The sequence below is a fragment of the Podarcis vaucheri genome (genome assembly GCF_965113315.1).
Source record: "Podarcis vaucheri genome assembly, chromosome: 9".
Taxonomy (NCBI): domain Eukaryota; kingdom Metazoa; phylum Chordata; class Lepidosauria; order Squamata; family Lacertidae; genus Podarcis; species Podarcis vaucheri.
The window spans coordinates 43,892,657-44,469,372 of NC_138767.1; the positions used below are offsets into that span (position 1 = coordinate 43,892,657).

At 41.1% G+C, this 576,716-nt stretch overlaps 1 protein-coding gene across 4 annotated transcripts; it reads right to left on the reverse strand.

Annotated features, from left to right (window-relative positions):
• Positions 1 to 11,212: 11,212 nt before the first annotated feature.
• Positions 11,213 to 352,028, reverse strand: FSTL5 (follistatin like 5). 4 transcript variants are annotated; one of them, XM_082237215.1, is made up of 17 exons: positions 351,543 to 352,028; positions 310,730 to 310,870; positions 274,203 to 274,236; positions 218,372 to 218,620; positions 153,760 to 153,956; positions 152,952 to 152,972; positions 146,070 to 146,190; positions 109,416 to 109,582; positions 81,425 to 81,545; positions 71,167 to 71,328; positions 70,314 to 70,448; positions 57,713 to 57,739; positions 53,227 to 53,345; positions 43,572 to 43,721; positions 36,971 to 37,078; positions 33,621 to 33,745; positions 11,213 to 13,847 (listed from the first exon to the last, which is right to left on the reverse strand). In XM_082237215.1, the coding sequence occupies exons 2-17, from the start codon at positions 310,850 to 310,852 to the stop codon at positions 13,145 to 13,147; spliced, it is 2,562 nt and encodes an 853-aa protein (XP_082093341.1). In that variant the 5' UTR covers positions 310,853 to 310,870; positions 351,543 to 352,028; the 3' UTR covers positions 11,213 to 13,144. The 4 variants fall into 4 exon arrangements, with proteins under 4 accessions (XP_082093341.1, XP_082093342.1, XP_082093343.1 ...); XM_082237216.1 differs by lacking the exon at positions 152,952 to 152,972; XM_082237217.1 differs by lacking the exon at positions 57,713 to 57,739.
• Positions 352,029 to 576,716: the final 224,688 nt, after the last annotated feature.

A 576,716-nucleotide genomic window follows, 5' to 3' on the forward strand; every position in this document is an offset into this window, starting at 1 on the left:
GCTCTGCTTCCCTGCACAATGGAATTTAATGATTCTCAGAGTATTAATGATAATTTGCATGAAAAGCTGGATGGGGATGGGGGAGGCCTGCACAGACTTCTCATTCCTGCATGAGTACATCCTCCTCCTGCACAAACAATGAAGGAAACACACCAGAAGTGAGTCCTGCAGTAATATTTCTGCATGCAGGCATTGCACCTGAGGTAGAACTGTCATCATATCCTGTTTATTAAATAGTTATTCATGAATTAAATAAAAAGCTTAAATTAATTAAGTAAAAAAGAGGTGAAGTCTGAAGCTTTTCCACCTGCTGTGCCCTCCCTAGAGCTACATTTCCCTTGCCTGATCATTTCCCATCTGCTCGCATTTCACTTGGATTATATATGGCATTTGTGTCTAGCCTGCTTCTTTCTAACATGCTGGCTTTACAAGCTGGCTTCCTACAAACTCGCCAGTTTTACAGGCACCGTTGTGGACTGTATCTCTTTTGCTCCTGATTTTGGTTTGCGGCAGACTGTGGCCAGGGTTAAGTGTGTTAAGCTGAGGAGAGTTGATGTGTGTGGCGGAGATCCTGCCCTGAAGCTAAATATTCTGTCTTTTTTTGTGTAGGAGTTCCTTGGGTGGGAGAGAGCAAATTTAGGCATGCCCAAGGGCTTTTGCGTAGCTAGTAGGCTCTCGCTTCCTTCCCCTTTGGCCAGTATCGCATCACATGCTGTATCATAAATAGTTCCCAAACCTCCTGCTTTTCAGAAGCACCTTACAATTTGGCTGCTGCTTGAGAAACGCACAGCATCAAAGCCTGCTGGGTTTGGCGAGCTTGTAATATGTTTGATGTGAAGAGTCTGAGAATACGGTGAGCCAGATCAAAGCTGTGTTCAGCCAGCTTGACAGTGGCAGAAAGCTTCAGAATGGCCAGTAAGATAATGGATCACACTGAATATTTCCAGCAGTTCAGGGGTCAAGTGAAAGAAAGCATCAGGAAAAAGTGTGTGTGTGTTTGTCTGTTGCTAGTATTTCCCTTCTTGCAAACTATACTACTATTCCCCATTAAAGCAGGAATACGGCATTGACTGTAAGTATTCAGTTCTAATGAAAGAAACCAGTGAATTTTTATTTTTTATTTTTTATAATATTCGTTGTCAAAATGTAGCTATTGTACAACAGAAAAGCCTACTAAGAGTTGGAGGGGGGGATTTGCACTGCCTGCAGTCAAAGCCAAGGATATTTAGTTCCTGCATTGTTTCAAAATGAAACTTTGTGATGTTAGGCTGTCTACTGCGACAGGTGTTAACATGTCAAACAGAAAATTGCCATCTATATAGAAGCCAAAATTATTTATTGCTACTCTTCCCTTACACCACTTCTCTGCAAGGTTTTAAAATCCATATGGAAAATCCATATGGCTGTTTCATAGCTTTTTTGTTGTTGATCCTCCCCCTTCTTCAATAGTTATTCCTCTTGCTAGTTATGCGTTTCTCTTTTGATTGATGTCAGTTATGCTTGGGAGTTAAAAGAGCCCAAACCAAAGGATCCTTCATTCTACCCTTTTAAAATATAAGCTTATTTCATTTGTCCTCATCACCTGCCAAAAATATTCCATTTCATCCCCTCCTCCATCCTTCCTGACCACTGAGCTTGCTCAATACTCAATGGGCTGATCTTGTAAAGTGGGTTTTTCCCCATGAGGCTTTCGTTGTACTTCAAAAAACCTTGACATTTCCCTGAGTCTGGTGATACCTCTCTTGTGCATAAGTGATGCTGTCTTGGCTACATAATCAACACATTTCTCCCCTGAAGATTGCAATTCATATATAAAATGAACAAAAAACTCAGTCGCAAAATAACTACCGGTAAATACTGTGGTGATGCTTTATATTGGTCTTACTGTCTCCTAATTGCATGCCTAGGAAATGGTGCAGGGTAGGGCAAGGAATAGTTATTACCTGCTAGGACAGCAGGAGATAAAGTTCTCCAATTATTTTATGTTCTCGCTTTGCCTGTACAGACACTTGTATTATGAAGTAAGAGGCTAGCCAGGAATGTAGAATAATCACATCTTACATTCCTCCTATATGAAAGATGATACAGAAAGAGAGAGAGAGATGAAATTTATTGGTTTGTTAGTGCCACACACACTGATATGATTTCTGATGGCTTCCTAATGTCATATATCTGCAGATAAGCTATCAGTCTTTCATTGAGATTGCTGTACAGTTAGCAGGGAATCATTAGGAAACTTCAAAATTTATGACAGAAATTATCCTGTTAGAATGATCAGCAATGGAAAAACAAACCAACTCCTTGCCTCTTAATTCTGTTTTACATGCAAGTGTCAGGGGGTGGAATATATGAATGTATAGGGGAAAGATCTTGTTAAAATAAATATATGTTCCCGTAGTTATTTGGAATCAACCTAATATTGAATGAAACAAGAATGGATGTTAGGTTGAACATGCATGGAACTGAGTTGAAAGCAGATAAATGATCACTAGTGAAATGGACATGAAAACACAAACAACAGATTGAAGGTAATCCTTGGAAAACAAAGTATAATTTCCATCTGTTCATGAAAACCAGTAATCATGAAATGAATCACTGACCCAAAAATGTTAGGTCTCTGGCTTAAAGGAGAAGTTTAATTGAAATGAGAATAGAGCTAACTTAAAAACTCAAATTTGGAGATTAGAAAATTAACAGGGGTTTAAAGCTGTTAAAATTATTTTTGGAAAGTTTTCACATTTACTGGAATGAAGACTTAAAGCAATGGAAATATAGAAAGCTGGAGAAATGTGGCAGGACAAATGTTCCAGAAAATTATGCAACCCACATGAATACTCATCATTTGAAGCTGACGCTAATAATGTGCTGCTATCAGTATCATGTTAATTTTCAAAATGGTCCTGTGAGCCAGCCAGGTCAAGGCTATCGTTACTCATATAAACAGATGTGGAAAAGGGGCCAGTGTTGTTTTCTAAACCATGCAGTGAAGATAAGTGCCAAATCCTGATCTCTGAGTACTATCAAACTCTAATGTCAGTAAATCAAACTGGTAAAGGTAAAGGTAAAGGTACCCCTGCCCGTACGGGCCAGTCTTGCCAGACTCTGGGGTTGTGCGCCCATCTCACTCAAGAGGCCGGGGGCCAGCACTGTCCGGAGACACTTCCGGGTCACGTGGCCAGCGTGATATCGCTGCTCTGGCGAGCCAGAGCCGCACACGGAAACGCCGTTTACCTTCCCGCTAGAAAGCGGTCCCTATTTATCTACTTACACCCAGGGGTGCTTTCGAACTGCTAGGTTGGCAGGCGCTGGGACCAAACAACGGGAGCGCACCCCGCTGCGGGGATTCGAACCGCCAACCTTTCGATCGGCAAGCCCTAGGTGCTGAGGCTTTTACCCACAGCGCCACCCGTGTCCCATCAAAATCAAACTGAGTAAGAACCAATTCACACAATTCCTGAATAAATCACTGGGTTTTGTTTTGTTTTGTTTTTTAAAAAAACTTCATTGCCACCCACCCACCATCATGATGATTGCATAGAATGCCATCCCATTTAGATTCTGAATGAATTTGTCTCTCATGGGCAGGAATGAGGAACCTACATATGGCTCTCCAAATCATAGAAATATAGAATTGTACAGTTGGAAGGGACTCGGAGGGCCATCTAGTCCAACCCCCTGCGATGCAGGAATCTCAGCTAAAGCATCCATGACAGATGGCTTGAAGTTTTACTACGTTTTTATATATGCTTAAGTCGCCCAGAGTGGCTGGAGAAAAGCAGTCAAATGGGAGGGAAACAATACTACTAATACTACTAATACTACTACTAATAAATACTACTAATACTACTAATACTACTAATAATAAACCTCCAAGGAAGGAGAGCTCACAACCTCCGGAGGGAGACTGTTACACTGTTGAACAGCTCTTACTGACAGAAAGTTCTTTTTGATGTTTAATTGGAATCTCCTTTCTGGTAACTTAAAGCCATTGGTTCAAGTTCTCCCCTCTTGGGCAGAAAAAACCAAGCTTGTTCCCTCTTCCATGTAACAGCCCTTGAGATATTTGAAGATGGCTATCATATCTCCTCTCAGTCTAAACACACCCAGTTCATTCAACTGTTCCTCATAAGGCTCGGTTTACAGATCCTTGGTTATCTTGGTTGTCCTCTTTGTACATGTTGCAGCTTGTCAACATTCTTCTTAAATAGTGGCACCCAGAACTGGACACAGTATTCCAGGTGTGGTCTGACCAAGGCAGAATAGAGTGGTACTATTACTTCCCTTGATCTGGATACTATACTTCTGTTGATACAGCCTTTTCTTCTGCTGCATCACACTGGTGACTCGTGTTAAGCTTATGGTCCACCAAGACCACTGGATTCTTTTAACATGTACAGCTAGTAAGCTAGGTGTTCCCCGTTTTATATTTGTGCATCTGGTTCTTTCTGTCTAAGTGTAGAACCTTTAATTTGTCCCTATTCAAATTCATTTTGTTAGTTTGGACCCCGTTCTCCAACCTGTTAAGGTCATCTTGAATCCCGATTCTATCTTCTCATTCCATGTTGACTGACTTTCATGCTTCTGATATTTGCTATCACTGCTTAAAGGAGAAAAGCAATTCCACTAGGAATTTGGGTTGGCCGCATTTGACTTACATCTCTGGTAAGTGAGGACATAGGCTTGGTTGGTTCCGCTTTGAGGCTGTAGGCCCTGGCCCTACTCTTCCCTGTTGCTCCTCCAGTCTGAGAAGATTAATTTCTGCCCCGTCTGACTACCCCTCTCTTCCCTCACCGTGAAGATGAATAAGAAATCACCCAATGTTCTACCCCAAAATGAACTTAGCTCCTGGAAAATATAGTATTGACTTTCAGGCTTAGTTCAGAGATTTTTGAACTAGCTCAAATGAACTAGTTCATTCCAAGCACGACATATTCCAGATTGTAGACCTACATGGCATGCCTACAGTTGTGTAGTAAAAAAGGTAAAGGTAAAGGACCCTTGTATGGTTAAGTCCAGTCAAAGCCAACTATGGGGTTGAGGCGCTCATCTTGCTTTCAGGCCAAGAGAGCCGGTGTTTGTCCACAGACAGCTTTCCGAGTCATGTGGCCAGCATGACTAAACCACTTCTGGCACAATGGAACATTGTGACGGAAACCAGAGTGCACGGAAATGCTGTTTACCTTCCCACCACAGCAGTACCTATTTATCTACTTGCACTGGCATGATTTTGAACCGCTAGGCTGGCAGGAGCTGGGACTGAGCAATGGGAGCTCACCCCATCACGGGGATTCGAACTGCCGACATTCTGATCAGCAAGCCCAAGAGGCTCAGGGGTTTTGTAGTATTTAACAGATCTCAGTTACAACTTCTGAGTGAATTGCTGATCATGAGCTTTCCTTTAGAACGTGTTAACTACTGATGAATTTTTGACTAACGCTAATGAACCTGGAAATAAATCTTTACCTAATTTCATAGTGTCATAAATTCATCACACTTATTTCTGAATAAATTTGCTGCACTATTGTCAATAATAGTTTCTGAAGTCCTCTGGTGCCTCACTTCTTCTCTGAGCACTACATGCCTGCTGCCTTTTGCCTGGAAAGGAAGCCTATATTTTTCAGTGGTAGGTTTTTTGGGGTTTTTTTTGCCATACTTACTCCAAAGTTTCTATCAGTCCTGATTCATCTTTGTCCCTAGGCATGACTATTTTTCACTTCACTGCACTGCTGTTTATTGTTCCCAAGTCATTGCACTTATTGCTCAAGATTACAGTTAATTTTCCTTTGGTGCAGCAATTGGATTTTCATTTTGTAAAAAAAAAAGGGGGAAAGAAATCCCTCTGAAGAACCTTCAACAGAGAAATACATTGCTTTTCATTACACATTCAGTGCGCATTTAATTAAAAGGGGGAGAAATTACCTGAAATTTAATTATGAAGGAAGAATTTAGAAGGGAGCTGAGCCAACAATGCCTTTCAGTAGCACCAAGATATGCATCAGATATGGCCATCAGGAAGATTTTTAAAAGGGAAAGAATATTAACAACCTAATAGCAAAAGGTTTCCCCCTCTCCATCAAGAAGATTAAAATAAGAATAAATTTAATATTCATGAGCAAGACATGATTTTTCACATACTCGTTTTAAATATACTAAGGCAATTTCAGTTTGCTTCAGACTTCTGTTAAGAACCAAATTTTCCTTTTTAAAAATAATAATAATATTTATTACTTTTAAACCTTACAAAAAGAAAAAAAGCAAAAAAAAGAATAAAAAAGAAGAAAAAACACAGTACAATATATAAACAATACACAACACAACATTAACACATTAAACAAAACAAAAGCAAAAACAATTCAAAAAACACACATTATACCATCTCAATATCCTCAATATCCAAAATTTTCCAGGTACTGTCAAGTGCTGCTTAGTGGGAGGTGTTTGTGTGGGAATCATCCTTCCCTGTTTTTAAAAGCACTGATGCAGTTGACAGTACAGGGGGTGCAATTTTACTAGTAAAATAGGCATCTTAAACATGATAGATATATAGAAAGAAATCTTAACGTACTGGCTGTGAGCTTTATAAGTGTGATGTATTTGGTAAGAATAATGAAATGTGTGATAATCTTCAGTCCTGCTTTTCACTCGGGAGCTGGAGGTTTCATGTATTTACTTGTCCTTCATCAAATATGATCCCAGGAAGGTTTATAGATATCAGCACCTGCATATTAGAACTATAGAATGCAATTTAAACCCATTTTAAAATTGAATCCTATTATACTGCCCCCTCAAAAGCATCTATTAACTACAGCTGGCCTAAACAGATCTGGCCTAAACAGACCTCTCCCAAAGACTAAAGTGAAGAGGGACATCTCCAATCATCTCTGAAATTCACATGTCTTCCATTTGGAGCCAACTGTTAATTAATCCCATGGGTTAAGAGTTGGGGTGCAATTGCCAACCCAGAAATAATAGTGGAGGCACTCATGACTTGACAGTGGAATTTGCAGGCTGCAGAGGTTCTTACCTGATTTTTTTCCGCAGGGACTATAAGACAGAGTTGTTCCACCTGGCCTTTGGCTTAGAATCAGTTTGATTGTCTCTCCCTCTTTCTTTTTCCTTTTTCCTCCTATGAAGAGAATGTTTTAATGTTGTACCTTAATCTTTTAAATTGTATTTTAATCAACTTGTTTTTATTATTGGTTGTTAGCTGCCCTGAGCCCGGTCTTGGCTGGGGAGGGCGGGGTATAAATAATTTTATTATTATTATTATTGTTATTGTTATTATTATTATTATTACTACTACTACTACTACTACCCACCATTTCCATTCTTCTTCAAAGTGGCCTGCATCAAAAACAAGGGCAGGACTTGTTACTTCTTACACTTACCACAGTATTAAAATGATGTTTATATAATAATATGCCACACTCAATTGTCCCATGAACCTTAAGCTCCTGAACGGTTTCCCCTAAAAGCTCTTTTGCATCTTTAAAAGCTGTCCAACAGAAATCTAGCCCCCCATTTCTCTCAAATTATTTGTACTCATCTCCTCTGATTTCTTCTCCCTATGACCTTTTATACCTAACTTCTAACCTCTTGGCCCACCTAAACCATAAACTCTACATAGCTCAGGCCTGGTCTATCAGAATCTTGCCTAGAAATAGCAAGGTTCTATACCTCCAGAGGCTAATATTGGCCAGAAATGGTTGACCATTGACAATAGCATAAGCAACTTGGTTGACTAACAGTGGCCACAAACAGGCACTTTTAATTAAACTACAGATGTGCATTGCCAAATTTAGGGCAGATTTAGAGTGCCATGCCAAAGGGGGTATAACGATGATGATGATGATGATGATAACCCTTTTTATATGGGTACCTACTGAGAAGATCCATTAAAAAACAACAACTGTACCAAAATGAATTATTGTGAAAATAAGAAATATGTATGGCACCAAATTTTGTTTTCATTCAGGGCACCATATTACCAAACTCTGCCCCTACAAAATGTCTTATAGGTAAAAGTACATACCAAATTTTCCATGGATCTAAAACAACAAATGTTTCCTCAAAGTCAGAATATGAATTGATAAATATTTCTGAAAAAAACACCCAAAAAAATCTATGGAAGAAAAACACACACCAAGCTGTCAACATGCCAGAGTATCTCATAAATTTAATTTCATCACATTTTAATGTGTTTAACATAAGTATTTTCAAAAATATTCTTTCTATGCCAGTGTTGGCATGGAGCATCCTCAAACATTCCTCTCTTACACAGCCAAGTTTTGAATCAGTCCACCAAACCATTTTCTAGCCATAAATCAGAAAACATACTCCCACAAATTTCCCATTATTTATGGCATGATTCAACTGATGCACCTTCAGCATAGGGTCATGATTGTGGCCCCATATGAAGGAACCCATATTTATGGTAAATTTGTTGGAATGTGGTGTGCATGCATGTGTGTTTTTCTCAGTATTTTCATACTGAAGGATCATTGTGTGTTGAGAAACAATGGTGAATGTTCAGAGTTAAAAGTATCATATGATGGTTCCACCACTTGCCAAGCCTACCCCTCATTTATGGCTGAAGTTTCCCAGTGCTTTGGCAAATGTGAGCTGATCTGCTGATTGGATGGAAATGCAGCCAGATGACTGCCTTATGCAAAAATCCACACAGAACACCTCAACCCACACTTTTGATATGCCAATATTTTTGTGCAAAATGGTTTCTTGGTTGCTGCAATGCCACATGTCCTTTTTTCCTTCTACTTTATTTGACTCTCATAAGCTGCTTTGTGTTTACAGACCAGCCCTGCAGAATCCGATAATGATATCCCTTTGTGTGGATATTTATTACTAATCACCAGCCAGAAATGAGTGAAGCAGCACTTGCTACCAACCTGCTTAAAATGAAAATCAATAAGCAGAATGAAAAGAGAAAGGGAGGATCAATAATGCCTGAGAGATTTTCCTGGGAAGCTAAGGCAATTTTCTTCACGTGAGAAGAGTTGTCTATAAAGATAGTGTACTGGTGATCATGGTCCAGTGTGCTCTGTCCTCATTACCCTGGTGTTGCTGGTTCTGGTTGTAGGCCATGGTGGAAACAATATCCACAGAAGCACCCAATGTCTATAGGTGAACCTGGAAGAGATGGGGTCCAATAATCAGCATCCAGTAATCTGAAAAAGAATGTTGTGGAGTTGTCCCTTAAGTTGTAAATTTGAACTAACAGTAACATTGGTGCTTTAAGGGCAACGTATTTGTTATATATTGAAGATATAGCTGGATGGTTGTGCTGAGATTCCTTTGACATTTTTGCTCCTTTTTTTAGGAAGTGGGAGAAATAAATTATTCACAGATTTACAGAGTTCACCATAGGGTATCGATTCACTGCTTGAAATCTTGAACTGGCATAAGTAACAGATGATGCCCATCTTCTGCTTGTTGACCTCCTGTAAGGGAAAGTTCCCCTTATGACTGGTCCCTTTGGCAAACTGCTCTCATCATCAAGGTATGCTTCTTAATTTTAATTGAAATCTATTCTAAAATTTGAACTGACTACATCTAGTCTTGTCCTCTTCAGTGGGTCTCTTCTGAGTAAAATCTTGCTGAAACCACCCTAAATATACCTTTTTTTGTAGAATGTTTCTCACATAGTTTCCTTTTCCAACTAATGCAAAAAGACTAGTACAAACTATTACTTCTTGTAACATGGAACGCAGCCTAAAATCGAATGAGGTTTTTTTTTCTATAGCCACATCAAGTTGCTAACTCATATTCAGCTTATGATTGACTACAGTCCTGAAGATCCTTTTCCTGTGCTTTAAAAAAATCTAAATGTGGAACTATCCATTTATCATCGCTGGATTTCATTTTGTTAGTTTCAGCCTCATTTCCCATTCTATTGAGGGTATTCTGAATTTTATTCTGGACTTCTGAGGTGTTAGCTATGATATCCCTCTCAAGTTTGTGTTAACCACAAATCTGATTAGGATTCCCTCCACCCCACCACCAATATCACTCATAAAAATTCATGCAAAGCACTAGGCCCTGCAGTATTTCACTCCAAACTTCCATCAAGCTTGATCATAGAATCATAGAATTGTAGAGTTAGAAGGGACTCCAAGGATCCAGTCAACCTCTCTGCAATGCAGGAATCTCAACTAAAGCATACATGACAGATGACCATCCAGCCTCTGCTTAAAAACCTCCTAGGAAGGAGAGTCCGCCACCTTCCAAAGGAGTTCGTTCCACTGTCAAACAGCTCTTACTGTCCGAAAGTTTTCCTGATGCTTTGTTGGAATTACTGTATTGCCCCAAATATAAGCCGCACTCCCCCCGCCCGAAATTCCAACCGTGAAAAGTTAAAGTGTGGCATAAATTCGTGACCTTACGAAAATTGGCTTACCCCCCCCTCCCCGGATGGTTTGCCTGGAGGCTGTTGACCGGCATTGGTGGGGCATTGGTGGTATGCTGATGGGATCCCCGTTCATTGTGGTAGCTTCAGGGAGGCTGGTGCGCGGCACATTTGGGGGTCCAGCACCAGTGCTTGCTTGGGAAGAGGGGTGCCAAGCGCTGGTGCCGGCTACTCCCTGCCCCCCATTCAGGGTGGTAGGGCTGGGAGGTGGGTGTGCAGTGTGCTTGGAACCGAGTGCTGGTATCGGTTGGGGAGTGGGGCATCATGCACCAGTGCCACCCCCCAACCCACTGGTTGGTTTGAGCGTCAGAGTGATTAAGATGCCAAAAAAGCATCAGCACTGGCTAATCACCGTGACTTTTTCTCTCTCTCCAATTTTAAGGGAGTAGCTTGTATTCGGGTATTGTCTTTTTTTCTTTTGTCCCCTTGAATTTTAAAGGTGCGGCTTATTTGCGGGTGTGGCTTATATTTGAGCCAATATGGTACAGATGAACACTCTTTGAGTACACATTTCCAACCATCTGCAAATCCATCTGACAGTAGCACACATCAAACCCATTCGGTAACAAAAATATTGTAGGAAATTTTGTCGATTGTTTAGCTGAAATCAAGATAAACAAAAGTAGGCCAATCAAAAAGAGAGAGATTAAGATTGACAGTGTCATCTGCTGTAAAGGAGGTGGATCTCCCCACTCTATCCCTGCGTCACAGAATTTCATTACAATCTCCTGTGGATCTTATAAGAAAAGAGAAATATATTTGTTGGCATATCAACTGAAGGCGAGAACATTTAAAATGTAAGGGGTTTATTCTCCGTTATCAAGCATTTTCTACATACAGAACATCCACATGGTGTAAGATAGAGAAGAAAAGAATGTAGAAGAAACGGATGACTGTAAATCATTGAATAACAAACAGTTTACATGGCAGTGGTGGGGATTTTTTTTTTCTCACAATGGGAAAAAATTGTTAAAAGGGTTCAGTAGGTATAAATGTAAGTCAATTCTTTTATTCAATTAAATCTGCCAGTTTTCTTAAACTAAAGAGAATTCTACTGTATCACAGCGCAGAATGCTAATTACACACAAGAAAATACAATGCTAGAAAATTTCAAATTTTTAAGCAGCTTTACACATTAGGGTAGAATTAGAATAAAACTTCTGACTGCATTGAATAAACAGAGGTCAGTTGAAAAGCCTGCTTTATTTAAAGAAACACATTCTTTAAAAAAAATCAAAACCACCTATATTGTTACTGAAAATCTGAAGAATTTTTTTACTGCTAACTTTGAGTGCAGATCTCATTTTTTCCTCATTCTAGTGGCTACAATGATTCTAAATTTTAGAACCTTTATTATCCTTATATAGATGTAGAAGCAATGTTCAAAACTAGAGCAGTAATTCGTTAAACAAAAAGAAATAATAAAGACAACACCTTGCAATTGTGATCTAATGGGAGGCGCAGGATAGAAAATTTACTGAGCTTTATTAAAAGTGTCGAGGAAAATCAGGTATTTGACAAACAATGTACATGTAGAGGCTCTAGCATCTAGCAAAGTGATCTTAAACATATTTACTTAGAGGTTTGTCCCATTGATTTCAATAGACCTTTTACTTCCATTAAGAAGCTTAGAAACATTGACGCTGCAACCCTACACACATCTGGGAGTATGGACCACTGAACTCAATAGGGCTTAGACATGTACAGGATTGTGCTGTTAATCTCCATCTTTTTTGTTCCACTGATAAACAATTTCCTTAAAAATGCACCTCTAGTAACAAATTGGTTTTTTAAAAAATAACAGTTTTTTTGCCAGTGTAAGTGAATCTTCTTGGTATTGGTAGTTAGACAAAACATGTCTTCCTAAGAAGATACGCATGACATTTTTTCTTTCATAGAACCAAAACTCTCTGTTGATGCAAGTCTTTTAGAGGTGAGGAGATAATTGCCTAACTCTGCTACAAAAAAAGAGGGGTCAAAGTTCTATGAGCAGTTAACAGAATTTCAACTGAAACTTGAAATAAAAATCATATCCTCAAACTGCAGTAATAAAAAAATGACAACACAAGAGATGTTGCAAATATACTTTTCCTTTGTCTTAAAAAACCATGCTTTACAACCTGATGGAGATGAAAAACTTGAGATATCAAAAGCTTCTTTTCAGGGAAAAAGGAAGCCTGCAGCCACAATGGGAATACAATTACATGTTTCCTAGACTTCTCTTTCCTTGTGAGACATTTCCCTTCAAGGCACAAAAAGATTAAATAGTGGACAGGGCAGGACAAAATGCTTCAGTTAAAAAAAAATAAATCTAAAGTTGTACGTAGAGTGTACCCTAACATTTCAATGAATAGAATTAAGTCAACATGACCCCCCCCCCTTTAAAAAAAGAAAAGCCTTCATTTTAAAATGTGGCATCATTTTGTCAACACATGGCTCATGTGTAGAGGGTCCCTTAAACATTTGATATTTTCACCAATTGGCCAAATCACCCTAAGGAGGTCATCAATAGTACACAAAATGTTTGCTCACAATTCCAGCATTTTTTATATCACCAAAATTGCATTTTAGTCAGCCACACAACATGTACAGAAGGGTCTAACTTTTTTTTAAAAAAAAGAAAAAAAACACAATCAAAACGAAACAGTGACAATTTAGAGGATGAAGTTAAGTGCAATGTACTGTAAAACTATTCACTCGGCTGTTATCTAACATGGTTCCTTATGCTTCTCCAACCCAAATCACTGTGTTTCCTCTCTCAACTTCAGTGATTTCGCAATTCAGCTTGTTCAGCCGTCCATCCAGAATAAACAAGGATTCCTTAGAAGGCGTCATCAGGTACTGACCAAAGAGCCCGCTGCCTTCAATTAAGCGGTTCTTCCTGTTCCACGGCCATTCGTCCGGCTTAAGAGGCTCCTTAAGACTCTTCACCATCTTCACCTTGCCAGAGGACAATTCTACAAAAAGCACATCAGTTTGTGTGCTGGAGCTACCAAATACATTATATTGATGGGCTTCGGTAAACGATGCTTGAAAAGCTACATCGGATATGTGCAAGTTGGTGTGGATGTCAAAGGCATCCTGTATCTCTCCTCTAACTGTGATGGTCTGGACCCTCATGAGACCTTTCACATCATCAATGCTGACTAGATAGTGACCATCTGGAGAGATATATGGAGTTCCTGTTACATCACCATTGTATCCAATGACAGAGTCAGTAACACCGTCCACTATAAGCTGCGGTGGGACAGCTCCTGTGGTGTCAGGCTTACAGCTGATAAAATAATATCCTCCAAGGTGTGTGTAAGCCAGAGACTTTGGAACACAATTGTAATCCTTTAAACTAATTGTCTTGATGTACGACATAGTTTCAAGATCTATTTTCTGGAGCACAGGCTCATCTTTGTGAAGAATAAATCCAAACCTAAAAGAAATGAGACAAAAAACAAATTCAAAGGGAAGAAATCCATAGTATAGTATATACAATCAAATGCAAGCAGTGCTTAAAGATCTCCACAAAGAGTTACATGTAAACCTTGCTTATATCTGAGATCTGGTTATCATATGCCTCTTTAAAAATACAGTGGAACCTCAGCTGTCAAATGTAATCCATTCTGGAAGACTCTTCAACTTCTGAAATGTTCAACAACCGAGGTGCAATTGCCGGTCAGCAAATTCCATTGAAAAAATGGAGAAACGCGCCTCGGAAGCCATTCAACTTTCGAAGTGTGTTCGAAAATGGAAGCATTCCATTCCAGGTTGTCGGCGTTCAAAAGCCTAAATGTTCGACAACTGAGGTTCCACTGTACTTGTTTTTTAAATAATTTTTATTGAATTGTATGTTTTTATCATATTAATATCGTATCAAATAACAAAAATAAATACAATTCCCATATTTTCCCCTCCCCCCTATGACTTCCCTCAACTTCGTCTTCTGGTTTTTAAACATATTAACGTCTGCTTGCTTTATTGTATCTTAATTTTAAATTCCTTTAATTAAATGTTATTATCTTTTATCATTTTTACATCATCTTTGTAATTTCTATATTTAATTTTGTTAATTGTAAGTGTTTACTCAAATCCTGCTAGTGATACTGTACTTGTTAGTCACCTCATATGTAGGTTTCTCATACAACTTAGCTTAAAAACATAACAACAGTACATTTAAAAGTCCACAATGAATCTTAAAAAACCAACCAAATTATTTATTTTATGTACTTATATGACATCCCCACAAAGTTTTCTCAACAGCTTACAATAAAAAAGTAAATAGAAAATAAAATATGAAATATGAAATAAAACTAAATGAATACAACACAAACAGAGCACACAACACTTCTATATATTAAAAAGGAGAAAGATTTAAAACTTGAGAGGCCCTGACTATACAAACTGCTTACCTGGGTATGTCTTCACCTGGTGCCACAAAGAATCATAAAGATGGCACCCTGTGAGCCTTCCTAGGAGTCTGTTCCATAATTGGATGCCACTACTGAAAAACTTTCTTTCCCTGGTAGCTACCTGCAGCAGGGCCTCTGAAGAGAGTCTTAAGGTCCAAAGAGGTAAAGGAGAAGCTGGCCTTTTAGATAACCTTGTCTCAATCAGTTTAGGGTTTAAAATGGTAAAATCAACACTTGAAAGTAGAACTGGACACACTGGCGGAGGAACAGGAGTGCGGAGGGAGCAAACTGCCCTCGGCACCACTATTCCGGTAGAGTGCCATTGCGGCACACACACCCCCCCCGGACATGCGCAGCATCACACACCCCAGGGGGCAGCAGCCATGTCCCCACCTGCTCTCCGCCCTGGTAGCGGAGCATGCAGCTTCGCCACTGACTGGACATTGATAAATTACAAAGAAAACGCCTACAACAAATTACAATACGGATCTCACAGTAGTTTAAAACACAAGCAGCAAAAATGGGAGCTTAGAACAATCAACTTTGCCAAAGGGATTAAATTAACACGATCTTAAAAAGCCAGGAAGGACAACGCAATGGCTTAGTCTAAAGCCAAAAACGCAACAATGTGGGGCCTGTCAAGCTCCCTTGGGGACAACATACCATAGCTGAGTGAATTGAATTGAATTGAATTTTATTATTTTGGTCACAGACCAGTTCCAGCCCACATACAATATCTAGGAAGTCATAAAACACGATAGGGATACATTTGAAATAGCTGAGTGTGGTACTACCCAAAAGTTCCACCTGGATTGAGAGGGTGCTCAGGGAAGTGTATAACTTATATCAGATTAATGTATAGTTATATTTGATGAAGCTGAGCAGCTTAAAGTGTGAACCAATTCCATCAAAAAGCAATTTGTTTGAGGAGATGGAAGAGAAAATGTTGGTAGTGTTAACCAAGATAACCTATTTACGGATGCAAGTTACCACTGTGTACTGCAGTCATCAAGTGATGAAACAGTCCCAAGTCACAAATTCTTCTTATCAAGTTGCTGGTGAAGGCTATAGCTTCTCTGCAATTATAATTCAGTTCCCAAGTAGAACAACATACATCAAAGCCACCTATGAAGTTTAATTGGAATATATTTTTTGCCATGTGATTAAGAGGAAATGGTACACTATTCTGGATGTGCATAACTCCAGCGAGATATTGTATATGCAGTTTTAAAATCAATTAACTGATGCTTAAACCAGAATAGATACACAGCTTCAATGGGAGCATGCAGTACATCCCAGATATCTTAGTTCATTTCATTCTCATTTCTCTCCCATGAACATGAATTCAATGCTCATTGCTATTATTCCAATCCTTCTCATCATAAAGATTTAGGATTACACCTGCCAACTATTAAGGCCTAAATTGTTTCATTTTCAAAGTACCTTTAGGCATAAGAACCAAGGAAATTGACTATGCGGAGGTTTTCAGAAAATATGAGACAAGCATGATAAAGCTGAGCAGAAATGGAGCAGGACTACTGGATATTACTACACAGGCTTCCACCCCAGCTGCCGGTCAGACACACTGCAAAGTATTCAGCTCTGCGAGTGTGCAGTCACAGGCTATTTGATGGCTGTTAAAGGACTACCTGAGACGTGGATGACACTGTGGGTTAAACCACAGAGCCTAGGACTTGCCGATCAGAAGGTCGACGGTTCGAATCCCCGCAAGAGGGCGAGCTCCCGTTGCTCGGTCCCTGCTCCTGCCAACCTAGCAGTTCGAAAGCACGTCAAAGTGCAAGTAGATAAATAAGTACTGCTCTGGTGGGAAGGTAAACGGCGTTTTTGTGCGCTGCTCTGGTTCGCCAAAAGCGGCTTAGTCATGCTGGCCACATGACCCGGAAGCTGTACGCCGGCTCCCTCGGCCAATAAAGCGAGATGAGCGCTGCAACCCCAGAGTTGGCCACAACTGGACCTCATGGTCAGGGGTCCCTTTACCTTTAAAGGACTACCTTGGCTCTCATAAGGAACTGTTCTAGTGTACAGCTGGAGAGACTGTGCTCCGAGATTTTAAATGATATAACTTGTTTACTAATTTTAACTCAACAGTATTCAAATTCTTAAACACACACTCACACAATAGCTCTGGTTATCATTAAATACTGTATTGTACACACGACACCGTCAATATTTTATAGCCTTGCAGAAAAACAATATAACAGTATTCTTAACTACAACACAAGTGGAGCTTTCAGGCTTTTTCTTAGCAGCATGCTTTGGCACTCCTCTAAATGTCACCCCCCTCTCCAACCCTTTGATCCTCAATGCCAAGTTTTCTTGATGTAACTTGCTAATATATCTGGAAAGCCTGACAAATAGCACCAGCAGGTTAATAGGATTAACAACAAATAAGGCTGATAGTGAGGCAGGGATGAGAAGGTGGAATAGACTGACTGAGTACATACTGATTTTTAATATCTGCTTATGATTCCGACTGAAGGAACTCTTCTTTGCTCCATCTCAAAAAGAATGTGATTTGCTGCAATGCAGAAAAATTAAAGCATGCTAGAAATGTGAAGGGTGATTTAACAAATAAAGGAAAGGATGGCTAATGAAACATACATCATGGTGCTATGCCTTATATAATGGCGTCCTATCTAATTTCACTTTCTCCAGATAAAGAATGTATAGTTGCTGCATAACCTAAGAACGTTTGACAGTGCTAGCACAATGAGGAAGAAAATGGGTGACCTTTTCCTGAATGATTTATTACAAGATTGTGTATGGCCAAACACCAAAGAAATTCAAACTAATGGATCATCAGAGCTCATTATCTCTTCTGAGTAAGGACTACCAGATCCAAATGTCTTCTTTATGCCATATAAATGTTTTAAAATATTGCCACGGGGCCAAAGTTCGATGGAAGAGGAGAATTTATCCTGCATCTGTTATGATTTTGCAGAAAGTTTATTCAATTGATCAAACTGAACATAAAATGTTGAACTTCCAGGTTTTTTTACATGTATGTAACTGTGAGTATCATCACCCACTTCCCTTAAAATTAAGCCTTTCTTTAATATAAGGTAAGGCTATCTCTTCTTAGATAGCCTGTGTTCATGTATGTTAAGGGTTTATTTTTATAGTGAACTCTTTCCAACTAAACATCAAGAAAAACTTTCTGACAGTAAGAGCTGTTCGACAGTACAGTGGTACCTCGGATGCAAACAGGATCCGTTCCAGAGCCCCATTCACATCCTGAATGGAACGTAAGATGCGACGGCGCGTCTGTGCATGCGCGGGTCACATCTTGCCACTTCCGCGCATGCGCATGACATCATTTTGAGCATCTGTGCATGTGCGAGCGGTGAAACCCGGAAGTAACATGCTCTGTTACTTCCTGGTTGCCGCGGAGCGCAACCCGAAAGCGCTCAACCTGAAGCACATTCAACCCAAAGTATGACTGTAGAACAGTTTCCCTTGGGAGGTTGTGGACTCTACTTCCTTGGAGGTTTTTAAGCAGAGGCTGGATGGCCATCTGTCATGGATGCTTTAGCTGAGTTTTCTGCATTGCAGGCGGTTGGACTAGATGACCCTTGGAACGCTACAATTCTATAATTCCACACAAACGGCAAATGAGGTATCAGCAAAGTGTCAGTAAAAAGCCCTGCCAGCCACTCACACTCACATTTTAGTCCAGCAATTAAACAGGGAGATGCCTGCACTTTGTTGATAGATCAGAAGCTGGCAACAAGTCCTATAATTTCCCTCAGAAAAGTGGCCTTTAGCATTTGCGCTAGGTCATTAGTGAGCAAACATTCTTGCCAAGGGCTGACATCTGAGCAACCTGTAAGATATGTATTTATTCTTATTTCCTCAGAGAAAAATACCCCCTGCACAAAGGTGAATCTAAATTGTCCCCTTCATGGACACAATCTTAAAACACAACAGTCAGTGATTAAAGCGGCAGAGACCTATCGCAGTCAAAGGAAGTTAAGCCAGATTCTTTAGGAAAGTATCTCCAAGGTTGTCTAATCTTCAGGCTGTAGTTTGAATAGAAGGCTTCAGGTTTTTAGAGCCATTAATCTGGTACCTTTCATAAGCATTTCATTTTTAAAGATTAGGGGCAAAAACCTGCAGTCACTCATAATTGTGCCATAAAATTATGCTTGCGGCTTATGTACTATAAACCTGTTTTATGAGTTGGTCTCTAGTAGAACAACAAGTGATACATCAGAGTGCCTTTAGTTTCCCCCAGTGATTTAAATGTAAAAAGTGCCATGTTTAATGCAAACTTCCCTTTCATGCAGATTGATATACGGAGGCCTCCCACTGTTCATTAATCCCTGATTAATATTTATGAGACATCTAACCCTCATGTCTCCCCTGTGAAATAATATAACGCACAGTGCCTGGCTTAGAATCACCAACACGATTTTGTCCAAGTGCATACGGATCCTTCTTTCATCCGTCCAAAACAGTGAAAAGTGGGAATTAGTTGTTCTACAGAACAACAGTAATAATATTTTTCTTAAAAAAAAAAAAAAAAGATAGAGCGGGTGAAACATGACAGGCTGTGGGGAGTTTCTTGGTCCAGTCTCCATTTGGCCTGCTAAATGTCTTAACTAAATTCTTATCAAAATGCTAATCAGTGCAGAGCCTGAGTAAAGGACAATCAAATGAGGCTCCAAATTGAATGATATATAAAAGTTGTAAGTCTCAGATCCAGAAGCCAAACATGGCCCTAAAAGCCCCTCTAACTGGCTCTTGGGATATATCCGTGGTCACACCTCTCGAGTCCTGTTCTGCACCCTTCTTGAGAGCTTTTGACTGGCTGAAAAGTATCCTTGAATTATGATAATGCCTGCTTCCTGCATGGATGCAGGACAGAGATGTGAGTGAGTGTGCAGAAAAAAAATCACACCCATTGCTATTCCATGTCCCTAGAAAGTTGCTCATTGAAGAATGTGGCTCTAGGGCTGAAAACATTCATCAGCCCTCATAAAAAGCACGGGGCGTATAATAGCCACCTGATGTTGGCCAGTGAGGCTGCCAGAACTTGAGCACAGCATTGCTTTCAAATCTGTAAACAGGGAATAGATAATTTGGTGCCAGCAATTCAAATGGAAGTCTAATGGTGACTCAGGAATGCAACAGAACTGCTAGGCTAAGATGAAAGGCAAATCTAGAACTGATTTTGTGAGTATATTAGCGACAAGCTAGATGGAGAACCAAGTAATATCTCTTAAAGCCTTTTCATTTTTGTTTACTGAAATGTATCTGGGGTGGGGATGGGGTACCTGTTTGGGAAGAGAAAGTGCTTTCAGATATTTGTTTTACTCAAAATTGCCCCACAAGCTATTTCCCCACCTGTATGGGGTAAATGGTAGTATCTTTGCACCTGTGAATGTGAAAGCAGGGGGGGAGAGAGAGGCATTTTGTCAGAATGACTGCTCCCCGCTTAAAACGGGGGGGGGGGGCTTTGCACGGACGCGCGCAGCCCCTGGATCTGGAGCGGCTCCATCAGCATTGGCTTGGCTTTGCCTTCCCTCAGGTGGGATACCTGGAGGTCTCCGCCTACCCCAGTCAGTTGTCCAATCCCACCTGGGGGAAGCGTTGCCAAGGAGATCAGGCCAGGTAGGGGAGGGATTACCTGCCCACACAATATCCTCACTTGGCTCCAGAGCTTCTCCCACCCTACCCACCCTCAGTTAATGCCTTATTTTGCAGGTTAACTTTTCTTCACAGGTTTTGCAGGTTAACTTTTCTTCACAGGTATGTGGGTGCTGCTACGTTAAGGTCGCTGTCAAAGGCTGGAAAGGAATTTCCCTGCATTGGCAGGTTTCGCCTTTCCCGTAGCAAAATGTCACAACTTTGGCGGTATCAGGCCTTGAGCGGAATCCTTTTGTCCATCTTCCTCTTTGCAGTGGCGATACCAGGGTTCCCTGTTAAAGGGATTTCTGAAGGGAGGCTTTGACCGTACGCCTAAAAGTCGTCATTGCTCTCCCCTGTGGTGGCAGCGTAACGGGGGCGGCTATCTCTGCTTGAACATATGTTCTCCAGAGCCGGCCCATCCCCCACACAAACACTGGATAACCCTGATGCTCCCTAGGTCCCTGGCTGGGGACTGGGGAGGGAGAACGCCCAGTGCCTGAGCCAAGGTCTACCTACATTTGAAATTTAATGAAGTTGTGGCCAATTTAATCCCATAGCACGTTGTCTTGAGTCGTTATTCCACATGACGGGGGGGCACTCGGGATTTGGGGACTCCGCCTGTCCACGCAAAAAGCTGCCTGATTGGAAAGGGTTAAGCATCCCATTTCCAATATCCTACAATTGCTAACAGATTTTCAATTTCCGATGTCTGCATTTCAGTCAAGCTGTCATAGGAACAACATCTCCTAGTGCCTCATCTAGTTTGTCTCTTAGTCTGCTGGGCAAAGATTCAAATGAATAGCAGTAATGTAGTTTTGATTTTGATTTCTAAAATGACTAATATACTGAAAGAAATCTAGAATTGGTTTCATTTGGACCAAATTGCTAAATATGTGCCCTTTATTGCAAGGGTGCGCTCTCTCTCTCTCTCTCTCTCTCTCTCTCTCACACACACACACACACACACACTTCATCATTTGGTGTATCTTCAAAACACTGTTTTGGTACATTGTGTATCCAAGCTTGACTTTCTCTAGGTAATTTTGTTGAAATGTTACTTTCAGGAATAGTAATCAAAGTTACTTATGGAATATTCATGAATAAAGCTTTGGAATGTCATGGTGAAATATTTGTATTTCTTATTGATATAGTGCTATAAATGTGCATGGTGCTTTGGCACAGTATGATAATGTCTACCAAAGACAGTTTATCAAAGAAGGCAGTCTATGATCATCACAGCCTATTAATAAGTTAACTGGCAGTGGAGATTAAGGTGCATATTTATCTAATTAAGTTTAGATCTCTACAAATATGACCTCTACACAGACAAAGACAATCACATGCAGAATTTGCATTTCTAACTTCAAGTAACTACTTATAATTACATATTAAATATGAAATCCACATTTTGCTCATGCCACATCTTAGACTGCTCTTCTTTTCTCAAGACTCGACCATGTTGATATCTGGCTAGTAATTCTACAGCTTCCCTACTGAGGTGTATCTGTTGTGAAAGCTTTTCAACATTTCACTGGCTTTATTGTGATGACTTTCCACTTCCTTGGTGGAATGTTATGAGTTTTGCCATCCCCTATCAGTTACTGCTGTCAACATGGGTCAGGGATGGGTAAATTCAAGCATCACGGAAACAAGTTGTGTCACATACTTTGTATACAATAATGGCTGGGCGATGGAAAAGGTAATGTGCCAGGTTCTGTACATGAAGTTCTAACAAACTTGGATATTTAGTTGTAGCACAACTCTCGGGGGGGGGGGGGAATGACTATTACTTGTTTAGTTTTACAATGCCAGTAGTCTAGCAGCTTAACACTATGAAGCAAATTGTGGGTCATGCGTCTATGTCTAAACTATTTATCCATGCTTAGCCAAATATGTTGCAGAGCCATCCAGTAAACATTCCCCTAAAATGCAGAAGTTCTGGAATTATATTGCTCTGGGACCAATGTCCCACAGAGTGATGGACCAGACAAACAATGCTCTGTGTAGTAGACTTCAAACACTTGTTTTTTTAATAGACTGCTTTCCAATAAAACTGTCCTTCAAAAGAAAGCAAACCTGGTATAACTGTGTCCTATCCACCCAATGTGACAAAAGCATTTTTCTCTTCATCAAGCTCAATGTTTCTGAATACTTAAGCTGTGCTTCACTTATTGCTAGTTGCCTCCCATGAAGAATAATAATAATAATAATAATAAATTTTATTTATATCCCGCCCTCCCCAGCCGAAGCCGGGCTCAGGGCGGCTAACAACACTAAAATAGTGCAACATTATAAAAACATCATAAGAATTAATTAAAATCAGAATTGATGGCAACCATAAACTAAAGTATTGTAAGGATTGCCAAAGGAGGGAGTCAGGCTGTGCCCCAACCAAAGGCCTGGTGGAACAGCTCTGTCTTGCAGGCCCTGCGGAAAGATGTCAAGTCCTGCAAGGCCCTTGTCTCTTGTGACAGAGCGTTCCACCAGGTTGGAGCCGCAGCCGAAAAAGCCCTGGCTCTAGTTGAGGCCAGCCTAACCTCTCTGAAGCCTGGGACCTTCAAGATGTTTTTATTTGAGGACCGTAAGTTCCTCTGTGGGGCATACCAGGAGAGGCGGTCCCGTAGATACGAGGGTCCTAGGCCGTATAGGGCTTTGAAGGTTAAAACCAGCACCTTAAACCTGATCCTGTACTCCACCGGGAGCCAGTGCAGCTGGTATAGCACCGGATGAATGTGATCTCGCAGCGAGGACCCCGTAAGGAGTCTCGCTGCGGCATTCTGCACCCGCTGGAGTTTCTGGGTCAGTCTCAAGGGCAGCCCCACGTAGAGCGAGTTACAATAATCCAGTCTGGAGGTGACCGTCGCATGGATCACAGTGGCTAGGTCAGGGCGAGAGAGGTAAGGGGCCAACTGCTTAGCTTGGCGGAGATGAAAAAATGCCGCCTTTGTTATAGCTGTAATCTGCGCCTCCATAGAGAGGGAGGTATCGAAGATTACACCCAAACTCTTGACGGACGGTGCTGGCACTAATTGCACCCCCGCAAGAGATGGGAGTTGCCCCCTCAATCCCATATCGTCCCGTCCCAGCCAGAGGACCTCTGTCTTCGAAGGATTTAACTTCAACCGGCTCCCACGTAACCATCCAGCCACAGCTTCCAAGCATCTGATCAGTGTGTCTGGGGCCGAGTCAGGATGGCCATCCATCAACAGATAGAGTTGGGTGTCATCAGCATACTGATGGCAGCCCAGCCCAAAACTCCGGACAAGCTGGGCGAGGGGGCGCATAAAGATGTTAAAAAGCATCGGGGAGAGAATCGCACCCTGAGGCACTCCACACACCAAGGAGTGGCGGGATGACAGTTCCCCCCCAAGCGCCACCCTCTGTCCCCGACCAGAGAGAAACGAGCGCAGCCATTGAAGGACTGTGCCCTGGATCCCCACGTCGGCGAGGCGGTGGTCCAGAAGTTCATGATCGACCATGTCGAAAGCTGCTGACAGATCTAGAAGAATCAGCAGCCCCGACCCGCCTCGATCCAGCTGTCTACGAAGATCATCTGTTAGGGCGACCAGAGCCGTCTCGGTCCCATGACCAGCGCGGAAGCCGGACTGGAATGGATCCAGAGCCGATGTTTCATCCAGAAACCTACCAAGCTGTTCAGCAACCGCTCTCTCAATCACCTTACCCAGGAATGGAAGATTCGAACCTGGGCGGTAATTGGATAGATCTAAGGGATCTAATGATGTTTTCTTTAAGAGCGGACGCACCACTGCCTCCTTCAGTTCCCCTGGGAATGTCCCGGTGCCAAGGGACAAATTGATGATATCCCCCAGGGGGGCCCGCACCTCGTCTGGACATGCTCTAATCAGCCAAGACGGGCACGGGTCGAGAGGACAAGTGGTGGGCTTTCCAGCTCGGAGGAGTCTGTCCACATCGGCTGGGGATATCCGGTCAAAGTGGTCCAGTACTGGACCCGAGGACAGTCGAGGGGCCTCCAGTTCCTTTATTGTATCCAAATTGGCAGGGAGGTCATGGCGGAGCGACAGGACCTTCTCCGCAAAAAAGCTCGCAAATGCCTCACAGCTGTGTGTCGAATTGTTATTTAAATTTGGCTGTCCTTCGAGGGACGTTGAGTGAAAAGAGTGAGTGATATTTACACATAATGTACTAAAGAAATAGTTTTCAATCTGAATGTAATGCGGAAGCAGAAGTGAAATACATGTGTGTTTAAACAGAAGTCACATTCAGTGTTAGAAGAAAGAATGTAGGTAAAGGTAGAGGGAAGCTCAAATGGGGATGTTGATCATAGCACTATAGATTAAACTAGAGTAGATTCAGAGCAGGTGAAATTATTGGACTCCTCTTGAAAAACTGATGGACCCTTTTGGACAACAAATTGCAGTGGACTAGACTGGGGTAGCTAACTCCAGTCAAGCTTAGTCAGCAAGGGCAATGGCCAAGGATGATGAGAGCTGTAGTCCAACAACATCTGAATAGCACTGTATTGACTTCTCCTGGACTACACTGTGTCAAACATGAAAACCAGTAGTAGAATATACTGTGCTGAAGATTAGAAAGGGTTCGGGATGTCTAGCTGCTGTGGGTGAGCTAGAACTGGGAATTTTGGTCAGACACATGCAAAAGATAACTGGATATTTCTTTTAGTTGAGAGAACTAATTTAAAACGACATAAAGTTTTGCTTTTGACAATTTGTTGAAGACACAGAGAGATGAGACACTGTGAAAACTAAGAAATCAAGGGAGACAATTCATATCTCTCTTCTCAGTGTGAATTCAGCAAGACAGCAGATATCTGCTCAAAACTCAAAGAGCTGAGAAATTTCTCATCATTTCTTATATATATATATAAAAGAAAAGATCTCCAGGAACTGAATATGCAGTCATCGGTCTACACATCCTATCCCATGTTTTCCTTGCAGCAGCAGGGAACTGCTTGCGCAGGTGGGGTTAAAGTAACATCTTCCACTGAGCACAAAGGACAGGAATATGCAAAAGCTGGAAGTTTCTAGCTTCCTGGCATACACTTTCCCTACCCCAATCACATTCTGAAAAAGCTAAATTGGTTGCAAGTGCAGCCTGTCGGTGACTTCAAATAAATTCATAAAACCTTCCGCACTTAATAAAAAATTGTTCTGTTAGTGTGGAAGCACATATGCTTCGGAGCTCCCTGTCTATTGACATCAGGCAGAAATCTTCACTGTATTCTTTGACACCTGCTCTCTTTTTAGTTTACTGCTGATTTTAATTGATTTAAAAATGTTTTTAATTACTTGTTTTTATGGGTATTTCTAATATTTATGGCAAACTGCTTGGAGGTTTTGTTACAATCAAGTGATTTCTAAATTTTGTCAAATAAATAAAATCAATTTTAATAAAACTTCTTAAAGCTGTAATTATTGGTTTTCAGAAAGGCAAACAACAACCTTCTGAGCTTTAATTGTCTATGCTTTCTTTTTATCCCACCACATTCAGACTCTCTTCAGTTTACCCAATGTTAACTCTGCATTGGCTCATACTTCCATTTAACATTTTTTAATGCCCCAGGGAAGTTGGTGTAAAGCCATTTCCTATTTCTCTGGGTTGATTCCTTTTTGATATCAGTCTTGACCCACTAATTATAACCTTCTCTTAGCAACTCTTACAAACTAGTGTTTCTTCAATGTCTAGCCTAGCCTACCGGAGCCATTTACACGAGTGAGTAACAACAATGGCATTTGGTTTTAAGAACAACTGTGGTCATTACTGCAGAGGTATCAGGAACACAATGATGTCTATAAAGTTATCGGTATGAACATACTTCAAGGAGAGTACAAATACTGGTAATTCCATTTCTGTCACAGACATACAGACAACCATATGGGAGGGTTTTATATCAGACACAAGGCTGAACAGAGTATAAAATGAAAGTTATGGGAGGCTTTCCCAACCTACAACAGCAGGTGACCAAGGCTTTTTCACAAACTACAAATGACCATCTAGTGAAGCTGTGACAGGAGACCATCAATAACTTGTGGTTTTACAAAAAATCAATTGTCAGAACCTGGTACGGGGATTATATTGACATTTTAAAGGCATGTGCTTGGCACTAAGCATTCAGTTTAAAAAATAGATAAGACCTCTCTTGTTCACATTTCTAGTGCTCATGATAAAAGAAGGCCCATGGCCATAGTATCAAGGCTCGCTAGCATCTTTCTCTTTCCAAGCATAGAAGTAAGTCTCACATGATCACATACATGAGTAGATCCTAACCTGTGCTTCCAATGATGTGGATGAAACCAATCAAACTAAGTCAAGTTAAATTTTGCACAGCAGTTTTAGCTTAAAATGGTTTTAAGATTAAGAAGATTAAAATTCCCATTTGGTCACATGCATTTTTTTCCCCTTGTTTGATAAAGATTATGAACAGCTTTGGGTCTGATTACTTTTCAGCTAATGTATATGCAAATGAGCGGTGGTTCTATCATTTAAAACCAAAATGTGGAGAGAGCATGTTTCTTGTAGAAGCTGAAAATAGATTTGCTTAATAAAAATCCTACAAATAATACGAGTATTGTATTGTTCTTGGTTTTTAAGGAAATAATTTTGTTATGGATTGCACTATGATTATTATAAATCTTGTTTAAAATCCATGTTAAGTAATATAATTGTAACTAGGGCTTCAAGCAGCATATATATTGATGGTATGATTATGAACTATATTAAATTTCAGCATCGCTACTGGAGTTTCATTTTGTGATGTATCTGACATATCTATGATTAATTAGAAGAGTTTTAAATGCAAGATGCCTGCTGATTTCTGGATGGCATGGGTAATGTGTTGCCTGGTGGGTATTACCGGTATATGCCATAGTTGAATGCATTTTGAATCTTAGCATGCTGTATGGTTATTCAGACATAAAGCTGCATGCAACTTTCTCAGACACAGAGAACAGAGTCAGGTGATGAATTCATTGATTTGGAATAATGGGATATAGTTCACTGGTAGTGCATAAAAATTCCCATTACAGTATAAGCTAATTGCTTCACTGAGATATTTTCAGAGAGAAGGAGGATAGCATCTCAGCTAAGTTACTGCTATCATGGAGACTCAGCCACCACTTGTACTCACAACTTTGGGAATTACCAGTATGTTCTGTTTCTGCTTGACCAAAGAATGATCAATGAACCTTTTAAGGCACAAGTAATGACACCAACCGTGAATTAGACTGGCCATGTTCTGGACATATCGAAGAACAGGCTTGGCCTAAATCTCCAAAGCCTTACCCCATCAATTAAGATTAGAACTGGGACTTTGAAGGACATAGCTAAGGTATTATAAGACGGTGATTATCACTAGTTGAAAAGCAAACCTTTCTACCAAATGCTGGAGACCCTTCCCTGGTTTGCCTCCCTTGCCATTGAGAGGATGTTGTAAGAGATGCAGGACTGCTACTGTTCTGTGTAGCTTTGTTTCCTCTACCTCTCGACATTGACTGCAATGTAACACATGAGGCGATGTTCTTTTGTCATGCATTTGTCTGCATTTGTCTGCCCTCACCAGTCAATGAGGCAAAGCAAGAGTGGTAGACACACAGTATTATTATTTGATACATATGTTGCATTGCCATAAATGTCACAAGGAAGGAATAACAAAGAAAAGTGGGACAGTGGCAATTTTGTGTTTCTTTTTAGTTTTAAAGTGAACTACTGCAGCTGTCCCTTAAATGTTTTTGCAGTCTAACCCATGGGAAGAAGTATCCCCTGAGAGTAGTAGGCTGTCTCTCTGCATCAGCAAATACCCCACCAGCTTCCGGAGTGTGATAAATATAGAAGATAGTGTAAAATTTAAAGTATGGCTTCTGATTTGCTTTTGCATGCTGAGAAAATTGTTTGCCTGATGTTACCGTATATACTCAAGTATAAGCCAACCCGAATATAAGCCGAGGCACCTAATTTTAGCACAAAAAACTAGGAAAACTTATTGATTTGAGTATAAGCCAGTTCACCACACCACAAACCTGGTGGCGGCGGCAGCAGTGGAGGAAGAGGAAGGAGCAGCCTGAAAGGGCTCCTTTTGGGCTGCTCGTCCCTCTGCCACCTGCCTCACTCGAGTATAAGCCATGGGGGGCTTTTTCAGCATAAAAAAATGTGCTGAAAAAGTCAGCTTATACTCGAGTATATACGGTATTTCTTGTACTTCATTGCTCAAGGGAGCACCACAAATGCCATGAGGCTTAACCGAATTGTGGCATATTTGCAGCTGCATTTTTGAAAACCATTTTCTGTGAATACATTGATTTGCATATAAAAACCGGGTTGAGACCAAACCAAGCTACCTAGTCTAGCATTCTCTTTCCTACAGCAGCCAGCCAGAGGACATGGGAAGGGTACAGAGACAATGCTATTGTCAACTACCCAGCTTCTGAAATAATAATAAAATGTGGAAAACACAGCTTTCCTGATATAAGCAATCTTAGTCATCCAAAGTATGACTCACTTGTGTCTGACATACAAGGATTTGGAATACGTATTGTGGCAACAGACTGCTGTCTAAGAAAACCATCTGCAGAAAATATTGTAATCTGACAGCGATTGGGTAGCTGCAAGAAAAACTATGGAGGAGGCAGCATATAATAGAGTTAGCAGCATCCTAAGCATTCCATCTAACCTCATTAACTTACATCTCCAGTATAAGAGCCACAAAAGGAGAAGTGTAGGAATACTGAATGAGAACCAGAAACAACAAAAGAGCCCAACCATTAATTTGTGTTTCTTGGTCATAGCTTCCAAGACTCTGGGTTACAGGAAAAAGGGTGCGCTATACCATCCCAAGAAGTCCATCCTGTTTCTTCTGGGCCTTTCTGTTCATCCCCTGAAGTCTAGCACTTAGGAACAAAATAAAAAAAATTCCTTCCAGTAGCACCTTAAAGACCAACTAAGTTAGTTCTTGGTATGAGCTTTCGTGTGCATGCACACGAAAGCTCATACCAAGAACTAACTTAGTTGGTCTTTAAGGTGCTACTGGAAGGAATTTTTTTTATTTTGACTATGGCAGACCAACACGGCTACCTATCTACTTAGGAACAAAGAAAGTCGAGTGGTGCAGGAACACAAAGGCCTACCCTGTATCAGTGGGAGCATTATTTGGTCCATAGGTAGAAAGCCGCTGGCTCAATCTCCAGCATTTCTGTGCAGGGCTGGGAAGGCCCCCTTGTCTGGAACCCTGAAGAAGCACTTCCCATCAGTGAGGAACATACTGAGGCAGATGGACCAATGGTCCAATTCAATATACTGCACCTGTCTATATTTTCCAACGCTCCTTTATTTGTCACATTTAAAGACTTCAAAAATGTTTGAAGGAATTAAAATCAGAATAGCTTCTGATTGAATATTGCTCCTATGTCTATTAGCACTTCAGACAAAGAGAGCTATTTCAAAGACAGAATAATTAATTCTATTTAAATTTCGGGCTAACACACCAGTAGGTTGATTGTTCATTCTTGCACATGTGAAGGCAGGTACCGTGTGATGTTCATAACACCTGCTAGAAAGATTAAAGCAGCCAAAGACTGGGAATGAATATTTTACAATTATTTCATTTAACATTGCTTTGAAACATTGTATAATATTATAATTAGAGCCTTTAATTTATTCCAATTATCTTACTTTTCTTAATTTTATGAACTGTGGAGCTAAAATAATCAGCCCTTCTGCTCCACAGACTTCTAAATATCTCTCTTTTGATATTCTCTCTCTCATTCCTCACAGAAATTTAATGCCTGTCTAGAGACACCTGTGGGGACAATTAAGGGCCCCATTGTTGCTACTTTTGACAAAGCTTTGCCGAATTAAATGTATTATTGCCACCAAGATAAAATGCAGGTTGAAGTTAAGCAATGCTTCAATATTGAGAGAAAGTTTGAGAAACTCTATGCCAATTTTTCATTTTATTTGTTGTCTTTAATTTCATCTACTACCTCACTCACTAGTGTTGGATTTAAAAGGAGTGTACACCAGCAGAAGACTGATAGCTGTATCTGTCACTTCAGGGAGCAGCCCAATCTGTCCGGAGTCACTCTGTGGCCTGGTCAACTCAATACAGTGGTACCTCGGGTTACATACGCTTCAGGTTACATACGCTTCAGGTTACAGACTCCGCTAACCCAGAAATAGTGCTTCAGGTTAAGAACTTTGCTTCAGGATGAGAACAGAAATCGTGCTCTGGCGGCGGCGCGGCAGCAGCAGGAGGCCCCATTAGCTAAAGTGGTGCTTCAGGTTAAGAACAGTTTCAGGTTAAGAACGGACCTCCGGAACGAATTAAGTACTTAACCCGAGGTACCACTGTATGTATTTGCATGAGTGGCTTGGATGGAAGCAAGTACTCAATTCAAGAGGCAGTCTGATATGGGGAAAACTCGACCAGGTCACAAACTCTAAATTCCATTACTACTACTACTACTACTACTCAGACTTCACCAATGCATCTCAGGGCAGGCTATAATAATTCAAAATTCAAAATAATTAGAAATGGTTAAAATAGATTACCACCATCACAGAAGTAAGATGGGCCCTGAAAACACATGTCTGAGTTGTCAAGGCCAGGCTAAGGAGCATAAAGGTAAAGGTAAAGGTACCCCTGCCCGAACGGGCCAGTCTTGACAGACTCTGGGGTTTGTGCGCCCATCTCACTCAAGAGGCCGGGGGCCAGCGCTGTCCGGAGACACTTCTGGGTCACGTGGCCAGCGTGACAACGCTGCATCTGGCGAGCCAGCGCAGCACACAGAACGCCGTTTACCTTCCCGCTGGTAAGCGGTACCTATTTATCTACTTGCACCCGGAGGTGCTTTCGAACTGCTAGGTTGGCAGGCGCTGGGACCGAGCAGCAGGAGCGCACCCCGCCGCGGGGATTTGAACCGCCGACCTTTCGATCGGCAAGCCCTAGGCGCTGAGGCTTTTACCCACAGCGCCACCCGCATAAATCCTGTTATAAAAGATTCCTTTTCTATCCCTAGGTTGCAATCTCATGTTTGCTTCCTAATGTCCCTTCTGTGCTGGCACTGCTGTTGAGCATTTTCACCAAAGACAGCTACCTTTAAATTCTATGTGTCTACTCAGAAGTAGGTCCCATCAAGTTCAATGAGATTACAGCTTTTAAACCCTTTTCTGACACAATACTTAGATTTTTTTCATTTTTTTTTATTTAAACCAGCCCTCCAGGTTTTTAAACCAAGGCACAACTAATTAGTGAACGTTGAACTCCTTAGTGGACAAATTAAAATATCTTTCTCTAGAGGTGGAGGGGGAAGGGAGAAACAGGTCCGTACAGGCTTATAATTTAATTTCTGGTTTATTTTAATATGCTGTCAAAGGCTAGTTAAAAAATTGCTCTAAAACCAAAATTCTTTATAATGTTCAAATAAGTTCATTGTGAGTGAACATTTTTGTGTAAAGCTGATGTTGAGGTCAAAAGCTGACATGCCTGACAGGAATGAAAATTGAGCTCATGTATTTGAACTAACTTTCAGAAGAATCATTGGAAGGAATAAACGCAAGGACTAAAACTCTCTAGGTGAGGCAAAGAAGGAGGTATGATCATTGAGGTCTTTTCAGTTGGATTGCATAGCCCAAGAGTGAGGGACTGAAGTACTTCCACACTGCTGTGTGTTCTTACATGAGTAACACCAGAGTACATAGAAGTATCCTTTAGGGCTGGGGTTCAACTAGGTCTGCAGAGAACTAGGGACTTGATGGCAAGTCCTATATTGCTAATCAGGGCAGATTTGAGGGTAAACCATACACAGCACGGGTCTGCCCTTGTGGCTCGTTGGAAGTTGAAACTGCTTCACATGTACTACTACGTTGTCGTCTTTATGAGGATATACGTTTGACTTTTATTACACCTGTTTTGCAAAAGTCCAGGAAAGAATCGGAACACCATAGTTTAAAACTACTGCTAGAGGACAAGAATCCCAAGACTACATTAAATGTAGCCAAATTCTGTGCGTCTGCAATTAATCACAGGAAGCAAGTGGTATCCCATAATGACCAAACCCCTAAATGTTAATTACAGGGGGGCACGCTAATAATTAATTTTAATTTTTTAATATTTAAATCCTTGTTATATTCAAATTGTCCTCTGTATTTCTGATTTTTTAAAAAAATTTTATGATCTGTGATATTGTGTGTGTTGATGCTGGTCTGTGACCGTATTAATAAATTCATTCATTCATTCATTCATTCCTATATTGCTAACTGTCTGCCATGCTCTGTTTTCTTTGGAACTAGGGATTCCTAGTTTGGAGAGAGGGTGCTTACTGCTTTTTCTGGCTAACCCTGTTTCTGACTTTAAGAAAAGTTTTGTTTTCTAAGAAGACCTGTGTTTGGAAGCCTGTCCCTTTTTGTTTTTCAAGGTTAATGTTCCCTTTGATCATTCCCTGTTCCTTCTGCTGTCGACTAGTGCAACATAAATGTATTTGGCATATGTTTATTATATATATATAGTTGTAAGTTGTATTGATTCCCATCAAACTCCCCCCCCATGTTGCATTTTTTCATTGTCACTATGCTCCTTATTTTTAGCTGAACCAAAAAAAAAAATGCTTTCAAGTTACACTGCAGCACCCCAAGTAAAAAATTGCTTAGGAAGACAATTCTGCCATGGACCACAAGATCTAAGGATAGGATGGGAGTGGGCTGTGGCAGAAAGGTGGAGCTCTTAAGATCAGAGGACTGAGAGGGCAGAGTATTTTAATATAGGACTACAGTCGCACCTTGGTTTTCAAACAGCTTAGTTTTCAAACGTTTTGGCTCCCAAATGCCGCAAACCTGTTTTGGTGAGTGTTCCAGTATGCGAACTATTTTTGGAAGCCAACCGTCTGACGGGGCAACTGTGGCTTCTGATTGGCTGCAGGAGCTTCCTGTAGCCAATCAGAAGCTGACCTTTGGTTTCCGAACATTTTGGAAGTTGAATCGACTTCCGGAACTGATTCTGTTCGACTTCCAAGGTACGACTCTACAGGAAAACCTATCCTAAAACCTAGGGAAAGAATGAATGTGATATTGGGGAACAACAACAACAACATTAAAAAATATCCAATAGATAAGTAAGTACAAACCCTTGGCTCCAGAACTCTTTGTGTGTCACTTACCTTATGTGAGTGATGAGGAGGGTTGTAGATGGAATGAAAAAGTCATCCACTCTGTCAAACTGCTTCCCCACTGGCTGAGTGTGAATAGTATGATGAGAAATACTCCCACTGGCCTGGGTTATCACCTGGAGGATGTATTATTGTGGAGGACAATTACTCACATTTTCTTTAAAATCTAATTTGAATCAATCATGTTTGATTAAATTATGTTAAGGGTAAGGCTACCAACAACTTATTCCAACACTTGGCTCAAACAAAGTTACTGTAATGGGTGCAGTCATTGTCATTGTTTTGAAAGTAGATGTTTCTAAATAGCTGCCTTATTTGTTCTTTGGCATGTGGTTCATACCCCCAATTAGAAATAAGAATATAGTGGCTTGTATAGCAAGAAACTCTAGGAGTTCAACATATATTCAGCTTTTTAGCTTTAGTACAAAGGGTATATGAACTTCCTGTGAGAAATCCTAACTCTTCCACTGTTTCTTTCTTCCTTCAGAATTATTCAGATGGTTCTTTCAGGTACCATAGGTACATTCAAATTTGCACTGAAATTTCACTTTCAGTGATAGTGTAAACTCTGCTCAAAATTTGTATTGTAATGTTTTTGGCAGAACAAAAACATGTATACCCTGATAACATGAGAGACATTCAGCAACAATATTATTACCAGGGTTTTTTAATACATTAAAGAAAGCTGCAAAGCAAGGTGAATGTGGATCTATCCCTGTGCACAAATGAACAGTATACATTTCTGAAACTGTAATAGCATGTTTCCTGGCTCCTGTGACCATGAAAATAAGGTGCTGACATTTTATGTTTGCCCAAGTGAATGTGTGCCTGGAGACAGCTTGGACTAGTGGTGTATGTACAGAGAAATATTATATGAGTAAGCCCTACATTTTGATGCAAACAATAAAAATTTAAATACCAGTGCTTAAAAGTAAATCCAATAGTTTCTACTGAAGTAAGCAAATAACACATTACAGTCTTATAAATCTGTATAGAAACAATGATACGCAGAATGGTTGCACATATTTAGCTGAAGTCGGGAATATTGGTCCTGATATAATGCTAATGCCAATCCTATTATAACAGTTTACTGCGGCATACAAAATACAACAAATACACATTTTGTTGGACTGTACCACAATACCCAATTCCTTTTTAACCCAAAGAGTTGAAGAGGACAAACAGTCATCTGCTGCCCCCCATTCCCCACTTCTCTACCTATTCCTTTGCCACTAACAATTTTGTATAGCACTTTTACCTCAGTCAGAGATGGTGGCTGATATAATTGCAAAGGTGCTGGGCCAGTTCCTCAACTTCAGTGGTTATGGCATTACACAGACCTAGCAATCCCTGCACAGCAACCCAAGGTTTGGGCTGCCAGGTTATAAATTAATAGAGTTGTATCCAAATTAAAACATGTATTTGACATAAGGAAATCAGTCTTCTTGTCCATTTTGCCTTAAAGTTCATATAAATATTTTGAAGTAATTTTCAATAATAGTGCATCTAGCGGAATGCTTAAAGCTCCCTGGAGACTGCGATCAGCTCCCGAGTCATAATCAATAGCAATATATATCAGCCTGCATTTGAAAGTATGTCTCCCTGCAAAAACAAGCTGTTTCTTTCAATGCAATCCCATTATCAGTTTGATAGTTCTGATCCCTTTTTTAACAAATGATTCAAAAATAATCAACTTCAGCAACTAACATTCACAGGCAATCCAAATTATGCTCAGGCTCTAATAAAGAAGGGATGTGAAGCATTGCACAGCTCCTGCATTCAGGGGAATACACATTTGTCTGTATTTGCTACATCTTAATGATTCCTGGAGATTTACTGGTTTCATGCAGTCAGGAATCATTATAAACAAAGCAGCTCTGATGAAAAATTACTGTGCATTCTATATATTGTAAAATTTGCAACTATTGGTGCTTATAGTGAGCCATTTTTCCTTGAGCAGTGGCTAGACAGACTTCTGTAGGGGATGCTCCAACTATAGGTTTCCTGCATCAAACAGTGGTAGACAGGAGAGCCTACAAGGCTCCCTTCAATTCAAATTCTACAGTTCTGTGTACACATGTGGTCATCTCTTTAAAATTCTCCTGCTGGTAAGGTACCTTCAGGCATCACAATAATAGCTTAATGTCACTTGTCCAGAGGTACATTCCACAGCACCAGGGGCGGAGGAAGGGGTGCGTGGTGGGTGCGTTCTGCCCTGGGTGTCACCACTGAGGGGGTGACAAAATGCTGGATGGCACTCACTGCGGGGCCTGCAGCATGCCTGAGCCATGCGTCTCTCCTGGGAGAGAAGCAGTGGCTTGGGTGCACACAGGCTCCGCACTGCCCAAATGGTCTGCCTGCTGCCTCCCCCGCCCCCAGCTGTAGGGCAGCTGAGTGGAAGGAGGTAGGCAGACTCCAGAGGCCCCACGGTGTGCCCCTCACCCCGTCCCTATGGGTGGCTTGCCCAGCCCCTGGGCGCGCTGCCCTAGACCCCCGAACGGCTTCCTCCACAGCTGCACAGCACCACTTAAGGATTAAAAGTCTGCCACCCTGTGAGTGGAGGTGATTTCACTGGATCTTTCCCCCTGATCATCAACTATGAACCTCATGTGTTAGGACCTATCAATACAGAATCCTTAAATATTATAGATCTGCCAGACGAACCCATACAAAATGCTATTTCTATTAATTTCATTTTGTTTTCACGCCTTCCCCTTCCACTGAAGGGAGCCTGGGATGGTGCACAACAATAAAAATGCACCTGTTCCAGGTTTGAAATAAGGAGGGTTGGATTCTGTTCATGTAAGAAGGGTTGGATTCTGTTCATGTAAGAAGGGTTGGATTCTGTTCCCCATCCCCAACCTGTTACACATGGCTCCTGTTACACAACTAGAAGGCACAAATCTTTGTTGTGATTTATCTGTAGATACTTTAAAGCCATTTTGATGTGCTTATGTGTGAAACATCACCAGAAATAGTACTGAGGGCTCCCTCTTCTGCACGTAACTGCCAAAGTAAGAGAAATGCTTTCTGAACAGAAGTTTAAAAAACAAAATAAAATCTGTGTTTGTTTAGATTTAATTCAAAATGTTGACATTATTCACCGTGGGGCAGTGCCAACTGGGGACATAGTTTATAAGTATTCCACTGCAGGTTTTCTACATTTTGAGCACGTACAAATGAAGGAAATTTCTTAGTAAGTCTTATTGCTGACAAGATAGCTTTAAAAATTCATTGATAGCTGCTGTTGAGCAGCTTCCAAGGAATTACTTTTATCTGTGTATCATAGGATTCTACAGCGAGTTTGGCTATAACTAAAACAATGAAATAAAAACACTCACCTGTAGTGTAGGAGAATTCTTATCAAAACTTCCCCAGCTGAGCACCCATACCTGATCATGCGATTTGTCGTAGTGAAGTTTGACTGGAATGGGATCTGTACTTACTGCCTAAAGAATATGAAGAAACAAGGAAAGAACCAGCTTTTCTTTAATGTTATAGTAACGTAAATAGTGCACAAGTTTGGAGTGAAAATTAGACCCCAGTGAAGCCTTCAATTGTTTATGTCATTCTAATTAATCTGAAGCTAGAGCACTCCTGCTTAAACAGTGATCTTTGCTCATTATTTGAACAACATGACATGGATATATGTTCCGTCTCCACCTAATTAAGTTGTATGCCGCAACAAAGCTATTAAAATGCTTGAGACAAAAGTGGCAAGGCAGCAAACTATTTATTTACCCTTCTTCCTAGATTGTATGCTTCTTGGTTTATCTGTGAACATCTTTTTGCTTTTGTTAAAAGTTGCAAATGAAGAGAAAAATGTGGAATATACTGACCATGGATTCATCAAAGTGATACATTTCGTTTTTTAATAGCAAATTGAAGAATTTCAACTAGCAAAAAGAATTCTGTGTATATTATTTGATCATAGCTTTCACGTAATTTTTAACTTGGTAAAACGAGACAAAACTTCTATATTTCCCTCAAATAATTTTGTGTGTGTGCTTTGAAAAGTAGAAGAAGCACACAGAGAGAGGTAGGACAAGAAAGAAATCTTCACTGGGTGCTTACAATTACAGAAACAAACACAGCAGCAGCTTGATATAAATGGACTAAGTGTGTTTTAAAGGTAAAGGGACCCCTCACAGTTAAGTCCAGTCGCGGATGACCCTGGGGTTGTGGCGCTCATCTCACTTTACTGGCTGAGGTAGCCAGTGTTTGTCCGCAGACAGCTTCCGGGTCATGTGGCCAGCATGACTAAGCCGCTTCTGGCGAACCAGAGCAGTGCACGGAAATGCCGTTTACCTTCCTGCTAGTTCAGAAAACTGGGCTCAGGGCAGTTAACAACAAATTTAAAACTTAATTGTGATACACCAAAAAAAGCATAAAAAACAGTATAAAAGTGTGAATAACAATAAATTCAAAAATCAAAAATCAATTTAGGAGAAATCCATCCAATAAACATTAGATGATCACCAGGGCTAGCTGGCTAAATTAGTCCTATTTGGGCCAGGGGAGAATTAGCTGTGGGATCCCAGAGTGGGTAATCTTCATAAAAATTTCTCTGTTGCTGTCAATGAACTAACTCCACTATTAGAGCTGCATTTGTATTTTTGGTTCTGTTTTGTTTTAAAAGGAGCCCCTCTATCTCTTTGTTCTGTTCTGTTTGTTGGTCTTTCTATCACGAAACTGTGAAGCACAGCTTGTTTATCAGTTTGACAAGAAGAGTACCAGCTGGCTAATTAAGTGGATCTAATTTAAAGTAATGATGTAGATCCTCAAGATAATGTGCTAATGGCTGGCTGAGACCACTGGTGATGCTTAACTATACACCTGAGGTGTTGCGAAAACTCCAGCTTCCTGTAAAGCCAAAGCTGTTTTTCTTCTTGAGAAGACAAACTCCAGGACAATTGTTTACTACTCGGTTGCCTTTCTTTTTTTTAATGCTGCTAGATAACACCTGCAATAGTCTTTCACGCCTGAATCAACTGTTGTGATACTGCAAATTGTGCATGTTTGAAACAACGTCTTATTGTTGGCTCAACCACTGCAAAGAAATCGAAGGGAATCAAACTATGTGACTTGGGTCAAACCCATTGAAACTGAAAATGCAGTTCTAAATAGTTCCACTTAGAGCACAATTCTTCTATTAATCTGTGTGCTTCTCACTTTATTTCTGAAATGTCACTTGTATCTGAGATGTTATATTACATGGGATATTAGATGTGGGTGCCATGGTTGTAGAAATGCTTCTATGTAACATGAGAAATCACTGAAGCTGGTCTTGTTAATTGTACTGGCATGCTTAAAATTGCCTCTACCCAATCTGTTAAGTAACTTCACACCAAACTACCTCACCCAGCAGGTGTAATGTGAGATCAGGATGTTGAAAAGGTGATGTAGAAATCTGGCAAACTGGACTTATGATTGGAAAGAAGGAGAAACTGAGAGAAGCAGAAATTTAACAGTTTCACTCATCCCTAGTGAAACACTCTGAAATCACAATTTTCTTGGCATGATCACCCAGCACATTTCATGTGTTTCTGCTGGTCCCTTCCCTTAGTTCATGTGGGAGAGGCTGGATATCATTCAGGTACAGGATTGCATTGCAACAACATGTTTTTCCATGCATGCAATTATAGCTTGACAAGATCACCTCTTGTGGCACCATCTAGAGTTGTTTTCCAAGAAAGGTATGCAATTTTTCTCGAGTAAATAGAGAGCAAAAGATATCCACCTTCTGAATAATGTGCATATTTGACTTCTTGTACCTTCCTATGCTAAGACATCTTAGTGATGTGGAAAGAAAAAATAAATAGTTCCCTCAAAGTGGACTGGCTAAGAATCTAAATGCCTCACATATCGGTTATACATATTTAAAGATTTATGTCTAAATGCAAGAGAAAAATAACTCCTGGGGCTGGCAAAAAAATAATAATACAGTAGCATATCATTATGGGATAAGAGAGCAGGATTGTTTCTATGATATTACAAGCAGTGCTGAGCCAACTCTTTCCCTAAAAACTGCCAAAGTACTTCATATTAGTTATACTTCAGTGCTGAAATCTCTACTGTAAAATGACAGAGATAAATTGATATTTCCTTCATGGCTGGCAAGTTTTTGTGGGAACTTTAGACATTATATTTTGTCACCCTGGCTAAAAATCTTACAAGCCTCTTTCCATTTTCTCACAGGATTTTTATCAAGGGTAAAAAACCTGTAATGTAGTTTAATATTTCAGTTTATTAATGGGATTTCCTTCTTGCAGAAATGTGTGAGAATCAGTGTAACAGAAATAGTGCCGGGGTCCTCTTTAAATGAGAATAAACTTTGTTATAATGTTAATATTAGAAGGGTTGTGTCTTGGACTTGATGGGCAATATTTCTGGACTCACAACAGGGCACACCAGCCTGCCGATTACAGTCCTCTGCACAAGACTCCATTCTGTAGCAGAGAGACTCCCCCAGGAGCAGCTTTTGGGAGGGGGTTGGCAAGAGGCCTAAATATGTAGTGGGAATTGACTTGCACAACTAGAAACACTTTCCACTAAGGCTGCATGCATTTCCTGTCTCAAAGAGTTATGGGCACTGCAGTTTGTTGTTCTTGTTAATTTAATTTATATACCACCCTTTATCAAAAGTTCCCAGGGTGGTATTTAACATTAAAACACATTTTACGGAACATAATAATAATAAAAATAATACAAAGCATAATGACAGATAACATAATAATAAAATAATGAGAGCCCCTCTACACACACCTTTAACAGGCCATAGATTATTTCATCGCCAAAGGCCTGCGTAAAGAGGAATGTTTTTGCCTGGTGCCTAAAGACAGGCAATGATGGCAACAGACGAGGCTTTCTGGGGAGAGCATTCCACAGATGGGGAGCCACCACAAAAAGGCCTATTCTCTTGTTGCCAATCTCTGAACGTCTCAGGTAGGGAGGACATAGAGAAGGGCCTTAGATGACAAATGCAGGGTCTGGGTCGGTTTGTATGCGGAGAGGCAGTCCTTAAGGTATGAAGGCCCTAAGCCATGTAAGGCTTTATAGATCAATACCAGCTCTTTGAATTGGGCCTGGAAACTAATTGGTGTTGCTGGGAATTGTAACTGTGAGGAGTACACTACAGCGCCCATCATTCTTTGGCGGAAAGAATATGCTTCAAATGTCTTTTGAAAGCACAGTGTGTATGCAGTCTAAGGCAAAGCATATACTGGATATAACACATTATAACGGCCATCCAAAGTAGTTGTGGACTGCATATGGGAAATCCAGGTTCTAGCAAGCATGAACATGATGTTTCATTCAGATACGCCAGGTGTGGAGAACATCAGGCCCAGGGCTGAATGCAGCTGTCTAGGCCTACGTGGCCATGGGACTCCTCCTCAAGCCACACTCCACAACTTCCTCTAGTACTTTTACATGGCTATATTGTGTCAATGATTAGTGAAAATGGCTCTTGCCAGCCTGGTTGACGACTCTGGAGGGGATGTGTATGAGGAGGTGTAAAAGCTTGTAGTGGTGTTAAAACTTTGGTATTTTGTATGTCTGAAATTGTGCCTCTGGTTCATAGGTGAAGAGTTGCATCCCTTCTTCCAACCACTTTTTTTCTGTCTCTCTCAGGCTCCATGGCATGTAGCCCTTGGAAGCTTGCCCTCTAAGCAATGTGGCCCTCAGGCTGAAAAAGGAGAAGTCCTGTGAGCCCTCTTGTTGTGAACTCCCTGTGCTTTAGAAATGTCCCTGAAACTAATAAACTGGACCCACCTTGAATACTAGGTGAGCATGGCAACCCACAAATTCTTCTCTTGCTTGGATTTGACAAGACAGAAATGTGACAAACAAAATAATGCCTATTTTTGATTAGCTGGATTACATTCTAAGAAATGCAGGTGAACTATGCAGTCTTCCAACTACTTCCCTAACTATAATTCTGTGCTTAAAAATGAACAGAACCTTTCTTTTGTATTTTATTGAATGCTATGATGATGGCATTCTAGAGCTGCTCTAAAATAAATTATAGTTATCTTTATTTTAACCTGTCATATTGATACATGATAAAAAAAGAAATTATGAGCACTGGTGTACAAGCATTAGCTGTATATTAGTGTCTGTTATATTATAAAGAAGTCTAGGGTACTGGGAATATTGGCAAGGATTAAAATTTTAATAGCAGCCGTGCCTGACACTTTCAATCACTTTCAAATTTCATTTCTTCTTATGAAGATGACAGCAGATTTTTTAGCAACTGTATAATGCCTATTCATGAAGTGAAGCACAGCTGCTTGCAGGAAAGTCACATTTATATTTTAGAAAGTGCAAATTTTATGATCTTGAAATGAATTTTAAGACACTTCTTTGTGTTCTGAAACATAGTGCTGACATGATTTTGCTCTCAAGAGTAAGGTGAAAATTATTGTCTGAATGTTTTTGGCTAACCCTTTTCACAGATGAGAAGTATCTAAAACTTAAACTGTACATCATAGCCAATGGTTGAACAGGCAATTATATTTGCTATGATATATAAAACATGCCAACTACTTATCTATGTATGTGTATCAATCACATGTACACATACACATCCATATAGACATAAAGACACAGGTAAATGTACACCTCATTCATAGTTAAAGTAATGATAAACTCAGGGACCCAGAGAAAAACTTTGCGGGTTTATAAACTTGCCAATTTTTAAAATACAAATCTTTATAGGGTTAAAAAAAAATCCATCCCTTCCACCGAAATATATTTGCACTTTGTTTACATTTTTTTTAGTGTAATACTCTGAAAACTTCTAACAATAAGCACTGAATGGGCAACATGCATTCATATATCTAAGTCTGAAACATCCAGACTTCAAAATATAAGCTGCTGCTATGAGCAATTTCAAGGATGCCAAGATATTTGTTAAATAAACAGCACAGTCCTCAACATTCTACACAGAAGTAAGTTTCATTCTGTCCAAAGGAATGTATTCCCAGGTAAACTGGGTATAAGGGTGAAGCCAGGCAGAGCAATATGAAGCCCTCACTGGGACCAGCATAGTGGAGCGGAGCAGAGTGGAATGATTGATTGGATGTCTCATCTGCCATGTCTAGCTAACAAGAGTAGAAAGTGTGTGTGTGTGTGTATGTATGTTTATATTTTTTTGCTGTTTGGGGCCCATTTCAAGGGGATGGATCTACCTAGGATCCAGAAGATCCACAGCCAGCCATGCTCCACCTCTGCAACATCAGTTTTAGAGTTGTAAGCTTCTTCCTGCAGGTAGGAGCATTGCTGGCAATAGCATTGAATCCATCTTGCTTTCCATGGCTGCAGCAAAGCCCCCTCCCAACAGAGAACAGCACTTTCGTAAGCCTGTTAACACACATTGCAGAATGGGATATGATCACACTCCTTTGGGTGGACTTACCACCGAAAGGTAGGAGTCACAGTGCACATCCCAAGCCACATATAAGCTTCTTGCAAGGACATGGCCCTAGCCCTGTGGGTGTAAAAGGTCCTAAGCTGAACTCTGGGAATCTCTATTTAAAGCTGGGAAATTTTCCTCTGAAACCCAGAAGAGGTGCTCCCAGTCAGAAAAGGCAATACTGAACTAGACAGAACAATGGTCTGACTTGGTATAAGGCAACTTCTTCCCAACACTACACTGATAGGAATCAGGTTGCAGTTTCTTTTTGTCTTTGCTAATAGCCACAAAGGGAACTGTTCCCTTTGAAAAACTCCAGATATCCATGGCTGATAGGATATTCTATAGAAACTACTATCACACAGTTGTAGTAGTTTGTGAGATTTGTAGTAGTTTGTGAGATTACATACTTCCTGAATCATGGCCTGATGAGAGAAAGAATAAGCAACAGGCCTCAATCCAATATTTTGTTCTACCTTATACAGCAAATGAAAGAAAAGAGTATCTTACCTAGGAAGAACACTTACCTGAACAACTTTTTGTGACTGCACATCAACAATCAGCACTCTGTCTAAGGTGGGTTGGGTTACATATATAAACTTGTCTTTTACATTAACAGCAGATGCCCAGACGCACTGCTGGACTTCTTCCCCCTCAGCTTTAGGGCAAACTTCATCCTAGAATTAAGAAGAAAGGAAGATGACAAATCACTCTAAGACCACAATAATTCTAAAGGGTGCTCATAACAACTCTGCCACATTTCTGCATGACTCAAATGCAAGCTCAAAATATGCCAGAAGAACAGGCAAAGCCTGAACTATTTCAGGAACTAACTGTACTAGCTTCAAATCGTGAATTCAGTTTCATCCAAGAACATTCAGCCACCTCCCCCCCCCCGCATCCCAGTTTAGCTTGTCTCTTGAAGTTATTTCTTTAATGTTGGTTAAATTATATGCCTGTCTAGCATAATGGACGATGTGCTAGCTGTAAAACCTCTAAAGTCTTCTATGATGCCATTTATGCACAGAGGTGCCTTAGCTACAGGATCTAGTCCCCACCAGATCCACTTTTGTGTTCTGTTTTAAAGTAATCAGATGATGTGAAAGATCATCTGATCATCTGAGACTTCAGAGAGCTGCTCTGAGTCACAATAGACATCATTGAGTTAAACAGAAAAAGAGCCTGACTTTATATAATTCAGTTTCCTGTGTCCCAGGAATAAACAGAATATTGTACATGGCATGAAATGCACTTTCTAGAATCCTGTCCCTTTAGAATCTGTGACAGAAAATATCATATACCTGTAATGTTCAGGAGCAGCTAATATAATAATAATAATAATAATAATAATAATAATAATAATAATAATAATATTATACCCTGCCCATCTGGCTGGGTTTCCCCAGCCATTCTGGGCGGCTCCCAACAAAATACTACTACTACTAGTAATAAAGCGATAAAAGGACTCACAAAAGCTCACAGTACAGTGGTACCTCTGGTTATGAACTTAATTCGTTCCGGAGGTCTGTTCTTAACGTGAAACCGTTCTTACCCTGAGGTATCACTTTAGCTAATGGGGCCTCCTGCTGCCGCCACGCCGCGGGTGTGCAATTTCTGTTCTCATCCTGAGGTAGAGTTCTTAACCCGAGGTACTGTAACCCAAAGTGTTTGTAACCTGAGGTGTTTGTAACCCGAGGTACCACTGTACTAGTATCCCAGTAGGAGCATTGCTGCTGCTTACCAGGAGGGGGAGCCAGTGGTGAGGCTGGGCCTATGCACAAGCACCACTGGGACTTCTGGAATGGCTTGGCTGGAATGGCTTGTCAGCAGCAACAATGCTGCTTCTGATTGTTATGACTCTGGCCCACTGTGTGAGCCAGTCTTTTGATGCAGTGTAAAACAGTGCCCTTAATTCCCATTCCCGGATACCTGGGCCCTGTCACTGCAGATTTACAGTTGCTATACAGAGAAGGGAAATGACCAAAACCCATTATCACTTGTGAAAGTGCTTCTGGTCTATCCCGGATGCTCTAGAGGATTCATATGAACACAGGGTTATTAATCTGGCAGCTGATGTGTGGACTGTAATGTCTTCTGAAAATCCACAAGTGTTATGTAGCCGTAACAACACAAAAGGCAAATGGCCAGCGACTATGTGTGAATAGAAGGCATGTAGATCTTCCAGAGTGCTATTTATCAGTGGATATGAAGTAAATCCACCAGTGCTACAAAATTAACTGTGTGCCAAACAGTTCAAAGAACGCTTCAAAGAATGCTTGAAGAATATTCATACTCCAGTTCTGAAAATTGCTTGGGCCAGAAATGTGTCACATATGCCAAGATTTCTCTTCATCTTTTCTTCATCTTATTACTCAGGACAGCTCATCAAAACAAGATTTTAGCATATATCTGATGCTTATTCCTGACCTAATATCTTCTATTTGACACATCATAGCAGGCTGCTGTAGCAATACTTATGGTGTGTCAGAGGATGATGACTTCAAGCGAGGAATAAACAGCAGGCACTGATGAGCTGCTAAGCAAATATCTTGTTTCCTTGTGCAGGGGTTTCTTTGAAATGAAAAATAGAGGGGGAAACAGCACCTGTGACATGCAGAGGGATTGAATACTAGAAAGCACATTTTTAAAAGGCACATGATATAATTTATCTGAGCATTCTGTGGCATCTCTGTTTGATGGTTTTTCTTTGGTACACAGTATAGGCACTGTCTGAATCTTCGCATGTCAGAGTGAAACAGAAATCAATTTCTGAGTCCTGCTTAGAATGTATCCACTTACAAGGAAGGTTAGCAGTCATTATTTGTTGCTCAGAATTTATTAAATCTTGCAGGGAAATGTGTCTGTTTGAAACCACTCTATAATACTTTAGAACATTAAAAAAGGGTTCCTTTGAATTGACCAACATCGGGCAAAAGAGTACTTGCTGATACTAAAATTAAGGTTCGATTTCCTATTAATGCTTAATATAATTCTGTTAATGCTGTGCCGAATCTTGCCATTCAAATTCTCAAAAGTTATGTTCCCCTATGGAGGGGGTTTTCCTTTTCCTGTCTCTTATTCACTGAGGGGTATATGGGGTATTAGGGGTAGTACCACTGGTGTGCGACATGTTGTGCTCCTTCTGAGGTAGTTTGTCCATCTTTGGTCTCCACTCTTCACTCAGCTCTCAGGAACTGTCTCTCCTAGGAGCTGTCAGCATGTGACAGTGGACACACCCTGAGAAACAATTTCAAAAGGCTGGCTAAACCAGCTGAAGTTAGCTGATGGGTCTCAAACCCTCCATGAGTTAGGGACTTCCCCTGCATGCAAAGACAGGCTCTGCCAGATTGAGTGGACATGACCAATAGTGGGCCCAACGATCAAGAAGATGGTTTCTGCATGTACTGTAAAGGGAAGAGGGGTAGATGGGGCTCATCAACCTTGAAAGGTAGCCTATCTAGGAGAAGGAAATCTCTGTTCCTAAGTCTCTGCCACCTTGCAGAAAAATCCATACCCTCTGCTTTGTGGAACATATTTGGGAGAGAAAAAGGCTAAGCAGTAAAGCCTGTACAAATCTGGAGCAGAGTCCCTATGACAGTTAGATGGCATCTTGTATGCCTCCTTCCAGCAATTCCTGTAGCCAAGTTGGTGCTAAACATATTGCTTTCCTTTCCTTTGGACTATATCAGAGAGGCCAAGAGTGGGGTCCTGTCATCTAGGCAGCCCAGGACCTCCAGACACACTGTCCAGGCTAGCACCCTGAAGAGGTCACAGCAAAAACAAGGCAGGAGGCAGCAGTTATGAGTTACTGGTCTCTTCAGCCACAGTAGGTGCTGTGATTCTCCAGCGTGGCCAGAGGCACACACCATTGTCTCTTGAGAATGATGGATGCCAACGTCAAAGTAGAGTGATTTGCCTCCCTAGAGAGAGAATTCTACACCATTTCTTGATCCTGCCAATCTGACAGATTTTGAGTGTAAGCCTACACAAGCAGGGACTCTGACGTCCGATGCTAAGGACTGGGCAAGTACGTATGGCTACAGGTGGTCCTTTAATGTGATCCTAAACTATTTAAGGTTACCAATTGGGCCTAGAAACAAACAGGTAGCCATATTGAAGGTATTACATGCTCAAATCACCTGACCGCACAAGCAACCAGCTAGCTGAATTCAACTTTCTTGACCTCATCCTGCCAAAGCTACAGGGTTGTTTTTGTAACATTCCCTTGAAAAGCTTAAACAAATGAAAAATGAAGGCATTCTATGGATAAATTGGGTAAATCAAACATCAGAGATCACTACACTCAAACATAAAGCTATTGAAGACGCCTCACTTAATGTGGCCTCAGCTGTGCAAATACCGTATTATGTATATTCAGTTATTTGTACAGCATGCTGAAATATGTACATATATGCTTTTGCATATCACAATTTTTAGCTAGTATATCTGCTGTTAAATATTAACTTAGTCAAATGAGACCTTCAGTCCTAAGCAAATTTTTTCTCCTTACTTATTTTTTATCTATGAGACCCATTAATCTGACTATAGCTGATGCCAGAAATAGTTTGATAGATGGGAACAGAATGCAGAATGAAGTATTTTCTGTTTTAGAAATGATTTTTAAATTTTTTTTATAAGGTTAAGCTTAGCATTCTCCTCTTTACCTTCAAATGCAAAGCTCCATTAAAAATTTCCCCAGTGGTCAGATAATGGGATGAAATAATTTTCTCTTAAATATAGGAACAAATTCTCTTTTTAATTAAAAAGTGATTGATGCACCTTTTTTCCAATTTAAGTTCCTTATAAGAGGAACATCTGATAATATCCAATAAAAATGTTAATTTATTTCACTGCTTTTTGACACTTTCCTAAGCAGAAAGTGATTCAGTCTAATTCAAACCAGCAGATGGAATAAAGCAAAATATTTGGTGATTTTGGAGAGTTGTTTCTGAGATAGACTGAGATCTACAAAGAAAATTGATTTGCAAAGTTGTATAGGATGCCTTATTCAAGCTATCTAGTCAGTAAAAACATGGCCTCTTATTTCAGTAGATCCTGAGTCAATCCAAATATTATTAATTAGCTCAGATACATGTAAATAATTTGTTACATGACTGATCTGCAAGAAACTTTGAAAGTTTTGTTTCTAAATAATATAAATTAGGTTAGGAGGAGGGAAAACAGAATTGGCCAAGGATATCTAGTAAGCTCTGAAGATGAGAAAGGACTGTTACTTAATTTTCTGAGCTAACATTTTAACAACTGACCAAATGCAAGTTTGCTTATATACTGTATTTTTTTCTTTTAAAAGTTCATGTTTCTATCTCAGTTCAGCAGAGCATCTCTGTGCAAATGAACAGCTATGCTTAATTTCAAATATGCTTAAGTCCAATGTATAGTGTTTGATTCCGATATCAGACAATCAATGAACCTTTGTAATGTTCACAAGTAAAGCTAAACCATGATTTAGTGCTAAGGAAGAAGCCTTAGCCAGCCTTGGTCTTGCATGCTGTCTCCTCCACTATATATAGCGGTGATGATATTGGAAGCTTAATTTCTGCTTTCAAACAACTTTGTTCTTTGTTACTCTTGAACTTGGTTTATTTTTTTCCCCAATTAAATTGTTATTGTTTCCCTTACATATTCTTTTCCAACAAACAATATTAATGCCATACATTCCTTTTGACTCTGCTGAGTCACTACTCCCCTCCCTCCCTGCAATTGGTATATTTAACCACTTTCTATCGCGCACCTCATTCTCACAATAGTACTATTATACAATGAAAGTATTATGTCAATCCTGCTAGTGTCTTGACCTCTTTACAATTCTCCTTTAAATATTCACTAAATTTAATCCAGTTATTTTGGTATCTTTGATCTTCCTGGTCCCGGATCCTCCCTGGCAATTTGGCAAGTTCTGCATATTCTGTCAACTTCACCTGCCATTCCTGGATGGTTGGTATGTCTTGTGTTTTCCATCTTTGCGGCAGGAGGGTTCTTGCAGCGGCCGTAGCATACATGAACAGATTTTGGTCTCCCATTTTAATTTCCATTCCTATTAACCCTAATAGACACACTTCTGGTCTTTTGGGGAAAGTATACCTAAATATTTTTTTGAGTTCATTATAAATTGATTCCCAAAATTTTTTAACCTTGTCACAGGTCCACCACATATGAAAATAATCCCCATCTACTTTTTTACATTTCCAACATTTTCTTTCTCTTTTTCTATACATTTTAGCTTACTTTACTGGCGTCAAGTGCCATCTATACATCATTTTCCTTTAGAGCCATACATCCTGTAACTCTTGAACTTGGTTTAGGATCATGGCAAGTGAGCAAACGGTTGTTGAAATAACCAAAGTTTGGAAGCAATGGGGAATTATAATTAGTTTAAAAATGGAAGCTGCTAGATCTAAAGGTGAACTTCTGCAAGTGAAAGATACCTTCAACTCATAAGAAGGCTGCTTTACACATCTTGCTACAGCGTTGCATGAAAAATAATAAGGAAACAAATGCTAAATATGTTGTTCTCCTTGTGCAAGAGATTCCATGAAAGCTTGTGGAAATTCTAGCTGATCAAGATTTATGAGAACTTTTGTAGAACCTGCCCATTGGAGCACTTTATCTTGCACCAACGCTTGGGCAAGCATTTGTGAAGTACGGCTAGGCTAACAGTTCCTTTACTTGTGCTCACTTGTTTCTTTGGATCTAGCCTGAAGGTCTTAATAGACAAGACACTACAGAGCAGGGGTTCCCCAAGTGGGCAGTTTTGCTCCCTAGGGGGGCATTAAGATTACCTATGGGGTGCTAAGAGGAGCTGCAGGGGGGCAAGGGAGCTGTAAATGACTATCAGACTTTTAAAAATGGTGTCACTGGATCAAGTTCATCAGAGTTTTTTAATTCATTAAATTAAATGGTATTAATTGGATTTTGAATAAATATGCAATTAATTGCCACTGTTTTGAATTTTGCTGTGGTATTATCTTCCTTATAGGGACACAGGTGGCGCTGTGGTCTAAACCACTGAGCCTCTTGGACTTGCCAATCAGAAGGTTGGTGATTCGAATCCCCGTGACGGGGTGAGCTCCTGTTGCTCAGTCCCAGCTCCTGCCAACCAAGCAGTTCGAAAGAACGCCAAAAAGTGCAAGTAGATAAATTGGTACCGCTCCAGCGGGAAGGTAAACGGAATTTCTGTGCGCTGCTCTGGTTTCGGTGTTCCGTTGTGCCAGAAGCAGCTTAGTCATGCTGGCCACATGACCCGGAAAAACTGCGGACAAACGCTGGCTCCCTCGGCCTGTAAAGCGAGATGAGGACTGCAACCCCAGAGTCATCCGCAACTGAATTTAACTGTCAGGGGTCCTTTACCTTTACCTTATTATCTTCCTTAGTGGGCCATTCAAATCACTATTCTGAATAATGGTTTTTTACAGGTTAGGGCAGAAAACCCTGGGGATGAGTTTATGGAACCAAGGGGGGGGGGGTGGCTCCAAAAAAATTGGAAACCGCTGCTTTGGGGCAACCAATGCCATAAACATATTGACAGATTAAATTTGTAAGAATGAGGACTCTAAAAAGCCTAAAAGCCCCTCAGTACTTGCATCTGAGGAAACTGTCATGTCAAAACGCTATGCATTTAATGTGGTATGTAGTAATAGATACTTAGCTCAAAAGCAGCTTGAAATCCACACTCAGGAGCCAGTCTATGCAGCAGAAATATATGTATTAAAATAATGCATAATTCAATGAGCTGGAAACATACTGTCCTCCTCCATGGAGGGAATTCTATTGAGGATTTTTTTTAACAACATAGCATAGTTGCCTGAAGGTATGTTGTATTCAAAGCAATGAGTAGAAAAATATTTTCCCCTTGCTATGTAATTCAAGTTATGGAGCAGCAGCAGATTTATAGGCACTATGCAGGAAGGCGTAAAAATAATAATAAAATCCTAACCAGTAAAGTTGCATGACAAAAAAAGGGGGGGCACAGAAAATAAATTTGCATGGCTGTTTTCCAACTGCAAGGGAAGAGTAGTTTAAACTTACTACTTGTGGTGTTTGTCTGTTCAAATTTTGCCCTATTCAACTGTTCAGTCTAAATGTGCAAAGGGGCAAACAGGAATACATCGTATGAGTTGGAAAGACACTGTATTAAACTTGAGGCATGAATTGGATATAAGTACCTTTGAAATGTATATCAACTACTGTGAATTTTACAATAAATTTATTGAGGGCTATCCCAAAATCTGCTCTGATCTCAAAACAAACAAACTGCTTAAAATTCACTCAGTGTTACTTGATCAAGCATTAGATGTTCTTCTGATAGAGGATTTTTAAAACTTTGTTGTGATGAGTTGTTCATCCTCACAGATGAAAGCAACATGTGCAAAAGACTACAGAGTTCATGACACAATATGACTATGGTGAAAATACCAAGGTCCTTTCACTGAAGTGAGAGTCTGATGATACTGAAGGATAGCACAGATACTTATGATAGCACAGATCAAGCTGGCTAAAACTCAGACATAGGATTATCTAAAGGAAAATGGAATAACAACACAATTCTGCCTATGTAATTTGCACACACCTACACACTCTGGTGGGAAGGTAAACGGTGTTTCCGTACACTGCTCTGGTTCGCCAGAAGTGGCTTAGTCATGCTGGCCACATGACCTGGAAGCTGTACGCTGGCTCCCTCGGCCAATAAAGCGAGATGAGCGCCACAACCCCAGAGCCATCCACGACTGGGCCTAACGGTCAGGGGTCCCTTTACCTTTAACACACTTGCTTGCTCCATGAACTGAATCTTTCCTTCTCCTAAATTTTATTTCTGGTATTGGGGAGAGGGTTTACAGATGGAGAAGAAAAAATAAACCTAATATATTTTACATTATAATTACTTCGCTTCACTGTTCATCACTCAACTTATCATTAATTCTGAAATGCTACACAGAATACTTTTACGTTTCACTGTTCTCATTTTAAGTTTCCTTGGGTAAAATTTTCAGATACTTCCTAAATTATCAGCTTTTAAATTACCCATCCACACGAGAGAGAAAAAAGGTCTTTGACTTATTTTTAGTGATGTTGAACTAATTTTAGTTAAGCAGCACAAATCAAAGCTTGATTAGCTACTGAAAGTATAATTACATGCAGTAAAAATTTATCTTGTTGTTGAGCACTGCATATATCTGTATATATTTTTTAACTTTGGCAGTAATCATTACAGAAGCAAATCTAGCCCAAGGGTTTTGTTTTGCATAGGTTTTGGAAGAGTAGAAACATAGGAATATGTGAGTAGGGATGTAGGTAACCCACAGTTATATTTGCATGAATGCCAGAGGGATAGCAAAAACTACAAGGAATCCAATGTTACCTTAAAGACTAACCAAGTTATTGTGACATGAAGTTTAATGGAGTAAGGTCCACTTACTTGACTTACTTCTGTCTTTATCTACACCCTTATCTGTCTGTCTTTGTGTTCGTCTATCTAATCTTCATACACAGAAACACATAAATGGGTACATAGAAGTAAAGTTTATACAAAGTAGGGTCACGTGGCAATGAAGCAACCTGTGGCTTTCTTACTCAGAATTCAAAGTAAGGTCAGATTGACCTATTCGTCACTGCTTGACCCATTTTCAAAGTGTGGCAACAATTTGCGATAGTAAGCCTTTGCATGAGTTCTTTCTAGAGCAGGCTTCCTCAACTTTGGCCCTCCAGATGTTTCAAGACTACAATTCCCATCATCCCTGACCACTGGTCCTGCTAACTAGGGATCATGGGAGTTGTATGTCAAAAACATCTGGAGGGCCGAGGCTGAAGAAGCCTGTTCTAGAGTTTGGTTGCTACAGCCTGCATCTTCCATATTTGCCATGGCATTCATACTACTGCACAGCTAATGTAACACTGTGGCACCATACTGAGACAAGACTTCCACAAACGCTTGAGCAAGAGTCCATGGCACAGCATGGACACATTTCTCCTTCTGCCCATAGTTCTTTGGAGGCAATCAAGTCAGGGTCTTCTATTGTTGTGGCGGCCCAGTGACAGAAAGGAACAGGAAACATTTGTCAGCCGTTGCTTCATTAGCAGATAGAACATTTCAAAGAGCATATTCAGCTTTTTGAAATATCAAGCATGGTGGAAGGAAAGGGTAATTAGATGTTTCAGAATACTTGCCTGGAAACCAAGGAGCTTTTCACTAGGCTTAATATGTCTCTGGAATTCACACTCCACTGGCTGTATCACTTTGATTCCATCTTCATAAAATACATAGAACATATTCCCAATTCCCAGACCTTAGGAACAAAAACATGTTTAAAAGTACAAAATTAAACCACTCAGGGGGGAAAAAGTTCATGCACCAAAGCTTTGTTTAATTTTTTTGGCCAGATAATATTTTGTTAATGTGTGTAAAATTAATTAAACTAATCCTGTGGGATTATTAAGAAAAAAAAACACTGTAGACCTAAAATGAAACTTTAATGTGATACAAGATTTCACATTATAACCCCCCTGAGAAACAAAATGGCTTCATGAATATTAGTCTGGAAATATATGGCATACTTTGAAAATACCTGCAACAAAAGAGAATGTAAGGAATTTATTATTCATTTAGGATCAACGAGAAATAATAAATTGTTTACATTTTCTCATTGTGCCATTTATGAGGGCTGGGAGAGGTAAAATATAGGTTCATGGCAACACAGAAATTATGGAGGGTTTGGGTTTCTAAGTGATTTTTTTTAAAAAAGTGATAATATATTTTATGGTTTGTACCCCATCCAGCTTTGCTGTAACAAAGAGTACTTTTGTCCCTACAATTTGGGGCACCAGAGCTGGACCAACCTATGAACCTTAAAAAGTCGAGGTGTTAAGGAATCTGCTGGAGCAGACTGGGATATGGTGCAGGTGGCCAGGTGCTCAATGAAAAGTGAGCATCCTGGCTTGTGTCAGTGGAAGTGTTTCCATACAACCCTATACTTTGAAGCACTGTAAAAGGATTGTTCTATTTCACAAATATTCATGGAACCCTCCATTATATCTGGTATTGCGTTACAGAATAAACAGCATTATTCTCACAAATTGGCTACAGAACTGGAAGCCAAGAAATTAGTTCCTGCATGGTCAGCCTCCTCTTTGCACACACTACTACTTCATTAGCACTACTACTACTACTAATAATAATAATAATAATAATAATTTATTATTTATGCCCTATCCATCTGGCTGGGTTTCTCCAGCCACTATTGGTGGCTTCCAATGGAATATTAAAATACAATAACCTATTAAACATTAAAAGCTTCCCTAAGCAGGGCTGCCTTCAGATATCTTCTAAAAGTCTGGTAGTTGTTTTTCTCTTTGACATCTGGGAGGGCGTTCCACAAGGTGGGTGCCACTATCGAGAAGGCCCTCTGCCTGGTTCCCTGTAACTTGGCTTCTCGCAGCAAGGGAACCACCAGAAGGCCCTCGGTGCTGGACCTCAGTGTCCAGGCAGAACAATGGGGGTGGAGACGCTCCTTCAGGTATACTGGACCGAGGCCATTTAGGGCTTTAAAGGTCAGCACCAACACTTTGAATTGTGCTTGGAAACATACTGTCTTGGTGCTTCAGTTTTTCATATTTCTTACACATTACTAGGGATGGAATCTCCTTTGACATGGTGTCAGAATTACTAGTAGTGCTTCTGTGGGGCTATGTGGTATCAAAATGGTGACAGGGAGAAGTGGTGGGCTGGGTTGTAAACTTCCTAAGGTCTTGGTCGGGAACGACTCCTTGTTTCATACAGATAAGTGCTCAATTTCTCACAGTGACCTGAATACAGAATCTTTTCATTGACCTGGCAGACTACAAAACCCAAATCTAAAGGAAATTTAGCAGGATGCAACTATCTCAGTGCATTTATAGGGCCCTTCAGAAATTCAATTGAATTTTTTTTATACAGATGAAGATGTAATGAAGGGTGGCAAGGGCAGTCGGCAGAACCTGACCCTTTTCAATTCTCCTGCATGCCCATTCAGAAACTCAACTGACAGCTACATCTTTTTGGAGGAACAAAGCAATACATAGCTGTGGTCACCTGTAATAGCTAGAATTCTCTCTGAGCATTTAGAATCTTTCTAGTTCAAAACCCAAACCATTCAAGGTTGCCTACAAAGGCAAATGTAAAGCCAACTATCAATAACAAACATGGCAGATAAAGCAAAGCAAGTTATAAAAGAAAAGAAGAAAAACCAGCAAGGGGTGTGTGAGAAATAAATTAAAAGGCCAGCCTAAAAACAAAAATGTATCCAACAAGTGACAAGTCTTTTCAGGGTGCCCACCTTGACACATTCCAATGGCTTCTCTAAAATTCAGCGTGTTATTATGGCCATTCAAAGGAACCACTGCATTTCAAGGGTCATTCTATGTCATTGGTTTTGATATACCCCAATATTGCACTAAAAGTAGACATTTACTTTTGACAAGAGTGTATCTATAGTTGTGAGACAACTCCAAAACAAGTAGTTCCTGTGTCTTTAATAGCAGCTCGATTGTAGAAATCAGCAAGTGAATTTTTTCTCAGCTTGGAGCACTGTCACCTAATGTCTGTTCAAGGCATAGGAACAGGTGCCAGTATACAGTTGGCAGCCCCATATGTATGTGTGCTTTGCTAGCAAAGACAGTGAATAAAACATGACATTTGGAAATTTCAAATCTCTCTGAAGAACAGTAAAGAGCATGCAGACATTGCCTAATATAAACCATTCTATTTCTGTTACACAGGTTCCAGCTAGCATATGCATTCTAACTGCTGGCTTTCTTACTCTAATTCTGATTATTGACATGTTTTCCAAAAACCTACCATTTTTGCTATACACTCATACCTCCGCTTATGTATCCCTCCGGTTATGTAAACTTCGGGATATGTAAGTGGCAAACCCAAAAGTATATTTCTGGGGTTTTGCCACGCATGCATGTGCAAACGCGCTCTACCATTGCGTGTGCGTGTACAGAAGCGGTCTCTCCGGTTGTGAAAACCCTGGGATCCAGCCGGACCTCCGGAACAGATCCCATCCACAACCAGAGGTACCACTGTACTCATTTACACGTAACTGTGTCTGCTGATTCTGAAAATCACATAGGTTGCATACAATATTAGTAATATTTGGAATAGACCTATCAAAATTAATGGACATAAGTTATGTTCATTAATTTCAATGGGCCTACTCCAAGATTTTTCCATGATACGTTTTGAACCCCTATAGAAAACAGTATGCCAATAACCAACTCAGTTTCAGATGTGAGCAATGTAAATATTTCTTTTTAAAAGCTAGATAATTAAAATGTAAACAGTTATTTTTGTTGGAGGTAATAACTGAGGAATTCGAATATTTGTACATTGTACGTTCAAGATTTACATGATTGGAAATTTAAATTATAATTCAGGATCGACTTTTGCTTTCCTCTTTAATATATTGACTATTTCACCCATTGTTTTCTCTTATATTTTGAATGTGCCCTGTGTGGTGAGACCTGAGGACTAAACTAGACGTATGGAATTAGTTATTATACTTAAAAACACACACAACCACCCACCCCAAGCAGGGGAGTGAGCATGTTCAGCACCATGGCTAGAGATATGGATAGGAAAATTTGTCAGTTTTGCTTTCTCTGATACCCTTATTTTTAAATTCAGTTTTCCACATTTCCACATCAGTTTGCATGTTTGTCAACATTTTAATTTTACTGTGAAAATTTCCTAATACACACATTTGTGTATACAATTTTGCCTAACATACACACCGTAGCAAGAAAACTTCTCCTAAACTAAAAAATATGGGCCAAGATTCCAAATTTTAAGGACGAACTCTCTGAAACTCAACTAGTAAATAAATGTTATGTTGCTTCTGAACTGAGCTAAAGGACATTTGCTTATCACCAAAAAGAAAGAAAGAAATGAAAAGCAAAAAGAAAAGAAAAGAAAAGAACAGCTAAAGGATATTTGCCTATCACTTGAGTCATAGTGTCTTTTGAGCTCCTTTGGGAGGAAGGGCAGGGTAAAAAAATAATAAATACAATTAAAACTTCTGGCTGTGATCTTATATTCTATATCACAAGCAGTAGGTTTTGGTAAACTCCAACCTTCACTCTCCCACCCCACACAAACTTCCCAAGTTTTAAGCTTTTTAGTTTTGTCTCACCAAGTAATCAGATAACAGCACTTCTCTGTTACTCTGGGAGCTTCACTAGATAGCACTCTTGGCAAAATAAGAATGATTCACATTCCTGGGTCAACATTCTGACTGAAGATAAGCTGATTGGCCAAATGATTTATGACAGCAACAGGACAAGTTAAGGGCACAGTCCCCACAGGGAGTTTTAACTGTAACTCAGATATGCCCGTAAGCCTTTTAGAAACATGGGTTATTGTTAGGTACAAATAGAGAAGGAAAAGATAAACATTTACAGATACTGCAACCATCCCCACCCCAAATAATAATTAGGGGTTTTTTCTATCCTTGACAATGACACACCGTATAACAGAATTAGAAACAAAGATCTATTTGTGAAGAATGAATGCATAATTAAAACATAATTGCTATAGCTATTGTCTAACTATAAATTTAATATGTACATCAGACAAGAAAATTACTACAGGATGGGGAGAAAATTATATTAGTACCTTCCTCTCTCCACAGTATGTTTGCAACTGCAGCATGTAAGAGGAAAAGAACAGAAGACACAGATGAGTATGAAAATATCACCCAATGGCACATCAGTTTCTAAAATTAGGAACGTGATACAAGATTGATTTGCACACATCAACTATCTAAAACAAATTCCGATTGTTTGACTCCTAGATATATACTTACTGTACTTGATATTTATGACCAGAATTTAGCACGTTTCAATGAAAATGAATAAGCTAATGTGAACCACAAAGCTTTTATTATTATTATTATTTAAGATTTTAAAGTGGAAATATAGACAATGGGGATACTTCAGCTAGTCTTATTGTGCTATTGTGTTTAGAATGAATAATTCTAAAGGGAAACACTTCACTGCATCTCAAAGAGGTGAAACATTTAAAAATATTCTATGAGTGGTGCATTCGAATGACACTTTAGAACTGCTCTGCATGATCTTGACTCCTTTGAAGCTTATGGGATGCTTCTTAGTGCCTTCAAAATGCAAAACTGAAGGCAATAATTTTCTGTAGCAAAGAGAGAGAGAGACTTTCTAGTATATTTAAAAGAGATTATTATTATTGAGATTTGAGCTCCACTTCATGGAGTTTGGGTTTAAACATTTACAACTGAAAAACAAAACAGAACCCCAAATGCTTATTATCCAACCTATGACCATTTTTTTCTGTTTTAGAAGCATAACTAGGCAGAGTCATACACCATCGTAAAATAAATTGACAAATTCAGACACAACCCAATCAAAGTAGAAGTTAAACGTTCCTAAGACATTTCAGAAACAGATCACTCACAGGAAACTGATACATCAGAGAATTCAATAGTATACAACAACCTTTGAACACCAATTTTTTTTCTTAGAATTTTAAGAAAAAGGCAGAAAGTTAATTAGTTTTCTTCCTTCAGTTATTTTTTTCTCTGCTATGCAGGAATCTTATTTGCTCTACTGAAAATCCAAACATTTCCCTAAGCTAATCCTGTAATATTGGGCTGGTAGGCTTAAGGCAAAACCCTTATATTATGTATCAGTAATAGCATGACCAAACTAATAGCCACTCATTCATGTTTAGTATTAAAGAAAATCATGGAAGGCAATTCTTGACATTAAGAAGTTATATTTGTATTTGTGCTCTGGGTCTCTCCATCATAGTTCCCCTCACCACCACACATTTGGTCCTGGGAAAGGTAGATCTTGTATTAGTCAGTGTATAAAAAATATGGACTTTAAACATTTGCTGTCAGTAGCCAACAAGACCTGCCCCTATTTGGCATTTTCCCTACCTCTGTTAACTTTCAGGCCAAATATTTGCAGAACTTAAGGACATTTTCTCTTGCATGTTTCAAGGGATACCTTTAGTTCTTTTGGATGGAGCTTCAGTGGGGTAACACTACTCTGATGAGTTCTATCTGTGAGGAAATTTCTTCCAATTCAACTGAACTCTTTATTGTGGCCCAGAGACCCACCAATAGATTCCAATACGATAAAAATGCATTAAAAGCAAACATACTAGTTGGGCAGCAAATAAAACTATGCTCACTTCATATGTTTATCTAATACAAAGTGCCCTCTCATCCTGACCACCTCAGAAACAAAAATGTGAATAAATTGAAACAGCAAGCCATATATTACTAGTTTGTAACTTCCATTGAGATTGCTGGAAAGAGTTGATTAATCCAATAAATACTTTGTATTCTGGAAGATTAACTGAATATTTCACTTTTATCATTGGAAACAAGTAAGTTCATTACCAAAACTGTAGCTAAATTACTTTGAGAGCAATGAACCAATGAATATACAAGTAAAAAGTCTCATCTAAAGAAATGTAATACTACTTTCCTACCTATCAACAGACATATTTGATAATTTTGCAACATTTTTGTGCATTAACTGCCAGGTTTTATTGACTGACTGAATCAATATTTGGTTGAGTATATTTGCAGTTCAAGGACACTTATGCAGAAAATGTATCACAGTTTTTAATACAACAAAATTTTACTACATAAGAACCAATAGGCTATTTTCCCTGGCTTTGGGGGAAAAGAGGGGAAATCTGCACTTGGATTTTGGTATAACATGCTACGTTAAAAGCACACGGGCTACAATATAAACAACAACAACTGTGGCACTTTTGTTCCGAATCTCTTTTTATCTCTGCTATCATTAAGATTCATGGTTGAGAAGACACAGATTTAATTAGGATTGGGTCCTCTGAGCCTTGGTTCAGGGCCTCAATCATTGGTAAAGTCGTACTTGTAAGGTAATGGCATTGAGTGATTTGGTTCACAGTATAAGATTGAGAAAGAAAGGAGAGATAACAGGCAGAAAATTCAAATCCCATGTGGGAGAGGTGAGGAAAAAAATCGGAGGGCAGCCTAGATACACAGTATGACTGCTGAGGTATCAAGGAAATTGCTGTGAAGAGTTCTGCAACCGAAATCCCCATGACAGGTTATTGGAGATTGGGTAGGGGGTGGAATCCCATTTAAGCTTGTAGGTCTCCTGACAAAACAGATCCATTTCCGTTTCCCCCCAGAAGTAGTCCCTGGATATACTGAAGTTTCAAATTCTTTAGGGGCTGCCCTACAGAAAACATATTATGCAATCAGTAAATGTGACTGATCCTGTCTAAGGTCCCAGTCAGGTATAAATGAATCCAGGACCAATATTAGATCAGCCAGAGTTAATGATTGCATTTTCTGTTTCCTAAATACCATCTTGATGGAGTTATAAGAAAGTGGTAAAATTGTATTTATTATTTAGTAAGGGTTGTGTTCAACTAATGTTTACTCAGAGGAGACCTATCACAATTAATGGACAGGATTAACTTAAGTTCATTCATTTTAATGGGTTTATTCTGACTAAACATTAGTTGAATACAACCTTATATTCAACCTTAAATTCCAGAAAAACGAGGGCATGGTTAGGATCCAGAATTGTGCAGTGTGGAACTCCACATTCGTCTTTTTTTGTAGCATCTCACATCCATATTCGGGATACACATCTTCAAGTTCTCTCCATTGCTTTCTGTTGTTTGCTTCCTGAATCCACAGAAGCCCTGCTGCTAATTCTAGATTGTCCACCCATTGCTTAGGTGCCATACCCTGTCTTTAAAGATTGTAGGGTCTCCACACTAACATTGGCTTATTTCGTTGGCCTGAAGAGTCTCTTGCCACAGGTCCTGAGGATGTCCATTTTAACTTGGTGTCCCTTTCCATGACTCCATAACTGTCAATCTTTGTCATCTTAAATCATTAATTCTTTATATCTTTTATTGATAAGTTCCATGGAGAGCCTAAAGCCTTCAAAAATCTGGTCTGGGTGCTTGGAGGACCAGCATGGGAAGTGCCAATGGGGGGCTACAAAGGGAAAGGGGAATCGGCAAAACTAACTTCTCTTCTTTCACCTGCAGGAGTGTCCATTTTGGGCACCTCTGCTTGATGCAGCTCACTGTTCAGAATGGAAGTAGCCCTTCCATTCAGAGAGCAGCAGGTCTGACTCCAACCACAACATAATTAAAACAATGTGTTTTATCTATAGAAACCACAGAGTTCTACAGACTGCATAAATTCCCCACATATAGGCAAGCTAGTTATGTGCAGTTGAAATTTCCTTTCTCGGAAAATTCTGTAGACAGGGTTTTTATCTGAAGACAATAACCTTAGAATAATAACCCCAGAGATAACTGCTGAATCTTGTTTTATAAATAAACCCTTGGTAATCTACAGATGCTTTATGGGCTTTGGAAACAAAGATGACCCCAACAGTTGCTGGTTTGTTGTTTTTTTAAAAAATCTGTTTGAGACTGAGTCCCTGGAAAGCCTTTGTTCAGCTCTGCATACCTAGGCATATCATAAAATGCCAGCACAACTTATTCCCAGAGAAATGAGGTAAAGAGGCATTGCTGTGTATGAGATGCAAGAGAGACCTGTGAAAGACCCTGTGGAAGAAATTTAGACAATAAATCAGAGTCAAAAAAGCTTTTAGCCTTATGCTGTTCTATAGGCCCGGCAGGAGAAGATGGCCATGAACCTTGGAAGTCAGTAGTATTCAGAGCACATAACCTCTTCTTAGGTGATAAGACTTTGACATGCAAAAAAGGCCCTGGTGTTAGAAATTGATCTATTTAATGGTAGCGAAAAGGCATATTATTTTTTAAACATAGCCTCTAGACACAAAATGCAGGAAGCAGATAATTTTCAGCTTGCTGTGGGTGAACAGATGAAAGGATTTATAGAAGTTGCTTCATAGAATGTGACAGAGTCACAGCTGCTTAACCGGGTAACATGGGGAACTGTAATGGATGTTAAAGAATAAAAAATGCAGGATGAAATATTAATTGGGCATCAAATATTCAACTCATCTGTGAATTACTGCAAAATATTTGGGTGGCAAACTTTCCTCTCACTTCATTAACAGGTAAACAACATGAAATCCAGATCGCCTGAAACGGAACAGCATTATTTAAAAAATATTCAAATCTAACCTTTATTGTTAAAAGTAAGCTTTTGAAAATTATCATAATAATAAAAATATCAATAGTGGTTTTTTTAAAGAAATATCTGTTTGAAAAATATTCTAGCTGAAAACCTAAGATGCTATTCCACTAAATCTTACACACAGCTGCTCCACTGAAATTAAAGAACATGACTAAGTTAAGTCCGTTAATTTCAATAGGTGTACTTCGAGTTGAATACCATCTTATATTACATCTGTGACCTGGGAAATGGTGCAACAGAAGTTCAAGCAGTTTATTATGCTGTTACAGTGTAATGGCAATGATAATGTTCGATATATATGATATCCCATTCCCACAGTTCTATCACGAGCAAGTGTCACACAAATAAAGGGACCTCAAGGTTAGGATATGCTTGCGATTCCTCTGTTTCAAACATGAATAAAGACACTTTTTAAAATGTCATCCTGGGGCCTTCAAGGAACAGGGATCCAAGTTTGAAATATATTCATAGGGTATCCTTGAGAGTTCATCGATCAAAGCGTTAATGGTGACCTCAGATGTTGACATGACTTAAGATGGGTCACCATGGCTACTTTTGAGGAATCTAACACGTTCTGGGGAAACAAAGAACCCCTTTGGAAGATGTGTGAGAGCATGAGGATTTAAAATGTCTTCTCAACAGACCTAGAGGGGATGGGAGACCTTACAGTGATGGAAGAATAGTGAGTCACACATGATACCCCTATGGTTGTTATGTCTTAAGTCAGTCTTATTTTAAACATCATCATCACCATCTCTATAGTACACCCTGGGAGTGAGTGAGTTATTTACTTACTTACTTACTTACTTACTTACTTATTTAGCATGCTGCCCTTCATCTGTAGATATCTGGGCAGTTCACAACATAGAAATATAAGATTGTGTTGCCACCCTTTGGACCTCTTGTGGAAGAGGTGCATGAAGAAGGGCTTCAGATGATGGTCGCAGGGTCTGAGTCTACAACACCACCACAGTATATGCTCAGTAATCATTGTGAATGTTGTGAAAGAAAGAATAATAACAGACAGGGAACACTAAATAGTAGTTGCTCAATTTAGTCACAGGTACATTGCCCATTCACAGAGAAATCTTTTCTAGGACATAACAGAGCTGTCTTTAGCTAGTCAGGTAGCAATCCTTGGAAGTAAATCCTACTGAATTCCACAGGGTTTACTCCCAGGGTTAGGGTTGCAGCCCCAGACTTTGAGAAGAGCTGGATAGGTTTATGGAAGGGGGCACACAAGTCTCTTATTCCCTATAAGATGTGGCAATCTGAGTGCCTGTGTATGCCACTGAAGGAACAGGGTTCTATTATGAGCTATAGGATCCCCACCAACTGAGTCTAAGGAGCAATCCTAGCTTGGGCTGGATTTTCCAGCCACATCTGCAGTTCTGCCAGCTCCTGCTGGTCAATGCAGAAGGTGGAGTGGGTTGTTTTGCACTTGTTTCACTATGCAAACTGGCACAGCCTGAGGACACAGTTCAGGGACCTCCTCAGAATTGGAAGGGCTTTGGTTCCAGTTGATCCATTGCAATGTGTCCAGCAGATGGATACCTTCACGAAACTCCTAAACCCTAGCAGCAGCATGGATCAGGGGTTTAGGATTGCTCTGCTTGTCCTTTAGGAACATAATAGAAATACTTGTCCTATTGTTGTTTAACTGACCCTAGGAATGTTAAGGCCTCCCAATCACAGGTATGAAGCTAATGTACCAATGAACATTATCTCACAAGATGTAGTGATGGCTGCCATAGAGGGTGGCTTTAAAAGAGGAACAGACAAATCCATGGAGGTTAAGGCTATGAATGGCTACTAGCCATGATGGCTCTGCCTCTACTCTCAGAGGCACTATGGCTGTGAATGCCGGTTGCTCTGAATCCCCAGTGGGGAGAACATTGCTGCACTCTTGCCCGGTCTGTGGGTTTTTCATAGGCCACTGTCTGAACAGGATGCTGAACAAGATAGGCCTTTGGTCTGATTGAACAGGCCTTGCTATCTTTCAGTTTATGGGCTCACAAGGACACGACATGGTTTTGTGGACTGAGATGTAACTTTATTTCGAAATCACATTTCAACTCTAAGTTTATGACTCCTGAATTTTGGAGTTTGCATGAAGTCTCTTGTGGAGTTAATTATTATACTTCTGTGATTATGCTAGAACACAATGCATAGAAAATAAGTGTTGACAACGTGCAAACGGGCATGTTACGTATATACAAAGGACTGAAAAATCTCTTAGTACTGAGATATATATTAAGTTGTTCCAATACTAATAGGAGTGTCAAAAGGGTTTACCAGATTACCATCTTTTGTTAAAATTGCGCCAAGCTGTCAAAGAAGCTTAACTCATTGCTTCTTGAAGACAAAAATGTAACAACTGCAGGATAAAATGCTTTCACAGTGTTTTTCATTGACTTTAATCTTGAATTTCCATTTTGATGATGAATTGTTATCATCTTAGTAGTACTGGCTTCTCTCGGGAGCAGAAATGTGACAAGAGTGTGTTATCTGCAGGAAACTTTAAAATAAAATTATATCCTCCAACTGCAACCAAAGCCAAAGCTCAGACTATTTATTTCCTTTTATTCTTGCTAACAGCAACAGGCATCACATAGTCCACTGAAGGTCTTATCCATCACTCCATTTTCCTGCCTGCTATAAAAGCCGGCATATTAATCTCCTAACAAACCACACTGTAGGTTATTACATCTTTTAAATCTAATCTCAAATTCTAAGTGTAAGTATAATGTAAATGCTTTGAAGGTTTGCTTCATATTAACCACTTCTCACCAGTAAATTCGAGTTTCTGATTTTGTTGTTGCTGTCAAAGAAATCCAGCGGAAGAGAAATGGATGTTTCATATCTTTTACTTCTGTACAGCCCAGTGAGATATAAGAACCTTTATCACACTCAACAAAATCCAGCCCTCCCAAGCTCCTCTTTAGAGGCAAGCAGATGATGCATGAGGTCCAAAAAGCTATCTCCAGGGCTGTGGTGAGAAGGTATGTCAAGAATGAACTTTATATTGTGAAACTTTTTTTTCTTTTTTCTTTAATGTGCATTACTGCACATTCCTTTAGACGAAGAAGAAAGCTGCCGAGGCCTATGACCAAAACCTTTCATCTGTATTAATTCATAAAACTTGTATAACTCTACAACACAGAGCAGGCTTTGCGGCAGGTTTGATGTCTGGCCCACATGGAACTTTCTCTCGATAGCAGGTTGGAAGACATATAACTAAATTAGGGCACTTTCTTTTTTACCCATCAAAGCCAGAAAAGCAGGTGTTCAAGTGTTCTGTGATGGATTTACGCAACGGAGGGCTACTTTGCCAAAAGTAGAACCTAAGAATAATGGAGCCGGTATATATATTGTGCTAATGGAGAACAATGGAAAAAGAACTGTATGGTGGCAGCGCAGGTTAATCTTGACACTGACACATCTGGTGTTGCAGCCGTTGAAGCAAAGAACATGCAGAGAGTGACTATAGGCGAGAGCCAGGGCTCCTCATTATTTCTCTTCTAATACCACTATACTAGTTTCCTGGTAGGTGGGTCATTGTTGCTTACTGGGAGGGGAGGGGTAAGACAGCAGGAATGTCAGCAAGGCACTTCTGTATAATACACTACTCTCCTGCCTAAAACTTTTGGACTTTCATTTTTTCATCCTTTGTTGCTATCATCATTCTATTTTCAACAACATATTTGCATGTGAGTATTAAATTATTCCCGCATTGCAGGGGATTGGACAAGATGACTCTTGGGGTCCCTTATGAAACGAGATATACTCAGGACTTCTTTTCAGGTGGAACTCACCAGAAATCAGTTCCAGCACCTCTCAGGTGGGAGCCAATTCCATTGTAAGAGAAGAAGGGAGGTGTTCATGGTGAGTTCTGGCGACTCCTTTTCTAGAAAAACAGCACTGGGTATACTCATTGTGCAAGAGCAACTGACAGATTAGGTTGCAAATAGCACAATATAGGTCATTAAAAAATTCAAATATGGGCACTGACGGACAACTCTGGCATGAGGGTGCCATGGTGGAAATTGTTCGATGGGACTGAGGGAACCAGATTTCTTATCTTAAAAATGATAGTAATATATTTACTCACCATAAAGATTATTTTAAAAGTTAAACACCTTGAGGTTCCATTGATTTCACTGGGAGAGAACAAAACAAGTACTTCAGTTTTCTCATTGAAATCAATAGGAATAAGTTCAAAGTGCTTAACTTAGGCATGATTGTGTCTCCTATTTACAATAAAATCAGAATGTCTGCTACCTGGTTCCGAGAGAACCAAGTAAATACGCAGCTAAGAGGCTTGGCACAATTATTGGGCATGCTGTACTAAATTATTGCTGAAATCAATATTACTTTTCAGATTTACAATTCTTGGTTTAATCCTTTTGCCACAGCAATCACTTCAGCTCTGAGTTCTACAAGGCAAACCCCCCAAAATCAATCAAATCTGCAGTTCACAGCAAATGTCTGTTCTGTTCACTTGCAAACTAAAGCACAGTGACAAGGAAAATGCTAGAATTATCAGGATTGAGCTTTCTACTAAAAGAGACCTACTATAGGGAGGTCCTTACAGGTGATTTATGTTCTCATGCGCTGGCTGGTGATGTTCCAAATTAGCTTGATAGATGGGAAGGAAGGGACTGAGCGACGGAAGTAAAAAACATGCTTGGTGTTTTGTGCTGTGTTTGCTCAGCTTTGGCAAAAAACATTTCACCTGCCTCACTTTTTATGGTTTGTAGTACTTCTTGAATGTCTTATAAATTCAGATTTAAAGTTTATTTTATAAAAAGAAAATAAGAAGTAAATCATCTCCTTACCTATCGTATTATTAACTTTTACTAGTCAGGTTCATGGGTTTAATTCCAGAAAGAATAATATTTTTCATGCTTTGCAACCATAGCATTCGTTATTTCCCTTTTATATGGTGCTTTTAGGAAAACAAACTGTTCCAGTATCTTTGTTTCTTTCAACCAAAACAACCTTGTGAGGTAGATCAGGATTATCATCCACTAAATAGCTCACAATGAATGAGCTCCTTGGGGAACATATTATGAGAAGTTTGAAGCAAAGGGACATGCGTTCTGTCACTTGCTCCCATTCCTTCAACACTGTGACCACTGATAATATTAAAAAGGTGAAAGGCAGGGACTGCTGCCCTAGAAGGTATGGAAGGGACAGGACCACAGGTTTCTGTCTAGCTTCCCAAAGACAACTGGCAGCTGAAACACGAAGAATGGTGATAGGCTTTTGTTTTTGTTTTTAATGCACACAGAGTAGGGAGCAGGGGAGGTAATGATAATGCATACTGAGATTGGGGAATAGCATACAAAGAAGAAAGGAACTGTGATTTGAGGGCAGGGGCTAGGATGAAGCTATTGGTGGAATAGTTGGAAGGAACCACTGAGATTACCACTGAGAAGGAACCAAAGATAATGTGAGGAGACCAAAGCTTAGTGGTAGAGAACATGCTTTGCATGCAGAATGATCCAGGTTCAATCTCTGGCACCCCCTCCCCCTCTTAAATAGAACAGACTGCAGCTGAAGGAGAACATCCTGCCTGGACAGCTTCTGCCAGTCAAAGCAGACAATATTGGGTTAGGGGTCAGCAAACCTTTTCAGCAGGGGGCCACGGTCCTTCAGACCTTGTGGGGGGCCAGCCAAATTTTTTTGGGGGGGTGAACCTATGCCCCACATATAACCTAGAGATGCATTTTAAATAAAAGGCGAATGGGCCAGATCCGGCCCCCGGGCCTTAGTCTGCCTACCCACGGGTTAGACAGACAAACTGCCTGACTTTCTATAAGCAGCTTCCTTTGTTGCTAACATCCTGCCTTAGAATGCAGGTGGCACAGTGTAAATGTGAATTGGTTGTGGCACGAGTGATTTTAAGCAGATGATTCATAAGCAGGAGAAGGGCACTGAACTCTTCTTTCTGTGCACCAATCCTCTCCATTCAGGCAGCACCACCAGTTGCTTTATGGAGGTTTAGCACATAACATTTAGTATAGGGATATGAAGTGGGGAGGGGAGGGTTGGCTTCCCACACCTGCCCAACAGTAACTTCATTTGCCATATGGGGCTGCTGATAGGTAAAAGCAAAATAAACATACAAATAAAAAACAGCCAGAGATTCTGAACACAATTTGCCCGTGGCAGGACTGGCTTTGAAATATGTGGTTTGCTTTTATTAACAGTCAGTTAGGTTACCGGCAAAGTTCACATTGTGATAAATCAACTACTGTTTTCTTTAAAACAGTAGTCGTACTGAGGAGTATTGCATCTACCCTAGCATATGTAACTCTAGTGATTTCAGTGGGACTGAGCACAAGATTGTGTGGCACAAGCCTGTTGGAGAGCTTCTAGGAATATTATTATGTGCGGATGAGAGTCAAGATATATCCGTTTTGTAATGACAAGTTTTTATTAGGCACTGTGATGGTCTATTTTGACTGTGTGAGAATTACTGCTACCAGGTGGTAAACAGCCTCACTAGCGACTATTAATTTCATTCAATTTCACTTCATCACCTAGACAACATAGCAGAGAAGCTGCCATTTGAAGACAGATGGCACTTGTGACATTTACTTGTAAGAGGCCACCAAATATATCAAGTAGTGTTTTATTCTTCAGCCAGATAATCAAATTATTGAATAGTATCCAATGCTATGAAATATTCTTAGAAGTGATGTACTGACATAGATGACTACTGTAACTATAATTGGGCTTCCTTCTATATATTTATGACAATGTCAGTGTCAGCCTAGCTAGGAAGAGGAGAAGCAGCAGAAGGCTGGAAAAACATTTGAATTATGTGGTAATTTTCTCAGCAACTAAGTTCACATTTGGAAATACCATTTCCATCTCCAGTCATTAGAATTAGAAAGGCAATCTCAAGGATCTACAAAAACCAGCAGTCAAAAATTAATTGCAATGGGAAGCCAATCTACATCTTAGTGCTACCTGGCAATAAGCCCCATTGAACACAGTGGGACTTTGTGTTGTGCAAATGTGTATACTATTGCTCTATGTCAATAAGCCAGGCACAGAAAGCATTGGGAAATGGAATTTTGCTTGGTCAACACTTAAAGTTGATGTCTAGTACATCAACTTCTTCCATAAACCACACATCATAAGCAAATACAGCACAAATCAAGGAAATGATTGTTGTTGATATTTTATGCTGACTCCATGAAGCCACACATTTCCCCTCCATAAGATTTCCAATGCATTCCCAGATAATAAAGTCAAAAATATGACTGAACAGACCTCAGACCTTAGATGTTAATGGTTGAGACCCAATGGTGCCCTAACAAGCACACCTATTTGTACAAAGGTGGTCCCTGATTTCTTATTGTTCCACCCATGTCACACCAAATACCATTCTGGAAAGCAGCTTTTCTGAGGGTTCTGGATATTGCAGCAGGAAGGAGGCACTAAAGCCTTAAATTAATAATATCACCTTCTCTCTCTCTCTCTCTCTCTCTCTCTCTCTCTCTCTCTCTCTCTCTCACACACACACACACACACACACACACTATTGTAACCAAACCAAAGACAAGGTATTTATTGCAGGTTCAGTCAGGCTGTTTGGCCAGTTACTTACACCCTTAATTCCTGGAAGAGCTATTTAGAATTATATCTGAAAACTCATAGATTTCATAAACAAATCAGTTCCTCTGAGGAATGAGAGGCAAGACTAAGTGAAAATAAAGATATAATCTCTGTTACCTCTTAAATAGGGATCTGTTGTTACTTTTTGTCAGTATTGCTTTTGAGGGACTGTTATTTCTGTGGCAATTACATGGATGCCAAGGCAATCCTTGCACAGGATGTTCTGGGAAAACTAGCAGGCTACAGTGATTTGACCTCTTTCCAGTTATATGAACCTGCCACATTTGATGATCTAGCCTCAATCAGAACATTCCAAGGGATGTCTCAAAACATATTATGAGACAGTAAAACTTTTTTCTTATGTGTGTGTCTCCTATGGCTTCTAAGTACTTCCTATCAGTTACTGATAGCTTTTCTTCTCTAGGTATGAGGAAAAAAATAAAAAGTACACACGTGTCTTTCGAGCAGAATCCTCCACAAAAAGCGAAGAGATGTCTTCATCCACTCCTGCTTCATTCTTTGCAATACAGGTGTATGCTCCTGTGTCTTCATAGCGTACATTGCTAATGTGGACCTCGCTGCCATTTGCTGGGTGCAGAAGAAACAAAGGAGTACGTGAGTTATGGTTTTTGTTGTGTCACTTTGCTCACAAGATGAAACAGGTAGCATTTGTTTTAGCCTAGCCCATTTAAAGCTTTTGTCCCTCCTCCTTGAACTCTCCTAACTTGGGGGATATAAAATCTGGCCACAGATATGCAGTTGGTCAATGATGCACATTCTCCAGCTTGCTATCAGAGAGGAGCAATGCCTTTTTCTATTTCAGTGCCAATGTGTGCACATTTCATCATAGCCCAATCAATGCACATGTGAACTCTCAGGTAGAGAGAGAAATTGGATTTGGTCTATAAAAATGCTAATTCAGAAACTGATATTCACAGATTAAAGGAGAAGAAATGTTAGTTGGTTAAACAGCGTGTGCTTGGGTTTTTATAATCTTACCACTTCAAATTGGAAAATACTTCACTGTGGTAACATTTCCTAAAAATATTACTTGATACACTCGCACAAAATACTAAGGTGAATTGAAACTAGCTATAGACAGAGAAGTAAAGGAAAACATATATAGAACAGGTTACTTGTAGACTTCAGAACTGTCAGCTTCACTTCTGAGGTGGAGTTAACACATCATACCTGTTGCTCAAGGCTCTGCCTGAAGGCATGATAAATAAATTACACCAGTTTAAAAGTTCACGTTGCTCTCCGAAGTCTTTGTAGTGCAGATAAAAAGACATGCCTATGCTTTTACCTTGAAGAGTTAACTGTTTAGATAACTTTGGAGTTATATCAATCCCGTTCTTCAACCAGCCAAGCACTGGATTGGGGATACCCTCTGCATGGCACCGAAGGCTGGCTGTAACACCAGGCTCCCTTGCTTGGCTTTCGGGAAACACTCTTATGACAGGCGGAACTGAAATAGACAAAAAAGCACGATGAATCAGATGGAATGCAAATGATCAAAAACAGAAACACATTTTAAAAAGTAATCAGTGATAACAACTGCTTAGCTGTGTATCATTGGCAAAGCAGAATGAAATTGTGACATTGACCATCTTGGCTACGAATTCTGGAAGACCTGCTCCCTGCCTTGTAGGCCTTTTCCACCTGGGCCCTGACTGATTCCAGCTATAAAAAGCTATGGCTGCTGAACAGACTCTGGGCTGCTGTTTTGTTCCGGGGGTTTTGCTGAGGAGGAGGGGTTGTTGCTGTTGGTTTTTTTGTATATTTATTTTAGATCTTGTGATTTATGTGGAAATTGTTCAGTTTGGTTGTGTATTTTAATGCTTTGCTTATTGTTTATTACTGCTTTTGTTGTGTTGTAGTTATGCCTTTCTTCATGTTGTAAGCCACATTGAACATGGTTTGAATTGTGGAAAGGCGGCACACCTATAAAATTATGAATGTGTGCATGTAAATGTTTCCTAGCAGATATTGACCTCTGTCATACAATTTGGGAAGGGCCATAGCTCAGTGGTAAAACAGCTACTTTGCATGCAGGTTCGATCCCCAGCATCTTGAGGTAGGGCTGGGATAAAGATTTCTTGTCTGAAATCCTAGAGAGCCCCTATCCATCAGTGTACACAATACTAAGCTAGATGGAAGAAATGTCTCACTCTGTACAAGGCAGTTTCCTCCTTTCCTGTGTTGTGGAAGGGTGAACATGCAGGGCCATTTGCTACTTGCCTACATACCCATGGTAAGTAGATAAATATTTCTGCGTTGAAAATATATTTAATCTTCCTTTCCAAGTTGCATGAGAAAATTAAACTCGTAGAGTCGGAATCAATACATAATTAGTGAGGGAAAAACCACATTTCATGGCTGAGTGGCAATCAGAGGATTACATCTAGTCATTTATGACTATACTGTTACCTCACCTGGGATTTACAGTGTAAGACAAAACTACTGTGTGATGTAATTGTAAAATAAGAGTTGTCATATACAAATGTAGCTCTGCATTAACAATAAAGCTCTCTAATTAAAATGGATTGCTTACACCCATCTCTTCAGGTTATTTACTTTCACTGTGATTGCAGTAGATCCCTACTAATTAAATTTTAATGCTTACATCGTATGATTTTGTGCCAACTCCTTTCAAACAGAAAAAAGAAAAGTGATAATCTAGAGGTAACTGCAGGTATCAAAAGCCCACATAGCGACCTATTTCATAGGAAAACTTCCAGCAATATTGTTCACAATCTAAGGAGCTCCAAATGCACATATACAGCTCTAGCATACATGCACCATGTAGGGCTAAATGTGTGGATGGAAGAACTCAGAGACAGAAAAAACAGTTGAGGACGTCTATTTTTTTCATATATTTTGTAAGAAAAACACAAGTTCACAGAAAACCACACGTGGAAGATAATACCTTACAAAAGAGTCTTAAATCATTCTGAATGCCAAATGGCTCTGAGGTCGTGCACCTTCAACTTCCGGTATGATGAAAATGTACCATTTTCCAATAAATTTAATATTATATTGCTTACCTTCCCCATCTCAAATAAAATGTGCTAACTTTATTATAAACATGGTGTGCCAAATTCATAATAGCCATACTAATGTCGCTAGAATCTCTCTCTACCCCATTAAACTAGTATACCTCCTAGCTGCTGTAAGAAGATGGATTATCATTTCCTGATCCTCCAGTGGAACCAAGTACAAATAAAGGATTCAAGGGAAGATTACATAATGCTGTGCTAATAATCTCAGCTGAAGGTTTGTTTGCTTGTCTGGCCATTCTTGGGGGGGGAGGGCAGTACAAAAGATTCCTTTAAAAATGTGGGAAGGGGAGAATTTCAGTGAAGACAGACAAGGCCTGGGTGCATGTGCTCTTTCCTTTTCATAATTCTAGCATGCTCCCAGTGCCAACAACCCAGCTTTATGTGCTGTGGGAAAGGCCCTCCCTCATGGGCTTTTCACAAATGCTTTTCACAAACACCTGACAGAGGTGCAAGAAAGGATTTTACTTTAAAAAACAAATGAATGTGCTGCTCTCAGGCACTCCACATGCAGCCTCTGTGGCTTCGTCCTCTCTCTGGAAAGTTCAGGTGAGAATGTTGTACAGTGGTACCTCAGGTTAAGTACTTAATTCGTTCCGGAGATCCATACTTAACCTGAAACTGTTCTTTACCTGAAGCACCACTTTAGCTAATGGGGCCTCCTGCTGCTACTGCGCTGCCGGAACACGATTTTTGTTCTCATCCTGAAGCAAAGTTCTTAACCTGAAGCACTATTGCTGGGTTAGCACAGTCTGTAACCTGAAGCGTATGTAACCTGAAGTACTACTGTAATGCAATGTCTTCCCAGGGCTGTTCCAGGAACCACAGGAATCTAGGGAGGCTGTGGAATGCCATGCTAGAACTATGAAAAGGAAAGAATCACATACCACATGCTGTAATTTTATTAAGGAGTTGCCAAACACTCTCCCTTGAAAATTTCACAGAAATGCTAATGTCTTCACAAAAGAGGCACCTCATTCTGGGGGCTGCACAGAAATCGTTTCCCAAAGTTAGTATGTAGAGTTTAACACAGTGTTAAATAAAGTTGAGATGAAAATCATGTAGGTGGAGACATTTCCTAAGAAAGCAGCAGGAAATGGTCCCCATTTTTACAGGGATTTTTTTTTGGGGGGGGGGAGACTGGGAAAATAGTGATCTTATTACCGCATTTTTCGCTCTATAACACGCACCTGACCATAACACGCACGTAGTTTTTAGAGGAGGAAAATCCGTAGGCATGCCCAGTGGCGTAGCGTGGGGGGTGCAGGGGGGGCCGGCCGCACCGGGCGCAACATCTGGGGGTTAGGGTTAGAGGGCGCAAATCCATGGGTTAGGGGGCGCAAATTACTTGCCTTGCCCCGGGTGCTGACAACCCACGCTACACCACTGGGCATGCCACCCGTAGGCATTCCCTCCATAACACGCACAGACATTTCCCCTTACTTTCTAGCAGGAAAAAAGTGAGTGTCATGGTGCAAAAAATACAGTATATAATACTGTTGTTGATAGTTTTCATCTTCCTCCAAAAATCTGGGGAGAGTTACTTTTGCAAAAAGGTGAGTGAGTAGCTGATCATTAATTACTTATGGACATAACTGATATTACCTGAGAAAGAAAAATCAGTCATACGAAGAATGCACTTTCCAACACTTTTAGATTTGTTTTTTTAAACAACAACACCCTAACATTCCAGTACCATCTTGAAGCCCAGTTATTGACACGGGAGAAAATTTGAATGACAAAACATAAATTATTAATTTTGACTATTATGAAATGGGATTATCTGTTTTCCGATGCAACCCAACTGTTTAAAGGAAATGGCTCAGCGTGACACCCTCATTATAATTATGCTGGCAAGAAAGAAATGACTTTGACGCATTTTGCACCTCAGTAATAATCATACACAAAATGAAAAGCATTGAATAGTTTTTGAAGGAGGAAATTAGAAATAACAAACTTTAATCTTGATTCTTATCATACGCTCCAGCTGTTCCTATTTATCAGACACAATTTCTGTTTTCTGGTAGTTGGAAGTTAAATCTCAGAGTGGGATGTACCTCGTATCTGCTTCTCGCGCTTGTAGATGCAAGATGCATATAATGGGAGTGCAAAGGCACCATGCAGTGCCTGCTCTACATTTCCACATAATGCAGCTGCTGACGTGCATACTGAACTGTTGACAACCTAGCTTAGGACAATTATGCTTTTTCTAGTGCAGCCGGAAAAGCAACTTACAAATAATGAGTAAAGCCTTTAGAATGTGAAGTAGAACCTTGATTCTCAGTGTGAGAATTGAGTGCTTTAGTATGCCCTCATTTCCATTTCTGAAGTGATAGATGACAGGTTTTTATCCTTATCCTGGTAACCAATTTATTTCATGGTCGTAGGCTTCCTACAGGGATTTTATTGTTGTACCTAGGTGAAAAGCTGCCAGCTTATTTGGCCTTTGTCCCTTCTATTCCACCAGTCCTAAAAGAACCATAGAATTGTAGAATTGGAAGGCACCCCGAAGATCATCTAGTCCAGGCATGGCCAAACTTGGCCCTCCAGCTGTTTTGGGACTACAATTCCCATCATCCCTGACCACTGGTCCTGTTAGCTAGGGATGATGGGAGTTGTAGTCCCAAGATAGCTGGAGGGCCAAGTTTGGCTGTGCCTGATCTAGTCCAACTACCTGAAATGCAGGAATCTCAACTAGATCATACATGACAGATCCACTACAATAAAGCCCTGCAGTCACACTTCATGCTGCTATCCCACCCTTTCTCGATGAAGGATATTAAGCCTCAGACTCAGTTCTGGACACTGCTGAACATACGTGGGGGTACCTTTGAAGGTGACTCGGAAACTACAACTAATCCAGAATGCGGCAGCTAGACTGGTGACTGGGAGCGGCTGCCGAGACCATATAACACCGGTCTTGAAAGACCTGCATTGGCTCCAAGTACGTTTCCGAGCACAATTCAAAGTGTTGGTGCTGACCTTTAAAGCCCTAAACGGCCTCGGTCCAGTATTCCTGAAGGAGCGTCTCCACCCCCATCATTCTGCCCGGACGCTGAGGTCCAGCGCCGAGGGCCTTCTGGCTGTTCCCTCATTGCGAGAAGCAAAGCTACAGGGAACCAGGCAGAGGGCCTTCTCGGTAGTGGCGCCCGCCCTGTGGAACGCCCTTCCAGCAGATGTCAAAGCGCTAAACAACTACCTGACATTCAGGAGACATCTTAAGGCAGCCCTGTTCAGGGAAGTTTTTAACGTGTGATATTTTATTGTATTTTTTGTTTTTATGGAAGCCGCCCAGAGTGGCTGGGGAGGCCCAGCCAGATGGGCGGGGTATAAATAAATAAATAATAATAATAATAATAATAATAATAATAATTATTATTATTATTATTATTATTCAAAGTATATAACCCACTTTATCTGAAGATCCCAGGGTGGTGTATAACATTAGAAAATCATTTACATAATATAATAAAAATAGACAGGAAAATAATCACAGGAACAATCATAATAACTGTCCCTCCCTACATTAAAAAGGCCACAGATTGTTTAGAGGCTGAAGGCCTTGGGTAAAGAGGAATGTTTTCGCCTGGCACCTAAAGACATGTACGGTAATGATGGCACCAGGTGAGCCTCTTTGGGTTGAAATTTCTTGGTAGGGTGCCAAGGACTGATTTCTACTGCTTAGAGTTCCAGATTGTGTGGAAGCCTGTGTACATGATAGTCTAATCTCATTCTTCAGACATTTGCACTGAATGTGTGGATTACAGGGGGAAAGCCCATTTGATGTGGTCCTACTTCCCACTCACATCTTCTCCCACTCAAATGTTCTTCCTAACCATTCATCTGAATAGTGCTCATGAATTTACTTAAAATGAAATCTTGTAGGTATTGCTCTTTTTTCAATATACAGTGGTACCTCGGGTTACATACGCTTCAGGTTACATACGCTTCAGGTTACAGACTCCGCTAACCCAGAAATAGTGCTTCAGGTTAAGAACTTTGCTTCAGGATGAGAACAGAAATCGTGCTCCGGTGGCGTGGCAGCAGGAAGAGGCCCCATTAGCTAAAGTGGTGCTTCAGGTTAAGAACAGGTTCAGGTTCAGAATGGACCTCCGGAACGAATTAAGTACTTAACCCGAGGTACCACTGTATATATATCCATATAAATATTATTTTCTCTGCTTCTAAATTTTGTCGCTATTCTATTCAGGTAGCCACTATTCATCAAATTGCCATATCACTAAGATAATATAACAACAACAACTTATTTATGTTGTATGAAAAGTTGCTATTGGACTTGTGTTGTTTTATTTGCACATTGTACTTCTTTGAAAATGAAGCAAAGTTTGAATGAAAAATTATAGACTGAATTCTATAAATTATGTATAAGTCAGTAAAAGAGCAAATGCCTCTTGTCTATGACATTATTAAAAACATCAATTGCTCCCTGTCACTGTCCTACCTCATTCATTCTGTTTCCACGCTCAGATCAACTCAAAAGTTAACATGGTGAATATTCATAAATAAAATAAAATTGTGCTCTCTTTCTCTCTCTCTTTTAGTAGCACTTACCAACATCAGAAGGGGGGAGCGGGGGGGGGGTTTGAGAACAATAGATCTGGATCAAAATGGTGATCTATAAACCAGTTTTGTTTAAATGTTTTATTTGATTTACACACTAATTAATCACATATGCTCACAAGTATGTCTCACTGAACTGAAAGTATCATGCTTGCAGGAAAATGTACTAAGGATTTCTATCCTATCACAAAAAAGAAGTGTTATGCAGGTTCGTTAGCTGCATTACCATATGTTCATAAGGGATTTAGATGAAAATGGGCTCCTGAAATCAGGTAGCACAGTCATCAGAAACACTAGATCTGGACCCTGGCACCACAGAGACCAAGTCCAACCATCAGGGTCCTGCCTAACCTGAGATCCTTCAACCAGGAACCCCAGTGACTGCAGCAGCTGAGGAGCCAGAGTCTTTGCTTCCACTGGCTTCACAAGCCACTGAATCTGTGCATGACTGCACTGTACAGCCCAGCAACAGAGAAAACAGGCTGCCAGGTTACGGGTCAGGAAGTTGTCACTTTGATGGAGTGGAGCAGAGAGGGACTACAGAAGAGCTCAACCAACCTTTGTCAGAACAAGTCATATCTTTTCCTAGGACCTGTTCTGAAGGACCTGATTTGACTCCAGTTCTTGACCTGTTAAGTGCTTCCACAGTCTCTGTGTTTCAGTTCTTTTTTCTTGCTGCATCTGCTGAGCCACTATCCAACTGCCTTCCTCCAGATTCCATTGTGGGTTCATCTTTGCCAGGACAGGGCATTAATTAGAAGTTCCATTCCATCACTATGCAACAGAGCTGGTGTTGTGTCATAGCTAGAGTCTTTGACTAGAAACGGGGAGACCAAAACTTAAACTTGTGCTCAGACGCAAGGTCATAAAGGTTGACCTTGGTCAGCACACCCTTTCATCCTGATGTACAGTCACAGGTTTGTTGTGACATGTGTGTGTGTGTGTGTGTGTGTGTGTGTGTGACTATGTACACTACCCTGAGTAGCTTGGAGAAGAATAATAAATAATATGCTTCACTTTGTTCTCTCTGGAAATAGATGCTCTTTCCTCCAGTAGAGAATGGAAACATTTAAACTAAACAAAATCAAGTCAATAGGCTTAACAGGCTTATTATTCTGAAGGTATGGAAATTGTTTTCACTGCTGGCTAGCCAAGGCTCTGTCCATCATTCAGTACAAAGAGTTATGCCTATTTTTAGAGTCAGGCAGTATGTAAGGTAAGGTGAGAAGGTTGGGGAGATATGGTTCTCTAGAGATACTATGACATACATATTGACTCCCTCCTTGAAGTAGTGGTGGACCTTGGGGTCTCCGATTTCAGCAGTGTCCTATGAATCACCAAAATTCCCCCCGGCCTCTTTGCTTCCATTTTACACCATAGTGGTGGTGTCCCCAAGGCCCCATGCCCAGTGTGACCCAAGCGGTCATGCTTCCTTAAATCCACCTCTGCTTGGAATCAGATAATCTGGGAGTTTATCAAAAATCAATAGTGGCCAAGTTGTGGTTGATGTGCCATATTGCTTGGTAACTATTAGTCTGACAGGTCTGCTGGCTAATTCACTTCATTTTTGTCTCAATGGGACAGTTCCAGGTTATACAAACACATATCCATCAGTGTTCTCAACCAGCCACTTTCCATCCTGCTCCCTCCCTCTTTCATTGTGAAGGGTTGCCAGGAACCGCTCCACCACTTCCTGTGCTTTCTGTGCAGCAGGAAGCTAAGCCTGTAGTCAGACAAGACATGCCATTTCTTCTCCCTGCAGTGGTGTCTGATAAGAGTGAAAAGAAACAGCTGTTGACATGGAGTTCTTTATAACTGAAGAGGAAAGGAAGGGACATGACCCGAGTAGAGGGAAGGTGCTAGGAAGAAACTTGAGTGGCCTGCAGTCTACAGTGCAAGGTGTAAGGCCTCAGATACTACCCAACAAGAAACTACTCACTGGGGAACATCATGTGATATAACACCCTGTTCATAATAAACCAGAGTAAACTGAACAATCCAGTGGTTGTGGCTATTTGTGTACCGGAAAAGAGGGACCAAAGGCATGGACGTTGGGTCTTTTGATGTACCCCTGCCCATGGAAGATCAACAATGATTAAGACACACCAAGTGGCTGTAGCAATGAAAAATCAAGCTGAAGATGCTCTCCCACATTACGTTGCATTACCTCTCTCATGCATTATTACTACCTTTGCAAATACATTGCAGTATATGCAGGACTAGGGATGGATGTGATTATTGGAATGCCTTTCCACAGAGTTAATGTCAATATATAATTGCATTAAGCCTGTGCTTGTTTCTCTCTCTCTCTCTCTCTCTCTCTCTCTCTCTCTGCTATGCATTTAATATTGCTCAAATCCCTACATGGTTAGAAAGTGACATATTTACTGTATATGCTGATTTATCCTCAGAACAACACAGGATATAAATCTGAACAAATGAGTAAAAATAAAATGGAACAGAAACAAAAATGGAATTTAATTCTGGGATAAAAGAAAGGAAAAACAAAGCAAATTTTAACTGAGATAAAATGACAGAACATTAGTGATAACAATTACTACTGATTCATATGAATGAAAATAGACATGTTGCAAAAGTGGTTAAAGTCCAATTAAACATATTTCAAAGCATTCTCACATTAGATCTTAAAGATCAACTAAGCTTCATTATCTTGTTAACCTTATTTTGACTCTTCTGTTATACGAGTGCCATTGCATTAATTAATCTTTTTCTTGGACTACAAGTACTGGTTTCTTTGCCAATATTTAGGAAAACAGTGGTTAGAGCTACAAACAGAATCCATAAAATTGCTGCTTCATCTGACCAATGCATTAAGCTTCACATTTTGACCCAGTTTAGCTCCAATGTGCAAATCCTAATATATTCATCTGTTCACAATCTGATTTGACAAAGGTGCAAATACAAAAATATAACTACAGGAGTACTGTCAAATCATGGTCACAGTGATTGCATTAATTGTAGAGAGATGTATCCTTAATGTAAGAAACTATGTGGCACATTATAGCCCTGTAAAAATCTGTATCTTTTTCAATGCCCTTCTTCTTCCCCAACAATCCCACCTCCTTTAAGTTGACAGAGAAAAAAGGTAGGTGATTGGTTTGATCCTTTGGCCTAAAGAGATAAAATGCCTCCTTTTATTTGGATTTTTATGGAGTTTGATGAAATAGCACCCTTCTAATAAGTCTTAACTCCTTCCTAGATATCAAGAAGTCATAGTGATTGACACGTACAGAGCTAATAAATATTAATAGAGACCTCTGACCATTCTATTCAATAAAGCAAAATACATATTAGATAATCTGATCGCTTGGGAAGGAGCTTCAAAATACTAGTCAAAAGACATGCATTACAAGCCACTAAGCAGAGACAATGGTGTCCATTGTTATTCAGTTCCAGTAGGTCTATGAATACTTACTGGAAGCATTAGGTTGCTCTGCATTTTAAATCCTATTTTTCTTTAATACGAGGACAGCTTTTTTTCTGGAAAGCATGCCACATTATTGAAAACAGACAGACTACAAATGGATTATTGCACTATGCAATAACATGATTAATCTGTTATTCAAAGCCATGTTTTCCCTAAATATCTATTATTTTACAAACAGAATACTAAGAAGGCACATTGTTTAACACAATTAAGAGCTCAAAGTACAGAGTAAATAAACTGTGTGGTCTTCCTTATTATTTTCAATAAGAATTAATTATTTAGAATTGCTACATGCTGTGATTAAATCTCATTTTCCTGTAGCTTTGTTTATAGAAGAGAAAATATTAATGAAAACTGATCATCCATGTCTGTTTTTGCTTTTTGGTTTTCATATAGCAATTAAGAAACCAAAACAGTCTACTGAATTAAATCTAGAGACGGCACCACAACTTGGCAAATCAAACATTTCCCCTTACCATTTACTTGAAGAATATGAGTCTGATAAAGTTTATCATAGCCATCTGCATAGCAGCTGTAATTTCCCATGTGAGTTGTAGTGATCTTAGTAATGTACAGGGACCCATCGTCGCCAAAATCCTAAAGGGAAAGAAGAATCAGAAGGTGATCACAAGTACCTGGACAGAAGTACAACAGCTGCTCAATTCACTTTAGAGGTACGATACAAATACCAATGAATTTAAAGAGTTTCTAATCTCTTCAGTATAAATATTAAAATATTACTGTGTCAACAACCTACATAATATCAAAGTCACACTGGAAATGTGTCAAACCACAAAGACAGCAGCTAATTTGAAGATCAACTGACGGGTGATTAAAATGATGTGGATCAACATAGGGGATGCTGGGAGCAAATTCTGGTTCTGCAAATGGGTCCGTGGACCTGCTGAAGTGACAGGCAGATCAGTGTTAATGAGGGGTCAGTGAAGCACATGTGTTGTAATGATGATTAATAATAATAATAATAATAATAATAATAATAATAATAATTTATTTATAACCCGCCCATCTGGCTGGGTTTCCCCAGCCACTCTGGGCAGCTCCCAACAGAACACTAAAAGCAGAATAGAACTTCAAACATTAAAAACTTCCCTAAACAGGGCTGCCTTCAAATGTCTTCTAAAAGTCAGATAGTTGTTTATTTCCTTGACATCTGATGGGAGGGTGTTCCATAGGGCAGGCGCCACTACTGAGAAGGCCCTCTGCCAGGTTCCCTGTAACCTCACTTCTTTCAGTGAGGGAACCGCCAGAAGGCCCTTGGAGCTGGATCTCAGTGTCCGGGTTGAACGATGGGGGTTGAGATGCTCCTTCAAGAAGATCCAGCACTGCAGCCACTGGATTCAGTGGATCCATAGCTGCCAAATCCCCCATTTTTGAGTGTGTCACACCTTACCACCACTGGTAGCTTAACACTCACTGACCATAGCTCATGCCTTCTGTTGTGGTGATGCTGCCCATAGCAGTATACCTATCTGTAGGTGTAGACCAGAGGAGACAAATTTATATACCACTTTACTCACCCAGCAATTAGTGTAAATGAGGACAGGATTATGTTCTATGGGTCCTGCCATTCCAACACCTTGAATGCATATTTAGATCAGACCTGCACAACTTGTGACCTACCAAGCCGAGCAAAGCTCGGCCCATCAACCATTTACACTACATGAAACTTTCTTGTCCCATTCAATCCAAGTTGGGCCAGCAAAACCAGCAAAAACATTCATTTACTGAGCTTCTGGTAGAGCATCATAAATGACTGACAGATCTTTGTTCAACTTGGTGGGTCACAAGTTATTTGGGCCTGCTGTGAATCATCTTTCAGCTATAAAGTCTTTATCTGTTAGACAGTTTTCTGCTACAACAAGGTCCAGAGAACGCATTAAGCATGAAAAATATATAATCAGCACAATAAACAGAAACAGAATATATAATAGGACATGGAAGCTACCCAGTTCTTTTGTTTTTAAGAAGTAACTGATATCGCTTCTCCTTTTTTATATATATTTTTTCATTTCCCAGGACCCTGCATTCTTATAAAACATGAATGAATCTTTCCTCAGACTTGGATAGGATTTAAACAAGGTACTGAATTGCATACTTCCTCTTCAACACTTGAAACGTTGCAATAAGAAAAAAAAGAAAACAAGCTGAGCCCAGTTGTATGTGAAGTACTCTCCTGTGTCTACACAGTCTCAAATCCAGAAAGTCTTCAATAGTACTGTATGGTTATCAACTATGATTTAATTAGGCCATTACACTTGCTGTTAGTAATTTCTTCTTAATTCTTATTTTGGCTTTTATGTTTCCACACCATTAATGTTATTAGATACCAAGTGGGTGTTTCTTTTATATAGATGTGTGGTATATTTTCATAAAACTACAGTAAGTTAATTGGAACAACCTGTTAGCTAGGAGCATATGGAGTCCCATTGAAAGTATATTACGATGAGAGATAACTTCTGTTGTACAATATTTAATGCAACACTAAAAATACAACACATAACAGGAAATTAAAGGATACAGCAACATAGCAAAGCACTTTTTTCTGATCTGTTTAAAAGCCTTCAGATGATAAAGAGCTCAAACTGGGAAACTAAAAAAGATGAGATGACATAATGCTCGAAGCAGTGGCATATTGGCCTGGTTCAGACAAGCTTCTGGGTGCAAAAAGCCTATGCAGTGGTGTCCACCAGACTTTTTTCAAAGAGGGCTGGATTTGATGAAGTGAAGGGCCGTGAGGGATGACCAAAGTTGTTAACCTTTTTTAGGATTGAAGTTGTTGAGCTTTTTTTAGGGTTGAAGTTTCTGCCACAGGGGCTGGATTAGGTCCCCGAAACGGACTTTGGACATGCCTGGCCTATTGAGAGGGAATTGGCTTGTTACTTGCCACAAGGCACACTTGCCTTGCCATATATTGACGAATTGGATGAAGCATTCAACTGTAAAACTATGCATGTAACTCTCAACCTCACAGTAATTTCCTAGATTCTATGTACTTAACAACAAAAGTAATGCAGTAGACTTGTACGCACATTGGCCTCTATGCAGAAGTTTGGCCATAAATGAACAGTCAACAGCATGAAGGTGACAAGCAGAATGGTGTTTGTTATAGGATGGAGGGAGATTAAGGGCTCAATTCAACTAACTGGCCCTGGAAGCAAATATGTCCACTAGTGTAATGGGGCTTTCCCCCTTCTCCCGTCCCAGCTGGCTTGCGCGGGGTCAGGACATCTCCCAGAACAGTATGTGGGAGGAGGAGAGAGATCATTTCATCAGACAAGCAGAAATGAATTTCAACACTGAATTCTTTCCTAGGATGTGTTGTACCTAATACAGCACACATGGATTTGAATGTTTTGGGCTTTATTTGTATTTTAAAATCTGCCACACAATTGAACAATATTGAGAATGTGCAGATATCCATCTCTATCATTTCATCCTTTGCTGTTTCTTATGTGGTGGCTTTGTTTGGTGGGTTTGTCTTTTCATGAAATCCTAAACAAAGGACGCTGGCACCGATTTCAGACATGATCTCAGTGATTTTGGGTAAGATCTCACCCCAAGTGGATGTGATCTCGCCTGAAGTCAGCACCGATGGCAGAGCCACTTCTCTGCTGTTGGTGGAGATGGCAGGGAAGGCATAGGGGTGGCATCTTGGCGGCTTTTGCCACCTGAGGCAGCAGCCTCACCCTGCCCAATCTCCAGCTCTGTATGCCCTTGTCAGTTTCACACAATTCATTCACTACAGATGGGCACGGATAAGAAAGTGATTTGGCCTCGGCTCCACACTAGCAATTTCTTGGCAAAGACTGAAATTGCCTGTAATATGATTTGGTGACAGCTCAGTTTCAGAACTAGCCACATTAACATTATATATATAAAAAAGCAAGCAACTCACCCTAGAGGCTTTTCTATTTAAGCTATGAAAAGCCTTGGCAATTATACACACAAGAAAAGACCGATCTCATGATTATTCTCTGAGGACTACACTGGAGAGTGGCACTAACAGTACACTTAAAATACAAGGAAGTTATATACAACCCCACAGAGAAATCAAAAAGAGACAATAAAACAAAAGCAAGTCCCGAGACAACAAATCAAAGACAAATGTTGCTTTGCACGTGTAACAGACCTTGGTACTGTTACTACTGTTACTGTTACTGTTGCTACTTTTATTAACTGTTACTACTTTTATTAACTATTAGTGCTTTACAAAGTTTGCTTGGCAGAGAAGGATCAAGCGATCCTTGGGATATGAGCAAGCAAATGAGTGGTGAGTTGCTCTCTCCCTACTTTCTTTCATCTCCCCAAATTCCTTAGGTGTCAACATGCATAGAGAGATGTAGCACAGAGAATTCAGAGACATATCAAAATGCAAACTTTTTTTTATTTGTGCCGTATCAAAATCTGTTGTCCAATTTTTTTTAAAAAAGAGTTCTTCCTCTACAAAAGAAACTCCAGTTTTTTGGCATCACTCTTTGGCTACTTGAGAATTTCAATGTGTGGAAGGTTTTTGAGTTTACCTTGTTATTCTAAAGTGGCCAGGGATGGTGCCTTCCCCGTCCCTATGGGTAAACATTTATCCAACACTCAGAAGTTTTCCTGGCTGCCCATGATCGGAAAAATCCCCATGTTTCTTAGCATGGAATTTAATTAAAGTATGGGCACCCAGGAAGGCTGCAGAAAGCAGATCAACAGAGAAATTACTGGTAGAATAAAAAAAGGATACGCACAAACACCATGCCAACACCCAATAAGTAAGGTAAGTATGACACAAATCCACCACCCATGAGAATTTCACTGAATATTCTCTCATCTTTTATGACTTTCAAATGCAATTTCTTTTGTGCAACATGTGTATATTATGGTAGGACTGGGGCCCAGTTACTTCTCGTAACACAGTGCAGTGACATCAAAAGAAGCAACCGCGTATACCTTTGTACAAAAGGCAAAACAGTAGGCATGAGGAGCTTTATTCCTCCCTATCCTAGAGAACCCCCTCCAAACCCTGCTCTTCATGCCAAGTGTGTCTAGTGTGCCTGTACCCTGTGCACATGCTTTAGTAATAGAGACAGTAAAGTTGATAAAATAGGAGAGGACTAGATGAAAGAGATTGTTCTCCTACACCCTTTATAATCTTCCATGCAAGCTAGGCCTGCTATTGTCCCTTGATAATAGTAATTTGTTACCATAGCCTCTTGTTGCGTGTCGAGGTCCCCAAGCCACCCCTCAAATAACTCACAACTCACACATAATTTTTGTTTAAGGTTTTTGGCATAATTTTGGCCACAACTTTATTAAAATACATATCTGTGAGTGGTTGCTTAGGCATTGGTTAAGACTATCTGTCCCCCCGCCTGGGACAGAACTGACTTCTGAACTCCCTCGGAAGCCAGTGAAGGGAAAACAATATTGGGGAGCAATGGAGCTGAGTCACAGGCCCTCACCACTCACCCACATGCTCCCCAGGGCTTGCCGGCCCTAGCCCTATTTCAGGGATTAGACGAAATCGTGGCAAGCCCCTGGATTCCTTTAACGGAATTCCCTTCCGCACCACCATTGGAGGGGCAGGCCCAGCCTATCCTTACCCCTCCTCCAACCAATTTTTATAACCAATGCCTAACTGCAACCTTACAAGTTGTGACGAATTGCTATGCAGTAGGCAAAAACCAAATGGCTCAGCCAATCAGCCATATGGACAAAATTCCTACCAGGCCCCTGCCTCAACAGCAGACGACCCCATGACAGTCATAGCAAGGTCAACCAGAACTCAGGGCAGGCGGGCGGGTGATCCGATGCACTCAGCGAAAGAGAAAACAATAAACTGAGTGTCCCAATATTTAAAGCCTTCGGTCCCACCCACCACATTGCAACATGCAATTTGCCCCAGCAACCTGGCCATCCAGTCATTGCCCGAGGTCAACCTTTTAATGCTGCCTGGCAACAGAGGGATGGTTCGGCAGACCCGACTGCAACACGTGCTCTCATTTCAGGGAGAACATGCTTTCTCACAGAAGTGGTAAACCTGTGTCTTAGCGCTTTAGATGGAGGCTGAGGCCTCACACATTCTCTTTAAAAAGGAAAAGAAAAACCCTGCCCAGAAAACTAGAAGTCAGAAAGAAATACGGGCTAAAACCAGTGGCAGGCAGTCATTGGATGAGGGTGATTAGACTAGTTCCCTCCTTCCCAAAGCTCACCTTAGGAAGAGAGGTGCGATGCTCTGTTGGGTCCAAAAGCCTTCCCCCCACCATCCCAAAGCCCGCCTAGCTTTAGGAAGGAGGCAGCAGGACTCCAGCATCCTGTCAGAGGCCTGGTGTCTCCTTCCCAAAACCTAGGATACTTCTGCCTGTCTTAGAGAAAGAGACACAATGCTCACCAACGTGACATCGGCCCTCCCCCCCATCGCCTTGCAAGCTGGTGTCTCCAGCCCTAACTGTTCCCCTATGAAAAATTTCACTGCACCCCACTGCACCCCATTTTCCTTTGTGCAGGGGATGGAGGCACGCTAACTGCCACCTGCAATCTGAGGTGGTATATCCCAGAGAGGTATTATTAGCCCCCCCCTTTCCTCCCTGCTCCAACTTTCAAACTCATTTACTGGCTTCTGCAAAGAGCAAAGCTTGGACAATAAATGGAAGCCAGAAACATTTGTTGCACATCAAGACTACATGCAGAAAAGATGATGATAACCTAAAATTGTGCAATTTGTCCATTTCCAGGGGCCCGGATGATTGTAATTATGAGGCATGTAGAGTTCACAGTGTGGGCTTCTAACAAAGATTGGAAGTACTGAGTTAGAGCAAAGCTGGAAGCCAATTTGTGACATGCGCTACTTCAGATATTCCATGTATACGCACCCACCCTAGATGATGAACCTCATTCCTGTCATGGGTATATTATCACTTATGTGCTGTGGACTTGCATCCTGGCTTTTAAAGCATCCTGTGCAGATAGCTGCATCTCATATGGCAGGTGGTATATAATGCAACTGGGAATAGAGGGTGGTAAACCCTGCTGAGTTATGCGAGCACACATCCCTGACTGTGTTTAAGAGACAACGTAGGACTTGCCTGTTCTAGAGAGTGATTCAGGTTTGCTTGTTTTTCTTAGTGTGCGGTTGAAAAGTGTTCTTGTATGTGATGTTTATCACCGCTGCTGTTTTATGCTGCTTTTAGGCATGTTTACAGTCACTATATTTATTGTTTTTATTAAATACTTTGAGCTTCATTGGATAAAAGTCACGTAAGAGATAAGCAGAGACAGATGGATTTCGATGAATAAACATGCTAAATTGATATCATTGTTCTATGGGCTGGCTAATTTCCTTCCCTGGGAGTACAAAAATAGATAAAATGGACCACAAGTGAACTGGCCTCTCTCTTTTCCATTTCTAGCATTATCTGTGAAGACGGAACCAACCGGAACACATGTATGCTCCCAATTTGGGCATTTCTCTACGACTGAAGTGCACATTGTTCTGCTGCTTGTTACCCCAGATCTAGACACACAAAAGGGTCTAACTCAATAATGCTTCCTTTTACAGCATTCCTGGAAATGTGCAATATCACCCTGTATTGGCTGTGTTGCATTTACGTTCTCTAGCGAATCATGAGATATACACACGCATACTGAGCAGTCTGGAATCTGCCAGTTCACTATCAGGAAAAGGTAAAAGGTAAAGGTAAAGGACCCATGGACAGTGAAGTCCAGTCAAAGGTGACTATGGGGCTGTGGCGTTCATCTCACTTTCAAGCAGACAGTTTTCCGGGTCATGTGACCAGCATGACTAAACTGCTTCTGGCGCAATGGAACACCATGACTGAAACGCATGGAAATGCCATTTACCTTCCCACCGCAGCAGTATCTATTTATCCACTTGCACTGGCGTGCTTTTGAACTGCTAGGTTGGCAGGAACTGGGACAGAGCAACGGGAGCTCACCCCGTCGTGGGGATTCAAACCACCAACCTCCTGATCAGCAAGCCCAATAGGCTCAGGAAAAGACTCAAGGCACAGGCCCATAATGCAAGTCTGCAGAATATGTACATAGTCATACCTCTGGTTGCAAACATGATCCACGCAGGAGGCATGTTTGCAACCCGCAGCATTCATAGCCTGAAGCGCTGTGTCTGCGCATGTGTGTGACGTGATTTGGCGCTTCTGTGCATGCGTGTGACGTCATTTTGTGCTTCTGCGCATGCAAGAGTGCCAAAACCCAGAAGTAACCCGTTCTGGTACTTCTGGGTTTGGCGTGGTCTGCAACCTGAAAACGAGCAACCCGCAGTGTTCATAACCCGAGGTATGACTGTATAATTTATATTCATAGTTGCAAATAAAGGTCTCTGGGACAATTAAGATGTTGGGTGGTTCTCATTGTCACTTTGCAGAATGCCCAATGAAGTATACAAGCATAGTGAAGAGTTCTGGGGAACAGAATGCAAGACTAGGGGCTCAGTCCTCTAGGCAACCCTCTAACTGCACTGCTAATACAAACTTCATCTACTGAGGTATCAGAAAAGAAGCTACTGGTAGGGCATTTGCTATGATTCATCTAATTTTGGAACAATATGTAATTCAGACACTTACCTTGTTGATCTTTACTGATCTTACTGTCTGTTCTCACTTCCAGTCTAACTCACAAAGTAGACTCATATGCACACTAGCACTTTAATATCCACATTGTGTACTATGGCAGGAAGCAGTTCAATTCCATGTACCTCTATAACGTAATTTCAAGTTAAATGACACCAGTTTCCTTAACTGGTCACATCAATACCTTTTCAGCAATTACTGTTGCATGTGCCATATAATCTATTACAATCTACACCACCAATCCACTAACTTGACCACCTTTTGCACTCCCGCTGAACCAATCCTAACACATCCCAATGCAATCATTACTCACTAATCTGAGAAATGCCATCTTATCCCAATAACAAAGTGAGGGCTTTCCTTTTAAACCTCTTTCACCAATAATAACTGTGCATTCCTTTCCTACCCACATTTCATGTAGTCTTGAAATCCCTACTTGCATGATTGGTCCTGTTCCAACACTAAAATGGTCAAGTGAATTATCCATAAACGGAAGCTCACAGAGATAAATTCCCAGATTAATATGCATATATATCAAGGTTATAAAATTATTACAAGAAATGGAAAATCTCATGCTTCAGATTGCATTGATTTGGCCTTTCCCCCACTTCGTTCTTCTCTCATGATGCAAAATTTCTTATTTTCTGTTTGCAAGTTATATTTATTCCTCATCGCAATGTCTGCAGAGTGCAAGCTATTTAGCAATTTGACTGTAGCGTGCTAGTACATCCCACCCCCATCCAACATACATTACATGGTTTTATGCTTAGCCATGCACTGTTTTGACATTCCTCAGTAATAATTGTACAATCTTCATAAAGTTTAGGAGAAGAAACAGCTTGAAATGTAAAGACATCTTCAATATGAGTTCTGAAAATTATAAACAGGGCGGGAGAGGGGGAAATGTAAAGTTGGATACCACCCAGACTGTTAACAGCATGCTACTTGTCAAAGCATTTCAAGAGTCTGCCCCCCTCTTTTCTCTCTCTCAAGCAACTAACTCAAGTCATCATTGTTTCATAATGATTTCCTCAACTTTGATCCATATTAAATGTACATTGTTGTTGTTTAGTCGTTTAGTCGTGCCCGACTCTTTGTGACCCCATGGACCAGAGCACGCCAGGCACTCCTGTCTTCCACTGCCTCCCGCAGCTTGGTCAAACTTATGCTGGTAGCTTCGAGAACACTGTCCAACCATCTCATCCTCTGTCAAAGTATTGGAGCCTCAGCTTCAGGATCTGTCCTTCCAGTGAGAACTCAGGGCTGATTTCCGTCAGAATGGAGAGGTTTGATCTTCTTGCAGTCCACGGGAGATAGCGGGATCTGTATGTACTGAGTCAAGCAGATAGCGGGATCTGTATGTACTGAGTCGGAACCACTGTTAGCATCTTTCCAGGGTTCCATACAATAAGTCTCTCCTAGTACTCCCTGGAGATCCTGGGAACTGAACCCGGAATCCCCTGCAGGCAAGGCAGAGCTAGTAAACTACTAGTAGCTACTGAGCTAGAAAGGAACAACACACCCCAACTGTTCCTAAATATTTCCTGTTCTGAAGGGCCAGTAGAGCATTTCAGTGCCACATATAAACTGATCACGCCATGACAAATAGGTTAACCGCACTATATCAGTAAGCAAAATATAGGATCCCTAAGGTTTGAATTATCATTCTCTAGTATTTTTGAACCTTTAAGCAGATTACTTCACTGCTTGTTCCAAAGGTACCCCCAATCAGTTTCACTGAGTGACCTCAAGTTTTATTATTATAAAGAGAGGGAGAAAAACACCTCTCTACCCACTTTCTCCATACCATGCAGAATTTCTTTTTGAACAAAAAGTGGCTTCACATGCAGAACCCATGCAGAAAATCTATCCCACCATGCTGCCATTTGCAATCCAATTTAAATGGCCATTTGATTTACAATGTCTGTGGTTCCTGAAATTCCTTTCCAAAGCCACATACTTGTCTGTCTCCACCAAATTCTGTACTTTTCCCTTTATTTTAAATTCAGTACATTACCCTGAGAGTCTGCTTGGAAAAATCAATGGAACTAGTTAACACACTGAGCTCTAAAACCTATGTCTCATGGTAAACGTTACCCAAGAGTGTTTCAATAATTGTGCAAATCCCTGCAAACATTATGTTACTGTATATGCTTTATAGAAGCAGAAAAGCTCTCAACTAAATATGCTTTTTATTACCAGGAACAATATTGCCTTCCATGGGAATGATAAAACAGCCCAAAAGGCGTAACATTTTTCTTAAGGCATTATGTCGAATACAAAATGCATCAAAATGTCATTTTCAAAGTTAGCTTCTTAGCTAAAATGTGTTTAGATATTGGTGCAGTTTAGGGTGCTTTTATGCATTCTAGAGGAAACTCGGAAGCTACCCCAACAACAAATGTTTGGCTGTGCTGCTCTATGTTAACAATGGGTTCTTATACTAATGCATAGTTAGCTCAGTTAGTTAGAGTGTGGTGCTTATAATGCCAATGTTGCAGGTTCGATCCCCATATGGGACAGCTGCATATTCCTTCATTGCAGGAGGTTGGACTAGATGATCCCCAGGGTCCCTTCCAACTCTACAATTCTCTCATTCCATGAAAGGACAAATGGAGGATACTAGTAGTACTGTGAAATATGAGACTACACTTAGTTATTAAACTTTTGCATTGAATTCAATAGGACTCAAGTACAACTAGCTTACTCTGGATCTACCTAATCATTACTGACATGGCCATTTGTGTTAATAGATGTTTGACATTCCACATTATTTACCTGAAGAGCATACATAAACATCACTGCAGTGCTTTCCCTGGGCTATGGATGGAGTTAGAAGGATTTCCTTCCAGACCTCACATTAAATTTCTCCTGGAAACCTTATTAGGTGCAATAGTTTGCATTTTCAACTTGAGATAAGTCGGCACATCATTAACATATCCTTCATGAGGAACGAAGACATTGCTGAATTTCACTTTGATTAAAAAAAAAAGGAAACTCCAATTTTGAAACTGCTAAAGTAGTCTTCATAAAAGCTCAGTCCTAAGATTATGGTTCTTAAAAACTGGACTATTTCAAAAATTACCTCTCTGAAGCTTCTACTTGCATTATGAGGGAAGACTGCACTGGTACTAATGGGAGCTTTTCTTGAAATGAAAATAGCATCCTTGAAGAGGATATTTTTGTTGAGACCCTGGCAGGATTAGAAAGATATCCCTCCACCTCACTCACATAGGTCCAATATCACTCAAGCACCAACCCAATTTTATGTAGTTCTCTAACTAACCATTATGTTGAAAATGCATACCTTAGGGGAAATTGTGCATAAAAATGAATTTATTAGTGAAGATAACATAAAATACATTATATTAAGAGAAGTAGCTTAAAAAATGTGTCCATTAGTCAAAACTGTTCCTTAGGAGAAATTCACACTAAAATAATGAAAAGAAAATTCATGAGAATTTTTTATATATATTCATAAATTGCTGCAGAAATGTGGAAAAATGAGAAATGAACAGATCCTTCCATCCCTAGCACCAAATCCACAATTAAGTGCCATGATGGAAGCCATAGCTGTCAACGTTTTCCCTTTTTTAAGGGAAATTCCCTTATTCCGAATAGGATTCCTCGCAAGAAAAGGGAAAAGTTGACAGCTACGATGGAAGCAACCATTATTAATCTGCACTGATCATAAATTGCATTTTTTTGCAGTTCACTAAGCTTTATGCAACAAAAGCCCCCAGAAAATAGGACAATATGTATATACAATATCATAGACATGTTAGGTTAAAATTCTACTAAACATTAACAACATATATTAACAACACACACACTCAAATGAAAAACATTGCTTCCACTATCCTTAGCTTCTTGCTTAGGGGGAAGAACAAAAACCTGTAAAAATGGTACAGTTGCCTAAGCTACTTAATTACAGTCAAGGCTTATCAAAACCTGACACTCATTTTAACTTCCTTGTTAGCAAAGGCCTTAACGCTATTCAATGCGAATTAAGTAACTGACATTAGCAGAGCACTCTAGTTGTAATATAAAATGCAAAATGCAATGCAAATCATTGTACCAGTTAAATGTTGGGGTGCTGAATGTATATGTTTAACACTGATCTTCAGATTGGGACAACACAAATGTTGTCACCACTAATTTACTGCACAATACAGCATCTTATTGCCCAACATCAATGGTTTACTACGCTACAGCAACTATTCTCTCAGGTCTTGTGTAGCAGCTGCTACTGTATTCAGTTATAATGGAGGAAAACTTCCAACTATATATGACTGGAAGAAAACTAGTTTATTTGTTTGACTATGAAATCAAATCACTCTACGTTAATATAATAAATGTGCACGTGTTCTAATTATGTACATGGAATGCGAGTAAAAAGATAGGTAGATTTTCTGCACCTGCCCACTCTCTATATGTGCTCATGATTTCTGAAAGAGCATACATGAGTCCTGTATGTGCATAGGTTCTGCATGCATGATCAAGGAAGCCCAGATTCGACAGAGCTCATACACAATATGGTTAGTATGCATGTAGGCTTTTCCAGAAGTTGTTCTGTATGCACATACTGAGGAGGACAGGTTCAGCAGGCATGAGTGGATGCTTTCCTGCTTCCTATTAGGCACGGAATTCTTGAAATTGACATTCCAAATGAAATCAGCAACAAAATGTGCAGCACAAGCCAGAAGTGAGGACAAAAAAAGGTGAGTGGGTGGGGTTGAACCAGGCGGCTAGATTCAGGAGCATGTCCGAAATCAGGACCAAAGAACAACCAAGGATGCAAGAACTCACCACAGTTTAGGAAGATATTGTAGACCAAGAAAGGTTCAGCAGGAATAGAAAGTCCTATTTATTCCTTCCTGTTCTTTGCTTGCCATAGAGTGGAGCAGAAATCTAAGATTAGCTAGGCATTCGATGTAGGCATAATGACAGACCGCCAGTGGAGGTACCTAACTTAGGGGAATTGGGGCACTACCTGGCCTAAACCCCAGCACACAGAGACAGTTATAGCCCAGTCCTTCCATTTCTTGAATTCATTTCTTGCATTCTGATCGGCAAGTCCTAGGCTCTGTGGTTTAACCCACAGTACCACCCGCGTGCCTTTCTGTCATTTAGATATGACAATTAAATACTTTCAACACCATATCACTCCCTTCACAGCTTAATACTTTGGTTCATGAGCAAGGGGCACTTCTCAGTTACCCACAACAGACCCACCTCTTCTTACTGGTTTGGGGGTCTTCAGTACCTAGAAGAACTCCCCTGTCCTGGCTATACTGAGATGCAGGTAGCCTGAATTCCCACACGATCTACCTCTCGCGGTTCAGTCACAGCCCTCCCAGAACACTCCTGTCTGTCTACCTTCCCCAGACCCTCAACCCTGTCTTCCTATCCAAGCTGCTAGGCTCTGTCTTCTCGCTATGGATAGTCTCCTCAGTGTGTATGTTTAACTTCTCAGAACCAGTTCTCCCTATCTCACTCCCCATCTCCCAACCTGAAACCTGTCTAACATCTCAAATTGAATCCTATCCCTCTTCTCAAATCTAGCTCGATCTCTCAAAACCAAACCCCATCTAACTCCCTATCTCTGAAACTGCTCCTTTTATTCTTTCCTCCCAAAGTGCTGCTCCTCCCCACTCTGTGGCTGGCTGACTCTTTAGCCAATCAGCGAGAGGCTCCAGCACTGGGCCTTTTTTATTGTCAAGGTGGTGGGAGAGGAGCTTCTTGCTGACAAATCGTGCTTATTGAAATGGATACAGATGCTAAGTATTTGTAAAACTAAAGTGCTTAAGTGTTTACAGGTGCTTTCCAAGGGAGAAGGATAGGGAGAGAATCAGAACAGGTGAAGGCCACACAAATCTCTCCCATCAGAAAAGGAACTGTCACAGAAGAGACTGCTTTCTGAACCAAAGATACTTTTCAGTTTAATTAGGTGCAATTTGTAATGAGCACTCACACTTCATAATGTGGGTACACTTTGCGTGATCGCACACAGGACTATAGTTCCCAGGGAACTTACTAGTAAAATGGGGCTGGCTTGCTTCTCAGGTTATTATTCAGAGGCTCACGCCCAGCCTCAGTAATTAATTCTTGCTGAGAGGTGGGGCCAGCCCCATTTATAATTGGGAGGCGGAGCCAACAACAGCAAGGCAGTCGGCTCTGGAGAGTCACCCACCCTACCCTCCCTGTATTTAATGTTTTCTTGTTTGCAGGTTAACTTTTCCTTCCTGTTAGCGGGCGCTGCTGCAGTATTTGACTGGTTGCTGTTGAAGGACCAGGAAGAAATTTTCCTGCATTGGCAGGTTTTGTCTTCCCCATAGCAATTTGTCACAACTTTGGCGGTTATGGCCTTGGGTGGAATCCTTTAGTCTTTTCTTCTCTATAATGAAGTGGTGATTCACCCCCCTACGGCGGTGATTCCAGGGTCCCCTCTTAAAGGGGTTATATAATGGGTGTCACTGGCGATACACTGAAAGGTTGTCAGTGAACTACCCTGCGTGCGGGGGATATGGGCTTGGCTGCCTGCTATACTTATGTCTCACAGAGCACCCCCATATCCCATTTTCCCTGATGTGACCCAGTTCCCCCGGCTGGGGGGTTGGGAGGGATACACACCCAAGGTCTAAGCCAAGGTCTTCCTACATTCGGTAGTTTAATAAAGTTTAATAAAGTTGTGGCCTAATTTTAAGTCCATAACGTTGTCTGAGTCCTTAATCCTTTTCTTCTGATCCCTGGGGACTGGGGCTGTCGTGCCTGGTCATGCAAAATACAGTGCTTAAGTGGTCACAGTACCTTTGAAAGGGATGATGATGGGGAGAGTGTGGCAACTTCTCCTGGACCTCACTGACCATGCCCCTTAACTTCAGTGAATATGTCCCTTTGACATCCTAGCTATCAGCCTCACCAAGTCCAGTAGGCACAAATTCCCACTGCAAGCCACTGTTTAATGTAAGTTCTGATCCCCCCCAAACAATAATAGTAAGCGAGCATGGTCAATTTCAGATGTACAAACAAATCAGAGTTAAACAACATCTGAACACAATCTATCAATAGAAACTCAGCATTCTCTCCCCCCCCCCTTAGCTGTCTCTCCAACTTCCCCACTGTGAAATTCAGATTACTGAAAAACAGGGAAAGCAGCATTTTAGGCACAAGTTCAGCCTGATCTTCACTTATGAGGCAATATGCAGACATTTCATTTTTATTCCAGATGCCACTTGCTAACCTCTCGTTTCAATTACATCTAACTCTAATTATACTCATATCATCAACACTTTCTGACAGGTCATATAACTCATTACAGTAACAAGACCTTTAGTAAAGTGAAATCATATAGTAGGAAAATTGGTTTCAAGAGCCTACTTTTTAATCCCACAGATTTTAAAACATTGATACTTAAATGCTAACAGCGTTTGGCTTTCGGCCTCGACGGACTAGCAAAATGCATACACCTCTGATGCGCATGTTAATCGCTTTAGGAATGGAAACTTGTAAGTTATTCAGTGATGTGAAAATTACAGTCTTGCAAAAAGCAAGTGAAGAAAAAAAGGAGGTCAGGAGGCAAGGTGGGAAGGGGTTAATAGGAAAAAATGGAGGGTTAGAGGAGCATGTGAGAAAGATGATGGCTTTAGGACTAGGAAGGGGAATGAAAAAAGGGAGAAAGAATTGTTGAGGAAAGCATTCAGCATAGTTAACATCTTGCTATTGAGAGCATGGTTGCAATGGATGAGGGCTGACTATTTAAGATGCTATACCAAAGAAAGGAACAGAATTAAAAACTACCTAGAATCTTGTAGCACCTTAAAGCTGGAAGAAAATATAATGGCAAAAGCTTTCAGGTATTAGAATCCACTTCTCATCAGAAGTTAATAAAGTGAACTTTAGTTAATAAAAGGTGGATTCAATATAAAGCTATCTCATCCACCACCCTGCTTTCCACAATGACCAATGTATACTAAATATAGCTCATGCATAGGACTTGAGGCCAATAGTGTTCATTTTTGATGTAATGAACATTAGTTGATGAAAGCTTACGGCATAACAAATGTGCTAGTCTTTGAGGTGCTACAAAATTCATGCTTGTTTTTGCTGTCACAAGACTAAGAAGGGTACTCATCCGGAAGAAATGGACAAGGGAGATGCTGAATCTCTGAATAAACATGCTTCATGACTGTGGGATTTCCTACAGGTTTGCAGCTTGGGAAGGCATGGAGAAACCTGATGCCAGAAAGAAGCACAGGTCGCAATGAAACGTCTTAAATTTTCTGAGAAGGGAAAAGGGATGTCCCAGGAGACTCATTACAGGCACATATTTAGAGATATGATGGGACATGCAACTTTAAAGAACATGCATTATTAACAAGGCAGTACAGTCGTAAGGATAAATAAGCAGCAGGGTAACGTTGCCCATGGGCACACCAAAAAGCAAGAGAATGAAGATGAGAAACGCCACTAGAATTCCTGACAGCTCCTCCGTATCACTCAAGAGGTAAAAATGAAAATGACAGGAACAAGGCAGTTTTAAGAGGCAACTTATGCATATGGGATGCCGAGTTAAGCTCCAAAATGGAAGGAAAGCACATTCAGAAGAGAATCTCAGTGAACCATGTGAACAGGCAAAGACCAAAGAAACAAAGCATGCTTTAATATAAGGTCCTTGAAGAGGCATGTTTGCTGTAAAATACTGTCACTGTCTCAAAAAGCTTCACAAAGGCTTACAAAAAATTATCCCTGGGATCCATAAGAAACACAAAGTGAGCAAAGAAACCAATTAATTAATGAATTTTAAAGGAAAAAACCAACTTATGAAAAGTACTGCATCTACTTCAGTGGCCGTCTAGTAAAGATTATCCTCTTACTGCAGGGCATGGGAAGAAGGCCCACAGAAAGATGGAGAAATATTTCTACTGTGTGTCATTGCCACATGCTATTGCCATTCTGTTCTGTTCCCAAATTATTCTGTGGTGGGTTTTTTAAACTTCTCATCTTATTTTAGTATGTGTATTTTTATGCAAACTATTATTTGAATGTGAATGTGAATCTTCTGTCAAAAATACACACTGAAATTTATATTTTGATGCGTCTACACTGTTGGAAACTGCTTTGAGGGAAGTGTGAAATCTGGTGGACAGCTAACTGCATACATACTGTTACAAAAGTTGGATTCCACACCCATTCTCTGCCAGGTGGTAGCAAGATTTCAGGGAGTTCTAGGTGCTCACCCAGGGTTTGTGCTTCTTTGGAGAACTGAGACACTGCAGAGACTGTCGTGGCTTTAAGAAATATGATTTATTCTCATATTTACACCTTCAGTCTGCATGGAGGGAGTCCAGATATTACAGCATGGTCATCTCATGAGGGGCTTGTTCCTCACAGCAGTGCAGCACTCAGTCCAAGGCATCTCTCCTAATTCTGCTGTTCCTAAAAGCTAAGCCTCCTTTACTCAATTGCATTCTAATGGTCAGTTATTTTGATGCTTATAAGTACTAATGGTTAATTCCCCCAGATGTTAGGTGCCACCTAACTAAGAAGTTCTCCTGACAACATCAATACTTGTTGATTGACTAGGATTGTTGTTGTTGTTGTTTAGTCATGTCCAACTCTTCGTGACCCCATGGACCAGAGCACGCCAGGCACTCCTGTCTTCCACTGCCTTCCACAGTTTGGTCAAACTCATGTTAGTAGCTTCGAGAACACCGTCCAACCATCTCGTCCTCTGTCGTCCCCTTCTCCTTGTGCCCTCCATCTTTCCCAACATCAGGGTCTTTTCCAGGGAGTCTTCTCTTCTCATGAGATGGCCAAAGTATTGGAGCCTCAGCTTCAGGATCTGTCCTTCTAGTGAGCACTCAGGGCTGATTTCCTTGAGAATGGACAGGTTTGATCTTCTTGCAGTCCATTGGACTCTCAGGAGTCTCCTCCAGCACCATAATTCAAAAGCATCAATTCTTTGGCTATCAGCCTTCTTTATGGTCCAGCTCTCACTTCCATACATCACTACTGGGACTAGGATTACAGTCTGGTAAACACTTAGGGCTTACCTAGTTTAATTAACTATCCACATGTTAATTGTTGATGCCCACACTTTCCAATACACATGGATCTTGATAACAATGTCAAGGTCTGACACACTAACTGAACATCTCAAACCTTTTCCAGAACCCTCTTTCTAATACACATTGTGACTGTTTTATAACATATCCCAGTCATAACATGCAAGTTCTAATTAAATTCTAATATTTACTAAACCTAAGCACTTAGCACCATTATATTTTGATGTGTTTAAACTGTTGGAAACTGCCTTGAGGGAAGTGTTAAATATTGTGGTTAGCTAAATTCATACATAGGTGGGTGGGTGTAGCCGTCTTTATTGAACGTTTTTTAGCCTTGCAAATGAGGGAAATACACACAACAGTATAAAGGGGAAAGTCCTTAGCTACAAATATCACTGCACAATGGCTATACCTTTACAGCTTTACAGTTTATCCAAACATGTCCATAGTGTTCCATGGACAGTTGTCAGTTTTATGCCATTAATGATATCCTACATTTGCCACATCTATATCTCTAGCTTTGTATATAATGTGTAATTGTACATATTTCTATGGACTGTTGTTCATCAGCACAAGTGTTCCATTTTTTAAAACCTCTTATTTGCTAGATGGTCCCAAATCTATTTTATAGCCTCGGAAAGGATTGTGAGTATTGTGCAGCAAATACAATTCTTCTGGTTTCAGAGTTATCACTGAAAATAAAGAAATATTTTATTCTAATCTTGCCCCACCCTCCCCAGTTTTGCAATTACGTGCTGAACAGTACAGTGGTACCTCAGGTTAACTACTTAATTCGTTCCAGAGGTCTGCTCTTAACCTGAAACTGTTCTTAACCTGAAGCACCACTTTAGCTAATGGGGCCTCCTGCTGCTGCCACGCTGCCAGAGCACGATTTCTGTTCTCATCCTAAAGCAAAGTTCTTAACCCGAGGTACTATTTCTGGGTTAGCGGCGTATGTAACCTGAAGTGTATGTAACCCGAGGTACCACTGTAGCACAAATTCATTTTACTATATGAATTGGGGGGGGCGGGGGGAGCAGCCTCACAGCAATCCTTTCACTTCAAACATAGTTGAGTGAATCAGCACTAGCACACAAATCTAGCTGGAATAGGGACTAGGTACCTATCAGTGGTTATTGGCATGGATTTTGGCAGTGAACTAGAAACATGCATGCATGTACAGCACTATCAGTTCCAATATCAATGTATATTTAGTGGGGAAGGGGAAGATAGTGACTGAATTTTGCTTCCTTCATCCCTATCCTCCCACAGGCAAGAGATTAATGGTGTCAAAACTTACACTGTTGGTCATTGTTTTGATAGATGCACATAATGGAGGCTATAGCAATATATAAAGCATATCACTGCACCTTTGAATTCGTGTATTTTTTTAGACTGGAACCTGAGCCATTACAAGGAAATATGCTCCATGGAAATTACTAGGCTTGCTTCCGAAATTTCTAATTTCATATCTCTGTGCAAATGTGGATTCACAAAGAGCAAGCTATAAATTAAAATTGCAATGCACAGAAATCAGAAGTCAAAAATGCACAATAAACTTCGGATTCTCCCAAAGTTGCTGCTCTGAGTATAGTACATTATATGAGAGCATGAAAATATGAAGTTGGTGAACAGGAAGTTATTTGAATATATATAGGATGATATGATTCTGAAATCAAGTTCTTCTTATGAATAGAAACCATTCTGAATGCAGAGATGAAAAATGAGAGCTATGGTATTTAGATAGATGTTAACTCAGCATAAAAATGACAACTAAGAAGGAATGCACAGGATGTTGATAAAATTTACATATGCTGTGGAACTTGGAATGAAGGAAGAGAAATCAGCTAGGCTAAAGAACGCCATCAATAAAGGTTAGAGTAGCTGCAATATATGGTATTAGCAGCCTGGGTAGATAGATCAGTGAGCAGTTTAATTTAGAAAAATATCAAGAGCCATTTCCTAAAAAGTGTGGCAGATATGCCATCTTGAGCTGTAATCCTGTCATAGTGCACAAGTTAAGCATGGGTTGATCTACGTAAGTAATTTGTCACATGTCAGTCCTGCAGTAACTGGTGCTGGTGATTTTATGTGTGGCAATATTCTTTCTGGCTCAGTGCTGAATTAATGATGGAATGAGCCATTGCATGATTGACCTTTCACTGCAGCTAGAGTGGGTTTGCGTAATTTCAAAGGTCCTGCATAGGTTCTAAGCAGTGGGGAACATGTCACCTGAAATCTGCTCCTGGGAGCTGTCCAGTCACTGCATTCTGCACTAGTTGAAGCTTCCAGACCAGCTACCAGGTCAGATACATACAAAACATGCCACAAGTAATCAAGACTTGAGGTTACTAATGCATGAGCTAGTGTACTAACTGGAGCTGGTAAAAAAAAACAACCCACACCTGCCACAGAGATCACTTGGGCCTCTAGTGCAGGCATGGGCAAACTCGGCCCTCCAGATGTTTTGGGACTACAACTCCCATCATCCCTAACCACTGGTCCTGTTAGTTGGGGATGATGGGAGTTATAGTCCCAAAACATCTGGAGGGCCGAGTTTGCCTATGCCTGCTCTAGTGGTTCAAGGAGTACTCTCAGACTGAGTACCTGCTCCCTTAGAGAAAGTACAACCCCATCCAGAACAGGCTGTTCACCTATCTCCTAGACAAGGGAACCACCACCGACAAGTTTTTCATGCTTCCATATTTCAAGCTTAGTTTATTGATTCACAACCAATCCATTACTCTATCCAGGCACCAGACCAGGACTTTCACACCCTCTTCTGACTCAAATGTAATGGAGAAATAGAGTTGAGTGTACTAATGACACCTTGCTCCAAAACTCCTAATGTCTACTTCCCATGGCTTCATATACTTGTTGAATAGCATTGGGAGAAATAATGAAGAATCAAGTAATGTGGATGCATGTGTGAACCAATCCTTGTGTGGTACATGCTATTTACCTTAAGTAAGGTGAAAGAAGGTATGGGGGAGGAGCCCCTTTTTAAAGGAAATTTCAGGTCTTTTTAAAAAGCTGGCCTTTTTGTGGAACTAAAGCCTTGTGTAAGAATTATGGTCATGTACCCAGAGCAAGCTGGCTTGCACAAATGAAAGAAGTGTTGTAGAATCTCTGGGGAAAGCTACAAGAAAAAGCTACAGTGGTAATAGAAATAAATAATGAACAGTTTTTCCAAAGAATAATTTGGGGAAAGTGTAGCTCTGGGAATACAAACTGTCTCCTAAAAAGAAGAAACAATCCTTGATGGGTTCTCTAGCTTCCTTTTTCTTGAAATGCCACACATTTCTACAGAAGCAAGAACAGTCAATCGCTATTGACTTTACAGGGCTTAAAAATAGAACAAAGGGAACAGGCATCAAAGTAAGGCATAATTGTGTAGAGGACTATCAACAACAAATGTGCAGAATCAGGAGGCAGCTTCTGCTTTGTTTAAGAAAAGGACAAAATTAGCTTTATAATTGCCTACAGTATCAGAAACTATTTTTAAACAAAACAGAGTTGGGGGGAGGCGACATAAGAAAGATAAAAGAAAGGTTGGCATTTCAGAAGAATAAATCACTGGCTTAGAAATAGATTCAGAAACTTCCGTGTTAGCTAGGGAAAGTCTTGCTAGTCCAGATGAATCATATTAGTTCAAATATTGGTATGAGATAGGATGTTGTTGATCTCCAGGATCTTCCTTCTGGCTTCAGATAAAAAATGTTAGTGAGAGCCAAAAGGTTCAAGGAATGAATGGAAAAGGTGATCTCTCACTGTCACTCTCTGTCCGTCCAACCCTCCCCCCAAACTCTTAGGCTACAATTCTATGAAGACTTCTTTGGTGGCAAACCACACAACATTTAGTGAAGTTTTCTTCTAATTAAGCATGCATTGGATTCCACTGTACAATTGCAAGCCTTTCTACGTTTTTACTGGGAGTAAGTTCCACTGAGGGACTTGTTGTATATGCAAGCAGACATGCACAGGACTGGGCTGCAAATCACATTATAGAATCACTAAAAACAGGAATCCCGGCTGTGATATGATTCAGTAAACAAGGAGTGATTGAGAAAACAAAAGGATCATGCAGAAAGTTGTGAGCAAAATTGCCATCAGCCCCATTCAGTTCTATGGAATACTGCAAACAGACTGGAATAAAATAGGACTTTACCTAGCCCCAAGTTTTAAGACTCTAAACAACCATACAGAAACAACACCAGTATGAAACAATTTCGAATGATATTATGAACAATATGCACATTGTATAAACATGTGATAAACTAACTCACACTTATTACCTGGTTGTTTGCCCAAGCAGAAAAGTTATTAAATTGCCTTTGGAAGTACACAGGATTTGGGAAAATAAAGAGGGTTCACATGCACAGCTAGGCTGCAACCACAGGAAACTCTGATTCCATGGCTAGTACAAGTTAGATTAGGGATGAGAAAATCGTGGCCCTTCAGATGTGGCTGGATTACAGTTTTTATCGATCCCAGTCGCCATAGACAGTGGTCAGGGATTCTGGAAGTTGGAGTCTGACAACATCTGGAGGGCCACAGGCCCTCTATCTATGTGTCAGAAGGCTCCCTTGACAGATCTTCAAGATCATGACAGCACGCAGAATATTAAGTAATTTTTAGTATATATAGTCCAAAACTACAGAAGAATTTTGACAAGTGAATATGACACTTCTTCACCTCCTACCTCACTTCTGAACTGGCAAAACCCATAATCTATTTAAGCAAATGACAACACTTCATTTACTTCTAACAAGGTCATTGATGCTCCTCACTAGTCCTATTGCTACATGTTAAAACATTAAAAATGAAACCAGCCTGCTCTAATGTGTTGCACTCTTGCAGCTGATGCAATCACATGCATTTAAGTCCATTGTATCCAATAGCCAGTCATTTTCATCTATTTCCCCCTATGTTGGCTGGCATGATTACTGAAAGTATTCTACCTGACTTTCTATACTTGAAAATACAGACAAATACTTCCCCCCACTTTCTGTATACTGTGATTTAAAATCAGCTCTCACTGCTAAACAAATACACCATAGCTCATAATATAGCTAGAGGTGAGAACAAAGAACACCACCTCTGGAGACAGAAGAAATTGTACCAGTGCTGAGGCTTTTTGAGTGCTGAAATTGCCTTAGTAAGTGCAACAAATGAATTGGTATTTAAAGTGCTGCATAAACCACAGTGCACCACATTCTCTCTGAATGCATTTATTTGAAGTTCCGTATCTTTAAGTGCTACATTCATGTTCCACAGTGCAATTTAGAAGCACAATTCTCCTCAGTGGACCTATCCAATTACTCGGCTGCTCTCTCGGGCCTTAATTTCTATTTAGGGAGAAAAAAATAAAGTAATGACTTCATCACAGCTATGAGTGCAAGATTCTGAAGCTGGAAGTTTTAATAGGTGTCAAAAATTTAGCAGAGTATTTAATTTACTACAGATCAGCAGTAAAGGCTATAACCACATGTAAAAGAGGCAGCTCAGCTGCACACCTTGACAGTGTCACACCTATATTGTACATACAACATCACTGAAGTTCGCTTCAATTCATCCTGATTAACTAACACCCCTTTGTCATCTGTTCACAAACACTAAATCAGATTAAAATACTCTCAGCTCATAAGAATGCATTGAAATCCACCTTTCTAGTCTGTAATTATTGCACCTGTGCCTAGACAATTATATGCATGTTTACTCAGAAGTAAATCCCAGTGCGTTCAATTAGTGTGTTTCAGATTGCAACCTGAACTATATTAAAATCTACCTGGCCAACATCAAGGCTGCAATCCTATGCATATTTACCAGGGAGTAAGGGAGTTATGCTAACTCTCAGCTAGGAGCCAGCACGGCATTCACTGCTACTAGTACCAGCCATGGTTAAAGGTGAACAGGATGGTTTTGTCATTTCTTTTGCTGCACCAGCTCCAGGATTGCACAGCAAAGACTAGGATGTAGCCCATCACCACCCTTTACTAGCTGAAGATCCATTAGGCCCTTGGTCACCCCAACTTCACACCCTTCCCAACCCGGAATGCCCTGTGGCGGGGATGTCACCAGCATTAGCTTCTAACCATCTATGATTTTGGTGGGCACAGCTGGGACCTCTGGTGGCAGCAAGGCATCCACCAACGGAGTCTGGTGGAGGGACAGCTCTTTCACAGCAAAACCCATTCCACACGGCAGATCAGGGTTTGGATTGCTTTCTAAGTCACTTTTAAATCACTGGGATTTACTCATGAGTAAACACGCACAGGGTTTGACTTGAAGCATGAATCTCTATACTGAAATTTCTGCCTATGTGTAACTGGTAAAATCCAGATCTATTAAAGTCAGTGAAGGCTTTGCCATTCAGTAGAGTAGGAAATGGATGGTGAATACATGAGAAGGTAGGGATGGATGAACATCTTGATTTTGGTATCTCATATTCTATTGTTAAATTTAGTTTGCCACATTTCCACTTCAGTTTGTATTACTTTGTTTTTTTAAAAAAATGAAAATCCTCATGAAAATTCACCAACATTTTAGAATGAATTTATCCTAATGTACACATGAAGGACAGAATGAGAAGCCCCCCCTCTTACTCCCCAAGAAGCAGAATCAGCTTAGAGCAGGGGTCTGCAACCTTTAAGACAAAAAGAGCCACTTGGACCCATTTCCGAAGGAAAAAAAAACTGGGAGCCGCAAAACCCATCAATAAAAAATAACTTTTTTGTCACTTTTTTATTATTTCTTTGTTTGACCTCTCAGAATTACTCCTCCTCATAGAAATAAATGTTAAATTAACAAGTTACCTTTTTTTGTGTGTGTTCTTCACTCCCCTTCAAAACAGTGACCAGCGTACATGCCCCCTTTCAATGCAGTGACCAGCGTACATGCCCCTTACAATGTAGCGGGCGGGTGGGAAGGTGACGTCGGGACGGTGCGTGACTAACGCATGCACTGCCCCCATGCGACATCACAGCCAGAACAGCGCCCGCCACAGTGGGGAGTGTCGGGGCGCACAATGCGCCTCCTCCCCTTGCTAGTATCCACCCTGGAGCCACGGCAAAGGTGTAAAAGAGCCACATGCGGCTCCAGAGCCGCGGGTTGCTGACCCCTGGCTTAGAGGGTGTGAGGTGAGAGGTATGGATGCACAAGATGGGATTTTCCAACATCCATACCAGCCTACTCTTCAAATCTTGCTGCTCTGTGATTTTACCACCTGGCGTCATCTACATAATGCCACTGAATTATGTTCAAAAATAAAGCCACAGGGAGGTAGGTAAACCCCCTCTCCAAAACAAAACTTTAAACATGCCCAGAACAAACACAGCTGGGCCTATCACTGTGAAATTTGGCAAGCTTCCTACTTAGGGACACCACTATCACTTCTCTATTTTCAAACCAAACGCCCACAAAACACATGGGGAAATTAAATTATTTTGTTTTTTTAACTCACCTCAACAGTATAAAGGCTGTATTTGTGGGAAAGCTACCATAGCTAATCCTTCTGAAATTTGGTAGGATTCAGATAGATACTGTATCCTACTTTATGGGGCAGCTGGGTGCAAAAACCCCATGCAAGTGCCAACTCACCATAAAGAAAATATATATTCAATATGGGAAGAATATGTTGCAAGGGGAAAAAATCAGTGCACTATAATTTTAAGGCAAACAAAAGTAAATGTATCATTTTGTCTTTTTTAATGGTCTCTTTATGCCTTGCCACAAACTTTTGAGTTGTTCAGTGCATGTGCTATTAAAAGCAGAAATTATTTTTCTCCTTTATGGCCAAAGATCAGTTAAGCAGCTTCTTCCTTGACAAGACTGAACTATGCAGTTAAGGCTGGCCATCAAGACAGAACAAGAATGATGCTAATGAACAAATGTAATAAACAGTCTGCTGAATGGGAGGTTATGAAAGCTACACACATACTTAAAGACCCTGGTATTATATGAACAAATAACGAAAATACAGCCAAATTCCCCAGTGTATTTTCATCAACCTAGAAATTACATATTCAGCCAAGATTTTTTTTTTTTTGGCTTTTTGAGCTGGGGGTAGGTGGGGTGAAAATTGCTGGGATCCTGGAGGATCTGTAAAATTTCTCATATATTTCATGAGGGTTTTTCATGATAGTTGTGACACAGCAGACTCCCTTGCAAAAGAGAGACTGGCCACAACTCTGGCACTTTATTGTAACACACACACACACACACACACACACACACACTTTTTTTCCAGCCCACACCCTCAAAATGTTTCTAAATTCCCCCCCTTTCACATGAGACAATAGGCCTCATGAAGGCATGGGAGCATTTTCAGCCTTGCCTAAAAAGGCTGTAACACATTTGCAGCCTAACTTCCATGGTGTGTATACAACCAGAGTCTATTTCTAATCTCTCTCCAAGCTCTCATAACAATTCATGAGACCCCATGGAGTGAAGTTTAGGCAGGCCAAACAGACTGCAGTATGAGATCTGAATCTCACATTGTTTACTTCAGCTCCTTTGATGTCTCAGCTCCATGACTAAAATGCAGCCGATAGGGAAAGGTTTTGTGCATCCCTTGGGATCCTGCTATGTTTCCATAAAAAATAAGATTGTTGTTGCTATTACTATTACATAGATAAGCTTGCAAATGTAAGAATAGCTGGTGGTACTACAAAAAAGTTTAGAAAGTTAATAATGTGGCAGCTACTATTCAGTCTTCCTGGAAGAAAATATTTTATGAAATATGCCGGATTAAGCACCAACCTTTTAAACTATGGATCCAATGAGGACCCTTTTATCAACAGGTTTTTAACAAAGAGCTCCAATTCTTGTTCCCAGCAGCCCAAGTGGTCAAACTTGCAAGTCTATTGGTTCCTCCAAATCTGGACCATTGCGTTAATTGACAAGTTACCACACTTGGAGATGGAAGGTGAAAACAGGCAGTGACAGGAAAGTATGAGGAGCAGGAGTCTCCAGCAAATGGTAGCGAGCCCGCTACTGATCAGGCACCTTGATCACAATTAACAAGGTGTTCTTTATTACAGTAGTACCTTGGTTTTCAATTGTATCGGAAGTTGAACGTTTAGACTTTTGGACGCCAAAAACCCAGAAGGAACTACTTCGGTTTTCAGAAGCCGAACGTAAATGCTTCCGGAAGTGCATGCTTCGGTTTTCGAACGTTTCGGAAGTCAAATGGTCTTCCAGAACGGATTACATTCAAAACCAAGGTAACACTGTATATTGTCAGATTTTGTTATTTTTTTGACCATTTCACCTTCTTGCCTAGTTGAGTCATGATTTAGTGTTAGCAACACTCAGGATAATAAAGGTATGCCCTTTTCACCTGACAGAAATTACACGCAAACAATGGAACCTCATACAAAGTCAAAGTACCAGCAAGAATACAACCAAGCCAGTTCTTGAATTACATAAGGTGTTGTTGGATTCTATGGGGTGAATCCATTTGTTTCTTTAGCCTCGATCCTTTACCTCATTCCTTCCTCTCTCTTTTTTTTAAAAAAAAAATATAGGAGAATTGCATCATCTCTATTGCCAATGGGCGAGAATTTATATTTTGCATTTTTGTTCAGCATCTGAAAACGGAAGCCGTCATTTAATTTCAAGAGACATTTCCAGCATGACCCTTTGACCTGAACAGGAGGTCACTCATGTGTCAGAAGAGGAACAACACTGAGGAGCGGTTGTCAGTTTGACAAATGCTACTGCTCTAGTTTGTATGGCAAAAGGTTTTATAATGACTCTATTAAGTAGCTCGAGAGTCCTTTATCACTCACATTGATGTCTTCCAAATCTAAGTTGTTCAGAGCGACATTGTTCCGCTTCCAGATGATAGGAGGTCTCAAGGTCCCCTGAATGGCGCAACTTAGAACTGCACTTTGTCCTACTGTTGCTGCAGTGATGCTTATTTTCTGATCTTCTGGCAGACTCAGTTGAATTACTTCTGTAAAAGATACGTTGCATTTAAAGTTAATTAGCATACAGGGTTTCTGCACCCTGGTAGCTTTAAGATTTTAATTTGAATTAAAGGCAAAATAATTTCCAAATGAAGTCAGGAAATAGAAGTGTTTCAAATAAAAGGTCAGCATGACATTTCAATTAGATTGACTGACAAGCATTGCTTGGTAAGAAGAGAGCCTTCTAACATGAAATAATTTCAAAAGCAAAGAACATGGCACACCGGCTCCAAAAGTAGATTAAATATATTGTCAAATATTTGAGCACCTTGACAATATTTTTGTAGTGCCCTTCTGGATAAACATACTCATGGCATGTGTGTGCACCTACACACACACTTTAGGGGAGCTGTTTTTTAAATAACCCTTTATAGTTAAATTAGACATAATGATGGCAACCATGTAGGTTTGCTCCAAGAATCTGCCCCATTCACAACAAATAAAGCAGGGCCAGGAAGTCAATTATTAAATCAAAAGAAGTATATCATTGGGGATGATACACCACCTTACTTCCTGGTGGTCCATCACTTTAGGCACATTTCTTCTGAGCTGGATTACAGTTTTTAATTATTGTTGAATTTATATACTGCCCTATACCCGGAGGAATGCAAGGAAGTAAGATGCCAGAGGGCTTAGCGCCACTGACCTGCATACATCTTTTGATATTAATAGTAGACTCGACCCGTTCATTGCTTTATATGCAATAGGCCAGGCTGATGAACAATAATCATTGGTGCCATCATCGTACCCCTAAATAATACTAACAAATAAAATTAAAATCTGGTTTGCAAAGATGGGGCATCTTCATTAGAAAGTGAGCACACTTAACTAAAATAAGCCTTACACATAACCAACATGACCCTACCATATGTTTTTCTGTTTCAGTCTCTAGACATTAAAATATGAGTCTAGTGTTCAGTGGGACATGCTGTACAATCTTCTGACGGAACACTCCTATCTGGGATGAACCTGGGACAGCTCAGTCAGTAGAACATGAGACTCTTAATCTCAGGGTCATGGGTTTGAGCCCCATGCTGGGGAAAAGATTCCTGCATTGTAGGGGGTTGAAATAGATGAGCCTCATAGTCCCTTCAACTCTACAAGTCTATATTTCTATGATTCTGTCTCAAAATCCATGTCTGGCATGGCACTGTGGAATGTTTGACTGTACAACGTGTTCCTGCAAACATATGAAGTGGCTCAAAGTTTGGCCATCATTCATGGACTAATCTACTGCCAATGACTTTTCATCTCACCGTGAAAACCAGAAACTGATGACAAGCTCATGCTACAACTGATATGTCTAAGCTATGTGGCAATATGTAAAGGGTTTGTAAACTGGAACCAAATACAATGATAGATGATGGACTATTCACAATAAAAATGGCAAACATTGTCAAGAAGAGTTATTGATGGTTTTTGCTTATTGGCTTTACTGCCTTTTTTTTTGGAGAAATTTATTTTACACTGAAAAATAACCCAGAGTAACAACTAGCAACGAAGTATTGCCATACCCTCATCACACCCCTGTAACTCCTCAGTTAAGCATCTTTCTGGGGATGAGCCATGGGGGTTGTTTAGACATGGGCTGCCTACCAGCCAACAATGGAAAGAGCTCTTCATGGTTGGCTGTATCAGCTGCACTGTGCAAGCAAGGAAGAGGACAAATGGGAAGCTGGCACAACTCATGATGTTACATACGTATAGAATTCCTATTGATTTTAATAGGTGATGTAACTATATGCTCAACACTTTGGCTCCATTCAAGCGTAACAGCTGCAGACCCATGCTTCCTCCCCTTCCATTTTCCTTCCACAATAATTTCTCCCGTTTTCCATTGTGTGCTTTAACCATGTTTCAGCATTACTTTGACATTATTGCCAATATGGTTAAAGCTAACCAAGAGCCCTTCATCATTCTTGTTTGGTAACCCACTTCAAGCCATGGTTACAAAGGAATCTTAGCTGGCTTTAACCATATTCATGCCCGTGCCACTATAACACTAAACTATGGTTTCCGAAAAGCATGGAAAGAAAGGGGGATTCATGCATGAGAAGGGCAAGAGAAGATGTGTGAGAGTGTACAACTTTGCAAAGCATGGTTTCTAAATTGGCCCAACATAGAATCACAGAATCACATGGTCTCTATCTCCACTAACATCAATGGGACTGAAATTAAAAGTGCTTAACATTGGGTAGACTGAGCAAATAATGAAGATAGTGATCCATGTTAGAGTAGCCCTAGTAGGCTTAAGAGGAATGTTCTGCAATAAATGTTTTGTGACAAGTGGCCTAAAGGAGCCACAAAGAGCTTTGAGTTACTTCATTATTGTTAAACAACAAATTAGTCTCAAGTAAGGCAAGCATTAATCTTTCAATTGGGGGTAGAACATCCATCTAGGAACATGGAAAGATCCTTAACTGGTTCCTTTTAGCCAAATTAAGAGAGCACTTTGTAATTAGCACAATTAAAGAGATAGCACATTTGTCTAATGTGTTTCCAAAAGGAAGCATCAAACAAACAGTCCACTAGTTCTGGGTTGGGAAAAAGCCTTGTTACATCATTAAAGTCATCTTTTTTTGGCAAGAAAAAATGGCAAGATTTTAGTTTCATACCAGCATGAAATTCACAGATATTCTGCTTGTTCTGTAGCCTTAAAAAACGAAAAAGTGGTTCAAAATCTTTAATTACATACCACAAAAAGTAAATGATGTGTATCCCACATCAGCAACCAACTCCAGTGCTGAATCTATGGAGGGTAAGACGCACATTCATCTCTGTATCTTTAGATGTATCATAACCAACAAAAAATAGTTACTAAGACGGTGTCCTTTGGCAATCCTGCACATTTAGCGCTGACTAATTCTCTTGTCAGGAGCAGGGAATAACAAATGATTATGGTGGCTCTGAGTGGAACTATTTCAAATTACTGTAGACTAGATCTGTATTTGACAAGGACATTGAGCCAGACATCAGAATGGAACCATTGTTCATGTGAGCTCAAGATGCAGCAGCAACAAGTATGCAATGTACAAGGCTGGCTTATGACAAGTCTGAGGGCACAATCCATCAGACAGTTGTGTGGCTGGGATTTCAATGAGATTCAAATTTCAATGAGATATAGATTTGGAACCTATGTTACATTTGCCAAAAACTTTCCGAAGCTGAACAGACCAGTTTTTATATGGTGAATTAAGAAGCCATAAACCATTGCACTGGAAAAAAGGTGGAAGAAAGATACATGGCTCAACTATTCCAATTACTTTCTGAAATATTGCCATCAGTTCCATATCTGCTTGCCATGCCACCCATTGGCAGTTTTTCCTAAGCAGAAATTTAGTTAAGTCATGAGTGGCTGTGATCTAAAAAATGAATCAGACTATTGTCCACAGTTTCAACTGCACAACACTGATAGTGAATGGAAAAGTAGCATTGGTACCATTCCAGTTCTTAAATACCTTATCACTCAACCACAAGTAGCTAAGAGAAAAAGCAGAATAAACTTTTTTCTTTTGGTAGTAGCAGGGGAGGAGACAAGGCAAAGAAAAAGTGAATATATGAACATCTGTATATATTACATTTCAATTGATAAAATATTAAAACGGGAACATATTCTACAGGATGTATAATGGCAAATATGCTTTTTAATTAACAACTATACATTTTGAGTCTTCCCATTCAGTTACTTATTTATTCACTTGCAGCCACAAAACACCCCTTTGAGCCTGAGCTAACGAACATTATCCAGACTGGAGCTTGCTAGATAGAATTAAGACCACATTAAACCTGTATTCATTTTGTTTGCCTATTTAGAATGTAATTTAAAAGCAATAACCTCCTCAAACGACATAGAACCATCCTTTGTATATAATCTACAGCAAGTTTCAAACTCTTAATGAGAAAACCATAAAACTCTGAAATAAAACAACAACAACAAAGTGCTGTGATGGGATAATTTTTACCTTTTGCTCCTTTGTAGTTTTAGTGTAATTTTATATATTTGTGATAAAGGTACAGTGTTATTGCATATGATCTTTATTTCCTTTTATTGCTCCTTCAGTAGTGTATAATGTCAGTTTCACTTTCAGCTCATTTTGTTCAGATTCACATAATAAGAAACATAACACATTTTTTTAATGTATGTAGAAGAGAACAGATGAAACTTAATATTCTCCAATCAGTTGAATCAAAATATAAATCAAAGTATTTAGGGAATAAAGCTTTAATAAACATGTTTTGGGCAGCAATCATATATCCACTTACCTGGGAGTAAGCCCCATTGAACACAATGGACTGAGCAGTAGGGCGAGTAGACAAGCACAGAATTGCATTGTTAAAAATGCATTTTATATATAATGCTATAGAGTTAAGTTTCTTTTAAAAAATACAACAACCACATGTCACAATATGGAATGAGGCCTAAAGAACATAAATAGGCAGGGAAATGTTGCCTGTCTGCATGATGAAACTTTATCTTGTTTGTTTTTCAAGATGCAAGCCACATCCAGGCGAAATACAGGGGAACCAACCTTGATTTACACCTCTATGTTCTAAGCAGGGGTTGGGAACACGTGACTCTCTAGATGTTGTTGGACTCGAACTGCCATCAGTCATAGTCAGCATAGGGATGATGGGAGATGTAGTTCAGCAACACGTGGAGGACCACAGTTTCCCCAACCATCACATATTCTAGATGAAGAGGTTTTATTTGTATTTATTACACAATATTTTTTGTTCAATAGTGGATCCAATGGTCAAGAAGCACCTGCTGTAGTGGGAAGTGAGGGGCAGGTGGGGTTTGTCAACCGAGCCCATCTAGGAGAAGAAAAACTCTGATCCTAAACTGCTGCCTTGAGAGATATTTTCAGGAGAAGAAAAGGCTAAGGAGTAAACCCTACCCAAATCTGGAGTGGAGTCCCTAAGATGGCTGGATGGTGCTTTGTATGTCCCCTTCTGGCAACTCCTGCAGCCAAGCTGGTGCCAAAGGTATTGCTCTGCTTTCCTTTGGACCACATCAGTCAAGCCAAGGTGGGGGGGGGTCTTTTCATCTGGGCAGCCCAGGACACACTGTCCAGGCTTGAGCCCCAGGGAGGTTATTTCAGTGCTGCTGAATCACACTGATTTGACTTCACGCCTGGATGTGAACTCCATTGTCTGTCGAGACAGAAGGATGCCAACAAGTGCCCTTTTGTTTTCAATGCTCATTCCAATTATGCTGGGGTGACCCTCTGTATAGAAAGGTACCACTTGCAGTGGAAAATAACCACCCAGCAGCACACATTGACCACATAGCTAGCTCTGCAATGACCAGAAAACTTCAAGATGGCACAAGATGATCCTACTCTGTTGTAACCTTCTACCTCATTCTTGTGCTATGTCATAGCGTTACACTGGTACTGTATTTTAGCTGGCAAGTGGCTTTTGCAGACACAGTTGCATATATGCTTTACGAATATATACCTGTGCAGGGTGTTAAATTATGCTGACATGATACCCTAACAGGGGCAGCAAAGGTTGTTCCATGGTTCCTGTGTTCAGACTACACATCCTACCTGCTATACATCCCAGCACCATCTGAATGACAACCATGTACCATGGAATTGTTGTACTACATACATGTTAATTCCAGCATTTCAGACAGATATTCCAACACAAATATTTAGGACTGGTACACATCCAGAATACATTCCTTGAAATACTATGATCTCTCCGATCCTTACTAATGTTTTTCTTGCGATTAAATTTAAAAGACGGTTCATAAATAAATGAGAATATTTTTTTTATTTTCAGACATGAGCGCAAATTATGCAGCCTAAGTATTCAAAGTTGCAACAAAAAGTTTTCCTCCATAATTATTTTGTTTAAAAATATTCCATGCTTGGATTGTGAAAGGAGATTTAAAATAGTATAGATATTATAATTTGAAATGATTGCTTTCTCAACTGCTTCATTGTAAAAAGAAAAAACCCACTGCGGAGAAAGAGTTTGTGTTGTTGTTGAGTGTTTGTACAAGTGAGTCTTTTAGGGCAAAGCAGAGATGCAGGCTAAGGTGTAAGAGTTCTATGAGTTATTTATATCAAGTGGTCTGTGTGCGCGTAACTCCAGCTTCTCATTTTCAGTGCTTCAAGGAAGGAACAGCAGCTATAATCCACTGGAGATTCAAACATCTTTCTGATGGCAAAAAATATAGTTGCTGTTGGATTCTCTTTGCTTTTGTGGGGAGCCCTTAACCTATTTACCCTTACCATTGTATAATATGCGTGAATCTCAAAAGCAAGACAACACCCCCACCCCCATAGTTTTAACTACTAAAAAAGTCATGTGCAATGAAAAGCTAATGCCCTGTAGAACCATTATTTTGTCCAGATATAACAAAGATGGCTTATTGAGAGCAAGAAAATACCGGTAGGCCTGAATCACCCCTCAAAAGCAACCTTTTCTTCCTTACAAAAATATTAAGCCACAGGCTCAGCTCTGAATTGTCCCTTATCTGTATACATTTAATTTACAGTCTTTATCTTTCCTTACAGTCCCACAAGCTTGCACTGATGAGTTATCCTTGGGTAAACTGACTGACAACCTCAGGCATTGTTCTTAAAGTCTATATCCTCCTTTTTCTAATCCCAATCCACTCCCACATATCCTTTATCTGGTTTTCTCTAAATATGGTGTTGGTCCCATACATACTTAATTTGGTCCCATACATACTACTTTTGGTTCTCCTTTCTCTTCCTTCCTTCCTTTAGGGGTTTTCATTTCAAACTCTGCAGTCTCCATCCACTCCCCTCTTCCCCATGCTTAAAATCCTCTTTCTGTAGTTTGCACCCTCTCATTATTTTTCTTTTAAAACTATGTTTCAGTCTTGTCTTACTGTTGGTCCTGGAAGATACCCAGAGTAGTTTCACAAGATGGACATGTAAGAGTAATATGCTGGCAAAGCAGGATGCCATGAGTTTAGTTTCATTCATTTTTTAAAAAGTCTTCATTGACAGAGGGAATGATCTGGTATTTATTCATTATTCAAATCAATCCATAAATTCATCATGAGGAATATACCCTGTTTCCTTTTCCCATTCTACCTTGTAGCAACTACCAAAACCTAAAGTAATAATGGACATATTCACATAACATATTAAGGCTGCAGTCCTCTGATTGCTTACATGGAATAATGTCTGATTGCACTCTTGAAGTAAGCATCTATAGGATCAGGATTTATATGGTATTTAGTAGTGTGTATTTTCAATTATTTAGTGGCACAAAGACAAATCACTAACCATTTATATACAAAGCTTCTGTATATTTTAGGTATATTTTAAAATATATTAATGGTGTGTACACAAGATAAAAATCCCATTAAATTCAGTAAGCTTTACTCACAGGTAAGTGAGGTCTGCTCCCAGCAGTTCCAGATAAATGTGTATAGGGTTCATCCTAACAATTTTGTGAAGTAAGAACCACAATATTTATTAAAGGTGCAAAGATACTTGCACAAGCAGTTTAATAGGCATTACACTTGAATTTAATTCCCTCATGGTTGTTCTGTGGTGTTTCTGATCAACCTATTGCTGGAATGAGCAGAATGGAGGTGGAATGGAGAATTTTAGGGAAGTTTTTAATGTTTAATGTTACAGTGGTACCTCGGGTTACATACGTTTCAAGTTACATACGCTTCAGGTTACAGACTCCACTAACCCAGAAATAGTACCTCGGGTTAAGAACTTTGCTTCAGGATGAGAACAGAAATTGTGCTGCGGCGGCACCAGGAGGCCCCATTAGCTAAAGTGGTGCTTCAGGTTAAGAACAGTTTCAGGTTAAGAACGGACCTCTGGAGTGAATTAAGTACTTAACCCGAGGTACCACTGTATTCTGTTTTTAATCTGTTGGGAGCCACCCAGAGTGGCTGGGGAAACCCAGCCAGATGGGCGGGGTATAAATAAAAGAAGAAGAAGAAGGGGAAGAAGAAGAAGGAGAAGATGCAACTGAAGTGGGAAAAATGATTCATAAGGATGTACAGGTTTGCTTCACACATTATTTTCACTGCAAAGGCGTACACTGATACAGAGTGAAAAAGCACACCAGGATATACTGTCATGTGTGAAAATCATGCAAGTGCTTCTTTTGTCAGTTGTTTACAGGGAGCTTTCTACATATGGACAAATATCTGAGTTTATTTACAAACCATAAAGTGTATTTTTGTTGTTTGTAAATTCCCTTCATGCAAAATAGCCAACTTGACTTTGAGAGGTTTTGTTGTTTTCTAGGCATCACGCCAAAACAGGTACTTTTTTTATATAAGTTAAACTCTGTTTTAGTCAGAAAGGTAGACACCTCTGGGCCAGCCATCTGGAGGAAAGAAACAGCGACACTGATTGCAGTTAGATACTGTAGCTCCTCTTTCCAGTGGGAGTGATAAAAAAGGGCTAATACAGAAAGGGAAACCATGATAACGTAATGTAACACATTTCCAGTTTCAACCTACAGTGAAGTGATTTCTCACCCCTTTCCCCAACTCTCATGTGACAGAGATAGGCATTTTTATCAGTGTTATTTAGCAGACAAGAAATAAGCAAGCTGCCTGCAGCAACACAGAGTGTCAGAAATAGTACTGAAAGTCAAAAGTTGGGAAGTCCTTCCCGGAATAAATAGAAATCAAGCTCTGGAAGGCATCCTTCAAAGCTCACCTGTTCTAACCCCCTCACCTTACAGTACGACACTTTGTACATCCCTGCCAGACACTCGACTCATTTTCCCAACTGAAAACTCCTATGAAGTTGTTCAAACATTATTTTCTCAACCCAATAAAAGTGGAGAGTGATTCTCAGAGTGCCACTGCTCTGTCACCTTGCTGAGCTTAGAAATATTTTTTTCTAACCACTAGATAATAACAAAAATAATTTATTATTTATACCCTGCCCCTCTGGCTCGGTTTCCCCAGCCACTCTGGGCAGTTTCCAACAAAATATTAAAATACAATAGTGTGTCTAACATTAAAGGCTTCCCTAAACAGGGCTGCCTTCAGATGTCTTCTAAAAGTCTGGTAGTTGTTTTGCTCTTTGACATCTGGTGGGAGGGCATTCCACAGGGCGGGTGCCACTACCGAGAAGGCCCTCTGCCTGGTTCCCTGTAACTTGGCTTCTCACAGCGAGGGAACTCCCAGAAGGCCCTCAGCGCTGGACCTCAGTGTCTCAGTGGAGACGCTCCTTCGGGTGTACAAGACTGAGGCCATTTAGGGCTTTAAAGGAATTGTGCCTGGAAACATGTTGTTGTTGTTGTTTAGTCGTTTAGTCGTGTCCGACTCTTCGTGACCCCATGGACCAGAGCACGCCAGGCACTTCTGTCCTCCACTGCCTCCCGCAGTTTGATCAAACTCATGCTAGTAGCTTCAAGAACACCATCCAACCATCTCATTCTCTGTCGTCCCCTTCTCCTTGTGCCCTCCATCTTTCCCAACATCAGGGTCTTTTCCAGGGAGTCTTCTCTTCTCATGAGGTGGCCAAAGTATTGGAGCCTCAGCTTCACAATCTGTCCTTCCAGTGAGCACTCAGGGCTGATTTCCTTCAGAATGGAGAGGTTTGATCTTCTTGCAGTCCATGGGACTCTCAAGAGTCTCCTCCAGCACCATAATTCAAAAGCATCAATTCTTCGGCGATCAGCCATCTTTATGGTCCAGCTCTCACTTCCATACATCACTACTGGGAAAACCATGGCTTTTACTATACGGACCTTTGTTGGCAAGGTGATGTCTCTGCTTTTTAAGATGTTGTCTAGGTTTGCCATCGCCTTTCTCCCAAGGAGCAGGCGTCTTTTAATTTCATGACTGCTGTCACCATCTGCACTGATCATGGAGCCCAAGAAAGTAAAATCTCTCACTGCCTCCATTTCTTCCCCATCTATTTGCCAGGAGGTGATGGGCCCAGTGGCCATGATCTTCGTTTTTTTGATGTTGAGCTTCAGACCATATTTTGCGCTCTCCTCTTTCACCCTCATTAAAAGGTTCTTTAATTCCTCTTCACTTTCTGCCATCAAGGTTGTGTCATCTGCATATCTGAGGTTGTTGATATTTCTTCCGGCAATCTTAATTCCGGCTTGGGGTTCATCCAGCCCAGCCTTTCGCATGATGAATTCTGCATATAAGTTAAATAAGCAGGGAGACAATATACAGCCTTGCCGTACTCCTTTCCCAATTTGGAGCCAATCAGTTGTTCCATATCCAGTTCTAACTGTAGCTTCTTGTCCCACATAGAGATTTCGCAGGAGACAGATGACGTGATCAGGCACTCCCATTTCTTTAAGAACTTGCCATAGTTTGCTGTGGTCGACACAGTCAAAGGCTTTTGCATAGTCAATGAAGCAGAAGTAGATGTCTTTCTGGAACTCTCTAGCTTTCTCCATAATCCAGCGCATGTTTGCAATTTGGTCTCTGGTTCCTGGAAACATACTAGTAGCCAATGTAGGTCTTTCAAGACAGTGTATCTGTACACAACCCAGACTGAAGATAGGAACAGTAAGTTTGTGGAGAGACTGGATACAGGCAAATCTAATGGCTGGGCAACTTAGACCAGGGTGGGGTACCCATGGCTCTCCAGATGTTGATGGACTAAACTCTTGTCACCTCTGACTATTGGCCATGCCAGCTGGCAGTGATAGCAGTTGGAGTCCAATGACACTTGGGAGTCTTCAGGTTCCCATTCCTGGGTTTGAACATGGTAAAAGGGAATTGGCAATGGCATCTGGAAAGGTCAGAGCTGACTAAAGGTGTTGATAAATTCCACCCTCTCCTTCTTAGAAATGATGCTCAGTTGTGCAGGCTTTTTAACGATGTTTCAAAGACAGGTAGAGATATCCAAGAATTCCAATGAAAACAGAAACAGGACTGGAAATTGTCAACGTTCACTTATTTGTTCCATGCCCAGAACAAATATTATTGGTATTCACTGTTGTCTATGCTTTCAGCCTACAAACGGCACGTAACTGATTAGATTCTCCCCCCATCCACACTGTGTTTCCATTGCATTAAAATGAATGGGACAGAATGACATAATCACAACATAATTTATGTATTTTGCATAATTAATTACATAAGTTGTGTAATTTTGTGACAGTGGACAGTAAGATGGAAGAACAACTCCAGAAGAACAGAAACAGTGCTGCACGTGATGATTACAAGGTGGAATGGAAAATGATGCCTTCTTACATCTTAGGAAAGAGTGAATATTCTTAAGAGGTTCAGAGTAGGAGTCCAGGGGGAGTAATCAGTCAAAATCCTAATATAAGTTTAACCTAAAACGAGTTCACAGAAGTTTCCAGTACCCTCTAGCAGCCTCCTGCTCCATGGAGTTGTGGGTTGTTTTTTTTTTTTTTTTTTTTTTGGGGGGGGGGTGGAATTGCAGAAGGAAGGAGATGGAAAAAAATCCCTCTTAACAACAACCATAAGTTAACTTGTTTTAGACTCCAAGGCAAAATGCCTTCTTACCTTTGTTGTATTAGAAGAGACCACAAATGAGAGAAATAAGTTTTATAGAAGAGGAGCCTCCTTACAACAAAAGGATCTACAAATAAAGCAATTTTTAATCTGTTCATTCTAGAGTATGAGCTATGCTAAATCCCTATATACAATGATCTTTTTTATTACTAAACAAACAATGGTTGGCTAAATACTTCACAATCTTAACAGGATTTGTTGTTAAGCTTCATATTTGAATTAAATCAAGAATCATACATAAACAATAGTAAAGCCCCAGTTGTATGGTGCTGTTTAATCAGCAACAGGGGCTTAGGTTATTGCTGCTCTACAGCTCTGGGTTCTGGTTTTTGTTTTTGTTTTTTTGCCATGTTAAAAGATAGGAAGAACTGCATAGGCAATACATTTCAGGCACTGAGGGGGCATGGGCAACTTTCCATCAATCAATATTGAACTCCTGACTTATTACAAAACTACAAAGATGGGCTCTTAAGAGACACTTGTCCAGACAGCAGTCTCCAGACAAAAGGTTGATGGTACAGCAATAGTTCTTTCAGCAAAATGTCAATAGGGAGAAGATGGAAGTCTCAGGGTCCTGTCAAGAGATGCAGCCAATACAGCTAGAGAGAAATAGATGTGCAGAAAACATATACCAAGAGTCTCATTCGTGAGAAGCTTACGTGGCTAGTTACTCAATCCCAAAACTCATGACAGCAATGCCCTTCCCCTAATATAAGCATTTTAATTGAAATAATAAAACCAAGCCTCAATTTACATTTGGAATATCAAGTTTATTGTTGCAGTAAACGTCACAAATTTCAGGTGCCAAATTACAATCCATTCAGATTTCCTTCTAATACCTTTCAAGGTTGTATAGCATAGCATAGTCTAGATGAGGAATGCCATGCTCTACGATAACCACCCCCCACTTAGTGCCCTCCACTTGTTGCTGGACTACAAATCCCATCATCCCTGACCATTGGCTATGCTGGCTGAGGCTGATGGGAGTTGGAGTTCAAACTATCTGGAGTGCAGCAGACTGTGAGAAGGCTGACCTAGGATGTGAGGATATACAGTTGATTGTGTAAATGCCCAACTACCTTTGCCAATACCATGAAACAAGAACATATTTAAAACAGGACTAAAACTATGTTGCCTGTCATTGCATGGCAACAACTTAGTCACTGTCTTTAGATTGCAATCTGAAAGCATTACATATTTTCTGTATTTTAAATGAAAGAGTTTCTAAGAATGTAAGAGTCGTAAATAATAAAAGTTTAGAACAATTTTCACACACACACACACACACACACACACACACACACACACACATTTCCCTAATGACAAATGTCCCACAATCCCCCAAAGCTGCTCCTTTAACACAAATCGAGCCCATCATCCCACTTATAAGCATATCTTATAGATATCTGGTCCTTCCCCAAACCTAGAAGAAAAGGATGCACACACTCCAGCAATTAGCAGCCTGTTAGTTAGAGCACAAACTCTCCTCCCCACCCCCGCAACTTCTAAATATTTTCTGAGATTCACACCCTCCCCCCTGGTTTCTACCTGTCACAAACATAATAATCAGCATAAGATTCATAACTGATTTCCATAAATTTTGCTGTGGAATTAAGTGTTAAGAATGTGACTGAACAAATTGCCTCCAACATTTTTTTGTTGGAGTAAAAAAAGAAAAGAGAAAAGAGAAGCAAGCAATGGAGAAACTCTTTCGTTTGAATGCATTAAAACTAAAGAATTATTATTGAGATAGACTATAGGGAATTCAAATTGCTGCCACTGCTAGAGGCCAATGCAATTATCTGAATCACAAAGAGCCAGCAAATAATTATTTCAAATGGGGAAAGTTGGTAACATTGTTGTTTTATAAGGGATTCAGAATTCAAGTGCAAATCCAATGATGTATTGCAGGCAATAACTGCATTTTCAAAACAAAACAGAAAAGATCAACCAGACATGAAGACAAAAAAAACCAATAAAAACTTTGAACATTTTGGATGCCTTCCAGAAAATATTAAATGTTCATTATTCTAAGCTAATATGCTTAGAGAGTCTTTTTTGGAATGTTCTTTCTTTATTTGCATATTTTTCTCAGCCAGCTGTCTTCCTCCCTCATCCAAGAAGCTGGAATAGAGATCCTTACCATCACAAATATACCACTTCAATCATAACAGCCACAGTACTCAGGCCTCTATCCCAAGTGTGTGTGTATGTAAATATCCTCTTAAATGGGGGGGGGGAGAGAGAAATTTGCATAAATGACAGGTTTGTGTGTTTGTGTACATTTTACTTCCCCAAGCCAAATTCCAGTGTATCACAGTTTAGTAGAATGTCCTTTTTTAGAAGGCACCTTGAACATCTCTTCAAAGACAAAACAGGAAAGGGATAGGACCTCAAACACAGGTACAGACACAGGCAGACACAGGCAATGGACAGGTGAAGTATATACTGTAGGAACACATACCCACAGTCATGACATCAATGTCACTTCTGACTAAGCTCTGGGTACACATGTTCAAGTATAGCAGAAAAGGTATCATTCTAGGAGAAGTCATCATCATTATAGACTTTTATTGAGCTAGCCATAGGCCATGGGATCATTCGGAAAAATAACAAAAGGAAAAACAGCAATAACCATAAAAATCATCAGGCACCACACATACAATATAAACCACGGTCACAACTACTAAGATTGCTTGTTACGTAAAATAGAATAGCAGAAGATTCTCTAGTAAAATGTGCCAAATTAAATATCCGAATCCCCTTTGCAGTTCACCACTATTTTATCTAGTTTTGACCCCCTGATCTTCTTAGCTGCCAACACATAGAGTGCTACTTTATAAGTTACCAAGTCATCAGTATCGCTCAGCAGCCATTTCACCCTTTCCACCCTGTTCAAGTGAGTTCCATTCGGAAACAGGTTTTATGAATCGATCTCTTGGGTCTATATATAATGGGCACTGCAATAAGTAGTGGCACAGGTCCTCCACACAGGGTTGCCCACACAGACAAATTCTCTCTTCATAATGTACTTTGCCGTAGTGTCCATCCAACACCTCCGAGGGCATCGACTGGAATCGTAATTCTGTGAAAGCTACTCTAAGCACGGCAAGTGGGAGCTTTGACAGGTAATTGGCCCAGGTATGCTCCATTTTAATAAGTGGGAACCATGGTGAACTCTTGGTAGAAGCCATCATGGTTAGATCCCTTTCTGCATCAGGCCTAAAGAGACAATCTCTTAAGTGCCTCTTATCCATCTTCATAGTCACCTGAAAATCTTGTAATTGATATTGGGACAAGAGGCACTGGATACCATCCTTCCAACATTTGGTCTGTTTCTGTTCTGTGTGTGACAGAAATTGAAGTCTTTTTACATAATTTAAGCACAGGTGATCAATTCTAGCCTGTATTGTTGTCACTTCAGCTGCAACACGGAGACAAGCAGCTGGAGTCCCGTTGGGGAACGAGAGCACTTTCCTGGGGAATTTGTTCTACACTATTTCTAAGGCTTTGTTGGCTTTTGGGTCCTTGCCCCATATGGCTGCTCCACAAAGCATCTGGGAGACCACTTTACTGGCAAAGATTTTCAACGCAGGTGAGGAGAAGTCGTATTTAGCCTTCCAACAATTTAAACATCTCAGCTTGCAAAATGTTCAGCACTTTTATCTCACAGCTAGCACAAACTATTCCAACTTCATAGCATTTGCAAAAGGAAAACACAAACTTCTGAAGTCAGTGCAGAGTAAGCATCCCATTTACCATGTCTAGTGCTATAGCTGCTGCTTCCCCTCGCCCCTGACTGTGTGGCATGATGCCACATGGCATCATCACTATTCAGCTGGTATCCTTGAATAATGTACTCAAAAGCTACTTTTACTTCTACCACAAAAAAATCCAACTTTTGTGGATCCAGAATAGATCACCAATATTTTCATTTGTGTGGCAATTGTACAAGTATTGTCCTGGTTTCTGCATGGAACAGGTGGGGTTGGTGGGTGTAGTTTGGGAGACATTGTTTTGTACCACTTCCTTCTGACTGGTGCAAGCTGTCAGTTTGTGAGCAGAGTTCAGAGGAGAGATGGCAGATAGGGATGATGATACAGTCGTACTTTGGAAGTCGAACGGAATCCATTCCGAAAGTCCGTTCGACTTCCAAAATGTTCGGAAATGAAAGCACAGCTTCTGATTGGCTGCATGAAGCTCCTGCGGCCAATCGGAAGCCGCGGAAGCCCCTTCAGACGTTCGGTTTCCGTAGAACATTTGCAAACCGGAACAATAACTTCCAGGTTTGCGGCATTTGGGAGCAAAAAAGTTAGACTTGCAAGGTGTTCGGGATACAAAGTACAACTGTACAGTGGTACCTCAGGTTACATACGCTTCAGGTTACAGACTCCGCTAACCCAGAAATAGTGCTTCAGGTTAAGAACTTTGCTTCAGGATGAGAACAGAAATTGTGCTCTGGCGGTGCGGTGGCAGCAGGAGGCCCCATTAGCTAAATTGGTGCTTCAGGTTAAGAACATTTTCATGTTAAGAACGGACCTCCGAAATGAATTAAGTACTTAACCTGAGGTACCACTGTACTGAGTCAAAGTATGGCCCGTGACAACAATCCTAAACTGAATACAAAATTTATCACAATAACCAGGCCCACCATACCTCAGACACATAGGTCCTCTTCTAATTTTCTATACCCCCACAAAATTAGAATTCCAGAATACAGGGAACTGGTGTTTTTTTTTAAGGGCTATCCCCCATTGACATTTTCTGGGTCGAGGAACACAAGAATATGTTGGGCTACAGCCATGGAATTTTTCTCAATTCAGGTACAACCTGCCATTAGTGTGGAAAGGAAATCCCACAGTCACTTAGTAATTGCAGTGACATGTGTGACAAGGTGCAGACAATCCACTACAATACCACAACGTATGGTAAATATGGAAAGTCCCAAATCAGCATAGTAAACACAGAGAGTTTTCTATAGACAGATAGTCATGAAATGGAGTGCAAGAGAATTCAATGTCTGTGTGCCTAGGCTCAATCCTTTATTATCTGGGAGGGCAGAGTAAAGATCAACCTTCTAGGTCCCATGCCACTCTGTAATTCAATATAGAGGAATGAAGCACTTCTGAAGTTCTCTTTATCTGATTGCAAATACAAGATCAAGCAATTCAACTCCATCTCTCACATCTCCCCAAACACTTCTGATTATTATATGAAGATAGCTATCTTAAATGAACTCCACCTTCTCCTTCTAAGTGGAATTCTCTGTGCTCCTGCTAGGAACGTCAGTTTTGTCTAAGTGGAGTATGCCTTCCATTTGAATTGCAGCACTGCCAGACATTCAATAGTTGTCCTTCGCCTGGGAGCACCTCCATATGAAGGCTCCAAAGATACGAAGCCTGTGGGGTGGATGGTGAGAGAAAAGGAAAATTCTGTTCTTCAAGTGGAGGTCCTTGTGTAAACAGGACAACTTCACTGGATACAAACCCGCAGTTTTTATCCCTTGGTTAGCTTTACACAAGGAACACAGTATTGATTTAATTTGGGTTTACATGTAGTTTGGATAGAAAGCCATGCTGATTCTGGAGTGAAAACTTGACAAGGAAGGAAGAAATTAGGTGTATAAGTATTTGGACACATAGATTCTCCCCCCCCCAAAAAAAAGTCTAATCCTATGGCTGCGCGGGGGGGGGGGGTAATGTTTACATTTAAAAACAAATAAATCATGCTCTTTTTAAAGAAAAAAACACACCTTGTGGTTTATTCCAACCTAAAGCTTTGTGCTTACCAATAGTCTTCTTAAAGGTATTCATTTATGCATTCATTCATAAAATGTATTAACTGCATTTCAACCATCAAAGTGGTTTACAGAAAACCACAAAAAAATCTATACATGGAAATGTTACATGAGGATATCAATATTGCCCAGCTTAGAACATTTTAGGTGGTATTTCTGGAATAAAAACTATATCTGGATATTGATTCCCATGTAACATTCCCACATGCAGGTGCTTGAAAGAAGAGGAAAACCCAATGGGAGACTGCAAAATGTTGACACCTAACACCACTTAGCTTGACTTTATGGGGTCAAAGTAGTACTTCTGTCATGTGTTGAAGCACCATAAATCCACCCCTCTTAAGATTCCTGAGTTTGCTTCCCATTTTCAGGTATTCAACTAAGTCAACAAGGCATGAAGGCAAGGTTGATTACCATATGCAGACTACCAGGTGACACATGCAGAAATCATGCAAGTAACTTGAGCTATGAAAAAGTGAAGATAGGCCATCGACCCGTCAACAGATACATTAAAAACTCAGGAGGGGGAAAAACCTCTGTGTACTGACTTTTGACTTAATTCAATTAATTATATGAAACAAAATGAAACAAAAGCGAAGAACCAACCAAATTAGCATATGCGATGGAGAACATAATTAGGCTGCCATAATTCTGTGACATTTAGAAATTTAATGCATAATATGCTTGCATTATTTTAGTGTAACAAACACAAAGAGAGTTCAGGAAACGGGGGACTTGGTTGCATAGTAGGAATCCCAGTGTCAGTGTTAATTAAAAAAAATACAAATTCAATTTTAAACATTTTTTGTCTAATAACAGAAAGTGTTGTTCCATCTTAATAATGCTATTTTACCACCATATCTGTGACTATATAAAGCTCAGGCGGATCAGAACTGGCAAGCTGAATTGTAATCATGAGATAGCTGTGCTTAAATTATAAACAGAACTGGGAGCAATGGTATGAGGAAATAGAAATAAACTGCAAAGAAAAGGAAAGTTAGCTGTAATTCCTGCATTGTATGGGCTTGGCCTCTATGATCCTTTGGGTCCCTTCCATCTCTACAATTCTATGATTCTATGAAGGAAACTAGAAGCAGGAGACTGAAATAAGGTGGCAAAAGGGGGGGGGGCGAGAGAAATACTGTTTCTAGAAGAAGTTGTATAATACATCAAAAGTGGTGCTGTATCCTATAACTTTTCTGTGCCTGAAGATATTTTCTGACTGGACAATAGGAAATGGTTCAAGGGCTGTTTAAGTGGGATGCTGAAGACAAGGACACAGAGACCGGCTACAATTAGGTTAAGGTGCAACCTCTGCAGCAGAAACTTGTAGGTGTTTCAGCCACAAGCAATACCTTTTGAATGGTCCATCAAAGCAGTGATTTGCCAGGAGAGGGAGGGGGAGGCTCTTGTGAAAGGCCAGAAGCACTCTTCCCTGGGAAATGTTTTGAAACTACTCATAATTTGATGCCGTCTGCTGCACTCCAGAAAGCAAAAGGATTTCTCTTAGGAAGTGCCTACAAAGGACGCCCCTCTTCAAAAAAAGGCATTCATGTCTAGGATGCTTTAGAGATACCAAGCTCTGAAGAGGAAATCCATCTGGGAATTTTAAAAAAAAATCCCACAGAAGTTAGAACAAATGTGGCTCAGAATTTATGTACATGAACGTAACCTGAGTTTATGTCCTTATTAGCTTTGATAGGTTTAAAGGGGGATTAGACAAATTCAAGCAACTCAACTGCATCCAATTTTGTCCCTCCACTCAGAATGCCATTTGATGCAGTAGAGGCCTTTTGTGAATAGAAGGTAAAGGAATCAATTTTAACAGATTCTCCCTTTCCTTTGCAGCCTCCTGTGCTCCTCCAAATATGCTGTGGAGGGTTGAAGTAGCATGGGAGAGGTTCGCATGAGGGAAATTGGTTCACTCTTGATTCCGTTCATAGGAGGAAGGCACAAGAATCGCACTCCCATTCCCAAGAGTGGTCAAACCTTTCTAAGAGTTCCAAGCAAACTCTGAAAAAAGGCTTGAGAGTGTTTTGATCATTCAGCTTAGTGCTTGCAAATGATCTCCTGGTCCCCCACCATTTTCTCCTGTCTCAAGGCCCCCCAGAAACTTATTTATTATTATCCATTAATTTCTTTTACTGCCCTTCATCCAAAGATTATGGGGGAGTTCATGGCATAAAATTACAAAATGAAAGCGCAAAATACATAATAATAAATAAACAAACAAACAAACATACCAGTATCCCATACACAAACATAATTAAAAAGCCGTATAATATGTAATCAGCCAAAGGCCTAGTTAGAGACAAGTGCTTTCGCCTAGTGCCTAAAGATATGCAACGAAGGTACCAGGCAAACCTCGATGGTGAGATCATTCTACAAATCGGAAGCCACCTCACAAAAGGCCCATTCTTGTGTTGCCTCCCTCAGACCTCTCATGGAAGGGGCACATGAAGAAGGGCCTCAGGTGGTGACTGCAGGGTCCAGATGAGTTCATATGGAGATTGGTGGTCCTTAAGGTGTCCTGTGATAAGGGGATAGTGATAGTAGAGACTTCAGACACTCAGGGCCCGTGGGGAATTTATTCTTGATTGAATAATTGTGACATTCCTTGTAGTAATGTGGAGATGGGTGATTTGTCGCCCTCCAGGTGTTTCTGGACTCCAGTTCCCCTCACCCCTGATCACTGGCCATGTTAGCTGGGGCTGATGTGAGTTGGAGTCCGACAACATCTGGTGGGCCACAGGTCCCTCATCCCTCATTTATTATTTTTCATGAAAACTAGCTCATTTATTTTATCCTGAATGTTGAAGGACATTGCTGGTAGATGATAGCATAAATCACATTGGAAGATGACCAGGTGAGCAGTTCCTTGGTGGAGGACTGTATGTTCAGTATGCCACTGGATACTAGTTGCTGGGGAACAACACTTAGGGGAGAGCTTCTCCTTATGTCGAGCTTGTGCTTTTTCTGACGGCATCTGTTTGGCTGTGAAGGAAAGAAGATGCTAGACTGGACATTTCTTAGGTCTGATACAAAGTGGCTTGGGCAGCTTCGAAGATAAACAGAAATTGTCAGTACCTCCTGCCTCATATCTAACACGAATGTTGCCATGCCCGAAGATGCTTAAAGATTTTGGTAGAACAAACTGATTATTACAATCCAGTTCACATTTTTCATATGCATTTTTAATTGCAAAAACTTGTACAGTATGTACACTTCACCTTGTTTAATAATTTAAAATTTGTAGCAGCTTTAGAACTTTTCCCTTCTCTCAACCATGCCTCCAGCTTTACTTTTGCCTCATACACAAATTCCTGTTTAATGTTACTATTCCCTGCTTTGCAACAACAATGGCTGTTCAGTGCTCTTTTTTGCATTGTAACTCTAACTGGTATGGCCTATATGTAAAACACACACACATCTATAAGGGCCATAGTTGCTATATTCAGAAATCCTGCCTACATACACATAAGAACTAGATGGTAAAATATGGTCTTTGTTGAAGAGCTGTAATGCTCTGTGTATTTTATGGATAACTATACTTTCTGTACTATTTCCCCTACTATTAGCTGCCTTTGAGATGGGCCTCCCTAAAGCAACATGGGCAGACAATTTTTTAAATTATTTTTTAGCTGCCACTTTTGGAATATTTAACATTAAAGGGCCCCCAGATGTATTTACACATATTTTCTTACTCTTCCTGAAATGACACCAGACATCTAAATGACAGGTGCTAACTTCTGCCCACTCCATACCAGTTCTTGTGTGCATGCAATGTGATGGTGGAATCTCAAATCACAAATGGATCCAGGCAATCAAATTCTAATCTGTGGGCTCCTGTTCCCTTTGGCAAATAGAGCTGCTAGTATGGAAAGAACCCACACACATGGAATATTTAAAGTTCCTTGAAACACATCTGAAGCTTACAATTTGAGGCTGGGAGGTTTCCCTCAGGACAGTTTCATGTGTTTCGTGAATCTCTCTCCCCACCACTGCACACTTGGGTTATATGGAGTAAAGGAACACGTCTGTCTTCCTGCTTTGAAAGCAAACTTGAAAAGTACAAAAAAATGGATGCCCTAGCCATTCATGTTTCCACTTCTCAGCACTATGTGCATCTACCTGGAGACAAGAAGAATGAAAGCTTGATGCTCCTTATAAAACACAGTAGTTAGTTTTCTCTGTGCTTCCATCTTGACTGGGCTTTGATGACAGTATAAATGGATTGTAAAAGCACCGTCACCCTGATAGAGCATAGCACTGTTTCTTTTTCTCTTTTCCTTTCTTTTTTGGCAAACTTGTAAATGCCCAATACTAAGATTTGTTGTGTTATGTGTCTGGGTCTGCCTCAATAATATTTATCATGATGAAATAAATTAGAAAAGTGGGTATAGCGAAAGAATAAGAACTGTCATCCCAAACCATCATGCAAGATGTTAGTGGTAAAGAAATATATTGAAGCGCGGGGTACAGTAAGCACAGGGTTTAAATTATAGAGGGTATTATTTCTGAAATACTGACAGCTCAAAATCACACATCTCTCTGAAAGGCATGAAAGACAAATACATAAGAAGAACAATCCAATCCAAAAATACTTAGAGTGTTATTCACTATTAGTCCACTGATTTCAATGAGCCTACTCTACTCTTGCCAAGAAAGGTCCGTATAGTAAAAGCTATGGTTTTCCCCGTAGTGATGTATGGAAGTGAGAGCTGGACCATAAAGAAGGCTGATCGCTAAAGAATTGATGCTTTTGAATTATGGTGCTGGAGGAGACTCTTGAGAGTCCCATGGACTGCAAGAAGATCATTCTTAATGAAATCAGCCCTGAGTGCTCACTGGAAGGACAGCTGAGGCTCCAATACTTTGGCCACCTCATGAGAAGAGAAGACACCCTGGAAAAGACCCTGATGTTGGGAAAGATGGAGGGCACAAGGAGAAGGGGATGACAGAGGACGAGATGGTTGGATAGTGTTCTCGGAGCTACCAGCATGCGTTTGACCAAACTGCGGGAGGCAGTGGAAGACAGGAGGGCCTGGCGTGCTCTGGTCCATGGGGTCACGAAGAGTCGGACATGACTAAACAACAACAACAACACTCTACTCTTAAGACTAATGTTGCATATCACCCTTATCTCAGAATGCTAGAGACATTTTGATTTAAAGTATTATTTATGCAGAGGAGACCCTTCACAAACACCCTATCATGTTTACCCATTGGTTTGTTATTTACTTACTAATGATTTCAACCGGGCAAATTCAGGAAAAATAAGAAATGCCACATTAATAAATTTGGACTTGGGGAGTCACAAGCATGCAGAGATAGAGAATAGAACATCTACTGCCACTTTCCATGTAACACTATATAAATAACACCTGTACCTTCAATAAGAGGGAAGGGGTAACTGTTGGTGGCAGTGGGGTATTAAAGGCAGAATAGGCCTGTCCCGCCTAGTCCTGCCTGGAACAGCTGCTCCTGGGCAGATTCAGGAACATAATTTTCTGCCAGGAAACATGGGATTTGTAGCTTCCCGTTCATATTAGTTGGGGTGTGAGGAGAACAGAAAGTGAGGCCAGAAAAAGTAGAAGCCAAAATAGTTGAGCCAAATAATCATTTTCAAGCTATGCTTCCCACTTTCAGCAGAGAAAATGATAATTTTCATCCTCCCTATCAGAAAATGATGTTCCCCAACATGCTCTGGACTATCAATTCCAATTAAGGAGATACTTGCCCTCTCCTATTGCTAGTGAGCTCTCCCTAATGCCCATTACCTTTGAGAACATGGAGGGGGCACATTTTTCTCCTCTTGGAAAGCAGTTTGGGGAAACTGGAAGAAGAAAAGATGTGTTTGATGTTCGAGGGGTTTTTTTTTAGTTTTTCTCAAGGAAACTCAAGGAGCAAACAATTGATCTCAAGCAATTTCTAGGCAAGCTAAAAAACAACAACCCTGTTTTTGAAAGTGAGGCTTGTCCAACCACCACTAATCAGGTTCACTTAAAATGTCACTCATCCTTCCCATTCTAGTAGGAATGTCCTATCCTGCATTTCTGCTATATCATATTAGTGCAAAGCAAAAACTGTGATCTTTGTATCTCAAAGTTCAGGTGGTTGATATATAAACATGGTTGCCTTAAGTCTCTAATCCAATTTGTACAACATTGACTTTACTATACTAGAAACTTTTTTGGCACTTGCTAAGTTTAGAAGTTAGATCATTTCCCATTAAGGTCTGACAGAATGTAAAACTCTAAGAATATTCCCTATGCTAAGCAATATTAGAAGCTGAGATTTAATCCCCCAGTCAATAAAGATTTAGGACACAGCAGGCAACCTCAGTGATAAGAATTTATGATTTACATAATTTACATGAAGCTTCTGTGTTTGAAGCCTTTTTGAGACAGATGAGAGTGATGTAATTCTCTACATGCACAGAGTAAGTTAAGTGCGTTCAAAGCTTTTTGAAAACAATGATATTCAAGCATGCACATAAAGAATTATAGATATGTCGCCGACTTTTGTTATTTATAATAGATAATGAATTTCAGCGAGACTTGCAATTTGCACTTAACATTCTTTGAACAGTCTTCTAGAATCATCGAATCACAAAAGGAAGTGCTTTCTTCCAAAGACAACCACACCTAAGTAAGCAAACACTGTGCCTCTGGATATTCTAAGTGACTGGAGAAGAAGGGTGAACATATTAGCATCAGAACTGGATAAATGCACTAATTTTCTAACCTCAGGTTCCTTGACCAAACTAAGAAAGCAAGCCTGATGGGGATACTATTTCCTGTTATGGTCTAATATGTGCCTGCCTGCTTTTCAGAAAGAATGGTGGAGCTCCCTAGTGACCTATGAGGATCCTTGCAGGCAGTGCTTTTTTTTTTTTAAAGGTACTCACCATGAAGTTGTTACAGTAAGTGCCACATTTTTTAACAACAAAAAAGAGGTGCTGCATATTTTTGGAAAAAAGCACCCCTTGCAGACATACATGGTGGACTTGATGAAGCCCATTACTGTACATTCTGTCATCACACCACACTCACACAAACTTGATTATAATTTTACTTAAGAGCCATTTAACATATTACATAGGCAAGCTCACATATGCCACTGAGTTAACCAGTATTGGGTTCCTGACAAATGTACATGTCAGAGCATGTGTATTCAAATGTGGTATTTGCAATCAACATTTTGAAGTAAGTTGAGATTAACTTATTAATATTAACTTATAATATCATAGGTGAGCAGCTTAAAGACATTACTTCATGAACTCCCTTAAGTTAACTTATTTTAAGATGCAAGCCACATCTTTGTATAAGGTTGCCTTCAGTTATTGGGACTGTAAGAGTTTCTTAGGCTTAAGAAGATGCAAGCACACATCAGTATTCTGACAGAATGTTAAGACTCCTGATTAATTTCAATTTGAAAATTGATTTTACAGGCTTTACAGAGACCACAAACCTGCATCTATACCACATTTAAATGTCAGCTCACATAATAAATAACAATAATTGGTTTTAAAGGCTAACAATCTACAGCTGAATGTATTGTATATTTTTTCATGCATTTATCCAACTGGAAAAGTGAATTTATGCAAAAATCAATGTCAGTATATGTTTGTTGTGTTTGCACATGGCTAGCTCAGGCAAAATCATTTCATTTAAATGTCAGAAGTTTACCATAGGCACCTTTTCCAGCTTGGTTTACGACTGTATAGATCTCAAGCTAATGTTTATGTTTACAAAGAATATATATATATATATAAATCAAACATTACTATAGAACACTTGCATTTAACTCACATAGAACATTTAAGGAAGCAGCGAGCCTACTAGGTGTCACTAGAATCAATGGCTAATGAAACGAGAAATTCAAGAGCACAGCTGACATTCCTATATATCTGAAGGAGCATCTCCAGCCCCATCATTCAGCCAGGACACTGAGATCCAGTTCTGAGGGCCTTTTGGCTGTTCACTCACTGTGAGAAGTGAGGTTAAAGGGAACCAGGCAGAGGGCCTTCTCGGTTGTGGCGCCCTCCCATCAGATGTCAGAGAAATAAACAATTACCTGACTTTTAGAAGACATCTGAAGACAGCCCTGTGCAGGGAAGTTGTAAATGGTCAATTTGTGGGAAAAATTCAAAGTGCTAGTTACATAGCTGTCAACTTTTCCCTTTTCTTGCAAGGAATCCTATTTGGAATAAGGAAATTTCCCTTTAAAAAAAGGGAAACGTTGACAGCTATGGCTAGTTATGACTTACAAAGTCTTATTTGGTTTGGGTCCAGGCTACCTGAAAAACTATATTTCCCTAAATGTGCCTGCCTGGGCTTTGCTATCTTCTGAGGCGGCCTTATTCTTGATCCATCACCTTCACCTGCACATTTTGTGAGGAGCCTCTTAGTGGCTCCTTCCAGGCTGTGGAACTCCCTTCCACTGGAGTCTATATAGCCCCTTCCCAATGCTTTCCTTTCACTGGCAGGCAAAGATAGGCCTTTGACTATTAAAGGTAAAGGTAAAGGGACCCCCGACCATGAGGTCCAGTCGTGGCTGACTCTGGGGTTGCGGCGCTCATCTCGCTTTATTGGCCAAGGGAGCTGGCGTACAGCTTCCGGGTCATGTGGCCAGCAGGACTAAGTCGCTTCTGGCAAACCAGAGCAGCACACGGAACCGCCGTTTACCTTCCCGCCAGAGCAGTACCTATTTATCTACTTGAACTTTGACATGCTTTCGAACTGCTAGGTTTGCAGGAGCAGGGACCAAGCAACAGGAGCTCACCCCGTCACGGGGATTCGAACCGCCGACCTTCTGATCGCCAAGTCCTAGGCTCTGTGGTTTAACCCACAGCACCACAAGGTCTTCTGAGGGTGGATGTTGCACATTTTATTTTCTGGTGTGGTTTTAAAATCATTTTAAGTATTAGAATTCAGTGTTCCTTTAACTTGTCAACTTTTACATTTAATTTTACTTTCTTTTTCCCCAAAAAACACACAAAAACCAAACATTTTTATAGTGATTAGTGTGTTTTTAGTTGTATCTGTTTTAATGCGTTGGAAAAAAAGTGGGATATAAAATAAACAAATAAATAAAGCAAGTGATCTCAGTTTCCTTTAGAACAGTATTGCAAGTGTGCTGCCAATTCACTTCCTTATTACATCATTTTAATCACATTGGGGTGAATGCCTGAAAAGAGGCTATGTTTTAATCACTGGGTTTACTGGTTTCCCTGAAACCTGAAACCTGTAAAATACTGAAGGTTTATTTATGTATGGTATTTTCACTCTTTTTCTTATTCATTCAGTTTACCTACAAATATATGGAATAATTTCCATTTAAAGGTCTCCACATTGTACCACACAGTCATAGCAAATATACTGTGCATTTCAAAATACACAATAACCATCTAAAATAAAGCAGCATGTGGTTGGCAAAAGGCCTAAGGTTTGTTGTTGTTGTTTTTAAAAAGCTCGTATCTCGAGTGTTTCAGTATTAGCACATAGTGAAGGAATCTGATTTACAAAGCTCCATTTGTAATCTTCATAACAGTTCTCAAGACATAGTCAATGAAAGATGCATTCTACTTCCACAAGTAGGATTGCAAAAAGAAAAAGATTTTTCATTTTGAGTGTAGACTTTCCAAAATCTATCAGTGACTCAGAAGTAATCAGTTGTCACAATGGGAGCTTTTTAGTCAGGCATCTTGGGTGTGTATATTGAAGTGATGAACACAAATAAAGCTGTTAGCAACTAGCATTGCTTTATACTGGTTAAGTGAAACTCCTGAATGATCTGGAAGACAAATAATTCCCTCTTTATCTAAAGTTTGTTATTGGTTCTTTGTAGAAAAAAAGATGTGCTTCCAAATGCTAGGGCATGTCTACTATGTGAGACTATGGGAGTTTTGAACATCGTCCTCCTCAGGTGTTCAAAGGAGTTCAAATACCTCAGTAATCCTTGCAAGAACCATGTACAGAAGACCCTCCAGTATTAATACTATTTCAAATAGAGTGAAGCAGAAGACAGAAAATTATCTGGCTTCTAATGAATGAATGGCCCAAGTGAAGGTTGAACCCAGTAGGAATCTTAATTGTTGCACAGCTCGCATAGTATGTATTTACTACTGTATACCAGTTGTACTCTTTTGAGTATACAAAATGCACGCATTTCTCAATAACTGTCAATGGCATTCCTACACTTTTCGATGACTTACTTTTCTGTGATCCCACAACATTGTTTTAAAAAAGGTGTAGGGAACCTTTGGGCCTCCAGATGCTGCTGAACTACAACTTCCATCAGCCCCAGCAAGCACGGTCAATGGCCATGATTAGTGGGAGTTGTAGTTCAGAAACATTTGGAGAGCAAAAGGTACCCCACACCTGGTCCACAACCCACACATAATGCAGCTACTTGACTGAAGCTTAGCATGTTTGACTGAGCATTTGAAAGGAAGAGGACCCATAACATATATATACTACTTTAACTTCCATGGAAGAAAAAAAAAATGACAAAAGTTTATTAAAACTTGATTTTTTTTCTTCTCTTTTAATGGTACCTGCTTCTAACTCTTGAGCACTATTATGGGTATACCATTTCATCGACATTATTTCTCTGAAGATCTCTCTAAATGCCTACATTACATTTTTATTTCACCTGGTCACCAATAGTATCTTTTGAGGTCTTTGAAGTAGATGGAAAGTGAACAAGGAAAAATGATACACAATAGAAAGTACATTATAAGAGCTCAACATGAAAGACAGAATAAAAAAGACAGGTCAAGAGTTACAAAGGAATACTATAGTAATACTTAAATGTGCTTATTACTTTTGGAAATGAACTTTATGGTGAAATCATCTAAAATTGTACTTTACCCCCCCCCCCATCATAATAGTATTCTTTCAACTATGGAACAAAATGAACCAGAATTCCTCCAGGGAAGGCATTTATGTATGGCCATCAGTGCACAGTATTATTTACATTATATTTTCACATAAAGGACATTCACTGAAATCGATTTCATTGTTCAAAATATAGGCTAATTTAAGAGTATTTAACTGATTCGTTTCCTTTGATGCATTCCAAATATGTCAAAAACATTATTATTAGGTAGGGCGGGTTTTTCATTTTTTAAAAAGACTATCTTCAAAGATCCCTTATTTTGATACTTATGGCTTAACCAATACAACTGTGAAAATATACTAAAGCTTAGTTGTTCCTGTCTATGACAAAGCAGTTGTACTAAGCAATTCTATAACAGAGATAGGATCTTGCTGAATCCTTCTCAAAGACCAACATCCAATTAAAGTAAAGAAGAAGAAAAAAGTAACTTGAACATTATTTTTAAACTAGACCACACACACTGCATGGATATAGAGGTGAAACTGTACCTTTTCTTGCCAGAGTCAACAGACACTTTCCAGTAAAAAATAAATCTGAAGAAGTGTGCATACACACAAAAGCTCATACCCAGAACAAACTCAGTTGGTCTCTAAGGTGCTACTGGACACACACACACACCGTATTTTTCACTCTATAGGACGCACTTTTTCCCCTCCAAAAATGAAGGGGAAATGTGTGTGCGTCCTATGGGGTGAATGCAGGCATTCGCTGAAGCCTGGAGAGTGAGAGGGGCCGGTGCGCACCAACCCCTCTCGCTCTCCAGGCTTCAGGAAGCTATCCGCAAGCCTTGCGAGCCCAGCAGGAGTTCCCGCCAGGCTTGCAAGGCTTGTGGACAGCAGCCTGCAGCCCGAAGCACCGGGCACGCTCCGGAGCGCACCCCGGGCTTCAGGCAGATATCGGGCAGCCCCACAAGCTTGGGGGACAGAGGGGAGGCAGAGCACCGCCATCCCGCTATTCCCCGACCTGGTTTGGAGGCTGGCGGTGGGGAGAAGCAAGCTTGCTTCTCTCCACCGCCAGCCCCACAAGCTCGGGGGACAACAGGGCAAGCCGCTGCCCCACAGAGGCTAGGGAGGCTGTCCCTGAAGGCAGAAGAGGGAAACTGAGTGCTCCGTCTCCCTCTTCTAGCTTGGGGATGGCTGCAGGGGGGGGAATAAATTTTTCCCCCTTGATTCCCCCCCCAAAAAAAAACTAGGTGCGCCCTATGGGCCGGTGCACCCAATGGGGCAAAAAATACGGTATATATTTCTGTTACACGTGAGACTGCACAGATCACTAGCAACATCTAACAGTGTTGTGAGTATTAATTTAAGTCATAATTACACATTCATAAAAATGAACTATTCGTGCTAGTCATAAGAATTGGCATTATATCTAATATAATAAAAGTCTAATTAGATTATGCAGTTTTCTTTCTTTTTCAGTATTGCTAACCTTAGTCATAGCTACTGCTCATGGATTGAATCAACATGTGGGTAGGACTGTTCTGAATCTTCCACTTGCTCCCTGGCTTGTGCCAACCTTCTGCACAGCACAGAAGTAGCATTCAGGTTTTCGGCTGTATAGTCCAAGGCTTCCTTCCTGCAGATATTTGTGCTGTATGCACATCCATCAGAGCTGGCACAAGCCAGCATGTGCAATGCTGAGGGTGGGGCATGTCTGCACAGCCCCACTCTCCTCTCGCATGTTCCAGAGAAGGTTCACCCATTAGGTGGAGAGAAGCAGCCGTCTCAGGCATTGGGTGTGCAAGAGGCTGTGCCCCACTCACCCCACCACTGCCGGAATGCCCCCCCAATCAAATTTTATCAGGAGGGAGATGTTCCAGCATCTGGTGGTACCACTCATTTTCCCTGCTATTGGGGCAGAAAAGATAAATTCCAAGGCCTTGCAGAACACCCTTCCTTACTGAGTTAAGTGAGAGGGAGTGTTCCGGTGGTGGCAGAAGTGGAGGGCAGGCAGGAGACAACAACAAGTATGGGGTATGGGGTAGGAGGTGACACATACCCATTTTGCCTCAGGTAGCAAAATGGGACGGGCCACCCTGTCATGTTCATTCAGTCTGCAACCGTATTAGAACTATATTTAACTGTTTTTATAGGCAGAACTGTTTTTAAATAGTTGTATTTTTTCCGTATACAGTGGTTCCCTGGTTCTCAAACTTAATCCATTCCAGAAGTCTGTTCCAAAACCAAAGTGTTAATCCATTCCAGACTTTTGAAAACAACCCCTAAAACAGCAATTTAACATGAATTTTACAATCTAAAGAGACCATTGATCCATAAAATGAAAGCAATAAACCATGTACTGCAGTCACACAATCAATCAAGCAGTAGCTGAACTGGGTTTCACACAGTCACAAAAACAAAACAAAAAAGCCACAAAATAAAGCAAAATAAATAGCAAAGTCAGGACTCGGAGACACTCAAAACGGAAGTGTGGCACTCAAATCGGAAGTGTAACGTTTAAAATAAAGCACGTTCGGCTTCCAAAAAAAGTTCACAAACCGGAACACTTACCTCCGGGTTTGCAGTGTTTGGGTCCAAGTTGTTTGAGTACCAAGGCATTTGAGAACCAAGGTACCACTGTCAGAAGTGTTTTTAATTGTTTCATTGTGGAACTGTTTTTAATTGTTTTTACACTTGTTTTATGGCTGAAATTGATTTATTTGTCTTATAATTGCATATTTTATTATTGCAACCCACTCTGGCAGTCTGGATTGTGGGCTCATGACACCCACTAGTATAGAGCTCACCTAACCTTGCCCCACTGCTGTCTCTCTCCGGGAAATCACAGTAGCACCCTGGTAACACCGCCCCATGCTCTGCTGATGACTGACTCTCCTCCCTGAAAGAGAGGGGAGTGGTTGTGGGCGGGAGCCCGAGCGCCGCCCAGCAGGGGGCGTTGCCCCTGCCTCCAGCTCACCTGGCTGGCGCTCACGCTCCCCCCGGTGGCCACCCAACCAGGTGCCTCGGAGGGGGCGTGTTCAGCAGCCTTTTGCTGCGGTGCCAGCCTCTCCTCGGCCTCATTCTTCTCTGCCGTCCCGTCGCGAGTCGCCCACCCTCCACTCCCTTTTAGTTAGGGCTTAGGTCATTGGCCTTGCTATGGACCTTAGGTTGGTCGCCCTGGTTGACCGGGGGCCTGGTAGGAGTTTTTCCATTTGGCATTAGGCTTTTTGGTTTTTCCGCCTACCTCGTAGCAATCGTCACAACTTTTGTGGTATTGGTGGGTAGGTTAGGCATTGGAATAATGTGCTGTGGTGTGTCGAAGTGCTAGGTGTGGCCATCGCCTATGCCTTCAATTTTAGGGGTATTCCGTTAAAGGAATCTGGGGGTCGTGTATTCCGTCCGATGCCTGCTTGGCGGGAGGCCATGGCACGACCCTCGGTGACATCTGGGGTGAGCCTATAGTTGGATTAGCATCAGGCTCCACCTACTGGTGAATAAACCCACTTGTTTCGATCCAATGCCTAAGCCAATACCTTTTCATTGCTGTAATCAATAAAGTTGTGGCCTTTTCTAGCCCATCAACCTTATATCACGCGTCCTTGTGTTTTCTTTTCACTTCGCGGGGGTCGGGTCCTCGAACCACAACAACCATCTAGTTTGTTTTACTAATTTACTCATTGAACCAGACAGGCATTTCTGATATGTGGCCTCAGAGTTCACTCTCACATTCTGTCCATGCCACCTAAAAATACTCAGGACGAAGTTAATTAGCCAGTGATGGAGATTAAATACAGAGAAAACCATGCATTAGGGCAGCGCTTCCAGCACTGACACTCATACCAGTGAATAAGGATGCTCTATTATTTATGTATTATTTATGTATTGAGGGACGCGGGTGGTGCTGTGGGCTAAAGCCTCAGCGCCTAGGGCTTGCCGATCGAAAGGTCGGCGGTTCGAATCCCCGCGGCGGGGTGCGCTCCCGCTGCTCGGTCCCAGCGCCTGCCCACCTAGCAGCTCGAAAGCACCCCCGGGTGCAAGTAGATAAATAGGTACCGCTTACCAGCGGGAAGGTAAACGGCGTTCCGTGTGCGGCTCTGGCTCGCCAGAGCAGCGTTGTCACGCTGGCCACGTGACCCGGAAGTGTCTGCGGACAGCGCTGGCCCCCGGCCAATAGATGTGAGATGGGCGCACAAACCCCAGAGTCTGTCAAGACTGGCCCGTTCGGGCAGGGGTACCTTTACCTTTACCTATTATTTATGTATTATGTTTGTTTGTTTGTTTGTTTATAAAGTATACCCTGCTTTTCATCATCTTGTTTCCAAAGCAGCTTACAAAATAAAAATACTATGACTTTATGCGTATTTGTGTGCAGTGAATTACAAGACTTGTTCCTTGAATATTCTGCAGCATTTAAAAACTGAATGACTACTGGCTGTTTGTTCAGAATAAATATGATTGTATTTCATAGGGTGCCTCAAAAACACTTCTGTGTTATATCTGATGGACGACTCACAGTTCAAGTCATGTTGGTGATTCTTCTCCACTTTACGAAGATGTGTGTGGAATGTTACTTCCATTATTTATAATAAAGCCTTGTTATTTGTATTCACTGTATTCAATCAATTCTGTTCTTATTGACTTTCTGTTCTCTGCCGCTTCCATAAAGTGAAGGGACTACACATTTCCATCTGTTTAAGTGATCAAAGGAATAAGTTGTTGCTGCTTACTTATTTGTTGCAAGCATGGGACTTTTGTGCACTGCTGTGAAAGGCTACCTGAGATCATTCCCTTGATGTTTATTTCATAAAGGTATGCTAATAGGGAGGTGAAATTACTTTTTATTTCAACTTTAAAAAAACCACACAAAAATCATACAAATAGTAAAGACAAAATTACTGTTGCTATAAGAAGCATTCCTAGTCAGAGCAATATTGCAATATGAGGAAAATACACACAACACATAAAGACTATAATAGAAAGAAAAAAAGAAAGGAAGAAAGAAAGAAAGAAAGAAAGAAAGAAAGAACTTATTATCATCTTCTGTTGCACATCTGCATGGAAAGTTAGTGGGACTATGTCTCCTGCCCTCTCTCCATGCCCCCTGTGATTTCAGCAAAAGTGATGATGGGACTTGTTCATGCAGAATTCCAAATTGTGTTCAATGTTCAATGTTCTCTGTGCATACAGCTGTACACAGACAGAAGTCCATTTTTGAAACTTCTGCTAAGTATGTGGCAGTTGGGATCAGGGCTTGGAGAAAGCACACAAGCCATGGCACAGCCAGGATCATATCTCACAAAATAACTGCTTTCAATGGTGCCTGCACATTTTGCTTCATAACTTTCATTATATGACACGAGTACAAGGGTAGAAACTTACTTTCTTCTTCTTCTAAAAATAAATCAGAGTCTCCTCAACACTGGCTCTGGGTCTGCTACTACAGCAGTATCCCCTGTACCACTGATCTTAGTAAACCCACAGAATAAGCTTCTAGCACATGTAATTTCACCTCTCAAGAGATCATCCCTGAAAGCTGCCATTTCATTTTTGCTCTAGTTCTGCTGCGCTTTGTTATTGTGACCACACAGGAAAGAAAGAGATTGGGTGAAGTAGGTCAAATTTATTCATGTGAACCCCAAACCAATCTGCATAGGGCACGCAAGATGTGCGATCTAACTAATAACCAAACTAGGTGAACCAAACCTTACAAGAGTAAGAGCTTGCCCCTCCTCGCACCCCATCCTTTCAGGAGAGTAGGGAAGCCTTCCTGCTCCACCCCCTCCTAGGGCCCAACAGCTCCAGGTAGGTTTTACTGATTGACCCCAAGGATACTCCCTAACCATACCAGCCAGTCCCACAGCCATGTAGTCAGATTTCCAGACTACACTCTTCCCCTATAAGTGCTCACCAGTGCTTTTCCACATCTTTCTGCTAATGTGGCCAATTCACCTGTTTAACAACTACTCCCTGCTAAATACACCCATTGCTTCATCAGTACACTTCCATTTCATTTAAAGCTTGTCCAATCAAGTTGTGCACTGTGGTGATAAAAATTTTATACATGAGAGCACCAAGTAGATTTCAAACACTTCTAATCGAACATAAATGTTTGTAATAGTGAGAAAATTGGGGAAGCTTCATTAACATTTTCTCCTTAAGCAAATGTGCCTCCTTTCAGAAATCCTTCACATGATTTCCCCCACCATTATCTTTTCACCGGGCAGCCATACAAAGAGATGGCATGCCACCCTGAAATATAGTCAAGCAGCAAAAGGTATGCACACCTGTCAAACAGATAGTGGGAGCAGGACTTTATTTTGAGCCTCTTTGCAAATAGCTGGACGTTGGGTACTAAAAATATTGTTCTTCCTAGTGATAGAGATGTTATTAATCAGTCCGTAAGATACGATTATGTGAGAATGTCACTGAGCTCCTATGAAGTTCCTTCAAAGTGAGGACAATGTTTTCTGAATAAGATTTCTCTCATTCTGAATTAGCTTAGTTTGCCCTCGGTTACATTAATTTACCACATAATGAGACATATATATTTATCAAAATGTGCTAAACACGTAGCTGATCAGGGCTATGAACAATGAACCACTGTCAAATGGGTAAACTTTAGAAAGCATTGTTTTTCTACTGAAAATGAAGAAAATTCAGCACAGTCCCATTAAAAACTATTTAAAAGAAAATTGATTTTTGAGCTGCAGAATCCAAATCCCTATTGGCTTAGAGATGCCAAATCATAAAACTCACAAAGTAATTTTCAGTCATGTTTGATTCTGAACTTACCATCTTCAGATGACAGTCAAGGCTCTAATTAACTACACTGCTGGAAAAAAAAATCTTCCCTACTAGGAAATGCTAATGAAACAATAGTGATAATTAATCATGCCGGTTTCACACTCCTGTCCTGTCTGCATATTTAAACAGAATTTAATTGCCTAACTGACTTCAGAAAGGAAGCTTAAAGGGAATCTGAACTCCTAAAGACCCTGAATCCCAAACACTAGTATTGAAATGTGTATTTTCAGTTGTAGACTCACCCCCCCCGACCCCTATATTCAAATATTTTTCAGGCTATTATTTTTCATGGTCCATAAACATATGACAGAAATTCTCAAGCACTGTGCTAGTAAGCCTCCCTAAGGTAAAGCACAATCAAAACTACATAAGCTTGCTAAAATCAAGATAATTCTATACAGGTTACCCAGTAGCCTGATGCATTCTTATAGATAAACAGGAGGTATAATCTGGTGCTACTGATTGGAAGCAAAGAAAACTAGTTTTTACAGACTAATTAACACTAAGTACTAGGATCTTATGCATTTGCAGAAAGGAAGTAGAACAGAAGATTGTTATGCAGCATATTCCGAAGGGTGGGGGGAAGAGTCTGTGGTATATAGATATTCTCCAGGATTAGGAATGATTGGAGAGCAAAAAAGGTAAGAGAGCAAGATCCACTACTGTCTTCCAACTATAGAAATAAGGATATGTCAGTTTTGGTTCTCTCTGTTTCTTATTTTCCCATGCTTAACTTTGGCTCCCCATGTTTCTGTAGCACTTTGCTTTTTTAAAAAATATTCATGCAAATTCATCAGCATTTTTGTGGGAATTTCTCCTCATATATTTATGTATACAGTTTTGACTAACGTACACATTTTTTTCATGCAGTTTCCTTTGCTATATTGCATTTCTGTATGTTATTTCAACTAATATTTTTATGCACAAGTTCCAATAACAAAAGCATGTTTGTAAGCACAGTTTGGCTGGAGAACTGCACTGCAAATTTTGGACAAATGTGAATTCAGAAAGTTGGCTCTGTTTCAGTTCACATATTGTTTTAGGGTGGTTTTTGTAGATTTGGATTTAAATGTGCACAGATCTGAATGCCAACCCAGTAGATAAGCCTTCTGCAAACAGATGTTCTCCAAATGTTTTCCCACTCAGTCCCAGGCAGTTTGATCAATGGTCAGGTGTGATGGAAGTTCAATCCCAAAACATCTGGAAGGTGCCAGGTTGAGGGGGGGACACATGAGCCCTTCTCCTCCACACCCATCACCTTTGCATGAGCAGTCAGTAGGTGCAGAAAATTTCTCGATCCATGCTATTTGTTATTGGCTTGATACTAGCATTTGTGAGATAGAAGATAGTTGGGCAAATATCCCATTATCTTAATAAATACTTAAATAAGGGTGGGCTTCTATTCTAGTGGGCCTCAGTTCAAGAAAAGTTGCAAAATTGTAAGATCTGTTTCAAATATTACACCAAGGTTTTTTGAAATCATACATTCATATGGAGCAGAACACAGAGGTAAATCTGGGAATAAAACTAGAAATTGTACTCACGAAATGCTCTATAGAATTCTTCCAGGCCTAGGTGCTTGTCACCATTATAATCATCATATTTCAAGAGATCGAAAAGAGAGCAGTCAGACAGATCCTTGCCAAGCTCATCCTGTTTTATTACCTGACAAGAAAATTATAACCATGAAATTACACTGGAGCTCTAAGAGTTGAATGGAATAATTAAGTATTCCTAATATCATTTAATAGATCATTTTAAGGATGCTGTAGGGCAATGAACTAGAACTGTGTAAAGTCAGAAATTTCAAGTTGCTTTGTAATTATATAGTGCCATTCATAAAAAAATTAATCCATTTTCATTGACTATGCACATTTAGATTTGGAATTCTATGGACATACAATAAGAGCTAACAATGAAATACAAACTATGCATTTTGGATTGTTGAAAGGCATTTTTTTGTCAGGATAATCAGTCTCACCTTTATTATAGATACTGCTCCCAGAGAACTAAGAGAGTCTAATATATCCTCATCATGCATGGAAGAAGAATAGCAAGCTCTTCCTTTCTGCCACTAGCATTCTAATGCAAACGTCAGAGTGTGGCACCTAATATTTCTTGAATGCAGTGATAGTTATCCAAGGGGAATTTCCTACCACTTCTTTTCCAGTATGTCACCCTTTCCCCCACTTCTTGTTTGGTAGACCCTCTGGAAATGCCTGAGATGTGGTGTGTGGTCTACTGTGAGAGCGAAGGATCAGGAAAAATCAGGCAACTTTATCATCACCATTATAGGCCACATAACTTTCACAGTTACTAAAACTACCTTTGTTGCTCAGAAAGACAACCTATATTGGAAAAGAGGTAGGTGAATTATGATCCTCTTGGTTGTCCTCAACTTCTCAGCAGTTTTTGCTATAAACTATGCTGTCCTTCTGGACCACATGTATGGGTTGAGAATTATAACACTGAATTACGTTGTTTCAGACCCCATCTTACGAAAAGGTACCAGGTTAACTGCTGTCCTGTCCCATGGGAAATATCCTGTAGGAAATTCTACAGGGTTCTGCCTTAATTCCCGTGCTTATTAAACTTTACACAAAAATGCAGGATTAAGACTGTATGGAAATTGTTCATCGACATAATGATGATACCCAGCTCTAATTCTCTTTTGTCTCTAGGATCATCAGAATCTGGCTGTTGGTTCCATCTAGCTAAATATTGTTGATACCAAGTGGAAGTGGCTCTCTGGGATTTAAGACAGGGGTCTTTCCCAATGCTACCAGGAGGTACTGAATATTGAACTCAAGGCCTTCTGAATGCAAAGCATGTATCTACTACTCTTACAGCCCTTGTGATAGGTACCTTTAAATGACTACGTAAACTAAGGAAACAACTGAATTAAAGTGATTACTGTCACTGCTCAGTCCATTTTGATGGTGAGCTCCACTCTGGGAGAGCCATCATTGCTGACACCTTGGAACCACCGGGGTGGAAGACTGCAGCGTAGCTAGCTGGTGTCCAGGAGCCACTGGCATTTAGCCACTGACCTTGGTGCTGACTGACTGCTGGGACAGTTTGTATGGCTCAGCTTGCTTGACTGTGTGTGTGTGTGTGTGTATGTGTGTGTGTGTGTTACAGGCACAGGGAAATGAACTGGGAAATGTGCATTGGGTGAAAATACTCCACTCTCCTTGAAACACAGCAAGAGAAAACGACCTCCCTGTGTTTTAAGACACATGTTACAACCCTCCCTAAATCTGAGCTGAAAGTTCTCGTTTCCTGCTTACTTAACAAATGCATATGACACCATCATGTACCCGGATCTGAGCAGCTGCTTGGTGGTTTTGGTGTTACTTTTAAAAAAGTAGTTTTAAAACAATAAAGTTGAAGCAGCAGCTGACATAGGCTGTGAACACCAGTAAGCACCAGTTGTGCAAAACAGACCACCTTTAAAGCATTTTACCACTTGCTAAAACCTCCCTCCCGGCCCCCAACCCACTTCTTTCACACCAAAAATGTTTGCTGGATAACATTCAGATCAGCGCTACAAATGTCAGTCTCTTGCAAACAAAGGCAGCTCCTTATAAGCAGAAAAAGCAATTATAATCTATTTACATTCATTCTGTTTATTTTTAAAAAATGCTGTCCGTCAAAATTGGATGATAAAGAAAGCCTGCACTCCCCTCCCTTTTTTTCAGGTTAGTAAGGATGTTTCCATTGCAACTTTCCTGCTTAAAAATAAAAAATAAAAATTTCCTCGGTAAATTTACCCAACTCAGAGACAGACTTGTGTTTGTTTAATGATCCAGTATGGAATGAGAGGATAGAAGGTGCTTGTTCTCTTTCTGGTTTTGCAAATGAATGTTTATTCGTGGAGTTCAGAAAGACCACCAGGAATGTAATTTTATGTCCTTTGATTCTAAGTGTCTTACCTATCAAATGTGTCCTGATAAAAGCACAGTCTGAAACTGCCTTAGTATTCACTATCACCTATGTAAATGAGCTCTGTGAAGAGGGGCAAAATCAACTGTAGGACTCATTTTCTTCTGAGTATAATTCCCACAGCAGTTTCAGCACACTTAAAAATGCTGCTGGTTCTATCAAAGCCAAAAAGCCGGGGGGGGGGATGCAGTGAGCTCCCCTTACCCACCCAGTTAGGACCATCAGAATTGGGAGGAAACATCTGGAGAGGCAAGGAGTTCTTTTTGTTTCCTTTTATGATTATATTATGCATTTTGTGTTTTATGCTGTAAACTGTGGTCTCTTGGTGAAGAGTGGTATATAAATTCAATAAAGATAATTAACCCCAAACCACCCCAATTTTTACGCAAGTTTTGAGATAGAGGCTTTTATTGTGGTGACATTTTTCTTCTCTCTGAAATCAGCTTTCTGCAATCTGTGCTCTCTATATGCTTTAAGCAACTTCCGCCACCCTGACTATTGGCCATGCTGCATCTGGTGAGATTTGAAAACCAACAACCTATGGAAAGCAGCAAGTTGCGGAAGCTTGGTTTAAATCAGTGGTTCCCAAAGGGGGTGTGCCACCCTCTGGGGGCTTGCTAAGAGGCAGGGGGAGCTGGAGGTGATGATTTAAGTGACTTTAAACCAGACATTGGGAAACAGGTATCACTTCACGTTAAGAATTTACTCAACAGTGAAGTAGTTACTAAATGTGGTGTCTAAGATCCTTCCTGGTATCACTGGATCAAAGTTCATCCGTTTTGTTGAATTAATCCAACTAAATACATTCTAATGGATTTTGAATAAACGTGCAATCAATCACTACAGTTTCAAAGTTTATGGTGTTATTATCTTCCTTAGTGGGTCATGCAAACCGCTATTCTGAATAACGATTTTTGTAGGGTAGGGAGCGCTGGGGGTGAGTTTATGGAACCAAGCAGGAAGTAGCCTGAAAAAGCTTGAGGACCACTGGTTTAAACCAAGGGTGGTGAATGTTTTTCAGCCTCAGCACCATGCTCCATCCTGAGGTACCTTCTGGGTCACACGCCCGTGGTGGGGCCAGAGACAAAAAGTGGGCACAGCAACAGATGCGAGTCTTACACTGGGCTACCTTCTAGCATCCATGCCCATGTCATTCACTTCCCAAGTGTGCTGTCTTGGAAAGTAGACAGGGAGGGACTGCAACGACACCACTTTTCCACCAGTAGGAGGGAAACCTCATTTATTTCAAGATGGTTGCTTCTGAACAAAACATACCAAACCAGTCAATTATGTATTATTCTGTAAAGACAGCACACATGTCTCCCACAAGGTCATTGCTGGTCTGCTTATCATCACTGGGCCGCTGTTTATTAATATTCAGTAACCACAGAGGGTGAAAAATGTGAAACAAATAAGCAAATACAACCATAGAATAATTAAACATTTTACAGCTGCAGTAAGTCAATATTCCTTTAGATGGTACTTTAACCTTTTTTCAGTCAACGCTGGCAAAATGATTTATGTGTATATGTATGGTTTGCTGATATATATTTGTATATTCTCTTCCCAAGAGCTCAAGGCTGTCTACTTTTATCTTCATAACAGCCCTGTGAGGAAGGCTAGAATGAGAGTTGGTAGCTCAGACATCAAAGTTGTGCAACAGCACATACTTCAGAGTATGTTTTGCCTGTTAGTTATCAAGATTGGAAACATGCTTGTTTCATTTCGGTATTTCGTTATAAATGTCCAGACTGTGAAATGCTGTTGTTAAAGAAATGAAGCTGCTTGGCTGGCTTTTCTTTACATCATCTTTGAATGGTGTTACATAGCAATGGTGTTGCTGGATCAGGCCAATGGCCCATCTAGTCCTATTCCCACAGGGACCAGCCAGATACCTGTGGGAAACCCACAAGCAAGACCTGTGTGCAATAGCACCCTCCCCTCCTGTGGTTTTGCGCAACTAGTATCTGGAAACATGCTTCTCCAACCATGGAGGCAGACCATAGCTATTGCGACTAAGAGCCACTGATAGCCAGGAGTGCCACACATTTGTTGAATGTTCTTTTGAAGCCATCCAAGTTGGTTGCAATCTCCACATTCTATGTGATATACAGCAGACCATCCGGTTACATACCGCTCTGGATACGTAATTTTGAGGTTAAAAAGTGGCAAACCCAGAAGTATATTCTTCTGGGTTTCACCACGTCCGCATGTGCAGAAGCGGTGCCTCTGGTTATGGATTTTTCAGGGTGTGCACAGCCCCCTGGAATTAATTAAATCTGTAACCAGAGGGTCCACTGTATATTTATAGCTTGCTCTTCTATCCAAGAGCTCCAGCTTTTGCACCTTTCTCTCTCCCCCCTCTGTTTAGAAGACATCTGAAGGCATCCCTGTTTAGGGAAGTTTTTCATGACTGATGTTTTAATGTATTTTTAATCTCTTGTTGGAAGCTGCCCAGAGTGGCTTGGGAAACCTTGGGTGGAGTATAAATAAATTATTATTATTATTATTATTATTATTATTATTATTATTATTATTATTTGCAACAGCCTGGTGATGTAGGAGAGAGACTTTGTGCCGGGCATCAGACAATGACTTTCTCTGCACCCCTTGCCACACCGTCTAGCCCTAGGAGTCTTCATAAGGGAACAGTTTCCAGAGGAAGAACTGGGGTGAGAGACTTTGTCGTCATGGGGCATTTGATTGACACATATGCTGCCCCACCTGAGGGACCTTCAGAACGGAGTTGCTGCCACAGGCATTATGTGTAAGTGTCTTCTAATGAACCAAATAGATCATGAGTCATGGGGGGAGCATATAATCAAGTCGGTAAAAATAATGTTTCAATTTGTTTCTGGCCAGCATACATTTGTATATATCCCTGTCTGAGCACAGAAGGGTCACACATCAGTCTGTGCTTTCTGCATGCCATTCCTGTGAATGTGTGAATAAGCTTTGCTTTTCATTAAAATATATTTCCTTGGTAACAAAACAAATGCATGAATCACTGGTAAAGTACATTTTACCACTGTGTCTTCCCATAAAACAACTGGTACTCTAAATATCCACCTCTCAGCATTAAGCAGTCACATTGACACCTGCAATAATTGAAACTGAATTTACAACTATGCAAGGAATTGTAATTGCTTTCATGGCATAGAAAACATGCAAGTAAATTTGCCTTACCACAGATTCACAGGGGGACTTTCGGCATGATAGCCCTTGATTGACGATTATATTTACGGTCTGATTCTGTGGGGTTGTAAAATGCCCACAGTGCCTACTAAGCACTCCCATTACCTGATGCTTTGGGGATTTTATTACACCAATAGATCAGAAAGGGAGCAACAAGATGAATCCTATTCGCCACAACCTATAACCCAGAGTTTTGGGGGGAACATAATGAACTGTTGAGCAACTTTGCTGATTTAGATTGTGCCCCACAATCTATATATGTCAAGATATTGTATATAAAATTAATCATTCCTCTATTCTGGTTTATGTAATTTGTGAATCACAGGGTTAACGTGTTTGAAATACCTAGCTATCTTTTTATTCTTTTTCCATCCTGTCCTTCCTCCCAAAAGACAGCCCAGGGCAGCTAAAAACGTAAAATAGCAAAGAAACCTAAGAATAATTTTAAACAGCAAAGAAACAACAATCACAACACATCACAAAAATAATAGCGGATAAAGCTTCTGATAGGGACCTGACACTCATTATCTCACCAAGATCTGGACAAATAAATGAGTTTTGATTTTGTGTGTGCATGGCTGAAGCAGGGGGATTGCCTGATGAGAGGATGGAGTTCCACAGATCGGGAGCCACCACAGATAATAACTTCTATCATTGCAGGGTACAGGACTAGCTGACTCTTGGGGTCTGTTCCAGCTCTACAATTCTGTGATTCTATGTTACCATCCATCTCATGGACCATGAACAGGGCCTCTCCCACTAATTGAAAGTTTAGGATGAAAGGTACTTTGGAATATGTTCCTTCAAATATTGGATCCAAGATCATTTAGAGTTTTGCATCTCAGCATTAACACCTTGAACCAGGTACAGCAGCACAACAGCAGAAGCCAGTATAGAAATCTGGGGTCTGGAACCAACTCCACTTTCTTCTGCTGCCTAGTTGATCAGCCATCAACTGGGTGGTGCATAAAATATTGTTATCCCTGTGCTGCATCTGGGATTTGTTGGGAGTGCTCATTCATGTATATTGAAATAATAAGGTTGGTAGAAACAAATGGCTCAGATCAGATGGTTGTGAGACCACCACCAATCTCATGCTCACAAGGCAGATAGGACAACATTAAAATTTGCCTCTCCTTCAACCATGCCATCCAAGCTGCACACCAAATCAGCACTAGGAACTATGCATTCAGTACTAAATTGGGTCCAACTGCTTTTTGCCCTTTCCTTGGTTTGAGTCATATGTGCAGCAACATAGGGTCTCTTTCTGTGGAATCTGTGCCTACCTTATTCAGGAGTGGGGACAGCTGTAAAAGATAAAATAGTTGACATTTTTCAGACTTCAAATTTTAGTCCTACATAGCAATACGATCTCAGTACTAAGGCATATCAATAATGTGAGTGATCATAATAAAGTAGGTTGAACAGATGCTAAAGGACACTACCTTGACCCAGCTATAATCAAGTTTATCTACAGCATTCAGCAAATATTTCTTACACTTTACTTCCACGGCTACTATTCCAGGCTAGTTCTGCTTGCACAAAGGCTGTCAATCATGTAAAATGATATCTTGGATTTGTAGAGTACACAGATGGCATAGGATGAAATGACTAGCTATCATTTGTCTGAGAAATAAAGATGGATTTATCCTCCAGTCCCTGTGATGTACAAACAGAGTGAATTAAGTATCTACAGGACCTTTTATTTCTAATGTTAAGAGAATATTTGTATAGGTAGTATTTGCTGCAATCAAAGACACAAGAGCCCTGATTATACTCCCACAAAGCTATAAATGCAAGACTTTTAGGAGCTGAAATAATATGTGGTGACGAACAAACTGATCTCACTTTGAATTTTTTTTAAGATTGTTAAAAACAACTGAAACACTTGTGATTACTCTTTCTAGAAAATGTTCAGAGCCAATATGGATCAGAATGCCAGTTGTTGGGATCCACAAGTACAGACTGTGCAAACATAGTGTTGGAGTAGATAAGATTTTGACCTGACCCAATAAGGCTCTTCTTATGGCCTTATGTAATCTCCTGGTGAGAACTTATCATATGAAGCAACAAAAATGCAACTAAAGCATTTACCTGTGTCAGTTCATTGCTGTCCACAAGACCATTGTTGTCCGAATCATAATATTTAAACATCTGATCCACCAATAATTTCTTCAAAGCCATTTTATCTTCAACACTTCTTTCTCTTGTTTGTAGCATGTATCTTCTGTTCTGGAGATCCAGCAGAAAATTTTTCATCTTATTGTAGTCGATTGACTTACAGTTACCCCCTGCCAAGATAATAACATATTTACTTGAATTAGATCTTTAAAAATTGTTTCCTACGAAAGGCAGGCTCTTTCTGTTAGCACAAATGCTACAATTGAATTTTGACCCTTAAGCATGTGTAAATATGCCTAGATCAATATAGATATTAAACAATACAAGCAAAAAGTAAAAAATGGATGAACGTGACTGGGATTTTTTTCAGAAGTGTGCAATGAAATTGGGCTTTGTCCATATGTGAGATTTCCAGCCAGCACTTCAACATATGCTTAGATACAATAGTTATTTCCTAGTGTGGGAATTAGTCCACAGCATAAATATCAATAATTATCATAAATTACAACAATAAGAAGCTAGAACAATATGACAGCATTAGTGCACAAGGAGTTAAGCAGTTCAAACTTGGTTGATGAAAAACATGTGCATAACAAAATAAAGCAACTTAAAATTCAGTTTGAGAGAAAAGTGAAAAGTTCCACTGAACTTACTCAATGAGAGTTCAATTTTCTACTTTAAAATGTCAATACAATTACCCAGGTAATCGTTATGCATGTGAGTTTTACTCAGAGAATTCAATCACTTCCTAATGATGACATTTTTCATATGTCTTTGAAAATAATTTCAGTTCTAAAGTATGAAGAATGGATCAATTACAGAAGCTAATAAGGCTCACTAAACAGAGGTAAAGGGGGCATTCAGAAACCTGTCACCATCGACATGTCAAGCTTCTTTCACATAAATTATATTTTATGGAATGAAAAAAATTATAATTAAAAGCCATCAGTTACATCCATTATTTATTTAAAAATAGCAATTAAGTTCATACAGAAGAAATGTATGGCAAATTAATTCTGGTATAGAGAGGGCATAATTTTTCAGATTAAATGACTCACAGTGATTAGTGAATTCAAATAAGAGACAACCTTGCATGCTTGATTCCACTAAATGGATGATAAGTATCCATCTATATATATATGATCTCTGGAGCCATTCCAGGCAGTCTGTGGGGTAGGGGGAACCCAGAAAAAAACACCACTATGGCTATTTTAGAGGCTCAGTTCTAAAGCTCATTGGGCTAGTTGACCATGGGCTTGTTGCTCATTTTCAGTTTAACGTACTTCATAGGATTGTTGTGAGGATACAATGGGGCAAGAGAGAGTCATACCTCGGGTTAAAGTCGCTTCAGGTTGAGCGTTTTCAGGTTGCGTTCCACAGTGATCTGGAAGTAACGGAACTGGTTACTTCTGGGTTTCGCCGCTTGCTCATGCACAGATGCTCAAAATGACATCACACGCATGCACAGAAGCGGCGAATCGCGGCACGTACAGACGTGGGTTGCGTTCTGCTCTGGATGCGAACGGGGCTCCGGAACGGATCCCATTCACATCCAGAAGTACCACTGTATGTTGCTTTGTGCTCTTTGGAGAAGAAAGTGGAATACGGATGCAAAACAGAGATAAAAATTAATAATATTAATAGTACCTAACATAAAAATACAAATAAATAATATAAGAAAGGGCTGTGACTTATTTATTCAGCGGTAGCTGATGGAAAACTCTTCTGCAATTTCATGTTGCTGTACTTCACTTATGGATGCACAAGAAAATATAAGATGTCGCCCAGTCTCAAATCTTCCATTCTTGGGCAAGGTGATTGAGCGAGTGGTTGCTGAACACCTCCAGGCAGGCCTGGAAGAGGTGGACCATTTGGATCCCTTCTAGTTGGGATTCAGGCCTCATCATGGGACTGAAACTGCCTTGGTTGCACTGGTCGATGATCTCCGGTGGACTAGGAACAAAGGTGAGAGCTGTTTCCTAGTTCTGCTGTATCTCTCAGCGGCTTTTGACACAATCAACAAGAACATCCTTCTGGGTCTTCTAGAGGGGCTGGGAGCTGGGGGCACTGCTATACAGTGGTTCCGCCCCTTCCTCCTGGGCCATGTTCAAAAAGTGGTGGTGGGTGATGAGGGTTCAGACCCCTGGGCTCTCACTTGTGGGGTGCCTCAGGGTTCTGTCCTCTCCCCCATGCTTTTCAATATCTACTAATCAGGGGGTTTGGGCTGGGTGTTCATCAGTATGCAGATGATACCCAGCTCTACCTCTCTTTCAAATCAGAACCAGTGAAGGCGGTGAAGGTCCTGTATGAGTGTCTGGAGATGGTGGAGGATGGATGGTGACTAACAAATTGAAGTTCAATCCTGATAAGACAGAAGTTCTGTTTTGGGGGGACAGGGTGTGGGTGTGGGTGGAGGACACCCTGGTCCTGAATGGTGTAACTGTGCCAGCTGCGGAGCCTGGGAGTCATTTTGGATTCACAGCTGTCTATGGTGTCCAGGGCAGCTGTTTACCAGCTCCATCTGGTATGCAGGCTGACACCCTACCTGCCTGCAGACTGTCATACCAGCGTGGTGCATGCTCTAGTTATCTCTCACTTGGACTACTGCAATGCGGTCTATGTGGGGCTACCTTTGAAGGTGACCCGGAAACTACAACTAATCTTGAATGCGGCAGCTAGACTGGTGACTGCGAGCGGCCGCCGAGACCATATAACACTGGTCTTGAAAAACCTACACTGTCTCATATTTTTTTTTAAACCAGAAAATCTTTAATAATAATAAAAAAATAACAACAGTGAATGACCTACACTGGCTCCCAGTACGTTTCCGAGCACAACTCAAAGTGTTGTTGCTGACCTTTAAAGCCCTAAACAGCCTCAGTCCTGTATACCTGAAGGAGTGTCTCCACCCCCATCGTTCTGCCAAAACAATGAGCTCCCGTGCTGAGGGCCTTCTGGAGGTTCCCTTGCTGCGAGAAGCCAAGTTACAGGTAACCAGGCAGAGGGCCTTCTTGGTAGTGGCACCCGCCCTGTGGAACACCCTCCCACCAGATGTCAAAGACTTTTAGAAGACATCTGAAGGCAGCCCTGTTTAGGGAAGCTTTTAATGTTTAATAGACTATTGTATTTTAATATTCTGCCCAGAGTAGCTGGGGAAATCCACCCAGATGGGTGGGGTATAAATAGTAATAATAGTAATCATCGTCATCATCATCATAATGATGATGAAGTTTGGAATCTTCTCTCCCCTGCTTCTCCCAATAGCACAAGAGCTACAATCTCAATGATTTGCTAGGCTTTCTCGCTTGTCAGGAGTGAGGAAAATCCATAGGAAACTTTAATTAGAGAAGGCTGAAGTGTCCTCTACTACTATTACTGAATTTGATGATGATGATGATGATGATGATGATGATGAAAGATCAACAACAGCTAGACAAAAATTAACAAGGGTTTGTTTGTTTGCTTGTTTTGCTTTCCCCTGTCCTGGCAAGGCTTCTGAATACCTTGTGACAGGCAGAAATCCAACAGAGACAGTGATGAGAGAACCTACACTTGTTGAATTTTTAAGCATGGGAGTATGATTTTGTTTCCCTTGGGTAGAAATGCTTTAAAGACACTGTGTTTACCTGGGATTTAAAAATGCACTTGTTTGGTGCAGAAGTTATTCTTGTTTCTTTAAAGGCAGAGATTCAATGGGTACTAACCTCCCCATCATAGTGGCAATTTCACAGAATAGCTGTGTTTCGGTTTCCACATTTTTTGGGGAAGTCAATATTAATCGGGTTTGCATTAAACTGTCAGCTGTACCAACCTTCTTCCCATCTCTAATTATTATTAAAATAAACCTGCTAAACAAAACTAGTCACTCTGAGGAAGACACAGATATAAATTCTGACTTTTCCTGAAGGATACTGTGCTTCCCCATTCTTACTAGTCACACACAGAAACACGCACTTGCGTAGACCATTAGGTCACCAAGACACTTTGTTGCTTGAGGGAAGGCAAGATGGTGCCAGACGTCTACTGGACTGGATGTTGAACCTTACTTCAACACTGGCAATGGGGACCATGCCTGATAGCTCTGTACTCCAGCATCTCATCACAGTTGCTTGCCCCTTAGCATCTGCCACCTGAGGTGACTACCTCACTGCTAATGGGAGGGACCACCCGATATGCATACAGAATGTGAACTGTTAATCAAAATGGTTTATTAAAACCAAACAAACCACCCAGCTACATTGTAAGGTGAGTAAGAATGACGAAAGAGGAGAGTTTCCACAGTTGTGAAATTTTCGCCACAGAAAGGCAGACTTGGGAGCTCCTATGATTCAGGTGCTTTTTGTTATGTTTTTCAGCCCTTGGAAGTTTGATTTATCTACCTTATCTGGATTCAACCCGTTATGTTTCTGGATCACATCTGTTAGGAAATATATTAGATACTAGCAACAGTTAAACACACTATTTTGATCGAGCGTTTCAACATGATAATAGCAGTAATTTCCTTCAGCGAGTACCTGTTCACTCTGAAGATCACCCAGCCTTGGAATTACAATTCTAGTCATGCTACTAAAGAAGCCATCCAGCATGTTTCCCATCTCAGTCAGAAGCCTATACAAATCAAGTCAATATTTAAACAACTTGCCTGAAAGCCTGTCATTATGCTCATAATGTACAATAATGGTGATAGTTTAGTGTAAGGGGGGGGGGAGTCTTGAGCTAGATCATCTGCAATCTATAAGCACACAATTTCATTTTCCATTTTCAAAAGTCAGGTAGCAGTCCTAATTAAGATGCTCTCATTTCCAGCTATTTCCCACAGATATGTCTGTATTCAATTGACCCCAAGTAATGTTATTTCTCCCCCTTTCTTTCTACACCTCACTTGTACAGCATGGAAATGACATTCACAGTTTTACCAAGAAGAGAACATACATAGCCACTCACTGTAATTTTACAAATTTCCAGAGGCTTTAAAAATACTCATAAAAGCTATATTATTTTGGTCTGTGCTCATATGACAAGTGAACTAACATGACTTAATATAAGTTTGGAAGTGTAATTAGAGGAAGAACTGAATTTTTAGAGATATTATAGAGTCTCTCTCTCTCTCTCTTTCTCCCCTAATCCACCATTATTTGTGGAGAAGACCATGAATGCAATCCATAAACTGTAATGAAAGTTTACATCTTACTGGAATTATTAGCACTGACAGGCATGACATGTACCATTGTGATGGAGGCACTCAACATTCTGTGGCCTGAGTACAATGGCAAGCAATTTATTGTACTGCTTGCAATATGGTACCGTTTTACTTGCAGTATTATTAGCTATTATCCATCTACCACCTTTATTTATTCTAGCACTAATACCTTCAACCATCACATAAGGTTGATTTGATACCCACCCCCTTGTTTCCAATGTAAAACTTTCCTCACCCCTTCTTCCCTGGTGATGGGGGACCGAGGACACCATTTTGTAGTTTACTTCAGGTATCAAAATATCTTGAGCCAAACCTGCTCTCAGTCTAACCTTCTTCAGAGTACTGTTGTGAGGATAAAAGCAGTGGTGGCCACAGAGGTCCTAGGAGGAAGGTGAGATAAAAAGTGTAATAAAAAAAGAAAGAAAGAGTGGGCTAAATTTCAATACTGAAAGAGGCAAACCAGTGAGCAGGGAAGGTGGTGGTGGAGACACACTTCTTAGACCACCTACTCCCTATTTTGTATGTGACCAAAGAAGACATATGAACAAACATGTCCGCCTCTGTTATGTTTAATTTGGCCATGAGAAACAAACAGGTCAAGTTATAGTTTACTTAGCCTGGATGTCAGTATCTCAGCTCACAGTCAGAGGTAACTGGCCTCCCCCGGGCAAACCGAGTGAGATACTTGTTGACCTTCCCGTCTGCGTCTCCCGGCAGGCAAGGTCGTAAATCGGCGATTCTCCTCGTCAGACGTGAGAAGAACACACCCTCTGGACTTCTCTCCCTCCCTGCATCCCCCCAGGGAGGGAAAAGAGAGAGAGAGGAGTCTATTTACATGTCTTTTATTCCTGTCATTTCAGTAGTACATAGAAACGTGACTGCTCCCTCCAGACTCCAGCCGAAGAGTCACAACTCCGCCCCTGTACTTCCAGTACTGGTCAGATGACACTCTGAGCTAACATCCGGTACTCAGAGTAGAGAATAGACTCCCCCTTTTCCCCAACAGTACAGTTCCACACATCAACATCCTGTTTTGCTTTCCAGCCACCTGCAGCTGGCTTTTGCATTGCTGCTTTTATCCAACACTGGATACATAGAAGAAGGGGGGGGGGATTGGCCCAGGATTTGCCAAATGGTTGATACTAGTCCTCCTATGAAGAAGCCTTTTATGTGGTTAGTTGGAGCATCTCCAGCCTGCACGGCTCATCAGTAAAGTAGTGGCCATTATTTTAAATCCCACTCCTTTTTGCCTTGAAAACGCTCCACATACTATGGCAATTGTTTGTTGAAAGATGGTGACTTCACAATGCCATATTTATAGAAAACAAAGTGAATCATTGCATTTTCTCTGCATTGCTACTTTTAATAGCTAGTTTTTTGTCTATTCAACCCCGCTAGTTATAGAGACTGTTCTGTTGGCTATACATTACCAGGACTCCGCTAACCCAGAAATAGTACCTTGGGTTAAGAACTTTGCTTCAGGATGAGAACAGAAATCGCGCTCCAGTGGTGCGGCAGCAGTGGGAGGCCCCATTAGCTAAAGTGGTGCTTCAGGTTAAGAACAGTTTCAGGTTAAGAATGGACCTCCGGAACGAATTAAGTACTTAACCCAAGGTACCACTGTACAGTTAGCCAGTGATGTGACATATGTCAGTGGGACATACGACAAAGTGAGAAGGACCTTGAGAAGGACCAGCACGGCTTTTTGTCTAGAATGTAATGTCAGTTCTAGTTAATATTTTAAAATGGTTTGGTTTTCTACTAAATCACTGTATGGTTAAAGGAAACACTTAATGGAAGTTACTTCTGCTAACCTCTCCATCCCGTGTTCTTTTTGAATATTTTTCAAAGGTTCATTCAAATGATTCATAGATTCAAGCAATTTGTATTTTATTTTTTCCCCATCTATGCCATAATTTGTTTCTCAATACTTGAGATTTATGTCATGCTTTTTTATTGGCTTCAAGCAGGGGGCTGAGATCATAAATCCACCTTTCCCCCTCATACATATGCAAAAACAAAGTTATGACAGTGAACCAACAAGAATGTCACTTTACTCCTTTTCTGTATATGAAGAAATTATTCAAAACTAGTGCTCTTTTGTCATAGTACAAACACAAAGGAGCATATTTGCTCCCTTGTGTTTCATAAGCCACTGCATCTTTGTGGTAGTAACTTTTGAAACTATTGTAAGGTAATGCAAAATGTAGGTTTCCCCCACCCAAAAGAGTGGGCTTCAAACTAAGATGCTACACATAAGCAAGTACTAAACAATATTCTCTGTTTGTAAGGTTAAATACAGAATTAAATACAGGACTATTTATAAAAAGGTATGAACTGAACAATATACAGTCATTCTTGTGAATATATGTGTTACTGATAAGATTAAAGGAAGTGGGTTCAAAGAAGTGGCACTGTTTGAAATCTATGGGAACTTCTGGGCATTTCCTGTTTTACCTGCAAAATCAATCTATGCTATTTTCTGCTTTATTGATTTATTTACCAATTACATTTATATCCTACCTTTTCCTCTCAGGAGTTCAAGGTGGCATACGTGGTTCCTCTTCCTACCAGTTTTATCCTGACAACAACCCTGTGCAGTAGGTTAAGCTGAAACTAAGTGACTGGGCAGAGGTCAGCCAGTGAACTTCATGGCTGAATGGGGATTTAAATCCAGGTATTAGTTTAATACCCCAATCATTATACCACACTGGCTCTCAACACAGACAACTGCAGCTGAATAGAACTTCAAAGTTCTTTCCTGATTTTCATCCAAAGTCAGTGTTGCTATTTTGAACTTTTACTGACCAAAATAATCTAAGTTCAAAATATTTCTCTTAGGTTTTCCAAGACTGCATGCAGCAAACAAATAAGGGGCTGCTGATGTAAGATGGAGGCCTTGCCCAATATTCAATACTCAAAGTCTTCTGCATAGTGGATATATGATATTATACTTTACAATTAAAAAAAGGCTTCACTTTGTGAAGGAAAGGTTCTGGCAGTTGGTCAAAACTGGAAATGTTCTTCCTAAAGCAGACTGCACTGCAAATCAGGAACCCAATAAGGCCAGTCCGCAACCCGTCCCTCCTGTGAAGGAGAGCGGCTTTGTTAAGCTTTGGCTTACAGACTGTAAAACTTCCAATTTTTAAATAGTAATGCTTTTCTTATGCTCACAACTGAGGTTTCTGAGTCAATAAAATCTCTGTATCAATTGATGCAATAAAATATCAGTTCAGCTTGTAACTGAACATATTCAGAGTAGAGATCATTCTTATTTGGAGAAAAACATTTCCAGCTTGGAAAGCAAAAAGTGTTTTTTGAGCATGTTTGGTTGACAAACAGAGAAACTGTTTAATACAGCAGTGCCAAACATTTTTTTTTAAAAAAAACAACCCACAAATTCTTTGCTGACCTTTTGTTGAATGAAACTTTCACGAAATGAAACTTTCACAAAAGATTGGGGGAGAGGAGAGGATACATTTCTGTTTGTTTTAGTTAATAAAACTTACAAGGGAATCACTCCAAAGGCATTCCAGGAAGGGGTTGAAAAAGATTCTCTGCCTTTGAAAGCGAGGCTTCCCATTTCACACCTCTTGGGCTCACATGTGTATCAGAATGTTAGAAGTGGCATAATTAACAGACCAAACTACACACGTCTGTACTGTACTTATGGGGACAGCCATCTCCCCCGTACAATTCCACAGGAAGGTTCTGCATATTAAGATGCACAGTCATTTTAATAGCCCCCCATCTTTTTCAAAACTGCACTATAGAGTTGCCTTAAGCAGCTTCCAGTGTTTAAAAGGTTAAAGGAAGAAAGAGGCAGCCCATGGATCATCCCATTAACATCTTCTTGTAAGTGTGGGCAGATTTTTAAAGGATTTCCTTAATAATAATGAATCCTATAAATAGGGCAAAACAGAGCCAGATTTTTTTTTTTTGGGGGGGGGTTGTTGATTTTTTTTTGTGGGCGGATGAAACTAGCTCAGGGTGGACATAAGTGTGCCCCACCAGCTGGAAGGAACACAAGTCCACAGCTTACAGGAGACCACCCTTTCTAAAAGGAAAAAAAAAGCTCTCAAAATTTCAGGGAAATTCCTTTCTCTGCAATATAACAATGGAAAAACCAACACCCCGCTCTGGCGGGATGGTAATATTTTCAGGAAACTTGGAGCAGGGGAATTCATCCCAGCCTTAGTTTTGTAGCTGCTTGTTCAACTCCTTACTGTTGAAATTCTTGTTGACTGCTGTGAACAACATAACAAGCCCCCATAACCAACCTACATCTATCTCTATTTGGGTCAATTCTCTCATTTATTCCTTGTAAATACGAATGTTCCCCATCCCAACCTAAACACCTCTCTTGTTTCTGGGAGTATTTGTTTTGGCAGTTTCCAAGTGTCTCTTTCCCATGTCTAGTGCTGGGAACTACAATTCCTCAGGGATAATATACAATAAGAACACTTGTATTGTGGCACCATCAGTTTGCATCATTCAACTTTATCAACCAGGCAAGAAATCTTGGAATACAGATAAGTCCAACCCCCATTGCTTGCTAAGAAACAGTTACTGAGCTGACTCTGAACTGGCATGGAGTGTTCGCTCATCACTAAAAATAATAATAATAGACACAGTGGTAGTCAGGAGGAAGAGCAGAGACATCTAATAATATTGTTTAAATATTTTTCAGATTTAAATGTTTTGATATTTATAATTATATTCAAATTTCACTTTATCTATGGTTACACCACTGTTTATATAGCTATTGTATGCTGCCCTGAGATCACTGCTGATGAAGAGCAACAATAAATAAATAAATGAAATAACTCCTTGAGACATCCCACATGATTCAGGAGGATAACTAAGTTACTGTGTCTTTCACCATAATGTAAAATCCCAAAAATAAAAAATAAACTTACACACCTCCTCTTGATGGCAGAGAGAGCTTATTTATTCAATTTGCAAATTACACAGTGTAGCAGAAAGAAGCAACACATGTGTATAATTTACCTCACAAACTGAAATATACAAAACAGCCCTTTGAGCCAAATCCAAACATGGAAACACAGGCTGATCCCGCCACCTCTGCCAACATACTCAGAAGCAATGCTCCCCACTGTCCACATGCTCAGAGCATACCAGATATGACTCTGCATGTGTACTAAAATACACATGTAGAGCTCTTCTACATGAGGGTCCCTCCATTGGCCTATGGTCCCCCTCCTTGTGTGAAGGATCTGGACAACAGGGTGTAGCCTCTGAGTTCATCAGCAATGGGGGTGCTAGCCCACATAGCCCTGTGCCTTCCCTCAAGACTTTTTTCAATGACTGGGTTGATCATCTGAACTCCGCTTCATTCATGAAAAACACTTGTGATTTTAGGGTCCTTTTTCCCCAGGCATGAATCTACAGCATTTTAGGGGTTGACTTCTACTCATCTTTTGCAAGGCAGTTAATCATAGTACTACTATCTGAAAAAACATGAGTCAAGAAATACCTAAATATAAACTGGTTTAATATCAATATTTTGTCAAGTAAATAACATGTCATGTTCCTGCAGTTTAATGTTAGGCTTAACATTTGAAACCACCATTCCAAATTTGAATTAGATTTACATAAGATCTCTTTTTACCCCCTGAGAGTCCAATACTACTTTCTTCACTTATGAATCACTATGACATACACGGTTATGGCTTGCACTGCCTGCTTATAGGCGGAACTCCCAATGCTTCTGAAAACAAAACAAATTATTTATTCTCACTTAAATTATATAGGGTGCCCATGAAGATAAACACTATCGAGGCTGAATTAAACAGACATTAAAAGATTGACATTAGAATTTCAAAGCACTTATCTCATTCATACTCCTATCGGGAGTAGCTACTATTTATGCATTTTTGAACAATACAATTCTAACACAGCTCCAAAGCTGGCATATTGTCAAGGAAGGATACACAAAATGAATAGGAAGGCTGTCTTGAGAAACGAATAGCTCAACATGATACATCCTTTTGTAAGTATAACAGTCACTCTAAGACTGAATGACTCTGTAGATCAAAAACAAAATGTGGGCTATTACTTCCTGCAAGTACGCTCTCTCTCTCTCTCTCTCTCTCTCTCTCTCTCCTTATGATCACTATGGATTTGGTAAATAGCTCAAGATGATAAGATGTTTTAATAATGGAAAGATCCTCCCCTTTTTTCTAAGGACACAGAAACACATATGTATTTAACAAAATGTATATACTGATTGCTTTTTTAAAAAAAGTATTTGCTGTACTTATTAAGTAGTGGGTCGACAAAGCAGACGACACAGAGATTTCTCCAAGCGGTTCTTTACAGTAAGCTGGAAGTGAACTGAACAGCAAACAGATCAGCCGGCCTGCTTTTATAAGCAGGAGGCAGTCAACATTGTAACAACAACAACCCAGGGTTTCCCGCCTAAAGTAACTGACGTGGACCCAAGTGAAAACTATATACAGTGGTACCTCAGGTTACATACACTTCAGCTTACAGACTCTGCTAACCCAGAAATACCGTATTTTTCGCACCATAGGACACAACGGACAATAGGACGCACTTTGTTTTAGAGGGGGGGAAACAAGAAAAAAAATTATCCCCCTTTCTGCCCAGCGCCCCTTCAGTGAAGCGGCAGGAGGCGCTGCACAGAGAGGGGGAGAACTTTCCCCCTCTTGTTTTCCCACTCTAAAACAAGGTGCCGTTTAAGGTGCGTTCAGGCGGCTACCTTGGAAGCCTGGAGAGCGAGAGGGGTCGGTGTGCACTGACCCCTCTCGCTTGCCAGGCTTCAGGTTCCTTTCGACCTGCTCTTTGGGGCTGGCGGGGGGAAGCCCACCACCAGCCCCAAAGAGCAGGTCGGGGAGCAGCGGAAAGGCGCAGCGGAGAGGCTCCTGCCATAGCCGCGCGTCACCTCTTCAGCCGGGAGAGGGTTGCGGGGCTATGGCTTCTTTAGCCCCCCGCGCGCTCTCCCGGCTGGGGAGGTGAGGAGCGGCTATAGAGGCTCCTGCCATAGCCGCGCGTCACCACTCCAGCCAGGAGAGGATCGCGGGGGGCTGCTTTAGCCCCGTGCGCGCGCTCTCCCGGCTGGAGAGGTGACACGGGGCTGTAGAGGTTCCTGCCATAGCCGCGCATCACCTCTCCAGCCGGGAGAGGGTCACGGGGCTATGGCGTCTTCACTCCATAGGACGCACACACATTTCCCCTTCATTTTTGAAGGGGAAAAAGTGCATCCTATAGAGCGAAAAATATGGTAGTACCTCAGGTTAAGAACTTTGCTTCAGAATGAGAACAGATTGATTGATTGATTTGATTTATTACGGCCATTGGCCCATATCTAAAACAATACATCAAGATTTATCCATAAACAAACAATTTAAACAGTTCCAAGTTAAAACACCCATATAAAACCAATTTTACTACAATTAAGTAAGCACTATATACAATAAGCTCCCTCTATGTCAACCATAATTCAAATCCCTCGGGGATATGCGTCTTAGTTCAGGCACTTATTGATGGTTCTTAAGTTTGGCTAAGCTGTCAGAGTCATACAGTGATCCATTTCTCCTGTTATGAAATAAGACATTAATCAGGTATCTGGCGACTGCAAGGGATCTACTTGAGTCTTCGCCGTTTAATAAGTATATTATTTGGGCTTCCTGAGGTCTGTCAGCAATTCTCGATAAATATGGGGCCAGAAACTTAGACCGTGAAGCCAAATGTAATGGACAACAGAAGATTATATGATATAACGATTCTATAGATCCACTTTTACAGTCACAGAGGAGTGAGATCTGTCCGTTGGAGAGTCTGTTACCCAACACGTTTGATGGGAAAACATTGAATCTAGCCTTTATAAAGGCATACCTGTGCATCACCACAGATAAGGTAGTTAAATAAGATGGGAGTTTTGTTGGTGGTGTTAAGCCAAGGTTTACCGGCGAACAGGTGCCACCACCTGTCGCAATATTAAATTGTAAATCGATCTCCTCTAATCTGTGAGTTATAATTCTCTTGGCAGGAAATAAATCCAATTTTAGTAGTTCAGATGGGGATAGTCCTAAGGACACAAGTTTCCCGTGTATTATTTTTGCCCAAGGGCTAGGGAAGTCATCTCTCCAGAGACACTGTATCAGGTGGAGATTTGGGAGTTTATGCCATAATGCCAACCAGTAACAGAGGATGCATTTCCATAGTGTGGTTTCTAGAGATGTCACATTTAGTTCGAGACGTATAGCTGTATTGCCTACACACCTGGGTAGTTTTAGCAACCTTCTTAGCAGTTGGTTTTGGATTACCTCCAATTGGGTTAGATTAACAAAGGACCCCCATATTGGGATTGCATATGCTATTGTTGCAATCGAATGAGAACAGAAATTGTGCTCCTGTGGCGCGGTGGCAGTGGGAGGCCCCATTAGCTAAAGTGGTGCTTCAGGTTAAGAACAGTTTCAGGTTATGTACGGACCTCTGAAACAAATTAAGTACTTAACCCGAGGTACTACTGTACACGATTCTCCTGGTGGCCAGGGTGAGTACTTCAATACATAACAGTACTGAAATGAAGATAGCATCAATATATATCTAATGCAAGAGGGAAATGACAACTGAAAAAATGGCACAATCCTGAATAAGATAAGAGCAATCAATGGATGATGGTAGTTGCAGTCCAACAGCATCTGAAGAGCGTAACACTGGTTACCACTGTTTGCAATAGAAGTTTGCAACAGAAGAAGCAAACTTTAGGAAGAATGGTCAGGGGTGATGGAAAGGACAATGAGACATTAAAAAGATAACAGTAACCTGGGAATCATTAGCTGGTAAAACTATTTCCTCCCAGTAAAAGAAATCAAGATATATAGATATATATATATTCTCACATATAAACTCTATTTGATGGAGTTACAAGCTTGGTGGATTGGGGGAATGCTGTGGACACAGTGTATCTTGATTTCAGTAAGGCTTTTGACAAAGCCCCCCATGATATTCTTGTGAGGAAGCTGTTAAAATGTGCGTTGAATGAAGTAACTGTTAGGTGGATTTGTAGCTGGTTTTAAGCTGAGGTTGGATCTGTCATGGATGCTCTAGCTGACATTCCTGCATTGCAGGGTATTGGACTAGATGACCCTTTGGGTCGCTTCCAATTCTACAATTCTATGATTCTGTGATCAAAAGCATTATTGTGCTACCTTGATTTTTTTAAAAAAAAGAAGAAGAAATCTTTGCAAAGACTTGCAAATCTCATTTACGTTTGCACTGCCATAAATGACCCAGCGAACTCTTAAATTTCATTTTGGAAGTATTTAAAAAGCAAAACAAAATCTCATTCCAAAATAAAGCCCGTAAACTGCTGTTGGAAATTTAAACACATGCTAGTATGTTACAGATGGCGAGTGAGCCATGTGGATTTATGATGTTTAGCTGCTTCTGAATGAAGGAACATTAATAAGCATGTAAGGCAGCAAGGCCTATCATGTGTAAGTATATTTAGACCTCTGTAACATGCTACATATGCACTCTACAAGCCAGTCCGTTTGGACTGATGAAGATTAAATTAACTCCATTAATTCCTAATGAACTCCATTAATCACTAATGAGGCTGTATTCACTTTGTTTCCCATATTATAACAACTTCAAGCAAATATAAATGGAATAACTTAACACGACGTTCTCCATCCCTTCTGTTCAAGGAGTTTATTAAGATGGGATGAAATGAGAAATATAAAAGGCAGCCCATCCCTAAGGACATTGTTGTTGAAAGTGAAGGTCAAGACAAGAGTTCAGATCAGTTCTGCATTTTCCTCCGCATTGGAGTCAGACCAGCTATTGCTGTCAGTTCTTCTCCCACAGGACACAGACAATTTTTACCTGTCACTATTTATTCAGACAGACAACATGAAAGGGAGGGGGAGGAACAGCATCCGTATGCTTCAAGATACAGAATGGTTAAATCAAATCAAACCAAAGACTGCCATAAACTTTTGCTCTAGATCTCTGAAGTTTATGGAAGCTTTATAGCACCCCTTGGCTTGGGGTGCTCTTTCTCTCTTTGACACAGTTTATGTGTTCTTACCTAGTTACAATCTCATTCAAAATAGGTTGCAAATGTGGGTTTAGAACAGTAGCTTTAGACTGCAACACATTACTAACTTATCTGGGAGGACGCCCACTGAACTCAATTGGATTTATTTCTATGTAGACATGTACAGTATTTCAGCCTCAGTCACTTCTGACAATCTCACTCATGGCTAGATACACAAGACAGTGTTTATAGGAAACACAAGATCTAGATCATACTTTCCTCAACACAGAAGCTGTTAAAATACAGTGGTACCTCGGGTTACATACACTTCAGGTTACATACACTTCAGGTTACAGACTCCGCTAATCCAGAAATAGTACCTCGGGTTAAGAACTTTGCTTCAGGATGAGAACAGAAATTGTGCTCCGGTGGCACGGCGGCAGCGGGAGGCCCCATTAGCTAAAGTGGTGCTTCAGGTTAAGAACAGTTTCAGGTTAAGAACGGACCTCCAGAACGAATTAAGTTCTTAACCCAAGGTACCACTGTATTATCCTTAGAGGGTAAGATTAACCATCTTATTCTACCTTTGTTGTGAAGGAACAGAGATTTCGGCTGAAGATCTATCTGTAAAATCTACAAGATAGGTTGCTAACCTGGTCACTAAATTTGGCATTCTATAGGCTGTCTTTTTAGTCTCCCAAATCTATTATATTTTAGGTATTAAAGGGAGACATCTTCCTATTATCCCCGATCATTAAACATTCTGTCTCAGTATGGTGGGAGTTGGATTCAGTATCTAGAGGGCATCCTGCAGGATACAGCTGCTATATAGGATCTATACATTCAGCCAGGTGTCATTTGCAAAACCCTTTGGCTCTTTTTGAGCTGCTGCAGTCACCATTAAATCTACAAACTGTCTGATCCCAGCTGTATTTAACAAATATTTTTCAGCTCCCATCACCAAGAAACTGCAAGCAGAAAGATTACTGTTTCACAAGGGTTAGTTTCAGAATTCTTCTGTATTTCTGGTAGAGAAAGTTCCATAATTAAATGCATCTTTTTCCTTTTCCAGGTTTGTTTGAATTGCAGTCTTTCAAACTGCTTACTGACTCAATCGTTAAAAAAACAGACACCTGTAAATATATTTTTTCACACATAATTAAAATTATTCAGCATCACTTCAGCATTTCCTCTAGCTCTCCCCATAGACAAGATGCTTCTGTCAAGCAGCTGGGTGGACTACTTCAATCTTTCAAATAAGAATTAATGGAAATATAAAATAGGATTTACTGAGCGATGGCAGATGGCTGGAGGATTTTGTAGAGGTGTGACTGGTCTAATTTACAGCAAGAGTGAGTTCAGCCTCTTGCCGTGGACAAAAGGTTAGTTCTGCATTACATTATGAACTTTTTGCTTGATTAAATGCCAGGAGAGAACACAGCATTTTATCCTAGTTCCTTGAATATCAACCTACCAGACAGAGATGATGCCTTCTATCCAGAGTGTAGGATAGAAACACAACTCAGTTTTGCTCCCTAACCATTAGTGTCTTATTATACTGAAACTGTTCCAGTATAATATAATGCACTCATGGAATGCTGTCCAGTGTATAGCAGAGATGAGGAACCTGTGATTCTTCAGATGCTGCTTAACACCCATCAACCACAGCATCTGTACTGGCACAAGTACAGAAGAGCTAATAGATACCCAGGTTCTAGGTAGAGTCAGAAAAAAATTACTCAGAACTTCAGTTGAGGCATGCATTAACATTATTATTTTTAAAATAGTCAGCAGGGAGTTTAGTTGCATTGAAACTGTGTGGGGAGGGGCCCTTTAACCCTTTGCTACCATTGAGAACAAGTTACTGCCCACTGCAAATATGTGCCACCAATGTATCTATCTGTGGCTGAATACAGGAATAACACAATGTCTAGGTTGGCTCCCAGTACATTTCATACATACCAATATACAACCAATAAACACATACGGATATACAACAAATATGAAATATTTTATAGCTTCTAATTCTTGTGAGTTCTGTAGTGATCACAGTCAATGTAATGTTTATTTCAATACCATATGCCATGTTTTTGCCAGTTTCAAAATCACATGTGGTATCTTAACTCAAATTAACCCCTAAGGTATTCATAGATAAAGCATATGCCTGTTAATTGACCACTGTGCAGCCATATGAGTTTGCAAGTCACACATTTAAACAGGCACGGTGCCTATTCTCTGGATAAATATAAAGGTAGGATGTTTTCAAATATAGGACACACATTCTGTCTTCACTAAAAGCTTCTAAGGGGGAAATCAGGATAAGACAACAGATCCTGTCAGCCATTGTCTGAAATGAAGCAGAAGAATACATGGACACCTTTCAGAATCACACTCCACCCTGGCAGAAAAGGAGGGGGGGAGGATGGCACTTTTATTATATTAACAGCCATCAACTAAAATGAAAACCATGTTCTGTAATGTAATAAAATGACTGAGGCTGCCTACAGTCTAATTTACCATAATTGCTAAAAATGGGATCTCTTGTTTCAAGAAAGGATAAACATGGTGAGGACAAACAACAGGGATTAGCACTATAGTGACTTAAGCTCTCTTTCCACCTTCAAATTATGTTCACTGAGGAGGAGAATGGGTATGTCTCTATTTCTACCCCAAATTTCTAGCAAGTTTCCCCCTCTTCCCTGTCAGAATTGTTGTAGGGTCTTTTCTTTTTTTAAGAACTATATTGGAAAAACAGTAAAGAAGCCTAGTAAAGTCAAACATACTTGGCTAGGAAACATTAACGTTTTAAATTCCTAAAACATAAGCACAGGTCATCATAAAATACATTTAATTTGTTGTGCCCTTGACAACTCCACCCTTAGGGAAGATTGCCAGAGTCAAACTACACATTATGCTTAGTGCATTTTCCCAGTGGTTCATAGATGCATGAATGTGTGGGGAGTTGTTGTTCCACTCTCAGCTGGGAGAAGAGATAAATCTCCTCTTCCATTCTGCTGTGATCCAGACAACAATCGGGGTTCCCAGTGCCTATATTTAATTTTAAAATGAAGAGAAATGTAGCTGCATGTTATGCATTAAACATAACAAGTAGTTTGACCCTCATTCATCTGTTTATCTTTGTGTGCTTTGTACAGTACGTACTGGAAATGAATTGTTCATTCAGTTAGTAGTTGCAAGTGTTACTACCTTGATAAATTAATCACAGCACAATCCTAACTCAGTCATCCTACTGAATTCAGTGGAACTTTCTTCCAGGTCAGAGCAGTTAGGATTATAGTCTTATAATAATGTTGCTAAAGTAAGCCATTAAAACAATGTAACTCCATATTGATGTGAGAAGCATCTGAAACTTCAGATATTTGGGCTGCTGTGAACAATATAACCTTCATTTGGCAGCAGCACAATATGAAGAGCTATGTTTGCCCAGCGGCAGCTCAAGATGCAGGCTTAAAAAAAAGAATGCCACTACAAATGACCAACAGAACTGGTTTAAAGCAGCATTGAAACAAACTATGTAATAATAGCTGGTAAAGCTGATGGCTACTGCATGTGCAGTTGGTGCTGTGGTTTAAACTACCGAGCATTTTGGGCTATTGTAAGGTTGGCAGTTTGAATCCATGCAATGGGGTTGAGCTCCCGTTGCTCTGTCCCAGCTCCTGCCAACCTAGCAGTTCAAAAGCATACAAGTGCGAGTAGATAAATAGGCACCACTGCAACAGGAACGTGAACGCCATTTCTTTGTGCTCTGGCACTCGTGGTTTAGTCATGCTGGCCACATGACCCAGAAAGCTGTCTGTAGACAAACACTGGCTCCCTCAGCCTGAAAAGCGAGATGAGTGCTGCACCCCATAGTCGCTTTTGACTGGACTTAACCATCCAGGGATCCTTTACTTTTTTACATTACTGCACACAAATGCACAGCTTCATGTGCCAACAATGATAGGGACAGGAAACCTATAGTCCAACAACAACTGGGTGGGGGACCACATTGGCTACCCACTGCACTATGAAGTTGCAGTTCCTTGCAATGTGGGTTTTAGCCACTGTCAAACAAAACACAGCATAATCTCTAGAAGTCAATAGCACATATTGACTTCTAGTTGTTCTAAACCAGGCTTCCTCAACCTTGGCCCTCCAGATGTTTTGAGACTACAATTCCCATCATCCTTGACCACTAGTGCTGCTAGTTAGCGATCATGGGAGTTGTAGGCCAAAAACATTGTGTTTTAGTGTTATAACCTGTCCTGGGACCTTAGGGTGAAGGATGGGTGTTGAAGCAGAAGAAAGAGGAAGCAAAGACATATTTTATTTGTTTACACACACACACACACACACACACACACACACACACACTGCCTTTCCATCTGTAGCATGGACCGCCCATAATTAGCTCTGTTTTTACTACTATGTCTATCAGCCTGAAACCGATTTAGAATCTCACTCAAGTAGTTTTAATTCATCCTTAGTCTTTTGTTTTAGGTCTTCTGTACACTGCTTAGAGACATCTGTGATTAAGCATCATACAAACCACTGAAATAAATAAATAAAAACATGACTTAAATGTTTGGAAATGGGAACCACTGAAATGAAAACAGAGCTATCACTCTAAATATTTATTGGATTTAGAAAAGCTCCAAGTGCCAAGCAGATTCTGTATGAGCTGACATAAGTTGAAGCAGGGACCCCTCAAATGCTTTGTGGTGCCCCAGCAATCAAGAGATCAAAAGAATGTTGCAGACAAGAGTCTGCTGGAGCAAAAGTAATGCCAAAAGTTCCTGGATCTATTTGCCTGTCATTCAGAAAGATATAGCAGCTCTAGAGGTAATAGTATGACTGCATATTCCATCCACTTCTCCCAAAAGGGGGAAATTATAGGACTTTATTATTATTCCCCAACAGTGGCCAAATCTTGAGGCTGTTGCACTCTTATTTAGTGTGTTTGTAGATTTAAGATTTATAGTCCTCGGGGTGATGGCTAGGAAAGTGGTCCAGGCCATTACTTGAACCAGTATGGCATTTCTTATATTCTTTTAAGAAAAGTCTTAAGATGTCCTGTAATTTCATGCATGAGTTCTTTGCCAACTAGCCATTTAAGTATAATTCTTTGGAAACTAGACAGGAAAATTAAGTTTGAGTTTTAAATTACTGTAACTGAACATTTTATTCTTACAAATGTCTTCTATAATTTGTACTTAACCGTTTTTTAAAAAAATCTTTTCTAGCCGTCCAGATAACATCCAGGAACAAAGCTGTTCTCCTATTCCTCTTGGCTACCATCTTTAAGATTCAATCCTGTACACTTATAGCACAATTCCAAGAGAATCACACAAACAGGGCAAGTCGAGAAAGCACGTACAAAAAGAAAGAAAGAAAAACGGAAGTATTGCAGGTTGCTTAGAGGAATTTAAATTTAAGTTAGGGAAATTTAAATTGTAACTTCAGTGGATGTCAATCAACCACCTGCAAAATACAAGTCCCTCAACAGCAGATATTAACGATTCTGGGAAATATTGTAAAAAATGCAAAAACAACAAAAGAAAACACCCCTGTCCAGGACACTAATTGGATATTAAAGTATTATAGAAGTGTTGGTGTGGTGGCTGAAATTAAACAGTGAATCAAAACGTTCAAGTACTACTAGATAGCTTTAGGTAAACCACTGCCTCTCTCAGTGTATTCCAACCATTTTCTGACCGTGGCCCCTTTCTGACCTTGTTTCCTTCCTGTGCCCCGCCCTCAATAGAAAGGCAGCTATTTAAATGTTTTCTTTGTCAAAAGAACATGTTTTAATTGTTAAATAAAAGGGGTGGATTTCGTCCCATGCCTTGCAGAGCCAGGCCGACACTGACGGCAGGTCCTGCGCCCCTTGGCAACATCCTAAGGCTCCAATCTGCTAGGCCCTGGGGTGAATGGCACCCTGTGCATTGCAAAGTCAGGTCCAGGCTGCCACCTGACCCAGTACTGGTGGCAGCTACAAGCAGCATAGCTGTCAAGAGTCCCTTATTTGGCAGGACAGTCCCTTATCCCAGCGCCATGTCCGCTGCTGTCCCTTATTGATGATGTCCCTTAAATTTCCCGGGTTTCAAAGGAAGCAGCTCCTCTCCCTCCCTCCCTGCCAGCCAGGGAGGAGGGAGGCTCCAACTGTGTTGCTTGGCTGCGTTGCTTACCTAGTAAGAAATCTAAGAACGACTGGGGGGTGGAGCTTGCATGCCTTGTGCCGATCAAATTGGCTGCGTTCCCTGGGGGCTCACCTTTGCTCAGCGCTTCCCAGCGGAGACATGACGGTAGTTTTCCTTGAGGCTTGAGGCTTTATTTGGCTGCTGGCTGGGCTTTCTGCCTTTGGATCAGAGGGGCTCAGAAGTTGAACATACCTGTGCCCAGAAAATCCTTTATTTTGGCTGCTGATCCCTTATTTTTGAGGTTACTGGTCCCTTATTTTCAAATCTGTAAGTTGACAGCTATGACAAGCAGTGGTCAAAATGGGAGCCACAGCAATCAACCTCTCCTCCTGAAAACAAAGCAGGACTCCTCCAAGAAAATGCACATGGCAAAAAGAAGCAGTAGGCCACCCGCTGGTGGTTTGCCCTCTTACCTGTTTGTGATTGGACAAGCAGATATACAGGCAATCAGGATTATTATTTTTTAAATGATTTTCTTTTCTTCTCACTTCCTCTGTGGCCCCCTAGCTTCATGCTGTGCCCCCCATTTATGTAATTTTCACCTGTGGCCCCCTTGGAATATCCTGGCCCCCGGTTGGGAAACACTGGCATAACTTGCCTTACGCTTAAGATAGGAAATGGAAGAATTGAGAGAAACCAGTATTGACATATTCTTCCATCCCTACCCTGGATTAACAGAAGATGATGTTCCTCAAAGTGGCTCTTTAACAGAAGTATCTGATCATCTAGTATCTGAGTCAGCAATACCACTCAAGAGCATGTGAGGATATAACTAACTAGAGCTTCTCTCCTTCCATTGGCCACCCCTTTCACAGGGAAGCCTATCAGTGGGTGACATTTCACCAGTTTTCAGGAATGGGAATGAAAATGTGTGAAGTGATTCAGGGGAAAGGGAAAGTTGTGTGTTCATGCAGTATGCATGCAGCATGCCAAGCGGTGACAACCTATTCCTCCCAAATGGTGGCATCTCATAGCACCCATGGTAGACCTGGGAGAACAACTGATTCAGAGTCAACTTTTTTGCTTTTTGTTTTACTACAACTCATTGTGTCTTTATCTGCAGCACAAAGCTACTTCTTTGTGTTTTTTATGTTTTTACAAAGTCTCCCAAACAAATGAAGTCTAAAGACTTATATGCAGACCACAATGGCTTCCCTGCCCTTGAAAATCTATCAGTAAATGCCCTCAATAATTGATTGTGTGCCAGTAATGTAATTTCCACTTTTAGTTCTCAGATAAAAGATATTCAATGTCTTATGTTTGTTCTCCCACGTAAATATATAACTGCTACATTGAAAAGCGATTTGTTGAATGTGTTTATATAAACTGTAGCTAGAGAATATTTAATTGTGGTTCCCTCAAACTTGATGGAAGACCGTTATTCCCTAAACCAGGGACTGGAAATTAAATAAATGAACTCCCCCTCTGTTTTGAAACACATGGTTAAATAAGTGGCTTTGCTAAATGGTTCTCGATAGTATTTCCACAATTCATTTCCTGCTCAAATGAATCTACATTGTTTAGGCTCTATTAATAACTACACTCTTAAATAATTCAACAAGGAAAAAGAGTAGAAGTGTTTATCAAACTTTTAATGAACACTAAAAGGTCTTGTGAACTTCCAAAAGAGTGGGATTGTAAAGAGAATTGTAATTTTGAAAGCTGCTTCTCCCAATCAGTTAAAGCCTCAGATATGAAATCTGAGCTGCTGCACAGGTGTGGATCTTTGGTCCATTCAGTGGAGGGACTCTAAATTGTACATGGCTCATTTGGTCTAGAGGCCATAGAAATAAGATACACACACCAGGCTCCTTTTGACATCCCCACCCCTGTGGCCTTCAAAACTAAAATAAAACATAGTTTCATTCTTCCACAACTGGAAATAAAAATATATCTTAACTAAAACATTCTGTTGCCCATTTATTGTGTGTAGCCAAGAGTTTCACATATTTAATACAATGTAATATCAATATAAATTGAAGCTGCATTCTTCTAGCTGTCGTACACACATCAGATTTCCCCCCAAATAGTTCAACCGTATAATTTAATACATGGTAAGGGAAAGGGTGAATGAGGCAGGGCACAGGAGTTTGCCAGAAGGTTGGGTGAGGTCAGAAGGAGCAAGGTTTTACACTACATTGAGCTTCCTTGCTGGAAGTATAGAAATTGAAGCTGAATGGCCATTTACAAGATATTCTGCAGTTGCACCCTGCATTGTAGATCCAGCTTTCTGTGGGGTGGGGGCAATACTAGATGCCAAACATGGTCCTTCCCAATTTTGCCTAACTTTATGATTCTAGCTCTTTGGGACTGTGATATCTTGCAGATGGAATCAGTTCCATAATGAGCTGAGATGTTGGCCATTGTTATTTTTGTTTATTTCACATGAAAGCAACTTCAAGGCTGGTTTTATTTCAATATATACTAAAGATGGGGGGGGGAGGGGCTGCCACAAAAAGTATCAGCCCTATGTCACTGTCTCCCTCACCCTCAGAATAGGTCATTCAACTTGCTTATTATCTATCTCCTAAATTATTCTGATAATTTTCACGACCCTGAAAACCAATCAAGGAAACACAGTCTGTGATATAAGATGTGTGGCACATAACAGAGAAAGAAGGGGAAATCATGTACAGTAGTTCTTATCTTCCTACTAATTGTTGATAGGACAATTTAAAAATTAAAGCAAACACAGAGTCTGGGGTATAAGAGTTATGGACTGATTACTGGCTTACGGAATTCAGTGAACAGCGATGTAAAATAATGAGATTAGGGACTGAGAATAATTATACAAATAATAGCTTAGAAAATGTAGATAATAAAAACCATTGAATACAAGTCTAGGGAAACTTCTCGTCTCTAGTATTCTTCATTTTCTGTTAATGCAGTGTAGTGTACTCGTCTTGCAGGAAGTCATTAAATTTAACATGAAGTTTTGAATGATTGAAAAAGTTATGTAAAAGGCATGTCTAAAAACAGGTAAGAGAAGTGATTTTGGAAAGTCTTCCAGGAAGATCATAAGTGATTATATCCCTTATTGATTTTGACTGTAGCCTACAGATGATGGATTTTCTACTGACTCAGTTTTCAGAGAAGCAACAAAAAGAGGTTGGATCCTAAGAACAGCAAGACCAGTTGAAACTAGTAGCTACTAGATTTCACATTATTGATCATTAACTGTGAAGGCAGGTTGTATGCAGGTTAGGAAATGTCCTCACCACCAATTACACCAACACTACAGATGGAAATAAAACAAAACAAGGTTTCAGGTGCCAATATTGTCCTCTTCAAAGCAATCCATTGAGTGTGCGCAGACTGAATAGGAAGTGAAGTATTTCTGACAAGTAACTTTATTTCTCCATGCCAAATAACTTATTCAGCAGACAAGAGGTAAGTCACCAAGTATCAAGGTCACCTTTCCTATTTTTTAGGCAGTACTCTTCAAAATCTCTGAAAGTTTTAGTTCTTGTATTGCCAACAATTTTGAAATAAGCACAGGTTGGTGTGTGTGTGTGTACACAGAGATTTACAAACTTAATCTGCAGCTCCCTGTATTTGCTTTCCCCTTCATCAAGACTTTCCAAATATATCATACATTTAGAAAAAGAATTATTTACATTTTGATGTAGACACATTGATATTTTTTGCAGTGTTTGCAGAATCAGAAAGACTTTAATTTCCTTTCAAAGCATTACAACTGACTGTTCTACTTGTTTTGTGGGAGTGACGCTGTGCAAGCAGCTGATGCAATGCTATAAATTCAGAGGTGATTTTATTCCACTTTGATCAGCCTTTACCAAAACCCAGCAATCACATTATCCTTGGGAAATGAAGGATAAAAGTTATGCTTTGGGAAATTGCTGTGGCTGTTTATCATACAGACTGTGGCTGTGCACCTAAGAATGGTTTTAACTCATTGCACTTTTCAGATATTCTAATTCTGAAAGAAGCCATAAAAGGGCAATTTCTGTGGTAAGTTTCCTTCCCCCTTCCCTAAGGCATCACAATCAGTGGCTTGCTGAGGTTCCAGAACTCAAAGAAACTTCAAAGAACTCAAATAACATAAACAACAGACACCTAGAACTCATTTTGTAGGTTCTTTCTCTCTGGGTGGTACAAGCAGAAAATATATTTTCTCATGTTCTCAAGTCAAGCCACATTTAGGACAGGTGCAACCGAGCTAATTTCATCTAAGAACAAAATCAGCTCCTGTGGAAGTGTGCTTCACCTCTCCATGGGAGTCAGTAAAAAATGGAAGCACAGAGCAACAAACTGAGTAGGAAAATATACTTTTCTGCATGCAGAATTGAGAACTACATTGTTATTGATGACTGTTTTATGACTGCTATAGATGACTGGACAATATTCCACCCTGTGGCAGTGTTCCCTTGCTGAGTTGCCTTGCTAGTCATCCTACTGCAAGGTACAGACTTTTGAATCTTCAGGGCATTGCGGTAATTATCCCTGATTCAAAATATACCCATCTTATTTGGCAAACATGAGCACATTTCCCCCCTCTAGCCATATGTTAGGCCCAGTCATTTATGCAGCCCAAGACAGGTGTTGCTTAGCATAAGCACTGTAAAACGAAATCTTAATAGAAACATTTGGTGAAAAATAGACAGAACTTGTCATTCACACCTCTCCAATATGTATTTGCATTTTTTAAATAATAGTAAAATACCAATCGTGCCATTCTGTTCTGCATCATGAAGTTAGGAATGGGTTGCACATGTCAGAACATAACACATTTGGATAGAAAAGTGGTTCCTAAAAGCAAGCTACTGGAATATAAACAGACTTGTTGCCATATAGTTAACATCTGTGCTTTCTGTATGGCAGAACAAACTAACATAATGGTTACTGCCCTGGACTGAGATTTCACCACCTGTTTTTTGTTTCCCCAGAATCTGATAGCAAAGCCAAACAGACACACATTTCTAGTTTTCAACTTCTTTTGATCACCAGTTCACAACAAATGTAAATATCATGAAGGGAGAAGGGAATTTGTACCTTCAACAGGGTATGGCATGTTGCATTAAAACAAGGCCAAACATCAGTATATCAACAGGCAGCTTGATCAAAGAGATACAACTAGCATGAACAATTCTGATTTATTTGCTGAATTGAGTAAGATCTGCAGCGTGTTAGTCACTGCAATCATTGAACTCACAATCAAATTGTGTAGATTTTTCTTTCTTTTTTGAGTGGAAATGTTTCCACTGAATTGCTGTTAGAGATAGAGGAGAAATATTCAGTTCACACTTAAAGGTGAACCTACGTAATTCACGCTTTCCAAAAAATACAGACCACACAGTCATCCTTCAAAATACCCATTCTACTGAATTTTGTAATGCAGTTCTGCAGTCAAATAGCATGTTGTAAACTGCATACACTGGAGAAAAAGTATGCATATAAAAGCATTATATTAGAGAAGACCACTTGGCAAAAGTTTTGCATATTAGGCAAAATTACGCAGAAAAATAGGCATGTTAAGAGAAGTCTAAACTAAAATGCTGAAGTATTTTCATTAGTATTATTTTTTGATCACAAAATGGGAAAAAAATAGAAACTGACATAAGCCAAAACTGGCATACTCAACGTTCCCTAACCACTACCAGCAAGAACATTCACGGAGACCTTCAGCCATAATAAAACGAGTTAAGGCGTATACATATAGCCACATGCAAATGTAAATAGTAATAACAGTACTATACTGTAGGTTTAAGCAGGCAAGAAGTTCTTGTTTTAAAGCCATAATGAATTGAGAAAGTTAATTAATGATGTAAGTCAGATGGTTAAACACATCAAAATGTTCAAGGAAAGTCTCTAGGAGGATTACATTTATATTGTTAGCCAGAACAATTTCCACAAGATTCACACAAAATCCCATGACTGGGATTGAGTGCTTCTACTCTCTATCCTGACCTGCTTCTGCTTACCTGAATTGGCAAATGAACAGGAACAAGTGAGAGAAATAGAAGGGCATGTGTTTGGCAATGGAGCTGCTACCTCAGATTTTTTGTGGTTCCTCAATATGAGTCGACCCTAATGGCAGTGCTATTTTTTCTGGAAAAAGAGGTGCCGGAACTCACCATGAATGTCTCCTTTGTTCCCTTAATGGCACTGGCGCTGATGGGAGAGCTGCCAGAACTGAGTTCCGGCAAGTTCCGACTAAAAAAAAAGGAAAAAAAAGCCATGCCTAATGGCAACAAGAGGTAGGCATGGTGTCCAAATTCAAAATATTAGCACCAGAGCACAACAACAGAGTGGGAGAAAGGAGACTGCAACAATAGTTCACGAGCACAGATATTGTCATTCAATATGAAAATTAATTCTTAGGGATCTTTTCCAATTTTAAGAAAAATCAAAAGCAAATTCTCTTGGTACTCCCATTTGTCACACTCATCTAAGTTAAAAACTGGTATTCTGCATGTTGTTATTTCTAGAGGGTTAGTACAATTCTCCAGAGAAAACATCTGCTATTTTGACTGAATTTCACATGACACACAAGATCAATGAGCTGGGAGGCGGGGACTTGTCATTAAACTTAGGAGTGTAGAAATTTAAGTGTTCACCCTAAGGAAATCTAAATTGCTGGATTGGGCTGCTTTTCATGAATATTATTTCCACTTGCAAGTTTTTTTGGGGTGCTAATGAGAAAAAGTAATGTAAAGCTGCATACAACCACAGGAGAAATGTTGTTCTACTTAAAGTACCCTAATTAGCTCACAATAGCCACATATCACACAACAAAGAACCAAGTCTGGTACATAACACTTGCTTAGAGCATAAAAAGCTAGTTAGAGAAAATAAACAAACTGAAGCTCTATAGTATTCCTACAAATTTTGCTGGAAGTTTACCATCTAGCTGAAATAAATCAGTTCATGACTGAATCCAACCAACTATATGCAGGTTATAGAAATTCAACCCAGTAGTTCTTAATCTGTGTGTACATCTCCACTACATAGGCGTATCAGCACTTCTAACAGATTTGCCAAGCCTTGTTTGTCCAGGTCCTGCAGTTTTAGTCAGTCTCCGTGGAAAGGTAACACCAGTACAGAACCTTGCACTAAATTTATTTCATAGTTGCTCTTCCAAAAAAGTTTATATAGATTGCTTTGATTTTTCTAACAGATAAATTATTCTGAATCCATTAGTTTAATTGAAGCTAATTTACTCCACATCAACAAATTTCCCATTAATCCATCTGCTATGAAATACATAACATAATAAGATACAAACCTCCTGCCAAGGGAGAAGTAGTATGGAATAATATCTGTTGAAATATTCTCCAGCTCTTCAAAACACTTATTTTATATTTTAAAAGTTAGTTGGTGTTCTTACATTGTTTCAGATCATAGAACATATTTCAGTGGGGGTGTTGTTGTTAAAATAAGATTATTTGGCATTTCCCTTTCTGAGATACAGAAATTGTAACTGACTAGCATAAAAATGGACGTGGGTGGCGCTGTGGGTAAAAGTAGATACAAGTAGATAAATAGGGACCGCTTACTGGCGGGAAGGTAAACGGCGTTTCCGTGTGCTGCGCTGGTTCGCCAGATGCAGCTTTGTCACGCTGGCCACATGACCTGGAAGTGTCTCCGGACAGCACTGGCCCCCAACCTCTTAAGTGAGATGGGCACACAACCCTAGAGTCTGTCAAGACTGGCCCGTACGGGCAGGGGTACCTTTACCTTTACCTTTAGCATAAAAATATAAACTAATATTAGGCAGCATCCCAACATTTTTTGTCTTCATTAACATACACTTAGTTATTCTAGAAGGTTTACCTAGCACACTAATTTCATCATTAATCTGTCCACATTCTTTAAGGAGCAAATGACATATGCCTTATATAACCACCATCCAGTTTTGTGGGGTAAAACGTTTAGCCCAGACACACTTTTCACTGGCCAATTTATAGTGCAGCCCTTCTAGGATGTTGTCACAAATTGTTTCGAGTATGTTTCCAAATTTCAGCCACTTACCAGTTACAATTTTCCTTATGAAAATAAGGAAACACCTGTAAAATGTTGTAGAAATGAATTGACTTTTGCCGTTGGGGTGTGTTTATTAAAAGGTAAAGGTAGACGTAAAGGACCCCTGACAGTTAAGTCCAGTCACAAACGACTCTGGGGTTGCGGCGCTCATCTCGCTTTACTGGCCGAGGGAGCCAACGTTTGTCTGCAGACAGTTTTTTTTCCGGGTCATGTGGCCAGCATGACTAAGCCGCTTCTGGCGAAACCAGAGCAATGCACGGAAACGCCGTTTACCTTCCCACTGGAGCGGTACCTATTTATCTACTTGCACTTTGGGGCATGCTTTTGAACTGCTAGGTTGGCAGGTGCTGGAAACGAGCAACGGGAGCTCACCCCGTCACGGGGATTCGAACCACCGACCTTCTGATCGGCAAGCACAACAGCGGCTCGGTGGTTTACCCAAGCCTCTGTTAACTGATTGGGATAGTAAAATCCCCAGAATTTTTTAATCTCCATCAGCACAAATAATAAGGATACAGATAGTTTGCACTATCTGCAAACATAGCAGCCAAATAAATAGCAGAGCTGGGAATTATTTTCATCCTAGATCATACCAGGGATAAATGTTGATGCCCTGTATCTCCATCTTCAGTTCTTTATCTAAAGGCTCATAATTAACCACCAAAAGGTCTTCCAGTTTTGATGTCCACATTTATTCATAAATATATGAATTATTTTGAAATAGGAACTCTTATTTTATTTTTTTGACCTAGGATTTTATTCTTAAATAAATTCATAAGTATCGGCAATGAAGCAGAGGACCTGACTAATGGCAAGATAAAAAGTAATGTGATTAAGATATAAAGAAAAATATTTAATATATATAATATTTTTATAGCATTGGCCAATGCAAATAAAGAGCACCTTCCCCTGGGTATTTTTAAAAAATGTATTGAACAAGCAGCTGACAATCCTATCTAGATATTATACTTCTTGCTTAAAGACAGTACAGTGAATGAGAGCATCTTGCTAGCTTCCTTTGAGTTTCAAAAATGTGATAGAATTCAATAATCAGTGCCATTTTAGCTCCATAGCATCACATCCATAAATCTGACACAGTCGATAGCAGAAGCCTGTCCTTATAATAAAAGACTGATTTCTAAAACCTTTTAACACTAGCATCCTCTTACCCAACACTGCGTGAGAATTCTAAGGAAGACTGCTTGCCTGTTTCCAGGCGGAGGTGGCGATTGCAGCCCAGCCCAACCGCCAGGGAACCAGAGGGGTAAAGGGGACCTTCCTGTGTAGCCAGCTGACATCACGGTTGGCCTTGGCTGGCCACAGGGACTGGCAGGATTGCCCATCGAAATTAAAATTTGAAGAACCTCTGTGATGATACAGGCCAGTAAAATGCAGAACTGACTACCAGCTATACCTCCAAGATTGATGACAACAGGTACTATGAGACAACATGTCATGCTGTCTTAAGCTATTCTGCCACTCCATATTATCTGGAGGGCTGTACCCTGGCAGCTCACTGTTGTTCGGTGAGCTAGCAGAAAGATTATAGCATCCTGATCTGTTTTACATCAAAATTATGAATGCTGTAAGGAATAGATGCCGTGACCACAATAAAACACTGTATTTTTTCACCTTTTGTTTTCAGCAAGGTCTAAGCAAACTTATACATGGCTGTCAACACAGTCTTATTAAATTCTATTTCCCTTATAAACTTTATGTCTTGATATCAAGTTCTCTCAATGGAACCATATATTATTCTGGTTACGTGTGTGTGTGTGTGTGTGTGTGTGTGTGTGAGAGAGAGAGAGAGAGAGAGAGAGAGAGAGAGAGAGAATTTTAGTAGTTAGCAGTATTCACAGAGGGCAGGTGCACACTTGAAAGTGCTATAATTACCTGTACTAGTGGGAAGGGCATGGAGAGAGAGCAAAATTATGCATCATAGACAATCTAAATAGCAACTGGTAGAACAAATTGCCAGTTGACATTTGTATTGCGGGAATGTTGCTTAATTTTTAGATATTTGGTAGACTTTAATATTTAGTACTAATTAGGCAAATAAAAATACATTCAACCATGATACACATTTCTTCCTGGATTTTCTGTGAATGACAAAATCCAGAATAAGAAGAAGTGAAAGTTTAGTATGTCAAAAAATTGCAATAGTCCCCAGATCCATGAAGAACTGCATTCCCTATCACCGGAAGAGTTGGAAGGGGATTATTAACTAAATTGTTTCAGTATAAAGTTTGAAAGTTCTTTTTTAAAAAATCATTTTACTTATTTGGTTAGTAGATGAGACAATCTAAGAAGCCAGTTAATTGAAGTCCCAAGTTGGGGGGGGCAGGGTAGGAAAGAAGCACAATTACTGCTTAGCACTCTTCTTGTTTAATATAGTTTGTTAAACTCTGCAAACATGCTGTGAACTTTGCAGCTGCATACCTTTGTCCCAAATCAGGGAAACGGGGAATGGTTTAGGGTGGAGCAAGATTGAGGGTAGCCCAGCCTGTTGCAGAGAGGCCTCGGGTCCAGAAATCATCTACATTTTTCAGGAAGGGCCACTGATAAACATTCATATAGGGATCATGTGTCCTGAAAATGTAGATGATTTCTGGACCTAACCCGTATCAAGGGCTGGGGAATTCCAACAAAGGGACTTCTGCTTCCCTTGCCAGAGAGCTTTGACATAACAAGCAGCGTAGTTCTGTGTAAAAATGAGTGTGGTGGATGCCAGAGGAAATCTTTTCCCAATAGTCCAGGCATAGCACAACATGTCCCTGACATGTAGGATTATCAGCTCAGTTTGCAGTATATTTGTAGCAAAGGGCTGGATGGTCACTGTATTCATACTACATGAAAAGGGAACAAAATGTGCATTCTTAATCTTTGCACATTTCTTGCCACTGCATTTTCAACTACTTCCGTACCCTAAGAACAAAATAAAAGCTCTGATCAATTTAGAGAAAAGCAGGTTAGAAGAACACCGTTAAGCAACAGCTTCCAACAGTCAAAGATTAACCTTACTAACTCTTCAATGGGAAATTCTGAGTGGATGAAAAGAAAGCTGGCCATGATGTCCTCACCGTTAGTTCTTTAGATACCTAAATAGCTTAGATGACAATGAAGAAGAAAAAAAGAGGATGAAGTTAAATTTGCAGTGAGAATTGCCCTTCTGAAATGGGATGCAAATTAACATTAGCCTTACACAGACTTTCATATCTCTTTAGTACAGCACAGCATTATTAAAGGTTAAAGAGAAGTAGTGGTAGGAGACTGCTGTACTTTGAAAGCTTTGCACCATACTAACATCTTTCACGTCTGACCCTTTCTTTTTTATATTAGTAACCCGTGGAAATAGATTAGTCAGTTCTGTCAGCTCCCTCTCCAGGAGCCCTGAAATAGTCTCATTCACTTATCTATTAGCTGTATACCCTAGTGACGAATTCTTGCCTTAGTGTTCAGCAAAAATGTGCATAATAATTGTCTAATGTCACATGTGGAGAAAATAGTCCATTAGACAAGTTATATTATTTTTGGGGTACACTATGCTTATTCTGAAAAATATAAAGAACTACTTGAAAGCTAGATATTACCATTATGCCACTTCAAAGACGAGACTACTCTTAAATTTCTGAAACTGGACAATTACAGCTTCTAAAGGACTTCCCAGTGTTATATTACAGGTTCAGACAGCAATAGCACACACTTAAGGTTGACGAACATTCACCATTTTGACTGCATATTCATTTGCATTTGAAGGGTTCCTAACTCTTAACTACTTGGCTAAAGTTGTCAGTTCCCAGTGAATTTATCAGTTTGACAAGTTCAATTTTCAGTTCCCTTCAGTAAGGAGTTAGGTGAGTGGGGAGAAGGACTAGAGAGATGTCACCAAGTGATCAGGACTGAATTTTGCTCGTGTCAGATGGAGCTACCACAGTGCTGAATGCCAGCAGTGGAGCAAGCCAATCAGGTGTCTGGGGCAGGATGCTCCGCGGGGCCTCCAAGGAGTCTGCCTGCCTCCTCCCACTCAGTTGTCCTACAATTGAGGGGGAGGCAGCGGGCAAACCGTTTGGGGCAGCATGGAGCCTACAGGTGCCCAAGCCACCACATCACTCCCAGGAGAGACGTGTGGCTCGGGTGCGCTGCAGGCCCCCCAGTGAGTGCTGCATGCCATTTTGTCACACCTCCTCAGTGGTCACACCCAGGGTGGCCTGCCCCCACTGCCCCCTTACTCCACTCCTGCCGAATGCAACACAAATCATGCCCTGCTGGTGAGCAAGATCTTTCTCCAGCCAAACAGGACCCGAAGCACAAAGCAGAATGTGTGGTCATGAATCAACAACCACATCTGAACTTTGTGAACCTTTCTCTGATTCCGTTGAATAAGCTCTACTGAACTGCCCCAGAAATAGCAAAGTAGAACTACATCAAAGAGGCAACCCACAACACGGATGTCAGGGCCTCAGGAACAGAGGCACAGGGGAGAGAGGAAATGGAGAGCGAAGGGGAAGAATCGGAGGGCAGTGTAGGGGGGTATAGCAGTGACCCAAGAGATTCCATGAGCTCCTCCAGCGAATCAGAAGATTCCCAGAAGGAGGCGCCGATGGTCAGGGCAAGGGGGGCAGCGGGGACTCCCAAAGCAGCAGCTGGAGATCAGGGCCAGCTTCCCCACCAGAGCGTAGTGGGGGGGAGGAGTCCCAGGTGTCAGAGCCAGCATCTCCTCCAGCAGGGAGAGAAGAGGAGTCGAGACTGACCACACCTCCACTGGGGAGTGGGGGAAGCAGTGACAGGAGCAGTGTAACGGTCAGGAGAAAGGTTGCCAGCTGGGCGCGCGCGCCAAGTTCAAATGTACAGGCGCGCGGGACAGCAGAAAGCCCGGATCGGGAACCAGGTCCTAAAGCCTGCCGGAGGCAGGGGGAAGACTCAGGGGACTCAGCGTCAGAAGAGTCTAGGAAGGGCGAGACCCCAGCTGACAGGAGGACCCAGAGGAGGAAAGAGCAGAGGAAGAGGTGGAGCAAGGCTAGGGTCTTAAACTGGTGTATAGGGGGAGGAGACTCAGACGGAGCTTCAGCGGTCTAGAGTTTCAGACGTAGAGCTGCACGCCGCGGCTATAAAAACGAAAATGAACTTCAATAAAGACTTTTATATATAACAACGAACTGGCATTGGTCCTTTGTGAGCTGGGACCTAGGGCAGCTCTGACAACAGCTATGTCCTCCTTTGGCAAAATAAAGCAAGAGGTTCCTGACTGGTTTGAGGCCAGTGTTAAGGACATGAAGCAAAGCACCAGGCTATGGGAACTGCAAGTATGTGCAGAACCACTGAAAACCTTGTCTGAAGAGATCATCACAGGCCATTGCCAGTGAATGAACTGGAGAAATTCTGCCTGCAAAATATATTCTCCATCACTGAAGGGTACAGCTCTTCCTTGACTACTAGCATGAAGTGATATGAATAGAAGTGGGTTCCATATGGCAGCTGTCCCTTAATTATGCCATACTTTTCTTGGTGCCAGTGATTACAAAAATGGATGGTGGCTCACTCTGCAAAGCTGCTTAACTTTGGCTGGACTTTGTGGGAGGATTGTCCTTAAGATTCCACACAAACTAATACAGCTGTTCTTTGGCAATCTGATCTTATGCTGAAGAATGGTTTCGACAATTGATTAGGGCACAGAAGGGAGTGATACTGACTCATTAAACATAGCTGCTGCTGCTGCTGCTTCTGGAAGGGAGAATAATAGTGCTCAACCACAGAACATTCAAATGGTTGATATGCACTAAGGATGGCCATTCTAATCACGTTCCATTTACAATACAGATAACGGGATTGTCATTACTTTATTTGTTGGCATAAAATACCCAGAAGAACAAAAAAAAATGTGTGTGCATAAATCAGCAAACTTGTGGTTAATATCTAATTGGCAAAGGGAACTGGGATATGTGTAGCATGTTTAATGACTACTGGGTGTTATAAATCCTACGTTACAAAACAGGAGTCTAAATGAGGACCTTCCCAACCCACTGTATCATACAATACTCCCCAAGGAAAAGTTATGAATATTAAAGAATTAGCATATATCATCTTTGGAATGATAGAGCCCAAGAGCAACTCCATTCTTTCCTTGTTTGTTTGCCAGAGGAGAGGGTGCGTTTGGAAATCGAACCCAAATAACCAGTTATAGTTGCAGCGTATAATGTACACATTTTATAGATAAAGCTACCCACATTTTCAAGTATTGAATGCTCAGACCCAGCTAAAAAGCTGAATCATTCCTGCCTGCCTTCTGTTACATAGAAATGTCTGGGATTAACCAAGGGTGCCCTCATGATAAAACCAGTGCTTTTTTCTCGGGTGGGGGGGGGCGCGTACCCCTAAATATTTTGTGTATCTTTGTACTTTTGTCCAGTGTTGGAGCTTCATGCTGCCGCACCAGTTGGTGGAGAGCAGGTGGGGGGAGGAGTGGCGTACTTCCCAGGGCATGGCGCCCTGCCCATAGGGGCGTGGCACAAATCCTGGGGGAGTAGTACGCCACCCATAGGGGAGTGGTGCGTGTCCTGGAGGTGTGGTGTGCTGCCTGTAGGCGTGTGGTGCCCAGCGTAGATGCGGGGGCAGCCATGATGGCACCCTGCTGGGATCGCACTGCTGGGGGCAGTGCACTCTCCCCACATGCCTCTTCCTCCTCCAGTGCTTTTGTCCATTTACTGTATTTATTTTTCCCTATTTGAATTATAAAATGGTGATTTTCCTGAGTCAAAATGAGAGTACCCCTAAACATTTTTTTTTTAAAGAAAATAGCACTGGATAAAATCATCTGTGTACCATATTCAGACAGAAAAAACACACACATATATGTAAGAACAATATTTCAATGACTGCTCTGTAGTCTTCCTTCTGAAGACCTACCAAAGCCTGGGCCATTTATGCTGGATTTGGGGTCTCAGAGTAACTTCACGGAGGAGGGTAGTGTTTCATATGAGTTACCTTCCTTGAGTCTTTGAGCAGGTTGTGAAACAAATAAAACTCATATCTGATATTGTATATTTATATGAAGCACTCACACTGTGTTTAAATAAATAACTGATGAAATTCTACATTAATTGGTGTGAAGGGGAGGGGTTCTCCTCAGGCAAAACATCTGAGGAACAATGAGGGACGACAAATGAGTTTCACTAAGAGGAATCTAAGAAAAATTAATCACACTGCTAAGTTGTTGCTGGATTTTGCCTAAAGCAACATTCGAAACAAATTTATGGACTTCTACCTCAGGCAAATATTTGATAAATTTTGCAAGAAACAAATCTGGTTCAGTAATAACTGAAATTTGTCACACATTATTTCTATTTATAAACTATCTGAATACATCTTGTGGCTACAGCTTTAGGATTGCCTTTTTATATTATTTATGGGTTATTTTAAGTAGCCTGCTATAGTGTGGAAACTGCTTCCAAAGGGCTGCGAATCCACCAGTGCAAGTTGGTCAGCATCATGCCATGTATGGAGCTCTTGCATCTGACACTTTTCTATAATGTTTCCTGATTGCTCTTGTATATTGCATACTCTGCATATGGTCTAGCATTGCCAATTACGCTCATATTCTGTGGAGTTGCCATAGACTAGTGATGTGAAGTGAGAATATTCTCCAGAGAGTATTCTCAAGAATATTCTCTGCTAGAAAATTCTCCGGAGAATATTCTCCACAAACTGTAAATTCTAATGTAAGAGCCAGTTTTACAACCCACATTTTAAAAAAAACAACTAGTAAATAATAAGTCAAGCCAGTGTAAGTAATGAATAATTACTTTTTTTGATCCAGTTGCATTGGTGGGCATTGTGTCATTCACCATTGGCAGTTCTGAAATGTGAGCTACAGAAAACATTTTATTTTTTAGTTTTAAAAATGTTATTCATTTAATTTGATGAACATTTGTATTCATATGTATTTCAACTGGTCTTTCCCCCCCTATTTTGGTGTGACCTTATCCATAGCAATTCTGTACCCTTGACCATACAGTGTGATTATTTGTTTTACAGAACAAATAATACACTTAAAGTACCTAGGCCTATACAATTATGTGTAACTGTATGTGAGGCGCCCTTGATTTAAACAGTTGACGTTTCTATATTTTTATTTAGTGCCAGTAAATGGTTTTTGCAGTGCCATTCAATGGTACAAGGTGCCATTTAACAGAGATTGACATTCTGAAATATATTATCATATACAGTGGTGCCCCGCAAGACGAATGCCTCGCAAGACGAAAAACCCGCTAGACGAAAGGGTTTTCCATTTTTGAGCTGCTTCGCAAGACGAATTTCCCTATGGGTTTGCTTTGCAAGATGAAAACGTCTTGCGAGTGTTCCGATATTTTTTTTTGCTTTCCCCCCCTTTTTCTAAGCCGCTAAGCCGCTAATAGCCTTTTAGCCGCTAAGCCGCTAAGCCTTTAATAGCCGCTAATCCGCTAAACCGCTAATAGCGCTAATCCGCTAAGCCGCTAATAGGGTTGCTTCGCAAGACGAAAAAAACCGCTAGACGAAGAGACTCGCGGAACGGATTATTTTCGTCTTGCGAGGCACCACTGTAATGATAATATATTTAATATTAATGGCTTCTTTTTATATGTATGCATACAGTTTTTTTTATCAAGCTGTATTTTAGTCAACAAAACAGTTATGAAGTGTTAGATCTATTAGAAGCACAAGATAGTCTATTACTGAATTTTCTTGTATCAAACCTTAACATGCCAATTGTATTTTTTGACTTGTCCTATAACATGTACATGTTCTAATGGAAAAATAAAATAGGATTTAACTACTGAGTTTCCTCATAACATGACAATTACTGGTTCCATCACCTTAGAATGGTTTAACTTTGACTATAAAACATGTTTTACTTTTTAATTTTATACTTGCAAGTGACAAGTAGGCTTGTGCTTACATATTTTCACTGTGGTTCCTTTACTAAACAACAAATTATACTAAATTACATCATTTTCAATGCATTAAAAGGAATATTCTCCTATTTTAAATGAAAATTCTCTAATATTCTCATTAATCGAGAATATTATCCAAAAGAATATTCTTGAAAATTTAATATCACTACCCTAGACTCACGAAACTCTGGTCATTTTGTTTAAAATGGTATGCTAATGAAATGAATATATATCACAGAATTATTTCATATTATGTTACAACAAAAATGTGTGCGTGTGCTGAAGTGTGTGCATGCTAGTGTGTATTTGTGCCTGCCTGTTTGCGGTAAAGCTGTATAAAAAGCAGGAAAGTAGCGGAAGCAGGATAACAAATAAAAATAGACAGACATCAAGCCAGATGTGGATTCAGCAATTAATCTTGCTTACAATTGACAGAAACCTGAGAAGGATAAAAACCAGTGATTAAACGTTGTAGATTGATGAGATAATTAACACTGACTGGCATCTTGAGTAGAAATTTACTGCTGTCCCTTGCTTCTTGAGGGAAGAGAATGTGACCTGCTGCTCAGTGCGCTAACATGCACCTTTTGTGTCCCTTCACAATACTAGAGCCTCTGGCAGGTCCCAACTCTGGGAATTAAGTAATTTACTTCCAACTGGAAAATCTAATGCTTTAGCCCTAAAGGTTTCCAGATCAATCTTAGTCATAAACAAGACAGCCGTTGACACAAAAAATAATCTCTACTAGATTCCCAATATACTTCTGCTCTGAGAACTTCCTCCTTATTGAGGTAACTCAAGACACAGAAAGGATAACATTCCTCTGGGTATAGCACAACAAAGGTATCCCCAAAGAGTTGAATTTTAATTGTGAAAATAACAGCAAACTATGTGTGGCACATCAACCAAAGTGTGCTATGCCTCCGTTTCCACCCTTCAAATAACACCTGCTTCATGATGTGCTGTGAAGTAATTTATTACAGCTCATAAACATAAGGTGAATGTGAGGCAGAAGGTGGAAGGAATGCAGTTTAATAAGGTGCCATTATTAAAAGGCGGGAAAAAACTTATCAAATCACAAGCTTTTCATAATTGACATATGTGGCAAGAAATGCTCCCACATTCAAGATACAAAAAGCTGTATGGCATTTGTATGGCATATATCTAGCAGGCTTTCAACATTTCAACTACATTAGTATTAGTTTTCAAAGTGTTTTAAACACTATGGGTTCACAAAAAGGCTTCTGATCTAGAGGAATTTGCTTCCTACTTCTGTTTACAGAAGTCTCCACTGAACTGAGGACGCTTGCACACATGGAAGAACTTCCTTCATTCACAAACACACTGTTGGACCAATTCAATTATCTCAGTAGTCTTTACAACTATGCTGAATGTTACCATGTGTTATTATTACCATAAAGCAGATGAAACAACAAAGAGTCCTGTAATATCTTAAAGAGGAACATATTAATTGTGGCATATGCTTTTAAGAGCATTTTTATATACCCACTTACAAAGTTGATTAGTCATCTGAATAAGAATCTGGCTAAATGGATTCGGCAAATTTTGGTCCATGAAAATTCATGTCACAATAAATAGGTTAATCCTTACAGCATCATAGGATAAACCTCTTCGTTGTTTTTGCTGCTTCAGTAGAATGATGCAACTGGGAGAGTAAAACTGAGATAGTTGCTTGTCTCAGGCCTTTAAAAAAAAATGTCTACCCACTAATGAGGAAAAAAATGGGGTCCGCAAATTATCAGAGGAGAAGATCATTTCAGTTAAATTCTCATGGGTGGGATCCTGCCTTGAATTCCTATCTATGACAACACTTTTCTAACAAGCCAGACCACAGGTTTAGCTGTTATTATCATCCCGCCATCAACACCATCTGCATGGCTTCTTCGCTCACTGTAGTCTGAACTTATGTCCAGCAGATGGTGTTGCAAATACACAGCGATTCAATCTGCAAATTTTACAGATGTTTATGGACCCCCCAAATTAACCCTCAGTTGATCAGTTCAGCTAACACACACACACACACACACACACACACATGGAGGCTTAGCAGATGTTCTTACAGCAATGGGTTTATTTTCTAGAAGCAATCACTGACACAGCGCAGTTTAATAGTTCAGCATTCTGTTTACCACTTTCAATATGTCCCCCAGCACCAATGAACACAATGTAAACCTGTTAGAGTTTTTTTGTCAATTAAGCTGTATATAAATCTTGACAAATAAATAAGTAAACGTTACTGGGTCTAGCATTTTCAAGAATGCTCCCCTTTCAATGCTGTAATCTCATATACACTGTTTTGGCAGTCAACGCTAATAAAAACTGTGAATGTCCTTGCTTTTAATTTTAGCTGTAATCGCAGATCCTGGAGATCAACCCTAGATCAAGAAGCATGCACAAATTCGATTTAGATAGATCAAGATAAAGAAATCTGCACTATAAAAGATAGATAGATTAGGATAAAAGTCTCTCCTGGATAACTTGTGGAGCGGTTGCCAACAGTTTATAGCACAACATCAAGAAATAATTTGGTATTTATTGTCAACTGTAATACTGAACAGTAGCATGTTAATCCATTACTATAAAAGCCCAACAAGACAATAAGAGCGCTTCAACGAGGATTCTAAAACTATTCATAGCTAGTGTTATTTCAGCTTCTTTTCGTCTTTTCTTGGCTCATTCTTTCAAAAAAAACCAAAAAAACCAAAACCTTTTCCATAGCTATGCAATACAATCACATATCCAGAAGGCAAGACCACCAATCCCTAACTCCTCAGAAGATCAATCTACGCAATCCAGGTAACAGCTGCCATTTCAAATCATGATGCATAAGTGAAATCCCTCTCAAAAACAGAATGACATAAAAATTTAGGAGGTAAAGTCCAAGGGACTGTTTCTTCCAATTGCACATCTATGCAATCCATAACTCCACTCATTAGCCTCTCTACTTTGTCACTGTATGACCAGGAAGACTACACTACATTTTCCTTTTGAAAACATTGGTTCCAGCCTAAAGTAAATGTACCAAACAACCACCATCTCCAGGCCACAGCATTACTAAAAACTTGTACATTATCATTTCATCTCAGGCCCAAATTACGGTACGCATGTTCAGAAATATCACAAGGAATAGCTTGTATACAAGCCAGGGACTATATGTTTGAAAGCTTTGTCTCATTGTTTTATTTTTAAAGCAAAAAACAAGACTCAGCAAAGGGGCTAGAACTTTCCCCATCATGCTAGCTTTCCATGAATTGGTATATTTTAATTTTAAGGAATATTCAAAAAGTTGACTTGGGATAGAAGACAACTCAGTTTGTCTCCAGTGCACACTTTCGGAAACAATATGTCAACCAAAACACAGCTTTACTTCAAAATTGACACATGTCTGGATTTTGCAACTTTCAAATCAAACACTGTATACCAAAATGAGTATATTAGGGTAAGGTATACTTTAAAATGTACATATGAGTGAAAAAAATGTATGAAAATGCATTATATAAGGAAAACTGCTTGCAAAAATGTATATATTAGGCATGATTGCATACAAGAATATATATATATATATATATATATATATGCAGGTTTTGGTGTCTTCGGGTGTCTTCCCGTGTAAGAGTCGGGGTGTCTGTGCGACGTTTCGACGAGGTCTCACTCGTCATCTTCAGGCTGGTGCTTTCACACCCCTCAACAGTATTTATAGGAACTCAAACACCAGACTCTGCTCTGTTCCAGTAACAAGAAGCCGAAAGCACCAGCCTGAAGATGACGAGTGAGACCTCGTCGAAACGTCGCACAGACACCCCGACTCTTACACGGGAAGACACCCGAAGACACCAAAACCTGCATTCCTGTACCCGTGAAAATCTACGAAAGCAAATATATATATATATATATATGTAGACATGAGCCCAAAAATGCTGACAATTTTTATGAAACTAAAATATAAAATAAAGCAAACTGAGGCAGAAATGAAGCAAACTAAATTTACAGTTGGGAAAAGTGAGAAATGGGGGGGGGGACCAAAAGTGACAAATTTATCAGTCTGTACATGTGACACACAAACATCATTCTGAGGTGATATACTTTCAGGATGGCTTTTCCATATGTTTTAAGTTTCATTTAGATGGTATAGTTTCAAATTGGATGGGGGACCACGTGTTTAGATTCCTGCCTTGTAGGGCATTGGACCAGATGATCCCTGAGGAGCCTTCCAACTCTGCAATTCCATGATTCTATGTATGCCAGTTTTCAAACTGCTTCTCCCACCATAATCCACAGTGGTGAGGAAATCAATATCCTCTTCATTTTGTTAAGAAGAAGAAGAGGAGGAGGAGGAAGAGGAGGAGTTTGGATTTGATATCCCGCTTTATCACTACCCGAAAGAGTCTCAAAGCGGCTAGATAGATAGATAAGAATCTTTATTTGCGTCAGCCATCGGCCATAGCAATAAAACAACAATACAATACAACACACAAAGAATAAAACTAAAAAGTCAATTATATAAAATACATTTTAGGGGATGACAAAATAATAGTAGCAAAACATAACAATAATAATAGTAAAATCCTAGGAGAGGAATCTGGGCGACGACGCTAATGTCACTCAGGTAGCAGCTCTCAATCTCATTGCTCTCTCGACAAATTTGGCAACCTTCTCTGTTGTCGAGCCGTTCTGGTCGGCCAGGAGTGAGAACCGCTTGGCTTCACATGAGTGGCCCGGGATGGCAGACAGGAGCGGCGCGATGGTCTCGTCCCTGAGATCTTTATATAGGGAGCAAGACAAGAGGACGTGTGACACAGTCTCCACGCAGCCAGCTCCACAGGGGCAGAGCCGGTTCTCGAATAAGGTTCCTTGATATCTACCCTCAAGAATAGCCGAGGGTAACATATTTAGTCTGGCCAGTGTGAAGGCCCGTCTGAGTTTTGGAATGGTTAAGGTATATAGATAAGGTGCCCGAGAATCAAAGTGGGAGGGGGGCAGATAAGCGTACCAAGCACTAAATTTCTTAATATAGGCCAGATTATTTTGCTGCTCAATATCCTTCATGCGCTGATCAATAATAATTTTTGCCTTGGGGAGACCCATTTTCAGGAGATGCTGTGCTTGGAGGCCACATGTAAGTAGTTTTTGATGCACTACTTTGGACCACCGACTTCTATGAGCATCTCGTGCTACTAGAGGTAGTAGTCCGGATGGGTTTAAATTTAAGCGAAGCCAATAGTTGAATGTTCTTAACCAGGTTCGGGTTTCGATGGAGAGGAGGCCAGTCTCCAGCCGTAGGGCCGCATTTGGTGCGCATGGTGGAACGGCTAGAATCTGTCTTAAGAATTTAGACTGGACCATTTCAAGTGTGCGGCAATGATTTCCTGTCCAGATTTGGGCCCCGTAGAGTAATTGCGCCAAGGGTTTTGCTTGAAAGACCTCCAGAGCTGCTGGGATATGTCTGCCCCCTTTCGTAAAGTAAAAGCGAGACAGTATTTTGGCGCATTGAGATGCTTTTTCCCTAGCATATTTATGATGGGCCTCCCAGGCCCCTGTTGACTGGAAAACCACTCCTAGGTATTTGAAAATTTTGACCTGTTCTATTGGCTGATTGTCCATCTCCCATCTATGATGTCTGTGTCTCCTAGCGAAGACCATGACTTTGGTTTTTTGGTGATTAACCACCAATTGATCTCTCCTGCAGTAGGCTGAGAATTCTCTTAGTAGCCTTTTGAGGCCTACTTTAGTTCGTGATAAGAGAACCGTGTCGTCCGCATAGAGGAGTACTGAAATTGGTTTTTCGGCCAGTTTGGGTCAAAGCGGCTAACATTCTCCTTTCCCTTCCTCCCCCTCAACAAACACTCTGTGAGGTGAGTGGGGCTGAGAGACTTCAGAGAAGTGTGACTGGCCCAAGGTCACCCAGCAGCTGCATGTGGAGGAGTGGGGAATCGAACCCGGTTCACCAGATTACGAGTCCACCACTCTTAACCACTACACCACGCTGGCTCGAACCACACAACAAGCGATGCATTAATGATTGGCTAGTTTACCTCAAACTGACCTTGTCAAATTCAGGCTTCCTTCCTCCAACAACAACAAAAAGCAACCCTGACTTGCGATGTTGAAAAATCACAAATCCTCAACTAATTCCATATCTATCAGCTTAGACACAGACGTCATCTGTTCAGTCCACCCAAAGTTCAAACTGCTGGGAAACCGAACTTAATCCAACAGATTACAGTTTTGCATGCCAACATCAAACCTTCATTTGAAAAGAGATATTTATATGCAGTGGGAAATATACAAATAAATTGCTGTTTTGACGTCCGCTCCTCCATGGACTAGCAATGCCACAAATGTCTAGAAAGAGCACATGGTAAACGAATCAAAACCATATTAAGTATTTCATTTACTGTTTTCAACTCCAAATCTACTATTTGAGGGCTAGAATACACACACACACAGAGAGAGAGAGAGAGAGAGAGAGAGAGAGAGAGAGAGAGACTGCATACCTTATTGGTAAATGTGCAAATTGACTTCAGGTCAGGATAGGGCCCAGGGAAGAAAGTCAAGATGGTGAGCAGCATTGGCAGACATGGTAAGGAACAGTGATGGTGCAAAATAACACGGAAAGCCCTTTCAGTAAATGTAATGATTTTGCACCTAGGTATTAGGACCAACAAATTCACCAATAAAAGATCTATAAAGTAATTCAAAACAGAGACAACATTTGTTATGTAAAACTCATTATCATTTCCATATTTTTTTGTGAGCCAGTCTCCAGTAATTAATCTGTCCAGAGGTTCACGGCAGCAAATAATGCAATGAAAAATAAATATAATCTAGTTTTGTGGATTTCTGTGGAGAATTAAAGCATTGGGGGGGGGAGGCAAAACTAGACATGGGAGGAGGAAAAACTAGACAAGGGTAAAATGCAGTTTTGTCCTATTCCAAATAGGCTCAGGCTTTCTAAGCCTTTTTTGAAATTCCTGGGACTAAACTCTGCTTTCCCCCAATAATTTTCCAAAGCTCATAAATGTCCATCTGGGGAAGGTCAACCACTGCCATCAGCAGAGAATTAACCACAAACATCTTAAATATTTTATTGTTTTGACACAGATAAGAGTGTGACCAGGATCCAGGAAGGAAAGCACTGTGCAAGTAAACATTTTAAAATATTATGCAAGTTGAACTTTTAAAATAGGTAGGAGGAATACAAGATGAATAATAAAAGAATTCTGTAATTCTGCACTTGTTTGCAGACTGAATTTTGTACGCTGACTCAGTGGCTGTAACATGATGTTACTGTCATAACAGCAAAAGAATGTATCTGGGAACTGATACCACTTGTCAGCCCAGGAAATTGAAAATAGTACAATTGATGGGTGTCTCTCTCTAACAGCTTTGTATTCTTTATTTTGTTTAAGTTGAGACAGCAGTGTTGTTATCTGAAAATGGAGTTTTAAAATACTATTAAGTGCATGTAGTTTGGGGAAATAATGCCAAAGCCACATTTTATCAATATCATCAAAACGATTCAGATCTTCCACACAGAGAGAAGGCTTTTCAACACTCCTTCCTACCTGGATATTTCTTTACTTGTTTCACATACCCTCATGGTTTTCTTCCCCTAGAAATTATTACATAGGTGCAATTTGGATGTCACACTAAAGCACATTTTAGAATGAGGAGAACAAGCCACATTGAATGTGGGATACATACACTCCCACTCCTCTCCTGCTGTTCAAAAAACGTTGAGCAGCTTTTGTTTCCATTTTTTGATTCACCACAGCTTATCACATCACCTGAATCTGGATATAATATGCTTCATTTTAGCTATGTTTAATTGAAACAAGTCAGCTTCAAACCACAGCAAGCTTATTCAACTAGCCATACTTAAGAATAAACACAGTTTTGAGTTCATGCAACAAGCTAAACTGTAGTTAATCTAAAATAGAAGTGGAAGCTTTCCAACTTCTCTCTGGTTGCACAAACAGGGTTTGTTTGAAGTAACCCAAACTCAAACACAGATATGTCCTAAGGATGTGTAAACAGGGCTAGTGTCTGCGATTGGTTGGAAGATCAAGAGCTGACATGTGTTGATGATGGGAGCATCCAAGGGAATGAATGACTGAAGAAAGTATTCAACACAGAAGTTTACTGGAGATTCAGTGCCACACAGGAATGTCAGTAGGCACACTGTAATTCCAATTTCCATTTGCATACTGTACAAGAGGGCAGTCCAGCACCAGCTATCTGAAACCAACAAGCAGGCCTCACCAACAGGGATCCAAGGAAGAAGTCGGGGTGCCTGCCAAATTGGGAGTAAACACATCATCTGTTACCTTAACAGCCAAAGAGTTATGTTCACCATTATCTCAAAAGTTGGGTACGTGAGGAATTTTGGGTGGGTGAGCCAAGCACAAAGTTATCCTGTAACTGTAGCAGGTAGAAGAATATGGAGAAGGAATAAGGCCCAGGAGAAGGAAGCTATTACCTTTTAATAATGTTTTAACATGGAAACAGGAGGGGCTTCCTTGGGGGCAATGAGATATCACTTCTGGGAAATTGTGCACAACAGCAAGGCAAGGAGTGATGAGTTAATCTGTGCAGCGGCTGGTGATGGGATCTAATCTTAGCTTAACTGTACAGCTATTATTCAGGATTCACTATAATCATTAGGCTCAAGTATGAAACAGAGTAACTATGGGGCAAACACCAGATGGAAAGCCAAATCAGTTCCTCAGGTGCTGATTAAGTAAAGTGGCCTTCTGCACCATTGTAGCTAGTACCATTTAGCTGCTATAACTCTGTAAATAACAATTGCCAAAGGTTGTGAGAGTTCCTCCCTATACTGGAGCCTACCTGTTCCTTGCTGCCTGAAAAGGACAAGGTTTCTTAGGAGTAGGAAATCTGGGAGCAGTGGAATTGGAGAAGCAAAGATCTCAAGTAGGGCTGAATCAGTATATAAGAACTGAAACAGGAAGAAAAGTCTCTGAAGTGGAACCATAAACAGAAAGAAAGCCAGTGTAATGATTTAAGGAAGGACATCACTTGCTCAGGAAAACAAGAAATGATACGGATTTAGTAGCAGAATGCTAGACAGATGATCAAGTTGTGAAAACAGAAGAGTGTGGTAGACTAGATGAGTGAATATCAAAGCTTGAATCAGACTTTTTGTTCACGGGATTGAGAACATTTTTGAGGGAGACGCATAATGGCCTCCAAAACCAGCACTGTAACAAGTATTGCACTAGTCCAATAACCAAATACATATCTTAGCTTAGGGTTGCCATATGTCTGGAATCTTCCAGGCATAGCCGAGATTCGTCCATCGAAAACAGTGTCCAGCCCTAACTCATTTGCGTGCTGAGGTCCCCAAGACACCCCTACCAAATAACTCACACATCACACATAATTTTTGTTTAAGGTTTTTGGCATAATTTTGGCCACAACTTTATTATCATACAAATTGTGAGTGGTTGCTTAGGCATTGGTTATGACTAGCTGTCCCCCCCACCTTGGGGGACAGCACTGACTCCCGTGAGTCAGTGCGGAGGAACAAGATCAGGGTCAGCTGGAGCTGCGACACAGACCCTCCCCGCATGTTCCTTGAAGCTTACGCGGCCCGCACCCTGCCCCCAGGGTTTGGACAAAGGGGATGGTAAGCTTCAGAATTCCTTTAACGGAATACCCGTGCAGCAGCAGCACTGGAGGGGCAGGCACAGCCAATCCATACCCCTCCACCAACCAATTTAACCAATGCCTAACCGCCAACCTTACAAGTTGTGACGATTTGCTATGCAGTAGGCAAAACCCAATTGGCACACACTAATCAGCCAAAAGGAAAAATTCCTATCAGGCCCCCGCACCAATGCGGACGACCCCATGACAGGCATAGCAAGGTCAGAGCAAAGCCCAATCAAGGGAGGGCGGACGGGAGATCTGGTGTCCACAGCGAAAGAGAAAGGAACAAGCTGTGGACCTTGCTTAAATAACCTCTGATCCCTCCCCTAAAATTGACAACATCAATTTTACCCCAGTAACTCCATCCACCAATCTGATCCAAGCCTTCAAACTATCCTGCCTGACAACCATGAGGGTGTCTTGTTTGGCCCCATCTGCAACCTGTGCTCTCCTTTAATGAGAACATGCTTTCTGAGTACAGTGGTACCTCGGGTTAAGTACTTAATTCATTCCAGAGTTCCATTCTTAACCTGAAACTGTTCTTAACCTGAAGCACCACTTTAGCTAATGGGGCTTCCTGCTGCCGCTCCACTGCCGGAGCACGATTTCTGTTCTCATCCTGAAGCAAAGTTCTTAACACGAGGTACTATTTCTGGGTTAGTGGAGTCTGTAACCTGAAGCGTATGTAACCCGAGGTACCACTGTACTTGAAGTGGTTATACAGCAGCAACTACTGCTTGACAGCAGTAACTGCTGCAAAACTCCTTGAACTCATTAGTGCTGGCATGGAGGAATGTGCTGTAAAACACACTGCTGGAAAATGCAGTAGGACAACCATTTTTCTTTAATGAAATGGACAGTTGAAGGAAAGTGAGGCCTACATGTTCTTATGACTTTCAGAGCCAGCGATGCCTTCCTCACTAATATGAATGGAAGAAGCAGACTATTTGAACAAGCAACTGCCCTCACACTGTTAAAAAAAAATGTTGTAAGTGTGTATTGTGCATTGAGAAAGCATAAGTGTGCATGTATAAAACCTTCCAAAACTTTGCTTTGATTACTTACTACAAAGCAGAAAATTCAAAGTGAGCTACTGTGAAGAAATTATGAATAAACAAAAAAACACCCCTCTAAACCATGAGCTCCCCTAAGCAATTTCCTCAAAACCTAATTACTAGTTTTGCTTTTTAAAATGGGACTTGTACGTGTGTTGTTAACACAGGCTTGATTGTAAAAAGAAAGAAAAATAATAACCAAAACCATTAAGGAAAATAACATTAGATTATATATCCATAGATTAAATAGATGGAGCTGTATGTCACAAATCCTAGATGATAGATATAGATAGATAGATAGATAGATAGATAGATAGATAGATAGATAGATAGATGATAGATAGTGACCTCCTGTGATATCTGTGATGTTACATTTAATGCTGGTTCTTTAATATAAAAATTGATCATACAAATCTGTGTTTTCCTTCCACCATCATGAAAACTTCTGCTTTAAAACTTCATCATACAATAAAGAAGATGGATGGAATCATTCGCCATCTGCTTAAGCAAATACACTTAAAGATGCTTCCACAAGTGTGATTAAGTGACAGCAGATCTAGGAGCAAAGAGTACTCAGATTTCAAAATGATGATTGTACAGCTGTAGCCTGCATCATTAGGGAGCCATAAAATTTTATGTTCCATTTGGATGGCAAGGACCTTTGTTGCAGATTTGGTGGAATGGGCAAATCAAGAAATGGTCCATTTAGCAGTTGTGAATTTAGAAAGGCCAATAAAATAAGATCCTGTACTATTGTCACCATTTACCACCACCTAAGTTGGTTTCATGATTTTTCACTAGTTTACTATTTCTTTTTCCTACTGGAGCCATACTTTCTCAATGCATTATCTGTGCAAACCGCTGTGCACTGGTTTCAGCCAACCCTGAACTGAATCAGGCTTATTCAGGCTGCTCTGTCTAGAGTGTGTCAAGGCAGCTACAAATCACTACAGAGTGGGCTGGGCCAGCACAAATAAATATGTAGCAATTAGTGCTGATTTGTCGTTCAGAACAGTTTCTCGGAAATCCAGACAGACTGCCTCCAAACTGTTGCAATTATTAATTTCACCACCACATAAAGAGAATGTCAAGATGGGGAGGAGGAGAGATGCTTATTGAGAGTTGCAGGTCTAGGATCTCACCCCACACAGCTGACCTCCCACAGTGCTTACGGGGGGGGGGGATTGGAGATGCATTAATATAGAACTCTTAGAAGTTCTTTCTCTTAGAAACAGTTTGGTGGAGTTTGGTGACATTTTTGTAGCCTGTTTTGTTTCCTTTCCAGTACAGTAGTACCTCTAGTTATGAACTTAATTCATTAATCTGAAACTGTTCTTAACTGGAAGCGTGCTTTCGCTAATGGGGCCTCTTGCTGCTGCTGTGCCACCGGCACATTATTTCCGTTCTCATCCTGGGGCAAAGTTCTCAACTCAAGGTAATACTTCCAGGTTAGCAGAGTTTGTAATCTGAGGCGTTTGTAACACGAGATACCACTGTATATATACATACACCTGTTTGAATGATTTCCATAATTTCCCAATCAATCTCAGTCCCATCTTAACGCACCCTGTCCTATTTTGTGTCTAGGTTTCAAGTTAGGTTTGTTTAACTGTGTTCTGATTTCTGTGTCTGTCTTCATTAGTACTTTGTCATGTGTGTTCACATATAAGTATTGTGAGTGCATTGTACACAGTGAGCAATCAGCACCCATACAGTGTAATATCATATACATCAGTTTTTTAAAAAAGTATTTTTGAAGGGGGGGAAAGAACATTAAGGTAGTTAGCACACGCACACTCCTAAAGCTACCTGTCTGCAAATTGGCAGGTTTAATCCCCTCTTCGAGCACTACCATGTCATTAAATTTCATGCTCCTATGTGTGAATACCAAAATGTTATGGCCATTTGAATTTTAAAACATGTTAAGGTATCTAGCATGAAAACGCCTAGCACTACCAGGGTTGATCACCTCCATAGGGGCTAGCATGCCTGAATATTTCATGATTCAATGTGGAAAAAACCAAGAATATTATCTCCATTTTGGTTTTCCAATTTAAGCCAATGGGATTTCCAAAGATTTCTTTTTCCGGGGCTATAAAATACAAACAATCAGGGGGAGCGTAGGCTGGATTAGGACTGGATTGGTCTAGACCAAATTGGGTCCAATTAAGGTTTGCACATCAGATCAGTGGGTCCGTACACAGCCCTATAAAAACAAAACAATAAAATGCATAATACAAAATGCATTAAAACTATAAAAAGAGAGAGCTACAAAAAATTTACAAAGCCATATGTGGTGGTGTCAGCAGCAATATAGGCACACCAGTCTTTGTGAAATAAACGTGGCTTTGCTATCTGTCAGAAGACCATTAAGGAAAGAACCAAGCAGTTCTGCAAATATTTGGCATCACATTTGAAAATGTCATCTGCCTCCACCAAACAGTCCTCTTAAAGCAGTGAAGTACAGAGCACACTGAAGGTGGTGAATGCAGTATGTTGATCGTTTCATGTGGGAGAAAGCTGTCCTTGAAGTACCGTAATCTGGCTACAAGACTTTATAGGTAATTAGGACCTATATTTGGTGCAGAACTGAATCAGCCACCAGGATAGATTTTTAAAAATCAACAAATTAAAGTAATATAATCTGAATAATGTTGCCCTGGTCGCACATTTGCATCAAGGGCAGTTTCTTGACACAGTTCAAAGGCATACAGAGTGCATACCATTTTGTGCAGTTAGGGGGACCCACCAGTCTGTGGTTTGAATATGGTCCCCAGCTGGATTTGATCTGTCCCTCTGCCCCACTCCTGCATTCATTAGCTCTTCAATGGAAGTAGCTTAGAGGGGAAAAGGCTTTGGTGTTTTGCAACATATGCAAATGTAGTTCCTTCCTCAGCAGGAAGATCAAAGCAGAGGGGGCAATATTTACAGCCAGTCAGTTGGGTGGCTCTGCCAGTCATTAGCTATGGTTTGTCTCCCTGTCTCCCAATCCCAATGAGCAGCAGCCACCATTGCCTGTCATTTATTCACATATCTAGAGTTCACTGACCTGTTTTGTTTTCTGTGCATCAGACAAAGTGCTACCGAATACTGTAAGTTTCTGTACTAAGGCTTTTATAATCCATACAACCAAGGAAGCCAATGTTCTGCCAGCTTAATGGGTATAACTATGTTTTGATTGTATAATCTCTAATAGGTATAATTTAGGTTCACATCAGCAACAGGTGAGCACAGTGACGGGGGGGGGAGCTTTGGAACCTATTAAATGTATAGGAATATGAGCAATCTGTGTTCCATTATTCATTAGTTTTGCTTCCCCCCACTCCCTACCTATTAAACATTTTCAACAACATTCACATTCAACAACAAAAGCAGACACACCATAAGCTCTTAACAGATCGGAAACAAGTACCCTGCTGTTTTAGGCTGACATCAGCAGATTTTCACACAAAAATGTTTGTGTGTTTTCACCCTCTAGACAATCAAAATCCTGGTCTCTAAATATTTCTGCCACCTGCTCCAGCTTCCAGAGAAACAAAGTGGTTTTTTTTTTTACATTTTCATTTTCATTTTATTTTTTTTAAAAGCAAATATACTGTTTGAAACTTAATTGCTAGGACATTAATAAAGATGAATACAAAAAAAAGTCCAAACCCAAACTATGGTGAATGAAGGTTTCACAAGGTGCTGTCTGAATCACTTTTATTTCCTGGGGCACCCTTTTTTAATCTAGTTATAGTGCAATATTTTTTGTTTCATCTGTTTCTCTTATGTGCTTTCAACAGCTTCAAATTAAATCAATGTTATCATTATAGAAGAACAGAAAGCCTGTGGATCTAATTAGTTCTCCTTATTGGCCCAATTTGTTATCAATTTCATTAAATACAGACTTCAAGAGAAAAGGCTGGGACACATTTGCAAAGAACATTATCTTGAGAAATGTTTTCCTAGCCTTCAACAACAGCAGAACTTGAAATGAAGATTAATAAAAGAGAAATGTGACTGATTTGCAGTCAGATGGCATTTCCTTCTTATTCGTCATATAACACAAGGGGCCATAAATCCAAAGAGAGTTAACATTCTTGCCCTTTATGAACCTAGCATTCAAATGCCAGTTAAATCTTGAGTTATTTAAGCCAGTTTAGTCCTGTTACCTTCAGCAGAATTAAATAATAGGAGTGTTCCTGTGTCTTCAAATATTCAGTGAGCAATAGATTTGAAAGCATATAAAGAATTCAGAAAGAACCATGGAGGTTCACTGCACTATACCACAATATTCAAGCAATTCAGATGCTTCTCTTAGATCCCTAAAAGTACACTTCAGTTTGCAGAAAGTCTTCAATGTGACAACAGTCATTCACAGAAGCATCATGCTGCATGATGCTGTGATACACGTTACTCATGTGATGCTTCCAAGATTCATTTAGTGTTACAGATGTGCAGAAAAATGAAAGATACTTCAAATTCTCATACAACAGCCATGAACTTTCATTTGAGTTTATCTGTTAGATTTGTAACTTGGTGAGTAAATTGTGCCTTATTATGAGGTCAGTTTGGGCATCCCTAAGCAATGATATTGAAAGATAAGGAGTAATTTACTTTTCGTATCTTTTATTATTATATAGTTTACAACTGGGTCCTGCCACAATAGGCTATATTGTAAGAAACATTTGTCTGTTCATATTTCAAGACCGCCTAAAATAGGTTCCTTGCAATGTTATTCAGGCTTCTCGTGGTGGGGGGTTGGGTTGAGTTTGAGGAACAGAAAATACAGTGGTACCTCACAAGACGAATGCCTCGCAAGACGAAAAACGCGCCAAGACGAAAGAGTTTTCTGTTTTTTGAGTCGTTCCACAAGACAAATTTCCCTATGGGCTTGCTTCGTGAGTTTGTTTCCTTTTTCTTAAAGCCGCTAAGCCGTTAATAGCCGCTAAGCCGCTAAGCCGCTAATAGCCGTGCTTCGCAAGACGAAAAAACCGCAAGACGAAGAGACTCACGGAACGGATTAATTTCATCTTGCGAGGCACAACTGTATATAAGGGACACCTTTCCCCTATCCCTCACAAGGCTTGTTATGGTGACTGCTGATGTTTTCTTGAGAAGTACAAACAAAGATGGTTTAAATTAATTCATTTGGCCAATATTTGTCCACTGGAGCCCAAACAGAATTTGTCTCTACAAAGAAATGCATGTCCACTTTTTTCTATCCCTATTCAGCAGTTCAGCTACCAACCACTGAGAAGCAAAGTATGCATTTGTGTTATAATAATAAAAATCCATTACAATGATCAAAACACTAAAGGCATTGAATATAGAGTAGTCATGTCTATTCAACCTTCAGTAAGGATCATGCTGTCTTTTATCCAGATACAAGGCATAATAAAGAGAGCTTCTATTAAAAATGAAACAAGAACAATGGGCACACCAGACTTCAAAGCAAGTAGAAGATTAATGTGTGATTAGCAAAGGGAACTGGAAATGATTAAGGAGTAACTGATAAACAGTTGACATATATGTGGATCACAACAAAAATTTTAAAGATAAAGTATCACAGCTCAGCATCACAAATTAGTAGTAGTACATCTGCTTTGCATGCAAAACGTCCCAGATTCAATCCATGGCATTCTCATGTAGGGCTTGGAATGTCCCCTGTCTAAAAACTGGCCAGTCAGATAATACCAAGCTAGTTAGAAAAATGATCTGATTCACTATAAGGCGGCACCCTATGTTACTTTCCTACAGACATTTCTTCACCATCTGCATTGTATTTCCTTGCATTGAAATGAATGGGGTGAAATAACATAATGACAATGTAATCAGTTATATAACTTATGTAAGTAATATAATTTTGCCATGATGGATAGTGAGATGAATAGTGTAGATTTAGGCAGAAGACCAACTACAGTGGAACTGAAACATTGCTGGGTGTGACAAATACAAGGTGGAAAGAAAATGATCTTTTCTTACATCCCTATTTGGCAGGAACCAAAAGAAGCCAATCTAAATTACCGTATATTGGGTGTCTGTGGAGTTATTACAGTACCAACAAGCAATCACTGAAACTGACCTGTCTGCCACTGCATACCCCCTTACCCCCAAATCAAAGCGTTTGTAAACGGTGTGAAGGTGGATTTCACACACCTCTCTGTTTTGTTTCCCCTGATTTTTATTTATTTATTCAGTTTTATGACTTACTTTCTGGGATGCTGCTTCAGAACTTATTTTCAAATAAAGATAATAATAATAATCCCCTCTGCTATCTGAGACTGGTTTCAGTGTGTGAAGGGAGAGAGAAAACTCCCACAACTATCCGTTTTATTCTATGCACAACCTAACTTTGCTCCTAAGATACTATTTTGTGGTAGAGTTCATATCTTAAGTTTGAAGCACAATAATTATCTGCTTTCAGATTTTCCAGAAATCATCACATCTGCTTGGTCACTTGAGTACCAGCTTTTAGCTTGGAGTCTTTAGATTATCAATTTGAATACCCTTGTTGAGTGAGATAAAAGGATCTTTATTTATGAGGAATGGGGTATGTGGAATAAGCTTATGCTTCCTAATATTTTGATCTAGAGTTTTCCAACCCATTTTGTTATAACGTAAAAATTTTGACTGAGTTAGGAGTCCCATTCTCCATCGCTCCATGTTGCACTGACAACACCTTGCATGTTGCAATGTCCTCTACTTGGGAACCTGCTTGACATTTAGAAACCAAATTCACAGGACTCCTTCTGTACATATTAGGAAGGCCCTGTTTCATAATTGAAGGAGCATAGATCCAGCAAAACTGCCTAAATTAAATTAAATTAAATTAAATTAATTGAACTGAAGTGTGGGAGGTAATTTTTCAAAATCTTCCTTCCTCTGAAATCTCTGGAGATTGCTCTAGAAAGTTGCCAATGTTCTAGAGCAGATTTGAGGTTTAAAGTGGAACAGGTAGCCAAGATCCAAGAGTGCCCCAACATATGAGTGGAAATCCACTCATGAAACTCTAAGATTTTATATTTAAATTAACTGCCAGTCACAGACTAAATTTATTTTGGTTCCTTCAAAATACTGACACATTAAAGGTCAAGGTACAACATTATCCTTTTTTAGCTACAGAAGTATCATCCTTTAGCAAAGTGTAACATCTTTTGACACAGAACTACACTGAGCATTTTTGCTATTTATTATTGTACAAATATTTCTTACCAGCCACAGTTCAGGTTACTTTCAGAAATATTCATATTTTTGTGTGGATGTTGTTCCTTTCCCATTCATTATATTTGAGGCAATCTGACCTTGTGTGATCTCTGTTGTAGCTTCATATATTGTCTGCATACTAATCTATAATTTACAGTCTCCAAAGCAACTACTTGTGTGCATCTTTTCTGTCATGTAAGAGAGATAAGATGCCCTGTCAAAGACTCAACAGCTTAAAGCAAATAAAGAAAGAAAGAAATACACCCCCTACTTACTGCTTTCTGATATTTTAAACTATATGTCTACTATGAGAGTAACATGAAAGGGAAATTCCATTATTTCCAAACCATTTTAAAACATCATCTGAAGCATGTGAGCATAAATCAGGCATAATGTGTACATATAACTATAATTACATATCACTATAATTATGTGACCAAAGTCCCTATAGTTAAGAAACTGGCGTCAGGTGCATTTTACAAAATAGTAAGACTGCACATATTCACATTTAGGCTATGTTACTCTTGCTTTACCATGCAACATCATTACGCAGAATTCCTTTGAAGGCAACTATTAATATACATATTTGCCACCCTATAAGTGTCACCATCTGTCCTGCTTCCTGACTACTGTCCTGGCACCTGCTACTTTGTACAGCTGGCTGCCACCACTCTCCCTGTCACCTGCCAACCCTGAAGATTCCCACTGCCATGCCTACTCAGTCATCCTCTTCAAATCATTACAAAATCTTCAAGGCAATGAAATGAGGCATGAAAATACTTTCACTGCATTGAAAGTTCTCATTTGCCATGTGTGACAGGATATAACCAAAGAAAACAAGAAAGAAAAAAATTCTTCCCGCCAGGAGTGATGTCCTTTCATTTTGTTTCTTGGGTTTGTTCTAGTTACAGTGACTTGAGAATAATGTTGCAATTCAGTTGTTAGATAACCTGATAACCTTATATTTGGGAGTCAGTATACATAGCAGTCAATGTTTCCCTTTTTAAAAGGGAAATTCCCTTATTCCGAATAGGATTCCTCACAAGAAAAGGGAAAAGTTACCAGCTATGAGTATATATATTCCTACCATTTTTCCCACAGGAGTCCAGAGCAGCATACACATAATTTTTAAAATCATTGAATTAAAACCGATGCCAAGCTACATACCTGATGGGGAATGCAACCCCATCTAGAAGAAGTCACATGCCTAATTCCGGGACTCAAGAGTCACATATCCACAGTACCTCCACCATCTTATCAGGATTCAGCTTACTGTACTACAACCAGCCAGTATCCGCCTTCAGACACCAGTCTAGCTCATGAACAGTTTCTCCTGATTCAGAAGGAATTGCGAGATAGAACTGCATATCATCAACATACTGAAAATGCCTCTGTCCAAATACTCTTCCCCCATGATAGGAACATAACCACTACAACTTGGTACCTCCCAGTATCAACCCAGCAAGCAGCAAGATACCATGATTAATGGTATCAAAGACTGGCAAGTGGTCAAGAAGAGTCAACAAGGTAGTTTTCCCCATAAAGGTCAACAATCAGGGCAACCCAGGCTGCTTTGGTGCCAGAACCAGGCCTGAAGCTGAGATGGGACCAGTGGTCCAGTTAGCTAGGGATGATGGAAGTTGTAGTCCAAAACATCTGGAGACCAAGGTTTGGGATAACCTGGTCTAGAAAATCCATTATATTCATACTTATATTCAGTTGGTCAGTTCCCACTCTCTCCAGGTGCTTCCAGATAGGGGGCTTAATTTGCAAAAGAGTCACTGAGTTATTGCCAACAAGATGTTGTCATTATACTTATTGGATTTTCCCGGGAAAGGGTAAACCTGGATTAAACGGAGATAAATATTGGGGGAGGGAATAAGGGTTGGCAGTTTGATGCCACCAATGTCATGTAGATTCTGCACAAAACTGCACAACTTGTCTGCATAAGGAAACACCTTTAATTGTGTTGCCCAAGAAAAGGATATTTATGACTGGACAGTAGTTATCAAACAGCTCAGGGTCCTGGGAGGGGCTTTTTAAAGAATGGGCATGCTTCCTTCATGGTGGCAGACACCCCTCCCCCAGTATTTGAGTTGGACTTGGTCTCTGTGAACTTCTGTTTCTGTTCTCACTTACTCTTCTCTGCAGGGAAGAAGCATAACATACATATATAAGCCTATTTATTAGAAAATCTTTGTCACAATGTCTGCATCATCTAGGGGAACAGAGGACATGAAATCTTTTTATAATTTTTGTTTCCAACGCTACTTTAGAGGGGCAGGCCCTAGGCAGATGGCAAAAAAACACACACACAAAAGTGTGTACAATTTTCAGAATAAGGACATGAATCAGCAGGGCTACAGACTGTGCAATTCACACACCTTGAGTGACAACATGAAGTCTCTTTAATTGGCAGCCATGAATTTCCTCCTAGTTACTGCACAATGTGTTTGGAGTGCAATGCCTGATGACATCACTGCCCACTTTCACAGTTTATTGTTACACAGAAAAGAAGTTCAGTTCCCAAGATAAAGGACAATTCTGAGCTTCTGAATGCAGAAGCTAGCCATCCGTTCATGCTGACAGGACATGCAGTTAAGGACACTGTCAGAATCAGAGTGGAACATTTTCTAAATCATTTGCAATCGCCACCCACAGTGGGTTGTTAATGGCACGTTGGCACCAATCAACAGCATGTTGTTTATTACTGTCATCAAACACTTCTCTGTTCTCTTACTTGACCAGCCTGCAACAGTGCTGGGCAGAAGGAGATGGCTGAAAACCAGCTGAAGTAATGGCCAAGGTGGCTTCTGAACACACTCAAAGATCTGTCGTTCCAGTTAACTCAAAAAATGCAGAAACTTTGTGATTCATTTGTCTAGACATCCCTACACACTACCAGCATGGTGTAGTGGTTAAAGTGCTGGACTAGGACTTGGGAGACTAGGGTTCAAATCCCCATTCAGCCAGGAACACCACTGAGTGACATTGAGCTAGTCACTATCTACCTGCCACCACTATAGTGGTGGTCAATGAAAACAGAATCCCATTTCATATCTCCATAGGAAAAGCCTAGCAATGACAAGCATTTGCAAAAGTACCAAAACAGTGTCCCTGGAACTTACTATATAACACATTCTGTTCTTTAAGTTTACTTGCAAATGAGGACACCACGAATACCTGTCTCTGCTCTTCAGTTACTGAATGTTACTTCCTCCCCTGAAATTTTGTTCAGACCCATCATCTGATGACAGCATTACAAAATATTGAGAGTAAATAAACAATTACAGAACAAAAAACACAGAGAGAGATTTACCAATGTACCTGCAGTATGGAATGAAGGGAGAGAGCACTAAACAGGCTGAAACGCTTCATCTCTCTTAGCTGAGATATGAAAACTGTGGTTTTATGTATTTTGTGTAGTTTACTTTTTTTTCCAGGAACACGCTTCAGCTTTCCACCATGAAATGAAACAGGACAACATATTGAAATGTACACATATGGTTGGCAGCATCTAACAAACTCATCACTAGATTAGCTCATGGTTCATGTCCTCCCACTGATCTACAAGCCAGGAAAAAGTAGAAGAAAATATGTTGTACAACAGCAAAGAACAATCAAGAAGACCTAGATGGTTTAGAATCTCCCTTATCTTGATAGATGTGGTCTGTGACTGAGTTCCTCATTGAGCTGAGTCTGCACAGGAAGAATTCAGGTCAGACACCAGGGAAAGACAAGGAGGCAATTTATCCTTTTCCCCTGCCTCAGACACACAATTTGTGTGCTTTTACAAGTGAGGGGAAGAGTCACTTCCTTTATTTTTGGAGGGGGGTAGGGTAGAAGAAAGTGACAAAGTAATGAGCGGGAAGCAAGTTTCCAAATTAAATTCCCTACGGCCATATCTGTGCATAGTTTATCAACATACAGGAACAGATGCCAGACACATTTGTGCTCCTCTTTTATGTACATTGTTAAGCCTGACTGGTGGCCTGCCATAGGGCCAATGCAAAAGCGCTTTCCTGACAGGCAGAAAGTGTTGGCTAAAGTTCTCTGTAACAGTTAAAACTGGAAATATGATAATCTCTGAAAAGTAGTACTTACATAGCTTTAGAAGGCATAGTATGACTCCAGATAAACCATTTTTTTCCTGCTTAAATTCTAATGTAAAGGTAAAACTGCTTACCTTCTGAGCAGCAAACCCAAGAGGCTCAGTGGTTTAGACCAGTGTTTCCCAAACGTTTTTGGGCAACGGCACACCTGTTTACTGAAAAAAAATCTCGCGGCACACCACCATTAAAGCCCCGCCCCGTGACGTCAGCGCGCAGCGTCACGCCGGGAGGGACGCACAAAAGTGAAAGTTTTTTCCCTCGGCAGCTCCTCTCAGCTGCGCTCAATCCGCCTCGGAGCGCAGGAGCGATGCCTCTCTCTGGCTCTCCCTCCGCGCAGGCTGAGGGAGGGAGGGAGGGGCGCGTGTGACCCGTCTCTGCTGGGAGACCAAACCCAGCGAGGCAGAGTCGCGCGGAGGTGCCCAGGCAGCGCTGCCGGCTGCGAGGAGGAGCGCCAGGCAGCAGCAGGAGGCGCGGCCTCTCCTCGCCGCCGCCGCCTCTCGCCGCCCGACTCACCCGCCTCCCTCCAGGTATCTCGCGGCACACCAGCTGATGTCTCACGGCACACTCGTGTGCCGCGGAACACCGGTTGGGAAACACTGGTTTAGACCACAGCACCACCCGCATCCCTTTTAAATTCTAGTATACAGTGGTTTCAAATACGGTATCCCAAGATATCTGTGCAACAGAATTTCCCTTCACTGTATCTTGTCCCTGAACCCTGCCCCAAATCTGCTCCAGAGGGTTAGGAGAACCCCCAAAAAAGACTAACAGGGTGCAGGGGGTAAAGAAAGGGAGGGGAAGTTTCACTGCAAGCCATAACTTTTCACAGTAATGGAATTTCTCTGTTGAATACTGCCCATAATATTTAAATTATGAGTATTTTACAGTCTGATATTATAATCCAACCAGCATAATAATGCTGCAAAATGTCATGATCCAAATCAGATTCTGTTCAAGCTCTATGAAAAAAATACATTTTGATAGGCATAATGAACATTCTTATAATTATGAACTACTATAACCGATAGCTAACCTGCCATTTCTGAGATTCCAATTGATATGTGCAGACAAATTGGGTCAATACTACTAAAGAACAAACTGTGAGGTTCCTTTTGCTTAGGGTACCACTACTTTGTGGGAGGGATTCAAATGCAAACTGGAAATTTAGGTTTCCACAATTAAAGTGAAGTAGAACATGCTGTTGTCCTGGCACAACAAATCTACTTTATTAAAAAACAAAAAACTTTTTTGCAGTTAGGACAGTGATGGGGAAATGCATAGAAAAGGATGGGATAAATGAATGATTAACCAGAATATATACATAAACACCCTGCAAGCAAATCAGGATGAATGTTCATTGTTGTATAACCATCCTGCAAGCAAAGTAGAACAAATGTTCAATAAAGATCAGACATGCTCTAACCTCCTTGTAAGCTTTTTTGAATGAAATCAGGAAGAAAACACAATAAAGAGGTCATCTGGAGGAGCCATTAGCCATCTGACTGTCACATGTCAAAACATCCTGTTGTATTTTTAAAGGAGGGTATAAGGAGAGGTGGGACGCGGGTGGCACTGTGGTCTAAACCACTGGGGCTAGGGCTTGCCGATGAGAAGGTCAGCATTTTGAATCCCCGTGACGGGGTGAGCTCTCATTGCTCGGTCTCAGCTCCTACCAACCTAGCAGTTCGAAAGCACGTCAAAGTGCAAGTAGATAAATAGGTACCACTCCAGCAGGAAGGTAAACGGCCTTTCTGTGTGCTGCTCTGATTTCACCAGAAGCGGCTTAGTTATGCTGGCCACATGACCCAGAAAAACTGTCTGCGGACAAACGTCGGCTCCCTCGGCCAGTAAAGCGAGATGAGCGCCGCAACCCCAGAGTCGTTCGCAACTGGACTTAACTGTCAGGCGTCCTTTACCTTTTTATAAGGAGAGGTAGACATCAAGCATGCAAAATTTCATCAGTATAATTACTTTCCAATAACAGTGTCCATTAGTGGTCAGGGCAAATTACTGGTTCACTAGTAAATTTGCATGCATGAGGAACTCCCACAGGTAGCTTGATGGGAGGGTGAGAAAGCATACTCTGTAGAGGATAAATGGTTCTTATCCAGGATGGTTAAATGTTTCCTCCAGTATCAGAAGATAAACAAGAAACAAGATGCTGTACAAGACAGAGCTTTGGTCTGAAAAAGCAGAACTCAACTTAAATTCTGACAGCAGGCACTCTGGTCTGTGAATCTCAGCTATTTGCAGCAAAGGAGTTAAATGAAAAAGTTACATCGAGCAGAATGTAAATGCACATTAACAACATGTACAAGTGTTCCTGAGTTTAATTGTTCTGGTTGTCACATACGAGACCATCCTTCAATATAATGCAGAACCGCTAGTCTAATTTCAGCTCCCACACCTTTCACCCTTCCAATAATTATGCATTCTTCCCAAAATGCCATCCCATCCCATCAGCATCTACTTCACTTCCTTTGTTGCGTGACCTCCACAAGTCGAGTCAGTCAACTGTTATGCTAAACTTTTAAACTGAAATTACTATAGGCTCCCCCAAATGCAAAAGTTATTAGCAGGGCAGCAATTATGGAATGGAAAAAAGGCAGTGCAATGGTCACTGCATTTCTATTACACCGCAGAGATGAGCCAACAAAACAAAACAAAATTGCCTCATTTGTATTGCATTCATATTAAAAATGAAGGCTGGATTTTATTCCAATGCAAGCAGACTCTTATAAAACATCTTGTAGACCTCAAATTTAAAAGGCTCCATTATGTACTAACAGAACTGAAATTGTATCCATAACTTTAACTTCTTCCTTGGCATTAGGCTTGCCAGAAATAAACTGAATATAAAAGCTGTGCCTTATGTTCTGTATGAAATGCTCCTGTATGTGTGTTTTCTGCATTGAAAAAGGGGGCCTTGCCACCTCTAACAGTTATTGTTAGATTAATCATTTCTTTGTGCTCACAGTGGGGGAACTTAAAGATCACTTAAAAATACCAGCTTATGTCTCTCACTCTATGGATATGCACTAAAATGTACACGGGCTTAAAATGCAATCTAAGTGCAGGATCATGTCTATAATTAAACTCCATTGTCTACAGAGCACACATCTCTTAACAGAGCAGTTGGAATGGATACAGCACTTCCAGAACCAAGTTAGGGGGAAATGAACTAAGCAGAAAGGCATAAATCAATGGTCAAGATTTAAGCAAAACCTAACCGGTAACTCCGTATGCACTTGATCAACGTGAGATGAATTTATTATAATTCTTGAAGGCATTTTAATGAGCAACATTGTATTCATGGTGAAGTGTATATGAAGAGGGGTTAATTGTATGAGTTAAAGACACACATCTTCTAAAAAATATGGCTCCTCAGTTGGAAAGAACTTACGTTCTGCATCACATACATGCTTGGATTTCATGGGTACTTCTCAAACTAGTATCAGAGAATAGCAACCCTATTGTAAAAATCTGCACATAAATTAGGCCTCAGAAATGGACCTGACTGAGAAGTTCAGTCACTGTAAAATTGGCATGGGCTCTCATTTTCTGAATTTTCAGCACCCATTAGTTTTGTGTTGTATTGCCCTGTGATTTCAAAAGCCCCCAAGACTTCTCACAATCACATGAAACAAAATTTTAAAAAATTATCAAAATAAACATTAATATTTGTCCCGACAGATAAAAAGAATGAAAAGCAGAATCAAAACAGCAGTGACAAACAAGATAGAAGCCAGGATCTTAAAATAATACAAAAGCTTTAGACAACAAGGCAAGATAGAATGGTAACTCAAAGATTAGGCTTCTAGCAGGAAGCTATACACATGCAGCCTCTGCAGTGGTTACATATTTCTCCATTAAACTCTGGAACTGCTTTACTTTATCACAGTTTTATTCACCTCTTCAAACCAAGGTCATAGGAATCTTGGTTACAACAGTGTCAAAAGCCACGCTTGATCTATATTCCAAGGCTTCTCAGAAAAGACACAGAGAAAACTGGGCGTAGCTGAGACACATATCTAGGGGAAGAGAGTTTTGTCAGATTAAGTTTTCCTACCATTGCTTCACAAGACACTGTGCAGAATTTTATCAGCGCTCCAGCTGAATTAACTTCAAAATATGCAGCTGGCTAGAGTCTTCAAGGCATTGTCCAAACGCGCTTACCTTTGAAGAAACAGTCTTCATTGTGAACGATGGTAATCTTTTGCTTTTTCAGGCAGGCAGCTCGGTGTACTTCACAGTGGTTTTCATAGAATTCACCATCTGAGCCACACACAGGCTTGAAGTGAGGCTTGCAGTGCTCCATGCAGACACACTCTGCTTGCCCTGTTCCTCTGTTAACAACACAGTGCCTACCCAAACCACAGTACTTGTTTTCACACGATCCAAGGTGAGCATCATGATTCACGTATCCTGAAGAGAAAAATAAGAAAATGCCATCAGATTGTATGTCATCATCACCTGAGGGTTACTGTCATACACAAAGCGGCTCAGAAATAATAAAAAACAATGAAGAAACAAATTCTGGAAATTGGCATAGTCTACTCCATATCCATCTATTACTACACAAGAATAAGGGGGCAGAAATAGAAAAGGGTGGTGTATACTGGGGTGGTCATCAACTAACCTTTACTCAGAGTAGACCCATTGAAATGAATATTAGTTATATCCATTAATTTCAATAATGTCTATCAGAGTAAAAATTAGTCGAATGCCACCCCTGGAATTTGAAAGAAATTGTTTTGGAAAGCAAACTTACTCAGCGTGATAATTTCAGCAATTTTCCTGTCAATGAAAATTGCTTTTGGACAATTCAAGTACTCAGGAGTCAGGGGAAATTTTTTTTGGCGGGGGAAGACTGAGGTATATGTCCTAAGTGGAAGGGAGAAAAAGGACCCAGCCATGGTACATGAAAATCTGTTTTAAGATTCACTTAATGACATTTAATGGTGTTGTTGATTAGCGGTGGCTTGTTCCTATTGAGCATGGTGGGGTGGAGCCCAAACAGCAGGCGGAGCCTGAGCCAATGACAAACAGAATTAACTGACTCTAATTTTGTCCCTATCCTTCTTTCCATTGAGACTAAGGAGGCAGTGCCGCCACCACTTGGACTGGATATAAATAAGAACAAAGGCCAAAGTCCATTCATTTCATTGGAGTAGCATATATACAGTAACTGGATGCAGGGCTGGAGTCTTAAATATGTATCGGGACCTACACAAGGAAATAATTCATATCGCATCAGACCACTGAAGAGAGGTTCTTCACATGCTTCATTTAAAGGATCAAAGTCCTGCAAAAGCAGTTCTGTTCTCCTTTCCTGCTACTCAAGCATTCTTCATTGGAAATTCCAAAGAGTGTTACCCAAACCAAACAAGCCACAACTGAGTGAAATTCTTTAGGACTGTCATGTTCTCAGATTTTAGCTGCTGTCTCGGAAATTGGGTTTAACATCCTGAGGGGCAGTGCCCAGTTGTGCACCTTCAAAGAAGGGCTCATCCTGGGATTCAGTCCCCAAACCTCACAGGCTCTTTCCCCGGTCCTCACGCATGCATCATAACATTTTTTGAAGTTCAACCATTGGAAACACAACACCATCTATACCAATAAAAGTTATATGTGCATCTCATTTAAAGTATCGGCAGGATCCCTCCAGAAGCCCTTCTTTTTATTGTGCATTCTTGATCATTTGTACTCAGGGGAAATCCTGCTTTCACTACTGTTCATACCTGCAAAAGAAAGGGGGGGCTAACATGCTGTTTTGTTTCCAATCATTGCTTATCCATAGCATCCTACTGAAATGTTGTAGCTTTTAATGTTTGGGGATAGGGGTGTCCTGCTTTTGTTGTGCTATAGTGCAAGGGTGTTGCTCGAGAGGACAATAATGTGGTAACATTGGGAAAGCATTGTAGAACAATATGTGGATGGTTCAGTATAAATGCATTGCTAGTTCACTATTATTGCATGAATGACACGTGGTAGAAAAAAATAAGAACCAAGGGGACCTCATTCTGCTGAGGAATGTGTGTGTTTGTGTTTGTAGAATTGGTTGTCATGCAATCTATTAAACTCCTTGAGACTTCTGAATTGTGGCCTACGTACTATTTTATTCAAGGTTAATTAGCTCAAATTAGTTAAGGTAAAGTAGTCAGCCTATATTGACTCCTATATCAGCATACTTACAGGGGATTAAAAGCCTTCTGCTGTGTTCAGTTTAGCCCTCATTCCCAGAAAGTCAATCTTAGTTAGGAAAAGGAACTTTGACCTGCTCAAACAAGAGCTGAGATCCAGGGGGTCTCGTTCTGCATGTGCAACACATTCATATGCACACTAGGTTTTCTGTATTATTCTCCCTTACTATAGCTCTCTATGCGACTCATTTGTGCAAGCTGATAAATAGTTTAAATCCAGCAACAAACCCTGGGAGTTTTGAAAGTCTCTTATTTGCCGTACTTTTTTTTTTTAGTGGCACCGATGGGGAGACTATATTACTAGAAACTCTGTGTCTGAGAGAGAGGCGAGGGGAGAGAGAGAGAGAGAGTCTATCTACAGAACAGATCAGTATGGATTAATGAATCCTCAAAATAACACCACCGAGGAGAGGGCTAAGAGAGACCTAGTGGAATTATATACTACAGATTGCATAGCATGACACAAGTAAATATGATGATATACTGCAGATGCAGTTATTCTATTCAGTGTACTGTAACCATAAATTCTATTTGCACTCGCTTAAAAAAAAAAAGTAAAGCACTATCAATTATTTCAAGAGGTATAAAAAACGCAAAAGCATATCTTCAAATTCCCCAGGAATATTTTGTTATATGGCTATATTTCTATTTGATTTTCCTGAGCAGCTAAATTCTTCAACACATAACACATACTCATTGGTAAGGAATACTATAAGCATGTATGAGGTAACTAGAGATGTGGGCAATCAGGACATACACTCAGAATGTTTGATTCACACCCCCACATCCCTGGCGCAACTCAGATGATGCAAACTAAGAATCTGTCAGTATTTGTTATGTATTCAGTGGTCTGTGTTTGCCTGAGCTTGAGTCTGGACTAACGATTCTGAGCTCCTGTGTTCTGATTCGATACAAGATATCCAATCACAGTTCAGGATGTGGGCCTCTGCCATTGGCCCTTAAACTCTGAGTCATGATCTGCTGCTTAGAAGTTTAGACAGCCAATCACGTTGGGAGTAGGAGTGGGAGTGGCCCAGGCTTTCAGAAATGTATATAAGCAGTTGCTTTGCCCCTGTTGTCCAGTTCTGTTAGTTCAATAAAGGTCCTTGCTGTTATCACTGTGTCTTGCCTCGTGGGAACCCACCTACACTTAAGTATTCATGTACACATATTGCTTTACAACAATTTATCTTGTAGGCACAGTGCATGCTCAAATACTTCCTCACCATGTGTAACTCACTACCATAAACATTGAGATAGCAGACATAAAAAAATTGAGAGAAAACTGATTTTCAACTGTAACTACAAAAACAGAGAGAAACTGCTGTGGATTTCTTATTTGCTAACTTGAGTAGTTTTTCTATCACATACTTTCAGCAGCACATCCATATTAATTATGCCAGAGTTGTTATATTCCATATAACTGTATGCTCAAATGTATTTCTCCTAAAACAAATGAGTATATATCTGGATTTTAATGGACAGTGCACGCCAAGGAAGCTCTACAGAGACACATTAACCATTTTCTCCAAGCCCATAGGGGGTTTGGCCACACCATCAGCCTGACAAAGATCAACATGCAGGTTCAGGATTGTGCCAGCCCTCCACACATCAGCATTGATGACTACACACTTAAGGTATACACTGAATCAGGAAGGTTTTGGGCATCACATGGCAGAACAGAGTCTCAAACAATGGTGTGCTTTCCCAGACCACATTCCCAGCACGTTTGCACTCCTTTCTCAGTGATTTCCTATGCTAGCTTGGTCATCTACATCTATTGCTGCCAGTAATGTTGACAAGCAAACATCTTCAACAGATGCCACTGGCTGCATTCAGTGTCATCTGGTGTGGTGATTGACTCCTTCAAGATTCATTTTCAAAATTCATCATCATCATCTATATTATTATGCTGTACGGAAAATGAATGACTTTTCGTACTCCAGGAGGAGACACAATTGGGTCTCCCCAGGATTTCTGAGAACTGCTTTTCTTCACTATCCACTATAAGCTTCTTCATCAAAGCCGTACAATGAGTTTGCACAAGCTATCAAATCAAGACAGTTCTCCCACCTGCCCATTAGCAGGAGGTCTATCAGCTCTGTGCTGTGGAAGAGCATGCTGAAACATGCCAACAAATAGCAGCAGTCATTCCATTGAAAAAAAAAACAAGCATTGATGCTTTTGGGTGGCCATCAAACAGCTGAGCAGTGACATAGCCTTATATGCACAAAATGCTTGCAGTACAATAACCAGTACAGACAAGCAACAATTAAAACTGTAAACCAGCCATTAGTCAGTGGTTAATAGAGTAGTTCATACAACATGCAAATACACCTTCTAAGTGCCTTTGCTGCAATTAGACAAAGTGTAACTCATTTGTACAATATTCAGAAAGGTCATTGTACTATTCAAACAAACAGAAGGATCATATCCATTCTGATATTAATTTTCTATGACTAATGGTAAACAACGTCCAGGCAGATTAAATCAATTTTATCTAGTAATCATGGTCACACATACATTCACTTGCACTATACACTAGATAATTCACAATCAGCAGCTTACATAAACTGGATATAATTTAATAGTGGAACAATATGTCTTTACATATTGCATAACAATATGCAGGGCACACATGGTTTGAATTCTGTTTTACTGGCTGTGGATAGTCTTAATAAGAATGCCTACTAACATTGCAAAGGTAAGAAATGTATAGCCAGCCTGCAAAACCATGTCCTGTAGGTGACTGTCTCCACCGTTCACCTGATTCCATGTCCACTAACACATTGGAACATGTAGCTGATGCCAGTTTCTCACTTTGCATTACCTATACCATACCCATTGCAACATTAGTCTGTTACAAAGCATAATACGCAGCCTTCCAGTGTTCTGTCAAATGAAGAGATGAGTTTTGAAGAACACAAGGGTCATGAAGGCTTTCCAACTATTGTGCTTATTGGAGGAATGAGCTTCATATGTCTTTCCAACATCCCTGTGATATGGGCTTTTATAGTAACAAATGAGCATGATTCCAGTTACAGATAGGTAGCCGTGTTGGTCTGCCATAGTCAAAATAAAAAAATTCCTTCCAGTAGCACCTTAAAGACCAACTAAGTTAGTTCTTGGTATGGTATGAGCTTTCATGTGCATGCACTGAGTGTATCTGAAGAAGTGTGCATGCACACGAAAGCTCATACCAAGAACTAACTTAGTTGGTCTTTAAGGTGCTACTGGAAGGAATTTTTTTTATTTTGAAATGAGCATGAGTCCTTTTTGAAACAGTATTTCCAATAGTATTTCCACCACAGGAACTGAGTTGCACCCAACATTGGGGGGCTGACATCACTGTTGATTCGGGAGAGACTGACCAGGCCTGGTCTGACATCCCATCAGGCCACGCCATGTCAGGACGACTTCCTGCCAGGCTTCCTCTGCCCCCTCAAGATTGAGCGGGGGGTTAGTCCCATCTCAGCAGACATGGGCGGGGGGGGGGCTGTGGAGGCTTCAGCCCCATAGCCCAGTTGGTGTGCCTACCTTCCACCACCCTCCCACCTACAAAACAAATATTTTGATCCTGAGCTCAAATGTGTTTATTTGTTGCTTTGTGTTTTCCTAATTGCTTTGCCAGATTCTCCCTTACTATGAGAATGAGAGAGGAGCAAAGCAGGAACATTATATCTGATTTAAGGAGATCTCTGAAGGGATAAATAAAATTAGGTGGTGTGCCAACAGGTGAGGATGATAAAACAGCAGTGAAATGGGTCGTGGACTATCAATATGCAATTGACAACAAGTCACTATTATGATCAATTAACTGTTCAGTGGTAGTAGTAGATTTTACATTATCTAGGTGCCAAATGTATTGGCATTTACTGTACATGGAAGGAACATTTTATCTCTTCTAAATTTAGCAGGCTAATTATTATTCCTATGTGTATGAGGCATCAGCTGCCAGTACACAAGTGTAAACCCAAAGTCTTTTATACAGTACACTGGGATGGGGAATGTTTTTCAGCCCAATACCTGCATTCTGTTAAGGACAACTTTATGAGGGTCTCATGGCACTGGTGGCCAAGGCCAGAAGCAAAAGTTGGCAAAGCAACAAAAGTAAATTTTATGTTTGTGCAGTAGAGTCTCTGTAAACACTTGCACACCTCTCTCTCCTCAATTCGGACAAGCAAGAGGCATTATCAGAATTGAAGGACACATTGCAGCCAAGACAAAAACACTTGGGTAATAAAACTAGGTTAGTGGGATGTGGCTGGGGGAGAAAGGAGAGAGAATTGCTGAAAATTTATTCCCTTCTCATTCCACCGACAGAAGCCTTAGTGTCAGCTGAAAGACACCACTGGATGCAATTCATTGCATGTACAGAACAAATTGTTAAATGTCCTGCTTGGGGTAAAATTGTCAAATTCTTGAGGCCGAATTCTATAAATCATTACTATGCTTGGATTGGAAAGCATACAACAGATCACAGGCGGGCAAGTATTCAGAATTATTGCACCATATGGAGACATCACAATGTACCGTGTTGCTAGACTTCTTTTTGGGCTTCATTTATTATTGTAATTGACTCTCTGCTATCTGAAGGGAGAAGGCTAACAGAGTAAAGAAAATAATTGGACCGCAGAATATTGGTGCAATGATATTACACCCATTTCCTCCTAGAAAAGATGCTTACTGTGACAGCAATTATAAACCCAAAGAAGCTGCAAAAGAGAAAATTCAAGAATCCTTGCTAGGGATCCTTAGGAAAGGGGTCAAAAATAAAACTTCAATTTTTTTCAGTGTCTTTATACAACCTAATGGTGTGGCCACACTTTGAGTACTGTGCACAGTTCTGGTTGTCAGGTCACAAAAACGATATTGCAGAGCTGGAAATGGTACAGAAATGGAGAGCAAAATGATTGGAGACCTGGAGTAACTCTCCTACAAGGAAGGGTAACTTTTCAATTTAGTAAAAAGGTGAAGAGTGGGAGATATTAATTAATGTTATTACATTTATATCTCCCCCCCATTTATTCCATTATGAAACCCAAGGCAGCGTCTACATGTTTCGAAGACTCACCTGGACATTGGCTGCACGCAGACCTGCTTAATTTCAGGAAGACAGTTTCTTTCTGTGACTTCAGACTATATCCTGAGACTATTTATATATGATGGGTGTATATAAAAGTATGCATGGCATGGGATTAACTAAAAAGAGAAAGCTCATAATGGGATCAGATTGCTAAGAGTATTTTTATGGCAATAAGAGTTCTTTGACGTTACAGTCATATTCCCTACTTTCTCAAAAGCAATCATGTATATCATTACTTTCTAAGTGTATTCTTGTGTGAAATGGAAAGATAGATGGCTCTGGACTTTCTGTCTATGTTCAAAATAAATTCATATTTAAAGTTCTGTTATATAAAGAAAACGGACATAAATGTGACGGGTTTTAGAACAGTATACTTCTACACGGAACATGTCTTTTCCCCATGCCCTCAAACATCAAAACAGGAAATGGGGAGGTTATAGAAGGTGAGTGGAGGGTTAAGCATCTTCTATTATTGTGCAAGGTGATTTAGATGGTGGTCGCTGAACAACTCCAGGTACGCCTGGAGGATGTGGATCATTTGGATCCTTTTGAGTCGTGATTCAGGCCTCATCGTGGCACTGAAACTGCCTTGGGCACGCTGGTTGGTGATCTCTGGCAGGTTAGGGACATAGGTGAAAGCTGTTTCCTAGTCCTGCTGGATCTCTCAGCAGCCTTTGATACCATCGACCATTACATCTTTCTGGACCATCTAGAGGAGTTGGGAGCTGGGGACACTGCTATACATGGAAGAGCTGCAGGCAACCATCTCCGGTGCCAAATCCTTGAAGGACCTTCCCAGTGGTAGCCTGAAGGAGAGCCAGGAGAAGATAGGGAAGGCCCAGGAGACCATATTTGAGACCATAGAATACGTGATTTTGACAACATTGGTGGCTAGGTCCTTTTTTCCTGCTCAAACCTCTATGGAAGAATCTGAAAAGGAGGCAAAGGCAGAGGCCTAAAAGAGTGCCAGTCGTGGGGTTCTGCTTGGAACTTGTCTGCTTCTCTTGGACCAATATGTCACATAAGGATTCTGATTTCTGGAAAAGTGTAAGAACTAAAATTGTCCCTAATGGTAAATTCCTTAGACTGGTGATGTTTCTAGGGAATGAGAGATGTTTCCAAATGTTTTTTAAAAAAACTGTTTATCAGGTTTTTTTTATCCGCTCCTTCCTCCTGGGTCATGTCCAGAAAGTAGTGTTGAGGGATGAAGAAGAGAAGAAGAGTTTGGATTCGATATCCCGCTTTATCACTACCCGAAGGAGTCTCAAAGCGGCTAACATTCTCCTTTCCCTTCCTCCCCCACAACAAACACTCTGTGAGGTGAGTGGGGCTGAGAGACTTCACAGAAGTGTGACTAGCCCAAGGTCACCCAGCAGCTGCATGTGGAGGAGCGGAGACGTGAACCCAGTTCCCTAGATTACGAGTCTACCGCTCTTAACCACTACACCACACTGGCTCTCTGATGAGTGTTCAGACCCCAGGGCTCTCACTTGTGGGGTGCCTCATGGCTCCGGCTCCCCCCTCCCCCATGCTTTTTAACATCTACATGAAGCCACTGGGAGAGATCATCGGGGGGGGGGGTGGGCTGGGTGTCCACCAGTATGCAGATGATACCCAGCTCTATCTCTCCTTTAAATCAGAACCAATGAAGGCAGTGAATCTCCTGTGTGAGTGTCTGGAGGCAGTTGGAACATGGATGGTGGCTAACAGATTGAGGTTGAATTCTGTCAAGACAGAAGTACTTTTCTTGGGAGACAGGGGGTGGGTGGGGGTGGGGGACTCTCTGGTCCTGAATGGGGTAACTGTGTCCCTGAAGGACCAGGTGCGGAACCTGGGAGTAATTTTGGATTCACAGCAGTCTACGGAGGCACAGGTCAATTCTGTTTCCAGAGCAGCTGTCTACCAGCTCCTAGCAATGGACTGTCTCGCCAGAGTGGTGCATGCTCTAGTTATCTCCCACTTGGATTACTGCAATGAGGTCTCTGTGGGACTACCTTTGAAGGTGACTCGGAAACTACAACTAATCCAAAATGTGTCAGCTAGACTGGTGAGTGGGAGTGGCCACCGAGACAATACAACACCAGTCCTAAAGGATCTTCATTGGCTCCCAGTATGTTTCAGAGCACAATTCAAAGTGTTGGTACTGACCTTTAAAGCCCTAAACGCCTAGCCTCAGCCCAGTATACCTGAAGGTGCATCTCCACCTCCATCATTCAGTCTGCACATTGAGATCCACTTTGAACATCTTCTGGCAGTTCCTTCACTGTGAGAAGTAAAGTTACAGGGAACCAGGCAGAGGGCCTTCTCAGCAGTGTCACCCTCCCTGTGGAATGCCCTCCCATCAGATGACAGGGAGATAAAGAATTATACAACTTTTAGATCACGTCTGAAGGCAGCCCTGTTCAGGGGAGTTTTTAATGTCTGACATTTTGTTATTTTTGATATTTTGCTGGAAGCTGCCTAGAGTGGCTGGGAAAACCCTGCCAGATGGGTGGGGTATAAACAATAAAATTATTATTACTGTTATTATTGTTGTTATTAAGTACTCGGAAAATGAGGGGGCATACTAAGCATTAACTTTTTAAAATTAAAAAATGCTGACAGTGTTGTACACCATGCATTTAATGTAATAGATAGTTAGACCCTGATACTCATTAATCACAACCTTAAATTATGGTAGCAAAATGTACCACTTTCAAACAAATCGCAAACTCAATTTCATTCCATGTGGAAATGAGTACACCATTATGTAAACTGGCAACAAATTGGCAAGAAACCATTTCTCAGCTGTTACATTCATCTCAGAACTGGATGAAATCACAGATTGGGAACAACAATTTGTGAAAAACTGAGAAAGTCTTTTAAAATCTGAGCAGTTCTGATGTAGTGGTCAGAACTTAGTACCCCAACATATGCCAAGAGGAAGAAATTGAGACATGTAGGTTCAATGCCACTGCCAATAAATCGTTGATTTAAGGCATTTATATATAGTCCTCAATAGCTAGGCAGCTCAAGGCAACAATAAAAACAAAACAAAAATACAGACAACAAAGCAGGTCACCAATATAACATATAAAAGTAGCACAAAAACATGAATGGTGAGGCTAAAACTGATAAGAACTGGAGAAGTTTAAAAGGCACAGGAGAATAAAATCACATTTGCCAGGTGCCAAAATGGCATCAAGGTTGGTGCCAGGTGAGTCTTTAAGTCTTGAACCAGCTCGGACCCTAAACCAAAGCTAATGTCGTGGCTGGTTGTCTGGAGACAAGCAAGCCAGATGGCAGGTAGAGCAGGCAGCCTGGGAGCTAAGTCTCTTTTCGATGAAGGAACCAGAGCACACTTAGCAGTTTTTTACAACGAAGTGGAACCCTATTGATTCCTTGGGTCACTGATGAAATTGTAGCTACTATATCTCTACTGAAAGGTAAAAAGGTAAAGGACCCCAGGACAGTTAAGTCCAGTCAAAGGCGACTATGGGATTGTGGCTCTCATCTCACTTTCAGGCGAAGGGAGCCGGTGTTTCTCCACAAACAACTTTCTGGGTCATGTGGCCAGCATGACTAAACCACTTCTGGCACACCAGATCACCATGACAGAAACCAGACCGCATGGAAATACCATTTACCTTCCCACTGCAGTGGTACCTATTTATCTACTTGTGTGCTTTCGAATTGCTAGGTTGGCAGGAGTTGGGACAGAGTAATGAGAGCTCACTCTGTAGTGGGGATTTGAACCGCTGACCTTTTGATTGGCAAGCCCAAGAGGCTCAGTGGTTTAGACCACAGTGCCACCCGCGTCCCATATCTCTAGTAGTGATGCTGATGGAGCACAGTAGATAGCAGGCTTCCATTCAGCTACCTATTGTGGCAGAGATTAAGGCACCCAGTTTGTACTGTCAGAAAGCACAATTCAAAGTCCCAAGTGGCCTACAATTAGAGCTTGCCCACACTTCTGCTTGTCCCGTGCTTTCTAAGGCAAGGAACTGAGATGTTTTTTGTTTGCCCCACCACTTTCCCCAGGAAAAATCTTTTTATTTACCGCTGAATTGTAACAAATGTCAATCAAAACCTCTCTGACCTGTGCCCACAAAGCAGGGAGCAAACAGAATAAAACATAGACCGGACTCAAGTGTGGATGAGCCCTTAGTCATCACAGCAGTGGCAAAAACAAGAGTGTGTGTAAAAGGAGAAGTGGGGAGAGGTAATAGTGGATAAAAACAAAGCTCAGATGATTAATTAAACCAATTAATGCACACAGCCTTAATTTTAACATGCTTTTAAAATGGATAGCTCCAACTAAGCAACTATTTTAAAAAGGTATAAGTAAGAACCTGGGGAGAGCTGAATAAATTGTTCTTACCTGCGCCAAGTGATGGAAATTTAATTACTACTTTGACAAAGCACTGCAGCTCTTTATGAAGGCACTGCTGTAAAAACAACAGCAGACTTTCCCCATAATCTTTGATATCTAAACAGCAGTTTGTATTATCTTGATAGCCAAATACATAAATGTTTGGGGATTACTGAGAAGAAAAGCTTCTTACAAAGGAACAATTTGCAGGCTGAACAAAAGATAGGGCTATAATGCAAGTATCATGCCGTTTTCCTTAAGTCTGAGCACTATTAAGCAATTGAGCTGTCCAAAGAAGGGCTTGATGATATTAAAAAAAGCAAAGCTATAGAAATGGTCATGCAATTGACATTTTAGGCAGGATTGAAAATTAAAAGGGCACAGTCTCATTTAAAGGTCTTATGTTTGAAAACTCATGTTTTACAAATAATGCAATCAAAATAATAAAAAATACAATAAGATAAACAGTCTGAGTTAAAAAATATCCTCAAAACCCATCAGTAGCCAGTAAAAACCGTGGTAAACAAAAATGTTTCTATGCTGGAAATGCATCACTTTTTGCACAAGACTTATTTCTGGAGGAGACCGATCCAGAGCAGTTCACAGCCTCCATACAGGGAGCTTTTTTTTTTTTTTACATTATTGCTAAGTATTGAATCACAGTGGGCTAGACCTGTACATGTGACTAAAACCTATACTAACAGCAACTGCTGTGATGCTTCATAGAATGTTACATCACTCACAGTCAAGAAATGCCACTGCATAAACATCCAAATTCCATTGGTATTATGTCACTCTGAAAAGAGAGAGTATTCAGAGATAGAAGAAGTTCACAGATTCAATAGCTATAAACTGGGCTGCTTTTCCCTTCTGACAGCTTTAGATTGTAAGATCACTGAGAGCAGGGACCTATCATTTTATGATTATGAAACTTGGCAGAGCATTGTGTAAATTGCTGGTGCTCTACCTGCAAATAATTTTATATAGTTGACAAGCACACCCCACATCCCCTTTTAGCAATGTTTTCAGTGACTTCTGGGTTTGCATGTGTGCACGACTGCATGTCATTCGGACACACGTTAATCAGTCGTTGCCTGTAATGGCAAGTATAATTGGGTCAATGATAAATTGCAATCATTTATTTATAGCATAAAAGCTGGTTATCTGTTTTGGGGCCAACTACTCTTGGCATAAGGAAGAATGCATAGGTTTGAGTTATACAAAACACTTCAGACTAAAAGAATGGTTAGTCAATTGACAGCTATCCAAAGAACAGCTTGGTTAGAAGGCAAATACTTTTTTTTAGCCACTGTAGATATTGCATTTCCTTTTGTGATTCATTTCCTGAGATCTTGAATCTATTATTGAAACATTAAAGTTTGTAATCCAGCACACAGATACAGACATGTAACTCCCACTGCAATAAATGGGACTTATGTGCAAGTAATTGTGGGCGGGATTGAGGCTCAAAGGTTCTAGTTGATGCTGACTTAATTTGTCTGATTATTTCCGTTAATCACTAAAAAAAAAAAAAAGCCAGAAGAATATCAGTCCGTCACCCACAAGCTTTAAACATCAAGACAACTTGCCGGGGAGAAAAGTAAAGTTGAAAGAGAATCCAAGTGAAACTTTCATAGAGGCAGATGGATCGTAAGAAACACAGAGGATTTAAACTCTTTTATACTCTACAGCCAGTGAAATTCTGAAGGAAAACCGAGTTTAGAAAATGGGAAGAGTAAACCTAAGACACTCAAATGCAGCAATAACAGTCCAAATAAAACTGTCATGTGGTAGGATGTCAACCCTCGGAGAAGAGGCATAAAATGTCCCGTCCTCCATCTGCTGGAAGCCAAAACACAAAACACCCTGATTCAGAATGATAGTCAGTAGAAGCTGCCTTCCCATGTCAACCCACTGGTGTAGCTAGTTTTCTACTGTCAACAGTTTCATACAGGAGTTTTTCCTAGTCCTAACTGAAGATGTCAGGGATTAAACATGGAATCTTCTGCATAGAAAGCATGTGCTCAACTGATTCAGCTGCAACAGGGCTACACCCTTCCTCAAAAGGGTTAGACAACTCATATAGATGTACTTGCGAGTGTGCATGCATAACAGTTTATGTGGAAACCACTATACTCAATGGATATATAGTTGCTGTCAAAGAAACAAGTAGAATGCAACACTCATGACTAGAGAGTCTCATGGAATACTGAGGCTATGGGAGAACATGAAGTTATAGTATTCTGATATCATTTTAAAAGATCCAAAATAATACAGTATCAAATATATTCTATTTCTGTCTTATGCATTTTCACTCTTCCATAATTTAATTTCAGCCTATTCCAAGTCCATACATAGCATGTTGTGGGTGTTTTTTGTGTTTTTTTGAACCGCTTTAAAATGTAATTTGAAAATTGGTAGGTGAATTTATACAGTAATATGGCAGAAGGACAACCTGTGTGATAAATTACTTTCATAGATCCAATAGATTAGAACTATATTTACAACACATTTTCTTGCTAAGACAAGACAGACAAATGCACTCTTCTTAATCTGTTTGTAAATGTGAATACCCTACCCAGCACATTCCCAAAGGCAATTAAAAAAATAAATAAATCATTTTTGCATGTTGTTTATTGATCAAAACAGGTCCCTTTCATCCTAGATTCAAACTCTTGGAAGAAACAAGCGCAAATTTAGAAGTACTCAGCACAACTGACCTACTTTGTATTTTTGTAAGAAGGGGATATATTCCCATAAGACACCTAAGAATAAAACTTGGCAGTATTAATGCATTTGTGCAACTTGATATTTTGGAAAATAGACCTTCTGATCTGAGGTATTATTTCTAAAGTTTACATAAAGGACGTTATTTATTTGTGGGGAGAGAGGGCGAGTCAGTTTATAAAAATTTTATTTTTAAAGTAGTAGCTATTCTAAGCCAAGGATCAACATAAGACCTCTGGAATAGCTGAGATCTCAAGAGACCACCGGCTTCAATGAAGTTCTGATTCAAAACTTTCATTCCTTTTTTAAAGAGTTTAAAATATTTGCAGGATTATTCCACACTTTAATAATGTATACTTGCATTTCATGGATTTACAGAGCCTAAATTTACAGTGTTTGAGCATCAGTTTCAGTCATTTTGTTGGACAGATCATGAAAAATAAAGGATTCTGCAATGTGGCTTAACATTTAGAAAACTAAATGCTGAATAAAAAGGTTTTATTAAAGAATTAAACTGTTGGACTACTTTACGCATTTACTGAAGCTCTTCATTTTTCCATCCAAACTCTTTGTATCATGCCTTATATTAATGAAACATCATTTAATATCCCACCATTTAGGGCTTTTAATCTATGTTACATAACGGTTTTTTATCTACATCATACTTTGCCCAAATCATCATCATCAGCTCACAACGTCAGAATAGGGGAAAAAATAACATCTCAAGTTCATTAATTAGTATAGGCAGCTCCCCTTTTATGTGGGGGCTACATTCTGAGACTCTGCACGTCGGTGAAATCATGTATAACTGAAACCTACTGAGAAAGCCTGCAAATACCCTGTTATGCCCCCTGCCGCACTCACATTATGCCCTTTTAGTGACATTTCGGTGACATCTTTATGATGTTTCCAGGTTACTTTCAGGTTTGGCGTGATGTGCCTATACACAGTAGCCTATGCATACTGAACGCATGTAAATGGGGGGAGGGCTGCCTTTAATTACAAGACATACAAGCAACATTTTAAAAAATCAAAGAAACATATCAACAGGCCAACATTTCAAAAGGCCAAATGATAGCATAGCCAGAGTTGTACCAATCACTGGCACCTATACAGACACCGGTGTCAAACGTCTAATAGTATCTAAGTCTTCTTTGACAACAGGCGTCCAGCTCTAAACCCCAAACAAAGGATGCACATAAATTCTCAAGTCACATTAGTCCAAACTACCCTTCGGCTCAGGAAAGAGGCCCTCCTCTCATTGAGATCCCAAATGCTCTGACCTCCCAATGCAATAATGTGTTATATAGAGAAGCTAGCAATAACAACAAAGTTGCAATATTGTCTGGAAATCTTGACTTTACCAGGATCTTTTCACACAATCTCTGAACGGTGAATAGAGTTATAGAGAGAAGTGGGGGACCCATTCTAATCCACATTTCAGGCAATATACAATATTTCTTGAGAGGCAACTATCTATAAATTCAACTCCCAACACTCTGGGAAACTCATGTTACAAACAGCTGTTGATATTGGTGTCAAAAAAACACAAAAAGTTCTTTTCTGCCTTATGTTGAAATGCTATAATATATTTTTTTCCAATGTAAGATAATCACAAAAAAATTCTCATTTAGGTTTTACAATTGAAAAATAATTTACAATAGCGAAAGTATGGGTTGCAGAGATGGTCAAGAAAGGTAAGTGACCTCCCATTTTCACACAATATACCTTGGCCAGGCTACAGCACTAAAAATAACAAGTAACTTAACTTGTTTTCCAGGGCAGTCACTACCTGACAGTCAGGCCCCAATCACTCATGTGTCTCTCTTTCTTTAAATTGGATGAAAAAGACCAGCAGGGGGAGGGGTGGTGATGATGTGTGGGGAGAGATGGAAAGTAGGTTTGGAGAAATGATATCTCCCATAAGCAACTGGGCACACTGCACACCACCAGAGAAAGAAGGGAGAGCAAGACCTCCCTTTCCACAGGGCATTTCTGCCACTCTCACTGTTCCTGGCTCTTTTGGCTAGATTAAAACAGGAGTGTCTTTAAGCAAGCAAGTGATTTAAATCAACTGTGAAAGTTCTCAGAAAGGGGCAGGCAAGAAAAGGAAGATAAATAATTCTACTGTAACATGGTTTTGAAAACATATACAACAGCAAACAAACTACTGTAAGCAAGCATTGTTTTGTGTTTGTTTGTGTGTGTTTCTATCCCTGTTGCTGGTAAATGCAGGATGAACACATTAGAGAAAGAGAAAACAGGATGAACGCATTAGAAGTATAAACTTTTAAAATAGGTTTCTCTTGCTTTGATACCATAGCTCTGTGAAGAATCATTTGTGCTGAATGTTTGTATTTTCCATTTGCTCCATAAAATATATTTGCTGTTTCCTTGATAGTAATTTATTTTCTATTTCTATTCCATATTATTTTTTTCTGGGAAAAGAACACCTTAGCACTGACATCACATTAACAGATCTGGGTATAACAGCTGACATTTTGGCTTCAAATCTTTTCACTGTAAATGCAATATATAACCCCATTCTTCCTGTATCTTCTGAATCAATGAAATATCAATATTTCTAAAGATGTATATTAAAGAACATTGGGTGCAGTGATTTTGATCTTAGTTTTGCTGTTTATTAATCCAAACAAATAATGGAACAACGTATTGGTATTCCACTCCAAGATAACTAGACAGGATACATTATGCCTTAACACTGGGGCAATGGGAAGTGTTGAGAATGATACCAGATCTTTTGCTCCTTTTCCTTTCTTTACCCCTGCCCTTTTGTTGAAAGGCAATTTATTTGCATCAAGTTTAGAGGCAATGTACTTTTAAAAAGATTTTTTTTTTTTTAGGTGCCTGGTGTTTTAGGCACAATTTAATAGTTAACCTGATGGCAAATTCTCCCTTGATTGCTTTGTGCTTGAATACTGGATGCCACAGTTCCTTCAGTGGCATCAGTGGTTCATGGAACTGCCACCATCAGGGAAATCAAAACATAGAGCATCCAGATGGATAAAGTGGTTTGTTCCTCCACATAAACTGACCCTAGTTGTCCTATGTGACCCAATGGTTATACGGAGGCATCAGGATGTAAACCGACTCTTCCTGGGGTTACCCCCCACAGTTCTCTGCTTTGCTACCATTGGAGAAAGAGGAGATGAAGCTCAGATGATGTTGGATAGCTGTGGCTGCTGACCACAACCTGCAGCTGTACTGTTTTTTGTGACTCTGCATTGGGACAGCCCAGGATCAGGAGCAGCTCTGCTGAATTGGCAGCCCTGCAGAAGCATTTAAAGTAAGCCAGCTGGGCCACTGGGAGAGAAGGAGCGGTTGGAGGAGCAAGGAGGACTTAGAGATGATACAGCCCAAGCAGCCATTGCAGTTTTGTCAGCCAAAGCAGAAGGGATTGCACAGATGGGGCAGATGGGATCTGAGCCTTGTTGACACCCCTTGCCTCTCTTTACTAATGAACTGGCCTCTTTTAGCCTCCCCTTGGATGCTGTCAAAGTGTTCTCAAGCAGTATGGGCCTCCTCTGGCCTAGACCTTCTCCCCAACCAGCTTATTTTGAGGTGGGCCTTAGGTCCCCCAATGGATGTGGAGCAAGTAGAAAATGTGTTTCCCCTGAGAATGTGTGTTGTGCTATGAGTGAAGTGACGCAGAGTTCACCCAGAGCACAATATATCCTTACACCGGCACTGACACTACTTAAAAGGAAACTAAAATATGATGAGTGGAAAAACTCCTAATTACAAGGATCTTATGCTATAGTGCACAAAAGAGAAAAATAACTGACAATCTCTCATTTCCCAACTATGAAAGGCAATCACATGTAATTTACAGATTGGAACTTGTAGGTTTCTACAGAAAAGCTGTGGTTTTCTTGGCAAATCTAAAACATACTTTTAATATTCCATTTCTATCCCATCCTTCAACTCATGAAGAGCCCCAAGGCAGAGCTTGTGCTTATGGAGAATTTAAAAATCAATCAAGACTTGCTGAAGAATCGCACTGGCTTCAGTTCATGAGTTGGAACAAAATCTGAGCAAATATTATGAGTTACTGTACAGCTATTAATCAGACAGCCTAGACTCAGCATTGGCAGTTATACTAGTGAATACTCATCTGGAAAACTACCATTAAAGACATTTATTTGAAATATTAAGTTATTGGAAGTAAATCCAGTCCCCCCTCTGCACTGGCTTTTGGACAAATTATTCATAAAGCATACAAAAAAAATAATCTGGGTCTCACTACAATCTCTAAAAATATGAAGCATAATGATGATAATGATATTCTATGAGCCAATTATCAAGTCTTTGGTTAGCATGGTGTTCAATTTTGTCGTATGTTGATGCAATTAGTAATTTGACAAAAAGGATATCTAAAATTACATTCAGATGAACAGATATATATTTGTATAGGCTAGAACTGGGGCAAACCATCCCTGACACACTGCATAATGGTAGGGTGAAACCAGAAATGGGTTAATCTGACAATTTTGATTGCTCTGCTTTTCTCATTTTTTCCAATCTTATGTTGTATTCTCCACATTTCCACATTGGCTTGCATTTTTTTAAAAAGTCCTCATTAAAATACGCATTTCTTCTAATAGGCATGTCAGTATGCTATTTTGCCTAATATAAACACTATTGCAAAGCACTTTTCCCTAAAGCAATGAATGCAATTTTAATGGAGAACTGCATTGCAAAATTTGGAGAAGCTGAATTGTTAAGGACGGCTGTATTTTAGTTCTCTCTTTTTTTGGAAGTGTGATTTAGAGTCACATGTAGATGTGAACTCAGTCAGATTTCTTCCACACCCTTAGGTCAGACCTCTGTCATACTCTTATCCATAAATATGTAGATTGGCATAGTTCAGATTAGTGGCATCTAAATTAGTATGTGTAGGTCCTCATTAAGTCACAGACTGCATGCCATTAGTGGTGTCATCTGTGTTTTTCAATAGCAATTAATTAATTAGCGTATTCATATAGCACAATCATTGTTCTTTGCACAGTAATATGGGAAAGAGAAGTCCCTGATTGAGGAGCTTGTAATCTAGGAATTCAACACAGGGAAGGTAATAAAGAAAGGGGAGGAAAGAAAAGGGGAGGCTCAACAGAGGACGAATATGCATACTATTCAGTTACACATAGTTAGTTTTAGTATGGGATAAGGATTATATGGGCCAGCAATATCCCTCCCCTTTATTCTTTATTCTCTGTTGAGAAACTGTTGTGAAGTAACAGGTGAATATAAACTCTCCCTGGGTTGTTGGGTTTTTTATTGCTTTGCACACATGGGAGAGTTTAGGCAGTTAATTCTGTGTCCTGGCACTGAAGGTCACCGATGATGAACTGACGCCAGCTTATCACTATTTGTTTTCCTAGCTGTCAGTTCTCCTCCCTTTCACAGAACCAGCCCTTTGCCCACTACTTCACTGCAAATTATTATGCCCTCTGCTCCACCTGCTCTCTCCTTCGATTTCTTTAAGAGAGTCCTTGTTTGCTGCTATTCCCCAAGCATTGCCTGAATTACCGCAAGCAAATCATGACATATCTTACTTCAAGCAAAGTATCCTGATGGACATTGAAATGACGTTGTCTGCATCCTGTTCTCAAACTGTCCAATGAGTCATTATAAAAGGATGAAACAATATTGTTGAGTGTCCCAATCTCAGGCGAGGTATTCTCAAGGGTCCCAATACATATCTTGGCTTTGGTTTCCTTGACATGAAGGTCACTGGAGAACAATGGCATTTTCTGTGACCAAATGCTTACTTGCATTTATATACCAGCTGAACATGAGATGTAAGGCTCACATATTAACACTCAAACAGATCCTGTTCCTCCATTGGTTTGTCTTTCTATTTTTCAGGGGATGAGGAGGGACCAACACAAATAACACTATAGTTGTGGCTGCGCTAGGTTGCTCACATGGCCAACATGGCTTCTAGGCAGTTTACAAGTTCAAAATCAATTATAAAATCCACACATAATTCAATCACACAACAAAACAATTCTACCAAAATAGTAAAACATCCATAATTAAAGTTTGTAATATAACAATATGTACAAAGAAACATTAGCAATTAAGACCATTAAGAGAGAAATTTAAACAATTTGATCAGAAAGTAGGAGTTCAGGGAAAGGTTTGTCTAAATGTGTGTGTTCTTAAGAGCCGGTATAATGCCAATACTTATGGGGTCTGTTGCATTTCAGCAGGGAGATGAATCCAAATGTTAGATTCTGCAATTTTAGATTCTGTACAAAGAACAAGTCTGGCCTCTGCATCTCATTTCAGCTCCAGTCCCAAAACTGCCACTTTTTTCTTTTAAACACACAGATTCATTGATGGAAGTATCTACAGTCAAGAAAAGGAGAGAAAAGGCATTCTCCCCTCAAATTAACTTCTAGAAGCATCTACAACTATTTTAGGGCTGCCATATGCCTGGAATTTCCCAGACATAGCCGGGATTCGTTCATTGAAAATGGCATCAGGGAAAGCAACATAAACTTCTGGGAAAACACAGGCCCATACTGGGAGTGTTTATTTTTTGGGCAATTTTCCTAAAATAAAAATAAAAAATCCCTTTTGAGATTTTGCAAAAAAACACACACCAACTAAACAACTTTTGTGTATAGATTCTCACTTTTTGAAATATGGCAACCCTAGCTATTTAGTTTTCAGTATTATTTATTTGTATTAATATCTGAAGAGGGGAGGACAGGACATGTTTATTACAAGTAGCCCTAGGCTCATGGAAGCAACTATCTCCCCCACTCCACAAAAAAGGAGTCCCTGGAAATCCTGCTTCATTCTGTACTGAATTTCTAAGCTGACCATGTGTCCAGAGGCACCCTGTTCTTTCATTTTTAGGTCCCCATAGCCACTATTTTGCACCTGATTCCTGTTGGTGAAAATCAAGTAGATCCTCTGACTGAAATCTATCTGTCTACTTAAACCATTTGTAATGCCCCCCTCACATTTTACATATATATATAGAGAGAGAGAGAGAGAGAGAGAACTTTTTGCATTGAATAACAGTAAAATTAGTAGATCCTGTGACTGAAATCTGTCTATTTAAACCCTTTGTAATATATATATATATATAGAGAGAGAGAGAGAGAGAGAGAGAGAGATAACTTTGCATCTAATAACAGTAAAATTAGCATTTTCTTTTTGCAAAGTGGAGAAATTGTAGAGGGAAGGCCAAGAGAACCTAAGTGGGAAGGATGCTAGTCAAGCATGCTGAAGTCTGCCTCTTTCAATAAGCCATCTCTTGAGTGAGGGAATGTTTGCCAATTATCACATGGCCGCAGAAAGTTTTTTTAAAAAAATAAAATTGAAAAGGTCATGGTAGTAACGCTGCAAGAGCATCTGGACTCCAGCAGTGTCTTGGAAGAAATCCAGACTGGCTTCCAACCTTGCTGTGTCTTAGACACCACGCTTGTCAGAGTGATGTATTATCAGCTGGTGATTCAAAATCAAGGACAGCTGTCCATTCTGGTCATGCTGCCTTACAACAGCAGTATATACAAATGATCATGGGCTGCCGTTTCATCAGCAAAATGATATTGCCAAAGGGAGCAAGAATTGTCATTGAATAAAACATTTTTTTTAGCTAGGATCACCACCATCAAACAGGCCCCATCCACCTAGACTGGAATAAGGAGCTGCTGGCTTCCTAGGTCATGAGATAGGTGCTACAAAAGGATGTAGGTTAATCACAAGAAAATGTGTTAACAAATCGCTACTGCAATAACATTGTGCATCTTTAGACTACTTTTCCCAACAGTCCCTGCTGAGACCTGTGTCTATGTCCCAGAAAGGAGGGGCATATGTGACCTATCTCATGACCTAGCACCCATCTCATGACCTAGGAAGCCAACAGTTCCCTATTCTAGTCTAGATGGATGATGGTGGTGATCACAGCTTTAAAAAAAATGTTTTATTCAATGACAATTCTTGCCCCCTTTGGCAACATCAGTTTGCAGATGAAATATCAGCCCATGATGGCAGCCCTCCTGGCTGCAGCATGAGATCAGCTCTGTGAGCAGGTGATGAAACACTAGTGGGGAATTCAGAGGTGGAGTAAACTTCCTGGTTAGCAGTCTGAATGCTGAATACTGGACACTCAGGTACCTCTGAGGTAGTTACTATACAAACAGGGAGAGCCCTGGGAAAGGAAGTGCTGGAGGCATGCAGGTCAACTATTGACCTGGCAAACACGGAAGCATAAGCAATTTCATTTTTAATACAGTTCCTTTGTAACATTTTCTGGGTGTCTTCAAGCTTCCCATGTTTACCAACCCTATTAAACCATGCAGGGTTAGTGCTCTTGCATTTAACACACAGAGAAATAATATTGAATGTGAATGGACACATGCAAGCTTGTTAGGGACTGGACTGTAATGCTTTGCATGCTCAATTTTCCAGGTCCAATCCCTGCTATCTGTAAAAAAAAATATTGAGGGGTAAGAAAATTGAGATGTGAAGGACCTCTGCCTGAGACCTGTCAAACTGGCCTAAACGAACTAATAGTCTGACCTGGTATAAAGCTTCTTCCTGTATTCCTATATGGTAGTGACTGAATGCTTGCTGCTAAGTTTTCTATTTATTTTAGAATATTTGGAATAATTTGTGTTTAGGAACAATTTGATAGCTGAAGTATGTTTACTATGTAACAGTATATGCCCATTTTCCTATAGCTACATATAGACTGCAAAAACAAACGCCACATCCTTTCATTCTGGGAATTTATTTCTTAGTACTTTTATAGGAGTTTAGAGGCTCATACCTGTAAGAAATTACCTGACGCAAACTCCAGTGAAGCATTCAGTTTGCAGATGTTTAGATCGCACACAAGGGAAGCTGCACTTAATTACCTATGCACTCACTGTATTCTGACAGTTCCTTCTTCAGATATTATTTTCCCCTGTGAGCAAGACTATGTTGGGGATGTTAAAATTCATAAATAAGAAAACCCAGTTGTCCCAATCCAGATCTAATTGCAGGAAGAAAACAAACAAACTAGCATTAACACATAGTTGCTGCCAGAATGATCATGGGGTGTGCAATTAATTCCCTCAATCCCCCATGTATCTCACTGACCGCAATACAGCATGGGTCAATAATATCTGCACTCGGATGAACATCCCAGTGTCCATCTATGGGCATGAAAAAAGCCAAATTGCCATAGGGAAAAGTCCCAATCCATATTTCCCTTCACAAACAAGACAGCCAAGGTACAAAAATGTCACAAAATCAACATAATTGTCATCATTTTATTAGGACCCTCTTGTTACTAGGCTTATGCAAACCCTGCAATTTGAAATCCAGTGGAGAGTATCATGAATTATGTATTCATTTAAAGGGTAAAGCATGTCAGTGGACTAATGAGCGCAGACAACATTTCCTGCTGGAGAACTCTGACTTCAGAGTCCTTCCTTAGATTACATGATTGCTAGACTGAAACGGAATCCAAGGGACCATTGCCAGTGTACAATAAAAAGGCAGTTCAATTTCAGATGCTTTATATATTATTAAACAATTTTCAGGGTCACTAAAGTTGTTTAGAAAGCACAATAAATACCCATTGATGCCAACCATTGTAAACAAATGGACAGAAGTTTGAATGAAGCTGACTTGGAAATAATGTTCCCACCACACTATTTATCCCCTATGTTTTAAAAGCATCCTACTCAAAGACCACATGGGACATTTAGTCTACCCATCCAGAAAAATACTACATAGATTTATAAAAGATTTGGACTGTGCGGCACAAAGGAGTGTGTAAAATAAACCTGTTCTCGACAAGTCACACTTCAAATTCTTTTCACAGTATGAGCAGGTGGCAAGCCTGAACATGAATTCAGTTTGTATTTAGAATTCTATTTTGCTTCTGCTTGGTTCGTGCTCTAATAATCAAGCCACAATGCAATATGCAGTTATGTGTGCTTAAGCCCCAGTGAAGGAAAATGAAATAAGCAATGAAACTACACTGCATTGCGATGTTTATTACAATGGGCTCTGGAAGACGGTTTGCATTTAAGTAGTCTATGTCTTATTCGTGAGCAAAACAAATATTCCAAATCTATCAGGGGCATCTGATATGCGGCCTTTAGGCAGTACAAATCTCGCCACCTAGCTCAAGAGACATGAGATTTATACATTTAGTGGCAGTAGCTCTTTTACCACTCAACCCTCTTTTGACTTGGAGATTGTTCTTAAAAAGCAAAAATGTATATTCAAAGTGGATTTGACTAACAAGGGGTAAGAAAATGGCTGCTTCGCAATTCCTGTTGCTCATGCTACATTTGAAGTGGTACATGATAGTGCATACATCCAGCAGCAGTGTGGGGAAGGTAGCACTGACCTGACCTCTAATTAATAGTGTTGCCGCAGGTTACGGAGTGTCAGGGATGGGCAGGAAGATGAAGGTGTTGAGGAGAGAGGGGACAAGATAGCTGGGGTGTGTGTTGCTGGTGGAATGTGAGGAGGAGGAACTTGGAGAAGGGACCAGTGAGTTGTGGGGTTCCATGCCTCCAGTGAAGAGAAAGTTTCCTCTGTTAACCAGTTCCTTCGCCAGCACCACCAGGACCTGCAAGGCAGTTGTCTGCAGAGTCACAAGAAGTAGATCAGGGCTTGGGTACAGATCAGCAGGAGCAAAGGAAAGGGGAGCAAGTTCAGCAGTTGAGGAAAGAACCTCCAGGGATACCTTGGAGCACCCAAGGAGACCACCACCAAGGGGACCGCCTTCCTGAGTCTCCACACTCAGGAAAAACTTTGAAGAGGCACAAGCAGTTAGACATCCTCTTAGGAGGAATTAACATCTACTCAACTGTAGCATCTCAGCGAAGGGTATTTAAGGGGATGGTTTGTAGGAATTCTCTTTCACTCCATCTCTCCATTACTGATCCAGATTATCAGTACCCAACTGCTTAGATAGCTAAGTAGAGGAGAGACTTGCCTTTTATCACTTGTGCCTTAAGAGCTGCTGTAATAGATCATCCATCAGTATAATTATAAAGTCCAGGTGTCTGTCTGCATCAATACAAGTGCCAGCCTGGACTCTGAGAGGAGAAAGATTGAGGCAGTGGCAAAATTGGTCACTGATGTAGATGCACTTATAGGAGCTCTGGATTGACTCAGCCAGTGTGTTTGCATTCCCTCTTCTCCCTCCCAGTAAGCTTCAGCAATGTCAGTGTCGGGAGGTGAGGTAAGCTCTGTTGGCCAACCAACTGCTACTGTGTTTGGCCCAACAGCTGAGAAATCCAAGCAATATGTTCTTCCTATGTAAGCCGGTCATATCTTAAGATCTAGGCAGTAGGTGGAGCCCCTAACATAATATCAGAAGGGATACAATATTGTATGTAATGCATATTGGAAGTAATAGATAGATATTGATCTTCTTGACATGTAGGAAGCAGCAGTTGTCTGATTTCCAATATCTAGTGACTCAGAGTTCTGAACTGCTAATAACTGAACTCTGAAGTCTAAGAGAAAGAATTTTACTGAGAAAAATATTTATTTTTTGTATTTGTTAAATGTATATATCCTTGTCCCCTCCAAAATAACTTAGGAACTCTGAACACTTCTAAAATAAAGCTGAATACAGCTGTGATATCTGTTTACAAGACCCCCAAACCAGGTAAGATATTTAACGGTTCTGTGGCATTGGTGTCAAAGGTAATAAATCAATATTGGTGCCCTCAGTGAGAAGCCACACATCAGAGTCCCTGGATGAACAGCTCCCTTTCATCCTATTCCTTCACCACGTACCAGCTCACGCTTCTCGCAAAAGCTTTCTATATGGGGTTCCCTTAAAAACAGAAATCTATTCAAAATCCAGCCACCAGGATCTTAACTGGGACTCGGGAGAGCAGACCATGTAATTCCAATCATCTTACATTTTCTTAGTTGGCTAACTATTTGATTCCTGGTTCAATTCATGCTGCTTATGCTAATATTCAAATATTCAGAATAACCTTCTCACACAAAAGAAACAGCAGGTACCACAAGGTAAAAAGGCAGGTGCGAAATCTAATACATACTAATAATATTGCCACAACAGTGCAACCCAATAGCACCTCATTGTACAGTGCACTCTGCTTCCCAAGTTCATCAATGTCAAGATAGGTAAATAGGTTAACTACAAAGCTGATCTCATTAATGAAGGATACAGGCATATTAGTTTGATGTTAAATTCCAAAACACTTGAAATCAAACTTTCAAGAGGAGATATAACTAATATTGCAGCAGGTGTGTAGGAAAACCAGCATCATTTTTCATACCATCTATGTATTTAGGGATGTAATACACACACTGTTACCTGAAGATCATTCATCTGGCATGTTATTAGTCTTTTGGAGGATGAATCTCTGCTTAAAATCCAGCTGGATGAATTAAAGTAATAATATTTTAAAATTCCTATATTGCCAGTCGGTATTTTCCAATGCCAAATCCAATTTTTCCAACTATTCCCCGTGAGGGCATATTAACCCATAAAGAGAACTGAAATCAAATTTACAAACATTTTCAGATTATTTAAATGATCCAGCTGGCAAAGTAATATGGACATTTTAACTAAAGCCAAATCCACAATCAAGCCAGTGGACAGATTATTTCAGATTTTTTGTGTGTGCTAAGAATTGCTTCTTGGAAAATGTGTTTCCTGCTGTTTAAATGTTTATAAAGTCTTCTGGACAAAGTATTATTATTTTTTAAAAATAGCAACAAACAAACAGAGTCTGCTGCAAAAATAAAGTGGCCATGATATTCTCTCCAGGACCGCATAGCATTTACTTGTTTGCACTAAGCCATGGTTTGTCAAAGCACTATGAGAAACAGGATTAGACTAGATGTAGCTTTTTTTTCGATCTATCAAGCCTCTTGCTATGTTATTAAAGTGTGTAGAGGTAGGTAAAGTGGTTTTTGGTGGGCTGTTTTTGGTGATTTAGTAACTTTTGTGAACTTATTTTCTAATTCAGCTGCAGAGGTTAGACTAATGGGTGGAACTGCTACATAGATCAAATTCTGTTGGAGATCAAACACTGCTTCACTTTCCTAGAGATGCACTCACTGCTGTGGTATGAGCTTCAATAGGCAATAGCCTCCTTCACTTTGGCACAAAGGTAGCAGTCTTCCCACCCATCTGCTGCTCCTGTGTAACGAGGTCACCCATCTACAAATTCTGTCAATGAGCCTCCTTTGAAGAAAAGAATTCACATCTGCACAGTGGCTTCCCCTTTGAGTGAAACATTTTCCCTTTGCATTGTTCCAACAGCTCTCCGAGCAAAAATTCAGAAATAGAAACACCTGAGCCTTTCTAATTCCGCTAATTCTAATAATGAAATAACCTCATACACTGTTGTCTTTGGGTCATTAGAGGATTTGCAGACAGTATCTCATGAATGCAAACAAGATAATCATACAAGTGCAGATATTAAGTAGCCAATTTCCCCCCAAATAATGCTGGTAGGCACATGCATATTCAACAGAATGCAAATATTGACTTTTCTGGTAGGAACCCAATCAGATTGCAAAGGTGTCTGATGGGGGAGAATGTGATCCCCTTGTGGGGAGAAGTACTGACCTTCATGCCCTGTGTGGCTTGCATGTAGCCCGCTTGCATTTATGATTCTCCTAACCTTTAAACAGTTGCCACAATTGGAAGAATAAAGTAGACATCTGGAAAAGGGCAGGCTCTGTCAGTACAAGAAAAGGCTTGAAAGAAAGTAAACAGACTTCATGTCTCATAATGTCTCTCCAGAGATGCAGGGGTAGGGAGAGCGGCAGGTTGCAACTGGCTGTTCAGAATAGGAAGCCAGCGCCAGAGAACATTCTTCTTTCAGGCTAAGTAAAGATGATGATGATGATTCAAAGGTTACCAAAGTATGCACTCACTGATCTGATCGATATAAAGAGCAAATAGAGCTGTTCATGTAAATCTATTCAAACATTTAACATTCTAAATAGATCTTCATGCCATCAGCTGCATTTCCTCCCTCACCGCATGTTTCACAAAGATGGAACTGCAGTTGCAAAGCTACTGGGTGATAGAAAATATTTTAAAGCTATCAGTGGCATATCTAGAGGAATTTGATTCAACTCAGAAGTGCATTTACTAAATGTTTCCAAAGCCTGCCCTATCTTATATGTACAAACAAAAGGATGGAGGTAGAGAGTCTCCATTATTTATTACTTTTCAGCATACATGAGCAGTTTGTGGAAAAACTTGTCTTTAAAAGGAATCCTGACATCTTGACATAGTAGTCTGAAATATGGATAATATCAGGAGCAAGATGGATGTGGAGGAGTGGTGGGAGACACCAGACCACTTAAGTCTTGTGGCCAAAGTTTTGAAGGCTGCGGGCAATAAGGCTGTGTCCTGTTTTCAGTCATGCTGAGTGTGTGGTTCCCATCTCACTCACACACGCACACACACACACTTGCCTGCCACTGCATTCACAACTTGAATTTATAGGCACATTTCAGGCCTATTTCAAGACTTGGTATAGCCATATAATCTTTCCCTAACACCCATTCTAAATTTGCAAGCCACAAATATTATGCAGGCAATTTCCTCAGCTATTAGATCAGTTTCTGAGATCTGAACTATAAATACTGGAGCATCTTCTGAAGAAACCATACAACGGTAAATTTTTTACAGGAAAATTTATGGGACATTTCCTGATGCTTATGATCACTGAACACTGAAAAATCCTGGCAGGAGGAGAGGTGGAATGCTTTCTGTGGCCAGCCGGCAAAGAGTTAGATTGATAGCAGTGAGGTTTTTGAAGAAATGCTGAAAAGCTCTCCTCATCTTTTGCAGGGGATTAGAGAAAAATATGGTACCCTAGTACTTCTGGTGACAGGGCCAGGTTAACTCTGAGATCAGCTTGAACTGCACAGTGGATAAGGGTGCTGAGATAATATACTGGCCGTGCTTGGGCTTCAAAGAGTTGTATATGTCCACATACCTTGTGCTATTTGGTTGAGGCAAACCATGTTTGTGCCTGTACCACAGGGGTGCTAAAAAAAGTGCTTCATAGAAAGAACTGGGGTTCTGCTCCTTGCATCAGTAGCCTTGAATATTTCAGGTAGCTTCAAGCATGGCTGCAAAGCTGTAGTGACCTACAACTCTGCTTCAACTGGACACTGTAGAGAATAAAAAATACTAGCAATGAGAACCTTAGTACCCAGACCTATAAATAATTTTGATTGAAATGTATCCAATCCAATGATATTTTTAGTGAATGGTATATGGAATGGTATTTGGATGTGGGTGGCACTGTGGGTTAAACCACAGAGCCTAGGACTTGCCGATCAGAAGGTCAGCAGTTCAAATCCCCACAACGGGGTGAGCTCCCGTTGCTCGGTCCCAGCTCCTGCCAACCTAGCAGTTCAAAAGCAGGTCAAAGTGCAAGTAAATAAATAGGTACCGCTCCGGTGGGAAGGTAAACGGCGTTTCCGTGCACTGCTCTGGTTCGTCAGAAGTGGCTTAGTCATGCTGGCCACATGACCCGGAAGCTGTACGCCGGCTCCCTCGGCCAATAAAGCGAGATGAGCACCGCAACCCCAGAGTCAGTCACAACTGGACCTAATGGTCAGGGGTCCCTTTACCTTTACATTATAAAGAGTGAACTCACGAGCTCTACAACCCTTTTCCATGTTGTTGTTTTTAATAAGATTTACATTTGTGCGAGTGATGGGGATTAATTCGAAATGGGGAAGTTTGGGTAAGAACCTTCTCGGTTTGGAAGCTTCACCTCAATAAGAGTCCAGATTCAGAACATTCCAAAATTTGGGTCTGGCTTATAATGGGTTCATTTGAGAGCACAGAAGAAAATATCCTAGCAGGAAATTATGGTGGGGTAGCGTGGGATCTATGATTTCCTCCCAATTCAATTCAGGCAAAGAGGAAACTACAATCCTATGGTTCCTTGAAATAAATGACACTCAGTGGCTTCATTTACAGTTAAGGATGAGGCCTGCAAGTGACTCTCCCTTGTCTCTCGTGAGTCTTGTCCACTATCAATAACTTCTTCTCCCCTAGATTAAGGGTGTGGTGTGTCCCCCCCACTGCCCCGCCCCCATTAGCAGCATGGGCAAGAGAGGGGGGTTTCTTCTTCCTATCTATTTTAGGGGTTTTTTTGGCATTCTAAGTGAAAAGTAAGATAAGAGTTCATCCATCACCTACGGTACACGTGCATCTCCGAAATAGATGGCCCAAATCATGTCTGGAAGTGAGGTGTCAGATTGCTGTATAAGTACCTTGTATAAAGACCTTGAATATTACACTACATTTTCTATTTTTTAAAGGCTGTATGACAAGCACACAACAATAGTTTTTAAATTCAATTATTTAAGCATCTTCTCCCATGAAATCTTGCAAGAACTTCCATTATAAAAATGAAATATCTTTCATTATATTTCCTTATGGTTCACCATCTACACAAATTATGGACCGTTATATTATCAATCTACTGAAATAATTGGAGCTTGCAAGGAAAGGCAAAACAAAATAAATCCACTAAAACGCTGGATAATTTTAAGAATGTTTATTAATATTTCCCCAGTTAAAGCAATGAAGTTCATTTGTATTGGAACACTATAAAACAAACTAAATGTATCACTGCTTATCATTTATAAAGAGTGTCTAAGTTAATACCACATTCAATTTCCTATCCTTTCCATCTACTGAAAACTATTAGAAGTCTTATTTCTGTAGTGGAATTAAAGTGTGCTAAAGAAGCTCTAGTGAATATGTTTAACGGAGATTTTATTAGAAACACTTAACCATACTCCCTTCAGGTTTTATGGCTTCATAGCAGTTCTGCCAATTTTATTTACATTCTTGTAATTTTAGCTATGGATACCTTTTTTATTTTGAGGTGTTTGATGACTTAATTATAAGTAGTAGCAGGAATTCTTCATTGTTTGTGAGGGGAGAAGGTCAACAAATTGCTAATTAGATCATATTGCAAGCTGCATAAACAAACCTCCAGGGATCAAAATTATGATAGCAGAATATTATTTTTATAGGTTTTTCCCATTTGTAGTGCATTTTAGTGGGCAATTATCCTTAAAGCTATGAAACCACAGCTTCTTGTTTAATGGGGATGAAATCAATGCATATACTAATTAGATCCTCCTTAACATATGTCATATGAAAGGGTTTTCTTATGCCATTTGTTTTCTTAAAAGATGTACGCCTCTGACTCTATATATCCAATGAGCCCCGATTTCAGCATCACAGTATGCCACATATGGGAGCCATCTGAAATTCACAGTACCATATTAGTGCAATAAATAAATACCCACTTTATGTGGACTACTTTTATTCCTATCCTCACATGTTCCAGAAGCATTTATTGTGAGCAGAGCAGGATTCCCCCCCCCCACCACCACCATCAGTGCTTGTAATGTTCAGCATGAAACAGAAAGTGCAGAAAGCACTGCCGGTGTATTACATGGCATGAGAGCAACTACTGCTGAGGTCTGTAAACTGGAGAGATCGTCACTCAGCCAAACTGGCTCAAACCAAGGTGGTGAGTTTTTTTCTATTAAAGCAGTCGTCTCCTTGCAGAGCCTTCTCCTTTGAACCCCCCGGAGATGCACATTAAGCCATCTCTGTCCTCATCTTGAGGATGGTAGTCAAAATCCTTCTATTCTGTATAGTTTTTAAAAGGGTGAGGGAGATTCCTGGGGTGTTGTTGTTTTTCCTCTCAGCTGGAAGACATTTTTTAATAGTGGAACCTAGGAAACTGTATTATACAAAGTGAAACCAACAGTCCCATCTAGCTCAGTACTGGCACTGGCTATTCAGAGTTTCATACAAGATCCTACCTGGCGCTCCAGGGACTGAAACAGACCTTTTGAAGGCAAAGCATGTGTTGTACTACCATGCAATTGCCTGAAGGTTTGGTGGGAGTGGCACCACCCTGGGAACCCCTCTGAGAGGAGGGCAGTAATATATAAGGTGTGGGTCAATTCTAAATGAGTCATCATTCAAATTCAAAGTTGTAAAAGCTTCATGGAGGCAGATTTTTACAAAACAAAATGATACCAATGAGGGTTGAAGGAAGTTTCCATGTAGGAAGGAGTAGTCTGGTTCTTTTGCCAAGGATTAATGCCTCAGGTTCCAGCTTTATACTGGTAAGAAATAATCTTGTCCTGATGACCTAGATAAATTAATGCATCTGAATTCTTCTCTCTACAAACATCTTAGCCCATTGCAATTTACCTGCACAAAGAGCAGCCTGGTGCACTTTCCCCTTGAAATCTCATTGCAGAGATTTTGTGTATGCTTTAATTAGACCATTACTGCACAGACCAACCCTATATTTTGCCTTGTCCGCCTGCCTGAGGAAGAAGATCACTGCATCTTCTGTGACCCTTCACTTCAGCTGGCTAACAGATGCTGATCACTACCTTCATTGCAGCAGATGTTGCAGCCTCTGAGTCTCTCTCTAGCTGGGCAGCAGTAGGAGCCAAGAACCGGGGGGGGGGCAGGGACAACATCACCTTCTCTTTTACACTCCAGATTCAACTTACTGTCAAACTAAATTACTATGCTGCTCTATATAAACAACATTTCTGGAGTTAATTTATGATTGTACTGGAAACTACATTGGCATCACTTTGGAATAAGTGATTGCTTGGTTGAACCCAAAGCAGGCCCTGAAATCCTACATATGATCCTGCAGAGTAAGTAAAATATATATTGTTCACTGAACCTGAGTTAAGGACTTCGAAAGTCCATTCATTCCCAAATGGAAACAAATAGGCTTTAAAGTGCTCAGCTTGGGCTCAGTTGTGAACCAGCAACTTGATAATGGGCCAAATCCCCTTGATTTTTTGCTTGTTGTGTTCATTGTCTGCTGAAGTTTGTCATGTTTTCATGTACGAAAACAAGAAATATACTCTTAATCCTCCCAGGATTTAATCAGAGTCTTTGGTCTACTTTGAGCTGTGAGCCTAAGTGTAATTAGTCAGTTTTCAAATACACTAGAAGCGCTTGGGTTGCCAGTCAAAATTTGTCAGCTGAACCTGTCTCCCAACGTTGTTCTGAGAATAAATGCTGCTCTAAAAGGTAGGAGTCAAATGTTGCAACTTGTAAAAATGCTACAATGTATTTAGGATCCAGATTCTAGAACCAAAGCCTGCAGTTGGTACACATTGAAAGCACCCTACAGCTCAATCCATAGCCCAGCTAATCCACAAATTGGAGGACTTTTAATAGAGAGGTTGGGTGACCTAACTGTTCACTGTGCACCAGCAAATACCAGATTCCCCCTTGCTTAATATTTCACTTTCCACTTTTTTGGCCGCAGAAATAATAAGTATGATATCAGAATTTGCATGAAGAAAAGTGTTGGTGATATCACAACTAGGAGTGGGGGGAGAAATACAATTTGGAATTTAACATCAACCTACCTAATCCATACTTCCCCAACTGATATGCAAATTGAAATACAGCCATTCTTTGAAATCAATGCATCTCTGAATTTTGTGCTGCAGTTTTCAGACCAATAATGTACACTAAAGTGTGCATGGTAGCGAAACACATGCTTAAAATACAAGTTAGTGAAAAATATATGCACAAATTATATGAAGGGAAATGGATTGCAAAAATGAGCATGTTAAGCAAAACTGCATACAACCAGGTATATATTAGGAGAACTGCATACAAAAATGCTTGATTAATTTTAGTGAGGCCTATCTAAAATAAAACCAGACAAATTAATGTGTATAATCACACATGAAAAAGGCCAAAAGAGAATTTTGCCCGTACCTGCACTTATTTGACCAAGTCCATCACCACTAGCACTAGAGATGGCAGAAAGGCAGCTCAAAAATATTATTTTAATATTTCTCACAGTAGTAAATAATAACCCATAATATTTACATTGTGCTTTTCCTCTTGTGAGCACTTCACACTTCAGCAATGCTTACCACAATAGCATAAGGGAAGCCAGTGTTATTATCCCAATATATATTGTAGATGGCGAGGTAGTACCAAGAACTTAGTTCATGGCCACACTGAGATTTGAGCTGGGAAACTTCAGACTCATACCTCACCTCTTATAACCACTGAGGTTCAACAGTTCTATAAATTGTAAGCTTAAAATGTACACTTTTTAAAAGCCTTGCCTTGTCATGATCCCGTTTGTCCTGACAAGAAACCATAGGTCTGTCATGTATGCATTTTACAATTTATAACAGTAGCTTTCTTGGCTGATCTCATAAAATTACTGCCTAGGCCTCCTTTTTGTCCTGGTGTTTTACTGGCTGCTCGGCAGCGCTTTAAATTATCTATTAAAACATGTCTATCTTACCTTTTGGTAAGACCCCTGAGGCAGCTAAGAATGCAATCTTGAAACAACACACAACAATTTAAAGGAACAGTGAAGGCACAACAAGAATACAAAGTCGCTGCATGTAGTACTCTCAGTGCCAAGAGTAAACACAAACCAAGTATCTGCTGAAACAACCACTCATTTGCTGTTCTCCCAGGTTCAAAGTATTTGTGGAAATAGTCCTATCTGAGTGTTAATTTTACTGGCTATAAGAACACAAGAAGAGCTTGCTGGATCAGGCCAGTGGCTGATCTACTCCAGCATCCTGTTCTCACAGTGGCAACCAGATGCCTGTGGAGAACCTGACCATTTACCCCTCCTCCATTTTCTAGCAAGTGGGTTTCAGACGCATATTGCCACCAACCATGGAAACATAGCCATCATGGCTAATAGCCCTGGACAGTCTTATCCTCCATGCATTTGTCTAATCTCTTATTTTAAAGCCACCCATATCTTCAGTTTTATTTCCAATTCCTTTCCTAATGATCCCTAGCAAGGAAATTGCCATTTTCACAGCTGATGCACACTGTGTCGACATCTTCATCAAGCTATCCACTACAACCCCCACCCCCTGGCCAGGCCTGTTTCCTGGTCACTGGTTCAGACCCCATAAGCATATATGGTGGTGACTTTCCAGTGTTGAATTGAAAAGTCTGAAGTGTAATTTTAAGCACATTCACCTGGAAATGTTCAGTGTCCCCATTTCTGATTTGATCCCAGAATGTCCCACTTTTGCTTAGGATGTCCCTATTTTAATTGGAGAAATGTTGGAGGGTATGCATGTTTACAGTCCTTTCGATGATCTGGAAGCCTCATCACACAGGGTTCCTGATCGCTAGCTGAACTGTGCTTACAGTGTCCCTTCTGGCCTTCCCACTCACTGCAGGAAGTTCAGGATGGAAGCAACAGGACTGGCATGTGCAAGTATGATGAGGCTGGTGCCAGTATCCACAGCCTCAACAGGTAATTAGGTTTCCCTGTTCAGACAAAAACACATGAATTGGACTAGTTTCATTTGCATATTTTGGCTGCTCCTTAATCACTGCAATAGCTAGCTGGTAGGGAACGTCATACAGTGGACACTCAGGTTGTGAACATGATCTGTGTGGGATGCACGCTCACAACCTGCAGCATTCACAACCCATGACTACGTGGCTGCGCATGCTTGGGTTGCGATTCAGCGATTCTGCGCATGTGCTACTACCAAAACCCGAAAGTAACCAATTGCGGTACTTCCAGGTTTCAGCGGTCCATAACCCAAAAAAACGCAACCTGAAGCAGCTGTAACCTGAGGTATGACTGTATTATGTATGTTCTAGTAGAAAAGCACAGCTCCAGGATTGTAAAGAAAGTTATCATGAAGACTCACTTTGGCTTGTCAAGGGAAGATGCCTTTGTGACTGCATGATAGAAAGCTATGCTACTGTTGTTGTTGTTTTTAAAAAAGTTTTATGTGAAGTTTCTGAAGTAAATTTGAATGATATTAACATAAAATGCAATCCTAATAAACCATTTCTTCTTCACCCACCCTAGAGCTGCTAAAAAAAAAATCTAGCATAATTCTTATCCTCCCCTCCCCTTAATGGAAGTGAAATGGCCTTCTTGAGCACAGACATATTGAAAAAGCCAATAAGGATTTGATTGACAGTAGTTGTCCCATTAGTGTCCCCTTCTGAAAAGGGATCTAAATATGACTCGCCTAAAGTGCTAAGTGAAGAATGGATGCATTCAATCCTGGCAAAGTCTCCTTAGAAACACCAGGCTTTAAGCATAATAAAAACAGGCAGGCCGGCCCACATTTTATGCTAATGTGCCATGAAGCTTTATTAATCTGACCTTTGGAGAGAAATGAGAAATAGAATAGTGGCCCGCCATAATTGTTAGCGGCAGCATTTTAGCAGTCTTTAATCTGCACTTCACTTTAATATCTGCTCCCAGTTATGGTATAAGCAGTAAGAGGACCTGACACGACGTGCAGCGTTCCTGTGCAGCAGGAGGAAACTGGTGGTTTCGAAGTCAAAAGGAATGCAGCCTAAGTGGATCATAAAACGAGTCACCCAACCCCTATGAAGAGACTGAGAAACACAAAATGAATGCCTTCTTTGTTTTGAGCACCTGCACAATGAATGCACACTGCTGCAATTACAATATGCGTGGAAGAGAAACCGAGACCCACTCGCTGGACTTACAACCTCAAGGTAATAGCTTTCAGCTATTGCTTGAGAGAGCAGATATATTGTGGCAGAGGTATAAGCAGCACTCCAAGGAATCAATATCTGATTATGCTGATCAGAAACAGGTTTACCTAAGTACCATGCAACACATTCACCGTAAGACTGTGTCTTTTAATTGCCAGCATGAAAATTCTGGTAAAGAAAAACATAAGAAAGTGTTGATTTTGGAAGTCATACAATGTATTATATAAACATTGTTCCAAACATATGCTTATCATTTTTCCCCCTGAATCCCAGGCAATGTTTTGGGGGTCAGGGTGCATATATATATCTGGGGGGGAATATTGATTGGATCATAAAATACAAATTTCAGAGAAGAACAAATGGAGAAAACCCCCTTCAAAACACAAACATGTAACAACAACAACAAAACCTTTCCACATACCCCAAAGTAAGCAAAACGCACGCAAAACAGATAACTCATCAAACAGAAACAAGCAAAGCACAAATAGGCTCCCCAAAGTCCAAAAATAAGCACTGTATACACACACCAAAACAGGAAAAACACATACACAGTAACACATAAACAACAGTAATAAAATGCAATAAAACAGTAATAAAACAGCCTAAAATGCAAGTAAAACTCCTGGAACTTATCAAGTAGAAAGTCTTGATAAGTCTTTTCTAAACAAATTTAGAGGAGGCTGGAAGATGAAGCATAGGCTTCCAGAAGCCCTTCATTCCTCACCCACATGAAGCCTTTGAGACTACATGGAACCCACATATACTCTGGGCAAAGGAAAGGAAGAGAGTGGAATGGCTTGAGGCCTGCATTTCAGAAGCAGTGTAGTAGGGAAAGGTTGAAGAGCTTTCCCCTTTGCTGAATTTCTTCTTCCATATTGCAAGTGGTCTTTCTTTTTTAAAAAAAGGAAAGGGAAAAAAGTGGTGTATCTGATGTATGTATTTGCATGTAATGTCTAGTTAATGCCTTCTATAAAATAAAGAGCAGACTCAGCTGTTGTCGAAGGAGCCTACATTTTCTGTTTAGCTGCCTACACTTGGCCTGTTCTTTTATGATGCATTTCCATTTCCTTTATTTCTTTTCTTTATTTCCCTTACCCCATATGGCAACTTTGACAGGTGATTATTCCTGCCCACCTTTCAAAGTTGGCCCATGAGGGCAGGGTTTTATGTGTGAAATTGTTTTAATTGTTTTTTTATATAGAAAAAGTGTTTTACACACACACACACACACACACACTTTGTGCTAATGTTTTTATTGTTGTTTTTATTGTGAATCACTTCAACATATTTTATGGGAAGCAATTCATAAATGGAATTAAATTGATGATAGGTTGCTGGGTAGGGGGCCCTTAATCCTTTCTTGTGATTTTCCCCAATTAAGTTCACTCTCTCAAAACTTTCCCTATTAGCAGCTTTTGGGGTGGGGTGGGAGTGGGGAGGTCTTTCCATTGGAAAATTGCACAGTGGTTAAAGCTTAACCCCCTTTTCCCAGCACTATGGACTCAATTAAATCAGGCTGCTTCTTTAAATAAGAGTGATATGAGATTCCATAATCTTACCTTATTTGGCCCCGATATAAAATCCAAAATGGAATAAAATGTAAAAGGTTGATATTTGACTAAAATTAATCAATCATGACTTGAAGCTATAAACTGATGTTGAGAAAGCGTATTAAGCTTTTCTTTTCTTTTTCTTTTGTAAGGCTATATTCACTTACTGGAATAAGTGCCATTGAACCCATCAGATAGACATGCACAGGATTGCACCACAAATAATGGCATTAGTGTTTCCCATAAAACAACAACAACAACAACAACAACAACTGTATGGTGTTTTGGAAAGCTCTGAAGGGCTTCATAATTTTGAATATTTCCTCTTTTGGAAATGGACTTCCGGTGGGGCGCGGATCCGGTTGCAGGCGAGGGTTTGTCTCTCCGGAGAGAGCTCTAGCTTTTTTGCCGAATTGGGAGTTTTGAGGGCGATAAAACTCCTGCTAACCCTCTGGAGGGTATCCCGAGGTCTAGGTGCCCAGCAGCGCCGAGGTGCCGTTCGTCTGGTCGTCAGGTAGCCTTTGAATAAAGGCGAAGAGAACGACGATACGAGCAGCGGCTTTGGGCGGCCATTACAGCGGCGAATCAGCGAAGCCCCGAGCCTGCAGGCTAAGCGTCCCGCTCTCGACACAAAGAAACTCAGACACTGAAAAGAAGTGTTGGAAGCAGTGTGAATTGGGAGGCTAAGGAAGTAACTGAGTAAAAAGGAAAACATTCGAGGTCAGCGTAAGTTTGTCTTCAATGGAATAAGACGCAGCGCGGTTTGCAGAGCCGAAGGAGAAAGTAAGTTGCTGCTAGCGGATACAGTGTTTGTCCCTCTTATAGACTTTCATAGAAGTCAATCCTTCTCCCGGAGTAGAGGAGAAAGGGAAACAATTGAGAGAGGGCAGAGCAATACGATGTTGGAAGAGACTCAGTCGATATAGCAACGAAGACAATGTTGTATAAAGAGGATAAGGGAGAGTACTGTTGAAAGGACTACTGTTGAGACTTTTGGGAATCGTTATGCCAAGCAGCTCTTAAAAAGTAGTGGAGAAAGGGGAGGGAAGAAAAAAAAAAGCATTTTGGGCATTGTGAGTTGCTGTTTTATTTTTTGCTCTCAGATTTTTCTTATTTGTTATTTCCCCCTTTGGACTCGATTTTAGAGCTATAGAGTCAGGAGTTGGGGGAAAACAGTGTGAAAACAGTGTGAAAATCAGGCAAACAGGAAAGCCCAATTACCCAATTATTCAATCATCTAAGCATCTAAGCACCTAAGAACCTTGTTCTCAAGTTTAAAGGGACTGACTCCCCCTGGTGGACTGCACTAAATATTGCATTTCAATTTGGGAGATTGACTGTTTCGGGACTAAGAATCTTATAAGTTAAGCTGCTATCAAAAGACTGGTTGGAATAGCCCATACAGGGGCAAGAAGAATACAAATTAGGATACTACTACGACGGAAGATCAACCATCCTCCTCTAAGCCTTAGCAAGGAGGACAATATATAAACATATCGACTAAAAGAGCGTTCAGAGAAGAGGGGTCTGATGGTCCCCTCTCTATCTTTGGTAATCTATCACCTGTCTCTATGTGTGGTTAATATTATATGTTGTTAATATATAAAGGGGTTTAGAGTATCTTTGGAGATTAATACCTCTTAGGGGCTAATTGAACAACTGGATAGCCCAATTATAAGAACAGGAGGATACATACCGGGAGGACAGGTGATTTAGTGACATACTTAGCAATATAAAGGAACCCACGAGGTTTAAAGACAATGTCACACGCTCAAAAGAAAGGGGCAGAAGGAGGAACCCCAACTGATAGAAGAGCTTCAAAACAAGAAACTGAATTTAGAACAGAAATATTGAGGATGTTTGCAGAAATAAAGCAAAGCGAAAAGAACTTAGAGACAAAATTGGAACAGGTGGACAATAAAATTGGAAAAATGGATAAAAAGATTGAGGAGACAGTAAGTGAGTTAAAAGGACAGATTAAAGAGGTATCAAAAAGAGTGGATGAGGGATTAAAGAAGACAAAGCAGGAAATGAAAGAAATGAAGCGAGAAGAAGAAAGAATGAGGAATGAGATAGCAGATCTAAACAGAATACAGGAAGAAATAAAAGACTCCATTGCAATGAATGAATTAAAACAGAGAGAGATTAATTTAAGACTGAGGCAAATCCCGGAAGTACAAAATGAAAATATAAAGGAAAGATTAGTAAAAGAAATAGCACAGTGGATGGAGGTAGAGGAGGAAGATGTGGCAAGGACAATTATAAATGCATATAGAATGAAAATAAAATCAAGTAAAGCCAGGAAATTCCCAGGGGACTGTTTAGTCACATTTAAAGATAGAGAGATGAGGAACCTGATTTTGCAAAGAAATAGGGAAAAGAGACTATATATTGACAGACATTACATAATCATATTTAAAGATATTCCAATAAGGCTGTTAAAACGAAGAGAACCCTATAAACCATTAGTGCAATTGCTCAAAAAGAATAGGATTGACTTCCGATGGGAATTTCCGGAAGGTGTCTCCTTTTTTTATAAAAGGGTTAAAAGAAGATTAACCAGCCCCGAGGAAATAGGAAAGTTTATAAGAAGATATAAAGAGCTTCAGTCGGGAGAGGAGGAGTTGAAAGGTGCAGAAGGTGGACTTAATTTGAGGGAAGAACTAGAGTTAGGGGAAGAGGAAGATCAAAACAGAGGAGAATTAGAAGAAGACGGAGAGGAGGAAGAAGGAGAGGAGATAGAAAGGATATAGAGTAACACCTAAATTAGAGCAACACTTAAATTAACATGTCTTTAAAATTATGGAATTGGAATATTAATGGAATGAACGACAAGAAAAAACGGAATGGAATTGAACGCATTTTAAAAAAGAAAAATTTAGATATTATATGCCTCCAAGAAACACACGTGGCCAGCAAACATAAAAAAATCCTTATTAATAAGAGGCTAGGGAATGAATTTATCTCTTCGGATAAAAAGAAAAAAAGAGGAGTAATACTCTATATCAAAAATAACATCGAAGCACACCAATTGTTTAAGGACGAGGAAGGGAGAATAATAGCAGTTCGCATTAAATGGCAAGGCGAAACGTTGATAATAGTGGGGATCTACGCGCCAAATGGAAGTAAAACGGAATTTTTCAGACTACTGGAAGAGAGATTATTTGAATACTTAGATCAAAAAATTATAATAATGGGGGATATGAACGGGGTGGTCTCAACGGAAATAGATAGACTAAGAAAAACAAAGACAGAAGGAGGGAAATTACCTAAGACATTTTTTGAAATGGTCAAGAACTGCAACTTAGTAGATATATGGAGATTGAGACACCCCTTGGAGAAACAATATACATTTCACTCTGAACCAAATCAATCGATGTCAAGATTAGACCAAATATGGATATCAAATGAACTGACAATAAGAATTATAAAAATTGAAATCCAGGCTAAAGTTATTTCTGACCACAACCCCATAACAATGGAGATGAGGGGAGTTGAAAAACGAACCTTTAGATGGAGACTAAATGATAATCTATGGGACGACCAAAAATTTGTGGAAAAAATACGGACGAGACTATTTGAATATTTTACAGATAATTTAGACAAAGGGGTAAAAACAAGTGTGGTATGGGATGCCAGTAAGGCTGTAATGAGGGGCCTGTTTATTCAACAAAACGTGTGGAAAAGAAACAACAAAGAAAGAAGGTCTAAGGAGATTTTGAGACAGATTATGGATTATGAACAAAAACTGACTAAAAAACCAAACAATGAAAGGATACTGCAGGAAATAAAGTCCCTCCAAACACAATTTGCAATGTTAATAAATAAGGAGGTGGAGTGGAATATTAAAAGACTAAGACAGAAAAATTTTGAATTTGCCAATAAGTCAGGGAAATGGCTTGCATGGCAAGTCAAAAAGAGAAAGGAACAAAAAACAATTAACAAAATACAATTAAATGGAGAAGAGGTAATAGATCCAAAAAGAATTAGAAAAGGATTTGTGGATTTTTACGAGCAACTATATAGAAACAAGGACAAAAACAACAATAGGAAAATAGAAAGATATCTAAAAGAAAAAATGGTGAGGAAAATCTCGACAGAGCAAAAAGAAAGGTTAAATGCCCCAATTCTCAGAGAAGAGGTGGAAGAAGTGATAAAGGAATTGAAAAGAGGGAAAGCTCCTGGCCCGGATGGGTTTACTTCAAGTTATTACAAAGAAATGAAAGATATATTGATGACTCCGTTAGTTAACGTGATGAATAACATCTTAAAAGAAAGAGAGATCCCAAGTACTTGGAAGGAAGCATTTATCACAATAATTCCAAAACAAGACGCAGATCTAACTCAAGTAAAAAATTACAGACCCATTTCTTTATTAAATACAGACTATAAGATCTTCGCTGGAATCTTAGCAAAAAGATTAAAAAAGATATTAATAAAGACCATCCACAAAGACCAAGCGGGCTTTCTACCGGGAAGGCAAATAAAAAACAATACAAGAAGTATAATTAACATAATAGAATATTTATCGGATAGATATGACAAACCAGCTAGTTTAATTTTTGTAGACGCGGAGAAAGCCTTCGATAACGTAGCCTGGGATTTTATGTTGAGAAATTTGGAATTTATGGATGTGGGTCAAAAGTTTTGGAATGGGATAAAGGCAATATATACAGAACAGAAGGCGAAGTTGATAATAAATAATGTCATCACTGAAGACATAAAAATTTCCAAAGGAACAAGGCAGGGCTGCCCGCTTTCGCCACTCCTCTTCATAATTGTTTTGGAGGTTCTACTAAATGCGATAAGGCAAAACAAACAAATTAAGGGAATAACATTAGGCTCAAATGAATACAAGGTTAAAGCCTATGCTGATGACGTGGTCTTAACGGTAGAAGAACCTATAGATAGCATAAAGGGAATTATGGAAGAGATGGAGGAATTCGGGAAGCTAGCAGGATTTAAATTGAATAAGAGCAAGACTAAAATGATTGTTAAAAATCTGGACCAAGATAAGATACAACTATTACAACAACAAACAGAAATCGAAGTCGTAAATAAGGTAAAATATTTAGGTCTCTGGCTCACTAATAAAAATATTGATCTATACCAAAATAACTACATCCCGGTTTGGAACGAAATTAAAAAAAATTTGGAGATCTGGGCCAGGATGAAACTATCTTTCTGGGGAAGAATATCTATGGTGAAAATGATGATACTCCCTAAAATGCTATTCCTATTCCAAACGATACCCATAATAAAAGGCACTAAAAACTTTAAAGAATGGCAAAAGGCGATCTCCAGATATGTCTGGGAAGGAAAGAAGCCCAGAATTAAGTTTAAGTTTTTAACAGACACAACGGAAAGAGGGGGCTTTGCCTTACCAGACATGAGATTGTATTACGAGGCTGCATGCCTTTGCTGGATAAAAGAGTGGATAAAGCTGGAAGACACAGAGTTACTGGATCTAGAAGGGTATAAGAACAGATTTGGGTGGCATGCATACCTGTGGAGGGATAAAATAAGAGTACATAAGGGATTTTGCAACCATATCTTTAAAGGACCCTTGATAGAGGTCTGGAATAGGTATAGGAATATATTAGAACCAAAAACCCCACATTGGTTGTCCCCATTAGAGCTGATAAGTGTAAAAAAAGTTAATATGGAGAAAAAATGGGGCAGGTATGGAGATATGGTAGTGAAGGAAGGAGCGAAGTGGAAAATAAAACCATATGATCAGGTTAAAATATTTACATATGACTGGCTGAGCTACTTCCAGATAAATGAAATATTTAAAAAAGAGGTGAAGGAAAGGGGTTATGAAGAAAAGGTATCGATATTTCAGAGAGAGATAATAAATAATGATTGTAAAAACCTGTCAAAAATGTATAATATACTGTTAGAATGGAACACGAGAGAGGAGAAAGTTAAAAAGGTGATGAGTCAATGGGCAAAGGACTTCGGCTACGATATTCAACTAGAGAATTGGGAAAAACTGTGGAGAGTGAATATAAAGTTTACTGCTTGTGTGTTACTGAGAGAAAATATGATGAAGATGCTATTCAGATGGTATATGACACCTGTAAAATTGGCTAAGATGTATAAAACAGATAACAAATGCTGGAAGTGCAGACAAAAAGAAGGAACGTTCTATCATCTATGGTGGGAATGTACGAAAGTTAAAGGCTTCTGGGATGAAATTTATAATGAAATTAAAAAAATACTAAGCTATACTTTCGTAAAGAAACCTGAAGCTTTTCTATTAGGCCTGGTGGGAAAAGATATTAAAAGAAAGGATTGTAAAATCTTCCAGTATGCGGTAACGGCAGCCAGAATTGTGGTAGCGCAGAAGTGGAAGCAGGAAGAAAGCCCAACGATAGCAGAGTGGAGACTAAAACTGATTGAATATGCTGAGCTGGATAAATTAACAGGGAAAATTAGATATATTAAGGATCAAAAGTTTATTAATGACTGGGGGAAATTTGTGGGCTATCTGGAGAACAAATGTTTTGTAAATACAACGCTAGTGGGATTTAAAGAGGCACTGTAAAGCATTAAGAGGTACTGCTCATTGGAAATAATGTATGAAGGGAGGTATAAATGGCAGTATGAACGATCGGAATGTGCTATAAAGAAACAAATACGAATGAATGTCAACGACGCTGAAGGAAGTCTAAAATGTATGAGATGTACGCAATACGAATATAATGTATATATATGGAATATTAATAAAATTTTAAAATGCAAAAAAAAAAAAAAAAAAAAAAGAATATTTCCTCTTTTGCTTATGTTACTTAGTGGAGACTAAGCATCTATTGAGAGCATTGATGGACCAACCTAAAACACTTAATTTGACTTTGAGATCAGGTAGGTATAAAATTAAAGGTAGGCTGCATTACAGTAGGCGAGGAAGAAGGAGATTCTGTTTTGCCTCCACAGTATCCTCTGGAAAACTCCTAACGCCCTTGAGATTAATCAATAATTTTGTAACGATGACAACAAAACTCTACCTTGTTAGGTTATTAAGGTAGTTGGTGATTCTTATAAAGTTTCTGTTCAGTTTTGAAAAAGGCTAGTAAATATTTACACTATATATTTCTGCAGTGTGCATAAGCACTGAATTTCCAATGCATTAAGTCCCTAAACTCTGATGCCTGAGTAATCTGCTTTTCCTGAGAGAAATCTTCCTGAAGTATCTTTAGGACAGACAGGCAACAAACTCCATCTTTGTGTTGCATACTAACAACTGGATGATGCACCTAACTGCTGGGAGTAAGGTAACACTTCAGTCTTCAAAACTCTGTCAGCAATTCACTCTCCAGTTAGTATCCTGGATTCTGCCATATTGCTGTTCAGGAACGGAAGCTTGTTGAAAAGAGCTCAACATGACACGACTAAATATTTTGTATTAAAAGACACACATTAGTTTTTAAAAAAGAAAATTGGCAATTAAGAAAGAGCTTTCGATGATGTAATGGGCTGGCTAATGTACCGAGTACACTACTGCCATCTTCTGGGAACATTCACAGCCACTCAGCCTGTTATGCATGGTAGAACTAACATGCACTGCTAGCAATTTCAGACCAATAACCTTCCTTTCTTTATTAATGGAGGACTGGACTAGTTTTAAATTCAATGACTCTTTGTTGGGGGTCATTTTGCCATGAAAAATGTCTTTCATGCAGCAGTAATAGGGTTCAGAATAACTGACCAGTGAAACATTCTAAATAGGGACAGGCAAATAGCACGCTATTGATTGGCATAAGGTTATAGATAATTTTGTATATGAAAGACAACTTTATATCTCTTAAGCACACAGATGTAACTGTGTGTGTGTGTGTGTGTGTGTGTGTGTTTACACTGTGTGTGTGTGTGTGTGGTGCAGCAGTCAATCCCAGCTGTGCTATAGATGTTGTAACAAGGGAAGATAGAAGATTTTCAGTCTGTGGCTTTCAACCAACATGAGATTAGACAGAGTGGTCTAATCTCATGGGACTGCTGTGCTCTCCTTCTTTCAGAGAATTAGTAAGATAATAGCTATAATGCATTTCCACCTTTCTCTACTCTGTAAGAAACACTATCTCTTACATGACTAAACATATAACTCACATGTCTACTTGGTTGCCCTAGAAGCATTTGGGAATAATCTACAACAATGTAACATATTTCATTACCTAACACTTCTCTCTTTTCCAACAACAAAATATTATTAATTACTGGATGCTCTTATGTTCTTAACTACTGGATAGTGTTGCAGTGGATTATTGGGGTGTGCAAAATGTTTGGACAAATCTCAAGCCAAGGATCAAAGTGGAGCCACTTCAGACAGCTTCAGGGTTTATCTGAGCCTAGTACAATCTCTCCAAAGTGCCTAAACATGAGCAGGGATTTCCAAGGTACTTTGGAGCAAGTAAGAGAGCTAAATAATCATCTTCATAATAGGCTGCCAACAGCTTTTCTGAAAAACTGGAAACATTTTTCAAACATCATATAAGGAAGATGCCAAGGTAGGGAAACAGGTCTTTTGTGACAGACAAGGCAGTCTTCTACAGAGATAGAATGATTTTACCAGAGAACTCCAATTACAGAGCTTTGAGGAATGGCTGTCCCAGTATTGCATCACCTTGTTCCTGTCTCTTCTATATTTTTTGCTAATTATCAGCAGCTGCTTGGAAAATGCAGGACATCCAAGTCCTTCTGCCTCTGTGTTACATGCCCAAGCAACCACTCCTGTCATATAAGGTTTGCACTCAGCTTCTGTGACTTGTGGTGCTAATTAAGCCAAACACAAGCCTGAAGTTTTATTTTAAAAGATGAAATAAAAATAAAAGATAAAATAAAAATCATTCATTTCTAAAAGACTATAAATCTTGATAAATGCTACATTGACATTGATTTGTTGGCCCAAAGTATCCACATGGTTTTTTCACTGATCATAACTCACAAACCATAATCCCAATCTTTCTGAAATTATGCAGCTTTCTTTCTTAGGGACATCCCTACAATGCATGCCAAGTTCATAGTAAAATTGTTGCCCACAATATCACAGGTGAAGGGTGCTAAGGAGACACCTATTCTCCTTACAGAGTTGCAATGCTGGGATTTCCCCAGGAAAGTGGGTTCCATTCTGCAATTTGACAGGCTTTCTTCACTTGGCAGAGGTTAATATGCCTGCAAATTTCATCCATTTTTTGGGGGGAAAGCTAATTTTGATTCCCCCAAACAGAACAGATCTGAACAGAATCTTGTGGTCGATGAACACTCCTAGGGCATATTACCATATTGTCAATTACACAGTTCCATACTTTTGGAGAAAGAAACTCTTGATTTTATCCCGAATCCACAATATTTTGGACAATATTGGAAGAACTCCTAGTAGCTGCTTGTCTTGTTCTTCATAACCAAATGTGTAAGACCCTGGAGACTCAACTAGACTGGTAAAAAAAAGCAATTTATATGTGTTGTATATGCAATATAACATTGTGCCACTAGATGGCATTGTGGAGTCCTATTTTTCGCTACCTGTTTTCCCTGCCTGTTTAAATTTACAATGCGTTTAACTGAAATGCTTCTTTGATGTGTCTAGATCCAGCCTGGATGTTATCATTCCACTGTCCTCAGTACTGTATTTTTGTTGACAAAAATGAAATTGCACTATCTCAGTAGACAGAGCACAAGACAATGCCATCTGATCAGGCCCAAATAAAGGAGGTGAAATATGAGCTTGGCACAAGAGAAAGGCAGCGACAATATTTCCAGTGAAAAGCGAAGCCCATATATTCTCCTCTCTGTGAGAAGAGCTAAGTTCCTATACTATGAGAGAGTGAAATCATTTTTATTTACATATGGAAAACTAGGTGGTTTCTCTATTTAGAGTTTTACCTCTCCCCACAGTGAGGGGGATGCATACAAGCTGAAGTCTCCTCAGGGACAGAATATCCAAACAGATTCATTTTCCTATTTTTAAAAAATAGTATGAAGAATTCATTTCTGCACTGAAATGAGGAAGGCAAATTTGTCCTAAAGGGACAGAATGAACATGCCTAAATAAAGGGAACACTGTTAAACTCTATTGGGCAGGATGTGATTGGACTATGTTTTGTGCTTTCCAACTGGCCCCAAGCACACTTTACCAATTGACCTAAATTTGAAACTAACACCAAAGGGGCACCCCCCTTTGCAAATGAACAGTTGCTGTTAAATCAGGAATACTATTATTATTCAAATCCCTTCCACTTAGAAGTTCACACCAACATTAAAACTTAATGTGTGTTTTTTTGAACTATTCACTTTGATATGACATCAAGTCACTTAAACTATTAATTTACTTCATAGAACAAACATTTGTAGGTGGTTCCCATAAAACAATAAAAATGCAACATTCGATAATATTTCCTAAATACTAGATAAAAAACAAGCAGAGACATCACCTTGCCAACAAAGGTCCGTATAGTAAAAGCCATGGTTTTCCCAGTAGTGATGTATGGAAGTGAGAGCTGGACCATAAAGAAGGCTGATCGCCGAAGAATTGATGCTTTTGAATTATGGTGCTGGAGGAGACTCTTGAGAGTCCCATGGACTGCAAGAAGATCAAACCTCTCCATTCTGAAGGAAATCAGCCCTGAGCGCTCACTGGAAGGACAGATCGTGAAGCTGAGGCTCCAATACTTTGGCCACCTCATGAGAAGAGAAGACTCCCTGGAAAAGACCCTGATGTTGGGAAAGATGGAGGGCACAAGGAGAAGGGGACGACAGAGTGTACTGGTGACTGGTCAGTGATTGGCAGAAACCTCTGTGTTCAGAGTGGATTTTTTTTCAGGAATGCCCCACCTCCTTCAAAGCAGTGGGGACCACCTGACCATGTAGCAAGGCATTCACCACACCCTGAAGCCACCTAGTTAATCCTTCACTACTTACCCAAACCAGCCAGGGTGGGCATGGATCAAGAGAGCATGTAGTAGGCTACACAGTTACAACCATCTTGTTCACACACCCAGGCATCAATAACCAGGACTGTTTCTACAAAAATCAAACAGGATTGTGCATTGCACATCTCAACAGATCAATAGTGGCAATCAAGTCCCCGTGGAGGAGAGTGCCTTGCAAAATTATCACAATAGTCTCCAAGGGCTCCAAAACTGGGCTGCCTGAGGGAGATGAAAGCAATGCACAGAGCACTTTGAAAAACCCCAGTGGCTGTCTACTGGAAGCAGCAAAGTAAGCTTTCTTCAACACTATACCACCAAACAGTAGATACAGTGTACTCTTATGTGTGTTCAGCTGTGTAAGAGACTTGTGCCTCTTGCACTCCAGCCGTCTCCAGATCTATTTCTTTCCATGAAGCTCCCCAATAAACGAGAGGACTGCTCAGGCTCCACAGTGCCAGGAACAGCACTTTATTTGGAGTGCCGCAACCGATAAACAAGTTGTTCTATGTGATTATACCTATGCAGTATGAACTATGCTTTTATGATGCAGAGATTAAAACATATTTTGCATTACAATACAGGACCTTTTATTCAATATCAAACAAAACGTCAAAGATTGCTCTGCTACCCACCATTTATGATATCTTCACAATTGCAAGTCATTCGCCAGCATTTGAAGCCATTCAAGTGTACTCTGGCAATTTTGAACAAAGACTCACAGAATCAGATTAAGATTCCTTTCAACTCTGCGCCATGGATTATTTAAAGACGTGTCAATTTTATTTTATTTTTTGGTTGCTTCCAGCTCTTATTGCTTTACTTTTGTTCTTTTTGTGTGTAAAAATCAAATGAAATAAAATCAACCTGTGACAACTTTATGCAGCCAACTACAGCCATCAACCCGACCTTCCAAATAGGACTGGCTTTAGAGCTCCAAGCACTGTGCAGGTGCCTTACAATGTTTTCCGAGAATTAAGTGAATGACAGATATGCAGCAAGTTATTCCCATATGGTCTCCTCTTTACTCCTGGTAGATAAAGATCAGTAAAGGAACAGATGTTTGTTAATGAAATTAGAAAAGGCAGGCAATATGTTCATAATAATAGAGAATCACATTTGTTAAATGGATCGGCAAGCGAACAGTCGCTTTGTATTCTGATTGCTAAAGGTAAGCGTAAAATGAAAGGGAATCGAACAGTTGAGAAGCTCATAGTGTAATTAAAGAGCTGCCTGTCAATATCCTATGGCGCTATCTAGTTTTGCATATGAGGGGCAAAACTAGTGGGGAACTGCAGATCCTAAACTTGAGATACTTTTAGAAGCATTGTCCACAAAACATCTCTTTAGTGCAAATCTTCTAAGTCTCCCCTATTGATTCCAATAAAAGGGACACAGGTGGCGCTGTGGGTTAAACCACAGAGCCTAGGACTTGCCAGTCAGAAGGCCGGCGGTTCAAATCCCTGCGATGGGGTGAGCTCCCGTTGCTCTGTCCCAGCTCCTGCCAACCTAGCAGTTCAAAAGCACGTCAAAGTACAAGTAGATAAACAGGTACCGCTCCAGCGGGAAGGTAAACGGCGTTTCCGTGTGCTGCTCTGGTTTGCCAGAAGCGGCTTAGTCATGCTGGCCACATGACCCGGAAGCTGTACACTGGCTCCCTTGGATCTTTGGGTTAGGCTGCCCATCTGGATCCAATCCACTGTAGCTTATTTATATTACAGTACACTTGTGTGCCACATTTCTGAATTGTACTCATGCAGGCCAGAGAACAGCTAAAATACGGTATATGCAGACATAGCTCAGTTCTATTTCTTCCAGCACTGCCCATAAATAAAATACTACCCAAAATAATAAAACTGAAATGATCGGTAATAAACATATAAAGGGACCCTGCAAGTAGTAACTGCCCACCATCAAATTATACTAAGCAGTATTACCATCTGCAATATGTGGATCAAAACTTATCGGCTACTGCTCTGCAACCTCTAAGACAAACTGAATGGAAATAAAAACATTTATAGTAGGAGTTCAAAGCCTGAGCCAAATCCCATATACTTGGTTTAATCACAGTTCAGGATCATATTGCCACCAGTGCTAAACCATGTTTACTTTTAACCAGAGCTCACATTCCTAGCTAGGGTTTGAAACTTTTTATAAATGATCATTGTCCACCAGTTAATGAGAAAAGAAATTGTGTTTGGAAATTATGAAAGGGGAGTGATAATTTTGATAGGAATTGTTTGGGTTTGTTTTTATTGCACTTGCTTCCCTTTTGAAGTGGCTTTGTTTTTCTTTATTCTGCAAATTGTCTTTTCAGTGGTTTACATGCTGCAGCCTGCTTGAGTGTCTGCTCTTTCTGAAAACCCTATGATGTCCTCAGCTGGGCTTTCCTGTAAGTGTGAGACGATAGAGAAGCTGCCCACCGTATTTCTGACAGCTATTTTAAAGTGAAGGCTTTTTACTGTGTGGAATATTTTATCTCTTTTTTGAGGTAAAATGACTTTTCTCAAAGAAAGAAAAAGAAAGAAAGAAAGAAAATAAGCAAACACCGTGTTTCAATTAAATGATTTTACTCTGACTAGACCTATTGATATGCATGGACCTGTCAAGGCAATCCTCTATGTGTCCACTCAGAAATAAGTCCTATTGTTTTCATTAACCCCCATCCCCTTGTAGGTATGCAGCCTTAGTCATGTTCATTCATTTCAATGTGTCTACTCGGAACAAGACTTAGTTGAATATCACTCACTGATCTCATGCACTTTTGGTAGCTAGTCTGCCCAGCTTTCCACTCTTCAATTAAAACCTAGAGGAAGATGTCATGATGTATCTTCTCCATGCAGGTTTTTAACAGATCAGAAAGCAGAATGTTGGAGGAATGCTGAATGGGAGAAAAACTCACTCACTACCTAGCCATGATAAGGTAAGCCCCGATGTACTGATTTATTTTTAAAAAACAAAAATCTAAAGCAAGGGAATAAAACTTTCAAGAAACAGGATGTCAGTTTTGGTGTAGTAGTATCTGAAACCAGGATTTGAAGTTTGATAACAAAATTGAAACATTATGCCTACATCAATTCCCTGAAGAAATGCACACAAAAAGTGATAGAAAACCACAAGCATTTTTTTTTCTAAATTGCAAACAATATGTAGAAAAATGGATCACTTTTTTATTCAAAGTATGTCTTGTATTTCACTGTCTCACCCCCTCAAGCAAATGTTGATGTTTCAGTGCAAATAAAGACATGCCAAGAGCATGCAGCAAAATTCAGGAGAAAAGAAATCAGATGCAATTCTGGGTATCAAAGCATGAACATTCCATTGCAGCAAAACCAGTGCTTCATATGGTTGCTAGAAAGTCATTGATTTGTTCCCCAAACTAGATTTGGCAGACTTTAATAGATAGAGTTGTTGGAAATATTTTACAGGTCTTTGACAACTGTATACTTGGTTAGTCTCTTAAATTGAAGACCTAATGAACCTCTGAGCATGCTGGGTCCTGCCAACTTGCAGAGTGCTGGTGACCTCCTTTAACATATACAGCACTGCATGGAAGCAGCAAGCTCAGAAATCATTCTTAAGAGCCTGCTTACTATCAGCTGCTGTGCAGGGAGAAAATGCTTTCTAGATAATTTGATGCTGTGAAAGTGGAAGACAACATGTATGAGGTATCTCAGAGGGAGATACAATAGGCATGAACTTAAGCATTCACAAATCTACGAACTTGTACTACTAACACCTCCTTAAACCTACAAAGCAAGTGACCATCTTTTCTTTTTCTTTTTTTCTTTTTGAGCAAGCTCTATGATGAATTCTGAAGGACAGGATTTAATTGAGGAGGGAGTGGGGAAAAGCTGATGCACACCAATTCTCAATTTTCTTTTTAACCCTAATCCATTAATTCCTTGTAGGCATCAGTGCTCTGGTGAGCATATGTGCTGGCAAGAGCTTCCATTAACTTCAATGAAGGGAACAGCTTTGCATGTGCAAAGAGATGAATAGATTGAGCTGCCCTGTATTGAAATTAATGGGGAAGCCCTTGCTTCCACATGGTGGATATATCTGCGCTCCCACAGCTGTAGATGGGAACTCTAGAATAGGTGACATGAGGAATATACATGTATGTATCCCATGTGCTTATTAGAAGTCAATTAAGAATGTCAGAAGAATCCACTGAAAATGGACTGCCATGCAGATTTCCATCCATCTGCCCATTCAACCACCATCATAGCAGCAACCCTTGTAACATGCCTTCTACCTTAGTTTTAGCTTTTAAAAACTTTATATTTAATAGATACATATATTGCTCTACAATGTATATTATTGGCATATTCATTGATGTATAATTGCCACCATCCTGTCAGGTGCCTTGCTGCTTTTCCTTTTTTGTGTGATGTGGTTTGCTGATTTTGTGTAAGTTGCTTGTTGCTAGAGGCAGCCTATATGTAATAAGGCTAACCATGCCTAACCATATGTACTCAGAAGCAGGCTTCTTTATTGGTTTTGCTTTTCGTTGTTGTTTAGTCGTGTCCGACTCTTCGCAACCCCATGAACCAGAGCACGTCAGGCATTCCTGTCTTCCACTGCTTCCCGCATTTTGGTCAAACTCATGTTAGTAGCTTCGGAAACACTGTCCAACCATCTCGTCCCGTCGTCCCCTTCTCCTTCTGCTCTCAGTCTTTCCCAACATCAGGGTCTTTTCCAGGGAGTCTTCTCTTCTCATGAGGGGGCCAAAGTATTGGAGGCTCAGCTTCAGGATCTGTCCTTCCGGTGAGCACTCAGGGCTGATCCTTCAGAATGGATAGGTTTGATCTTCTTGCAGTCCATGGGACTCTCAAGAGTCTCCTCCAGCACCATAATTCAAAAGCATCAATTCTTTGGCATATCAATTCTTTGGCATCAATTCTTCCATATATCACTACTGGGAAAACCATAGCTTTAACTATATGGACCTTTGTTGGCGAGGTGATGCTGTCTAGGTTTGTCTTCACTTTTCTCCCAAGAAGCATGCGTCTTTTAATTTTGTGACTTCTGTCACCATCTGCAGTGATCATGGAGCCCAATAAAGTAAAATCCAGTCTAATTTTCCCTATGGAAATTCATTAACTTTGAAAGGGAATGCCCCAGCAAGGTAACCAATTTGTAAATATCTGTTGTTGGCTGAGATATGCATGTCTGCTGTGTGTTATGACATATGTAAAACATTACATATATTTCTGCATCAGGGGGTGACATTTTCTCAATACTTTCCAAATGTAGTAGACGCCCCACTTTCTCATGGAGGAGAAGGAGAATGGTGATGGGAAGGGCAGAACTAGTGTGCTCATTTCCATGGTCCCACCTTGAGTGTTTATATAATCTCACTAGCAGATGGCATAGTAGAGTGGCAACGCTCACCAGATCTCCGGTTGCCCACATTGCTGCTGCATACTGAGAGGCAGAGAGGAAGCATCAAGGCTGGCCTGGTGCAAATGTACTGGCAGAAGTGCCAGAGTAGCTCTGCTGGTGTGTTTGCTCTGCACCAACCTCACTGCTGCCTCATCTCTCCTAGTAAGTAGTGCTAATATGGCTGACCAGAGGTCAGGCAAGTGCTGCCACCTGAACACATCTTTCATTACTGTTTAACTTCATACTGAATGCCTGAAGGTGACTAATAAAAGCTTCATTTTAAAGATACTTTTTATGCTAAGCATGTTTGAGAACTCTCACCACAGCAACAAAACACAGGCCTTACCATGTTATATATATAAAGAGTTTGCTCTGAAATCCTAAAAATAAAATATTTTTCAACCCAATTTTAGCATGTGCAAGATGCAAACACAACATTTCTTGATTTGCTTCTTCTATACAAGGCTTACACACATCTGTTGTTCTGGACAAGGAAACTTTTACCTAACTTTGTTACATACCCTACTACTACTGCTAGCAAATATTACAGCATTCTGTATCAATTCAAATGAAGAGGTCTTCAATTAGTGTGATCAGATCTGTGAAACTAAAATATTTTGCACTAATTACACCAAGAAATGCTTACTCGATAAATTATTTCCTTTTACTTATTTGTATTACAGATGCTTCTGGACAAAGCTCATTTGCGTTGGCAATATTCCTTGTCTCGCCATAGGTACAGATTTAATCCCATACAACAGTTTCTACTTGGTGTAAGTTTAGGAAACAGAGTCAGGACCAACTACACCTCAATTTATACATTCTGCCATGACACACACTAGCAGTTTATCTTATGCTGCTACTAAGAGTAATAAGTTTCCATAAATATGCTGCTATACAGTTTATTAGCTATCCTCATACAACAGAAGCAAACCAAAACCTTATTTCCTATAGCCGATTCCATTCAGGTCTTCATATATTCAGAAGGAAAAGTAGCATTATCTCTGCACTGTGAGTAAAAATGCAGTGCTAGTATATTAGCCTCCAATTAGTGATAAAAATAAAGTCGGTAATTATTTTTAAAAAACATTCTATACTTTGTTCATCAACTTGGGTAGACTTTATAAGCCAGAAAATATGGCTTATAAAGATTTAAACATAAATAAGCAATTAAATAAAAACTACTACCATAGCAACATACCTTTATTCCTTGAATTCTCTGGACTCTTTTCCTGCTGTAATTGAAAAGAAAAAGCATCAGTTACTCCATCTATACTGCCTAAAGGCTAAGAATAACTTTATTACCCACAGATCAATGACAAGAAACCTTTTCATATAGAGTTGATAAGTATATGCAGAACAATTGATCCTTTACCGTAGGGAAAGTTCCACAGAATTCACCAAGATTAATTCAGTCAAGCAGTAATGCATATCAAAATCTTAAACTGCAGTTCTAAGCACAAATACTTGTGAGGAAGCCCTGATGAAGACAATGGGCCTTCTGAGTAATCATGCACAGGACTGTTCTGTAACATTTGTTTAAGTTCTTCTCTCCCCCCCCCCCAGCTCTGAACATAACCGACTTCAGCGTTCATTTGCAGAAGAAAATTGCCAAGTACAGGAATCTCCCCCTATTCCCCATCATCTAAGATGTAAAGTTGGTGTCATGCATTTGCTGAAGTGACCTTGGCCTTAAAGGAAAGGAACTGCTGCAAATTTTTCACACACAAGGGCAGTTAGGGCCTGAATAGTTCTGTGGTATGTTCTGTGCTAAATGAAGACTGCTAACTATAGTTGCAACTTGACCGATGCCTCTGGCTTCCTTCAGCTTTTGCAGAGAGCTGCAGTCTTTCTCATGGAATGGTAAATTTTTGAGCACCATTATCCCCAGTGCTCTAGAGCATCACAGTGTCTTCCAGGAAGAAGATCATCACGTTACAATTGTCTGGGACCATGATATCTCAAGGCCAGCCTTCTTCCATAGGAGCCTGCTGTGGGACATCACTCATCATATTTTGATTAGTCCCATGCCCTCTGAATTACAGCAGGTGAGGTTGTGAGACAGCCACAGCTCAATTACAACACCAAGCTATTTCCTCCCTAAAGAGATCTGCAAGCAAGCAGCCCAAATTTGGTATGGATTGTCTGATGTGCTATAGGGTTTGGGGCTATTTTATCTCTAGGCTTTCCTGCTACCTAGTTTCCTTAAAAAATATTCAGTTTTTATTGATTGGTCATTGTCTGAAAGGTAAAAGGACTTTAAAATGTTAAAAGGGAGCTCCTTTTAACTAGACTTGCCAAAAGGCTAAACTCTGATCCCCTGTAGAAGCAACAACAATAAAACCCCTTTCAATTTGCACTGGCTTCTTAAATAGAAACAAGTGTTCACTAGGTTTTATTTAGCTTGGAATTTTGTTGTTAAAGTTTATATTGTAAACCACCCTGAGCCTTAATAATGAGGACTCAGTTTAAAAAACAAAAAAACTCCACCTAAGTTATTCAAAATCAAATAGAAAAGCTGAGTAACTGTCCAAAGACATACAAAGTACACTGATGAATCTTGCAAGTCATCCATCTTACAAGCAGTTCCCTTGCCCTTATCAGACTCCAAAGCTAAAGTTGACAACTCATTTGTTCATTCATTTACATTTGCCTTCCTCTATGACACACATCTTATTTGTATCCAGGCAACCATGAGAGCATTATTTCTCATTCAAGCATTAACTGACATCATATTGCATTCTTCCAGCTTAATTTCTATGCATATTTCATTTTGACTGACAAGTCAATTCTATAAAAAATAGTGATGTTGTTATAACGTAAGAGTTTGGAAGTACAGTGCATGTACAATTCATACAGAGTTCTGAACAACTGCACAACCTCCCCACTACATATTAGATTTCCTACCCTCTGTCAAGAACTATAGCTGCAATCCTAAACACACTTACAAGACACTGAAAGTGGGGTTTACTTCTGAGGAGACACATGGAGAGGGGCATTATAACTCTATATTCCAATAGGCATAGTGAGGTCAATTGGCTTAAACCCACATAAAATGTTGCATGATAAGCAATTGAATGGTTACAAATCAAACAATAATTTATCCTTTTAACACCATTTTCTTTTGAACTTATTGGAAAATCAGAATCTAAATGCTTCACATAAATCAAGATTCCTTGCAAAGTTGAACTGAGACTTGGCAAACAGGGCTCTATCTTTCCAAGTTTCTAATTTGATTCAGCACCTATTGTAACAGGTTTTTTTAATTTTGGCGAACCTACCTTGAAATTATTCATTCTTTATCACCTGTTGTGCCACAGGAGTGCAATGGCACTCATATTAGTATCGTTTAAAATGCCTCAAATGAGTATTGTTTAAAAAATATTATTGAAACATATATTTACTTGCAAAAATAAACAAGAGCTATATTCCTGTTATCACAAGAGAATGTGATTTTCTGTAACAAGATTTTGAAGCTTAATTCTTTAAAGCAATTTGCAAACATCACAGCGTTCTTCTTTCTGAACAAACTATGATGTTCGTTGTTTACAAGTCTTGGCACAAGTTAAGACAGACTGCACAGCTTGTGATGCACCAGGCAAAATGCAGTAATGGATTGTGGCCTGTCAGGTTCTTGACAACCCCCTATATTTTTGTAGTTCCAAGAAAGCATCAAAAATAGAAAGTTTTCCTTACATGACTTTGGCTTGGTTTGTGAAGGCCTGGATTACAATATTCACCAAAACACACCTGGAAATTCTGAATATTGTATCTAATTTTTAAATTCAAGTTTCAACTTCTTTCTTTGAACAACTTGTGATTCAAGTATGTTCAGGATAGGGTGACCATCTTTGTTTCTGGAAGGTGCCTTGAGACTTTTAACAGCCACTTTGCTGGCAGAATTTAAGCAGGTGATGTGTTTTGCAAATTTCAACTCAACGCTGGGAAAGGGTTCTCTTGCTAAATCTTTCCCTAATGATTGGGGAAAATCAACATCCTTTATTCAGAAGCCACTAATCTGCAAACCTATGCATGTTTACTCAAAAGTAAGTTCCATGCAGTTCCAAGACTCTTACTCTCAGGTAACTGCATATAAAGGGAGGATTGCTTTCTAAGTGAGTTTGTGAACAAGTTGAACACATTGTTGTAATATTCATATGAAAAGTATGTTAGCCATTTGTAGTTGCAGTGATTATAGTCACTGCAGTTGCAACAGCAGGGAAGAGGAGAAAATAAATTAGAAGCAGATTATCCTGCTGGCATCTACCTGAATTTCAGCTCTAAACTAACCTTCCCCCACTCAGCTTATCCAAAGTTAACAATAATTCTATTTTATTTTGGCATTTGCTAACCAGCTTCTTCCTGTTGAGCATACCACTACAAAAGGCCATTTCTGTGCTTTTACATACTAACATGAGTGTATCAAAACAGTAGGAAATGCTATTATAACAAAAGCACGTTCTCCAAGCTCATTCAGGCTTCTTACCCATCCAAAGCCATATTTGTCAATTACTTATATAACTAAATGAGATTCTCAAGGCCCACACTTCTACCAATAGAGGGTAGTTCTCTGGTCTGCTGTTTCTAATTGAGGATGAACTAATTCTCTGGGGGTCTCCTCAAACTGGATTGCGAATTTCCAGAATTTCACCCAAGAAAACCAGGGGAAACTTCGGACTTCCCTGGCAGGAACAGTGCTGGTGACAGAAGAAAGTAAAAGAGAGAGTCACTTCTTCTTCCTTCGCCTTGGTCATCCTATCAAAATGACTTGGGTGATGGGTCATAGGGAATTGCCAAACCTTTGCCAGCACCTTGCCCTGAAAGGAGGCCCAGATTCCACCAACAAGCACCAACCAGAAAGCAGCTTCTGAGAAGACCATATTTGGCCACTGCCAGAAGGTCCAACTGTGCCAGCAGGAGCAGGGCTGCACCCGTTCATTCATTTGCTTGATGGGAGAGGAGTATGAAGGATGGGGAAATCTGTCTCCTGGCTTTGGTAGTGGGGCATAAAGGAACCCTTCCCTGGAAATGCCTCTACTCAGAACAAATTTGGAAGTAAAACAAACAATATTACCAGCACTGGGAAATCAGGGTTGCCCCAGCCACACAGCTATTCCCAAAGACAGCATGCTATATGTTTTCATGTTGCTGTGGGGTTTGTATTTAGAGGGAAGAGCCATAGCTCAGGAGTAGAACGCCTGATTTGCATGCAAAAAAATACCTGTTTCAATTCCCCTGTACCAAGATTTTCAGACTACCCCTTGTGTATATTTTCAAGTTTTCCTGGCAACTTTCTGTGTTTTAGTTATTATCAAATAACTCTGCTGATTTTCCGAGTCTCCAAGCTAATGTGCTCTGAGGCATGTCTGCAAATAAGTATTAAAATTCACAAGAAATGAGAGGCCTGAAAACGTTTTTCAGGAATTTTGGAGTGGGACCAGCTTGTCATTTTCTCACTCAAAGGCTCATTACTTTTAAGAGCTGCATGGAAGGTAATTTTTTCCCCTGCCTGTTGTGCAGTTATTAGATGCCGCGCCTCTGTCAGGAATAAAGGTGCAGGTCGTCTTGCATCATCAGAGTTAATTGAAAGTTCAGCCCAGTGTTAATGAAATCAGAAATGGCCCATCAAAGCTTCAGATTCACTTGATATTGCTGCTTTCCACATTCCTTCCTAGGCTTGAATACACATTGCTCTGTTCTGTTGTATATCAGAGTCACTTTAGTTAAATCCTGCTCAGGATTTAAATCAATGGAAGAATGAGAACAAATTACAATCCACTGCCAATCAAGGTCTGCCTAACAAAAGGAAATTACAAAATATAAGAGCACCAAAGTGAACTAACAAGAGACATTCAATAGATTTCCCTCTGCCTTCCTAACAAAAGTCACTAGACCTTACCCAGAAATCCAAAGGAATATTCTACAAAATAAAGTTCTGCTTATCATTGCAATGCCAAATTGGCTCCATTAACAAAAACTAGATCAGGTTAGAAGCAAGATAGTAATGAAGTACCCAACCAGTCCATCTTTGAAATGGACACAAGATCTTTGAACATACTAGACACAAAACATTCCATCAGATGTCAAAGAAATAAACAACTATCTGACAGCAACAGTAACAGCAACAGAAAGTTAGTACAACAGGTAGAGGGCTAGGCTACTACATTCTCACTAGTGCTCTTGTTTTCTCTTTACAAGGACTTTTTCCCATGGGAGAACATTCAGAAATGTTGTCCCATATCTCCAACCTTAAGGGGAACATATTGCTGTACCAAAGCTGTGTGTTTTAAAGTTCTCTAATGCTGGACCATAACCAGCTGGGGCAAGTTATTATGCATACAGTGAATGCATGCACAGGCATAACTGCAACTATTTGTGCGGTTGTGCCATCTCAGAAACCTGCTTAAAACTTTGGTTTGCACAAGCCTACAAGAACATGTACAAAGATTATGTATACTTGATTTTAAATTTTGCTGATTTTATATATTCAAAATTATTTTTTATGTATATATACTGTACCACTTAGGGATCCTTTCACTATTTAGAAGAATCCATCAGCTAGCTTAAATATAAATAAATATGCAGGTCATGCATGAGCTTAGTGCATCTACAGATACCAGCTGCATATTTTAGATGAAAATTGTATGCATAGGGAAGTTTACAAATCCATGCAAGAGATGCTCTCTCATAAAGACCAGATGGGGGATAGAATATTCACTGATGTCAACAGAAACTTACCCAAAAGTAAATTTGCATAATTGTATCTTTATGGTAAAAGACCCCTTGGACAATGGATGTTTGCGAAACAATGCCTTGCTAAAGTGTGTCTTATAAATAGATTTGTCGAAACCATAGAAATATAAGAATTGCCATTGGAATTCTCAGAACTGCAGCTTTCATCCCATTCCACAATGCCTAGCACACTGCCACTGTTAAAGGGTGAAAATATTATAATGACTATTGAATTTATCTGGTTGCCCATATGCTCTCTGAGCAGCACACAGAACAGCAACAGTCATATTACCTATTATTAAACTATATGGAGGTGGTGCAACATAAGCAACACACTGTTATTAATTAATATGGGTCCTTTACCAACAGAAGAAGTGATTTTACTATCCAGATTCCCCAGTTTGCTTAAATGTATGAACTAGGTTGGAACCCAGATGAAATAGCCAAGCTAATACCAGAGGATTTGCACCATGTTGCATCATGTTCTGTTTCATCATCTTATGTCAGCCCAAACCAGTGAGGTGTATCAATGCACAGCACACCACTGCTGAAAAGAATTCTCTCCTTTGTGTCAGGCATGCTGCATTCAATCCAGTCTTTTCAATGCACAGCGGATGAAAAGGGGAGAAGAAATTTCCACTGGGTTTGTGATGAGAAGAGATTCTGGATGGCTGACCACACAAATTGCTATTCTGGCATATTACGAGCTTCAAGCTACTTGCAATATATCTAACCTGGCATTGTTAAAAAAAAACAACCCGATTTAAGTGCATTGAAATGCTTTAGCAAGAGTAAAAATATAATCTTTCCTTATTCCAGCTGCTATAAGCTGCAATCCAGAGCACACTTACTTGGAAATGAGTTACATAAAAAGCAAGGGTATTCACTTCCAAGGATTAGGGTCAGGGTGACAGTCTCCATATAAAGATCAGCTCAATTCTTTTTACGATGTATTAGATATCCTGACATTATCACTGTGCAGGGCTGTGCTGAGTGAACACCACAGGCATGGCTTGAAATTACTATGGGGTAAGGGATGCCTGCCTGTTATAACATCTTGCCTAGCAAAGAAAATCACAATGAGAGTGGCAAATGTTAGAAGACATGCTCCCATATTGAATCTACATGGAGTGTCTGATTTGAAATTCAGCCCTCACCACTTTGTAAGCCTCTGGAGTATGTTAAAGGTGGAAGAACTATTTCCTTTAGACTCACTTGCTAAATTTATAAATGTTGACAACCTTGAGCCCCTGGGGTGGTTAGGTTGAAGTATGTCGATTTCTATGGCATGCTGTAACAACATGGTCATACGCTGAACAATAATTTTGAACAAACTGAATACTGCAGTTGCTAACTCAATTACTGCTTTTTCGACAGGAAGGGCTGTAACACATGCTTTGCATGTAAGAGGTCCCAGATTCAGTGCCTGGCAACTTCAGCTAAGGCTTGGAAAGCTGAAACTCTGGAGAGACACTACCAGTCAGCTTAGACCAAGCTTCTCCAATCTTTTGCCCTCCAGATTATTTTACACAGCTCTCATCATTCTTGACTATTGGCCATGCTGACTGGGACTGATTGGAGTTGGGTGTCCAACAACATCTGAAGGGCACCAGATTCAGGAAGGATTGTGTAGGCAGTACTGCACTAGATGGACCAATGGTCTCACTCAGTATAATTCAACTTCCTATGTCCTGCCATGGACTGGGTGGATGCAGAAGAGTGGTGGGAAGCACCAGCTGGAGAACCCCCAGGGGAAGAAGGCTCAGAGTCAGGGAATTGGTGGTGGGATGATGGTGAGTGGTCAGAAGGAACACACTGGGAGAAGGAGGTGTCGGAAACTAAAGAGGCAACAGGGTTTAGTGAGCAGGAAGAGGATGTGGCAGAGATCAGTCCAGACTTAGAGGCAGAGGAGGACAGGGACTAGGAGACAGAGATCAGGCAGGCTGCTGAAGAATCCAGGGAGTCTCCCCCTCCTGCTGTGACCATCACTTCTCCCCCCGCCCCCGGTCTCCTAGAACACAAATGGTATTTGTGTGCTTTTGTGTTAACCCCCACACACGGGTCTCTAGAGGATTAAATATTTTTAATATATCCTTTTACCAATCCCCATCAAAGCCTTGGCTTCCAACAGTGTCTCCATATAAGATGGAACCATTAGCATAGCATCCATAGGTATATATGCTGGGGAAACAGGGTTGTAAGGAGATTATATAGTGCTGGCTCCAGGTTTAGGGGTGCTGTTGGGCAAGATGACCTCAGAAGGTACCTGAGTGGGCTCACCTTTTATTCAGTGCTATCTCAATCCAGCATTTGAGTTTATTTACCAAGATCTTAAACCAGGGGGGAAAAAAATCAGTTTTTATATGAGCCAACATGAAACCACAGTACCTCTATCTGGGACAAAACAGAGAACACTGGTATAAACCAGGATCTAGTACAGACCAGGATTGATATGCCAAGAGTACATGAAAGGAGGAGGGGTGGCTGATGCAATGGAAAATATCCATTGGAATAATGATTCTAATCTACAGATGTATTATTTTAACAAAGGCCATGGAAATAAGAACCACACACACAGAGAGAATAAACTCATCAGTTTCTTCAGTTGTAGTAGAAAACATTTTAACTTTTTAAACTGAAGTTAAAAAGAACAAATTGTGCTTCCATATCCTCCCACAACATCTAACCTTAGCTATATCTTTTCTACTAAAATAAAATACTGGGATCTAAACACCTTCCAACAGGCATAGCATTCATTAGTCTAGCACACAACATCATCTGTTATTTGACATGCAGATGAATTATTATAATGCTGCAAACATAAATCACTAATTAAAAGGAAGTTGGGTGGAAGAGGGTGTACAGACCCATTTGTTTTAACATACTTTTGATAATGAAAGCTAGTCATCAGCTTTACTGTATAGTCTTGTTGTAGGTTCTGGGTGCCTGAGTTTGTGGGTGTAAGTCACCCATAATTCTTGGATTCAGTAAAAGTTAGAATTAATCAAGGTTTGAAACCCCTGGATTTAGTTTCTGCTAATGAGCCAGACCAGCTCGGCAGATGGAGGCCACTGGCCGAACAAAGGCCATTAACCCATTAAGAAGGCAATTAACAGAAGACTCTCTGCCAGACACAGAGGGGGGAGACCCTGCCCTAGCAAAAGACAACTCCAGAGTTGGAATGGGGAAGTTTCCAGAATTTTAGTGGGCAGCTGAAGTAAGCGAATGGGAGAAAAGTGTCAATTTTGCAAGCTGGAGGGAGGGTAGAGCAGGAGGTGGGTAGTCTGTTTTATGCTGCAGACAGCATCAAATATGGTTGGGGTCTCTTGGTATCTGAGGCTGCAGCAATAGGAGGAACAGCACCCTCTTAGAATGTAAACACTGCGCTCTCACCATCTCTGTCAGGTTGTATATATGTGTGAATAAACCATATATCATGTTACAATGCAATTGTGTATGCATTTGCTCCCATGCATGCAAGGATGCCCTGGAGTCTGAGCTTTCATTTTAAAAAAGTGAGTATCTAGCCCCTACAGAAGGCAAGTAATGACCGGGGGGGCGGACGGACGGATGACGACACTTTCCAGACAGGTTTCATATAGAGCAGTTCCAGAAGTCTGAAGGGCTGCTGCCCTTCCATTCTGGCTGTGAAATAACCCCTCCTCTGATTTTTGGAGGGAAAGTGGTTGCAGCAGTCAAAGGCAGGTCTATCTGCTATTTGTGGGGTTTGGAGGAAGGGTGTGTGAGGGCAAAATATGGCAGTGGAATGTTGACAAGGCACATATTTTATTGTCCAGAAGAACTTTTGGACAGAATGGGGGGGAAGATAAACAATGATAGAGATCGCTTCCTCCCAGACTTCTCCTCATCCATTCGCCCATGTTGTTGGTGGTTTATATATTTGCTGTGGACAGCAGAGATTTTGAAGGAATGGAAAAAGAAGCTGTGATATAGGGAGTTTCTGTCCCCCCTCACCTTCTGGTTCCAGCCTACCTAAAGGAACCACAATTTGATGTCTATTATATTAGCACTTCCTGCCAACCCAGCAGTTCAAAAGCATGTCAAAGTGCAAGTAGATAAATAGGTACCGTTCCGACGGGAAGGTAAACGGTGTTTCTGTGCACTGCTCTGGTTCGCCAGAAGCGGCTTAGTCATGCTGGCCACATGACCCAGAAGCTGTACGCTGGCTCCCTCGGCCTATAGAGGGAGATGAGCACCGCAACCCCAAAGTCAGTTATGATTGGACCTAATGGTCAGGGGTCCCTTTACCTTTACCTTTATATTAGCACTAAGTTCCATTTTGTAGTCATTTTAAATCATATTCCATATCTTCACAATACAGCTAAGAGATGGTGACTTGTCCAGGGCAAGAAGTGAGCCTTGAGGAGTTAATAGTGAATTAAGCCCACATGCTCAGAGTATTTTTTTTTAAAAAAAAATCAGTATTTTAAAAAAAGCTTTTAAGTTTGCTGATAAGTTTGCTGAGGTTTTGTTTGTTTTTTGTTGTTGTCCACAAACATGTTTGCCCATGTAGTCATGTTAGTCTTTAGGATTCCACAAGAGGTGGTACCTTATTTCATGTGTTCCTTTTGGGGAAGGGGACCCATATTTTGGGAAGTGCACCCCAAAAGGGCACCCAACCACCTTGATCCACCCTTGGCTTTAATACTGGTAATGTCAGACAGACTAGAGAAGAGACTTCAGATGCACACTATAGCCAATGTGGGGTTTTACATTCGTGCTATAGACTGATGTAAGACAAAGACTCAGGTGTGGAAATGTCATTAAGCCTCCAGATCTGGAGAAAGTGAGAGCATAATGTGAGAGGACAGATTTCCATGAGACTAAAGTGATTAATCAAACATCATTGTTAGCTCTCCCAGCAATTTAAGCTAAGCATACCTGCCATATGTAATGACAGCCAGGAAGCACATAGCAGAAGAGAGTTACAGATATCCATCTAAAATGAGACTTGGTCTGGAATGGTATTATAACAGAATAAGCCAGCTAGTGAGAATGAGAAATTGAACATACTCTGCTTTCCTCCTGATAAGAGGCAGGTTGTTAGGAGGATGCAATTCCCCTTTACTTAGGGAGGAACACCACTGCATTTACTGGACACTGTCCTTTCCCATTTCATTTTAGACAGAGGTTCTGCAGCCAGGTAAAAGCAGCCCTGCTTTTTCTTTCAAAATTCAAACTCCACGGATAGCAGCACAACAACAGGAGCAATTTGAGAGACAGTAATAAGGAAGACAAATCTGCTTTAAAAGCAACCAATTTACTGTCACTAAGCTTACACATGCATGCAATGTATGCATGCATACACACACCCAGTTGATGATACTTGAAAAAGCATTTTCCCTGAAATTGCTGCCTAAGGTGAAGAGACCGAATGAGCAGCAGGTTGCAAGTAGCTCCTGCAGGAATTACATATTCCAGCTGCAGTTAGACTCATTTGCTCTGATTAGCACCATGGTTAAAAGCAGCTGCCAGCATCTTCTATTTTTATCCCGTCTTTTAAATTCTAAGAAGTTGTTCCACCCAATGACAAGCACATTCCTCATTTTGATTCCTGCACACACTCCTCTGTAGAGTGGACCAGGTACCTCAACAGGATAGAAGAATTATTGAAAGGCTTCGTTACTGTTATATTTATATTAATGAATCCCATCTCCAGGTTTAAGGCAAAGCTCCCTTTGCTGAACCCCCAACAGACAGCTAAAAAAAACTGAATTCACACAATGACCAGGAGCAAGCAATGCAATTGATGTTACCATTTTTAAACTACCGTATTTTTTGCTCTATAAGACTCACTTTTTCCCTCCTAAAAAGTAAGGGGAAATGTGTGTGCGACTTATGGAGCGAATGCAGGCTGCGCAGCTATCCCAGAAGCCAGAACAGCAAGAGGGATTGCTGCTTTCACTGCGCAGCGATCCCTCTTGCTGTTCTGGCTTCTGATATTCAGAATATTTTTTTTCTTGTTTTCCTCCTCCAAAAACTAGGTGTGTCTTGTGGTCTGGTGCGTCTTATAGAGCGAAAAATACAGGTATGTGCAGTATTGATATTGTATATCAGTTCCTCAGGACTGGAGGAGGGAGCAGAAAGCTTGGGATTATGTTCATCCCACTCCAAAACAGGGGCTCTAGAAACCTATCCTGGTCCCAGGGTCCATGCCCGGCATGTATTTATTATGCTTAATGCAAATTAAGCATTGTATTTATTATGCTTAATGCAAATATTTAACTTCCATAGTAATGGAACATATTACTTGTTTATTTAAAATATCTGAGAATACTATTGACATCTGCAGCAGCAAACAATATCATGATGCAACACTAGCCACACACACACATGCTGAAATTCTGATAAAGTTTCACCATGAGACTATACTTACTCAAACTTACAAATATTCTTTGGCATTTCTGCATTGATTTCATTAACACAAGATTCTCTCTGGTTTAGTACAGAGGTAAAGAAACTAATTTGGTTAACAGTATGACCTCAACAAGTCCTTTACCTAGAGCAGTTTCGTAAGCGGATTTGTTGCACATTTAACTAGCTCCCTCTTTTGAATGGCTTAGCTAAATAGAGCAAGGAGTTTCTGACCTTGTAATGAATCACAAGTTCTCCTTTTCTGCATAAGCCATGGGAAGTGATTCACTGCTGTGGCATGTGCAGTCTAATTGCGTGTTTTGAGGTGAGAGTTTGAATCCAAAAAGAAGTGCTTAAGATGTAAACAGCTTTATTTAATAAATAAATACCTTCTCTTCAGTCTATGATGCTTTCCTAATCTCGTATGCCTCCCTACACAATATGTTGCCTTGTCAACCCTCCGTATTAATGATGTCTGATTTGTTGTGCTGGTGTTGCCCAGAGGCTACAATGAGATTATGTCACACTGATCCTCCCTGCACTACAGGCTGCCAGATCCCCTGTTCCTAACAAACAATGCCGCTCATAGGTCTGGCTGTATCACTCAGGCTCTAGCCTCTGCTGTCTGCATCAATACATCCTGTCTACAGGATCCCCGGAACACACTCTTCCCTCTGAGCTTCATGCTCTTCATCTCCTCTTTCCAACCCCCCCATCCTCTTTTCTCTTTAATTGCAACCAGGGATGGATAGACCACTGAATTCTGAGCCATCCCAGTTCTTAGAACAGAGAGGCCCAAGTCTGCCCTGTCCCATTTTCAACCAAAAACAAACCCCTGTGTTGCAATAGGAACCAATCACAACAATACAAACACAACACGTTAGTAAGAATATGTAAGTAAGATTCATGCTAAGGATCAGTGCTCACTACAGTGGTGCCCTGCAAGCCGAATGCCTCACAAGACGAAAAACTCGCTAGACGAAAGGGTTTTGCGGTTTTTGAGCTGCTTCGCAAGACGAATTTCCCTATGGGCTTGCTTCGCAAGACGAAAACGTGTTGCGTTTTTTGCAAGTTTGTTTCCTTTTTCTTAACACCGTTAATACAATTGCGACTTGACTTTGAGGAGCAACTCATAGAACGCGGCGTGGTAGCCTTTTTTGAGGTATTTGGTGATTTTTGAAGCTTTTCCAAAACTTTTCCGACACCGTGCTTCGCAAGACAAAAAATTCGCTAGACGAAAAAACTTGTGGAACGAATTAATTTCGTCTTGCGAGGCACCACTGTAGATAGTGTAGCTGCTATCTAATGAGCACTGATCCTTAGCATGAATCTTACTTACCGTATTTTTCACTCTATAACACGCACCAGACCATAACACGCACGTAGTTTTTAGAGGAGGAAAACAAGAAAAAAATATTCTAAACGAAACAGTGGATGTATGATTTTTGTGGTTCATGCTGTGGCCACAGACATGTGATCTGACGGTGAGTTTGGGGTAGCCCAATGCAAAAATCCTGAGGATCCATGTGGATCCATGCTTTGTAACCACGTTTTTGCACCACTGCGGCCCCAGGCAACAGTGGGTGCGTGGTTTTTTTGGTGCAAGCTGTAGCCATGGACATGCTATGTGATCTGATGGTGAGTTTGGGGTGACACAGTGCAAAAATCCTGAGGATCCATGCGGATCCGTGCTTTGTAACCATGTTTTAAGTGGGGAGGGAAGGAAAAGCACTCAAGGGACAAGGAGCACGCATGGGGTGTGTGGAGAAGGATGCTGCTAATAATGCAGAAGAGGGGTATAAGAGGAGAAGGCTCCTCACCTCTCCCACATTGCTCCTTTAAAGAAAGCAGGCTCTGCTTCTCTCCCTCCTCCCCGGCTCGCTGAAAAACTTTGCTGCTATTTAGCCAGCTGAGTGGGGAGGAGAGAGGGACAGAGAGCCTGCTTGCTTTAAAGGAGCCAACCGGACAGGAGCCGCTTACACTCGTGTAAGCAGCTCCTCTCCTCTCCTGCTTTGCTCCTTTAAAGCAAGCAGGGTCTCTGTCCCTCTCTCCTCCCCACTCAGCGGCTCTTCTCCCGCTTTGCTGTTTCAAAGCGAGCCACAGAGGAGGGAAGGAAGGGGAACCATGGACCCTCTGCTCATGACTGCAGCAGATCCCCCCCCCGCCACCCATAGGCATTTGCTCCATAACACGCACAGACATTTCCCCTTACTTTCTAGGAGGGAAAAAGTGAGTGTTATGGTGCAAAAAATACGGTACATATTTTGTTGAAAAATATCGGCTGATGAAGACTATTATGAAACAGTAGTATCATTCTGGAGACACTGTCCTTTTGAGGCTTTTGAGACGTCTTCTGTTGAAACTTTTGAAAGACTACTGTGAGTATTAAGTTCTGGGTGAACATATCAGACGACACAGCGATTCTTCAAACAGCTCTTGTTTATTCACAGGCCAGAACTGAACTGAACTGAAGGGTTCAGCCAGCCTGCTTATATAGAGCTCCACTACAACTCAACAGTAACAACTTTCTGTAACTATCCAGTCACTGAACGTCACTTTCAATTCCTTATTTGCATATGTGGACTGTCTACAGGATCCCCCTGCTGGCCCAGGGTGAGAACTTCAGTACATAACAGTGAGACTGTCCTTAGACATCTGTTTTGAACACATGGCTTGATAGTCCTTGCTACCACTCTGTTATATTGTACATATGAACTTTGATTGGCTTATTCCTATAATTTGAATGACATCATTATTCTATTATATATTCTCTACTATTAGCCTACATATTGTGTTTGATCTGTCCCATTTTCAAGCAGACTTTTAAGGGAAAATACTAAACATTGGCAGGAATTATCTCATCAGGAGGCCCATTCCCCACCATGTAGAAACTGGAGCTTTAATGTGGTGGCACCAATGCTTTGGAACGCCTACCTATTAAATATCAGAGAGTGATGTTTTGGAGCCTGTGGAACACATTCCTTTTTCAGTAGTCATTTTCAGATACCTTTCTCCTGGTCTGCATCTGTACTGTATTTGAAATTGTTTTCTACATATGAAATTGTATTTATTGTTGATGCTTTTAGTATGGCATCACTTTGAGATATTTTGTGGGAAGCAATTTATAAATGGAAACAAACAAACAAATAATATGCCCAGAAGCGTGCATTATAAATACTGTAAATATAAAAACAACTTACAATGTGGCCTGAGAGCTTTCCGGACTTTTAAAAATGCTTTTTTATTTAAATGCCACCATTTATAGCTGCATTTCCCTTATGTGATTTGCCATTCCACTCGACACCACAGGCGGGAGGTGAAGAGAAGCAGGGGGAGACAGGACTGAATCTTTGTCCAGTGAGAACTGGGAAGAGTAAGTAGCTTGGCCAAAGAACTGTATCCCAAAAGGCTTTTCCTGGCTGGAGACCAGAACTGTAATGAGTGGTGATGGGCTACCTGAAATTAATGAGAAGCAACGGGGGGAGGCGGACATATTCCTGGTTTGTTTGAAATTGGGTATACATTGGCTAGAAAGAGTTTTAACCATTGTCAACGCTTTAAAATCATTTAGCTATTTCCAAGGTTCTGTTGCTGGGTTGTTATTATTATTATTATTAGTAGTAGTAGTAGTAGTAGTAGTAGTACAGTGGTACCGCGGGTTACAGACGCTTCAGGTTACAGATGCTTCAGGTTACAGATTCCGCTAACCCAGAAATATTACCTTGGGTTAAGAACTGTGGCGGAGGCGCGGCAGCAGCGGGAGGCCCCATTAGCTAAAGTGGTGCTTCAGATTAAGAACAGTTTCAGGTTATGAATGGACCTCTGGAACGAATTAAGTATGTAACCAGAGGTACCACTGTAGTAGTAAGTGCTGTCAGGCTCTACTATAGTTTTATGCTGTGTATTTTCATAAAATGACATTTTATGAACTTTTGATGGGTTTTTACTTCCATGATGCATTGTATTTCATATACTGGAAGACATCTTGTGAGGACACAGTCCTAAAAGTCCACATTGTCCTCTTTTTAATAAATAAAATTAATCTACCCCAGGGTTGCTCCCATGCAAGCGTGCAGAGGATCTCATCCAATAAATTCTGTGGAATTTATTTCAGAGTAAACATTCATAGGATTGGGCTGTGGTTTACCACCTCTACTACCCCAAAATGAAACTTATTAAAAGATATTTCAATAGTCTCTGAGGAAAAAATACTGTTTTCCAAATTACACATAATTTGTACTCCTACCCCCCTTCACCCACAGGTACAATTTGGTATCCACACAAATTCCCACTGTGTAGCTAATAGCTACAAAATTATTAATGTTACTTATTTCCCTAAAACCCTTCCCTCAGAAATAGCATTTTAGTGTGATTTTTTTCCTTTTAAGTCACATAATTTGTGCTTCCTTTTTCTCTCTGCTTCTGCTGGGAACTGCCAGATCTTATCAAGTCAAATGTAACAAATTGTTCATAGCTCTCTGCAATAACAATAACAATAACAATAGCATCTTTTTTTTAAAAAAAAGGACTTGACATAATAAATCTCAGACAAGGACAAGAATTAGACAATAAAATCTAACTATATCTAATCTTCATTAGCAATTATGGTCTCATGTATTATAGAGCTGCTTCTTGGAAAAAAATGGAATAAAGGAATCATACGTCTTCCCACCTGCATTGATTAACAAAGAAGGAACTTCAAAATTTTCTAGGGGCAAATTGTTATTTACACTATTCCTTTTAAAAGGGCAGATAAGGTAGTGGTGTAGTTGTATAGGGAAAAGATAGTGGGAAAAAGGTGGGTGTGCTATAAATATTAATAATTTGTCTCTCTCCTTTGGTGAAGTGCTGAATAAAATCTTAACAGGACAAAGGCACATTCAAATAGAAGATTTGATGAGAGATTATATTACAGTATTATACTGCCCACTGTGCGACATTTCAGAAACTCGAATACAAAATTAAGATGGTATCTTTTTATTAAGTCTGAGCCTTTCAGATTTATTTTATGTGTGAAGCCTGCATTTTAAATACTAAGGCTGTGCAACCAATTCAGGCTAAATCAAATTGGGCTAAATAAGAGCCAGTCCAGAGCAAGTTGCATCAACCTGGAGTGATACAGAGCAGTTACGCTCAAAACACTCTGTAAGAAAGCCAGACAGTCTGTCCCCAAAGTGTTACAATTATAAATTCCAACTCCATATAAGAAGGATGCCAAGGGGGTGGGAGGCTAGATTTCGCTCACTAAAAGCTCTTGTTTCCAATCCAGAGCTAGAACTTCACTAACACTCTTGAATTCTGGTGCCTGCTAACCTCTGCCACCCTTTCCCTGCCCACCTAGCTGCTTTTCAGTGGAGCTGTGCACAGCTCCCTCAATCCATCCCATGGCTCCAATCTGGGGGGTACCATCAGGCCCAATTTCCCTTGGCCAGTCCAAGGATCACCTGCCTCAGACCCAGTCCCAAATAAGTTTGAGAGGTGGGGCTAATGTTCAATAAAAACTTGTAGCTGGGAGAGAGCAGAAACAGCATCTCCCTTTCTCCTGACTGAAAGTGGGATGTGTGTGTCCATTTTGCAGGGTGTTCCTTCACAAGCAGCTAGGCTGTCTGTCTTTCTTTGACTTAGCTACCTGGAAGATGGAGGTGCACCTTTCAATCAATTTGTTTTTGTTTGTTTTTTCCATCGTCATGGAACAAGTCAAATAGGAACATGAGAATTGGTGGGACTGAACACTCAACAGACTGTACAAGCTTTCAAGGTGACTAGTCAATTGAAACTAGCAGAAATCCAATTTTGTAGGATTAGTCTCACCTGGAAGGGCTACCTTCTCACTAAGGTCCAATGCAAGTGAATGCCAAAGACCCTAATTCCAAATCACAATTCAGATCTTGCATCCAGAACTGGTTTGAGTGAGTCTGGATTACTTTGGTCTAAAATGGAGTCTAATTCAACCTACCAAATCAGATCCCAAAGCAAACTGGGGTACCTTGTACAGCCCCACTATCTTGTAAAAAATAAAATGCTGTAGCTACATGGCCAGGATTGAAAATCTCTCATGGAAGAGCATAGGTTTTCAGGATTGCAAGACATTCAGGTTTACTTTAAATTAAAATTAAATTTATAATTTATTACTAAAGAGTTTTAAACTTGAATACACCTCCTAGTACGTAGAGGGTAACAATTCTGTACCCTGCACCATCTACTTTGTCTCTTTCTCTCTCCCTTAACCTCAAATTGATACTTTTTAGGTTCACCACCATCAGGAAGCCAATATATATCTAATATTTTTGCCATGTGGTACCTCGGGTTAAGTACTTAATTTGTTCCAGAGGTCCGTTCTTAACCTGAAACTATTCTTAACCTGAAGCACCACTTTAGCTAATGGGGCCTCCTGCTGCCGCCGCGCTGCCGGAGCACGATTTCTGTTCTCATCCTGAAGCAAAGTTCTTAATCCGAGGTACTATTTCTGGGTTAGTGGAGTCTGTAACCTGAAGCGTATGTAACCTGAAGCGTATGTAACCTGAGGTACCACTGTAGCCTGATCTTATGTTCTTATCTTATGTTACAACAATAAGTATCCAAACAAACCCCTGTGTTGCAAAAGAGAACGTCAGCAATGTTTAGGCAACACGATGCCCATAGACATACATAACAGACAATCTTTATAGAATTCCTTCAAACAATAACAAGTTCAAAATGAAATCCTAGTCTCAAAGTCTCTGAAAATCTTTAAATGAAGCAAGGTACCACATGCTGTGAATTGCAAGCTAAACTTTCTGCCTGCACTAGATATACTGGGGTCTCAATGCCAATGGACGCCTCATTTATTTAGCTCCATTTGCTGTGCTGTTATAACAGTGGACGCATAGTCATTTTATATCAGCATTGCAAGAATGTCCTTGTGTTGTGCAATCTTCTTAATAATAACTTCTTGCAACACGCCTTAAGGACTCTTGAAAAGTACTTCTCTCACTAAAACTGGAATAAAATGTCAGCAGTTTACATTGGCAATGGGAGTTTGGTCTTTCAAAAGGCAAATAGAAAGGAGCTGGACAAGTCTACTCTATATTCCTAAGATAACCACTTCAACTGTTACATTACAACTCTTACACTGTAAGATTGGCTTGCCAACGTGATAAAAATCCATTTTCAGTGTTTTGCAGTGGGCAACATGTTGAATTTGGTTGTGAAAAATTTTAATTCCAATGCTGCTTTATCCAATAAAGATCACCGCCTAGCCTCAAGTGCGGCACTCCCTAACAGCCTAAACTCAAACATATTACCGTAAGCTTCTCAAAATGAATTACAATGTTTCCAAATTCAAGTCATAAGCAACTGGACATGTCATTTAAGATTTATATACTTTATTTCTTCCATTACATTCAATACTCTTGAAATCTACTTGGGTGGATGGATGGCTCAATTGGTTAGAGTGTGGTGCTGATAATGCCAAGGTTGCAGGTTTGATCCCCTTATGGGACAGTTACACATTTCTCCATTGCAAGGGGTTGGACTAGATGTTTCTCAGGGTCCTCTCCAACTCTACAATTCTATGATTCTATGACTTAGTACCCATTGCCCTGTTGCAGAAGATCCTTTTCACACAGATTCTAAACTATCATACTCAGTAAGCTGCATCCAACAGCAACTTGCAGCCAGCAGAAACCACCTCGTCTCATGCAAGGCTAAGCACCCTACTGTTCTTGAGAACTGGAGCTCCAATGGAGCAGGATGGGATATGGCACAGAGGGCAGCAGTATGAAGGGGAAATAGTGAAAAACAGGCATAAACAGGACCACTGCATATGCTGTAATATACTGAGGGACCCTCCTGAAATATGCTTTAGACAAATATCTTTATATTTGTAGAGCTTGTGTCATTGAGATTGAGAATGTTTCCATTATGTGTTTTATTGCAATTTTTAGAGTTATATTGAACCCAGGAGGAAATCAACTAAATTATTGTTTGAGAGTTTGGCTGATTTTGACAACTAAGCTAAAACATTTCACCTTCTATCTGAGAGAAATAGATTACGCTAAGAACTGAAAGATTTGCTGTTGCCACGCAGAAACTGGAGAACAAACTTTATTGCAAGCAATGTCATAAGCTGCAAAAATGCATGTAGCTGTAAAGAATGTGTTCCTTTAAACATGTGGACTGCTTACACAAACTTTGCTTTTTTCACTACGGAGGCAATCTTAGATTAATTCGCAGAGATGATTCAGTCTTGCAATAATAACCCAGTTGCTTTGAGTGATTGATTCTCAGCTTAACCTATCAAGAATGTTGTGGATAAAATCAAGCAAGCTCCTTGAGGATGGGCAGGATCCGTGCATGGTAAATAAATCATATCCACTTGAGTATTTCTTATCTATTTTATCATCATGTTCATGTCTTTTCCAGAGAATACCAGAATATGTCACACCTGCTGCACTTCCTGTAGTGATTAAGACTGTATTGATTTTTAGATTCCCGACACACTCACATGGTTTTCAATGATGTCTTTGTTTTGTTGATCCTCTGTCATGTATTCTCCCCCCCCCCCTCTGTTTAATTTGTGCATTGGGAATTTTCTGGTGCCTTGGAAACTTGCCTTGCAGTTTTTAACCCCTCCAAATTGAACCCATGAGTATAGTTTGCTGTATGTTTTCTCTTCTGTTTTGAACAGCTCCACCAGCACTCAGATCAGAGAGTAAACACATAACATGATAAAAATAAAACATATTCTGAATTTACAGCAGACAATCCAAACAATTGGCACCTGCTCTATTGACACTTGGCACATGTCATTCTTCTTTCGCTAGCTGTCCCAAGTCTCCCATGTTACAAAACTAGCATTTATAGATGAAATTTGCACTCCCTGGTATAATCTATGTTGTGGCCATCCAATACCCTTTTTGATTCTCTGGAACACAACATTATCCTGTAGGACACTGCATCAGTAGTACAGCACTATCTTTACCATGACCACTCCTAGATACACTGGATAATATTGACTAGCTTATCATTTACTCTGGAGGAGTCATTTTGATTGCAGTGAGATGTAGTACAGTCATACCTTGGATCCCGGTTTCCGAATGTTCTTCGGAACCCGACCATCTGACAGGGCTTCCACGGCTTCCTGCAGCAGCCAATCAGAAGCTGCACTTTGGTTTCTGAATGTTTTGGAAGTCAAACGGACTTCTGGAATGGATTTCATTTGACTTCCAAGGTACGAGTGTAGTTAATTTAACTTTTTAACTAGTTAACTAGTGCAACACTACACATATCTAATCAGAAGTAATTCCCAATGAGTTTATTATTATTATTATTATTATTATTATTATTATTATTATTATTAATACCCCGCCCTCCCCAGCCAAGGCCAGGCTCAGAGTGGCTTACAAGCAATAATAAAAACAAGTTGAATGATTACAACTTAAAAACAAAATTAAAATACAACATTAAAATATTGAAACATTAAAATATTAAAATGTAGCCTCATCGCAGGAGGAGAAGGAAAGGAAAAAAGAAAGAGAGGGGGGGAATCAAATTGGCTCCAAGCCAAAGGCCAGGAGGAACAACTCTGTCTTACAGGCCCTGCGGAAAGAAATCAGATCCTGCAGGGCCCTGGTCTCATGAGGCAGAATGTTCCACCAGGCCAGAGCCAGAGTTGAAAAGGCCCTGGCTCTGGTTGAAGCCAATCTAACTTCCTTAGGGACCGGGACCACCAGGGTGTTGCTATTTATGGACCTGGAGGCTTTCCGTGGGGAATACCGGGAGAGGCGGTCCCGTAGGTACGAGTGTCCTAGGCCGTGAAGGGCTTTAAAGGTCAAACGCAGCACCTTAAATCTGACCCTGTACTCTACCAGGAGCCAGTGCAGTTTGAAAAGCACTGGGTGAATATGCTCCCATGGCAGAGACCCCGTGAGGAGCCTCACTGCAGCATTCTGCACCCTCTGGAGTTTCTGGGTCTGCTTCAAGGGCAGCCCCGCGTAGAGCAAATTACAGTAATCAAGCCTGGAGATGACCGTCGCATGGATCACTGTGGCCAGGTCGCGGCGGGAAAGGTAAGGGACCAACTGCTTGATGCAGCGAAGGTGGAAAAATGTCGCCTTGGCTGTTGCTGTAACTTGCGCCTCCATAGAAAGGGAGGCATCAAGGATTACACCCAAATTCTTAACGGAAGGCAAAGGCACTAACTGGGCCCCCGCAAGAGAAGGGAGTTGGTCCCTCATCCCCATGCCATCCCAACCCAGCCATAGGACCTCTGTCTTCGAAGGATTTAGTTTCAATCGGCTCCCACGAAACCACCCAGCCACAGCTTCCAAGCATCTGGTCAGTGTGTTCGGGGCCGAGTCGGTGTGGCCATCCATCAGCAGATAAAGCTGAGTGTCATCAGCATATTGGTGACAGCCCAGCCCAAAGCTCCGGATAATCTGGGCAAGGGGGCGCATAAAGATGTTAAAAAGCATCAGGGAAAGAATTGTGCCCTGTGGCACTCCACACACCAAGGAATGGCGCGATGACATTTCCCTCCCTAGTGCCACCCTCTTTCCCCAACCAGAGATAAAAGAGCACAGCCAGTTACGGGCTATGCCCTGTATCCCCATGTCTGCGAGGCGGTGGTCCAGAACATCATGATCGACCATGTCAAAGGCTGCTGACAAATCTAAAAGGATCAGCAGTCCTGACCCGCCTCAATCCAGTTGTCTACGGAGATCATCTGTTAGGGCAACCAGAGCCGTCTCGGTCCCAAAACCAGGACGGAAACCAGACTGAAATGGATCTAAAGCCGATGTTTCCTCCAGAAACCTACCAAGCTGTTCAGCAACCGCTCTCTCAATTACCTTACCCAGATATGGAAGATTTGAAACTGGGCGGTAATTGGATAGGTCTAAGGGATCTAATGAAGTTTTCTTTAAGAGTGGACACACTACTGCTTCCTTCATTTTCCCCTGGGAATGTCCCCATGTCAAGGGACAAATTGATAATTTCAACCAGGGGGGTCCATGCAACATCTGGCACTCCCTAATCAGCCAAGATGGGCACGGATCAAGGAGGCAGGTGGTGGGCCTACCAACTTGGAGGAATCTATCCACATCAGCAGGGAGTATCCGATTGAAATGGTCCAACACTGGACCTGAAGTCAGTCAAGGGGCCTCCAGTTCAGTCACTGTATCTAAATTGGTAGGGAGGTCACGGCAGAGCAACAGGACTTTCTCCACAAAAAACTCGCGAATGCCTCACAGCTGTGAGTCGAATTTGTGCTTAAATTTGGTTGTCCTCCTAAGGATGTTATTGACCTAATTATTCTAAAAAGTTGTGCCCGGCGAGAGCTAGCGGATGCAATGGAAGCTGCAAAGTAAGATTTCTTAGCAGCTTTCATAGCCATCTCATGGGCTTTCATAAGTGTCCTATAAGATGTTCTTGAGGCTCCGTCACGAGTCCGTCGCCATACTCGCTCTAGCCATCTGAGATCCCGCTTCATTTTCCGGAGCTCCTCAGTAAACCAAGGGGCCCGGTTTCGACGGGGTCGAGTTAATAGAATAATCAAATTGGAGAGTTGGAATGGACCCCAAGGGTTATCTAGTCCAATCCGTGCAATGCAGGAATCTCAACACGAGGTTCCCCATCCAATTTGAAGCCACACTGGACCCTTAACTTTGCAAATGTGCTAGCAGTTTTATGACTGCAGGACTTTCACAAAGGTAAATGAGTACAGACTAAAGCCTTCATAGTCTTCTCCACATTAGTTACCATTCAGCAAAAACTTATATTAAAGTCTAGTTTGGGTTTGTTTGTTTGTTTGTTTGTTTGTTTGTTTAAAATGTCAATTTTAATTTGACTTCCAAAGTCAAACAACTCTTAAGATGACCCCACAATATTGATCCAGAAAGAAGTTCTTTTTAAAAAATGCATGAATTCAAGAGTAAGCTTATATAACTCAGTTTTATGGAGTCTGGGACTGGAAATACATGTTTTATACTGCAGCAATAATGTACCATTGTGACAGAAAGATTTATAGAGGCATTTAAAGCATTGACAAATGCCAAGATTTATTTATAAAAATTACCACCTTCATTATGGGTCATTTTTCTACAGCATATTCACTGGTATGACATTAATTCTTCTTTCTTCGATTGCATGGGCACACACAGATTTTATTTCCATACTTTTTGTTATTACTTTGTTTTAATAAATAGGGAGCATGAATTCAGGTGTAAAAACTGTAATTATCAGCTCAAATTAGCAGCTAACACACCATTATGCTTATTTTGATATCAACAATTATATCAATAATTTATTACCATTATACTTGATTAACTTAGTGTACCAAATCCATAGCTGTGAGGATTAAAATTGCAGCAGCAAGAATAATTTTAATTTCCCCCTCCCAGTCTACATACATTTTGGAACCACTGCTTAAAGTCAATAACTTTGATCCCTTTTATATAATCAATTGTCCAGGAATTGTTAAACTGAAATCCATCAATTTGTAGGGTTTTTCTTTTAATCCAACCCTAAATTTATACAGCTACCCCATTACAGAAGTGGCTAGGTCATACTATCCACTGTGGATTCAGCAGTTATCTGTTCATCTAAATGTGCATTGTCTTAAGGCATGGAAAAATACTCTTGGCTGAAGGGCTAACTTTCCCTATGGTATGATTATTTTATTATTGTTAATTTATTAATCACTTTCTGAATAAGCATATTAAGGTGATGCGCAATAAAGATAGCACAATTCACAAAAAGGGCAGAGATATATAGATATATAGATATAGATATAGATATAGATATAGATATAGATATAGATATAGATATAGATATATAGTCAACATTAAATAAACACCCATGGCAAAGACTGATTCATCCACCTAAAAAAGCACATTGGAACAAAAATGTCTTCAATGGTTTCCAGGAAGTACAGATAGTAAGAGCCTCTTATGTCTTAATAGGAATGCTATACTACAGAACAGGGGCAGCCACAGTGAAAGCCCTGCTCTGAGTTACTGTGGAACATGCTTCTGAGATCTCTGGGTTCTCCCACAGATTGCAGTGGCCTTCTAGGTAAATAAGGGATAAGGTGGTATCTCAAAAGGCCTTGTACAGCTCAGGACCTTATATATCAGCATCAACAAATTGAACTTGGCATAGTATCAGCAGCCAGTGCAAATTCTAAAAGCAATGTGTCATAGTTCAGTGGTAGTTGGCCTCCACAAGCAAGCTATCCACAGCATTCTGAATCCACTTCAGCCTCCAGACCAACCCCAAGTGCAGGCCCCAGCACCCACACAGAGCATTGTAGCATACCAGCCATGAGGTTACTGATTTATGGACAACTGTGGTCAGTCCAGGAAGGGCCTTAGCTACCTTACCAACAAAGTTGGTAAAAGACACTCCTAGCCAACAGGCCACCTGAAAAGCAGACCCCACAATTCATTTCATTTTCTTGGGTTATCTTGTGCCATGTGCTTTTTGTGTACAGGAAGCAAGCTGTAAATGGTAAGTGGCTGAAACTCATAATCAAAGCATGAGTTTGAAGGGTCACAAGGGTCATCTAGTCCAACCCCCTGCAATGCAGGAATCTTTTGCCCATGATCCTAAGATTAAGTAACTCCTGCTCTACTGATTTGAGGGTGTTGTGTACTACTTTGCTGCTGACCTTGTCCCAGAAGACCTTGTGAGTCTACATCTGTGTAAACTCTGCAGTGAAACGTTCACTGGTATGTAATTTATATCTATTTCGGAATTTATATTCTGTTTTTCAAACCAAAAAAGCCTTCACAAATTCTCATTTTTCTTTCCTTTTTGAAAGTAAGTTTTATTATGTTCCTTGGTGCCTTCAGCAGTCCTTCCCCCCACCTTCCCTGCCCCCCCCAAAAGCTCAGCTATTTTTGAAACAGAAAGTCAAAGTGTTTGAAGTTTGTTTGATATACACAATTCTGACTTCAAAAATATGGCCAAACCTGGTTCATACATAAGTTTCCAGCTATGATATGTGTAAACCGTGAACATTCTCAGATGGTGGCCTACAATGCTACACTGAAAGGGCTGGGTTACAGTTGTTTATGAAAACAGACCACTGATGCTCATTATAACCCATTGTTCTCCACAACAATTTCATTTTGTGCAAATGACAAAATAAAATGACTATGCACTATACTGCCTTTAAACAGCATAAGTTCTTGGTTTTCTTTTCTTTATGAAAGGGTGCTTTATGATCTTCTTTGATGCCTCTTCTCCCCAACAAATGTTGTTTTTTTTAAAGTAATGGGAGAAGTGATTGAAGTTGGATTGAGATGCACACTTCTAACCTCAAAAATATGGTCAAACTTGGTTTGCAGGAAGTTTCCTACTTATTATAAAACCTGAACAAGCTGAAAACAGTCTCAGCCAGTGGCATGCATATAGCTAAGGAACTTGATGAGGAAAATAACCAAGGAGAATCAGAGTAGTGGAACCATCATCAAACTCAAGGATCGCTCAGTTGGTAGAGCATTAGACTCTTAGTTGTGAGTTCAAGCCCCATGTTGGACAAAAGATTCCTGCATTGCAGTGGTTTGGACTAGATGACCCTTGTGGTACTTTCCAACTCTATAATTCTTATTCTGTTGGTTCTTGCTGGGCTGGACAAGAGTTTCCATCTCCCTTTGATTTTTTTGATTTTTTTGCCACAACTGCTCCAGTTTGGTGCACCTGAAGTGTCCAAAGACAGCGCCTCCTGGGCCTCTGCAGGGTTTTGGATCATGTAAAAGGGTTATATCAACATGGTGTCCAACAATGTTCTAACACTTTACTATGAAGAAAGGTCATAAAATGTATGATCCAAAGCCTCCAGCTCTTTGCCCCCAAACAACCTGTTTCATGGCTTTCTGCAGACTATGCCTGCCACCAAAACATTGGCAGTACCTTGTTACTGCATGGTGGCGCTTGGGTCCTATGCTGCAGGGCCCCGCCCCCACCCAGATATCAACATTAGGAAGTTAGGATTGCACCCAGCGTTGTTTGGTTTTGAATCGGACCACTTTGACAACCTGTAACGAATTGCAATATTCAAGAGTGAGATAAAGATAGGATTCTATGTAGGAGTTGTTAACAGCCCAAGATAAAGCTGTTTCCTTCGTTTCATAAAAGCTAGCTATCAAGAAGAAAGTGGGGAAAGAGACTGATTAAGACAAGAACCTCATTTCTGGATCGCTTCCTGAAAACTGCTCTATTGTTGCACCTACACACTGAAATATTGTTCAAGTAGAAAAAGACACAATAAATGGAATGGTTTGCTCAGTCAAAGGAAAGAGTTTCTTTTAAAACATTCTTTTTACAAGCTCCTACAAGAACAATACCCATTTCTTATTGAAAGGCACTTGGTGTTAAATTTGATTCCCCAGCAAGATGTCAGGGATGCCATTCTGAACAAGCTAGTCAGCAGGGTTTACTTTTCCTACTAAAAACCCACATGAATTGAAGTGACCAGCTGCTGGTTCTGGCTGGGAGAGTTTATGGAGCAGGGAATAAAAATAGCTAAACTTACAACAGAACATTAACAGCAACCAAATAAAGCAAACAATGAAACTTTACAACTGGATTGGGGTTTTTTTTTTGGGGGGGGGGGTTCTGTTTTTTTGAAAACCATACCATGAAAATGCTTATTTGTTGTGGGGATCCAAGTGATCCAGGGTTTAATGTACATTTCTGCATCTGTTAATACTTGAGGCTCAGGGATCTGGTACATACTGAGGGATATTACACACTCCCAAAGAAGTCTTGAACTGACACTGGGAGATCAAGGCAAGTTACAAAAGCCACTGAATGATTTCTGTGAAGCACTAAAGATTCTTATGTGTTCACTTCCATGAAAGAAAGAAAGAAATGGAATCCGAAGAGGAATCTTTGCCAGGGAACATTAAAGCAACTGGAAAGAATGGAGTGGAGGTTCTATTTTCTAGAGATAAAGAATAAAGTAATTTATAATAGGAAAATAAACATGAAAAAATTTTATCTAAGGGACAGGCAGAAGGATGGACAATAGCCAAACTCCAATGTGCAATGTTCAGAAAAGCTGAAGCGAACCTTTCTTTGCAGTCTTTTATTGAGACTGCACACGAAAGCTCATACCAATAACAAACTTGGTTGGTCTCTAAGGTGCTACTGGAAGGATTTTTTTTTATTTTGTTTTGACTACGGCAGACCAACATGGCTACCTACATGTATAATGCTAAACATACGGAGTATGATGCTTGAAAGTTACCGTTCTGCAAACGTTGATGGACCACTGTCAGGTAAGCAATATTCCAGGAATAATTTTCTCCCTTTACTTTCATCTTCCATAAAGAAGTGAAAAGGTTTAAAAGAAGTTTAAAAGAAAGTTTGAAGACTCAATGCAGAAAGTTTTCAGAAAGTTATGTGACATACTATTTTACATTCTGAAAGATCTGGACAATAAGTCAATTAAGCTTTATACTGCTGTAATGAACAAGAGGATGAAGTTTCTATGTTCTGTAGAAATCATTTTAACTGATGTGCCATCAGGGTTTATAATACTGCCTACATAAAAATTAAATAGATTCTGTAGAAGCAGTAACACTGACTGATTAGGAGAACAAAGGCAAAAAGGAAGGTACTCAGACAATTAAATGAATTATACAAGCTATTGTAGAGAGTTTGTTACTTTCATACTTTTAAACTAGGGTGACTAAAAAATGAACACATCCTGTTCAATAATTTCTTAAGATTCCCGGCAACTGGCAGAGTAAAAAAACAACAACAAACATGTAATACAATCCCCAAAGAACCATTTCTATGACAGCACTCAGATTCTGGAAATCATCTTTCCATTTGTGCCTTCCACCAAGATTCACATCACCCATCCATGTAGGGTCTTCAACCACCAAGTGAAGACATTTTGGCTGAGAAAAGTTCCTCTGCTGCTTCCACCATTGCTGGCCCTGCAATCCTTCAAATGTTGGGGGTGGTGAATTTCTGCAGCAGGGAAGCTTTTCTGCCCATCTAAAGCCCCGGTTGTTTAGATTTCTAAATTGTGCTGGGAGGCTCCTCACAAAAGATGATCAGCTCTAATGCATGACGGCTATTGGGCTAATGGCAGTGATGGGACCTCAGCTCTCCCTCCTGAGATACCTAGAATTGTGAAGATGAATATCTACATAGGACAATAGTTAGGGCTGAGAAGGGAAGAGATGAAATGAAATGGGGGAAGTACTCCACATTTCTTTACCTGGTTTAAGAGATCAGGAAGTGTAACTGCATTGAACCTCTGAATGCAATCCAATATACCTGGGAGTAAATCCCATTGAATTAAATGGGGGTTGGTTCTGATTAGCATGCATAAGATTTTGCTGTGTTTTACTTGCATCTACAATCTACTGAAGAAGGAAAGAGCACATGAAATGAAGTATGAAAGTATGAAATAAATTTATTCCATTTCAAAGTTATCTGAAGTTATCTTTTCCTGTGATAGTTGAGTTTGAGCAACTATTAACCATGGGCCTGAGAGCCCCTCATGAGGCCCGTTTTTGCTTCTGAAACACTTATCTGCAAATAAAAACAAACTTCTAAAAATAATCTAGTTTCATTCTGGTGGGAATCGAGGCAAAATCATCTAACTTGAAAAATGGGAGACTTACCTCCTGGGACATTCATTCTGATGTTAAAAGAAAAGAAGTCTACCCATAAAAGGTTGTTTGTTTCTCTAGCACAGAGAAAAGATGTTTATTGATTTTTTTTCAAAAGTTTTTTTAAAAAACATGCACATATTTGAAGCTGAATAAAATCTAGAGTACTCTACAAAGTTTAGTTCTCTTTCTTCACACAGAGAGCAACATCATTCATAAAACCTAATAAGTAATACAGTTCAGTATCAGTGGGGGTGGGCTGCCTCTGGCAATCCACTGGGTGGGTGGGGAAGCTAAAGTTATATCTATTTACTTAAAATACAATTTGAAGTGAAGAACAGGCTGCCTTTGACCATATTCTGAGACTAGGAATTGTTTCAGTACCAGAACAGATGAGAGCTCAAAGTCTGTTTGCATAGAAGTCCACTATTGGGTAGCTTTCTTTATTTCAATTACCTAATTTAGGTGAGGAAACTACTTGTTAAGCAGTTGAAATTCTGAAACCATTTCTGATCTACTACATATCAGCCTAAATTTTCCACTAGATCCCAAACTACCTTTTGTTCATCCTTGGTGTCAGGGCTTTTCCCCCCCGCCAGAACTCAGTTCCGGCACCTCTCAGGTAGGTGCCATTGCCATTCTAAGATAACAAGGGTGAGTTCCAGCACCTCCTTTTCCCCTAGAAAAATAGCACTGCTTGGTGCAGATCGATACATTACTGTGCAATGCAGTCTTTCCTCGCTTATAATATTGCATGTTGCCAATTGGTATAAAAAGGAAGTATCAGCAATGAGATGTACATTTAAAAAAACCAAAAAAACTTAAATTTAAACAGAAATAGCAGGGGGGCACACAAATTGTCAATGTATCTCCGTAAACCACAAAATCACTGTAGATTCATGATGAAGTTAGCTATTGACACCATTCTACACTTTCTATTGATCTTATAAATCTCTGTTATAGAAATTTTAGATTTTTTGCAGCCAGATCCTAAGCTGTAAACCTTGTTCAATGGTGCTTATTTCCATATATGTATTCATGGGACTGAAGCCTTATACTGTAAGCCTATCCATGTCTACTCTAAGTAATCCCCACTGAGTTCAAAGGGACTTTCGGGATTGCAGCCTCTGTCAATCAGCTTGTCTGCTATGGAAGTGACCATCATTCTGACCCCAAGAATTATAATGCAGATTGCTCATGTGTGCCAATCTCAAATCTCTTATTTCTTGTACCACTCAGAGCACACAAAGCACATCTACATTGTAGGCACTTAGCACACACATTAAGAAACATGAGGGATGTGTGGAACCACACAAGAGAAGAAACCCTCATATTCAAACTGTAGATGAAAATAATGGTGAAGTACTAGAAGTTTCATTTTTAAATAACCTAAGTTTAATTTAAAAAAACAACAACAGAGAGAGAGAGTAGATCAGTAAGGGATACCCACATAGCCTGAAGGTGCTGCTGTGCAATGCCAGGTCAATGATTCATAAGACCACTGCCATCCATGACTTGATCATGGATGGAGGATTTGACCTGGCTTGTGTAACAGAGACTTGGTTGGGTGAAGCAGATGGGCCTGTTCTTGCCGCTGCTTGTCCACCAGGTTTCTCTTACGCACAGCAACCCAGGCCTTGTGGGCGAGGAGGGGGGGTTGCAGTGATTTTTAGGAAGTTATTAGTTTGCACCAGGCGTCCTATTGGGAAGACCCAGTTCTCTGAGTGCATGTTCTGGAAGTTGGGCAATAGGGGCAGTGCAGGATTCCTTTTGGTGTACCGACCTCCCCGCTGCACCAAGGATTCCCTGCCCGAGCTGCTTCAGGTTGTGGCAGATGTTCTCCTGGAGACACCTAGTTTGGTTGTCCTAGGGGATTTTAATATCCATGCCGACACGACCTTACAAGGGGCTGCTCAGGACTTTGTGGAAAGCATGTCCTCCATGGGGCTGTCCCTGAATAAGTTTGGCCCAACCCATAGCCACGGACATGCCTTGGACCTGGTGTTTACCTCCATGGATGTTGGTGTTCTGACACTAAGTAAAATCGAAACAAAAGAAGTGCCATGGTCAGACCACTTCCTGGTGCAACTTGACTTCTCCGCGACCCTTCCCCTCTGCAGGGAGGTGGGACCAATTCGGATGGTCCGCCCCCGCCACTTAATGGATCCAAATGGTTTCCAGAGAGCGGTAGGGGATGCTTTATCCCATGTTGATGGCCTTTCAGCTGATTCCCTGGTGGCCCGCTGGAATGTGGAGTTAACCAGGGCTATTGACTGTTTGGCTCCGAAGCGCCCTCTCCGATTGCATGGAGCCCGGACAGCCCCGTGGTTTTCCACGGATCTGAGGGCAATGAAACAATCGTTGAGACGGCTAGAGCGCCGGTGGCAGATGACCCATTCTGAAGCTGACCAGACACAGGTTAGAGCTCAGTGTCGAGCCTACCAAGTGGCGGTAGCGACGGCAAAGAAGGCTTTCTTCACCGCCTCTATTGCATCTGCAGAAAACAGCAGCAGGAGACTTTTTCAGGTGGTCCGCAATTTAGCGGAACCACCTGCTACATCAGGGCCCAGTACGGGCCACATGATCTCCTGCAATGATTTTGCAAAGTTTTTTTGCAGATAAAGTCGCTCAGATTCGGGAAGAGGTAGACGCCACCGTGGGAGCAAGGCCGGGGCGGGAGAGTGCTAGAGTCCTGTCTAGTCAAATTGTGTGGGATCAATTCCAATCTGTTACCTCCGAGGATGTGGACAGGCTGCTTGGATGAGTGAAACCAACCACGTGTCTCCTTGATCCTTGCCCATCCTGGCTTATAAAAGCTAGCTGGGAAGGGCTGGGCGATGGGCTTCATGGGGTGGTGAATGCTTCCCTCCGTGAGGGAGCCTTCCCAGACCCGCTGAAAGAGGCGGTTATTAAACCGCTTCTTAAAAAACCATCTTTAGATGCGGCCACGATGGCCAACTATCGCCCAGTCTCAAATCTTCCATTCTTGGGCAAGGTGATTGAGCGAGTGGTTGCTGAACAACTCCAAGCACGCCTGGAAGAAGCGGACCATTTGGATCCCTTCCAATCGGGATTCAGGCCTCATCACAGGACTGAAACTGCCTTGGTCGCACTGGTTGATGATCTCCGGCGGGCTAGGGACAAAGGTGAGAGCTGTTTCCTAGTTCTGCTGGATCTCTCAGCGGCATTTGATACCATCGACCATAACATCCTTCTGGACCGTCTTGAGGGGCTGGGAGCTGGGGGCACTGTCATACAGTGGTTCCGCTCCTTCCTCCTGGGCCGTGTTCAGAAAGTGGTGGTGGGGGATGAGTGTTCAGACCCCTGGGCTCTCACTTGTGGGGTGCCTCAAGGTTCTGTCCTCTCCCCCATGCTTTTCAACATCTACATGCAGCCGCTGGGAGAGATCATCAGGGGGTTTGGGCTGGGTGTTCATCAGTATGCAGATGATACCCAGCTCTACCTTTCTTTCAAATCAGAACCAGTGAAGGCGGTGACAGTCCTGTGTGAGTCTCTGGAGGCGGTTGGAGGATGGATGGCGGCAAACAGATTGAGATTGAATCCTGACAAGACAGAAGTACTGTTTCTGGGGGACAGGAGGCGGGCAGGTGTGGGGGATTCCCTGGTCCTGAATGGGGTAACCGTGCCCCTGAAGGACCAGGTGCGCAGCCTGGGAGTCATTTTGGACTCACAGCTGTCCATGGAGGCACAGGTTAAATCCGTGTCCAGGGCAGCTGTGTACCAGCTCCATCTGGTACGTAGGCTGAGACCCTATCTGCCCGCGGACTGCCTCGCCAGAGTGGTGCATGCTCTGGTTATCTGCCGCTTGGACTACTGCAATGCGCTCTACGTGGGGCTACCTTTGAAGGTGACCCGGAAACTACAACTAATCCAGAATGCAGCAGCTAGACTGGTGACTGGGAACGGCCGCCAAGACCATATAACACCGGTCTTGAAAGACCTACATTGGCTCCCAGTACGTTTCCGAGCACAATTCAAAGTGTTGGTGCTGACCTTTAAAGCCCTAAATGGCCTCGGTCCAGTATACCTGAAGGAGTGTCTCCACCCCCATCGTTCTACCCGGACACTGAGGTCCAGCACCGAGGGCCTTCTGGCGGTTCCCTCACTGCGAGAAGCCAAGTTACAGGGAACCAGGCAGAGGGCCTTCTCGGTAGTGGCGCCCTCCCTGTGGAACGCCCTCCCACCAGATGTCAAAGAGAACAACAACTACCAGACTTTTAGAAGACATCTTAAGGCAGCCCTGTTTAGGGAAGCTTTTAATGTTTGAGGTATCATAGTATTTTAATATTCTTTTGGAACCGCCCAGAGTGGCTGGGGAAACCCAGCCAGATGGGCGGGGTATAAATAATAAATTATTATTATTATATTATATTATAGAGTGTATTTTTATGGATCAGCCTGGCTTCTGTCAAATTGGAATCTGGGGATACCAAATAAAAAACAATGTGATACTTTGATTCTCTTCTAATCATATGGCCCATCGAACTACATGCAGCCAGCCCATAATTGTGTCCTTTCTTTGCATCAGGAAGCAAACCACAAAACAGTTATAAGTCTCAGTGCTTGGTCTATGTGCAGGATCTTTTCTTCTTATAAGTGATAAACACTACAAAAAAATTATTTATCTCTTGAAACACATGAAAATATGGAATTACTGATGGTTGCAGATTAAATTGCAAAGATTATCACAGTGCATATCAAACATTGCACAAAACTATTATAGGAATACTCTGTACATGAAGCCATACAGGAATTGATTTTGAAATACCCACGTTTTGGAGCTTTCCCTTATCTTTCTTTCTTGTACATTAATACTAGTTTTTATCAGTAAAATTATAATTGGATTTCACAGGTTTGTCAAAATGTGGCAACTTCTAGAAACAACAAACATCCAGTTCTGTTAGCTGGCAGTAAGGATACATTCCCTTCTAAGTCCTGTTTTCTGGTACAGTGGTACCTCAGGTTAAGTTCTTAATTCGTTCCGGAGGTCCGTACTTAACCGAAACTGCTCTTAGCCTGAAGCACCACTTTAGCTAATGGGGCCTCCTGCTGCTGCCACACCGCCGGAACACGATTTCTGTTCTCATCCTGAAGCAAAGTTCTTAACCTAAAGCACTATTTCTGGGTTAGTGGAGTCTGTAACCTGAAGCATATGTAACCCGAGGTACCACTGTACTTCCTCTGTGCAGAGCTTGAAGATCCTACATAACTACAGCCTTCTCATCAGTATTTGCTGGCAAACCAGAGACATAAGATGGATTCAGGATACAGCCTATTGAATTTGGATCCTCCAGCCATGTGCCTTCACCCATAAAGGATGGGGCAACCATCACTTCAGCAACAAGTGAAGTGGGGGGGGGGTGATATTCTGCACTCAATTTTTCATCTGCAATGAACTACAGCCTCAGTGCTTGCTATTTATTTACTGCTCGCAATACAAAAGAAAAGAGTCTTCAGTCAGAAAGGTAATGTATCCTTACAACTCCACCTGGACAATTTACTATTTAAAGAAACGGCCCACACCCCCAAGTCTTGCATACTTAATTCCTGTATTTGTACCATTCAATTGGGCTGTATGTAATATGTACATGATCTGAGACATAAGACCCTCCAGTCTTGGGTCTTCTGAGCACCAAACCTCAGTGTCTGTGGTGTTTAAGATTTGTGTATTTAAAAACATTCCTACACTGCATTACATCAAAAGAGATTCCAGTGAGATATACAGGAGTATAGATAACAAATTAATTAAACCCCAACCCTGTACATTAAAAACACTAACATTAGCAACCATAATAAAGAAGGCAGATGATATCTTTAAAAGCAGGCTAAATGAAAACATCCTTAACCTGCACTTTCAAAAAACTGTAAAGTAGGTCCCAAACAAACCTCTTTGAGGAAGCTAATCTAATGTCAGTAAGTCCTGGGTTTTTCCCTGTGATTACATTGCACACTTCAGATAAGGCAGGCATTTGGAATAGGGCCACAGTGGGAATAACTTAACAAATGCGTAGGATAGTATTTTGTAAGCTATATCATCAACCAACTAGGTCAAAATATAATTATTATATTATATTATATTATGCTGTCTTTCACCATAAGGGTAAAGGTAAAGGTCATTAGGTCCAGTCGTGACCGACTCTGGGGTTGCGGCGCTCATCTTGCTTTATTGGCTGAGGGAGCCAGCGTACAGCTTCCGGGTCATGTGGCCAGCATGAGTAAGCCGCTTCTGGCAAACCAGAGCAGCGCACGGAAACGCCATTTACCTTCCCACTGGAGCAATACCTATTTATCTACTTGCACTTCGATGTGCTTTTGAACTCCTAGGTTGGCAGGAGCAGGGACTGAGCCACGGGAGCTCACCCCATCGCGGGGATTCGAACCACTGACCTTCTGATCAGCAAGTCCTAGGCTCTGTGGTTTAACCCACAGCACCACCCGCGCAGGTTACAGCAAAACCATTTAAATTATACATTTTAAAATCAGATAAGACTAATACTTGATAAACAATTTAACTCAGAGAATAAAGGTAGGTCATCTCTCAGCTGTCAATGTCCAGAGTAAAAAGCTCCATATTCAGCATATGACAAAAGCTGTACAACAAGGACACCTGATACATGCCCATGGGGAGCAAAGCCCACACCTGGGGGCAGGGGTTGCCCCAAACAATGCCCTTTCTTGGACCATCACCACTGAACCTCTGAGGGTGGTGAAACCAAGAGCCTCTCTGCTGATCTTAGCAATCTTTCAAAATACAATGAATTATTTTTTAATTAATTTTTTCCAAAGAGTATGCTGATGAAAGTAAACCTTATAGTGTCTATCATGGATTCTGTAGCTATAATTCCTGCATTGCAAGGGCTTGGACTAGACTTTTTGGGTCCTTTCCAACTCTACAATTCTACAAGAATTCATGTGAATAATATGCAGCCCTAGGGATAAAATTTTAAACGAAAAAGCAAACAGTGTTGGCAGAGAACATCAGTACCTTGTGGCGTAATCGTACAAGAGGCTGATAGCTTTTGAAGTCATATCCTTCTTTTGCTGGCCATCCTTCCACACCCAGTAAGATGCCTCCAAGGAAAGAAACAATTGTCCACCACCTAAACATCTTTTCGACACCCTCTGCCTAAACAAACAGGATGAAAAGGAAAGGAAAGTGTTATGAATCAGAGATATAGTGGATTTGTTAAAGTTCCATAAATATTAAAAAAACATTTGAATTTAATTTATAGATTTCAACAAACAGTAGAAAACCAGTACGGGATAATCCAGATATATGGGTGGGTGGAATTGGGAGCTAAGACAGCTGTTTGGGGCTGTACTCAATATTTTCTAATCAACATTCTGCATCCATATCCTGACATGAGCAGCGAAAAATAAACCAATAAAATCTTGAAAGGCGAGAAACATAAGAGGAATCCACTGCAAAGGAAATGCTCTTTTTAAAACATTGAAGGACAGAGAAAATAGATAAGAGCATCTAACCTTTTTTTGCTTATAAACACATTCCTTTTTGAATGTCTGTCTACATTACTAATGAGGAAAACCAATAAAAAAGGGGCACATTGGTCTATGCTCTACGAAGGACAGGGGATATGGAACCCTTCCAAGCAAGCGGCTGCTATGAGACTGTGGCAAGGGAATGCATTCAGAGCATCGCAAGCTGCCAGTATATGTCCTGGCAAAAGACATGTTATTAAGAGGCAAAAGTCATGGGTTCTGAGCCAAAACAGGGCACATTGCACCTCCAAAACACACACACACGTCCCAATTTTTTTTTTTAATTTTACTTTGCACCCCTTTTGAGAGCTGGATTGGAGTAAAACTCAGTGTGGCAAGCAAGAAAACTGCTGCCAGCCAGTGTGGCAAGCCAGGGGGGTCTCATATAGTTCTCCAAACTTAAAGATGAAAAGTGTAATGCTGGTGGTCAACAAAAGAAGTTTAAAGACTATCTCAAGGCAAATCTTTAAAAATGTAGCATAAACACTGACAACTAGGAAACACTGGCCTGCAAGCGCTCCAATTAGAGAACAGCCTTTACCAAAGGTGTCATGGGCTTTGAAGACACTCAAACTCAGGATGAAAGGGAGAAATGTGCTAGGAGGAAGGCACGCTTGGCAAACCCTCACCATGATCAACTCCCACCCAGAAACCTATGTCCCCACTGTGGAAGGAAGTATGGATCCAGAAATAGCCTCCACAGTCATTTATGGACTCACTGTTAAAACCGGGTTTATGGAAGACAATCTTACTCGGCTCGAGTGATCGCCATAGAAGAAGACGTAGTTCTCTTAGCAATGGGAAAGTATCTGCTACCCTCCTCATTCAGAGTGGTTCTCGTTTGCATAATTTTACTATTTGCTTTGCAGCATATTCAGGCCATCATGCTCACTCAATGATCTCTGGATGGCTGGAATCCTGTAGCAAAGAACCCCTAAACTTTTTTTTTTAATAGCAGGCTAGAGGAGCTGGAGACAGCTGGGGAAAATGCGACAGGCCACTAGTGTAGCAAACTCCTGGGGAGAACTGCTTGAAACCTTATTTTTCATGTTAAAAATAATAAAAAAATTGAAAAGTTGATGCAGTGCTACTTAAACTATTTCTAAATTTGCATCTGTAGATATAAATTACCATGTGCAAATTTTATGCAAATGGGGGGGGGGTAAGGTACAAGTGACCAGCCTGGTGTACGCAAGCAACAAACCATGGAGCTTTTCATTGTAAGCAATTGAATAATACATGAAAACTGACTTTCACATGCAGCAGAAAGAACAGTTCCTATTCACCCTCTCTCTGCCCCAGCTCTCCATCTGTAAAATGGGAATCTTAATGACACTAGGTTGTTCTCAAGACAAATGATATCATTACTGTTTGATGGCTTTGCATATACAGAATCTCAACAGAAATGAACAGGAAAGCACAGCAGAAAATATTTGCCTGGCACACAGGATGCTAATTCAGCTCTGTTGTGCAAGCCACACTATGCATAACTTGAGGATCAAGGTGTAAATGGATTTGACAAGTCACTAGATAGCTTGTTTTCTTGAATGTCAAAAATAAAATTTCATTGCAGCTAATGATATTTAGCTAGTGTGCTTCATGTTGAGGAATAATTGAAAAAAGCAAGGCAAAGAAGTTTCCTTTTGAAACTAAAATTCACCTAAAGCTATTTTTTTCTACAATGCTTTAAAAAAATTCCCTAAAGCAGACCAGCAAACCATTTGAGCCCAAGTATCTGGCAAAAAGGTTTTGTGGTACCATCTTTTAATTAAAAGGTGTTGTAATGAGCTTTTACAACTCTTCATACAAACAACTGTTCATATAGATAACTGGGAGCTTGTTGACAACAAAACACAGGGAACCACGCAAGTAAAACAAAACATGTGGACCTGAGATTGTTTCCAATTTATTGGAATGTCATTGATATACCATTTAGAGTATAACTAACTCTCTCTTTCTGTCTCAAAGGAAACCGCAATTATGCACTGCTCTCAATTCATAATTAGATTTTATTTATTTCTTAAATTGATATCCAACCCTGTTTTCCAAAGGAACCAAGAACGGCAAACATACAAAAAGTAAAACATCTCCGATACAGATGCAGACCGGGAAAGATCTCTTCTTAAAGAGTTTGTTGGAAGAAGAAGGTCCACCTTATGGGTTGAAAAGAGTTGACCCTGTCTAATATTTAGCAGGAGGGAATTCCAAAAGGTAGGCACCACACCATTTAAAGACCAGATTCATATGTTGTGTGGAATGGAGCTCTTGGTGAGATGGTATTTGCAGGAGGCCTGGCATAGTGCAGTGATCATTTGGATATATAAAGGGTGGGGTGATCTTTCAGGAATCCTAATCCCAAGCTTTTTCATGCACTAAAACCAGCACCTTGAAGTTAGCCTGTGGGCCAAAAGGCAAGCCCATGTAATTATTTTAGCAGCAGTGTAACATGATAGTAATAGCCTGGCCCTCTGAGCAATCAAACCACTACATTTTGCACTAGCTTCTGGACCACCTCAGGGGCAGTGCCAGGTTGCAATAATCCACTATTAGAGGCTACTAGTGCATGGACAACAGAAGTCAAGCTATCCCAAACTAATAATGATTTTGGCTGTCTTACCAGCAAAAGCTAGTAAAAGGTGCTACTACCTACGGAGTAGCTTGCACCTAAGCTTCTAGCAGTATTAATGTTTAATTGTTTTTAATGATAGATTTTTTTCTATGTTTTTAGCAATTCTTGGCTTTATCTGTAAACCGCCTTGAGTCCCATAACAGGAAAAGGCAGGGTATAAATATACATATAAGAATATTGACAAACAGATGTCACATTTTCATCTCCAAGGTTAGACCAATGTCTTCTCAATGATTTGCCTCTCTTCTAGGAACACTAAGATAGCAGGACTAGACACCTGAGATTAGATTGCATCATAGAAAGGTATATTCCAAACCTTGCACTGAGACTGAATCAGAATTTTTCTTCTGACCCTTGTGCTTTTCTCAGCTGTATAATTTTGGCATTTTAAAAAACAAAAGTGCAAAATTACAGCCAACTGACTAGGGTTCCTAGAAAGAGGAAGCCTGTGACATAATAATGTCTTAGGAAAGCAGAAGACATCTATTCAAGTAAATTCATTATAGTCTCTTGTAGTTTTGATTTACTGATGATTGGAAGCATGGATATCCCATGTCTGGCAGAATGCCAACTTCTGTGAATTTGGCCTGTTTCTAAATCATATTTGACATATTTCACAATTAAGGCCAATGCCGTGAAATGTGGATTCAGACAGTCGGAGCCGCAATAATCAATAACTGCCTTGTTTCTTGCTACTTAAGGATGACACAGAAATAGATATATAGCCAAGAAAGCAATTTGCATAAGATTTCTAGAAAATTCTATTTAGGCTCAGCTCATTCTTCCATCCATCTTAAAGTATCTTTGCCACATTCCCACAAAAAGAGGAAAGCATTATCAAATGCATTCAACAGGAAAAAGTAGTGAAGAACAGCAACTTTCAATAATGCTTAGAAGAATCCATAGATCCATGAAAGTACCAGGCATCAAATTAAAATCTCCTGCATCCAACATAGAGGACACAAAGTCTTTCTTTTGAGAAATGTCTTTCTCTTAGCTGCAAACCTTTCTGTATTTTAAAATACGTTTTTGAATACATATTCCAGTTTATGGTATAGTTCATTTCATTCCACCGTATAGTTAAATATATGCATTCTAGTTTTATGGTCCAATTTATGGTATCCTGTAAGAAAAAAAACAAGAATATATATCCCATTTATATCCTAGTGTTCCTTGGAGACACCTTGAAGACTATTTAGTAGTAAGGTAGGGCATAGATTTTCAAATATAGATAAATAAATGGAGTTTAGACTGGCATGTTTATTTATACTGTTATCAGCTTTGAATTTAATTTTTTTTTTTAGGAGAAAGGAGGGTATAGGTATGAATAAGTTTTTAAAAAGAAGGATATGGAGCCATTCCATTTTATCCTCCCCAGTAGGTTAAGCTGAGCTATAAAATGGGATAGGCTAAGATTATGATTTGCTTATGGTCACTCATTGAGCTTCATGACCACCTGGAGAAATAAACCAACAGATTTTCACATTCCAAATCCTACACTCAAGCAACAATATCATACCTCTGCCAAAGGTAAATATTTCTGTTTACCATAAGCATGGAGAAATGCCAAGTGTAAATCCATAACCCTTCTAGGTATGACGCTAGTGAAAGCACTATGTATCATCCACTGAACCACACTTGGGTTTGTCAGTCAAGTTTGTAATTCCAAGATATCTATTCCTGCAGTGTGGACCACTGCACTGAAGAACTGAGCTAGAGACTCAACTTTGGAGGCAACAAGTATAGGAACTGATCTGCTTTTTTCACAGAGTAAACAGCAAATGGAATCTGCAGACAAAGAAAGGACTAGCACAGGAAAAATAAAGCATGTATTCACTTGATTTTGAGTACCTGGAAGTGGAGCAGAACCTAGTTAGTAGGTATCTAAGGACAGAGAAAAGATACAGTCTAGAATGCTGGAAAGTCATTTACTGTCATGGTCAGTCTGAAGTTGGAACTCATGAGGCATTAGAAGTTGCATGACCACAGATAGCTCCAGGAGAAGAACCTTGCTCTGCTGAAGAATCATAGAATCATAGAATCATAGAATCATAGAGTTGGAAGAGACCACAAGGGCCATCGAGTCCAACCCCCTGCCAAGCAGGAAACACCATCAGAGCACTCCTGACATATGGTTGTCAAGCCTCTGCTTAAAGACCTCCAAAGTAGGAGACTCCACCACACTCCTTGGCAGCAAATTCCACTGTCGAACAGCTCTTACTGTCAGGAAGTTCTTCCTAATGTTTAGGTGGAATCTTCTTTCTTGTAGTTTGGATCCATTGCTCCGTGTCCGCTTCTCTGGAGCAGCAGAAAACAACCTTTCTCCCTCCTCTATGTGACATCCTTTTATATATTTGAACATGGCTATCATATCACCCCTTAACCTCCTCTTCTCCAGGCTAAACATGCCCAGCTCCCTTAGCCGTTCCTCATAAGGCATCGTTTCCAGGCCTTTGACCATTTTGGTTGCCCTCCTCTGGACACGTTCCAGTTTGTCAGTGTCCTTCTTGAATTGTGGTGCCCAGAACTGGACACAGTACTCCAGGTGTGGTCTGACCAGAGCAGAATACAGTGGCACTATTACTTCCCTTGATCTAGATGCTATACTCCTATTGATGCTGCCCAGAATTGCATTGGCTTTTTTAGCTGCCGCGTCACACTGTTGGCTCATGTCAAGTTTGTGGTCAACCAAGACTCCTAGATCCTTTTCACATGTACTGCTCTCAAGCCAGGTGTCCCCCATCTTGTATTTGTGCCTCTCATTTTTTTTGCCCAAGTGCAATACTTTACATTTCTCCCTGTTAAAGTTCATCTTGTTTGTTTTGGCCCAGTTCTCTAATCTGTCAATGTCATTTTGAAGTGTGATCCTGTCCTCTGGGGTGTTAGCCACCCCTCCTAGTTTGGTGTCATCTGCAAATTTGATCAGGATGCCCTTGAGTCCATCATCCAAGTCGTTGATAAAGATGTTGAATAAGACCGGGCCCAAGACAGAACCCTGTGGCACCCCACTAGTCACTCTTCTCCAGGATGAAGAGGTTCAGAGCAAATTGAGGCTTTTAATTATGATTATGCAGCCTGCAGAGTCCACACACCCCCACCAGTAGATAACTTTAAGATTCTTAAAGGGCCAACCCTCTGTCCTGAAAACAAGCACACCGCCTCAGTTCCATAGCCTCCTGCTTGGTGCTCTCCCTGTAATGTTGGATCAGTGTGGTCCTATGAGGGGCACTAGGCTCCTCAGGGTAAGGTGCCTGTGAAGATCTGGGCTCCAGCCTTACAGGTATGGATGTCCAGTGATTTCCTGATCTCCAGCAACAAGTTCAGAGTCCTGCACCTTTGTCTGGCTCCTTGGTTGGAGACTGCAGCTTCTGACACTGCAGGACTCTGTGGGATTCCGAGGTCTTTGTTAAATGTAAACAAAGATTTCTCTACTGCACATAATTAGGTGTTATGTACTGAGTTGAATAGAATCCAAACTGCAGCAGCCTGATTGGTCCTAGAACAATAGGATCCAAATTGCAGCAGTCTGATTGGTCCTAGAACAATAGGATTCAGAATGCAGCAGTCTGATTGGTCCAAGAACAATGCAGCAGTATGATTGGTTGGCAGGAACCACCCAATCATGCTCCAGATATAAGTGAATCCACAACCTGATTGGCTTACAGTAGAATTCCAGAATTAACCAATCATGTGCAGCCCATTGTGTAAATAATGTATATAAAGCAGATACTTTGAGGGGACTTTCATTCATTCCTCCTCACCCCTATGAGCTGAATAAAGAGCATGAAATCGCTTTGCGACTCTGAGTATATTTCATTAAGCAATGGGAAAATGTTTATTTAATTACATTTGACCTCCACTCAGTACACATGTTCCCTGGGCCATCCTGATAGGGAGCTCCTGGAACATAGCCATGGGGTTGGTGGGGCCCCTGTGCAGAACCCTATTTTAAACTCATCCTAAAGCCCAGATTCACCCCTTTCTTAGTTAAGCAGAAACAAAACAAACATTCCTCTTTTGATCACCAGGAAACCATCCTTTCAAAGCCACCCCGTTCTTTTGTGATTCTTTCACCACTCAAACCTGTAAATGTTTGGAATACTGAACTCCAAAAGCCCCCTTACTCCTCCACAAGCCTCCCAAATCTTCTCTGTTAATTATTCAGGTGGTCACACTACCTACGTAAGTTCTGGATTTGTTGGCTGGATGCCCAGTCTTTCACCTCCGAATCCCTAAACTCCTACAGAAGAGAATCAGGGATGCAGTAAAACAATGTTACCCACTAGCCTATTTGAACTAAATTTTGTGTAATCCTTTGTGTTTTGAAATGCCCAATTCTCTGAAGACATAGAAGTGATCTGCAGATATGTATACAGACTCGTGTCCCAAGCAATTGTGTCAATAAACATAGTGAAAAATAAACCACCTTTGCAGGTCTTATTGATGAATAGGCACATGTTGGTAAGAAACAGCTTCTGCAGTATGTAAGTCTTATGCTGCAGTCTTAAATGCACTGACTGTAAGTCCCATTGAACATGGTGGGATCTAATTCCAGTTAAACACTTATAGGATTGTGCTATTGGCCCATGGAGAGCTTCAGTTGTATGTTGGAAGATTCAAAGCAGACTAAAGAAAGTCCATAGTAATGGCCACCAGCTTGGATGGCTTTAAAAGAGGATTAAACAAAATAAGGGCATCAATGGCTACTTTATCATTAATAATTTTGCATCCTCTGCAGTGCCCCAGACCTAATGTTGTTCTGGGGTACTGTGGGAGAACAGGGAATGTCTGCCACTACAATATATGGTGGAGAATATTCAGAGAAAATTCTACAAAGTGGCCCTCTTTTTATAGAGGAGGGGTTAAGATAAAGGGGAGTGTATTGGGAAAAGCTTTGGAAGATACTGTAATGCAACTCAAGGAACTGCAGGGTTGGGGATTGAATGTTAAGCTCCAGTGGTATGTTGGAATTCCATTGCAATAATAATTAAGAGGCTCTTTGGATCCTGGCCTTGGAGCTTAACAATTATGCAGAGCCAGTCACCCTCTAACCAAAATGATACAGTCATAGAAATGTCTCAGGTGTGCTAAAAATAGATATTGAAGAACATAAAGACATAGGACAGTCACAGCCTCCCACTCTGTTTTCTAAATTGCATATACTTTAGTTTCATGTGCGAGTATAAAGCCATTAGAATTTTTAAAATTATCTGACCTTGAAGGGTTTCCCCTTCTATGCTGCTCCAAGAGAAAGGAAAATTATTACACATTCATTCTTCTGACTTCATTGCCTGTTACCTTGATGAGCACTTAAAATGTAAATTAAAGAACTTTCCTGTTAGGACCAAGACTGCCTAAATCCCAGGTGTATGGTTTCTGCATCTCCTATTTGTTGCTCTCAGAAAAATTATTTCACATTTTGTCAAAGTCACACAAACTGTTTCTTAAATGTATTGCATAATTTGATTGCCTGGGTGATTATTTCTTCCTTAAAAAATCATTGGAAGGGAGTTCAGCTCTTCTTAAAACAATATCTGATTTTTATTACAGCTTTATTGTGCACAACAAGGCTGGAATATTAATGCTACCTTTCCTTAAGGACCATGTTTCTAAATAAGAGAGTCAAACTGATGAGATTAGTTACAGCAAGCTGCTAAAATAACTTTATCAATTTCTGTGATTTCCACTGTGCCCTTGAAAATACGTACTGCATAGCTTCTCTATGTTCTACCAGAACCTTTCCTCAATCCAGATCAAGCAATGCATGGCATCAAAATTCAGAGAGCTGATATCCACTCCCCCACCTAGGCTCAACTGTTGAGGGGGCCCTTTTACACCTGGCCCATCACTGATGGAGTCTGACCCCATAGGCCATGTGCAGGTGTTGAGTCAACCTGGTGACGTGTGCAGGGTTATTAATCTGAGTCTACCTGGTGACGTGTGCAGGTTTATTAATCTGGTTCTTACTCCTCCCCTCTGCCTTCTCAGTTCGGCCTTTAGCAGCAACCACACTCTACCCCTTTCCCTCAGCGTGGGTTTTGCCAGTTGCCAATTTTGGAACCATGTAGGGATTTTTCCCTTTCAGTGTCCTGATTGGCCTTCAACAGTGCTGGGAGGTTGTTGCTGTTCTGCCTGTGTCACACTGTTTAATAGATCTAATAGATCTAATTCTTGTCTGACTGAGCCAGTGCGGAGTTAGGGGAAGGAAATCTATTGAGCACCTTGTAGCACATTCTAAAATATAAAGGGGGCTTCCTCAGATTTACCCATGACTATATATACCCCACTATATAGTGGGGACAGGATCTCATTTTCAGGACTGCTCAGTTCACAGATACCAGTGCCTCAAAGCTGGAGCAGAGGATGACCTGGACAGAATTTCCTAGGAACAATGGATGTGTTGGCAATGACGGGCCATGAGTGGATAGTTAGCTACTCTGGGTACTTAAGCCAAGGTAGCTCAATCTGAGTTGGTTTAATTTTTATAGCACTCAGATTTATAGGAGCATTTATCAAGTTTTTCCCTCCACAGATCCTTAATTATATCTAATAAATATTGTTGATCATTTTAAACTCACACTACTGTGTCTACATGGGTGCATGGATCTGGGTCCAAGTGCATTCTGGGAAATGCTCTCATTGTGGAAGATAGAGCAGAGATGGAACCAGATACAATGAAACCCTTTGAAAAATGCCCTTATTGCTGTACACTCTCAAGGGAGTACAGCCTACTTAATTGGTGTGACTTATTTCTATTTTGAGCATGAGGGATACAGGTGTTATGTGTTAGAATTCCTGCTCCATGACTGCAGTCATGGGATTGTTGTATGTTTTGACTCCACAAAGTAGGAAGTGATGGAGACAGGATGTTTGTGTTACTATGTTCCGTGAAGTGGGACTATTATCCTTTGTTCTTTCTCTTTGTTGTCTGATGCTAGAGAAGAGAGGGAGCCATGTTGCAGTGCTCTGTGTGTGTTTATATGTAAATAAAGTAGATTAGCCAAAATGCTGAGTTGCTGAGGTCTGTTACACAAGCTGCGAAGACTCTGCGGATCCCTAAGTGTGCCAATGTCTGTTGGCATCAGTCGCTGTGATGTTCGGGCTTAAGAAAGCTTTTGAAGCTCCCAAACGATTGACTAGGAGGGAGAGAACATGCCAGTCAGCCATGTGTCTCTGCCAGGGTCCTACTCGAGTGTAGGACGAGCTCCTGACAAAACAGGTGTTATGATGGTATGGGTATGACACACAGGCCAATTGACACACTCCCTTCTAGAACACGAATAAGATTGTAGGCAAGATAGCAGGCTCTGCTTATTACATAGGTATGGCTATTTATTACTTATGCATCTAACATAACGGAAAAAAGTATTGTGTGACACTTGAAATGAATTAAATGAAATGAATTAAATAAAGAGTGAAAATGTGTGGAGAATCATTGTGACACAACAATGCCTTTGTCTGGCAGTAAGGAAGGGCTGTGACCATTTTGCTCAATGGACCAGATATACAACCAGACTGAAAATGGCTATCATTTTTTAGCCCAAACCTCCAAGGGAATAGTTAAGTATGTGTCATACCCTTTTCTCCATTGTCACTTTGAGTGCTTTATTTTTTAGGAGCTAAAATTTAGCTGGTAAATACTCAGATTTAATACAAATCCAATAAAGCTGAACTTAGCCGTGCATCTATTTTCATGCAAGAAAATTAAAAACAAAACACTGAATGATGTCAAGGCTAAAACTCAAGTGCATTGATTTCTATCTCAAAGCGCCAATTGACTTAAATGGGGCAATGATTTCACCCAGCTTCTTTCGTTCCTATGACACAGATTTTAATGGAATGTAATCAAATGGGGAACACTACAGACTTAACCCCTTCTCATTACACTGTTGAGATGGTAATCTCATAGTCATTTTTGCAATGCTGTAGGGAAAGAAACACGATAAAGGTATTATCCTTCAGTGGCCTCAGAGGAGTCTTTTTAATAGAATTGACTTGTGTCTGTTGATTTCGTTTTCCCATAAAGCTCCACAGCTCAATCTCATGAAACTGCAGTATTTACCAGCATTGATATTTGTTATCAGGTCTACTGGGTAGAACCTATATAGTCACAGCCCGTGAGACTCCTTCCCTCTCTTCTAAACTAGGTTTCTTCTTACTGCTGCTTCCTCAATATCTTTTGGGATTTGTAGGCATCTTGATGGCACATTGGGGGAAATTAGCATCAGCTGTATGAGGATGGGACACAAATATTACAAGTGGGAGAATGTTTGAAAAGTATTCTGTTGGTGCGTTTTAGAAACATTTGGGCTAGTTTGGGTGGAATGGATGGTATTTTTAACATTCACCACTGGGAGTTTTCTTCTTATCATCAACAGCAGGCATGGGATCCCTAATGCAGCAGCGGCAATGCATTAAGGCCCCTTTCCCCATCCCCATTTTCTGATCTAGCTCCCCACACAACACATGCATAACATGCATGCACATAAATCTAGGCCCCATCTGCACTATACATTTAAAACAGTATCATATCACTTAAAAGTCACAGCTCCCCAGTCCACCTCACAAGAATCCTGGGAACTGTAGTTCATTACAGTTCTCAAGAGTCTGGGAGAACCTGTGGCTGTTTAAAGTGCTATAAATGTATAGGGCAAGTGGGGACATTAGCTTTCTCCTTAATAAGGAAAGTTACTTAAACAGAGGAAAGGGGAACATATTCCTAAATGGGCTGTTGGAACAGAACAGGGACAAAAGAAAGAAAGAGCCAGTTGTTACTTTACTCAGCACATAGCATGAGGGGAGACTGAAGGAAAGGATGGTAGATAGAAGCAAAAAAAAAATATTTATACAATTACTGCACTGGATGGTAGATCCAGCTTTATCCATTTGGGGTTGTGTCACACTTCACAATCATACTATGTAACTTTAAAGCCAACAGAAGAGAGTGTAGCACTGCAAGTATAGTAAAAGAAAAAGAGAAAAGGGGGGGATCAATGATTGAGTAAACTTTAAAAAGAGCAAAATAGTAAGGCAAAGTACTTTATTCAAAGTACTTTGTGCATAAGCCTTTTAAAATTCCTTTAAAAACATAGAAAGGAGAAAGGGTCATGACAAAATTAAGATAGCGCTGCAAGACAAACAAATAACAATATCCTTGAGGGCATACAAATGGCTACTTGATGATGGGCAATGAATAACAACAACAGTACAGTGGTACTTCGGGTTAAGAACTTAATTCGTTCTGGAGGTCCATTCTTAACCTGAAACTGTTCTTAATCTGAGGTACCACTTTAGCTAATGGGGCCTCCAGCTGCCGCTGTGCCACCACTGCACCATTTCTGGTCTCATCCTGAAGCAAAGTTCTTAACCCGAGGTACTATTACTGGGTTAGCAGAGTCTGTAACCTGAAGCGTCTGTAACCCAAGGTACCACTGTATTGTAAACATCAGTATCTATTCTGGAAGCAACACTTGCAACACTGTCAGAAGGGTCGGAAACCGTTGTAATTGTTGCAAACCACCAGATGGGAGAAGATCTTATAAGCTTAATGAAATGCAAACTGCAGCAGACTGAGTTTGAGTTAACATAAAGTACACAGATGACAAACAGGTACAGAACAGCAAACCCATCCCTAGTCATGAAGCCATTTATTGCCTCTAGTACCAGAGACAATCTGCCAGGTGTACAAGTTACTGGGAATCACAACGGAGGAAAGTGTTGTTGGTCTCATTTTTCTGCCAGTGAATTTCCCACCGGCATACTGGGCACTGTGAAAACAGGATGCTGGATTAGGTGGGTTTTGGCCTGATCCAGCAGACCTCTTATTATGTTATGAACTTATTATCTGCACAATCAGAGAGAATCCGCAAATAGCTGTTTTTTTTTAAGTCAATGGGTTTTAATATGTGCCAAACCTATTATTCCTAAATACAGTCTCTCTCTCTCTCTCTCTCTCTCTCTCTCTCTCTCTCTCTGTGTGTGTGTGTGTGTGTGTGTGTGAGAGAGAGAGAGAGAGAGAGAGAGAGAGAGAGAGAGAGAGACTTTTGCTGATGACTGAAATAGGCCTGAATCTTGATGGCCAAAATGTTCTTCTGCTTGGGGTGTGTGAGAAGCATAAATGCTGACAATGCTGCCTACCTCTAAAAAAAGTGATAGCCTGCTTTAATAAAAATTAAGATGATCACTCAATAAAGGGTAAATACTGATATTTGTGTTGAGTTTCGTCTTTCTAATTGCTTGGGTTTTTCTTCCCAAACATTCTTGCTTTGAAGAGAGAGTTTCACTTTGAAGCCAGAAAGGTCAACTTTCTTGATAAGGCAGAATGTAGCATGGTACGAAATAACTGCAGGAAATTTCACTTGTTCTGTCAAGTCTTGAAAGAGGCTTGAGTTACTATGGTAATGTAATATATTCAGCAGGTCTCTTAGATCTGTCAGCTGAAGAAGCACCCAGCTCTCCAGCAGCATTTCAGTCTTTGGGGAAAGAATGAGAAGGCATTTGGAGGAAAGCAACCCCCGGGTATAAATGCATCCTTTGGCTTTTTCTGCCTTCTTCACTTGGAAGCTGGGAGCAGCTAATACGAAAAGAACTATATGGAATATTGGTACTGATTGCATGGAGTCCTAAGTGAGGCTGGGGGAGATTGTAGTAGTAGAGCCACTGCCACATTCAAAGCCCTGCCAGATACTGCTGGTCAGGTTAGAAGGTGAGGGGCAAGGTATGTTACTCAGTTCAGTACTGAAGGCAATTCTGTGTGCATAAAGAATGAGATCACCCCAAATGCTGTGTAGCAGAATGGAAGAAAACTTTGGCTGATGGGCCTGAATCTTGATGGCCAAATGTTCTTCTGCCTGGGGTATGTGAGAAGTATAAATGCTGACAACGTCTTAGCTGAACTAAGGAAATGCACTAATGTGGAGAAGGCACAAGATTTGTTGCTTCGCACGGCTAGCAGCACTGGGTATTGTTCATTTTTGCTGCACCAGCTCCAGAGCTCAACCTGCTGAAGATCCTGAAGATTGAGCCTGTTGAATGAACTGCAGTATTTAGATCCCACATCCAAAGCCTCCAGCACCCTGCCCCATAATATGCCCCTAAGAACCCATTTGGGGTTTTCCATTAGCTACTGGTGATTGCTACCTACCCACTTAGGCAGAGTCATATCAATAGTGCTCTCCTCCACTGCATCCCAAGGATTGCAGCCTTTGATAGAATTTCTTTTTTTAATTCCTAATACAGATAAAACCAATGTCAAGTATCACAGTGGTGCAACAGAGCACAGACTGGCTTGCACTCATGCAGCAAATAGGGGGACATCCTATGCAAGATAAGTTGTTAAATCCAAGTAGTACAAATGATTCCATGAAAAGCTAAAATTGCTTCAGAATGCAGATAGGACCGCTCCACTTCACCGGGGGGGGGGAGCATGGCATTGAGGGAGGACCTCCCAGTGACCTGGAAGTGGGTAGAGGGATGCTGTCCAGGTCATTAGGGCTCCCAGCTGTGTCATGCCCCCCAGCTGACCAATCGGGTTAGCTGGGAAGCGTGGCCGCTTGCCATTTAAACCACAGTGTGGCTGGGGTGCAGTCTCCATTCACCTTCTCGTCGGATCTCCCAGCCCACTCACCCTCTCTTTTTTGCATTGCTTGACTTTTGGCCTTGCTATGGACTAATGTAGGCCATGTGGTTGTGGGGGCCAGGTAGGAATTTTTCCACTTGGCAAATTGGCACCAGCCATTTGTTTTTCACATACCTTGGGCCATCATCACAACTTTGTAATGTTAGACATTGGGTAAGCCTTGTTTATGGGAGGGGAGATTGTTGCCTCCGCCTACCCCTCCTGGTTAAGGGGATCCGGGAGTGTGGTTCCTGTCTGAAGTCTGGGCGTGGGCTAAGGCCATGCCACGACCCCATTGGTGACCCTGGGAGTGCTCTTAATTGATGTATATCATAGGGCCCCCTATCGGTGGTTGACCCTTTAGAGACTTCCTACAGACGGGCAGGAGTCAGGATATAGTCTGGCTTCACCCAAATGCCTAAGCCAAACTGCTCACATCTGTAGCCAATAAAGTTGTGGCCTAATATATCCCAGTAACCCAACATATTCGTGTCTGTGGGGCCTGGGACCTCACCATGCAATTGACTCATCTCTTTCCTGAACCTTTCCTGACACATCTCAACTTTGCCTGAGGTAATTAGCTGCTTTGTTCCAAAACAAGGAAGAAAAACAAAAAACTGCTGATGTGCTCCAAAAGTTGACATTGACAGTTTTCGTGGGCCACCCCATTGCTGGAAATTCAATGGCCTGGGTGGGAGTTGTACAAGATATGAAACTGAATTGCAGCAGTGTTGTTTTACTCATTCCAGTAGCTACTCTGCTACTGCATTAGGAAGAGAGGTTGTGAATCCAATGCAAGATTCTATATATTAGTATGAATTACTGACAGTTTCATTAGTTTCCAGGTAAAGGTTTTAGAATTAGGGTATAACTTCCTACAGGAAGCCAGAACTTCCTTTACCATTTGTTAGTCTACCATTATAAATCCAATGCACTGCTATAGCCTATGCTTGCATTTTATTGCAGTATTGTAATTTCACTTTCATTTTTCTTTTGCAAGGACATTGTGGATGCCATGTAAGAATTTATTCTCTAGCATTGTGTGCTCTGAATCACCGCAATCAGAAACTTCATTGCTAACCAATATATTCGCAGCAAGTTTTAAGGATCATGTATCTACTCATAAAACAAAGAATAAGTTGTCAGGCTTCTTATATATGATAAATTGCCAGTAACTTTGCCCTATAGGTATAGGCAAATATTTCCGTTCTAAGGAAATACGAAATCAGAGTATGTACAGGAGCCATGTACAGGAGCCAAGTAACAGCCAAAAAACTGGCTGCATATTTTTAAATAGTATTCTTAATTTTAATGGTGAACTTTGCTGTCATTACACTGTATCTCAAAAACCCAAATATCTCAAAAATACATATATAGACTTTACCTCCAAAAATCATGTATATGACATATTTCTGTTGCACTAGGGATCATTTAAGTCAGCGATGGGAGACTGTGTGTCTCTCCAGCTGGAACCACATCAGCCAAAGCAAGCATAGCCAACAATACGTAATGATGGGAACTGAAGTCAACATCTGGAAGGCCACAAGTTGCCCATCCCTGCTTTAGATATTGTTGTTGTCGTTTAGTCATGTCCGACTCTTTGTGACCCCATGGACCAGAGCACACCAGGCACTCCTGTCTTCCACTGCCTCCCACAGTTTGGTCAAACTCATGTTAGTAGCTTCGAGAACACTATCCAACTATCTCGCCCTCTGTCGTCCTCTTCTCCTTCTGCCTCCAATCTTTCCCAACATTAGGGTCTTTTCCAGGGAGTCTTCTCTTCTCATGAGGTGGCCAAAGTATTGGAGCCTCAGCTTCAGGATCTGTCCTTCCAGTGAGCATTCAGGGCTGATTTCCTTAAGAATGGTTCCAGTAGTAGATAGGTAGCCGTGTTGGTCTGCCATAGTCAAAATAAAAAAAAATTCCTTCCAGTAGCACCTTAAAGACCAACTAAGTTAGTTCTTGGTATGAGCTTTCGTGTGCATGCACACTTCTTCAGATACCTGAAGAAGTATTCTTCAGAAGTATCTGAAGAAGAAGGTATCTGAAGAAGTGTGCATGCACACGAAAGCTCATACCAAGAACTAACTTAGTTGGTCTTTAAGGTGCTACTGGAAGGAATTTTTTTATTTTTCCTTAAGAATGGATAGGTTTAATCTTCTTGCAGTCCATTGGACTCTCAAGAGTCTCCTCCAGCACCATAATGCAAAAGCATTCAGCCTTCTTTATGGTCTAGCTCTCACTTCCATATATCACTACTGAGAAAACCATAGCTTTAACTATACGGACCTTTGTTGGCAAGGTGATGTCTCTGCTTTTTAAGATGCTATCTAGGTTTGTCATCGCTTTTCTCCCAAGATGCAGGCATCTTTTAATTTCGTGGCCCCTGTTACCATCTGCAGTGATTATGGAGCCCAAGAAAGTAAAATCTCTCACTGCCTCCATTTCTTCCCCTTCTATCTAGTTTTTTGATGTTGAGCAGGGTAGAATTGTAGAATTGTAGAGTTGGAATGGACCTCAAGGGCCATGTAGTCCAACCCCCCCCCTGCAATGCAAAAATATTTAGGTGGCCCATATGGGGATCAAACCTGCAACTTGGCATTATCAGCACTACACTCTAACCAACTGAGCTAACTAAAATTAGTAAAGGGGATGCAGATTACACTGTCTGCTGAAACCATTCCATTTTTTGGGGGGAAGCATGTGTATTGAATACATCAGGATGCTATTGCAAATATTTATGGAACTGTAAATAGTTCATTAAATCAGAACACAACAATTTTCAGACTATTCATCCAATACAGATATTATGGATCAGGCTGAAGATTAACTATTTATAAGAAAGGAAATATTTCCAGTCCAAAGGTGAAACGAACTCTTCACCAGTATCCGTTAACAGAAAAGAGCACTGTCAGTAAGGCTGTTTCTTTAATTTTATCAACTACTGGGGGTGAGGAATGTAAATTTTGGAAGATTCAAATCGAGAGGTGAATGTCTTTGATATATTAGAGAAAAAGATAAACATTCAATTAGGCTGTCATAGTAACAATATAAGATTTTGAGCTCTTCTTTCTGTTGATCCTCATATTAACATGAAGGGCTTGTCAGTTAAACTCAGAATGTACAGCACAGACCCAAATCCACAGGCTATATATATATATATATATATATATATATATATATATATATATAACAAATTTTCCTGCTGATACTTCACTAAAGCTGCTGGTTTGGAAGAAACATGAACCAGTTCATAAGAACATAAATTGTTTCTTTAACATCCAGTTTAGAAATTGAATTACATCCATCATTCACCATAAGAAAACTCTTACTCCCAACTTTTAAAGGGAGGCCAAGTTTGTACAATCAGTAGATCCAAGTGTACTATTCCAGGCTGCCAGTGGGGTTTGCACATGTGAAAGTGAGCCAGCCATTAGTATTATCGATTTCTGTGAAAGGGCTCATCCACACTTCACTTGCTCTATGCCTAGAAAGCAGGAGCCCAAGAGGTTTTCACTTTTGTCTTGTGCTTTCTAGGTATGTGCCCGAGAAGTTTTCTGTTTGCTGAATTGGAGCAAATGTCAATCCACAGAAAACCTGATTGATGTTTGCTCCAATTCAGCAGTAAAGAGCAGGCTTCTTCAGGGGAAAGTGGCGGGACAAGCAGAAGGGTGGATGAGTCCTATATTATGGTTTGCTTTTCTTAGGCTGAACTCCCAAACACACTTCCTAGTAACTTCCTGTAATTATTGTATTTTAATATTTTGCTGTAAGCTGCCCAGAGTGGCTGGGGAAACCCAGCCAGATGAGCGGGGTATAAATAATACATATTATTATTATAAGCCCCGTTAAACATAGCAGAATATAATTGTCACATGCATTTATCCTAACAAACTTTGGTGGTCCTTTTTACACTTGTGGTCACTGCTGGCTGCAACAATTTTAGAGCTATTTTTCAAATAACCTGGTTCATCTGGTTTTTGATCTGACAACTGCATTATAGATTGCCTTGGGTAAAAACCTATTCACGATAAAGCTTCTTATGATTAATCTTACATTGTTGTTGTTGTTTAGTCGTTTAGTCGTGTCCGACTCTTCGTGACCCCATGGACCAGAGCACGCCAGGCACTCCTGTCTTCCACTACCTCCCGCAGTTTGGTAGCTTCACGAACACTGTCCAACCATCTCGTCCTCTGTCATCCCCTTCTCCTTGTGCCCTCAGTCTTTCCCAACATCAGGGTCTTTTCCAGGGAGTCTTCTCTTCTCATGAGGTGGCTTCTTATGAGGTGGCCAAACTATTGGAGCCTCAGCTTCAGGATCTGTCCTTCCAGTGGGCACTCAGGGCTGATTTCCTTAAGAATGGATAAGTTTGATCTTCTTGCAATCCATGAGACTCTCAAGAGTCTCCTCCAACACCATAATTCAAAAGCATCAATTCTTCGGTGATCAGTCTTCTTTATGGTCCAGCTCTCACTTCCAATCTTACATTAGCTACTAAAATTGTAATTTCTGATATTATAAATAGCCTTTAATTGCAAACAGTTTGGGGAATTGCTAAACAAATTCCTAGAGGCCAACAAAATTGAAAAAACTAACAGATAAATTTGTCAGAAAAAAATGGACTCGGTATCTGAGTTGAGATTCAAGAAAGATGAATTTCACTTACTGGAACATATACTGTAATTATGTTAGGATTGGAAGGATTCTTTTTTCTAAGCAGACCTTTTTGAAAACAAATAAATAATGTTGGTGGTTTATATAATATTATAAAAGGAATAGAATGCATTGCACCTAATGGTTTTGTTCATAAACTATATGATTCTGAAGTTTACAGTTACACAACTACACAGCTGTATGTGAAATTAATTCAAGTTAATGAAGGGAAGGGAAATCTGTGGCTAACCAGTTGTTGCTTGACTCTCTCACCACCTGATCATCCCATAAACTGGGGCTGATGGGAGTTGTGATCTACCAACCAGAGGGCTACAGACTGTTAATCCCTCAGCTGATGGAACATAAGCAATTAAAAAACCCTGGAAATTACCAGTAAGTTAAATTCAAGCACATGAAATAGTAGATAGCAATGTAGCCAAAGGACCCAGTTGTCCATGTTGAAATTATTGCATTCTTTAGGTTCTATTTCTGGCTAATTTCAAGCTAAGCATTTTCATCTTAGTCATGTACCACAGCATCTTATTGATGGTTAGGATGTTCTAAAAGACCGGATGAATGGCAATAACCTTTTAATGTTTTCAGCTCACTCTGGTAGCTATTCTTAATATTAACTCAGAAGCCATTTATATTCTTCCCAATTATGTTTGTCATCTACTTCAAAATGATGGATTGAGGTAGATTGAAACATTTCTCTTGCATTTGGAAATAAATAGCTTGGCACAATAAACGCAACTTGGAAACAAGGAAGGAACACCACTGTATGTACTCAAGTATATTAGCTCATTTGGCTTATTATCTGAAAATGAGTATGATAAGCTTCCTAATGTGAACTATTTCAAAGTTGCCTAGTTGCAACATTTATTGATTTACTTGGCTGAAAACAGATCCTTGGATTTCAAAGAGCGTCCAAGTTCTTTGGATCAAACCACCCTAGGAAAATGTCTTGCCAGGGGAATGTACCCTGAACGCAGACAAATGCATAACAACATAAGTATAGCCTGCTGGATAAATCCAATGGTCCAGTATCCTCTACTCCTAGCAGTCAGTCAGATGCCTGTTGGAAACCAGGGAACAGAACATGAGCCCAAGAGCACTCTCCCCTCCCGTGGTTTCCAGCAACTGGCATTCAAAAGCACTGCTGCCTCCAACGGTGAAAGTAGGGTATAGCCATCACAGCTAGTAGTCATTGATAGCCCTCTCCTCCACAAATTTGTCTAATCGTCTTTTAAAGCAGGCATAGGCAAACTTGGCCCTCCAGATGTTTTGGGACTACAACTCCCATCATCCCTGACCACTGGTCCTGTTAGCTAAGGATTATGGGAGTTGTAGTCCTAAAACATCTGGAGGGCCGAGTTTGCTTATGCCTGTTTTAAAGCCAATCTACCGTAAGTTGTTGGACTTCACTGCCTTCTCAGGGAGAGAGTTCCCACAGTTTAACTATGTGCTGCATGAAGAAGTACTTTATTTTATCTGTCCCAAATCTTCCAATATCTTCATTGGATTCCCATGAATCTTAGTGTTATGAGGGAGAAAAGCTTTTCTCTTCCCTCCATTTTCTCCATGCCATGCATATTATATACTTCTATCATGACACCTCTTACTTACTATCATATTGCTGTGCTTCAAATATATTTTTTTTCTTTAATATTTAGCGTTTGGTTTGTCCAGCACTTGTATATCCAATACCACATTTTAGTCAACAAGGTTTCCTGACAGCATTATCTAAGCTTATGTGTGACTGTGCTTACAAATGGATTAGGCATGGCAGCTTGAGAACACCAAGGCCTCTAGGAATTAGATGGACAGGGAAGCAGACTTCTGTAAATACATCTCTAGCCGGATGGCTAGCCCCATGTGTAAAAGGATGCCATGTGTGAACGTTGTCTTCCCATGTCAATAGTCAAGCCCCTCCAGAATTAGGTGTTCAAGGAGAACAGAAGGTTGGATTCAGGTTCCATACACATCCCTACCCCCCCCCCAAAAAAATGAGGTTTAGGGCGATGTAGAAAGCTTTGTATCGATTGCTCCTGTTGTTTCATGTACACTCTATGGATTGAAGTCAAATTATGTAATAATCTCATATAGATGTAACTGCTGAGAATGTTTTCTTTTGAGACTTCATAAAGGATAGTGCAGATTTCTGTGTACCTGTTATAGTGAGAGAACATTTCAGGAACTGTATCCCTTTACAGATATTGCTGATATTTCCTGAAATAAATTGTCCTGTTGCCAAGGCGCATTTGCCATGTTCAATAGAGAAACTGAAATATTCAGACTCCCCTCGCTTATTTGATAATGAACAGCTTTATTAGTGTTCATAGAATGTTGTCAGGGCATCCTTTCATTTCCATAATTTATCATGCAAGTTAGTTTGTATTTAAATTATTTGGTTGCTTTCTGCGGCGCTGGGTGAACTACCTGGTTTCTTCAGAATTAGGGGAGACAGTTTGTTGTCAAATTCCAGAATTTGAAACCATGTTCTATTCTCAATGATGTTAATGAGAGTATTCCTGCTTCCTTCTCTATGACACCTCCTTGTTGCTTTGAACAACTAAAGCCCCCACCCACCAGCAGTGGTTTGCCCAGTGGGACAGAGTTGCAGCAATAGCCTCCTGACAGCAACATCATTGTCACTTATTGTGAGGCCCCAGCTGGCAGTGAAGCTGGTGCTTTGTGGACACACCAGTGGAGCCAGGCAGTGGAGGGTATATGGTCATTTAAAAACATTTTTATTATGTATTATTTTGTTTTTTATTGAATTTGCATTCCTTCGAACTAGGATCACAGGGCAGATCACAGCATACAATACAAAATGAGAACACAAATTACATTATGCACAAAAAAGCAAAAACAAATCAACAAACCCCCTCTAACAAACACATTTTAAAAGCCATAGAATGCTAATCCACCAAATGCCACATATATATATATTCTGTTTTGACATGTTTTTAGTTCATTTTAAAATTGTTTCTAAATATGATTTTGTTTTGTTTTGTTTGAAATTGCATTGTTTTAACTCCTCAGTGTTTGCTGCACTGGACTCCTTTGGGAGTAGCAGGAGGATAGAAATTGAATACACCATCATTGCTCCCACAATCCAGCATGCCCAGGAAGCCCTGCCATCGCCAATGCATCACCCTTCCTACAAAGCAGGAGTGCCACTCCTGCTGGGAGGTTATTGATGTGGCTCCATGTCACTTAGTGAGCTACTCCTGCCCAAGGCTCACTACCCTTTCCCCTTCTCCAGAACTCACCAAGAGACAGGGGCATCAGCTGTGGCAAAAGGGCCCTTCCACCCCTGGGGCACCTAGAAGGCTGCAAAAGCACCATCCCAGACATGAGAATTATGGGAAATCTCCCTCCCTCCCTTGGAATATGTTACTATGGTATTACTATGTCTATGGCTTTAATATGTTTTTGTAAGCTGCCTTGAAAATCCAAGTCTGAAGGACGAGTTGGAAATATTTTGAATAAATATGTATAAATAAATTAAAATGTTCTCAGCTGGCAAGGAATGACAGATAGAATGGATAGAAGGAATAATTTTTGTACACATAGACACATCGGCTTCAACTCATAACCACCACAATGAATCACAAATGTGATTTCAAGGATACCAAATTAAGCAAATAGTATGAAATTTAAAGGCTAGAAAACTCGTGGGGGAAATAATGTATGTGATTAGTGGATGGGCAGGGGGTGTATCAGGAGCATGGAAACTCAAGTCCTTTAACACTAAGGTTGCTATTAGGACAGCTGTGGTATAAACAAAACTACTAATCTCATACTGCATCTTAGAAGCTTGTCAAAAGCAATAACAAATTCATGAATACTGGTGACAAACAAGCTGAGTATTCAAAGCACATAAATATTCTGAGAGCTTAATTGTTCCTAAATGCTCTCTCTGGGGAGATGTGCCTGGTGCCATCATTATAAACTTTTAGGCGCCAGGCAAAGGCGTTCCTCTTTATGCAGGCACTTGGTTTTTAATTGGGAACATATGGTAGCATGATACCCCAGACTGTTGTGGTGCTCATCTTTTAGCAGGGTGGGGTAAGAGTCATCCTTTTTATCATATTGCAGGATGAGCACTTGCAATAAATGATGCTGTGATATTCATTTTTAATGCGGCAGAGTAAGATTTCTCCTTTTTATAACATTTGCTTTTAGTAAATAATGTTGTTTTATTCTTTTGATGTTGTTTAAAACTTCTGTATTGTGGCTCCCTATCTAGAGGCAGAGGAGAGTTTGCCTACATCTGCCCTTGCTTAAACAAGTCTCGGGAGATTTACTCCTGAAGGAAGGGGTGGAGTAGGAGAACCACATCGGGAAGACGCTGGTAGCTAGCTATTTAAGCCAGCTCTGCCTCACACTCTCTTTGTGGCACCATCCCTACAGCAGCGGGGGCTCTGTTAGTTACCTTTTCAAGAGGTTAAGTAGGAATTTGTGGAGGGACTCCTTGGTTGGCTGTTTAGAACCCTCTTTTTCACACTACAGGGACTTCTAACTGGGAGTGGCGCTTCACTAATTTGGTTTTGGCATTTAGAAAGGGCTGGTCATGAAATATAAGATGTGTACACTGGGACATTATTGAGTTAAGGACACTCCTTGTGCATCATTTGCCTTGCTATGTCCTTACAGAGGTGGGACTGCCCTGTCAAGGGCGTCTTTACCCAGGGGTGCGGGGCACCCGGGCGCTGAATTCTGGGGGGCACCAGGCGCCCGCTGCTGAAGCCACCTAAGCTCTTAACTATCTACCTGTTATGAAATAATAAATAACTTTGATCAAACTAGAAAAACAAAATACATATATACCTAGGTATTACCGAAATGTATACCTGTTTCACTAAAGGACTTTCGACTTTGTGCGCTCATTTACCAAAGAGGCTTGTGACATCATTCACAATGGCGGCGCTTGTCAGACTCAACGGCGGTGCTTGTCATTCTCAATAGCGCCGTGCACACAAAATTAACTCTTACATCAAAATATTATGTTACGTATTGTACTGAGCTGCTACGCGGCAGCAGGGTCAGCGGCACCTTTGACACGACTGATGTTTCTCCTAAGTAGGTTCCTAAACAATACTTGTAACTTTAAGTGTGGTGGTGGTGTATTGTAAATAAATGAGCAAATAAAAAGTTTGTTTCTTTTTCCTCCCTTCTTTTGTAAACAAGAGCTAAGGCATAAGCGTGGTGTCTGACATAAGCATAATAAAAGTTAATTTGGGGGCTAAACTAAATTTGGGGGTGCTGGGTGGATCTTTGCACCCTGGTGGCGCATATGCCGAAGACAGCGCTGTGCCCTGACATGTGCATTTTGATGAATGCTGGATAGCAAAGATGTGATATTAGTGTTATGTTCCTATACCCAAGGCTCACTTAGCAAGGAGAGTTATCTTCTCACAGTTCTTTACTGTGGCTATAAACATACCCAGGGGGCTGAAGGGATACATCCCTGACAGATTTACACAGAACTGTATAGGGTTTTCTTTTCTTTTTTTAAAAAAAATTGTAGGTCGCTTCAGGACACTTTGTGTAGTAAGTGGTGAAGAAATGTAACAAATAATAATTGCTGCCATGAAGATGATAGTGGCAGTAGGGGGAATTATGTTGCAATCTCTCCAAAAATATATCTGATAGCAGGAGCTATCTAATTTTTTCTTCATGGACATCCTACTGGGCCTGTCTACCAAGTGAGACTCCACTAAGTGCATTTGACCTGAATTTGCTCTGCATTTGACCTGTATTGATCTGAACACAGGGCCACATTGCAGCAGTGATTTATAGATTGTGTCACATCCTTGAAGTGGGTGAAAAAAACGTTTCCACTTTTCATACTTTTTTTCACACTTTTCATACTTTCCCCTTTTGAATAAACAGACCAGCCTAAGTGTGGGCCTGTTAAAATTAAACTTGTAAGAGAAGCATTCACCGGTCTGTTGGTAAGCATGGAAAATGTGTGTATTTTTAATATACATTAAAAAAATTAAGGAAGTTAATTTAGTGAAATTTATTTTTAAGAAATAAGAACCAAACAACAGTGCAGCTAATTCTGTGCTCCCAATGGAGACTTGGGCATTTTTTTTTTGGTTAACCAAGGGATATTTCAAGAGCAATCTGTGATATAGCGCAAGGGCCTGCTGTTCAAAGACAGAGAATGTCAAAGAGTAGCACTTTGGATATCAGCCATAGTTCTTAGTTGCTTTTAAGCTGAAAAAGAAATGTATACCTACAATTTTAGACTTAAATAAGCTCACAATATAAGCCCAACTTTTCAGTGCTCAAAGTTTCTCTCAACATTAGCCTTACTTTTGAACCATACAGATGCAGAGCTTAGGGACTGGGGTATGGCTTTTAGCTTTGAGCATTGTTCCACTGTGTTGTCTTATAATCCAAGTTTTGACCACAGTGCTATTCAGTTATACTAACAATTTGGCCAGGGTCGACAAAGCAGAGCAGAATGATGCTGCTGATATTCTCACATTTGACTAAAGGAAACTTTGCTAAGGGAGCCAATGCTTTCCTTGGCTCATTATGCTATCCAGCCATGATGGGATGCGGGTGGTGCTGTGGGTTAAACCACAGAGCCTAGGACTTGCCAATCAGAAGGTCTGCGGTTTGAATACCAGCGACGGGGTGAGCTCCCATTGCTCGGTCCCAGCTCCTGCCAACCTAGCAGTTCAAAAGTACATAAAAGTGCAAGTAGATAAATAGGTACTGCTCCAGCGGTAAACGGCGTTTCCGTGCGCTGCTCTGGTTCGCCAGAAGTGGCTTAGTCATGCTGACCACATGACCCGGAAGCTGTACGCTGGCTCCCTCGGCCAATAAAGCGAGATGAGCGCCGCAACCCAAGAGTCGGCCACGATTGGGCCTAATGGTTAGGGGTCCCTTTACCTTTACCTTTTTACCCAGCCATGATGGGTGTGCCAAAGGATTTTCAATCACATCAATGTTTCACTAAAAATGCCAAGGATGATCAAATTTAGATATGCATCTTACACTGTTCATTGATATCAATTAGAAATATTTTGAAAAGTTATTTGCCCAAATCCAGCAATTCATTGTGAGCATGTATGAGTTCACAAAAGGGGGCAGAAGTGGAGCTGTCTTCTTCATAGAGCTGATGGAGAAGTCACTGCCTGGGGAGCTGCATCTGAGTTTCCAAAGTACTTTGGACTGGGAGTGCTACATTTCTAGACACATGCACACTAAAATATCCAAGGGCAGCAGAATCCAGTAGGCAAATTATCTTTCTGAATGGGGTGAAACATCTTAGCTAATGTCCAGGCAGGTGGGTTGTTGTTGCTTACGAAAGGTGGGGGGAGGCAAAACAGCTGGGAGGTAGGCAGGTTGAAAATGTACCTGCAGGCCCACCAATGGGCTCTGCCAGTGCATGTCTCGCTTGGACTACTGCAATGCGCTCTATGTGGGGCTACCTTTGAAGGTGACCCGGAAACTACAACTAATCCAGAATGCGGCAGCTAGACTGGTGACTGGGAGCGGCCGCCAAGACCACATAATACCGGTCTTGAAAGACTTACATTGGCTCCCAGTACATTTCCGAGCACAATTCAAAGTGTTGGTACTGACCTTTAAAGCCCTAAATGGCCTTGGTCCAGTATACCTGAAGGAGCATCTTCACCCCCATTGTTCTGCCCAGACACTGAGGTCCAGCTCCGAGGGCCTTCTGGTGGTTCCCTCCCTGCAAGAAGTGAGGTTACAGGGAACCAGGCAGAGGGCCTTCTCAGTAGTGGCACCTGCCCTGTGGAATGCCCTTCCATCAGATGTCAAGGAAATAAACAACTATCTGACTTTTAGAAGACATCTGACTGATGTTTTTAATGTACTTTTAATATTTTGTTGGAAGCCACCCAGAGTGGCTGGGGAAACCAATAAAGAAATAATAATAATAATAATAATAATAATAATAATAATAATAATAATTTGCACTGCAGCAACCTTCCTGCCATCTTGCCCTTTTCCCACCTGGTCAGCAACAGCAACCTACCTGCCACAAAGCTAATGTAGCAGCCCTTCTCAACCTGGTAAACTAATTTTGTATGGTGCTGTAGGGTTTCAAAATCCCATAATTTTAGAAAGAAAGCTATCAGACTGCAATAACGAATATATCACACAAACCTCTTTTTTTAATGTCCATATGCAAAAGGAAATTTACTAGCTATGAGCCCTGAGCAGCAGGTAATATAGACCAAGAAATAAAAATATGTAAAAGGGCACAAATATATTAATCCACAGGTTTATTGGCCTACAGGGGTGCCACTTTTTAATTTCAGGTGCATAAGGAGCTCAGCTAAAGCTTTAGATGAAAGCTGTAAGGTGCCTATAACACTACCATCCCTCCCTGCTGAAGGCAAAAGGATCATGAAAATACAAGACACTCAATTATTTCTCCCTGGTAATAATTCTCTGAATTACATTCTGGTAGCAGCTAGGGAACACCAAACAACAAATTCAGTGGAGACAATGTCAGCAATCCAGGCACTGCTTAGCACAACACAAGGATTAAACATAATTTATATTATTTGGGTCCTAATGTCCCAGGTAAATAAATAAATCGCCCCACACATTATTATTAAGCATAGCATTTACCAGAATAGATTTGTCTAGCAAAACCAGCAATAAGGAAATATACACACACTATCAAAACTAGCAATAGGAAAACCATACAAATTTTCCCTTTCATTGTAACCACCAGATTACCACTTACTGAGTAGTCAAATGGAGCAGGAATTTTAATGTAATTCTAATGGATTACAGGAGCAGTGGACGACCAAGAGTCTAAGGATTAATATTTCAGAACTCCATTGTCGCTGGTGAAGACCTTTTTTGAAGGGGGGAAAAATACGTTAGCCTATATGACCTATCTGCAAATACCCTGTGGATTGCTTTATGTGAGTTTTTAAAAAAAATAAATAAAAAGACAACAAACATCTGGCTGGGGACTTTATGAGTCAGGAGATTAGTACAGGGATAAAGAATCTTTCACTTTTAAGTTATTTGTTACAACTGTGCCTAAAGCTGCAGTAGCTGTGAATCAGTATGCCACCTATAACAGCACTGGCAAAATTAGAGGGCCCAGAGATCATTGTTGCATAAGGGTGAATGGAAGGCAAGATAAGGAAGACCATTCCACTCCAAACTAGTGCTTATGTCCTGCTTTACGAAGGACAAAGGATTAGGGAAATACGTAGATACATGAGAATTTTCACAGTTTGCAGAGAATGGGGAGGACACAATGCGGGGAAACAAAGTACATGATTATCACAAAGGAGGCTGCCCACCTAGATGGACTTCAAAAGACTGACTGACTTTTTGAGAAAATGAGAAAAGTGGTGCAAATGGAATGCAATGATGGTATGGAAGGAATAGGGTGGAGAACAAGGTCAGCTTCAGGTTCTACAGCCTTTCAGTCAAAAGATGTGAGGATGGTCCCAGAGATCTGCTAGGTTGAACCAAGAAGCCAGTACAGGGTCCATAGGTTAACTAACTGCCACACAATTTTCATGTCATGCTAAGACAATGAGATAGCAAAACTCTTATGTGAATTGCAGAGCATTAGGCAATTTTTGAGAAGTAAATGCATTTGACCTCTTCTCTGAACATCTCCTGCTCTCCCATCCTTCTCTAGTATTGATGAATCTTCCCTCAACCGACCTGCAGAAGGTGGAGACAGGGACCCAGAAATCAATTTTAAGTAATAAATGCAGGAGGGGCTAGAAAGTATAACCTCCAATTTCTGAAATCTCTTCTGGCACATCATGACAAACTTTCCATTCATTTTGGAAAGGTGAGGATACTGAGGGAGGAAGTGCCTTGTGCAAAGACCTATGGGAGTCTTCATAGTCTGGAAACTGTATTTTTTTCCTTATCCTCCCACGATTCACCTTTTGTTTTGTCAGACTTTTGGTCTCTGGAGTTGATGTTACATCATCTTTCATGAAAACAAGGGAGTCGCCTAGGACCTATTCCATTGGGATCTTTGAGAGTCTGTCTCTTAAGTAGAAGCCTCAACAATTAAAAATAAATAACAAGGCAGTTAACTACTGAGAAACGAAAGCAAATAGTGAGATGCAAAAATCATTTTTAAAAATGCAATGCCCAAGAAGAAAAGACAGCAGTCCTCTTGCTAGAGTACAAGGGTAAATCCACAGGAACATAAGCCTTGGGAAGATGAAGCAGTTTTCCTTCCATGTCTATGGCAGCAAGCCTACAGCTTCTACCCTACTCACCTCTCATATTATGCCACTGTTCTAAGAAGCCTCAGCTACACATAGGAAGCAAACCCTAAAAAACAACTGTATTGATACCTCAGTTGCACTTTTCACACTTCCTTTATACAGTACATGATCTGACTGGTGACCTCGCCCTCTTGAAGAACAATTCATACAACAGCTGATCTCAAATATCTGCACAAAATATACATATGCAAAGTTGTGTGCTGGATAATTATAACATATACTAGGAATGATACATATATAGATATTCCATTCTGATGCATAATAACTGTGTGCTAGCTTGGTCTGTCCAATCAAATACCCAATGTATCACATTGACTCAAAGAGATTAATTGGACATGTACTGTGAAAATAATTAATCTAAAGGTTAACATTTTTAAATCTAGAGTAGATTCAGATGGTTAGATATTTCTCCCCCATAATGCAGGGTTATTTTCAGTCTCTGTGAAACAGAATTGCACGAAGTTGAACAATACATGAAAGACTCCACCACCTATTCATGAACCTTATTTTATTCATACTTTGTAGAAAAGTAGATTGTCCTTTGGACTTTTTTAGTTTCATGATAATCCTTTTGATTTACAAATTGCCAAAGTTGTGTCCTCCATATGTTGTTACACTCCAACTCCCACTAGCCTGAGCCATTGATTGACCATCCTGACCAGTGGTCAAGGATGATGGGAATTGTAGTCCAACAACACCTGGAGGATACCACACTGATTGCCCCTGCTCTAGCCAGTGGTTGCACAAGTGACTGTGCCATAGGGCGTGGGGAGTAGTCGTCCACATGCAACCTCAATAATGAACTATTATTTCTGTGCACAGGAGTGTTTCTATTTTTGCAGAAATGTGTTTGAAATTTTTAAACCTCCACCTCTGATTACTTTGTTCACGATTCAGTCCTGCTAAGTAATTATTTTCAATAGAATCAAATGGCAGTGAAGGCTCACAGTTAATTATAGGTTGCATAAAAAGTACATTCGTGGTTTTTAAATGTATTGCTTTTAAATTGAGTTGAATGTCTTTTGTAATGTGAGAAGGGCAAATGGGGGAGAAATGAATGGTACAATATAGCACACATCCTTTTGGCAATACTTTACTTTCTTATTTATCTATTCCTTGAAGTCGGAACAGTGCTCTTATGCCTAGTCAGACCAATGATCTGTTTTGCCCATAACCAGTACAGCTATATTTTACTGGCAGTAAAAAGAGGGCTATCAGCCCCACATTTTCAAGATCTCTGTTAGAGACATTCCCCTGCTCTGGTATTTGATATCTTTTCACTAAAGTTACTATTAGAAAAAGTAGATTAAGTAATTTAACTATGAAGTTTGTTGTTTATTTGCTAGGAACCTGTCTATAATTGCTATGTGCAACATTTGAAGGTTCTACCATGCAAATTATTATCTTTCTGCATTTTTTACAGCAACATCTTAAATGTTGTCAGTGCTTAAAGTACAAGCCTGGGCATGGAGATGCCTGTTTTACTTACTTATATGTAAAGCAGGGTTTGAAATTAGCAGAGCATCAGGCACATTTCGCACCTAAAGTTTCTGCATTTGTAAGCACCTCAAATGATGACTAGACAGTCTGTTTTGGCACCCAGAACTCAGGTCCCAGGAGCCATTTGTCTCTTAGCTTTTCTATCCCAGTTTCTAACACTAGTGTAAAGGTACAGAGATTTCCAGCAGATTTCCAAGTTGCTGCCATGTGTCCAATGATCATGAAAACCAGCCTGGATCTGCACCTTCATCTGCAAATAATGCATTCCTTTACTGAGCTAAAGATTCTTCTTTAAAATTATTTTCTAAATTTGCATATGGGTACTTCCACCTTTAACAGTGGCAAATTTGCTACACACACACTTTAACCTGAAGGAAACTCCACAGGAATTTCCTAAGGGGCAAAAAGGCAACTCAAGGCCCTGACCAATTTAGGGCCACTCTGACACCTGTTCATCCTCTTTTCAATAAATGTAACCATTCCACCAAAATGTTAGTTCTCAAGCTTTCTTGGGGGGGGGCAACTTGATTTTTCTTATCCTTATGCTTCCAGCTCCTCAGCTATTTGATGGAGAGTAAGGCCTTGGTATGAAGAAACTAATAAGACAAAGATTTATTAGTATGCAGTGGCGCAGCATGGGTTGCCAGAGCCCGGACTTGCAGAGGGGGTGGGTGGGAGGGATACAGACAGGACTACACGTGCACATTCAGCTGCCTAATGAAATCCATGTCACTCAGGAGATTGCAACTGCAGAGATAAGAAAAGAAGAGCCATTTTGTTATCTGCAGAGGTCACTTCCTGGTTCACATTGAGGTGCAGCCCAGCAATGGATGTGCACAGTTGTATTGAGGCAGCACCAGGTGTTTAAATTTTCTTCCCCTAACAATTTCATGTCTGGGGCAACTACCCTTGAGGGCCCCCACACACCATGCCACTGTCAGCATGAATTGGATAATGCTCAGTAGAGTCTGATGACCCTGTACTAGTCCATTCATGACTTCAAGCCGCAGGCATAAGCTTAAGAACTGTTTCATACACCACGATTTTCTGTAAAAACAACAACATATATATCACTGACAATGGCCATGGTGAACATGTTGTTTTGCTACTCCTGAAGACAATCTTTTCAAAACCAATACAGTGGTACCTCGGGTTACATATGCTTCAGATTACATATGCTTCAGGTTACAGACTCCGCTAACCGAGAAATAGTGCTTCAGGTTAAGAATTTTGCTTCAGGATGAGAACAGAAATCCTGCTCTGGCAGTGCAGCGGCAGCAGGAGGCCCCATTAGCTAAAGGGGTGCTTCAGGTTAAGAACAGTTTCAGGTTAAGAACGGACCTCTGGAACGAATTAAGTACTTAACCCGAGGTAACATTGTACAAAGAAAGGTGGCCACACATAAATTAATTGTATGCATAAAAAAAATAAATAAATAAATAAAAATACTGACCCAGAAATCATTTGCAGGTCCAGGGGCTCCAATAAGCACATGAAGGTTACCTATTCAAGTATTGTGTGGCAGGCAGCTGATTGTGACAAGGAATGTGTGCCTGGAGTTGCCCCACCCCTGGCAATGAAATGAATTATAAATGCCTATGACATGGCCCCTGCATCTATGTTCCAGTGTTGGCTTGAGGAGAACTCAGATGACTCATAAGTCACCTCACTCAGCAGGAGTCCTTAGGTCCACTTCTATACCATCCCAGCCTGAGGACATGGTTCACCCATTGGTAAGCTACAGAGGAGAACACTAGTAAATTTGCAGCAATTGTGTATGGAACCACCCCAAAGTTTGCAGAACAAACAACTTTTCCAGATATGGTTAAACCTTTACAATTAGCCTTGATTATTCAAAATTGCTACCATGTAGGAAAATGTGCCCCTTCATGGATCACTGCCTTGCCGTGGCGAAGGGGCTTGAAGAACTCAGAGAAGCTATGAACTACGCCGAGCAGGGCACCCAAGATGAACAGGTCATAGTGGAGAGTTTTGACCAAACGTGATCCACCTGGAGTAGGAATCGGCAAGCCACTCCAGTATCCCTGCCAAGAAAACTCCATGGACAAAGACAACAGGCATATAAAAGTTATGACACTGGAAGATGAGCCCCTCAGGTCGGAAGGTGTCCAACATGCTACTGGGGAAGAGCGGAGGACAAGTACAAGTAGATCCAGAGCTGATGAAGCGGCTGGGCCAAAGCCGAAAGGACGCTCAGTTGTGGATATGCATGGAAGCGAAAGGAAAGTCCAATGCTGTAAAGAAAAATATTGCATAGGAACCTGGAATGTAAGAACCATGAACCTGGGTAAGTTGGATGTGGTCAAAAATGAGATGGCAAGAATAAATATTGACATCCTGGGCATCAGTGAGCTAAAATGGACGGGAATGGGCGAATTCAGTTCGGATGACTACCATATCTACTACTGTGGGCAAGAAACCCGTAAGAGAAATGGAGTGGCCCTCATAGTCAACAAAAGAGTGGCGAAAGCTGTACTGGGATGCAGTCTCAAAAATGATAGAATGATCTCGATACGAATCCAAGGCAGACCTTTTAACATCACAGTAATCCAAGTTTATGCACCAACTACTGGTGCTGAAGAAACTGAAATTGACCAGTTCTATGAAGACTTACAAAACCTTATCGAAGTGACACCAAAGAAGGATGTTCTGCTCATTATAGGGGATTGGAATGCTAAAGTAGGGAATCAAGAGATAAAAGGAACAACTGGCAAGTTTGGCCTTGGAGATCAAAACGAAGCAGGGCAAAGGCTAATAGAGTTCTGTCAAGAGAACAAGCTGGTCATCACAAACACGCTTTTCCAACAACACAAGAGACGACTCTACACATGGACATCCCCAGACGGGCAACATCGAAATCAGATTGATTATATTCTCTGCAGCCAAAGATGGAGAAGCTCTATACAGTCAGCAAAAACAAGACCTGGAGCTGACTGTGGCTCAGATCATCAGCTCCTTATAGCAAAATTCAAGCTTAAACTGAAGAAAGTAGGAAAAACCACTGGACAGGTAAGATACAATCTAAACCAAATCCCTTATGAATACACAGTGGAAGTGAGGAACAGGTTTAAGGATTTAGATTTGCTGGACAGAGTGCCTGAAGAACTATGGATGGAGGCTCGCAACATTATACAGGAGGCAGCAACTAAAACCATCCCAATGAAAAAGAAATGCAAGAAAGCAAAGTGGCTGTCCAACGAGGCCTTACAAATAGCGGAGGAGAGAAGGCAAGCAAAATGCGAGGGAGATAGTGAAAGATACAGGAAATTGAATGCAGATTTCCAAAGAACAGCAAGGAGAGACAAGAAGGCCTTCTTAAACGAGCAATGCAAAGAAATAGAGGAAAGCAACAGAATGGGAAGAACCAGAGATCTGTTCAAGAAAATCGGAAATATGAAAGGAACATTTCGTACAAAGATTACCATAATAAAGGACAAAAGTGGTAAAGATCTAACTGAAGCAGAAGACATCAAGAAGAGGTGGCAAGAATACACAGAGGAATTATACCAGAAAGATATGGATGTCTCGTACACCCCAGGTAGTGTGGTTGCTGACCTTGAGCCAGACATCCTGGAGAGTGAAGTCAAATGGGCCTTAGAAAGCACTGCAAATAACAAGGCCAGTGGAAGTGATGGTATTCCAGCTGAACTGTTTAAAATTTTAAAAGATGATGCTGTTAAGGTGCTACACTCAATATGCCAGCAAGTTTGGAAAACTCAGCAGTGGCCAGAGGATTGGAGAAGATCAGTCTACATCCCAATCCCAAAGAAAGGCAGTGCCAAAGAATGCTCCAACTACCGCACAATTTCACTCATTTCACATGCTAGCAAGGTTATGCTTAAAATTCTACAAGGAAGGCTCAAGCAGTATGTGGACCGAGAACTCCCAGAAGTGCAAGCTGGATTTAGAAGAGGCATAGGAACCAGAGACCAAATTGCAAACATGCGCTGGATTATGGAGAAAGCTAGAGAGTTCCAGAAAGACATCTACTTCTGCTTCATTGACTATGCAAAAGCCTTTGACTGTGTTGACCACAGCAAACTATGGCAAGTTCTTAAAGAAATGGGAGTGCCTGATCACCTCATCTGTCTCCTGCGAAATCTCTATGTGGGACAAGAAGCTACAGTTAGAACTGGATATGGAACAACTGATTGGTTCCAAATTGGGAAAGGAGTACGGCAAGGCTGTATATTGTCTCCCTGCTTATTTAACTTATATGCGGAATTCATCATGCGAAAGGCTGGGCTGGATGAATCCCAAGCCGGAATTAAGATTGCCGGAAGAAATATCAACAACCTCAGATATGCAGATGACACAACCTTGATGGCAGAAAGTGAAGAGGAATTAAAGAACCTTTTAATGAGGGTGAAAGAGGAGAGCGCAAAATATGGTCTGAAGCTCAACATCAAAAAAACGAAGATCATGGCCACTGGGCCCATCACCTCCTGGCAAATAGATGGGGAAGAAATGGAGGCAGTGAGAGATTTTACTTTCTTGGGCTCCATGATCAGTGCAGATGGTGACAGCAGTCACGAAATTAAAAGACGCCTGCTCCTTGGGAGAAAGGCGATGGCAAGCCTAGACAACATCTTAAAAAGCAGAGACATCACCTTGCCAACAAAGGTCCGTATAGTAAAAGCCATGGTTTTCCCAGTAGTGATGTATGGAAGTGAGAGCTGGACCATAAAGAAGGCTGATCGCCGAAGAATTGATGCTTTTGAATTATGGTGCTGGAGGAGACTCTTGAGAGTCCCATGGAATGCAAGAAGATCAAACCTCTCCATTCTGAAGGAAATCAGCCCTGAGTGCTCACTGGAAGGACAGATCGTGAAGCTGAGGCTCCAATACTTTGGCCACCTCATGAGAAGAGAGGACTCCCTGGAAAAGACCCTGATGTTGGGAAAGATGGAGGGCACAAGGAGAAGGGGACGACAGAGAATGAGATGGTTGGATGGTGTTCTTGAAGCTACTAGCATGAGTTTGATCAAACTGCGGGAGGCAGTGGAGGACAGAAGTGCCTGGCGTGCTCTGGTCCATGGGGTCACGAAGAGTCGGACACGACTAAACGACTAAACAACAACAACAACAGGAAAATGTGAAACCTTATGGGTCCTGCATGAAATGAAGTCATGATGATGTGCTGATTTCATCATCCAAGCATTCCAACAAATAATTTTCATTTTTAATGTGCTTTTCTAGGTCAATGATCATTGCCTATGTTCTTTATTATTTAAAGAGATCATGGAAGTTCAGTAACAATGAAAACATTTCAGTCTTCAGTCTACAATTATCACCCATACAAATGAAAATTTTATACACCTTGCTCTATGAAATGACCACATTACTTTTTTAAAAGCTCTTCAACTCTGCTAACAAACAACCTTGAATCATACTCAATTTAGTGTGTTCAAGCACTTCTCAAGTACATCACCACATGCCAAACACTTTAGAATCTCCTTCTATAAAACCCTGCTGGACACCACCTTCCACTAATTCAAATGCAAATAGAGTAAACTTTAACACACTTCAAGCAATCAGTTTTGCCAGCTGTGCTTCAAACTTAACTCTTTAAACTTCATATTCTCATGAATTATGAGACCAAGGCACTGCACTTCGAATTGGACATGATTAAACACGGTCAAGGGAACAAAATTGACTTTCTGTGGCAATAAAATGTTCTAATTACAACCTGTCAGCCCAATCCTATAACCTGATGTGCCAGGAGTTTATCACTGTAATAGTGTGTGTTATTCTGACTATCTGGATACCTATGTTCTGTAGCGTTTATATATATTTGCTCATTCATTCATTCAGTAAAAATATTTGTTAACCACCTTCATAAAAAAGTTTTCGGTGAGCAATGAACAAAAGTATGAATAAAATTAATTCATGCACAATATAAATACTATTTAAAACCAACAAATCAGCATAAGATAATATAATAAGACAAGACAAGAAAGCTAAAAACAAAATACAATTCTAAAAACCAACAACAGTGTCCCTCAGGGTCCCTTCCGATTGTATGAAATAGAAAGGTCTTCATGTGGTATCTCCAAGGAAAAGGCCCACTCCATTGTAGAAACATAATACACTTCTAATAAAGACTGACTCACACACACACACATTTATAGTCCACCCTCCATCATGGAGTCCAAGGGTAGGTTACATCCCACTCAATACAACAAACAATGAAATTCATAAACATTAGAAGACCATAAATTAACCTGAATCAGCAGCAATCAGAAAATACAACAACAGTGTAATGGAATGTATATTCTGATGTCACCTTCCATCTCACAAGAGCCTCTGCAAAAAAGGGCATCTCTTTGCCTATTGTCAAAATATATACAATGATGCCATATGCATCCTAGAGAGGAGAGCATTCCACAACCTAGGGGGCACACAAAGAAGGCCCTCTCATGTACCATTGCTCCTGCAGACTCAACATAGTGATGGAACCACCAACATGGTATCCTTTGCAGGTCTCAAATATTCAGGCGGGTCCAACTGAAGCATGGCCTCTCCTGCTTCAGGACACAAGCAGGCTGGTGTGGCAAGGGTCAGTCATTTGGGTATTTAGACATTTAGCAGTTTAGAACTTTAAAGGAAAGAACCAGCACTTTAAATTGGACTCAGAAACCATCATCACACCCCTATTACAGGGAATATCACCTTCCACATGTTGGGAAGCCAACTTCTCCTCTACTAATGTAGGTTTCCTATGTAACTTAGAACCATGAAAGATTAAATATTTGCTGGAAGGAGCCATGTGATGAGGAAAGGGCTACTTTGTACTCACATTGTAACAACTTGATAGGGCTAAGGAAGATCCCAATCATGAAGTTCAAAACTGCATTGAAGATTGCAGAAAGTCCATTGTTCAAGGGAGGTATATTATTTGAGATCAGTTGGTACTCTAAGATTGCCATTTTAACAAGGCCTACAGTCCTAAATGCACAAGCTTGGATATTCTGTATTAATCAAAAAGGATTAAATTCAGTTAAAAGTGTTTAAGACTGGGGCCTTCATTACCCATCACTTGGTTGCTGTACATGGTGGCTGGCAGCTGTGAACTGGCTATTGAAAAGCATGATGCTTGAGATGATATGGTACAAAATTCAAGTTGTATTACTGTGTTGTATCTGTGATGGCCCATTTACACTTGCAACTCATCACTTGATGTTGCAACTATCATGTGAAGAATATGCATTTTTAATATTTTGTTATATTCATATCACACCTTTTCTCCAAAGAGCTCAAGATGGTGCAGACACCCTCCCCATCTTTATACTAGCTGAGGTCCCAACAGTGGAACCATTTTCTCATAAGGAAGAGACTTGGAGCAGAGACTGAAGAAGTAACTTAGTCCATTCCTTCTGGGATTCCAAAGAATATTAAGTTCTCTTTCCAAGTTGGATATATACAACTTTCTACAATGTAGATCAGACATGTGGCGGGTGCAGTGTGCAGGTGTGTCGGGGGAATGCTTTTATAAGGGCTTAGTTTAACCTCTGGTTTGCTTGCAAAACTGAATTACTGTGTTGCAAAATGATGCATGTCTAAAAAGTGTGTCACCAACATGAAGTTTGGGAATCTCTGATTGTAAACCATTTTCTGGACTATATTAACAGCAAAAGACATATTCATTCACAGCTGTATATATGTACGTGAAACATTTAACCAGGATATCTGCATGGATGCATTTATTATTATATAAAAACATGTTTACAAGCTCAGGCCCTCTGCATGTCTATCCTGGCACTGCAAGAGAACTAGCTCTTAATGCTTTTCTTCATTTCCATAGTTACTAATGATAGTTTTCTTCACATATTTTGAAAACAGATATCCTGGCATTTCATATCCCCTTCCTTTATACCCAAATTGAGGAAAGGGATCATTTGAGAATGCTCATTTATTTTTTACACTAATATAGAAGTATATAATACCCTGGAAATAGACTTGTGTGCAGTCATTAGATTGTAAATCATAACACAGCATGTTTTACACTTACTCCTAAAGTAAGCAAGAGGGATAACTGATTAATGGAAGGAACTGAATTCATTGTTTTTCAAGCTAAAATTTAAATATTAAATGAGCATAATACTGGCATTTAGCTTTCAAAACTTTTCCCTACTAACAGTTGCTTATCTTACCTCCCACTATTTATGAATTGCTGAAAAACTGCATTGTTTTAGCAGATGTTCACTATAACATCACAGTTCAACTTTAAATAAAAAAATTTAAAGTAAAGAAATACTCATGATACTTTGGAACATAACTGCCATTGATCTGCTCATTCTTTCCAGACCAAACATTAAAGAGAGAGAGAGAGATTGATAGGGGAAATGCTGGACAACAGATATAATGCAAATGTCACTGTTATCTTATGGTTCTAGAATGTAAAGAAAAAAACATTTTCTCAGATAATGGAGTGATCTGCAACATGATGCAGTACAGGCTGAAACATAATGTGCTTTCCCATTTCAGTTCAGTCATCTCCCTCCCAATTGGCTATAAAATTTCCACTCCAGAATCAGCTTTTAACTCACATAGTAAATACCCCCAGCTTCTTCTCGTTTATGTACAGAAAGAAGCCTGGCAACTCATCGTAACCACCTAAGCAGATCCCTGGAATAGAGAAGGGCTTGCCAAAGGTTAAACTTGGGTGGGAAAGTGAGACATTTCCATCTGCCTACGTTCCCCAGTTCTTTTCCAAACAGGAGAGGATCTGTAACACCAGACGTAATACTACTGTGCTATTAAAGTGGAGCTTGACATTTGCATCTACTTCTAGCCTGGAGGGAAGGCCTGACATCGACCAAATCAATACTGTGGAACAGACAACTGGGAACTTTTAATCCTGGGGGCTGACCTTGGGAACAGAGGGGTCAAGTCCTTTGTAAAACCGAGTTTCGTAAGTTTCATATCAGGCAGATCTGGCTGATTTTGATCATCGTCATCCTCCACAACGTCTAAGGATCACGCCTGATCTCTCTCTTACACATACGCACGCAGGGCACATCAGGCATTTCCTCCACAAATCCTCTCTAATTCCTGCTTTGCTCGCTGCTTCCCAGACTGACCTCACATCCAACCCCCTCCCTCTACCCCCTTCTTCTCTCCCGTCGGAATCAATGAGAAATCTACTCGCCCTCTAACGCCGTCGTTTCTTCGGAGGAGCTTCTTTAACGCGTTTTAATTAAAACCGAGAACAACAAGAACGGAAATCAATCTGCCTGCTTACACCTCTCGATCTCCCCTTCCAAGGCGAAATAACATTGTTCAAAAGCCCCGAGACCACGACCAGAAGAAGCGTGTGCGGAAAACTTTGCCACGAGCACCCCACCTCACCCGCCTCCCGGGCTTCATTCTGCATTCATCTCTTGTTTACTAAGCCCACGATGATCTTGAGCAGAGCCGCCGAAATGTCGTCGTCCCCCCCCCGCCCCGTCCTTCTTTACATTAAGCTGCGGACTAACAGGCTCGCAACTTTCCCCCGTCCCTTGGCATCGCCCCCAAACTCTACCCGCTTCCGTAGCCACGGTAATGCCAAAAGGAGCTTGCATTTGTCACAAGCCAGATCCCCCTTCGCTCTTACCTGATCGAAGAGTCACTAAAGTCCCCAAGGGAAGCAGGGGGAGAATGTTATGTCCTGTTAGTCGCAAGGATCGTGGATATATATTCTCTTCCTTTTTAGGTGTTCTGCTTTAGGAACCAAAGGGGAGGGGGGAAAGTCCAAAATGCAAAAGGTTGCAAAAGAGCGAGGGAGGAGGGAAGGAGGATCCCAATAAACTGGGGTAGGCAAAACTCCGAAGAAATGTCCACGTTTAGTTGAGCATCAAGGAACACAGCACGGGACTGAGAGAGAGAGAAAAAACCTCCTTTACGTCCGGTAAGCTCCTTGGTCAAGTTGCTTCTGACCAGGGGGGCGGAGTGGAAAGCGAGGGGGGCGGGACGCCTTCCGGAGCGGGCGGGGCCAAGAGGGCTGAGGAGCGGAGCGAGCGAGCAGGCGGGATTCCCGGGTTCAGCACCAGCGGCGCAGTGGACAGCACCAGCTCCTTCCCCTTCCCGCGAGTCTCAGGCACTGAAGCCGGCAGCTGCTCGCTCGCTCGCTCCCTCCCTCCCCGCCGCTACTCCGCCCCAGCGCGCGCGTCCCGCCTCTCTCCTCACGTCAGCCCGAGCTCTGCCCTTATTTGCATAAAGCCGAGGGGGGGGGAGCGGGCAGCTGCAGACGGCCCCGGGAGCAGACGGCGTTGTAGTGACAGCGCACGGCCGCCGCCAGGGTCGGCAACTGGTAGCAGGCGGCGCTGCGGAGGGAGCGCCAAGCGTGCCCGGAAGCGAGTTCTCATCCCGTCCGCCACTCGCTCAGGCCGGCGGCAGGGAAGAATCCTAGAATTGTAGAGTTGTAAGGGAGCACCAGCATCATCTAGTCCAACTCCCTGAGGATTCGAACCCACGACCCGGAGATGGAGAGTCTACCGACTGAGCTATCCCTGGGAAAGAGGGTGAGGGAAGGGGGTGCCAGCCCGTCGGGAGCAGGGAAGGCGACTCTGCCAGAAGCGGAGCGGTTCTTGCCTCCCCCACCCAAGGGAAAAAGCAAGGAGAATTCGGCAGTTTACGTTGCATGGTGGGGAGGGAGACGCTTAAGACTTGCCTGCGTAAGTTTGTGCCCAAGCTGCGCAAAACGTGGCTACCTAACTCCGTTTCGTCTGCTCAGGCTGGTAGAGCATTTGCTCCTTTCAAAACTGGAGGCAGCAGGGAATGAACCTGGAACCTTATGCGCTCCAGGGACGGGAGGCTGCTCTACATGTATTTATTTACTCGTTGCAAGGATGTCCATGTGGTGCACATGGTTCTCCCCCCACCCCCATATAATCCCCACAACAACCTGCTGAGGTAGGTTAGGCTGAGAGGCTGCTAAGATGCCCTGCTTGTCAAGAGAAGACTTGCCAACGAAGAGAGAGACTAAGAAGCACTGGTGGAGCTTTTCACTCCACATTCAGTGCCGCATTCAGAACCTGGACTTGTTAGACGACAAAATCTTCCCAGGCATCAAAGATGTGGGTTAAACGTCATCCATTCTACACAGGATGTCCTCCCTTGCCGTCTTTGTGTGACTAGTTGCCAACCTGCAAAGGTAGCCTAGGAAATCATTAAAGAAAACATGGTGGAAGGATTCCTGTGAGCGGTGACTCCCCACAACTGGGGCTTCAGGGTCACCTGAAATTACGTTTACAATGCAGGAAGGAGACACATTGTTGTGGTTCCCAGGTCACAAAGATAATGTGATTAAGGGGGTCACAATCTGCATAATAAAATAGTCTTTTATGGGAAAGCAAAAAAAAAAAAACAAACAAAAACCCACCCTGCATTCAGTAAACTAGTCCATCAGAGAGAAAACGGCATAGTATCTTGATGGGCTGAGGTTTTCTTTTTACACATACTGAACTATTTATCTGGAGTACAGTACTTCAAATATGACTCATCTCATCTGCCTTCACAAACAGGACCCCTAGCTGACATCTGACATCTCAGCTGACATATATCTTACCTTTTTGGTGCCAGGCAGTGTATTATATTCTTCCATGTGTAAACCACTGTAGTTATTTTACTTGCTCTCTCCATTGATTGATTGTTTGTGTTATATCTCCTGTCCTTTATTGTACTACTGATTTTTATTGATTGACTGTATTATTTGTATATTAAATTGTCAGCCTTCCCAAGAGCTGTTTGTGTGCTGAAGGTTTGCAGGATACATATCTGTGCATTGCAATCCTGTGCTGCCTGCACAGAATTGGGGCTTGTTGAATTCAATGACTTACTCCCAAGTCTGAGGTACGTTTGTATGGAATAGCCTTAATATAAAGTAGAGCAATCCAGAATTTTTGTGTTGTGTTACATAATGTATATGTAATATTATGCAACTCACAGCATGGATCAATAGGAAATGAGCAATTTTTGCCTGCTAGAACTGGCCTTTCTTTTTCGATGTCTTTAAGGACATGGGGGAAATTCCCCAAATCTCCTGTTGAGATGTTACAAACCAACTGAGCAGAGAGCCGGCAATTTTTTACACACAGCCAATATAGAGATAACATGTTAACTCTTTGTTTCCCTTTCAGTGCTCAGGACATGAAAAGCTAAAACCCACCAAATCGGAAATTGCTTACATTTTCACCTTTTCTGCTATATTTTTTGCATGAAAACTTATCAAAATGAATCAACTGACTATGCATCTTTCTTTGCTTCTTTACCTAAAGTCAAATGAAACAAAGTCCAGTATAAGGAAATTGTCACTGCAAAATTTTACCCTCAATTTTTCCTTCATCCTATATGGTAGAATCAGGTTTGTATACTTGACTGGATGGAGTCTGAGTCATCTACCATCTCTTTCCCCTCTTTCTGCAGTGATAATACACCACCAAATTCAGTACTTCCTGAAATTATCACTTGGACGCTTATACTGCCAACTTCCTTTGTCTATCTTCCACTGCAGCAGCTCAGAACCCAATGAACTGCCCACCCACACTTCATCAACAAATGTGGAATTTATGTCTAATGCACCCCCCTTTCATTTTAACTGCACTACTACTTGCTCAGAAGTAAATCCCATTGAGCTCAGTGGGGCTTATGCTTTGGTACAGTAACAAGATGGTAGCTTAAGGTACTCAAGCTCGTACAAAAGCTACCATATCACTTGTCTAGGGTCAAGTACTGACTGTATGTGCCAATCAGTCATCACAGAGAGCTTTCATATCATACAGTTTTAACTCAAATACTGTACAATACTTTATAATATACTTCACACAGTTAGCTGAGACTAGCAGTCATCAAGCAACAGGGTATCAGGGGTGAAACACTAATGTGTGAATGAGTTCTGAGTGAACAGCTGAGCAAGAGGCAAAATTATTCTTTAAAAAAATGCTAATTTTCATTGCTTTATCAAAATTGTGCTTTTGATGGTAAGTTCACATGGAACAGCAGAATAAAACTGTACTAAATTTCACTTTGTTCTGTGTCTCAATACTACCTATGCTTTTTGCTCTGAGTCATATCCTTGGTCCCTTTAATACTTCAGTCAGTACCATGTAGCAGATTCTTATCCCAGATGGTGGCAGAAATATCAGTAGTTGTCAATGAGCTTTCTGAGTTCAAGTGAGCATGCCCAGTAACATCAAAATATCTGAGCAATGACCAGAGTGGTGAATACTGTGGAATATGCTAGTTAAAAAAAGAAGGTATCTGGATGGGATCCAAAATTTCCATGAGGGTAATTCTCCCAATGCCACAAGAGGGTTTGGTGACTTCCAGAACACTTCTCATTAAAGTGGCACTGAGACCTGAAGTGGTGAAAATTGGTGAAAATAAACAACTACCTGACATTTAGAAGACATCTGAAGGCAGCCCTGTTCAGAGAAGTTTTAAATGTGTGACATTTTAATGTATTTTTAATCTTTGTTGGAAGCCATCCAGAGTGGCTGGAGAAACTCAGCCAGATGAGTGGGGTACAAAATAATAATAATAATAATAATAATAATAATAATAATAATAATAATAATAACAACAACAACAACAACAACAACAACAATCCCTTTCTAAAGTTGGAGCCCCCACTGGCTCTTAAGACCTTCCACAAATGGAAAGAGCTCTTCCACAAATGGACCAAGTCTGAGTCCAACCCATTCATTACCTTGTACTCAGAAATCATCCAAGGTCTACAGAGAGTGTGAGTGTGTGAGTGTGAGAGTGTATGTGTGTTATAAATATTATTTTATTGAAAGGAATAAGACCTCATTCTGACATCAATGTCTGAGCTATCAACTTTGTTTCTCTAATGTACAGTGGTGCCTCGCAAGACGAAATTAATTTGTTCCACGAGTTTTTCCGGCTAGCGAATTTTTCGTCTTGCGAAGCACGAAATCCCATAGGAATGCATTGAAATTCAATTAATGCGTTCCTATGGTCAAAAAAAGTCCAAACAAAGCCAAATTTGGTACCACAAGAGTTTATTAAGTGCTCTTTAAAGTCACACATACTGTAAAGAGCATTTCAAAAATTGAAGGAACAATAAATTAAGTTTCTAAACATAACAGAAAAACATTTAAAAATCAACAAAGTGTACAGTACATTTTCTAAGACTCTGGGGGACAACTCGAAGAAGGTTCCTCTTCCACTCTTTGCTTCTTGCTGAAGAACCCCCTCCTCAACTGTTCCCCCCAGCCACCCACCACACAGAAATTCAAATCCAGATTTTTTTTTAAAAAAAACAGCAGAGTGGCCCAATGGTCACAGAAAATCATAAAAATGCAGAAAAAAACCACACAAGCTTCCAGATTCTTGCAAACCCCTCCTCAACTGTTCCCCCAGCCACCCACCACACAGAAATTTAAATCCAGAATTTTTTTAAAAAAACAGCAGAGTGGCCCAATGGTCACAGAAAATCATAAAAATGAGGGGGGAAAACAAGCTTCCAGATTCTTGCAAACCCCTCCCCAACACCAAGTCCTTGAATTCCAAACACCCCACCCAAAATCCAAAAAATCCCAAAAAAGTTTTAAAAGTTTAACTTACCAAATGGCTGCAAAAGAAGTTTTGGAAAAGCTTCAAAAATCACCAAAGTCTTCAAAAACCTCAAAAAAGGCTACCACACCGCGTTCTATGAGTTGCTCCTCAAAGTCAAGTCGCAACTATATTAACGGTGTTAAGAAAAAGGAAACAAACTTGCAAGACATTTTCGTTTTTCGTCTTGCGAAGCAAGCCCATAGGGAAATTCATCTTGCGAAGCAGCTCAAAAAACGCAAAACCCTTTCGTCTAGCAAGTTTTTCGTCTTGCGAGGCATTCGTCTTGCGGGGCACCACTGTATCTGAATATCTTTGGAGTTCTTAATTGAATGGAAAACAAACACAACATGGAATTTCCTGCAACGTTCAGCATTTGAACAAATTCCCCACTTTTTAAAAGTGTGATCATCACAAAATAGCAAATAGCTCTCCTCTTGAACTCAGATAATATTGTGTTTACATTCTCATAGTGAAATGGTAGTTATGAAATACTAATTAGCTCTGAAAACATCAGTCAGCAAACTGAATGATGTAATACACTGGAAAGCAGTTTAGCAGTCCACAGTGTTAATACTTATTGTCTTTATCATGTTGAGTATCCCAGGTCAGCATCACCCTGCAAAATCAAATTATGTACTTAATTCCAAGTGTTTGAGAAGTCCCTTTGACTTGCCTGGAGATCTTGTAAGCTTAATGTTAAATATCACCATGAATCTTTAATGGACCAGAGCTTTCTAGATATGTTACATGTTAAAGCCACTGAAAGCATATATTACCTTACATGAAATGGTGCTTATGTGGATAGGTAGACTATTATTGTCACATATGTTTGGACCCGAGTCCACCTCATCGAAAGCATGCTTATTGTAATTTGACAGGGTTTTACATGGGTGCAGAGAGAGGAATCTACATCTATGAGATCAGTGAGAAAATGCATATATATATATATAGTGTATCTCCATCTCACTCTAATAATTCTGTTAAAGCATTAATGTATGTAGGTTAAGCACAGTGGACCATTCACAAAGTAGTGTTGAGGATCATACAAATATTCTGGCACTGTGTGTGTGTGTGTGTGTGTATAAGAGAGAAGGAGAGAAACAAAAGGTGAAGAAGAATTATGTGTCCTTTCAGTTGCATTGGCAATACTCAAATTGACTTGAGTAAGTGTCAAGATTTTTCTCACAGCTGACTTACATCCAATTATGACTATACCTGAACAAGCATCTCCACCCACATCATTCAGCCTGGACACAGAGGTCAAACTCCAAAGGCTATCTGGTGGTTCCCTCACTGCTGTGAAGTTACAGGGAACCAGGCAGAGGGCCTTTTTGACAGTGGCTCCCACCCCGTGGAACACCCTCCCATCAGATGTCAAGCAGATAAAGGACTACACAACTTTTAGAAGACATCTGAAGGCAGCCCTGCACCAGGAAGTTTTTAATGTTTGATGTGTTGGAAGCCACCTAGAGTAGCAACCCAGTCAGATGGGCAGGTTAAAATGTTGCCTTCTGCTAGCACAAATCGGGATATTTTAGTTTTTGGCAAGTCCCCTTTCCCCACTGTAGTCCCTCCACAGTGTACCCCATTCTGTGCTGAAGGGTCTTCTAGGGGTGGGACCTGGGGGTTACATAGGTGAGGAGGATCAGCAAAAATGATGTGTCCCAAGTCTGCAAAGGCAAAACCATCATTGGATACATCAGCGTATTTATTTGAATTGCTCATAGTTTAATAGCCTATCTGGGTAAATAACCTATCTCATACTGCAGCTGGTTTAAGATACTGCCAACAAATTACTGTTTCCTTTGTACATTTCCAGCTTCCATTAGTCTATGATGTCATGGCAACTTGTCCTTGTTCTCTGTGCTCTGACCAGCTTTACCTGTAACAATTGATAGTATGTTGTGTCAATAGAATGCTGATTTTACAGACAGCAATAGAACTGTATGAAAATATTCTAGTTCTTTAATTCCATGTCCGCTACAATTTTATCATTTAGACACTAAATACATACACAAGAGAATGCAATAAGCATGAATTAGGAAAATCTCATTCTCCATTTTCCCTGTATGTATAATGAATTATATTTATCTACTAATCACATTCCTGTTGTTTCTTTTCTATTTTTGGACTCCTACTGTGACATCTAATTTTACAAGCTCTCATTTAATTATAATTATTTCTGTTCATTTGTTGTACACAAACTTTGTTAATTCTTTCCTCTTTATGCATTGGGTTATTATAACAGCATTTACTGCTGGTGAGGGGAAAAACATGTTTCTTGGGGGGGAATGACTCTGAACGCTACATCTGGCCAGCCAATATGTACTTTTATTTTCATGTGGCACATTCCAGAAAAGTAGAAGGAAGAAAATCTTTAGGCAACTGAATTATCTGGTGCGTCAGTGGTTTTTATAAAAATAAAAATAAAGGACTAGTTTGTTTCATTATTACAGCCTGTAGCTTAGAGCTGATGGTTTGGGGTTCTCTAGGCCTCAGATGTGCTACAACATTAACTGTCTCTTGATTATATATTTGTACCTTGTTCTAATGTAGGCATGTACAATCTTCTTTATGGCGAACATACGCAGTATTTCATAATTAGCCGGTAGGCAGAAGGAATTCCTAGTGCTTAGTTTCCTGTTTTTGCTTTCCAGAGCTCTTTAATTTGGATAGTATTTGACAGTATCTTGCCAGATGCACTGTAATACGCTACATTTTGCAATATTCTATACAATTTGTTTTATTTAACAACTCCCAATGCATGCTGCCTGGCTGTTCATGTTTGTTTTGTTTTCATTCTGCAGCCTTAATAGTTACATTCAAAGCACTCACCAGTGCTGTGCAATAGTTGGATGCATCCTGTATCTTTCGTTAAGCGGTTTTGTGATATATTGTAATGAATTTTAGAGTAGTTTTACAGCTCCGGTATGTCTGTTTGTACACAAGGACAATTACTCTTATTTAACTTTGCATTTTAAAAGATTTGCCATTTGAAGGATGTAAGAAGCAGCAAGTCATCGGTGGTAGCTAAAACACTGAAAATTCATTAGGTTGGCAGGTGAAATAACATAAAAATTGAATACTTGATTCATCTCCTTTGCTCGTTTGACAAATATTTAAAACATTTTCTTGTTTAGGAGGCCTCCTGCTAGTTCAGCCAAGGAAGTTAAGAGATTTCCTTTGTGTGCTTGGCCATCATACCATAGAAAGGTAAAAGAAACAAATGTTACATTCTAGTTTTCCCTCCCAGTCACGGGAGCCTTGAATTTCATAAGGCAGGCATGGAGAATTTAGAATCATAGTTGCTTTCCAATTGTGGTTGAACCCTCAGTTGGCCAGAACGTGGGTCTGATAACGCCAAGGTTGCAGGTTTGATTCCTGTATGGGACAGCTGCATATTCCTGCATTGCAACTCTAAAATTCTATGGGTCTGTGCTTCCACAACTTTCACCATTCCAACCCATTGGCCATTGTGACTAGTGCTGATTGAAGCTGTAGTCAAAAAATATATTGAGTTATCCACCCATAAAAATTTCCCCACTCATTTTAAAGGAAGAACTAGATAGGTGCATGCATATTTTGCACACTGAAATCTTCCCTCCGCCGAAATGAACTGAGGACTACTCCAAGAAAACAAAACATATGTGCCCATATCAACAGACCTTCTGATGAAAATAGATTTTTCTTTTCCTCTGCATCTGTGTGAACCTAACATCTGGGCTTCTTTCTTCCCTCTCTGGTACTGTGATCAATCAGCATGAGGAAAGAAAATGAAGGAACATTGATTGCCTGATCCTCCCACTCCTGTTCATGATGTGTATAAATGGCTGAGTTAGAGTGACAGGCTTCATACCTAATCCTTTCCCTTAATCACCATCATTTATAATAAAAGTATTCCACACTGATCTTCTGTTCAGAATAGGCTCTGCCATCCTTATTCATGGCAGCAATATTCCTTGCTCCAGTGCCTTCTCAGTGCATTACTCAAATTGCACAAAATAGATGGAAAGTAGAGGATTGCCAGCAGATACGTTCCTCTGCTCAAGGGAGGTCTTTGCTCTAGGCAAGCTGGCAAAGGAAATTGTAGCTATCCAGTCTACCATCTGCCTCCTACTTTTCCACTGTGAAGATACAGGAAGCAGCTTGGTGTAAAGGTATTCTTCTTTGATGAATAGTTCTCGGAACATCAGCTGAACTTCAGGGAAACAACTCTGACAAGGAGGACTTCTCAGCTCTGAAGGAAAGACTTCTCAAGAGTGCTAACAATTCCCAGACCCCATTTCATCTGGAACCGGAAACTGCTCTGCACTATGCTTCTGATGACGACCAGTATATAATTATATAGTAAATCACACAATCAACTCTCTCTCTCTCTCTCTCACACACACACACACACACAACTTTCCAGCAGGTAAACAGGTAGCCTACCAGAGAGAAAAGTTCAGCCGAGGATTCTGCTCTTGATTATGCTGATAGTAGATCCTAGTCCTCCGACGGTGCTTCTACAAATGTTTAGAACTAAAAATTCCATGCAAGAGCTGCTTGTAAACTAAAACTTGATATAAGTAGGAAAGACAGAAGAGAGCCCAGCTTGTCAGTGGGGGGTTTGTACCATAGCTCAGTGGCAAAGCAAAAGCTTGACTTGCAGGTGGTCACCTGTTCAATCCTTGCTCCAGTTAGAAGAATTGCAGGACTGGGGAAGACGACCTTCTCCTAATCAGAGTTTCGAGGCTAGATGGAGAAATCATCTAACCTGGTACAAGGTTTCTAATGCTTCCCTATGTTTCTAACGATACGATTCATGTTGACTCTTTTGCTATTGCAGTTAATCTAACCCTTTGGAAGCCCACATCCTGGCACAGCAAAGGTTCTCTTTGGGCCTAGGCTGGCAGTGTTGTGGACCAAGTTCAGCTGGGAGTTGAACTACATGTTTAGCAACGGCTCTAACTCATAATTTTGTTGAGTGCATAGCTCACATCTAAGCTAATAAGTATGCCATTTTGGTAAGCATGCCTACTTGATTGATATGAAGGCTGTTTCTGGGATAGTCCCTGTGGTTCTGATTTCACACAGTCAAGCTTTAATATATAATAGCTGTAGTTTTCACACAGTGAATATGATTGAATGAGTCAACCATAACACGTTCTGACAAATGAAGGATCAGGTGCATACTGCCCTTCCCTTGAAGGTTTTTTTAAAAATATATATATACATTTTCCAGGTTGTTTCTTTTTGTCATTCATTGCAAGTGAAATACACCCTTATTTGTATTTTATTATGAAATGAAGGCTGTAACAAGGTGTATTATTATTAATTATTATTATTATATATATAAAATAAATGTTAGCTATCTGGAGCCACTTTCTTTTTCTGTCACCCCTTTTTTCTAGCTTTTGTTATTCTACTTTTTTATTCTCATTCTGCCACTCTCTCCTAAGTTTCTCTCCTTAAACCGTAGTTCCCAGGATTCTTTGGGGGAAGCCACAACTGTGAAAGTTGTATAAGAGTGCTTTAAATATGTAGTGGATGTGACCTTAATATTTGGACTGGAAAGTTCTGAATTCAGATCCTACTTAGCCACAAAGCACATTGTTCTTGTCTGTATCTCTGAACCTAACCTACCTCTAAAGATTGTTGAGAGGAGAGAAGGAGGCATAGAAAATAACCATGTAGCTTATTGGAGGAAGGGTTGCAATTTGAAATCATATATATGTATATATAATGAATTTAATACAAACTTCCTCTTGTCAATGCTGCAAAAACTTCCTCATAATGAATGAGTGTAAAAATATATATTCTTATTGCATTTTGTATGTGTTTATGTCAATAACCATTCTGTATGAAAAGTGACCATAATAATAATAATAAAGTTTCTTATTTTTTGTTAAGAATGAGTTGGAAGCAAGATATCATACAGGAAGTAACCATAATCGTATTCAGACTATGCAATGCCAAATTATGTATATAACATGCACATTAAAAGCCACACACACAACATCTAGTCATGTTAAATTCAGTAAGGAGAGCTTGATGCAATTCTATATTGGCAGCAACCTACTTTATTCTTTCTGGTAAAAGCTGTCTGGTTTTATTGAAGCCTGAAATAAGCTAATAGTAAGGATGCATAGTGATGCTCAGTTGCATCTATTAACTATTTGAACAAGTAAAACTAAAAATGATTATGTTGTAATGAGCTCATAAACATAAAAATCTTTAAATTGTCATTGAAAATGAAACTTTGAAAAAATCATGAATGGAGCTGACTTGAGGGAGTCTAGTAGTCAATATAGCTTTGAAATATGAAGACGTAGTGACATTAAGCATGTATAGAAGTATACCTTATAAACAAAAAAGGGCTGAGGTTACTATTTGGTCTTATTTCAGTATCAGCTAGTTCACTTTAAGAGAGATCTCTTAGGGCATCTATTGGTAAATGTTAGTATTGCACGGGACCGGAAAATGTACGTAGAATGAATCAAGCTCTTGATGTTAGGTCCTATTTCATGCTTTTATAAGCTAATAATATATTCTGCCTTTCATATTAACGTTCTTATATCAGAATACCAATGTTGGATTTTACTCCAGAGGGTCAGTTTTTCCACCTTATTTACACTTTGTTTTATAATAAAGTATAACAGATTTAGCATTGCTTCTTCTTAATAACAATTCAGCTCACTCACTCCATCACAATCCTTTCCTCTCATTTGCATATGTTCTAGCCGCCTTTAAAACTAGCTCAACCTCTCATCAGATGTGGTACTCTGCAATCTATGATTCATAAGATAGGGCTCCCTCTTAGTTTTATTTTCCCTCGAAAATTAAAATTGATACCTCATAGTGTGTCACACTATCTACCCGTCACTTTCATTTCTTGAAAAGAAACTTGCCTGGGTTGCATCTTAACTACGAGACACCTGAATTTTCTTTCACTTTCCTTCTTTTTCTTATTGTGCCTCATCCTAATTCTTTCCTTTTTAAAGTATGCAATAACCAGTGCTTTTTCTTCTTCTGACGGTACTCAAAGGTACGCCGTACCAGCACTTTTCTTTCCCCAAACAACAAAAAATCAACCCCAAATCTCAGCTAAGGAGCACAAAAGGGATAAAAGGAGCCATGAAGTTCAGTCACCCCCAAACTCAGAAGCTTCCCATTGCTAATTGTGCTCTCTCTCTCACTCACACCTTCTCTTCCTTCTGGAACAATAACTGATACAGTGGAGCTCACTGCAACATGGAAACTGCGATAGGCAGCACTGAGGGAGATGAGTAGTGCTTGGCTCACCCTTCGTGCTGTTCCACTTCTGTGCCTGGCAAAAGGTTGGCTTGAGGGCAGGCAGCTGGTAGAGCCTGTGGCTACCAAGTTGGTGGACTCCCATCGCACCATGAAGGGGGAGACTTGGGCGCCCCTTCACATGCTGTGGGCTGCAGGGAGGAGGAGGAGCAGGGCACTACTGCTGCCACCAGTGCTAGGTGGGCATGCTGTCTTGCTGCTCACCTGGTCCATTCCTGGCCCACCAGCTGCTGCCTCTGGCCACCTGTTTGACGTCTCCTTCTGTGCGCAGCTAAGCAACACCTTGCCTCACTCCTGCGACAGGGGAAGGGCCAGGCTGTCTCCCCACTAAGGTCGTGCAGGGCACTGCTGTTCACAATCCGCTCTCCAACCCTCCCCCTGCCTGTTAAGGGGTCAGATGCATGTCCAGTCACACTAGGTATCTGCCAGCTCTTCTTTTCTTGGAAAGATGGTCATTTTTCTGTATTAGCATCTCTTTTTTCTAGAAAAAAAATCACTAGCAATAATCCCTCATTTGTTTTCTGCCAGTTCCTTTAACCTTTAACCAAACATATTGTTAAACAAACCCTATACAGTATGAGATTCCAGGGGTTTCAGTCACTTACCCAGTGTTCATGTCTTCCTTTGGAACAAGGCACAGCAGAGACTACAGTACCTTTATGATATATGGTTTATTTACACATATATACTACCTGAGCCTATGATGGAGAGGTTCACAGCATTAACACCCCAAAAGGATCTTGTTTCTCCCATAGCTGCAGCCTTGGATTCAAACAGAAATCAAACATTGCTCTGACTCTCCAGCTTGCTGTTTTTCTTCTAGGTCTCATCACCGCCCAAACTCTGCTCTCCACTGAGAGAGGGGGCCCCACCCAATTGCCATCTCACACAGATCCCCTTTCCTTTCCTTCCCTTAATGACCCATCACCCAGGTTGTCACCTCAACATTTTTATACTTGCTGGATCGAGGCGTTAAAAAGGTCTTACAGCTTACTTCCTCCCCCACCAAACTCAAAATAATATTCAGATACTTAGAGGGATTGTACTGTTTAAAACTCCCACAGCACCCCTTTGGTATTGGTGTTCTGCAGCATTCAGCCACATAGCTGGGTGAAAACCACCTAGAAGGAACCCCACAGACCTTTGATCAGTTGCAGAGGTGAAGTCAAATTCACAAGCAATTTCAGTAATCTTCTATGGTTCATCTGTGTGTGTGTGTGTGTGTGTGTGTGTGTGTGTGTGTGAGAGAGAGAGAGAGAGAGAGAGAGAGAGAGAGTATTCTGAGTTCTGAGATTAATGGAGCTTTTCTAACTTGCAGGTTACTCCAGCTAGAAGGCTAGCTGAATCTGGTTACAGTGGTACCTCTGGTTGTGAACGGGATCCATTCCGGAGGCCTGTTTGCAACATGAAAAAAGTGCAACCTGCAGCGGTGTGTCTGCACATGCACGGGTTGTGATTTGCCGCTTCTGCGCATGCACATTACGTCATTTTGTGTGTCTGCGCATGCGCGAGCGGCGAAACCCAGAAGTAACCCTTTCCGGTACTTCCGGGTTGCCACGGGACGTAACCTGAAATAACATAACCGGAAGCGGACGTAACATGAGGTGTGACTGTAGCTGATGCCAATGTTGGATCTGCTTGTGGTGTAGGGATGGTGTGGAGAAATGTGATTTGATTCACATTTAAAGGAGCATCTATCAAATATGCCCTCTCTGAAGCAACATGAGATCTGAAGCACAGCCCTCATTCAAAATTCACACTTATACACATTTTGCAATTATCCACTTCTCCAAGCAACAAATGTTTACAAAAATACATGCATTAGGTAAAAGTGTGCATAGTGCTAAAAGAGAAAGTGTGAAGAACAGCATGCGTCCCACTTCCTCTTTCACTTTTATGTGCTTTTCAAGTCTCAGGTTAGCAGCTTGGGTGTTGATCAGAGTTTTGAAAAGCACATAGCGGTGAAGTGGAAGTGGCAAAGAGCATCACCCTTCCAACTTCCTCCTTCAGCTCTATGTACTTTTCAAAGGAGGGGTGGAAGGCAACTACCTTTACCACCTAATGGCGAAGAGGGAAATGAGGAAGGGTCCAGAGGCTTGGTGGGCACCAGAGTAAGACCTCAACAGTACTACTGCATCGACAGACACTACACTGATAACCCCAGTTTATATTGCTGCCCCCTAGCTGATGGTATGAAACAAATGGAGCATTGAGACTTCAAGCTACCAATGCTTTATTTTCACCTTGTTCAAAAATCTACATGCTCATAGGAACTGAATAATCCAAGTTACAAAAACCCGATATGTCAGCAGAGCAAAGTAGACATTGCTATCAGATCTATTAAACGATGTAGATGCCAGTCAAAAAGACAATCATTCTAAAGAGGCTGTGGATGTTTGTCCTTGGCTGTAGCTTGATGCTAGAGCTTAGCCAAGATGACAAACAAAGGATTCATCAGGTCAAACAGGTTACTCCCATAGAAACTGCTCTACTACTTCAACTCTTATATGCATATAATTGCTTTGAGCCACATGTTTGTTTGCTAGGTGTCCTTTACCTTTCCCATGGGACTATACTGCGGAGATGAAGTGTTGTGCTGAATGAAATATTAGGCTCACCTCTGAGTTCATCATTCTTTATCCCATCACTCATGCTGGGTGAGTAACTTCCGATATAGAGAAAGAAGGCAAGGAACCACGATTCCAATCTATGGTATGATGCTTCCAGTTCTCCCCTTGCAACATAATGGGGCAGGTATTATCCTACAGTAAAATAAAAATAAAAATGGTGTCCTTAAATCCTGCAACAAACATGATGGCAATGCAGATTACAATGAAATCAAGGACATTTTATACAAAGATTCCCAATGATAAACATTTTAAACACTGTTCGGCTCTCTAAAAACAGTCAGTCAGTGTTCAGGACAGGGGTTTTCTTTTTGGAAATCTACCAAAGATTAAACTAAAATAAAATAAGGATTATGGGGTTTTCTAAGGACGGTGTGTGCTGTGTCTCGTTGGTGTAGTGCTCATGGAAATGCTCTGCAGGGGAAGGGAGAGAAAAATGAAGGGTTGAGGAGGGGCAGTGAGGAAGGCTGTGAGAAACATCCCTATTTTCATCTGAAGATTGTTGGAGGGCATGCGTTTACAAAAATACTACACACACACACACACACACACACACGTGTTGGTGTTACGCAGACAAGAAAGTCCAGCTACATTGACAGAAGTTTGATACATTCCCAGGAGTAGCTTGGCAACAGTTTATTTCCCCAGATTCATGTACAGGAGACCTTAGGTGCTTGAAGAAACGGTTGAGGAACTATTGTTTGTAGATGATTGGGCCTTAGTAGGTAATTCTCAAGGGAATATACAACAATGATGGATCATTTTTCAGCAGCATGTACACTTTTCTTTTGAGCTAATCATTAGCCTGAAAAAGAGAGGTTTTATATCAAACAACCGAGGTTAAGATTTATGCTCCACCAGAAATTACTGTTGGAGACCAGCTGGGGGATATAATCACATACTTGGAAAGTACCTTGTCTCATGAATCAAATATTGATGATGAAATCACAAATCAAATGGTCAAGAGTAGTGTAGCATTGGACAGACTTTATGAGTAGCTTTGGGAGAAGACAGGTGTAAGCCATGGTATTGACTCTCCTTTATGCTTGTGAAACCTGGACAACACATAGCTAGCATATTAAGAAACTGAACCATTTTCATCTAAGCAGTTTGAGAAAATTAATGAAAATGACACTGGAGCCCAGAATTCCCAGCACTGACATTTTGTCTGAGGCCAAGTTGGAAAGTGATAGAACCTAGATCAGAGATAGCTTGGTTCTGATAGGGGAATCTTAATTTTTATTTGTGATTATGGTGTCTCCAAATAATTTTTTTTGAGAGGATTGATAATGAGCAGCGTTTCTAACTGGAGTCATATAATACTGATTCCCTGAAGACTGCACTGGCTGCCAATACACTACCAGGCCCAGTGTGAGGTTTTGATACTAGCATATAAAGGGATGCGGGTCATGCTGTGGTCTAAACCACTGAGCCTCTTGGGCTTGCTGATCAGAAGGTCGGTGGTTCGAATCCCCATGATGGGGTGAGCTCCTGTTGCTCTGTCCCAGCTCCTGCCAACCTAGCAGTTCGAAAGTACGCCAGTGCAAGTAGATAAATAGTTACTGCTGTGGTGGGAAGGTAAACAGCATTTTTGTGCACTCTGGTTTCCATCACAGTGTTCCGTTGTGTCAGTCATGCTGGCCACATGACCCAGAAAGCCGTCTGTGGACAAACGCTGGCTCTCTTGGCCTGAAAGCGACATGAGCACTGCAACCCCAGCCTTTGCCTGGACTTAACCGTCAAGGGGTCCTTTACCTTTACCTTTATAAAGACCTAAATGATATACTTAGAGAAGCACTTCTTCAAGTTCCTTCTGGCTTGGGCTTAGAGAGCTGTTGGAAAGTCCTGCATCCAGTCCCATGAACAGCACAAACTTATTGTGCAAAAACAGTTCCTTTTCAGTGGAGGTCCTCCACCTGTGGAATCCCTTCCCCTAGGAGATTCAAGTCTCACCTCAAATTTCTGGTAGAGCATGAGACTTGTAATCTCAGGGTCATGGGTTTTTGAGCCCCATGTTGGACAAAAGATTCCTGCATTGCAGGGGGTTGGACTAGATTACCCTTGTGAACCCTTCCAACTCTATGATTCTATAAGTCTTTTCCATTATGTTTGGGGCAGGGCTTGCATGTGTTCCCCTGCTTGCACAACCACGGGGATTAGACCACAAAGAAGCACTACAGGACTCTGCACAAAGAGACTGGACTATCCAGTAACCTATTCTGCTGCAAGGACTGTCACCCAAAATGTACAAGGCAAAAACAATGTGCTCTTTTTATCCCTAAGGAAGAGGAATGAGTTACAAGTTGCAACCAGTCCACTCCCCATCTCCAATAATAAAGTGTGCATTTTAAACTCAAAGCCAATATTGTTTTTTCCCCCCCCCTGTTCTTCTAGAAGATAGAGCTCTAGGCTTTCTCTTAATTAGCATGAAGATAAAAGAGCGATTTCTTCCGAAGCAGATATCAAAAGAATCAATTAGTATGCCACAACAAGGGACAATTAGAACTCAGGTGAAAGTGTCAAGTCCTTTGTGAAAATGCATGACAAACCATGGGTTACAAGAATATTTAGATTTTATTTTTTTAGGCAATTCCTTCAATGTTATGGTAATTTGCTAAAGGCATCTTCCTTTACAAAAAATTATTGTAATAAGGGGCAATTCAATTTATTTAAGTTCATCTTAAAGTGGCTGGGGCAACCCAGCCAGATGGGTGAGGTTCAAATAATAAAATTAATTATCATCATAATCATCTTGTATGCATTGTGGGAGCAGGGGAAATTTAGAGTGGTGGAAGCTCATCCTCCCTACTCTACCTGCCCAGTATCCATATTGGTTGGAACATATGCATTGTGCACCATATGCACAGAAGCCACCGGGTACTGCAACCCAAAATTGAACATCCAGTGTATGGAGAGGGCCAGTTCTACAACCATGATTGTGGGCCCCTGCCCAAATGATCACAAAGCAAACTTAACTGACATAGGCTCTGGGTTTTGAGGGGTGAGTCTCTTTGAGACCCCTCAATTGTTTTTGAGGGGGTTGGGGGCCCCATTGTTAAAGCTGAACATGGAGCTGGGTGAGGAGTGACATCAGGACATCACATTGGGGCCCTCAATGTTCTTCAGAAGATGGTGCCTCTGTTCACACAGCTTCCATGTAGAGATCAACTACAGAAAGCTCTTTATCAGCAATGTTTCTTTGCTTAAAAAAAATTATACCATGGTCAGAGAATTTCAAGCCTAGGGATCAAATGTGCCCCTCTGGTCTTTCTATCTGCCCCTTGGGGCTCTCCTCATTCACATCCCCCCTCCCCAGGCCACACCGCTAAGGAGTCTGGATCTGCACCATCCCTGGCTGGAATGGGTCCTTGAACTCCGATAAAGCTTCTTGCTTGTCTGAATGGAGGATAAGAGGGGTGTGAGAGAGAGTGCAGAGAAAGCAGTTTACTGGACAAAGCAGACTTTCATTTCTCTGCCCACTTTTGTGTATAGACCCCCCCACCAGAGGAATGAGGTGCCCAGGGGGTTCCCTGGCTTACATTTATACCCTGCCCTTCGATTGAAAGATCCTAAAGTTGGCTTCAACAGAGCACTGTAATCACTGCTTTGAGCTCTGGACACCAAGGGAATTTAAGGAGCGCCTTCTGAGTATGATCTGTTAAGGGATTTGCTTCACTTTCCTGACTTTTCTAAAGACCTTTTGTAGATCAGAAATCCTTGGGTTTTTCTGGAGTCTCACTTGCATGGATGGTGCCATTCAGGCTACATACAGACTCACCATTGCATAATATTTGCTCTTAGTATATAGGATTTTCTCCGTATTAATAGACCCTAAAGAAATACTGCTTTTTCAGCCTCACCATAAAAACTGCCCAATTATGAGCAGGTTTAAGTAGATTGCAACATTTCTTGATGACAACATGCTGGAACTAGATTTAAGATAAGCTTATGTGAGTGCTGAACTGAATGCACCCTGCAGTAAATAAATTGAAGCACTCACTCAGAAAACTAGTCAGAGCAGGAATTAAGAGGCACTGACAGCATGGAAGATTAGCCTTGAAATAAGATTTGAAATGATGTTAATATAGCTCACTTATTATGTTTACGGCCAAACATCAAAGCGATATTAAAACCAGTAAATAGGATTGCATCGGGAGCGAAGACAATGGTTTGGCAAAGAAATCATGAGGTATGTCTCAGCTGGAGAATTGGGTAGTAAATAATGGCGCAGAAACAGTGTATCAGAAGTAGAAGAAAAACAGAAGCAGAGGAAATGGTTTGCCACTTATATGGGCCTCATTTATTGAGCACAGTGGTTTTCAAATCGTCTTTCAGAAAGCCTGGATTTCTTTGAAAGTTTATCAGGGGTTCTTCAATGAGGGGATAGGAATCTCAGAATAAGCTTGCCTACCAACAATCTTTCCTTGCATTGCACAGAAAGAAGAAAGTGTATGTACATAAGGTTGCACTGGCGTTATTCAGGGTGGTGAGGAAGTATTATGCACAGAAGAGGCAAAGTGCATTTGGGTACGTGCGCTTCGTCCCACATGAGGTATCAAGGCATATTTCCACCAAGCTAAACCTATGACTAGTGGGGTGCCACAGGGTTCTGTCTTGGGCCCGGTCTTATTCAACATCTTTATCAACGACTTGGATGATGGACTCAAGGGCATCCTGATCAAATTTGCAGATGACACCAAACTGGGAGGGGTGGCTAACAACACAGAGGACAGGATCACACTTCAAAACGACCTTGACAGATTAGAGAACTGGGCCAAAACAAACAAGATGAACTTTAACAGGGGGAAATGTAAAGTATTGCACTTGGGCAAAAAAAAAAAAAAAAAAATTAGAGGCACAAATACAAGATGGGTGACACCTGGCTTGAGAGCAGTACATGTGAAAAGGATCTAGGAGTCTTGGTTGACCACAAACTTGACATGAGCCAACAGTGTGACGCGGCAGCTAAAAAAGCCAATGCAATTCTGGGCTGCATCAATAGGAGTATAGCATCTAGATCAAGGGAAGTAATAGTGCCACTGTATTCAGCTCTGGTCAGACCTCACCTGGAGTACTGTGTCCAGTTCTGGGCACCACAGTTCAAGGAGGACACTGACACAGTTCAAGGAGGACACTGACAAACTGGAACGTGTCCAGAGGAGGGCAACCAAAATGGTCAAAGGCCTGGAAACGATGCCTTATGAGGAACAGCTAAGGGAGCTGGGCATGTTTAGCCTGGAGAAGAGGAGGTTAAGGGGTGATATGATAGCCATGTTCAAATATATAAAAGGATGTCATATAGAGGAGGGATACGTATTTGAAGAAGTGTGCATGCACACGAAAGCTCATACCAAGAACTAACTTAGTTGGTCTTTAAGGTGCTACTGGAAGGAATTTTTTTATTTTGACTATGGCAGACCAACACGGCTACTTATCTGTATATAGAGGAGGGAGAAAGGTTGTTTTCTGCTGCTCCAGGGAAGCGGCCACGGAGCAATGGATCCAAACTACAAGAAAGAAGATTCCACCTAAACATTAGGAAGAACTTCCTGACAGTAAGAGCTGTTTGACAGTGGAATTTGCTGCCAAGGAGTGTGGTGGAGTCTCCTTTGGAGGTCTTCAAGCAGAGGCTTGACAACCATATGTCAGGAGTGCACTGATGGTGTTTCCTGCTTGGCAGGGGGTTGGACTCGATGGCCCTTGTGGTCTCTTCCAACTCTATGATTCTATGATTCTATATTTCAACGATGCTCATCTCCAACTGAGGATGCTTAGCATTGCTGTCTGACTTTGATGTCTGGTTTATGATCTTGTCCCTGCAAAAAAGTGCATTTCCTTCAAGTAACCACTGAGGTCCAACAATGGAAGGAGGGAGGGAATAAGCTTGTTTGGGAAGGTGATTGCCCTTTCTCGCCCCTCCCTGGTGAGAAATTAAGAAGGTGAAGCTTACGGCTTCATTTCCATGCCAGAAGATCTCCAATTGGCTCAATTTATTTTATTTAAATAAACTAGGTGTTACATAATACTTATTCTGCCTTTGTAAGATATCAGTCTGTTAGTGTGGCAGCACCCACACTTGGGAACCCCCTGCCTATGGACGTTAGGCAGATTCCCCCACAGTGCTTTTTTGGCGCCTGCTAAAAATGTTTTTGTTTAGGCAAGCTATGCAGGATCTTGGCATGTGCTTTAATCTGGTTTTCAATTTATCACTGATTTTAAGTAGTTTTTGAAATGTTCCAATAGTAGTTTTCAATAGTTTTTTAAAAAAATTATTGCTTCGGTCTTTTTGTAAAGCATTCTGAGGGGGCTGTTGTTGTTTCCTACAATCAAGTGGTATATAAATTTCATGAAATAAAATAGTTAAATAAATAACCCAGAGAAATAGTGCCAATCAAGATCCCCAGCAGACCTAGCCATTCCATATGCTCTAAAATTAGTTGTCCTTTCTGACAAATAACCTCATCTGTTTATCAGGAACTAGCAGCTATGACATTTCACTCACCCTCATGCCAACCAGGTGTTTGGGACTACAGCCCTCATCAGCCCAAGCCTTGATGGGAATTGTAGTGCAACACACCCAGAGAGCACCAGACATACAGACCCCACCGCACTCAGAAAAGCAAGCAAACACACCAGAGACAAAAGACTGGGGGTGGGGGTAGAACCAAAAGAAGAAAAGTGGGGAAAATCAGGAGCGATAGAAGGGAACCCTCAAATGAGACAGAAATGCTACGAGTCAGGTTTATCTGTGTGCATGTGAGCTATTAAAGGCATGAGAGCTGTGCATGTACATACATATATATACACACACATAACTATAATATTAAAGAATATTGTGGCACCTGAAGACTAAAACTTATTACTGCCTAAGTCTTTGTGGACTATAGTCCACTTGATCCCATGGCATGGTCTATAATCCTGAGATGTCAGTGTGGTGCCATTGAGTGTTTCCAGGTAGGAACAATGCTGCAACAGACAGGGAAGTTTTTAATGTTTGATATTTTATCGTGTTTTTAATATTCTGGTGGGAGCCGCCCAGAGTGGCTGGGGAAACCCATAAATAATAAAAATTATTATTAACACAAGAACACTTCTGTAAAATTTTTTAAAAAGACAACTATTTGGGGGAGGGTTGTTTCATAACCCTCTGCAGCACACTGGGTTCTGTGGCAAATGTTCCATAGCTGACAATGTGGAAAGATTACAGGACCACTCTCCTGGTATGACCCGCGAAGGACCTTAAGGTCCACAAATGACAACATTTTGGAGGTCCCAGGTCACAAGGTGGTTAGATTGGTCGCAACTAGGGCCAGGGCCTTTTCAGTACTGGCCCTGACTTGTTGGAACGCTCTGTCACAAGAGACTAGGGCCCTGTGGGACTTGACATCAGGGCCTGCAAGACAGAGCTGTTCCACCTGGCCTTTGGTTTGGACTCAGTCTGACCCTTATGTTTTTCCCTCCCCTTACAGTTTTGATCTATGGGCTACAGTGGTGCCCCGCAAGACGAACGCCTCGCGAGACGAAAAACTCGCAAGATGAAAGGTTTTTTCATTTTCGAGTTGCTTCGCAAGACGAATTTCCCTATGGGCTTGCTTCGCAAAACGAAACTTGCCCCCGCACCCCGGACCTCTTTTGAAGCAAGGGGCGGTGGGGAGAAGATCGCTTCTCCCCGTTGCCAGCCCCGCAATCTCCGGGGACAGAGAGATCTGTCCCCGGACCCCTTTTGAACCAAGGGGCGGCAACGGGGAGAAGTGATTCTCCCCGCTGCCCCTTCCCTTGCTTTAAAACAGGTCCGGGGACGGTCCCCGGACGGTCTCCATAGGAACGCATTGATTGATTTTCAATGCATTCCTATGGGAAACCGTGCTTTGCAAGACGAAAAACTCGCAAGAAGAAAAAACTTGTGGAACGAATTAATTTCGTCTTGCAAGGCACCACTGTACTTTTAAAATGAGGCTGCATTTTAAATTGCATTTTAACCTGTATTTTAAATTGGGTTCCCCCCCCCTATTATGTTTTTACTGTATTTTTTCTGTTGTTAGCTACCCTGAGCCTGGCTCTGGCCGGGGAGGGCGGGGTATAAATAAAATTTATTATTATTATTATTTGAAGAGATCCAATTTCAAAGTTCCTAAGACAGCTGAGTAGTCAGCAATCATTTTTCTTCTACCTGTATGAAAACACTCCTAGCCATAGTCCATTTCCTGACTGCTGAAACAAAAAAAAAGCACTAGGCAAGGCTTCAAAAATATGATTGGCATGGCCCTCCCCAATTTCAGAGTTGCATGCACAGAGGAGATCCCCATAGGCTTCCATGGAGACCTTAACTGCCCTCCCCTCCTGCCCCCAGTCCTTAGAGAGGTGCTCATTTAGAGTCAGTACGATGCAATGCTTTCAGTAATTAAAACAGTGGGAGCATCAAAGGGCACTCCCATAGTGAGATCCAGCAGTCATGCTCTTGCCAAGGGCAGCCAGCCACGTTGAGGTTCCTTGCTATGTGGTCACACACTGGTTGTTGGCCAGCAGTTAATACATGTTAGTATTGGTGGGAAACAAATTCAATTTCCTAGCAGTAAAAATGGCAATGTGATCACCAAGCCAGTTGCAATGAATCAGTCACCATAAGCAAGCTGCCCTCAACTCTCCCCAAAGTCCATTTGGTTGTTAGCTTTGCTGGGGGGTCCTCACTAGAGACACACAGACACACTTCAAGAGAGCTTAGAGAAGGGAGTGCGTAAGCAATAACAAGGGGGAGGAAGCTGCAGGAACTTTGCGAGCCTCTCCCGAAATTGGAAAAGACCTCCGAGATTGCTCAGAGGCATTACTAGCTGAAATTAAACAAGCATCATGATGTTTACTGAAGACCTTTCTGTTTTATTGTTTGCAGACTTTGTGTAAATGGTTTAATTGTTTTTAAGAATAATGTTTTTGTATTTGATTTTGCTTTTGTCCTGTACTTCGATGGTTTCAGGCTGTGAAGTGGTTTATAAATTTGTAAAATATTCTTAATTTTAAAGAATCCTTCCTAGGGAATTTCCCCCACCTTCAAAATCGAATCACCAGCAAGGCATGATGTCTGGGGACCACAGGATTTGTAGTTGTGTGTCCCAATTCAGTTCAGGGAGCAGAGGCTAATACCACCCCCATATCCCTTGGCAGGAAATGAATTTCCAGATCATGCTGTGTTATATCATCTAGTTTAGAAGCTGTAGGAGAGCCCCCTCCCCATTCAGGTGGTCTACCCAGTGTGGTTTACCCAGTGTGGGCAAAGCCCATTTTGAGTTTAGAGGCATGAAAATGGATCAAATTGGGCAATGCTGTCCAGGTCCACGGAGTTCACATTTCCCCCAATTACAAAGCGTGTTCTCACTAAAAGAGAGCACGTGTTGCGGATGGGGCCGAACAAAACTCCACTTGGTTGCCAGGCAGTATTAGATTCAAGGGGCCTGGAGCAGATTGGAGGATGGTGTTACTGGGGTAAATTTGATGTTGCCAATTTAGGGGTGGGATCAGTGGTTATTTAAGCAAGGTCCACAGCTTTCTCTTTCTCTTTCGCTGTGGACATCGGATCTCCCGCCCGCCCTCCCTTGCTTGGGCTTGCGCCTTGACCTTGCTCTGCCTGTCATGGGGTCGTTCGCCTTGGTGCGGGGGCCCAGTAGGAATTTTTCCAATTGGCTGATTAGTGTGTGCCTTTTGGGTTTTGCCTACTGCTTAGCAAATCGTCACAACTTGTAAGGTTGGCGGTTAGGCATTGGTTAAATTGGTTGGTGGAGGGGTATGGATTGGCTGTGCCTGCCCCTCCAATGCTGCTGCTGCTGGGAATTCCGTTAAAGGAATTCTGGGGCTTACCATCCCTTCGTCCAAACCCTTGGAGCAGGGTGCGGGCCGTGTAAGTTCCCAAGGAACAAGCAGGGAATAGCTGAGGGTCTGTGTCGCAGTCCCAGCTGTCCCTGGTCTTGTTCCTCCACACGCTGACTCACGGGAGTCAGCGCTGTCCCCAAGGCGGGGGGGACAGATAGTCATAACCAATGCCTAAGCAACCACTCTCAATTTGTATGAAAATAAAGTTGTGGCCAAAAGTATGCCAAAAACCTTAAACAAAAATTATGTGTGATGTGTGAGTTATTGGGGTAGGGGTTTTGGGGGACCTCAGCACGCAAAGCACACTGAAGTCAGTATACAGCAATCACTGATTTATGTTTCAGGAATGGTCCCCAACAGACTGCTTGCTGAATGAACAAATCAGTTCTCTTCTAGTCATCCAAGGCAGTATTTGAGGGACAAAACCTCACACTACACAAACATCCAAGGAGAATTTTATTCTAGAAGGTAATCGGGATTTAAGGTCAAGTGCATATAATTCTCAATTATCTATGGCTAATTATTTTAAAATATTTCATTTATTGTAAGTAATTATTAGGATTAGGTTTCCTGACAGTGCATATGGATTAATGAAATCCATTGCCAAAACCAACGCAGAAATCAAATTTCATTTTTGCAGTTTTATATATGCAAAAGGTTATCTCTGCTTCTCCACAAAAGAAAATAATAGATTTCAAGACTGCAGTGCAGATACCGCTTAATTTCCATTCCACCAGTGTGTGATCCCTTTCACTTTTTTTTAATGAATACTTTAAAAGGACCCATTTTTAATTTTCTCTGGCAGGAGATGGGGACCATCTTCCTAATGTATCATCTGAGAACCTACATGCAGATTATACGTTACTATTCTTTTCTGAAGCTCATTCACTACTGCTTTCTGCTTCTTGTTATTAATGTTCTATTGAGATTAAGTCATTTTTCACTGTATAGTCTAGAAAGAGAACAAAACCATTTTGACTTTTTTTTTTTTTAAAAAAAGACCTTCTTGCCCAATAAACATCTCCGTTTTCCTGTGGTGTATAATCTTATTTTCTTTAAAACATATACTTTACTTATTATTCTTTAAAGGGGTCTGATTTACCGCTAATGAAATGAATGGGAAAATGAAGTTAAATGCCTAAACTTACTGGAGTCCATTCTATCCCAAGCCACTTCACAAAGTAGAATAGACAAAACTTGGTAATACCATCTCAAAAGCACTGCTCTCTCTCTCTCTCTCTCTCTCTCTCTCTGTGTGTGTGTGTGTGTGTGTGTCTGTCTGTGTATTTGGGTTTGTTAAAGAATGTGCATTCTTGTGTGCAGCAAAACTCACACACACACACACACAAAAACACCCAATTACGAAAGGATTGCCAGGGTCTTTTTGACTCTAGCAGTAAATGTTACACAAGGGCATTAACACACAAGGGCATCTGTTTCAAGTTGGTTTTTATCTTGACACAGAACTTAACACTCTCATAGTGCTATCTTCCAATACTGATTTCCCATTTGTAAAGTTCTCTCTCTTGCTGTGTGTGTGTGTGTGTGTGTGTGTGTGTGTGTGTGTGTGTGAGAGAGAGAGAGAGAGAGAGAGAGAGAGAGAGAGAGAGAGAGAGAGAGAGACCTGTGCTGCCAGCTGTGGCAGAGCGCAGTGGAGGGAGAAGCCAACCAACCAGCCAAGTCTCAGGGGGGTACTTGCCTGAAGGCGGAGTCTGTATGCAAGGTTCAGTCCAGTCCTAAGGTCAGGAGTATCTCAGTTCATGTAGTCAGATGATCTGGGGGTCAAGAAAGCTGAAGGTTGCAAGAAGCAACAAGGTCTGGCCAGGACTGGCAAATGTTGTTTCCAGCAACTGAGTGAGGCTGGAAGCCCTGCTTAAGAAAGCTGGAGCCAGCTGGTTCTCATCAGGAGCAAGAAGGCTGATCAGCAGCAGGGGGAGTCACTTCGCCTTCTGCTCCTTCAGGCTGCTACTCAGCACGTGAAGCTGACTCCTGGCCCATGACACACACACTCTGTCTGTCTGTCTGTATGTCTGTCTGTCTGTGGTGATTCCTGTTAGACCTCTGGGTCTTTACTGGACCCCTTCCATTTTTTATTTTACTCTCACCTCAGTATTTTATCCAGGAATGGTTTTGTCATTTTTTTTATTTCCTCTTCTTAAATTAACATTATGGAGCCAAATAGACCCTAATAGCCTTTGTGTTAGACTATGTCTGAATTTGATGTTAATAATTCTATTTCCCTGCTCCTGTTAAACTGGAGTCATCCTGAAATCAGTCAAAATCTTTGTTTCCAGCTAGAAATTTAAGGGGGCTATTGGACCCCAAGAACAGATTAATAATGTAAAAAAATAAAAATAAAAACGGAAGCAAATAATAAGAGATACCATCTCTAGTACCCTGTACTTAAAAAAAAAATCTAAAGGAATTTCATTTGCTGAAGGACTAAGATGCATAAATGTAACCCTACTGATAAACTGTACAGGAAAATTAAACTTAGTGTGCTGTATAGGAAATTTAGCTGAATCTTGTCAATGAAACTTTCTTGTGAAAGGGACAAATGCAAACTATTTCCTCCATTCAGCTACTAAAACCAAACCAATAAAATGTCAAGTTTGATCTGACCCTAGTTTTGCTGAGATCCATCCTGCTTGATTTGGATGAAAAATTTGAAAGAGAATCTTTTAAGCACTCTGATTATTCTTTGGAAAGAATTTGGTGTCTACATTGATTTATGAGAGTGATCAATAACTGGAACAAAATCAAGGATGTCTACCTCGTTTTAATATAACACAAATATTGGCTTTGTGCTCTGAATTTGATAATTTGTTAACCTCGCTTGCTTCACATTACACTTTAAGTAGAAGGGGCACAAGATAATCTTTCATGGATTTACACAATGTCAAGTCCCAGGGCCTCTTCAGTTTTCAGATTGCTACTGCAGCGTCTATTCCAAATGATTCCACTGAAGATGCAAAATTGATGTGTTTTGCTCAGAAAGAGAAGCCAGCCTTACGCTCTGAAAGACTGAATGAATACCTATCTATCAGAGGGATTAGGTCATTAGAAAAATAATGATGAGGAGAGAGTTCATTCCACAGCACATACTAATTCCCCCAGATATATCTCATGTTTTTAAGAATGTAGATTTAATAGGAGTAGGAGTTTCCAGTGACAGCATCTTTGTCCTGGTAAAATTTAAAAGAGGATGGTGAGGGGGATAGGGAGGCAATTCCCCCCTCCCCCCGGTACTGAAATGACTTCAATCAGTCCATTACAATCCATTGTGGCCTAACAGGGTGGTCCTTCTGGAATTCGTCACCCACACACAAATTTGTAAATCTGTTTGTGCTTTGCTACCCAAAGCTACAATTACATAAACTTTCACACACCCTTTTACACACATGCAGTACTGTACAGCAATACATGCAGGCCAGGCCAGGGCAATCAATCAATCAGGGGTTATATTCTGATGAGGGAGTGAGCTTTGTTCCATATGTTAAATTTCTGAAATAGAAAGACAAATTTAGGGGGCATGGGGGGGGGAATGGCAAGCCTTGTGGGGAGCTACTTCTCCATCACCCTTTCTCAAATATTATGCAGATAGCTATGTTCAGAATTAGGGCTTCTGGGCTACCCTGACACAAAATCTCTTGTTTCTAGAATAGGCTTCCTTAGCCTCGGCCCTCCAGATGTTTTTGGCCTACAATTCCCATGATCCCTAGCTAGCAGGACCAGTGGTCAGGGATGATGGGAATTGTAGTCTCAAAACATCTGGAGGGCTGAGGTTGAGGAAGCCTGTTCTAGAGCCTGAGAACCTGTTACTCTCTGAGGGACGAGGGCTTGTACTCCCTGGTTGCAGCTCTGTGGATGGGAACTGGAAGCGACAACATGAATGCCTTGCTCTAGTTTGTTCTTCCTTTGGGGTGGGATGAGGAGAGGGAGTGAGGAGAAAAATAGGAAAGGAAAGAAGCGAGAGGCAGTTTCTCAAGCCAAGTCAGCAATGCCTTCTCTGTAGGAGTGGGGACATGCCTTTGGAGAGGAAAAACTGCACCCCATATTGAATCAATACAGGACGTAACATTTTACATTGAAATACAGTATGGGACAATTCCTTATTTTACGGAATGGGTAGCAACCCTAGCACCTGGGGTATCTCCATAGACACAGTACATAGGAAGATGAGTCAGACCATTGGTCCATTTAGCTCAGTATTGAGTACACACTAACTGGCAGTGATTCTCCATTGGGCCAGGCAGAAGATGCTCCCACCCTTTCTGGAGATGCTGAGGGCACAACTTGGGGCATTCTCCATGCAAAACAGTTGCTTTGTCACTGAGCTACAGCCCTCCATTGGGCTGTGCATCATTGACCAGAGTTACAGCACAATCCTAAGTATCCCCACTCAGAAATATGTCCTGTGGGATTCAATGGGACTTACTCCTAAGTGGGGTTAGGAGTGCACCCTTAATATGCGAAATGAAATCATCAGAAACAAATGTTCTGTCTATAGGCAGGGCCAGCATACAGAACCAGCAGCAAGTTCCTAGTTTTTGCCTTCTACAATATGATAGAAAATTTACAGGAATAAAAGCAGATAACATACGCTGTATAAACAGTTTACATACCATTTAAAAGCTTTTGTTAATGATGAACTGGCTTCTGCACAAACTATCAGAGTGATGTAGGTCTGAATAAACTAACATTTCCTTATCTTTCACCTTATAGACAATAGTCTCATTCCCTGCTTATTCCAACACAGTCAGTGTGGAGCTCAAAGTGTTCCTTAACATGCTTTTGTTATCACATAAATTATTTTGTGTATTTTCTATATTTACAGGCATCTTATTGTAGATTACAGTGGGGTTTTAGTTCAAGGACTGCTATTTTCACCACTAATTGACGAGTAACAATGAAAGCAGAGGAAAATAACATAACAAAGCAAAGCAAAAATGGGAATAGTGCAATGAAAACAGTAATGTGATCATAGTAATAAGCATCAGAGGTCTGCTACTGGCTGCACCAAGGGAAAAATATATGTCCAGGCTTTTAACAGAAGTTATCTTTGAAATTATCTCTCGCATAGTGTTTCCACTGGTGACCTCAAGTCAACATTCCTATTTGTGAAAATGTTTATTGTGATGGTTTTCCGAGATGTTTTGCATTTACAAGTCGCTAATAAGAGTCTGATATTACTTTCCATGGGGTAAGTGGGATTTAAGTCTGAACCCTGCTGGTCACAATTTTAAAGGGTTCATCCATGCAGCCTCAACTATACATATTTTTTAATGCTGCCTGGACCAAAGCTTTCATAACAATTATGTTTATATTTAGGAATTATCAATCTAGCTGTTTTCTTAAGAACACTTAAACAAAAGCACCTCATTAAATGTCATGTGTATATTTGCATATTCTTTTCCTAAGTATTACTGAGTTAAAGCAGAGTAATCGAGATTGGCATACAAGAGCACAGGGTGCTGTCTTCCAGTTCTCACCACAAACCACATTTCTCAACACTGTGACAACCCCAAGGTGTCCTCAACCCCTGGCCTAGCTGTCAGTAAGTCAGTATGCCAAGTCCAAAGTCCAAGGGTCCATCCACACAAGCAAAGTCCAATGGTCAGGAAACAAGGTTCAGGGTCAATCCAAGTAGCCAAGTCCGAAGTCCAGCAGTCAGGATATGGTCTAGAGTCAAACTCCAAACACGGTCCTGTGGAGGTCCAGGAGCATCCAAGTCAAGGTCCATCAATGTAGGCAGTTGAACAGACACACCACCTCTGCCTCTGCTGTCCTTTTGTACTTTCCATGCTGATTGCAATGCCTGTGCTTGACAAAGCATGTGACCCACACTTGTTCCAAGTCTACTCCAGCTGAGGAATCACACCCCTCCTCTCAGAGCTAGCGAGTCCCACCTGGCCAGCTAGAGAGCTGGGCTGTGGGCCCTTGCCTGCCTCAGCCTCCTGGAACACCCCTCCCTTGGCTCCCAGTTCCTCAGAGTCCACCATGTTTGTGGAGACAGGGATCCCTCTGGCTCTGGTTCCTGTGCACTAACCCCCATCCCATCATCACCCTCCATCATTCCATTCCTACACCAATTTCTCCTTCCCCATCCTCTGCTTGCCCTGATCTGTCCCAGTCCTGGCTACATCCCTCGCCAGGATCCTTTTCCTCCTCCCTGTTGTCCTGCCAGTTCAAGGTTTAATGACACTTTTACTACATGTAGATTTGATTAGATTATTTCTACCCCAGCCAACTCTCCTGTTTTGACAACTACTACTCTCCAGTTTCTCTAGTATAGAATGTCAAAGATAAAACATAACATTGGTTATCCATATTAGTGCAATCACCTTAGATTTACCTTAAGCTTAATTTTTTTTAACAGTTCAGCCACTGTTTTATGTGCATTTCAGAGATTTACTTTCCAAAACTTACTGTGACCAAATCTTTATGTTTTTTATGTCAATAATATTCTCTCCATTCTCAAGGCAAACTCAGTCTATGACTGAGGTATTTGAACACAGAGCCATTGCTTTACTCTGGCACTGCCTTCCAAATCTTTTGAATAAGGACCCCCTATAAGAGATTTTAAGAGTAAGGGCAAAGGTTTCCATTTCAATTTAGCTTATAGCTCAGCCATATTGATTTTCCTTTTGATCTTATTGTAAGGCACCTTGAGATTCCCTTGTGATATGTCTCCATAAAAGACTCTTGTACTATGTTTAGAGATCTTTCACATATTTCAAGTACTTGTCATTAGATTTAAGCTGTAATAGCATCAATAAGATTTCTATAGTAAATCCGGCTTTTTTGTTGTAACAACCTGTATTATTTCATACTAGTGAAATTACAGGCATTGTATGACACAGAAAGAACATATTCTCTTCAATGGGCATCTTCTACTACAGTTTCTTAAATAGCACATGGATCTTCCCCATTCACGAGGCATTTCCTGAAACTCTTTTTCATATACGTATAAAGGAATGCACTTGCAAAGCTCTCCTTCCATTAAAGTGAATCGGGAATTCCACACACACAGAAGCTTCATTCTAGTACATATGGGGCTCTGAATAATGGTGATAGGATAGTGTTGGGTTGCTCCACGCCCTACATTCCAGACTCATGGGAAGGGGGCACATTTAGCTCATGTCAGGATAACATCATTATGATTACTTAAGACAACTCAAACCCAGACGAGCAATCCCTGGGAAACAATACAGAATAATAAAATCTGGCAGTTTAAAAATTCTTCACAACATCATTAATTAAAAGTGGATTAACTTTTTTCTTGTAAAATGAAAAGTAGGAAATTAACCTAAGCAATGCTATTACACTTGAGGCCATATTTATGCTAATTTGTTGGAACCCTAGTTTAAAAGACATTTCTCAGATCGTTTCTAAACAGTCAACCTCTACCAAAGTGCATCTCTTGCCCCAAGCCTTTTCCCATTAGCTTCAGTCTGTGGGCATTTTGGAGAGATTCCCGCAGGGAGAGGAAACACTGCAAGTTAACCTTTCTGATACAATGGTCTCTAATGATGTGCCATTCCACATGGAAAAGATCTTTGGTTACAAAGCACAGGTGATTCCATGGCTGCTTGCCACTAACCCTGGCTCAGTTGCAAATACCAACAGCAAATATATTTTGAAAACCTTTTACATCCTGTTGCACTGATTCCTTGCAGGTGTGGGACTTCTGATGTGCAAACAATGTTTACCCATGTGTCAGGCATGCTCTTTAATTCAGTCAAAGGTACAGATCTATGCATGGCAAGGAATGTACACAAAGCTGCCATTTCTATTGAACTGATCACACAAGAGCTCAGAATATATACGGTGCTCCGGAAAACGGCCTTTTATTCACAATTGTGCATTATTCTTTCGAAATCAATGGGCCTTCAATACGCATATAGCTGATTCAAGTATTGCCGCATGAAATACCTGAAAATGGAAAAGCAACACATAACTTCATATGTGCCTGGATATTTTACACCTTCATGCAAAGAATTAACTATGTTTAATAAATTATATGTTTTATTGCTCCATCTATTAAAAAGTAGACATGTACTGCAAATTATTGCATGGACTCCAATCAAGCAGTCTGCAAAATATTCATTATCGTGGTGTGGTACTCTTCAGAAATTAACGTTACCGAAAATGTGAGAAGCATGCAAAGAGCATCATTCTTGGGATTTCAGCAAATCACTGTGCAATTAAAATCTGGATTGCTAGGCAGACAAATACCCTCTAGAGAAGTGTGGACATTTTAAATGCAATCAGTTATCACAAGTATCCTGCAAGGCTACCATTGTTTTCTTTGTATAAAATTGGGTCGAACTGTACTTATAACATGGCCACAACCAATATAAAACGTGTGTATTTATTGGAGCCCTTTGTTCTATGCCTGTAACACAAATTAAGTCATGTTTTATTCAGTTTATCTGGCTGACTGTTGCAACAAACAATGCTGTAAAAACACTATTAACTTTGAGGGTCTCCTGGCAATTGTCATTAAATAATTGAAGTTTTTAATGAACTCACTAAAATTCCAAGCCATATATTTTTAAGTATTGAGGAATAGATTGTTTATAAATCATTACCCTAGTTCATTAGTCTTCTATTTAAAAAACAATTAAAAGGTTTCTGTCTGGCAAATTACAAGCCATGTATACATGCTCCTCCAGATTGACTTCCTTACGTGATGTGGCCAGATCATTCTTTTGGAACAGAAGCAGGCAAAATTCCTGTTCAAAGGGTTGCTGTTTTGGAATTAAAATGGTTTGCTCCATTTCTAAAGCTTCATACTTAAAATTTATTTGAGGAGTTGCAATGCCCAGCTGTGAGTCAATAAGTTTTAATGCACACTTATAAAAGATGGCATGTGCCAAGACAGACAGCCAAGTCTTACCTTGGCACCATCCTTGGTTGCCAAATACCACCACTACTGATACTTCCCACTTTCTAGCACTCCAGTGAATGCAGATTGGCCACCATTATAATGATCTACCATGCTCACAGTCATGCTATGTCACTGCCTAGCATTTCAGGGAATTGTGGGCAATTATAATGTCAGCCACTCATAGCACCACTGCCACCATTTTCATGTTCCTCTTGTGGAAAGCTCACCCACCTCTCACTGCATCCAGATGGAATTAAGTGGAGGAGACTGCCTACTGATGAGGAAAACTAACCCTAGATTTCCATGGAACCCTCTCAGATGTGGAGATAGCTCTGTGGTCAGCAGCCCCATGGGGAAGATTAAAAACCAGACTTCAATGCTACATAAGCACGTGAGGCTCTGAAAAATATATATCGCTTTTCTGGGCTCCTGCAGATTGTGGGCATAATTGCTCCTGATCCACAAAGACATGTAAGCACTGATATGCATATGAAGCTCTTGTAGAAACCTGCTGTCCACATTCCTTTCAAGGACAGTGTGTATCATTCTGCAGATGTTTGTCTTTCTACATTAAAAACTGACTCCTCTATGGAAGTGAGGGGGGGGGACAGGTTAGTGATAATCCACATCTTCACCTGAGCCCACAGCAAAGCACTGTTTCAGAATTTCCCTCTTCTAGTCAAACAACAACAACAATGGAAGCCCTAATAAATTCAAACTTGAATATGCAGGAAAACAGGAAACAGCAGCAAGGAAAAGTGTGATACTTTAATATTCATATATTCACACCTGTATATATCCTGGACATATACCAGTTCAAGCTAGCACTGAATATTGTAACAGATGCAAAATTGGACATCCTGAGAATCTCAGGTTTTATTAAATAAGCACAAGAGTGCAGATTTCAATGTTATGCATCTTGGAATGGAAATGTGTGAACAATGTCTAGTGAAGGTTTCGATAGTAGAGGTTTGATTCATCCTCCAGTAGTTTGCTTGTGCAGGCATGCTGCAGTGTCTTCCATGGCTGCCTGTTTTTGTGGCTCGTATTATCAGTTCTTCTTATCTATTACCATTTCCCCACGGACTAACACTTCCCCTTTCCTTCCCACCTTTCCCACACCTGTATGGAAAATGCATTTCAAATTTTCTTGATCTCCTGAATCTTGGAAGCGGATTCTGTTTCATAAAGCTAGTGGATTTATGCATTTCCCCCATAATTTGCCTAACATACTCTGATGACAGAAGTCAAATTTCAGCATACAACTTTTAGTGATGGTGGCCACCAACATTTGGCGATGGGGACGCGGGTGGCGCTGTGGGTTAAAGCCTCAGCGCCTAGGGCTTGCCGATCGAAAGGTCGGCAGTTCGAATCCCCGCGGCGGGGTGCGCTCCCGTCGTTCGGTCCCAGCGCCTGCCAACCTAGCAGTTCGAAAGCACCTCCGGGTGCAAGTAGATAAATAGGTACCGCTTACCAGCGGGAAGGTAAGCGGCGTTCCGTGTGCTGCGCTGGCTCGCCAGATGCAGCTTTGTCACGCTGGCCACGTGACCCGGAAGTGTCTCCGGACAGCGCTGGCCCCCGGCCAATAGATGTGAGATGGGCGCACAAACCCCAGAGTCTGTCAAGACTGGCCCGTTCGGGCAGGGGTACCTTTACCTTTACCTTTAGCATCATATTATATATTACCTTTTCCCCCAACACAGATTTTACTCTGCACATATTGGAGCATGAAGAAAAGCGATACAACCTGAGGGTTTAATATGGCCCAAGTTTATTAACTACATCGGTACTAAAAGTTCAGAACAGATCCTCAGCCTGAGTGGGGAAGGAAATTCCCCTGTAAACTTCCAGGGATAGGGATGAAAATGGAGAAAAGGCAATCCTACCAACCCACTCAACCTCTACATCTAAAACTGTCCCACTTCTGGGCCTACAAAATGAAACAATGAAATGGGAGTTGGGGGAGTTGGACACATTGGAGTGATGTGTGCCTTGCTCCTGACCATCGTAAGCCCAATTGTGTGTGGACAGAGGCCTACTGACAGATATTACCTCACAAACATATTTGCTTTGGATATGGGAGGCAGGCTGGCAGGCATGCCTGAAGGGGATTCCTGTTTCAATCCTTGGGAAGTTGATCCAGGGAACTCCTTTTCACCCTCAAATTGATGCCTTGGGGCATTTTATCTTTCTTATTTCCCTGACCTTATGCTGCCCCAGCTTGCTGTGGCCTAGGTTGCTACCACCTAGTTAAAACACATCTCCCTGCCCTGCTAAGTAAGGAATGTCATTCCCCAAGCAGTAAAATGCAGAGTAGATGAAAAATCTCCTACCTTGAAGTTCAATGCAGTTTGAAAAGGAAAAATCTTCCTCAGCTCTGAGTGATGGCAAAGATGGTTATACATTTTACGTACTTTACTGAGGACAGTACTCTGCTTGAAGGTCTGTCGGAGGACGATTTTCTATTTGAAGGAGTCCTCTGTTTGAAAAGCTGCATCAGGTTCAAGTCCCATTTAAATATGAATAGCCATAAGCAGGGAGAGCAGGAGCCATGAAGCTGCCTATCATCAGTTTCCACCTGAACAGCCGACTGAGCAGGTACACAGATCACCTGTGATGAGATGTATTTAAATTTAAATTATAGTATTGCTTTCTATAGTAAGAGCTGTTTGACAGCGGACCAGACTTCCTAGAGAGATAGTGGGCTGTCCTTCACTGGAGGGTTTTTAAGCAGAGGTTGGGTGGCCACCTGTCATGTATGCTTTACTTTTCGTGGGGTGTGGGTGCTGTCACATGCTGACAGCCTCTAGGAGCCACAGGTGAGAGTTGAGTGCAAGGTGAGGACCAAAGGTGGTCAAGCTACCTCAGAAGGAGCACATTGTGTCCCTCATCAGAGGTACAACCCTCCCCTACACCCCATACACTTGCTTTGTAATGTATAAAATATTACAAGAGAGCCAGTGTGGTGAGGATTCAGATTAAAAGATAAACCACAGTTCAGCATATCATGAATAAACCTCAGTCTTGAGAGCCAGTGTGGTGTAGTGGTTAAGAGCGGTAGTCTCATAATCTGGGGAACCGGGTTCGCGTCTCCACTCCTCCACATGCAGCTGCTGGGTGACCTTGGGCTAGTCACATTTCTCTGAAGTCTCTCAGCCCCACTCACCTCACAGAGTGTTTGTTGTGGGGGAGGAAGGGAAAGGAGAATGTTAGCCGCTTTGAGACTCCTTCAGCTAGTGATAAAGCGGGATATCAAATCCAAACTACTACTACTACTACTACTACTACTACTACTACTACTACTACTCTTCTTCTTCTTCTTCTTCTTCTTCTTCTTCTTCTTCTTCTTCTTTTTCTTCTTCTTCTTCAGGTCTGTTTCAGGTCACAAGCATACAAATTAGGAAGCCAACATATATAGTACATTTCCTCTCAATGTTCTTGCATTGCCATGCATGTGAATTATACTCTTTTCCCAATACTGAGGTTAACTTCTATGTCTGAAAAAGTAACCTGCGAAGTGGCTCTTACTTTTGAATTATGTGAAACGAGCCATGAATCCTTACAAAATATATATGATCATATATTACAGTGGGGTGGGGGGAAAGGGTTGGAAGCTCACAAGCATATAAAGAATTTTGGGGTGGGAAACTATATTTAACCAGAAAACAAAATTAGATGAGGTTGCCTGTTTATTAGCTGTGTTTTGTTCCCTAGGAACCAAAATGTTGGCAAATGATTGCATTTGGTGTTATTGACACTGAAATCCAGTGTGACTGCTGAATGGCTTTTTATGATAGCACTTTGAAAAATCAGTCACTCTTGTAGTGTTCTTATGTTATAGAGATGTACTGCATTAGGATGAAAGAAAAAGCATCAAGTCACTATAAACATCCTATTGACAGACATATAAGCCTTTGTTGTGCCAGTAGAGAATGCTCTTATAGAAGGAGAGAACATGAGAATTATCGAAGCAGTGAAATTGGACAGAGTTGGTTATTGTGGAGTAGCAATGAAACTACTTTTCTTTATGTGCACTCTATCCTTATCACCCCAATCATACCCTCACAGACATCAATGAGCAGGTGTTCTGAGCACAGTTCTGTGGAATCTTTACTGTTTTGACAAACACTAGTCCAGAGTGTTGTATCGTTGTACTGATAGCACCAAAGACACTATTTGCTGAGGAGGACACCATATGCACTCTGGCTGCAAACAAGTTTTTTTCTCTCCCTGTGATCTCTGCAATAAGAAATTTCCAAAGAGCAGCTGGTTAGTTTGAACTGGAAGAACGTGTCAGTCTGATGATCTTGCCCAAACACTGCACTGTGATAACTGCTTGGCCTTATGCACTAATATATGGCTAATACAAGTCCTTCTCCAATGTAAACATATTTAAATGTTGTAATAAACCTAGGGGTATTGAACATTTTTGCTTGGTTCTTTCACCAGTACAGCATAACCGGATAGTTCCACAGATCAGATCTAACTCCAGGGTTCTGGGGGGCCCTTAGGCCCATATCTGGAAGATGCAGGACATGAAAAGCTTTCAACTGATCTTCTTGGATTCTCTGCACAAACTTAAAATGGTTGCAATTGTTAGGGCAGTGGGCCCTCTGTTGGCAAATGCCCAACCTTACCTCCCTTTGTAGCTGATTGTGCCGTAGATATTTGGAACATTTCGACTGCATTGATCATTAGTGAGAGACTAAAGTGGTTGTCTTCACTGGCATGGCAAAAGATCTGAGATGTAATGTGCATATGTAAATCTGTGAAATGTTGGAAAGTATGCTTTGAGTAAATATAAAAAGGTAAAGGTCCATATCTAACCTTTATTAATACCAAGGTGGAGTATTCATTTCCTGAAGCCAGCATGCATGCATTATACATTTGCTTTTCAGTTCTGGGAGAGAACATTTTGTAGGCATATCTTTTAATGGCAGATGAATTTCAGTGTTGGAAGCAGGTCTATAAAGGCTCTGCATACACTTAGTGCTCTAGTTTGTGTTCATAATTTCACTGCCCCTGAAGGAAGACTATCCATGTGAATCCACCTGCAATGTGTCGTGCAGACAGCCAAGGGAATTTTGAATCTTATAGTAATGGTGTTCAGGTAGGAAGTCTGTGACTGTGCCGTGTAGAAGAAGGAACTCTTTTATATCATTCAGAATAGAGGTGGGTGAACTTCAGAAATCATGTGGTGACCTTGTGAACAAGGTTGCAAGCTCAAGTGATGGTTCTGTTATCCTGAGATTATCACGTATCTATACATTTTTGTCTATGCACTTTATCAAAGTACATCTTGGGAATGTAGCATGCTTATACCCTTCTCTGCCTATTTTCACAAGTGCTTTGTGCTTTGTTTATATGTTTTCATGTATGCTTTCTTACACAACAGGAGGGTGGAGAAGCAGCTATGGATGCAGCACAAGCAAAATGAGCAGAGGCACCAACATAAACAATGCCTGCTTACCACAACAGGACTTACATTGCTGCTTCTGTAAAGTAACATCATTCCATGCACATACACATTGCAAATGGGACTTTTTCATTTCCTAAAGAAAATTAAGGATTACAGCAATCAGCATATGAATTTGTGCCAAAAGGACTGAGATGGAGTGCTTAGTCATACAGACTGTGTATGCACAGAAAATATAAATTGACTCAAAATCAATTTTGGTTTGAATTATGAAAATATTGGGAAAAAACATGGAACAAAGCCAGGACTCAGTATACATTCAGGAATTATAGACCTTGAATTTTTGACTTATGAACCAACTAATTTTGAGTTTTGGCAGCATCAGTTCAGAATAATATTCAATCTGTGGTTTTACTTCTTCCTGATGCAAAGTGTCTTTTTGTAAGCCCCCAGAATCTACACACAAACCCAGGAAGTCCAAGCATAGCAATGTTGTTAAAACACAAACATGAATGTGTGGCAAATTAATTTAAAAAATGGTGAGGCGCCTTTCAAAAAGCACCAGCATCCCTTGAAATCACACCATCTGATCCGCAAACCCTTCATCCTAATCCCAGTTGTGTTGCAGTTACAGTTCCACATTCTCATGTGGAACTGATGGGAGAGCTCCTGGCATTCCCAGCTCAAAAGTGGTGTAAGAATCTTTTTGCCTGAGTTCTTAAAGAGCTAATGTCAGTCAGAATAGACAATACTGGGCTAGAAGGAAAAAGAGGAGGATTCAGATTAAAAGATAAACCACAGTTCAGCATATCATGAATAAACCTCAGTCTTGAGAGCCAGTGTGGTGTAGTGGTTAAGAGCGGTAGTCTCATAATCTGGGGAACCGGGTTCGCGTCTCCACTCCTCCACATGCAGCTGCTGTGTGACCTTGGGCGAGTCATACTTCTCTAAAGTCTCTCAGCCCCACTCACCTCACAGAGTGTTTGTTGTGGGGGAGGAAGGGAAAGGAGAATGTTAGCCGCTTTGAGACTCCTGAAGGGGAGTGAAAGGCGGGATATCAAATCCAAACTCTTCTTCTTCTTCTTGTGTGCTCCTTTCTCTTTATCTGGCCACCAGAGGCATTGAGTTTCATTTTTAGCTAACCACAGTATGCCATCATAGCCCAGACAAACTGTGGTTAGTTTAAAGTATGTTTAGCCCAAACTGTTAGAATTTCTGCTCCATGATTGCAGTCATGGGATTTTTGTCTTTCACATGACATGATATGTTTTGACTCCACAGAGTGGGAAGTGATGGAGACAGGATGTTTGTGTTTCTGTGTTCCGTGGAGTGGGACTATTGTCCTTTGTCTTTTTCTCTTTGTTGTCTGATGCTAGCGAGAGAGGGAGCCATGTTGCAGTGCTCCATGTGTGTTTATATGTAAATAAAATAGATTAGCCAAAATGCTGAGTTGCTGAGGTCTGTTACGTAACTGCGCAAACTCTGTGGATCCCTAAGTGTGCCGGTGTCGGTTGGCATCAGTCGCTGTGATGTTCAGGCTGAAGAAAGCTTATGAAACTCCCGAACGATCGACCAGGAGGGAGGGAACATGCCAGTCGGGCATGTGTCTCTGCCAAGGTCCTACTCGAGTGTAGGCTGAACTCCTGACACATACAAGCCAAGGTTAAACTGTGATTTCTGATCCCATTCAGATAAACAATCTTTAAAACTAATCAGTTTCAGTAGAAATGACAAAATGTAGGAAAGAAGATAAAGTACCTACCAGAGAAGAACGGCAGATCAAATTGATGGATTATGCCAAAATGGCTAAAATGACTGGAAGAATCAGAAATCAGAAAGAGCAAAATTTTAATAAGAAATGGGAAAAAATTAGAACTTATCTTAAACACCATTGTAAATTGTTAAAATCATTAGTAGGATTGAAATATCACTTGTAGTTTAATGGTGAATTTTGGATACAACAGAGAAATAAAAGATCTGGATTATAAAAGATGCAGGAGAAAATGATTAGCAACAGGACCCACAAAGGGGAATAGGGAAGTCCAAGAGATTCCAAGGAATCTTATTTTTATGTTGTATGTTAGACATGTGACTGTAAAATTTTAATCTGAAAAACCAAATAAAGAAATTTATGTATATAAAAAAAGAAATGACAAAATTTGACAAGTTTAAAATGGAAGCAAATGCTTGAAGAGGGAAGGGAGTAACAGGCTTATATGTTTAATGCTGAACTGTGTTTAATCATAAGTATGAATCATTCAATAGTCTGATAGCATCCTGTACTGTTGGATGCCATTTCTTCTTGTTGTTATAGGCTATTACATTTGTATTTCACGCTTTCTCTGAAGTGCTCTGGATGGCATATATTAGATTAATCCTGCACAGTCATTTTGTGAGGTAATTTAGACTGAGAGAAAGTAACTGTCCTAAAATAACCCAGGGATCTTTATGACCAAGTGGGATTTGAATCCTATATTCCTAGCCCAACACTAAACACTACCATATATGATGTTACTGTAAGTACCGTGCTTGCATGTTATTCTGGACTGATATTTTAGTTTTGTTAATCGGGTCCTTCCTTAAAGAGGGCACGTGTTGCAGTGGGACCTGGCAATCTAACCCTGTGTTGTGGGTGGGTATGTTTGGATAGCCACAACACCCGATTGGTAGGTCCCTTGATGCAGGGTTCAATCAGGCCAATGGGACGCAGGCAAAATGGATCAAGGGACCTATGCACATGACCCAAAGCTTCCTCTTTCAGTGCGTGCATCGGAACACCCGCCCACCTCTCCCTATATTTAGGGCAGTGTGCTTGATCTTGCTATGCCGTTGTGTGTCGTCTGTCGTTGGGACAGGGGCACTGCAGGAATTTTCCCCACTTGGCCGATTGGCTGGTACCATTTGGGTTTCGCCTGCCGCGTAGCAAATTGTCACAACTTGTAAAGTTGTGGATAGGCTCTGGTTCAGGTGATAGGGATGGGAGAACGGTCTCACCATCCCTATGTGAAGGGTATTCCGTTAAAGAAATCCAGGGATTTGATGGTTTAGTCAACCCTGTGAGGGGGTTGTGCCCGTGCCTGAGTCCAGGGGGCATTTGGGTGGCAGAGATAGCCTGCTCCCAGCTTTCCGCTTATCCAGGTGTTCACCCTAGGCTGACCTATACTGGTGCCCTGGGTCAGTGCTACCTGCAACAGTGCAGGGAGCTAGTCGAACCAGAGCCTATGCAGCCAGTCACTTGCTGTAATCAATAAAGTTGTGGCCTAAATTTTGCCAAATACCAAACTAAAATTTGAGTCTTGTGTGAATTTATTTAAGAGGGAGGTTTAAAGGTCTCAACACGCAACTGCTTATAGTCAAACAATTTCCCCTCCTGCTCCCCCAACTGCTAAACCACACTGTCACAAATTTCAGAGCTCAGCCCTGACATTGAAAATTGCTTCCAAGGACAGGTGTTGGTTTAGATAAAATCATAGTTTCCCCACAGTATACACCTGCATGGCATAAAGAAAAACAAATGCCGTCAGAGTAGGAGTCTGCCACTGAAAGACCCGCTGAGGCAAATAAGGCTCTCAGCTTCAAAATGACAAGGGAAGACTTCACAATGTATATTTTTGTGCCACTAAGAATTCACCTGTTTCAGGGATCTCACCTGTAGAGCTGGATTAACAATGGCACCCAAACTGTTCCTTTCCACAGTTAAAACCACTGTGTATGCTGTGGAATGATAACACCCCTTTCATCCATGTTTTTCTTGCCGTGTTGTTATTCAGGAAGTATAAAAACATAGAGCACCTCATTTTCTTTTGTCTTGTCATTTTTTTTCACCAAGGGGTCTGTGGCAAGGCCCTGGGAATACCTTACACATAAAGACGTGCTTGACAAATTCCGTTTTGGCCTTGCTCTGTTCCTCTGACACACAATTGCATCTGCAATGACCTGCCTGCAGCAGCCATGCTGAGTGGGGCTTTTTTGTCCCCTCACATTGTTCCCTTTCACTGTTTTTGAATAGTGGTTGACACTTTTGACCACAATAGCTGTCACTGGCATTAACGAACACTCATGTAGGCCTTCTCCAGCTTTTCCCTTTATCTGATTTGGTTTATTCAGCAGACTAAAAGCGATTGTTTGGAGGCTTCATGTTTTCTCTTGCCATAACAGTTTCTCAGGCTCCCTGGGGACTTTTATTTTAGCCTATTTTTTTGTTTGCCTTTCATTTGCCTCCTTGGGTATTATTTATGCTTAGAAAAGGTCTCCACTGTGATATGTATTCTGATTGTGTTAGCTTTCTCTGGCCCTCAGGCTGTGCTGAATAAATATGAAAATTGTGCTCTTTGGATACCCGAAAATAACCATTGCTGAGTTTCATTTTGGCTTAGATATTTTCAGGGAATGCTACCCATGAGAGAAAAGTACACGTGTTTGTCTTTTTCATCAATGAACAATTTGGATTTTCATCAAGACCCGTAATTTGGAGGGGGCGGGTGGAAACGTTATCAGGAATATATTAAGTTCAAACGACAAAGTAGGAAATGGCTTGGGAATTGCATTTTTTGAATCTGATACCCAGATTTCTTTTGTGTGGCCTCCATTTTCAATTTATTCATACCAGATTCATAAAAGTGTAGAATTCATACAAATGCTGAAAGAGTAATGGGACAGCTTTCAAATTAAATACATAAATAATTATTATTTTAAAGCCTCTAGGTGATTTACAAAGAAGCTACTTAAAAACCAACAAATAAACAAATACAACCTGTATAATCAATGCAAACCAACCAACCAAGGCAGATCAGCAGTTGATAACAGAATCCCCTCCTGAAGCACAAACACAATCTCCATCAAAAATTAACAGCCTCAATAAGTAACATGAAGGGTACATCAAATAATGCTAAGATCAACTTTTTAAAAATGTTGCAAATTTTTTAAGTGGCATGTTGAAGTGGACTTATGGCCTGGTTTTCACATAACACTAAACCAGGCTTCTTCAACCTGAGCCTTCCAGATGTTTTTGGCCTACAACTCCCATGATCCCTAGCTAGCAGGACCAGTAGTCAGGGATGCTGGGAATTGTAGTCTCAAAACATGTGGAGGGCCGAGGTTGAGGAAGCCTGCTCTAAACCACGGTTGGTTGGTTGGTTGGTTGGTTGATGGGTTGGTTTAGCTTGCTGCCTTTCATCCAAAGATCACAGAGCCTTCCTGAAAAGAGCATTCCACAAACAGGGAGCCACGGCAGAAAAGGTCTGCTTTCATTGCCATCCTCTAGACTTCTCATGGAGGAGGCACACAAAGAAGGATCTCAGACAATAATCAGAGAGTCCAGATCGGTTCATATGGGGAGAGATTGAATTACTGTGGTCCTGAGCCATTAAAGACTTTATACGTCAAAACCAGCACTTTGAAATGGGCCTGGAAACTAATTGGCAGCCAGTGTAGTCAGCTTAAACTATGGTTTAGTATTATGTGTGAAACAAGCCAACAATTTAACTATAGTTTATTAACTGTGATTAAAGGTTTTTTACACAACTCCCAAGGCTGGGTCTCTCTCACTAGTGCTTTTAACCATTCTGTGAAAGATTCTGAGGCAGTAATCAGCTGAGGTCCTGCATTCCGTTATGTATTGGTGTGCCGATAAAAATAGAAAGAAAGCTTTGAATGTGCTTGTCAGGAAAGATAAACACAAAGGGTTGGCCTATTGAAATTAATGGATATAACTAACTTGGATTCATTAATTTCAGTGAATGAGTAGAACTTAATTACAGCCCATATTAAGCACTTGAATTCTTCCTTAAGCTGCCTTGATGATCTGTGGGCAGAAAGACAAGATAAAAATATTAGGAAATCAATCAATTATTCAGTCAATCAAATAATGATTCTTTAATATGCAGTTGGGCTCTTTTATAAAATTTCAACCAATAAAGAAATTTTCTGGGTAACAGACACAGAAAAAAATGGCTCTGTATCTTCATAGAAGAAGTCACGTCCTTTCCAATCAATTTTGTTTTTCCAGTACCTCTCCTGATTTCAGATACAGTCATGTATATTAACTGAACAAGGTATTTGTCTACCAGTCATGTACGAATAATTTGCATTCCATTTTCTCCTCCTCCTCCTCCTCCTCCTCCTCCTTCTTCTTCTTCTTTAAAAAAGCATAGTGAAGCAAAAACAGCAGCTCAGGGTGATCCCAATCTTAATCCTATTACCACCTTAAAAAGTAACCACTTTGTACTCCAGTTGTTCTGAAATAAAGTTGCCTATGCAATACACCACATTTAATAGATAATAATACTAGCTATTTCTCCTGCCAACCTAGCAGTTCGAAAGCACGTCAAAGTGCAAGTAGATAAATAGGTACCGCTCCAGCGGGAAGATAAACGGCATTTCCATGCTCTGCTCTGGTTCGCCAGAAGTGGCTTAGTCATGCTGGCCACATGACTCGGAAGCTGTATGCCGGCTCCCTCAGCCAATAAAACGAGATGAGCACCGCAACCCCAGAGTCGGTCACAACTGGACCTAATGGGCAAGGGTCCCTTTACCTTTACCTTTACTAGCTATTTAATGAACATTAAAACATTGCTACAAGGGTGGGCATGTCTATTTCCTGATATCAGGAAGGTTTTTCACTACCACTGTAAGGGAGCTGTTGCTCCATCCTCTCCTAACTTTCATCCATGCCCTCATCCAGGCATGTGGTCATATTTCCTCCCCCTGCTTCACAAGCAGCTAATCAAAAACTGTGCCAGTTCCCCTGTGAATGATGGGATGTGTGTTGAGAGTTGATAAAGCAAATGATGTGGACAGCTCCAGTCCTGGGGTGATGTCTGGATCTGACAGTTTTTCAAGGTTCTGGAATCTGCTGGAGGTCCTGCTCCTCCTCGTCCTCCCAGATTTTGGAGTGAGGGGGGCCAAGCCATGCTAAAAAAATTGTTCCGCTGTGGCTGTCCCCTTCAGTGACACTATTTTCACTTTCCAAATGCATCAATGGCACAAACATGTTTGTGTGCTTCAGAAAAGACATAGATGACGTCCTACTATGCTATCTATTGCTCTAATCAGAAACTTGCCTCTTTAGGAGGGTAAGCAAACAATCTTTCAGTACCATATTGAAATGTGTTCATGATATTTATTTAGTGCATTTGTTTCTTGCCTTTCTTGCACCCTGGAACTCAAGGTGGCATGCATGAGGCTCCAAGGTAGATCCAGGCATGCCCACACCCTGCTTCCCTTCAGGAAGATGACTGCATCAGGTGTCCTCAGACAATGATCATGAAGCAGTAGGCCACTTGGGATATGAAACAACACCTGGCTAGATATCAGAAATATTACTTTGGTTCAGCATGTTAATTCTGGGTGCATCTTCAATAAAAGAAAGCACCACCACACATGCACCACCCAACCCACTCCTTTATAGGAAATGCAACAGCCATAGAAACCACAGAAACTCATTCTGTTTGAGCATATTTCCAGGAACACTCAACGGTTTTGATGGGGCACCTTAAGACCAACTTCCCCAGCATGAAGCTAACTATCCATTTATGGAAACCTCTTGTATACATCCTGCAGTAAGATCTCGTAACCAATGTGGTGGCCTTCAGTTGTTGCCAAACTCTAGCTTCCATCAACTCCAGGCCAGCAATGCTAGGAGGTGTACACCCAACAACATCTGGACCCCAAGTGTTTGGGCTCTACAGTTTCACACTTTCATGTGACTTGACCATTTGGCTGTCAGGAGTCCAGGTTCCCAGCTTGATAACACAGTAAGTGTACGTAATAAAAAGGAGGATTTATTGCAAAAACAACAATTAGCATCGGCCAGCTCTAGCTAAGCTGACAGAATTATCCCTCAAGTTGACCCTAGATCTGCTGCAGATGGTTGATATGTTGAACAGAAACAAGAGGATATACCACAGGAGATACCCATGTTTCTCATGGGAGACCAGTTAGTGAGGAAGAATTGCCAGGTAATTCTAAAAATAACTAACAAGAGATTCAGAAAATATTCCCACAACAGAGGTCTGACTTGCAGACAACATCTTCATTTCTAGATAAACAGAATTTAGCTAATATTGGTTCAAACTCAAATTAACATAGTTTGCCATAAGTGGGCAAACAAAGATGAAAAGCTTTATTGGTAGCAGATTGTACTAACAACTTGATGTTTATTTCTTAAGCTTTAATTTAAAGTGTGAAGGTTGGAATGGTTGCAAATACAGCATTTCAGACCAGCAGATGGTACTTTGATGTGCTATATGTTACCATCTTTTTGATCTTTTCTAAAATGTCCTGAAAGTTCAGCCATGTGTTTTTTTAACCAGTATCCTCCTTAAATGACCATGGGTAGTTTAATAAAGGTTATTTATGTATTACAGTACATCACGATACAGCAGCAAAAAGTCAAAGCCACCCTTTTCATGCCTATGGCCTCAAAACCTAAGCATGCTTTCATGGAGATGAATCCCATTGATGACAATGATTTCATGTAAATTTGTTTAGCATTCAATGTTGTGGAAATAATATTAAAGGATATAATTAATGTTACATAAACACCCAAATATGAGTGTGAAGTGAAGGAGATAAAATGTTGAGATTCAGATATGAAAAGGGAGAGTGTGTGAGAGAATTCTCATTCACTGTGAGAATGGTTGAGAGGTATAAACTAGATCAGAGTCCCTTATTAGCATTGCCAGTGACAAAAACAAAAAGTAAACACTTGAAAATAAACTTGTCACTGATCATGTTAGGTAACAAAAATACCCCAGCAGACTTAAAATTGTAGCAACCTTTCATTTCATCAAATTAAATGTGCAAAAACTGCAGCCTGGTTTCACATGCGCGCACACACACACTTATCAGACTTTTAAATGCCTCCTTGTAATAGCAATATGCAGTCAGGTCTACTCATAAATAAGTATCACTGTATTCAATGGGACTTACTTCCAGAAAAATGGGCATGAGATTTCAGAGTAACTGAGCAATGAAACACCCCAAGCTACTATGCTGGAGGGGGCTGCATGCAATGGAGGTATCCCTCTGACCAGTTCTGCTAGCTCTGCTTGGGTGGGATTCCTGCTCATTTTGTTGAGTGGGGTTTCTCAAAGTCCTGTTCTGAGTACAGCACTATCAATTTGTCGCCATATAAAAAGCATCATGAAAAATGCAAGAAAAGCAAACAGAGTGGCAAAAGGATGAAAGTGTCAAGAGCACAAGGAAGGTGGCTGCCTCACCTCCTATGTCTCTGCAAATTTACCTGCTAATTGTGACAATTCATTTCCTTCTTCTCAGCTGACCTTGTGGGGCAGGGATTTTTTAAATGTGTGTTAATAGCAAGCTTCCCCAAGTCAATATTAAAACTGTTCATGTCTGCTAAAAGATAATGAAGACAAGACAAAGGCGGACACTTTGCTTGGTGGTGTTTACTTTTGTCTGGGGCAGGAGAGAAAGCAAATCAATGGAAAACAGAGGACTGAACAGGCTCAGCAAATGCCAGGCAGTGCTTGTGGAAGGAACATTAAACAAGTAAAGGGCTTGCAAAAGAGTAGAGGGTAAACTCAGTCATGCTCAGCACTGGCAATCAGCAACAAGAATGGACACCACACAATGTATTGCATTGTTGTGAGTTTGTGGGTGCTAGCCCCCTCCCCCCCAAATTCCTGGGTTCAGTAAGTGCTAGAATTTAATTAAGGCTTGGGTTGTCAAAGGCTAAACTAAGCTAGACTGGACTCCTGTGTGAGGTGATAGCTAGACCCTGTGTATTAGACTGTGTAAGAGACACTTCTAAATCCTCTGGAGTTAACATGTATTTAGAGCTAATTCAGTCAGGCTAGCCACCTGTGTGTGGTGATAGCTTGGGGATGAGTCATTAAGAATAGCACAAAGTGTCAAAGGAAACTCTGTGTGAGATGGCAAAGGGGTGGGGCCCCTTTAGCTCTACAGATAAGGTGAGAGAAGTCAGGAAAGAGTTATGTCACAAGGAGGCAGAGCAATGGCTGATGTATGTCTGAATCCAAGGCTGTGCCTATGGAGGAGGCAAGATCCTCTTGGAATGTAATGATGTGAACCTCTCCATTGTGGAGGTGCAACATGAGGGAATAATTGAAACTGGCTTTCAGCACTTCTGTTAGGATTCCATCCTGTCCTGGGGCTTTGCCCCATGCCTGCAAGTTGATGGTGTTCTTCAGCTTATGGAGGGAGGGACATCCAGCTCTTCTAAGAATGACAGAATCTGGAACCTGTTGACTGCTGTGTCAGTTATCATGTTTTCCTGTGAGTACATTTATTGATAGTGCTCTGTCCATTGCTTCATCTATCTAAGATAGTGATGGTCACAATATCTTGTGGTATGGGTGAGTGTGAAGAAGCACTGTGTTTTGTCTATTCTGAAACACCCAACAACCAGCTTCATTTGATGAAACCCAGGATATAGTATTACAAGAGAGGGAGAAAAACATCTCCCTGTGTACTATCTTCATACAATGCAAAATTTTATACTCCTCTACCATGTTTTCCCTTACTTTCCATTTTACTAAACTGTAATGCCCCATATATTGCAATCTTTCCTCATAGGGGAGTTCCTCAAATTCCCTGATCGTTTTGGTTGCCCTTTAAGGAACCTTTCCAAGCTCTACAATAGCCTTTTTGAGGTGCGACAACTAGAACGGTAAACAGCATTCCAACTGCAGTTGCACCATATAACAATGTTATAACGTTGGCAGTCTCTCTCTCTCTCTCTCTCTCTCTCTCTCTCTCTCTCTCTCTCTCTCTCACACACACACACACACACACCCTAATGACTCCTAACAAGGAATTCACTTTTTTCACAGCTGCCTCACACTGGGTCGACATTTTCATCAAACTATTCACCATGAGGCCAGAATCTCTTTCCTGGTCAGTTACAGCTAGTCCATACCCCATGTGTGCATGTGTGTGTGTGTTGTATACACCCCATTTTTTTTAACTCAACACCCGTTTACACTTGCTTACATTGTTTGCCATTTTAAAGTCCATTCACATAGTTTGTTGAGTTCCCCTTGAGGTTCCTTACCATCCATTTTTATTTTATGACCCTGAACAATTTCTTGCCATTAGCAAACTTGGCCACTTCACTGACCACCCTAATGCCATATCATTTGTGAACAAATTTAAATGTAATGGCTCCTTAGGGAACCCCACTTTTTTATCCCATATAAGAACTGCCTATTTAGTCCTACTCCCTGTTTCCTGTTCCTTGACCTGTTTCTGATCTATAGAGGACATCTCCTTTTCCCCATCACTGCTAAGTTGATGGCTGATGAGGATTGCTGATGTTCCCTGCAGTTGTTTTTCTACTCCAGTTCCCATCAGCCCTATCCAGCATGGCCAATGTTTAGAGATGATGGAAGTTGTAGTCCAGCAACACCAGGAGGTTTATGGGTTCCTTGTCCCTAAGGTGATGGGTATTTTTCTCTTTGTGCAAGGCCCTGGACAGCCATTGTCCATCAGAAAACACTTGGAAACCGACAAAATGGTGTGGCATAGGACATCTACCTCTGTTCCTAATCAAGAAATAGCATTCTACCTAGCATATTGTATGCAAGAATATTGGCAATGTTGCTGGTAAAGGAGGTATTTGTAGAATTAACAAAAAAATACTTTGGAAGAGGCCAATGTCACTTTGCAGGCAGGATGCAGGTTTCCAAATCTCATCCATGGTGTGCTTAAAAATGGCTGGAAACATTTCTCTGTTCTTTATTCCTTTTCTTCACACAAACTAATAAACACTGTCAGCAGTGGCTGGTAATTGGGAGACTTTGTGTGACTGTAATTATTACCCTGGAAAACCATAGACCATGATTTTTCCTTAGCCCTGTAATGATGCCAATTTAGTATGGAGCAATTTCCATTATCCCACCTTGTTATGCCCAGGATAGATTTTTATTGTAGACAGTTCTTATGATAATTTTGTGTGTGTGTGTACCCATAGAAATAATGTGTGTAAATAATTAATACCCAGAGGTAGAATATGGCCTGGTTTTGTTAAAAATAAGTGAGAAGAATTTGAGTGAAACTATTGTGGTTATATGAATGAGCAAAATGATGATTGAAGGCACTTTGTGCTATATTATAGGGCACTGTACAATATTGTTGATATTCTAGGTCTATTCATATAAATTACTGGTGTGATTTGTGTGGTGGAGAGAACTAGGCCAGCATTCAAGACCAAGTAACCAGGTGGACATGTTATGGGTGGCATAACCCTTTGCCTCTATGTGCCAGACTGAATATAATTACCATATGCTTTAGGAGTACCTGTTCTTCTGATTTGGTCATAATCTCATATATGCTGGTTGTTAATATAAACTGCCACAATTTCCATTATACAGTATAAGTAGTACAGTGGTGCCTCAGGTTAAGAACTTAATTTGTTCTGGAGGTCCATTCTTAACCTGAAACTGTTCTTAACCTGAAGCACCACTTTAGCTAATGGGGCCTGCAGCTGCCGCTGTGCCACTGCTGCACAATTTCTGTTCTCATCCTGAAGCAAAGTTCTTAACCCGAGGTAATATTTCTAGATTAGCGGAGTCTGTAACCTGAAGCGTATGTAACCCGAGGTACCACTGGATAGGTATGGATTTTTTAGAAGGAGGGATCAGCAGCAGAATTTGAAACTGTAGTGGATAAAAGGAATGAAGGTGTTATTTAAGGCTGGGCCTAAACCAATAGGGTTGAAGAGGTAAACACTAGCAGGGAAGACAGGAGGGAACCAATGCATGCACTGTGGGATTGGCATAATTTAGTCACTCTCAGTTACACAACCACTTGCTCATTATGAGTCAGAAACAAAGGAAGCTGGCTTATACTGAATCAGGTCACTGGTTTATCTTGCCAGCATGGTGTAGTGGTTAAGAGTGGTGGACTTGTAGTCTGGTGAACTGGGTTCGCTTCCCTGCTCCTCCACATGCAGCTGCTGGGTGACCTTGGGCTAGTCACACTTCTCTGAAGTTTCTCAGCCTCACTCACCTCAAAGAGTGTTTGTTGTGGGGGAGGAAGGGAAAGGAGATTGTTAGCAGCTTTGAGACTCCTTAAGGGTAGGATATCAAGCCCAAACTCTTCTTCTTCTTTTCTTCTGACTGTACTATTTCCCACACAACCATGCAACTGGTGAAAGAAAAATGCACAATATCAGGGAGGGGCTGAAAGTGTAACCCTGCTCCTTGCTTGACATATTTCTGCACTACATGAGTAATGTGTGAATAGGATTATGGTGCTCTTTGAATGCAGGTCAGTGTTCAAAGGTAAACCCACACAGAGGACATTGTTGTAGACTAGCCTCAATGAAACAAAGTACATTGAAATGGATCTTACTCTTGGGAATATAGTGCCAGACAGGATCTGAGGAGTCTGCACATATAAGCAGCAGTTGGATTATCCAGCGGAATGTAGGGGTGGGGGTGATGGTGACTGCTGAATATCTGGCCTGGCTTATTATGGAATGTCATGAATAAATTAATGAAAAGGGAAAGCTACATTTGTCACAATAATTGAACAAAACATCTAGCAATACATTATGCATGATGGCTTATTGCATTGGCCATTTAGGGCTTTTGCCTTTTTCAACTGCTGACCTCAATTAGAGCAAGAGCAAGTAATTTCTTAGGACCTGATCTAACACCTAATGAAGTTAATAAGAGCACATTCTTATTAAGCAGCTAATTCAATAAGTAACAAAATGAGCAAAGCATATAGTAAGGGACAAATGTAAGAGAGCCTGCTGTTAGGATTAGCTGAGGAATGGGGGGCAGGGCGGGATACGCACTGAAATCCAAGAAAGTCTTTTTGTTTGTTAACATTTACAGCTACTAATTGTAAGATTCACACAACAGTAAAATGAGACTTGCAGACAAAGCTACAATGTAATAATTTAAAACATACATGATTAAAATAGTATTAACCTTTTTGCATTCATAATTAGTTACTTATTAAGAATAATCATTGTAATTGTTCCTCTCTTACTTTAGTTATTTGGAAAGATGCCTGAGTCTTCAATTCCAGGCCATCCTCCAGAAGGCAGTGGCATTTTCCTCTCCATTCTCAAAACAATAAATGACATTGTTCTGCAAAGCAAGCTTGAAGCTGCACTTTTTTCTTTGGGGGAAAAATCACTGACAAGGCCACAGTTCTCTACTTTTTCTTGCAATGCATTCCTTCTTGACAGTGACAAATGTCTCTTCTTTTTCATTCCCACACCAATATAAAACTTGTGTGTGTGTGTAGAAGGGTTCCTTCTGTTTAGTAGTTTTCTCATTTTGAAGTTCTCATATGATATTTACCATCCCCCCTACAACAGCATTTTCCAAAACAGTCACAGCTTTGTTGCAAACAGCTCCCATCCAGGCATTTCAGGAAAGAACACACTGCGTCCCTTCATAGGGCCTGTTTCTTGAGCATTCATCCAGAGTTTGCTTGCCCAAAGGTTCTTGTCAATTGGTTCTTATTTCTTTGGTTCTTAATGCACTTTTCAGTGCAACCTGCATCACATTCCCTACCACAAAAATCCATTTTTTTTAATGTAAAAAAAGGGGGTTTTGCTTTGCCGCAGCTGTTTAACCTGCTTTAATTTGGAAAATCAAAATTTCTAGGGTGGAATCCTACTGCAAATCTGTGAAAGTCTGGGGACCTTGCCCAAACTGAACCAACTATCTTCAGTGCTTGCTTTATAGGTTTCTTGGGAATGCAGACTGTTATAGAGGCAACTTTGAAGCCTATGATCAATATTTATACGATTAACCACAGTGAATCTATTTTAAACTGGTTAGTAAGTCATATAACATATAACTACTGTGTTTCAAATACATTGTTCCCAGCAGTCTGCTGCAAAAGAACTGTTGCTAGATCGTAGAGTACAAAGTTGTGTAGCAACCTTTCACCTCAAGGTCCTGGGGCAGGTTACAATGTTATAAAAGCACAAGATACAAAGCTGCACCCATCACCTTGCCCCTTAAAATTTCTTTCTTTCTACAGCACCGCATCTCATTCACACTCCTCCGTTATTGATACTTCATTGAGAATTGTGCAGTCTGTTTAGTAAACCTTTTTGCTCTCCTCTTTGTCCTCTCTCTTTTCCCCGCTCATTTGTTTAGACAAATAAGCTTCTGTCAACGGTGGGGTGAGAGAAGGTTATCTGGTTGCTTGGCAGTGTGATTTTGCAGTCTTCCAATAAAATCCCGCACTGAGTGTCATTCAGAAATATTAGCAGCAGAGTCCCTTTTTCAAATGAACGGACTACTTGGCAGTCAAATGTGTTGATACAAGAAAGGGAGGTCATCCTCAAGGCTGTATGTGACACCGAGAGACTGATGAAGGAAGGCTTAAGTGGAGGACCAGCTCTGTTTGGAGTATTAACATTTTTGCAAGCACTTGAAATGTGACACAGCCTCTCTAAAACTTTGAATGCATATTCAGGTATGCTCAGATGTAACCTTAGAACCTTTCTTTACTTTATTTGAAAAGGAAGATTTAAACAGACCTGTGCTTATAAAAGGCTTTAAGTCCAGGCAATTTATTTACTTATTTAACACATTTATATGCTAGCTTTCGAGGTAAAGCCCTTCCAAGGCAGCTTACAATAATACTCAAAACAATGTAAAATAAGAACAATATAAAATTGCAGACACAATAATCCAGTTACAAGACTGAAATCAGATCTACAATGGTGGTCAAGCTTGCATTAAAGACAGCTTGCCCAGTTCTCCCAATCTCTGCAATACACAACTGCAGGGAAGTGTTAGGTCTGCTCTAGGGTATATTCTCATGACGCGTACAAATTTTATAATGTGAGACTAGCAGGCTGTGGCATGTTTTTGCTGCTTTGCTATCAGGCATACTTCTAAGGAAAAGTTGTGTGAAAGTTTTCAGCATGGTGGAACATGAATGAAGAAGATCTTCCTGTGGAGTATTGGCTGTTACTCTGTGGTGTCATAAGCCTAACTCTCATTCCCCAAAGCAAATATTCATTTATCTAAATGAATAAATGTAGATGTGATGCTCACCTTTTATTCCTTTTGTTTTTTAAAGGAAAGCTGCCTGTCTGATGCTTGCGGGGGAGAGGCAATACTGAGAACCAAATTGTTGGCCAATCTGTCTGTTGTGCAAAGTGGAAAGTCAGGAAGAAGCTGGGCTCACAACCCCTCTGTATAATTCATCTATACACACATATCTATCAGTTTTTAATCTCAGTTCACAGATAAAGAGTGTGTGAGAAGCCTGCATGAACTCTGAATACTCTAGAACAGAAATAATCTGCAACTGGCAGGAGTCAATGTGGGATGAGCTCTCCAAAGCTGTAAAATCCGATAACCAGCTTCAATGCAATTTGTGTACTATGGGTTTTCATTCTCAGCAGCAACATCAGCTGAGACTGCAACTGAAACTGCTAGCAGGGCTGGTCCCAAGACCTTTCGGCATCTGAGGCAGAAAATTTATATGATGACGATGCTTTGCAGTATTTTTTTATTTTTTTATTGGTAAAACAGCCCAATGCACCCTGATTACCAGTCAACCTCCATCCTGTTTATTTTATTATTCATATGTGCACTCCACATTTCCTCCAAGAAAAAAAAGTTTATGCCATTTTAGCCTTACAATAACCTATGAAAAAAGAATCAAGAGCACCCAATGAGCTTAAAATGGGAGCAGCAGTTTGAGCCCAGTTGAACCCAACCCATGTTGGACAGTATATTTAGTCAACTCCATCACACTGCTTTCATCATATGACTTGGTGGTCCAATGGTCCTATAGACCAAAATCTAAAGGGCTGGTGAGGTATTTGCCCTCTTCGGTCATCACTGAAATATAACCTTTTTTTTTCAACGAAGCTATCCTGTAGCAAGTGCAGGAGGTAACTGTGTCTATGGCTGTTTCTTTTGTGATTGCAATAAAGTGCTAGACATAGTGATGTAGAATTCAAATAAGCCATAACTTTATTGGTTAACCATTAAGACTTGTTAACACTTTCTGAAGCTTGCAAAATGTTGCAGTAACTAAAACTGGCCAGTGAGGAAGGGGAGCCCCCTATTTTCCCTGTGCCCCTGAGCTTGACTTGACTGGCCTGGAACCTGCCTATTCCAGGCAATGTCTTGCAGCTGCCTCTTGGTCCTGCCATCTAGCTGACACCCCTTCCTCAGATCTCAAAACCAAGAGAGTTCCAACAGCTGTCCTAAAATTCCTACTTGCTCTCATAATGGCATAATTATTCTTCAATGATTCCTCTGATTGGCTGTATTTTCAACCACCCGTCCACCTGCCAAAGAAAATGAACTGAATTAATACAATCAAAAGGACCTCCATTCCAGGCTCATGCTCAGGCCAACCACTATGAAATGCAAAAAAACACACACAGAAAACAACAACACATTACTGGCCCCAGAAGTGACAAACAAGTCAAGGTAAGGGACATAAGCAACCAGGGTGGGTGGTGGCCTGGCCTGAGTAGAATCCCAACCTCAGATCTTCCAAGACATAGTTGGGTTTAAATAGCTCAGGTTCCCACCCTTCCTGGCAAATAGGGGAAGGGTGCAGCTGAGCAGCTAATGTATCCAGCTCCCTGAGTCTGACCTCACAAATAACCCTACCTGGAAAGGTATGCCACTGGGGCAAAGGTCCCACCTGTTTGATCTAGGATGGAAGAATCCCATCCCATGAAAATGATCAGTTTTGTTCTTCACCTACATTCTCTGATCCAGCATATGTCCACCCATGGTCTTTCTCCCTCTTATCTTTCTGCTGTTATATCCCAATGCATCACTGCCTGTGACCTTTGTCCCTCCAGTTTCACCAACTTTGACTATCTGACTTTCCTTCACAAACCTTGCCACCTCTAAAGACTCCAACCATTCTCCCTTGCCTCCCCATATTCTTGGAAGTGCCTCCAGGATCATCTGTGTGACACCATCTCTCTTTTGTCAGACCCTTCCTCAATATCTGTCTTTCCCATGATGTCTTTGGCTCAGTCCTCTACTTCCTATACCTTATTGCAGTGATGGCAAACTTGGCCCTCCAGCTGTTTTGGGACTACAATTCCCATTATCCCTGACCACTGGTCCTGTTAGCTAGGGATGATGAGAGTTGTAGTCCAAAAACAGCTGGAGGGCCAAGTTTGGCCATCACTGCCTTATGGCAACTAAACCTGCAACCAAGCCTAAGCATGAGCATTGGAAACAATAGCAAATTGCTTCCCTTCTTAGTCCTGCCTACTCTTTCCACATCTCCTTGTTGTTCCTCCTGTGCTAAATTTCTGCTTGTAAGTGCCTTGGGACAGGCATCTATTGTACAGTGCCAGGCTCCAGGCACACTGATGATGATAATCTATAATCATAATAATCCCAGGATCAGCCTCTTTGATGTGTCATTTGAATTTATTGTGAATTCTTTACAAACGAGTATACATGGGGGTAGTTATCTCTTTGTTGTTGAAACTGGTAACATCTAGGACAAGAAATGGTTGATGTACTGGAAACACTGCTAGCTGAGATGCCTTTAAACTTTCTGTGAGTTCAGTTTGGTTCATTATGGATTCTGTTTCCTTTTTATGGGTATGATAATGATATTCATTGGAAAGTGCCTGGTTGTGGCAGCAATCTTTGTGATGCAGAAAATCTGCATTCAACATAACACACTGCTCTTTTCTATGTCTAACACAGAAATTGGGTATGGGGGGGAGAGTATTTCCAAGTAACTTCAGTAAAATGCTGAGTGTATATATTTTTTAAAAAATCTACTTAATCTCTAGAACATTTTAAATTGTGGCAGTAAGCACACTCACATTTTTTTTAAAAAAATACATTGACACGTGTGTGTGTTTTCTGCATATATAGATATAGATATGATATGATATAGATATAGATATAGATGATATAGATATAGATATAGATATAGATATAGATATAGATATAGATAGATATAGATTAGATAGATATAGATATAGATATATTTGATGAAGCGCTTGACTCCCTTGTTCCTATCCCTTATTATCTTGTATATATCCGATTACAGGATATAGACAGAAGCAAGTTTATGGTACAGATCCCAAAAGCAAAAGTTGTGTTCTGAAATGCTGCGGGACAAATCATATTCTTGTTTCTACATATATATGTGCTTGTGTATTAGAAGCAAATTGTGTCACCGTTCTAGTAAATAAAACTGATTTTCTGCAGCAAACCTAATCTACATTCCTCTGTGAAAGGAAGGTTCTTTACTTTTAACTTTCTAGTAAATTGCTGTTGAAATTGCAATCTCCGGTGTATCATTCAGCTGGCTTATCTCTCCTACACATCCCAAGTCTCCGAAATAAGGTCTGTATTTGTGGTGATTGTGCCCAGTGTCTCATTTCTTTGATAGTCTGATTATACTGTCTGGATGAATAAATCTTTCTCAAATCTTTTAAACATCAAGGCCAGCCCCATGTTTTAGGAAGTGCACGTTTCTACTAACAGGGTGGGAAACAGGATTTAGTCTGCTCTCTTTTTTTATGTGAGGTTCCATTCCTGAATCACCAATGCCACCCAGTCCTTTATTTATTTAAAAATATCCCTTAGCCACATTTCTACCACTCAGAGAAGGTTACAACAGCAATTAAAACAAATTAAAATATTGCAAAAAAAGAAAAGAAAAGAAAGGTTGGAAAATCCTTTTCAGCTCAAGGGCCACATTCCTTCATGGGGAACTTTCTTGGGGATATAATTCTGACCTTTGTACAGTAGGATATTTTACACTCACACAAAAGCCAGAGGTTTTGCATGGACACACACACCTTTCCATCCAGAAAAGTAGGTAGTTGTGTTGGTCTGAGCCAGTAAAAAAAAAAAATTGTCCAGTAGCACCTTAAAGTTAAAGGTAAAGGGACCCCTGGCCATTAGGTCCAGTCGTGGCCGACTCTGCGGTTGTGGCACTCATCTCACTTTATTGGCCAAAGGAGCCGGTGTACAGCTTCCGGGTTATGTGGCCAGCATGACTAAGCCGCTTCTGGCGAACCAGAGCAACGGCCAGAAATGCCGTTTACCTTCACTCTGACGTGCTTTCGAACTGCTAGGTTGGCAGGAGCAGGGACCGAGCAATGGGAACTCACCCCGTCACGGGGATTCGAACCGCCGACCTTCTGATCAGCAGGTCCTAGGCTCTGTGGTTTAACCCACAGCGCCACCCGCATAAGTTTGTTCTGAGTATAAGCTTTCATGTACATGTACACTTCTTCCGATACACTGAAACAGAAGTCACCAGACCCTGATATATAGTGGGAGGGTGGGGTGGAGTTTTTCTCAGAAGGGTAGTAGGAGATGGGTGATTGACTCAATGGGTATGGTAAACCTGTTGACGATTGTTAATGACTGCAATTAGTCCTACAGGAAAAAGCAAGGGATAGTAAGCAGATGACCAAAAATAGCTTTAGCTTATGTAATGAGACAAGAATCCAATATTTCTATTCAGACCAGGTTTCTCCAACCTTTCCATCCAGGCAAGCCAAAGGCATCAGGGCCATTCAAGAACACATTCCAACCAGGCAAAACTGCCTGGGGTGTGTGCAGTGAGGGCTAGTGAGGGGTGTGGCATGACCTAGGAAGGACTGAATATAGTTACCTAGAGGGTCACATTTAGTCCTTGGCCCTGAGGGTCCTCCCCCATCCTGCTGTAAAACAACAAGAAGGACAAACAAAGACAGTGTGGGTGGAAAAGCTTATTTGGTAAGGCAGATAAAACATAATAATAATAATACCTTTATTGTCATTGTACAACCTGTGTACAATGAAATTAAACGTGCTAATTAAACAGGGCTAATCTTACCTCCAAATCCAGCTTTTCATAGTGAGTGGCCTGGGAGCACCTGATGCTGTATTGTTGCTGAAGTCCAAGTGTGTAGGAATCAGACCAGTTCCAGGGTGGAGCATCACTGCCCTACTGATCTTTGAAAGGAATGGTGACACAGGAGCAAAACAAACAAATAAAGTCCTGTATCATTTTAGCTGTTGTTTATTTCCTTTTACCACCACCCCACCCGAAAGCCAACCAGATGTGTTGTTGGTATCCCCATGCTATTTTCTTTTAAAAATAAAAATAAAATGAAAATAAGTCTATTGCTTAAATGTCAGCTTGAACGAAACATGTGCAAAATTCAACACTGAAATTGTGATTAAGCTGGATAAGCATAAAACTGTTGAAAGGGTATGATTCTATGAAAACGGAAATGACACCTACAAGGAATATATTCTACAGATGAACATAAGGCATAATCTCTGTTGTCCTTTTGGTTGTTCTTTCAACAAGTCTTTTAAGTAAATATCTTTCCCAGTCGGCTCCTGAATTGGAATTGTTTTCAGAAGTTTTCAGAAGTGTTAACTGCTTTATCTTTTGTTTGTTTGCTGCCCTGGGCTTCTTCAGGAGAAACACTATGTTAATATGCTAGTGAAGACTCTTCAGTGTCTGAAATATTTCAGTAATATCTCCCAGCAACTATCAAAAGTGATAATTATTTCAAAATCTACCTTTGGTTTTGTGTAGAGTCTTTGCACTAGAAACCTTAACTGATAACTGCAGCATGCCAACACCATTCAGTTGTGTATCAGTGTGAGCTTGGCCTTCTTAATGGGCTTGTATAAGATGGTTGCTTTAAAGCTAAAACCCCAAGGAGATGGATTGCATCTCTTCAGACTCTTATGCAGGGTAGTTGCTTCCTCAAACAAGATTAGCTCTTCCTCAAGAAGATCCCAACAGAACAGCCTTGAACCATGTCTTGGGAGTACTACTGAGAGTGTTCTGCAACTTCTGAGATAGGCTGGACCCCGATGGAATACATTTCCCAACAAGCAACGTTCCCACTCTGTTGAAAACAGGGAGTACCATTTTTGCAGATAGCAGAATTCTTCAGTCATAGTCAACAAATGCAGGAATATGGTTCATAACCTAATACAAACATACAAAACATTAATCTCCATAAATGATGTCTTAGGGAGCCATGTATACTTAAGCTTTATTATAACAATTCATTTTTTTCCATCAAAACAACTCTTTTGTTTTCTTGTGCACCACAGTACTGCAAATACAAAATTGGCTTTCTCAACAGGATTGTGTCAGTTTTAGCAACCACACAGCAAATGAATAGAAAGCAGCAAGGCCATCACAATAACAATTATGGCAGTGTTTCTTATTGTTCTAGGTAGGGATTAAAAACAATTAGAAGCTAAAGATGCTCTGAGAAAATGGATGGATATGTTCTTAGTCTTTGACAGGTAATCTGTTGTTTAATTCTTGGAATGGCTCAAACCTCTCTCCCCTCACACATTTCATTCTGGTTTCTCCTTCAGACGTGCAGACTCAAAAGCAATGGTTTAATGAAAGGAAGGAAATGTTTTGTGCATTTATAGAAGTGGAAGTGGTATTCTTTTTATTTATAAACTTACTCATAGCAAAATACTGTGGGTGACTTTGCACTACAGGAAAACACTATCTGTCCAAGGGCCAGATAGAAAAGTTTGGAGGGCCAGAGATCCTACATTCCTGCTGCAATCAATGGGTAGCAAGTCCCAGACACTGTATTTGCTGCAATGCAGAATGGACCACACTGCTTCTTTGCCACCGTTTCCCCACAGGATACTTGAAAGTACTTCTGGTTCTTCTGCCATTAGTTTCATTTAAGGCTAGCTTACTGCAGTTCTATTAGCTTGTCTCATAGCAGTTCAGCCACTTAACTAACAAGAATACATTTTCCTGATCCCTGTACAGCAATTGCTGGGGGTGCTGTTGGAAGGGCTGCATCTCCACAATATCCAGCTACCGAAAACTTGTTATTTATTAAGCAGCAATTACCCTGTTCAAAGTAAACAAGTTTTAAAGCAGCTACTGCACTGTTTGATAAGATTAAATATTTATTGACCCAAACTGTAAAGAACTTTTTAAAGAGTAAAAGTGATTATTGTTATTTAAATAATCAGGCAAGTCCTTCTGGAAGCAAGAGAGAAAGAGGGGAACAAGCAATTAGTATAGCCAGAAGGCATGTGCAGCAGACCTGTGAATCCCGAAAAGGGTGATATCTTATAGCAGGTGTGGGGAACCTCTGGCCATGTTGCTGAACTAGAACTTCTATTATCCCATTAGCAAGGCTTGCTGAGGCTGGTAGGAGCTGCAGTTTGGCAACATCTGGAGGACCAAAGGTTTCCTTGTTTTATGGACTACTAATCCATGTAGCGGGGATGCGGGTGGCGCTGTGGGTTAAACCACAGAGACTAGGACTTTCCGATCAGAACGTTGGCGGTTCAAATCCCTATGACGGAATGAGCTCCCGTTGCTTGGTCCCTGCCAACCTAGCAGTTTGAAAGCACATAAAAGTGCAAGTAGATAAATAGGTACCGCTCCAGCAGGAAGGTAAACAGCGTTTCCGCGCGCTGCTCTGGTTCGCCAGAAGTGGCTTAGTCATGCTGGCCACATGACCCGGAAGCTGTATGCCGGCTCCCTTGGCCAATAAAGCGAGATGAGTGCCGCAACCTCAGAGTCAGCCACGACTGGACCTAATGGTCAGGGGTCCCTTTACCTTTACCTAATCCTTGTAGCAAATATTAGGGCTGCAAGCAGTTGAAGAATATTTCATTCATTAGTCAAACATCAGATGATTTTTTTCATCAATGAATGTAGCAATTCAATTTAAATTTCTGTAATATAAGAATCTCAATATAAAAGCCTGTTTGAGCCAAAGTAGGAGGCAGCTTACAATGTGACACACAAAAACGAGCATTCGTTGTTAGAAAGAAATGCTATCTTTAGTGTTTGCTTTCAAGTCCCTTTACAGTAGCACACTGGAAACAAAATATCCTCATAAAAAGCAAATTGGACTTGCAGCAATGTCATGCAGTGTGTAATGTTCATGTTCAATGGTCCAGCTAGCTGCGCCTTTTCCAGTGATACTCCATCCCACTCTCCCACCCTTCTCTGTTATCCTTCAACATCAAACTGCATTATGTGTAAAGTGAGCATGCTCAGTCTTCTTTGGGCTCCCCCCCCCCATTTTTCTTTCTCCTCCAGCCCTTAAATATTTCTATACTTCTCCCAAGCTCCAAGCTTGGGTCCAGTTGATAATTTTCTCTTGACTACATAAGAATCTGTGCTTGTAGCACATTTAAAGTGTGTGGCTTCTCCCAAAAAATCCTGGAAACTGTAATTTGTTAAGGCTGCTGGGAAGTGTAGCCCTGTGAGGGGTAAACTTCCCAAGAATCTTTGGGGGAAGCCATGACCATTAAAGTGCTATAAATGTGCTTTAAATGTATGGTATGGGTGTGACCTTGGCGGGGAGAGGAAGCAGAGCTGGGAGATATTTTAAGAACCGCTTCTGCTGTCCTTTTTAGAACTTCTATATTTGGACCTTCTGTTTGCAAGGACAATGGGCTTAGAATCTTGGCCCTATGTCTAAAAACTGCAAGCACTCAACCAACAATTGAACATTTCAGTCCTGGCAGTACTGAATGTTGTTTTATTAGGCTCTTTTACTTGGTCGTCGCTGCCTCAAAGGGCTGTTTCAGAAGCCAAGGATCTGTGAAACCAGCCTCTCTCTTCCTGCTGTGCACCTATCCCTTTTACCTCTGTGCCAAGAACCTTTAAAGTTTCCTGCATCTTATGAACGTTTCATCAGCACAATACAGGGTGATCATTACCTTTCTTCGTAGCTGTAGACACCATAGTGCAGAAGAAAAAATAGTTTAGGGACAGTCTGACCTGAAAGAGATACTCAGTAATTTTCAGAAGCTCAGGGCAAGAAGGGACCTTTTCATGGGACAAAAACCTGGAGGCCAAGGGAAAGCCAACTGACAATCAGACTTGGAATCTGTGCTGATGATACTGCAGGCAAAGGTCAAGCAGAGCAGCTTGGGTTTTGATGTTTCGTTAAGAAAACATAGAGGGCAGAAGGTTGTACTTCCAGTGTTTCACAGATGAAAATAGGGATACTCATCTGTACTTGGAACACTTCTATCCTTGTGCCTGTCTGCAGCCCTAACACACCAGAAAGCTCTTTCCTCTTCTTTCCTCTCTTAGTGCTTCACTGCCTAGAGACAGATTAACCGCCAGGAAACAAGGAGCGGTACACCCCCAAACATCTAATCCATGGGCGCAACAGGGAGACAAAAGGGACAGTGAATGAATAGTGAGGAAAGGTGTCAGAAAATAGGGACTGTCCTCTGTAAATAAGCAGAGTCCAGGCTGCTAGTTTTTAAATGACAGTCCTGTTACCACATCAGCTGAGGCCGCATTCACATGGCAGCTTGTTCTGTTTTTATGTCTTTTCACTAACCGTTAAGTTCTTCATTTTATTTGTGCTGTCACATGGTATAAAAGCCACTTCTAGAACTATAGTGGAATATAGGGCAAGTTTGGTGCTCATTTCTGTGTCGTTTGCTTACAGAAAACATCTGTTGGCAAATAGTATGGTAATGAGTGCTAAACGTGTGCTATATACCACTGCAGTTCTTGAAATGGCTTTTACATGATGTGAAAGCTCAAATATAGCATGGAAGTTGACAGCTAGGGAAATGCTGTGAAAACAGCATAAACTGCCGTGTGAATGCAGCCTAACAATCGAAAGATTGTGGCAGTTTCCTAACTGAGCTCATAACGGTGTGCTGTGTTAGTCAAATGATGCTTAGCTTGATGGTGCAAGTAGCAGGGCTTTTGGATTGGCGGTAAGGAACCAAAATGGCAGAAATTGAAGAAGAAAATCTTAAAAACACAGAAAACTGCTTTATTTTACATTGGTCCATCTAGCTCAGAATTGTCTACACTGATGAGAAGTGGACCCCCAGGGCTTCACTAAGGGGTTGTTACTAGCCTTACTGTACATAGAGATGCTGGAAACTGAACCCGGGATCTTCTAGCTGTTTCCCTCCTCTCTACATATCTGCTAATGCACACTGGTACTAGACATAAGAGCATATGAGGAGCTTGCTGGGTGGCCCAGCATCCTGTTCTCACAGTGGCCAACCAGATGCCTGCGGCAAGTCCACAAGCAGGACACAAGCCCAACAGCATTCTGGGCAATGAGATCATTCAAGCAATCTACTTGACATATGGTGCTGCGTTGTACATTGCTGAGAGAAGTGCATACCACTGCGGTTGCACATACATACCTCAAAGTACCAGCTGTAAGCATTAGAAAATGTATAGGAGAGCCTTAACAAAACAAAAAATGGTACCACATCATTAATTTCTACAGTAGTCTTCTCATAGCTGGAAGAATGCTTTAGGCAAGAATCACAAAACCCAGAAGGTTTAATTAGTATTGTTATTATTCCAAATTTCTAATTTCTCTGGAGTTTTTCTACCTCCCCATGAGTTACACAAAATGCCCCAACAAACCCAGTGGCTACTTCGAATATTCTCTCTCTCTCTCTCTCTCTCTTTCTCTCTCTCTCATACCTTCACATATGTATTTACATGGCTTTTCCTAGGCAGAATAATGCAGAGTCTGAAATGATCAGCAAGGCAGTGCTGGAAGTAGTCTAAACTTCAGCATTGCACAGGGAGGCTATTAGTACTTCGTTTCAGATTCCAAGAACAGTGTAATTTGCAAGGGGGTGTAGAGCCTGGGATTTAAGTATTTCTTCGGTGATTATTAGGACTACTGAAATGCATATATAAACAGTGTTTTACATACCGTAAGGGAACGGCTTACTATATAATTGGCTGCTGAAATTCTTCTAGATCTGTTAGTTTTAAGTTGACTAACAAATAATGTCATGATTTATTCAAACTGCTTGGTTGCAAATTCATCAGCAGCCCCAATTATTTTCTAAATCACACAAAGAGAGTAGCTGTTAATTTTTTTCCTTCACCACTAAAATGTAGGTTTTGCTGCTAAAAAGGAATGGTGTACAACCAGCTGTATCAATCTATAATAATGACTGATGTCCAAATTAAATATGCATGAAGCCAATATGCGTATAATCTGGAGCCACTCTCTAAGAATCGCTGACTGGCTGCAGCACTAATGTAACATCTAGAGTTAGCCTGGCATTGGAATAACCCAAGGAGTTAGTCAACAGTCACAAAAACATAAGAGCAGCCCTGCTGGATCAGGCCAAAGGCCCATTTAGTTCAACATCCTGGTTGCACAGTGGCCAACCAGATACGGTGAAGCTCTCAAGCAGCATGTGAGTGTGGTTGTTGCTACCAGGTGCATTGGTGGAATGAAAGAAGAGCTAGTTTGTGTGGCCCTGTGATCAATCACCCTCCTCTCTGGTACATTTTATCCCAGTATACAACAAGAGACTAAAAATATAGTCATAAATGTACCCGGCGTGGTAGCCTTCAAGTCAAAATAAAATTCGTTTTCATCTGGATTTTGAAACTACATGTGTTTCATGTAGTTGGAGGCTCCTCCAGATGATATATTTATTGAGCATTCATTCTAATTTGCTCGCACAAAGTTTATGGTTAGATTTAATCCAGTTATTGTTGACCATTCATTCTGGTTTGTTTACAGGGCATCCTGCATTTGTCCTGCTTTGCTTCCAGTGTGTTTATACATCTTCCTCTTCATCATTCATGCATTCTACATTTCTCTTTTTTTTTACATAAATTTTTATTGGTTTTCCATACAATTATACATTTTTATCCTAATTTCAACAAATTGTCTCTTTTTGAACTTCCTTCAGCGTCTCTGAGAATCATCCATATTTTATCTTTCATTACACATTCCCTTCTTTCGTATTGCCATTAAACTTCCCTTCCCCCACTATTTCATATTAACAATACTTCTCAATTTTTACAGTGCCTATTGAAATCCCACTAACGTTGTGTTCACATCACATACATTTTTCAGATAATCTACAAACTTTCCCAGTCTTCGATGAACTTTTGGTCTTTGATATATCTAATTTTCCCAGTTAATTTGTCCAATTCTGCGTAATCTATTAGTTTCAGTCTCCATTCCTCTATCATCGGTATTTCCTCTTGTTTCCATTTCTGGGCCAACAATATTCTGGCTGCCGTTACTGCATATTGAAAGAGTTTACAGTCTTTTCTTCTTATTTCCTTTCCTAAAATCCCTAAAAGAAAAGCCTCCGGTTTTTTTTACAAAAGTATATCTTAACATCTTTTTCATTTCATTGTATATCATTTCCCAAAAGCTTTTCACTTTCTTACATTCCCACCACACATGAAAGAATGTTCCATCTTTTTCTTTACATTTCCAACATTTGTTACACGTCTTATACATCTTTGCTAACTTTACTGGTGTAATATACCATCTGTAAAGCATTTTCATAACATTTTCTTTCAGTGCCATACATGCAGTAAATTTTATATTCTCTTTCCACAGTTTTTCCCACTCATCAAATTGTATATTATACCCAAAATCTTTGCCCCATTGTATCATTACCGATTTAACCTCTTCATCTTTCGTATGCCATTCCAACAATATCTTATACATTTTTGACAAAGTTTTACAATCATTATTTATTATATTTGAAATTTAGAATCTTTTTCTACATAACCCCTTTCTTTTAAATATTTTTTAAACATTTCGTTTACTTGAAAATAATGCAACCAATCATATACATGATCTTTAACTTGTTCATATGGTTTCAATTTCCATTTTCCTTCTTCTTTAATTACCAATTCTTCATATGTACTCCATTTACCTCTCATATTAATTTTCTTAACACTCATAACCTCTGATGGAGATAGCCAATGTGGGATTTTTGGTTCCACTATATTTTTGTATCTATCCCATATTTCTATTAAAGAACTCCTGAAAATGTGGCTTCCAAATCCTTTATGAACTTTCTTCTTGTCACACCATAGATACGCATGCCAACCAAATCTGTTATCAAAACCTTCAAGGTCTAATAGTTCCTTATTTTCTAGTTTAATCCATTCTTTTAGCCAACATTGGCATGCTGCTTCATAATATAGTTTCATATCTGGCAGGACGAAGCCACCTCTTTCTTTTGCATCCGTCAATAACTTAAATTTTATTCTTGGCTTCTTCCCCTGCCAGATATACCTTGAAATCACTCTTTGCCATTCTTTAAAGATTCCTATACCTTTTATAATCTGATGTTTGGCAGCACGCTCATCTTTATCGTAGAGATTCTTCCCCAAAAAGATAATTTCATTCTGCCCCACACCTCCAGATCATTCTTTATTCTCTTCCAAACCGGTATATAGTTATTTTGATATAAATCAATATTTTTAGACGTTAACCAGATTCCCAGATATTTTACCTTTTTCACCACCTCTATCTCCGTTCGTTGCTGCATTATTTCAATCTTACTTTGTTCCATATTTTTTACAATCATTTTGGTCTGCATTCTACATTTCTCAGTGCATTTCCCCATTATTTTCTAAACCCCACAAAGTCAGTTTCTTTTTTAATTAAGTGGATTTGTTGCACTATGAGATGGGCTTTAATCCACTTAACCAAGCAAACCTGAAGTTCTGGTGTGTGCTCAAATTCCTCCCACAAAATTCCGACAGTCTGGAAATGTCCTGAATATTATCTATTTTTGCACATTCATACCAGTTGTTAAAGGGCAAATCTGATGGAATTGTCTGTTCTGCCCTTGTTATTTAGTTTCCTTAAAGATGTAGAAAACATCTCACACCCATTTATTTACTGTACAGAGTAAAGAACGGCAGCCTCTGAAGATTTTTTGTTTGCTTGTTTGAAAAGCAAATCAAAACAGCATATACCTTTACTCCATTTTGACAGGTTAGACTACAGTTTAACTTTTCACATCAAAATAACAGGCTGCAAAATATTTCAAGAAGGAAATATTTGAGTTGTTTATTTAAGGAGACATTCAGCAAACGTATTCCTAATACAATCACCTTTTTGGGACTGGCTTTTTGCCAAAGGGCATATAAAAAAAATAATCATTACAATTCCTATGAGATAAAAATCTAATTTTATCTCACAGCTGCTTTTATTCTTCTTGCAGTCATATGCTTAATTATTCCTTATGATATTTGCAGCCCAGCCTTATCTATGCCTCATTCTGTGTAAGGAGCCTAGCATGCACCTTTCCGATGAGAGGGGCTTATATTTTGTATTTTTCAATATGTGTAGTTGAGTATGGCTTGTCAAGTAAGAATGGCCCTAAGAAACTTCAGACAGAAGACTATCATAATGGACCAAAAATGGCACTCATTCAACATAAATTGTATGAAGGGGGCAATCACATGCACACCTCATTTCCAGAGACAGATGCATTTTTTGGTACCAGTCTTATGTATGTCACTATATTCCCCCCTTTTTTTCTGCAAGTGATTTCCCCATCCTGCAATACAGTATACAGTAATTTATCAGTGACTAATACTGAAAATAGGGGCTGTCTGTGGAAATTAAGAGCAATTGGCAGGTACCATACTGGCTGTTTTCCTTGGCCACTATCAATTGCATGGCACCAGTTGTGTGTCAAGGTCCCCAAGAAACCCCCAATAAAACACAATTGACACAAGATTTTAAGTTTAAGGTTTTTGGCATAATTTTGGCCACAACTTTATTAAAATTACAAGCAATGTGAGTGGTTGCTTAGGCATTGGTTGCGACTATCTGACCCCACACGGGGACAGATTGACATTCGTCCGCCCGCGAAGTCAGAAAGGGAAAACATTTTGGGGAGAGAGATGGACTGGGTACCATGCCTCACCTCTTCCCAAATGCTCCCAGGGGCATGGCTCTAGCCCCTTGACGGGGTTCAGACAAAAGCATGGCGAGCCCTTGGGTTCCTTTAACAGAAAACCCTTGCAGCAGCAGCAGCATTTTGGAGGGGCAGGCACAGCCAATCCATACCCCTCCACCAACCAATTCCTAAACCAATGCCTAACCGCAACCTTACAAGTTGTGACGATTTGCTACGCAGGAGGCAAAAACCAAATGGAACCAGCCAATCAGCCAAATGGAAAAAAAATCCTACCAGGCCCCTGCCCCAAAAGCAGATGACCCCATGGCAGGCATAGAAAGATCAAGTGAACAACCTGAAAATAGGGAGGGAGGGTGGGTGATCCGATGCGCACAGCGAAAAGAGGAAGCTCAACACTGCGCGAAGGGTATTTAAAGGCTATGGCTGTCATTCACAAATTGGCAACATATAACTCTCCCCAGCAACAGGCAGCTCAATGATAATGGTGGCCAAACCCTTTTTCTGCCCAGCAACAGAGGGTGTCTTGCTAGCCCCCACCACAACACATGCTCTCCATGAAGAACACACTTTCTCAACCTACCATGTCCCACTCCACTTCCTTATCTAAGGGTGATAATTAATGATCACATGTCCTGTTCTATTGTGCACACTCTACACAAGGGCAGGAGCTATGCCTTCTTTGTTTGTTTGGTGTTGTACATCATCCCTACTCCCAGCAAACAGTGTTTCATGCTTCTATCTCCAGTGCTGAAAACTGAAGCAAAAATGATGTATCTGGGCAAGCACAACCTTAAAATCAGCATCCAGAAATGTTGCACTTTATATGTTATTAAGAAATGTTCCACCCCACCTTTGCTGCTTTGCTGCCTTGTAGAAGACATTTGAGGACATTACAGAGTTTGGGGCATGGGGGTTTCCATTGAGGGCAGGAAAGAGATTGACAAAGATGCTTTTGCCATGAAAACTTTTTAACATTGCATTTTTAACAAGAACATTTTCAAGAGCGCACATATTACAATTTAAGGTTGTTTGGGGGGGGAACCCCATCACCATAAACATTTATTTTGTGGTTCTCATCATTTGTTAAATTTCTATTAATTGAATGCACTCAGCAATGATTTTCAGGGAGGCTTGTGAAAAGAAATAATTAGGTTTGGACTGTTAACACGGAGTCTGGACTTAATTCTTGGTGAGAGGAGAGAAGACAAATAGCTTCTTTTGTTATATTCTGCTATAGTCAACGGAAATCTAACAAAACCTCTGGAAGCTGCATATAAAAAAATCTGTAACCAGAGCTTCCTCGGATTTATGCTGTATGATAGGAAAAGGGCAAATCACAGGATGAAGAATGGTGAGGTTAGCAAGGAGTGGAAAGAACAAGATTTCAGTGGGATTGAACTATTCTTCCAAAGCTTGGTGCCAAATACAAATATACCTAAACTTCGGCTTCCATTTACAGATGGGGGGGGGAGCAGACAAGAGATGTTTTTGTATTTCAGACAATTTCATTAAAATAAAATGTCTGATCCAATTAACATTTTGCTGGCTCTAGTTATGATATAAAAGATTTGCTTTGAATAAAAATACTTCATTATTTAGGTTGTTAGCTTTGTCCAAGAATCTGTAAGCTGAAATAGACTGTCTCCAAATTCTGCCTCTTGACAAGCTGTTTTTCCCCCTTTTCTTTTGTCAGCAAGCTGCAGTGTGTATATATATATATATATATATATATATATATATATATATATAATATGAGATATTTAGGTTAGCTTCTGAGGTAACCACCCCGTTCCCTTCAAAGGAAATAAAAACCCATGCAGATGGGCCTTCCAGATGTCTTGAAATATGGCCCAAATGTGTGAAAGAGATCCATTATGAAGCCAGTTCTGTTCTGGCTTTTATGTGATTGTGACAGAGACCCACTTGGAAAGTTAAGAGACTGCATTTTGACCTGTTCAGAATGGCCGAGGGAGTAATCAGTGGAAGAAAAACTGCCGTCATTTTGTGGGAAGGGTTTAGGTCTGTGCAATAACAGAGATTTAGGTCTGTGCAATTAAAGTGCCCTAACACCTTTGCGCAACCAAGCCACTTTTTTAAAAAAATGACATTCTTTCAGTTAGTGACAGGAACAAACACTAAAACATGGGAGATGAACAAACAATTTACTGGAAGACGTATAAAAACCATGCAAGCAAATCAGGATGAAGACTCATTGCCCTGCAAACATTACAGTGGTACCTCGGTTTACGAACTTAATCCGTTCTGGAAGTCCGTTCTTAAACCAAAGCTGTTCTTAAACCAAGGCGCATTTTCCCTAATGAGGCCTCCTGCCGCAGGTGCCCTTCCACCATTCGGCTTCCATTCGTAGACTGAGGTAAAGTTCGCTAACAGGAACACTACTTCCGGTTTTGAGGAGTTTGTAGTACCAAATAGTTCGTAAACAGGGCTGTTCTTAAACCGAGGTACCACTGTACAATGAATGCTTAATAAAGAATTGATCTAGTCTGGTCTGAATTCATATCAGGATGACTGCTCAATAAACAGGTCGTTGGGGGAACTCATGGCCATATCTGGAGTCTGTTGGATGCAAACATATCATCCAACCATTTATCCAGTCACTCATGTCCCTGTACACCCACAGTCACAAAGGGACAGAAAGCATGTGAAATGTAATTGTGACAGCTCATTGCACTTTGTATATAGATTAAACAGATATTTTTTTATTATTTTTTTTGCGAAGGATGTCCATGGGATGTGGCTCTTCTGCTAACTTGCTTCTGTTCTGATCTCCTCTCTTCTTTGGCACAACTTACTTCAGGATTTCTGCCTGACATTTCTCAGTGGTTGCTTCCCATGTCAGACCCCACTTAATTGCCTGCCTTGCCACCTCAAATTACATTCGGAGAGGAAGAGTTGCTTTCAGTAGCAGAATTGTTTTAGACGCGTTTCTCCGATGGCGCATCTCAGCAGCAAATGTTGAGCAGCTGGAAACTACCTAATTAGAATAGTCAGGGAAAAAAGGTCTGTTTGAGATGAATAATAATCACATCCATCACAATTGTAATTTTAGTTGTTTATGTGGTGTACACCTGTGCCTTGTTGGCACTCTGTTTGATTGCAGGAGAAGAGATTCAAAGCCGGCCATGTATCTTTCTTCCCACCTTCTGTGAACCTTAAATAGCACTTTTGCCTTCATTTAATTACAAAGACAGTATTATGCACCATGCTGCAGCAAGAACTCAAAAGTCTTCTTATGCAAACAGAAGAGATTTGCTTTGTAGTGGAACTTTTGCTGGCAAAGATGCCAAAGGAGATGACTGGAAGGCACCAGAGGAGGGCATGTAGCAGTTGTATCAAGGACCAAGCCCCTTCCTTCCTCCACTACTGTGGCAGTTTGAACGAAGCAGAAACTGCTGGCTTGGTCTTTTAACACCACTGCTGCAGGTGACTAGAGCAGGGCAAAGGAACCTTAGGCCCAGGCTTCAAATGCAGCCCTGTTGGTCTGGACGAGGATAAAGAAGGATGTGTTAGTATATGTAGAAACTAGCCTGCTGCTCAAAGGCGAAATTTATGTTGGCTGCTCCACACATTTTTCCCTCTGATCCCACCCACCTCTGGCATGCGACCCTTAGAAGGTGGCAACCCTTGAGCTGAAAAAGGTTCCCCACACCTGGACTACAGAAGGAGATTATTGTTTCCAGGGATCAGGTGACACAAACATGGCCGGCCCTATCATAAGGCAGGGTGTCATGAAAGTGAAGCAGCAACATTTAATTTAAAAAATCTGAAAATGAGATCAAAATCAAAACAGAACTCTCTATTATTTCTTTTTAGGCAACCACGGGGGAGCCTAGAATGGATCAGATGGCCAGATGCCACAACATGTCCCAATGCTTCTTCCAGACAAGACAGTTGTGAGGCAATGTGGCCTCTTCCTCACACCAAGCTTAAACCTCAACAGCACAAAGAAAAGTGACTGTGGCCAAAGAGTAAAGTTGTTCAAATCAAAGCATTTTGCCTGACATGATTTAGAGAGAGTTTCCTATCACTTGCCTAGTGAGAAGTCCACAGCTTGAAGCTAGAGGCAAGCTTAGTGTGTCTGTCATACCAGGCTTATGCCCTAGCACAGCCACTTAAAGGATCATAGAAAAGCTGAGAATGAACTCTGACTGGGACTCTACAGAACTGCAAGGCACCCTGCTTCAGACAGTACCATGAAGAGCGAAGAAGGGCTACATAAGTTGCAGATAAGGGGTTGAGCCCAGTGGGGAGGGAATTTGGGTTTCATTTCAGGCAACAAAACTACCAGTACTGGCTGGTGTTCTCTCTTAGTATGCAAGCCTGTGCAATGCAATCTGGTTCAAATCATATTTCAGAGCCGTGTTTCAATCCAAAGTTTTTTGAGTTTGGAGGAAATAGTTAGGTTTCACAGCACTAATTAGAGCAGGATTAAGCTTGCAATGTTGACAACTAATTATGTTAATAAGCACCATATTGACTTACTTGTCGGTTAATTAAAATTATTTTTATAGGCCATATTATAAAGATTCTGCTCATGTTTGCCGTTTAAGTAAATGATAGGCATCCAGTGGTACTTACTAAACATTGTGTGGGAGTTGCAACAAAGGTATGGTTGGGTATGACAGGCGCTTTCACAACTGTTGATGAGGTAGCTCTCTCAACAGCCCTAATATCTTCAGAGTGCAATTATTTTACCATCTGTCCTTGTATTTATTTCTGTCATTCGTGAAGGTATCAGGAGAAAAGTAGGCACCACGTTCCTCACATATAATGATTAATTTCCTCTAATAAGTTTATAGCTGCAATAAGGTAAATAAGGAAGCTGTTGCCATAATTGTTTTTACTGCACTATATGCCCTTGACTAGGAAATATATTTCTAATACATTCATTCCCAAATGCTGCAAAAATTCCACAGATTGTAATAGTTTATTTGCTAGTGCTAATAATATTAATTATGCCTCTAAATGCAAATGTTAACTTATGTTTAATGCTTTGCATCATTTTTGCAGTGTGTGTATGTGGGGGGGGGAGAATCAAAATCAATTTGGCAGGAAAGAGGAAGACCTATGTAGCAGTGATATGGTGAGAGTAGGAGCAAGGATGAGAGGAGAGTACCTACAAGACCGGCAAAGAGCAACTTTTCAAAGCAACAAGAGAGTAATCCTTTTATTTCGACTTCTTTTCCCCAAAAGTGAACATTGGCAGCCTATCATCAAATGCCATGCTGTAAGGAACTGATGAGAGACCTTCAATCCATGATTCCTCCCTCAGAAGTCTGGCTGTGCTGTCTTTATGATATAAGGTTTATTTTCACATATATACAACTTCAGTCTATGGTGGATGGGTTCAAAGAATTATGCTTCAGCTGGGTCCTCTTTCTCTGACAGCTGCCATGTTGGATCCAAAGTGCTAGCCCTCATCATGCTCTGACCCTCCACCTTCTCCAGCTGGCAAACCGCTTGCAAAAGGCAACTGTTTTTCCTTCAGCTTACATTACTGCCCACTGCAATTCTGAAACTTCCCCCTCCCAACTCTGTCACTGTCTTCAAAGGGTCTCTCCCCACTGCATCCATCTTTGCCTTGTTGATGGCTTCTGTGATGGGCCATCACCCAGTCTTTGTATGCTTAATGACTCAGCCTTTCACATTGTCCTGGCTATTTTGACACTGCTAAATTCAGCCAAGCACTGGTTAAGTTCTAGCACTTACTAAATCCAAGCACCCTCAAACTGTGGTACCCGAAAACCTATAACGTCAACATACATTTATGTGCTTAGGAAAAGTGTATCACTATTCAGGCAGCCCTAATGATGGGACATCATTTTTTATGAAACATTCCTTTTCTTCTGCTAGAAGTCTTCCTTCTCAGCAGACAATTCAATAACGGGCATGTAGAACAAATGTTGGCCATTCAATTGGCTATTCAGCTGCATGATCAATTATATGCTTGCTTTCTTTTTCTTCTCCCAAAGCAGTCTCTCTGGCTCTTGCTCTCTCAATGCCTTCCCATCAGGTAACTTTGTTGTATCTTAAAATGGAAAAAAGGGTGAAAAAACAGGAGAAAATGTGCCCTCAAGTCAAGGTTAAGTTGAAACACCTCCATGGATAAGGTCTTCCCCAGGGACCTTATTATGGCTTTGCACCGCTGTCAGCAATTTAACCTCTAAAGCCAAGGAAAGGCATTATTTGAATGCTGTCACTGAAGTATCCAGAGGACCTGGGGGATGACAGAACTGTCAGCGATGCTGGCTGGTGTATAAGTTGAATTGCAATGGTATGACCATTGATTTGAGGTGTATTGGGGCATCTGCATTTGTTCTACACAGCCTTTGCAGTTTTCAGCTAGTGTAAACCTGAAGTCTGAACACCCTTACCTTAGCTACCTCCTTCAGTTGACGCAAACATTTTTATTTTTCATGCAAATAATAGTAATAAGATTGTTGGAGGGCCTACACAAAAGTTGTATGATGTTCCCTAAAAAAGAACTGTTCACATTTCCAAGCAACTGTATTCATCGTTCATGTCATATGTTCCTCATCCAATCACAGTTTCATACTGCACAGGTTCCTCCCCCGGCATAACTATGGCACAATCTGCATAAAAAATTAAAGCAGGATCATACCACTTTAAAGAGGCATGGTTAGCTTTTAATTAGAAATACAAATAACCAGGAGTGCCAACGTGGCCCTACAATCTTGGGTGCCCGGGGCTGTGGGTGCCATGCAGCGTGCATGGCCCTGGCACTGAAATTTGTGAGTGTCTGGCCCCTTCATGGTGATTTTTGTGGGTGCTTGGGCACCCAGGGCCCCAGGGAGTTGGCACTTTTGCAAATAACCTTGAAAGTTATACCATTTAAATGACTAATGTGAAGCAGGAACCCAACCAAGGAAAAAAAGGGGGGAAGTGTCTAGACTCTAGTTGATAATTTTCCTCATTGGTTTCCTTGATGCTAATCTGTCCTAAACAAACTTGAAAGCCACATGACCACTTCATTGACTTGCCAGAAGAATGAAAAAGTATAAATTACTCTGGTGCTTGGTCAGGTAACATTGTCAGTCCTGCTCTGAAAAACATCCTAGAACTATGTTCTTCTGTGTTCCCCCTCCACTGTAACACAGTTTGCTGAATATGAATGGTGCAGCGAAAGTAGGGGGAAACGTCTTGACCCGCTTTACCAATTTCCACAAGCCCCAACATTATAAGGAAAGCTTGGATTTGAAATCCTGAAGTTTCCTCATGAAATCTAGTTCCACGCTCACATCCACAGAATATATATATATATATATATATATATATATATATATATATATGCAGGTTTTGGTGTCTTCGGGTGTCTTCCCGTGTAAGAGTCGGGGTGTCTGTGCGACGTTTCGACGAGGTCTCACTCGTCATCTTCAGGCTGGTGCTTTCGGCTTCTTGTTACTGGAACAGAGCAGAGTCTGGTGTTTGAGTTCCTATAAATACTGTTGAGGGGTGTGGTGTATAGCCTCCAACGTTCTGGGCAAAGAGGAAGTTCCTAGATTAGTGTGCCTTTTCTTCTTTTGTTCCTTAATTACTTGAGGGATATCTTGGGTGATTTCATGAGTGATATTCAGAATATCACTGGGTGGGTCATTAAGTGTAGATTAGTTGCTAAAGCTTTCGTGTCTTGACCTCTTGAGCTTGTGAAGAGTTTTTCTGAGAAGATGGCTGTGCTGCATTTAGTTGTGCTCTGGCTTGGCTTCGTGTATAGGGGCGAGCTATGGTTTTGTGCCTTGTGCCAGCCAGATCTGTGTAGGAATTGCAGGGGGGTGCAGCATCCGGAGGTGCCACTATAGTTTGGCTACTGGATGGAGTCTGTAATATGTCTGTGGAGAGGGTCTGGGTTTGGGTCTGGTGTGGTTGATTGGTGACGGCGTTCTGTGTGCCTCTGGTTCTGGTGTCGGTTTTTGTGGGGAGGGCTAATTTCCAGATGTCTGGCAGGCGGGACGTGTCGTCACGCTTGTTCATGTTGTGAGGGTGTTTCTCTATCTCGATGGCTTCCATGATTATTCTCTTGTGGTGATGTTCCATGTTAAAGAGCAATTTGGAATCTGCAAAATTAATTTCATGTCCTGTTTCTTTCATGTGTTGGAAAAGAGAGGAAGTTTTTTCTTCTTTTTTGACGGCATTCTTGTGTTCTGCGATACGTGCATTTATTCGTCTGTTTGTTTGTCCAATGTACGTGGCTGGGCAGACTTTGCAGGGTATTTCATAGACCCCTTGGTTTTCCAGCTGGATTTTGTCTTTTGGGTTTCTGAGGATATTGGCTATTTTTTGGTTGGTGCAGAAGGCTGTTTTGATATTGTGTTTATGGAGGATTTTGCTGATTTTGTCTGTAGTGCCCTTGATATAAGGAAGGAGGGCCATGCTATTGTTTTCTTCTGTGTCTTGGTTTTTGGGGGGTGTTTCTTTTTGGATTAGCTTCGTAACCTTGTTTTTCTGGTATCCATTGGCGATTAACACATTTGAGAGATTCTGTAACTCAGTTGTCAAGTGGTCTTTGTCAGCCAGGCGTTTGGTTCTGGAGATGAGAGTCTTGGCTACGGAGTTTATTTGTGCAGGGTGGTGGTGTGATTGTGCATGTAAGTAGCGGTTGGTGTGTGTTTTTTTCCGGTAGATAGTGTGTCCTAGGGAGCCATCAGGTTTTTTGTAGATTAGGACGTCAAGAAAGGGGAGTTGGTTGTTGTCTTCTATTTCCATAGTGAATTGTATTTTGGGGTGTAGGCTGTTGAGATGTGTGAGGAAGCTATCTAGTTTTTCTTTCCCGTGTGGCCAAATTACAAAGGTGTCGTCAACATATCTGAGCCAAAGTTTGGGTTTGTGTTCTGACTTGTCTAAAGCATTGGTTTCAAAGTGTTCCATGTACAAATTTGCGATGACCGGTGAGAGGGGTGATCCCATAGGTGCTCCTTCTATCTGTTTGTATCTTTGTCCATTGTGGATGAAGTACGTGTTGGTTAGGCAGTGGTTGGTCAGGTCCAGGATGTATTTGGGGGGGTTGTATTTGTTTTGAATGGCTGTCAAGGCTTCATTAATGGGCACTTGAGTGAAGAGAGATACAACATCGAAGCTCACAAGTAGGTCATCGGGATGTAGGTATTGTTTCTTTATCACCACAAGAGAATAATCATGGAAGCCATCGAGATAGAGAAACACCCTCACAACATGAACAAGCGTGACGACACGTCCCGCCTGCCAGACATCTGGAAATTAGCCCTCCCCACAAAAACCGACACCAGAACCAGAGGCACACAGAACGCCGTCACCAATCAACCACACCAGACCCAAACCCAGACCCTCTCCACAGACATATTACAGACTCCATCCAGTAGCCAAACTATAGTGGCACCTCCGGATGCTGCACCCCCCTGCAATTCCTACACAGATCTGGCTGGCACAAGGCACAAAACCATAGCTCGCCCCTATACACGAAGCCAAGCCAGAGCACAACTAAATGCAGCACAGCCATCTTCTCAGAAAAACTCTTCACAAGCTCAAGAGGTCAAGACACGAAAGCTTTAGCAACTAATCTACACTTAATGACCCACCCAGTGATATTCTGAATATCACTCATGAAATCACCCAAGATATCCCTCAAGTAATTAAGGAACAAAAGAAGAAAAGGCACACTAATCTAGGAACTTCCTCTTTGCCCAGAACGTTGGAGGCTGTACACCACACCCCTCAACAGTATTTATAGGAACTCAAACACCAGACTCTGCTCTGTTCCAGTAACAAGAAGCCGAAAGCACCAGCCTGAAGATGACGAGTGAGACCTCGTCGAAACGTCGCACAGACACCCCGACTCTTACACGGGAAGACACCCGAAGACACCAAAACCTGCATTCCTGTACCCGTGAAAATCTACGAAAGCATATATATATATATATATATGCTGCAAAATGCTGACAATATAATCTTCTTTCATATCTTTAGACTTTGCAATAGCTTCCTAATACTGTCTCTAAAATTATGGTCTCATTATATTCAGCACATTTCATTTCATACATTGCAAGGGTTCGTATTGAATACAGAATTGGGAAAACCTCGTCCACATTCCATAATAGCATGCTAATTTTTGTTAATTGCTGTGACAAAAGTCTTTCATTTGAATCTAACTGCTTTAATTAAGTTGGCAGGACATTTATGCATGATTTACGCACAGCTTGATATTTTCCTCCTTTTAAGGAGTTGCACACAAAGTTTGTATTAATCTGATTTGTAGACAGTGCAAAAATGAAAGACCTAAGAGCAAAGCGGACACGACTCAGGCTGTGGGACATGCACACAAGCATTCTTTAACTTTCACCGGCTTTTATAGACAAGCAAGATTATATTGTATTGCAGCACTGAAGCCTTACTTTGGACTGGACAATTTAACACAAAATTCTTATGGCAATGGAGTAATCAAAAATGAAGTTAGGGCTTTTTGCATAGTGACTCAAAAGATGCAATTGTTATAGTGGCATATACTTTCTGAGTGGTATCTAATTGGTTCATAAGCAAAATTACCATACCCTCCAGTTGGAATGCGGATGAATGACCTCAGTTAATATCACTGTAGTTATGATAATGTTGGTATGTTGTGTCTGTAGCCATATCGCTGAATGTTCCAGAACATTCTCCCATCAATGGGTTTGCAATATTACCCAGAAGTTCTGCCCCCGTGGCCCCCAAAACCCCCATAGAGCTTTTTAAAAGCAAAATTGTTTTACTTCATATATCCTTAGAAATAATGGGATCAGTTGTGCCCCATTGTTTCTGCCTCATCCACAGCCCCACCCTTAGAGTCACTTGTTTTTTAAAAAATCAAGGAGGGTACCAGAATAATTTTGGGATATAACAGAGTCCCATTCAAATGAATGGGAAAATGTATAAAGCCATGGTTTAAAGTTGGCTTCCACAGGCTGACTTGTTTGGATCTAGGGTCTCTTGAAACTACCTACAAGCTCAGCTGAATTAGCTTTGGGTCACTGTGAAAGTTGACGCACAGTGACACACACCACTAAACTGTATCAATGTGCTGCTAGTGCAAAGCTTCTGTGGTCTCTTTGCTGCTTGCCAGCTTCCTACAGTCACCTTTGGGTCATCCTGAAAGTGCTTAGCTGTTGTTAAACCAAGGTTTGCTTCAAAGCCAATCAAATAAGTTCGTTGGGCCAGAGAGGAGAAAAAGAACATTTCAGAAATGAGCTGCCATATTGTTTGCATGTACAGTAGGTGACAGTCATAAGGCTGCCTGAATTAAAATGTTCTTAAGTCATTATTATACTTTTCAGTAATTGTAAATTTAACACTGGTAAATCTCGAGCATTGTGTCGCCTTCATTGCTGCTGGGTCTTTACTGTTTACACAGAAGTACTATTGACCCCAATAACTTTCATGTTGGAACTGTGTTTCTTTTCAGCAAGCAAATGACTCTTCATATTAAAATGCAATTACTTAAATAAAAAAACCACCACAAATTAATGTTTTCTCATATGTGTGTGTGTGTTAATAGAGTGCAGCACACAGGGTGGTCAATCTATTGAGTAAGCAGCTTGAAAATTTTGTGCTCCTCACTGTGGACCTGCCTCTATTTGGAAACATTTCCGGGGACTGTAATATGCTTTATGATCATCTTGCATATCCTGAGCTTCTGAAGTGTGATGGTCAAAACAAGTGGAATAAGTGGGTCACTCCTGACTGGATGGAGCCAAATTTACTTTGTCCCTGTATCTAAATTAGTACTGTGCCAAAACTTGTATTCCAAACATTTTCTTCATCTGTTTAAGGGCCTTCATTTTGCCCATCTCTTTCATAATAATGTATATTAAATTTATGTTGTTGCTCTTAAAAATGTCTCCAGCATTCTGCAGCTGCCTGTGACATGGCATGTGGAAAGCTGGAGCGCCTGAAATCAGTGTTAGAATTATGTTTTTAAGGAAAAATCCTTCCTTTAACTTACTTTTTTTAAAAAAAGAGCTTTCTGTCCTTATTTCTTTCTGTTCACCACTGCTATATTGTTAGCATCCTGCTAGGTATCCTTTTAGAATAAGTATTTGATTAAACAATCAACTGAACTTTGTATTGATCATGTGTGGTTTCTTACCTGAAAAGCCACATGGCCATAAATTTTAAATCTAATCTATGAATATGAATGCTTTTTGCTTTGTTTCTGCAAAGACAAAATCTGGGTGTGAAGGGGGTAGGCGGTAGAAATCCATCTGAATTAGCTTGTTGCCAGGGCTTTTTTTTTTAGCTGGAATTCACAGGAACTCAATTCTGGCACCTCTCAGGTAGTCACCATTGCTATTATAAAACAGCAAGGAAGGTGTATTGCTTACTGCTGTTCTGGCAGCATTTGGATCACTTAATGATGAAATTGCTTTGCAATTGAAGCACAGCTCATATTACAAACTAACATTAAGATAAGATATTCCAAAAAGAGACTTTTTCTGTTTGGAATATCTTATGCATAAACCTGTGAAGACAAGGCTCTCAAAAAGGTGTTGTAGGATTGGAAAGACTAAAACTCAACATCCCAGATTAAGGGTTGAAAATAAGGTGCAGAGGCTCAATGTGTTCAACAAAGTGAGTGATTTAACCTTTTGCGGCTGTCCAGGGAATTCTTATCTAGTTATAGGGCTTTCTTCCCATTTGTTTTGATGGGTAGACAGTGACATTTGGATTTTGCTCTAGGATATAATCCCCATAGCCTGTGCTGAGAGTTCTCAGAACCCTTAAAGAAATACCAAAGCACTAAACACTTAGGTGGTCTTACAAAAATTCAGACAAATCCACAATGAGGAATATATATGAATCATAATGAAGTCTTGAGTCAAGCGTATAGCCAGTGATATGCACAAACCTCTCCCATATTTCTCCAGTAACATGTAGTTTGACCATTAAGCTGGTTAGATATAATGACTGACATCCCATGTTAGTGCTAGGTTAGGAATCATGAGTCATGAGCAGGCATTTAAGACCAATGCCAATGTAGAGGAGAGGTGAGGAACATGTATCAGCCTGAGGGTCACGTCTGCACATGGGTAACCTTTTGAGTCCTGCATGGCAACAGTGAACAGGACCAGAGGCAAAGGTGGGCAGAGAAATTGATGTAACTCTTACTGTGGTATAAAACCATCCCAACCATACAAAATCCAGTGTCTTCTACACATGGGTCCACACATATCTCTCCATGCCGAAACCAGGGAAGACACATTGTCACAGTTCAAGGATACTCTTACAAAGGCTGGGCATCAGCCTCACTCTCTGTCAAGCAGTAACAAGATTCCGGTGGGGTTCAAGGAGCTCTTCCAGGGTCTCTGTTTCTGTGAGAATCAAGATGCAGCATAGCTTTAGATGGAGGGAGTCCAGATCTTACAGCATGGTCATCTCAAGAGGGGCTTGTTTTCCACAGCAGTGCAGCTGTGTCCAAAGCATCTCTCCCAGCCAGCCAGCAGATAGCCTGCCCAGGTTGGATCTCTGTCTTTAACTAGCTACTCCAAGTCTCATGCCCGAACTCCAGTCACCCTGGAGTAACCTTCAAAAATCTCCTGATTCTGTTTACCCATCAGGTTGGGGAGGTAAGGACAGTTCTTTTGCATGGCCAATGGCCCTCAAAGGCCCTGTGTTGTTTCTTAGTAGCCTAGCAAGCCCAGCTTTTTTTTTTTCATACACTAGGTATTTCACCCTTCATATCCCAAATAATCAAACTCCTCTAGGGTTCAGGAGACCCTCCCCCCAACCTATAACAATGCAATGAAGACAGGCAAAAAGGAGAGAGCAGAATGGAGCAGTGTTGTTGAGGGGTGTGGCCTGGGGGACATAAAAAGAGATGGGGTTGCGTTTGGCTCCTGGAGCTGTTTTCCCCACCTCTGGTAAATGGTCTTAAATGCACAGGAATCCCTGTGAAACACTCACTCATTTTAGCCACTGCTTTTAGCCAGTAAAAATCTATCACTTTTTTTTTTTTAACAGATGCGTACTGATTCAGAACTTATGAAATGATCTGGCATGTCTCCATTCTCTCCTGAATAACCAGCACTTGCTTCCTATTGTGTTCACTTCACTGAAGATTTCTGCTGGGGACACTCTCAAGTTGCTTTTCCCTCACAGGCATAAAACAGAAGAAAAGTAGAAAAATGATTTATGGACCAGAGCTCCTGCTTCTTTTAGAACTGAAGTTCTTTTCAGTCTGGTGGCTCATCAATATTCATAGGTTTCCCAGAACCATTACTTGTGACTCTTATTTTGGAGAATATTTGTTTTTATATTAGTCCATATTTTAGTTCTCACCAAGACTAGGGGGAAATACAGACATAAACAGACAACAACAAAATACACTATCCCTCCTAAGTCATCCCGCTGCTCACCTGGAACTCTATTCATAATTGTTTGGGATCAGTAATGGGGCCACCCAGATATACTGAATTTCCTGTGGGCTGAGATCTTGAGGCTGCAATCCTACACACTCAGTGGGACTTCCTTCTGAGTAGAAATGCATAGGGTTGTGTTGCTTCTCTTTCTTTACATCACAGAAGGGCAGGACAGACCCAGCCATTAGGCAGGGGAAGGGCACTGTCTCAGGAGCCCCCAAGGCAGAAGTCTCACAGGAACCCTGCCTGCCCTGCTCCTTCCACCAGCAGCAGAGATGCCAGTACCAATTTCAGGCAAGATCTCCCCCCAAACTGGTACTGATGGCAGTGCCACTTTTCTACCAGTGACAATAATCTGCAAATACCCTTAGTTACTGTGGCATGGGGCTTGGGTAAATGGCCTCATGGGTCAAACTGGGACTACTGACAGGCTGAATTAGCCCTGTAGACCAGATATTTCTCCCTGTGCATACTACATAGTTGACCCACAACTTATGTGCATTTAACTTCTGCACATATATATATGGGAGTGGAAAGGGGGTTGGCATCTGGTGAAAAAACCAGATCTGGTGATTTTTTTAAGTTTGGTGTTTTAGTTTTTAAATGTGATATTTTAACTTAGAATTCTGAAGGAATGTTCAGTCTCAGTCTGGGAGTGGATCAAATCTTTGCGGATTGGTGTGGGAATATTGTAAGAAGTTAGACAGAAGTGCATGGTAATGCTGCTACAAACAAGGACAGTTAGATGGGGTAAACCATCACTGCTTTCCTGTTTTGTGACATCTTGATTGTTTTTGGACTTCATTGAGAATAAGGATGATACAGGAGACTGAGTAATTCTGTATAACTGAAAAACAATATAAACAACGAAACATGCCTATCTTCTTTCAAGGATCTCTGCAGTTCTTAAGGAAAAACAGCAGACCCAAAGTGGTTCGAACACCCTAGATTTTCAGTGTTGCAGTCTGCATTTTCTCAGATGGCAGCGCTATAGAATGTAATAGGGCTTATATTTCTTGATTTGGAAGACCCATCTTTTTTTCTGCTGAGTTACATGGGTTTAATAAATCTGGTGAGACATGATTGATGCTGTGGAGTTACTCTAGATTTCTATCACTATAACACATGGGAAAAATTGACCTTAAATGGTTATTGAATTTCCTGTACATAAATCTTCCCAGGTAGTGCTCCAGTTGGTGGATCACTCACGTAAATAACATTTGGCCAAGCAATAGAATATATATCTTGTTGCTCCCACCCTTAGAAAAAAATCTGTGCTAACTGGGTTATCCCTTGCACCATAACAAAAAAGCAAGTGACTTCAACCCTTACAAATGGAACAGGGCCAGGGAAACTGCACCCTTCCCACTAGTTCCCTCCAATTCCTTCCAGTAGTGTGAATGGTCAGGGATAATGGGAGTTGGAGTTCAACAGGTCCCCCAGCTATCCAATAACTAAATGAATAAATATATTGCTATAGATGGCTGGGGTAGATAATTGCCATGCTGCTGGGACTACTGTTCCGTGGATTTAGAACCATTGTTTGATGGAAATAAATAATAACTTGAATAGTTTCTACTAATTAGAAACAATGGAATCAATCCAGCTGAACAGAGGATCAATGCAAGTTATGCCGTTAACCTGCATGGGAAATGGATCACACTCAATGGTCACCGTCAAGCACAGTGGAGCCCACTTAAGTCTAATTGAAAAGAAATGGAACTTAATCACAGATAACCCCATGCTCAATTCATATACTGAATGAAACTATTTTATAGCTATGCCAGTAGCTCAAAGACCAGGCCTTACTTCCTGCCAACAACTACACTAGTGTGAGCAGAAAGGAGCGATCCAGCCACCATTTTTCATATTTGCTCACAATCACGATCGTTTTTCACTCCTCATTGAATGCATGGAGGTGAAGGAGAATTAGGACCACACTTGTTGCCCTGACTCCATACTTTCATTCGAGAGTCTTAATAGCACATATATAGTTAGGCATGCTCAGTATGACTGGAACCTCTACAAAAGCTCCCCAGCATATACAGAGTGTTCATGTGAACAGTTGTGCAAACATAGGTCCTATTCAGAGCTCCAGATTGATGGACAGAGGGACCAAGGGGCCAATAGGTACACTTCCAGTTGCACTGAAGGTGCAAAAGGACTTTTGTTTTAATTAGCAAATTAACAAACATTAAAGCCTGTGTTCATTAGTGCTTGTATTTGAACAACATTTGAAAGAAAATTTGAGAAGTCTTTGTAAAATAGGTGGAGCAGTTCATCTTGGGTTTGTGACTTGAAATAAGCCCTATGGCAGACCTGAGTGTGTTGTATTTACGTCTGCAAAGTCAATGGCTGCATCTAGATGGCATTTAGCACAGGGTGGATTTAGGTAATCTTGGTAGTATGGCACCCTGAGCAAGCCCAAAATTTGGTACCCCCAAATTGATTTTGTCAATTATGGATCTTATCAGTTTAGCACCCTCTCAACTCAGCACCTTGGGCAGGGGACCGCATGCACTGCCCTAAATCCAGCACTGGTTTAGGATGATGGGAATGTGCCTATTCTCAATCTCAGGCACTCACCGCTCCTTCTTCATCACAACCACGAGGAGGCATTTGGAAGCTTTTGCTTCCAATTTCAATTCAACATACTTTTTGTGTTTTGTCTGAACCTGGCCTACTGCGGTAAATCTTAGCTGTGGTTTTATCTGAAACAAGTCAACCTGAAAACATGAGTTACAAAGCCATTTCATACCCATTTTTAAAGGATATATGCTTTTAGTGGTCCCCCCCCCTCAATCTATATATAACCTGTTCACATACCTTTGGTGTTAGGTGCTGTAATGGTTGTCACTCTTTCTAATACATTTCTGCCGCTATTCTGACCTGGCAAATGCCATATGTCAGCCAAAGGCAATTATGAGTTACCTTGAGCAGACCCTATACACAATGCAGGTCAGACAGAGCCCTTTAAAAGCAATTACCTGTCCAACTGGGGAAATGTACATGGATGCTTCTGTCTGCAGGTTAGCCAGCATAGTGTGCCATGCTTGCCACATGGACATATGCAGGCAGTTAGAGAAGTGTGAGACAGAGATAATTCTCATTTGCACATTCATATTGTTATTTCTATTGGTAGTATTGCCAATACTGTGCCTCTGAAGGACCAGGTGTGCAGTTTGGGAGTCATTTTGGACTCCCAGCTGTCCATGGAGGTGCAGGTCAATTCTGTGTCCAGGGTAGCTGTCTACCAGCTCCATCTGGTATGCAGGCTGAGACCCTACCTGCCTGCAGACTGTCTCGCCAGAGTGGTGCATGCTCTGGTTATCTCCTACTTGGACTACTGCAATATGCTCTACGAGGGGCTAATCCAGAATGCGGCAGCTAGACTGGTGACTGGGAGTGGCCACTGAGACCGTATAACCAGTCCTGAAAGACCTACATTGGGTCCCAGTACATTTCTGAGCACTATTCAAAGTGTTGGTGCTGACCTTTAAAGCCCTAAACGGCCTCAGCCTGAAGGAGTATCTCCACCACCTTCATTCAGCCTGGACACTGAGGTCCAGCTCAGAGGGACTTCTGGTGGTTCCCTCACTGCAAGAAGTGAGGTTACAGGGAACCAGGCAGAGGGCCTTCTCAGTAGTGGCGCCCGCCCTGTGGAACGCCCTCCCATCAGAAGACAAGAAAATAAACAACTACCTGACTTTGAGAAGACATCTGAAGGCAGCCCTGTTTAGGGAAGTTTTTAATGTTTGATGTTTTATTGTATTTTTAATATTCTGTTGTGAGCCTTCCACAGTGTCTGGGGAAACCCAGCCAGATGGGCGGGGTATAAATAAATTATTGTTGTTGTTGTTATTGTTGTTGTTGTTCAAGAATCAAGGTACTGAGTGCCCACCGGTGTCTAAAACATTTGTTCTACCAGTTGTTGGGAATCACAAGTGGGGAGAGTGCTGTTTATGCTCAGGTCAATTTTTTTGGACTTCTCATTGACATCTAATTGGCCACTTGTGAGAAAAAGCATGCTGGACTAGATGAATCAGTGGCCTGATCTAGAAGGACTCTTCTTATGAAGTTGACAGATAGGACACGGGTTGCTTGCTGCAGAAGTCATAAAACAAGTTTCTCTTCCGCTCCCAAAGAAATTGACCCTATTATGGTTATTGCTGTTACTTCAAAGCTGCCTTAGGACCAAACCACAAGTTATTTTAGTCACATGTTTAAATGAACATGGAGAAAAAGCAGTTGCAGGACCCTAATGCCCAGAACAAAAACAGTGTTGTGTAGTGGTTAGAGTGCCAGACCAGAACCTGAGAGACCAGGGTTCAAATGTCCACTGTGCTATGAATCTCACTGGGTAACCTTGGGCCAGTCACTGCCTCTCAGCCTAACCTCTCTCACAGGGTTATTGTGGAGGGATTAAATGTGGAAGCGGAGAACTTGAGGTGTGTCGCCTCAAGTTCTTTAGAGAAAAGGGTGAGATACAAATACAATAAGTAAAATAAAATAAAATAAAATAAAATATGCCCCTAATTCCTACTGGTGCTGAAAATGGCTCCTTTCTTCTTGGGAGGAAATGTGGAAAGAAGAACCATTCCTGTTGCTCAGTAATGAGGATGCCAACAGTAATCACCTTCTCGCTTCTGGGAACCAGCAATGAAGAAGATCAGGCTTCATTAAAAACCACAAGGGTTACTGGTATTTATATCTGTGTCAGGAAATGGTTGTTTGTGGACTCTAGAACTGTTGTAACTACAACCTCCTTCTAAAGGTACTCGCAATACATAGGACACCATAATGGATTTACCCTGCAGCTGGAAGTACAAACAATCAGCTCCGTTAACAGATACCCCATTGCAAGATTTAGCCTGCTACGGTGGCTCCCAAGCATCTGTTTCCACCCAAAAGCACTTTGGAAGTGTTTTATCTTTTGTTTTCCAGATCATTTAAAGAATCACAGCAAATGAAATTGTTAGTAAAGTGTTAATAGCTCTGGTAGAAATATAGATAGCAGCTAAAATGTGAACATGATGACTGCTAAAGGCGTTGTACAGATTTCTTTTCTCCAGCCAGGGGGCATTCCAGTATATGGAAGTATTCCTAGAGAGAAAAAAATATGCAGTCAGGTAATAGATGGAAATATTCCTTTAAATGATGCATCTGAAAGACGATTGCCTACCGAAGCATCTGAATCTAGTCTTCTTCAAACAGTCTTACAGTAATATATCCGTGATCAGTTGAATATATATTCATAAACGTTAACTTAAATGTATATTAAGAATACAGTATATATTACTCATGTTTATAAGCTCCATATGTTATACAAATATTCTGCTTAGACTGAAATCTATTTGAACATTATCTGCAATGTTCAAATATATTACTGTACGGCAGTATTCCCCAACCGGGAGCCCTCCAAATGTTGTTGGGAAGGCTGCTGCACATTTTGAGAAGTAACGTGTATCTGTTGCGGGTAGGGTGGGGGAGAGCTTAGCAGGAAAACATCATATGACAAAATACAATGAGAAAATATCAAATTTTATAGAGTGAAATTTTATTTTGCACAAGGGGGCTGCAGAGAAATGCTTAATGGAAAGAAACTAGTTCTTTATCAGAATTGGTCTTCCATTTTTTTTTAGTCATTGCAAGATGACTAAGGGTATTATGTGTGTGTTTCTTTCCAATAAATGTTTTTCCATCACTATGCAGCCTCCTTGGCTCTACACACTTCCTGATCTAAAAAAAAATCATTTTTGATGGTTGTGTTATTGTTGATTATTGTTGATTAAGGATGATTACTCATCCTTAACCCCATCTCAACTCCTCATATGCAGCCCAGATGCCTCCCAAATAGACTTAAAAAGCCTCATTTGACCTCAACCTTAATAACTTTTCTTTTGGGCAGTCTGGATTTCATGCACTCTTTTTCTATTTTTGTGTGTGCAGCTTTCTGTGGGGACAGGGCAAGTCCCCAGGTTGCTTCAGAAGCCCAAGGAGTGCCTGTTCTATGTACAGAAATTGGCCCAAATTTCTTGTGTTGCCACTTCCTGGAGAGATGAGCATCTTAGCTCTTAGTTTTGAGATCTTGCTTCGTTTAATTAATTCTGAACATTCTTCCTGATTACCTTTTTGTTGAGCAATCATCCTGTTTTGCTTGCATGTAAAGCTTGTGCAGAAGTTAGATGCTGTCCAGAATTTGTTGAGTATTTGTTCTGATTTGTGTGCAGGGAGCTCATATGACAATGAACATTCATCTTGATTTGTTTACATGGTAGTCACACGTCTTCCAATTAATCAGTTTTATATTGCACACTTTTTAGCGCATTTCCCCAACACTTCCTTAACCACAAAATTCTGTGGGGTTGTTGTTGTTTTTTAGTGGATTTCTTACAGAGTACTTTAATCCACTTTAATTACATGAAGCCTAACTTTCTGCTATGCAGCTAAATTCCTCCTGAAAAATGCTAAATGCCTGGAGGTGACCTGAACAATACAGCACAGGACTTCATGCAGAATTTTGTATTTGACTGAGAATTGTAAGTAAGTGTTCAGATAGCCTTTTGGTAATGACTGAATCAGTGTGCATGGGAATTATTCTTCAGCTGATTTCTACTTGTTTTTTGCTCAGCTCCCTATTTAACTTCTGGAGCTGGCTCTGCCTGACAGGCCTGAAATAACTAAATAAGATGGCTTTGTCTTATACCACATTTGTACTCAATGATGTGTAAAAGGTTAGATTCTTTAAACGAGATGTACAATTCTTACATTGTCATACAATTAATGATACAGTAAAAAGATACAGAACACCCTGTCGAATTTAGATTCCTTCTTGTTCCAGCTTCTCATTCTCTGCTATATAATTATTCTGAACTCACGGTAATGATATCAACTTCAAAGAGCACGGAAATGTAATAACATTCAGACAAAACTGTACTTCTCTTAAATGCCGTTTCTTAAATTGGCTGAAGATACCAATAATATTTATATGCCCTATTCCGAAAGGAGAGCAAGGGGAGGGGGAACCATTGCTACAAGATTACCAGGATGATAAAACCTCCTGGAAGACGGCGTTTGGTGTGCAAAGACCTATAAGCATGGTCTCTGTGACTGACTGACAATTTCATTGCAAATAATGCTTTAGAACAGATGCGAACATGTGCCAGGAGTCCCAGCACAACATATCCAGGATAGTCTGCTTTCTTTTCAGCAGAAAAACTGGATAATTGCTGCAGACTCTGTGCATTGCTTGCAGTTTTGCTAAGAAGAAAAGCTCTCCTGACCTATCCTTGATTAGGTTTCTCTTCCCTAAAGGGACCGCATTCTGCCCATGGTGCACATGCAAGGATATCTGCAAAGATATCTTCAACACAGCAGAAGCTGTGTTGATACAGTTGATGTATGAAGTCTTAGTTGCAAATGGCTTGATTTTATGTTGTTTTAATTGCATAGGGATAGCCAACATAGTCCTTTGTCCAGATGTTTTGGACTATAAATAAGCCTTATCCCTAAACATTGGCATTGCTGACTGGGGCTGATGGGAGCTGGAGGCCAGATGTGTTGAACTGCAGCCTAAGCACAGACCATGCTGCCTGGGGCTGATGAGAGTTCCAGTCAATAACATCTGCAGGGCATCATGTTGGCTACCCATACATTTATATACTTTGCTAGAGACAACATGGTGTGAATTATACCATCTATGCTAGCATGGCAGGATAGATGTTACTGTGCTGAGGTTGCTTTTGAAAATCTTTAGCACTGAATGTCAGATTGACCGTGCATACAGATTGCCAGTGAGCCTGTATTGAGAGAAGTAATGAACCCCCTTTCACTTGTTTCAGAATGAGCTCAGTCATCACCAGTGGTGTTTGGTCCATAAGGGCAAGTAAGGCACCACCCTACCATGCTCAGGCTGCTCTCAGTCAGCTGCCTACCTAAAACCTTCCAATAGGGAAAAAAATTATTTAACTAGGCGACCCCTCCCCAATTCCAGATGTTGTGGACTTGAGTGTTATGAGGACGACACAATAGTCTTAGCCTGCATCTTGAGCATTCATCCTGAAGTGTTTGCACATTTTGCGGGGAGGTAATACAATGCGAGCTATTTTTTCAGCATTCATTCTGATGTGTTTTCAAGCAGGTTATATGACTTCGCAACAACCACACATTTCCCCATCACTTTCCTTACCACAAAAAGCCTATTTTTTTTTTAAGGGGGAGAGGTGGGAACCAGCATCGTTGCATGATAGCACCAAACCCACTTCAGTTGCGCAATCTGAATCTGCAACTGAATCTCATTCGCAAAATAGCAACAGGCAGGAAGTGCCCATGGTGTACTGCTGGGCAACCCACTTACTCCAGAGTCCTTAAAATCTGTGCTATTTATTGCTATAGTAAGAGAACATTTTGCAGACCAGTAATAAAGAGATCACAAAAGTCAATAATTGGCAACGACAGACTTCCCATACTTCACTTTTTAAGTGCTTTCCTTCTCAACTTCAACCAGCCTGTTTTTCAGAGTTTATTTCTATCCTCTCTTTTATTTATTATTTAAGAGACATGAGCAGCGGAGGAAAAAGAGATGCTTTCAAATGACATTAAAGGCGGAGACAGAAAGCTGATGCAAGGGAGAGGGAGAGCATAAGGGACCCATTCCAGATGTTGACGTGGCAGAGGACAATAATTCAAAATGATGCTTTAAATGTGAGGATTTTGAGCAATTATATTTGTACTCCCTTTACAGCAGAGGCAGCCAAAGTTCAAGGCAATGTGTACAGGATGGGTTTCCTTTGGAAGAAGAAAACTTATTGTACCTCTTTACAATAATCAGCAGATGCTGCTCATCGTATAGTGCACACAATGTGCTGAACTGCCATCTTAATGGCACATAAAAACCCCAAACAAAACAAGTCCACAGTAAAAATCAATGTGAAATTGATTTTTTTAACCGTGCTTTCTCTCTTTTAAGATGGTGGTCAGAATGTATGGCTGTGATGTTCAGATGCATGAAAATAGTTCATGGAGGTTGTTTCCAGCCTGCCCTTCCACATGAGAGCTGAGCAAAGCATTGGTCCCTGTAATGTGAGGATGTGCATTGTGCAGGGGGATGGAGTCATGAATTTTGCTCATGGTGGCACCACAGGCTGATGTTTAGACACCTGCCCCTACATTTACTGTTTTACTTTTCAGCAGCTTTGTTCTCTCTCCTGCCACTTTAGGCTGGAGGCAGAGAGAGGGAAGAGCAGAGGCTGTATTGATACATAGGATGAGGCTGTATGACTGCAGGAGAAACAGCTGGGCCTGGGTGGTTTGGTTGCAATCAAGTGGAGTGTGACAGAAAATGGGGGTTTCATTTCTTTTGGGAAGATGGGGATAAAATTACGTGAGGCAAATCTAGGTGAGAAATGGGAGGGTAATTTAATCAAAGGAGAATTTATTGAATGGACAGGAAAGAGGTTAATAGAGTTTGATGCTAGGGCTTGGATCCCACCTATGCATTGTGTTCAGATCTTAGTGCTGAGAAAGACACTGGCCTCTCAAGCCCAATAATTTGATTTATGTAAAATAAGCAGGGCCTTTTTTCATAGAATCATAGAGTTGGAAGAGACCACAAGGGCCATCGAGTCCAACCCCCTGCCAAGCAGGAAACGCCATCAGAGCACTCCTGACATATGGTTGTCAAGCCTCTGCTTAAAGACCTCCAAAGAAGGAGACTCCACCACACTCCTTGGCAGCAAATTCCACTGTCAAACAGCTCTTACTGTCAGGAAGTTCTTCCTAATGTTTAGGTGGAATCTTCTTTCTTGTAGTTTGGATCCATTGCTCCGTGTCCGCTTCTCTGGAGCAGCAGAAAACAACCTTTCTCCCTCCTCTATATGACATCCTTTTATATATTTGAACATGGCTATCATATCACCCCTTCACCTCCTCTTCTCCAGGCTAAACATGCCCAGCTCCCTTAGCCGTTCCTCATAAGGCATCGTTTCCAGGCCTTTGACCATTTTGGTTGCCCTCCTCTGGACACGTTCCAGTTTGTCAGTGTCCTTCTTGAATTGTGGTGCCCAGAACTGGACACAGTACTCCAGGTGAGGTCTGACCAGAGCAGAATACAGTGGCACTATTACTTCCCTTGATCTAGATGCTATACTCCTATTGATGCAGCCCAGAATTGCATTGGCTTTTTCAGCTGCCGCGTCACACTGTTGGCTCATGTCAAGTTTGTGGTCAACCAAGACTCCTAGATCCTTTTCACATGTACTGCTCTCAAGCCAGGTGTCCCCCATCTTGTATTTGTGCCTCTCATTTTTTTTGCCCAAGTGCAATACTTTACATTTCTCCCTGTTAAAATTCATCTTGTTTGTTTTTGCCCAGTTCTCTAATTTGTCAAGGTCGTTTTGAAGTGTGATCCTGTCCTCTGGGGAGCTAGCCACCCCTCCCAGTTTGGTGTCATCTGCAAATTTGATCAGGATGCCCTTGAGTCCATCATCCAAGTCATTGATAAAGATGTTGAATAAGACCGGGCCCAAGACAGAACCCTGTGGCACCCCACTAGTCACTCTTCTCCAGGATGAAGAGGAACCATTGATGAGCACCCTTTGGGTTCGGTCAGTCAGCCAGTTACAAATCCACTGAGTGGTAGCAGAGTCAAGACCGCATTTTACCAGCTTCTTTACAAGAATATCATGGGGCACCTTGTCAAATGCCTTGCTGAAATCAAGGTAGGCTACATCCACTGCATTCCCTTCATCTACCAGGCTTGTAATTCTGTCAAAAAACGAGATCAGGTTAGTCTGACATGACTTATTTTTCAGAAATCCATGCTGACTATTGGTAATCAGCCGGAACTTGCCAGAACTCCGTTCCGGCACCTCTCAGGTGGGCACCATTGCCATTACACTGGTACCTCGGGTTACATACGCTTCAGGTTACAGACTCCGCTAACCCAGAAATAGTACCTCGGGTTAAGAACATTACTTCAGGATGAGAACAGAAATTGTGTGGCAGCAGCAAGAGGCCCCATTAGCTATAGTGGTGCTTCAGGTTAATAACAGTTTCAGGTTAAGAACGGACCTCCAGAATGAATTAAGTATGTAACCAGAGGTACCACTGTATAAGAGAATAAGGGAGGCATTCTGGTGAGTTCTGGCACCTCTTTTTCCAGAAAAATAGCACTGAAAATAAGTGTTGTATTACAGCAGCAAACATTGGGTGGTGTTTGGAGTTTGCTTCCTAGTTGATATGTAGTCTGTGAATATCACTGGTTTCCACTCTTTGCCTTGGGAAGTCTTAAAAGAAGTTGCTGCAATGGGAGGGACTGCGAGCAACATCACCGAAAGGGTGTTCCCAGGACTAAAGTGAAACTGTGAAGCTCCCTTGTTATTTTTGCTATTGGATGCTGTAATCTCGTTGTAGTTTTAGTACTGAAATGTGGGGAGGGGCTATGTTATTATGAAATTGTTTTTGTAGCATTTGAGGTGCATCCCTGTTTCTTTGTTGTAAGCCACTTTGAGCAGGATCCTTTTGTGGAAACATGGCATAGAAATGAAATGAATGAATCTAGCCCAACGTTCTGGGGAAGACCGTAGCTCAGTGGTCGAACTTTTTGTTTTGCCTACAGAAGCACCCATCATCTCCAGGCAGGGCTGAGTTATCTGACCCACTGGAGAATCACTGCCGGTCAGTGTAGAGTAAGGTTGAGCTAGATGGACCGATGGTCTGAATATGGACGTTCCATATAACTGACACGACTCATAGCAGGACCTACCTCTGGTGAAACGAAAGTGGAGTGATTTTGAGTGAGTGGAATCAGGAGAAGGCATCCTGTGAATGGTGGAGCAGGATGAGGGTACTTGCAGCACCTCTGCTTTTTGGAGGCAGCGATCACCACCGGTTAACTGAAAGTTAAGTCTAGGGACATAAAGAACATAGGAGGCTGTCTTATACTGAGCCAGACTATGGTCATCTGCAGTGCTTTTTTCGGGGCGGATGCAGGGGTACACATACCCCTAAACATTTTGGGAATCTAGGTTTGGCCTCATTGAGGGGCAGTATTTCAATATGAGTAGGAAAATGAAAGTACCCCTAAAAAAAATTTTAGAACAAAAGCACTGGTCATCTGGTTTGGTATTTTATACACTGACTGTCAATGGATCACTAGAGTAGGGTTGCCATCTTTCAAAAAGTGAAAATCCAGACAGAAAAGTTGTTGTGCTTGGACATTTTTGAGTTTTTTCTGAAGACCTGGGCATCCATACACCAGAATTTTCCCATTTGAAGCTGGACACTGCTTGTGGCTGCAGTATTCCAGCTGTGTCCAGGCTCTTCTGAGAGCCAGTGTGGTGTAGTGGTTAAGAGCGGTAGTCTCGTAATCTGGGGAACCGGGTTCGCGTCTCCGCTCCTCCACATGCAGCTGCTGGGTGACCTTGGGCCAGTCACACTTCTTTGAAGTCTCTCAGCCTCACTCACCTCACAGAGTGTGTGTTGTGGGGGAGGAAGGGAAAGGAGAATGTTAGCCGCTTTGAGACTCCTTAAAGGGAGTGAAAGGCGGGATATCAAATCCAAACTCTTCTTCTTCTTCTTCTTCTTCTTCTTCTTCTTCTTCTTCTTCTTCTTCTTCTTCTTCCGGACATATGCCAACCTTACACTAGAGTGGGGACGAGAGGGAGTTTTTCCCTGACGCTGGAGATTAAACCTTCTGCACGCCAGCACTTTATTCTTCATCTTTTGTCTCAAGTTCTTCGTCTCAGCTTTTCTGATATGCCAAGAAGCATGTATCTTAGATGCCTTTGAAAAAGGTTGTTTCATCAATTATTTCCCAGGTAAAAAATGTCACTCCCTGCTGCTAAAATATTTGGCAGAAGGTAAGGACCAACCTTTGTTACTCTCGAACCATAAATGAGAGCTCGGTGTTGCTTCCCTTCTCTCTAATGCACATTGCAGCCAGGAGGCATTTTAGAAAGACATGCCTGCTTGAGGTACAGATGAGGGAGGAAATGCATTCTTAATGATGTTTACTCAGAAATGTCTGGGAAATGTGACTTTAATTTGATTTTTAATATTAGAAACGGTTAACATTTTTTTCCACTTGATGCTTTACATGGCACTAGGGTGGATATTATTGATTCCAAATTAAATACACCAAGCTGAAATGTAGCTTTTTGCATTGCTCCACAATAATAAGAAAATGGCCAGAGGAGTTGCTGAAATTAAATCAAAGGTGACTTTTGTTTCAAAGTCTGTACTGCCATCTATTGGAGATGGAGAAGAATGAAAGCATGCTTTCTACCAGAAACTGTATGCTACAGTCGGGGCAATCCCTTCATTAGGTAGGAGTAACTCATGAAAGCAAAATTCTGAGGCTTAACACACATTTTGCACTCAGGTCAGTTAAAAATAAATGGATAACAGAGGCAGAGGAGTATTTTTAAACTTACATACCAGAGAGAGAGAGAGAGAGAGAGAGAGAGAGAGAGAGAGAGAAGGGGAGCTTAGCACATTCTTTCTTGCTTCTATTGGGCTTCCAAGTCAGGACACAGTTGCAAAAATTTATATTCCTGATCCTGTGGCATATTCCGTGTTCCTGGCTAGTCTCAGTTTTTGCATTCTGGTGCCAATTGTACTGGTCCGAGGCACAGGGACACAGGGATACCCTTTCCCTCACTTCCCAGTTTGCCTGCTTGTGCCCCTCCTTCTCTCCCTCTCAACTTCCTCCTCCTCTCAGTTTCCCTTTTTATTTTGTATCGATTGACCCTACCCATGCCTTCGTAAGTTAAACCCTTTTAAACCCTTGCCCATCTTCTGCCTGCTCATTGGACAAAGGGAGCTTGTGAATGAACAGGGGGGGTATAACTTACAGAAGGGACACAATCTAGAAGCACACAGGGCAGAAGGAGCATGGCTATTGTTTGACCAGGACTTTGAGAGGCCGGGGAGGGTACTACATCCTTTTTATCTCAGGGTTAGCCTGTGTTGCTGAGTAAGGAAAGGTATCAAGGTACAAACACAAGGCAATTCTTCATCCTGTGTTTGCTCTTTCACAGAAAGAAGGGCACGCAAGGATGAAGTGTAGTGGTTTTGGGCCAGTGACACATCTGGAGTTTTGAGAAAGTGTTGTGGGGTTGTGGCATAACACAAAATGGCTGCCACATCTAAAAGAGCAGGAAAAGAAACAGGACCATAAAACAGTATGGACATTCCACACTCCCACCCCACAAGTGGAGGAAAAGTGAACTACATCAGTCAACACTGCGTTCGATCACAGAAATAAACTCTTTGCACTTTTCCTCTGTTCAAAATGGGAAGATAGGTGGGTGTTTCATCTTGGCATCCAACGAAATGTGGGCACATTCAGTGTGGGGCAGGTTGAGTCAGTGCAAACAGGAGCTGAGCAGGAAGAGCAAGTTGTGTCTTTTGCATTGTCAGTTTCTGGTGGGACATTTACTGAGACATTTTGCGGGGCCATAGGAGGTACTAGCAGGCACCCTGGCAACATTGGGTGCCACATTAGAAGTCCCAGGGACATTCCAGGTGGAAAAATCGAAACTTGAGACAGAGCTGTTAGAACCAAAGACCAAGGTAATATCGAGAATGTACAACTTGCTGCTTAAATGGAACACTCAGGATGAGACAGTTAAATCAGCCATGATAAAATGGGCTCAAGACATTGGTTACAATATTATGTCTGAGGACTGGGAAAGGTTATGGACCACCGGTATGAAGTTTACGGCATGTAATGCCTTGAAAGAAAACATTATGAAAATGGTATACAGGTGGTACATGACCCCAGTCAAGCTTGCTAAGATATACCATTTGTCTGATAATAAATGTTGGAAATGCAAGGAGGCTGAAGGGACATTCTTTCACCTCTGGTGGACTTGTCCAAGATTGAAGGCCTTTTGGGAAATGATCTATAACGAGTTAAAAAAGGTGTTTAAGTACACCTTTCCCAAGAAACCCGAGGCCTTCCTTCTGGGCATTGTCGGCCAGAAGGTGTTAAAAAAGGATAGAACTTTTTTTATGTATGCTACAACTGCAGCAAGAATTCTTATCGCCAAGCATTGGAAGACCCAAGATTTGCCCACACTGGAGGAGTGGCAGACGCAACTGATGAACTACATGGAACTGGCCGAGATGACTGCAAGAATCCGAGACCTGGGAGAAGAGGCAATGGAGGAGGACTGGAAAAAATTTAAAGACTATTTGCAAAAGTATTATAAGTTGTATGAAACATAAGACGCCGTATGATTTGGAACGTTAGCCCCAGCAATGAAATTTAATTATTTATGAAATTGATAACACTCATGAAAGAATCAAAGTTTAAACGGGTAAAAAGGATATTATGTTATATCTTTAGAGTAATTGGAGAATAAGAGATTTAAACTCAAATGGCAATTGAAAATATAAAGAAACATACGAAATAAGGGTATAATTTGCTGATAACTTTATTATCAAGAATGCATTATGTGGGAGATGTGGGGAAGTCCAATGGAAATTTGAAGTGAGTTGTCGAAATGGTTATGATTTTCTGTTCTTTTTTCTCTTTTTTTCTTCTGTTCTGTCTTTCCTTTTGTTCTCTTTGTAATTTGGAAAAAATGTAATAAAAAATTATTACAAAAAAAAAAGAAGTCCCAGGGACAGAGTTTTGAATCCAAATCCCCACTTAGTCATGGAGGTTGCTGACCTCAGTTTCTCTCTCCGCTCTTTCAGCCTAGCTTACTTCAGAGAATTGCTGTGAGTATTAATGGGTTGTGGTGGGGAGAGGGACCATGTGTATTACTGGGAGCCCCTTGGAGAAAGCGTGAGGTTGTAAATGCTATAAATAAATAGGGGATCTGGTATGGAAGTCCTCAAAGAAGGAAATCTGTTTGAAGCAATGGAGAAGAGGTCCAAGAGACTAGGGCTTTTTTCCAACCAGAACTCACCAGAGCTCAGTTCTGGCACCTCTCAGGTGGGCGCCATTGGCATTATAAGAGAACAAGGGAAGCATTCACAGTGAGTTCTGACACCTCTTTCTCTAGAAAAAGAGAACTGAAGATGACAATTCATGGCTTCAATAATATTAGGACAGTACTAAGAAATGATATTTGAACCAAGATGAAATTTACAGGACACATTGCACACAAGTACTGTATTTGTATTGTACAGATTCATTGTACATAAGAAAAATCAGTTGGTTAAAGATCAATTCGTTTCTTACATTAATGATTTTACATTAGAGAATTATTTGTAGGATATTAACACAGAATTACTTCATCCATGCTGCAATTGAAGTTAGCACATCAAGAAGATTGCGAGAGGGAGGGAGGGAGTTAGTGAAATTGATTTACAGCAATATTTTACATATTTCTTACTGCTTAGTAAGTTTGCTTAGCACTGCTGCATCAGTCGTGTCACAAGTCACTTATAAAAGCCAATGGGACAGATAATTATGTACTCAGATTTTAGTAAATATATTTAAGGATGCAGCCCTAAACATGCTTGAACCGAGTGGGACTTCCTTCTGAGTCACTATGCGTAACAGTCGGCTATAATATATCTGCTACATTTTTCAAACAATCAGTATGCTAATTACTACTTCTAAAGAGAAAATATAAGAATATTAGCTTTATAGGGTGTTTTATCAAACTGGCTTTCAGATGGGATTGATTCAGTTAGCTGTATTAGCTACCATTCTTCCAGGGTTATAAATATGCTACCCAGCAGGAGGCTGTTATACTATCAGTGGAAAATAGTAGCATAGATTTTCTGTAACCCAACAGTGAATTCAATCAGATTATACTCATTTCAACAAATTCAATAAGCATCTCATTTTCTCACCATTCATTTTCTTTGAAGAGTTGCTAAACTGCTTTTCATTTTCAATAGATCACCCAGGGCCTTCTCAGTGGCAGCCCTGCAATGATGGAACTCTCTCTCATGATGACATTTTAGGTGGTTTAGGTGGAATGGCAGTCGCTGGAGTTGTTAAAAGGCACTCCTAGCCACTGAATACACCTGCACCTCCAGGGGGTCTGAGGAACATCCCCAAACTACTTACCTGCTGCTTAAGGGAGATTGTGACCCCATCCAGGGGTCATTTACTGACTTCATGGATGTAGAAAACAGAAACCCAAAGTGTCTCAGATTTTATACTCAGTCCTTTAGCCCTCATCCAAGCCTACCCCTGCATTCAAAGCATTTTTCTATGTGACTGTATTGTTTTGCTCTAAGGCCATGGACCAGGTGTCAGCAACCTTTTTCAGCCATGGGCTGGTCCACCATCCCTCAGACCATGTGGTGGGTTGGACTATATTTTGAAAGGGAAAAAAAATGAACGAATTCCTATGCCCCACAAATAACCCAGAGATGCATTTTAAATAAAAGCACACATTCTACTCATGTAAAAACACCAGGCAGGCCCCACAAATAACCCAGAGATGCATTTTAAATAAAAGCACACATTCTACTCATGAAAAAACATGCTGATTCCCGGACCATCCGCAGGCTGGACTGAGAAGGTGATTCGGCCGCATCCAGCCCCCAGGACTTAGGTTGCCTACCCCTGCCATGGACTTTGCAAGAAGCCAGGCTGTGGAGTGCTGGAGATTTCTTGAAGATTTTGGTTGTTAACGCTGAGCAGCAGATTGTTTTTAAAAAAGTTAAAAGCTAAATTTAACTTTGTTTAAAATTACCTGATGCTCCACTTAATAAAAAAAAAATTAAATTGCCTGAAGCACTCTGTAACACTGCAGGCAGCATTCCGAACAGGCTCACTTAGTAATAACTATTGGAGGGCATTTTCTCTAGTTCCAGTGCAAATGCATGCCACAAAGTTAACCCAACGAGCAGAGTCGGAGGAAGGGGTGTGTGGTGGGGGTGGACCAACCCAGGTGTCTTTGCTGAGGGGGGTGACATTTGGTGTGCCACCTGTCTGCGACTCCCAAGCCTACCCCAAGCTGTTGGGGTAAGGGGGGAGCTGCACCACTTTGCTGGACGGCATCCCTCCCCTTTCCCCTTTGTTTTGACAGCTGGGGGAGGCTTGGGAGTCGTGGGTGGGCGGGCGCTGCACCAAATGTCTGCCATCAGTGGCTCGCACTGCCCCCGACTGCAGGGCACGCACGCTGCTCTGTGTACCCTAGCACCCTCCGCACCCCACCCCCCCTCAGGAGACACCCCGCTGCCACCGCAAGCACGCTTGCCCTGGGCAGCATGGGTATATGCTCTGCTGCTGCCAACCAGTATGAAGCTGCTATATGTTTAGCAAAATAAGAATAACAATGTACAAGCGAAAACATACTCTGATCTTCAAAAATCCACCTTAGCTTCATATTTTTCAGTTTTCTTAATAAAGGTATTGCCCTAATATGGATTATGGAGGAAAGTGACCCTTTTACTTCCTCCACAAAAGCCCCTGGATCTATTTGTCTGCAATTTGGCAGGGTTAACCTACTCTAGAGGAGTTCCCGTGTTTGCAAATTTTATCTGCTTCTGCTAAAAGGGGAAAACAGTATAGCCATTTTTAGATTACCTGTACGAGTGAATGGGGAACACAGAACTTAATTTTGGGTTTCGATTTAGATTGAAACCCAAATCACAGATCAATGCAGAGAGTGACTAAGAAACAATCAGAATTGTTTTAAAAAACAAATACAAATATGGATACAAGGTGAATCTTGTGGCCTATATAAACCCCTAATTTTTCTAAATACTGTACCTCTAGGGGGGTGGGAGAGAGAGAGGAGAGAGAGAGAGAGAGAGAAAGAAAGAAAGAAAGAAAGAAAGAAAGAAAGAAAGAAAGAAAGAAAGAAAGAAAGAAAGAAAAAGCCACTGACCTTACAACAGGAGCCTATACATGTTTACTTAGAAGTACGTTACATCATGTTCAATGAGGCCAGCAAACAAATAAACATGCTTAGGACTGAAGCTTTAGTCTGGCAAATATAATTCACATTGTGTATATATTATTTTCCACCAGGGGACCTTAATCATATGAAGGTACTCAATGAAATGCAGGCAAGAATCTAAGGTTTGCTGCCCCATAACATAAGTGCTTCGAATCAGGTGCAGGGTTAGACTAAGGATGAAGCCAGTGCAGATTTCAAAAGGGAGTGCTATTTACCTACAGTATTTCCTATCATCATTTCAATATGTCAATCATATTTTCATTTCTTAGCTGCAAAAATAGCTAAGAATAACACTGATTTGGTGTATCAACTGTTATGGCAGCCTGCATCACTACCACTACAATAATGATGATGACGACAACAACAACAACAACAACAACAACAACTTATTTATACCCCACCCATCTGGTACCCAACAGAATATTAATAAAAACTTTTTAAAAAGCAATAAAAACATCAAACATTAAAAACTTCCCTAAACAGGGCTGCCTTCAAATGTCTTCTAAAAGTCAGATAGTTGTTTATTTCCTTGACATCTGATGGGAGGGCATTCCACAGGGCGGGGGCCACTACCGAGAAGGCCCTCTGCCTAGTTTAATATATTACAGAAAAGTGTACCAATTGGCAGAAGAACAAGCGTCATGCACAAGCTAAATCTCAAATCAAGTAGGAACAAAGGGCTATTTCCATCTAACCAGCTATCATTTTAGAGTGATGGGCATGCTTGACAGTTTGCATGTATTAACCTTTTATTGCTAAAAAGGCTTCCTCCATTTTATACAAGAATAACCTTATTACAATAACTCTTTTGACTAAATTTAACATCTGGATCATCGTGATTTATGATTAAGAATTTTAAAAGGCCTCTTGCATCAAGATTCGCATCATTTCCTATTCAGCTAGTGCCTAAGAATGCAATTATTAAGCAAATGTTTTATAAGCAGATCGACAGTTGCCAAAGGTCAGTGTGTGTGTGTGTGTGTGTGTGTGTGTGTGTGTAATTACTTATATGTATATAATAAGGTAGAGAAGTAATTATATATATATAATTGACATATATATATGACAGGGGCTTCTGTTTTTTTGTTTTTCAACATATGTAGGTTTTTCTCTGTGTTTTGGAGACTTGCATAATCTTGAGCATTTGGGGCAAGAGTCTTTCCAAAACTTACCTGAAGATGCCAGTGATTGAACCTGGGAAGTTTTGCATGCAAAAGCCGTGCTCGATCACTGAGCTATGGCGCTTGCCTGTATAAATTTTCAACAAAATTCCTTTAATAAATGCCTATCAGAGAGCCAGTGTGGTGTAGTGGTTAAGAGCGGTAGTCACGTAATCTGGGTAACCGGGTTCGAGTCTCCGCTCCTCCACATGCAGCTGCTGGGTGACCTTGGGCCAGTCACACTTCTTTGAAGTCTCTCAGCCCCACTCACCTCACAGAGTGTTTGTTGTGGGGGAGGAAGGGAAAGGAGATTGTTAGCCGCTTTGAGACTCCTGAAGGGGAGTGAAAGGCGGGATATCAAATCCAAACTCTTCTTCTTCTCTTCTTTTTCTTCTGAGAGCCTTAGGTCAATGGGAGAACCTCATTATCTCTACCCAAGAAGGAAAGAGGTCGTTCACAGGGCCAAATGAAGAATGCACAAATGCTAATGCAAACCTTTGTGCTGCTTCTGGAATACTGGACTTCCTTTGGACTTCACAGAGAGTTCTACATGTATAGGGGGGAAATGAAATTGACTCTGTGTGACATCAAAATACACTCTTAAGTTAAAATAATGGACTAACGGTGGAGAAATAGAGTGCAGAAATGACATTCCCTCTGAAATAGTTCAGTAGACAGAGAGAGCTTTTAGCATTTAGAAGCAAAGTCAGCTTTGCTTTAGGCTTGCAAATGTATTCATGTATAGTGGTACCTCAGAAGTCAAATGGAATCCGTTCCAGAGGTTTGTTTGACTTCCAAAACATTTGGAAAACAAGGTGTGGCTTCTGATTGGCTGCAGGAAGGTCCTGCAGCCAATCGGAAGCCGCGGAAGCCCCATCAGACGTTTGGGTTCCAAAGAACGTTCACAAACCACAATACTCACTTCCGGGTTTGCGGCATTCGGGAGCCAAAACGTTTGACTCGCAAGGTGTTCGGGATCCAAAATACAACTGCAGAGTCAAACTAACAAGGCAGTGCCTTGTTTTCAGATGAATCCTCTTTTACTATAATGGGGCAAAGTGAGAAACAGGATTACAAACAGAAAATAAATCCTTCCCCTGGGCAACTTATAGAGTCAAGTGATGGAAAATAACAGGAAAGGCATATCTGAAACAAAAACATCTCTCCTGTCATCGCCTGCAGATTGCTATCCAAGCTTCCAATGCGCATACACACCCACACCCTGATCTCTTGTTTGGCATATGGGGCAGAATTACTGTGATAGAATCCAGAGGTAGCAGGACTTTTCCCATGTCAGCTGCATTAGCATGGTAGTGCATTCCACTTCTCCAATGTTTCCCTAGCTGTTAATGCTGATATTATATTTGAGCTTTCACACAACTTAAAAGTCACTCCTGGAAATCTAAGGGAATATTGTAGAAGTTGAGTGCTCATTTCTGTCTTATTTCATTCCAGAAAATCCGATGGTAGCACCATTGCTGCAGAAAATGGCAGGAGTAAAGTGACAAAATTTGGGGCAGTCTACCAGCATGCAGTTCTTTCCTGCTGTTTTCGGAGGAGAATCATGGGGGAACCGAAACACACATATGTGGAAAGGGTGGGGTGGTACTGACACTGTCCAATGATGTTCATTGTTGTACCACACCACACCTACTGGGGTGAATTTTGGTACCATAGGGTTGCCTATTTTAGAAAATAAAAATCAGGACACCCCAATAGTTGTTGAGGTTTTTTCTACAAAAATGCAAATAAATAAATAAATAATTTTTTCAATTGTCTTGCCTAAGATCTAGGACAAAGCACCACATTTCAGAAATTCTGCCCAGAAGTCAATTCCACCTTTGAAATCCCAGTAATGTCCAGGAAAATCTGGACATATGGCAGCCCTGAGGTACCATGTTTTTGTTTAAGCAGCCTAATATTATATTAAGCCCCATTGTATAGCTGGTTCGTGTTCACCTTGTGGTCAGCTAAAACCACCTGCATCCTTTTTACATGTACTGTTGCCAAGTCAGGTCCACCCCATTCAACACATTTCTTTCTGTTGAATTCATCTTATGGCTTCAGTTTATTGACCATCTAAACATATTCATAGCGGACCACATGGTGGCAGCACAAGCTAGACCAAATCTGGTGCACTTGTCAAACTCAGCATATCAGTATATTTCTACCCAAAAGTCAACAGTTACAATATAAAAAATTGAGCAACATATTCTTATGCATAGGTTCAGGGCTTTAAAAATAATAATTTACATTTGCACATAAGCAAGTTGTTGAGGATTAAGTTATGGAAAATACCCAACAGTTCAAAACATGCATCTTTCCTTGAAAGAAAGTTTAGATAAGTACACATAGGATTGTTCATGCATTCAAGCAGCCAGTGTTATACAAATTTACTTGAAGACAATTTGGAGATAGATGCGCATCAATGTGTGTCTTGTGATTTGAACTTCTCAAGCTGATCAGTGTGTGTGTGTGTGTGTGTGTGTTTAATACACATAGGCTGGGATTTCAAATACTAGAGTCCAAAGGTGACATGACAGCAGTTCCACTTTACAGCATGGGTAAGAAAGCCATCTGAGCAACCTTCTGGGGGACACCTGTCAGCAGCGCCAGACCTATATTTTTGGATCCCTGAAACTTGAAATGTCACATGGGCCTCTTTGCAACCAGCAACAAGGTCTTGGTAACCATTGCTGTCTTCTTCAATGGTGTTGTTTATGGCAGATCACCACACCTTTCCAACATCTGTGCTACTGACTGCCAAACTTTGGGATTGTTGAAACATATACAAATAATAATAATAATAATAATAATAATAATAATGCTTTACAATCTCTGTTGTCTTCATCCTGCCATGATGGCAAAGGAAGACAGTGATGTGTAGAGGAGTCCTTCAAGAGAGAGGGCAAACCTCAAAAGATAAATTATATATCATCCCTCAATACAAATAAGACTGAAGTTGCCACTTTTCTGCTCATATTCCACATCAAACCACAAGATGGCAACAAGTGCACACCATGGAAATCTATTCTTCATTCTTGTGTCAAGCAGAAAGATGCAACAAGTCCCAGAGATATGTGGATTTCTGGGCTATGCATCTCCAAGGTATAAAATTATGCACACAGTGACTTTGCTACCTTCACTTTATATGGGTAGTTTGAAAGTGAACCTTCTCTCTCATGATGTATTTTCTGCAGTCTTCTATACCTGAAACAGACAATGGTTGGAACTTTCCATAAGGGCTTTCCCCCATCCACACCTCCCATGAACATAGAGGTGGAAGGGTGGCAGGTTCATTTCCCAGGAGTCTCTTTGGATCAGGGGTGGTAACCATAGAGAGGAGAACAGAAGGCTAGGTGGGCGTGGGGCTGGCTTAACCAGAAGCCTTTTTTATTTTTATAATGTGCAGTTATTGAAGCCATTCCATCTGCCTTCGATACATGCTTTTATCTTAGCAAGCATTCAAAGTGATGGAGATTCAGACACATTTTATTGGAAAAGATACTTGTAAAGCATGGCAGGAAACTGAGGAGAGCAAAGGAGATGAGGACAGGTTACCTTTTGGCTTTCTGGAGTGTGCTTTCTCTTTTATACTTATTGAACCACTCTTTTATACTTATTGAACCACCATTGTCTGTTTACTCATCTAATTTATTTGTACATTTCCCAGGGGTGAAACCAGGCTTTATTTCACCCAGGTCAAAGAGCTATGTGCCTTTACACACACACACACACACACACACACACACACACACACACACACACAATGGGAGTCTCAATGGCACCCCTCTGAAGGCTTCACCTGGGGCAAGAAACTAGGCTAGCCCACCCATAACTATGGCTATGTCTTTCTGTAGATTCATCTGACTTCAGTGGATAGCGTCAAGCCAATAGGGCCATAGCTCAGTGGTAGAGCAGCTGCTTTGCATACAGAAGGTCCCAAGTTCAATCCCCGGCATCTCCAGGTAGGTCTGGGACAGAACCCAGTCTTGGAGAACCCCTGGTAGTCAATGTGGACTCTACTGAGCTAGATAGGCCAATGGCCTGATTCAAATTTAAGGCAGCTTCCTCTGTTTCTAACAACCTACCTAATCCCCCATGTGTTCAATGCACACCCTCCAATGTTCCTCAGATGAAAAGAGGGACATTTCTCACTCTTCACCGACTGACCCTCCATTTTTCGTGTCCCCACCCTGCAGAGCATTCCTATCAGAAGAAGGAGAACACAACACAACACAACACACACCATCATCCTGAGAAAACTCCTTAATTTAATTTTATTTTTTAGTAGATTTACGAAAAGAAAAACACACACCAACAAATAAATTTTAGAAAAGGGCAAGATTAGATGCAGATGTACAAAGTAATTTTTTTAAAAAAAATGAATGAATCAGGATTCTTTGTGCTCCACTCCCCTCTTCCTCTCTTCCCACCCAGGGTGGCCCTGCCCTCTGCCTGCCCCTCAGAGCCAGTGCATCTCATGGGACTGGGTCTCAGCGATCTCAGCCTCTCCATCTCCTCCTCACCCACTCTCCAGTCACTGCTAGGAACTGCCCAAGAGAAGAGTCCAGCAATAGTCACCATGGAGAGGTCAAGGGATGCTCCCTCGCTGCCACTCAGGACAAGTGCCAGATTATCCTCCTGCCCAAGCTCAGTGGTGGCAGCACTAACAGAGGAAATACAGACTTTCTTGGATCATGCAAGAACAAAAACAAACCAATAACCCCCCCTCTCAATTAGAGATGAGTGAAATAGGTAATCAAGAAAATAGTTGGATCAAGAAAATACTGTCTGTCTAGAAGACCCAATCAGTGCTCTCTTCCTAAGAAATGTATGAGTCTCAGGAGTAAGAAACCTTTGGCCTTCCATGTCTTTGTAGACTGCAAGTCCCAACAGCCCCAGGCATCACAGCAAATGCTCAGGGATGATAGGAGCTGCAGTCCAGCATCAACTGGAGGGTCAAAGGTTCCCCACTCCTGGTGTACCTCATATAAAGAACATAACAGCAAGCAATCATTTGTATGTATGAATGTTTCTTCACTATAGCTTTTCAGCCGAACACCTGCTTTGCCTGTGAAATGTCCCAAGTTTAGTACCGGGATCAAAGTTCTGACTTAGCATTAAGTACTAATGGATTCCTAATATTATATCACCTTAAGCATAAAGATTTTCACTGGAGTTATTACAATTGACGCCTATCCTTAAAATATACCAGAATCGAGCAAATTATATGCATGTGTTAACCAGCCAAGAGTCTTCAGGCGAACATGGTGTTCCAGACCACACTGGGAATATTTTATTTAGTTACTTAAAATGTATTTAAAAATTACCAAGGAGGCTTACAACATTACCGGGGGATGTAGAGTCCCAGACAACACTGGGAATATTTTATCTGTTTCTGTAAAATTACTAAGGGGTCTTACACCAAGATCACTGGAAACATGATGAAATATATGACACTCTGGTCTCTGCAGTTGGCCAAGGGGACTAAGGGCCATGGAGAGAATGAACCTTTGGCTTCCAAGAAGAACCTTGTGGGAAGAGAACATCAGCTTGGCGCCATCAATCAGCCAGAGAAAGAACAACCGAAAAGAGCTTGCTTCCTCCCTTCCAGCATGAAAAAACCCACTCTGCTCTAACTGACAGTTGTGTCAGTATCCAAAGCTGTGGCTAAGGGAGAAGCAAGAGCTTTTTTGGTATTAATCCTATGAGCCCATTTGTATAGATGTGTAAATATATACACATACAGTGGTACCTCGGGTTAAGTACTTAATTCGTTCTGGAGGTCCGTTCTTAACCTGAAACTGTTCTTAACCTGAAGACCACTTTAGCTAATGGGGCCTCCTGCCGCTGCCGCGCCGCCGGAGCACGATTTCTGTTCTCATCCTGAAGCAAAGTTCTTAACCTGAAGCACTTTTTCTGGGTTAGCGGAGTCTGTAACCTGAAGCGTATGTAACCTGAAGCGTATGTAACCCGAGGTACCACTGTATATATTTGTGTTTGTATATATGTGTAAATAAAACCATATAGCTTAATTAAATCACAGCCTCTGCTGACCTTCATTCCAAGGCAACAAGACTCCTAGACTCTCTCAGCATGCAGAGATTGGGGTGGCATGTCACAGCATGCAATTTTAAGTATACAGTTTTGCAGGTAACATCTAATTCAATGCACTTTTGTATACTTTTTTCCGCAAATGTATACAGTTTTATGCACACTGCTCTCTTTTTATATGCATTTTTGTACCCCCTTTTTTTTTTTTTGGTTGGAGAGTTGCAAGCGTGAATTTTGAAGGACAGTTATGTTTCAGAAGTTCAGATTAGGTAGGTTCACAATAACATGTGAAATGAACCAAGTTTCTACATTATAACTAGTCACTGGCAAGATAACTTTATCTCTGATAGCCATCTGCCTTCACCTCAGAAGGATGTATGTCTGGTTATTATCTTAACAATGAAGCAGCTTCATACTTGTTGGACATCATGACAGAACTAGATTTACAAACAGGAATTCAGATTGACCAAGAAACAGAATGTTTTCGGAGATTCGCAGAGCAAAGAAAATCTCCTCTCAGTTTAAAGTCTTAAATTGAATCCCCATCTGCACTGTACATTTAAAGCAGTATTGTATTGTAAATTGCTTTGAGGGTTTTTTTAAAAAATACAATCAAGTGAGATATAAATTTTATGAAACAAGAATAAAATAAATCCCATCACCTCCCATAACTACATTCTGCAGAGTGGTTTAACAGTCAATGCCTCTTCTCAGGGAACTTTGGGGATCTAGGGTCTCCTAACAATTCCCATGATGCTTAATAAAACTGCAGTTCACAAGATTCTTTGAGGAAAGCCATGACAGGTAAAAGTGGCATGATACTGCTTTAAATGTGTCGTGTGGACGGAGCCTGAGTTCTGAGCACCAGCAGCAATGTTGTGAGAAAGAAAGTTGGGTCTTTTCACAGTGCCCCATTCACATTCAAGAAGCATTTGATCCTATTCTTGCACATATTCTTATTTCAAAAGGCTTCGCTTTCCAGCTTTTCTATTATTAACCAACAGTTGTCAGAATATTCATGACTAGCACATAATAAAATTCAACAAGCAAATGGCTCCTTCATGCTGCATAATATTTGCATAAATATCAAGTTTAGCTCTATGAAAGCTGCCAAATTGCTAATGGTCCCTGTAATCTGAAGGGAAATATCTAATCCCTGAGAGCAAGACTGATTAGCCACTAACTCATTTTACATAAATGAGGAGTAAGCAGATGTCAACAATTTTTAGTATTTTGTGATCTGGGATGAATTTTTAACTAGAAGGTTCGTTCTTTTCTCTCTCAGATACATGTAGTTCCTAATACTGTACAATATATAACAAGATGTCCTTTACATATTAAATACCTTGGCCTTAAACTCATGATTTAGCATTGGTCTCTATTAAGATTAATCTCACTTCCTTCAGAGAAGATGTATTATCTGAATTTTATTTGACCTGAATTATGTACTTCACATGCAAAACTAACGTCTCAGAGGTTTCATATAATGGCGTATAGCTAGTGTTAGTCCTACTCAGAGTAGAGCCATTGAAATTAATGGAATTAGTTTACTGGGGCCCAATTACCTTTTGAGAGAAATATTAAGCATTCACAGATAAAGACTGCTGGGAAAGCTTAAGCCCAGTCAGTATGACAAACTCAGAATGATGCAGGTCTACTACTAGGGCCTTCCAACTTTATAATTCTCAAATCTAATTTAAGGTCAGAAAAAGTCTTTCAAAACTCACACAAAACTAGCCACTGGGTGAGGCTGCAAGGAAAACCTTTTATATAAATAAGCCTGAAATGTCTTGGCCATCTTCAAGTGTGAGACTTGTGAATGGGGTGATGGAATGCAGAGCAGATGTCCAAGGTACATTCACTCATATGGCAGACAGTGCAAATTACTTGCCAAGGTTTAGCTGTGAGAAAAGAATGCATATTTCATTACTCTTGATTGCCCTGTATTATGACTAAACATTTCAAACTCACATGTCTGAACTCAAGACACTTAAATCAATGTTTTGACACCAGAATAAATGGCTTGAAACAGAAAAGCTGAAAACAGTGTGACCACCTGGGGAAATCAATGTTTTCAATATCTAATTAAGCATATAAATCTGCCCTAGCCTTTGCTTCCATTAACCTATCATGGTGCTGGATCATAAAACAACAGTAGTTCAATACTGGCACTCATTCATAGTTTCTTACTTTTATTTTTAGAGGTTGTATAAATGATAACGATCAATTGTAAAACATTATGTCAATTACTGCAATATTTCTCATGCTGCCAAAGCCAATGCTATTGTGCTTTTGAAAATTACTATGATATTTTTTATTTATAGATGGGCTACTTTATTTCCTCCATAAGATGTGCATCTAATACTGTGCTTTGAATATTAAAACAGATCTAATTAAGTTGCACATAGTGCTGAAATTCATATTTGAGCTGTAAAAGTCGAAAGCGATAATTAGTTTTGGAATCAGAATTTTATTGGAATCAGACAAACTGATTGTCTAATAATATAATATTGCTGTATCCTGCCAATCCACAACCTTTTCTAATGATGCATGAACGTGGTCCAGGCTGGCTGAAATCCATTGGACACGTTTATGTTTCTTCAATATATTCATGTATTGCATTCCAGATGGCTTTGGATCAACAAATAGGAGAGCATAATGTTTTATGATTGCCCAGATCCTAGAACAGTCAACCTTCATATTTCTACAACCATATTTCTTCCTAGGGAGAAGTAGTTCTCACAAAACTGCTGTATGCTGACAAGTTTATGTTAGCTAAATAGATACATGTTATATAAAGATAGGTAACAAGCCATTTGTAAGATTGAAAGATGTACAACAGTACAGATAATATTTACTGCGGTGCTCACCATAGTAAGTCACATCAAAGTCAACTATGGGGTTGCGGCACTCATCTCGCTTTCAGGCCGAGGGAGCCAGCATTTGTCCACAGACATCTTTCAGGGTCATGTGGTCAGCATGACTAAAACTGGTTCTGGCACAAAGGAACACAGTGACAGAAACCAGAGTGCACAGAAACGCCATTTTCCTTCCCACCTTCCCTATTTATCTACTTGCACTGGTGTGCTTTCCAACTGCTAGGTTGTCAGGAGCTGGGACAGAGCAATGGAAGCTCGCTCCATCATGGGGATTCGAACCACTGAACTTCTGATCAGCAAGCTCAAGAAGCTCAGTGGTTTAGACAACAGTGCCACCCGCATCCCTCACCATAGTATCAAGCCAAGAAAGAGCTAGATCATAAAGGCCATAGTTTTACCATCCTGGCAACAAAAATGTTCACTGGAAGTTGTAACATTCTCAGCTATTCTAAAAGGTGAGTATAATCTGAATAGGCCATAGCAATGATGAATGCATTCTTAACTTTTGCTTTTTGCTTGCTTTGTGTATAATACAGGTCCATTCGTGGATGAACAGCTATGTGATCTATGTGATTTCATCACCATTCATTGCAGAAGCCAGGCTATGACTGGCTGTTTGGTAGCATTATCTCCCTAATGGAGGCAATATTTTGTTCCTTTATAGGGTAAAAGGATGACATATAAGATTTAAAACTACATAAACAAACAAACAACACAAACAAATCAGTAATAAATTCACTGGATAGACCGTGCACATATTTTAAATCATGTCCCTGAAAGTTTAAAACACACAAACACAATGTTATTCAAAGTTGCAAGCAAAAAAAATACTGCACAAAATGCATGTAAATGGTCCTTTTAACTCCATTTTCTTTTTTTAAAAAAGATCTTCATCTAAATAAACTGCATGGAAAAACTCTACTTGTTTTATAATCACCATTTATTTCATTGTGATTTCAGGAGCAGGGCCTTTGCATATGCAGCACTGAAATAAATGGAAGCATAGAAGCAGGATTATATCTACAGATTGCCTTCATTACTATTTTTAAGGAAAAAGATTAGAGCTCTGGGTTTTTTATGTTTGCATTTTAACAAGGAAATGAATGGTTATAAAAATGTGACTTTTGTGATAAAATACTGGAGAGACTGATCACTGAAGTAAGTAATCAGACAAGACTTCTTATCTTAAAATAGGCTCATTGCAATAACCCGACAGCCACTAAATTTAGTAACTTATTCTCTTTAGTCTACAGAGAAAATGAACGTTTTACCTTGAAACTCACTTTCTCACACAGCAGGCCAAAATCAATATGCCAAATTATTTTTTGTCTATTGTGGTTTTCCTAGGATGTTTGTGAATAAGGATTTGATCCCCCACAAATGCATTTCTTAGAAAATGTATAAATCTGGCCTAAAGCAGCATGCATTTGTGAGGAAACAATTTTGGCATTTGCTTCAAAGACAAAAAGGAAAGCTTTGTAGCAGCTATTACTTCTTAGCGTAGACAATGAACCATGAGGGTCCCCCAAAGATTTTTTGTTTCCCTAACCCTTCCATTCAGCAGATCCATACATTACAATTGTCACAGGAAGCTACAGGACTCACCAGTGATATATTGGTGTTGTACGCAGCAAACATGAAATGTATGGATAATGTTGTATGCATGGATATCATTGTGTGTGTGTGTGTGTGTGTGTATGCAACGACCAATTTGCATGTGTCCAACTGATGTGCAACTGCTGATGTGTGGGTCCACTTGGACCCGGAAGAGGGCAGAACAGGGTGGAATGGGGAGTGGAATGGGGCCACATAACAGAGCATCACAAGGTGGGGTGGGCTTATGCACACTCTGTTGACACACATGTGTCAGGGGCTGGACTGAGGAGGAATGGTGGGGGGCGCCCCCCTTCTCCTGCACCTTCCTGAGAACAGGAGGACAGTATAGATTTAGATCAGTGGTTTGCAGAAGGACATAGCTCAGAGGCTGCAGAGGGCAGAAGCTGGGAAATATTAGAAGAGGAACAGCAGGAAGAAGAAGCACCGGGGGAGAGACGGCTGACAGACTCAATGTCTTTGGAGAGCATTACTAAGACCCCTTCCCCCAGGACTAGGCGTGCAGTGAGAGTAGTAGAACAGAGAGCTCAAAGGCAGGAAGCTCAGATCAGCCGGTGCAGGGATGACATAGGATAAGGGAGATGGAGGGAATTGGGCTTTACTCAGAGAAACGCCATTATCTAGAGAGAGACCGGATTCCTTTGTCTCTTGCTGTGATTATTGAATAAACTAATTGGTAAGAACTCTTTTTTTATCTTCTTCTTTTCTGCCACCATGGGAGGGATAGGATTCCCTGAAGCCTGACAGTATGAGGGAAAGAAAGGACCCTCTGCACAAAATAGTTGCTGCCTGTATCTTTAAAATGGTTGTGCATTTGTGCATAGGCACTCTCCTATAGCAAGATCATGATAGCATAGGTTTAATGGTTGTAAATTCTGAGGTGTATGGAATACAGAAAAGGGAGTCAGCTGCAAGCCACCAAGTCCAGTGAGAGGACCCTTCTGTTCTGAACATTCAAGCTAGGCTGCTTAGGCTTCCTGGAATGCAACAGCCAGTGGAACATCATTGTTTGCTAATTTTCCATTTGCTCCGTTCTTATGTATTGAACTCTAGATTATTATTATTATTCATTGCAGTATTGCATTTATCATATGTTGGTTAAATTGATTATTTTTGTCCCCTATGAATTTGTAGGCTGACTTCTCTCCCCCAACCCACTGCTTTGATAATTGTGAATGTTTATTGTAAGCCGCTTTGTGAACAACACACTGTGGGAAGGCAGCATTGAAGCAAACTCAATCAATCACTATAGCCACAAACTGCAGAGATTTTCCTGTATTGTATGCCTGCCAACAAACTACATGTGTAGGTTCTCTACAAGGGTCATATCTCACACATGAATGTTCAGCAGGCCTGGAAGGTACAAGGCATGACTGTATTCTCCCAACATGTATGGACTGCACCAGCCGTAGTGTTTGTCCAAATCAGCCAGTGGAGTGAGTGATGTGATTGACGCCTGCGCCTCTTTTCAATATATAGCAAGCTCTATATTTGAAGGTTTAAAAGGGGAAAACAAGCAAACTGGCTCAGCTAGGTAAGCAGTCACAGGCTGTACAATATCTAATTTGTTTTAAAAGGCTTTTGGTTATCCATGTGGAAGTATTAAAGGAGAGTTCCATATAACTTGCTACGTGTGATTCAGAGAAACTCCAGGGAAATACAGACTGAACGACAAGTTGGGGAGTAATTTCAGTGAAGCTCATATTAGTATGGAGGACTGATCTGATTCAAATGGATCATGAACTCCACTGCGAGTAAGCAAATGTTATTTCTAATCTGTCTCTAGACTCATAATTACCTTTAAAAGAGTGGTAATTGCTTCCAGTTACTTTCCTTAGGAGACTATGCATTACTTGTTTTGCTTTGCATATGAATATTAAGCAGATAACCCTCTTACCATTATTCCTTTGAGAGCAAAGTATTTATTAGTGGGTGTAAAACATGTTTTTCTCATTTAAGTGCAAAGCTCCTTCCCTGAAAACATGTAAAACTAGATTGAACATCTCTCCCAGGTAAGGTGAGGGACTAAGGAGAACTGCTAACTGAATTTATGTACAGCTCTTATGATAAGACCAATTGCTGGAATAAATCTGCACAATTTTTTTTATTTATATATACTGCTTACATGTCAAAATGTGACCTTCCAAACCCATCACAATGGACCAGTCATTTATGTCAGCCCATTCACAGAGTTTCTATGCTTCCCTATTTGGGATTAAAACAGATAGTAGCACACAACATGGGCTCTGTTCAGACAGAGTATTTATTGCATCAGTTTTCCTGATTCTGTTGCCAGCACTTCAGATTTCTAATGTTCTTTTCACACAGTAGTACCTCTAGACTGCCACGCCACACTAAATTTCATTCACACCAGTAAGTATTGCAGTGAAAAAGAAATCGGAATCTCCTCCTCCACTCACTGGCTGTTGAGGGAAAGGGTGACCCTGGGCCAGGGATGGTGGTGATGTAAATGGCTCTAGTGCACAGTCCTACATAAAGCTCCTGTGATTTTCTGGATTTCAAAGCTTGTAAATAAATATATTGTTTTGGGAAGCAAATAACATGGAAGTGAGTGATAAACTTGCAGTATTCTGCTAGATTTCCAGAAGTGGCTTTTATGACATGTGAAAGGAGAGAAACGAAGAATGGACAAATATGTTAAATTTTGATAAACAGAATCAATGGATTCTGATAGATTTTGTGGGTGTAAATCCTACTGTAATTGCTCAGAAAAAGCTTGTAGTGATTGGGAGAATAATGAATAAATTCATGCTGCTTTTAGTTAGGTTCTGTTTATGCAAAGACACAAAGGCTGGCTGGTTGAAAAAGCAGGAAATAATAGTCTGATGAGATCATTGGAATGTACCTGGATAATCCTTTATCCCAGCACAATGCTGTACTAAATCACAGGATCTTGTGCACATAAGATTTCCAAATAGATATATTTGAATGAGATTTTGTATTATGGGAAACATGTGAGTCGTGTGTGTAGATGGGACTTCCCCTTCCTATCCTCCCCATAGGTCCCCTAATTCAGAAAGGTCCCCTAATTCTCTTCAGCAGATGTTGGGTCAGACAGGGGCTGTATCAGGAGTGGAAACAGACAGGGTCAGCCCTATAATGAGGCAGAGTGAGACAGCTGAGGTGCAGGGAGGGGACACAGCTCTGAGTGCCATATGGCCTGCCCAGTACCACCTGTGCCAGCCTGCTGTCCCCAAGTGCAGTGGAAGATACTGTCCTTTTACCAGCATTGCAGTAAGAATCAATGACTAGTTAAATTGGCTTCTGTTTGTGTCGTGGGGGAGGGTGCCATTTTTGTCCTTTGCCTCAGGCAACAAAATGTATTGAGTTGGCCCTGGTAACAGTCAGCATTAGCAGACAGACACCATTGGCTTTCACTCTATGTATATAGCTGAAGGATGGCTATATACAGACCTGGTGGAACTTTACTTTTTCATAGAACCAGTTTCCATGAACAGAAACAAGGACAGATGTGTGCTCAGGCTTCTGTTGCTTATTTTAAGGTCTTCAGTATGGTATTGACTACATCCTAGTTATTTCATTTCTACCTTTAACAGGCCTTTATCTTTCTCCAGAACATTGCCATTTCTGCTTCATTTGCTTTTATTTGCATTTCTTTTGAAAAAAGGTAATTGTCCACTTAACAGAGATATGTCCAAAAGCCAATCTTCCTTTAATAGTTGTAGAGCATCGTTTAAATTTTTCATTAATTTTATTGAAGCTGTAAACATTGCAGAAAATACACTTGTGGTGAATGGCCAGCTTCCAGGGCAGTTGCTTCTAATTATAGCGCAAACAACATTCAGCACCAGCCAAACAAAACAGAACAGTTTTTGCTGCATTCCTCATATCTTTGATTTGCATTTCACACAAGTATCTGGAATATTATAGTCAATCAATTATACACGCTAAGGGGCACATTTGCATATGCTTGGTTTGTTTGTTTGTTTGCTTGCTTGGTTTTTTAGAAAAAAATATAAAAAGGTTATATTCTTAAGTATTCCTTTTGAGAATGGCTTCACTGACTAAAATAAGCACTCATCACCCCTATTGTGATGGTGGGCGCCATTTCTGGCCCCCAGTGTTCGGTCCCCCCAATCCTCCCAGAGACTCACCAGGAGCCTTCCCAGCGCCACGGAGCATTGGAGGGTTCCCGCCAACCCCCCTGTTCAAACGCGCCTATCCACGGTGCCGTTGGGGGTGGGGCCAGGTGAGTGGACCTCAGGTGAGCAGGCTTCATTCCGGTTCACTCCTGGGGCTTATATTGGGAGCAGAGCCTGCACTGAATGTGCAAAACAATGGTTTGTTTGATAGTTCCTTTGGGAGTATTTATTGAAAGGATGTCCTAGCTTACACCACACTGAAAGTCAAACCTTGGCTTAGTGAGACCTTACGAATGTGCAGGCTCCTGAAGAGGAACTCATGGCCATTTTGTTCCTCCCGTGTCCTTTTTGCTGCTATGATGTGCTAAGGTTTGAACTATCATGTCATTGGAACATGGACTCATGATTAAACTCTCTTCTCACTAACCATGAGCTGTTGCCTAGGTTTTGAACTAAGAACAACTCTCTTAACCCTGGAACTCACAGAAATCCACTGAAGTTGAATGCTGAATGTTGGAAGATTTGGGACAGATAAAAGAAAGTGCAAAGTTAATTCTTATTCGCTCAGTGCAGAGTTAAACAATGGAACTCATTCCAGCAGAGGCAGTGATGGCCACCAACTTGGATGGCTTTAAGGAGGACTAGACAAATTCATAAGTCTATCAGTGACTGCTGACTATACTGCTCTGCTCTGTTCCCATGGATCATAGAAACAATGCTTTGCCTCTATGGCCAGAGGCAGTAGGCAACTGCAGGAAGGGAGAATGCTCTAGTGCTCAAGTCCTGATTGCAGATTTCCCATAGGCATCTGGTTGACTTGAACAGGGTGCTCAACTAGAGGGGCCACTGGCCTTACTGAGTTCTATAATGACAGCACTGAGACTAAGAAGAAGGAAGCTGACAGGCAGCCAGGCAGGGGCTGGTGGGGCAGCGCCCCATTTGCACCAATAGACTAACCTCCACTAGTCCAGCTTGAGCTGTACATTTTCTCCTATTTTCTTCAGCTCTCATCCCTTGCTTGTGCTTGCTGATTCTTAAGCAGCATCGCCACACTTCAAAAAGTTATAATATGAATTTGCCATGGCTCAACAACAAAAAGGGGCTTGAAGTAAGCTTAGGACTTTGATTTTCAAAACTGAACCGTTTGCTACATTATGAAGTCCAATACATTCACAGTTTGAATTTTCTGACATCTAAAAATAGTCATGCCTGCTAAACGTTGGTTCAGCAACATGGTGTGTCTTATAGTTCTCATCTGAGGAGCATGGTTGGAAAAGAGTTTGCAAGTGTAACATTAAAGCAATTGCATTTTCAATAGCTTCATGGATCAACAAACATTTTCATTTTACATCTCTGTTTGATTGCTTTCTTGGTGTTCCTGAACAACTCATTATAGCTGTGAGCCTTGGCACACTATGCCCTCTTTTTGTCCAGCATCACACTCATACCTTAGTTCTATCGCTGCTGAAAATTATAAGGATTACTTATTCATATTTCTGATTCCTGCCACCCATGAACCACCTCCTGAAGAGAACACATGAGGGTGAACCCACCTTATATCAGTAGCAGAGATGGTTGCTAACATTGAGTTTAATTACTAATGGGAAATTGTAGTAGCAGTTGTTGTTCCATTCTGGGAAAATGAGCCCTGTATGAACAAAAAAATAAAAACTTTTCAACACAAACCAAATAACTGCACAACAAATGTTTTCAAATTTGACAGAAACAAAATCTTTTCGGTATAAGATGCCAGTGGTGGTACCAAAAGCAGGGCATCCCCCTGCTGATTTTAGGTACTTAGGCCCAAAGTCATTTTTGGCTCTGTACTCTAGTGCTTACATATTGATTGGCCCCAGTAGCTCATTGGCAGCCACTGGGCCCAAGACTGGTAGCATGTAGTCCCACCACCAACCTGGCCATTTCCCCAGCCTCAACAGTCATACACAGAGCCAGAGCCAGAGCAAGCGAGTGCACTAGCCCTGCAGATACAAGGTTGGAACCCCATTTTTTTGGCTGATATAATATGTCCTGATTCCTGAGTGCAAGGGATAACAGTTCATGAATTCATCCTTGTCCAGGGTGGGAGCCTACCTGCTAGCCTTGTCTCACACATCTGTGTGTTCACCCATTCTGCAACACAGAGCCCGCCTACATCGAGGGAAGACACTACAGACCACTTCTTCCTCATACAATTGGATGAATACGGATGGATTTGTGAATGTTTTCAAGAGGCTTTCAGAATTGAGAATCACCAACTGAAAGAACATGTAGACTTTCTTGTATGGAATGGATCTTTCCTTGTTTCGTCCTGCCCACGTATAGGTACTAAATATATTCTTTTGAGACAAATTGTGAAGTAAATTAAGAATATAAAGGTTACAGTGATATTCATAAAACTCACCTTCCCTGTTCCTATTATCCACACATGCTTCTCTCTCAAGGCTGTTTTTGAGAGTATTTAATTATGGAGGCAGCTGCAAACATTATGACAAAGTTGAAAAGAGCTCACAACTGATCTTGTGTGCTTTTGTTTTCACTCTAAACAATAAATACAAAAGAGCGATGAAAGATGAAGTCATCTCTTGCTGACCTCAGCCTACCAAATTCCAGAAGCAGACTGGCCATAGAAGTGACCAGAAGGTGGGATTAGTGATCCCAGTTCTCTGAAATTAAGCTCCAACAGTCTAGGACAGGAATAAGGAAACTGCTGTTCTCTATACATTACTGGACTTCCAACTCCCATCAGGCCCAGACAACATTGCCAGTGATCACGGATAATGCAAGTTGTAGTCCACTGACATGAGAGCCACAGGTTCTCCATCCCTGGTATAGGGTAGGAATTAGGAAGCTGAAGGAGGCACTTTTTGGCAACAGCAATTTGCCCCATATCCTATGTGGAGTATACAACAAGGCAAATGTGAAAGGGTTTGGTGCTATAGTTAGTTATGGGGGATCACATGGTTAGAGTCTATATGAGTTAAGACCAATTCTCAATAACAGCAGTACAGTGGCACCTTGGTTCTCAAACTTAATCCATTCTGGGAGTCCATTTGACTCCCAAAATGGTTTGAAAACCAAGGCATGATTGGCTGCAGGAGCTTTCTGCACTCAATTGGTAGCCGCGGAAGCTACATCGGACGTTTGGTTTCCAAAAAAAGTTTGCAAACCGGAACACTCTTTCCAGGTTTGCAGCGTTCGGGAGCCAATTTGTTCAGAGGCCAAGCCATTTGAGTACCAAGGTGCCACTTTACACTGTTTTCCAAGTTAGAGGCATATAAACTGAAGCATTTATGGACTACAAGGCGCATGTATACTTTTGGCCTCCCTTCACTAGAGCCTCAGTAACTGGATCTTAGTTGTTGCTATCTCTTAAGAGTTTAATGTGTTACTAATTATAGGGAGGAAACCTGGCCTCTCTCATAATCTTTTGTGTGTGTGGTGAATGGATCCATAAATCACACTTTAATGTATTTTTGATGATTAGAAGCTTTTCAAGTGAGAACTCCTACTCAGTGAGCTTTCTTGACAGTTACTGCAACATCATCTTCTAGTTCCCTAAAATAGTTCCAAAATCTTGTCAGAAAGTTTTCAAAGCCACCCTCTTCTAATTTCTTAATAAACCCATAAAATGTATAATATTTCAGTGAGAACAGTTGCCCACATCTTCCTCAGCCTTTCCTCCCCTAATCCTTCCTTCTTCAGCTTTTTGCATAGCTCAAATCAATCATTGGAGAGTCAGGGTGAGTTTCATCATTACTTCAGACATTTTGGAATTTTCAGTTAAAGTGCCACTGCTTCAGATGGCAGTAGTACCCCAGGTGGTATTTTCATGGGCATCCCACCTGCCCTGCCACCTTTGCCAGCATCAGAGAAGTGCCACCAACCTTGGTACAGATTTCAGGTAAGTTCACGTCCATTTTGAGTGAGATCTCATCTGAAATCACATGAGATCTTGTGGACTGCACAAGCTCTCACATGGTTTTGGCAAGCTATCACCCAAAATCAGTGTGATCTTGCCTGAAATCAGCATCATCCAGCAAGGTGCATAGTGGCAGCAGAGCGGCCACTGGTTGCGGCAGTGGCAGCTGCAGGCATGATGGGAACAGCGGCGGCAGCCACGGCAAGGGAGAGCGGCACTTCCCACTTTGCCTCAAGCAGTGAAACTGGACACATCTCCCCTTCTTGTTCCCCTCCAGATAGTGTTGGCTTCAAACTCCCACCAATCTCATCCAGAATAGGCATTGTTTGGGAATGTTGGGAGTATTGTGTTTGCTACCTCTGTTTTATTAGATACACCACATTGACATTCACCAAACTATTGGAAAACAGGGCAAAATTATGAAAAGTGTTACAGATGTGGGGAAGCTTTTTTTGGTCTGGAGCTGTCAGGGAGCAGAACATCAAGCAGGGAGAAGACAGTATCAGGTGGGAAAAGCCATAGCAAGTTCAAGAGTTACCTGACTGCAGGCAGAGTCCTCATTGGAGAAGGTAGGAGTGTGTGTGTGAGTGAGTGAGTGAGTGAGTGAGAATACCTTAGGGTGCATCTTTCTTCTCTTCAGACCAACCTCTTTTCCAGCCTGACAGAGCTCAACTCCTTCCTGCTTAACAGTCTTTCCTTGAATCAGCACCCTGCAAGATCAATGCCTCCACTGAAAAGTTGAGCTCCTCTGAACCTGCAAAGTGTTGGGTGCTCTTTCTCAAGCATACCTTCCTCAGAGGAAAAACCACTCGCAAAGGAACACCCTGAAGAATTGAACCTCCCTACTGCTAGTCAGGAGGAGGGGAAGAAGGTGAAATGTCTCCACCCTTTCCCCTCTTGAGCTTTTGTTTTTTTTTATTTTTATAAAAAACCCCCACACAAACTAATTAAGCTATGATCCCGAAGCAATTCAGGACCAGATCTGGGATGGTCTCCTACCTGACTCTAGACAGGGGACCAAGATCAAAGAGCTCCAGGGCATATTGGTGGGCTGTGGACAGTTCTAGTAATCAACACAAATGCATGGAGGCTGCCCTGTGAACATACAGGTCTGTGTGAGAATGTCTCCCCCTCTCTAGTTAACTGTCTCTTTAATAGGTAGAGATTTGGAGAAACAGGTTGGCAATTTGGGGGAAGATGTTTGGGCAACTTACCATTCATAGCACAGCAATGCTATTTGCAGTGGCTGTGAGGAGGCAGATTAATGCAGCAGAGATGTCATGGTTCACACTATGGGATAAATATGTCACCTGGCAGGTTTATTTTAGGTATTAGAGTGACATTTCCTAACTCCTTCCTTACTTCAAAATGGATGCCCATCAGAACTCTTCCAGCTAAGTCTACAAATTGCCTCTTAATGTTGTATTCTGTATCTCTCTTGAAGAATTGCCCCAGGCCCATTCCACTCACTGTCAGAAAAATGAAACTCTGACCATCTGTGATTCCAGGATTTGATTTCATTCCATACTTTCAAAATTAATGCAACTCCACATTCAGGGATACCGATACAGACCCCCTTCACTCAGGTCCCTATATTTTTCTGACACCCCACAATTGTTAAGCATCAACCTTGCAGGCCATTTCTCCAATTACATAGGGTTAATTGAGCAAGGGACGCGGGTGGCGCTGTGGGTTAAAGCCTCAGCGCCTAGGGCTTGCCGATCGAAAGGTCGGCGGTTCGAATCCCCGCGGCGGGGTGCGCTCCCGCTGCTCGGTCCCAGCGCCTGCCAACCTAGCAGTTCGAAAGCACCCCCGGGGGCAAGTAGATAAATAGGTACCGCTTACCAGCGGGAAGGTAAACGGCGTTCCGTGTGCGGCTCTGGCTCGCCAGAGCAGCGTTGTCACGCTGGCCACGTGACCCGGAAGTGTCCCCGGACAGCGCTGGCCCCCGGCCAATAGATGTGAGATGGGCGCACAAACCCCAGAGTCTGTCAAGACTGGCCCGTTCGGGCAGGGGTACCTTTACCTTTAATTGAGCAAAGAGTGCCCGAGGGACTTTTCAGGGCCTCCACCACTGCTCATGCTCATTTTAAGCAGACTTTGTTGCATCCCCATATTCTCCACCAGACAGCATGGTGGGCTAAGCTGTATGAAAAGGCAACTGGAAAGTTGGCAATGATAATATAAATGGCATAATGTAAAATGAAATATTTAGCCCATTTCTTAATCTGTTAAATATGAAAAAATAGGAAGAAAGTTAAATAATGCTCAGCTAGATAGGGGTGTGGATTTCCATTAGCAGCCAGGAATCTATGCTTCCCAAATGCAAGAAGCATCATTTGCTTAGGCATTTTATAGCCTTTGCATCTCTTACTTTGCTTGCAGTGCCCATTTGCCACCTCCACAGAATGTCAAAAGGAAAACAACACATAAAGAATCTTGCCCAGCATATTACTGCATTTTAATAGGAAACAGACTGGAGCTATATTCTGCCCCCAAAGAATGGGCTTGCATCAGTACCATCTGTGGGTAAAGCAAAACAAGGTAAACAAACTGCACACTGAGGAGTTAAAATGCACTCTTATTAAAGCTGTTTTGCAGGATCTTTTTTAGTGCATTTGGCAGAATCTTGGGCAAGCTAGAATGGGTCTATAGCCAGCAATTGCAAAGCATTATATTGCAGCCAGAAAGAGTTGATTGGAAAACTTATCACAAGGGTGGTTATTGTCGAATACTGTCCCAGTTGGCATTCCTTGTGTATACAGAAACTTGGACTGCTACCAAACAATGGAAGGAAGAAAATGATATGAGCAAACGAAATGCAAATGTTCACAAACACTTGCTAAAAGATAAAAATATTAGCATAATCATGAAGTTTCCTCCATTAGATTTTTTTTAACTGTACCAATTATCCAGAGCTGTTCTGAAAAAAGGAAATAACTTTTTTACTATCGCAACCATGGAGTTTTAATTAGTGCCATTTTATGCTGTTTCGGGATAAACTTGGGAATGAGAAGGACTCTGAGGCTGCAATCCTAAATGTGCTTAGTAGGGAATAAGCCCCATTGAACACAATAGGAAACAGACATAGTCTTGCACTTCAAGGAAAGAAGAAGTGCTTGATTTTGGCAAAGGGATGGTAAAGGTAAAGGGACCCCTGACTCTGGGGCCGACTCTGGGGTTGTGGGGCTCATCTCGCTTTATTGGCCGAGGGAGCCGGCGTACAGCATGACTAAGCCGCTTCTGGCAAACCAGAGCAGTGCACGGAAACGCTGTTTACCTTTCCGCTGGAGCGGTACCTATTTATCTACTTCCACTGGCGTGCTTTTGAACTGCTAGGTTGGCAGGAGCAGGGACCGAGCAACGGGAGCTCACCCCGTTGAGGGGATTCAAACCACCGACCTTCTGATCGGCAAGTCCTAGGCTCTGTGGTTTAACCCACAGCGCCACCCATGTCCCTTAAAGGGGGGATGGTAGGAGGCCACAAAAAACAGATTCATGGGTTGAATCAAGGTCACAAAACTGTAAATCAGATCCAGGCCATGGATTCACCTCCTTTACTTGAAATCTCTCTCTCCCCCCCACAAACCACCCAAAGGGTTGATTTTTGTTAGTATTTCAAAATTAGGACTGTGACCTTTACAGCACAAGAATCAGAATTAGTCAGGATGGAACCACCATTAACAGCTCTCCACTCACTTATAAAATGTGTGTGTTTGGGAGGGGGATGTTGCTAGGAAAAAGCATTTGGAGGGCTGGGGAAATTTACCACTTTCTTCCCACACTAAAAAACCTACCTTGATCCTTACTTTATATGTGGGAGGATGTTTACATTGAGAAACATTCCGCCTAATTTAATTTGGCCATCAGAATAAGTAGACCCTAGATCTCTGGAGCAGAAGTCTCTCTTGAGATTGAAGAGACAATGACCGCTCCCCGCTTGAAATGGGGGGCGCCCTTTGCGTGGACGCGTGCAGCCCCTAGATCTGGAGCGGCTCCAACAGCATAGGCTTGTCTTTGCCTTCTCTCAGGTGGGATACCTGGAGGTCTCCGCCTACCTCAGTCAGTTGTCCAATCCCACCTGGGGGAAGCGTTGCCAAGGAGACCAGGCCAGGTAGGGGAGGGATTACCTGCCCACACAATAGAGGGAGGATCTTACCTAGGAATCCACACTTTACTCATCACTCCAGAAAAAACAGGAGAAATGTTCCTTTCTGTTTTCAGATCTGCGCTACAAATAAGAAATTTGTTTTGTTTTTTTGTTACATTCCTAAATTGTTTAAATGTTTCTTATTTTGACACTGTAGAATGATTTAGATATTTAAATGTGTTTTGGTACTTTGCAAATTATTTGGTGAAAGCTGAAATGCACCGTCTGAATGATTTGCAATCTTTATGAGGTTGTTTTTGAAGGAAACTGATTTGTTACACTTTGCGTAATTTGACTTTTACTATTATAAAGGTGGCTTACAGTGGAATCCTATGCATGTTGGCTCCGATGTAAGACCTATTAAATTTGATAGGACACACTGTCAGGTAAACATGGCCTTAATTCATTGTGGCTGCTTTAGATGCCCTAGCAAGTCATAAAATCTTGAACTTAATGTGTGAGTTGAATCTTAATGCATATATGTATGTCTGTAGAAACAACCTATTGTACAAATACAAAATTTACATTCATTGATCCACCCACTTTTGACTCTGATACAGTCCACCACCAGTTCATGCCCTTCAGAGTGTTGCCCAGAACAGAATGTTGCCTTCAGACTGAAAAAAGATTCCTGACCCACAAATGTGAAGGTACGTTTCCAATTCTTACACACACACACATACACACATTGTGGCAAAAGGAAATATCCTGATGCACTGCTTTTTCATAACAATTACTAGGAAGAGTCAAGACAGCTATGTCAGAGTGAGCCTTTTATTATCAGCTCCTTTTTATCTACTACTGTCAGCCTTCCCAAGTACAGGTCTCCAACAGAACCAGTTCTGGCCAAATGCCAGGCATAAAAATGTTTCAGAACAGCCCTTTCTCCATTAGTCCAGTGGGGCAGCTAATGAGTGCCAGAGGCTGTAGCAGGTTAACAGCTTCTCTTTTACTATCCAAAAGTGACTATACCTCAGCCCTAACAAACTCACTATAGCAGACCTTTCTGGTGCATCAGTTCTAGTTTCACTTGTCATAACATGGCACCATGTAAGGGTCATATTTCAGCATATTTCTCCTCCTTTGCATTATAAACTATCCTCAACCTGAACAACAGAGATAAACAACAATCTGTATGAACAGCCCTTAACAAGTTGTGTATCTTGAGGTGATGAGTAGCTACCTCTAACAGCACGAGGGATTATTCTGCCCCGTAACTGGTTACTATTTCTATATGAACAATTATTAATTTATGTATCATGCAGATATCCTGAATGCCTGCCTCTGGAGGTCCCATTATCCAGGCTTGAAGATGAAGAACAAACTGTCTGTGGCAACTGGAGTCAGGAAGAATCCCAAAGGGGGATGCTGGAAAGATTAAGGTTTAAGCCTATATATTCCATAACCCCATCTGGCTCCTGGGCCTAAGGTTTCCTACATACATAATTGAAGCTATCAATTGCTATTAAAGCTACATCTTAGAACTACAAATATGAAACTGCAGTCTAAGCACTGAGATGAAACAATTAGCAATTTAAATGCCTGTCCCAACATCGTATCTAAGAGCAGATTGAAACAAAAGGGTTTTCAAGTCCCATTTAAAATATGGTAAAGGCATATGTCCATTGAGGGGGAGTTCCACAAAGATTAGGTGGACTGAGGCAGGCACTGCAGGCAGATGATTTGGGGTGACATGAAATGGAAGGAACAGGGGCGCCGACTTATAAAAAATATTTGGGGGGCCCATACCGGGGTCCTGCCGTTGGTTCGCTCCGGTAGCCGGGAGAACGCAGTTCGAGGTGGCGGTGTTGGGGAGAGACCCTCGCTCAGGGCGCCACGAGACTTGGCGGCCGGCAGCCTATCTGGGGGGTTTTGGAGCGTATTTCGGTGGAGCGATTGGGGAGGGGGGGCTTGTTGCCGGATTCTTTAGCTGGGCCGGAGATCCGCTGCTGGGGGGGTCCCTGGACCGAGTTGTGAGCACGGCCTGCTGAAGGGAGATCCAGCCGATTGCGCGACGGGGACGGCCGGGGCTCTCCGGCTAGGGCGCGCGGCTGGCTGGCTGGCTGGCTGGCGAGGGAGCAGGTGGGGAGGAGGCGGGGGTAGTGTAGCGTGGGTTGTCAGCACCCGGGGCAAGGCAAGTAATTTGCGCCCCCTAACCCGTGGATTTGTGGCCCCTAACCAGTGGATTTGCGCCCCCTAACCCTAACCCCAGATGTTGCGCCCGGTGCAGCCGCCCCCCCTGCACCCCCCACGCTACGCCACTGCTGGAAAGTAGACCCAGGCACAAGATTGCAACGGAAAGCTCCTCCGTACTGGGGCTTTAAAAAAATGTTTCCATTTCTGCTGGATCGTGGTCCACTCCTGTTCAAAAGATAGCTAGGATTCTCTGTCTGGCAAATATGATTTTTCGGAGCTGGGCAGTTGCAGGATTTTTTTTTCCCGAGCGGGCAAAGTAAAACCTTGAAATTGAGGAGCAGTCTATGTTTTCAGTGGGAAGACCCGTACCGTTTGCCTCCTGTCTCCGGTTCTACAAATGCGAGAAACTTAATAATTTTTCAGAGTAAAAGCTAGGAAATGGGGGGTTGAGGGGTATGGTTTAAGGTGAGGGGCAACAGGATTGCAGCCCAACCCCACGATTTCTGCCCGTTCCAAGATTGTGTGCATGCATTGTTTGAAATCTATATTCCACATATTGGCTGGAGTTCTGTTAGTTTGGGGTGGGATGAATACACATAACGCTCTGAAAGCAATCCCAGTGCCTTGCCCAGCCCCCCAGCCCTTCCTTCAGTCTCTTCCCCCCCCCCCACTCCTTCTGCCCAGCCCCCTTGGAGAGGAGAGGCGCCTCAGCACGCGCTCTCGCTTCGCCTTCCTACATCTCGCCTAGCCTAGAAGCGGCTCCGCTGCCAGAGATTCCAGTGTCATCTCCAATTAACAGCCAACAATTAAAACAATTAAAACTCGGCTTCCTCCTCTTCTAGCTCCCCCCCCCATCAGAGGACATGAAATTGCCTCGTTCTTCCTTGCCAAAGGTGGGGGGGGCGAGGAAAGAAGGAGAGGGTTCGTGCCTCCAGCTAGCGCGGGAGAGTGAAATCCCCGCCGAGGCTTGTGCTCCCCTTTACGCATCCGACGGGCAGTCGTCTCGGTTTCGAATTGAGGCCAATATATCCTGAAACCTGGAAGGACTCTAGGCTCTGGCAGTGGCGCTCTGCTGGAGGGGCACCCGAGATTATTGGGGGGGCGGAGCCCCCCCCAAACGAATTTTTGAGGGGGCTCTGGCCCCCTCAGGCCCCATGGAGTCGGCGCCTATGGGAAGGAAATTGTTAGTTATTACATCACTTGCCACTACTGTACCTTTACTCCCAAGGAGAGACCATTGTGGAATGGTCTGCCTAGGTGCCAAACAAACTGGTCTGCCTTGTGCACTATGCACCTTGTGGGGAGTGCCTCCCCCCCTCAAATTGTATTGGGTCAGATCTTACGGAGCCACCACTGAAAAGGCCCTGACCTTATTGCCTGACAAGGAAAACCTTTAAAACCTAGTAACCCTAACAACAACAGGGCAGAAGCCTGGGAAATCAGTAAGTAAAGCTAGTTGTTTCTTAGCAATTGGATTACTCGGGCTGCAATCCTAAAGACACTTAACTGGCAGTAAGTCTAGATAGATAAAAACTTCTGGATGAACTTCTATAGGGTTGTGCTGTAAGACATAGTGCCATGAAGCATAAGAACATTGAGTAACATTCCATGTAAGAAGCTTGCCACAAATGTTTGCTTTCTTCTTAAGTGGTAAAATACTTGCCAATTAAGAAAATAGCAATCTGAATAGCTTGCTATTCAGTGCTCACTTACCTACTGCTGTGCAGTGTTCAGTCAGAAATGGCAAAGTCCTAGGAATTGTTTTTGTTCAATGAAATGTTCAATGAAATGTTAGCAAATATTTTTATAGTCTTTGAAATAAAGATGATTCTGTTCCAGGAGACTCAGCAGATGCAGGAACATCAGAAGGATCAGAAAGACCTTGCTATAGCCTTACAGGTTAAGGAAAGATCAGCCAGATGGCTATTAAAATTATCATATATATAGTTGCCATCAGTGTCCAGAGCAGGCCATGGGAGACCATAGAGATGAGAAGTGCTGCAAGAGACTGCCTTTGGGTGTCTGCCAAAGGAAAACCAATCAGAACCCCAGAAATTCTCCTTTGCCAGGAGACAGCAAGAGAAGCATTAGATGAAATATATTATCATTGTTCTTTATACCAACATATTTATTCATTCATTCATTTAAATTTTAGAGCTTCTTATATTGCATTTCTGTTGCTTTGAATTGTAAACCACTTCAAATATTCTAATAGAAATTCAGAGTATAAATATTAAATCAAATCCAGATCTTTTCAAACCCTTTGGTATGATTTAGAGAGAAATGAGCCCTTTTTAAGGAGTTGCACTTACTTAACTTGACAATGCCAGGTTAAAAGAAAAATACCGTGCCTCTCTTGAAACAGTCTCCTGGAATGACATTGTGACTTCTGTGTGGCAATTCAAATTATTCATTTGCTTTCAAAAATGTAATTACTGAGATATACACAATTGAAGTTCATGACACTAATGCTCTTTGGTATTAGAAAATGCCTGTCAGGCTCAAGTTTCCCAAATATTGTTCTCTGAAATAGTTTCCAATTCTGTTTCAGAAAAGAGGCACATTCACCTCTTAAAACTGAACTATGACTCCATTTCTGCTCAGTTCCCCATTCCCAGTTTATCCAGTAGCATCAAAAACATTCCATTTCCCTAAATCATTTTTTGCATTACCGTAAATACAGAGCAAGGTAAACTCCTGGGAATTTAGTAACCCAAACCTACAGTATAAAAGTACTACCACCACATGGAGGTTGCATATATATATATATATACAATAAAAAATAAAATCATCTCAATATTTATTTTTAATTAGAAAGATGTTCAGTATTGCGAAGTGTGGAACTGTGTCAACATATTATTATTTAGCAATTTTATTTTGTGGGACCCACCTCTTTTGCTGAAATTATATTGTTCTGGGTTGTTTTTAAAATTATAATGGGTTTATAGTTGTATGTTACATTGTTGTAATGGACCCTGGGACCTTGTGGTGAGCAGTGGGTAAGAAATATTCAGCAGCCTCAGTTCTTGTAGCTGCAGTCAGTCAGGACCCCACCTTCCCAGGCCAGGTGGGAAAAGGCTTGCAAGGAAGGGATCAGATCTTCCAGGACTCACAGCCAAGATAGTGTGCTGTGGCAGATTGTCCTAGTACTAGAAATGTCCTGCAATCAGTGACAAAACTGTACCAGCTGTGGAGCAGCAGTAGATTGTTTCCTTTTTAATCAGAAGGAATTGGTTGCATTCAACTAACTTTTACTTAGGGATGCCCCATTGAAATGAATGAACCTAAGTTAGTTGAACTCAGCCCAGTGTTTCCAGTGGGAGGTAAATGGTTAACACAAAAAAACCTTGTCAACAGAGCCTGGCAAGGTCTTGGATAAAGCAGATGAACTGTTTTCAGGCTCACACCCCTTACTTTGGGGATTGCATCCTAACTGTAGCACAATAGTGAACCCAATAATCATATTCTATATACAGTGGTGTCTTGGGTTAAGTACTTAATTCATTCTGGAGGTCTGTTCTTAACCTGAAATTGTTCTTAACCTGAAGCACCACTTTAGCTAATGGGGCCCCCTGCTGCCGCCACGCCGCCAGAGCACGATTTCTGTTCTTATCCTGAAGCAAAGTTCTTAACCTGAAGCACTGTTTCTGGGTTAGCAGAGTGTGTAACCTGAAGTGTATGTAACCTGAAGCGTATGTAACCCGAGGTACCACTGTACTTGGTTTACAGATGTTATCTAAAAGGTTTTTCTCTCCCTTCATGAAGAAACAAGGCACCATTTAATTCTTTTTGAAATAAATTAATCCATGCATTGATTTCTCAATCCCTGACTTTTTAAAAATACATTTTTATATATAAAATCCCAGTGTATATAAAAGAACACGACTGCAGTTTTCCATATTAAATGGCACGCAGCTGTATTTATTGAACAAACCCATCCACTTTGCTCAAGGTTGTTAGAAGCCTCTGATGGGGTGTTGTCTGAGCTGTTTGGCTGTTCTTCTGTTGTTTCCTTGAAGTGATGAGGCAGAAAATAGCAGCCAAGAAAGTTAGAGTGGCAGGTCAACAGCTGTGTGTATGTGCTTGAGTCTGCATTTAGCAAATAAACTGTACTCCCCATTTGAATCATGCTGTCTCATTTGAAGCATGCCACTGAGGATCCTAAATATGGATGGGTTCTGAGCATTGCTTGAAAAATGTTTATTTTCACAATGTTTTTCTGCTTGTTCATGGAAACGTTAAATGCTTTGGGGACCTATAAAGTGCCATTGTCCCATAACTCAGGCTGGCATCAGGTTGGCCACTGTGCAAAAGAGGATGCTGGGTGAGAAAAAAACTTTGATCTGATCCCTAAAGACTCTTAACTAGACTGGGTTATTTCCTTTCTAATAGTTATCATGGTGAAGGTAATGGTAAAGGTAAAGGGGCCCCTGACCATTAGGTCCAGTCGTGACCGACTCTAGGGTTGCGGCGCTCATCTTGTTTTATTGGCCGAAGGAGCCGGTGTACAGCTTCCAGGTCATGTGGCCAGCATGACTAGGCCACTTCTGGCAAACCAGAGCAGCGCACAGAAACACCATTTACCTTCCCGCCGGAGCAGTACCTATTTATCTACTTGCACTTTGATGTGCTTTAAACTGCTAGGTAGGCAGGAGCAGGGACCGAGCAACGGGAGCTCACCCCGTCGCGGGGATTCAAACCGCCGACCTTCTGATTGGCAAGTCCTAGGCTCTGTGGCTCTGTGGTTTAACCCACAATGCCACCCGCGTCCCATAATAGTTATCATGACAACCCAGGAAAGAACTTTCCTACAACTCTCTCCTCTAGATGCAATGTCTTTTGGCCCCATGGTGCCCTTCCTTAGTGCCTGCAAACGTTCTCTGCCTCTCCCAATTTTTATTTTTTTAATTGGGTGGCAATGGCTTGGGTGCTTTGTGATTGTTTGCCTGTGCTTCATTTGGGGGGCTTTTTGGAGAGGAGGGGGTAAGTATTGTGCCTGTTTATGAAACGTATTGAGTATTTTCAGCTCCCCCCCCCCCGTGAAATGGGCATTTTGTGGTTGCTCAAAATTTTTTACATTTCCAGATGTGGCCTTCACCAGTACCCATTTGACTTGGTGTAAACACAAGGCTGTTGCCTACTGGCTTACTGAGATAGAGGGATAGTTAGGCAATATTCTGTCCAATCAAAGCGTGGCACAGCCTAAGAGGTTTCAGTTGGGATGGAGGAGACCTGATTAAGAATGATGAACCTCTTGAGTAAATGGAATTAACATGCATATGCTGCACAGACTGCACCTGCCTCCCCAATGAAGAAACTCTGTTTTCCACTATAGTAACTTAACTATACAAAAGCCGAAGAATTGATGCTTTTGAATTATGGGGCTGGAGGAGACTCCTGAGAGTCCCATGGAGTGCAAGAAGATCAAACCTATTCATTCTTAAGGAAATCAGCCCTGAGTGCTCACTAGAAGCACAGATCCTGAAGCTGAGGCTCCAATACTTTGGCCACCTCATGAGAAGAGAAGACCCCCTGGAAAAGACCCTGATGTTGGGAAAGATGGAGGGGACAAGGAGAAGGGGACGACAGAGGACAAGATGGTTGGATAGTGTTCTCGAAGCTACCAGCATGAGTTTGACCAAACTGCGGGAGGCAGTGGAAGACAGGAGTGCCTGGCGTGCTCTGGTCTATGGGGTCACGAAGAGTCGGACTAAACAGCAACAACTTAAGCCTGGACTAAACAGCAACAACTTAAGCCTGGAAAATAAATGCTTCTCTGATTGGCCAGAAACCAGAAAATTGACAGAAATGTCTCCAGGAGCCTCTCTAAGTTCAAATGGGTTATGGAAAGATGTGTGGGACAGAAATAGTGTGGTTTTGATATTCTGGGGAAAAACGTTTCTAAAAATTGTTTGCTAGGGCTATGCTCTGGTTGCCCTAATGGACCAGGTTCCATTGCTCTGGGCCATCAAATGGACCCGCACCAGAAGGCTATGTATCTAGTCGTGTGCTTTTTCTGTTCTTCTTTGGGTTGATTAGAATAGGGGGGAAGCCAGCCAGCCTGCTGAGGTGGAGTGGTGTTACATACCCTCCAGCACTTCTCCAAAGAAAATAGGGACGTCCTATTCCATAACAATAATTTTACAATTTATACCCCATCCATTTGACTGGGTGGCTTCCAACAAATATAAAAACATTCTTTAAAAAACATGAAATATAAAAAAAAACCTTCCCTATAAAGGGCTGCCTTCAGACGGCTCTGGTTTGGATAACATTTCTCCAATAAAAATAGGGACTTCCTAAGGAAAAATGGGACATTCCAGGATCAAATCAGAAACTGGGAGGGCTTCTGTAAATCTGGGACTATTCCTGGAAAATAGGGACACTTGGAGGCATGGGCAGGGAGGCAGCTTCCCGCCCCCAATCAATAAAAATCAATAAAAATACAAAGCTAACTGAGGTTCTGCCTCCCCACCCAACTAAAATCCAGGCTACACCCATGCTTGGAGGGTCTGGTGTTGGCCATTAGCCCCAGCCCATGTCCCAGTATGAAGTGCTATTGATAAATAACAGTCAATAACTGAAATGTGCAATCAAATTAAATATGCTCAGTCCTATTAATCAGAGCATCTATGGGCAGGCTGTAAAGATATAAAGAAGGATGGTGAGTGGGACAGGGTATTCTGCTGGCCCAGAGAAGAGCTGATATTCAGTTTTCTGGTTATATATTATCTGAAATGTTGGTTTCCAGCTATCGTATGATGGATAGCTCTGGTTAAACCAACCAGAGCAAAACAAGTTGCTCTCCTTCTTCCATCAGTCAGAGCAGAAAGTGTGTGCCTGTTCATCTTACTTAATTTTTCTTCTTCCATCCAGCATGAGACAGGGTAAAATGAATAAATGACAAATTGGTCAGTTGATTGCCTGAGTCAGCACCTCAGCCCATTTTGAGCTTGATCACTCTGAGGATCCTTCATTTTCCTTCTGTTGCATTAAATGACCTTAGTATAGCTGCATATTTATGCTAATGCTAAAGGAACCTTAATTAATCATCTTAGGCTGCAGTTATGTCACATGTATCTGGGTGCAAGTCCCATTTAGCTCCGTGGGATTTACTTCTGAGTAGACATACACAGCATTGAAATGTTTGTGGGGGTTTTTTGTAAAGAACCTGGAAGCTGGAAGGAAGCTGAAGGGCAGTATATAAAATGAACAAACAATGTATGTGTACATGTAATTTCTACCATTTGACCAATGGGTCAGATATGGCTGGAAAAGACAACGAAGCACAAGAATAATGCTCAACAGCAATTTCTTTCACCTCATGGTCACACAGTCAAGTGGAACTGATGCTGCTGAATGTATACCTGAAGCAATAACCTTTTTAAGAGCTATTCAAACTGTGTACTACCTAAGTGGTGGGAATTACTGCAAAACAATATTGGTCATTCTCTTCATGGTATGCCTGAAACAAAATGGTCAGATTGTGTTGAATGTGTAAAGCCTTTTCCAGCACTCTTGACTGGTATTTAATTAGAACTGAAAGACTGCCTAGAACTACATTCATTGGTCAAAACAAGAAATGAAGTCCACATTTTTTTGCCTGTGTGCTAATGTCAGCCGTGTGGTACAAAATCTTAGCTGGCATAGATATTTGCAAGAAGGTCATCCAAACTAGAGATGTCACACCAGATGTTGAAGTGACAAAAAAAACAACAGCTCTCCTCACAGAGCTGAAAAAATTCAAAACAACTGGAAATGCATGTGAAATGAAGCCAAATTGGTTGCGTCAAAGCTAAATATGGAAATAAACCTTTTCTGTAGATGTGATGGGGTTAGCTGCAAGAGGGCAAGGCTGCATGATGACAGCACACCTGATGCTAACTTAGAATTGAATGACACAGATGATGCTCCAGAAGAGGCCTGCGTCAGAAAGTGTGTGTTTTATGTTTTGGTAGGCAATGTCATATCAGGATTAACTGCCTGCTTCAATGCTGTTAAGCAGTTGTCAGGAGGAAAAATGATTTCTTGTGGAAATATCTCACTGTGTCCCAAAGTAAGGTGGGGGGGAAAGCTTTTTCTTTATCAGAGCAATATTCTGTTGACTTTAATGATGGTGATTTTGGAAAAGAAATGCAACATTTCAAGGAAAACTTGATTGCAGGTGTCTTTCAGGAATATTTTAGGTAGATGAATGTGACTGTTCACAATATACAGGGGAAGACGTATCATGGCATTCTATGCAAGTTACACAAAATGTACATTCCAGTCTTTGCACAACATATGCAAGGAATTTTAATAGAGTCAAGAATATTGGGGTAGAGGCAGCAATCTGAATCAGTAGGAAGGAAGATTCACCTGCACCTCTTGTTGATTAAGAGAGACCCAAGACTCACATGTAATGATCAGTGTAAGATAACTGTGATCCACTCTAATCTTTTCTCACTTCCGAGGTTCATATTGTCCTTAGGCATCTGAGTAATGTGTTGTTTTGCATGTCTGTATCTCCAGATCCCCTCTGGAGAAGAATTCATCTCTTCCACTGATCTCTGTCAGAGATTAGCGTAGCCACTTTGTTCTTGGCTAATTTAGAGATTGTTTTGGCAAAAGCCTGAGATAAATTGAATCGTAATCTCTCATTACTGGATCTGTTTGCATTAATGTATTAATATATGTTGCATACAAATATGCCTTTGAGAATCTAAGATAAGGCAGCAACATAAATTGAGCAGACCATATTAATCTCATTGAAGCAAATATCAGTTAAATATAATAGAGATAATTTTTCTTCTTTGATGTTCTCAAATGGTAAGTTAATGTCCTAAAGGGAGAGAGGTTGGTAGGAAATGCATTTTTCCTGAATTATTTTATTATAGGGTATAAAAATATTTTAATTTTCAGTTAATGAATTTATCTTATTTGCCTTGGTCATCATGTTGCAAAAGGGATGAGCATCATAGACAACAAACACAACTGTGTTCCTAGAGGTGCCAGACTAATAGCACTGCTCTTTCAGTGTTATTAACATACTGATGAATTGCAGCTAAACAATTAGTACAGTCTGTGCAATCCCTGTCTTGTATTCTAAGCCTAGTATGTGTAGCTATCTTCTAAGTTGTTAGTTCCTTTGTTCAGGAAACAGACAAATTAAAAATCCCACTATGTGATTGTTTCAAAGCTTAATGAAAGTGCATATTGCTTCAAGGAACCATTTGTCACAATTAGAACAATTAGTTTTGGAGTTGCACAGAAAAAAATATATCTATTAAAGAAGAACTAAGCACAATAAAATTAGAGGCTGATTAAATTGCTTTTGTCCTTCATTCTCCTTCCATCCTGCCTCATCACACCTTTCCCCTTACGAACACCTTTTCTTCTTGATAGACACCTCTGCCCTTAAAAGGTATTGACAAATTATCACATCCCTATTTGCTGTAGGCTTGGCCACATCTCTTTTTAGTATGATCACAGCAGCTGTAAACAAGCCCTCTAGCTAATTTTGGTTGCAGGAAATTGCAGCATTCTTTAGAATCTGCACTCATCTGCACAAACATGGCATTTTTGCCCACAAACGACACAGTCTCCTTGTACTGCATACATATCTGATTCAGCAATACCGTTTTGTGCCAAATTGCATGAGGGGTTGCCACACAACCCAACAATCCCACCTCCTGCCACCCACAAACCACAAAATGCTGGTATTAAAAGCTAAGCAGGACTCATCTTCAACCGATAACTTAGTCTATCAGCATATATGAAACAATCAAGGTTCTAAATAGCATAAGCAGCCTATAGTTGTAGAGCAGCCTCCACATTTAAGACCTTCCCTCTCCATGCAATGTATGGCTGGTCAGGGCCATGACAGATAGGGGGAATAAATAAATAAATAAATAAATAAATAAATAAATATTCCGCCAATCTGATTGGGTTGCCCCAGCCACCCTGGGCTACTCCCAACAAAAAAATAGTAAAAGCACAATACAACATCAAACACTAAAAACTTCCCTTGAGCACAGCACCATACTAAATGTATTCCCAGTTGTGCAAAGACTACATGCCAGAAAATATTTCTCTTCGTAAGTGTTCCCATTTATGGGATGCTCTCCCCAGGGAGACTCATGTGGTGCCTTCTTTACATATTTTTAGGCACCAGGCAAAAACATTCCTCTTCTCCCAGATATTTGGCTAATTAAACAATCTATGCCCTTTCAAACTGTATGTAGGGGGCATTGTTTTTGTAGCCTGGGCAGGCCGGGTCACCCTGACCCTCACCTGAATCTCATAGCTCTCCTGTAGCTGCCTCTGATTAGTTATCATTTAACTCTTGGGGAAAATAATTAGCATCACACATCATGTGCATGGAAGTTGACGAACCAATTAACCAACTAGAAGGATTACTGTTAATAGCACCAGTTTTCCTATAACTTGATATTGCTGGATAGTTTTGATGAACTGCAAAAGCATTTTTAGTTTTTTTTCTCTTGCCACCGTGGAACTTTTCTTTATTAGTGCCACTTTGTTTTGTACGATTCCTTGCAAATGAAGGAAAACAACTTTTCTGCTTGTATATGTTGATAATATAATTTTGGTTACTGAGGACAAACAAGTTTGTACAAAAACAAGATTGGGTGCAAGCCTGACCAGGACATAGGCACCCTGACAGTGACAAAGGTGACCTGTGTGCTTGCTTGCTTGCTTGCTTGATTAACAGCTGTTGGGAACTTCAAGGTCCCTGCTCTCCCTTCTTATGGTCTTTGTACTGGACCTGGAGACTCCAATAGAGAGCATTCCATGTCAAGAAGGAGGGCAAGTGGGCACTCTATCAAATGACAAGGCAGGAGTTACATGGAGCAGAGCCTTTTCACTGGTGGTGCCCATTGTATGCCTCTCTCTTCCCAGACCTGCTCTCTTTTGGCCTGTATTTTGGAGCTTTATAATTTAGGAAGACTTTGGAAGAACTGGTTGACAAGCCTTATCAGTTGCTGACATATGAGCGGATTTTATTTGCTGCTATTCTGTGCTTCTGGGGCACCAGGGTTTACACCAGCGTAATAGAGTTGGCCAGCATGCCAGAAGGGATACAATTTATGAGCTTTCTCCATTATCTGCACAGTAGGAGATGTTCAGTCAACAGTGCAAAGGCTGAGCTGAAGCATTCCCTGCTGGTTACCTACTTTCAGCAATAGGGGTCACTGTTTGGTAGTATCCAATTGGTTAGCTGCCAGATTCTAGAGCTCCCTATTGGTGGTTCTTAGATAATTCACAAAATACAGAGTCCATTCATAAGACACAGTGTTCATTCATAAAGCAGTAACATGCATCTCCCTTGCTACATATTGGGTGTATATTTCAGCGGTTGAACGTACAAGTTTATGGCCATGCTGTAGTGTAGTGCTTATGTGATTGTGGATAAAAGGTGGCTGGGCTCATTGTCTTGGGGTCTTGGGGGGGTGAGATGACTAAACTGATTTCCAATAAGTGCCCCTGAAACTGTTCTTAACCTGAGGTACCACTTTAGCTAATGGGGCCTCCCGCTGCCACTGCACCACTGCTACACAATTTCTGTTCTCATCCTGAAGCAAAATTCTTAACCTGAGGTACTGTTTCTGGATTAGCGGAGTATGTAACCTGAAGCATCTGTAACCTGAAGCGTCTGTAACCCGAGGTACCACTGTATTTCCATAATAAGTCCTTGAGTCTGTACTCTGAATGGTGACACCAGGGACCTAGAAGGTGCAGGGCTTGTCAGCCCAACCCCTGCACAGTCTCATCAGGGCTGACCTTAAGGCAATTGGAGCAATTGGGACAAATTGGGCCCTGCGGGCCGCTCCTAAGGGGACCCCTGCATCAGGGCAATCTAGATGGATTTTCTTTATATCTATAAGATTTTGCAGACTTCTGCTGTGAACTGGGGCCCTACCAAAAAAGAAAAAACCAAGTTGCGCCCCACTGCTTCAAATTGGGCCTCACTGGCTTCCCCTGAGTCTAAAAGTTGGTGGGCCTGAGTTGCCCTGCCCTTGCATGAAGTCTTGGGTTTGCAATTTTGGGAGAGGGGAGACTGCCCTCTGGGGAGCAGGAGGGCTGGCGAGGCCTCCTAGATTTAGAGGCCCTAGGCTTCAGCCTACTTAGCCTATACATAAATCTGGCACTGGTCCTATCCTAAGCAAAAAATGTTAAATCAAGTGTTGTGTCATATTCTAGTAAGTTGGCTGCAGCCTTTCTGGAACAAAAGTACTTAGTAATCATCCTCTAAGCTTGATAGGCTTGAGGATAAACCACTTTGATTTGCTTTCAGTGAGGCCATTCAGAAGCTTTGACTGTGGAGGGCGCCACTGCCAACATGTTGAAAGGAGTGGAACAGCGGTAGCACATAATTTCTACATTTCACACTATGCAGCTGTCTCTTCATCACAGTCCAAGGCTTTCTATGACTGAGTGCTGGGTACTTAAGGACACAGTCTTCTGGGTTTTATCAGTCCTCTAGAAGGAAACTTCCATCACGAAGACCTTCACAGTCTGCTCAGCAAGGATTAAGGAATCTGTCAATGTCAATTTCTCATTTTTTCAAACTTAAATTCAGTCTCCACATTTCCACATCTGGATTATTATTTTTTAAGTTTTTCTGAAAATTTATCAGCAGTTTTAGTGCAATTTTCACCATTTTGCGAAGCAAAATGCAAAATGCATTAATACAATGCATTTTGTTTGCTATTTTCACAAATAACGGAGGGGGGGGGACAAGTGAAGTGATAACTCTCTCTGCCATGTGCTTGGCATATGGTTCCCCTACCCCTGAAATTATGGGGGGGGGAGCTTTCTCATGTGTACCTGTACTACCCCTATTTTCAAACTAAGAATTGCTAATTCATATCCATAACCCCACATATGAGTACATATTACTAAAGGTTCTTCATTGCAATCATATTTTGTGTCCAGCCACACACAGTGCATGTCCATGTGCAATAGCAGCAAGATATCCCCCTCCATACCACATAAATTAACTTCTGCATACTTGTGGACGGGGCTCAATTAAGAACATCAGTAGAGTCCTGCTGGATCAGGCCAAGGCCTATCTGATCCAGCATCATGTGTGAGTTGAAGCTATTGTTTTCTAAGTATTTCTTGCAATATACCTGGTTATGGCTCGTGTTACACTATGGGGAGAACTACTTCTGTGAATCTAGGAAGTTCCTTATACAGAGTTTGTCAGGGCAGCACATTCCTCTCTTCACAAACAATCACCTCCGGAGACTTCTGACGTTTTAATGGTCTTTATTTACAATGTTTACATTGGTTATCAAGAGTTCATTATCAGTCATCAGAGTCACTCAGTTCAGATACCGGTAGAGGCCTGCGGGAATTGATCACCCCGCCTTTCAAGTTTCCTCTTGTACAGGCACCTCGCAGGAGCAGTCATAAATCTCTCACCAGTTTCTGATCCATAACTTAACCCTTGCTATCCCTGTGGAGCTCCTGGCTTGCTTGATGCCTCTTCCTGTTCCTCTACGCCTAATGACACTGCCCTTTCTTTGCTAGCTTCTCCAGCTCCCTCCCCCTCAGGCAAAGCATCCTCTTCTTCTACCCTGAAGTTCTCTCCCACATCCGGGGAACTCAAACGTACTGACTCAGCTCTGATAGAGTTAGACCACTGGCCCATTGTGTGTGGTATTGTCTGGTTTGCTTGGCTGTTACCCTCTGTCAGGCGTTGGAGAATCTGCTTCCTCCCCCGTGGCCATAAATGAGCAGATCAAAGGAATTCTTACCAGTTAATTTATTTAATAAACACAGCAAAGAACAGAAGAAAGCTTCTACCCAGAATGGCAATGACCCCAATTAAGGGTTACACCCCCTTCTGTCTCAATTAATCTGTCACTCCTACATCTTGTAATCTGAGTTTGTAACCTCTGAGCTTTCTGTTCTGGTATTTTCTGAGTTCTCCATGACCTTGGGGAAGGGGTGTGTGTGTGGATACTATCCAGAGACTGTGAATCTGTTAACCCTCTCTCTCCCAGTGCATCTTCTCCTAGCTGTTCCCCATCCTGTATTTCCCAGCTTCTGCTTTCTGAACTATGCTCCTCTGCAAACCACGCTTCTGAATCTACACTGTCCTCCTGCTCCTGGGAAGATTCAGAATCAGGATCCGGAGGAGGGGGTGGCTCCCACCATTCTTCCTCAGTGCAGCCTTCCTCAGCAGAGTCCCTGACACTCTCCAAGGCCTCAGGCATATGTATATATTCTTATAATCAATTAGATGGCCCATTTAAGTAGGTATGCCCAGGATTGAACTTGGAACCTTCTACATGTAAAGCAAGTGCCCTACCGCTAAGCCATCAACCCTCCCCATTTCTGGCTTTGGAAACAGTGGGGAACTAGGTAACACTCTGGTCTCTTCCAAGTCTAGGATTACATGGAGATACCCAGCTGCAGGTCTCTGAATCTTAGAAACACTGCAGAAATTGGCTGTTCTATCTTTGTAAACTCACTTTTTATAACTGTTATTTCTTTGTGTGGATTCTGACTAAACAAATATTTTAAGAAACATTTCTTTTTCATCCTCATACTCTCACTGCTGTGTTATTTCAAACCAAACATTTTCTACCATGTTATTAGTGCCATCTTGGTAATGATTTGATACCGTTTAGGATGCAGTCCTTAACATGAAATCAGAGCGCTCTATTTCTGTGTAAATATATTTAGGATTGGACTACAAAAAACCTATTTTGAATGAGAAACATGCTCTTAATAATCACAAAACCTTGGAAATTAAACTTTTAATTCAGATAAGATCCGATAATCAACAATTACAGTTTCTATATGACTGTTGTAGTTGAAAGTCAAGAGCTATGGTAAACTGGCAATGTGATTTGCTTAGTCCCAGCAATTCGTGTTACTTTCCTCCTCACATTTTTTCCTGTCTCCTAGGAGCATTGTTACACTAAGATCTCAACAGCACCCATACGCATAAATCCATCTTTCCATTGGCACTTGCTCATTTATCTTCAATTCAAGAAGCTAGATAGTGTGGTGTGCCATCTGTATTATCAGATGCAATAATGAATGTCAGTCAGACTCTTCCTTTGCAAATAATGTCAATTATCATTTTGATTTAGGACAGATTGATGCTGACAGATTGTACAACTCCTACCACATCTGGTGCCTAACACAAAAAGTGTCAGGAGTAATTCTAAGACAGCAAAGTACAGTGAATTATGGAGTCTGCTCAGTGTGTTAGAAACTGAAGAAATGCTATTCTGATCTGCAGCATCCATCAATGTGTTTAGCATTGCAGCACAGTATAGGTGCCTTGACACATGTGCTGGCACTTTGGCATCAGGTTAGAAATAGACACAGAAGGAACATGACATGCACATACCAGGTGGGACCAAGGACCATAGAATCATGAAATTGTATGGTTGGAAGGGACCCTGAGGGTCATCTAGTCCAACCCCCTGCAATGCAGGAATCTCAGCTAAAGCATCCATCCACGGCTGTCCAACCTCTGCTTAAAAACTTCCAGTGAAGGAGAGTCCACAACCTTCCTGGGGATCCGGTCTGCTGTTGAACACTTCTTAATGTCAGAAAGTTCTTCCTGATGTTTAGATTCATGGAATCATAGAACTGTAGAGTTGGAAGGGACACTGAGGATCATCTAGACCAACCCCTGCAATGAAGCTGTTCCATACAGGGATAAAACCTGCAACCTCAGTGTTATCAACACCATGCTTTAGCCAACTGAGCTAACAGCCAATCAGTTTTAAGTCATTGTACCTCTGTAACAGTATCAGATATGAAGTTCAGGATTGGAGTAAATATGTAAAAATAAATAGATGGATAAATAAAAGCATCCATCACTCTATAACTTAGTTGATATTTCTGCCATTAAAATTGCAATATAAGAACAATGAAAATAATTTGAAAACCATGAAAGAACAGAAGAAGCAAAAAAAAATAAATGGGCAGAAACACACACACACAAATTTATTATTATTAGAATAATGGTAGTCCTTGTGAAACAAATGTTTGTTCTGTTTCCAGAAGTGCAAGTTTTTTCTTTTAAGGCAGCATCTGTCTCATATTGTCATTCATCAATATATGCTGGCAGTTTTATTGTTCCACAAGGACTTCTATCATTTGTGAAAGCTCTATCTTATACACGTAGTAGTGCTTTGAGACTTTGCCATGTATTTTTTTTTTCCATTGGCAACCCCCCAAATATGTCTTCCAGTGGTTTCATAACTGTGGAGATGAGATAAGACCCTGAGCGAGACCATAATCCAATGGCCAAAAGTAGTCCCTCAGCACTGCTTTCTTGAACTGCCTCTCTAAGAAGGATTGGGACCATTGTAAAACAGGGCTCCAAGGCCTATCCCAACCAGCTGGTCTAGAAACATACCCTGGCTGGTGGCATCAAAAGCTGTAGAGTGGTCCAGCAGAATGAATAGGGCCTTGTTTCCCCTCTCCATCTCCTAATGTAGATCATCCAGCAAGGAAACAAAAGCTGTCTCCATTCTATAATGAGCCAGGTTGAAAGAGAGTGAAAACACCCATATCATCCAGGAACAGCTGGAGCCGAGTTTGCTACCACATACTTAAGTACGTTCAGAACCATCCACAGGGCAGTCCTAACACTGGTAAACTACTGTCTGTCGGAAGCCAGAGAAAAAAGCTTTCCCCTATACAGTGGTACCTCGGGTTACAGGCGCTTCAGGTTACAGACTCTGCTAACCCAGAAATAGTACCTCGGGTTAAAAACTTTGCTTCAGGATGAGAACAGAAATCGCAACGGTGGCGGCACGGCGGTAGCGGGAGGCCCCATTAGCTAAAGTGGTACCTCAGGTTAAGAACAGTTTCAGGTTAAGAACGGACCTCCAGAACAAATTAAGTTCTTAACCCGAGGTACCACTGTATTAAGAAATCAAGACCCCTCTCTTCCACAAGCTACAGAGATGTGCTTGCATAGGATAAGATAACCTTATGTGTTAACTGACTTTTCTTTAACCCTTTTCATTCTACAGTAATGAATTGTAATATTGCAAAGTTTCTGAATTACACACACACACACACACACACACACACACCAGTACACTGGCTTATTTTCCATTGTTTTCTCTACTACTTAGGCTTTAAATACACTTTGAAATGCAAAATGCAATATTGTTGGCTTTCAGCCTCCTGCTTTAAATATATAGGAGATCTGCTAAAGAGCAGCCTGACTCCCCCCCCCCCTCAGAACTGTTACAACAACAACAAAATCTGCCTTTTCACTTCCAGGCTAGATTACTGACTCAGCTAAAATAAATCCATGTTTAGATATAGGTTTGATGGATATTTAAAACACATCAGTTGTTGGGAAAGGTACCTGCTATTTTCAAAGATGCCAAATAAATGTAATCTTTCAGCTCAAAGTATGAGAATGTTTGGAAATAACACTGTCATGGAAATGCCAGACAGTTGATCTTTGCTAGTGACTTCTGTCTCTCTCCACCCCAATCTTTCATAATTCCACTGGGACAACAAAGCCTTGCTTGTAGGTTGCCTAGTGACAAAAGCAAATAATTGAATTGTCTGCCTGCCCTGCCCCCCCCCAACCCCCTTGACAGCACATTCCTCTTTTCCCTGTGTATTTGCTGGATATGTTTTCTGCAGTGAAAGCAGGGTTGGGGGGGGGGGGAGAGAGAGCCTGTCCTGCACAGAGCTTGCTTAACCTTACAGATTGTGAATCAGCCTGAAACACCAACACCTACAAACTTTCAGTGGGAATACTTGCAAATTCGTTAAGGGCTTCAGGGTTGAAGCAACAGTGTCCAGAATGCATAACAGATCAAGTAATACATACATACATACATACATACATACATTTAGAGAGAGATAGAGAGATGATTGATGATAGATGATAGATAGATAGATAGATAGATAGATAGATAGATAGATAGATAGATAGATGATAGATGATAGATAGATGAGAGAGAGAGAGAGAGAGAGAGAGAGAGAGAGAGATGATAGATGATAGATGATAGATGATAGATGATAGATAGATAGATAGATAGATAGATAGATAGATGATAGATAGATAGATAGATAGATAGATAGATAGATAGATAGATAGATAGATGATAGATATAGATAGATAGATAGATAGATAGATAGATAGATAGATAGATAGATAGATAGATAATAGACAGATAGATATAGACAGATGATAGATAGATATTCAAACAAAGATTGAAGTTTATGCAGCCTTCTGGGCATACCATTAGTGATGCAAATGTGCCAATACGCTGAGGATGCTAAAATTTAATGTGCAAGGTTTCTCTTTTAACTAAAAAATAAAGTCATTTAGCATGGCACATCCAAAGTAGTACACTAGTAGATAATTACCAGACATGACGATAAACCAGAATGACATGGGCATTTTTATCCCACCCTCTTCATCATCACACCCCACATAAAAACCCAGAAGCCTGCTGTCAGAACTGCCGTAGGTCCCAGCTCACAAAGGACCAATGCCACTTCGTTGTTATATACAAAAGTCTTTATTAAAGTTCAGTTTGTCTTTCACATCAGCAGCGTGCAGCTCTACGTCTGAAACTCTAGACCGCTGAAGCTCCGTCTGAGTCTCCGCCCCCCATACACCAGTTTAAGACTCTAGCCTTGCTCCACCTCTTCCTTTGCTCTTTCCGCCTCTGGGTCCTCCTGTCAGCTGGAGTCTCGCCCTTTCTAGACTCTTCTGACGCTGAGTCCCCTGAGTCTTCCCCCTGCCTCCGGCGGGCTTTAGGACCTGGTTCCCCATCCGGGTTTTCTGCTGTCCCGCGCGCCTGTACATTTGAACTTGGCGCGCGTGCCCAGCCGCCAACCTTCTTCCTGACCGTTTCACTGCTCCTGTCACTGCTTCCCCCTTCAGGGAGGCTAGCTGGACCTGACCTCCCCTCTGTTCCCCCACTCTCCGACAGAGGCGTGGCCAGTTCTGACTCATCTTCTCTCCCTGCTGGAGAAGATGCTGCCCCTGACACCTGAGACTCTTCCCCCCCACTATGCTCTGGTGGGGAAGCTGGTCCTGATTTCCAGCTGCTGCTTTGGGAGTCCCCGCTGGCCCCCCGTTCTTGGTGTGTCCTCCCTGGGACCTCCCTTGCCCTGACCATCGGCGCCTCCTTCTGGGAATCTTCTGATTCGCTTGAGAAGCTCATGGAATCTCTCGGGTCACTGCCATACTCCCCTACACTGCCCTCAGATCCCTCCTCTTCGCTCTCCATCTCCTCTCTCCCCTGTGCCTCTGCTCCTGAGCCCCTGACACCTGCAATCAAAGATTTGGCAGGTGATGTCAAATCCATAAGAGAACTTCAGCATTCCTCGCTCAGTTGCTCTCCTCTCTAGCCATTTTTTATCCTACTATTCCTTACTTCTTTTTACTTTCCTCTCAAATGCCCCTGTTTCTTCTCCCTATTATCTTACACTTTAGCAGCATTTGCGCAGGATCACAGCAACTGAGTTGATGGCAACCAGCAATCCTTCACTCTAAAGCAACTCATTTAATAGCACCAGAAGTCCTTGTGATTGAACAGCCCCTCTGTGACGGAGAGAAAGCTGAGCCAATCACTGAGAGGCTTAACCACCTCCGCAACTACTACCATAATGAAATCACTTTTGTGCATTACATCTCACTATCAGCCAGTACAAATGCTGAGGACTGAAGTCCCAGATGAAAGAACCAAGTTCTTTCGATTGCCACAGTTTCGCATGTGCCTCTTTACAATGCATTCACATTCTTTCCACCAATCCAGGGCTTTAACAGAAGTATGGGAAGCCAGGAAGTCTGTCTCATGAATGCCTGAGATTGTGGGTTCCGAATGCTGAAATTGTTTCTATTACAACACTGCATTGATTTATTTAAGTGTAAAAAAGTCACTTTAAAAAGTGAACAGCTGTTAGGTTCATGACACAGGCAACCCCTCCATTTCCCCATGGTTACAATAAACCCTAGCCAATCATGCTATGAGGTTTTCAGGAGGTTTGGCATCTAGATGGGCTGCAGAATGGAGAGACAATTTGCAGAATGAACACGTATCCCACTTAGCCTACGCTAAACAAGGTAAGTAGAAAGTAAGTCTTTCACTCCTCCTCCCAAGAATTTCACTGAAATAGTCGCTCCCTTTGCATAATTTTCAAATGCATTTTCTTTTCTTATTGATAGAGAATGGTTTGAGGGGAAATGGAAGGGATTGGGGGGGCAGAGCACTCGTATTCAGCACCCCAAATCACAACGTTTGCTGATCTCCCTGACCTGTCACTGATAACATAAAAGGTAAAGGTAAAGGGACCCCTGACTATTAGGTCCAGTCGTGACCGACTCGCTCATCTCGCTCTATAGGCTGAGGAGCCAGCGTTTGTCCGCAGACAGCTTCCGGGTCATGTGGCCAGCATGACTAAGCCGCTTCTGGCGAACCAGAGCAGTGCACGGAAACGCCGTTTACCTTCCCGCCGGAGCGGTACCTATTTATCTACTTGCACTTTGACGTGCTTTCGAACTGCTAGGTGGGCAGGAGCAGGGACCGAGCAATGGGAGCTCACCCCGTCGTGGGGATTCGAACTGCCGACCTTCTGATCGGCAAGTCCTAGGCTCTGTAGTTTAACCCACAGTGCCACCCACGTCCCTCACTGATAACATAATTGGTCCTAATTCATCTGGAATCTACTGTTGACTACAGACTCTAACTTTCCTATGAACTGGTGCGCAAACTGTCTAAAAATGGCACTTCAAATACTCATTGTTGATGCTGCCTTTGTGGTACATCAAGAATCAAGTTAATTTTTGTGAAAATTTCTTGCATATGTCTTCAAGAATCAGTAGCGCACACTGTTACTTCAGTAAGTGCTACTCAAGGACTTTTGAATCATTTCTCTCTCCAGAGCCAATGCATTTGGGGGCTCAGTCACAAACAAATTACAATGACTCAGGAACATGAAACTTGAAGATAAGCTAAGAGATGAAGGTGACCTTTTGTTTATGAAGAGTCAGGGCAAAATGGAGGAGAAACAGCAGTAAATTTATTCTGTTAGCAGTCACCGTATTCTTTTCTTCTGCATAAAATCATACTAAGTTCAGGCAGAATAAAGCATAATTATATACCTTCATCAGAGCATTCTGTTGCTACAGCCTATTCCAAGCACATCAACCAACTTTTAAAGACACATGTATTATCCCTTTCTCTTTCTGCCTTTGCCTTATCTTCTAAGAAAAGTTGGTGAATTGATATCTGTCTGTGTGTTTTGTGTGTGTTTGTGTGTGTGTGTAAAGAAGGAAATGAAGCAAGGAAAGAGACTGCACAAATCACGCATAACCCTTTTATTGCCAAATCCTCAAAAATGTGCAAGTTCACAGGACTGATTAAGAAGATACTGTTAAGATCTTGGCTGGAGTATCCTAGATAGCACAGCGTAATAATGGAATCACAGAATTCATTACATTCCTTGAGTGCTCCTGATTAGTGAACACTATGATTATCACGACAGAATTAGCACTTGAAGAGTTTCTCAAGCGTTAGCTCTTCAAGAATGTTCCTGTAGCAGAACGAGTGAGTCATCACATGCCAGCAGTGAAGAGTGGGCCGTATAATTCCCTAATGGTGATGCCAGAAGATTTTGTGGGGGCAGAACTTGGACTTTCATAGTTTCATACTTTACAGTTGTTTCAGTTGTATTCTGTGCCCCTTTGTTTGAAGTACATAGCAAATTGCCCTAAACCTTCAGTATGAAGCAGGCAAGAAATTCCAGTAAACATCTATATAATGTTATAGGTACTTGCCTAACTTGCAACATCTTAGACCAATAATGTTAGGAGTTAGCAGGCACTTATAACTTCTTTTAGATGGAAAAGAGGAATAAATAAATACCCAACTTTTAACAAGCAGTCATAGGAACTTGCCTTATTTTAAGTTAGAACATCCACCCATCTGGTTTAGGACTGTTTACACTGACTGCAACAGCTATTAGAAACATTCCCAAGGATACCTGGCAGAAATGCTGAGGACTGAACCTGTGTCTTTCTGTGTGCAAAGCAGATTTTCGACCACTGATCTTATAAGAACACAATAATATCCCAGTTGCATCAGACCAAATGTCCATCATACTTTTTCAACAGTGGCTAACCAGATGTTTGTACAATACACATGAGTATGTCCTGAAGGCCAAAATCCCCACCCACTGCATGCCTCACCCAGTTGGTGTTAAGTGGAAGGGTATTTTATTTTAATTTATTTATTTATTTTATTTTATTTTATTTTATTTTATTTTATTTTATTTTATTTTATTTTATTTTTAAGTTATTACAACCAGGCCCCAGAATGGGTAGAAACCATGTGTTCACTTAGACAAGACTAGGTGGTGGTGGTGGTGATGTTTAGCTGCCATATTCAAGAGGACATTACAATATAAAATGCACTCGTATGGTTTCCAACAGTGTTGCTCTGCTAACAGAAGGCACCCATCAGTGAAACAGTCCCAGGTCCCTCCCCACAACTACCTCAGAGGGTTTGGAGACCATCTGGAGCTGTAGAAGGGCAGGAATTGCTGAAAATGGCCTCCTTCCTTGTTTCACTGACAGGTGCCTTCTGCCAGTAGGCTGACACCATTGGATACCACCCAGTGAGAAAGCACCATTCTGAATGTACTCAAAGTCAAGGTTCAGTTCTTTATGGGGTGTTAACTAGTTATCACAAGGTAATCAGCTTCTTACGGCCAGCTCAATCAGCACCATCAAGGTCTATTAAAAAGTGCTAACTGAGTCATTTAATTATGTATAAAATGCCTGTCTGAACATGAGTCAGTCGAGAAGGACTGAAAAATCTTTCTGATACTGTCCCGTTTGCAAAAATTATGAACACCTGGCAGATGTAAATTCTTTTGGGACTGACACAATTGCAAATGGCATGTATAACAAATAGAGGTGGGGGCTGGAGACAGTGGCGTGGCAATGGGGGGCAGGGGGCAGTGTGCCCCGGGTGCCATATCTGGGGGGTGACAAGAAGGCACCCCACGGGGGCTCACAGCGGCGTGAGCAGCCATCACGCTGCCACAGCTGCATGTGGAGGATCCTCTGTTCATGGCTGCAGCTGCGAGCAGAGGATCCTGGCACCGCCCATATGGTGCTGGAGCAAAACCGCTATGTACAGCGTATGTGCGGCATTGCTACGTACGCCGTATGTGTCGTACATAATGACACCGCACATGCGTCCTAAGTAACGATGCCCCACCCTGAGTGTCAAGACGCCTTCATTCACCCCTGGCTGGAGAAGTATTTGGGCCTATTTCAAAAACTAAAATAATCACCCAAACTCAGATAACACTTAACTATTACACAGGCAGAAAAAATGGCCAAAACCTTCACTGTGAGGAAAGAGTTTTGATGAGGTGACCAAAGCAGAGTGTACGCAGCTCCTGGGAGCCAATGATCATAAATGAAAGCCTTGAGCACCTATTATGGTGAAAGAAGAAAACAGACTGTCATTTCTGTCGTTTTGTCAGAAGATGCAAGCACCTGTTAGCTCTTGCCTATCCTGAATCCGATTGCCACCGAATCTTATTTCAGCTATTCAGTCAGCAGCAGGAGCAAAGTCGTGCTTCAACCTCCCCTCTTAATTCTCTGTGTGTGAGAGTGTGTGTGCGTTTGAATCTGCTGCAGTTCTATTTATGTGCTCCCCCCCACCCTCCTCCAAAACTAAAAAGGGCTGTATCGCTCTCTGGAAGGAAGGCTAATGACAGCAGATGTGTCAGGAAAGAGGCAACGGCTTAGAACAGCTAGGGAGCTTCGGGGAATGATGAAGAGGCTGGAAGAGAAGAAGAAAATAATTGAAAGGAAGTTCGGATGGGGGCCAAAGAATGATTACAAATAACAAGTACATGAAAGAACAGCTGAAGCAAAACGGAAAAGACATCTTTACAATCTAGATAATAATAGGATTTGGTATCGCTTTAATCGTCTTATGTACAAATTTTAATTTCACTGTAATTAACTTTTATTTAATTGCCCAGAATAGGAGAATAATAAGCTTCAGTAAATGATCTTTAGTAATATGACTCTAAATGTACATGGGAAACCATATCCAAGCCTGATGAAATCCAACATACTTTGATTTCACTAATTTGCTAGATTCAAGTGTTTTGTTCTAACTTGATTATGGATGAGGACTTTAATTTCTAAATAAAGATTCAGTTTGGACTTTACTGGCTGTGAAGCACCATTAAGTCCTTATTTAGATTTGAAATGTTTGCCTTTTTATGTAATAAGATTTACGTGTCATAAGTGTTTGATATTCCATGCTCCCACGCAGAAAACAACTTGAAAATAGACAGGGGTTGATGATCTACACTTTTTCTCATATGCTTGAAACTTTTTAGTACTATTTATGACCACCTTATGGTCAAAACTGAGTGCAGATACATCCCCAAGTGCCTTGCTGAGAAACCAGTTCATCCCACACTCTTCTGTAACAATGTAATTGCAGTGGCTCTTGGGAGAATGTCTCTCACAGGCCAGTGGCCACTTTTGTCCCAGCATTCTACCAATCAGCGTGATGGAACCGCAGAGGAATGGAAAGTAGAAATAATAAAAGATTATTCTTACACCTTATGCCTCTGCTCATGCCAATGCGCCAATTACAAAAGAAGGGAAGAGAGAAGGAAGTGTGTTTCAGAGGATAGGCACTAGCAAAAATTACTTCTGCTGATGTTGGGGGATAATTTTTGTTTTTCTTTCTAATAAGCTCCCGGCATGCCAGTGCTCACCCTTTGGCAGGGGGGATGGGACCCCTTCAATATTGGGGGGATCAGTCCCCGCCCATAAATATTGAGGGGGCTGGAGACCCTTCCTTGCCGCTCACTTACTGTTTTTCCACCAACCATCTGCCACCTTCATGTGTGTGCAAGTGGGTGGATAATTTTTCTGAGCCCCATGGCTTGGCCAGTACCCAGTTTCCCCCATGGGGGGAAAGAGAATCAGATAATTATTGAGCCAGCCTGAGGTGAGCCCCAAGAGCTTGCCTATCTTTGGAAATGAGATTTCAACTGCTGTCAGATTGACCGAGCTTTTACTTCTGGCAGTTGGGCCTAGAAGTCATCACTGTGGTAAGGTAAAGGGACCCCTGACCATTGGGTCCAGTTGTGGCCAACTCTGGGGTTGCGGTGATCATCTTGCTTTATTGTCTGAGGGAGCCGGCGTACAGCTTCCGGGTCATGTGGCCAGCATGACTAAGCCGCTTCTGGCGAACCAGAGCAGCGCACGGAAACGCCGTTTACCTTCCCGCTAGAGCGGTACCTATTTATCTACTTGCACTTTGACGTGCATTCAAACTGCTAGGTTGGCAGGAGCAAGGACCGAGCAACGGGAGCTCACCCCATCGCGGGGATTCGAACCGCCAACCTTCTGATCAGCAAGTCCTATGCTCTGTGGTTTAACCCACAGCGCCACCTGCGTCCCTTTACATATTGGTAAAGGTAAATGTACCCCTACCCGTACGGGCCAGTCTTGACTGACTCTAGGGTTGTGCGCTCATCTCACTCAAGAGGCCGGGGGCCAGCGCTGTCCGGAGACACTTCCGGATCACGTGGCCAGCATGACGAAGCTGCTCTGGCGAGCCAGCACCAGCACAGCACACAGAAACGCCTTTTACCTTCCCGCTATAAAGCTGTACCTATTTATCTACTTGCACTTTAAGGGTGCTTTCGAACTGCTAGGTGGGCAGGAGCTGGGACCGAATGACGGGAGCTCACCCTGCCGTGGGGATTCGAACTGCCGACCATACGATCGGCAAGTCCTAGGCGCTGAGGTTTTACCCACAGCACCACCCGCGTCCCATTACATATTGGTATAGAGCAGCAAATATTTGACTGTATTCCTGCAACTCGAAAATATCCTGCAGCAAGCTTTTCAGAGAATATTTCAGATATAACTAATTTCTGTCAAGTCCCAGTATGTCTGCCCAAAATTCACACACCTTTTATCTTGAATGACAAACAGTACTTGAATTTTTATATGCAGCCTATGCATACAAGCCATCTTGAAAGATGTCTCCCCTACAACCCTAGCAAAAGTCAGCATCAAATGAACTATTCAGCTGAGTGTTTCTCATGCAAACCATTCACTAGATGACAGTCTTGTACCAGAGAAGGTATTCTTACAAGCACCGAATGTCAAGAGTGTAGTTGTATGTCAAGAGTGGTGATTGTTATGTTTTTCTTTATTTTAGTTTTGTATAAAACAATAAATTTGCATGTAAAATAAATCAAAGGTTTAATGTTGCTTTTATTTAAAACAAGAAAGCATCCAGTTACTGCATATTAAATGGAAACAGTTAACTCTCTATGATGAAGCAATAATGCATGTTGAGTTTCTAGGAATGCAATCCTAATCACACTTACAAGTAACAATGAGCACAGTGGGGTGCACTTTGTGCTATATTTTTTATCCCTGCTTATTAAGGCACAATAGCTCACAACTGGATTAAAGAATAAGCGGTCAAGAGGAATTCTGGATTGCAAATCTTAGCATGAGGTCTCAAGTTGGAGACTAAAGTCAGTCTGCAGAGGAGAGTGAAAAGGATTGCATCATCTCAGGCTGAAAGATATCAGGATTGTGCAAACAACTATATGTTTTGAGCAACAGGACTGTTTCCCCGATAACCAACAACAACAGTGCTGTGCCCTAGCCCAGATCCAGCTTGATAATTAGAAAAAGGAATGGGGAGCCTCACTGCTGGAGAGGGGGAAAGCCAGAATGCTCTGTCTTGTTAATTACAACCGCTGCTCTTCGACCTATACAAATCAATGGAGTGGCAAAATTGACTAGACAGGTTCTTTCACTTCTAAGAAAAGCAGCTCTCATTTTCTTTCCCTTTGCAGAGCTACAGAAACAAACAGGGATTTTCCAAAAGGACTTGGTTGATGGGTGGTATAAAAACAACCGAAGAAGATACTTTTGTTCTTCCTCGGGCAGGTGAAGACTTTCTTCTTCCAACAGGTTTTGGGGACTTGACTGCTTTTAAGGAAAGGGCTGGTGCTGTGACATTTTTATCGTAATTATCTATATGTTTAAATGGCGGGGGGGGGGCACACAGAGAGAGAGATTTAATTCTATTACACTGATGTGCATGGGTGCCAGGAATGGAATCCCCATGCAAAATGGTCACCGCCTGTAGTCTGATCCTATGCATTTATACTCATTAAAAAGTCACTTTGTTCAGCTAACTTCTAAATAAGAGCATATATAGGATTGCAGCCATGCAGCCAGATCCTATGTTTGGGCCACGTGAACTCACAGTGATTATTCAAGAGCACATCCCACTGACTTCAACAAGATTTCCTTCGATGTCAGGCTGCACAGGATTGTGTCTATGCAACCCAATTCTATCTACACAGAAGCAAATCCTGTTATATTCAATGCAATCTACCGTATTTTTTGCTCTATAAGACTTACTTTTTCCCTCCTAAAAAGTAAGGGGAAATGTGTGTGTGTCTTATGGAACGAATGTAGGCTGCGCAGCTATCCCAGAAGCCAGAACAGCAAGAGGGATTGCTGCTTTCACTGCACAGCGATCCCTCTTGCTGTTCTGGCTTCTGAGATTCAGAATATTTTTTTCTGGTTTTCCTCCTCCAAAAACTAGGTGCGTCTTGTGGTCTGGTGCGTCTTATAGAGCGAAAAATATGGTACTTTGGGTCTGGGGTAATTGTGCAATGGATTGCAACAGAAAGCTGCAGACTCACCTGTGAGATATGTGCCAGTCAATTGAATGAAATCTGCTTCTAGAGGTTTAAGAAAAGCTCTGCTAGACTGAGCCAAGGCCTGTCTAGTCCAGCATTCTGATCTCACAGTGACCAACAAGATGCCTACAGGAAGCTCAGTCGAGGCATACTGTTTCTTATACTGAAGGTAAGATCGTCATCAAGACTGTCACTGCCAGCCTTATCCTCTATGAATGGAAAGGGTAAGACTGGGCTTTTGGTGGTTTACAAGTTTTGCCTATTCACAGCCAAGAAAACAAAGTTCATGCAGAGGTCTGCTGTGAACAGCAGCTCTTGAATATCACCTCCTATTGTACGCACACTTGATTCTTCCCACTTTAACAAAGATGGCATGAGGAATGTTTGTGCCTCCCAGCCATATGCTGCAATGTAGACTTCATTCTTGTATCAAGAGAATATGCCTTATTCTGTCCATTATGCTTTTAAATATCCCCTGTCTCGTTTTTATCCCCAAAGGTTTGTGTTGCCAGAAGGAACCCAAATGTTTCATAGTTTGCCTCTCTTAAGTTAACATGTTTTTACATTTCCACTCGGCAGTATGAACAAAATATTGCCAGATGGGAGAAGATGGTTGCTGCAGTATGTTCTAATTATGTTCTATGTACCAATAGCCAGCTTTGCCCTCAGCGATATCAGTGCCTGTTTAACATAATGCAAATGTCAGAGGGGGTTACCCTCTGATTGTGCAACCATAGAATTGGCCACTTTTTGTGTGCCAACAGAGGGAGGGGACCACAACACACAACAGCTATCAAATCATCTATTTTCCAAGCAGGGAAGGACTACATTATTTTGTAGATAAATGAAGAATGTAAGCATAAATGTTTGGCCAAACTTGTTCTAAAATTAAATGAGTGTTTTATTTGCACAGGGTAAAAACATAGAATCCTAGATTTGTAGAGGTATGCATGGGGTGTTAGAGGAGGGGCAGTAGTGTGGGGAACACATCTTGCTCCTTCTGGGGTGGTTTGTTGTCCTTTGGTCCACACCTTGCACTCAGCACTCATCTGTGGCTCCTAGAAGCTGTCAGCATCTGACAGCAGCCACAACCTGGGAAATGGCTTTGAATAGCTAGCTAAACCAAGTGAGGGTAGTTGATGGGTCTCAAACGCTCAGTGCACTAGTGGTATCCCCTGCATGTGAAGACAGGCTCTGGTGGATTTAGCAGACAAGACCAATCCTGCCCACAGTTGTCCTTGGGTGGTCTTGAATCACCAACCTTCTGGTTAACAGTGAGATGCACTGGCCATTTGTGCCACTGAGCTGATCAGATGTAGAGACAAATATATAGGGAGGAAAGTTATGCCTGAATTGTCAGTTGGAATTTTTCTTATTCAGATAAGAATTTTCCCCCAAATGAAAGGGTTATCGCTAATAAACAACAAGTGGATAAGTAGTTTAATTTATGTTCTGGAACTGATAAGCACCCATTCTGGGCTTTCTGCTACTGTGCTCAGACTATCTCCCAGCATGGAGCCAGCTGCTGTTTCAGGCTGCATTCCATCTCAACTTTATTTCAGGGAACAAAGACTTGCATAAAGCTTTCCAAGACCTGTGGTGCAAAACAAGAAGAAGAAGAAGAAGAAGAAGAAGAAGAAGAAGAAGAAGAAGAAGAAGAAGAAGAAGCAGCAGCAGCAGCAGCATTCCAAATGTAGCATATATCTCCTATGTGCAATTTCACCATTAGGAGGAAGTGATGCAATTCATATTGTGCCTCTAGTCCCCAGGGCACATGTTCTAATTACAAGCACATCAGGCATGTCCTCTGAAGTCCTGGACAATTTTCTAGAGCATGAGATTTGCAGCAGGAACATAGGAGTCTACCTTACACAGAGTTTGGCCATTGGGCCAGCTAGCTCAATACTAGATATGCTTGGTATTTATCCTGTGATCTTTTTTGGGCAAAGCATATGCTATACCACTGAGATTTAGCCCTTCCCCATAAAAGTCCCCCATGTGCAGGCCTCACTTATTCCATTAGCCCAGCAAAGCATTGCATATGTCATTTCCATTTACGTAGAACTGCTCAGCAATTCTAAATGTTGAGCAATCATGCCATGTATTTTGATTTTTAACAATTTTCTGCCCCAACCCGTTCCCTCTTGTTGCTGTGGTTTGCCATCTGTTGTGTTCCACTGATGGTTCTGCACTTCTATGGAGTCAGCCTTTCTATTGACTACAAAGGCAGAAGCGCATTAGCTTAGTCATTTCTAGAGAAGGATGGATCAACACTTGAGCCAGCTGGAGACAGTGCTAGAGAATCACAGAGCAGCTAAGTTAGAAATATCTGGTGATGACACCTTGAAAAGATTCCATCTTGGGCCACGTTTGTGGCTTCACATTCACACCATACATTTAAAGCACGGTGGTACCACTTTAAACAGTTGAGGCTCCCTCAAAGAATTTCAGGAACTGTGGGTTCATTAAGGGTGCTGAAAGGCCCCTAGGAGGCCCCTATTCCCCTCACAGATCTAGAATTTCCAGAGTTCCCTAGGAAGAGGGATTGGTTGCCAAACCACTCAGGGAACTATTGCTCTGGAAGATGCTTTCTCAGCATCTTAACTTCCAAGATTCTTTGACAGAAGCCATCAGAGTCAGATATAGGGGGATGCAACCAGTTGAATCGCACTAGGCATAGAGCTTTGGGGGCCACTGCAGGGGACTTCCTAACTATTATTTAGAATGGATTGCAAGATTCGGAGGGGCACCAAATTTTAGTGTTGCATTTCATAGGACACTGCTGAAATTTGAGACCCCTGAAGCCATGACTGTTTAAAGTGGTATCATATCATTGTCAATGTATGGTGTAAATGTGGCCTTGGTGAAATGTTATTTGTTAAAGTTCAGTTAGAAATGTCAGGTCAGGTAACAAGAGCAGATATGGAAGATGCCCTGGACTGTTCTTTGCTAACATTCTTTTTTGCAACTTTGGATTTTGACAGCAGTGACCCCTTTGTGTTGCTGAATCCTGAAATGTCACTGTTGCCATTTAACATGAGGCAGTCTAGGTCCATGGCCTGTCTCTACAAGTCTATTGCTTTGGGCTCAGCTTGTAAACTCTGAATTTCTCATCACTACAAAGTGACAATATTGACTTTGGATAACTTGTTGCACACCCAGCCAGTTAGGCCAGCTACTCAGTTAACAAAATGTGGCCCTTAGCATATAAAGTTATCAGTAGTACCTAACAACTCTCCCTAGATCCTTAGGCAATGATTGGCACAGATGCTTCATATTGTGAGTCAGGGCCTGTGAAAAGTGCTGCTGACAAAGGATGCTCAATGCAACCTGCTCACAGACAACTATTTTAACCCAGAGAAAGCTTTCCTGATACACTGTGAACAGTGATGGTGGAAGGGTTTGTGACTAAGGAAAGCTAATGTGTTCTTCCTTTCTAAGTAAGATTTGTTGAAGAGCTCCATCATGAGGAAAGGTAAGAGAGAGCCATGGTGGGGTGTGTGTGTGTGTGTGTGCTCATTGGGGAAAAGAGAATCTTCCAAAGGGTGAATCAACAGTAAGGAACAGGTCCTATGGAAATGTCAAAGTTCTAACCTTTTTCACTCATGCTTTAATCTGCACTGACAGCATTCACTTCGTGTTTCATTCCCCGACACTGAAGTGTCACACACTATAAGGCACTGATTAACATCTTAGTAATGCTACAGAGAGCTCAGTACCTCTCCAGCTACCTTGCACTTAACACCCATGCAGAGACAGACTGGAAATAAAATAAGCACATGACTGCACCTACATGCATGATTATAACATGGTAAAAGCACACTGTCATATATTTTCATACTCTGTGTGAGAGGGTGCATGGGTGGGTTCCTTATCACACAGATCACCTATGAGTGTATGTCTATGAGTGTATGCCTGTAGGTGCTGCTTTTCAGACTTCATACAGAAGTCAGTGGGTGCATTGGCTCTGAGGGTATGGCCAGCCTCTCTGGTACTACCAATGCCTCCATATGCTTAGCTTAAATGCAAATGAATGCAAGAGCTTAAAAAGAGCACTGCTGGATCAGGCCAAGGCCCATCTAGTCTAGCATCCTGTACTTACAGAAGCCAGCCAGGTGCCCCACAAGAAGAGCATAAATATAATAGCACCATCCTGCTCATGATCCTCAGCAACTTCCTCAAAGGCATCCTTAAACAGGTATTGCTTTTTTGCCAGCAATGTACTGGAATCCCTCTATTAATTCGGAGAAACAGAGATTTTGTCAGACAGGTGTATGCGGCATATGCTCACGACATTCATTTCTGGGGCTCATTATTCCTTATAACAATTGCACATTTTCCTTCTCTGTAAGCCAATTGGCAAGAGCCTTGTCTTTACACTTTAAAAAAGTCAGTCCTCCAGAGGATCCAATTAAAAATTCCTCCTTGTGTGGTATTGGGTACAATACTTTGGTACCCTCTCAGTGAAAAGGGTAGCAAAAAGGGAAAAAAATGTTCAATGGTACTTTAGAGGCTGGAAGACATAAACTTTCATGGACCAGCTGCCACTGGCTGTATACCAGTTGTTGAGAATTCTAAATATGCAGAGTGCTGTAGGCAACCATGATATTCAGGCCCACAAACAGTTTTTCACATATTGCAAATGCAATATGTGGCTGCCTCCTGGGATAGGCTTGCCTGAATAGGGTTATGCAGGCAGGATACAATTCACTCTCTCATATTACATGTAGGCTCTGCAAACTGAGTTCCCATTTGAACCATCCACTTTTTGTAAAAGCCTTTTAAATTTGCTACAGTGCTTTAGCCTTTTATCTTTACGATAACCCTGTAAAGTAGAATGTTGTGCAACTTTAGCAAAGCAACAAAAGGAACAATACGAGCACTTAGGGACGATATATATATATCATAAGCTACAGTTCGCTTCATCAGATGAATCATTCTTGGTAACACATGAAAGTTTATGTAAGATTGTTTCCATAGCCAAACCAGACCTGAAGCCATCCTCTCTCTCAACCCTTTTTTTTTTGGGGGGGGGGCTGTAGATTGTCTGCCTGGAATGGCAAAATGAGGCACCTTGGGAAACAAGAGCCCAGCCTTTGACTTGGGGAGCTACAGCTTCCACAGGCCTGCATGCATAAATGTTTATCATTGTCATGATTTCATGATTATAATAAATGGAATTAGACATAAATGCTATGCCAAAACTAATAAACATCTCAGACAAACAATTTTGCAGGGCTGCTCAACTCAGCACATGAATCACAGTCTAATGATATTATGTATGCATAGATGCCTGAGAAATCCTGAATCATCAGTAACTATCTTCCGTTCAGGCACATTTCTGTTGTGCATTTCTGTGGGTTGTAAACCACCCTGTAAACCAAAGTGCACAAATAAAATAAGATGGCACACAAATTAAAGGGAAAATGAGCACTCACACTTTACATTGTGGGTGCCCTTTGCAGGAGCGTGCGTGGTGCTACAGTTCCCAGGGTGCTTACTGGCAAAGAGGGGTTGGCTTGCCTCTCAGTGTTAATTTTTGGAGGTTCACACCCAGCCTCAGTAATCAAATTTCTTGCTGGGAGGTGGATTTATAAATAGGGGGTGGAGCCGACAATAGCCAGGCAGTCGGCTCTGGAGATTCACCCCTCCCCCCCCTTGGTAGACTCCCTTTGTTTAATGTTTCTTGTTTGCAGGTTAACTTTTTCTTCCTGTTTAGTGGGCGCTGCTACGGTCTTTGACTGGTTGCTGTTGAAGGACCAGGAAGAAATTTTCCTACAATGGCAGGTTTTGTTGTCACAACTTTGGCGGTTATGGTCTTGGGTGGAATCCTTTAGACTTTTCTTTCCTATATGGGGATGTGTGTGTATGTGTGTGAAGTGATTCCAGGGTCCCCCTTTTAAAGGGTTTTTTTTATATATGGGTGTCACTGGCCATACACTGAAAGGTCATCAGTGAACTACCCTGCGTGTGGGGATATGGGCTTGGCTGCCCGCTACACTTACGTCTCGCAGAGCACCCCCATATCCCATTTACCCTGATGAGCCCCAGTTGGGCGGCTGGGAGGGATATACACCCAAGGCTTAAGCCAAGATCTTCCTACATTTGGAGGTTTAATAAAGTTGTGGCCTAATTTTAATTCCTATAATGTTGTCAGAGTCTTTATTCCTTCCTTATGATCCCTGGGGGCTGGGGCTGTTGCCACCTGGTCACACAATGAAAATGCAGGTAGGGGCAGACTTGGGCAATCTTTTATAATATGGCACCCTGTGCAAGGTCAAAATTTGATGCCCCCGAATGGATCTTCTCAATTAGGAATCTTCTCAATTTTGTACCCCCTCAGCTTGGCACCCTGTGAGGAGTAACTGCTCACCCCACTCTAATTTCAACCCTGATGCAGATGTGAAACAGGGTACCCAACTACTGAGAATGGAAATGCTACTGGAGAGGTTAATACCCGAAGGGCTGTTAGAGGAGAGCAATGCACCTGAAAGGGTGACAGAGAACAGCCCTCTATTTGAATATGTCTTCTGAAGAAATGCCCATCAGCAGTTAGCAACAAAACAAGTGTTACTTGGTTATTCCCCTTCCCACATAATGCTACTTAAATTATAGTGTATCCCTCCAAATTTGCACCTATGCATATAAATTAGCATAAAGTATGCACACTGTATGCAAATCTGGCTTCATTTTTGGTGAGGCATATCCTCTTTTTTGGCAATCCGCAAACAGCCACTCTGCTTGGCTCTTTAAAAATTAACACTGACAATTCTAGATAGACCAAATGTATATATTTCAGGCAAGGATATAATTTCAGATTTCTGAATATGGAGAGCAAAGAGATTTTAGAGGGTGGACAACATTTTCACCCACATGGTCTTCCTAAATGGTGCCAACCCTTGCATTTAGGAAATTGATGTAGCAAGAAGATAATTAATAATTATCATTTCAAAATGATAGAAATATAACTGCCTCCTTATCCCTGATTATTGCACACTCTCTTGCATGGAGATAATTCCCTTTCATAAAAAATAAATGATTCCTTGCCTTAACTGGCCAACCAGGACAAAAGTCAAGACTGCAAGAGGATGTGGGACATATCCCCAAGGACTATATCACCATTAGAGCAGATACAGACTGAAAACAATCCAGACAACTATAACAAGGGAAAGCTGATGACACCTCAAGCATATAGTCTCTGTTCTTAATTGTGACAACCATCACAACAGATCTGAGGCATTTTATCCTCTGAGTGTCTCAAAGTACTGTCACAGTGAATCAAAGATGGTTCACTCTCTGAGCAGGGATGAACTGGAATTCAACATTTCATTCTTTATCCAAATTAGCTACACTTGAGAACTCAGTGCAGACACAATAAAGGTGGAGAAAAGGCTGAAAATCTCATCACATTGCAGTTCACACTAGTCTTCAGTCCATTTGCTGACCAGATGACCTTTCATTTCCTGATTACACACCATGCAAATATCTCTACCATCAAAAGTTTACCGGTATTATTATTTTTTTGCCGAGGAAGAAATTAACATGGTTCCAAACTTCAAAAGCTAAAAGTTGTCTCATGGTAACTGAAGAAACTACAGCAATAAGTTCTCTTCTCACATTCAATATGCATTAGCTCATGCTATTTCAGTCAAAGCACATTTAGCTTCCTTTGAGTGAATGATTGTTTCCTTGAGCTAATCTCCAGTGACAGGATCATAGCGTCAAAAATCACCTCCTGCAGTATGCACAGTTCAGAGTACCTGAATTGCTCAGTTCTTTTTGATCCTATACCTGCCAACTTGATGGGGGCTCATAAACAAGCCAAAGGCCAAAGGAATGTATTTCGTTAGCAATAAATAAATAAAAATGAAATGAAATATTTTTTATGGGCTTGTTTGTGGATCAGCAAGAGAAATGATCAGAAAAGGAGGCTTATAAAAAATTGTACAACATTTGTGGTACATCATACATATTGAACGATAGCAGTTACAGCTTTAAAAAAAATGCTTTGGTATTGTGCAACCAATGCAGGAAGATCATCACAATGGAATTGCATTAATGCCATGGCCAAAGTATTAGTTTTCCCCCTTAGAATCTGAGATTAGAAATATCAGAGTTAAAGCTATCAGTTGAAGGAAAGAACATGACATAATGCCAACATGAAGTCACCTATCCTCTCAGCCTAGCATTTTAAGGTAGATGGAAAAAGCGGAATCCAGAATAATTGCATGTGAATTGAAACACAGGGGTTACAATTTGTGTACATTTTAAAAGTGACAAAACTATTTTAAAAGTGTTGTTATATTGCATTTGACAAATTGGGCTGAAAGCCAGGTATTGTCCATTATGTGTTATGTGAGATTTGGAATCTTTAAGACTTTCTTAGACCATATAGGAGGACTGCTTATTGTTGAAACGCATTTGGAATCCATGAACATTTCCTCAGTGGTTTTTTCATGGGGTGGCTGTTCATTTCAAATGAAAGGCTTGACATATATTTGTCTTAAAGTAGCTATTAGGCCATCTGTCTTTCATTTTTTGTGTGGTTATAAAACATGTTACAGGAACTTGTGAACTTTATAGTTTTATATATATATATATATATATATATATATGCAGGTTTTGGTGTCTTCGGGTGTCTTCCCGTGTAAGAGTCGGGGTGTCTGTGCGACGTTTCGACGAGGTCTCACTCGTCATCTTCAGGCTGGTGCTTTCGGCTTCTTGTTACTGGAACAGAGCAGAGTCTGGTGTTTGAGTTCCTATAAATACTGTTGAGGGGTGTGGTGTATAGCCTCCAACGTTCTGGGCAAAGAGGAAGTTCCTAGATTAGTGTGCCTTTTCTTCTTTTGTTCCTTAATTACTTGAGGGATATCTTGGGTGATTTCATGAGTGATATTCAGAATATCACTGGGTGGGTCATTAAGTGTAGATTAGTTGCTAAAGCTTTCGTGTCTTGACCTCTTGAGCTTGTGAAGAGTTTTTCTGAGAAGATGGCTGTGCTGCATTTAGTTGTGCTCTGGCTTGGCTTCGTGTATAGGGGCGAGCTATGGTTTTGTGCCTTGTGCCAGCCAGATCTGTGTAGGGATTGCAGGGGGGTGCAGCATCCGGAGGTGCCACTATAGTTTGGCATTTATTCGTCTGTTTGTTTGTCCAATGTACGTGGCTGGGCAGACAAACAAACAGACGAATAAATGCACGTATCGCAGAACACAAGAATGCCATCAAAAAAGAAGAAAAAACTTCCTCTCTTTTCCAACACATGAAAGAAACAGGACATGAAATTAATTTTGCAGATTCCAAATTGCTCTTTAACATGGAACATCACCACAAGAGAATAATCATGGAAGCCATCGAGATAGAGAAACACCCTCACAACATGAACAAGCGTGACGACACGTCCTGCCTGCCAGACATCTGGAAATTAGCCCTCCCCACAAAAACCGACACCAGAACCAGAGGCACACAGAACGCCGTCACCAATCAACCACACCAGACCCAAACCCAGACCCTCTCCACAGACATATTACAGACTCCATCCAGTAGCCAAACTATAGTGGCACCTCCGGATGCTGCACCCCCCTGCAATCCCTACACAGATCTGGCTGGCACAAGGCACAAAACCATAGCTCGCCCCTATACACGAAGCCAAGCCAGAGCACAACTAAATGCAGCACAGCCATCTTCTCAGAAAAACTCTTCACAAGCTCAAGAGGTCAAGACACGAAAGCTTTAGCAACTAATCTACACTTAATGACCCACCCAGTGATATTCTGAATATCACTCATGAAATCACCCAAGATATCCCTCAAGTAATTAAGGAACAAAAGAAGAAAAGGCACACTAATCTAGGAACTTCCTCTTTGCCCAGAACGTTGGAGGCTATACACCACACCCCTCAACAGTATTTATAGGAACTCAAACACCAGACTCTGCTCTGTTCCAGTAACAAGAAGCCGAAAGCACCAGCCTGAAGATGACGAGTGAGACCTCGTCGAAACGTCGCACAGACACCCCGACTCTTACACGGGAAGACACCCGAAGACACCAAAACCTGCATTCCTGTACCCGTGAAAATCTACGAAAGCAAATATATATATATATATATATATAAAAAACTATAAAGTTCACAAGTTCCTGTAACATGTTTTATAAGATGACGAGTGAGACCTCGTCGAAACGTCGCACAGACACCCCGACTCTTACACGGGAAGACACCCGAAGACACCAAAACCTGCATTCCTGTACCCGTGAAAATCTACGAAAGCAAATATATATATATATATATATATATATATATATATATATGCAGGTTTTGGTGTCTTCGGGTGTCTTCCCGTGTAAGAGTCGGGGTGTCTGTGCGACGTTTCGACGAGGTCTCACTCGTCATCTTCAGGCTGGTGCTTTCGGCTTCTTGTTACTGGAACAGAGCAGAGTCTGGTGTTTGAGTTCCTATAAATACTGTTGAGGGGTGTGGTGTATAGCCTCCAACGTTTTGGGCAAAGAGGAAGTTCCTAGATTAGTGTGCCTTTTCTTCTTTTGTTCCTTAATTACTTGAGGGATATCTTGGGTGATTTCATGAGTGATATTCAGAATATCACTGGGTGGGTCGTTAAGTGTAGATTAGTTGCTAAAGCAACTCTTCACCTCAAACTATGTAACAAAATCCACCCTGCACTCTGGGACAAATGCAAACAACTAGCCGTCTGGAGAGCTGAAACTGAGACCTCACATAAGACAGACAGACACACCAACAAACTCTACAAACTAGAGAAACGCCAGAAGCCCAGCCACCCTCCACAACAACCCATGAAACAAACAGTACATAACATATCAAACAGGATCCTCACCCCAACTGAAACCAAAGTACTCTCCAAAGGTTTCAACTTTGCAGTCGCCCCGAGACGCATCCCCACGGAAAACATCATATGCGGAGTCGAAGCTAGCCTGACCAAAATCGACCCAGATGAAGCCAATAAAATCAGACTTGAAGTCACCAACATCCTCTGCTCCAGCAAACCACCCAGAAGCAATTTACACAAAGAAGAACAGAAAGCACTCACCAACCTGAGGAAAGACAACAACATAATCATTCTCCCAGCAGACAAAGGCAACGCCACTGTTGTGATGAACACATCGGACTACCAAGCAAAACTATCAGATCTACTCCAAGACCCTACCTACCAACCTATAAAAACAGACCCCACCACCTATCTGGAAAAAACCACCAAATCCAAAATAAAAGCCTCTCCTATCAGTGAAGAAATCCAGCTAAGAATCATCCCCAGAGAAAAATCATCCAGATGCCCCAAACTCTACGGTCTCCCCAAGATACACAAAGAAGGAACACCACTCAGACCAATAGTCAGCTCCATAGGCTCACCTCTACAAAATCTCGCTAAATTTCTCGCTAAGCAACTTCAGCCCTATGCAGAATCCATCGCTTCACACGTTACTAACTCCTTCCAGTTCATAGAAACAATAAAGAAACAATACCTACATCCCGATGACCTACTTGTGAGCTTCGATGTTGTATCTCTCTTCACTCAAGTGCCCATTAATGAAGCCTTGACAGCCATTCAAAACAAATACAACCCCCCCAAATACATCCTGGACCTGACCAACCACTGCCTTACCAACACGTACTTCATCCACAATGGACAAAGATACAAACAGATAGAAGGAGCACCTATGGGATCACCCCTCTCACCGGTCATCGCAAATTTGTACATGGAACACTTTGAAACCAATGCTTTAGACAAGTCAGAACACAAATCCAAACTTTGGCTCAGATATGTTGACGACACCTTTGTAATTTGGCCACACGGGAAAGAAAAACTAGAAAGCTTCCTCACACATCTCAACAGCCTACACCCCAAAATACAATTCACTATGGAAATAGAAGACAACAACCAACTCCCCTTTCTTGACGTCCTAATCTACAAAAAACCTGATGGCTCCCTAGGACACACTATCTACCGGAAAAAAACACACACCAACCGCTACTTACATGCACAATCACACCACCACCCTGCACAAATAAACTCCGTAGCCAAGACTCTCATCTCCAGAACCAAACGCCTGGCTGACAAAGACCACTTGACAACTGAGTTACAGAATCTCTCAAATGTGTTAATCGCCAATGGATACCAGAAAAACAGGGTTACGAAGCTAATCCAAAAAGAAACACCCCCCAAAAACCAAGACACAGAAGAAAACAATGGCATGGCCCTCCTTCCTTATATCAAGGGCACTACAGACAAAATCAGCAAAATCCTCCATAAACACAATATCAAAACAGCCTTCTGCACCAACCAAAAAATAGCCAATATCCTCAGAAACCCAAAAGACAAAATCCAGCTGGAAAACCAAGGGGTCTATGAAATACCCTGCAAAGTCTGCCCAGCCACGTACATTGGACAAACAAACAGACGAATAAATGCACGTATCGCAGAACACAAGAATGCCGTCAAAAAAGAAGAAAAAACTTCCTCTCTTTTCCAACACATGAAAGAAACAGGACATGAAATTAATTTTGCAGATTCCAAATTGCTCTTTAACATGGAACATCACCACAAGAGAATAATCATGGAAGCCATCGAGATAGAAAAACACCCCCACAACATGAACAAGCGTGACGACACGTCCCGCCTGCCAGACATCTGGAAATTAGCCCTCCCCACAAAAACCGACACCAGAACCAGAGGCACACAGAACGCCGTCACCAATCAACCACACCAGACCCAAACCCAGACCCTCTCCACAGACATATTACAGACTCCATCCAGTAGCCAAACTATAGTGGCACCTCCGGATGCTGCACCCCCCTGCAATCCCTACACAGATCTGGCTGGCACAAGGCACAAAACCATAGCTCGCCCCTATACACGAAGCCAAGCCAGAGCACAACTAAATGCAGCACAGCCTTCTTCTCAGAAAAACTCTTCACAAGCTCAAGAGGTCAAGACACAAAAGCTTTAGCAACTAATCTACACTTAACGACCCACCCAGTGATATTCTGAATATCACTCATGAAATCACCCAAGATATCCCTCAAGTAATTAAGGAACAAAAGAAGAAAAGGCACACTAATCTAGGAACTTCCTCTTTGCCCAAAACGTTGGAGGCTATACACCACACCCCTCAACAGTATTTATAGGAACTCAAACACCAGACTCTGCTCTGTTCCAGTAACAAGAAGCCGAAAGCACCAGCCTGAAGATGACGAGTGAGACCTCGTCGAAACGTCGCACAGACACCCCGACTCTTACACGGGAAGACACCCGAAGACACCAAAACCTGCATTCCTGTACCCGTGAAAATCTACGAAAGCATATATATATATATATATATATATATATATATATATATATACTGTATATATACACACACACATATATGCACACATCCCAACTTGCTGAGCAGGATTTTGACTCACTTGTAGAGTAAAAAACAAAAAACTATTATGGACTATATGGTTTGATTAAAAAACTGGAGTATGGACTAAAGACTCTCCTCCCTGAAGGGGAGGGGAGGGGTTGTGGTCGGGGCCCGAGCCCCGGCTAGCAGGGGGCGTGGCCCCCTGCTGCCCGCTCACCTGGCTGGCGCTCACGCCCCCGCAGGGGCCAACCAACCGGGGGTCACGGTGGGGGCGTGTCCAGCAGCATTTTGCTGCAGCGCCAGCCTTCCCCCGGCCTCATTCTTCCTTCCTTCGCCCCTCGCGAGTCACCCACCCTCCACTCCCTTTAGTTAGGGCTCAGGTTTTTGGCCTTGCTATGGACCTTAGGTTGGTCACCCTGGTTGGCTGGGGGGCCTGGTAGGAGTTTTCCATTTGGCACTAGGCTTTTTGGTTTTTTCGCCTACCTCGTAGCAATCGTCACAACTTTTGTGGTATTGGTGGGTAGGTTAGGCATTGGAATAATGTGCTGCACTGTGTGGAAGTGCTAGGTGTGGCCATTGCCTATGCCTTCAATTTTTAGGGGTATTCCGTTAAAGGAATCTGGGGGTCGTGTATTCCGTCCGATGCCTGCTTGGCGGGAGGCCTTGGCACGACCCTCGGTGACAGCAGGGGTGAGCTTATAGTTGGATTAGCATCAACAGGCTCCACCTACTGGTGAAGAACCCACTTGTTTCGATCCAATGCCTAAGCCAATACCTTTTCAATTGCTGTAACCAATAAAGTTGTGGCCTTTTCTAGCCCATTAACCTTAAATCTCGTGTCCATGTGTCTTCATTTCACTTCACCGGGGGTCGGGCCCTCGAACCACAATATGCAGCTACACATGTTTAAAATAAGAGTCCGTGGATGGGATGGGGGAAAGTATCAAGATTCGGAGAATCTCCTCATACAGTATGATTTTAAAGATTTGTGTTTATTTGTACTTTTCTTTTTCTTCTTTGTAAAACCAATAATATGTCTTTATTTTAAAAAGGGTATTCTAAAGACTTACAATCAGCTGATTGCAGCTCTGCAATCAGCTGGCTGTACGTCTTTTTTTATATATGCGCCACTTGATTGTAATAAAACTTCTAAGTGGATGACAAAAAAAAATTAAATTTATCAACAAAAGGCTGTAAAAACAGGTGTTTAAAACAGGTATTTTACGATCATTAAAATCAAGAACAGGCTAGCAAGTTTTAATCTCAACTTCTACATGTCTGAGTAGATCTGCTTAAACAAAAATGATTTAAGGTGACACTGAAATTAGCACAGCGAGGTTGCCTGTCTGGCGTCATTAGGCAGGGAGTTCCAAAATGAAGGTGTTGCCACACTAAAAGATGGGTTTCTTACAAGTGTGAAATGAATATTATATGTGGCACATGTATGAAGCAGTGAAATGGACAAATATGGAGTAAGGAGATCCTGAAAGTAAGAATGATCTCAAGTTGTTAAGGGCTTTATATGCTACTGGTAACACATTGAACTTAGCGTGGTAGCAAACTGGTAACCAGTACAGACCTCTGAGCAGAGCTGTTATATGCTGACAAATTCTCACCCCTGTCAGCATTCTGCCCTAATTGCAGCTTTCGCAACAAGGGCAAGGGAAGCCCCACTTAGAGTGCATTGCAGCACTCCAGTCTTGAAGTTACCAATGCCTGGAGAAACTGTGTCCAAGCTCTCCTGGTCCAGGAACAGACATCGCTGTTGCACCAGGTGCAGCTGTTACAAGATGTGTTTTGCCACTGGACCTCTCATGCCCCTTCTTCCATTCTAATGGTGTGGCCATTCTCATACATAAAATGCTTCTTTTTCAGTCTTACATGTGGTGATTGATCCAGATGGGCATTATCTTATTTTGTTATCTCAAGCATGATAATTTAGGGTTGCCATATGTCAAAAAGTGAAAATTCAGACACAAAAGTTGTTGAGGTTTTGCTCTTTATTGTAAAGTTGTTGCAAAGTTGCTGAGCTGCTTTTGTTTATTTGCAAAATCCCATTTTTTTGCAGTTTTTGAGCTACAGTCATACCTCGGGTTACAGACGCTTCAGGTTGCGTTTTTTCAAGTTACGGATGCGCTGAAACCCGGAAGTACCGGAATGAGTTACTTTTGGGTTTCGGCGGTTGTGCATGCGCTGAATCGCAATCTGCGAGTGTACAGATGCGCCGCAAAGATCACGTCCAAGCATCCACTGTATTTTTAAGGAAATCCACTGTAGCATCCACTGTATTTTTAAGGAAATTCGGCATCCACTGTATTTTTAAGGAAATTCGGCAAAATCTAGACTAGACATGGGTTGCCATATGTACAGATTTTCCCGTGCATTTCAGCAAAAAACACAGCAGTCAGAACCCCGGACACTGCTTCTGACTGCCGTCTTCCAGCTACGTCAGGAAATTCCAGACATATGGCAACCCTGTGATAATTGCTATAGTGAATATCTTGTCTGCAATTCAACACTGATGTGCTCTGATAGTGTGGAGAAAGGGCAGGGAAACAGGAGTCTGCAAGGTGTGAATTGAGAAGAGAACAAAGATGAACATGGCTGAGCTGCTTCCATAGCTGCCTGGAGCTAGCACACACCTGAACCCCACACAAATGACAGCAGCTGCCCTGTCCTAGAAAAAGGAGATGTCAGCCTCTAGAGACATATGCATTGCCTGCAGGGATTTATTCCCTGGGATTGCTTTTCCCCATGGAGAGCAATTAATAGAAGCAACACTACACCGTCATGCCCTACTTACAGTGAACATCTTGGTGAATAACATATATTGTATCGGGTTCCTATAGGAAGAGTTCTGGAGCTTCCAATTCTCATGCCTTAGGAGCCAAGAAAAGTAATAGCCTTGAAGTTTATATTGGTGACAGGAAAATAGTTGTGTGCTTTTTCTTTCCTCATATATTTTCAATATTTGAAGTTTTCAGTGCCTTTATTGATCTGCTCATTTAATGTCTTTCACAGGAAAAGATGTTATTCTCATTAAGATTTTCTGGTGGGACAGGCCACACACATGAGAGAATGATGTTGTGTGAATAGGACTATTGGTGTGGATTACTAAATAAAGTCAAATATAAAATGCACATTTAAAACAGCATAATTAATAAAAGAATAAAATATTACCATATTGGCTGCTGTTGTTGCCAATCCTGCCAGCAATGGTTCGTGGCAGGCAGTGGCTATGAAAGCTCAGGCTTCATGGCCTAGGTTTGCACTAAGAGGCAACCAAGATGATCTCTGGCCTCTTCAGTAGCTTTAGCTTTTGTATCTGGAATCTATCAGGACCCTGCTCTCCCAGACCAGGTGCGAAAAGGCCTGCAAGGCAGGGAGAAGGTCTTCCAGGACTCACATCCAAGATGGCAAATTGACCATCCCTTACACCAGGGTTGGGGGATATGTTGGGGTCCACAGAGTGCTGTACTCCTGCCAGTTCTAGCTCACATAGTCAGAGATTATGGGACTCACAGTCATGCAACTTCTGAAAGACCGCAGGTTTCCACGCCTGATCTACCCATTTCAAGACAAAGATCCATTAATCCAGCATGTGCTAGCTAGCAGATGGAAATATATTAGAAGGAACAGATGGAACAGGCAAAGAGATGTTAAGGACTGCAAATGTACCACCTTACATACCTCAAAGCTTTTATAATTGACTCAAGCATCATGTTGCTGCGCTCTTCTTAGATTAGATGCATGAAAGAAATCAACAGCTCTTCCTACTATGGATCCAGTGCTGATTCAATAAGCACATTGAACAGAAAATCTACTTACATCTTTTTATAGCCTCCTATTGAAAAATCCATACACTAGAAAGAAAATCCCTTGAAGAGTAGGGTAATTGATGGAATTGCCCTCTGGAGCTTGTACTATGCAGGAACAGGTTTCTAAAGTAATTTTTAGGGAATCAAATAAGCCATCTCTTTTGCATTACTCTAACAATAGCGAGCATCCAATCTTACAATGAAATTAAAAGGGGCGGGGGAGGAATTGGCTGAGACGAGTTTCCCTATGCAAACTCTGTGCACGCTGACTGAAAGAAGGCAATCTTCTTCAACAAAAGCACCCAGTGACGCGGCAGCTGGTCCAATAAAGCCAGCTGACTTACCCATACCCATTCATCTTTCTTCAGTAAGGAAAAGCCCCATAGGGTCTAGTGATTGATAACTAAGAGATAACATGTGACGAATTAAATTACTGTAAGTGAAGCCAAGCCAATTATGTCTTTGTGTCCTCTCTGTCTGCTTGGACAATTGCTTAAAAGGCAACAATGAAACATCTATTGTTTAGTTAAGCCACAAGGACACACTAGTCCAATTTACATAGAACGAAAATAGAAAAATTCAGGAGGGCATTCATCCTGAATGTAGTTGTGTAATTCAGCATGTACGGGCACAGAAAATGAAATGGCACGTGAAAAAAGCAGTAGCAGCTGACACTGCAGGGTGGGTGGGACTGAATTGATCTTTGGGATTGCCAACACTGGACATTGTTGCTGCTTACCAAAGGGGGTGGGAATGGGGAGACATGGGGAGCTCAGCATGGTACAGTGCATGGCAGCAGGAGAATCAGATTGCCAGCACCACTCTGTGCCACACTGAGCTCCCCACATCTCCCCCTTCAGTAAGTGGCCGCAATGTGTGGTGCTGGGACTTTGGAAGAGCAGCTGTCAACCACTACTGAAAAGCAGAAGAGGAAGAGTTGGAGCCAGCGCTGAAAGTGCACTCTAGTTAGGGATGTATGAAACTCAGTTTTGGTGTCTTGCTGTTTCTTAAATTTAGGTCTCCAGATTTCCACAGAACTTTGCAATTTCTTCAATAACAAAAGCTCCTCATGAAAAATCATCAGTACTTTAGTATTAATTTCTCCTAATGCACATCTTTGTATGCCGTTTTGATTAATGTACACATTTTTTCCAATATAATGCACTTTTGTATGTGGGCGTATTTTATGCACACTATCCTCCATTTTCTGGTCAGAGAACTTCATCATAAAAACATGTAAGAATGTGTAAATGTATTGGTTTAAACAATGTGAACTAGGTACAGTAGGTGCTCATTTAAAAAATGGGCCAATTTGTTTTCTTCCCCCTTCCCTAATTCTGCGAATGTGAACCACCAAAAAATATATCTAATAAATATAGATTATACGGCAGATGGAGCCTAAGTGTTTGAGAACTATCCCAGTTGGAATGCAGTCAGAAAAAGTCACAGACCCCTTTTGCCTGCCCATGAGCAGAGGGCAGATAATCTACTGCAGATGAGCCAAGTTTTTGGAGTACATCCGAGATCCTTGTCACATGAAGCTTTGGGATCAGAGCTTAGTGTGCAATCTGTTTTTGCTCTCAGGACTCAGCCTTGGAACAACAGAATCTGTAATAAAGAAGGGGGTGGCTTTGAGTAATGGCAGAATTCCTTATCCTCACTTCTAGCAGCACTTAACCTCCAGGAGGAAAAAGCACAGGGGTCTGTGCCTTTTTTATACTATTGTGATGAAGAGAAAATATCTAGAAAGGCAGTTTTCCTCTGTGACAGGTTGCACTGCTAAATCTTGCTCATCCACACAACTATCAACAAACATAATCTGTTCAGGGTGACCAAGAGGGGGAGGGATCTGGAAATCCAACCCTGTGAGAAAAAGTGGGAGGACTAAGTTGCTCTGAGTTACTTTGGGGGGGCAGGGAGCAACTAATAAGTTTAACATATAATAAATAATAATACAAAACCATATCTAGCCTAGAGCAGAGATGATTAAGAGGTAATATAATAGCAATCCTCAAATATTTGAAGGGCTGCCACATAGAAGACGGAGCAAATTTGCTTTCTGCTGCTCCAGAGATTTCCTGTAAACATTAGGAAAAATTTCCTGAAGGTACAAGCTGTTCAGCCGGGTGCCTCAGATGGTAATACAGTCACCTTTGCAGAAGTCTTTCAAGCAAACACTGGATTAAATGTTAAAGCAGTGGATTTTCTGAACTGATAGGAAGTTAGAGTAAAAGAAATAATATGGCCATCCTTTCAACATGTTTCTACAAAAATCCTTTGCATAAAATTAGGAAGAAGGGCTTCCTGGTCAAAAGATGCAACTTCCAGGCAGATTTAGCAACTTATTTTCATAGAATCATAGAATCATAGAGTTGGAAGAGACCACAAGGGCCATCGAGTCCAACCCCCTGCCAAGCAGGAAACACCATCAGAGCACTCCTGACATATGGTTGTCAAGCCTCTGCTTAAAGACCTCCAAAGAAGGAGAGTCCACCACACTCCTTGGCAGCAAATTCCACTGTCGAACAGCTCTTACTGTCAGGAAGTTCTTCCGAATGTTTAGGTGGAATCTTCTTTCTTGTAGTTTGGATCCATTGCTCCGTGTCCGCTTCTCTGGAGCAGCAGAAAACAACCTTTCTCCCTCCTCTATGTGACATCCTTTTATATATTTGAACATGGCATTTTATAAATTAAGTAGAAGAACCTTGTTGGCCTTATACAGTCATACCTTCTTTCTCAAACAAAACGCGTTCTGGGAGTCCGTTCGACTTCCAGAACTGCTCAAAAACCAAGACAAGGTTTCTGATTGGCTGCAGGAATGCCCTGCAGCCAATCAGAAGCCACGCCAGAGGTTTGGCTTCTGAAAATCATTCGAAAACCAGAACACTCACTTCCGGTTTTTGATCGTTTATGAGCCGAAACGTATGAGTTCCAAGGCATTCGGCAACCAAGGTATGACTGTACTTAGTGATGCTGCCAAAACTCAAAATTAGTTCTAAGGTGAACCTTAAAACCTTATATGTTTGTAATTCTGAAATGTATGACATGTCCCACCTTTGATCCAATGAACTGCAATATTTTCATAATTCAAATAGAGATTAATTGCAAGTTTATTTATTTATTTTTTAATATGGACAGTCTGAATGTGTATTTGGAGGAAGGAGTCTTAAGTAAACCCAGTAAAATGAAGAAGTTCAAAATTTGAAACTACTAAATTTATTTTAAATGGCAAGAATAAGTAATAAAACACTCTTTGATTATCTTTCTCAAACACAAAAATATTTTAGTACACAAATCATTGTGTATAATGTTGTGAATTGTGATGTTAAAATTTAAATCTTTTAAAAGCTTCAATTCCAGGCACATCAAAATCTCACTTTGTGTGCCTTTTCCTTTGCAAATTTTTGTCACCAGTGCTTTCAGGTCAAGTGCTGATGCTTGGCCATGTTCAACTGGTATAGTTGTACTATTATTAATATGCAAATCTATGCAAATTTTTATTAAAATTGACCTGGTTAGTCAACAAAAATTTGTTTTAATTGGATGACAGCCCTAAAGAAAATGACATTAAAGAGTCCAGCATGACTCAAAGCAGTAGCACTATTGTCCTCTGCCGTTCAAACAAATGGAAGGTGAGAAAAAGCCATAGTGGTTAAATGTTAATGCATAGTGTTTGGACTACATGGAACTGGCAGAAATGACTGGCAGAATCCGAGATCAGGGAGAAGAGGTGGTGGAAGAAGACTGGAAGAAATTCAAAGACTACTTGCAGCAATATTGTAAAATTAATGAATGTTAAAGGGATGTTGGATTGAAAATAAACGGTATTGGTAAAAAGATTAACAAGAATATGTGAATATGGATTGACAATGGCTTAAAATATATAGTTATAATAGGTTAAGATATTGAGTAAAGATAAATGATAGAGGGTAAGGATTTGCTGAATTAACTATGTGAACTGGAATACAAAAAAGGGGGTGTGAGGAGGTCAGGAAACAAGTAAATGAAATATAAGACTTGAAAATATTGATTTCTTTTTAATTTTTTCTTACTTTTTATGTGTTTTGTTTTTCTATTTCTGTATCTCTTTTTCTTTTATTATTGTTATTCTTTTTTATTTCTTATTTTTAATCTTGTAACCTTTTATTGTCTGTAAAATTTCAATAAATATCATTTTTTTAAAAAAAAATGTTAATGCATAGTGTTTAGCCCCATGATTTGTGCATATTTGGTAGATCAAAACACATGGATCATCTTTTCTCTAAAGAAATGAGACACTGGCAGCTGATAGGCATCATTATAAAGCAGAGAGCTTACTGACAGAAAATGCTCTCCATCAGAGGAGCAGTGGAAAGGCTCTACTGACATTGCTGTAGGGAACTGAGAAATGAAAGGATCAATAAGAAGAAAGAGGAACATTAAATGTTAATGGTATCAATAATTCATGCCTACCCAGTGTTTCATCCAGAAAACCACCAAAACAATTTACATGCTTCCTCTACAGAGATCACTCAGTCATTGCAAAGTTTCAACCAACTCCAGATTGAAACTCCAAAGTACAACAGAAAAATAAAAAAAAAGCTGTTGTTTCTAGGAAGCAGAAATATCAATGAACATTACAGGGATCCTGCTGGATCAAGTCAAAGCCTCATCTAGTCTAGCATTCTGTTCTCATAGTGACCAGTCAGGTGCCTATGGTAAGCCCTTAAGGAATGGACACAACAACATCTTCCCGTCCTCTGAATCCCAGCAGCTAGTTTGTAATACTGTTGAAATGTTTTGAATGTATATAGTTTGTATTTGCAATATTGTATTTGTATGTATCTGTCCATTCTTGGAGCCTTTTTGGCTGAAAGTCACTATAGAAATAAAACAGTAACACAACTTAACAACTGGTATTCTGAGGTATATTGCTTCTTGACATTGGAACCTTATCCGCCATAGTTTAAGACCCTTTCGGAAACTTGTTTAAATATGCACTTTTGGTAATAACAGAAGAAATTTTCACAGGGAAAAAAATAGCACTTACAAATGTTTTAGCCATAAATCAATTAGTCACTGAAACTATTTCAAAGAATATTGTTTGCCCCCTTAAGTTTTATGTCAGAGTGTCATGAGATGTTTCAGAAGATGCCACACTCTGCTGCCCAGATACCATTGTGCTGGGACACTAGTAATAATGTGATGAAATTGAGGCAGATTAACCACATGGGCATTTGTATTTGTGTGTGTGTGTGTGTGTGTGTGTGTGAGAGAGAGAGAGAGAGAGAGAGAGAGAGAGAGAGAGAGAGACTTTCATTTGTTCAAAGTTACAAATATCTCAAGACATAAACCCTAATTTCTAGGGGCAGCTGACTGTGTTTGGGGCCTTAACTGGGTTCGACTGGGCTTTGTGTATAACGGAGTGCCATGTTGTCACTTACTTGTTATGCAATGAATGTACTGTCTGTGTACCTGTGCTCACCATAGTTGAGCTGTACAATTTCATATAAACACTTCAGTCCATGTAAAAACAGCTTGTACCAATGTTCAGTGTAACATGTAAAGAAGTGTTTAGTAAGAATGAGAAAATGAACTATGTCTGTGACAGAAAGATAATGCAAGAAAAAGGTAATACTATTCTACTGCTTTGTTCTGAGGTGATGGCTCTGAAACCTTAAGATATATTAAATTGTCAGAAAATAAAACGACCAATTTACCTTTCTTCTTCTTCTGCCAACTGACTGGAAAGGGATCTGCACCCTGGTGAGACATAATGGCTTCCGTGGAATGTGTTGTTTATCCTCCTGTTATATTAGAGATGATAATTCAACATGCCACTGGCTCTGTCAGCAAAGATCATTCAATTTAATAAGGAAAACAACATTCTGCACTCACTTATGTTCAGTGTTATCTTAGAAATGATTAATGATCAGGAAAGTGCAAGATCAAAGCTTGATTATTATTATTTGGGAAGGGGAAGGAATTAAGATTTCATGCTCATCATTCAGAGAGTCATTCTGATGATTGCATACAACAAAAAGACAACAACAAGATAATCATCTGAGTATCCATGAAGTCTGATCTCTTTTTTTTAAATGTAGCTGTTTCTGAATGTAATTGCTTGATGCATCAAGCATCTTCACTGTATAGCTTTTGTCATATGCTGAAGAATGAATCAGGCCTTTGACAGTTAAGGTATTTTTGTGAGGCTTATCCCTTCTGCCTTACGTAATTTATACTGTGCTGTTTTTGCTTGGAATGGTTTTTATAACACATATAAGATGTTTTGCTTCTCTTACATGTTTTTAACTTTGAGTTTATATTTCTGTAACCCACCCTGAGACCTTATGGTGAAGGGAGGGTAAGAAATTCTACAAATAAAAGAAAAATGAAATAAATATGTCCGTTTTAATATGCTCAGGTTAACTCTGGTATTCAAAATAAATTTTGTTTCATTTTATTCTCCATCAGTGGTATGTTGCTTTTCTACATGAAGAAAATATGTTCAACTCACAGAAGGGCTGAATTGCAATTTTACTAGAGTTTTACACATAGCCTGTGCTGAAGTTTGTGTAGCCACTATTTTATTTGTACCTCAGTGATGACCTTATTCAGAACCTCAGGGCACATCTTTGAGTATCATTTTAAGCAGGTCTTTCAATTATTGAACTTGTGAAATTTTCTCTTGATTGCACTGCTGCTATTAATTATTTGTATTTTAATTTGTTTTGCAACTATTTAAAAATTCTAAGCTGCTCTCAAAATTGTCAGAGTGATAAAAATATTTGTAATAAATAAATGGCTTCTTTTTCATTTTGTGGGTTTGTTTCTGACCAGACTGACATTTTGCAGTGTATTTGGGGTGTAAGGTGATAAAGACTTGAAATGTTGCTCATTAAAATTCAAGTCTGGGTGAAGAAGAGCATTGAGCAAAGATGTTTTATCAGTGAGACTCAAAATATTGATTAAAATAGTAAGTGTAGAAAAAATGAGAAGACAGGAAGATACTACAGCAAGCATAATATATTCATAGAGTACTAATTAAGAATGCCCACCAGATAAGCCATGCTTAGTCTGTTAGAAATTTTAATATTTAAAGCAGAACTTTAAATTAATGATATTGCCAAAGTCCATAATTACCTGGTTCAGAATATGAATTTGACAAGTTCACCAGTGCAGACTGGTTACGAAGGCAACTGGGGTACAACCCTTCCAATGTACAGCTAAATGCTAAGCAGTTTTTAAATAAAAAACCTCCCCTTTAAATCTCAAAGCCACACACAGTCTTTCCTGTTCCACACACATTTTCAGCTTCTGTTTGAACACAGAGAAACTCTGTAAACATTTCTGCCAATCTCCTGTTCTCTGGCCAATCAGGCTTCTGCAGAAACCCAGCCAACCCCAGTCCAAAAGTACAGCTATGGCAGAGTCCCTCTAATGTGTCTTTAAGCAGAAAAAAACATGTGGCTGATTGGGCTGTCTAAAAGTCAGCCCTGCTACACTCCATTTGTTGTTGCGTGTTGAGGTCCACCAAAACCCCCTTCCCAATAACTCACACATCACACATAATTTTTGTTTAAGGTTTTTGGCATAATTTTGGCCACAACTTTATTTAAATACAAATTGAGAGTGGTTGCTTAGGCATTGGTTATGACTATCTGTCCCCTCCCGCCATGGGGGACAGCACTGACTCCCTAGTCAGTCCCGGAGGAAACAAGGGACAGAGTCAGCTGGAGCTGCGTCACAGGCCCTCAGCTACTCCGCGCTTGTTCCTTGAAGCTTACGCGGCCCGCACCCTGCTCCAAGGGTTTGGACGAAGGGGATGGTAAGCTTCAGAATTCCTTTAACGGAATACCCATCTGCAGCAGCATTGGAGGGGCAGGCACAGCCAATCCATACCCCTCCACCAACCAATTTAACCAATGCCTAACCGCCAACCTTACAAGTTGTGACGATTTGCTAAGCAGTAGGCAAAACCCAAAAGGCACGCACTAATCAGCCAATTGGAAAAATTCCTACTGGGCCCCCGCACCAAGGCGAACGACCCCATGACAGGCAGAGCAAGGTCAAGGCGCAAGCCCAAGCAAGGGAGGGCGGGCGGGAGATCCGGTGTCCACAGCAAAAGAGAAAGAGAAAGCTGTGGACCCTGCTTATAAAGCCATTGATCCCACCCCTAAATTGGCAACATCCAAATTGCCCCAGTAACAACATCCTCCAGTCTGCTCCCAGGCCTCTAGCCATCTATGGCCTGGTCACTAACATGGGGTTTTGTTCGGCCCCAACCGCAACACGTGCTCTCTTTTGATGTGAACACGCTTTGCGTGTTGAGGTCCACCAAAACCCCCTTCCCAATAACTCACACATCACACATAATTTTTGTTTAAGGTTTTTGGCATAATTTTGGCCACAACTTTATTTAAATACAAATTGAGAGTGGTTGCTTAGGCATTGGTTATGACTATCTGTCCCCTCCCGCCATGGGGGACAGCACTGACTCCCTAGTCAGTCCCGGAGGAAACAAGGGACAGAGTCAGCTGGAGCTGCGTCACAGGCCCTCAGCTACTCCGCGCTTGTTCCTTGAAGCTTACGCGGCCCGCACCCTGCTCCAAGGGTTTGGACGAAGGGGATGGTAAGCTTCAGAATTCCTTTAACGGAATACCCATCTGCAGCAGCATTGGAGGGGCAGGCACAGCCAATCCATACCCCTCCACCAACCAATTTAACCAATGCCTAACCGCCACAGAGCCTTAGCTCACCGCCAAACCACTCACAAATGCAACCCTTCCTTCAATCCCAAAGCAACCATAGCCAACCAGGTGTCGTTCCCTATAGGGGAAATATTCACCCTAAAGCTGGCAGCAGCCTTGAAGGTAAGCACAGGGTGCAAAATCACGGAACCACCTGAAGCAAAGCCTATTTTACTTTATTATTTTTATTTTATTTTATTTTATTTATTTTATTTTACACTTCCTTATTAACATGCTTCCCGGCCTCTTTGGTGGTAGTTTGTCTAGGCACTGGTTCCTGACTAGCTGCACCTGACCTCAGCAGGGCAGCACTGACGACTGGGCCCCACCATATCGTTAGTACCAGCAACATTGTGGGGGAGCAATGAATCCCAAGGCAATCGCATCCCGCCAGGTGTCGTTCCCCATAGGGGAAAGATGCACCCCCCATCTGCCCCAAAGAGGGGAACAGTCTTGAAGAAAATAGCAGGGTGCAGTATCACAGAACCACCTAAAGCAAGGACCTATTTTATTTTATTTGTTATTTTATTTTATATGTTATTTTATTTTATTTTATTTACTTTATTTATTTTATTTTATTTTCCACCGCCATATTAACATGCTTTCTGGCCTGCTCGGTGGTAGTTTGTCTAGGCATTGGTTCCCGACTAGCTGCACCTGACCTCAGCAGGGCAGCACTGACGACTGGGCCCCACCATATCGTCAGTTCCAGTAAACAGCATGGGGGAGCAATGAACCAGGATCAGACTCAAGCTCACCCCAAATGCTCCCAGGGACTCTTGCATGGCCCTACCCCTCAAAAGGGGTCGACAAGAGCATGGCGAATCCTTGGATTCCCTTAATGGAACATCTTTGCGCATTGGAGGGGACAGGTGCTCCAACCCCCCCTCCAGACCACCTTGAACCAATGCCTTAAATTATTTTGAGTCCAGGGAGAGCTGCCATCAACTCAATCCAAGCCCTCTTGCAAGCAGGAATGCAAACTTATGCTGGAGGAAGACAGCAAACATTCTCGCCCAGCTGTACCACCAGCATTGCCGGAGGACCTGCACAGGTCACACTCGACCGCACCAAAGGAAGGACCTCCTCCCAAAGCATTCCCCATCTGGACATCCAGTATATGTTCACATGGGCAGGAAGACTGAGATGGCGCCTCAGTCCAGACTTGTCAGCGAACTTGCCAGCCCAGTGTACAGTGCTGTGGCCCAAATGTGCACCGCTGCTCCTATGAGAAAAGGAAATAACAGACAAGCATCAGCACAGACATCATTGTGACACTTCCATTGTGACCCTTGTCAGCGTCAGACTTCCAATGACCCGTATTCACAATCCTGTCTACTGACAGGCCCCCAGTGTGCAGCCTTTGCAGCAGCACCTAATCGTAAGGAATGAGGCGTGTTCAGCGGTAAGCAAGCCGCAGGCCGTAATAACTGGTGCACGACGTAAGCACATTGATGCCTGGCTAACGGGAACCCATTTTCATGCACTAGGAGCGGGCCAGCCCCCAGGGAATAAAAAGCCAAATATTCTGTTATCCATAACTGGGCAAGGGCCCTCCTCATCTGTAATGGGAAGCCTGATTGTGGCACTCCTGCCCACTAAGTCTGTTTTAGAGTTCCCAACTCTAATGACAAGCTCCAAAGCAGATAAGGATAAGTCCTGAAGCAATAAGCCTCCAGACTCTCAGCCCTGTGCTGGCTCCAACAACCATTTCCCCAACCCTCAGTGCGAAAATGCAATGGACTACTGAAAGGAGTCTCGCCTTGATCTTTTACCAGCAGACAAGTTTTAACTTGTTGCAGATCCTGCATAGGTAAAATTGACCGACTTCCTGCCCACTGTCCTATGAGGTTGGAGCCTATTCCAACCTTCCAAGGCCCTGCGCATTACAAACTTTATGCAAGGGTCTCTGAAAAATAAAGCTTCAGTATAACAGACATTGCAGCGGACTGAATTCTGATAGTTATAACAGCACGCCCAATCTGCGGCAGGTGGACCAAATACTGCAGGATCTGCTCAGAGGATGGGGGCCAGTTCCTCTGAATGGCCGCGGACTGCCAGCTTAAGGCTAAGAAATCCATTCAGGCCTTCCCATAAGAGCTAAAAGCAGAAGGGGAAATGGAAGCTGCCGCTCTCTGAAATTACTAATTGTTGTCAAAATGCCACAGGTGGTCTGGAAAAGTCTGGCAGTAGCTGAGTGTCTGGAGCCCAGGATCTGAAGCGCTCCATCTGAAAATGGGATACAGTGTCAGAGACATCATTAGAGGATCCCGTAATCAGGAGAGCAGAAGCACAATATTAAACCTTAAGCTGCGCAGCTCCAACATGTGAGCGGAGGGGCGGAGACTCTGCTGGAGCGTGAGGACTGTTTTGCCAAGACGCTCACCACTACCTGGTTATCAGACCAAAAGCAGATCCGATGGTCACTGAACTCCTCGGGCCACATGTGAACTGCTGCTACAATGGGGAAAACTCAAAAGTTAGGTCACATGATTGCCTCACCATACCGGGCTTGAGGCCATGGCTTTGCACACCAGCAGCCCCTGAAATAAAAACCAAAGGGCAAAGATCCAGCAGCATCAGCATGAACCTGAAAGATCCCTGTGCAAGTATCCTGCCATGGCCAAGTACTATTGCATACATATAGGAATTGCAACCATTGCATGAGATCCCATTGCATGAGCAAGGTAAGGGGACCTCAACATTTAGGAATTGCAACCATTGCATGAGAAAAGTAAGGGGACCTCAGGCCGCAGGCAGCCTGGCCTAGTGGGAAGGGAAGGGGCGGCCTGGGGCAACCACTCTGCATGCAAGATTAATTAAGTGACCCAGCAAGATCGGATCTGATGAAGCATCACTTGCTACAGAGGAAGTATTACAAAATAACTTCCTTCAAGGCAGACAGCTTCTCCATAGGCAAGTGGTATGTTTTAGCAACGATATCCAACTGGATCCCTAAATAAAATGGGAATATGGGCAAAAAGTATTGAGGTATTGCTTGCCAGCTTCCAGCCCCGCTTGGGCAGGGGGCATCTTGTGCTGCCATCATAAAACGTAAATTTACAGGGCCGACGCTGGCCAGAACCGCTAAAAAGGTCCCGACAAACTGCCGCCGAGCCAGCTTCCTTTTCAGACACACACTGCGCAATGCAAAAACACACTCCGTGCAGTGCTCACACAATCCATGCAATGCAACTATACTCCGTGCGATGCAGCTACACACTCCGTTCAATGCAACTACACACTCCGTGCAATGCAAAAACGCACTCCGTGCAATGCAAAAACGCACTCCATGCAATGCAACTACCCTCCATGCAATGCAACTACCCACTCTGTGCAATGCAACTACACACTCCATGCAATGCAACTACACACTTCATGCAATGCAACTACACACTCCGTTCAATGCAACTACACACTCCGTGCAATGCAAAAACGCACCCCGTGCAATGCAACTACCCTCCATGCAATGCAACTACACACTCCGTTCAATGCAACTACACACTTCAAGCAATGCAACTACACACTCCGTTCAATGCAACTACACACTCCGTGCAATGCAAAAACGCACTCCGTGCAATGCAACTACCCTCCATGCAATGCAACTACACATTCCGTGCAATGCAACTACACACTCCGTGCACTGCACACACCCTCTGTTCAATGCAACTACACACTCCGTGCAATGCACTCTCTGTGCAATGCAAAAAAAAACAACAAAAAAACCCCACACACTCTGTGCAATGCCACTACACCCTCTGTGCAATGCCACTACACTCTCCGTGCAATGCACACACACTCTGTGCAATGCACTCACACCCTCTGTGCAATGCACTCACACCCTCTGTGCAATGCACTCACACCCTCTGTGCAATGCAAATGCAAATCTCTCACGCAATGCAATGCAAATGCAGCCCGTGCAGCGCTGTGCCCTGCAACGCACAGAGCAAACTGCAGTGCGGGTACACAAAGGTGCTTTCTCCCGCTTGCATATTGCAAACTTGGCGCCTGTTACATCCCTCACAGTGAGGGAACCACCAAAAGGCCCTCAACACTGGACCTAAGTGTCCAGGTAGAGCAATGGGGGAGCATGCAGCTGTCCCATATAGGGACCAATCCTGCAACCTAGGCGTTACCGGCACTATGCGCTGACCAGCTGAGCTATCCAGGATGATCCCTAAAGACCCAGGACAGCCTCACCCTGACCCCTGTAGAGGTCCAAGGTGATGTCTGAATCATGATCCCTGCTCCTCTTTGCCCTCCTCCTGGATTGCAGCCTTCGAAGATGCTTCCTTCTGGAAGAAGACACCTGGGGCGTCCACAAGTCATCCCCTGCAGGAGAGGCAAGCTCTTGAGGCATTTGCAAAAGCCCAGTCATAGTCTGCAAAAACTAAACAATGTAAGGAACTGGTGAAACCAATGCTTCGTGGACCACATGGGGACACTATTCAGGCCGGAAACGCTTCCAGGCCATCGAATTCTAGGGCAAAGCCCTAGGATCACCTGCTAGGCCAGGCATAAATGTTTCCAGTGAAATAGCAGAGTTGAGGCAGCCCACAGCTTGTCCAGGTACCCCTGCTTGCCCTTTTTGAGGGAAGCACCCCTTCAAGAAACCCAAAGTTCTTTTATCACAAATGGGCCGAACTACCCAGCAACAGAATAGCCCAAAAGGAGCAGTTTGTTTTGTTTTGTTATAACAATGGCTAAGAGGGGGATATGAACCCTGTCTCCCAGGTCCTAGTCCTACACTTTAGCCACTAAACCACAATGGCTCGCCTCTAAAATGGCAGTCGCCACTATCAGGGCAAAACAAACTTAAAGAAAATAAACTTGTTCAGAAACAGCATAGTTCAAGAGCATATACAGAGTGCTCATAGTCATTGTAGGCACTGAAAGCCTCTGCCGCCCTCTGTCTGCCTCAGATATACATTAGCAGCAACTGAGCCTGCAAGCAGGTACATTCTTATAGAGAGGTCAGAGACATAACAATTAACTGCTACCTGTAGCAGACTTAGGCTTGGAAGTTATGCGCAGGCCGAATAGGCCTCCATGCCTCTGCTCTTGAGAATCTTAGTCTCATAGCAATATTAAAGGAACTCAAAATAGTGCTCCCGCCCAAGGCTAGATTAAAATTTGGCCAACAGCGCTGCACACACTCAAATAAAGCCAACCTTCGGGGGTGCTATAAACGAAAGTGATTCCAGCTAAGCTGGGAACAGCCCTGACTAGCCCCACAATTTACAACAGGAGAAATGGGGGAAACCTTTTTGCGAAAGAAAGGCAAGCCACAGATACAGGGAGAATCTTCCCACAGGGCAGGGTAAGGGGTGGGGTGGGAAATTGAACAGGAAAAAGGGGAATTAAATTATTTAAGGGACTAAAGAGGATTAAAAGAAGGGGGAAATAAAGAAATGTAACCAGACAATGAGAAGTTTGCATCACTGTCCTCCAGACAGTCCAAGTGCTCCATGAGATCCGGTGTCCACAGCAAAAGAGAAAGAGAAAGCTGTGGACCCTGCTTATAAAGCCATTGATCCCACCCCTAAATTGGCAACATCCAAATTGCCCCAGTAACAACATCCTCCAGTCTGCTCCCAGGCCTCTAGCCATCTATGGCCTGGTCACTAACATGGGGTTTTGTTCGGCCCCAACCGCAACACGTGCTCTCTTTTGATGTGAACACGCTTTATGATGCCTATCCTGCACAGCCACTATTAGTGAGGAGTCAGGACTGTTTCAATAACAGCCTCACATGATAGTATTGGACTATTTCATAATCATATCTTTGTTCCCAGCATGCTCAGAACTGGAAGGCACATCTACCCAGCCAGGCCTGATGAATGCCCCTGTTCTGTAATCACCCTTGCTATGTGTTTCTTTTTCTTCCACTGCCTTTTGTGTAAGGGGAAAAGAGGAGGAGATAACCAGAACTGGCCACACCCCTGTGACCCATGACTTCTTAACAGTCCTGTCAAGTCCAGTGAACACTACGTAGCTCACAATACGTAGATGTATTGCTTTCAAGGTTCACAATACGTAGATGTATTGCTTTCAAGGTTCACCTCTGCCCAGACCTGGGATCTAAGGCTCACTGGAAGAGGAACAGGGCAGCAGGACAGCCCAGCCAAGCTCTGTACTGCAAGCAACTCTGAGGAACTGTTGGATTCAGATATCCCTGCCCCAGGCCTCAACACCAACTATCTGGTTTCCTTGCAGCTCTGTGTTACTACAGTAGTGAGCACTTCGGCCATTGGAGAAATTCCCAGTTAGTTTTGTGTTCCTCTACTTGGGTGTTGGGGAAAACACTCATAAATATCTTCCCTATCCAACCAAGGAGCCTTATATTTGATGAATGTCTTCTCTATTTGGTTCAGTTCTCTCCATTGTGTTTTGTTGTCCAGATCTCCTCTCTTGGGTGGGTTGTTTTCAAAGAGGGGGACTATTGAATATGACAGTTTCCAAGGCAATAAATGTTGCATGCACTTGACACAGGCTGATGTTTTTTAGAAGCTAGAAGAAAACACTTAGGAATATGACAAAGGTGTTTTGTTTTTTCCCCCTCTTAGATTTTTTCCCCCAAGAAAGCTCATATATGCTGAGCTGATTCCAAATTCAGCAGAAGGAACTTCACCAACCATTATTTTAAATTGAATTTCCCTCATAAAGTGTACTTGCAGCAATCCCAAGCAGTGCATTATGATCCTGGGATGTGGCAAAGTTATCTCTGTTCAATATTAGATCAGCTGCCAAAGTAGCAAAGAGTTTATTAAAATGGCTGCATTTCAAAGTGATTTACCAGGATATGAATACAAGTCTCAACAGCTGAGACACATCACTGTTCAAAAGTATTGCACAAAGCACAAGGAAATATATCTGCTAAAAGTTTGTCCCAGCCTCTTCAGTATTCTCAGTGTGTGTTGAGAGCTTGGGATGAATAAAACAAACAAATGTTCAGCTCTTTTAAATTGAGATTGAAGGCATTCAGAATGACAGAAATTTGTTGGGGAAAGAGAGATAGTTTGAATGTTGTCCTTCATGAGCTCTACAAACTACTGAGAAAAGCAAATGGAGCAGAGAGTCTTGCTTCCTCTGGGAGCACGGATGATCAGGTAGCAGCTGAGATGTCTGTGTGCAAAGATGATTTTTGCTGATGTATTATTTAATGAAGAATACTTTGGTCTCTTCATCTGTAAAGGTTGTTTAGTAGATGAGCTTGGGGGAAAACAAGGCTGAAATCCTGTGCTCACTTACCTGGGAGTAAACATAATGACACCTGGTTCCAAGTCTACAGGTATAGGATTGTACTGTAAATAAATCAGTTGTCAATCATTAAAGTATTTACAGAGCTGGGTATACTTTTTTAAAAGAAATGTTTTCAGATTAAACAGTCCTATCAGTACCCTAGCCAAAAAAAATTGGGAGCTAGATGCCTCCTTTATCTACAGGAGATTGGGGTAAAGACACGGGCCTGGCTGGGACATAAAGGTAAAAGGTAAAGGTACCCCTGACCATTAGGTCCAATCGCAGATGACTCTGGGGTTGCGGTGCTCATCTCACTCTATAGGCAGAGGGAGCCGCCGTTTGTCCACAGACAGCTTCTGGGTCATGTGGACAGCATGACTAAGCCACTTCTGGTGAACCAGAACAGCGCACGAAAACATCGTTTACCTTCCTGCCGGAGTGGTACCTATTTATCTACTTGCACTTGACGTGCTTTTGAACTGCTAGGTGGGCAGGAGCTGGGACTTAACAACGGGAGCTCCCCCCGTTGCGGGGATTCGAACTGCCGACCTTCTGATCGGCAAGCCTTAGGCTCTGTGGTCTAGACCACAGTGCCACCCACCGGCACATAGGCAATAATAAAAGAGCAGTTCAAAAATAAAAATAAGTGATGCCTCACTTGATGTAAAAAATGGGACTCTGAATCCCTTAAGTCCATGATGGGTCAGAAAAAAAAATGGATGGAGACTGGATCCAATGGAAAGCAAGGAAGATCTTTATTTTTCTATGGCAACAGAGTTCCCTCCCCTCCTTCCAGGGAGGGAGAGACACAAGCCTGGCCATAATGCAGGCATATCAGCGTATTGTAAGTGCTTTCTCTACAGTTGTAGAATTCCTTTTCCCCTGAGATTCACCAAATCTGAGATCTTAGTCTAGATTTAGGCATTGTGATCAAGACTTCTTTTATTAAGCTCGCTGAAAGTGCTTGCTCATTTGTGACGCCACGTTTCAGTTAGGCAGTGAATGGGAGAATGTTTATTATTATTATTATTATTATTATTATTATTATTATTATTATTGTTGTTGTTGTTGTTGTTGTTGTTGTTTTATTATTCTCTACTTTGAGAAAGTATAATCGAAAAGAGGTGCCAGACTTCAAAGTGCCAGACTTTTGTTGTTGTTGTTGTTGTTTGTACACCACCCTATACCCACAGGTCTCAAGGTGGTTCACAGGTTTTAGTAGCTCATACCTGGGTACTTCAATTTAAAGAAGAATCCAAAAGTTGTCAAAGCATTGAGTGTGTTCTGTTTTGGCAACAATACCAGACGTATAGGGATTCTTATTCAAAGTAAGTGTTCACTTTGGGGTAAGCAGAGCAAAGCAAAGCAAAGTACAGTGGTACCTCGGGTTAAGTACTTAATTCGTTCCGGAGGTCCGTTTTTAACCTGAAACTGTTATTGACCTGAAGCACCACTTTAGCTAATGCGGCCTCCCGCTGCCACCGCACCACCGGAGCACGATTTCTGTTCTCATCCTGAGGCAAAGTTCTTAACCCGAGGTACTATTTCTGGGTTAGCGGAGTCTGTAATCTGAAGCGTATGTAACCCGAGGTACCACTGTATGTCTACATCTAGGCTTGCCTTCAGCAGTACCTTGGACAGCTCTATGAAGGGGTAAGGAAGAAAGCTCCATAAGAACAAAGCTCAATTTTTGCTTCAGCAGCACCTCTGAGCTTTAAATTGGAGTCACAGCTCTATTTGAGTATCTAGGTCCCCTTTCTGTGAGAAAGGGGCCCTGTCTCCTTTAAGCAGCTGTCAGCTTTAACAGAATAGCAGGGACTGTAGTTTGACTGTAGTTTTCGAGCTGGTGTGCTTAAAGTCAGAGGAGGGCAACAGAACGGACACAATGAACTCCTCTTCCACGTGCGCTTCTAGGTTAGCACTGACAACTGGGGCTGGCTCTGTGGACAGAGGCAAAATTCACTCAGAATCCCCAGCCTCATTCCACAAAGAGAGAGTGTCTGACCTCTGGATCATGACAACACTTCCAATCATGGCCAGCTTCCTGTGTGTGTGAGAACCCTACTTACATTGTGTCAGGTCAGATGGTTTTGTAAAACATGAAATGAATGCTTATTTCTTTACCCAGTCCACTAGTTGCCCAATGTTGCCTGAATACGTACCCCTGCATTGCGCTATCTTTTGTTTATTATAATTAGTCAAGAGTTGCCAGCAAAATTCAGGCAAATCGCTTTATAATGGATGATGACAGTCAAATGAAAAGTAGAAGAGTGAACCTAACAGAAATAAATAAATTTGATGAAGCTTGACCAATTCAGGCCAGTTTGCCATGGATGGAGGTCAGGAAGTCAAATTAGGTGACAGTAACATAGGATTATAACATCCTACAGTACAATTCAAGTGTTTGAACAAGGCATGAAGAGATCAGTCCATTTCAGACGTCTTCATTCCTAAACCCATCCCATTCCATTTCTATGCAGATTTGCATTGTTAAGCACACATAAATTTTAATATTTATTGTTTTTGAATTTACTCTGCCACAAAACACACATTTCTAACAATATTTTCTCTCTCTCAGAGTGTGCATTTTTAAATGTATTCTAAAAACAACATTTTCAATGCATTTTCTGAAGAGAGAATGACATTGTAAAATTCAAAGAAGTGTGAAAATCAAAATGATAGTGATATATGTTTCTCCATGTTAGTCCAACAGGTGCAGATCAGAGCAGTTCATCTCAGAATTCACAAAGAATCTCTCCCTCAATCATCCCTACTTTGAACTACATCCTTCTGTCTTCAAGTATGCATCTTCAAAGAATTCTTTTTAAAAGTTTTAAATATATAAGTATAAGAAAAAAGCAACACATTGAAATCATATTCACCTTACTTCAAATGTCTTCACCCTTCAATTCTACAGCTTTATCAAACATTATTTTCAGAATGTTATTTATTCTTTGAGACAGCCTTGCAAATAATTGCCGCGATAGCCACACACACACATCTTATCTATCAACAGTTGGTCCCATTGGGACTGGTAGAGCAGAAGGCAGGAGAGCAAATATAGGACTACAGGGTCAGCTTGCCCCCTGGGTACCTGGCTGTCTTCATACTGACCTAAAGGGCTAACATCCTTGAGGCATAAAAGAGAATAGAGAACAATGTCTTCAGTTTCAGATGGCAGACGTTTCTCCCAGCTTACTCGCTGTCTACCACCCACTGTTGCCTAGCTGTGTGAACAGAGTGGCTTCTCCTTCAATGTTTAATTAAACACTTCAACATGGAGGGTTGTATCGAGTGTTAGTCTTACTCAGAGTAGATCCATTGAGATCATTAGGCATGACTAATTAGATCCATTAATTACAGTGGGTCTACACTGAGTATAACTTAGTGGAGTACAATGCAGGCTTCGTAGTGACTTACAAATAGTTGAACATTGACTTCCCCCAAACTCTATACAGTACAGTGGTACCTCAGTTTAAGAACAGTCCTGTTTATGACCGATTCGGTTTATGACCTCCGCAAAACTGGAAGTAGTGTCCCGGTTTGTGAACTTTATCTCGGTCTAAGAACAGAATCCAAATGGTGGAAGGGCACCGGCAGCAGGAGGCCTCATTAGGGAAAGCGCTCCTTGGTTTGAGAGCAGTTTCGGTTTAAGAATGGACTTCCAAAATGGATTAAGTTTGTAAACTGAGGTACCACTGTAGTGGAATGGCTTCAGAGAAATAGCAGGGCATGTCAGCCAATATGCAAAAGAACTAAATCAATATTAAGGGAATAGTAATGAAGTGAAGGGAGTTTTTCAACAGAACCCCACCAGAATGCTTAAGAAACCCAGTTTGACATTTTGCTGCATTTTAATTTAAAGTGAGTGGCAACAGCATATGGAGAATTACAAGCCAAGATGGACAAACAAATCCAATGAGAAAAATCAGACAGTTTTTATATATCAAATGTAGCATCTCTCTCTTTCTCTATCGTTGACATGCATTCATTTATTGTTTTGAAAGAATCCATCCTATTATGCTACTACAGGACAGTTTCTTTGAATAAAAAAAAACAGGAATATGTTTTAGACAGTGCACAACCGTCTTCATCAGTATTCTAATTAAATCAGGGAAAAGCCCAGGGGGGTATCATAAATTATCAGCAATTCTTGATAATGTTTTCATTAATTCCTGTCTTAATACAATGTAAAAAAAAAAAAATCAACTTCAATGTTCCTGGGACTAGAACAATTCTGATCACTCCAAAAGGAAAAAGAAGAAATGAAACAATCTGCCAATCAAACTTCGGTAGCTGAAAAATGAAATACTTTTCTGTAGCAGAAATGAGAACAGAATATATACACTTTCCTCTGCAGCAGAAGACATAAGTCATGTTCAGTCATTTCTTTGCAGATATGAATGTGTGGCAAAAGAATTGGGGTCATTCCCACTTTTTCCATCTTTAACCTGCATGCCTTCGCAGGGCCATTTGCACAGGAGCTACTGAGACCCTTGATCCCCTAGTCAGGTGTTTATCTACACAAAAATGAACAAAAACTCCTTTTGCTGGCATCATGGTGTATATGACTCATTTTTATGAGAGCAGCTGGAAGGCAGAATTGAAAATGTCTTGCCACATTAAAAAAGTCTCTTTTGTGAATCTCAATAACATATATATTATATGTATACATGCACATATCGATAGAATCGTATACATATAATGTTATGTGTGTATTCATTCCTTTTATACAGATGCAGTTCTTACACTTCATTTAAGATGAAATGCCTATTGTCCAAGGATAATAAATAAATACATAAAGGGGGAGGAATCTAAATGGATCCAATTGCTCTTGTGGTTAACACAAAATAGAACTAATATGTTCTAGAATACCATTTCTTAATCTGACCTTGAGACAGTTGAAGTCTTTCTTTCTTTCTTTCTTTCTTTCTTGTCACCTGAATTTAATGATGTCTGAGCTCATTTCCTATGCTGACTGGGGAACATTGGTCTTCTTTTCTTTGACAACAGAGCTAAGGCCATTTCCTGGAAGGTAAATATCACTCTGGAGCTGCAGAGGTGATTCATGCATGATGGCTGCACTGCTTGCCTTTGCAGATATAAATTTGAGAGAAGGCAAAGAGTACTTTGAGGGGAGATGGGCACAGTTAGAAACAACCCCATATCTCCAGACTTTATTTTTCAGCGCACTCCTATACATGCCTATTAGAACTAAGTCCCACTGAGAACAATGGTGGTTTCTCACGGGTATAGAATTTCAGCTGATGCTTATCCCTCAAAAATCATAAGGAAGATGGAATAATTATTGCACAAATTCAGTAGCTCCTTCTTTCTGCCCTCTGCCCTCCAGGTTCTAGAAGAAACCAATAGTAGAGGAAAGAATATGTCTAGGTCACTTGGAAGGCCCTCATTATTAACCATATATAACATTATGACTGCAGCACAGATAACAGGAAGATTATGCTCTGATTATTTTCTCTAAAGCAGGGTTCCCCAGTGCGGTGCCTTCCAGGTGTTTTGGACTACTACTCCCATAATCCCTGACTATTGGCTATGCTAGCTGAGATTGATGGGAGTTTGTGTCTAACAACATCTGGAATTTACCATATTGCAGAAAGCTGCTGTGAAGCTCTTGTTGCAGCCACATCACCGGAGGTAATTTGCCACATGATGTCCAGCACAACTGCTCTTCCTCTTCTGGCAAATTCTTGGCAAATGAAGAATTGACCATAACTTCTTTGTAAATAGAACATGTCTTTTTTAGAGGGGGAAAATGCAAACCCCAAAAGAATGCTATGGATTGTTTGTTTTGTGCTGCAAACCACCAACACATTGGTGCATCTTGGTACATATATTTTTATATCTCCAATATTCTGCATATTCTGCTAGATTCTGAATTGAAGCTAATTTATGTGATGTGGAAAGCTCATGCAACTTCTTGGTAATGGGACATTTTCAAGAAAATATCAAATGCCTTGTTACTGCAGACATTGCAGAAGTTGATGTAGGCAGTGCGTTGTATCTTTTGGTTCCTGGAAGTGTTCCCCCCTCCTCCCCCCCACTTGCCACTGTCTGTTTTGTGGAAATGAAGTACAACCTTAAGAATCAAATCTGCTTTGGCAATAGTCCCTGAGGCTATTGATTCTGCCATCATGCTCAGAGACACATGAAAAATAATAGATGTTGAAGTAATTGCCAATGGAAATATTGGGTTTAGATGTTACATTTTCAACATTCAGCTAATGAATTATGCAAGGAAAGAGAGAGAGAGAAACAGAAAAATCATGCTGTCTCCTCTTTTCCAGCCATACATATGGAAGCATAAAAGGCTCTTGAAATATCATTGTCCAAAAGGACATAGAAGAGGATAATGCAGCCTGTTGCCAAATTGCAGGTTTAATGGGGTGGAATTTTCATCCTGTTTTGATTCACTATAATAATGAGAATCACAACAGGAAACAAGCCAGGTGTCTTGTCTAAAATGATAGAAAAGGCATTTTCACTTGCGAAGGCTAGAAGACTTGACTGGCATTTCAAAACAAATTTTTTTCCTCCTGTCTCCAATCTAGAAGGTAAGTACAAACACTTTACCCAAGGATTGGCATCACATACAAGCCTAATTGGAAGAGACAGAAGTGTGTGTATGCTGGGTGCATAGCCACTTACAGAGGTTGCTAGAATGGGCCCAGGGAAGAAATGCAGAGCAGCACGATTGATTGCTTCAACCAGTTGAGTCTTACTAATGGGATGGAACCTGTTGCTCCCAAGATTTGTCCCTGCCCAAATGTCAAACTAAAGTAACATACCTCTGTGAAAACTTTGTTGTTTTCTTTTTATTCAAGGATCTGACGACTAAGCCAACACTTCATGTTCCTCTCAGAACAGTATCTGCAAGAGGAAAAAGGAGGTTCACCGTATTATGAAAGATTCATCATAGTTTAAAAGCTTTTCCTCACACAGTCATTTGCAATCCTGCAGTATCTCATTTCTCCACCTTCAGAAAACTTTTGAAAGGTAGTCTCATTAGGATATTTAGACGAGCCTTGCTGGGTCAAGCCAATGGCCCATCTAGTCCATCCTATTTTCAGAATAGCCAACCAAATGCCCATGGAAAGCCCGAAAGCAGGTCTTGAGTGCAACAATACCCTCTTCCTGTTTCCAGAAATTGGCATTCAGTGGCATAACTGCCTCTAACTGTGCAGGTACGCCTCTTGCACACAGCTGGTTATCAGCAAAATTTAACACAAGAATGCCAGCTTTATATCCATTGTTGCATTGCTGGAGTGGGATAGAATTCATCTGACAGTCCACTGTACAAAGATTGTATGCCTAAATATATTTGCGGTTCACTGCTTCAGTTTAAAATAAAATAAAGCACAGAGCCTCTTTAGAGTTGCAAACTTTAGGGGGAAAGTAGTTCAAAGTCTTGATAAATCAGCCAAATGATGCAATGCAATGCCTTAATGACAACAATGAAATATGGGAAGGGGTTATAGCCAAGTAAATCATACTCAGAGATCAATGGTCATGACTAATGGGTCTACTCTGTGTTTGCATTATTTGGATACAATCCTAGGGAACTGAAATGTACCAAATAAAAGAATTTCTATTATTACCTGGCCACATGGGGAGCTTTGTATATTCATTTACCAGACATTTGGGGCTCTTTCCTTCATTCATATATTCATATATATGTATTCATATTTCATTCTTTCACATAGAAGGGAACCTGGAAAATCGAAAACATCTATTTTTAACAGTATGCTTCCAGTTAATAATGCAAGCAAAAAGCAACACCCCCATAGACATTATTATTGTATACTGTTAATTTTTTCTGGCTATCTGCTAGCCATGGTTAGGCTGAATTGAGTCTATTTTATGTCATGTTAATGTTATGAGATGGCAGAATTATTATTTATTTATTATTTGCTCAACAGAAAGACTTGTTTGCTCAATATGCTCTGTAAGTAGGAGCTGTATCAGTTACACAGTAGAACGGGGTGAATAACTTGTTGCCATCCAGATTTCATTGAATTAGAAGTTAATTCATCCTTGGCCATTGGCCATGCTGGCTGGAGCTGATGAGAACTGGAGTCCAAAAACATCTGGAGCAGCAGCGGAGCAAACTGATCAGGCATCTGGGGCAGGGCCCGAGGCGGGGCCAGCCATTGGGGCCAGCCATCTGTGGGGCAGGGCCAGCCAGGGGTAGGACACTCCACGGGGCCTCCGAGGAGGCTAACTGCCTCCTCCCACTCAGCCACTCTACAGCTGAGAGGGAGGCAGCAGATGGACCATTTGGGCAGCACAGAGCCTACGTGTGCCCAAGCCACCGCGTCTCTCGCAGGAAAGACGAGTGGCTCCAGTGCATTGCAGGCTCCGCGGTGAGTGCCACCCAGCATTTTGTCACCCCCACACACACACTGGTGACACATGGGGTGACCTGCCCTTACTGCACCCCCTTCCTCTGCCACTGATCTGGAGGGCCATAGGCTCATCTCTGAATGGAAGAATGAGAGATGAAGAAAGCACAATACAAATACCCCAGCAAGTGGAAAAGCAACTCACTTTGCTGTCCTAACTAACTTTGCTGCATGAAGAGGAAGACACACCATGGAAGCTATTGGGTCCATCACAACAACTTCAGCAATGCTGCAAAGGATCTGAAGGTAGATTTGTAAGACCACTTGCTGTTTCACGGGCTTTCCTTAAAAAAACAAAACAAAACAAAAACTTGCATTGCAGTTAACAGGTGAACAGCTGAATCCAATTATTTTTGACAGATACGTTTTAAGGGAAAATCCTTTGCTTTCACCAACTAGCCATCACTGAAACATCAAATCCCTCTTAAAGTACCATATACTCTGTGTCCTTTTCCCCACAATCCATTATGAACTGCAAAATTGTTTATGAGAACAGAAACGTATTTGAACAGCTTCAACAGGGTCAGCAAATATCATGACAGTGCAACAGGGAAATCTTTCAGTGCCCTGTCCAATAACAACCCTTCAAACTGTAGCACATACAGCAGGACAAATATGCTTTGATCGAGTAGATCTTCCTGTAATCTGTCTACTTGCCTTGCTATGTTCTATTTTAAGGATCTTGTTAATTTCTCCTACCAATGTATTTCATACAAAAACATCCATCAACGTTAATAATAATTATTCACCAAGCTGTCTACCACCAGGGCCTTGGTGTGGCTTAATGGGCTGCCAGATTGGGAAGGCTCTGGCAACTTTACCTTCCTCTCCCCACAAGGATATAGTGTGGTAGACTATATTCTGGTCCCCACTAAATTTCTGCCCCACGTGGTTGAGTTCCACATAGGTGATCCTATGCTTAGTGACCATCACCCCCTTCAATGTAAATTTGTCTTTCCATCAAGAGTGCCAGAAAATTTAATCAATCCACTCCCCCTAGTACCGTGTCCTCAATACATAAGGATCTGAATTAATGAGCATGCTCTATCGTCTTTCCAAACCTTGGTGTATTATGATCTGTAGGGAGTGGTGAACTTTCTCCAGTAGCTAGAGTCGCTTGGTTTGAGGAGCTTATGGACATCCTAATAAACGAATTGCCCCATTCTCACTTGCACACGCCACCTAAGAAATCGGGGTTCGGCAAGTGGACTGATAACAAAATCAAAATAAAAAAATTCCTTCCAGTAGCACCTTAAAGACCAACTAAGTTAGTTCTTGGTATGAGCTTTCGTGTGCATGCACACTTCTTCAGTGTGTATCTGAAGAAGTGTGCATGCACACGAAAGCTCATACCAAGAACTAACTTAGTTGGTCTTTAAGGTGCTACTGGAAGGAATTTTTTTATTTTGACTATGGCAGACCAACACGGCTACCTATCTGTAAACAAAATCAAAGGCATTAAAGTAGAGGTTAAGAGAATCTACCGAGAGTCTAGAGAGGCAGGTAGCTCCCGATTGCCTGATACATATTTCGTTAAAACCAGGCAACTTAGGGAGTCTGTCCAGCTTAGCCAGATAAGACACAACCAGGCTTGCTGGGACTCGCTGCTTTCAGCCATCCTTACCAATGAGCATCAGAAATTTTGGAAGGTTATTGCAGACCCCCCACAGACTCAAGAGCACCGACTGACATTGATTCCATCTATGCTTTGGGTAGAGCATTTTAAGGTGATCTTTTATGACGATTGTATTCCATCAGACAGCCAAGATCTTTCCCCTTCCTCGACCCTGCTTGAGTGGCCCCGTCTCCATTAGTGAAGTCAAAAAATTAATTTCTCAGATGAAACTAGGCAAAGCCGCAGGCCCTGATGCCATCCCTTCTGAACTAATTAAAGTCAAGCCAGACTGGTGGGATCCGATTCTAGCGGAACTATTCACTGTGGTGGACAGAACTGGAATTATGCCTAATTCATGGCAGAAATTCATAATTATCCAATCTTTAAAAAGGGGGACAAAAAGTTACCTTCCAACTATGGACCAATAAGCCTATTGTCAAATATTGGGAAATTGTATGCAAAACATCTATTATCCAAATTAACTACGTGGTTTGACATGAACAACATCAGAGGCCCAGAGCAGGCAGGATTTAGGCCCAGGAAATCCACTTTATATAACTGTATAGTGTTATCCCATTTAGCTGCCAAGTACATGTGGCACCATAAAGAAGGCCTATTTGTGGCCTTTTTAGATCTTAAGGCTGCTTTTGACTCAGTCAACAGGGGGCTGTTATTGTCGAAACTGGAGTCACTGGGCTTAGACCCCAGGTTACTTTACCTGATTAAAAAGCTTTACTCAAATAATACCTGTCGTATAAGATTAACTCCAGGGGATGAGGTGTCAGACATGGAAACTAGAAACAGAGGTTATACTCTTCTTATTACAGGGGAGAGACCAGCAGCTCACCAAGACAGTAGCTAAGTTCCTCTATTTGATTTCTTTTGTCGCCGAAGTACGCTACAGGATCCTGCCCTTACTGGAGACCCACAGAGATTAAATAGATCGCTCGCATCTTCTTCCATTTGGCAACAGACTGTACTGTTGAAATGGTGATGAGATCACACTAGCCTATTTATTCTGAATGTTTGTATGTGATGCCAATAAAGGTTTGGTTAGGATGAGAATGTATAATAATTATTTTAAACAAAATAAGGTGCATTTAATATAACCTAGGATCCAAACACAGAAGTTTGGGCAGTGATTCTCAAACTACTTGCTCCAAATTAGCCATTTCTGAACATGAACCCTGAACTTTTGGTTATTCTCACTATTAGAAGTAACAGACAGATTTATCTTCCTGTCAAGTCCAGCCTTGCTTCATTAGGCACAACAAGGCAGCCAAAGCAGGTATCAGATTTGGAGGGATCACTAAAGGCAGCAAATGTTAGCTGAACAATTTAAAGAAGTATTATAATGCATGGGATCCAGAATTAGTTTTGACTAACTGAAGTCACACTGACTTCAGTGGGTCTACTCGAAACATGACTAAGTCCAGATCCAAAGCTGTATTTTTGCTGAATTATGCTCTATTAACATATTATTTTAAACTATTTATGCTAGCTCAGCATCCGTTGGAGCTCTGTGTGGTGTAGTGGTTAAGAGCGGTAGTCACGTAATCTGGGAAACCGGGTTCGTGTCTCCGCTCCTCCACCTGCAGCTGCTGGGTGACCTTGGGCCAGTCACACTTCTGTGAAGTCTCTCAGCCCCACTCACCTCACAGAGTGTTTGTTGTGGGGGAGGAAGGGAAAGGAGACTGTTAGCCGCTTTGAGACTCCTGAAGGGGAGTGAAAGGCGGGATATAAAATCCAAACTCTTCTTCTTCTTCTTCTTCTGTTCCATAATTTAACTACCAGCAACAAGCAACAGTAAATTTGTACCATTTTTGGAATCTTCTCAAAGTTCAAAGTGAGCGTGCTGTATTATGGATGGCTCTTAGGGTGCAATCTTATGTTCAGGTTCTACCAGCAGAGTGGCCATAGGAAAGCCCCACTATGCAGATGGATACGGTGCTGCCATGACAGATATGTCATCATCAGAATGGCTAAAAGAGGGAAGAGCCATGGGCAGCACAGGGGAGGAGCACACCTATGTCATATCTTTTCTCCTTTGGACCATGACCATGTTCCTTTGGAGGACACAACCTAACACCAACCCCAGCTCTGCAGCAAAGAATTTCCCTCTTCACGGTCTCTCTGTGGCATTTGAGGACATTGACCATGGTACATTGTTGGACTGGTTCCATGGGATGCGTACTGATGGCACTGTGTTGCAATGGTTGCAATTCTACATGAACGGCCAAGTCCAGAAAGCAACATTGGAAGTGTTTTTAGGCCCCTGAAAATGATGTTGTATACTGCCTCGGGGAACTATGTTATTTAACATCTACATGAAGCTATTTGGAGTGGTCATTAGGATATTGGGGTCAAGGCACCATCAGTATGCTAATTACCCATAGCTTGAGTTATTCATAGATGAGGATTTGCAATTTATTTATTTTTGTTTCTTGGCGATGGCAAAGATATGTATTCCTTTGCACTGGTACTCTCCAAGACCATCACAGTTAATAAGCTTGTATTTGGAATATAAATTTCTTAACCTGATTGACATATGGCAAGATTTATTTTTTTAAAGTCACATCCAAACAGATTATTCAAAAACTGTATTTATTTCACACTGGTATGTATAATACATTTTTGAAAGGTACCCAATTTTATATACAGCTTCAATTTCAGCTATCAAAAATTGATTGTCCTGATTGGTTTTTATTTCTTTATTATGGTCATAAAATCCTGCCCCTAAACATTCTGAGTAAAATAAATTTATTTGTGTAGCTCTGAACACTGAATTATAGTGAAACAAAAATCTCATGCTTTACTTACTTCATTGGATATTCAGGTGGGTGGGGAAGAAACACTTATACACGGTCAGAAATGTATTATAACAGGTATTTCTAAGTGATTCACATTTGCTAACAGATTGTTGCTTAAATCAAACTAGACAAATTGCTGCCGAAGCTGAAGCAATAAAACTGCGTGCATGCCTGAGCTTACTCGTGAATGGATAGCAATTGCTATTCAAGCAACTTAAACGATTATGGCACAATAAATTGCCATGCAATGTGAAACAACCTACACATTATAAATATATTCTAACCTTGCCCCCAGCACATTCATAGAAAAATACTTTTCTTTTCATGTACATTCTGCTGTACTCATTTCTTATTAGTGATAATGGGTACAATCATACACAGTAGGAAATATGGCACAAAACCTCACATGTGTAGACAAAACCAAGCATATTTTTAAGGGCGGGGGACTAAATCCAGTCCCATGCTTAACCACTGGGTGATGGCGGTGCAATTATTGTACAAGAGATATGAACCTACCTGGATCCTTAGGTCCTCATTGGGTTTTTTTGGGTTTTTTTATAATAATATTTATTCCTTTTACAACAATTTAAACACTTACATAAAAAACAAAAAAAATACATTACAATACAAAAACACTACGTAAAAATTAACAAAACAAAACAAAAACAATTTAAAAACACATCAAAAAAGAAAAAAAGAAAAAACTTCCAATAACTTATCTTTCTTTCACATATTTCCACGGCTTCCTCACACCTCCCTTTTTGTATTCCACTTCTATTAATTATTTCAGCAATTCCTTTCCATCTTCCTGTTTTCTATCCTATAATTATCTTAACACATTTTAACCTTATTTTCCTTTAATACTCTGTTAATCTATTTATACTTAATTCCTTATAACATTTCTACTGAAGCCATATAACTTCATTCCAACATTCTTCTAACATTCATTAATTTTACAATATTTCTATAAATAATCTTTAAACTTTTCCCAGTCTTCTTCCACCGACTCTTCTCCCTGGTCTCGGATCTTGCCAGTCTTTCCCACCAATTCCATCTAGTCCATCAACTGCATCTGCCATTATCCAACACTTCAGTGCTTCCAAGAGACAACCATTCTCTCAGCCAGCAAAAAGCAGATGGTTCACAACAAAGTTTAGGGGTCTGGCAGGGCTGGTCCACCTCCTTCTTTGGCATCCGTCAATATCTTAAATTTTACTTGAGGCTTCCTACCCTGCCAAACAAATCCAGAAACATCCCTCTGCCACCTCCTGAAACAATCCATCCCATCCAAAACTTGCACTGTTTGGAACAAAAGCAACATCCCCGGCAACACAGCAACCCTCATCCCCACCACAACAGCTCGGCCCAACAATAGCAACTTCAGATTTGTCCATATTTCCCAATCCCCCTTCTCTTCAATCCAACGTCCTTCACAGTTACCCTTAAATAAATTCACATTTTTTCGCTGTCATACTGACCCCCAAAAGCCTCTCTTTCTCAACCGATGTTAGTCCTGTCTCCTCCTGAAGCTCTGTCAAACTTTCGTTTCACAATTCAGGTAGGGTTTCTTTAAGTTCCATCATATCAGATGTCAACTTATGTTCATCAAGTTGCCTTTGAATGGATGGGGCTCTCTCACACTCCAGTTGTATTGTTTTACATTCAGCAGCAGGGGTTTTCTCCCTGACTTCATCCACAGTTTGCCATATCAAGGTAAATTCCTGTATCAATCTCTGGATGGTTTCTGTGTTGGTGTTCACCTCTTGTCCCAAATTGTCTGTTTTCCTGTGAAGCTGTTCCAGCGAATCATTTATTTTCACTAATACGACCACTAAGGCCTCTTCTGTCGACATTTCATCTGTTTTTTCCTTTCCATCTGCCATAACACTTGAAAGATTCAAGGTCAATCCCAGAGTCTCACAATTCTTATCTTGCAGCTGGAAGTCCCCCTAGCCCTGTTCTTATAAAGTAACCAATTTCAAAGACTTCCACTAGGGGGAAACAGTTTCTATTTATAATAGTCAACAATGTCCCCTTTAAACGCAACTCATACAATCCAAAATTAGTTTCAGTTTTCAGTTACTTTTTGCTCCTTTTTAGAAGCAGCCGAAGACAATAGAAACAATGTATTTCTCTTACTTTGCTAGCTGTCAAGGAACGTTCTAAGTGCTGTCAATGAACATTCCAAAACGTCAGTCCTACTGGCAGCCCGTTTCCAGGGTCAGAGCAGCGGTTTTTTGACTCCCGTCTCTCTCTCCTGCAGGCATACTCAGTCCACAACTTCCCCCCTCTTCTCCTGCCTCCAAAGGGGGTTTTATGCTCTTTACCGATGAAAATTTAGTCTTTTACAAAAGGCTTTCCAAGACCTCAGCCTACAGCCTCCTTGCCTCAGTCTGTTTACAAATAGGGAAGGCGGACTTCCTGTTTTGAACCTCCCCGTTTCGATGCCAAATTAAACGTTTAAAATCCGATTCTCCCGTTTCAGCTCTACTCACGGGTAATTATTTTGGAGTCAAATTGTCCACAGGAAAAAGTCAATGCTCTATGGCAACAGCTATGCGGCTTCGCTCCGTGGAAGAAGCAGACGATTCGAAGCACCGCGCCGCTCACCCCACGTCGCTCCAGATCCCCGAAACCGGGTTTCCCCCGTGAGTAGGGGAGGCGCATAAGGTGCCCGCTGAATCCCACGTTCACAGGCTTCTCTCGCCTGTGATTTTTACGGGTCTCCGCCTTTGCCGTGGCGGCCAGACCCAGATTTCCACGGAGCAGATTCCTCCTGATCAGAGGAAATCCGCCATTGCCGGAGGCACCATTGTGAGGCCCTTCTTTAAGTCCCCACTCTGAAGGAGGCTTGGAGGATGGTAACAAGAGACAGGGCCTTTTCAATTGTGGCTCCCCATCTGTGGAATGCCCTCTCCAGTGAGTGAGGTCCATCTGGCACCTTCACTGACATCTTTTCAGTATTTACCCTCCTCACCCCAACCAGGCTTCTAATAGATTGAGCTAAATTCGGGACAAAGATGCCACTGCTCTAGTAGCTTCCTTTTTAGCCACAATTCTACTCAAAAGGGTTCCCAACGAACCACCCCTTTGGGAAATAGACTGGGCGTAGCAGAATATCTAAGTGCACATGACCACAGTGTGACCCTATAACCCTTGACAGCTTCACCCTTGTCGTTTTAATTATCCCAGTGATTTGAAACGTTTTATATCGTGATGCCAATAAAGGTTTTTGATTTGATTAGACTGAGCTAATTCTGTTTTTTTGTCTGTTGCCCGGTTTGTGTACGGTAATTTGCTTTGGTTGAAGCCAAGATGGCGTCTGAGACAGCAGCCTAGTAAGAGCTCCCGCCTTCCGTTAAGCTTTTAAGTAGTTTTTAGCTACTTCCTAACTCTAATTTTATATTTTTAACGTTTTACTGGCTGCCTCATCACCTCTTCTTGTTTTAGTTTATTGTTTTATTGTTTTATTGTTTTATTATTATTGTTTTACTGCTTGTTTTACTGCTCAACCTGAGAAAGACGCTGAGAAACAAGGAGCGGAGAAATTGCAGCACAGCAGAAAACAGTTCCATCAGAATTCAGCGCGGGACGAGCCGGCCTGTGAGGGTGAAGGTGAAGACGCTGACTTTCATATGAACAGGCAGTGAAATTTAATCCTCACTGCAAGTGCTGGTAGGCTCGAAGAAAAAATATTTATTACCTGAGTTCATGTTAAAATACTTTCCCCCCTCCTCTCGATATCTGAACTATGGGATATGGGAAACGTCTTAGAGACTCTGAGGAGACAGTCCCCACTCCCTTTCCGAGTTCAAAGCAAACAAGAGTTGAACCATGTCACTTTAAAGAAGGGAGTAACCTACTGGATTGTTCCTACACAGTAGAAACTCAGAATCGTTTTAACCCACTGATTGATTGCGTGTCAGTACTTAAAGACGAAGAGCGAATAATACCACAAATAACAAGCGATGTGGCCAACAGTAAGAGTGTAGCCTCTCCTCAGAAGGAGGAATTGGCCCTTGGCACGGCCAACCATATGACATTTGAATAGTCCCATTTAATAATCAAAACCTTGCACTGTATATTCAAAAGACTAGATGATCTTTCGTCCCAGCTGCATAGCCTCCAACAAAAGCTAGTTACTGCTTCTCCAGCGTCAGCCGGTGTTAAGTCTCTTGAAGAGAGGAAGGGGACGAGGAGTTTGTCCTTAAATAACAAACGTACCGACAAATATAAATACAACCTTAACCTTCAATTAGGTCATCAATCCTTGACTTTAACACCAAGGAAAGTGAGCCTAACTATACAAAATGGAGACCCAAGATGGAGAACTCTGGGTGGTGCTAAGGAACTCCTAAAGGTGCTTTTAAATATGGATGCAACACAAATTGACCTTTGTGCAGTCCTCCCCCTCGTCCATCACCATAAATCCCAGAGAGTCCTGCTTGCGTTCCAATCCACAAAAATTCCCACCATTATATTACGAAGGAAAGCATTTTTGTTTCGCTGTGGGATAACTCCAACGAGAGCCTTTATAGACCCTACGCCTAAACCCCTACTGCTGGAGGCAATAACCAAAGAGGGCTCAAAATCTGCTAAACCCGATCCACCAGTGGACTCCGGAGTGGTTGTTCCACCCCAGGAGAAGAGTTATGTGGCCGCCACTCCTTTAGCAAAGAACTATAACCATCCGGAAAGTGGCCTAACACCACCAGAAGAGATCGAACTCATTGCCTCCTTTGCAGACTTACCAGTGGTGGAACAAAAAGAAATTATTAATAGGCTGGAATCGCTTAAAACCCAACTTATTAGGAAGCTCAGCACCAGAACACCCACGTACAGCGAACATGACATCCTAGAAGAACCAGATCATATGGATCTCGAAATATCTAATGCTAAATGTATGTCGGTAATGGAGGATAAGATTCAATCCCAAGAAGCAATTACCAGTCCTTCCCTCCAACCAGAACAATCCTCCGTGCTCTTAATAGATTTACATGACCGTCCCTCGATAAACATACCTGAAGAAAGCAGCACACAACAGGAAAAATCCCCCTCTACACATTCATCGATGCCAGACCTGGAACCATCTTATAGCACTGATCAATCAAGTGAAGAGGTGCCTTTGCCAACCTTCCCAAATATCCCACTCGCCCAGCCTTATCCCTCATTGCGGAGTATTACGGATTCAACAGCAAGACCAGTGATGGAACTGATTGAAGATCCAACAGGCCACATAAATCAAGTAGCCCAAAAGACCAGTTGCAGGCTACTGAGAGATCAAACTTCAGACGAGAAAGCTGGACCAAACCGGGTAGCCCACCAAACTCTTGTGGAAAAGGGGTCCTCCCCTGCTCAAGGTCCTTTTCCTAGTAAATCGAGTGGCCAAGTTCAACAGTCAGATAACCTTGTAAATCCTCCCACTCAGCTTTTTCGAGAGGTTTTGCATCAGAGGAAGATAACTGATTTCTTCACTGGCTCCCCTCTTCCCGTATTAAAGTTGAGCCATCATTCCGAATGACAGTCAATTGAAGGAACGAGGAAACCCCAGCTTTCAATATTAAGTTGGAACATTGCTGGATGGAAAAGTAAAAAATTAGATCCAGATTTCCAAAAATATATTAATTCCTTTCTTATCATACTATTACAAGAAACTTGGGTGGAGGAGGAAATTGAGTTAAATGGCTTTGAGTTTATATGTCTGCCTGCTAGTCCGTCAACGAATGGTGGCCGCCCGAAAGGTGGCCTTGCAATTGGTATCTCCCTTAAACTTCGGGCCAAACTTTCACTAGTGCATGTATTACCGCCTTATGCTATTACCGGACTAATCTCTGGTGGAAACCTCTCTTTATTGGTTACAAATGTCTATTTCCCTCCGGGAGGGTTAGCAACTGATCTTACTTCTAGATGGGATGTCCTAGAGGATTTTTTACTTTCTTGTTATCTTAAATATCCTAATGTCCCCTCCATTACTGGGGGCGATTTTAACGCACGGATAGCCTCAAATCGGGAGGCTCTTATACAGTCTAAATGGTGGGTTGACCCCGGCGCTCAAACGTACGATCTAGCATATATCCCCACTAGAATATCAAAGGATGTTAAAGTCAATAAGGCGGGAGTGATGCTTTATCAGATGACCTTACGCCTTAATCTAATTATATTAAATAGCAGGTGTCCTTCAGATATACCAGGAGAGTTCACCCACCTGGGGTTAAAATCAAACAGTGTTCTCGACTATGTATTGGTTTCCCGGGATCTATTTTTGAACGTCACCTCTTTTAAAATTGATAATGCTCAGTTTAGTGACCATCTTCCCCTGACAACCAAGTTATGGGTTGACGGGCAGTTGCTTGAGCGCTCCCACCCAATCCCGGTGATAGTGGAGTCGTCCACTAAAATAAAGGGGACTAGATGGTCCCCTGCCCTCGCCCATAGATATACGGATTTTATCCGAGAAAAGTTTCCTGGCGAGCAGCCAGACGTAGGAATAGTCCCGCGTGATCCTATTACCTGTATGAATTTTTTTTCTGGCCTGATAGAAGTTTTAACTCGCTTTTTTACTTCTCCAGCCTATGGAGTTAAAAACGATTATTTTAAATTTGGCGCCCCTTGGTTCAACTCTGCTTGTAAACTAGCCAGACTCCATCTACATACAATATATAATGAGTACAAACTTTCCGGCACTCCGGCCCTACCTCCATCTTATTCCCTGGCTAAAAATGCATACAAACAGGCCCAGAAATCGGCCAAACGGGAATGGCATTTAAACCGCTGGCAGACTATAATTTCTGCCTCAAAATCTCATAACTCCCAGAAATTTTGGTCCTTAATAAAGGAAAGAAACATGAAATATCCCTTAATGGTGATCCCGGCCCCTACATGGGAGCAGTTCCTGAGAAAATATTTCTCAGTGGCAGAAGCTCCGGCCACTCACTGGAGACCTTCTAATCCCCTTCCCGTCTGGCCCAGTACTGACCCTGCTGAAATCCTAGAATTGATAGCTGAGCTGAAAACTGGTAAGGCCCCTGGGCCAGATTTGGTCCCTGTTGAGGCTATAAAGCTACATTCTGCATGGTGGGCAGGGATTTTAGCTAAAACGTTCGATGCAATAAATGCCACGGGCTCAATACCAGGAACATGGAAGGAGGCCATTATAATTCCTATCTACAAAAAAGGCCCTCCTGGTGACCCAGGGAATTACCGGAATATCAGTCTGCTATCGTCCATTGGGAAAATATATGCCCGTTTTTTGCTGGCATGGTTGATGAAGTGGTCAGTTGAGGCTGACCTGATTGGGCATGAGCAAGCTGGATTTAGATTAAACCGATCCACAACAGACCAGGCAATTATTCTTTATCACTTAGCCCGGAAATACTCGACACCTCGACGGGGCCAACTTTGCGCAGCTTTCATAGATTTGAAAGCTACGTTTGATAGTATTCCAAGGAAATTACTATGGGATAAACTTGCCAGCTGGGGAATAGATAGAAGGCTCCTGTGGCTTATCTCCCAACTTCATGCCGGGTCTGTGGCCAGGGTGAGATTATCCCCTGCTGGAGACCTAACTAACCCAGTGCCAGTAAATAAGGGTGTTCGCCAGGGTTGTATTTTAGCGCCACTTCTTTTTAACCTATTTATTAGCGATATGAGGAACCCATTAGCCGACTCACAAAAATTTATCCACTCCCCTCGTATAGCAGATTATCGTTGTCCTTTACTTCTCTACGCAGATGATGCGGTACTACTCTCTTACTCCAGAGTGGGTTTAAGGAGGGCACTAAAGATTTTTGCGACATATTGCCATTCTAATCATCTGTCTATCAACCACACTAAGTCCAAAATACTGATATTCTCAAGGAGTCGAAAACTTTATTCATGGAAATTGGAGGGCACGAAAATTGAACAAGTACATAAATTTAAATATTTAGGAATTTACTTTCAATATAATTTAGGGTGGAAAGCGCACGTTGAATACCTTCAAAACAAGACTAAAGCCCTAACACACTCCCTCCTCCGTTTTTTCTACTCTGATGGGGCCTTATTCATCCCTGCGGCCTTGAAAGTGTATAGCATCAAAGTGATGGCCACAATGGCCTATGCTGCACCTTTATGGGCTGCCTTTGCAAACCTCTCACCTTTAGAGTCGCTTCAAAGCCAATTCTTACGCCGACTTCTAAAATTACCAACATGCGTAAGTAATGCGGCTATTCGTTTAGAAATGAAGATCCCTTCAGTGGAGTTAGTCCTATGGAGGAGAGTTTTGATTTATTGGATATCCCTATGGCATAAACTCCCGAACCACTATCTCATTCAATGCATGTGGCGGGACAACTTCACAAATTTGTGGTCAGGAAAAATCCATGCCAAATTGCTGTCCTATGAGATCTCGCCCACTGAATTGCTCAAACTGGATCTAAATGTGGCAAAAAGGTGTATAAATCAAAGGCTGGATGATGCGGAGCTATACCAAAATTTCTTAGCTGGTGGTGGAGTCTGCTCGCCGTTAAATTTCGGCATAATCCCTATCTACCGTGCTCCATCCTACTTAACATCGCTTATGGCCACGTCTCACCGATATGCCTTCATTAGAGCTAGGTTCAATGTTTTTCCAACAAATGTCCTGAGACATAGATTCACTAAGGGCCAAGTCCCTTCAACATGTGCTTGTGAAATGAAAACATCTGAATCTCTACAGCATGTTATGTTTATCTGCCCTATGTACAGTTCAGTTCGTGCTAGTATACTAAACTCCATAATTCAGTCTATGGCTGACAAACCAGTAGACCTACAGCTTGCCTGGGTTCTACAAGATGTGGATCCTTATATTACCCTACAGGTTGCCAAATTCCTAACAGCCGTCCTCTCGTACAAGAGACGGAATGGAATGTTAGCCGATTATTGATAGTTATAAGAATTTCCTATAATGACATCAGATATTGATTTTAGCGTAGTCCCTAAATCTTAATCCTAAATTTTTCTTTTGAATTGCTAATATCTGTCCTTGTGAGCTGCGATTTGTGTTATATTACTGGTGGCTTGTACGAGTCCACTGTTTTATTTGATTTGTATTGTTGTGTTGTGTTTTATGATGGGCGTAAAGCCGAATAAACATTTTGTTGTTGTTGTTGCTTTAACTGTTTTTAATTATGAATATTAAATTGTTGTAGCCTGCCCTGAGACCTGCTGGTGAAGGACAGGTAATTAATGTAATAGCAATGGTGGCAAGAATAATGATGATGCTGGTGATTGTGCGCTGCCCAATCTTCCTATGGCTGTTATGGGAAGCTAGCTGCATTTGGTATGTTGCGTGAAAATGCTCACGTTTTATATTATTTTATTCCCTGTGGTACAATGTAGCTACGTTTGTTTTTACATCATTATTTCTATTTAGCATATTTATATCCCATTTCTCTCTCACGTTGGGATTCAAGGCAGCTTACAACATTCGAAAACATCGTTATAAAATACAAGCACGTTTTTAATTTTTTTAAAAAACAAACAAACCCTAGTAACCAGCAATCAACAACAGTGCATCAACACATGTTTAGAAACAGCATTAAAATATAGTTTGTCCTGATAGCAGCTCAGTGGTCATTTGCACATAAGTTTTCAAAGGCCCGTCTGAGCAGGAAAATCTTAGCCTGCCTGTGAAAGTATAAGAAAGAAGGAGCCAATCTAATTCCACAATATGGTGTGTTGGAGCTCTTCTAGGTAGCAAGGCACCAATTAGTTTAATAAATAACAAAGATATGGGCACAGTACTCTGGCAGCTGTCATGCCAGGAACTACACACAAGGTGCTTCTTTAGCAATTCAAGCACACCAAATAATTGCTGTTCTGCTTTAAGCCGGAAGTGGAATAACAACCCTGCTTCCAGATTTCAAACATAGTGTGGCCAAGTTAGCACCCTCCCTTTCAGTAGCCACACACATGTTGCGGGTGTGTGTGTGGATTGTGGGGTAAATTCTTCAGCTCCCTCACTTCATTCCCAGTGACAATTTCCTGCACCCAAGGTGCAATTTAGAGGTATGGTGGGGATTGGTATAAATAAGATTACGTTTGGAAAGGTAAGGGTAAAGTGACAGAATTGAGTCCTAGAGAGGAGAGATATAAAATATAGTGCAACCTAGACAATGACTGAGCTGTCTATGCAGGGCATAACCCACTGGGAACAACAAGGTCATATATCATCTACACCTGGGGAAATCGTACAGCATTTCTATTTTAAAAGTTGGGTTTTCTGGGCTATAGAGAGAGAAAGAATGGAAAATAAATGAGAGGGGTAATGAAGGGAATGTACATCTATATCATATCATGCAGATGCCCTGTAAAAAGTGAGCAAACAAGTGTGGCTATTCAGTGTAGAAACAGGCATGCAACATCCACTCCACTTCCTACATGTATGATTTCTTTTCGGGTTAAGTACATGCACACAGAAGTCTGTTGCCACAAGTACATGTCATTAGATGGATGACAATGTGGCTTTACTGAGGAATCTGTTCATGCACTTGGTGAGGGAGTGTGGGGAGTGGGGTCATGTGGACATGCCCCACTCCATCACTTCTATGCATACAACATGAACATTTTGCAGGGAGTCAGATGTACAGTGGCACCTCAGGTTAAGAACTTAATTCATTCTGTGTTTTTTTTTTTATAAAATTTTTATTGGTTTTACAGATTTTTTAAACACAAACAGACACATAAAAAGACATACAAACACGTATACTTTCATAACATTTTTTCATAAACTTCTTTTCCTGGACTCCCCCATACCCCCCCTTTCTGCATCCCAGTGTCCAAAATATTTTTTAGCAACTTCTGAATATATCTTTCCAACCTCTGTCATCTTAGTCTTTTCTATAATCTTATCTCTTGACACTGTATCCCTTTCTTCTTGAAAACCTCAACATTCTAACATTCATCAAGTTTATAATAGTCCTTAAGATAACTTTTAAATTTTCTCCATTCTTCTTCCGCCGTCTCTTTTCCAGAACTTAATTCATTCTGGAGGTCCATTCTTAACCTGAAACTGTTCTTAACCTGAGGTACCACTTTAGCTAATGGGGCCTCCCGCTGCCACCATGCTGCCGCGCGATTTCTGTTTTCATCCTGAGGTAAAGTTCTTAACCCAAGGTACTATTTCTGAGTTAGCGGAGTTTGTAATCTGAAGCACCTGAAACCTGAAGCGTCTGTAACCTGAGGTACCACTGTATATGCAAAGTGTCCTTTCCAAAAGACATTCACCCTGTACACATGAATACCGGGGCAGTATGGGGTAGTCCTAGTTGGTGCAGCTCGGCTTCTCCCTGACACCTTTATTCAACATATGAGGGAAACCTCTGAATAGGGCTACTGCCTGCTTTCCCCCTCATATTAATTGACACAGATGAGAGTAGTAGAACTCTGTTCCATCCAATTCATATTCCTTGTGAAAATATTTCAATTATGAAGCATTTATAGTGAAACTTCAATCATTATTCCCCCAGACAGCTCACCTATGGGGGAATAAATGCATGTGGCTTCTAGGTTCTTTGTATAGAAGATAGTTCAGCAAACTGAGTGCTGTTTGGATTTTAACCTGAACTAATGACTTATTAAATTCATTCTTGTTCTGTAACTTCTTAAAATGCACACTCTGTTTCTGAGCACTGGGAGCTTGTGTCATGTAAATGGAAAATTAAGAAAGAAAATTGAACTGGGAGCACTAAAAGCAGACAGCTTTAATTTAAGTTGTAAAATATGAAAAGTGTTTTGTTCTCTGTGAAGTAGAAAACCCTTGAACCAAATCTTTATCTCAGTGAAGTGAACTGTGAAACTAGGAATGTCATTCATAGGGAAAGAGTATTTTCAAGTATATTTCTATATTGGACACTGGAATTTCTGAGCTATTTTGCCATCTATCTTTTTAGCTAAGTGAAACTGCCATCTTCCTTAAGAAGAGACAGCAAAAATATTTTATGATATCAGTAAGGAATTTAGCAAGTGTACAGAGCAAACCCTTATGTAAGAACATAAGAAAAGTATTACTAGATTGGACCAGATATATTAATATAGGAATATATTTGTATTTGAATATATTTTCATTTCATGATAAAGGAGGAGCTTGCAGCCCATTCCTTCCTCATAATTGATTTTCACTGCATTCTGGGAAATCAGAAAGTGTAAAAATTCATTCATGGGCAAAGCCAGCCATATCACTATAAAGAGACAACAATCAAACATCTAATACAAAGAAAGTATAGAAACACAGCTGTCTTTTCCAACTCTACAATTCTATGAAATTTAACTGCTAGATCATAAGCATGATGTTTGAAAGCAGATCTTTGGATTCATTGTTGCCTTAAATCAAGCATAAAGTTATGCAGGAAAAACATCTACACCCATCTGTTTTGTTTTTTTTAAGTATCTGAAGACCAGAACTTCCAACTGCAGTGATGTTGCTAATTCACTATTTTTATATATATAATAAAATAATAATAATAATAATAATAATAATAATAATAATAATAATAATTTATTATTTATACCCCGCCCATCTGGCTGGGCCTCCCCAGCCACTCTGGGCGGCTTCCATAGAAACCAAAAATACAATAAAATATCACACGTTAAAAACTTCCCTGAACAGGGCTGCCTTAAGATGTCTTCTGAATGTCAGGTAGTTGTTTATCGCTTTGACATCTGCTGGAAGGGCGTTCCACAGGGCGGGTGCCACTACCGAGAAGGCCCTCTGCCTGGTTCCCTGTAGCTTTGCTTCTCGCAATGAGGGAACCGCCAGAAGGCCCTCGGCGCTGGACCTCAGCGTCTGGGCAGAATGATGGGGGTGGAGACACTCCTTCAGGTATACTGGACCGAGGCCGTTTAGGGCTTTAAAGGTCAGCACCAACACTTTGAATTGTGCTCGGAAACATACTGGGAGCCAATATAGGTCTTTCAAGACCGGTGTTATATGGTCTCGGCGGCCGCCCCCAGTCACCAGTCTAGCTGCTGCATTCTGGATTAGTTGTAGTTTCCGAATCACCTTCAAAGGTAGCCCCACGTAGAGTGCATTGCAGTAGTCCAAGCAGGAGATAACCAGAGCATGCACCACTCTGGCGAGAAAGTCCGCAGGCAGATAGGGTCTCAGCCTACGTACCAGATGGAGCTGGTAAACAGCTGCCCTGGACACAGATTTGACCTGTGCCTCCATGGACAGCTGTGAGTCCAAAATGACTCCTAGGCTGCGCACCTGGTCCTTCAGGGGCACAGTTACCCCATTCAGGACCAGGGAATCCTCCACACCTGCCCGCCTCCTGTCCCCCAAAAACAGTACTTCTGTCTTGTCAGGATTCAACCTCAATCTGTTAGCCGCCATCCATCCTCCAACCGCCTCCAGACACTCACACAGGACCTTCACCGCCTTCACTGGTTCTGATTTAAAAGAGAGGTAGAGCTGGGTATCGTCCGCATACTGATGAACACCCAGCCCAAACCTCCTGATGATCTCTCCCAGCGGCTGCATGTAAATGTTGAAAAGCATGGGGGAGAGGACAGAACCCTGAGGCACCCCACAAGTGAGAGCCCAGGGGTCTGAACACTCATCCCCCACCACCACTTTCTGAACACGGCCCAGGAGGAAGGAGCGGAACCACTGTATAACAGTGCCCCCAGCTCCCAGCCCCTCAAGACGGTCCAGAAGGATGCTACGGTCGATGGTATCAAACGCCGCTGAGAGATCCAGCAGAACCAGGAAATAGCTCTCACCTTTGTCCCTAGCCCGCCGGAGATCATCAACCAGTGCGACCAAGGCAGTTTCAGTCCCATGATGAGGCCTGAATCTCGACTGGAAGGGATCCAAATGGTCCGCTTCTTCCAGGCGTGCCTGGAGTTATATATATATAAAAGCTATGTATACTACTATATATCTCAGTCAGTTCTTAAATGAGCCAAATATTTCACTTTCCTGTTTTTATTTTCCTCCTTACTACTAGACAAATTTATGTTCCCTGCTAGAAATCACTAATGAAAACAGTAAATAATATCACTCTCCAATACTTTCTGTCTTCCTAGTAGAAACTTCACAACATCCTTCTGCCTTAGACAATTAATTGTTACATAAAGTACCAGACTTTCAGTTTGTTATGCCATGTTTTTGATTTCTTGACAGCATATGGTCATTCCAGTTAAAAAATTAAATATGCTGGGTTATTTCTCAGCAAACAATTAAAAGTCACGGCATTTCTCCAACAAGCCACTTCTATTTGGAAGCAACCTTATGGAAAGCAGTAGTCCCAGAATAAATGACTTATTTGGGAGTACATCTCATTCAGCTCAATGATGTTCATTTCCAGTAATTTTTTTGTATTAAAAAAAGGTTTAGGGGTATTCTTATTTTCCTACTCCTATTGAATAACTGCCCCTCAATGAGACCAAACTTAGATTCACAAAATGTTTAGGGGTATGCGTACCCCTGCATCCCCCCAGAAAAAAGCACTGCTTGTTTCTGAGAAGCTTTTGCTGCTGGACTCATTAATTTATTATGCTGGGTGGGAGGAAAATAGACAAGAAAATATTGAAGCTCTGTAACTCCCAATTTCTTTTGTCCAGTTTAATTCCCCCAAAATGCTTTTATGGAACATCAAAAGCTAATGAGTAGTGCTCTGGGTTTAACTGAATGTAATACTTTTAATTGCGTTAGAGCAAATTTTAAACACCCACCAGTTTGTTTGGGTTTTAGGTCCATTTTCACACAGTTTTATTTGATTGCAAATAATAGCTACAGTAATCTAGAAATGTCTTATGTATGCTGACCTGAAGGACATCAATCGTAGCAGGAGAGAAGCAAACTCTGATGTTAAAGAAATAATTTTCAGAAATATAATAATTACCATTAAAAAAACAAATGAAATGATGGCATTGAGATGTTATTAATTTTATTCCTGTTGTGAGCATTCATTGGAACAGCTAGCAGCCCATTATGAAATTATGGAACTTGTATTTAGTTTTTCCAATTTAACTTACAGCTTATATCTGCTTTATAAAAAGGGATATAATACTTACAAAACTAATAAGCTAGTGAATTGTACCATATGGCACCTATGATTTTGTGAAAACTAAAATTATGAGATCAGCATTTAGTGGTTGCCTTCTGGACTATTATTTATGAACATTCACTTTTTATGTAAGTAATAGATAATTATTATTTTTTTTGGGGGGGTACCCAAACCCTGTATGAATCAATGGTTCAAATATTATAAGGTCATATTTCGAAGCACATTTATTTGAAAAGTCCAGTTGAAATTAATGGCCCATACCTCTTTTTAAATATGGTCAGGGCTGGCCCAAGGCAGTTGCTCAGAATTTCAGCACTTGTTCATCATTAAAAGTCCTCTTTCCTCCCCAGAAGAACCCAATACACTTTCTGAGTGCCACTCATTACCCATGACAATTAGCACAGACAATCTAAAGCTTTCCCTTTCTACCAGTACCCACTGGCTTCCTGTGTATAGTTCTCCTTTCTTTTTCAACTACAGGAAAACTAGAAATGGCTGTACACCTAAATGATTAAAAAGGTAATTTGCCCCTGGTTCTTCAAAAGCAAGCGAACTGTATACTGCTGGGAGCCTCATGGCTTAGAAATGATGACTTCAATTTTATCTCCAGTTCCAAACACTGTTTAAAAAGCAGGCTGTGAAATAAATTGGATCCCACTACCAGATACAGAGTGCCTAAAGTCACCAGTTTTTTTCCCCACCTGAATGCCGTTGCCATTTTCCTTAAATAATTCCTTCCTGCCCACAATAGAACACCTACTCCTATAAACAGACATAAATCCAAAATGAACTCACTCCTACAAGCTAAACAAGGGGGAAAGAGAAGTTATGGTGGTGGTGTTATTGTTGCTGCAAAATATTAAGGTGGCTGTAGGCCTTCTACCTCCTTATTAAAATAGAGATTTTGCCAAATAATTCCTTTCCAACCTTGTATTCTATTAAGTATGTTCCGTGCACCCCTAAAGCCCTGTATATTTTAGATGCTGCCAGGAGGAAGAATCTGACCGTGCTTCTCATTTTACTCTTGCATTTGATAGCTAGAAAATCCAGCAGCATTTCATTAAAAGCTGCTAGCAGCTTATATTCTACAGGGAGGAGGGAAAGAAGGAACTTGACAGTAAACATTATGTGACTCACAGCTAGTCAGAACAATTAGCAGAACTGCCAGTAAAGCTAGGCAGCCCTATGAGTAATTTAAGATACAGTAGCATTTGATACAGCGGTGCCAACAGCAGTGCATTCTTGGGGAAAGCTGTAAAGTTAACAAAAGGACTCGAGAAAGACTATTTGGTGTGGGGACATATTTCTCATCAGACTTAAAGCCTGCTACAGGAAGATACACTGGTCAACAACAAATTTGTTGTCTGTGTTTTTTCAGCTGATTTAGGACGAATCTAATGCGCTGAATCCAAAAATCACATTGGTTTTGCTCAATCAGGCCAAGTTTTTGAGGTATGGCCACATGTCATTTTTTTACGTTTTTGTTCACATGTACGTTTGTGTGGAGCATTTTAGAAGAAGTTGGTGGGGGTAAAATGTCATGTCAAATAATTGTTTTGATTGGAAATGATTATTTTAATGACAAGAAGTATTCAGGTCCAATAGTTCTGGGTGATTATGTCGAAAAGAGATCAGTTTGAAGTCATAAAACCTTGAAATCTTCCATAAATTGGTGAAGCAAAGCATAAAGTTGGGGGATCAAAACTAAGTTAATGCCAGGAGTTAATGGGGCAGCCGCCCCACGAAGTGTAAAGCTTGGGCGCCACACATGGTGTGCAAGGCATGCACCGAGACTCTACGTGGGTGGACCAATGGCAAGAGGAGTCTGAACTTTGGAATTCCCATGGTTTGGAGGGAGCCGACAAACCATGTCACTTCTGCACTGTTGATGTGACTGGGATCAACAGAAAGAACTGGAGCAGCCTCAAGTATCCTGATCTTCAATCAGCACGTCGTCCTGTAGCTCATTGTGATGAAATTCCAGTGCCTATCTTTGGAGAAGTTCCTGACATTAGTGACGAAGATGCCTCCAGTGTTGAAGGGCATGAAGAAGAAGAAGTGGTTCTTGAAGATGATGCTCCACATCCATTTTCCCAAAAGGAGTTGAATGATCTAGTTTGTGACTTCAGCTTGTCAAAGGACTCTGCCGAACTGTTGGCATCCAGACTGAAGGAAAAAAACCTGCTCTCTGACAGTGCACACATCAGCTTCTTCCGCAACAGGCATCAAGAGTACCTCCGTTTTTTCTTGGAAGAGAAGGACTTGGTGTACTGTGCAGATATTGCGCAGCTTCTGCTCAAGCTTGGAGTGCCACAGTACGAACCCAAAGATTGGAGACTGTTCATTGACGGCAGCAAGCGATCACTGAAATGTGTTCTGCTACACAATGGCAACCAGTTTGCCTCTATACCCCTGGCTCACTTGAGTACACTGAAGGAGAACTATGAAGTGGTGAAGTATGTGCTGGAGAAAATTGCTTATGATCAGCATAAGTGGTTTATTTGTGTTGACCTGAAGATGGTGAACTTTTTGTTGGGACAACAGTCTGGCTTCACCAAGTACCCATGTTTTCTGTGCATGTGGGATAGTAGGGACCGTGCTCAGCATTACACAAAGGACTGGCCTGTGTGGGAGGAATTGGTGCCTTGCAGAGAAAGGAACGTCATCAACGACCCTCTGGTGGACAGAGACAGAATACTCTTCCCACCGCTGCACATCAAGCTCGGCTTAATCAAGCAGTTCACCAAGGCTCTGGACAAGGACGATGACTGCTTCACTTACTTGTGCCAGGCTTTTCCAGGATTGACCATGGAGAAGTTGAAAGCTGGCATCTTTGACGGTTCTCAGATCCGTCAGCTCATCAGAGATCCAGAGTTCGGAAACTCAATGAACAAGGTGGAACTGGAAGCGTGGAAGGCATTTGTTCTGGTAGTGAAGAACTTTCTTGGCAACAATAAGGCCAGAAACTACGCAGAACTTGTCAACAGCATGCTGACTGCTTTCAAAAACCTGGGCTGCAACATGAGTGTCAAGATGCACTACCTATTTTCACATATGGACCGGTTTCCTGAGAACCTGGGTTCAATGAGTGACGAGCAAGGGGAGAGATTCCATCAGGACATGAAAGAGATGGAGACCAGGTATCAGGGTCGCTGGGACGCAGTCATGATGGCTGACTACTGTTGGACTCTGAAGAGAGAGCTCCCTGCCGCTGAGCATTCCAGGAGTTCCAAGAAATGGAAGTTCAAGCCCTGAAGTTTGAAAAATGGTGAAGCAACATGCAATTTACGTGTACTTACCTTTATCAATGCCCACCATTCAGTTTACAGTAAAGCTGACCTGATGGAGAGAAACGGATGCCATTTCCTGATTCAGCAGTGCAAAAATACCCTAAATCAGTTGTAGAAATCTAGACAACATTCAAAAAGTAAAAAATTGTTGCCCAGTGTAATGAGTCACTATGTTGATGCCAAGACCCACTTAATGTAATAGAATCAGGGTGAAGAGACTGGACATAATCAGAAGGTTCTTCACCGGCAAAGCAGGAGCAATTAAAACATCTCCCTCCTTGGCAGTATTCTGAATCGTGGTTTGCCTAACAAGCTGCATGGCATCCCCTTAGAAAAGGATTGCGTGGCATGCTTTTCTTCTGTTGTACCATTTCAGACAGCAGGTGAAAGATTGCATATTTTGATAGTATTATTAAAATTTCCTGTGCATAAGAACACCAGCTCATTAAGAACAATATTTCAGGCTGGTCTTCTCCCTAAGACATCATTTTCTGTTTCCATTCTGCTGCAGTTTGTCTCCAGTCTCCAGTCAAAAACCAAATGATCCATTTTGCTGTGGTGAAATTACATAACGCAAATAAATTATGTAATCCATTGCATAAATGACATTGACATTACAGTATTCTACCCCCATTCATTTGAACATGAAAGGAACACATTGCAAAAACATAGTCATTTGCATATTGTTTGCAGACTGAAACAGCAACCACAGCAAATACCAATGTTATTCAATAAATTGATTTTCATTCCAGACATGGGATGAGTAAGCAACCGGTGGCAATCTCCAGTGCTTTCCTATATCCTCAGCACAGCCATGACATGGGACTTGGGGTGTGGGATGTGAATCAATGTGAGTCAGTGTGGTGTAGTGGTTAAGAGCGGTAGTCACGTAATCTGGGGAACCGGGTTCGCGTCTCCGCTCCTCCACATGCAGCTGCTGGGTGACCTTGGGCCAGTCACACTTCTTTGAAGTCTCTCAGCCCCACTCACCTCACAGAGTGTTTGTTGTGGGGGAGGAAGGGAAAGGAGATTGTTAGCTGCTTTGAGACTCCTGAAGAGGAGTGAAAGGCGGGATATCAAATCCAAACTCTTCTTCTTCTTCTATTAGAAGCCTTTTTGCACACTGTGCATGGAGTGTCAAGACCGTGGCCTAGGACTGAAATGGATACCCTCAAGGATCTATAAATCCGGTGCAGGTTTTGGAAACACAAGATTATAAGTCCAAAATGCCTCACTGCTCCACATACAATTCTGTAACAGTGGCAGAGGTGGCAAGCATTCAACTTTTCAGGAAATGCAGGATAAAATTTAATATAAAAAAGTTATCATGTCTTAAAATAGATTTATATTCTGTGCCAGGTTCACATAAACAGTCACATTGGTGACTCATCCTCAAAGCATATATTCAATTACATTCTCTTAGGGAGAAAATTAACAGATGGCAGCAAACAGAACAGATTACTGTTCTGCTGCTTGAAACAATAAAGACTCTGCCTTTTTAAAAAAAAGCTCTTGCAAAGGTAGGTATGGATGTATGTGGGGTCCTTTAGACATTCATGTATATAACTTATAACACACAGTTACCATGCTCTTCTTGCCCCAACCACCATCCCATGCCTTACAATTATTATTATTATTATTACTAGTAGTGGTAATAGCCATCTGACTGGGTTGGTGTTCTGTGTGCACTATGCTCTAATATATTACAGTGGCAAACAAACAATTACAATTTACAAATGCTGATAAAAAAATAATACTCTGAGTGTGTGCAGTTTCCCATTTTAAATTCACAGATCATGGCACCATCATGATGGAAGAAATAAAACTGAGTTTTCTGCTGCTCCTCTGGTGTCCAACACATTTACCTGGGAATAGGCACCATTTACCTGGGAATTTACCTGGGAATAGGCAAATTTACGTGGGAATAGGCATGAAGATCATGGCCACTGGTCCCATCACCTCTTGGCAAATAGAAGGGGAAGAAATGGAGGCAGTGAGAGATTTTACTTTCTTGGGCTCCATGATCACTGCAGATGGTGACAGCAGCCACGAAATTAAAAGACGCCTGCTTCTTGGGAGAAAAGCAATGACAAACCTAGACAGCATCTTAAAAAGTAGAGACATCACCTTGCCAAGAAAGGTCCGTATAGTTAAAGCTATGGTTTTCCCAGTAGCAATGTATGGAAGTGAGAGCTGGACCATCAAGAAGGCTGATCGCCGAAGAATTGATGCTTTTGAATTATGGTGCTGGAGGAGACTCTTGAGAGTCCCATGGAGTGCAAGAAGATCAAACCTATCCATTCTTAAGGAAATCAGCCCTGAGTGCTCACTGGAAGGACAGATCATGAAGCTGAGGCTCCAATACTTTGGCCACCTCATGAGAAGAGAAGACTCCCTGGAAAAGACCCTGATGTTGGGAAAGACTGAGGGCACAAGGAGAAGGGGATGACAGAGGGTGAGATGGTTGGATTGTGTTCTTGAAGCTACCAGCATGAGTTTGATCAAACTGTGGGAGGCAGTGGAAGACAGAAGTGCCTGGTGTGCTCTGGTCCATGGGGTCACGAAGAGTCGGACACGACTAAACAACAACAACAGGCACCATTTTGTTATAGAAAAGGATATTTTCAAGTAGAAACAATGAAGTGAAGACCTTTAAATAGGTACATGTCTGGTTGGCAACACCTTTTTTTGAGGAGAAGGAGGAAAGAAGGAGATAGCGAGAGACAGAAGGAAGCTGTGACATCCAGCATTAGACCTGGTGGACCCTGACATGCCTCTAAAACTGCAAGTGCACATGCAGGGCATATTTTCTTCTGCCCCCCCCCCCCCACTGGCTGATGATTTGTGGGAAAGGGTGGGCTATTAAGTCCCAGAACTCTCACTGCACTGCTGGGAAGGAATAGGATCATGGGTGGGAAAACATCATTTGCATTATATAGTGAGATATTTTGCAAGCATGTTCTGTAAATGTATCACGTAATAAAGGAGTATGTATATATTACAGTTCTATTAAAATGTGGTGGTTTGTTGCAAATTGTGCCAACCTAGCATTCTCTGCTTAAAAATGATTAAAATGGTGTCTGCTATTCATCTGCAGGTAACCACAGGTGCTCAGTCCTGCCAGGTAGCTCAGATACACTGCATGCATATGGCTGTCTGTTTAGTTAATCCCTTGAAGCTGAATAATTTGGACAAATTTTGGTGATGCACTTACTAGATCAAAAGAATTCATTCAGCAGACGCATACTGCCTTTCATTTGGAGCAATATATAATTAACTGTCACAATTTCTGAATACATTACAGAAATGCTTTATTGGAAGAAAGAATACCAGAACAGGCTTGCTTTATCTAGCCTAGCATTCTGTTTCCAACTATTACTGGGCAGATGCCTCTGGAAGCCCATAAGTAGGTCATGAAAGTGATGCCCATCATCTGCTGTTTCTCCCCAGAACCTGGTACTCAAAGTGGGGTGCGTCTCAACATGCACTTTCAGAATATAGTCATTGATAGATTTCTTTCTTTTAACCCATGAAGGATAGGGCTAAGTGAATTGTCATTGCCATTAGCTTTGGTTTACATTGTAATATGAAAATAACTCATTCATCCTTCTTGAAACAATCTGTAAACAAAACTCTGCTATCCTTCAAAATGTGCATTTTTATGAATTTTGCCATTCAATTCTTCAGACAAATAATGTGTGCATAAAAATGCAGGTGTCAGTGAAAACAGCATATGCAAATGCATTGTATTAGGGTAAATTGCAAACATTGTATAGTAGGCAAAAGGGGAACGTGTGGTGTTCTGGTCTAAACCACTGAGCCTCTTGGGCTTGCTGATCAGAAGGTCGGTGGTTTGAATCCGCATGATGAGGTGAGTGCCTATGGCTTTGTTCCAGCTTCTGCCAACCTAGCAGTTTGAAAGCATACCAGTGCAAGTAGATAAATAGGTACTGCTGTGACAGGAAGGTAAATGACGTTTCCATGTGCTCTGGCTTCTGTCACAGTGTCCCATTGCACCAGAAGCAGTTTAGTCATGCTGGCCACATGACCTCCACAAACCCCTGCTTCCTC

Bases quoted from the DNA above. Each gene is read 5' to 3' on its own strand.
- FSTL5 (XM_082237215.1), bottom strand. From the start codon at position 310,852: ATGTTTAGGTGGTGGACAATTGTTTCTTTCCTTGGAGGCATCTTACTG. The intron at 81,546-109,415 runs GTGAGTGATAAA...CTTTCCCTTTAG, and splicing joins TAGATTTGGAAGACATCAAT to GATTTTGGCGACGATGGGTC. The intron at 70,449-71,166 runs GTAAAAGCATAG...TTCTGCACCCAG, and splicing joins TAAACAGTTAACTCTTCAAG to CAAATGGCAGCGAGGTCCAC.